Genomic DNA, 564,249 nt, shown 5'->3' on the forward strand with positions numbered 1-564,249 from the left:
ATAAAGAATGTAACAATTTTAAATGAGAATGAACAGAAGTGACTTCTCACCATGTAGTGGAGCATTATAAAACTATAAACAAAATGGTTTTATAGAGTTTGTATGTATAATAATACAAAAAAGCTCCCTCAATTTTTCACAGTTCCCCCAAAATGTCTAGGACAGTGACTCTCAATCTTTCCAGACTACTGTACCCTTTTCAGGAGTCTGATTTGTCTTGCGTACCTCCATGTTTCACCTCACTTAAAAATTACTTGCTTACAAAATCAGACATAAAAAGCCAAAAGTGTCACAGCACACTATCACTGAATAATTGCTTACTTTCTCCTTTTTATCATATAATTATAAAATAATTCAATTGAAATATAAATATTATACTTATATTTCAGTGTATAGTATATAGAGCAGTATAAACACGTCATTCTACGAAGTTTTAGTTTGTACTGACTTTGCTCGTGATTTTTATGCAGCCTGTTGTAAAACCAGGCAAATATCTAGATGAACTGACTCCCTGGAAGACCTCTGCATACCCCTCCAATGGTCTAAGAGACGGAAATCGTCTGTAGATGGACAACTCCCACCCCGGATGCATATAAGGAATTGTGCTGCCAGCATCAGCAATACTGGTGAGTATTAGAGAAGCTTGCTGGAATAATAGCTGTATTTCTGATGAGTTGAGTATATCTGTCTTAGAATTGTAATGTTCTTGCTCAGTTTGCTGAACTCAAGACAAGGCAAAGTGAAGTTTGTTTTGACAATCACAGAATCATAGAAGATTAGGGTTAGAAAAGACCTCAGGAGGTCATCTAGTCCAACCCCCTGCTCAAAGCAGGACCAACACCAACTAAACCATCCCAGCCAGGGCTTTGTCAAACCGTGCCTTAAAAACCTCTAAGGAGGGAGATTCCACCACCTCTGAAGGTAACCCACCCTCCTAGTGAAATAGTGTTTCCTAATATCCAACCTAGACCTCCCCCACTGCAACTTGAGACCATTGCTCCTTGTTCTGTCATTTGCCACCACTGAGAAAAGCCAAGCTCCATCCTCTTTGGAAGCCCCCTTCAGGCTGCTATCAAATCCCCCCTCACTCTTCTGCAGACTAAACAAGCCCAGTTCCCTCAGCCTCTCCTCATAAGTCATGTGCCACAGCCCCCTAATCATTTTCATTGCCCTCTGCTGGACTCTCTCCAGTTTGTCCACATCCCTTCTGTAGTGGGGGGATCAAAACCGGACATAATAATCACTTCCCTCAATCTGCTGGCAATGCTCCTACTAATGCAGCCCAATATGGCGTTAGCCTTCCTGGCAACAACGGCACACTTCTGACTCATATCCAGTTTCTCATCCACTGTAATCCCCAGGTCCTTTTCTGCAGAACTGCTGCTTAGCCAATGAGAATGGCTTTCACAGTTTCAGCCTTGTATCTGGATTTTTCTGCTGTGCACAGGTCATTCATGACAGAAAATGTTCTTGAGTGAAGCATCAGTTCTGCCATTTTTTTAAATATTTGCATATCATACTGAGGGTTCTCTAAAATGCTTGATTACTTCATCCCATCTGCCACATAGAATCACAGAATTATAGAATATCAGGCTTGGAAGGGACCTCAGGAGGTCAGCTAGTCCAACCCCCTGCTCAAAGCAGGACCAATCCCCAATTAAATCATCCCAGCCAGGGCTTTGTCAAGCCTGACCTTAAAAACTTCTAAGGAAGGAGATTCTACCACCTCTCTAGGTAACGCATTCCAGTGTTTTGCCACCCTCCTAGTGAAAAAGTTTTTCCTAATATCCAACCTAAACCTCCCCCACTGCAACATACTGTGAAAACTGTAGTTGTCATTCCATTCTCACAGTTTTCCTGTCATAAATTTATTGAACAGAGTTACTTCATCAAACAGTACATCCTAGTTATTGTCACATTCGGGCATTTCTTCTGCAGTAACTTGACTGCTGTTTCAATCTTGGATCTTAAAGAAACTTTATTTAAAAGCAGAAACTTCAAATCTCTCAAGTCATCTGTATGCTTTCCCCAGGCATATATTTATTTTATGGCTGTATCAAAGAAAGATCTCGACACATTAAGATAGCACTGATGTGTCAGAACCCCACTTCTTCTAGGTCTCTAAGTAGTTTTCTCAGTAAAACAGGCACAAAGTCTTCTTCATACCTTGTAACCAGCTTCTTTTCGAGATTGTTTAAGATATCCTCCCACTTTACTGCATTTTGATCATCTCCCTCAAGCATTTGGATTGTCAGGAAAAGTGTCATTTTTGCATAGTGTGACAGGGTCTACAGTGTGATGGCTACAGGAGAGTGGTTTTGTTTTGTTTTTTCAAAATCTGAGGGTTTTTTTATTAACACAGATACATTTACTTGTCTTCTGGTTTGTTGAAGCAGTATGTCAGGCAGCACTTGCCACAGTAATGTTTGTCAAAGTGACTGGCCATGAAGACTCCAGCCCCACATTCCTCAGAGGGGCACTCTCGGCGCAGGCAACTGATTTTTTTGAAGCAGACATAAAAGTCCCAGATTAAGCCCTGGTCTACACTAGGACTTTAGGTCGAATTTAGCAGCGTTAAATCGATGTAAACCTGCACCCGTCCACACAATGAAGCCCTTTATTTCGACTTAAAGGGCTCTTAAAATCGATTTCCTTACTCCACCCCTGACAAGTGGATTAGCGCTTAAATCGACGTTGCCGGCTCGAATTTGGGGTACTGTGGACACAATTCGATGGTATTGGCCTCCGGGAGCTATCCCAGAGTGCTCCATTATGACCGCTCTGGACAGCACTCTCAACTCAGATGCACTGGCCAGGTAGACAGGAAAAGAACCGCGAACTTTTGAATCTCATTTCCTGTTTGGCCAGCGTGGCAAGCTGCAGGTGACCATGCAGAGCTCATCGGCACAGGTGACCATGATGGAGTCCCAGAATCGCAAAAGAGCTCCAGCATGGACCGAACGGGAGGTACGGGATCTGATCGCTGTTTGGGGAGAGGAATCCGTGCTATCAGAACTCCGTTCCAGTTTTCGAAATGCCAAAACCTTTGTGAAAATCTCCCAGGGCATGAAGGACAGAGGCCATAACAGGGACCCGAAGCAGTGCCACGGAAACTGAAGGAGCTGAGGCAAGCCTACCAGAAAACCAGAGAGGCAAACAGCCGCTCTGGGTCAGAGCCCCAAACATGCCGCTTCTATGATGAGCTGCATGCCATTTTAGGGGGTTCAGCCACCACTACCCCAGCCGTGTTGTTTGACTCCTTCAATGGAGATGGAGGCAATACGGAAGCAGGTTTTGGGGACGAAGAAGATGATGATGAGGAGGAGGTTGTAGATAGCTCACAGCAAGCAAGCGGAGAAACCGGTTTTCCCGACAGCCAGGAACTGTTTCTCACCCTAGACCTGGAGCCAGTACCCCCCGAACCCACCCAAGGCTGCCTCCTGGACCCAGCAGGCGGAGAAGGGACCTCTGGTGAGTGTACCTTTTAAAATACTATACATGGTTTAAAAGCAAGCATGTGAAAGGATTACTTTGCCCTGGCATTTGCGGTTCTCCTAGATGTAGTCCTAAAGCCTTTGCAAAAGGTTTCTGGGGAGGGCAGCCTTATTGCATCCTTCATGGTAGGACACTTTATCACTCCAGGCCAGTAACACGTACTCGGGAATCATTGTAGAACAAAGCATTGCAGTGTATGTTTGCTGGCATTCAAACAACATCCGTTCTTTATCTCTCTGTGTTATCCTCAGGAGAGTGAGATATAATTCATGGTCACCTGGTTGAAATAGAGTGCTTTTCTTCAGGGGACACTCAGAGGAGCCCATTCCTGCTGGGCTGTTTGCCTGTGGCTAAACAGATTTCTGTTCCCCGCTGTTAGCCACAGGGAGGGGGGAAGGTTGAGGGGGTAGTCACGCGGTGGGAGGAGGCAAAATGCGACCTTGTAACGAAAGCACATGTGCTATGTATGTAATGTTAACAGCAAGGTTTACCCTGAAAGAGCGTAGCCACTGTTTTATAAAATGTGTCTTTTTAATTACCGCTGTCCCTTTTTTTTTCTCCACCAGCTGCATGTGTTTCAATGATCACAGGATCTTCTCCTTCCCAGAGGCTAGTGAAGCTTAGAAAGAAAAAAAAACGCACTCGCGATGAAATGTTCTCCGAGCTCATGCTGTCCTCCCACACTGACAGAGCACAGACGAATGCGTGGAGGCAAATAATGTCAGAGTGCAGGAAAGCACAAAATTACCGGGAGGAGAGGTGGCGGGCTGAAGAGAGTAAGTGGCGGGCTGAAGACAGGGCTGAAGCTCAAATGTGGCGGCAGCGTGATGAGAGGAGGCAGGATTCAATGCTGAGGCTGCTGCAGGACCAAACCAGTATGCTCCAGTGTATGGTTGAGCTGCAGCAAAGGCAGCTGGAGCACAGACTGCCACTGCAGCCCCTCTGTAACCAACCACCCTCCTCCCCAAGTTCCATAGCCTCCACACCCAGACGCCCAAGAACGCGGTGGGGGGGCCTCCGGCCAACCAGCCACTCCACCACAGAGGATTGCCCCAAAAAAAGAAGGCTGTCATTCAATAAATTTTAAAGTTGTAAACTTTTAAAGTGCTGTGCTTAAAGTGCTGTGTGGCATTTTCCTTCCCTCCTCCACCACCCCTCCTGGGCTACCTTGGTAGTCATCCCCCTATTTGTGTGATGAATGAATAAAGAATGCATGAATGTGAAGCAACAATGACTTTATTGCCTCTGCAAGCGGTGATTGAAGGGAAGAGGGGCGGGTGGTTAGCTTACAGGGAAGTAGAGTGAACCAAGGGGCAGGGGGTTTCATCAAGGAGAAACAAACAGAACTTTCACACCGTAGCCTGGCCAGTCATGAAACTGGTTTTCAAAGCTTCTCTGATGTGTACCACGCCCTCCTGTGCTCTTCTAACCGCCCTGGTGTCTGGCTGCGCGTAACCAGCAGCCAGGCGATTTGCCTCAACCTCCCACCCCGCCATAAACGTCTCCCCCTTACTCTCACAGATATAGTGGAGCACACAGCAAGCAGTAATAACAGTGGGAATATTGGTTTCGCTGAGGTCTAAGCGAGTCAGTAAACTGCGCCAGCACGCCTTTAAACGTCCAAATGCACATTCTACCACCATTCTGCACTTGCTCAGCCTGTAGTTGAACAGCTCCTGACTACTGTCCAGGCTGCCTGTGTACGGCTTCATGAGCCATGGCATTAAGGGGTAGGCTGGGTCCCCAAGGATACATATAGGCATTTCAACATCCCCAACAGTTATTTTCTGGTCTGGGAATAAAGTCCCTTCCTGCAGCTTTTGAAACAGACCAGAGTTCCTGAAGATGCGAGCATCATGCACCTTTCCCGGCCATCCCACGTTGATGTTGGTGAAACGTCCCTTGTGATCCACCAGAGCTTGCAGCACTATCGAAAAGTACCCCTTGCGGTTTATGTACTCGGCGGCTTGGTGCTCCGGTGCCAAGATAGGGATATGGGTTCCGTCTATAGCCCCACTACAGTTAGGGAATCCCGTTGCAGCAAAGCCATCCACTATGACCTGCACATTTCCCAGGGTCACTACCCTTGATATCAGCAGATCTTTGATTGCGTGGGCTACTTGCATCACAGCAGCCCCCACAATAGATTTGCCCACTCCAAATTGATTCCCAACTGACCGGTAGCTGTCTGGCGTTGCAAGCTTCCACAGGGCTATCGCCACTCGCTTCTCAACTGTGAGGGCTGCTCTCATCTTGGTATTCATGCGCCTCAGGGCAGGGGAAAGCAAGTCACAAAGTTCCATGGAAGTGCCCTTACGCATGCGAAAGTTTCGCAGCCACTGGGAATCGTCCCAGACCTGCAACACTATGCGGTCCCACCAGTCTGTGCTTGTTTCCCGAGCCCAGAATCGGCGTTCCACAGCATGAACCTGCCCCATTAGCACCATGATGCGTGCATTGGCAGGGCCCATGCTTTCAGAGAAATCTGTGTCCATGTCCTGATCACTCACGTGACCGCGCTGACGTCGCCTCCTCGCCCGGTATCGCTTTGCCAGGTTCCGGTGCTGCATATACTGCTGGATAATGCGTGTGGTGTTTAATGTGCTCCTAATTGCCAAAGTGAGCTGAGCGGCCTCCATGCTTGCCTTGGTATGGCGTCCGCACAGAAAAAAGGCGCGGAACGATTGTCTGCCGTTGCTCTGATGGAGGGAGGGGCGACTGACGACACGGCTTACCGGGTTGGCTTCAGGGAGCTAAAATCAACAAAGGGGGTGTCTGTACATCAAGGAGTATTTCAGGCAGGACTTCACGGAGGGTTCCAATAAGAAATGGTGCACCTAAGTTATCGTTCTTATTGGAACAAGGAGGTTAGCCTGGCCTCTGATTGATACATGGCTAGATTTACCTCGCTGCATCTTCTCTGTGAGTGACTGCAGTGTGACCTAGAGGAATGAGTCCCCTAGACAGGGGAGGAGGCAAATGAGTACAAAACAAATCTGGTCTATTTCTTGTTTTGACCCACTCCATCTATCTTTTACATCTTTGGCTGGCAGCAGACAGTGCAGAAGGACTGCATGCCATCCACATCTCATGGCTGCTCGGCAGAAGATGGTACAGTACGACTGCTAGCCATCCTCATCTCTTGCCTGCCTGGCAGAAGATGGTACAATACGACTACTAGCAATCCTCATCTCTTGCCTGCCTGGCAGAAGATGGTACAGTACGACTGCTAGCGTTCCGTATCGCCTGCCCGCTCACCATAAGACGGTTCAATCGGACTGACTGCAGGACTAAAGAGAATGACCTGGTCAAGTCACTCCAAATTTAGTCCCTGCGCCCATGTCTGCCCAGGCGCTCCCAGCCGACGTGGCCAGGAGCACCTCGGACACGACGAGGACGACTACCAGTCGTATTGCACCGTCTGCTGCCAGAAGGCAATGGGTTGCTGCTGCTGTGCAGCAAAGCCATACCGCGTCTGCCAGCACCCAGGAGACATAGGGTGACGGTTACCTGAGCGGGCTCCATGCTTGCCGTGGTATGGCGTCTACACAGGTAACTCAGGAAAAAAGGCGCGAAATGATTGTCTGCCCTTGCTTTCACAGAGGGAGGGAGGGAACGGGGGCCTGACGATACGTACCCAGAACCACCCGCGACAATGTTTTAGCCCCATCAGGCATTGGGATCTCAACCCAGAATTCCAATGGGCAGCGGAGACTGCGGGAACTGTGGGATAGCTACCCACAGTGCAACGCTCCGGAAGTCGACTCTAGCCTCGGTACTGTGGAAGCGCTCCGCCGAGTTAATGCACTTAATGCACTTAGAGCATTTTCTGTGGGGACACACACACTCGAATATATAAAACCGATTTCTAAAAAACTGACTTCTATAAATTCGACCTTATTCCGTAGTGTAGACATACCCTAAAAGCAGGTCCATTTTTCCTGGGTAAGGTAACAGGGGCAGTTCCAGAACAAGAAGGAACTTGCTGGAGCAAATTCAGGCAGGCAGGCTAATTCGGACACCTGAAGCCAATTAAGAAGTTGCTAGAATCAGTTAGGACAGGCTGGCTAATCAGGGCACCTGAGTTTAAAAAGGACCTCCCTTCAGTTTGTGGTGTGTGTGCATAAGGAGCTGGGAGTGGGAGGACGTGCTGCTGGAGGACTGAGGCGTTACAAGGATTATCAGACACCAGGAGGAAGATCCTGTGGAGAGGATAAAGAAGGTGTTGGGAGGAGGCCATGGGGAAGTAGCTCAGGGAGTTGTAGCTGTTGTGCAGCTGTTCCAGGAGGCACTCTAGAGAGCTGCAGTCCACAGGGCCCTGGGCTGGCACCTGGAGTATTGGGTGGGCCTGGGTTCCCCCCAAACCTCCCAACTTCTGATCAGACACAGGAGGAGTTGACCTGCACTGTGGCTTCCACCAGAGGGGAAGGTCTCTGGGCTGTTCCCCAACTCACATGGTGGATCAGCAGAGACTGCGGGGATTGTTCTTCTTCCTTTTTCCCATGTTGGCTAGTGATGAGGTTAGCTGAGTGAACAGCAGGTTTGAGCCACTAGCAAAAGTGGCCAAACTGAGGGCTGCTGTGAATCTCTGAGGCAAGCGAATCCGCCAATAAGCGCAGGACCCACCAAGGCAGAGGAGGAACTTTGTCACAGTAGATAAAAGCAAGCCAGAGTTTGGTACATGGGTGTTCAAATATTTTGTGAGGAACTACTGGGCACTTTTTCCTCTGACAAGAAAAACAACTTTAATGACTCAAAGTTGAAGGATCCTCTCTAAAGCAGGTAACATCAACAGCCATTTGACACTACTGCCTCCCACTATATTCTGATATACTTGTCCCATGTACTCGCAAAAACTTTTCAGTCTTTCTATGTGAAAAGCAAATATATGAAAATATCCAAAAATCTTAATTACAACTGAGTGCAGTAGATGTTGAGAGCATTCTATCCCTTGCAGTTCAGGCACAGTTGTGCATGACATGAGCAGGGCATCAAAGGCCTATGCTCATCTTACTTTGGCATGAAAACGTTCTTTTCCATGTCTGTAGAGGCTGCTGAAGTTTGTGTTTGTATTATCTACTGAGAATGGCACAACCTTATTATTTCAGCTGCAATGAGTTCTGAGGTCTCGCCTTTTAAGTTTGACAAAATCCACAAATTTAGTGTGCTCACACACACTGCCTTCATAAGCCTTGAAATAGCAAACCAAGCCAGGAACCAATTTCACAGGTCTGTGATTTGATGCATCAACACACAGGAACAAATATTCAACATCTTTCAGATAGTTAATTAATTATCATTTGCCCATGGAGCAAAAACATTTGCAGCTATCACTTCACGCTGTGTCTGTGCACATGAGAACTTTGGTTTGCTGATTTTTTTTTATTTAAATTGGAAGTCCAGGCCATTGACAGGAAACTGTGATGATAGTTTTTTGGGGGTGTGTGTAAAATGTTTCACTGACTCAAGACTCCTTTAGCAGCTCCATACATCACACCAGCTAGGGTAGACTGCCTTGTGTAGGCACTGGGTTGCACAAACTCCAGCCCTGGGAGAAAGATGCTGAGCGGGACAGCCCTGTGGCAGGGGCTACAACCCGCCTGTTTTGCAAACACTGCAGGTGGCTCGCTGCCCTGGGGGAAACCGTTACCTCCTCTGCCCCTCCCCATGCGGGGTTTCCCCTCTGCCCCCTCAGGCAGTGCCTCAAACCTGGCTCCTACCCTCTCTCCCTGATTTTACCCCTCAGTCCCTCTCCTGCCCCTGCCTACATCTGTCTGCCATTCCCCCCTGCACAGACTGTGCCCATCCCCCCTGCTTGCCCCTTTAGCCCCTGGCAGCAGAGGGAGCAGCCTATTGTGGATGCCTATGAGCCAAGATAGCAGGACCCATGATACCTTCACAAGCAGGCCAGTGTGCCATACCATATTGTACGCCGCTGTTAGATTGATGAAAACAGTGCCTGTTTTCAAGTTTATCTGGAAGCCATTTTCAACAAATGTGGTCAGCACGAGTACTTGTTCACATGTGCTATGGCCTTAGCGAAAACCAGATTGGTCAGGGCTCAAAATTCTCTCCACATCGGGTAATATGTGCTGTAGGACCAAGTGCTCCAGTGTCTTGAAGCACATCGACAATAATGATATGGGACGATAGCTTGATGCTTGACTTGGGTCCTTTCCAGGCTTTAGGAGGCCAATGACTTTTGCAGTGCACCATATCTTTGGTAGCCTATCTTCACTGATGACCCTGGTGAAGAATTTCACAAGCCAAAGCCAAGCATGGGGGCCAAGGTTTTTCTGGAATTCTGGAGATATGTTGTCATAGCCGATAGCTGTTCCACACTTGATGCTACCCAGTGTCTGTTCCAGCTCTGTTACAGTGAATGGTTCTGGGCAGCTTCTGATCTGGTGTAGACGTTTAAACACATGCCATTCGTTCCTCGTTGTCTTCGCACCTGTTTCTCCAAAGGTGCTCTGGCCACTTTAAGTAGGTGTCCGGCTACTTGATTGGGTGTCACTGAGGGTTGGCAGACTGCAGGTGACTGCTGCGCTGCTCCAAGGCGTCAGAGCAGATGCCAACACTTGCGGCTGGAGCGGGTAAAGCCCATCCTCTCGGTTGTCTCCTGCCATCCATATGGCAGAGAAGACGCATGCTTGGAGAAGACAGAGCAATGGGTTACGCCAGGGCTCTGTGCTTTCTCCAGCCTTTACATCAGTGACCTGCCAACAACAGAATCATGCAAGTTCATTTACGCAGACGACATATGTTGTGGTACCCAGGCCCAGACGTTTCACGAGCTTGATGCCACCTTGAACCGGGACATGATAAAGTTAGCTGACTACTGTAAGACTTGGCCTCCAGCCAAGTGTTATAAAAACGGTCTCCAGTTTGTTCCATCTTCATTATGCCAGCGCAACCCAAGAATTGAATGTTTATCTGAATGGTCAGAAGGTGAAGCATGAAGTAGAACTGGTCTATCTAGGTGTGACCTTAGACCGCATACTGAGTTATCATACCCATCTGAAGAAGACAGCAGCTAAAATTAAGACGCACAACAATCTTCTTACCAAACTGGCAGGTTAGTCATGGAGTGCTCGTGCTCCAATTTTGCGGACATCAGCTCTCGCCACCTCGTATTCAGTGGCAGAGTACTGGAATTGATTGTCACACACCAAACTGGTGGATACGCAGTTACATGCCATCATGCGTACCACCTCTGGCACCCTGTGTCTGACTCCAATCCGATGGCTTCCAGTTCTGAGCAATAATGCTCCTCATATCAGACGAGAGGTTGACATTGGCAGGTTACTGGAGAAAGCACAGACCGACTCAAGCTTGCTGCTGCACAATGACCTTTTTAAACTACCAGCTGCACGTTTTCCATCACGTTACCCATTATGGTCTCATCCGCCATGCCAAGATGTTAGGGCAGAAACACTCTGGTGAGAGGAATGGATATCTGTTTTATAATCCCCAACCAGTTCCTCGTTGCCGACCCCACAATCTGCCCGCCTGGTTTTGACCTGCCCCATCACCTGTGGTCCCTGTTGAACAGGTTCCGGACCAGGCAAGGTCTTTGTGCAGCCAACCAGTATCGCTGAGGCCTTCGTGACAGCCCTTTGTGCAGCTGCGGTGCAACACAGAGGATGCCACACATTGTCAATGAATGCCTGCTGACTAGGTTCAGCCGTGGCCTAGAAGAACTGCTTCACGCCACTGAAGATGCCATCGCTTGACTAGACGACTATGCACAAGCTAAATAAATATCACAGGGAGCAGATTTAATGCCCACCGAGGCTAGCGGTCTCAGCAGACGTTACTGCGTATGTTTAGTGCCAGCCAAGCCGCAAGCTCCGTCAGGCAGCCGGGCCCGCAGGGTTCCTGGCAGGGCGTGGAACCCTCCTCCCGCACTGGGCTGCAAGGGGCGCGTGGGGCCCCAGCGGCAGGCGGGGGCAGGGAGGAAGGCAGTGCGCCTGCGCACGTTGGCCTGTGCGGCCAGGCCGGATATCCGCTGCAGGGCCAGGGCGCCGGGTGCACGGACATGGCGGCGGACTTAGATGGTGGCCCGAGACCGGACGTCGGGGCCCAGCGGGCAGAGCTGGGGCCGCTGCTGGGGATAGCTCTGAGGCCGGGCGAGTCCTGGTGAGAGGAGGGCTGCCCCCGGCGGTGACGGATGGGGCCGGGGAGCGGAGCTGGGGGGAAGGGAGCTAGGTGTGCTTGAGAGCGGGGAGCGGAGCCGGGTCGGGTCGGGTCGTGGGGTGGGGGTGGGGAGCGGAGCTGGAGGCGCTTTCAGGCCTCTTGCCCTGGTGTCTGGGTCTCCGTTCCCTGCTGTAACAGTGGAGCCGGTGGCTCAGTAAGGCGAGTCTCGGCTCCTGGGAGGCATCACGTGCGTGTGGGCCCTTGCTCTGCCTGCTGAAAGTGGCTGAGTCACCAGTGGCGGAGCAACAGAAACATGGGTCCTAGTGCAGGTTTCTAATGTGGGTCCCCTCGTTAAACGTGTAACACTTAAATCTGCTTATTCAACTTTTCAGGACTTCATAACACTCAGAGTTTGTTTATCCTTAAAATGCTACCGCTGCACACCTGCCCTGCTGCAGTGCTTCAGTGTAGATGCAATCCCCTGCTTTTGGGTGGGATTCTTTGTGCAGAGGGCCATTGCTCACTACTGGCTCTAGCTGTGATTCTGTGGTTCTGTCAGCCCAGTTCTTAGTGATTTAACTGGGAGCCTCTCTGCTGCTGCCTGTTTGTGCTGTCTTTTCATGGTAATACTGTCTCCACACCAGTCTAAGACCAGCTTCCCTTAGATCAACATATCAGTGATTTCAGCTCAATTAATTACTGAGCAGAAACAAGCACTCTAAATTGAGTCTGATCAGCTCTGTCTTTAAACACTGGAGGGGATGGTCAAATGGTAAATGTCTTGTTAAACAGAGTCCATACCACCAAGTAGGAACATTTGTCTGCACTCCCTCTGCCTTTTAACTTGGGTATGGAATCATTATCCCCTGCTTAGCAAGTTGACTTGATATTAGGATGACTCCCTCAATTAGGGCATGGTATGTATAGCTATGCTGCCCTTTGCTCATATCATAATATTTCATTACTTTTGCATTCAATAGTAAAGTGAATCTTAACCCAAAACAGAAATGCCAAAGGGACCAAAGCAGGTCTGTCTGCCGGTTACCTAGGCAGAGTAGGTGTGTTTGTGCCAATATGGCCTGCTCCTTGGTCTCAGTCCTGCCCCCCCGTTCACCACTAGATTTCAGGGGTGAGTTCAGATGCTGCTTACAGATACTTGCTCCATTGTGGGGAGTGATGTCACTGGTAGGTTAAACAAAAACAAAAATCCCAAAAACATTTAAAATAAAATCACACCGTTAGAAAAACTTGAAATATAAACCTGGTATGTAAATCATTGTGGAAACTTTGTTCTACTGAGCGAGGAAAAAAAGGAAAAATGAGAAACTCATAGGAGATACAACATGTAAATGCAAAAAGAAAAGGAGTACTTGTGGCACCTTAGAGACTAACCAATTTATTTGAGCATGAGCTTTCGTGAGCTACTGCTCACTTCATCGGATACATCGGATGCTGTAGCTCACGAAAGCTCATGCTCAAATAAATTGGTTAGTCTCTAAGGTGCCACAAGTACTCCTTTTCTTTTTGTGAATACAGACTAACACGGCTGTTACTCTGAAACATGTAAATGCCAATTATTTCCCTTCCAAAAGGGAATATGTAGTCTAAATGAGAAATTTCTGTTGCTATCCTTCCATATGGGAAGTTCAAATGTGTCTTTAATACTTTGCTGTCTTTGTTTTTATCTCTCTGCCAGTTTTTACATCTTCAGTTTTTAAAAAAGAATTTATCTACTTTGTTTCCATAGCAATACATTTTCATCTTATTTATTTACTATATATAGTACTGAAAGCATGGGAAGTACTTTTCAGACAAATATGAGATCTGATCTGAAAAGCTTGTCCCATGCCCCTTGCTTTTACATTTGAGGCCCGGTATTGATATTAGTGGGAGTTTGGAGTGATCCAGAGCACTGAAGATGAAACTACAGTTGCTTGCCAGGCTTGTAGCACTCAAAGCCTGTGGTGGTGTCCAACAATAAAAATCAGTAGTTTCTCGTTAATCTACCTATCCAGTTTATGTCAAGTTTATACAGATATTAATGAAGAGAAGGAACCATAACTAACACTACATGAATTAAAGATGATCTGTTTACAAGGTACTATATGAAATAGCACCTTTTATCGGTGATTCTCAAAGTGATTATAATAGGAGGGAGGTATTACTATCAAAATTTTACAAACTGAGAAACTGAGGCAAAAAGCGGTTGAGACCTGAATATTCAAAAGTGTCTACTCATCAAGAGTGCCTTGATTTTTGGGTGGCCTACTTACTGGGGCTGGGCATCAGAAACTCCTGCTGAAGTCAGTTGGAGTTGTGAGTCTTCAGCACTTCCAAAAACCTGGCAATAGGTGACCCAAGATGACCAACAAAAAACGGAGGCCCTCCCAGGTTAGTGGACATTTTGGACATGTTTGCGTCAATGGTTTTCCCAAGATTGCACAGTGAGTCAAGGCTGGGAACAGGGCTCTGTTGACCCAACTACTTAGCTAGTCGTCTAGTTTGATCACAAGGTCATACTGCTGCTCATTTATTAAAATACTCAAGTGTGTATTCATTTTTATTTTTACTATACTATCCTCCCCCCTCCAGCCCTCTGTTCACAGAGCTCCTGCCTCCCAACCTGTCCTTTTCCTTCCCTGCTAGCAAGCCCTTGGACTTAGGGTGATGCGTCTGTTGTGTCTTGGATCTAGCCAGTCCCTGCCACTGAGAGGGCTCTGAGACAATCTGCTCTTGTGATTTCAGTAGCCAGTGGTAGGTAAGGGTTGGGTACAAGGCAGAGTGGGACCTGGCTGGCATGCAGCACTACACAGAGCAGGACAAGAGGCCTGGCCAGCATTAGGGTCTGTTCTGCATTGTTGATAGGCCTCCCATCCATGAACATAATCTGCTACCCTATGCAGTGGGGTTGCCTTAGCCAAGAGTGGCCTCTGCTCCTAGGGCTTTCTTAGCTGCAAGGTTTCCTATGCACTTGCACCATCTATTCCTCCTCCAGCGAGAGTGACGTTGTAGTATGTGCTTTGGCTGGTACAAGCTGAAAGCTGCTCCTGACATCTTGCTGTTCAAACTGTGTTTCAGGTATTTGATTGACAGTCGGTGGTTCAAACAGTGGAAGAAGTATGTGGGTTTTGACAGCTGGGACATGTACAACGTGGGTGAGCCTAACCTGTTTCCTGGACCCATCGATAACTCTGGACTCTTTGCAGGTAAAGTGCATGCAGTTATGGTGCACTGAATAGCTGGGCAGCTATTTGTGTCTAGCGGAGAAGGAGAATCCAGGTGCTCTTAGCAGTTTTTGAAAGTGTGTCCTTTAGCTCTTATACCATCTGACTGAAAAAGTCTGCAATTTAGCTTCTCTTCTCATTCACTGCCTTCACAAAAACAAAGCCCACTAACCTTTCTGAGGGGCACAGTGAATAGTCCAGAGGGAGCATGAAATAATGGAATATCAATAATGGGTTTGCCCAGACTGGGCTCTGATTGTGATGTGCCGGAACAGCATTTCAGGTTGAGCACAGATGAGTGAAGTTAAGGCTGAATAATTTCTGTTTTCTGAGAAGGCTGGAAACTTTTATAATCTTCTTCTACCTTTTCTCCACACCCTATCTTGCAGTTACTTCCTTCCCTCCCACACACTGACATGAAATTCTGTCAATGTCTGGAGACAGTCAATTTTACTGTAAATAGAAACTGAAATAGAAAACTTTCAGAAATTGCACCTGGAAGCAGAAATGTATGTCCAATTTGAGTTTTGAAAGTTGGATCAGTCTGAATGATCTCCTAGCCTGATACAGAACTCTGATAACTCTAGGAAACTTTCTTTTCAGACTTAATGTTCTGAAAAATGAACAAAATATTATGCTGTAAAGTTCTCTTTGTGTTCCCAAGTACCAGATCTAGGCTAGTGTGTCTGGTGCAGGGGATAAGGGGCTTTTGAATTCTGGCTGATCTTCTGTCAGGTGATATAATGCACTCTTTATGCTCTTGCTCCTGTGATGCTACTTTGAGTGCTTGACACCATAGTATGTAACATAGAATGTGCAGTCTACTTTGGAGCCACTGTTAGTGCCGCTTTGTCAATTGACTGGCATGGAGATTGCTGTGGCAGGCACCCTACCAGGTCATTAGCAAGATATATCTGGACTCCCTGGCCCTAGAAAAGAGACTCTTGGTTTTCCTGTGCATCAAACATTTATGGAACAGCAATGAGGCTGTCTTTTCCACTGAGGGACTGCGAGTTTGGAATTCTCTCCCCCTTAAAGTCGATCCTTCTGGGTGAAGCTCAATTCTAAACTTCTGAGAGAGTTAGTTTGTGATGGTTTTATGTGCTGAGTTTGATCTGACTCACAAACCAGTTCTCCTGGATCTGTGTTTGGAACGTAGTTAACTTCTTGCAGTGCCTTGATAAGTGTTTGGGAAAATGAACATACAAAAAATTAATTAGAAAATACGGTCAATGGCTGAGTGGAAACCAGTGGTAACACTGCTTCTTTTCTGCAATGCCTGCTTGGTTGTCTATAGATGCAGCTGATGATTGTCTATAGATGTAGTGTGTGAATAATTTTTGTGGTGGTGCAAATTGTATAATTTTTCTGTCCTACTGTTACATAAACTTTTTTGCCATAAAAACTTGGTTAATGTTTCGGCAGCACACAGGTACTGCCTTCTTCTTCCAAAACATGGGTCCTCAAAATGCAAAACCCAAGTGTTGTAAGGGAGGGGGAGAACCAGGAAATGCTCAGTTTAGGTCTCCCTGCAGTTTAGTGTTCCTTTGGAACATCATAGTACTTTATTACTCTTCCCTCAGTCTTCTAGCACAATGTGATCTCATCCAAACCACAACAAGTATTTGACAAATAAGTGGTATTATACAAGGAGGACTTGTGGCACCTTAGAGACTAACCAATTTATTAGAGCATAAGCTTTCGTGAGCTACAGCTCACTTCCTCAGATGCATATCGTGGAAACTGCAGCAGGCTTTATATATACACAGAGAATATGAAACAATACCTATTCCCACCCCACTGTCCTGCTGGTAATAGCTTATCTAAAGTGATTTCCAGCACAAATCCAGGTTTTCTCACCCTCCACCCCCCCACACAAATTCACTCTCCTGCTGGTGATAGCCCATCCAAAGTGACAACTCTTTACACAATGTGCATGACAATCAAGCTGGGCTATTTCCTGCATAAATCCAGGTTCTCACATCCCCCCACCCCCATACACACAGAAACTCACTCTCCTGCTGGTAATAGCTCATCCAAACTGACCACTCTTCAAGTTAAAATCCAAGTTAAACCAGAACATCTGGGGGGGGGGGGTAGGAAAAAACAAGAGGAAACAGGCTACCTTGCATAATGACTTAGCCACTCCAAGTCTCTATTTAAGCCTAAATTAATAGTATCCAATTTGCAAATGAATTCCAATTCAGCAGTTTCTCGCTGGAGTCTGGATTTGAAGTTTTTTTGTTTTAAGATAGCGACCTTCATGTCTGTGATCGCGTGACCAGAGAGATTGAAGTGTTCTCCGACTGGTTTATGAATGTTACAATTCTTGACATCTGATTTGTGTCCATTTATTCTTTTACGTAGAGACTGTCCAGTTTGACCAATGTACATGGCAGAGGGGCATTGCTGGCACATGATGGCATATATCACATTGGTGGATGTGCAGGTGAACGAGCCTCTGATAGTGTGGCTGATGTTATTAGGCCCTGTGATGGTGTCCCCTGAATAGATATGTGGGCACAGTTGGCAACGGGCTTTGCTACAAAGCCCGTTGCCAACTGTGCCCACATATCTATTCAGGGGACACCATCACAGGGCCTAATAACATCAGCCACACTATCAGAGGCTCGTTCACCTGCACATCCACCAATGTGATATATGCCATCATGTGCCAGCAATGCCCCTCTGCCATGTACATTGGTCAAACTGGACAGTCTCTACGTAAAAGAATAAATGGACACAAATCAGATGTCAAGAATTGTAACATTCATAAACCAGTCGGAGAACACTTCAATCTCTCTGGTCACGCGATCACAGACATGAAGGTCGCTATCTTAAAACAAAAAAACTTCAAATCCAGACTCCAGCGAGAAACTGCTGAATTGGAATTCATTTGCAAATTGGATACTATTAATTTAGGCTTAAATAGAGACTTGGAGTGGCTAAGTCATTATGCAAGGTAGCCTGTTTCCTCTTGTTTTTTCCTACCCCCCCCCCCCAGATGTTCTGGTTTAACTTGGATTTTAACTTGAAGAGTGGTCAGTTTGGATGAGCTATTACCAGCAGGAGAGTGAGTTTCTGTGTGTATGGGGGTGGGGGGATGTGAGAACCTGGATTTATGCAGGAAATAGCCCAGCTTGATTGTCATGCACATTGTGTAAAGAGTTGTCACTTTGGATGGGCTATCACCAGCAGGAGAGTGAATTTGTGTGGGGGGGTGGAGGGTGAGAAAACCTGGATTTGTGCTGGAAATCACTTTAGATAAGCTATTACCAGCAGGACAGTGGGGTGGGAATAGGTATTGTTTCATATTCTCTGTGTATATATAAAGCCTGCTGCAGTTTCCACGATATGCATCTGAGGAAGTGAGCTGTAGCTCACGAAAGCTTATGCTCTAATAAATTGGTTAGTCTCTAAGGTGCCACAAGTCCTCCTTTTCTTTTTGCGAATACAGACTAACACGGCTGATACTCTGAAACCTGGTATTATACAGAGCATGTTAAAGGTTTGTTGGGACATGTGAATAGGAATCCTGAATTGGAGGGCTCCCCAAAAAAGTCGTTCTTGTTAAGGCTGGGAAAGGTACTGTAATGTTTCCAGTTCCTCTTGGCATCCCTGTAGGGAAAGATCTGATTGTGCATGTGGGTTTTAGAGCATGTTGAAAATTCAGCTTTAAACAGCAATGTCACAACCTTAATTATGGTCCAACTAGCAGCTGCTCCATAATAAATCTGCAAATAACCATTTTCCAACTCCTCAGCTTTTCTACTTGCCAATTTCTTGGAATCATAGAAATATAGGTCTGTAAGAGACTTCCACAGGTCAGGACCCTGTCCTGAGGCCAGCCCAAGTAAACCTAGATCATCCCTGTTAGCTGTTTGTCCAACCTGTGCTTAAAAGCCTCCAATGATGGGGATCTCACAAACTTCCTTGGACATCTATTTCAGAACTTAACTAACACCTAAATCTCACTTGCTGTAGATTCAGCCCATTACTTTGTCCTACCTTCAGTGGACATGGAGAACAATTGATCACCATCCTCTTTATAACAGCCCTTCACATATTTGAAGATTATGAGGTCCCTAATCTCTCTCTCTCCCCTCCCCCCCAGACTAAACATACCCCCCTTTTTTTTTAAACCTTTCATCATAGGTCAGGTTTTCTTTTATCATTTTTGTTGCTCTCCTCTGGATTCTCTCTAATTTATGCCCATCTTTCTTAAAGTGTGTGCTCAGAATTGGACACAGTGCTCTAGCTGAGGCTCACTAGTGCCAGATAGAGTAGGACAGTTATCTCCTGTGTCTTACATACAACTCTCCTGTTAATATACCCCAGAATATTAGCCTTTTTCACAGCTGTATCACATTGTCTCATATTCAATTTATGATCCACTACATCAGCCAGTTCTTTTCAGCACCTTTTTGGCTACCATCTAGCCAGTTATAACCCATTTTTTAATTATGCATTTGATTTTTCCTTTCTAAGTGTAGTACTTCACACTTTATAGAATGTCATCTTGTTGATTTTAGTCCAATTCTTTAATTTGTCAAGGTCTTGAATTCTAATCCTGGCCTCCAAAGTGCTGCCAACCCCTCCCAGTTTGGTACCATCCACAAAATTTATAAGCACAATCACCACTCCATTATTCATGTCATCAGTGAAAACACTGGATAGTACCGGATGCAGGACTGATCGCTGCAGGACTCCACTAGATACACCCTCCTAGTTTGGCAGCAAACCATTGATAACTACTCTTTTTTGAATATGGTCTTTCATACTGTTATGAATCCACCTTATAGTAATTTCATCTAGACCACATTTCCCTAGTTTGCTTATGATATTGTCATTTGGGACTGTGTCAGAAGCCTTACTAAAATCAAGATATATCGTGCATGTCCTGTGCTGTAAGAGGACTTACCCTGTGTGTCTTGGGAGCCTCATAGCAACCCCTTTTCCATGCTATGTGGAGCTCCCAAGAATCTTACGTCCCATCCCAAATTCTACCAAGATAGTGCTTCAGCCCTTCTTATTGTTTGGTTTTCTTGGCTTCCACTTTCTCAGCTGGCCACATAATACAAAGGCTCCCATCCTGTCATGGCTATTAAGCTTCACAAGAGAACTATCCTCTGTAGCAGAGATGAATAATATAGGCTAGTTCTGTGTTCATTCTGCATTGCATTTTTGGAATTATTTTAATAACAATGAAAGTTAACTATGTCATGTTATGGTTGATAAAGCCATAGAAATATCATTTTCTTCAGAATTTGGTTCAGCACTGTCACAGACTGGCAGGGGGAGATTGTTCAGCATTTAGATCTCATGTGGCACTTAAGGTCTCTGAGGTGGCTCTTGTGGCAATTAAGATTGTCTGGGATCCTGTTGCCTCTGTTTTTGTAATGACATTTCCCAGGGCTTGCATAACTTATTTTCTTCCTTTAATTGACAGCCAGATCCTAAGACACAATGCCAAGCTGGGACAGTTTGATTTAATCAGAGCAATTTAAATCACCCAGTGGAAAGCCTCCATTTAAATAATGGATTTTAATTAACTTTTTCATTTATACTTCAGTTATTTTCTGAGTCTGCCAGAGTAAGGAGGACTCTTGGGAGAGGACCATGTCTTGTTCAGCAGTAAACATAATGCTGACATTTAATGAATTAATACAGAATTTGTCCCGAGATTCTACCTTTCATAGCTTCCAGTATGAAACTTCACCATGTTAGCCAACATCCAAAGGGTTAAGAACATTTTGATTTGCATGTCTTGAAGATCTTACATTTTATAGAATGTCTGGAACACCTTCAAACATGAAGAACTTCTAGTTTGTCCCACTTCTCAAATCTCACTTTTTTTTTTCTCTCTTCCTTTTTAGACCTGGAAATACAGACCTTAAAAGAACACCTCATTGATGAGCTGGATTATGTGTTGGTTCCCACTGAAGCCTGGAATAAGCTAGTGAACTGGTATGGCTGTGTAGAGGGGCAGCAACCTATAGTAAGAAAAGTAAGTGTGCATGAATCTGAGACTCTTGTTTCATAATCTGCTGGGCAGTTTAGCCACCTTCATTATCTGAAACACCATCTAAATTTGTCAGATTTGTGGTGCTAGTGTGAGTTAAATGAGGCACAAGAAGTTATTCTCCAGAAGTAGCTGGTTTAACTGTAACCCAAAATGTGGACGTATGTGGGCCTGCCCACTGGTTTGGCAGGTAGTGATCCCACTGTCACAAGTGGGATGATAAGTTGGAAAGATGGGTATTATAAGTTCCTCAAGTAGTGGCTTCTGTTGTGGGGAGTGAAGAGGTTCATCCTGTATGACGTTCTTTACCTTAGTGATTGGTAGGAGAATATTATATTTGGCTCCATGTGACAATGAATGCATTGTTTGCCCACATTGTACAGAGCTAAAAATGGGGGTTGGGAGTAGTGGTGGTGTTAAATTTCCTTCATAACAGAAGAGTGTGAACGTTTTATTTGGTCACTTACTTAGAACTGGTCACTCAGAATATCAGGGTTGGAAGGGACCTCAGGAGGTCATCTAGTCCAACCCCCTGCTCAAAGCAGGACCAATCCCCAATTTTTGCCCCAGATCCCTAAATGGCCCCCTCAAGGATTGAACTCACAACCCTGGGTTTAGCAGGCCAATTCTCAAACCACTAAGCTATCCGTCCCAGGACTTTGGGCTACCCTAAATCCCAGCCTGTTGCTTCTGAGTTGAGGATCTTCTTGGGCAGAAGGAGATACCAGACAAAGATGCTTTGCCATTAAAATAGGAGATTCAGGGACTTGCCACAAGGTTTGATGAAATTCTACCCCCTATATTATTCTGTTTTTATTTAAACATGAGGAAGGGCATAAATGCCATACAGGCTTATTTGCTGCTTTAGTGAAAGTTCTAAAAGATTGTCGACTTTTGAACTTTCCTGAATGAACATTGTGCACAGGTAACTAGTACAAGAAAATATTTCAGAGCACAGTGCCTTGTGAAGAAAATGGCTCTGTTGAGCTTCACTTAGAAAAAAAAAGCTTGAGTTATGGGAGTCACTGATTTTAATAAGTAACATTGATGTTTTTAAAAAAAAAAAAATCAACCTCCAATACCTTAAACCTAGAGGCTACAACAAAGGTTGCATTGAAAACAAAGAATGGTTTTAGAATCAACACTCTCAAGTGTCAGGTTTTTTTTTAAAAACACTGAAGTAAAAATTTTGCACCAATATTCAGTGTATATATTCAAAAGCCAGGAAAGGGTGGATGAGAAAGCAAGGTTCCTTTATTTAAAGGTCCTCCGTATTGATGAGTGGCACTTACACCTTTGTAGGGCAACCTAGAAATTTTGCATACTGGGAAATTCACAGGTGCTTCAGAGAGCATCAAAGTTCCCACCTCCTTAAACTACTCAGGATTCTCTCCTTTCTTTGAACGCTGGTGGATTCCATACTTAGTTTCTTTATTTCTACTTGCAGTGTAAAAGTGAGAGGTTTGTGGTTTCTTGTAATGGAAAAATTATTTCAGCATCATAATTATTGGACGGGGGAAATTTTTATATAGTATGCATTTCTCCCAACTGCAAGACTCTTATGGTCCAAATTTAGCAAGAATAAATTTTTATAGGTCCTAGCTTGCAGTTAGATCAAGTTCTTGTTGACCACTTATATTACCCTGGTAATGAAAGAGGATCTTGACAAAATAGAAACTACTGAAATATGGTGGAATGACAAATGAATGGGCTGTTGTAATACCCAATTACACAGGAAAAAAATATTAGTTAATAGAGGTGAGGAATAGCGCTATACCAGAAAGATTCACCTAATTAATGAAAATTCCTGAATGGAGAAAACTACACAGTACACTTGTTTGAATTTAAATTGCAGGTCATAAAAACAAATATTCTAGTAGGGTTATACTGCAAGCCTCCAGATCAGGGAAGGGTTATTGAGGGCACTGTTATGAAGAACTCAGAGGCAAATGAGTAAGTTGTATAATAAGATTTCAGGAACATCACTTTGTGTCAGTTGGAAGCCTTAATGGCAGCATGAAGTGATGGGAGTGGCTACAGGCATGGTTGAGAGCTCTTTTTGTTCAGAATAGCACTAGCTTGAATAATTGCTGGGATTTGAGGTCTGTTACTGTCCAGTTTTAATTTCTCAGCCATTTTGGCTTTATAAATTACATCTGTGCACACCAAGGCTTGTATCTATGCCATGCCAACTGTTCTAGATTTTTGTGATTTCAGAGGTAACACAACCAGTTTCCACCCTTACTGTACAGCTAGTTTGTGTGCAACAGTTTCATTAGTTGTGTGAAAGTAGACTGCACAGGTGATGGATCACTTGGCCTAACTGCCCACCTATGCATTTGCACAGATCAACAAAGATCTCTCAGCATAACCAACCAAGGTGCCCCCCCCCCCCCGATCAACACGACCAGCGTGCACAATCTCAAACATTGCTCTGAAGCCTAGAATATCTGAGTCAGAGTTAAGTGATGGAAAGAGCTACACATGTGGTTGAGATCTCTTTTTTTGTTTAGAATATCACCAGGTTCAGTCATCACTCAGATTCGTGGTCAGTTATTGTCCAATTTTTACGTTCTCATTTATTTTTGGCTCTTTTACACATGTGACTTTATGAATTACGTGCGTGTGACAGCATGGGCTTTCAGCTACTAGTAAAACTAAATATGTGGCTTCAACTGTTTGCATATAAACTGGTCAGATGTCATCTGGAACTCATTTCCACAAGATACCACTGAGACTTAAGAGCTTATTTGGACTCAAGGATTAGACATTTGTGGATAATACAGTATAGCATAAAAAACAGGCTATAAATCATGCTTCAGGTTATATATGTAGCTGATTAGCTGTTACGAAGAAATCTTCCCTTCATGCAGCTTAGTTTCCATAATTTTCCAAAATAGGTTTTCTTGCACCATCCTTTGAGGGATCCAGTATTTGGCTGTGGTCATAGATGGGCATAGTGACTAAATGAACGATTGATCTGATCTGGACATAATGGACTAGATGATGGTCTGGTCATTCTTACGATATTTGTAATCAGGCTTTGGGGCTTCCTGTTAAAAGTTAGTGTTAGACTAGTGAAGAGGTTTTATATGTCAACATCCTCCATTGTATTTCACACTTGGAAAATATGCACATCAGCACAGTTTAAGGCTATACTTTATTCTCACTAAAGTGATGTATGTTGTCTTTAGGTTTTGATCCAACAGCACAAGCCAAGTTTCTTTCTACCAAAATCTTACTGAAAATGAGTTTGGAGTTTACTACATAACTGCTTCTATCTGGTATCTTTAAACTGTTACATTACGGAGACTAGCTTTATTTGGTGTCTACTGTAATAAGAATCCATGACTTGAACTAAAACTTTTTTAAAAAGTTCCGTCTCTGAGCACGACCTCTTTTTCCTTCTGCTTAATTAAAAACATCAGAACTATAGAAGTCAGAGACTAGAACAGTAAATAGATCTTTCCTATTTCCCATACAGTCAAAAAAGCAACTGAACACTTGTGGCAAGTGCCTTTTTATTCTTAAGAAAGCAAAACAAAAAATCTTTCTAGTATGTTTGACCGGTTCATTATTTTCATAAGGATTTTTAATTTGCGTTCTTGCTTTATTAATAAAATGTTACAGAAAAGTCTTTTCAGGTGTCTTCACTTGTTTGTTTTTTCTCTTTAAAACAAGTAACTTATGGATTTAATATCACATTTCTTGGCTTCTGTGAGGTTGAATGGAGACTACCAAGATTGCTTAAAGTCTATTAGTTCTAGCCGCTTTCTTAATTTGGGAGAAGCTCAGTTAGTTTAATGCCACACAGGCTTTTTAATCTTAGCATGTTGCAAGTACAGTGTCGTGCCCTAAGCAGACAAGCTGTTTCATTTTGCAGTGTTATGTATAGTTCTATATACATAGAACCCTAAGTAAACAAAAACCCTACATATACGCTACAAAGTATCAATAAATGCCAGTGTTAATGTTGCTCATGCAGCCTTGTACGCACATCCTACTTCCTTCAATGCAAAATTTTTGAAAGGGAGAATTCTTCTCTGGGTATTTACCTGTGCACAACGTCAATAAGCTGAGAGACTTTTCTTCTACCGGTCAGCTCAGCGTCCAGCTTTGACTTTCTTTGCTAGCCTAACCAAGATCCATTAGCCACAGCATTTTTACTGTCCTTCCACAGTGGTCCCAACAGCACTCAAACATATGACACAGTTCTTCTCTACCATCTTTTAAAGGATTGCACTCTGTCTGTGGCAGAAAAATTGCTCTTGCTGCTACATATACAATCTCTTTAAAACTTGATGGAACTTTCCAGAGTGTTTCAGGACCGCCCATCCCTATTGTACTATGACGATGCCCCTCTCACTCTGTAGCAAGAGAGGCAGTTATCATTTAGATACCTTAACAAATCGAAGGAAATCAGGAGCCTAGGATAGACATCCACTCCCACCATCTCCCCCTCCCTTCTCCTTCCCACCAGCTTTACCTTCTCTGATTGCCCTACTTACCCCACCCCTCTGACCCACATAGTATATATCACTGCCGACCATTACTTCATCATCTCTTGCTCTCTGGCTCCTGGTCCTCACCAAGACCAGGATCTCATCTGACACTGCTACTGCATCCACTCTGTCATATGATGGCTTCTCTCACCCTGAGTCATCTTCTGAAGTCTGTTGGCAGGTTTGTTGGGCTTCTTCTCTCTCAATCCTGCCATTTCCAGCCCCTCTTTCCCTCTTTCTTTGAGCTTTGAGTCTGATTACCAAGCAGTGGCTCACCCCCAGCCTCTGCTTGTAGCCTTCTTGTTCTCTTGCTGTGGAGTCTCTGGAAGTCTTGTGACTGTGCTGACCTTGTCTGCTATAGCTGCACTCTTTCTGCTGTGTGTTTATCCACAGATCTACTTTACCTCCCTTATTGAATCCTACATTGCCACTTCATCACCCCTTCCACACTTCTTGCCTGTGTCTCTCAAAGAAAATATCTGTAAGACTTGGCTTGACCTCCTCCTAGCCCAATGGGTTCCAAATTTCAGCTGGGACCTCTGGGTGCTACTCAAATATGAATAGTCACAACTAAGATTTATAAGCTGCCCTGTGTACTGGTGAAGCTAACATTGACTCCACACACTGCTATTTTCCACCTCTGTAGCTCTGCTCCTTAATCGGAAGTAACATGGCACGTGGTACATAGCTGCACAGTTAAGTCCCTGTGCACTATACCTTTTTATGAGTGTGGATGATAGCTGAATGGAAAGAGTTACTGCACATGTGCAGTTTCACATCTGGAAATTTTGAACCCTTCATTTTGAAACCAATTTTTGTTAAGTTTACCAAATCAAACAGGATTACTTATGTTCCAGTACATACTTGACATTTCAGCCACTTCTGTGCCATCGTTGATTGATTTTTTTTTTTTGTTTGAGTGGGGGCGGGAATGTAGTCATGAATTCATACTGTGTTGGAAAATGGTTTGTTTCTTCCTTCTTGTAACTCAGAATATTGGGTGGTATTTTGTTCCAATGTTCTGGGGGTGGGAAATTGCCTTTGGGCAGAGACCAGGCACAAAAGGTAAATGCTTTTGGAATTCTCTGCATGAAACCTAGGAGTTGCAATAGAAATTGTTTTTTGCAACCTTAACTAGTTGGTGCTGCTACTCAGCTGCTATAATTAAGTTTCAGAACTTTCCCATGGGAGAAAAAAGTAGTAGTCTGTGTGTTACAGATGGGAAAATGATGATAGAGAAGTTGAATGTGTTGATCTAGGTCACACAACAAGTCAGGGGCAGAGCTGGGATTAAACTCATGAATTCCCAGCTCCCAGTTTTGGAGTCAGACCACTCCTTCCCCCACTCAATTTAAAACTGTAAATCACTGTTTAGGCAGCCAGTCCAGGTTGTGGAGGGCCCTTTAAGAATGATTGTCACCCCACTTATGTGGGGGTGGTCAATATCATGCCTGCTTCAGGGGCAGCCTTTTGTTTATAGGTGGTGGAGTACGGTCTGTTTGTGAAGCACTGTAAAGTAGAAGTTTATCTCCTCGAACTGAAGCTGTGTGAAAATAGTGATCCTACCAATGTGTTGACCTGCCATTTCAGCAAAGCAGACACCATCGGTAAGTAGCTATGTGATACCTGCAGCTTTGAACTGACTGTTTAAAAACACCTAATTTAATAGCAGTAAATGGGGGTAGAGCCCTTCAGCCTGTTGCTACATGACTACAAGATTTGGGTTTAGGTTGGGTTGCCTCTGATGACCTTCTCATGCCTCTCGTGTCAGTACAGTGGTGGCTGTATGCCCTATTCCTCACTTTGCTTTGTATGCTCTACAGAGTGTGCTGCATATTCTCAGTGCATCTTGCTCTGAGCACACATACAGTGCAGAAGGGGTGTCAGGAATTGGGTACGCAGCCACCACCATGTACCAACTTTATGGGCTGTGTTAGGTTGGGTTGGAAAACTGCTTGACCCTTTGAGGCCAGGTGGGCTTAAAAGTTAGGCCTCAGCAGACCTGTAAATGCGGGTGTGGGGATGAGGTTAAAGGGTAATCGGAGCTTATCATTGTCTTCTGTCCACTTCCATAGCAAATGGCCGTGCCGTTGTTTGAAACAGTTCTGTGTCTAAATGTTTCCAGTACTTCTATTGTACATTCTGTCACTGATGTGGCTCTTTGGGCTTTATCTGCTGGAATATTTTAGTCATACTTCCTCCAGTTTCCCCTGCTCGTTCATTTTACCTGAAGATTGGTCCTATACCCTACATCACTGCATGATCGTATGCGCCCCCCTCCTCCCCCCCGCGCCTTTTAAGATGTTGCATGTAGACTATAATGTGATCCATAAATGTACTTGGCTGATAGTTGCCAGTAGTGGGATCTTATAGTAATATCTGAGCACACTTCCTTTTTAAACTCCAATTTTCAGGTGCTTCTAGCATTTCAGAAAAGATACTTGTTGGGCAAACTTCTCAAGCTTGCTCGCAGCCCAGCCAAAAAGGAACATTTCTGACAGACGAATGTGTATGAAAATAAAAGGTTTTAATAAGTAGACATATTCAGCTCTAATTATGGTCACACTACTGGATTATGAGACCTATCTTTTACCACTGGGGCATTGATAAAGTAGGGACATATGCCTTTAATGTATCTCTGGTTGGTCAGTTCTTTCTAGAAATATTTAAGCATTTCAGAAGTTTATTATATTATTTTCTCCCCTAAACAGCTACCATTGAGAAGGAAATGCGACAGCTGTTTAATATCCTCAGTGAAAAGGAAACTAGGTTATGGAGCAGGTATATGAATAACGCCTATGAGCAGGTCAGCAATCTGGACAGCACTGTACAAGATGCAGGGCTCTATCACGGTCAGGTAAGATGCTCAGAATTCTCTAATAATCATGGTATTGAAATGCCCGGTAAGCTAACACATGGTTTTCCTTGAGCAAGTAGCTTGTCTATGAAAATATTTTGCTGTACTATGCACAAGAAGAGAATCTATCAGTAAAGAGACCCTGCAATGGAAGTATTATATACATTTAATAGAAAACAAAAGATGTTAAACAATATTTCAGAGAACATCATTTAAGAGTCATTTTATAGAATGTAAAATAAGTTTGTTTTTGCCTTGCCCTACTGTCTGCATTTCATCTTCAGGTGCTGTTAATAGAAGTGAAGAATGAAGATGGTACATGGCCCAGGCAGTCTCTTCCTGCAAAGTAAGCATCCTCTCCATTCTTGTCTTCTCACTTTTGTTTCACTGTCTTGCTCAACTCTCTAATTCCAGTGACCGGTTGCCTCATAGAGAAGCCCTGTTAAAGGCTATTATTTTCTTAATTTCTTTAAAGAGAAGAGGTTAGCATGTCCTGATCAATTGAATGTGGGATTAAAGCAAGAACATTAGCATTCTCTAGTTCTAGCCTTGGCCCTGTCACTGACTCTCTGTGGTATTGGGCCCTAAAAAGGGGATAGGCAACAAAGTGTGATCTCAAATAGGTGACATGAGGATTAATTAGCTCATATCTGTACCATGCTTAGAAGATGCTAAGTACTATCTGTGCTAAGCATTATTTTTTAAGTTTTAAAACATGCCTGGTGCTTCTTTAGTTGCATTTACGGTTTTAAAAGATGCAAAGACTGATGGCCTGTCTACGCTGAAGACATTGCATCGGCACAACTGCACCGCTCTAGCACTTTAATGAAGACTCTCTATGCTGATTGGAGAGAGCTCTCCTGTTGGCGTTGATTTGCCTCTCTGAGAGGCGACAGTATCTCTCCTGCTGACATAGCACTGTCTAAACCGAGGATTACGTTGGTAAAACTATGTTGATTTTTTTTGCATTGTGAACTACATAATGAAAATATTTGTGCAGTGGTGGTAAAAAAACAAACAAGGTGTCATGGTGTATTAACAGATACTAATACTGAGTATTTTATTCCATTCTGTGTTCAATTCTAGTCATCTCCCAATCAAAAAGGATATAATAGAAATGGAAAAGGTCCAGAGAAGAGCAGACAACATGATTGGAAGCCTGGGAAGGCTTTTGCATAAAGAGAGACTACAAAGATTAGAATTTTTTAACTTAGAGAGGAGGTGAATAAGAAGGGCCTTGACATAAATATATAGAATAATTAATGCTATAGAATGAAATTGAAGTTTAAAATGTATATGCACTGTTTTTTTTCTTGTAGTGCAAGAACAAGGTGACTTCCAGTAAAATAGAAAGGCAGCAAACTTAATGGTGACAAAGGGAATGCTTTTCTACAAAACACATGGTTAACATGGAACTCGCTGCCATGAGATTTTATTGAAGCTAACAGCTTAGTAAGATTAAAAAGACTAGGGCTTCAATTTTCAAAAGTTGATTTATAATGGGATCTATACTTTTAAGTGACTTATTCTTTTGAAAAAATGTCCCTAGATATTTATATGGATCATGACAACATCCACATTTGCAGTTCATAAGATTAAAATTGTATAAGTAGTATAAATAATGCTTCAAATTGTGTAGATCACAGAATCATAGAATATCAGGGTTGGAAGGGACCCCAGAAGGTCATCTAGTCCAACCCCCTGCTCGAAGCAGGACCAATTCCCAGTTAAATCATCCCAGCCAGGGCTTTGTCAAGCCTGACCTTAAAAACCTCGAAGGAAGGAGATTCTACCACCTCCCTAGGTAACGCATTCCAGTGTTTCACCACCCTCTTAGTGAAAAAGTTTTTCCTAATATCCAATCTAAACCTCCCCCACTGCAACTTGAGACCATTACTCCTTGTTCTGTCATCTGCTACCACTGAGAACAGTCTAGAGCCATCCTCTTTGGAACCCCCTTTCAGGTAGTTGAAAGCAGCTATCAAATCCCCCCTGATTCTTCTCTTCTGCAGACTAAACAATCCCAGCTCCCTCAGCCTCTCCTCATAAGTCATGTGTTCTAGACCCCTAATCATTTTTGTTGCCCTTTGCTGGACTCTTTCCAATTTATCCACATCCTTCTTGTAGTGTGGGGCCCAAAACTGAACACAGTACTCCAGATGAGGCCTCACCAATGTCGAATAGAGGGGAACGATCACGTCCCTCGATCTGCTGGCTATGCCCCTACTTATACATCCCAAAATGCCATTGGCCTTCTTGGCAACAAGGGCACACTGCTGACTCAGATCCAGCTTCTCATCCACTGTCACCCCTAGGTCCTTTTCTGCACAACTGCTGCCTAGCCATTCGGTCCCTAGTCTGTAGCGGTGCATTGGATTCTTCCGTCCTAAGTGCAGAACCCTGCACTTAACCTTATTGAACCTCATCAGATTTCTTTTGGCCCAATCCTCCAATTTGTCTAGGTCCTTCTGTATCCTATCCCTACCCTCCAGCGTATCTACCACTCCTCCCAGTTTAGTGTCATCCGCAAATTTGCTGAGAGTGCAATCTACACCATCCTCCAGATAGTATAAACCATCGTGCTTCATAGCAAAAGTCAACCACTAACTTTCACTGAATAGGATGAAACATGATCTATGAGGAGGTTAACTCAGGATTGTTCATTCTAGAAGTTTTACACTTTCCCCTGAAGCTTGTTACTGTCCACTGGGAAACAATACAAGATGTAGGGGACCAACCGCTGGTCTGACTTGGTAGGAGAATTCCTATGTTTGTACAAGAGGAGTTCATTGATCACATAGTCCTCTATGACTGAAAGGAGTCAAGGAGGTTCAGAGGATTCCATGGAAAATCAGAGCTATGTGACTCTAACTTTCTTTGACAATTGATCTAAAAAGAGAAGGTTCGACCATTTGGCCAATTATAGATTTGTCTTAAGTGCTGGATACTTGGGCAAGTATCAAATATTCTAAAAATTTACAAGGAATTCTATATAATTCCCAAGCATCATACTTTTTCTCCTTCAGTAGCTAGACTTAGAAACAGACTACTACCTAAGTGAAAATGCTTACCAGGGTGGAAGGTACTATCTCCCAATTACCGTAAAAGCTGTGTTATCTGGCCCTGTACCAATTGGAAAGCTCTAAAATTTGGCATTTCTAATCTTCATAAAAAGTCCAGTTTATTGTCCAGCTGGCACGGGGCAGGCAGGCTCCCTACCTGGCTCCATGTGGCTCCTGGGAAGCGGCAACATGTCCCTGCTGCTCCTAGGCAAAGGGCCATGAGGGGTTTGGAGTGTGGGAGGGGGTGTGGGGCTGTGGGTTGGGGCACGGGAGGGGTTTTGGGGTGCTAGATCCAGGGGATGCTCACCTCAGGCTGCTCCCTGCAAGCAGCAACCTGTCCCTGCTGTTCTTAGGTGGAAGCATGGCTCGGTGGCTCTGCTCACTGCCTCTGCCCACAGGTGCTGCCCCTGCAGCTCCCAAACTCCCTCCTAGAACTTGCGCCCCGCTCCCCTTCCTGCACCCCAGCCCCACACCCAAACTCCCTCCCTCTTAGTTAACTGGAATTTTTCACTTACCCCCCCATTTCCCCAACATGCCGGATTAAAAAAAAAGCTTTTACTATATATGGAAACCTAGGATTTTGGATTATATAATGTGGAATTTATAAAATATTAAGTGTGTTTTCTTGAAGAGCTACAAACGGTGGTTGAGAACACTGTAGTAGAAGCATATATCTGTTGGGATTATCTATGTCTCTGTTCAATCTAAGTCGGTATTTCATTTCCTCTTCACTGGGGAATGGAGTCAGAAAGTTATGTTAAACTGATGTCCACAATTCAATAAAAGGAAAGTGATGTTGATAGCATTTTCTTGCGGGGGCACCTGTTTATCTTCCCTGTTTCTTAAATTCATTATATAATCTGTCTGTTTAAAAACCCATTTGGGATTCATGGTGATCAGATACCAATCTGCCAGACTGGGGTCTTTCTGGATATTGAATGCTTCAAGGACAAAAGGTTTCTTTTCTGATAAAACAATGTACATTAATGTGTAAAAACTCAGGGCTGTGTTAGTCAGACTTAGGCAGGTCAGCACTGGTAGACTAGTTTAACAAGCAGGGTGCTATTTTACTCTGAAAGTTGTCCATTCCTCAGGGAAGTCCATTCCCCTAGCAAACAGATTGAACTACAGTATAATCTTCCTTACCTCAGTATTTAGGAAGTGGGGAGAAGGAAGCTCAGAAATTTATTCTTCGTAATTGTATCATGTTTGCTGTAGGTAGCAGATGATTGATTAGGTTAAATCGATCATTTCAGAAGGCCCTTGATAAATCCTTAGTGTTGCTTATTGCTTGTGGGTCTTCTTTAGTGATGTTTGTTCTGCTAGCACGTTTCATTATATTAGATTTATGGCACAATTATTGGTAGGATTACACTTTTTACCTTTTTGCAAGATTGTTATCACACTTGCTTTTCTCCCATCTTTTGGTATTTCCCCTGTTGCCCATGATTTTTCAAAACTGTCAGTGGATCAGGCTGTTATCTGGACTGGCTGATATATACATGTTCATATTTCCCAGCATTCTCTTTCCTGCTTGTTCTCAAGAGTCATTTCACAAGGTCTGTCTTCCTTATTTTGTTCGGTATCTATTTGTTGAATACATGCTTAAAAAGGAGTCATTTAATTTCAGCATTCTCATTTATTAGTGCACCAAATATCTTCCTACTATTACTTTGGCCATTGATGAATTGGTAGTATTAATTCATTTATATTTGTGCTGCCTGTATCTTTCTTCCAGAGCTATAACTGCTTCAGATGTGTTTTGTTTGATTACCTCACCACCGCCCTTTTTTAAACTGATTTTTTTGAGCATTCCTTTACGCAACCAAGTTAGTTGATTCTTATTTCTTGGTGTCTTCTTTTTTAGGTGGCTTGTAGTCAGCCACCTTCTATGCTGCTAGATGAGGCCTCCTCTCAAACATTCCTCTCTAGATTCCTCAATTTCTCCAGATGTGCTTTCCTGAAATCTAACACCTAGATTCAGTGAACAACATCTCTAAATCCTCATTCTTGCACGTCATGTGGGAGACTTAGCTTGGTTCCTCCCATTTTTTTTCAGAACAGCTGCTGCAAAGTGGTTGTTATGGAAGTATTTTGCAATTTCAACAACATTAGCCTTTATTTCTGGAACACTAAAGTCTTTGGCTAGGAGGTGCATCAAATGAGCACTGCAATCGTATGTTAGCTTGGGACTCTTATAAATTTCTTCTCTTCTTGGATACATTTGCAGCATTGTGCATGACCAAGCTGCGTACTAGACATTTGAATTTTTTCCCCACAGTTTTGTTATAGCTTTTACTGCTACTTCTTGTAAGTATTCTGCTGTGTGTGCATTTCCTGATGTATCGGTTGTTTCTGTAAGGAAGACATTCCCTTCTTCTGTTGTCACAGAAGCACATACAACAGGATCATTGTGGACAGTGCTCCACTCATCAAGACTCAGGTTAACAGTTTCACCCTCTAGACCTTTTGCACACTGCTCAATTTCTCTTTCATACACTTTATCCAGCAATTTGCCTGCGTCATCTGCTCTGTTGGGTGGACTGTATCCTGGTCTTAATGACTGAACCATGTTAATGAAGTGTGGGTTCTCAATCATACGAAAAGGAGAGTTTGTTGCATAAACAAACTGGGCAATTTTTTCATCAATTACCTCTTCTTGTAATCTGCTGGTTCTGATCACAAACTTATCTATGGTTGTTTCTGGATGATGGAGATTTTTTTTTCCCTTTTGCTACAGTTGATATACTGTGGCTCTGTGACATACATGATGTGATTGAAACACTATCATTGGCAGATAACTCTGAAACTATAGAAAATGATGGTGATCTTGCAGGCGGATAGTCTTCAGAATCCTGTATGTTGAGGATGGATTCTTCTAAACAAAATAAGTCAATGAAGTTATTTAATTATTATTACCATACTGCTCATTTAGTATTACTCATTGCATTCATTGACACTCAGTACTACTTTCAAGGTGAAATTGTAAACGGAAGATCTGCCTATTTCAGCTATTTATTTTTTATCACAACTGCATCTAAAATGATAGTACCAGAGAGTAACAACTATATTTTTTGCTCAAACATGAGAATTCAAGAATAGTCCAGAAGGAAGACAGGCAGTCCTTAAGAAAGAAGTATGAAATAAAAAAGTTTACCAACCTGAAGATCCTGCATGTTCAGACATGTTCCTTTCATCATCTTCAACGCAGCTTCCTCCTGAGGAGGAACACTTCTCATGATGATGTTTCATTTGGGCAAACAGCGCTTGCATTTCTTTGTTGCACTCTTTGCATTTTGCACGCATGCCTGTCTTACCCACAGGTAGAGGAACTTCATTAAAATATTCCCAAACTGGATCTCTTTTCCGGCCTGCTGCCATTATAGGTTTTCCCTTCTAGTGAGAGAATGGTATGGTAGATCTCAAATCAATGAAGGCTACGCTCAGACATCAAGACTTCTGGAATATGCTGCTCAAACAGTTTCAATTTTGTTTCTACTTCCTGTCCCTCTCTTCTCACACTTATCTTCAGACTTCTTCTCCTTGTCCAGATCTATTCCGCCCCCAGCAATCTTCTATTCATTGAACTTTTTGAAACTTTGCATTTTAGAGAGAGGTAAGGGATTGGCTTGGTGTGCACAAATTTGCAGAGGGACAATAGGGTTGAGGTCTGTTATTTCTCATCTCTATATTTATTTATTTAAAAACATTTTTGCTGTTAACAAGCATGTTATCTCTGGAGACACGAATCCACAGTTTGAGAACTGCAAAAATAAGCATCTCTGATGGTATCTTCTAGACTGAACTATTGGAACTCATTTACAAAACTTTTCTTAAACGTTACATGAATATATTGTCTCATACTATAGAATTAGAATTTATAATCCCTATTCCATGATGAGATATCTTGGAGGTATAATGTATGTTAATTAAAACTGTCTTTAGATTTTTTTGAGGAAAAAACCTGATTTAAATAAAATCTGATTTTTTTGGTATTTTTTAAAAAATATTTGAATTTTATCCACCATGGTAATCAATTATTTTTTGTCAAGGTCCAAATTTCTTGGTCAAGGGATTGTCAAGGTCCAGACTCTGAGGAAAAAATACAAAAACAATAACAATAATAATGATAGTAATAAGTAAATAAAAAGATGTCTCGGTCTGTTCAGAAGCATCTGGCTGTCCAAATTTGGTCTACGGTCCGCCTGTTGACTACCCCATATAAGCGGTCTGTCTCTCTGCTCCTCCAGTTCACCCACTCTGACCTCAAGATGGTGCACCTGGGCTCTCAGTTCTACAAGCTGCTTGTGCTGCACTTAGCCACAAAGCATGTAGTTTTACATGTTGTACTTTGCCCAATAAGTTAGGTAGCACCCACCCTACTTAGTCTGCTGTTGGTTTCTTACCTGCATAGTTAGAGTGGGTTTTAAAGAGGTCTTTTGTTTTGGTACTCTGTTGATTATTTAGAGAAAAGGTTTTATTATTTTTAGAGGGTTTAATTTCTTAGTGCACCAGGCTGTTTAGAGCCTGCTTTCCACTCAGTCCAAACTTCCTTGTGCTTATGCCATCTGGGGCCTCTTCTTGCTCATGATTGGCTATTGTTTCTGCCTTTCACTTGTGATGCCCTAGATTGACTCAGACTAGTGTTTTGGAAATGCAGATACTAACAGGTTAAGACTGTAAATTCTCAATCAGACGTGACCTTTATTTTAAGAGTGCCAGAGTCTGGGGTTTGCAAAAACTGGTGGTGTTGTTTCTGCTTCTTCCCTTTCTCCCAGATCAAGCACTGCAACTAGCAGAAATTTTACTACTTCAGCATCATCAGTAAATTCTTATTCCTCAATGTCTGTCTCTTCTGCCATTGCAAATGGTGATAGCAATAACTCCTATGAACTGACGAGCTCCAGCCTTGGCAGGGGGTAAGAGCAGGAATGCTTTTCTTTCCTCTCTCCTTCCTCTGACTAGCTTTGTGTCCTCCTGGTGCCCCTGGCTACTTGTATTTTCAAGTTGTTGTTGAAAGTAACACTTGCCCCACTCTAGCCCAACTGCATGGAAAACTAGCACTTACCCCAATGCTTATTCTCCGTTTCAGATGTTTTGTGTCCCATTCTTTGGCTGTGATAGCCACTTCACCAGGCAGAGACCGTAAAACTTTCATCAGCTGTTGCAAAGTAGTAGCTCACCTGCATATGTCCGTATAACATAATAAAGGATTGTAGGCACCATACGCTTGAGGAAAATGTGTCATAAAGTACTAGAGGTACATGGTCAAAGAAAAACAGCCTGAATAGAGATAGAAGATACATTGTTTCAGTATACATCAGACCTGCTAGTAATTCGAGTTAAATGAGATGTCAAAACTAACAAATATGGAGGAGCAGACATATATGAAAAAGCACCAGTAAGAAGGAACAGCATTTGATGCAAATCGTAAACTTTACTATGATGGGTGAAATGTGGACTGGTGTGGTCTAGATAAAAAAAGTTGTTTTCTTCTTCCAGAGTCTCTGGCTTCTCCTACAACTCCTACAGCTGCAGGGAGTCCCCTTCCCATTTACAGCCCGGCATCTGTGGGCTCAGTAACCTGGGAAACACCTGCTTCATGAACTCTGCGTTACAGGTAAAGGGGTGAAAAAAATTTACTTCATGCTTTATCCCCATGGATTCATTGCACACCTGTCAAGTGCTCTTATATAGCATCCCAAAGTGTGTTAGGCACTTCATAGGCCTGTTAGAAGACCATTAGCTGTCCTGAAGAGCATCTAGCCTAAATAGTGCATGCAGGTAATAGGTGACGGGGCAGAGATTCAAGATAATGTGTTTTGTTTTTAAATCCGGTCAATTTTCTTTTTTGACACTATTTCCATCTCATTGTCGGGTAAAACGTACATGTGACTTCCCCATGTTCAGCAATTGCACTCCCTCTCTGTACCTGGACACTCTGCGACAGGCACATGCAGAGGGCAGAGTCAAGGACAGCAGGAGGGTAGCTTCCTAAAAGCCTCCCTATCCTGCTCAGTGCTGATTCCTAGAGTCACTGGGTCGCAGAAAGTATCTCCGCACCAGGTAGGAGGAGGTGAAGCAGCTAGGAGGAGGGAAGACCAACTGTACATGGGTAATCTTAAGATTCATTGTGTGGGGCAGGCCCAGGGGTTGGTACAAACTCCTTCCCTCCATGTTGATTTGCAGGGGCCATAGCATCACTGTATTGCTCCCACCTCTGGTGCTTTACACAAGAGTTTCCCCATTAGTGTAGGTTAGAGATGTTCTACTGTGTTACAGGAGTCAGCTACCCATGTAGGGGGGAGGGATAGCTCAGTGGTTTGAGCAATGGCCTGGTAAACCCAGGGTTGTGAATTCAATCCTTGAGGGGGCCATTTAGGGATCAGGGGTAAGAATTGGTGATTGGTCCTGCTTTGAGCAGAGGGTTGGACTAGATGACCTCCTGAGGTCCCTTCCAACCCTGATATTCTATGACTCTATGCATCTTTAGTCTCAGCACAAATGAGGAAAATTGCTATAGATACTAATAGGTGGAGTGGGGAGAAAGGTGTCACGGGGATAGAGTGCTCCATTTTCATATTTTCCACTCCACTGTGTACAGTTACCATTATATAGTATCTTTTAGGCCTCATTTCAGGCTGCGGGAGTTCAGTGGGGTGGAAAACCTCTAACAGACACACTCCTGAAAACAGCTAGGTGTGCTGTCTAAGCAAAGACTAGCTTTGCTACTGCTGTTAGGCATGCCGAGTGCTATGTGTTAGTGCTGAGATTAGAGACAAGGTGGAGAAATTGTAGATCAGAAGGTAACTCTTGATTAAACTGTAAGTGACATGAACTAAAGCTGTGCATTAAAGGGCCATCTGTACTTCAGCAATAGCCTTAGCAAAGTGCTGCTATTTACACTTTTTACCCTTGGAAGAGAAGTCTGAATATTGTGAACCTTTTATATGGCCTTTGTTGTCTGAGTTGCATTGCTCACATTGTATCTCAATAAAATACAATTCTGTTTTACTAAATTGTGAGAGAGCTGTAGTCTCAGAACTTTCATTGTTCCTTTTAAATATTTTGTTCTGTCTACTTTCACGAGCTTTTAAAAAGGTTTTGTCATTTCACATATGTACTTATATGAAAGTTGGATTGTCATGCATTACTTCCTTCTCATAGAAGTTGGCTGTCCTAGACAATGACATGAGCTTTGTAAATGTTATTTTTATTTCAGTGTTTGAGTAACACCCCACCTCTGACTGAGTATTTCCTGGAAGATAAATATGAGGCTGAAATAAATCATGACAATCCTCTGGGGATGAGAGGAGAAATTGCAGAAGCATATGCAGAGCTTATTAAGCAGATGTGGTCTGGGAGACACTCTCACGTGGCGCCACGTATGTTCAAAGTAAGTAGACACTTTTATTCAGAGAAGATGGTAGTGAAAGCAGGGTTAGAATGAAAGTTGTAATGTCTTTCCACAGCTTTTGCTGTCACGAAAGCTATAATGAAAAACATCTTAAACCTGATGTTTTTCCACTTAGAAGGAGGGGTGGGGATCCAGATTCCTGCCTTGTGCCAAAGCTATAAAAGGGAGTAGAAGAGAACAAAGGGGGCTGCCAGTCATGAGAAATCCCCTAGTTACCACCTGAGCTGGAACTAACAGGGACTGTACTGGGGAAAGGATTGGGCCCAGACTAGGAAGGAGTCTAGTCTGTGAAAGAAGCTTATTGGAACATCTCTGAGGGTGAGATTTACCTGATTTCAGTTTCTTAATGTATTAGGCTTAGACTTGCTTGTTTTGTTTTGTTGTGCTTGGTAACTTACTTTGTTCTGTCTATTACTTGAAATCTCTTAAATCCTACTTTTTATACTGAGTAAAATCACTTTTGGTTATTAATTAACCCAGAGTAAGTGATTAATGCCTTGAGGAACAAACAGCTGTGCATCTCTCTCTATCAGTGTTATAGAGGGTGGACAACTTATGAGTTTACCCAGTCTAAGCTTTATACAGAGTAAAACTGATTTATTTGGGGTTTGGATCCCATGGGGAGCTGGGTATCTGGGTGCTGGAGATTGGAAACCTCCTGAGCAGTTTTTGGTTAAAGTCTGCAACTTTGGGGCGTGGACCAGATCTGGGTCTGTGTTGCAGCATACTAGCATATCTGGCTCAACAAGGCAGGGTTCTGGAATCCCAAGCTGGCAGGGAAAACGGGCTCAGAAGTAATTTCAGCACATCAGGTGACGGTCCCAAGGGAGTATCTGTGATCGAACCTGTCACAATAGTGTTTTCTAATATCCAACCTAGACCTCCCCCACTTCAACTTGAGACCATTGCTCCTTGTTCAGTCATCTGCCACCACTGAGAACAGCCGAGCTCCATCCTCTTTGGAACCCTCTTTCAGGTAGTTGAAGGCTGCTATCAAATCCCCCCTCGCTCTTCTCTTCTGCAGACTAAACAAGCCCAGTTCCCTCAGCCTCTCCTTGTAAGTCATGTGCCCCAGCCCCCTGATAATTTTCCTTGCCCTCCACTGGACTCTCCAATTTGTCCACATCCTTTTTGTAGTGGGGGCCCAAAACTGGACACAATACTCCAGCTGTGGCCTCACCAGGGCGGAATAGAGGGATAATAATATTACCTGACCGTCCTTGTCTGTCTCATATCCTGGGACCAACGCTGCTCCTCCACCACTGCAAACAACATTAGAAGAAGGTTGCAGTTACCCCAAAAACAAGCATTATAAACCCAGTTAAGGTTAAGCATAAAAATAAATCCACCGATGTCAAAGTAGGGAAATGCACTTAAGGCACCCAAACAACCTGAGTAATGTTAAGGTAGAATAACTTCTCAAATGTATGGAATGAGTCACTTCCAACTCAGCTAATCTGTTGAAACACAAATGTCAGAAGTTGCTATAAAGGCTTTGCCTTAGAGTATGAATTTGAATTTGGGGTGAGTTGCTTTTGGGGTGTGTTGCTGTTGAAGGTGGAAATGTTAGCCTTTATGGGATGGTGGGGTCTGTTATTGACAGTGTTGTGAATGATGTGAAAGTAGCAAGGAATGCAGAAAACTTTCCCCTTAACTTCAAAGATTTTGGCTTGGTGTGAGACATATCCTGAAGCAAATACTTAACTGTCCCCAAATGAAGTCTTTGTGTGTTTAGTTTTTGAAAGCCTTAAATTTTTATGTTAAGGAGTGATGTGGATTACAGACCTAAAAGTGGCAATTCTTCAACAAAAAAAACTTCAAAAACAGACTCCAAGGAGAGACTGCTGAATTGGAATTCATTTGCAAACTGGATACAATTAACTTAGGCTTGAATAAAGACTGGGAGTGGATTTGTCATTACACAAAGTAAAGCTATTTCACCTTGTTTATTTCCTCTCCCACTGTTCTTGTAAAGTGCTGGAAATGGCACATCTTGATTATCACTACAAAAGCCACCCCCCCCCCCTCCCGGTAATAGCTCACCTTTACTGATCGCTCTTATTAGTCTATATGGTAACACCCATTGTTTCATGTTCTCTGTGTATCTAAAATCTCCCCACTATATTTTCCACGGTATGCATCCGATGAAGTGAGCAGTAGCTCACGGAAACTTATGCTCTAATAAATTTGTTAGTCTCTAAGGTGCCACAAGTACTCCTTTTCTTTTTGTGGATTCAGTAGGTGATTTTTTTTTAATACAGGCTTTTTTATAACTGAAATAGATCACTTTTCAAATTTATGATAGTTACTTAGCAATAACAACTATAAGTCAGTCACTGTTAAGTAGCAGTGTTAACTTGTTCTGAGAAAATTTCTCTCCCTCGTGAGCTCCGCTGGAGCCCTCTGGTTTGTTTTCCTGTAAGTGGGGCTCTGATGCCCTGCTGGCCACCTCGTGATTGGCTCCTTCTAGTTTGTGAAAAAAAATCAGTGGGATATCCTGCTCATGGTACCAGAATGATCGCGCTTTCAGAGTAATTGTGGATCTTCATACTGTGATCCTTTCTTATGTCTTGGTAAGCAGGAAAATTATTAATGGTGACAAAGTATTGTCTTTACATTATGAGGTAGCACCCAGTCTATTGAATAGAGCAGCTCACACCTCAGAGCGATTGTTTCAAGGTCTGCGCAGGTTCAGGCTGTTGTTGTTACTTTTGGTTATACACTCGTCAGTTTTCAAAATTTGTTTGAAATTAGAACAGCTAGAGACTTAGAGTAGAATCCTGGCTCCATTGAAGTCATTGGGAGTTGTGCCACTGACTTCAATGGGGCCAGAATTTCACTCTTAATAATTTTTAGTGAGAGCTGAGACTGGAGGACATTTGAGGCCTATCTGCTCTGCACAACCCAGCTAATCCTGCATGTCATGTGGGAGGAAGGGCGCCCGCCACACTTTGGGAAACACTGCTCTAACTGATGAGTTAGGGAGCCATTTTCTTTATGGACATGTTCTTGTTCCATAAATATCAACTACAGGGATTTGTGGATTTTTCTCTGAAGTATCTGGCTGATGTAAGAGGATCCTGGACTAGATGGATTTGGGGGAGAGATAGTTTAGTGGTTTGAGCATTGGCCTGCTAAACCCAGGGTTGTGAGTTCAATCCTTGAGGGGGCCATTTAGGGATCAGGGGTAAGAATTGGTGATTGGTCCTGCTTTGAGCAGGGAGTTGGACTAGATGACCTCCTGAGGTCCCTTCAAATCCTGATAATTCTGTGATTCTATGACACTGGTCTGATCTACTGTAGCAATTATGTTCCTAAAAGAACACAACTGAAACTTGTACAGCACCCCAGGTGCTGGTAGTTGGTATTTCTTGACCCAGAGCTTAGTATCAGGAAGTCCAGATTCCCAGCATCCTGGCCTTTCAATCAAAGGCATTTTTAAAGGCTTTAAAATAGGCCAGGAAATCTGTACTGACATCCTTGTTATGTTGCCTTCAGCTTCATTATTGTTAGCAATAAACTACAGCAGCTTCTTGCTGCTGAATTCTGAAGAAGCCAGGATATGATTTTCTTTTCATTTTTACAAATACACGCATGATGCTGCTCTGACCAGATTGTCCTATTCTGTTTTAATTTTAGACCCAGGTTGGCCGTTTTGCCCCTCAGTTCTCAGGGTACCAGCAGCAAGATTCTCAGGAGCTCTTGGCATTCCTCCTGGATGGCTTGCATGAGGATCTGAACCGAGTGAAGAAGAAGCCCTACTTGGAGCTCAAGGATGCCAATGGCAGGCCTGATTCGGTACAGTGCTTAGATAAAACTACACCCTATGCTCAATTGGAGGCCCTGAGCTACATTTAAATAGCATGAATAGTCTGTATTAAACTGCTATCCAAAGCCAGGAAGATGATAGTTAAAGCTACAAATGTACTTAAGTTATTGTTTGCACCTTGGGATTGCAGTGGTCTTGCTATATCCCCAGCATTGCTCTGACACTTGGAATGCTAGAAGTCTCAATAGAGGTAGATTAGTGAGCAGAATGCAGCTAATCAAACGTGAATGGTAAACTGCATTATCCCATATTACTGCAATTTATCACTTGACTGTCATTCCATATGCAGGGTTGGAGCACAGAATTTAATAAATTATATTTGTATTCTATGTGCATATGGTGCAGCGAATGCGATAATGTGCAACACAAATGATGGCATAATTTATCTTTTCTCTAAGAGGCCACATCAGTCTGTTTGTTGTGTATATAAAGAATTGCCTAGAATCCTGTTAAGGAGAAGGGGGGCCTTGGACCCAGCCTACCGTTGCCTTTTATCCAAGCACTTCCATTTTTCCTCTAACTTAAGGAGATGCTCTGAGCTTCCAATCCACAGGCTTAAGCAAATACCCAGTAAATAGAAATCCTCAAACTTGGAAAAGAGTTTCAAGAAAGCCAATTCAGATAGCTTTGTGAGTACTGCCTGCAGATTTCCTTTAGCCCCCTTACTCTTCACTGGGGAAAAAGCCAAGTGATGTAGATGTATCATAGGAGGAGGATGATTGATAAAATACTTTCCATTCCAAGAGTATCTAAGGAAGATATTTAATAGCAGCTGCTAAAACTAGACATTTTTAAATTGGCAGGTTCAAATAACTTGCAACAAAGAGTTTTAAAAGAGTTGACAGAGGAGGTCTCTGGACCATTAGTGTTGATTTTTAATGTGTCTTGGAATACTGGGGAAGAAAGCTAAAGTGTTAATATTTAAAAATAATAAATGGGATGAGCAGAGTAATTCTAGGCCCATCAGTTTGATGTCTATTCTGGGCAAGCTAATGTAATAGCTGGTATGGGAACTGTAAAGGAGCGGACTCACCCCTCTGTTGCCTCCTGCTGGTCAGGAATTAGCTCACTAGGCTCCGGAGCACCCTCTGCAGGCCGGTGATCAGTACCGCTCTGGCCCCCGTGTCCCTCACAGACCCCGGTGCCCCTTTCTCTGGGGTTCTGCCCCCTGGCAGTACCCCCTCACTCTACCTCTGGGTCTCCCCTTCCTGGGGAACCCCCAACCCACTATCCCCACCTTGCCTCAGTGTGGGCTACTGCCAGTCATCACCAAGCCCCCACTCCCTGGGGCAGACTGCAGTGTAAAGGCCACTCATCATAGGCAAGGGGATTCGGACCTGTTGCCTTCCTCTGCCTCCCAGTACCTCTGTGGGCCTTGGACTAGGCCCTACAGCCTGGGGAGTTGCCAGCCTGGAGCACCCCCACTCAGCCTGCTCCTTCCCCAGCACTGCACCACCCTCAGTACCCTGTCAGGCAGGCAGCCAGGCCCTGCTCTCTCCCAACCTCGAGAGAGACTCGTTGAGCCTCTGGCTCACAGCCTTTTTATACAGGCCAGCTGGGGCCTGATTGGGGCGTGGCTCAGCTGCGGCTGCTTCCCCAGTCAGCCCTCTCCAGGGCTGCTTTTAACCCCTTCTATTTTAGGAGCAGGGTAGCCACCCCGCTACAGGAACTCAATTAATAAAGAATTAAAGGAGGGTGCTATAATTGCCAATCATCATGGGTTTAGGGAAAACAGATCTTGTCAAACTAACTTTTTTTTTTTTTTGATGACGTTACAAGTTTGATTGATGAAGGTAATAGTGTTAATGTAATATACTTAGACTTCTTAAAATCATTTTACTTGGTACCACATGACATTTGATTAAGAAACTAGAGCAGTACAAAATTAACATGACACACATGAAATGCATTAAAAACTGGCTAATCGTTAGGTCACAAAATGTAACTAAATGGGGAATCAGCATGGAGTGGGTGTGTTTCTAGTGGAATCCTGCAGGGTGGGGTTCTTGGCTCACTGCTATTTAACATTTTTATCAATGCCCTGGAAGAGAATGTAAAATCATCACTGATCAAGTTTGCAGCTGATACAAAGATTGTTAAATGATGAAGAGGACAGGTCACTCATACAGACGGTTCTGGATTTCTTGGTAATCTGGGTGAAAGCTTGGAAATCTGGGTAATATGTATTTTAATACAGCCACATATTAAGTCACGCATCAGGAAACAAAGAATGTAGGCCATATTTAAAGGATGGGGGGACTTTATGTTGGGAAGCAGTGACTGTGGAAAAAGACTTAAGAATCATGGCAAATTAGCTGTGAACGTGAGCACCTGGTGTAAAGCTGTGGCCAAAAAAGACTTATGCAATTCTTGGATGCATAAATGGGAATATTGAGTAGGAGTAGAGAGATTATATTCCCTCTGTATTTGGCTCTCTTGCAACTACTACTGGAAATATCATGTCCAGTTCTGGTGTCCACATTTCAGGAAGGATGTTGATAAATTGGAGAGGATTCAGAGACAGAGCCATGATAGTGATTAAAGCAGTGGTTCTCAAACTTTTTTTTTCGCGGAACACTTGAAAATTGCTGCGGGTCTCAGTGGACCACTTAATGATCTTTCCAAATATCGTTTGTACCGTTAGCTAAGTATTGTAATGTGCTTTTGATAAAAGTGCTATGTTAAAAAAAACCTTAATAATAATTTAATGTTTTTTCTACAAATAAAATCACACAAGTCATATTTTAATATTAGTAGTCTTACCTTTCTAATGCAATGGATGTGCCCTCTCTCCCCAGCTGCGGCCGTCCCTGAATTGGGGCTGGGAAGGAAGGGGGTCTCCCCCTCTCTCCCCCGCTGCAGCAGCCACTCAGCCGGGCTGGGAAGGAGGGGGATCTCTCCCCTGCCGCGGCAGCCCTGCACGTCCCAAATTCCCTCCCACCCCCTCTTCTCACCCCACTGCCCCCTCCCCTGGTCACCACCTCACCTTACATGTGCATCTTTTCCAGGGTCAAGGCATCTAATTAGTGGAGCCACGCCTGTGCAGCTCCACCAATTAGGTGGGTGGCCCTTCATTCTCTTGTGTGCGGCCACCCAGGCACGCACCTTAGAGGGAACTATCCGCGGACCATCTGAATGGAGCTCGTGAACAACTGGTGGTCCGCAAACCACAGTTTGAGAACCTCTGGATTAAAGGATTAGAAAAATGTGTTTTGTAGTGATGCTTGAGGAGCTCAATCTGTGTAGTTTAATAAAGAGACAGTTAATGGGTTACAGTACCTACATGGGAAATGCATTTGATATTACAGGGCTTATGCAAAGTCCAATGGCTGGAAGTTGAAGCTAGTTGACAATTTCAGATTAGAAATAAGGCACACGTTTTTAATATTGAGAATCATTAATAATTGGTACAATTTACCAAAGGTTGAGGTGGGTTCTCCATCACTGGAAATTTTTAAACCGAGACTGGATTTTTTCTAAAAGATTGTTCTCATTCAAACAGGAATTAATTCAGGGAAGTCTATGGCCTTTATTACACAAGAGGTCAGACTAGATGATCACAGTGGTCCCTTCTGGCCTTGTCTATGAATCATCATCTTCTAACTTCAGGCTCTGGGCTGCGGTTTTCTACGCTTCCAGAGAAAACTCTGCATAACATTTATAAACTGAGAGCTTTTGCAAGCTGGAGACCACAACCTGTCCCTTCTGGGTCAGGACAGAAAGCAAATGACCTTCTATGGATGAGGACTAAAATGAAGCCTTGCACACCCCACTATGGGCAGGAAATCCGTTCTGTATCCGTTTCCATATACAGCCTAGAGATGAACTTTAGCTGCATCCAGTAAATGGGGCCTGATCCAAAGTCCTTGATGTCAATGGGAAGACTCCCATTGATTGCAATGGCCTCTGGATCAGGCTCATTGACTTCAAGCAACTTGCTCCCTCCACTGTCCCCTCTCTCTCTCCAACCCTCACCTCCAACACAGAGGCAATCTGTAGCAATACAGGCCTGACATCTCCCTGTAACCTAACACAGACTGGTAGAATTAGGTGTCCGTTATTTCCTTTTGCAGCAGGGAAGACTTGCAGACCTGGGGCCTGGTTAGTGAGAGAGAATGGTAGGCGGTTAAGGGGAACAGAGTTCAGGGAACCTTGATAGTTTTTCCAGCTTGCTTAGATGTATATATATTTTTAAAATATCAGAATTATGCTGAGTTCCTTTCGTCTCATGTCTCTGTATTTACATTTCTAGTGAAGTGTATGAATTAATTTTATTTCCTTTCTACAGGTGGTGGCGAAAGAAGCCTGGGAGAACCATAGGTTAAGAAATGACTCTATTATTGTGGATATTTTCCATGGCCTTTTCAAATCCACCCTGGTCTGTCCAAAATGCTCTAAAGTTTCTGTGACTTTTGACCCTTTCTGCTATTTAACTCTTCCACTGCCCTTGAAGAAAGATCGTTCCATGGACGTTGTTTTGGTTTTTGCAGGCCTGCATCATAGACCTACCCAGGTAAAAAAAGACATTTGTAGGTGTTAATTATCCCCAAAGACAGTCGCTGCAACCAGTTCAGAAAAATCTGATCTATTTGACTATTAAGGCTGGGATTTTCAAAGTAACCCAAAGGACTTGGATGCCAAATTCTCATTTAAAAATTATTGGGAATTGAGCACCCAAAATTGAAAGTGGTTTGTAAAATAACTCTAAGTGACTGGGATGATGGGCAGCAGGAATCTTATTTGCCCTGGTGGCAACAAGACTACATATGATAATATTGGAGAGCATAAGCAATAACGCATTTAATTGTCACATCCAACCCGGCCTGGCTCTGGTGCCATGGGAAGTGCTAGGCTGAAACTTCTCTTGAACATATAGGGCTCCTAGAGGACCTTTTGATCCCGAGCAGAAATTAGAAAATATCCTATGTTTGAAGAAATTCAGGAACAACGTGACCCTTTTATGTACCCGCTGTATGACCAGGTGGGTTTATCTGTGATCTGGAAATGGGAGTGGATAATCAGGTAGCAAAAATTGCAGATGGCACAAAATTATTTAGGTTGATGAAGACTTAGAAAAGACCAAGAAGCTTCAGAAAGATCAAATAAAGCTAAAAGAATGGGCAACATAATGTCAAATGAAAGGCAGTGCTGACAAATACAAAACAATGTGCATTGGAGGCCATAATTTGAACTACTCATATAGTTTGCTGTATTTTTAAATGAAAAAGATCGAAGCATTATTGTAGACTCATCAGTGAAAACCTGCTCATTGTACAGTGTCCGTCAAAAAAGCAAACATAAGTTGAGATTTATACAGAAAGGGAAGGAAAATAATTCTGAAGATATTAAATCATTATGAACCAGTGAGATACCTTTATCTGGAATACTGGGTTCATTTCTGTTCACCCTATCTCAAAAAGGAAATAGTAGAATCAGAAGGGATTCAGAGAGAGGCAATAAAATTGTTAATGGCCTGGGAACGGTTTTTTGTGAGTGACTATTGAAATGACACACTGTTTAGTTTAGAGAGGAGGCTAATAGGAGCAGACCTGATAGAGGTATATAAAATAATAAATGGCATAGATAGTGTTTATAAGCATTTCCATAAAACAAGAACAAAGTGGACCTTCAATGAAAAAGGATAACACATTTAAAACTGATAAAAGCAAGTACTTTGTGACACCTAATTAACCTGTGGAATTCATTGCCACTTGATAACATTAAGGCCAAAAGCTTAACAGGATTTAAGAAAGGATTAGAAAATTTTATGGATAATTGGAACAATGCACAGATGAGGTAAAAATAAAAATAGAGGATTAAAATGAACAAGGCAGCCTCTGGGGTCATGTGGAATCTTACTGTAGGGACATGTTAAGTAATTAACCACTGCAAGGATTCTTGCACCTTTCTCGGAAGCATCTGGTATTGGCCTCTGTCTGAATCAGGATATTGGATTAGACAATCCACTGGTGGCAGTTCCTGTCTTCAAGAACTTCCAGGCATCCCCACTTGTGGGATAGCTCCCTCTGCTGACAAGCTCACAGAGCCCTCTTCAAAGCAGTGTTGTGTACATGTTCTGAGGTTTTCAAACATTCAGCACATTCAGCACCCAGGTTATAGAAGAGAGTGCACTTCTCAGCTGTCTCAGTTCCTTCTGCTGTGTCTGATTATTGCCGTGGTGGTAAGCTTAGTGCCCTGTTCTGTAGTTGAGGTAGGGGTTTAGGTTTTAGTGTAGTTAGGGCTTAAGGAATATGTCCCTAAATTTAGCTGAGTTCTCAAGATTCCCTCCAATGCTGAAGCTGTGCTTGGACTGGAAACCTGCAGGGGGTTGAAAAGCTGTTTCCATGTTGCTGATGATTCCAGAATCAGATGCCCGAGTGAGGTTTTTGATCTGTTTGGGGGATTTCTCCCTCTTCGACTCAGTATGCTGCCTGCAAGGCATTCACACCCCAGGCTTTCCAGGACTGCCAACTGCAGCCCCAGCTGCACCTTATGGAAGTGCCCCTAAAGGCTCTTGAGTTTCTAGAAGACTGTGTTTCTGTGCACTGCCCAGACCGACCTTCACGTGCATCACTGCCCACACCAGCTGTACGGGCAATCCTATCTTCTGAAAGACTCTTGTTTAGCCTAACCAACAGAAGGCTGAGGGGAGATGTGATTGCTCTCTCTAAATATATCAGAGGGATAAATACCAGGGTGGGAGAGGAATTATTTAAGGTCAGTACCAATGTGGACACAAAAACAAATGGATATAAACTGGCCAACAGGAAGTTTAGACGTGAAATTAGATGAAGGTTTCTAACCATCAGAGGAGTGAAGTTCCGGAATAGCCTTCCAAGGGGAGCAGTGGAAGCAAAAGACGTATCTGGCTTCAATACTAAGCTTGATAAGTTTATGGAGGCGATGATATGATGGGATAGCCTAATTTTGGCAATTAATTGATCTTTGACGTTTAGACAAAAGCCTGTGGTGGGACGCTAGATAGGGTGGGATCCGAGTTACTACGGAGAATTCTTTTCTGGGTTTCTGGCTGGTGAGTCTTGCCCACATGCTCAGGGTTTAGCTGATCACCATATTTGGGGTTGGGAAGGAATTTTCCTCCAGAGCAGATTGGAAGAGGCCCTGGGGGTTTTTCGCCTTCCTCTGCAGCGTGGGGCATGGGTCACTTGCTGAAGGATTCTCTGCATCTTGAAGTCTTTAAACCATGATTTGAGGACTTCAATAGCTCAGACTTAGGTCAGGGGTTTGTTATAGGAATTGAGGTCTGTTGTGATGACTGCGCAGAGCTGGGGCCACACATGCACGCACGCACACACACGCACCCCGAACATCTAACCAGAGGCAGGAGACAGCTGTTGCATTAGCTGAATAACTTTATTTTGTTTGTTTTGTACAGAAAAGTTCATTTCATGTGGTGACATGGGAGGGGGGCACTCAGTGTTGGAAGGCCATGGTGGGCTGCAGGTGCCTGATGTTAGTAGGCTCTGGTAGTGTTGCTTGGCTCCCGAGGGTTAGTGCGTGCTTGGAGAACCTACCATTCCAGGGATGAGGAGGATGGAGACTGGTGGAAGGCCTTGAGCAGAAGTGAAGGGAGAGCTTGACTCCTGGCATTAGTCTCAACTTGTCTCTTCTTCTAGTGTCTGCAAAATATTTATTCCTCTCTGCAAAGTATTCCCAGTGGCCACAGGAAATCACTGGTTTTAGCCAGTCCCTACGTGATATCCTTATGGGAGGTAGATAGTTCTGGAGTAGTGATTTGCAGGAAGACACATTGGTTAACTCCAATTTACATGAGGTATAGTAGAAATCCAGCCAAACTGATCATGGCTTTCTCCTTTCCCGGTGCTTGCTTTAGATCGGGGTGGGCAAACTGCAGGCTGGATCCAGCTGACCAGCTGTTTTAAGCTGGCCCTCGAGGTCCTGCTGTGGAGTGGGGCTTACCCTGCTCCAGCTGGGGAGCAGGGTCGGGGGCCGCTCCACACAGCTTGTGGAAGCCGCTGCATGGCCCCGCTCTGGCACTCCAGCCAGGGAGCAGGGTCGGGCACAGCTCCCGGAAGTCATGGCATGGCCTTCCTCTGCCTCCTATGCGCTCCAATGGCCCCCTCTGGCGCTCCAATGGGAGCTGCAGGGGCAGTGCCTGCAGATAGGGCAGCATGCAGAGACACCTGGCCGCGCCTCCACATAGGAGCCAGAGAAGGAACATGCAGCTGCTTCCAGGAGCCGCTTGAGGTAAGCGCTGCCCGGAGCCTGTACCCCTGAGCCTTCCCCTGCTCCCCAGCCCTGCTCCCCCTCCTGCCCTCCAAACCCCTCGATTCAAGCCCAGAGCACCCTCCTGCACCCCAAACACCTCATCCCCAGCCCCACGCCAGAGCCTGCATCCCTTCCTGCACCCCTGCCCCAGCCCAGAGCACCCTCCTATACCCCAAACTCCCCAGCCCCACCCCAGAGCCTGCACCCCAGCCTGTGCCCTCACCCCACCCCCGCATCCCACTCCCCCAGCCCAGAGCCCCCTCCCACACCCTGAACTCCTCATTTCTGGCCCCCCCGAACCAAAGCCCTCACCCCTCCTGCACCCTAACCCCAATTTTGTGAGAATTCATGGCCTGCCATACAATTTCTGTTCCCAGATGTGGCCACTGAGCCAAAAAATGTGCCCACCCCTGCTTTTGATGCATAAAGTCAAAACCTTCTGGGAGACTTTCTCTAGGATGGTTCCTTTTGCAGTGTTAATTGCAATATCCAGTGGCTGGAAATGGAAGCAATTGAGAGAGCAAATAAGGCATGGATTTTTCAACAGTAAGGGTATTTAACCATTGAAACAGCTTTTGGGGGCATTGTGGTGGATTGTTCAATCACTTGAAATCAAGATTGGATGTCTTTCTAAAAGATCTAGTGCTACCCCAAGTTGTTGGGCTAGACAGAGGAATTGCTGGTGAAATTCTGTGATCTGTGCTGTGGCTGTCTGGGCTTCAAATCTGAACCTGAGACACTGAAGACAGCCAAGTATGACTGGAAACCATACTTGCTATAGGATTCTCTGCTTTTAAGATGTCAGGACTAATGAATTGCTCAACTCCCATTTGCCAACTTTCTGCTCCATGCTTGGATTTATTTTGTCTCGTGTAAGTTTAACGTTCTCTTTGTTTCCAGTATCGGGTAGTTGTGCCAATGATGGGGGCTGTATCAGACCTGTGTGAAGCTCTTTCCAAACTCTCCAAGATCCCTGCAGAAAATGTAAGACCAAGCACACGCAATAATTTTGCTAATAAATGTGTTCTTTCGTTTTAAAGCATTTTATTATTGGAAAAACTTTGAAATGGACAATAAGCAAAGAGGAGCAAAATAGTAACTAAGCATTAACTAATTGGACTGATACATAACTCCTTGCTTGCCTGAATTCTAAAAAGAAAGCCAGGACACAGGCATACCCTGTTCACTTTGACACCTCCATTATAGTAATGACAGTAATAATGGTTTTAAAAAGTGGGGTGAGGGAAGAGACAGAAAAATGACTGCCACTACCATTGCAACTCCTCTTAGCCCTGGTCTACACTGGTGGGGTTCAAATCTGAGTTACGCAACTTCAGCTATGTGAATAATGTAGCTGAAGTCAATGTACTTAGATCGACTTACTGTGGTGTCTCCACTGTGGTGAGTCGACTGCTGCCGCTCCCTCATCGACTCTGCTTGCGCCTCTCGTGGTGCTGGAGTATAGGAATCGACAGGAGAGCGCTCAGGGATCAATTTACCACGTCTAAACTAGACGCGATAAATTGATCCCCGCTGGGTCGATCGCTGCCTGCCTATCCAGCAGATAGTGAAGACATACCCTTAGTTTATCCTTTTTGCCCCTCATATTATTACTTTGTGGGTATCTACTCCCTAGAAACCTCCTTAGTAGCAACAGGAAATGGGATGTACTTTATCTTTCTTAAGAAGTGAATGATTTTATTGCCCATTAAAATGTCAGGCTTGAAACATGTGGTTTGTGGGAAGTTGTCTGGATTCCCATAACTTGTTACCTCATGCCAGTTCAGAGGATCAGTTCAGTTCCTTTTGTAGTTAAGTGTTCAGTTATCTCTGGCTGACATCCCAGCCTGTTGGGCCTTGATGCACTGGGATGTATGATATTCTCTTCACAGGACAGTGGCCACTGGGCTTGACGTGAAGCCACTGGGAGCTGCAGGTCCTCAGTGTCTCAGAAAATTCAGGCCCAATTGTTGTTGTTCTACCTCATTGGTCTGATTAGGTTCAGTTAATAGTATGTCGAATCAACCGTAAGGTGTCACTATAGAGCCTCCATAAACACTTTGGTGATGTGAACATTAAAAATGTCTGAGAAAGAAAAATGAATTGTGAATTATTTTAGTTTGTCTAACTGTCTCTAACTTCACTCTTTTAGATGGTGGTGACAGATGTTTATAATCACCGATTCCACAAAATTTTCCAAATGGATGAAGGGTTAAGTCACATCATGCCAAAAGACAACATCTTTGTGTGAGTAACCATCTCTTTGGAAAGAGCAGTGTTGAGAAGAATGTGCTAGGAAATGAGATTTTGGGCTTCTGTATATAAAAGCTGAAATGTTTTTTCCAACCCCCAGCCTGCCTGTAGGTTGTCCTTCATGTAGTGCCTGCTCTTTGGCCCTATGCCTTTAACGAGGAGGTAGCTGGGGGCACTGTTCTCATGCATGTCCCTGCAGTGGATATGCTTTATTACCAATAGTGATCACAGTGTGTTAAGTGCTTTCCTAACATAAGGAAAGTCAAAGTCTCTACTCTGAGGAGCTCTTAAGTCTGAGTGATTATTTTCTAGTCACTTTGTGCTTATGTTCTAAAACTTATAGGGATGCTGCCAACTTATTTTGATCTTCTGTTATTTATCTTGCTGTAGTGCCTTTGAGGCTTCAACAGAGTTTGTGGCTCCGTTGTGCTGGGTGCTGTACATGTACGAAGTAAGAGACAGTCCCTGCCCCGAGGAGGTTACAGTCTAAATAGACGAAGGGTGGGAGAAAGGAAGTAGTATTACCCCCATTTTGCGGATGAAGAATTGAGGCAGAGAGAGAAAGCGACTTACCCAAGGTCACATAGAAAGTGAGAGACAGACTTGGGAATTGAACCTGGAGTCCTTAAGGCAGTTCCTTAACCACAAGACCATTCTTCCTCTCTGTCTAAAAAAACGTGTTTTAGTCTGAGGCTTTGTTTTAGAAAGCTGTTGTGTTGCCTTTGCTGGTGTAAAGTCAGGTGTTCGTTTCCTGTGAAGCAGCTGATATGTCATTCAAGGATGATTGCTGCATGACATTGCAGTCTTGTGCTGTCCTGTCACTCTCTAGTTGTTGTGGCATTGTCATTGAGTAGTAGTACCAGAGTACTAAAAAGCTCTCAGTATGTTATTTCCTGCAGCTGTAATTGTGAACTTGGTGATTGTGGGACAAGTTACAATAATTTGGAAGAGCATTTGGATTCTGTGTAGTCTGTTCCCTGTGATTGATGTGTTGTGGGGTAGAAAGGGGTGTCTTTAAGTTGTTGAGTGCCAAGTTATATAATTACTCAAATTACTAAAATGTATAGTCTAGAAAAACAGAAAATAGTAGGCCAAATCTGAATAATTATGTCTCTTAATACCAACTCAGGGATATCACTCCCACTGTTTTAGTCGCACATGGTCCTTTTTATGCCTCTGGACAGTGGTTCTCAACCAGGGGTCCATGGACTATGTTTGAGGTCCACGAAAGACTTAGACTGAAAACTCACTGAACAGAATTCAACTCCTGTATATACAGACAATAGATTTCCAAAGGGGTCTGCACCTCCATTCGAAATTTCCAAAGGGGGCTGCAAATGAAAAAAGGTTGAAAACCACAATCTTAAGGGACACCAGGATTGAAGACGAGCAAAACAATCGCAGTCATTAACTATGATTATTTCCTTATTAAAGAAAGGAAAATAAAAACAAAACATAAACATGCAATGGTTACTTCAGTTACAGTTGCTTCTTTGTGGACAGCTTTTAATAGAGATTACACTTTAGAGAGGGGGTCTGCACTTGGATGGGACACTTTTATCTAAGTAAACTACAGCAAAGGTTTATTAGTCCCGAAATCAATACTCAGTCCTCTCTGTGTATCATAAATAACTGAAAAAGTTTATACATGGCAAAGGACTTTTGTCTAAGGGTAGGTAAGCCTGGTTTATTACGGATAAGCTAAATAGTTTACAAATGGAAAAAGTGAGTAATCTTAATTGTTGTATGCAGTGCTGTTGTAGCTATGTCAGTCACAGGATATTAGACAGACAGACTGTGAGTGAGGTAATAGCTTTTATTGAACTAACTTCAATAACTAGTGCTATCTCTTTGACCTTGTATTTAGCCGTGACATCTGAGTACCTTTCCCAGACCTGAGGAGGAGCTTTGTGTATCTCGAAAGCTTGACTCTCTCACCAACTGAAGCTGGTTCAATGAAAGATATTACCTCACCCACCTTGTCTCTCTCTAATCTTAACTAAGTCCGATGGGTGTGGGGGGAGAGTATTTAAATCAGTTACTTAAAAGAAGCAATTCTAAGAGTGGTCTTGTGACAAGTCGTTAAAGAATATTAGGAATCTTAAATGCTCTCCAAATCCCACAATTTCTGTTATCAACTTTAGCTGTTGCTTTGAGTAGTGTCCCTTTGGGTGCTCCACTGCAGGTGTACATGTGCCTCTTGAGCCTTTGACTGGAGATTTTTCTGTTAGCAGTGTTTGTTTAGCCTGCTCATGCATCCTGTGTATCCTGGTACCACACTCCAAGACTATACAGGGATGCGTGGGTGAACTGCCTTCAGTTACTTCTCAACTGCTTTGGCCTGAGATGGAGCCTTAACGTGTCTGCCTTGAGCGTGCCTCAGCTATTCCCTTGTGCAGTTTACCTATAGTTTTTGGTTTAGGATTAGGTAGTGTATTTAGTTGTTATGTTTTAGTTGTTAGTAGATAGTTTATAGTTAGTAAGCTATAAGTAATGAGAGGATTTACTTGTTTTGTCTCCTTCCTGTTCCTCCGGGAGCCTTATTCTCCTGGCAGGCCACGTCTGGCTTCCAGGGTTTCAAATGTTGCCTTTATTCTTGAGAGGCTATGTCAGTAAGTGGTAGCTACTCCAAGTGTGTTGTTGCTTCGGGGAGTCCCATGTCTCCCAGAAGTGCAACTACTGCCTGGCCTTCAAATCTGGGGCAAGGAAGAACAGGGAAATTAAACTGAGGCTGCTGATGAGGGCATGTTCCCTTCAACCCACTTCTGAGTCAGGTCAGGAGACCTCCACTGTAACCCTGTCTCTGGACAAATCCAGCACCCCTTCAATGACTGTTGCAGGTTTCCCCTAAAAAGGGGAAGGCTATGGAAGCCTCTGAGAAACCATTAAAGAATAGGCACTTGGACTGTCATCATACAAAACTAGATCTTGTCCCTTGCTAGATCTATGGTCTCGGAAGCCTCGACCTCTTGGCTTGGTACCATCGAGATGAAAAACTCCTCCTCTGGTACCGGTGGGGCCGGCAAGTCCCGGAGCTCTAAAGAGAAACACAGCTCAGCGAGGACCCTGGTACTATCTATGAGAGACAAGGAGGGCAAGGATAAGCTCTCCAGAGTGGAATAGTCAGTCACAGCCCGCCACTGGTACCTACCTACAAGGCACCCTTGATGCTGGGCAAAACCACAGCTCCAGACACCAGTGGCCCCTGGGATGTTACGCTCCCAATCAGTGGTACCATCTACTTCGGCCATGTTGGTACTGATCCACTGCTCAGTACCGCAAGAATTAATGTACTCTTAAGGGCTTGTCTGAGGTAGATGAACCAGAGTCCCCACTGCTCATGGGTACCAAGTGTCTCTTGGTACTGAGACCTCGATCCGCAGATTACCATCACCCTCTGGTACCATAGGACTCTCCACCCTGCTGGTGCCTCTTCCCCATCATTGGGGGGATATTGAGGAGAATAAAGGAGACCTCCATTCAGTCTCTATCTCTGTACAGGGTTCTCCTATGTATCTGTGTAGGAACCTGTTTTTTGACATTCACAGAAAAGATCCTTGTGCATGACAACAAGGGTGGTGGGTTCTCTGGACTGTACATTGCCAGCCATTTGCCAGACCACAAACAGCTAGACATTGTACAGTCCAACTCCCACCATTAATGAGGCGCTCCTGGACTCAGCTAAGACTGTGTGGCAAACCCCCACTACCATTGTAAAGGGACAAATAAGAAATATTATGTTCCCCCTCAGAATTTTTGTTCTCCAGCCCTCCACTTCACTCCTTGGTAGTGCGTACAGTAAATGAGCATAGAATCCTAGAATATCAGGGTTGGAAGGGACCCCAGAAGGTCATCTAGTCCAACCCCCTGCTCGAAGCAGGACCAATTCCCAGTTAAATCATCCCAGCCAGGGCTTTGTCAAGCCTGACCTTAAAAACCTCTAAGGAAGGAGATTCTACCACCTCCCTAGGTAACGCATTCCAGTGTTTCACCACCCTCTTAGTGAAAAAGTTTTTCCTAATATCCAATCTAAACCTCCCCCACTGCAACTTGAGACCATTACTCCTCGTTCTGTCATCTGCTACCATTGAGAACAGTCTAGAGCCATCCTCTTTGGAACCCCCTTTCAGGTAGTTGAAAGCAGCTATCAAATCCCCCCTCATTCTTCTCTTCTGCAGGCTAAACAATCCCAGCTCCCTCAGCCTCTCCTCATAACTCATGTGTTCCAGTCCCCTAATCATTTTTGTTGCCCTTCGCTGGACTCTCTCCAATTTATCCACATCCTTCTTGAAGTGTGGGGCCCAAAACTGGACACAGTACTCCAGATGAGGCCTCACCAATGTCGAATAGAGGGGAACGATCACGTCCCTCGATCTGCTCGCTATGCCCCTACTTATACATCCCAAAATGCCATTGGCCTTCTTGGCAACAAGGGCACACTGCTGACTCATATCCAGCTTCTCGTCCACTGTCACCCCTAGGTCCTTTTCCGCAGAACTGCTGCCTAGCCATTCGGTCCCTAGTCTGTAGCTGTGCATTGGGTTCTTCCATCCTAAGTGCAGGACCCTGCACTTCTCCTTATTGAACCTCATCAGATTTCTTTTGGCCCAATCCTCCAATTTGTCTAGGTCCTTCTGTATCCTATCCCTCCCCTCCAGCGTATCTACCACTCCTCCCAGTTTAGTATCATCCGCAAATTTGCTGAGAGTGCAATCCACACCATCCTCCAGATCATTTATGAAGATATTGAACAAAACCGGCCCCAGGACCGACCCGTGGGGCACTCCACTTGATACCGGCTGCCAACTAGACATGGAGCCATTGATCACTACCCGTTGAGCCCGACAATCTAGCCAGCTTTCTACCCACCTTATAGTGCATTCATCCAGCCCATACTTCCTTAACTTGCTGACAAGAATACTGTGGGAGACCGTGTCAAAAGCTTTGCTAAAGTCAAGAAACAATACATCCACTGCTTTCCCTTCATCCACAGAACCAGTAATCTCATCATAAAGGCGATTAGATTAGTCAGGCATGACCTTCCCTTGGTGAATCCATGCTGGCTGTTCCTGATCACTTTCCTCTCAAGCAAGTGCTTCAGGATTGATTCTGAGGACCTGCTCCATGATTTTTCCAGGGACTGAGGTGAGGCTGACTGGCCTGTAGTTCCCAGGATCCTCCTCCTTCCCTTTTTTAAAGATTGGCACTACATTAGCCTTTTTCCAGTCATCCGGGACTTCCCCGGTTCGCCACGAGTTTTCAAAGATAATGGCCAATGGCTCTGCAATCACAGCCGCCAATTCCTTCAGCACTCTCGGATGCAACTCGTCCGGCCCCATGGACTTGTGCACGTCCAGCTTTTCGAAATAGTCCCTAACCACCTCTATCTCCACAGAGGGCTGGCCATCTCTTCCCCATTTTGTGATGCCCAGCGCAGCAGTCTGGGATCTGACCTTGTTAGTGAAAACAGAGGCAAAAAAAGCATTGAGTACATTAGCTTTTTCCACATCCTCTGTCACTAGGTTGCCTCCCTCATTCAGTAAGGGGCCCACACTTTCCTTGGCTTTCTTCTTGTTGCTAACATACCTGAAGAAACCCTTCTTGTTACTCTTGACATCTCTGGCTAGCTGCAGCTCCAGGTGCGATTTGGCCCTCCTGATATCATTCCTACATGCCCGAGCAATATTTTTATACTCTTCCCTGGTCATTTGTCCAATCTTCCACTTCTTGTAAGCTTCTTTTTTATGTTTAAGATCCGCTAGGATTTCACCATTAAGCCAAGCTGGTCTCCTGCCCTATTTACTATTCTTTCGACTCATCGGGATGGTTTGTCCCTGTAACCTCAACAGGGATTCCTTGAAATACAGTCAGCTCTCCTGGACTCCTTTCCCCTTCAAGTTAGTCCCCCAGGGGATCCTGGCCATCCGTAAGCAGCGTAAGCGACATTACTCCTGTAAGGACCAAAAGAGGCTAGACCTTTTTGGACGGAAGTCTTATTCATCCATGATCCTGCAATTTCAGATCACAAACTATCAGGCGATCATTACTAAATATAATTTTACAAGGTATAATAAATGTACTGAAATTTCTTCCACAGGGAAACATAGGGAACAATTTCAGTCCATCTTCTCACTTCTTTTCAAGTGTCCTTGGATGCCACAGACACCACTACCAGGTCCGTCTTTGCAGCAGTTGTTATACACAGGATGGTGACTCTGGAAGCTATAATCCCTTCAGTAGAGGCAAGTGATTGGTTTTCAACCTATGACCTACAAGACAGCTATTTCCATATAGCAAGACACCCATCATACAGGAAACACCTATGTTTTACTATAGGCCATTTTCAGTACTGAGTACTTCCTTTTGGCCTCTCTGTGGCTCCACGGGTGTTCTCAAAGGTCCTGGTGGTAGTGGCTGCTTACATCTGATGAGCAGCGATTTTAGTCTTCCTGTACCCTGACAAATCACTGCTCAAAGACTGATCTTGTGAAGCAGTGCTGTCTTCTGCTTTCTCTTTTTTTCAGGAATTGGGTCTGCATCTAAATGCAAGAAAATCCACAATTAGCCCGTGTACAGAAAATACAGTTGATAGGAGCGTACTTGGATTAGTTGGTAGCCAGGTTCATAACTTTTTCAGGTCTGGTCAGGACAGTTCAAGAAACTGTCTACAGCTCCTGGGACACATGGCAGTTTGCACCTTGGTGACCGACTGGGCAAAGCTATGCCTCTGCTGCTTTTATGGCTGGCTCAGAATGACTTATTCACAGGCCAGAAACACTTTGGAGAGGCAGGTCACAGTTCCCCTACAGGTGAGGAACTCCCTAGACTAGTGGAAAAGAATCAGCCCAGCGTTTGTGCAAGCATCTCTTTCATTCACCTAGCTCCAACAAGAACCATGACAACAGATGCATCACTGTTGGGATAAGGTCACCTCAGTGCCCTCACAACTCAGGGCAGATGGCCACCTCAGGAAACCAGTCTCCACGTCAGCCTGCTAGAACTCAGGGCAGTCAGGAACACTTGCTTTCATTTCCTACCCCTCACTGGGGCAAATCAATCAGGATCATGACAGACAATGTGACCTGCATGTTCTATATCAACAAACAGGGAGGAGCAAGATGCCCCCTCCCTGTGTGCCAGAACTATGAAGCTGTGGAACTGGTGTATAACCCATCAGATCCAATTTTTCAGCTTTCTGTCTCCCAGGCATTCAGAACACCACAGCGGACGTTCTCAGTAGGCGCATCTCCTAGGACTACGAATGGGAGTTGGACTTTCAGAGTTTCCAAAGGTGGGGATTTGCACAGGTGGATTTCTTTTCCATGTCCAAGAACAAGAAGTGTCCTCTATCCTGCTCAAGAGGATGTCTAGCCACCACCCTTGGATGAAGGGTCTGCTCTATGACTTTCCTCCAACACAGCTAATACTAAGGGTGATGAACAAGATCAGTCAAGACAAAGCTATGGATATCCTTACAGTACCGAGCTGGCCGAGATATGCTTGGCACTCTTACCTACACCACCTGTGCATCCAGTTGCCATTCAAACTTCTGACCTTTTCCCATCTCCTCTCCCAGGGTACAGATCATGTGTTTCACCCCATCGTAGGGGTTCTCTGCCTCAGAGCATGGTTTATCACTGGTTCACAGGGTTAGAATCTTCCTGCTCTTCAGAAGTGCAGCAGGTGTTACTGAACAGTAAAAAGGAGTCAACCCAAATAACTTACCTGCAGAGATCTGATGCGCTACCATTGGTGTCATTGTCACCGACTTGTGCCTGAATCCATATTGCTATGTCATCCTGGATTACCTGTTGGAGCTAAAGAAATCAGGGTTGTCATCTTGACTAAGGTTCAGTTGGCCACAATATCAGCATTTGATCCTCCAGTAGAAAGGGTATACATATTTACTCATCCTATGTCATTAAGGTTTATTAAGGGTTTTGGGAATCTCTACTCCCCAGATTAGGACCTCACTCCAACTTGGGACCTCAGCGTGGTACTTAAATATCTCTCAAGTCATCTATTTGAACCAGTGGCAACGCGCATAACTCATCTATGAAGATGACATTTTTAGTAGTTATCACGTTGGCCCATAGGGTTGGAGAAATTGGGGCCTTGATGGTAGGTCCCCCTTTACAGTGTTCTTCAAGGACAAGGTTTCTTTATGCCCATGCCCTGAATTCTTACCTAGGGTAAAATTGAAATTTCATCTTAACCAGTCCATTCGTCTACCAGTGTTTTTGTCCAAAACGGCACAAGTCTCAACAGGCTTTGACCTGGTCTTGAGGTTTTCCCACTCTTCGGCATACCTCACAAGACCGGACATAGGTAGAAACATCCTTGCCCATTCCCTCCCAGTGGAAGGACTTCCCCAAACGGTCTTTGGTTTTGTTCACCCCAGCATGGCCACTAGGATGATCATGGGCTAATCTTAATAGTTTTACCCGATACTTAGTTGGAACTACCAACTGTCTCTGAGGATGCCAGTCTTCCTGGCGCCCACCAGAAAGACTTTCTTTGTATAAAAGTCCTCTTTCTACAACAAACCAGGATCAATTAGAAGAGCTGAGAGGTGGTCGGTTGCTCCTTGCCACTGTCCAAGCTCCCTGGAGCTTTCATCTGCTTCCTGTTTGGCCTGAAACTGTTCCCTTGATGCTGGAGGCATCACTTCCTCACTGGATTGTGGACCTGGGCTTGGTCCCTTTGGAAGCGATTCAGGTGATGGAGCAGGTTTCGTTAGCAGTGAACTGTTCTCCGAGGGTGCACTATGTGGTATTTCAGGCTCTGATTGAGTCTCTTGTGTAGGGTTATCTGCTGCTGCTGCCAGTGCAGGCTCGGTGGTGCCCTTTGGTGTTGAAGTTGTAGACGGATTTGCAAGCGCTGGACTCAGAGCTGGCAATGGTTCTGGTGCTGGTTGCTTTGCCAGTTCCGGTTCTGGGACTGGCTTTGGCTGGGCCTCTGGGAATGGATCCACTACGGTTGTTGCAGTTGTTGGCAGGGTTCTAGTTCCCAAACCCAATGGGGAGATACGTTTTTGCATGGACTACCATAAGCTAAATTCTGTAACTCACCCAGACAACTATCCAATGCCACACACAGATGAACTATTGGAGAAACTGGGATGTGCCCAGTTCATCTCTACCTTAGACTTAACCAAGGAGTACTGGCAAGTACCACTGGATGAATCCGCCAAGGAAAAGTTAGCCCTCATCATCCATGTAGGGCTGTATGAATTTAATGTGCTCCTTTTTGGGCTGCGAAATGCACCCTCCACCTTCCAAAAACTTGTAGATGGTCTCCTAGTGGGATTGGGAGAATATGCAGTCGCCTACCTTGACAGTGTGGTAATTTTTTCTGATTCATGGGCAGAACACCTGGAGCATCTTAAAAAAAAAAAAAAAAGTCTTGGAGCTCATAAGGGAGGCAGGACTAACTGTTAAGGCTAAGAAGTGTCAAATAGGCCTAAACAGAGTGACTTACCTTGGACACCAAGTGGGTCAAGGAACTATCAACCCCCTAAAGGCCAAAGTGGATGGTATCCAAAGTGGCCTGTCCCGAAGTCAAAGAAACAGGTCCAATCCTTCTTAGGCTTGGCCGGATATTACAGGTGATTTGTACCGCACTACTGCCAAATCGCCGCCCCACTGACAGACGTAACCAAAAAGAAACAGCCAAATGCAGTTCAGTGGACTGAAGAGTGTCAGAAGGTCTTTAATCAGCTTAAAGTGACACTCATCTCTGACCCTGTGCTAAGGGCCCCAGACTTTGACAAACCGTTCCTAGTAACCACAGGTGCGTCCGAGCGTGGTGTGGGAGCAGTTTTAATGCAGGAAGGACCGGATCAAGAATTCCATCCTGTCGTATTTCTCAGCAAGAAACTGTCTGAGAGGGAAAGTCCCTGCACAATCAGCAAAAAGGAATGTTATGCCATTGTGTATGCTCTGGAAAAGCTACACCCATACGTTTGGGGATGGCGTTTCCACCTGCAAACAGACCATGCTGCGCTGAAGTGGCTTCATACCATCAAGGACAACAACAAAAAACTTCTTCGGTGGAGTTTAGCTCTCCAAGATTTTGATTTTGAAATACAACACATTTCAGGAGCTTCTAACAAAGTGGCTGATGCACTCTCCCATGAAAGTTCCCCAGCATCAACTGGTTAAAATCGTTCTTGAAATGTGGAACATAGTGTTATTTTTTATATAATCAGTAGTATCTCTAGAGGTGCATTATTAACTTATTAACTCTTTCTCCTAGCACTCCAGGAAGAAATCCCAACCAGTGTGGTACAGGCTGTCCAACACCGTCTGTGATTTGGGGGGCATGTCATAACCATACAGCTGATGGTAGCCTAGAATTCCTCCTTACCTGTAAGGGGTTAAGAAGCTCAAATAACCTGACCAAAGGGACCAATGGGGAAAGAAGATACTTTCAAATCTTGGTGGGGGGGAGAAAGGCTTTGTTGGTGTGTTCTCTGGGGAAAGCAGAGAAGCATCAGGTCAAAAAAACCTCCTCCTATAAACCATCCTGGACAAGTCTCTGATATTACAAAAAGTGTAAGTAAATAAGGCAAGGTGCGTTAGATTACCTTTTTGTTTTCAACTTGTGAATTTTCCCTTTGCTAGAGGGAGGCTTATCCAGGTTTTTTTGTAACTTTAAAGTTTTGCCCAGAGGGGAATCCTCTGTTTTGAATCTGATTACTCTGTAAAGTATTTACCATCCTGATTTTACAGAGGTGATTCTTTTACTTTTTCTTTAAATAAAATCCTTCTTTTAAGAACCTGACTGATTTTTTCCATTGTTCCAAGACCCAGTGGTTTGGGTCTTTGATCATTTTGTAACCAATTGGTTAGGATGTTATTCTCAAGCCTCCCCAGGAAAGGGGGTGTAAGGGCTTGGGGGGATTGCTGGGGGAAGAGGAACTCCAAGTGGTCCTCTTCCCTGGTTGGTTGTTAAATCACTTGGTGGTGGCAGCGTTACTTAAACCCAAGGTACAAGGGAGAATTTGTGCCTGGGGAGCTTTTAACCTAAGCTGGTAGAAATAAGCTCTGGGGGTCTTTCATGCAGGTCTCCACGTTTGTACCCTAAAGTTCAGAGTGACACACATGCACACCAGAAGTGGTGCACCCATATGGACACAACTCGAAGAACTGCAGTTACTGCACAAGGTGAGTAGTAACCCCTTCGTATGTGTCCTCTCCAGGAATACATAGTGTAACCAGTCTTGTGGTTAACAGGAGAAGTAGTTAAAACCTTAATTTACAATAGCATTTCAATCTCCCATTATAATCATGACAAGAAAAATTAAGTCCAATTCCTTAACAGTGCTTTTGCACTACAAGAATATAGGCATAAGGATAGATCTCTGTCCAGATCTGCCTCTACAAGAAACGACCCCTTCCCATCTCAGTCAGTCAGGTGAGTCCTTGTGTGTGGGTCCTTAAGAATTAGGTCTACATAAACCTTCTGTCCAAAAAGGATTGGCCAAAGGAAGAAGGATGTGACGGTACTGGCTCCATCTCCATTCCACAAATCTAATGAGCAGTACCTAGCGGTTCCATCTGGGAGATCAATGCTGGGACACCATCCGACAGCTCCATTGTGGGATCCCCTGAACACTAGACCCTTGAATGACCAGCATCTGCCAATACCCTCCTAAGGGGCTCCCCAAACCAAAAGGAAGACTGAAGCCTTTACCTCACTGGAGAATATATTTGCTCTGTCATACCCACAGTCTCCCCTTCTATCAGGCTGGGCTCTTCATAAAGACATCCCTATGTCTAGGAAAGCCACCCTGAGGTGAAGAGCATCCCCAATGACTATGTCCGCAACCATCCTCCCATCAGTACTGTCAGTACCACCAGCATAAGAGGAGCCTATCATTTCATCAAGTGAATCTGACACTCCAGAGGAGGCTTCCCACCCGCAGGGGAAACCAGCCTGGTCGGAGACCAAAGAAGGTATTGGAACCGTCCACCTCCTTCTGAATATGACTACCCAGGGGACTGCTGGTACCTGATGCCTTGGCCCACTCCTTCTCTGGTTGATCCTTACTGGTTGCCCTGGGGCCTTTGGGATCTTTACAGTAAGCACCCAGGATCTGTGCAGGAATCTCACTGATCCTCCTCTCCCAGCTAATACCAGCTGGCTTTGTCAGAATGCATGGTGGATGAGGTCGAGCTGATTGAACCAGTTCCGACAGGTATGTCGTCGTCCTCGTCAGATGAGGCAGTTGCTTCATCATCTCCTTTTCTACTTGATGACCACAAGCCGTATCAGGAGTTGTTAAAGAGGGTGGCAACTGAGCTGCAGATATCTGTTAGAGAGGTCCAGGATATGCAACAGGACCTATTGGACATCCTCTGGCCCCTTGAGAGTGGCCCTTCCAGTTAGCCAAACCATTTTGGGCCCTGCTAGATCAGTGTGGCATACCCCTGCCTCTTGTGCCCCTACCCCAAGGAGAGCTGAGAAATGATATTTCATGCCAGCTAAAGGGGCAGAGGTTCCCCCCCCCCCCCACTCATCAGCCACACTCCTTAGTAGAGCAAGTGGCTAGAGAAAGGTCTAGGGTGTAGTACTCCAAGACTCCCCCAACAAGGGCTGTAAACACCTCGACCTCTTGGGTAGGAAATCATTCTTGTTGGCTAATCTCCAGTTCAGAGTTAAGTACCAGGAGGAGTTAGCAAAATATGATTTCCTGAATTATGTCAAATTTGCAGATGGTGGATTTGATTTAAATCATGATTTAAATTACTAGTCAGGAAGACTCAATTTAATCATGGATTTCTACATAAAAGTACATTCTTGTTGGTTGTTATAATCGTAATACATATTCTTCACAACTCAGAGATAGATATAGGTTACATTTTTAGAAGGTACACACTATACATTTTTAAAGTGATTTTATTTTGAAAACTTTTCAGATTAGTTTTACAGCTATATCAGAAAATGACTGATTGGTTATTCCATTTACCAAAGGTAATTGAAGCAGATATTTATGAAGTCATTGGGAGGTGAACTATCTCCAATTCAACAGGTTAATCATTAATATTTGGAGGATTTTCTTGTCATGCTGTATTAGAAGGAGAACATCACCAGACAGACATGTAAATTGTTTTATTTAACTAAAACAACATTATGTATTCTGAATTTTTTTTCTTCAACAGCAAACATATTATATTTTAAGAAAACAAGCATATGAATTTTTAAATTTAGTTAAACATTCAAGATTTTTAAAATCAGGTTTGTTTTTATTAAAATTGTTTTAAAGTAAAATAGATGAAATTAAAAAAAAAAAACCACCAAAAATTAAATAGACTATGTCAGGTAAGTCAACATTAGAAACTTAAAATATTGGCTTCTGCACCTAACTCAGTCGTCTTCACCCTCATTTTCCTGTTTGTTCATAATCTGGAAAAGAAAAACAAGCTTTCCTGCTTTTTCAGGTCCCAAATGATTTCTCAATTTGGAATGAATTAGTCCAAAGGAAGAAAATATTCTTTCTACACCGGCAGAAGAAGCTACTGTTGTTAAAAGTGAGATTACCACTTCAACAGTGTCTGAATCCAAGTGCTTAAGTGACTTCCACCAGTTCACTGCTGTGACTTTCTTTAAAACCTCATCAGCAAACATATATTTCTTGAACGGTTCACCCTTAGCTCTGAAGTTTATTATAGTAGGCATTATGGAGAGTTGATTGCTGGATGTCCATGTCATAGCCAACTCCTCTTCTTCAGCAGTTAAGGTTTGACCCTGGTAGCGAATATTGAGAATATTTGCAAGAAAATGAGCTGGAGGTGGTGCTTGTCCCATTTGTTTTTTTTAATGCTTGTAATTTAACTCTGTCATTGCATATTTCTCTCTCTCTTTAAGATCTCACTCAGTTCCTTCCAAATTTCAACAGTGTCAGCAGTAAAACAGCTATTTCCCTGCATTTTGTTCAAGGCTACAGAAATAGCTTCAGTGTACTCCAGCATGTGTTCAACATTTCTCTTAAGCCCAATACTGAGAACTTTGGCTGTGACAGTGCCATCTATTTTTTCACAATTTTGTTCACAAACTGTCATTAGATTAGGCCATTTCTTGATATACTGCTCAAAACAGTTCAGTACTGAGTTCCATCGCACATCTTGCGGGAGAGTTAGCTTGGTTCCTCCCACTTTTTTCAGGGTAGCTCCTGCAAAGTGGTTGTTGTGGAAGTATTTTGCAGTTTCAACAACATTAGCCTTTATTTCTGGAACACTGAAGTCTTTGGCTAGGAGGTGCACCAAATGAGCACTGCAGCTGTATGTTATTGGCTCGATACTCTCTTCTAAGTGATTTCTTCTCATTTTGGATACATTTGCAGCATAGTCTGTGACCAAGCTCCATACTAGACATTTGAATTTTTTTTCAGTTTATTGCTTTTACTGCTACTACTTGTAAGTATTCTGCTATGTGTGCATTTCCTGGTGTATCAGTTGTTTCTGTAAGGAAGACCATACCCTTCTTCTGGTATCACACAAGCACATACAACAGGATCGTGTGGACGTTTCTCCACCCATCGAGACTCAGGTTAACAATTTTACCCTCTAGACCTTTTGCACGCTGCTCAATTTCTCTTTCATATACTGTAACCAGCAATTTGCCTGTGACATCTGCTCTGTTGGGTGAGCTGTGTCCTGGTCTTAATGATTGAACCATGTTAATGAAGTGTTTCTCCAGACAGAAAGGAGAGTTCATTGCATAAAGAAACCAGGCAATTTTTTCATTGATTACCTCTTTTTGTAATCTGCTGGTTCTGATCACAAACTTATCTATGGTTGTTTCTGGATGATGGAGATTTTTTTTTTCCTTTTTGCTACAGGTCTGTGACATACATAATGTGACTGAAACACTATCATTGGCAGATAACCAGGAAACTATAGAAAATGATGACAGGTTTCAGAGTAACAGCCGTGTTAGTCTGTATTCGCAAAAAGAAAAGGAGTACTTGTGGCACCTTAGAGACTAACCAATTTATTTGAGCATGAGCTTTCGTGAGCTACAGCTCACTTCATCGGATGCATACCGTGGAAACTGCAGCAGACTTTATATACACACAGAGAATATGAAACAATACCTCCTCCCACCCCACTGTCCTGCTGGTAATAGCTTATCTAAAGTGATCATCAAGTTGGGCCATTTCCAGCACAAATCCAGGTTTTCTCACCCTCCACCCCCCCACACAAATTCACTCTCCTGCTGGTGATAGGCTTTGGATGGGCTATCACCAGCAGGAGAGTGAATTTGTGTGGGGGGGTGGAGGGTGAGAAAACCTGGATTTGTGCTGGAAATGGCCCAACTTGATGATCACTTTAGATAAGCTATTACCAGCAGGACAATGGGGTGGGAGGAGGTATTGTTTCATATTCTCTGTGTGTATATAAAGTCTGCTGCAGTTTCCACGGTATGCATCCGATGAAGTGAGCTGTAGCTCACGAAAGCTCATGCTCAAATAAATTGGTTAGTCTCTAAGGTGCCACAAGTACTCCTTTTCTTTTTTTTTAGAAAATGATGGTGATCTTGCAGGCGGATAGTCTTCAGAATCCTGTATGTTGAGGATGGATTCTCCTAAACAAAATAAGTCAATGCAGTTATTTAATTATTATTACCATACTGCTCATTTAGTATTACTCATTGGCTTCACTGACACTCAGTACTACTTTCAAGGTGAAATTGTAAACGGGAAAATCTGCCTATTTCAGCTATTTATTTTTTTTTATCACAACTGCATCTAAAATGATAGTACCAGAGAGTAACAACTATATTTTTTGCTCAAACATGAGAATTCAAGAATAGTCCAGAAGGAAGACAGGCAGTCCTTAAGAAAGAAGTATGAAATAAAAAAGTTTACCAACCTGAAGATCCTGCATGTTCAGACATGTTCCTTTCATCATCTTCAACGCAGCTTCCTCCTGAGGAGGAACACTTCTCATGATGATGTTTCATTTGGGCAAACAGCGCTTGCATTTCTTCGTTGCACTGTTTGCATTTTGCACGCATGCCTGTCTTACCCACAGGTAGAGGAACTTCATTAAAATATTCATTAAAAGATTTAGTTGGGATTGGTCCTACTTTGAGCAGGGGGTTTGACTAGATGACCTCCTGAGGTCCCTTCCAACCCTGATATTCTATGATTCCCAGACTGGGTCTCTTTTACGGCCTGCTGCCATTATAGGTTTTTCCTTCTAGTGAGAGAATGGTATGGTAGTTCTCAGATCAATGAAGGCTACACTCAGAAAGACCTCAAGACTTTTGGAATATGCTGCTCAAACAGTTTCACTTTTGTTGCTACTGCCTGTCCCTCCCTTCTCACATTTATCTCCAGACTTCTTCTCCTTGTCCATATCTATTCCGCCCCTAACAATCTTCTATTCATTGAACTTTTTGAAACTTTGCACTTTTAGAGAGAGGTAAGGGGTTGACTCTGTGTACACAAATTTGCAGAGGGACAGCAGGGTTGAGGTCTGTTATTTCTCACCTCTAGATATTTATTTATTTTAAAACATTTTTGCTGTTAACAAACATATTATCTCTGGAGATGCAAATCCACAGTTTGAGAACTGCAAAACTAAGCATCTCTGATGGTATCTTCTAGACTGAACACTGAGTCTGATTGAGTAGATAGAAAGGTTAACCTAAATAATCTATACAGAAGCCCCTGGAATCCCATAAAATTGGGTCCCTAATCAATGAACTATTGGAACTCATTTACAAAACTTTTCTTAAACATTACATGAATATATTGTCCCATACCATAGAATTTGAATTTATAATCCCTATTCCATGATTATATATCTTTGAGCTATAATGTATTTTAATTAAAACTATCTTTAGATAGGTTTTTTCCTCAAAAAGCATTTTATCAAAAAGACTGATTTATTTTTTTTTTTAAAAAATCATTGATTTTTATCCATCCTGTTCGCAGACTTTAAAACAGACTTCCCCAGGAAAACAAGGCCCAGTTCCAAACCCTTATTGATGAAGGCAGGCTGCTGGCCAAGACATCACTTCAAGTGGTAGTAAACACAACTGATACTGCCCGCAGAGCCGTCACTAGAGCTGTAGTCAAAAGGCATGAGTCATGGTTGCATGGTTCCCTAAAATGCTCCAGAATACCATCAAGGACCTTCCCTTTCATGAGTCTTACTTGCTTAATGAGAAGACCGATTGTTTCTTGACACATTCAGAAAGACTTGAGAACAGCCCTCTGCTCCCTGGGCATTTATGCCCTGACCTTAAAGAGGAAACATCACAAGCAACCCTATAGGCCCAAACCACAATTTCCTCAGGTGTTCTATCATCAATGCCCATATGACCCCACATGTAAGAAGCAAAGGACTTAAAGATAGATGGCGTCTTCTACCACCACAACTTCACCCACCATCCAAGGGGTTCTTCTGATGATATGTTCAAGGACTGCGTACCGACATTGATGGCATACCTCGTTGTCCCTCATGCCTTTGGAAGCTGCCTTACCCTCTTTGCTCTCAGCTTGGCAAAAATAACTACAGACATATGGGACTAGACGTCATCCACTAAGGGTACATTATTGAGTTTAATCTCACCTACTTGCCACAAACCCTCTTCCTGGCCCCTTTTCAGGGACCACTTTATCACAAGGAGATTCTTCTTCAAGAGGTAAATTCTCTTCTCCAGAAAAAGGTCATAGAACCAATGCCCCCTCAATATCAAGGGAAGGGGTTCTATTCCCCATATTTCTTGGTCCTCAAGAAGTCCAATGGATGGATACCGATTCTTGATCTTCACCAACAAAATGTATTCAACCAAAAATTAAAATTCCACACTGGCATCAATAATCACCCCTCTGAAAGGGAGCACTTTGTTCATGGCCCTTGACATTAAAGACGCGTACTTTCCTATCGACATTCACCCATCCCACAGAAGGTTCCTCAGATTCCTCTTTGGAAGGACTGCTTCCAGTTCAGACTCTTTCCATCTGGGCTAGCTTTGCATAACATACTGCTGTAGATACCTAGAATTGTTAGCTACTCTGTTACCTCTTTGCCTCAGCAAGAGTGAACTTTGCTGGAGATTAGATTTTGTGTTAGCTCCCAGCCACACCAATCTGTCTTCCTCGCCAGCAAACTCCTCAAGGCTCTCCCTGCCTAAACCTTGCCTAGCAGGTAACAATCAGTGAACTCCAGCCATTGCAGAGCCTTTATTACTGTATACTTACAGAAGATATAAAGTTTGCTGCTCTTTCAAAGAGTCAGTACATTACAGTTTATTAGCTTAAGTGGAGTAAACATACCCTTCTCTTCAAACACAGCAGTGCATTGTTTTATAGTAAAAGTAAAACAAATTTATTAAAGAAATCATAGGTTAAGTGATACCAGGTATATAAGGAGTAAAGATAAAGGGTTACAAACAAACAAAAGATAAAAATATGCTTTCTAAAGGCTAAGACCTAACTAAAGATATACTCTTTATTCAAGACAGTTTCCTCACCATTCTTTTTTCCAGCAGTAGTTGACTAGCTTTTAGCCAGGATCCAGAGTCTAAGGTGCTGGTTTTCCTTTTCTGCACAGGTGAAGGATAATCACAAGTCTTCATGTGTTCTTATATTGCCTTGGTTATATCTGCCTTGGTTTCAAGGGTCAGTTGATTCCCTGAGGTTCAGTCTCCTGTTTCCTCCGGGCTGACTTCATTTTGATTAAAGTATTCCCCTAGTGTGTTCCATTGTGATACTTCCTGCTGCAGTTTTACAGGGTAAATGGTCTCTTCCTGCAATCTTTAACATCTGGTCTTAGTTTCTAAAAGATACCTAATAAGGCATATTTTGTACAAATATCATTGCAGTAGTGTGTAGGGTGTGAATATAGGGGTGCCTAGGGTCACACTACCACACCCAGGGTCTTCACAAAAGTCCTTTCAGAATTGGCAGCTTGGATAAGATTAAATAATTTCACAGTCTTTCCATATCTCAGTGACTGGTTCCTGACTGGCAGATCCAGTAGGAAAGTCTGCTCGGTGACAGCGTTCCTACTTGGTCTATCTTTCCACAGAAAGTCTACTTTGAACCCTGTGATGTCCATAGACTTCATAAGAGCAACCCTGGACTTGACTACAGCAATAGCCTGTCTTCCCACAGAGAGATTCCACATCTTAAGTGATCTAATAAAACAGGTCACCCTCAGTCAAGTCTTAACTTTTCCTCCATGACCACATGGCCTTGTTAGAGGGCTTATTCCTTCACCCTCTTACTTCCCTGGTCCTTCTGGCATGAACAGAGAGCAACAATACCTGAAGTCCAAAGGTGCAAACAATTTGATGTTTATTGGGTGAACTTCCAGCAAGCAATGATTCCAGTTTCCTTCCTCAGTGTCCCCCTTCCCAGCTCTGACACCACAGAGCCTGACCTGTGTCCCTGTTCCCATTTCCGTTCCCCTTTCCCCCACCCGAGCAAAACATGATTCCAATCCCCCCCCCTTACTTCCTGTTTGACTGCAGACTATATAGTAAAACTTGAGTTCTGCTTAGCTATATCTTAACCACTCATTTTACTGAAATTTAACTAACCAATCCTAACATATTGTAATATGAATATCTAACAAATTAGATCCCACCACCTTAATTGGTTTACACCCAACAAAATTATAGAGCAGACAGAAAAAGTCACAGAACCAGACAGAGATTATACAGACAAACAATAGGGAAGTGGAGACTACAGTGATAGAACAACACAGAAATGAGGATTTCACACCCTAGCTATTGATAAGTAAGTTCTTGTCAGACAGGATGCTATCAAACAAAGTTTTCTTTAACTATCTTTATCTGGTGGTGATAGGAATACAATCCTGTCCTGATAATGCCTAACAGCCCAATAGCACCTTATTCCAATGTGACTGGTGAGGACATGACCGTACGCTTTCCAATTTATGGCTGCCTCTGCTGCTTAGCCAAAGGCCTTAGCCTAAGAACAAGGCCTTAGACTATCATAGTAAGAGAAGGTCTGTAAACAGGCAGACTGTGATTTTGATTCTTGTTTTGTACCTCTATAACTAACTAAATGATAAATATATACCTAAATTTTTAAAGTATAGGCCTTTACAGACAGGCCTGAATATCTATATCGCATCAGGCCTTGTGCACCCTTGTTATACCATTTGTCAGGCTCCATCTGCACTTCCCCCGTTTGCCACGAGTTTTCAAAGATAATGGCCAATGGCTCTGCAATCACAGCCGCCAATTCCTTTAGCACTCTCGGATGCAACGCGTCCAGCCCCATGGATTTGTGCATGTCCAGCTTTTCTAAATAGTCCCTAACCACCTCTTTCTCCACAATGGGCTGGCCACCTACTCCCCATGCTGTGTTGCCCAGCGCAGCAGTCTGGGAGCTGACCTTGTTAGTGAAGACAGAGGCAAAGAAAGCATTGAGTACATTAGCTTTTTCCACATCCTCTGTCACTAGGTTGCTTCCCTCATTCAGTAAGGGGCCCACACTTTTCCTTGGCTTCCTTCTTGTTGCCAACATATCTGAAGAAACCCCTCTTGTTACCCTTAACATCTCTAGCTATCTGCAGCTCCAGGTGTGATTTGGCCCTCCTGATTTCATTCCTACATGCCCGAGCAATATTTTTATACTCTTCCCTGGTCATCTGTCCAATCTTCCACTTCTTGTAAGCTTCTTTTTTATGCTTAAGATCCGCAAGGATTTCACCGTTAAGCCAAGCTGGTCTCCTGCCATATTTACTATTCTTTCGACACATCGGGATGGTTTGTCCCTGTAACCTCAATAGGGATTCCTTGAAATACAGCCAGCTCTCCTGGACTCCTTTCCCCCTCAAGTCCAGCTACAAGATGGAGTTTTGGAGTCACATGGGCAAGTCACCTGTCCATGAATGACTCAGAACTTACAGGTAACAGCCATGGTTCACATGCCACCTTTAATGTCCTCATGTAGACTTCTTACGTGGATTGGAGCCTTCCAAGATCCATTGTCCGTTAAGTGCTTCTTGACTTGGCACTTAAATTCCCTTCTAAAGAAGCTGACCAAATGCCTTACTAAGGTTATTTAAAATCAAACAAGTATACAGCCAATATTCATAACTTTGAATACAACAATGACACATGCATACAAAGAGGATGAATATGTTCAGTAGATCATAACCTTTACATAGATATGTTTCATGGCATATGTAGCATAAAACATATTCCAGTTATGTCATATACACATTCAGAAGCATATTTCCATAAAGCCTTATGGGGTTCACCATCACACAGTATACCAGCCAGGCATGCACAAGTCCCTAGTAGACACACTCAGCAGATGTTTTTCAACAGACCACGAATGGGAGAGTCATGATTCCATTCTCAACAATCTCTTCAACCAAGGGGGAACATCATCCTGTAATCTCTTTGCGTCACCAGGGAACAGAAAACTCACTCTGTACTGCTCCAGAGTGGCTCTGGGCTGAGACTTGAAGGGGACACCCTTCTGTTACCCTGGATGGATCACCTCACATATGCCTTCCATCCCACTGATACCACAAGTCCTGTGAAAGATCCATCATGACAGGGCTCAAGTAATCCTCATCGAGCCCAACTTGGCCCAAGGCAGTTCTGGTTCTTGGACCTCATGAGGATTTCAACGTGTCTGCCCATCAACATCCGACCATTTCTGGATTTGCTGGTGCAACACAACAGCACAGTCAAGCATCCCAACCCAGCACCACTACAACTCAAGGCCTGGTATTTGGATGGACATCAGATGTAGAGCACACATGTTCAGTAGTGTTCAATCCATCCTCAACCATAGCAGGAAGTATTCTACCAGGATTCAGCCAAATGGAAGCATTTCTCTTCTTGATTACGATAACGCCAGTCATTTCCAGAGTCTGCTGGAATCCAGCTATCCTTGATTACCTACTCACCATTAAGACATTGGATTTTTCTGTCAGTTCCCTACAGGTCCATTGGGCAGCAATCAGCACTTTTCATCCTATCAAGGACCACACTATCTTTGCTCATCCTACGACGACTAGATTCTTGAACGGGCTTCTCAGATCTTTTCCACTGGTGGAGTTTCCAACACCTCCCTGGGACCTCAACTTCGCTCTTTTGCTTCTCATCAAACCTCCTTTCAAACCATTAGCCATCTGCTCTATGTTTGATCTCTCAATGAACGTTGCCTTTCTAGTTGCTATCAAATCAGCCAGAAGGCTGAATGAGCTGGGAGCGCTCGTAGCAGATCAGCCGTTTACCATTTTTCATAAAGAGAATGTCTTTCTTTGCTTCCACCCAAAATTCACTCCTAAAGTGATTTGAGAGTTTCATATGAATCAAACTGTCCACTTACTAGTATTTTTTCCAAAGCTGCAGACCCCTGATGAGAGAGGAGACTTCACTCCCTAGATGTCCAGTGGACACAGGACATTTATCTACTGAGAACAAAAGTAATTGGAAAGAAACTTAGACTTTTTATTTCCATAGCAGAGATTGAGAGATCAAGCTCTATCTGTGCAAAGATTCTAAATGGATCTCGGGCTGCATCATCCTTTGTTAGCAACGAACTCATATCCCCACCTTGCCCAGAGGCAATGAAAGCCCACTTCACCAGAGTGCAAGCAACCTCTATGGCGTCTTTGCGAGACATACCTTTACTAGATATACGGAGGGCAGCTAGCTGGAGCTCCTTATGCAACTTCACAAGACACTACGCTTTGGTCCAGTCTTCTAATACAGATACAGCTGTGGGGACGATGGTATTACAGACAGCCATAACTTTGCATCCTCATACGCACTTCCTGTTGACTGCTGCTTACTAATCTCTCATGTGTGGAATACACATAGGGACCATGATTCAAAGAAGAAATGGTGGTTACTTACCTGTAACTGGAGGTTCTTCGAGATGTGTGGTCCCAATCTGTATTCCTCTACGTGTCCTCTGCTGTGGATCATAGCCAGATTCATAGTAAGGAAAGGAACTGGAGCGGTGTCATTCCATACTGGCCTTTATATTTTTTGTTTGGAGCACGAGGAGAACAATTGCACACATACAGACCTTTGGACACTGCTTTCTAAAAATTTCCAGACTCAGGTGCATGGTGTGCATAGAATACAGATAGGGACCACACATCTTGAAGAACCTCCATTTCTAAAAGTGCATTTCATAGTCTGTAATTGGGCCTGGAGGTGAGCAAGAAAGAGGGATTCTCCTTGCAGCTTTTTGTGCGTATCACTTACTGGAATAAAGGTTTTTTAGGAATTTGTTTAATTAGCATGAACACTTCATTTAATAAAACAGACAATCAAAGACCTAAATACATAAGCTGTTGATCTCCAAGCATTTGTATATGGAAAAGAATTGTAAATATCTCCTAAAATTCAGTAAAGGCAAAGGTGGGTTTGCAATAACCTAAAATTATAGGTTTCAGAGTAGCAGCCGTGTTAGTCTGTATTCGCAAAAAGAAAAGGAGTACTTGTGGCACCTTAGAGACTAATAAATTTATTTGAGCATAAGCTTTCGTGAGCTACAGCTCACTTCATTGGATGCATTCATTGGAAAAGACAGTGGGGAGATTTATATACATAGAGAACATGAAACAATGGATGTTACCATACATACTGTAACGAGAGTGATCACTTAAGGTGAGCTATTACCACCAGGAGAACTGGGGGGGAGGGGGGACTTTTGTAGTGATGATCAAGGTGAGCCATCGTTAATAACCTTTTTTGCACCAAGATTGAGGTCTGTGATTTAGTGTGCAGAGCTGGGAGTGGAGCAAGCAAAGTTTCACTGTGCGAGTTTCATCTGATGATAAGTTGAGAGGGGGGAAAAGGGACAGAGGAAGGAGGTTTTTGGTATCTGTGACATCTTTGCCGGGAGGATTTTGGGTTGTCTCAAATTAATCCGGAAGCTTTACTGGTGGTTTAATGGACTCCAGAATAGAATTTTTGAAATTTTCAGTGTATGAAATGCAGCCTGCAACATGGCTCTGTTTTTAGGTTAAAGGGGAAATGATTCCTGATGTTAAAAAGATTCTCTGATGTTTAATTACAAAGATTAGTAAATCACTAAAAATCTTTTTTAGAGCATCTGAAATGTACCATAAAGTTTGGCTAATTGACATTTTACTAATCTGTGCATTTCATAAGTCACTCTTGCACACCAGTGGTCTGACCTTACTTTCCACCAAAAATTCAGTGATAAACTTCATTGTGTGCAAAACATATTCCATAGTACTCACTAGTATATTCTGAAGAAGTGGAATAAACAAAGTACGTTTTGAGTTGTACTATACTTGCTTTGTTGTTTGCTTACTCACTCGCTTGCAGCCGATCTCCCAGGCATTTTTGAGAATTAATCAGTCCAAGATTTTCAAAAATGGGTGCCCTAAATATAGGGCCCCAAATCCATATTTAAAACCCTAAATAAATGGCTGGACTTTCAAAAGTGCCAGCCGCCCAGCAGTTCCCATTGAATTCACTGGTTGGGGGGTGTAATTCTTGAAGAGTCTGGAGTCCTTCAGGCTCCATTCATCTGTAAATTCTGTTGATGTGGAGAGAGTGGCTCTAATCTGAGCCTGAAGGAGGTATAACTTTCCTACAGCTCTGTCTCTAGTTCCATGCCACAGATTAAATCTGTTATTTAGATTGTGAGCCCTTCCGGAAAGGACAGTCCTTTCATAGCATCTGGAAATTGCCTAATGCATTGTGGGCACTGCCAGAAACAAAAGATATTTAATGTTACTAAATGTGCCTGTGAATATGGTTGATATCTGAGAACACCAGGAATAATCATAGGGCTGTTGTGGTGGGTATGAGACCCTGGGCTACCCTGTGAGAATTATCCTCCGGAACACTGAAATCAAGGACCACATGTATGCATTTGTTTTATGTAATCCAAAGTTCGTTGCTCAAGTGACATCGAGTTCTAGGGTCCTTAGAAAACCTGGCCTGGCAGTTTTTTCTTTTCTTCTTATCCCAGTACTGTTTCATGAAGTGGATCCAAAAAAGGAACATTTTCCCTCCTAAATGGTCAATTCTTTGTAACATCTATCCAGCATTGTTTTGAAGAGAGAATCAATAAAGAAAGTTAAGTTAGGTCTGCAGATAGGAGAACAGAATCACTCTTGGTGGACTTGAGTTTCATGATTCTGGAGTTTTGAATTCAATAAATGTTGTTAATTAGCACCCAGTGTTCATTTTGCAGGTGGAAGGAGGGATTTGTAGGAAATGTAGAACAGCCTCCTTTGACACCCTGTACCCAAGTAACACCCTGTAACCTCATATTCACCCCTTTTATATGATATTTTGTACAAAGCATGCCTCATAAGTCATCATTTGAAAAGTCATAATTTGCTGAACATCATTGTCCCATAACATTTCTGCATTAATGTTGTATATGGAGTTATGAGATTTTGCTATATGTTTGTTACTGAAACATATTGAAAGTCCTGGAAAATGCCCACAGACTAGCTCCTTAGAGATAACAGAGGACTGTAGACCGAGGCCTTACATGTCGTTCTCCAAACAGCACATACATAGAAGGTATAAGCAAGAAATTTGCAATTCACCAGAGGTACACTTCACATCTCACGTATACCACAGACTGTATGTCTTGCACCCCAGCAGGAGGGTATTCCTTCAGGAGAGTAGGAAGGTATAAAATAAAAGACAATGGCTTTTTCATTACCTCTCCTTCCCCATCTCTCCTCACGGCAGCATTAGCATTTAAAAGACAAAAGGGGAGCATCATTGAGCTGGGAGGGGTGGTCCCAGGCTGGAAGGAGACAGCCTGTTGAATATCCTTGGTTATGTTTAGGAATTAGATTGCAACATTATTTTAGTTCCTTTTGTAACCAATTCTGACTTTTATGCCTTTACCAGTTATAATCACTTAAAATCTATCTTTCTATAGTTAATAAACCTGTTTTAATATTTTATTTAAACCAGTGTGCTTTGACGGAAGTATTTGGGGAATCTCTACTCAGGTTAACAAAGGCTGGTGCATATCCATTACCCTTTGATGGAGTGATGGACTAGTTAATCGGAGTATCTTCCTGTATAGAGTTCACGAGTGGCTGGGAGAACATTCATGTAACTTTCCTGGATGTGCCTTTATATGCTGATGGCTGTGTGAGAGAAAAGCCTGGAGGGACTGCTTTTCACTCGCCAAGCAGCGTAAGAGGTGTCCCGAGCTAGAGAGTTCCGAGCTAGTGATTCCACAGTTCAGATTGTACCCTGGGGATGTGTCACCTCCCTTCAGTGAAGCACAGAGTGTGACAGTACAATTACGACTTTCATTCTGTTGCTTTTGTCAGCAGGATCCCTTAAGTGTCAGATGAGGGCTTTGACCAGAAAGCATTGGAACAGGTCTCGCTGTACACAGGGCAATGTACAGTTACATTGCCAAACAGGCACTTTGGCAGGGAGAGCATTCGGAGGCTCATGGAGGTAGAGGATAGAGGACACTACACTTCTTTTTCCACATAACTGTTTAACAAAGGATGTCTTGTGTTAGTGCCGACGTTTTAATCCCAATTGTACATCTCAAAACCGCTGGTGTGTGGAAGATAAAATGCTTGGTTTTGAAAGATACACTGGAAAGTATTTTTAAAATCCTGGATATGAGGCTTTTTTTTTTTTCCCCTTGGTCCCTTTATTATGGCTAACCAAAACCTGAAAAGCTTTGTTTTGTGTTGGGTTTTTTGGGGGCAGGTGATTATTTTTTGGGGGCAGGTGAGGAAAGGGAGAGAGTGGCACTGGAATTCTCTGAAAGTAGTTTCTTTCACAGGTCTCCTTACTCATACGCTCTCCCCCTTATGACAGTAGGTTTCAATGTATAATTGAAACAGTTCCATACAAACCAATGGTATAGTAATTGACAATTGGAGCATAAAAACTGTAGAGGGGGAGATGCTTTTTGAAGCAAGGAGTGTGGGTTTAAATAAAATAGAACTTCTCATAAGGCCCTTGGAAATGCACACAAGGGCCTTGTGTCCAAAGTGTTGCTCTGTGGGAGTATTTCCACTTTCCATAGCACTGTAAATTGTTCTCTGGAGGAATGTTATTCCTGCTGAAAGAATAGTGAGATCTCTGTGGCATGTGATCAGAATATGACTATGTAAAGGTGGTCTGCAAATCAATCTGACAAAATGCCATCAGGTGTTTGTGCTGAATGCCCTCATTCTCCAGGCTAAACAGAAGAGGGCATTCAGTACATAACCAGAACACTTACTATCTTTTTTTCTTAGGTCCCATGATGTCCAGCCCCACTAGGGCTTCCGGCTCCCGCTCCGATGTAACGCCCCAGCATGTACCATGCTGGTGATGTCACATCACCCAGGGATCCTGCTGGAGCATGGAGCCGGCCTACAAGGGGTCAGGTAAGTGACTTTTTAAAAAGTACATTGCACAGTTTTGCAAAGTCTTATAGTTTTTGGTTTGGGGTTTTTTGTTTAATTTAAATTTCTTCTTAGATCATGGGACCTAAAACGAAAGCTTTTCAAGTGATTAATATTCTGAATACCCCCATTCTTGTAGCCTGGCTAATGGGGGCATTCAGTATATTGTATTGTTAAAGTTGATGCAACTTTGCCGAGTTGATTTGCAGGTCACCTTTAACTTACACTTTAACTTATGTGCACATTTTTATAAAATGTGTGTTTGCCATATCATGAACCACTTTATTCGGCTTTCTCTGTCTTACCACATGCTGTGATTTTTATTCCAAAAAGTTCCTGGTTTCTAAAACATTGATTTGGGTGTAGAAGCTTCTGACCTAGTACCATGATAAGGACATAGCAATTTTGTCAGTCTGGATTAGATCAGTCAGTGATCCAGCTAGTCCGGTGTCTTTTCTCTAGCAGTAGCTTATACCAGATGTTTCTAAGCAAGGTGTGAGAAACTCTGCAGTAGGCAGTTCTGGCAAGATTTTCCTAACCTTCTCAATTAGCAATTGACTCATGTCCTGAAATGAGGTTTTAGTTCCTTTCCAAAACTAATCTGTATGTTTAATATTTGCTATAACAACTTTGGATATTCTCATTACCGTAATAAATGTCTAATTTTTTTTAATTTTATCAAGCTCTTGGCCTCCGTAATGTCCTGTTATGATCAGTTCTACAGGCTAATTGTCCATTGCGCTTCTTGTGATTAGTTTTGAATTTGCCACTTTTTAGTTTCACTGGCTGACCCCTTGCTCAGGTATCATGAGAGAGGGTGAATAAAAGCTCCCAACCTTCCTCTCTAGGTCATGCATTGTTTTGTTTACTTTTATTGTATCCTCCTATAGGGTAACAATCCTGGTCTTTGCAGTCTCTTTATCGGAGACTTTATTCAGGCCCCTAGTCAGTCTCATTACTCTTCTCTGCCCTCTCTAATTCTGCAGAATCCTTTGTAAGATACAATAATGCTATTTTCCTTATTGTTCTTTATTCCATTACATAAAACACAGGATCCCTTAAGTGTCAGATGAGGGCTTTGACCAGAAAGCATTGGAACAGGTCTCGCTGTACACAGGTTACATTGCCAAACAGGCACTTTGGCAGGGAGAGCATTCGGAGGCTCATGGAGGTAGAGGATAGAGGACACTACACTTCTTTTTCCACATAACTGTTTAACAAAGGATGTCTTGTGTTAGTGCCGACGTTTTAATCCCAATTGTACAACTCAAACCGCTGGTGTGTGGAAGATAAAATGCTTGGTTTTGAAAGATACACTGGAAAGTATTTTTAAAATCCTGGATATGAGGCTTTTTCTTTTTCCCCTTGGTCCCTTTATTATGGCTAACCAAAACCTGAAAAGCTTTGTTTTGTGTTGGGTTTTTTGGGGGCAGGTGATTATTTCTGTTTTTTACCTTAAAAATATCTGGAATATCAACTCTGGTGTTTCATGGATTTCCTGGAAGACTTCTGGGACATCTCAAGACATGTACATTGTGAATTCTCAAAGCTTAATTGAACTTTTGGGGGTGTTGAATCTTTAACAAAAGCATCTTTTCTCCCAAAACTTCATTTGGAGTTTAAATTAAATAGGCCTTAACAAAAAACAAACTAGAATTTTGGGCAGATGAACTAAAAGCCTTTTTCCTCTTGGTTGTTCAGCTTCCAGTTTCTTGGTTCTTATGATGTCATTGTTTCGCTACTTCTCTAGTAACAATAGAGCCTTCCAGGACAGGCAAGACCTAAATATCTTATGTTTTTTAAAAAAAACTTCTAGCTTAAAACAAAACCAAATGCAACCTTAGTCTTCTGTATCGACCTTAAAGTGGAAAGAAGGTACAAGTGCCTTGTTTTCCTTTGCAGGTCAATTTTGTGAGGAAAGGGAGAGAGTGGCACTGGAATTCTCTGAAAGTAGTTTCTTTCACAGGTCTCCTTACTCATACGCTCTCCCCCTTATGACAGTAGGTTTCAATGTATAATTGAGACAGTTCCATACAAACCAATGGTATAGTAATTGACAATTGGAGCATATAAACTGTAGAGGGGGAGATGCTTTTTGAAGCAAGGAGTGTGGGTTTAAATAAAATAGAACTTCTCATAAGGCCCTTGGAAATGCACACAAGGGCCTTGTGTCCAAAGTGTTGCTCTGTGGGAGTATTTCCACTTCCCATAGCACTGTAAATTGTTCTCTGGAGGAATGTTATTCCTGCTGAAAGAATAGTGAGATCTCTGTGGCATGTGATCAGAATATGACTATGTAAAGGTGGTCTGCAAATCAATCTGACAAAATGCCGTCAGGTGTTTGTGCTGAATGCCCTCATTCTCCATGCCCACTTTTTAGTTTCACTGGCTGTCCCCTTGCTCAGGTATCATGAGAGAGGGTGAATAAAAGCTCCCAACCTTCCTCTCTAGGTCACGCATTGTTTTGTTTACTTTTATTGTATCCTCCTATAGGGTAACAATCCTGGTCTTTGCAGTCTCTTCATCGGAGACTTTATTCAGGCCCCTAGTCAGTCTCATTACTCTTCTCTGCCCTCTCTAATTCTGCAGAATCCTTTGTAAGATACAATAATGCTATTTTCCTTATTATTCTTTATTCCATTACATAAAACACTGGGGTTTTTTAGCCATTGCTGCACATTGAGCTGTCTACAGTGATACCCAGTCCCTTTGCTGGGTTGATGTAGTTAATTTAGAACCTTTTAAGATGTATGAACAATTCATATTATTCTCTCCAGTGTGTGTGTATTGTATTTGTCAAAACTGAGTATGTGCTGACATAGAATCATAGAATCCTAGAATATCAGGGTTGGAAGGGACCCCAGAAGGTCATCTAGTCCAACCCCCTGCTCGAAGCAGTACCAATTCCCAGTTAAATCATCCCAGCCAGGGCTTTGTCAAGCCTGACCTTAAAAACCTCTAAGGAAGGAGATTCTACCACCTCCCTAGGTAACGCATTCCAGTGTTTCACCACCCTCTTAGTGAAAAAGTTTTTCCTAATATCCAATCTAAACCTCCCCCACTGCAACTTGAGACCATTACTCCTTGTTCTGTCATCTGCTACCATTGAGAACAGTCTAGAGCCATCCTCTTTGGAACCCCCTTTCAGGTAGTTGAAAGCAGCTATCAAATCCCCCCTCATTCTTCTCTTCTGCAGGCTAAACAATCCCAGCTCCCTCAGCCTCTCCTCATAACTCATGTGTTCCAGTCCCCTAATCATTTTTGTTGCCCTTCGCTGGACTCTCTCCAATTTATCCACATCCTTCTTGAAGTGTGGGGCCCAAAACTGGACACAGTACTCCAGATGAGGCCTCATCATTTTGTCCATTTGTCAAATTGATTTGCAGACCACCTTTACATCATTTTGTCCATTCACGTAACTATGCTGGGTACCTCTAAAGGTCCTAATGCTCCTTTGTTCTTGACCAAACTAAATAATTTTGTCATGTGCAAATTTTGCCACTTTGATGCTTGCCCCTTTTTTCCAGATAGTTAAATAATAAGTATATTAAACATTGGTATTCTACCTTGTGGCACCAGTGTTAACCTTTGTCAAGATGTAAACCGGACATTTATTCTTATTCTGTTTTCCTTTTTTTAGACAGTTTTTGACCCATAAACGATATTTTGCCTTTTTCATCATGACCATTTAGTTTCTTTAGTAGCTTTTTTGAGGAACTTTGTGAAAGGCCTTCTGAAAGTCTCAATGAATTGTTTGCCTCTCTCCACTTGTTTATTGACTGATAGATTAGTGAGACTTGATTTTCCTTTGCAAAAACTTTGCTGATTATACCCTGTCATAGTGTGCTCTTCCTAGTGTCGTATTCTATTTTTAAATGATCATTTAGACCAAATTACTAGGTACCAGAAGGAAGAAGTTCTGGCATATAATTCCCTACATGATCCTTAGTGCCTCTTTAAAATATAGGCACTACACTTGCTACTGTCCAGTATATGGAATTCTTGAGTTTTTGCTGTGATGGTTCCTTCTAAAGAAGCGGCAAATGCTGATTCTTAAAGATCTGTCAGCTGCCTTTAACACCATGGGATATAAGTCTTGCTGACACGTCTGTGGTTCCTAGTAGGAGCAGGTAGAGCTCCTCCTGAGTGGCTCTACTCGTTTATTCTGGTGGGTAGTTTTGGGCAGTTGCTTTTAAGGCTGTTTACTGCAAAGTACTGTAAAGTTACAGCTTGTTGCCCCTCTGGTATAGAAGTGTGCTGGGATGGTTATTGAAATATGGGTTGCAGTGCTTTAGTTTGAATATGATGCTTAGCTCTGTGTCCCCATTACTTCTGAACCTACTCGTGCAGTGGAACAAAGGACCCAAGGTCTGTATGAGATTGAAGCATGGAAGAGGGCTGGCCTTCTCAGGCTCAGTTTGGATAAGGCTGAGGTAAATGTTGATTTCATGTGTGGATGGGGGGGCAACCAGAAGAATTTGGCAAGGAATATATGCTGTTTGTTATGCGGGTACATGAAGGAGATGGTGTGGTTAACTTTTTTCAAAAGGGACAAAACGTTTATCACACTAGAGTCAGTTACCAATATGTATTTTCCTAATGGTGCTTTTTAACATAAACAATATCTGTAGTCACCACAGCAATGTTCTGCAGGAGGCGAGGGAGACAGCAGGGGTCTGGGCAAAGGGGCAGGGATAGTGGTCTGCACACTCCTCAGTGCCTGGGAGGTGTCCATGAGAGAATCTCTCTGTTAAGGTGTGGTCCATAATGTGCCAAAAGTTTGAGAACCCTTCTTGTCCTTCCCAAGTGTGAATCTTTTGCAGAACCCTTGCTAGAGTTAATTAGTATTGCTTCTGTCTGCCCACTGTGCTTTAGGGGTAGAACTCACCCATTTCTTTCTTTCAAACAGATATGAAGTTTGCAAGTCAAGCGAGGATGGTGCTGAGTGCATCACTCTTTCTGTATACTTCAGAGAAAAAAGAATAAGACAGTCCAGCACTTCTTCAGGGACTGTTCTTTGTGGGCAGCCACTACTAATCTCTGTGCCCAAACACAAGCTCACTCTGGATCACTTGTACAAGGTTGTCTTGGAGCAGATTGGGTAAGTACAGGCATGGTAGTGGGGATGTTCATACAAAATTCTAGTATTAGCTCATGCGGTTATACTGTAGTGGGTCTGTCTCAACCCCTCTGAGGTCAGGAAGCTGCCCAGTTTCTGGCCCAGAGCTCCACAGCTTTTCCCTGTGACCATGCTCCCTTTGATTTGCATGATTTCTGCAGTGGTTATTTCTTAATAACTAAGTTGTATGTAAACCCTTGTTCTCTGGCTGACAGGCCACCATTAGCCATTCAGAGTGAAGGGACTTGCATAATCTTTTTATGATAATTAAGGCAACTGTCTACTCCAATTGACTGCTATAATCCCTCTGCTCTGATTGGCTCCTCTGCTTGAATTTTCTAGTTGTTTTCTTTCAACAAAGATGTTGCCACAGTGTCTGCCTCCTTCAGCTGAAGCCAAAAAACTTCATGAAAGAGAAGGGTAAAAAAAAACAAAAATCAAAAGAAATGGGGCAGAGTCTGAAAGACCTACCCGCACCTTCCTTCTTCCACACACGCCCCCAGAGGAAAGAAAGAAAAGAAAATAACCGTGTGTGTGTGTATGTATACATGCAGAGGCCCCCCATTAAAATGTTCAGATATACTGGCAATCAGCATATGTAATAATGATATTCCCTTTACTGTCATTCAATTGCAGAGATAAAACTGTAAAGACTTTTGGGTAGGATTTTCAAAAACACTGTGTAAGCCTGAGTTTTCTCCTGTTGAAGCCAGGGCTGCTGTACATGGTGGTTTGTTTTGATTTGGTTCTGTGGACACTCAGGCTTGTTGTTCATTGTCTTTAATAGATGTACAGCAGTGGCTCTCAACCTTTCCAGATGACTGTACCCCTTTCAGGAGTCTGACTTGTCTTGTGTACTTCCAAGTTACACCTCACTTAAAAACTACTTGTTCATAAAATCAGACATAAAAATACAAAAGTATCACAGCACACTAGTACTGAAACATTGCTTACGTTCTCATTTTTACCATATAATTATCAAATAAATCAATTGGAATATAAATACTGTACTTACATTTCCATGTCTAGTATATAGAGCATTGTATACAAGTCATTGTCTGTGTGAAATCTTGTTTTGTACTGACTTTGCTTCTGCTTTTTATGTAGCCTGTTGTAAAACTAGGCAAATATCTAGATGAGTTGATGTATTCCCTGGAAGACTTGTGCGTACCCCCAGGGGTACACATACCCTTGGTTGAGAACCACTGATGTCGGGGACCCAGGCATTCTGGCATTGGGCACCCACATGAATGTCCTAACAAGAATACATTTTCTTTGTTTAGCCACTACATTAAATTCCCTCTGACAAAAGAATATTCTAGTGTATGCCTGGACAGTGGGATCTGCAATGGCTCCAGTGGTGGCTGCGAAGGTAAAATTTAATCATTTGGATTGGAGAAGCTTTGCTAGAAGGTCATTCAGACTACCTCTATCCGCTTTTAATTTTCTGCTTTATTGCATTATTGTTGTGGATTGCGGACTTTAATGGAATGTTTGGTTCTACACTGTGATTAAATCACATTATTGGAGAGGGCTTCTGATCTGCATGTGTGATAACAATGGCCCACAAAATCTCAAACTCCTCTGGTTACACAGTGCAGTATGTCAAGTTTGTGTATTTGAAGAACCAGGTGTAGTGCATTAGTCTTCTGCTACACTAGTAGTCTCTTGTCCCTGATCTCTATCAGACGTTCTAATGGCTCATTAAAGCAGGTGGCTGAGCAGCAGGAGGGAAAGGAAGGGGTCCTGTGAGGGCACCGTGGTGTAATCAAGTGAGAGAGTGCCCAGAGCCCAGCAGTCTAAAGCTACAGGGGCTCTCGCCTGGGCAGAGCCCTACAGCCTGTTGCACATTTACACTTCTGTGGACACGCTGCCACCAGAGGATCCTGCTGTGCTGCCATGAGAGTAATTGTGGGAATAGGGGATAGGGAAGAACTTAAAACAAGAGACATGCTGCCTTGCTGTAGAAAAGGGGAGCTACCTCCCTTGGACCTTCCCGTCTTCCTCTGCTGAAAGGACAGACCCCACTGAACCCCTGCCTCTGTTGGGACACTGCTGGAGCATACTGTCAGCTATGCTAACTGGCATGACGTGTAGCCCAGTGTCCACCTGGTGTTCTTCACAGGAACAAAATACCTGTTTTGTCCTTACCTTCAGGACCCTTCACAAATTAGCCCCTCTGTCCTCTTTAGTGCACTAATGATGCCGCTCTTGATCACGGCTTTCCCTCTTCTCCCACCAGCATCCATTGTTCTTTCTTCCATGCAGCTTCTCCCCAAAGAGCGGACTCATGGGGACTGATGTGGTCTGAATTTTCTGTCAGGCGGAGAATTAGCCCCAGCATTTTGAATGGATTGGATTTGAAAGGGGATGGGGCTGTGGAGGTTGCAATGACCCACCTGTGAGATTTTCAATTACCGGCAACTTTCAAATCTAGATTGGATGTTTTTCTAAAGATCTGCCCTAGTTCAAACAGGAATTAATTCAGGGAAGTCCCTGTGCCTGTGTAATAGAATCATAGAATATCAGGGTTGGAAGGGACCCCTGAAGGTCATCTAGTCTAACCCCCTGCTCGAAGCAGGACCAATTCCCAGTTAAATCAGGAGGTAAGATTATGTGTTCACAATGGTCCCCTTTAGAGTCCAGGAATCTGAGATGGTAAAACCCAGGTTGTATTACCTAGATCCCTCAATAGGAAAAAAACGCCTTTCAGGTGCAACTGATTAGCAAATGCAAATTTCTTCTTTAAAGTGTGAATCTACTGTTTTTAGTTGGTTTGTTGTAAAGCAGCTTCTGCCACATCTTCACTGGCATTTGTGTGTCATGTAAGCAGAGTGTGCCTCTCCTAACGAGCTCACACAGCATGGTTCTCGGTGAGGTAATTGTGTCTCTATAAAGGCTACAGAGCATGTAATATTGTACTTGTTGTTTTTAATTCTCACCAGTTGAAGAGATGGAACATCAGGATGGAGATGAGGAGGGCAGGGAAAAAGCCTCAGAAACAGATTCCTGCCAGTCAGAGGGTTGTGCAAATGATTTGCTGGGGAAGGAAGGGCAGCATCACAAGAAGCATCTGTTCACCTTTAGCCTTGTGAACTCCTATGGGACCTCTGAGATAAACTCAATTACGACGGAGGGGAAACTTCTAAAACTGAATTGTAGGTATCCTCTGTAACTCTTAGCTCTCCCTTCAGTAGTATGCTGACAGCAACCCTGACTCGTTGTTCTGTCCTGCAGCCTATGCCACCCTTGCTATTGACTTGGATCCAGACACCCGGAAGCTGCTGTTTGATGAACAAGAGTCACAGGTCAGTAGTTTGCTTCTTCAAAGGTTAATGATGTGATCTCTAGCTGGAGTTAAGCAAATGCAGAGATGCTGATACAGAATGCAAGAGCAGCCCCCTCCTAGGAATCCGAGTCCAGTATGGAAGAGGAAAATTTATCCATTTGCCTGAAAACTTCTAATAATAAGGTCTACAGATCCATTCCAGTGGGCCTTCAGCCTGCTTCCTCAGGAGGCAGAACCAGAGCTATCAGTCCCTGGCAGTGGGATTTGCCCCTGCCCTGAAAACCTAGCCAGTTTGAGAACTTGCACAGCAAAAGATAGTTTGTCTGGTCAGTAGACTAGTTCAGAATTCACTTCCGGAACACTTGAAAGATATTACAGTTATGTTCTGCAGAGCTTAACAGGAACTTGAACATTTCTTATTGTCTTAAATCCTGAATTGGGGTCCCAGTTTGTAACTGAGAATGATCTGCTCTGTGTCTGGTCTGGATCTGTGGACCTTACTGCTGAGAGAAAGGAAACTTTCAGGTAAGCATGGGGAAATGTTTCTACTTTCTCATGCTAGGGTCTGCAGACCTCTTAAAGTGAGATTTTGATTGCAGTGTGCATGTCGGGAGGGAGAAAACTGACACACACCTACCCTCATTTACAACCGACAGGCATGTACGTATGCAGTCACATGCTGCCGTTGCAGATTAACCACATTTAGGATCCAAGAGTATCCAGGGAGGCAATAGAGGTAAACTCCAGTTCTTCAAGTGATTGCAAATACCCATTCCACAGTAGGTGTTTGTGCGCTCCAGTGTATAGGTGTAGGAGAGTTTCAGCTGTTAGTGTTACCCGTTGGGGCAGCCTGAGCACCCACACCATGCAGGCATAAAGGGATGAGCTGCCCCGACCCCCTTCAGTTCCTTCCTACCCCCTGTGACACATTTTTGGAGCTCCCTGGCCTTGCTTCTGCAAGTCTCTACTCCATACCTGTAAATAGTACCCGTCTATAGTCAGTACAGAAAATAATTGTTTTTGTTACTTTGTGTGGTTATGGCACCCAGTTTGGGTACTGGCCCCACTACTGAAGATATGCCTTGCTCTTCAGGCTTCAAGCCCTGACACTCTAGCAGCAAGGCAATGCCTAATAATGACTCTCACCCCAGCTGCCTTAAGTTCTTGGGGGAGGCTCATGTGAGTGATAGGTGTGGCATTTGTAAGGCCATTAAGCCACATTCTAAAAAAAGATAGGGCAGCCAGATTAAAATATCTCCTGATGGAACTGGCACGGTGTCCTCCATCTGAGCCATCTGCCTCAGTCCAGGTACCGAGTACCTTGGTGTCGGTCAAGAGCAGCTCACCACTGGGCAACCGGTACCAAGAGATGGATCAGCATAGTTAGTAACAGAGGCAACAGAAATTGGAGTTGATACTAGGTGTGTCGACAGAAGAACTCATCCTCTTTACGTCTGAAGACTTGGGAGGGCACTCCAAGAGGAAGCACTCATCAGAGCATTCCTCTAAACAGGGGATTTTGTTGTCTTCAAAGCCCAGCGCAGGCCTGTTGAGACTGACTCCTGAAGCACGTTAGTCGGCATCTCCTTGCACCACAGTGTGTCTTCCTGTTACTGTCTACCCCTAAGGCATTTGAGGCTACGAGAGGGTTGTTAAACCTCTGTGTTGCCGTCACCAGCAGTTCAAAAGCCTCTCCCTGCCCCCAAGATACTGCTTCGAGTGCCTTCGCCCCTGCACCAAGCAGCTCCATCAGATTGTGCCATCAGGGTACCAGTTAGGGCTGGACCATCCAAGGAAAAGCCACAGATGGTCTCCCCAGCTCCCCTTTCTTCAGATTCTGAGCCTTCTTCACTGCTACCAATGGGTATGGCTGTGACCACAAGAAGAGGTTTCTTCCTCATCAGACTCTGAAGTGGGATCCTATGTATCCTAGCTGGTCTCATTAGGAGGGATGTGTTGCTGCCCAGCGTGGTTTCTGCCTCAGTACCAGCAGGATGCTTATAGAAGAGACCTCAGGACTAAGCATAGTTGGGAACTGGGTCCTTACCGGTGGACCTTTTGGAACCTGTGGGGCTTCCTGCCCAATCAGTAGCATCCCTGCAGCCACCTCAGCTGGCTTCATCTACTGGCGTCAGGAGCATCAATACCCCTGTGGCATATTGGGGTGCAGTCCAGACCAGGGAGTGGCTGTGTCACGCCTGCTCTGTAACCTGGAGTGCCTTTGCAATGCCTTGCTGTAGCCTCCAACATGGACTGCTTTCAAACAGCCACCAGTCTGTTGGTCACTATCAGATGCTTGTGTGAACTGCAGCCTGCCAGCCTCTCAGCATCTTTGATTATTACTGCAGGGTAACCCCAACACACTCCCAATCCCAAACTTTCCCCCAGACATGTATATTCCACAGTGTCCAGCCCTCTCCCACACAGTCCAGAAATACTGTTTGTTATTCCCTTAAGGGTATAACGTACACCAGCTTATCTGATAAATGAAGTTACCCAGACACTTTACATCGTGCATTAGATGAAACAATAAAACAAATTTATTAACAGATTTCAGAGTAACAGCCGTGTTAGTCTGTATTCACAAAAAGAAAAGGAGTACTTGTGGCACCTTAGAGACTAACCAATTTATTTGAGCATAAGCTTTCGTGAGCTACAGCTCACTTCATCGAATGCATACTGTGGAAAGTGTAGAAGATCTTTTTATACACACAAAGCATGAAAAAATACCTCCCCCCACCCCACTCTCCTGCTGGTAATAGCTTATCTAAAGTGATCACTCTCCTTACAATGTGTATGATAATCAAGGTGGGCCATTTCCAGCACAAATCCAGGGTTTAACAAGAACGTCTGGGGTGGGGGGAGGAAGGGTAGGAAAAAACAAGGGGAAATAGGTTACCTTGCATAATGACTTAGCCACTCCCAGTCTCTATTTGCAGATGAATTCCAATTCAGCAGTCTCTCGCTGGAGTCTGGATTTGAAGTTTTTTTGTTGTAATATCGCAACTTTCATGTCTGTAATCGCGTGACCAGAGAGATTGAAATGTTCTCCGACTGGTTTATGAACGTTATAATTCTTGACATCTGATTTGTGTCCATTTATTCTTTTATGTAGAGACTGTCCAGTTTGACCAATGTGCATGGCAGAGGGGCATTGCTGGCACATGATGGCATCTATCACATTGGTGGATGTGCAGGTGAACGAGCCTCTGATAGTGTGGCTGATGTTATTAGGCCCTGTGATGGTGTCCCCTGAATAGATATGTGGGCACAGTTGGCAGCGAGCTTTGTTGCAAGGATAGGTTCCTGGGTTAGTGGTTCTGTTGTGTGGTATGTGGTTGCTGGTGAGTATTTGCTTCAGGTTGGGGGCTGTCTATAGGCAAGGACTGGCCTGTCTCCCAAGATTTGTGAGTGTGTTGGGTCATCCTTCAGGGTAGGTTGTAGATCCTTAATAATGCGTTGGAGGGGTTTTAGTTGGGGGCTGAAGGTGACGGCTAGTGGCGTTCTGTTATTTTCTTTGTTAGGCCTGTCCTGTAGTAGGTGACTTCTGGGAACTCTTCTGGCTCTATCAATCTGTTTCTTCACTTCCGCAGGTGGGTACTGTAGTTGTAAGAATGCTTGATAGAGATCTTGTATATGTTTGTCTCTGTCTGAGGGGTTGGAGCAAATGCGGTTGTATCGCAGAGCTTGGCTATAGACGATGGATCAGGAAGTGTGGTCAGGGTGAAAGCTGGAGGCATGTAGGTAGGAATAGCGGTCAGTAGGTTTCCGGTATAGGGTGATGTTTATGTGACCATCGTTTATTAGCACTGTAGTGTCCAGGAAGTGGATCTCTTATGTGGACTGGACCAGGCTGAGGTTGATGGTGGGATGGAAATTGTTGAAATCATGGTGGAATTCCTCAAGGGCTTCTTTTCCATGCGTCCAGATGATGAAGATGTCTAGAGCAAGTAGAGTAGGGGGCGTTAGGGGACGGAGAGCTGAGGAAGCGTTGTTCTAAGTCAGCCATAAAAATGTTGGCATACTGTGGGGCCATGCGGGTACCCATAGCAGTGCCACTGATTTGAAGGTATACATTGTCCCCAAATGTAAAATAGTTATGGGTAAGGGCAAAGTCACAAAGTTCAGTCACCAGGTTAGCCGTGACATTATTGGGGATAGTGTTCTTGACAGCTTGTAGTCCATCTTTGTGTGGAATGTTGGTGTAGAGGGCTTCTACATCCATAGTGGCTAGGATGGTGTTATCAGGAATGTCACCGATGGATTGTAGTTTCCTCAGGAAGTCAGTGGTGTCTCGCAGGTACCTGGGAGTGCTGGTAGCGTAGGGCCTGAGGAGGGAGTCTACATAGCCAGACAATCCTGCTGTCAGGATGCCAATGCCTGAGATGATGGGGCGCCCAGGATTTCCAGGTTTATGGATCTTGGGTAGCAGATAGAATATCACAGGTCGTGGTTCCAGGGGTGTGTCTGTGCGGATTTGATCTTGTGCTTTTTCAGGGAGTTTCTTGAGCAAATGCTGTAGTTGCTTTTGGTAACTCTCAGTGGGATCAGAGTGTAATGGCTTGTAGAAAGTGGTGTTGGAGAGCTGCCTAGCAGCCTCTTGTTCATATTCCGACCTATTCATGATGACAACAGCACCTTCTTTGTCAGCCTTTTTGATTATGATGTTAGAGTTGTTTCTGAGGCTGTGGATGGCATTGTGTTCTGCATGGCTGAGGTTATGGGGCAAGTGATGCTGCTTTTCAGCCCATGCTGAACAGACGTTCTTGTTAAACCCCGGATTTGTGCTGGAAATGGCCCACCTTGATTATCATACACATTGTAAGGAGAGTGGTCACTTTAGATAAGCTATTACCAACAGGAGAGTGGGGTGGGGGGAGGTATTTTTTCATGCTTTGTGTGTATAAAAAGATCTTCTACACTTTCCACAGTATGCATCTGATGAAGTGAGCTGTAGCTCACGAAAGCTTATGCTCAGATAAATTGCTTAGTCTCTAAGGTGCCACAAGTACTCCTTTTCTTTTTATTAACAGAGAGATTTTAAGTGAGTACAAGTAATGAGGCATAAAAGTCAGAAATGGTTACCAAAAAAATAAAGATAAGAACACTTTCTAGTGCTTACTTAAACTCTATTAGATTCTAAGCAAAGTTTCTCATCACATGGTTCCAGCTCCATTACTGACCAAACTCTTTAGGTCAGGCTCCCTTCCCTCAATGTCCAGTGGCTGTTTTCCTTTGTCGTCTTCAGTGCAATGCCAGAGACAGATGGGGACAAAGAGGGGTGTCTTTGGTTTTCCCCATATATTTCCTCTTTGAAAAGTACAGTATTTCCAGCTGAGAACCAGGAGACTGGCAGTCTGCTGGAGGAAGGGACACCAGGCTTTCTCTTTGCCAAGATGCAAATCTTTTTCCCTGCCCTGCTTTCTGACCAAAGAATGACCACTTTGTAGTTAGTGGCCCATCCTCTTAGTTGACAACTGGCTGGAGTGTCAGCTTGCCCTTGGTCTTTGAGACACTGGTTTAACTACTCCCCTGACCTACCTGGTAAACATACTTCAATCATGATTTCAGCTTATGTTCATAACTTAACCTCTAATGTTGCTATATGCACTTTACCATGATATTTTATGGTATCACACTTTCTTTACGAAGTGTGGTATACCAAGTATGGTATCACACTTTAGCAAGCTGGCTGTATTTTACAACTTTACCAAGCTGGCTTTATCTTAAAGAAGCCTTATTGAGGGCGCAGGAACAAACCGTCCTGATGTGCAGAAAAAATAGCAAATATGGCAGGCGGCCAGCTTGGCTTAACAGTGAAATCTTCGGTGAGCTTAAACACAAAAAGGAAGCTTACAAGAAGTGGAAGCTTGGAGAGATGACTAGGGAGGAGTATAAAAATATTGCTCGAGCATGCAGGGGTGTCATCAGGAAAGCCAAAACACAACTGGAGTTGCAACTAGCAAGGGATGTGAAGGGTAAGAAGAAGGGTTTCTACAGGTATGTTAGCAACACGAAAAAGGTCAAGAAAAGTGTGGGACTCTTAATGAATGGGGGAAAGCAGCGTAGTGACAGATGATGTGGAAAAAACTGAAGTAGTCATTGCTTTTTTTGCCCCGATCTTCACAGACAAGGTCAGCTCCCACACTGCTGTCCTGGGCAAAACAGCATGGGGAGGAGGTGCGAGTAGCCCTCAGTGGTGAAAGAACAGGTTAAGGACTATTTAGAAAAGCTGGACCTGCACAAGTCCATGGGTCCAGATCTAATGCATCCGAAGTGCTGAGGGAATTGGCTGATGTGATTGTAGAGCCATTGGCCATTATCTTTGAAAACTCGTGGCAATTGGGGGAAGTCCCAGACGATGGGAAAAAAGCAAATATAGTGCCCATCTTTTTAAAAAAGGGAAGAAGGAGAACCCGGGGAACTTCAGACTGGTCAGCCTCACCTCAGTCCCCAGCAAAATCATGGAGCAGGTCCTCAAGGAAACCATTTTGAAGCACTTGGAGGAGAGGAAGGTGATCAGGAACAGTCAGCATAGATTCACCAAGGGCAGTCATGCCTGACCAACCTGATTGCCTTCTATGGTGAGATAACTGGCTCTGTGGATATGGGGAAAGCAGTGGACGTGATATAACTTGACTTTAGCTATGCTTTTGATACAGTCTCCACAGTATTCTTGCCAGTAAGTTAAAAAAGTATGGATTGGATGAATGGACTATAAGGTGGAAAGAAAGCTGGCTAGATTCTCGGGCTCAACAGGTAATGATAGACTGCTTGATGTCTAGTTGGCAGCCGGTATCAAGCAGAGTACCCCTGGGGCCGGTTTTGTTCAGCATCTTTATTAATGATCTGGATGATGGGATGGATTACACCCTCAGCAAGTTCGCAGATGACACTAAGCTGGGGGGAGAGATAGATACGCTGGAGGGTAGGGATAGGGTCCAGAGTGACCTAGACAAATTGGAGGATTGGGCCAAAACAAATCTGATGAGGTTCAACAAGGACAAGTGAGAGTCATGCACTTAGGACGGAAGAATCCCATGCACTGCTACAGACGGGGACCGACTGGCTAAGCAGCAGTTCTGCAGAAAAGGACCTGGGGATTACAGTGGCTGAGAAGCTGGATATGAGTCAGCAGTGTGCCCTTGTTGCCAAGAAGGCTAATGGCATATTGGGCTGCATTAGTAGGAGCATTGCCAGCAGATTGAGGGAAGTGATTACTCCCCTCTATTCGGCACTGGTGAGGCACACCTGGAGTATTGTGTCCAGTTTTGGGACCCCCACTACAGAAAGGATGTGGACAAATTGGAGAGAGTCCAGCGGAGGGCAGCGAAAATTATCAGGGGGCTGGGGCACATGACTTATAAGGAGAGGCTGAGGGAACTGGGCTTGTTTAGTCTGCAGAAGAGAAGAGTGAGGGGGGATTTGATAGCAGCCTTCAACTACCTGAAGGGGGGTTCCAAAGAGGATGGAGCTCGGCTGTTCTAAGTGCTGGCAGATGACAGAACAAGGAGCAATGGTCTCAAGTTGCAGTGGGGGCAGTCTAGGTTGGATATTAGGAAACACTATTTCACTAGGAGGGTGGTGAAGCACTGGAATGGGTTACCTGGGGGGAGGGGTGGGGTGGAATCTCCATCCTTCGAGGTTTTTAAGGCCCAGCTTGACAAAGCCCTGTCTGGGATGATTTAGTTGGTGTTGGTCCTGCTTTGAGCAGGGGGTTGGATTAGATGACCTCCTGAGGCCTCTTCCAACCCTAATCTTCCATGATTCTATGATATCGATCAGCAAGTTATAAGTTTTCAAATGATGAACTTACTTTGTACAAAGATTATTACAGGAGGGTGTGAACACAGGAGTGTATTCTATCACACCAATCAATAGCTTCCCTGTAGCCACCTCAGCTGGTTCCATCTACTGGGCATCAAGAACTTTGAACATTGATTGAATAGATTTCCAAGAGAGTCCGCACCTCCATTTGAAAATTTGTAGGGGTCCACAAATGAAGACTATTGAAAACCATTGCTCTGGCAGACCTTGGCTTCCCTGCTCTGACTGCAAAGAGAGTGGAGTACCATGTCCCCTCCCTGGGGTTCAAGAATCTAAATAACCATCCCCCTCCAGGCTCCCTTTAGTAGTACCAGCCACTGAAAAAGAAAGATGGGGCGCCAGGCACCAACCCTAAAAAGGAGAGGACAAGAAGCTGGACTTATTTGCATGGAAGCTTTATTCCAGAGGTGGATTATAGATTTGTATTGCAAACCAGAAAGCTTTGCTGGGGTGTTAAAATTTCACCCTTTGGGACACTGTTCTGAAGCTCAATGACAAGCTCCCAGATGAGAGGAAACTGGAATTCCAGTCCTTAGTAAAGGAGGGCAAGTTGGTCACCAGAACGGCTCTGCTGGCGGGTGTTGATACAGCAGATTCTGCAGCTTGGCCTCTATCACGATGAGGCGCTTGTCCTGATTACACTCTTCTGGCTTCTCCCCAGAAGTGCAACAGACAGTTCAGGAAAGACAGACGAAACTCTCCATAGTCTCAAATACAAATCCCTGGGCATTTACACCCCAGCTCTGAAGTGGAATGTATTCTGCCCTCATCAGTCTCAGTGTTTTCAGTGGTTTGCTCCTCAAACCCAAGACCTGCCAAGGAGAAGGAGCAGAGGTTACAAACAACGATCATTGCTGCCCTCTGCTTCTGCAGCCGCTTGTTCATCAAAGGAGGCAGCATCTTCCAAGAGCTTTTTGACTGGAAGGTCGAGAGCAGAATATCAGTTCTGAGTGTCATCTTTTTCAGTTTTTGCAAACTGCCTGTCCAATTCCTTCTTGCTTGGCCCCACATCACAACAGATCAGTGGGTTCTAAGCATGGTGGAACTGGGATACATGATCCATTTTATTTCTACCCCTCTGACAAGACAGTATTACTGCAAGAGATACAATCACCTCTCTCCTTGTAGTAGCTATAGTGGAGGTCCTTCCTTTATTCAGGAGAAAAGGGGTTTTACTCCCAATACTTCCTGAGCCTGTAAGCAAAATGGGATCTCCAGGCCTATTTTAGATGTAAGGCGGTTAAACAAATTCCTGAAAAAGGCAAAATTCCAGACGGTCATTCTAACGTACACTCTTCCTCCACTGGAGCTGGGGGACTGGTATGCTGCTCTCGACTTAAAGGATGCCCAATTTCCAATGGAAATTCATCAGAGCCACAGAAAGTTTCTGAGATACACTGTCAGTGGCCGCCATTATCAGTTCTCAGTTCTCCCCTTCGATCTCTTGGCTGCCCCATGTGTTCTTACAAAGTGCTTGAGGAAGTAGCAACATTTCTTCAGAAGGTAGTTGTGCAGGTAAGGGAATACATGGAGCCCTGGCAGATAAGAGGTCGAGCCAGGTCACAGGTGGTGCCTATCATTTGCATAATCCAATGCACCTTCAACACACTAGACCTCCTGATCAACTCAGACAAGTCAGTCCTGTCTCCAGTCCAGAAAGTAGAATTATTGGAGAGGTCCTGGCTTTACCACCACAGGCAAGGCTTCTCACAATGTGAAGCCTCATTCTGGGCTGAAGGCTTATCCTTTACCATGGGGAGAAGTTGTTTAAGGCTTCTGGGGCATGTGGCAGCGTGCACTTACACAATGCAGTACACCAGACTGTTTCTCAGATGCCCTCAGGGCTGGGTAGCAGAGATGTACATAAGAATGGCCATACTGGGTCAGACCAAAGGTCCATCCAGCACAGTATCCTGTCTGCCGACAGTGGCCAATGCCAGGTGCCCCAGAGGGAGTGAACATAACAGATAATGATGAAGTGATCTCTCTCCTGCCATCCATCTCCACTCTCTGACAAACAGAGGCTAGGGACACTATTCCTTACTCATCCTGGCTAATAGCCATTAATGGACTTAACCTCCATGAATTTATCTAGTTCTCTTTTAAATCCTGTTATAGTCCTAGCCTTCACAACCTCCTCAGGCAAGGAGTTCCACAGGTCTCCCCTATTCTTGCTTCTATTCAGCATGTGCTGGACTATCTTTTGTAAATTAAATATCAGTGATAGGCAGTTTGCCAGGTGTACCCTGTTCAATTTCCTATATTGGCTTTTCACCCCTGAGGCCATACGATTTTTAAAGGATTTAGACAGATTGTTTCTACATGTACAGAGTCCTATTTCACCATGGCGCCTGAATTCAGTCTTAAAAAAGCTGGTGGGTCCCTCCTTCAAACCGCTAGTGATTTGCCCCCTGTTGTACTTTTCATTTTTAGTAGCCATACATTGGCCAGGAGAGTAGGGGAGCTGAGGGCGTTAATATCAGATCCTTCCTGTATTTTTTTATGTGGCTAATGTCTGCCTTTGTCCCCATCCAAATTTTCATATGAAAGTGGTCTCCACTTTTCATATTAACCAAGCAATTTTCTTGCTGACTTTCCCAAAGCCTCACAATAATAAGGGAGAGGAGAGACTGCACATTCTAGACGTTAGAAGAGCATTAGCATTTTATCTGGAATGGGCTAAATCTTTCAGGTATTCATTTCAATTGTTTGTTGCATTTGTGAACAGAATGAAGGGCAGTCAGGTTTCCACGCAAAGGGTTTCGTCATGGATACCAGTTGTATTCACCTGGGTTACCAGTTGGCTAATATGAAGCCACCAGAGAGAGTATTGGGTCATTCAACTAGATTCCCAAGCATCCTCTGTGGCATTTTTGGCTCACATGCCCATATTAGACATTTGCAAAGCAACAACCTGATCGTCATGTCACTTGTTTGCCTCTCACTGTGCAATCTGTCAACACTCTAGAGATGTTACATTTGAACAAGTTGTCCTCCAATCCCTGTTTAAATAGACTCAACACCCACCTCCAGATGGGACAGCTTGTGAGTCACCAGCAGTGGAATGGACATGTGCAATCACTTGGAAAAAAAAACCAAACAGTTACTAAACTTACCGTAGTTGTGGTAATTTTCGCGACAGCATTGCACTGGCATTCATGTTTGAATTATCTGTGATGATCCTTTAATGCTTTTCAGTCACTGCTTTCCAGAATACAGTCTCCCATGGTCTGTGTGACGGGTTCAGTCAGAGACCCCCTTGGGACTGTCACCTGATGTGCTGGAATTACCTCTGAGCCCGTCTTCCCTGCCAGCTTGGGATTCCAGAACCCTGCCTTGTTGAGCCAGACATGCTAGCCTGCTGCAACACAGACCCAGGTCTGGTCCACGCTCCCAAAGTTGCAGACTTTAACCAAAAACTACTCAGCAGGTTTCCGATCTCCAGTACCTAGCTCCCAATGGGATCCAAACCCCAAATAAATCCGTTTTACTCTGTATAAAGCTTTGACAGGGTAAACACATAATCTAGAACACTGATAGAGAGATATGCACAGCTGTTTGCTCCCCCAGGTATTAATCACTTATTCTGGGTTAATTAATAAACAAAAGTGATTTTATTGAGAATAAAAAGTAGAATTTAAGTGGTTTCAAGCAATAACAGACAGAATAAAGCAAAAACATGCAAGTCTAAGACTAATACATTAAGAAAGTGAATACAGGTAAAATCTCACCCTCAGAGATGTTCCAATAAGCTTCTTTCACAGACTAGACTCTTTCCTAGTCTGGGCCCAATCCATTCCCCTGGTACAGTCCTTGTTAGTTCCAGCAGACATCATAGGTAGAAACTAAGGGTGTTCTTAAGACTGGTATCCCCCTTTGTTCTGTTCCACCCCCTTTTATATCTTTGGCACAAGGCAGGAATCTTTTGTGTCTCTGAGTCCCCACCCCTCCTTCTAAATGGAAAAGGACCAGGTTTAAGATGGATTCCAGTATCAGGTGATATGTTCACATGTCCTGTGAAACCCCAGCCTCCATTCTTGCAGGCCTGGCCCGCATGCACCCAGGAAGGTGTGCAAGTAAACAGATCATTTACAACCAATTGTCATAGTAAATGGGAGCCATCAAGCTTCCAAACCACCGTTAATGGCCCACACTTCGCATAATTACAATAGGACTTCAGAGTTATACTTCATATTTCTATCTTCAGATATATATGATACATGCATACAAATAGGAGGAATATATTCAGTAGATTATAAACTTTGTAATGATACCTTAAAAGAGACCTTTTGCATAAAGCATATTCCAGTTACATCATATTCACACTTATAAGCATATGAAGTGCAACGTCACACTCAGTGTGTGGTCTGTGTATCCTTATCTATAGCTGTGGGTTACTTTAACCAATTACCTACCCAAAGTGAGGTTTACACCTACTTTAATATGTGAGAATTCAGCCCCCAAGGTCAACTATAGGAGCAATAGAAGTGGGACTTTATGGTGTAGAGCAGAGACTACATAGTGCTGTGTCTATAGTAATTACTATTACTAATCAACCAAACAACAATACGTGCTGCAGTCTGGTGAAGGAGAGAGAGACCAACACAGAACTCACAGTATTTGCATTATTCACACCATTCCTTGTGGGAAAACCCAAAGTATTAGTCATCATTCTCATCATCATCCTTACCACCAGTGGTCATCATCCTGGTGTCTCCCCCTGCAAGGCATGCAGACTGGGATACAGCTTGGATAATGGGTTAACGGCAACACCCACTGAAATTCATATTTATTTATGAAGGTTTTAACTCCTTTTCCCTATTTGAACTTCCACAGCCCTCTACTTTTCAGGTGCTCTGTTTTTCATAGGCTAACTTGTTAGTGTAAGGGGAACTCACATTTACCTCACCTTATCAACATAGTAACAGGCAGTTATCTGAAGGAAGTCTCTAATATTTCACCCTGCCTCCCAAACATAGATGTAGGCTCAGCAGGTTTTATTATGAACTTACTTATGCTAACTTATCTTTATAGTGTAGTTAACTTATCCTGAGGTCTAAAATAAGCTGTAGGACTAAGTCCTAGGACTTGGCAAAGCTAAATGTCTTAAAGGCCTGAGGCCTGTAGGCCCTACGTTACAACATTAACATTCACCTTTATAGCCTAAATACACCTGATACCTTTTTTACTTGGCTATACCTGTCTTTGTTCCTAAACATGTGCCTTTGCATTTTGCTGTATTAAAGCGTGTATTGTTGGATTCCACCTGACTCACCAGGAGTTCTGAACACTTTATATGTGACTTCTCCTCATGGTTTACCACTCCACCAATTTTTGTATCATGTGCTTACTTTATCAGCAGTGATTTTACTCTCACTCTTGATAAAAATACTAAATAACACTGAGTCAAGTACCAATCTCTGCATAACCCTACTAGAAACACCCCCAGTAATTAATTCCTTATTAACAGCACACTTTGAGATCTGTCAGACAGATTGTAATCCATTTAACACAGGCCATATTGATTTTGTATAACTTTAGTTTTTTATTCTGAATGTCATGCAATGTACGTTGAACTCCTTACAAAATCTGAGTATACTAGGTCAGCACAGTTATCTTTTTCAGCCAGACTTGGAATCTTGTCAAAGAGCAATATCAAGTTTAATAATACCTATTGTCCAGGAGATCATGTTGATTGGTATTCATTTATATTTCTGTTCTTTAACTCAGGATCAGGATCAGTGTCAGGTTAACTGACCTAGAGTTACCCACATCATTTCAGCTATCCTTTTTAAATACCGGCAAAATGGGTTTCTTCTAACCCTCTGGAACTTCCTCAGGTTTCCAAAATTTGTTAAACATTAATAACCAAGCTCCTCTCCCAACCCCTTTACAATTTTTCTGTACAAGTTATCCAGAGAAAATGTTTAACTTTAATAGTAGATATGTTTAGCATTCTCCTTAGCAACTGTCATATGATATTGATATATTGTTCAAACTGGATCCAAATACAGAAAAGAAATATTTATTAAACTCATCTTTTTCTGCTTCATTGACAATATCACCCCTAATAATGGATCTAGAGTGCTAGACCATTGCTAGAATTGCTTTTGTTCCTGATACATTAATAAATGCCTTAACCATACTGGCTATAGATATTTTGTTGATATACCTTTTGGTTCAGTTATTAATTGATTGTATTTCTTAACTTCTTATTTATATAATTGCTATTCAGCTCCTTTCCCCCATCTATGTAATGATTTTTAGTTTTAGTTTTATTGCTGCTTTCATGTTACTCTTAACCAAGATGAGGCAGGTGAGGTACTTTCTTTTATTGGACTAATATTATCTCACCCTCCTTGTCTCTCTAATATCTTGGGATCAACAAGCCTACAACAACAGTCTTAACCAAGATGACTTGTTAATCAAACAGCCTTTTCTCTGATAGGGAATTGTAACTTTTTGGGAAGCAAGTGAAATGTTCTTAAACAACCTCCAACTTTCATTCATGATTCTCTATTTAAATTTTTCCTCCCAGTCAATTCAGCAAATTAATTTTGGCTTTGAGAAATTCGCCACTGGAAAGCTGCATATATGTATGTAACTAGTTGAGTGTATTCTGTTTGCTCAACACAGATGTAACCAACTCTCAATCACTTATGCCTGGACAGCCACTACTTTTTAGGTCAGTGATCAAATTCTTTCTGTCAGAATGAGATTTCCTATAGAGTCACACTCTGGGAGCAATAATTCCTGTGTTACAAATGTTAGAAACTCCAAAGATGTTTCACCAGTGTATGTCCCCTGCTGTAATGCAGTATTTTTTTTCCTACAGTTAATAAATGCACATCCTTTTCTCTGGACTTATCTGAGGGTCTGTAATAGACTGCCATCAGTAACCAGTCTGGTTAATAGATTTTAAGATCAGAGTGGACAATTATGATAATCCAATATGACCTGCATTACACAAGCTATAAAATTGTACTTATTTGTTTCCCCCTTTTTTGTCTTTTGTTGTACAATAAGATTGTTAGCTGTTTGGAGCAGGGACTGTCTTTTCCTTCTCTGTCTATGAACATCTGACAAAATTCCTTTTGCTTTAAGCCTAACTTCAGCAGTAACCACCCTTGTGCAAGAAACTGCCTTTATTTATTGCCACTGTAGAATGCTCTGCACAGCTGTGAGCAATAGAAATTGTGGGTGTTGATGTAGGTGGTGTGGGTGGAAAGAAAGAGGCTGGCTGCCTACATCCAGGAAAGGATGGCTCATCAAACAGTCATCACTGGAGCAAGAGAGGAACGCGGTGGGTTCATTTTGAAGATAAGAAAGAAATGGCAGGGACCTGTTTTGGAATGGGACACAGATAACCTGTATGAGGGCATGGGAAGGTGGTTCCAGATGCCTAGGATGAGCATATTCATTTTCATACATCTTTTTGGGTAGGCATTTGAAAAGGATGCAAGTATGTTGCAGTCACAGAAGAAGAAAACTACTGTAGCTCTTAAAGACTGTATAGAACTCTTTACTACAATGGAAACGCTTGGTGAACATGACCCTTGGTAAGTTTACCACCCAGCTGCTTGGCAGCCATCTTACTTGGACTGTCTTTATATATACTATAAAATAACAATATTGTTTGGGTAAAGATTTCCCCCAACTGCTCTTTCTGTGCACCTTAGTTTCCTACCCCTGTTCTCACAGCCACAGCTTTGCCACTGCACCTCCGTCCTCAGCAGCAAGAGAGGGAATGTTACCTTAACAAAAAAAAAACAACCCAATTAGCCTTTAGAAAGCTGCTGTAGTTATTATCCTTAGGCTCTGTGTAGTTCTGCCACCTCAAACTTGACCTTCAGCACCTCATGCTGTTGTAGTCCTAACACCCAACCCTGTATGGTTCTCTCACTCTACCTCATTTCTTACCAGGTGGAAGCAGGCTGGACTGGTGCTCTCTAACACAATACTACCTTTGTTCTAGTGCTCCAGTAAAATTGACAAAACGTCTTACCTTCAGAAACTCGGAAATGTAGTCACTTTCACTCTGCCACTTGGGCAGGGTGGAGCAGAGGGGAGGATTGGAAAGGAAGCAAAAAAGGACAGAAGACAAGACAGGAAGAGGAGAGTGGGGAAAGACGTCCTGAAAATACAGTGCTCCAGGAGTTTTTCTTACAGGTCATCCCCCAGAAGAGGAGAGAGCTTCTGAGCAATGGCATTTGGGTAGCAGTAGGTGGGAACATGGTGAATGCGAGAAGGCAGCGGAGAGGATGTACTGGGGGAAGAAGAGATTGTATATGTGAGGGGAAAAATCAGAGTAATGTTCTCAAAGCCTATTTATATAAAAAAAAAAAAAAAAAGACAAAGGTGACTGCAGCCTGGGATAGGGATAGGCATTTTATATGTTACTCAAAAAATACTGTTTGTAAAGGGGTTTGAGACCCTTGGCTAGAAGGCAGATATCGAAGGTGTTTCATGCCTATTTATGCTCCTTTCTCAGGTACTGCCCTAACTGCAAGAAGCATCAGCAGGCCACAAAGAAGTTTGATCTATGGTCTTTGCCCAGGATTTTGGTGGTGCATTTAAAACGTTTCTCATACAACAGATACTGGAGGGATAAACTTGACACTGTGGTTGAATTCCCCATCAGGTAGTGTTCTTTACTAGCAAGTCACAACTGGGCAGAGCAAGAAACTCCACTTTTGATGTAGCGATTGTATGGGCTCCTCATTGGAGACATAGCTCAGGATAGGATTCTGCCTCCAGTGACACAAGCCAGTAGACCTTAGTGAAGCTCTAGTAACTGTCTCTGGAAAGGGGGTGCTACCGGCACCTGTGATACCTGGACCTATGACGGTGCAGAGCTACTGAGCTTAGCAGGGATGGGCCTGGCCACTACTTGGTTAGGTTGCTGCTAAGAAAATCCAGTGATTCCACGTCTTTACAATTCCCTTGGAGTCCGTTTTGAACCTGTGCCAAAGCAGACCTTGAACACTTTTGTCCTTTAAAGATCCTATGACAATTTTCATGAGAGTCATGGAGGAGAGTGTTGGCAACAGCATGTCCAGGCCAAGTTCTACGCCAGAGATTTCTATGCTGCCTAACCTCCCCTGCAGCTTCATTGAATATTCTTTCCTTCCCTTCCAAAGTACCAGCTGTGTAGATTTGCTAGGATTTCCAGTTCAGTGTTACCTCTACTTAAACAGTAGTGTGAAGTACTTGGAAAGAAAGATGCTATGTACGTATGAGGTATGAAGGTTGTTCATCGGCAAAGCATAGCAGGAGTCCTCTTTGTGTAACAGTATCTGTGTCCTGAAAGCAGGTACAGTACATGCGGTAATACCTGGAGATCCTTCTTGGAAGTCAGGTATCAGTGTTGTTTCTGATCTTTGTGTCCAAATATAACACAATGCTCCTGGAATGGGTCGCTGGCAGGCATTGAACCTGACACCTCTGGGTCTAAAATCATGAGCCTCTTACTGTAGTGGACTCTCTATGTAGACTGTCCTTTAGAGGGGGATGGAGCCACGCTGTTAGTGTGGATTACATGTATATTGCATGACCACCAGCTTCATCCCTCTGCATCCTCTACCAAGAGAAGGCCTTGCATTCATCCATCCATCTCAGACGCTACCACCCCACTGCAGGACATAGGCCTACCCAGTGTTGCTCCAATCCATCATATGGAAGAGTTTGACTTCTTCATGCTTGTTTTACATTGATTGCTGTTGGCATGCACTTAGCCATCCTCTCTCACTAACCACACAGGAACACTTGTGTTTGCCAGTAACCATCATTCCTGATGGCAAACAAACTGGCTGATGCCATCCATATTACAGCCGCCTAGGGGGCGACATCACTGGTTTGTGGGTCAAATATGTCAATAATTAAAAAGGAAAAACAGCATTGACTGGGACAGGTTAGCCCTTGGCCCGGTGCTGGCTGTTTACAATGATTCATTATTACTAGGCCTTTCCCTTATTATGTGTACAATGACAATGTATTCTTACTTTTTTCTCAGGGATTTGAGCATGTCTGAGTTTGTCTGTGACCCAACAGCTGATCCGTATGTGTATGACCTCATTGCAGTGTCCAATCACTATGGAGCCATGGGAGTAGGCCACTGTGAGTAACTACCTGTCTCTTCTTTATCGGCAGAGAGACAGGAGGGCTGTATTTGTATGGGAAAATCGCTGTCAGGAGAGCAGTGACTCTTTCTCTCTGGGGGGGTGGGGAGTCATGATGGATGGGCACTAGTGGGTGGGGATGTTGGGGCTGCAAGTTGCTCAACCCATCCCTATGTTTCGCAGCTGTAGTTCTGCCCCAAAAGCCAAGGGAGCAAATTCAATCAGAGTTTACAGCGCCCACCCCCTTAACCCCTTGGTGGTCCATGGATTGATGTACTGGGCTCCCTGTAAAGAGGCAGGCAGTAAAGGATGTGCTCCATCCCATTTAAACCTCATCAGCAACAGGAAGCAGCTAGCCATTTTATGAGCTGGGCTGCTGCATCCACACCCGGATCTGGCCATTGTGGAGGGCAGGGACTTGACTAATGAAGAAGAAATTAGGACAGTTGGTAGGACTGATCGGAAAGCTGTTTGGGCAGCATTAAATTTCAATGCTGAGATCACAACAAATGTAATGTTCAGCTATTGTTTCCTGTGCACCTTCTGTGTTTTATGGGACCCATTCTGGCAAACAGTAGAGCCATTAACCATTAAAATAGGAATAAGAATATACTGTGCAATGAAACTGGTTAGTAAAGCTGCTTCTAGAATCTGAACTTCCGCTGTTCCTCACTCTGGTGCTTACTGTGCTATGTGATGCAGTGTTTAGTTTTTTGCATTTTTATTATCCTTGTCTCAAAAACAAAAAGAGAAATATATGGAAGGACTTGTCTTGTGCTGTGCAGGGACATGGCTGGCTTTTCCAGTGGAGGCTGTACATTCCTTTCATCAGCAAATGCTCACATCTGTGTGCAGCGCTTGTAGACTTAAGAAAGCTCTGTTGCACATGATCAGCACCCCGTGAGACTGAGAGCAGGATGGAATTTACAGGATTCAAAAGAAGATTGGCCTTCTGTATGTACAACAAGGAAAACCACAGTTAGCATTAGATTAGGATTATTTTAAAACATAAATTTGGAGTGGGTATAAGCCCTCTGCTCGAGGGCAAAAGCCAACCACTGACTGAAGGATCAAAGAGAAATGTAAGTTTCTTACTCCCTCCTCTGAAGCATTTAGGATAGGCCACTGTTCAGAACAGGTATGTGGACTAGATGGACCTAGCCTCTGATCCACTGTGTTCCCGTGTTACTGATATCGCTTCTGAGCAATGAAACCCAAGCTCTTTCTCTTCCCCCGCACGCTTACTTTGTACCTCTTATAGATGGAGTTATCAGAATTGAGTGTCATCGGGGTATTACAGTTACACTAGTGAGCGCTGTGCCTTACTGCTGAATGTAGATAGCCACTCTGTTTGTGTGACAGATACTGCATATGCAAAGAACAAAGTGAATGGCAAATGGTACTACTTTGATGACAGCAGTGTATCAATGGCTTCTGAAGATCAAATAGTGGTGAGTACTTGGACTCAGACTAATTCAAGATGGGGGAAGTCCCCAGATATACAACTCAGGAACATGCTGGGATGGACCCGGATGTTTTCTGCCTCTATTAATCAAATCATCGTAAATGCAGGCTAGAATCTGCTGTGGATTGAGGTCAGATTCAAGCTGACAATGCTGTGAAGGAGCAGCAGACTTTGTGTTGCTGAAGTTGCTCTATGTGTTTTGGAGTGAGTCGAACATCCCTTCCTGCATGAAAAGCCATTGGAGGGGATTTTCTTTTGTTTCAAGGACATCTCTGCAAAGATTCCCTGGCTGAGGTTCCTGCTAAAACACCTTTGGGTGGAGGGGCTGGCTTCTCAGAGCAAAGCCTGAATGGCTTGCCCCTGAGCCTGATAAGCTACAGTCTTCCCAGGATCTGTGGGGTGGGTACCAGGGCTGTCCAGCTCTGCACAGACAGTGGGGAAGAGAGGGCAGTAAGGTGATATGAAAGCATTTCCTGGATTGTTTCTCTTGTTATAGCTATTGAAGCTCCATAAATCTCTACATACAGCTATATTACAAGCCATGCTTCCCTCTAGGCCTCCAGCCTCCACATGAGGCAGAGAAGTACTGAGCTGCCCCATTGGGAGTCTGCGATAGGTTATCTCCTGCATCATCAGCTTTCCAGAACTGTGCTTCGTGGATGGTTTCTTTTCCTCAGATTGGTTTTCTTTCCTTGTTTGGCAGACGAAAGCTGCATATGTGCTATTCTATCAGCGGCGGGACAGCAAGAAGCACGTAGCCCCATCTCTTCCTGCAGAAAGTAAGCTGGCATTGGAAGAGTGTGATGGCATGGATACCAACTGAGCCCAGCCTGCTGCGCTCGGACTGCTCGGTAGAGTTCTCTGTTTGACGCCATGTCTGGAGCATCTGATAGTTGCTGTTCTGCCTTCCGTAGGATTCTCAAGCAGCAAATCTAGTGTTGGGGGCTTAGTGCCTGGTGTTGTAAGATAGCACTGGGGAGCCAAGAATGAGCTGACGTGGGGTATTTAGAGGCCAAAAATTATATATATCAAAGCTTCAATAAAATTTTTGTAAATCTGTCTGGACTGTGTGGCTGGGAGCTGGGGAAGGAGAGGCTTGGGCTGGGCTGAGTTGTGGGGCTGGAGCTGGGGCCTGGGGCAGAGAGGGTGGCTGCAGGGTGTTGCAGAGATGACAGCGGTGTCATTTGGGCATGAATGCTATTCCTGTGGTGTGCCGGTTGCCAGCTCTGTGTGTAACTAACTGTCAGGCCCAGTCCAGATTTTCTCTGTCTAATCTCATCAGCCTTAGTGTCTGGAATTCCTGCTATGGCTCCAGCAGTGCCTCTTACACACTCCCCAGTCCATGTGGCCACAGCTCCTGGTGTCGCTCTTCTTCTTTCTGCCTTTGCACCTTTTTTCCTGTGCTGAGCAGCTGGGTGCATTTGCTCTGGTCCCTGGCTGCTGGTGACATCTTTGACTATTCTGGGCAGCTGAGCCATGGGCCTTTCCCACATTCAGACATATCATTTTGGTCCCAAAAAAGCAGAAAATTCATTGGAAATGAAATGCAGCACCCCTGGCCACGTGGAGAGAGCTGTACTCTGATTGCAAAATATACACACTCCTGTGTGTACAATAGGATTTCAGCTCTGGCTCCCACTCTTAGCACAATCACAGGGTGAGGTCTTGGCCTTTGAGACCTAAATTCAGCCAGGTCTTGTACTATTAATTCATATTTCACAGTCCTTTGTGCCAGTTCCCATGGAAACCTGCTGATGATCCCTAGACTGACAACCCCCTGATAGTTTGTCCCCACACCCCTGTGAAACCTTGGGGGTTCTGTGCACCAGTGATCACAGCTTCCATGTGATCTCCACCTGCTGCTGTGTAGACGGCCTTACATACCACCCTCCCAGATGCTAATCCTTCCCAGGAGCTGGCCCAGTCAGAAAGTGGCCTCGCTCCAGTCCAGCCTTCCCCGGTGCTAACTCTTCCCTCTCCCCATTGCTGTCCACACTGGTTCCATGCCAGTGCCACCCCATATAGGCACTGCCAGCTGCCCAGGCCTCCCATTTGTTTATTTCCTAGAAGTTAAAAGGGAGGGAGGAAAGGCCCCGTGTGGGAACGCAGTACAGGATTAAAGCTGCATTCGCTAGGTTTGCTGTAAAGGAGAAGGGAGCTGCTGTATGCCCAGCCCTCTGGTTAGCATTGCGCTGCTGCTCGGCAGAGCGGTTCTTTTAAAGCACTGAGGTTTGAGTTGTTTAGCTCATAATTGCTGATGCTTCTGCTGTTTGGTTCTTGGTTTGTTTGGGTTTTTACACCTGGCTTAAGTGGATATTATGTTTCTTTTCTTTCCCCCTCACTAGGGGCTAAGTTTGAACTGTAGCACTGCACTGGTTTTTTTGTTTAGCATCTTTGATTGTGGGTTTTCCACCCCCTTCAAGTAAAAATTTGGGGAGACAGTGGGGAAAAAAAGTAAGAAAAGATCCTGTTAAAAATGAAGAACAATATAATGTAACAAATGTGCTTCCCTTTCTATATCTATAAGAAACCTTGCCACTTTCCTTTGTATGGTCAGACTGAAAAGGCATCCATCGGGCTGAAGGCTGATTCTTGGATGCTGAATTGAAATCTCTTCTAATATACTGCAGTAAAAAGGGTGACAGGAATCTGGCCTTCTTCTCTGCCTGTCAGCTGATTGGGTTCTGATTGGTGTGTACATTGTGTATAATGTCAAATCTGTTTTTAGACTGGCACTTTGTAAGTGACTGACTTTATTGTACAAAGAGGAAATAAAGAAGAGTGGTTTGCACTGAATTGGGGCTTTCTAGTGTCCTCAACCTTGCTTCTGTGAATTCGGATCAGAATGAATAGGTCACTGCTCCAAGACACAGGCTAGTTCGCAGGGGACTTCCCCTGGGAAGAGGCTGAAAGGTAGGAGTGGAATGCTGGTACCACAAGGAGTTCCAGCTTATCTCCTACTTACTGATCCCCCAAGCACAGGTGGGCCACATGAAGTGCACACACTGCTACCATAAGAATGACCATATGGGAGCAGACCAAAGGTCCATCTAGCCCAGTGTCCTGTCTTCCAACAGTGCCAATGCCAGGTGCCCCAGAGGGAACGAACAGAACAGGTAATCATCAAGTGATCCATCCCTTGTCAGCCAGCTGGACCAGTTCAGGATCTGTGTACTTCTGTGCAGCTGATCTGCACCAGATCGCCAGAAACAATTCTTATATGCTGTCAGGTTTAATTCCTATGTTTGGATTTTTGTCACTTTTGGAACAATGAAGGTTTAAATCTCCTATCAAAATGAGGATTTTGCGACAGCCTTCTTATGGCATCACTACTGCTCCACTGTTGTGAGAGGGTGATCGCGATATTCTGGGCTACCATGAAAAAATGTCATTAACTCCCTCAGTAACCATGTTGCTACTCAAAAACCAGTGATTAGCCCAAACTCATAAGCTCTTAGCACCGCCTTCAAAGAGATCTGGGTCTGAGTGCAGAGAGGGATTTGGCTGACTGTTTCTCCATCAATTTAATGTGTGATGGTGGATTTTGGTTTTTGTGGCAGTACAGACTATGGCTGCTTCTCATCTCCTTAGCCAAATTAACCAAGTCTTGCCTGTCATATTGGACTATTCATGGCCTTTGGGGCAGTGTACCCTCTATTTTTTCTATGCATATGCAGAATGAATTTTATATACACCAATATGGAGGTGATGTGTGAGACATCACCTCCATATTGGTGCACATAACAAAATTCATGTGGCGGGGGTGGTGCTGAGGAGTTCAGAGTGTGGGAGGGGGCTGAGGGGAAGGGGGAGGGCTCCAGCTGGGGGTGTGGGCTCTGGGGTGGAGCTGGGGATGAGGGGTTCAGGGCTGGGGCAGAGGGGTTAGGGTGTGTGGGGGTGCATGAGGGCTCTGGCTGGGAATGAGGGCTCTCGGGTGTGGCTGAAGGGTTCAGGGTGCAGGAGGGGGCTCAGGGCTGGGCAGAGGGTTGGGGTGTGTGCGGGGGTGAGGGCTCCAGCTAGGACTGTGGGATCTTGGATGGGGCCAGGGATGCGGGGTTTAGGGTGCAGGGTGCCCTGGGGCTACAATGGGGGTGAGAGAGGACTCCCTCCAGCTCTCTCTCCCTGCAGCAGCACCTGGGCTGTGGGGGTATAGGTGCCTCTCCCCACCACAGCAGCTCTGAGGCTGGGGTTGTGGGAGAGGCACCTCTTTCCCAGCAGTGGCAGGTCCAAGGTTGGGGGAGAGGCATCTCTCCCCATCGCAGCACTGAGCGCCTGCACAGCACTTAATAGGCTGCGATGCAGCTGCACAGCTTAGAGGGAATTTAGCTATGGGGTTTTCTGTAAGGTCTTCTCTACACACAGATTTGCACTGATTATACTTAAACCAAAATCAGTACCCACACAGAAGTTTGCATGGGATTAGCTAACCTGCTTTAAGAATGGCTTATTTTGGTTTAGACCCAGGCTATGTCTACACTGGCAACTGAATGACAAAACTTTTGTCTTTCAGAGGTGTTTAGCACCCCACCCCCACCCCACAAAGACACAAGTTTTCCACGATAAGCACCCATGTGAACAGCACGTTGTCATCCTGCCGACGATGCAAAAGCTGCTCGTTGGGAATGGAAGTTTTTTGTCAGCAGGAGAACCAACGAACAGTGGCTACACTGCATGATTTTTAGCGGCGTGGCTGTAAGCTGTGCAGTGTAGACATAGCCTAAACCTGTTCCCGATGAACTTCAGCTAAGCCACGCTCAGCCTGCTTTAAACAGAACTCGGAGCATGCATACGGGTTTGCAACACTACAGCATGCTGCCTTTCGGTACACTGATATGACCCAGTAAAAAACACAAGCCCTTGGTTCCCCAGTTTGATTCCTGCTTGCAGGTGGGAGAGGTGCCAGCTGCCAGCCTGTCTCTGCTTTGAGCATGGGAGTTGCACTCTGTCATCCCACTGGGAGAGGCTGGCACAGGCTCCAGCCCACTCCCCACAGCCAGAGGAAGTGCTGCCCACCCACAGGGTCTCCCAGGGGGCAGCATGGAGTCTGTGATGGAAGAAGCAACCTCCAGCTGCAGAATAGTCTGAATAGGCAGCAGCCCTGGCCTGGATTAATCAGCCCAGTTTAGGAGCCTAGAGCCAAGTCAACCCTATGACCCAGAAGATTCTGAAGAAGCCTCACATGTTGGGGCTGTCCCGGGCATCCTCATGTTTCTGCTATCTAGTCTCCAGGGCCTGCTTGCTGCTGCCACTGAAGTGGCCCTGACCAAAGGTTTGACCAGTCGCACTAATGATGTCTTTTGCTCTCCTCAGACACGCCCTTCAAGTTGCAGTGGGGGAGGTTTAGATTGGATATTAGGAAAAACTTTTTCACTAAGAGGGTGGTGAAACACTGGAATGCGTTACCTAGGGAGGTGGTAGAATCTCCTTCCTTAGAGGTTTTTAAGGTCCGGCTTGACAAAGCCCTGGCTGGGATGATTTAACTGGGAATTGGTCCTGCTTCGAGCAGGGGGTTGGACTAGATGACCTTCAGGGGTCCCTTCCAACCCTGATATTCTATGATTCTATGATTCAGGGAAGGGAGAAGTCTCCTGCTAAGAGGCAGGGGCTGTCTGCCTGAAGCAGCCACAAGAGTCTCTGAGGAGGATTGCATTAGGCATGTGTTCTCTGCTTTGGCCACCTCCCCTATAAGAGGAGTGACACCAAAGGCTTGCCCCTGTTTCTGGGGGAGCAAGGCCAAGAGAAAATGCTCCCAGTGCATCCTTTGGCACAAAAGATCCTTGAACTGGAGCTTGTGTCCTGCAGTAGATAGAAAACAATGGCAAGTAGAGAGAGGCTGTGGGGGAGCGGTCATGGCCTGAGACTGCAGAAGAGCATCATGCAGAGCTGCCTTCTGAGACAACCTCAGGCAGGCAGTACTGTGCTTTTGTGTGCAGGTGAACTAGCTTCATAATAAATGCCTTAAACATGACACAGGAGAGAGGAGCCTGGTCAGGAAGCCACAGATGGAATGATGGCAAAGGACAGACACCACGTTTGATTATGTGATGGGGTTGCCTGTGATAGCAGGAGATGGACGTGATGAGCCAGGGGCTCCCTTCCAGCCCTGTCCCTGTTATGTGTGTTCCCATAGTACCTAGAGGCCCCAGCCAAGATACAGTCTTTGCCCTAAAACCCTTTTCTATTTAGAGAGAGGCAGTGACTGGGCCAAGGTCATGCAGCAGGGCAGAGCTGGGGCCAGAACCCAGGTTTCCTGTGTTCCAGTCCAGTGCATTGGTCATTGAACTTTGCTGCCTCTTGTGACACTAATGTTGGGTGCTGGAAGGATAGTGGGGTGAGAGGGATGGGGGAGGATGGTCTGGAAAGATAGTGTAAGAAGGGAGGCCATGGGATGAGTCCTGAGATGGCAGTGAGGAGAAGGGTGGGACAGTTGAATTCCCCAGGAATGCTGGAGAAGCAGTTGGAGAGATCAGCGAATCACAGAAAGGATGCGGAGCAGTGAATATGATGGGGACAGGTACTGACCTGCAACAGAACAACCTGCAATCATAGTAAGCTGGGCTCACTGCAGCAACATACACTTCAATACAGCCAAGTAAAAGGTCACACATCTAGGAACAAAGCATGTAGGTTCCACTTACAGGATGGGGGACTATATCCTGTATAGGGATGACTCTGAAAAGGACTTGGGAGTCACAGTGGAAACCAGCGAAATATGAGCTCCCAGTGGAATATGGTGGCTGAAGGTGCTGTTCAGGTGCATAAACAGAAGAATCTCATGTGGGAGGTGATATTCCCTCTGCATACAGCCATTGGTGAGGCCATTGTAATATTATGTCCTGTCCAGTCCACACTTCAAAAAGGGTATGAAAGGAAATTGAAAACGGATCAGAAAAGAGCTACAGGAATGATTTGAGGTCTGAAAAACCTGCCTCACAAGTGAGATGCTTGAGCTCAATCTATTTAGTTACTCCAAGAGAAGATTAAGAGGTGATCTGATCACAGTGTATATTTGTGTGTACCTATATGGGGAGATATTTGGGAGTACAGAGCTTTTGATAAACTTTGGTCTTTAAAATTAACATACATGAACTGAGAAAATACTGTAACCCCTTTGGGGAGGTAGTTGCTTTGTGTGGATTTGCAGCGAGAGGCAGAAGAGGGCACCTGAGAGGTTTGTTGGGGAAAGTTCACTGGTGCCAGAGATGACCAGGAGCACATAAGACTTGCCGCTGGACTGGAACTCTGCCAGGATTCCTGAACTCTCGTGCAAATGTAGTGCTCAGCGTCCATCCTTTTATGTTGTGATAGCACTGGGCCATTGGGGCCTCTTGTTGGATGTAAGCCTGCTCCACCACTCCCTCATCTTCTCCCTCTGTTGCTTTTTTTCCATTCATCCCTCTCTACATCAGTATTCCTTCTTTGAGTGCTGTCCCTGTGGGTGCTCCATTCCAAGTGACGGTGCGTCCCGGTGCTGTTGATTGGAGATCTTAGATAGCAGTGCCTGGCTGGGCTGTGCGTGCGCAGCTGCTATCTCGCGGAACTGAGGGAGTCAGGCTGTGCATGCGCTGAACAGACTCAAATAATGCTGTGAGACAGCAGCTGTAGACATGTGGCCTGACCAGGCACTGCTTCCGAAATTCTCCCATCAATGGCGCCAGGACACACCGTCACCTGGAGTGGAGCACCCACAGGGGGACACATCTTGAAGAATCTCAGTTACTGCACAAGGTGAGTAACCTTCTCTTTATATTAATGGTACTATTGATGGTGGAGGGGGTTTACCTCTGGGGGTTTGGAAGAGGTTCCCCTGGGATGGAAGGGAGTTTCTCTGCTGCATTCCTCCACACTCCTTCTCTTGGCCACAGCACCTGCAGAGCATACTCCGTCTTGGCCTTGAGGGCGCTAAAGTTACAATCTAATCATATAAATTATGTGGATGTTTATTCTTATTCATGTTAATCAAATAAACTCACATTTCCAGTCAACTATAATAAATTTTGCCCATAGCTATAAAATAACTTCCAAGAATCTCACCTACTAGTTTATTTTTCCTGAAAAGCATCAAGAGGGGCTCAAGGCCACTAGACATTAACATAAATACCAGCTGAGAAGAGTTAATCAATAGTTTGCAGTGCATAGTCACTCTTGTCTTGTGATGCTACCTCAGCATTATACCTGACCTTCCACAAGTTATATTTGATCTTCTAAAGGTTTTCCCAGTCTTGTATTAATTTATTCAGTTATTTATGCAAAGTAAAACAGCTTCAATAAGAGAGATTGAGCATCCCCTGCCCCAGAATCCCCTATAACCTGCTGGCTAGGGCACTTACTGGAGATGCATGTTCCACCCCCACTCCAAATCTGGCTGAGCAGGGATTCACACAGAAGTCCTGATATGCTCAGCCCTGCCTCTCTTTGTGAATTAGGCATGCACAGAGCATGCCTACTGGATGGAGCCTGGCAAGTGAGAGAAGCAGTGCAGCATCTCACCTGAGAATCCCACTGAGAGGTGTTAGCTAGCTCTCTGAGCAGCTCATGAGCTGTGGTGAGGTGATGTCAGGAGTTAGGCCACTTGGCACATGCCCACTGGCAAAAATTTAGGCACATGTGAGGATTTTGGCCCCTCTAGGGTCAGGTGCCAGCTAAGTAGGGGTCAGTGGCACCCAAATGTTAGATTTAGGTCTCTTAAGTGGCAGTTGGGCACCTCTGTCCCTGTGTGAATCTCGTCCTAGATTATCAGAAGGGTTCCTTCTGCCCTTCACATCTATGATTATGGGGCATATGAACGAATGGAATGGTCACTCCTGTCAAAACCAGCAGATGTGCTCTATTGAGAGCAGGAAGTGTGTAGGGGGTAGGGGGCGGAGGGGATGTGGGGTATGGGAAGGTGAAGAAGAGAAAGCTGAGAGGTGGAGCAGAGGATCCCAAGGCCAGGTAACATGGGGTGGGGCACCAGCAGAGAATTCCTGGTGGATGGTGTCCAATTAAAGAAGTATGGGCTGGATGAATGCACTATAAGGTGGGTAGAAAGTTGGCTAGATTGTCGGGCTCAACGGGTAGTCATCAATGGCTCCATGTCTAGTTGGCAGCTGGTGTCAAGTGGAGTGCCCCAGGGGTCGGTTCTGGAGCCGGTTTTGTTCAATATGCACTCTCAGCAAATTTGCAGATGATACTAAAGGAGGAGTGGTAGATACGCTGGAGGGCAGGGATAGGATACAGAGGGACCTAGACAAATTGGAGGATTGGGCCAAAAGAAATCTGGTGAGGTTCAATAAGGGTAAGTGCAGGGTCCTGCACTTAGGACGGAAGAACCCAATGCACAGCTACAGACTAGGGACCGAATGGCTAGGCAGCAGTTCTGCAGAAAAGGACCTAGGGGTGACAGTGGATGAGAAGCTGGATATGAGTCAGCAGTGTGCCCTTGTTGCCAAGAAGGCCAATGGCATTTTGGGATGTATAAGTAGGGGCATAGCCAGCAGATCGAGGGACGTGATCGTCCCCCTCTATTCGACATTGATGAGGCCTCATCTGGAGTACTGTGTCCAGTTTTGGGCCCCACACTACAGGAAGGATGTGGATAAATGGGAGAGAGTCCAGCAAAGGGCAACAAAAATGATTAGGGGTCTGGAACACATGACTTATGAGGAGAGGCTGAGGGAGCTGGGATTGTTTAGTCTGCAGAAGAGAAGAATGAGGGGGGATTTGATAGCTGCTTTCAACTACCTGAGAGGTGGTTCCAGAGAGGATGGTTCTAGACTATTCTCAGTGGTAGAAGAGGACAGGACAAGGAGTAATGGTCTCAAGCTGCAGTGGGGGAGATTTAGGTTGGATATTAGGAAAAACTTTTTCACTAGGAGGGTGGTGAAACACTGGAATGCGTTACCTAGGGAGGTGGTAGAATCTCCTTCCTTAGAAGTTTTTAAGGTCAGGCTTGACAAAGCCCTGGCTGGGATGATTTAATTGGGGATTGGTCCTGCTTTGAGCAGGGGGTTGGACTAGCTGACCTCCTGAGGTCCCTTCCAACCCTGATATTCTATGATTCTATGAATTGCCATAGGTTACTCTGGTGAGGTCTGGGGCAGAAGAGGACATTAGTAGCTGTTTCCCTCGTGACAGTTTAAGAGCCTGTGAATGTCATGAGGATGCCTGCAGGAGAAGGGAATGGTAAGTGCGGCCACAGGGGCAGCCCTGGCCAGGGGCAGGGAGCGGGAAGGTTCCGTGGCAGTTAGGGCAGGAAGGACCTGGCTGTTGGGAGCCCGCAGGACAGACTGATATGGCAGCAGTTCTGGCCATCAGCCCTGAGGAAGGAGGCTGGTGTAATTACTAACTGGGATTTTGCTTGTCCTGTTGCTGTTACTCCCCAGAAGGACCGAGACCAGGCTAGGCCTGCCCTGAAGGGCCCACCAACATCTGGTCTTGCCAGTCCAGTAACCCGGCTCTACAGGAGATGGTGAGTATGGTGGGGAGGGGGGATGATGAGGCCATCCACAAAAAAGGAAAATTAATACTCACTGTTCATCTTCTCTGCCAGAAGAGCAAACACTGACTGGGGGCGGCAGAGTGGGGAAGTGCTGCTTCAGTTATGAGAAATCAGGGACAACATGGTCCAGAGAGTTCACAGGAAGCAGTGATCGCCCTCACAAATGCCTCATTTACTCACTTCAGTAGAGAGACCAGTTACTGCCTGCTCCAAGTACAGACTTGGACAACACTGTCACTTAGTGAAAGTGACCTTTTCAATGATCATAACTAAGCACAATTCCCCTGACAATAAAACATGCTTGCAATGACACTGGCATGATTTAAAAACCCTGGGCTGGATTCACAAAAGGACTTAAGTGCCTCTCTGCTTCTTTAGGCACCTAAGTCCACCATTTATGTGGATCACCGCTCAAGTTCACCACTCAGCTGCTGCCTAACCCAGTAGGTGCCTAAATTCCTGGCAAGTAGGCATGTGAATAGCCTCCTAAGTCCTGACACCACCCCACAGCGAATGAGCAGCTCTGTACTCTCATGTGAGAGAAAACCCCTGTGGCCCTGAAGTGGGATTCTGAAACATGGTCCCCTGCCTATCTCACCAATTGGGCCTCAGAGCACATCTTCAGGTATGCGTGGCTTGTGTCCACAATAACCTGGTGGTCCGGGCACTCACTAGGGGTATCTGGGACCTGGGTTCAAGGCCCTACTCCAAATCAGGCAGCTCATGGATTTGAGTGTCCTAATCCTGGATTACTGGCTATAATGGAGGAGTGGGAAGATGTGCATGGATCTGGGCGGGGGGGAGGGTTGTGGGTTTTTTTGTGAGAAAGAGAGGACTGGGCTCAGGTGGCTAGCTCCCGGAGAAGGGTTACAGCCCCTAAGTTTTGCTGGTGGGTATGCACATAACCGCTGAATCCCTGAGGCCATCAAGCTGTTTGGTGGTTAGTGCACATGGAGATTCACAAATTAGGTGTTCCCCTGTCTGTCTCGTCTCCAGGGCCTGATCCAGTAGGTGTGATCATGCCTTGCACAAAAAGCAATTGGACACAAGCAGAGCGGGAATTTTTGTGGCTGGCTGGTGGGGACATGTGTGCCATTATACCCAATAGCTACAGCATGCACTGGGGATGTGGGAGACCCAGGTTTGAAACCAGCTCTGCCTGATTTGAAGCAAGCAACTAAACCCAGAGCTCCCACAGCTATTGGGTGTTCTGGGAGAAGTCACATTACAATCCCTTCCCCAAATCAGGCAGAGTCAGGATCCAAATGTGGATCTCCCACATCCCAGGAAGGGCCCCAACCACTGAACTTATAGAGTCTGTATCTCCCTCCATCTGGCCCTACAGACAACAGACTCCCCCCTTCCCCGCCCCCAACCCTGCACTTCATAGCAAGAACAGGTTAGGGTTGCCAGGCATTTGGTGCAGCTCCTGTCAGCACTGCCACCTGGGTCATTAAAATTCTGGTTGGCAGTGCTGCGGATCTAGGGCAGGCTAGTCCCTACCTGTCCTGGCTCTGCACTGTGGGCCGGAAGTGGCCAGCAGCTCTGGCTCCTAGGTGGGGGACACAGGCCTGCATGCACTGCCCCTGCCCTGAGCACTGGCTCTGCACTCTGCACTCCCATTGGCTGGGAACCGTGGCCAATGGGAGCTGCGGGGGAGGGGGGCGATGCCTGCAGGTGAGAGCATCACATGGAGCCTCCTGGCCCCCCTGCCCAGGAGCCAGACCAGGACAGGCAGGGAGCTGACCAGGAGCTGACCGAGGGAAGCACGCACCCCAACCCTGAGCCCCAGCCCTGAGCACCCTCCTACACTTTGAACCCCTCATCCCTGGCCCCACCTCAGAACCCACACCCCCAGCCCAGAGCCCGTACCCCATCCTGCACTTCAACCGGCAGACCCCTCCGGCACTCTGAATCCCTTGGCCCCAGCCTGGAGCCCCCTCCTGGACCCCAATCCCCTCATCCCTGGCCCCAGCCCAGAGCCTGTACCCTCTCCTGCACCTCAACCCACAGCCCCCTATCACACGCCAAATCCCTTGACCCCAGCCTGGAGCCCCCTCCCACACCCTGAACCCCTCACCCCAACCCCCTGCCCCAGCCCAGTGAAAGTGAGTGAGGGTGCAGGAGAGTGAGCCACCAAGGGAGGGGAAATTAGAATCTCTAGAGAATTTAGCAGCCAAACACTAACAAATCAATCCTGAGTATGTGCAAACTGAGATGTCTAGAGGTCAAATTTGAGTGAATTTTCCCAGAGTCACCTTGACTCCAGTGTGAGCTGCTTGCCACATTTCAAGTCCATGCTCCAAAGCACAGAAGCACTAGAGCTTCTCAACAAAACAGATGTAAGATTTTTTTTTCATATAGTGATGTTCTTGGAAGTGGCTATACCATTATCACTGAAACTTTCCAAAAACATTCAGCCTGAGGCAGACATCTGGTATGGAAAATTTAAACCCAAATGGTTAAAGTTTGGCAAAATTATAAGCAACTAAAAATAGGGTCTCATGGTAGTATACATCGGGCACCTGTACGATAGGTGGTTCTACCTTCACTGCCTATAATAAAAACAATGGGCCTGCTGGTAACAATTGAACCAGATAGCTAACTTAGCTTAACTTCAGTATCTGGAAAGATAATGGAGCAAATAATTAAGCAATCAATTTACAAACACCTAGAAGGTGAGAAGTAAGTCAGCATGGATTTGCCAAGAACAAATTGTATCTCAGCAACCTAATAGCTTTCTTTGACAGAGTAACAAGCCTTATGGATGGGGGGAAGTGGTGTGGTATATCTTGACCTTAGTAAGGCTTTTGATACTGTCTCACATGACTGTCTCATAAACAAACTAGGGAAATACAGCCTAGATGGAGCTACTATAAAACGGGTGCAAAACTGGTTGGAAAACCATTCCCAGACAGTAGTTCTCAGTGGTTCACAATCAAGCTGGAAGGACATATTGAGTCAGTTCTGGGCCCAGTTCTGTTCAATATCTTCATCAATGATTTAGATAACGGCAAAGAGAGTACATGATTTAACTGGGAATTGGTCCTGCTTCGAGCAGGGGGTTGGACTAGATGACCTTCTGGGGTCCCTTCCAACCCTGATATTCTATGATTCTATGATTTATAAAGTTTGTGGACAATACCAAGCTGGGAGGGGTTGCAAATGCTTTGGAGGATAGGATTAAAATTCAAAATGATCTGAACACACTGGAGAAATGGTCTGAAGTAAACAGGATGAAATTAAATAAGGACAAATGCAAAGTGCTCCACTTAGAAAGGAACAATAAGCTGCACACATACAAAATGGGAAATGAGTGCCTAAGTAGGAGTACTGTGGAAAGGGATCTGGGGGTGATAGTGGATCACAAGCTAAATATGACTCAACAATGTAACACTTGGAAAAAAAGCAAACATCATTCTGGGATGTATTAGCAGGAGTGTTGTAAGTAAGACACAGAAGTAATTCTTTTGCTCTACTAAGCGCTGATTAGGCCTCAGCTGGAGTATTGGGTCCAGTTCTGGGAGCTACATTTCAGGAAAGATGTGGATAAATTGGAGAAATCTGGACAAAAAATTATTAAAGATATAGAAAACATGACCTATGAGGGGAGACTGAAAATATTGGGTTTGTTTAGTCTGGAGAAGAGAAGACTGAGGGGATGTGAGAACAGTTTTCAAGTTCATAAAACAGTGGTTTTCAACCTGTGGTCCGCAGACGGTCTAAGATTTCCAAAGGGGTCTACACCTCTATTTGAATTTTTTATGGGTCTGCAGATAAAAAAGGCTGAAAATCACTGACATAAAAGGTTGTTACAAGGAAGAGGGTGTGTCAAGGTTCCTCCCCCACTCTGAACTCTAGGGTACAGATGTGGGGACCTGCATGAAAAACCTCCTAAGCTTATCTTTACCAGCTTAGGTCAAAACTTCCCCAAGGTACAAAATATTCCACCCGTTGTCCTTGGACTGGCCGCTACCACCACCAAACTAATACTGGTTACTGGGGAAGAGCTGTTTAGACGCGTCCTTCCCCCCAAAATACTTCCCAAAACCTTGCACCCCACTTCCTGGACAAGGTTTGGTAAAAAGCCTCACCAATTTGTCTAGGTGACTACAGACCCAGACCCTTGGATCTTAAGAACAATGAACAATGCTCCCAACACTTGCACCCCCCCCTTTCCTGGGAAATGTTGGATAAAAAGCCTCACCAATTTGCATAGGTGACCACAGACCCAAACCCTTGGATCTGAGAACAATGAAAAAGCATTCAGTTTTCTTACAAGAAGACTTTTAATAAAAATAGAAGTAAATAGAAATAAAGAAATCCCCCCTGTAAAATCAGGATGGTAGATATCTTACAGGGTAATTAGATTCAAAAACATAGAGAACCCCTCTAGGCAAAACCTTAAGTTACAAAAAAGATACACAGACAGAAATAGTTATTCTATTCAGCACAATTCTTTTCTCAGCCATTTAAAGAAATCATAATCTAACACATACCTAGCTAGATTACTTACTAAAAGTTCTAAGACTCCATTCCTGGTCTATCCCTGACAAAGAACCAGCATATAGACAGACACACAGACCCTTTGTTTCTCTCCCTCCTCCCAGCTTTTGAAAGTATCTTGTCTCCCCATTGGTCATTTTGGTCAGGTGCCAGCGAGGTTACCTTTAGCTTCTTAACCCTTTACAGGTGAGAGGAGCTTTCCCCTGGCCAGGAGGGATTTCAAGGGGGTTTACCCTTCCCTTTATATTTATGACAGGGTGAAAAATTGTTCTCAACCTCTGAGGATAGAACAAGAAGCAATGGGCTTAAATTGCAGCAAGAGTTTAGGTTGGACATTAGGAAAAACTTCTTAACTGTCAGGGTTACAAACTGCCTAGGGAGGTTGTGGAATCTCTGTCATTGGAGGTTTTTAAGAACAGGTTAGACAAACACCTGTCAGGAATGGTCTAGTTATTATGTAATCCTGCCTTGAGTGCAGGGGACTGTACTAGATCACCCACTGAGGTCCCTTCCAATCCTATGATTCTATGAAAAGTAATTCTAAAGTTAGAAACTCCGAAACTTAAACAATCACTCCATTTCTGCAATGGCAATTCTGTTCAACAGTGCCTTCCCACACAATGCTAATCTAAAGCCATGCCATTTCTTTCTACTCAGTAACGGCTGTCCCAACCTCTCTCTCACCAGGCCGTGGCTGTGCCTCCATTTCGTGGCTGCTCGACTGTCTCCCAGCAGCTGGTTGGTCAGTTTAATTTGTAAAGTCATGGATCAGTTTGGGTAGAAGGCTAAAATCCTCCCCTTCCAGGTAACCCAAAGTCAAGACACACAGTAAAAGGTTTCACCAAACAAGCCTTTTGCTCTCCTTGGTCACCATGCCCAGCACTGCATGAAACGTCAGAATCCTCTAATGTTGCTGCCTCAGCTCCCCTGGCACTGCTGGCTCTATGTATGGTGGAGCTGGGGCAGCAGCACCTTGGGCTTCTTTGAAGCACTGATGCCCAAGCTAGCATGGGACCTTTACCATGCTGACAGTTGAGTTGAGCAATGAACAAGTGAGAGCTCTTGATGTTAATTCAGCTTCCCTCAGACCTCTGAGTCGTTATAATTCCTTCATAGAATTATTGTATGCAAATTAGCTGCAGAGGAAGAGTTAAATTACATCTGATGTCACAATGGCTGGCTGTACTTGGAGTTACCTGAGCTGTGGTTCTGATCCTGTCTGTAGCCTATATGATCATACCAATTAGACACAACACTCATTAATTTAATTACTACTTGATTTCTTCAATATAGCCTATGCACAAGACTTAAAAGAATTTTGACTATATGGAACATTTGAAGAGTCCATCTTATTCTGTTATTAAGATCACTTGGGACAAAGAAAAGAGACTACATTTCTTAAAATAATGATAGGTTTCAGAGTAACAACCGTGTTAGTCTGTATTCGCAAAAAGAAAAGGAGTACTTGTGGCACCTTAGAGACTAACCAATTTAGTTGAGCATGAGCTTTCGTGAGCTACAGCTCACTCCACAGTATGCATCCAATGCAGTGAGCTGTAGCTCACGAAAGCTCATGCTCAAATAAATTGGTTAGTCTTTAAGGTGCCACAAGTACTCCTTTTCTTTTTACATTCTTAAAAGACGCTTTTAAAATTAATTTTTAATTAATCTGTAAATTCTTACAAAATTCATTCTATGCTCAAAGAGTAGATGCTATGCAATCAAGGCGGATGCGCTGTATTTTTAATACAGCTATTGAAGGTACTGAGTGCCTTCCAAGCCCTAATGTATTTTTCCTCCCAGTCCCTGTGAGGTAGGGCAGTGCTATTCTCCCGATGGTACAGAGAGGGCCCTGAGGAACTCACGCCAACCCAGGTGAAAGGAGATCTGTGTATATAGTCTGTTGTTTTTTACCCTGCAGAACCAGGGTGCAGATAGATTTTCTAACTCACAGTGGTTTGTCTCTCACAACAGGGCGAAGTGTCTTTCAGTTGAAGGCAGTTACATGTGTGCAGCCCTCACTCCACATGTAAGCAGCAGAGCTGTGAAATCTGGCCCTGCCTCCAGAGCCCTGGCTGGCTGGGGATGGGCAGTGACTCAGGGAGCAGCCCTCTTCCCCCCCAGAGCCCTGGCTGGCTAAAGTGCTGGCAGGAAATCCTGCCCCTACCTTCTGCTTCCAGCCCTCCTCCCAATGAAGGAGGGGAATGCCATTCAAGGAGGGGTGGCATAGCCAGTGTCATGTGCTGCTGCAAGGGTCACAGCAGGCCCAGTGGATCCTGGGCTCAGGGCTGGGAGACAGGCTCAAGGAGTTGCCTCGGTGCATGGTCCATATACGTCTGTATCACAAGCAAAGAACAAGGCACTGCCCAAAGGGAAAGAAGATGATTTAGTTAGTGTTGGTCCTGCTTTGAGTAGGGGATTGGACTAGATGACCTCCTGAGGTCTCTTCCAACCCTAATATTCTATGATTCTATGCTTCTAAGGGCAGGTCTTCATTACCCACCGAATCGGTGGGTAGTGATCGATCTATCGGGGATCGATTTATTGTGTCTCGTCTAGACGTGATAAATCGATCCCCGAATGCGCTCCCTGTCGACTCTGGAACTTCAGATCATGAGAGGCAGAAGTGGAGTCGATGGGGGAGTGGCAGCGGTTGACTCGCCGTCGTCCTCACAGCCAGGTAAGTCGACCTAAGATACACTGACTTCAGCTATGCTATTTGCGTAGCTGAAGTTGCGTATCTTAAGTCGACCCCGCCCAGTGTAGACCAGGGCTAAGAGCCTTGATATGGGAGTAAGGGACTGTCAAGATTGTTCCTCGCAGTGTCAAAGACCCTTCAAAAAGTGCCTTGGATTCACATCATACTCCATTAATCAGACATGCCAATGGCACCAGGGTGTTATCCATGCTAATAAAGCTGTTGGCATTGAACTGCGTCCTGGAGAAATTCCTGGGAGAATGTCTGCAGCTCCATGGGGTGCAACAGTTTAGCTCACTCTGGCAGAGAGGAGAGCCCCCAGCACACACATCCTCATTATTATTGGTCAGAGCCATGTTGCACTGTCCTGGGAGTTATGTTCACTTATTCTAAGCTGAGCTGAGCTGAGCTACCCATGTTATTTTCAAAGCTGTCTCAAGTCCTCTCTTTTTCTTGCACTGCGATTTCACTACATTTACTATATTTGGTTCTGCATAGATCTGCTACAGTTCCCTATTAAATCTTCTTTTCCACCTATCATCCCCCCAGTTGGTCCAACAATCCATCTCAACACTTTACTTTGAAGATATTTAGCTGTCTTTCTTCCACCTTAGTAAGGTCTCACATCTACATAAAGCAATAGGCCATATAATGGTCTTGTAGCTTGGTCTTCTCAGCTGTTTGAAACTAAAAAATCTCTGCAGAGAAAAGCAACAGGTGTTCCCACTCTGTAACCCTGCCTTAATTTCCTCCTTCCCCAAATTGTCATTGGTAATTAAAGCTCCTCAGTATTTAGTGTCTGACTTGTTGATATCTATGGTTATTGATTGCTAGTAGGGCTGTCGATTATTCACAGTTAACTCAAAAACATTAATCGCGATTAATAGCAGTTTTAAACAATAGTACACCAATTGAGATTTATTAAATATTTTGGATGTTTTTCTACATTTCCATACATATTGTATTGTGTTGTAATTGAAATCAAAGTGTATATTATTTTTGATTACAAATATTTGCACTGTAAAAGTGATAAACAAAAGAAATAGTATTTTTCAATTCACCTCATACAAGTACTGTAGTGCAATCTCTTTGTCGTTAAAGTGCAATTTATATATGCTGGAGGATAAGGCACTCCAGGACTTTGAAGATGACAGATTGTAGAGAGATTTATCAGCAGCTTCCTGCCCTGTATAGGTTCTTTCTGGATTTTAGAAGGGCCATCACTTTTGACATTCTCCAGATCCTTGACAGGTTATCCTCATTGACAATCTGCATCAGAAATTTGGATAACCATTGACTGCTGTTGGTTCCAAGGTGTTTCAGGAAATCTGGCAAAATGTTGTATCCTGCCACCATTCCGGGTTTGATGTTGCTCAGTATAGTGTCTAGTTCATGGCATTATGATATGTTCTGTCTTATTATCTATCCCTTTCCTAATGGCTCCTAACATTCAGTTCGCTTTTTTGACTACCCCTGCACATTGAGCAGATGTTTTCAGAGAATGACTCCAAGAACTTTTTCTAGAGTGGTAACAGCTGAGTTAGACTCCATATTTTTGTATTTGTAGTTAGGATTATTTTTTCCAGTGTGCATTGTTTTGCAAGTATCAAAATTAAATTTCATCTGCCATCTTTGTTGCCCAGTCAACCAGTTTTATGAGATACCTTTGTAACTCTTCGCAGTCTGCTTTGGACTTAACCATCTTGAGTAATGTAGTATCATCTTCAAATTTTGCCAGCTCACAGCTTATCCCCTTTTCCAGATCATTAATGAATATGCTGAACAGAACAGGTCCCAGGACAGATCCTTGGGCGACCTTGATATTTATCTCTTACCACTGTGAAAACTGGCCATTTATTCCTACCCTTTGTTTCCTATCTTTTAACCAGCAACTAATCCATGAGACACCGTCCCTCCTACCCCATGACTACTTACTTGGTTTAAGAGACTTTGATGAGGGACCCTGTCAAAGACTTTCTGAAAGTCCAAGTACACTATATCCACTGGATCACCCATGTTGAGGCATGATGACAAAAGCTGTGTTGACTCTTCCCCAATATATCATGTTCATCTGTGTATCTGATAATTCTGTTCATTACTATAGTTTCAACCAAGTTGCCTGGTACCGAACTTAGGATTACCAGCCTGTAATTGCCAGAATTGCCTCTGGAGTCTCTTCAGGATGGAAGAAGAGTTCTATGTAAGCTCAATAGCTTGTCTCTCATCAATAAAAGATATTATCTCACCCATCTTGCTTCTCTAATATCCTGGGACCAAAACAGCTACAGCAACACTGCATAGCTCAATCTCAGACAGTTCCTCAGATTTGTTATCTAAAAAGAATGGCTCAGGTGTGGGAGTCTCCCTCACATCCTCTGCAGTGAAGACCAATTAAAGAATTCATTTAGATTCTCTGCAATGGCCTTGTCTTCCTTGAATGCTCCTTTAGCACTTTGGTCGTCCAGTGGCTTCACTGGTTGTTTGGCCGGCTTCCTGATTCTGATATACTTAAAAACTTTTTTTGTGTGTGTTGATTTTTGTGTCTTTTGCTAGTTGCTTTTCAAATTCTTTTTTGGCCTACCTAATTACACTTGACTTGCCAGAGTATATGCTCTTTTCTATCTTCCTCAGCAGGATTTGCCTTCCATTTTTTAAAGGGCGCCTTTTTGCCTGTGTGATGGGGCACCTGCCTTACACTGGGCACTAAGGGGTTAATAGAGCCCTAGGGAGGCTGTGCAGGAGGTAGCCAATCAGTGAAGGGCTGAGAGAGCAGCCAATCAGGGCCTGGCAGGCCCATATAAGAAGGGCTGAGGGGCAGATAAACTTCAGTAGCTGCTTGGAGCTTGAGAAGGGAAGATCAGGGGGAAGGTTGCTAGCATCCTGGACAGAGCAGTGCTGCTAGCATTGATTGGGGAGCTGCAGCGATTCGCAGGCTGAGGCCCTGAGACAGGGATGAAAAGGTTTCTGGGGAGCCACGGGGAGGTGGCCCAAGGAAATCAACTGAGGAGTTGGAGGGAATGCAGCAAATGGCAGCTATCTGTGGGGTCCATGTGTTGGGAGCCAGAGTAGTGGGCAGGCCTGGGTTCCCCTACCCCCAACACCATTGAGGAAGTGGCCAGACAACTGGCGGCAGTTGCCACTGAGGGAAGTGGCTGGACAGAAACCTGCAGTTCCTCCGGAAGGGGGGAGAACAGAATATGTCATGGCTGGAGGGCTCTGTCCTGAAGAGGACGCCGTGGTCCTTGGAACGACATGGGTCCAGGAACAGAAGTGATGGCGGGTGAGACAGCACCAGAAGAGGGCACACTGGCTAGCAGAGCTAATCCCCAGGAAGCCAGCAGGAGGTGCTGCAGTGGTGAGTTGCACACTGTTACAACCTCTAACTGCCTCTTTGACTCTGCTGTTTAGCCATAGTGGCATTTTCTGGTCCTCTTACTGGTTTTTTTAATTTTTTTTTTTTTTATTTGGGGCATACATTTAGTTCAAGCCTCTATTGTGGCGTTATAAAATAGTTTCCATGCAGCTTACAGGCATTTCACCCTTGCGACTGTTCCTTTTAATTTCTGTTTAACTAGCTTTTTCATTTTTGTGTACTTCCCCATTTTGAAGTTAAATACTCCTGTGGTAGGTTTCTTTATATTCCCCTGCCCCACACACACTAGGATATTAAATTTAATTACATAATGGTTGTTATTATTGAGTGGTGCAACTACATGAATCCCTAGGCCCGGATCCTGTGCTCCACTTAAGACTACATCAAGGATTGCCTCTCCCCTTGTGGTTTCTAGGCCTAGCTGCTTGAAGAAGCAGTCATTAACGGTGTCTAGATACTCTCTCTCTGCATCCCATCCTGAAGCAACATTTACCCAGTCAATATGGGGGGAGTTGCAATCCCCCATTATTATTGGGTTTTCTAGAGCAGACTAATTCATCCCACCTTTTTGAATGGACACCAGTTGCTGTGCCCAGGAAAGACCTCTTTAATGACTGTCTGATGGATTCAGAACCTAGAGAGTTGTCTGTGTTGTAGAATCTATTTCCTAGTTCAAGATACTCAAATTAGGCATCCATCTAATTTTTGAAATCTGGATGGCTTCTAAAGTAGCAGGGTTTAGTTCTCTGTGTGTTCATATTTACACTCTTGTTAGAAAACAAGGCACATATGATGTCTTCAAATTTCCACGTAGCAATGGCTTATACAGTCATGCTTTTATGAATGGCCAGCACACAGTCATACATCTATCAGAAGGGGTGAAAGGCATGAGGCAAAACCCAAGTATAATGAACTGAACCCTAGGATGGTACGAGGATGCATTGGGGATTAGTGTCATTTAAATTCTACAGCTAGATAGCAAGGTGGGTAGATGAACAGATAGGTATTTTAATGTGGTGATTTTGGAATACTGAATTTACATATTGTGACCTTGCACTCCATATTTTTATAAAAATGTTTATAAGTGTGGATATGATATAACTGGAGTATGCTTTATGCAAAAGGTCTCTTGTAAAGTATCATTACAAAGCTTATAATCTGAGTGTGGTCATGCTATTTGTATGAATGTATCATTCTTGTATTTGAAACTAGGAATATGAAATATAACCCTGAAGTCCTATTGTAATTATGCAAAGTGTTGGCCGTTAATGGTGGTTTGAACTCTTGATGGCTCCCATTAATCAGGACAATTGGTTGTAAATGGCTCTCTTTACTTGTAAGACTTCCTGTGTGCCAACAAGTGAGTAATGAAGTCTCACAGGACATGTGATCATGTCACCTGAACTGAATCCATCATTAACCTGGTGCTTTTCCATTTAGAAGGAGGGGTGGGAACCCAGAGAGAGAGACAAAGGATTCCCGCCTTGTGCCAAAGCTATTAAAGGGGGTGGAACAGAACAAAGGGGCTGCAGTCATGAGAAATCCCCTTTGTTACCACCTGAGCTGGAACTAACAAGAACTGTACCGGGGAAAGGATTGGGCCCAGACAAGGAAGGAGTCTCGTCTGTGAAAGAAGCTTATTGGAACATCTCTGAGGGTGAGATTTTACCTGTATTCAGTTTCTTAATGTATTAGGCTTAGACTTGCATGTGTTTTAGTTTGCTTGGTAACCTACTTTGTTCTGTCTGTTGTTACTTGAAACCACTTAAATCCTACTTCTTATGCTTAATTTTAAAAAAGGTTATTTTATTAACCCAGAGTAAGTGATTAATACCTGGGGGAGCAAACAGCTGTGTGTATCTCTCTATCAGTGTTATAGAGGGCGGACAATTTATGAGTTTACCCTGTATAACCTTTATTCAGAGTAAAATGGATTTATTGGGGTTTGGATCCCATTGGGAGCTGGGTGTCTGGGTTCTGGAGACAAAAATACCTGCTGAGTGGCTTTCAGTTAAAGCCTGCAGCTTTGGGGGCATGGTTCAGATCTGGGTCTGTGTTGCAGCAGACTGGTGTGTCTGGCTCACGAAGGCAGGGTTCTGAAGTCCCATGCCTTTAGGGAAAACGGGCTCAGAGGTAGTTTCAGCACGTCAGGTGACAGTCCCAAGGGGGTCTGTGTGACCGAACCAGTCACACACATAATGGAAATACTTTGCAAGAGAAACATTCTCATGCAAAAGTAACAGCTCTGCAGTCAGGGAATATCTGGATGTATTGGAGATCTGGTGATGACCTCCCTTGGTCTCCAGCACCTTCAACTGGAATTTCATCCTCATTTTACACCATTGCTTATTTTAGGGCTTGTATTCACTGCAAGAAAAGTGGCATTTTTTTACCTCCAAAGTAACTAATGTGCATGAGCTATCCTGAGGTAAAAAAACAGTGAAAAGCAGGCACTTTACTTTTACAAGATAAACTAGAGGAGGTCAGCCTTGTACTCCTATCTGAAGGTGACCTGGTCTAGTTTACCTTGCGGTCCTACTCTTCACTATTTTTGCCTTGAGATAGCTCACTCACATAGGTACCGTAAGATAAAATATTGAATTTTTCTAACAGTGAAAACAAGCCCTTAGTTATAGAATCAGAGGACTTGAAGGGACCTCAAGAAGTCTTCTAGTCCAGTCCCCTGCACTCATGGGAGGACTAAGTATTATCTAGACATCCTTGACAGGTGTTTTGTCTAACCTGCTCTTAATCTCCAATGACACAGATTCCACAACCTCCCTAGGCAATTTATTCCAGATCTTAACTATCCTGACAGGAAGCTTTTTGTATTGTCCAACCTAAACTGCTCTTGCTGCAATTTAAGCCCATTACTTCTTGTCCTATTCTCAGAGGTTAACAAGAATGCGGTTTTTTTGTTGTTTTTTCTCCCTCCTCCTTGTAACAACCTTTTATGTACTTGAAAACTGTTATCATGTCCCCTCTCAGTCTTCTCTTTTCCAGACTAAACAAACCCAGTGTGACACTGCACCCCATATTCTGCATAAAATATTGTTGATATGAATATGCCATAACTAAGATATGTATTATGCAATATGGGGTCATGTGAGGTATCATTGGAAAGGTTCTGATCTACTGAATGTGTTTATCCAATATGTATGTGTCATTTCAGTATTTGAGGTTAGGAATACTGACCATGTAACAATTACAACCATGTATGTATCTGCCTACTGTCTGGTGGGCATTCCCCCAATCAGCCTCAATGGGCCATTAGAAAGAATAAGAGCAGATACTACTCTCCCATCTTCCTCAGAAGCTTCCGGGGTTGCTGCTTTGATACTAAAGGGTCAGGTGATTGGGTCACCTGGTACTAGACCCCCATCTTGGGCTTTCAGTGTCTTTCCATTAAGAGGGGGGTGGGAGGTCAGACTGGGAAACAAAAGATTCCTGCCTTATGTAAATTCTATTTAAGGCTGGGGAGTAAGGCAATCAAGACTCTTCTCCATTGCCTCCCTGTCCAAGAAGGAAGATTGCTAAAAAGACCTGAAGGGAAAGGCAGGGGCTGAGACAGGGGACAAGTCTGTAAAGAGAAATAACTGGAACTCTAAGCTCCAGAAACTGCAACCTGCTTAAAACATCATTTAGGGTGAGAAATTACATTTTGTAACCTGTTTCTTGTGTGTATTAAGCTTAATTTGCATGTTGTGTTTTGTTTGCTCAGTAATCTGCTTTGTTCTGTTTGCTATCACTTAACATTTAACTTTTGTAGTTAAACTTATTTTTTGTTTGTTACAAATCCCAGTTTGTACAATTCATGGGGGGTGCAAAAAGCTGTGCATATCTGTCTCCATGTTGAGGGAGGGGGCAATTTTTGAGTTTGCACTGTGCAGATCTCTCTCTCTCTCCAGTTCAAGACAATATTATATTGGATTTACACTCCAAAGGAGGTGTGCACGTGAGTGTTAAGTAAATCACTGAGCTGAATCTTCCCCACAGAGCTAATTTCAGTCTGTCTGCAGCTGGGTGTCCTTATGTGTGGGTGGGTGGGTGCGTGCGCATGCACGCTAGAGAAGGCTTGAGGACCTGGCACAGCTAGGACAGGATGAGGAAACCCAGGCTGGTGGAACCAGTGGGACCCCAGCACATCAGGTGGCACATCAAATGGCACCAGATGGGGGGGGTTCACCCATCACACCCAAGTTTTCCAATCTTCCCTCATAGGTCACATTTTCTAGACCTTTAATCATTTTTGTTGCTATCTCTTGACTTTCTCCAATTTGTCCACATATTTCCTGAAATGTGGCACCCAAAACTGGACACAATACTCCAGTTGAAGCCTAATCAGCATGGAGTAGAGCGGAAGAATTACTTCTCGTGTCTTGCTTACAACATTCCTGCTAATACATCCCAGAATTATGTTTGTGCTTTTTTTGCAACAGTGTTACACTGTTTACTCTTGGGGGAATTCTGCGCCAAAAAATTAACAATTCTGGGCAAAATATTTTCAAATTCTGCATATTTTATTTGTCAAAATAACACCATATAATCACACCAGTTTCAATTATTTTTGGTCATTTATTTCAGAATAGCTATCAGCAAGTACGTCTGTAACAGTACAGAAAACAAAAAAGATTCAGGAAATGTTTTCACAAATAGATTCCTTACCAGGCATATTGAAACTGAACTCTGAGTGTATGTGTATGGGGGTGGGGGGGATGTGAGAGAACCTGGATTTGTGCTGGAAATGGCCCACCTTAATTATGCACATTATAGGGAGAATGGTCACTTTGGATGAGCTGTTACCAGCAGGATAGTGAGTTTGTGTGTCTGGTTTTTGGGAGGGGGGTGAGAGAACCTGGATTTGTGCAGGAAATGGCCCAACTTTATTATCATGCACATTGTGTAAAGAGTTGTCACTTTGGATGGGCTATCACCAGCAGGAGAGTGAATCTGTGGGGGTGGGGTGGAGGGTGAGAAAACCTGGATTTGTGCTGGAAATGGCCCACCTGGTGATCACTTTAGATAAGCTATTACCAGCTGGACAGTGGGATGGGAGGAGGTATTTTTTCATAGTCTCTGTGTATATATAAAGTCTGCTACAGTTTCCACGGCATGCATCCGATGAAGTGAGCTGTAGCTCACGAAAGCTCATGCTCAAATAAATTGGTTAGTCTCTAAGGTGCCACAAGTACTCCTTTTCTTTTTGCGAACTCTGAGTAATAATTCATTTAAACTACAATACAGAACCATATTTCCTTCACCCTTCAGAAGCAGTGCAAAGGCTTGGGGGAGTTAGGGGTAATGGAGGAACTAAGGGAGAGAGATGTAATTGCTGGGAAGGAGCCTGAGTGTGAACTTGAAGGGTTGTTGGGTATGGGTGGGAGAAGTACGGAACATGTGTATGGTGTGTTTTTGTTTTTTTTTTGGGTGGGGAGGGATTGTTAGGGAACTTCCCTCATGCAGACCCTGGCTGACCCCTAGCCTCTCCCATTCAGTCAGCACATCTGATCCTGTCCCCATGTGTCCCTCCACCCTATGTAGCTCAGCACCGTCCTCCCCCGCTAGCCCTTGTGAGCTCCTGGCCTGGCCTGACAGGTGCTGTGAAGAAGGCAGTGCAAGCCCTTTCTTTTCCTTAGCTGGCCAGGAACTGCTGCTGTTCTATCATCACAGTGCCCTCTTGTGGGCAAAAGGCAGAACTGCAGCAACATTTTGGCAAAAAAATTTTTCTGTGCAAAAAAATAAAAGTATGTGTGGCTCATTAATTATGGACATGCACAGTAGTGCAGAAATTCTCCCAGGAGTAATTGACTCATATTTATCTTGTGATCTACTATGACCACCCCCAGATCCCTTTCACAGTACTCCTTCCTAGCCAGTCATTTTCCTATTTTGTGTATGTGCAACTGTTCCTGCCTAAGTGGAGTACTTTGCATTTGTACTTACTGAATTTCATTCCATTTTCTTCAGATTTTTCTGGATTATTCTGAATTTTAATCCTATCCTCCAAAGCACTTGCAACCCTCCCTGCTTGGTATCATCTGCAAACTTTATAAGTGTGCTCTTTATGCCATTATCTAAATCACTGATAAAAGATATTGAACAGAACCAAACCCAGAATTTATCTCTGTGGGACTTCACTAGATATGCCCTTCCAGCTTGACTGTGAACTACAGATAACTACTGTCTGGGAAAGGTTTTCCAACCAGTTATGCACCTACCTTATACTAGTTCCATCTAGGTTGTATTTCCTTAGTTTGTTTATGAGAAGGTCATGGGAGACAGTATAAAAAGCCTTAATAAAGTCCAATATACCACACCTACTGCTTTCCCACCCACCCCCCTCCACAAGGCTTGTTACCCTGTCAAAGAAAGCTATTAGGTTGGTTTGACATGATTTGTTCTTGACAAATCCATGCGGACTGTTACTTATCACCTTATTATCTTCTAGGTGCTTGCAAACTGATTGCTTATTTGCTCCATTATCTTTCCAGGTACTGATATAATTTATTCTTTCTGCAGTTGTCTTTTACTTTCCTTATATGACAGGTTTCAGAGTAGCAGCCGTGTTAGTCTGTATTCGCAAAATGAAAAGGAGTACTTGTGGTACCTTAGACTAACAAATTTATTTGAGCATAAGCTTTCATGAGCTACAGCTCACTTAATTGGATGCATCTGATGAAGTGAGCTGTAGCTCACGAAAGCTTATACTCAAATTTGTTAGTCTCTAAGGTACCACAAGTACTGCTTTTCTTTTTCCTTATATGCTTACAATACAGTGTGTAACTAGAAATCTCATCCCTTTTAGGTGAGATGTCAGAAAAACTAAGGAGATGCAGGAAGGAACTGACTGCAGCTATAGACAGGGCATTTGAAGATCTCACAGCTCCTTTCTGTCACTCAGAAGACTGCATCAATAAACAGAATTCAGACTTGCAGACAGACACACCTTCCTCCTTGCCCCAAATGAATAGAGGTAGTTACAGAAGAGATCCTACTTCTACCTTATCTTCCTACTTCGACCAGTCTGCAGCAGTCTCCTGTGTGCTGGAAAAAAAGAATCCTGTCTTCATACCAAACCTTATTCCAGTAAGCATTGCCCAAAATCCCTTATGCCCAAAGAGAGAACCTTTGACAAGTAAGGAAAATACTTGGCTACGTTCTTCCGTTTTTGTGCCTGATAGACAACTTCCAAGAACTCTGGGGGACAGCGAGAGATGGAGGAAAGGGCATGCAAGGTACAATTTGTATTCACAGTTCTTTGTCATGAATACTGTTAAGACATGGTCAGGGTGTCCAGTTTCAAGACTTCCAAGAGGAGGGAACTTCTGAGGAGATATGTGCAAGAATGTTTCCTCCAGAAGCTCAGACAGTAGATATTATTTCTGAGAGGGGGAATGGGCTCTAGTGCTTAGAGGGGCACTGAGAATCAGGACTCCAGGGTGCTATTTCCAACTCTGTCACAAGTATTCGCTGCAATTTTGGGCAACCTCTCTTGCCCACATTTATCCTTCTGCCTGTAGGTGGAGAATGCTGTTTGCCTCCCTCCTAATGCCTTGCTACACAGGGCTGTGAAGCGTATCTCCAGCCTGTGTTATGTAGGAGTTTAGGCTACGTTATCATAATGGTGTCTTCTGGCCTGACTCTGTGAATGGTTTAGTATTAATTATTATTTGCATTACAGTAGCATCTAGAGACTTCAGTCTCAGGGCTCCTTTGTGCTAGGTGCTGTACAGTAAGACAGTCTCTGTTCCAAAGAGCTTGAAATGCAACAAAATGCATGTCTGAGACAAATTTCAGGTGAGTCACCATGTGAAAAAACCTTCACATGCATAGGACCCTACCAAATTTATGGTCCATTCTAATCAATTTCACAGCCATTGGATTTGAAAACTAGCCACATTTTCAGATGTTCACATCTGAAATTTCAGTGTTGTAACTGTGGGGGGCCCAACCCCCAAAAAGGCGGCGGTGGTTGCCAAAGCTGTTGCAGAGGGATTGCACCCCTCACTTCTGTGCTGCCTTCAGAGCTGGGCTGCACAAGCTTCCTGCAGCTGGAGGAGGCTCCTGGAGGTGGAGGTGGGTCTGACCTCCCCCATGCTCTTGGAAGTGCTACAGCTGGGGGCTCCTATCTGCTAGTCCTAGCCAGTGTCTGATTAATGCATGGGCCCTGCCCTGGCCAATTTGGGGGGCCCCCTGGAAAAATGGGCACCCCAAGTCCTGGCACAAGCTGTAGGGGCAGAAACCCCAAGCCCTGGCAGAAGACATGGGGGCAGAAGCCCTGAGCCCCAGCAGGATGCATGGGGTGGAAGCTTCATTTGGAGCTGCGGGGGCAGAAGCCCCAAGACTGGGTGTCCCAAGCCCTGGCTGGCGCCATAGGCGTAGAAGCCCTGAGCCCCAGCAGAAGCCCTGGGGAGCAGAAGCCCCGAGCCTGGGCACCCTGAGCCCTGGCAAGAGCCATGGGGGCAGAGGCCCCAACCCCAGGTGCCCTGAACCTGGGTGTCCCAAGCCCCAGCTGGTGCTCTGGGGGCAGAAACCCCAAGCTCAGGTGCCCCGAGCCATGGCAGGAGCCAGTGCATGGAAGCCCCTAGGCTGGGTGCCCTGAGCTGCTGCAGAAGCCCCGAACCCAGCTCCAGGGCTGCTGCAGCACAGAAGTGAGAGTGGTACACCCTCACTTCTGAACTGCCTTTGGAGGTGGGTCTGGTCTCCCCACTGAGAAAGGACATGCAGGGGAAGGACAAGCCCCTACCTGGCCACAACTAGTAGCTAGGAGCCCCTGCCTGGGATGCTCCCAGCAGCAGGGGGAGATCAGATTTCACAGGGAAGGGCTTATTTCATGGTCCATGACATGACTTTTCACAGCCATTAAATTGGTAAGGCCCTGCACGTGCACATTAGAAGATGTCTCGGACTATACAACCATTGTCACCATACCTTCATTTGAATGTGTACCCTACATTTAGTCCTTATGTTTATAAAGCTCCATTTTTGCTGTCAACCATTTGACAAACTTCTGCAGTGCAGCTTGCCCAGAGAACCAAAACCATTCTGTTGTTCTGTCTAGCAAAGATGCTGAAAGATGCACGAAGTCAGAAGCAAACGTAGCAGTCCATGCTGTCCCCCGAGACATTCCACAGGCTCTTCCTGACACACCTGGTGAGTCTAGAGCTCTGCTCTTCTTCCTTGCACTCAGGGCAGGCTGGCTTTTCCAGCTCTGTGAAGTCTTTTAAAAACATCATCTCACCCTTTTGTAGAAGGGATTGTGAGGACCTGTAAATGTAAGGCGACAGATAACAGGCAATGGAGCTGTTTGCCACGAAGCCACCTGTTCAAATCCAGCCAGATCAGGCATAACTAAAGTTACTAAAAACTAGGGTGTTGATTACTCTCAGTTAACTCACGTGATTAACTCAAAGAAATCAATTGCAATTAATCACTGTTAAACAATAGAATACTAATTGAAATTTATTAAATATTTTTGGATGTTTTTCTACATTTTGAAATATATTGATTTCAATTACAATACAGAATACAATGTACAGTGCTCACTTTATATGATTTTTATTACAAATATTTGCACTGTAGAAATGAAAGAAATACTATTTTTCAATTCACCTCATACGAGTACTATAGTGCAATCTCTTTATCCTGAAAATGCAATTTACAAATTTAGAGGTTTTTTTTTGAGTGCAGTTATGTAACACAAACCCCAATGTAAAACTTCAGAGCCTACAAGTCCACTCAGTCCTACTTCTTGTTCAGCCAATTGCTAAGACAAACAAGTTTGTTTACATTTACAGGAGATAATGCTGCCATCTTCTTATTTACAATGTCACTTGAAAGTGAGAACAGGTATTTGCATGGCATTTTTGTAGCTGGCATTCCAAGGTATTTACATGCCAGATATGCTAAACATTCATATGCCCCTTCATGCTTCGACCACAATTCCAGAGGACATGCTTCCATGCTGATGATGCTCATTTAAAAAATAATGCGTTCATTAAATTTGTGACTGAACTCCTTGGGGGAGAACAATGTCTTCTGCTGTTTTACCCACATTCTGCCATATACTTCATGTTATAGCAGTCTCAAATGATGACCCAGCACATCTTATTCATTTTAAGAACACTTTCACTGCAGATTTGACAAAACGCAAAGAAGGTACCAATGTGAGATTTCTAAGGATAGATACAGCACTAGACCCAAGGTTTAAGAATCTGAAGTGCCCTCCAAAATCTGAGAGGGAGAAGGTGTGGAGCATGCTTTTAGAAGTCTTAAAAGAGCAACACTTTGATGCAGAAACTACAGAACCGGAACCTCCAAAAAAGAAAATCAACCTTCTGCTGGTGGCATCTGACTCAGATAATGAAACTGAACATGAGTCAGTCCACAATATTTTGGATCGTTATCAAGCAGAACCAGTCATCAGCATGGATGCATGTCCTCTGAATGGGTGGTTGAAGCATGAAGGGACAAATGAATCTTGAGAGCATCTGGCACGTAAATATCTTGCAAAGCCAGCTACAACAGTGTCATGAGAATGCCTGGTCTCACTTTCAGATGACATTGTAAACAAGAAGCAGGCAGAATTAATTCCTGCAAATGAAAACAAACTTTGTTTGCCTCAGTGACTTGCTGAACAAGAAGTAGGACTGAGTGGACTTGGAGGCTCTAAAGTTTTACATGTTTTATTTTTGAATGCAGGGGTTTTTTGTACATAATTCTATATTTGTAGGTTCAACTTTCATGATAAAGAGAGAGTACTGTAGTGCAATGAGGTGAATTGAAAAATACTATTTTGTTTTACAGTGCAAATATTTGTCATCAAAATCAGTGAGCACTGTACACTTTGTATTTTGTGTTGTAATTAAAATCAATATTTTAAAATGTAGAAAACATCCAAAAATATCTAAATGGTATTCTATTCTTTAACAGTGCAATTAATCACGATTAATTTGTTTAATCGTTTGACAGCCCCACTAACAACCACTAGCTGCTTGGTGAATTAGATTAAATGTGTTTGGTGTCTCAGTCCAGTTCACTCTGGATGTATGGCCATGCACCCTAAGCGGCAGCATGATGAATATGCTCAGCAAAAAAAGCCAAGCACTGAGTTGACATTGACGCTAAACTACCCTCTCAATCCAGAGGTGATGCCTCCAGCCGAGGGAGATATACTGTTTTCTACAGTATTCTTGCCAGCAAGTTAAAGAAGTATGGGCTGGATGAATGGACTATAAGGTGGATAGAAAGCTGGCTAGATCATCAGGCTCAATGGGTAGTGATCAATGGCTCCATGTCTAGTTGGCAGCCGGTATCAAGCAGAGTGCCCCAAGGGTTGGTCCTGGGGCTGGTTTTGTTCAATATCTTCATTAATGATCTGGAGGATGGCGTGGATTGCACCCTCAGCAAGTTTGCAGATGACACTAAACCTGGGAGGAGTGCTAGATATGCTGGAGGGTAGGGATAGGATATGGAGAGACCTAGACAAATTAGAGGATTGAGCCAAAAGAAATCTGAGGCTCAACAAAGAGGAGTGCAGAGTCCCACACTTGGGACAGAAGAATCCCATGCACTACTACAGACTAGGGACAAAGTGGCTAGGCAGCAGTTCTGCAGAAAAAGACCGAGGGGTTACAGTAGACAAGAAGCTGGATATGAATCGACAGTGTGCCCTTGTTGCCAAGAAGGCTAATGGCCTTTTGGGCTGTATACGTAGGAGCATTGCCAGCAGCTCGAGGGACGTGATCGTTCCCCTCTATTTGGAATTCGTGAGGCCTCATCGGGAGTACTGTGTCCAGTTTCCACAAGAATGATGTGGACAAATTGGAAAGAGTCTGCCGGAGGGCAACAAAAATGATTAGGGGGCTAGAGCACATGATTTATCAGGAGAGGCTGAGGGAACTGGGATTATTTAGTCTGCAGAAGAGAAGAATGAGGCAGGATTTGATAGCTGCTTTCAAAGAGGATGGATCTACACTGTTCTCAGTGGTAGCAGATGATAGAACAAGGAGTAATGGTTTCAGGTTGCAGTGGGGGAGGTTTAGGTTGGACATTAAACTTTTTCACTAGGAGGGTGGTGAAACACTGGAATGCCTTACCTAGGGAGGTGGTGGAATCTCCTTCCTTTAGAGGTTTTTAAGGTCTGGTTTGAGAAAGCCCTGCCTGGGATGATTTAGTTGGGGATTGGTCCTGCTTTGAGCAGGGGGTTGGACTAGATGACCTTCTGAGGTCCCTTCCAACACTGACTTAAATCTTCTGTATGATCAGTTCACCACCTTCAATGCTGCCGAGCTGCCCCAATAGCAAATCAGTGTACCCCTTACCCCAGGGGGCAGACATACTAGACAGGGTATCCCCACTGCCAAGATGGAGACTCTACAGTGCTTCTGCCATGACCTCCTGCTCCCAAAAGTCTTTTTCCTCATCTTTGATGCCTTCGGCAGGACTGCTTGTACACAGCTCAGATCCACCACATCCCAACCTGCGCCTCTCTCTCCTACTAGCCTTGCTAGTAGATCATCATCACAGATCTGCACTGCCTGTGGTCTGGGCATATTCCTCAGCCATGTGCACAGCAGAAGAAAGGACCTTCCTTAGAGGTTTTTAAGGCCCAGCTTGACAAAGCCCTGGCTGGGATGATTTAGTTGGTGTTGGCCCTGCTTTGAGCAGGGGCTTGGACTAGATAACCTCCTGAGGTCCCCTCCAACCCTGCTATTCTATGATTCTTAGCAATTGATGCGCTGCAGGCTTACCCGAGCTGTGTGCAATCCCTCAATCCTGCCAAATGCAATATCAAATGACCTGAAAAAGTGGCACTGGGAGCATATTATCAAGACAAACATCCTGCCCCAGTTACTATATGCCTACAGCCCCCAAGCTTACTCTGAGAATGGTGCCATTTGAAGCTATATTCACTTGATTCTAAGGCCAGATTCAGACTTCCCAGAATGCTCGCTACTAAGGCAGGCCTTTCACTTGGTATTGGGGCAGGATACAGAGACCTCACCCTGGGTATGTATAGAATGGGAACTTAACAGACCTCTTTCACTGCCATATATTCTGGGCTTATAAAACATGTCACTCCCCCATCCTTGCCTCTGCCATCTATACCACCAAACAAGAGATGCAGCCCAGATTTTGTTGTAGGGGAAAACCTATGACTAGGAAGGAGTGGATGAAAAGGGACATTTTCACACTTTCACAGCTCTGCCAATGACACCCCTATGTGCTTCTCAAACCTTGGTACTCCGCCCTGCAAAAGTCATATTTTTGCCAATATCTACAACTATGCTATGTACCGGCTCAGCTCAATGAATGAGCAACAAGCTGGCACATGAAATTCAGTATTGATAAACGCCAGGTAATGCACACTGGAGGAAAAAAATTAATTACCCACACGGCTTATTTGGAGCCCTGAAAAGCTGTATCAGGAAAGGCGTCTAAGCATCACTGGACAGCTCAGTGGAGACCGCTGCTCAATGCGCATGTTGGGATTCATAAGGGATGGGATGGGATGGAGAGTGATGCAGAAAATATAATACCTTTATCTCCATCAACGGTAGAGCTTCATCTGGATAATGTGTGCAGGAGTGGTTACCCCTTATCAAAGAGACAACTGCAGAACTAGATGGGGGTTCAGAGAAGGATGACAAGAATGATCCAGGGCTTGGAGAACTCCTGTATGCTGAAAGATTAAAATGACTGGGATTGCTCACTTTAGAGAGAAGACATAAGAGGGGCAGGATAAAAATTTACAGAACACCCATGGTTCTGAGCCGCCCCCACAGCAAACCAATGTGGGGAGCCCAGTGCTCACAGCATACTAGGATACAAAAGGTCTCCTCAGCCAGTAGATGATGGGAGAGGTGTTGGTGCCCATGTAAAGATCCCTGAGTGGTTATAATGTATCTATAGATATTTACAGCCTCTCTTACTCTGCTTCAATTACTGATTACACTTACGGACTGGTTTTCATGGCATTTTCCTTTATTTTGTAGGGAACCCAAACAGTTTGGGTATAGAGGAGTTATCAGGACAGCTGGCCCTAGTGAATGAGTTAAGCAGAGTTCACAGGCACTCAGGTGAGCCCCCCCTTACAGACCATGTTTTAGCCATCTTTATGGATGCGAGCAGCAGTTCTGAGACAAGGCACCGAAGGCCAAACATCGAGGATGAAGAGATTATCCAGACAGTTCTGGATTTGGAAGAGGATTACAGCACGGCCATCTCTGCTCTGCACCAGCTGAACTAGGGAAACTGGATCAAAGGTTTACATAGAAACAGTTCTCAAACATAGAGCCTTTCTGGGGAAAAAATGGCAGATTCCATGTAGTATAAAGGTTCAATTAAAATAATAGTAATTTATAAACTCAGTTTATTCTCAAACTCTCCCTTCTTTATGCTAGTGTTTTGTACTATTCATGTTTTCTTCTGAGTGCTGTTTGTTTTTTTTTTCTCATAAGAAGGGATGTTTCATTATCTATGACTGACTTTCTCCACCAATATTGCATCTGCAGATTCAAGTCTCCTGGGGTACAGAACCATTGTGAACAAAAGAAAATGTTAAGGGGCTGGCGCACTAGACATGTAGACATTATTGTGGAGCCAAACATATACAAGTTCTTTTATACTTCACCGATTCACTGTTCCTCTCAAATACAATAGAAACACACCAGTCCTAGACAAAAGCTACATTATACGAGAATCAGTTGAGAATATACACAGTTTGTGCTAAGACACACAATGAGTTACACCTAGCAAGGGACATAAAAAGCAGTAAGAAGTGGTTCTAGAAATATGTTAGACCTACATGTTCTTTCCCCTTTCTCTTCTATTAACTAATGGGAAAGGAGAGCAAATAACGGATGACACACAGAAGGTTGAAATGTGTAATGCTTTTTTGGCTTCAATCTTCACTGTGACCAGATGCTTAAAACAATTAATATTAACAAGGGGCAAGGAACTCATACCAAAATAGGGAAAACAGGTTAAAGAATTTTTATATGTATTCAAGTTAGTAGGGCCTGATGAAATTCATCCTATGGGCCTTACGGAACTAGCTGAAGCAAACTCTGAACCATTGGTGATGATCTTTGAGAACTTATGGAGGACAGCTGAGGTCCTAGAAGAGAGGGGAAGAGCAAACATAGTACCTATCTTTAAAAAGGACTGGCTGGCCAGTGGGTGGGCGGGGTGGTGAAGAGGCCAGTGGCTGGGGGCCAGGTGAGCTGGCAGCGGGGGACAGAGGCTGAGGAGGTGAGCGGGCGACGGGGGTGAGTAGGTGAGCTGGGGGGGAGATGACGAGCCGGGGGGGGTGGGCGGGCAGTGGTGGTAATACCAGATTTACCACGGCACCACTGGCGCTGGGCCCACAGGTCCAAAGGGGCCCCGGCCCAGCCTGCTCTTCTCCATTCACCTGCTCTCTCCTGTGGGGGCAAAAGCTTGATGCTGCCAGCAGCTGGGGCTCCTGCTGCAGTAGGTCTCTGCTGGCAGCCAAGCTCCTCCCTGGCCTCTTCCCCCAGCATGCTACGTTCCCTCCCCTCCCCCTCTTCCTGCCGCCGCTTGCTGGCAGGAGGGAGGGGGAAGAGCGGAGCCTCAGCACACTCGCTGCTCTGGGGTGGAGGAGGAGGAGAAGAGGAGGGAGCATGGCCTTGGGGAAGGGGCTGGAATCGGGGCATACCCCCTCCAGCCCCTGCTGTGAGCACCCCCACAACCCCAGCCCACACCCCCAGCCCTCTGCCCACCCTGACCCCTGCACCCCCCTAGCCCCCTGCCCTGACCCCTGTACCTCTTCACACAGCCCACACCTCCCCAGCCCCCTGCCCTGACTCCTGAACCCCCCTCATACACACCCAACCCCTGCCCTGATCCCTTCCCCAGCGCCTCCCCCACAACCTTCCTATTACCAGCAGGAGAGTGAGTTTGTGTGTGTATGGGGGTGGGGGGGGGTGAGAGAACCTGGATTTGTGCTGGAAATGGCCCACCTTGATTATCATGCACATTGTAGGGAGAGTGGTCACTTTGGATGAGCTATTACCAGCAGGATAGTGAGTTTGTGTGTGTGGTTTTTGGGAGGGGGGTGAGGGGGTGAGAGAACCTGGATTTGTGCAGGAAGTGGCCCAACTTGATTATCATGCACATTGTGTAAAGAGTTGTCACTTTGGATGGGCTCTCACCAGCAGGAGAGTGAATTTGTGTGGGCGGGTGGAGGGTGAGAAAACCTGGATTTGTGCTGGAAATGGTCCAACCTGATGATCACTTTAGATAAGCTATTACCAGCAGGACAGTGGGGTGGGAGGAGGTATTGTTTCATATTCTCTTTGTATATAAAGTCTGCTGCAGTTTCCACGGTATGCATCCGATGAAGTGAGCTGTAGCTCACGAAAGCTCATGCTCAAATAAATTGGTTAGTCTCTAAGGTGCCACAAGTACTCCTTTTCTTTTTGGGAAAAGAGGGTTTGTTTCCACGGGGCGGGCAGCGCTTGGGGGGGAGGGGTTGTTTCCGCGGGGGGTTTTGGCCCTCAGCTGTTTTCTTTGGAGTAATATGACCCTTGCCGCTTTACGAGTTGTGCAGGCCTGTATTAAACAATCAAACTGTAAGCACCTAGAGAATAATAGCGTTATAAGTAATAGCCAAGATCAATTTGTCAAGAAGAAATCATGCCAAACCAATCTGATTTCCTTCTTTGACAGGGTGACCAGTCTCATGAATAGGGGGGTTGATGGGTTTCACCAGGCGTGTCACCTGGAACTGGGGTACCACTGAGTCCCCTGACCCATCAGCTTGGGCTCCCTTTTACACTGTATTGCTGTGACAAGCTGCAAAGCCCGCCAGCCTGCACTTTCACCAGCATACATACAGGTAGGGGCACACCTAGTTGCAGTTACATGCAGACTCTCTGACCAGCCCCTGCATGGGAAGACTACAGCTAGGGCAACTATCAGCTCCTCAGCATGCACCCCTTCTGGAGTATAAACCCAAAATTATACCATCTTGCACTTCACAGGGAACTATACAGCAAAAGCTCATAAAATTCACCCCTCCCTCAATGTGGAGAGGACTATACAGCAGCCCTGCATTATGATTCCCACACACTGGGTTAGATAAAGGGAAAACAAGTTTATTAACTACAAAAGATAGATTTTATGTGATTATAAGTGATAGCAAACAGCTCAAAGCAAATTACCTAGCAAACAAACAACAACACAAACTAAATTTAATATACTAAACATATAGGGTAAGAAGCTGCTATTCGTATCATCTCTTTGAATATAAGTAGGCTGCATATTCTTAAGACGCAAGCTGCACTTGCTTACAGCGTGGAATCCCCAGGTGTTCCATTCACAGGCTAAAAATCCCTTTAGCCTGGGACCATCACTTCCCCCAGTTCAGGCTTTGTGCCTCAGGTGTTTCCAGGTGTGGTGTTGTAGGGAGAGGGAGGTACCATCATGATGTCATTTCCACCTTTTATATCTTCTCCCCACTTGCTGGAAAGCTCTTTTGCTGTGACCTGGGTCAAACAGTTCCCACTGTGTAGTGCTATCTCTGAGAGGTTTCTATTGTACACAGTTCCTGGGGTAACCCTTGTGTGTGTGTGCATTTCCTCAATAAGCCATTAACATTCGTTTGGCCTTTTTACTGTTGTACCTCAAAGGCTGCTTGTGGGTGTTTTCAACCTCAGGCCATGTTTCAGTAACACATACATAGCCAAACTTCATAATTTCACATACAATGATCGCACATACAATCAAATGAGATATTAATGTCTAGCAGATTAAAACTTTTAGAATGATACTTCATAAGGCATACTTTGTACAAAACATATCTTAATTACATGACAGTGGTGAATATTGCAGTGCCAGGGTGTCACAGGGGGAAACAGTAGACATGAAATATTTTGACTGTGGTAAGGCTTTCAACACAGTCCAATATGACATACTCATGAGCAAACTAGGGAAATATGGTCTAGATGAAAGTACTATAAGGTGGGTGTATTCAGGGCCAGCGCTAGACCAAATGGCATGTCAAGCGAAGGGCATCTTCGGTGCTCCCTCCCCATTTGTTAAATGGCTGAAAATAGTCTAGGAGGTTCAAGGAAAATGTAGTTCTCAGAAAGCCTGGAAGGTTCCACAAGATTCTACAAAGGTCCAGAACATTCTAGGAGGTTAGTAAATGAATCCACATAAACAATACCTGAAATATTTTACTTCAAACATTCTATTTTCCCTTTTGTTGCTAAAAACAAAAATGGCACCCTCCAAGCCCAGCACCCAAGGCAGTTGCCTGGGTCACCCGCCCCTAAATCCAGCCCTGGGTGCATGCAGTGTAGGTGTAGCCGTGTTGGTCCCGCGATATTACAGAGACAAGGTGGGTGAAGTAATATCTTTTATTGGACCAACAACAGAGCTAAAGAAGAGTGCTGTGTGGCTCAAAAACTTCTCTTTCTCTCTCTCTCACCAACAGAAGTTAGTCCAGTAAAAGATATTACCTCACCCACCTTGTCTGTCTAGAGCGGGTGCACAGCTGGTTGAAAAAAACATACGTAAGTGAGTAGTTATCAATGGTTCACTGTTAAACTGGAAGGACGTATCTAGTGAGGTCCCCTCCCCCTGGGTGTCTGTCATGGATCCAGTAACAGTCAATATTTTAAGTAATGACTTGGATGCTGGAATAAAATGTACACTTATAAAATTTGTGCATGACAGCAAGATGGGAAGGGTTGCAAGCACTGTGGAGGACAGTATTAGAATTCAAAATGATCTTGATAAATTGATAATTGGTCTGAAATAGATGAAATTCAATAAAGGCAAGTGCAAAGGTATAAGAGTTAGGAAGGAAAAATCAAATGCACAAATACATAATGGGGAATACGCGGTTAGGCAGCAGAATTGCAGAAAAGGATCTGTGGATCACAAATTGAACAGGACTCAGCAATATGCTATTCTGAAAAAGGCAAGTATCATTCTAGCATGTATTAATGGCAGACGGCAGGTCTCTCTCTCTATTCAGGATTGGAGAGGCCTCAGCTGGAATACTGTGTCCAGTTTTGCACAACACACTTTAGGACAGATGTGGATAAATTGGAGAGAGTCCAGACGAGCGCAACAAAAATGATAAACTGTTCAGAAAACGTGACCAACAAGTAAAGGTTGAACAAACTGGGCATGTTTAGTCTAGGGAAAAGAGGACTAAGAGGGTGCAGGGGGGCTGATCACAGTCTTCAAGTGCTTCAAGAGCTGCTACTAAGAGGATGGTGATCAATTGTTTGCTATGTCTACTGAGGGTAGGACAAGAAGTAATGGGCTTAATTTTCATCAAAGGAGATTCAGGTTATATATTAGGGAAAAACTTTCTAACTATAAGGAAAATTAAGCAGTAGAACAGGTTAGCTGAGGGAAGTTGTGGGATTGAAGGTTTTTAAGAGCAAGTTAGACAAACACCAGGCAGGGATGGTCTAGGTTTACTTAGTCCTGCCTCAATTCAAGGGGCTGGACTAGATGACCTCTTGAGGGCCCTTCCAGCCCTACATTTCTATGATTCTATCATTCATTCTGTAAAAAAGACATAAGTGTTCAATAAATATTTCTGTTCTGCATTTGGGGAAAAAGAGAATATATTCTCATGATATGGTGATAACACTCTTTCCATTCCACTCGTATCTCTGGAGGATGTTAAAGAGCAGACCCCAATGTTAGACATTTTAAATCAGCGGTTCAGATAGCTTGCATCCAAGAAGTTTAAAAGAGCTCATTAAGTTCATGCTTAACTTTAAACACCAGTAGTCCATCAATGATTGAAGTTAAGCATGTGCTGTATATGGGCCAGAGGATTTAGCATCTTGCATGACTGAGCCTCAGCTGTGCAGGAAATTCAGAGTTTAACCTTAGCTTAAAAGAAATCTAGACATTTTTATTCTGATATACATAGATTTCAAGGTCAGAAGGGACCATTTTGGATCATCCAGTGGTGCAGAAAATTTATTGGCTCAAAGTACCAACTTCTAAAAATAATCGCTGTTTGAAGTATAACATGTAAATTTCTCCTTTCTGTGCACATTTTGTAAGACATTAATAGCCATAACTTCAGTATTTCTGGATTCACAGTAACATTAATGCATAAGGAAGCCTGAAATGTTAACATCCGTTGAAGTGAGCTGTAGCTCACGAAAGCTTATGCTCAAATAAATTGGTTAGTCTCTAAGGTGCCACAAGTACTCCTTTTCTTTTTGCAATATCCTTTTTAACCATCTCAGGTTTTTAGATAGTGAATCAAAAAGCCACAATGAAGCAGCACTTATTATTATGTCTTTCATCGTATACAAATAAGAAAAAGGGTATTCTCATCCCCGACTTTCCTCTGAAGCTGTATTGGGCTGTCATACTTGGGTCTAGTTTCTGTTGTTTCGTGTACGGGTATTGGGTGGTCTGTGATAGGTCGGACTAGATGACCTGGTGACCCTTCTGGCCTTAAAGTCTGTGACTCTCTGTCACGAACAAAGGCAGCTAAGAGGAGAGCTTCAGAGGATGTAGCTGTGGACTCTGTGCTTGGAGGTAGCTGGACATGGTGAGTGGTGTGTTTGGCCCATCTGTGGGTTGTTTGTTTATTTGGTCTCTGTGTATAGACTCCAAGGCTGTGCCACAGCTGAGTAAGCAAAGAAGACAGGTCTGTTTGCTGGTTCCTTGATAAGGACCGCAAGGCTCTGACCCTGGGAGTGCTGATCAGCCCAGCTGTCTGAAGTCTCTGAGTGGTTCATCGCTCCCTGGTGAAGAAGGGTGGCACTGACCTGAGCTAAGCAGGGAGACTTTATATAAAAGGTCACTTGCTTTGCAAACTCAAGAGCTGCGAACAGAGGCAGCTCACAGGGGAGTTCAGGAAAGCATTTGGAGAGGGAGTTGTGGGAGACTCTTTCCAGGTTCAGCTTTAAGTGCGATTTTGTGGTGGTCAACAATGGAACAGTGGTGGTGACCTGTAAAGGATATGCCCCATGGGTGCCTGCCTTCATGACTGGCAGCTGTGCAAGGGTGTGGCTGGGCTGTTTGCCCATAGACAGGGGAGAGTCCCCCTTACCCTCCTGCCTAAGGTCAGTATGGGGGTTGTAGACCCCATTATAGTACCTCATATGGGCATTCATGCAACTTTAATTGTCATATTGCCTGACTTTTAATATCTAACTGTGAAACATTCAGATACAATAATATAGTATTTGTATGGATTTTTTTGTGATTTGTTTTCATTTAAAAAAATTATTATTCTTTTGCACTTTATGACTAGACAGCAGCAAAATGATATCTTCCTCACCTGTGAGGTATGCAGTGAACATGTGTACTAACAGCATGCATGCACAGCCCAGCATATCTTCACTCAGTGTTGGCAAAAAGTACCAACAAAAACAACAGCACAAAATTTCAGACCCAAGCCTAGAATCTACAGGCGAGATACAAAAAGGACGTAGGCTTACTATTGCTGCATGTAACTTTTAGCTACCATGCTGCCTGGTGGAATCCTCAGCCCTGAGTTAGGTGCCCAGGCTCCCTATACAATGTGTTAGGTGCCTAAGAATTGGATTCACAAAAGTCAGCAAGATGAGTGGGGAGCCACCTAAACTAGCCCAGATGAAATGCCAAAGAAGAGAAGGAGGTGGTGATCCCTTATACCCAACAGCCCAGTGGTTAGGGCACTCACCTGGGAGGAGGGGACCTGGCTGTAAGTCCTTTCTCCAAATCAGGCTGTCTGACCGGGAGGAGGGGCATCCCTTTCTTGGTTGTCTTTTGTCCAGGTTAGGCATGCCATGAGTACGCCTACTGTAGCAGGTCCCGCAGACAAGACAGGTTGGGGAATGTCTAGTTTGTGAATCCTGCCAGGCCTTAGCTACTGAGCTGTTCAGTAATGTCAGCGCTTCGACAACTCTGGCATGTGCACTAGCAGAAATGTGGGCAGCTAAGGTATTTACCTGCAGAAACTTTGCTATCTTGTGACTGTATACACCTACAGGGTTAATGGCAGCTCAGCAGGCATTCTGAGGAGCTAAATTAGTGGCTCCCAAGTTTTCCAGACTACTGTACCCCTTTTAGGAGTTCGATTGGTCTTAAAAGGTTAAAAACTACTTGCTGACAAAATCAGATATAAAAATACAAATGGCACAGGACACTATTATTGAAACATTGCTGACTTTCTCATTTTGTAATTACAAAATAAGTCAAGTGGAATATAAATACTGTACTTCCATTTCAGTGTATAGTAGATAGAGCAATATAAACAAGTCATTGTCTGTATGAAATTTTAGTTTGTACTGACTTTGCTTGTGATTTTTATGTAGCCTGTTGTAAAACTAGGCAAATATCTAGATGAGTTGATGCACCCTTTGGAAGACCTCTGTGTACCCCCAGGGCTATGTGTACCTCTGGTTGAGAACCACTGAGCTATATCATGCACTTTGGTACCTAAAGTAGCAGTTTACCCAAGTCCCTTTGTTAATCTAAGCCTATGGCTCTTGGCTTTGCAGCAATAGCCTGCACCATGGTGCCTCCCAGCCAAGTCCATCCATCCCTCTGTTCCTTACTTAACTTATCTGAAAATAAAATGTGACTATTTCATTCACAGATTTTAAGTGAGTCTGTTTGACAACCTGGGGCAGCTAAGTGCCCTGCTGCTTATTTCTGTTGTTCTTCCCTGATGACCCTTTGGCTATGCATAGGTCCTAGAAAACCCAACAGATGTGTATTAGGCCCCAAACAATGCAGCTCTGAAGAGTGCTTAATGCATCATCTCTCCCTTTGTACTGTAGTGTCAGCTAGTGACAGGGTATACCTGGTCCTTTGTAGCTCCCTGCTGGAGGCCCTGTGGTCCTGCCACAAGAAGGAGCAGTGAGGGTGGGTCCTCTAGGTCTGCATGTAAGCAGCCAATCAGAGCCCAGCAGGCTCAGATAAAAGGACGCAGGGCCCTGGCAGGTCAGTTCCTGACTGGGACCAGTGGGGTGAGGACAGGTACTTTGTGGTGGTCACAGGAGCCTGACTGCCTGCATTTACTGGACCTGGGAGAGAGAAGACCTGAAAGCTTTAACTCTCAGGTAATGGGTGAAAGGAAAGGCACCAGATGGGTAGAGGCTCAGGGAAAACAGCAGCAACCAACTAAAGGAGGCAGTATAGGCTGCTGTAGATAGGCTCACTGGGAGTGGTGGGTGGGCCTGGGTTCCTCCACTGGGAAAGTGGGCTAAGCCCCGAGAAGGGGACAAGCCTGAGTGATGTGTGGGAGTTAAAGGGCTCATGGATTGGTCTGAAGACCCTGCGGAGTTCGTTAAACTCTTCGCTACCCTGGAAGAGGTTCATTCATTTTTTGACTGTTACTTGGCTGGAGGGCTGAGCCACTGAAGACCTGTCAAGCAAGGTTGACAGCTTATAGGGGGGCACCAGGTGGGGGTGGGGGAAGGTTACAGCACCACACCCAAATGATAGGAGGAACTCATGTGAGGTGAGTGTCCACTGTCACAAAGCAGTTTAGCACTAGCTGCAGTACCATCAAAGCAAGAATTATTTTACTAGTAACTTAAGTTGTAGACACCAGGTCACTGTTACACATACTTATATCACATTAAGTCTATGCAAACAGTTAAGTACAGTAAAAACACCAAGAACCATAATCCAATATTAACGTTTCCAAGGGCAGTGTGAATTTGGCGAATGTGGACTGTACTTCTTGTGCTCCCTGTTACACATCATCTTAGGTCAAAATGAGTGGAATATATATTACATACATCTGCAAACTGCACTTTATATCTTGGTTTTTCAGAGGAACAATAATTCTGACAACAGTTGCTTGTGTGGTATTCGTTCAGTGTTATTTCAAGGTTTTTTTTCTTTGTATGGTTTTCTCAGAGGAAAACAAAACCTGATAAAACGGGAAAAGACTATAAACACAAGGAGAAAAAATCAAAACCTGAGGAAACTGAATGTTGAGGCTGATTCTGAAAGATGAGCGATATAGTTTTTTGGTACTTCAGTTCTGCATTTCTTCTTCTGATATGGTTATATTTTTGACTTTGTTTGACTGTTTTAACATCAAAGATCAATTGCATTTCTAGCTGTCTGGATGATTTAAAGGAGAAAATACAGGTGACTAGTGCATTACTTCATCTGTTTGATGTTTGAAGTGTTGTAGTGAAGTTTTGAGGTCTTTATCTCCAAAACCCTATTTTTCATTTGTTTATGATAGAACTAGAAGTTATTGTTTGTCAATAAGCCTCTTGTTTTAGCTGTCATGACTGAAAGATGCATGTCTTCTAAAAAGAAAAACCTCTCGTAGTAACTGGAAACCTATACTGATCCCCTTTGGATCAAATATACCTTGAAGACCAATGGGAACAATAACTCTTTTGAGTCTCACATTAGTGGAAGTTAGATAACTGCGGTTCTGATCTCTTTTATTCTGAGCATCAAAAAGTACAGTATATTTTAGTAAGTAACAGATTTTTTTTTTAAACATCTTTGCATGAAAACTCAACTCTGCTTTCAGAAGATAGACATCTGTAACTCTTCCTTAAACATGCCTTCAAAGTGGAGATCTTTTGCCATGAGCTCTTCTTCCACATCCTCTAATGCCCACTGATGATCAGTCAGTTCCAAAGCTTCCCATTCCGTCTACAGGGAGAGTAAATAGAAGGGGAGGAAGAAACAGAGAGGGCTGAGTATTAAAACAGTTCTCTTGTCACTTCCTGTGCATATTCTCTTCAAGGATGGTGCAATGTTCTGTATAAACAAACAGGACTATGCCCAATTTCACACTCCTTCCTCAAAATAAATACTTTCTGCATGAAATTACTCACAAGTAGCCTACTCTTATTGAAGAACATATCTGAAAAGTTGGTTAATTAAAGCATTTCAGAGATGTAAGGCCTTTTATGCTTACAAAAAATTTGAAAAATGAGGCTTTTCTTCTTTCTGAAAAGGCCTCTAACTTTTTAGAGTACTGTTCTCCCTCTAAACCGCCCGAGACTACAAATGCCACATTGGCTGGATTTGTTTGTCCCCAGGGGAGCAGTGCCTCTTGGCAATAGGTAATTCACTTGGGAGACATTGCTAAGATTAGCTGTACCTCTGAGAATTCTGCAGGCCTCATGTCAGAATTGATGACATCCACAGGGTTGGGGCTATCCCCTCTGCAGGTCCCAGGAGGCTGTGGAGCTTATACACTCTGTAAGACTGGAGTGGGCTGCTCAGACTGTCTCCTCTAAGGTCAGCAGTTCCAGCGCTGCAGCTGGAGCAACAGTCTAGCAGAATTTCTGCCGAACCTTCCATACAGGTCCCATTTTCACCTCACTGACGCTGGGGCAGAAATCCCTGTTATTTCCTGAGTCATTAGCAGTGTAATCGGTTACAGTGTAACCATAATCAGCAAACACACAAGAATTCTATTTTTAAAGACAAACTAATGGGGTTGATTTGTTTGTGACTGAGCTTATACACATGTCTGAATGGTAATGAAACTTCTCTATTCTCAAAAAAATAAACTTAGGATGACTTAAAATACCACAGGGAAGAAACAAACATGGCAGAAGTCTTATTTGTCTTTTATAAAAACAGGCAGGTTCTAGATTCTAAAAAGTCATTGGAAGATAGGTCCATCAATGGCTCTTAGCCAGGATGGGCTGGGATGGTGTCCCTAGCCTCTGTTTGCCAGAAGCTGGGAATGGGTGACGGGATGGATCACTTGATGATTACCTGTTCTGTTCATTTGCTCTGGGGCACCTAGTATTGGTCACTGTCAGAAGACAGGATACTGGGATAGATGGACCTTTAGTCTGACCCATTACGGACGCTCTTATGTTGTTCTTGATGTCAGTAAGAAGGTACCCAGCACTCTTGTTAAGAAGTGGCTGAAGTCCAGCATCCTTCATGGACATGGTAGTTTGTCTTCTCTGAAGGAGGCACTGATGATCACTGAGCAGTGCTCCCGAGTGCTCTCGGTTTCACCAATCTTAAGAGGAAAGGGTCTCTCTTGTATGAGAATGTACTGGTGAACAGTCCATTTTGATCAGGAGAATGGCACCACTGCTTCATTCTGCATCTTCGGAACCAATGAGGCCACTGAATTTCCCTGCTGAATTAAGGTGAGAGCTCTTAACAGCAAGAAGCTCCTGGGTCTGAGGTTGGGCAAAGACAGTCTAGGATGAAATAGCTAGGCAGGATTTGGTGGCTGCTATCAAAGCTGAGAAGGATCTCTTGATTTCCTTCTTGCCTGTGGCATAGAGTCTCAAGGACTGTGACAGAGGGTGCTCCCCTCAGTAAGCAAGGGATTAAACTGACTTCCCCTCTTCCCTTGAACAGGTGCTGAGGCCTAGAACAATGGGTGTGGGAAGGCAGGGCTCCAGGTTCAGGGGGATAGATGAACCCCGGCTGGGGAATCTTATGTTTGTTTTGCTAATGCTAATATGCCTTGATTTAAATAGGAAAAGATTTTTTTCAGCTGAGAAAAATCCTTGTGGATGATTACTGTCCTTTTTCTGCTGAGTCACCCCACCAATTACAAACTCCTTATGTCACCCATAGCTGGTCTGGGAATAAATCTTGAGTCCCTTGTTCTGACTCCTGGATTATGCTTAATTTGAGACAGGTTGTCTATGAAGTATGAGATTACCAGGCAGTGTGGAGCAGGGATGTTCTGGGGATTGCTCATCAATAAGCAACGTCTGGACATTGGCTGTAGTTTGGCTGGTCCCTCCACAGGTTGGGCCCGTGGCTAAATGGTGTCTTTTACCACAGAGCTCAGGAAACTCACTGAATCAAAGCATTTTCAGGGGCAGACCATCAGCCTGACTAACTCCCTTCACAGGCAGCAGCATGGGAATGCTCTAGTCATGGTTTGTGGGAAGTGGTGGGAGCAGGCTAGTGGTGGTGGGGGGAGGAGGAGGCAGTTACTACACTCCTTACATTTCCATTAACCAGAAGGGGAAGTCCTAGGAGTGTCCCAGTGTGTGAGTGGGTACAGAGACTGCTTGGGAGAACTGTGGCAACCGTAGTTCTGTCAGGTGCAGGCAGACAAGATAGTTCTTGATATTGCAGGTCAATGCCCCAAGTACCAGTAATTGTGTCATCAAGCAGGCAGAGGTTGAGTAGCTCTTCAAGGCACCTCTCTGATTCCCTGGGCTCAGGCTTCCAGTATTTATGCTTTCCTTCTCTGCCTTGGTCTTTCACAAGGCAAGATGAAGCACGTACGACACACTAACCTCACTTAGGCTCAAGTTCTATTACTAATGCTCAGGCTTGAGAATTTTCTGTTCCTGTCAGTCATGCCCAATCTTTTCTTCTTGAGTGACAGATAAGCCTCACACATGGACACAGTTTCCATACCTTTAACAATCCGTATCACAGGACTCCCAGCTCTCTGGGTTTTCCAGATTACGCTGTCAGGTGCTGATGAAATCCTACAAGATTTTTACAGAGAGAGCTTGGAATGATCCATCTAGGAGCCCAGCTAACCCTGATTTTCCCTGGAAGTTCACCTGGCTGTTGTTTCTGCCTGTTATCTTTGCTCATCAGCAAGCAAGTTTTTCAATTCAGGAAGAGCCTCGGGCATTTTAACTCTCCAGTGCCGCTTCACTAGTTTTGTTGGATTTAAATTTCAGCGTCACTAAACTCAGAACTTCTGTCTGAGTGCTCTTTATACTTTCTGTCCTTGAGCTACCTTCCTGACTGTACTCGCCTCTGCCAGGCAGGTGAGGATACTCCAACTCTTGATAACTCATTCCCCTGACCACTTTGGTGGCTTTTCATAAAGATGAAGTTGTGCTTTCTCCTCATCCAAAAATTTTGCCAAAAGGGGGGCACACTTTCATCTGAGCTAGACCCCTCTACTGATTTCTTTTCCAAGCTCCATCATAGACCTGCTCCATGAGTTGGGCTTGTGTTCAGCTTCACAATGACCCAACAACCCCTTTTGTGAAGTCATCCAGGTTATTTGCTTCATTTGGGGGAAGGTCCAAAGAGGAAAATAAATTAAGAGCTTGTCCAAATGGATCCTCTCTTGTATTCAGACAGACCTGTAAATAACTAGGTTTACTTCAGATGACTAGAAAGCCCATTCCACTAACACTATGGAAGCTTCTACTTTCTGTGTTAGTCATATGCCAGCTCAGATTTGTGGAAAAAGTGTTTGGATATCATTATGCAGAAATACTCTCTCAATGCCAAGGCACAATAGGCCACTTTGAAAGTGCTGTTCTGTAGCTTGGAGTGCTAATGAAGAGCAGCATTTCCTCCTGAGGTGGTTTCTTCTGCTCTGTTAATCTCCAAGAACAGGGAAAAGGTGGAGGCTATTTCATGAGATAGCTGGGCTACTTATCTATAACAGGAGTTAGCAGAATATTACCTTCACAGATCTCCATTCATCCTCTTTCCTCACTCCTTCAGAGGACCTGTGTTTTCCAGGCAGTGAGTAAGGGAAGAGGGGCTGCATACAGTACATAGGTTTGTAAACGTACAGCACACACAAGTGAATTTGGAAATTTAAGCAATACTGTACCTTAAAGGCTTTGTTAGTATCTGCGGGCATGGCCATTGCTGCTCCTGTCATCTGTTCCTGCATCACCCTAGATTGGTCTGCAGCTGCAACAGAGAGAAACAAGAGTGGATATTTACTCACTCCACATGGACAGAGAGCTCTTGAAAGCACTGTACCACCAGAGAAGAATTTCTGGATCGGAACTGTAGGCTAGAGAGTTGCAGGCACCCATCCACATGATCATGCTATGATGACCCTGCAGGATGACAGTAACATATGCTCATGAGGCAGAGTGGAAAGGAATGTTTCTCATCTGCTAATTCCTTCCTGAGCCATGCTGAGCACCAGTGCAGATGTATGGGTAACTTTCCTCCATGTGCAAGTTTACATTTTGTCCCCTTACTGACAGACCCTGCCTTCTCCAACTTAATGGCTTCCAAAGATACAGACACACAACCTCAGACTCTCCACCAGTGCAGGATCTTTTTAGCATTCCCACTGACTATTTGACTAGGCAAAAGGCAAAGTGTCACAGCTACACAGATCTCCAAACTGAAAACATTCCATGGAAACTAACGCTAAAATGGCTAATGGCCAGAAACAATGAAGGAAAAACAAAACTCATCTTGAACAAGCGAACTGCCCGTAGTGAAAGGCTTCAGTAATCTTCTGCCCAGAGGATGTTCCTACTGAACCTGCAATGTCCAGAGAAGCTGTGGGGAGAATGCTATTAGCCCTTTTGGTGATGGTTCTGCCCAGCTTTCCTACTAAAGCTTCACTTTTCTTGGGTGTAAAAACCTGCAATGACTTAAGCGGAGTGAACCTTGATAAATGCAAGGTAGGGAATCTCTGCTAGCCTGCACTGGTAGATGTTTAGAAACCATATCCAGCTGTATGGCCCTGTTTGTGTCACTCAAATAATAAAAAGCCAGTTATGCTTGGCCCAGTGGAATAGCAGTAGTTTCATTTTGGGAAGAACTCTGCTCTCACTACCTCATTGGTAAGTGATGTGGGTTACCAGCTGTGGTTTGGTTTTTTTGGGTGACCATTGACCAGCAGCTTGAAGGCCATTTGTACTTCTATTAATTCCAGGAGACTGTAATCAAACTTCCTTTAGAAGCTCAGTTACATGCATGGAAACATTTTCTAGGCTACATGATACTAGTCTGATGGGCTGGAGAGCCTGGCATTTGGCTACTCAGAGCATCATTCCTGTGAGCATTGTTCCGAAGATGCCAGCTGTGCAGTTTGCACTAGTAGTGGAGGAAACAGCATGTTCAGCTCAGAGAAATGAATTTCTGACTTCCGTGCAAATAGCTAATGGATTCAGTGTGCCATTGCAACTATGGCACCAGAGCTGGCAGACTTGGAAGATCCTTAGCTGAAAACTCCTGGTCTTGTACTAGAAGAACTCGGTGATCTCACTTTAGAATTCTGTCCATGGAGAGTTAAGCAAGAGCTCTCTTTGTGCTGAAGGACACCCTGGTTAGAGTCTACTGTTGAGTTGGGATGGAACAGCTCTTCTCATCTATTATCAGACTCAGGTTCTGGAAAAAAGATTTGCATATGTTGATTAAAGTAGGGTCTACTGTACAGGCTGAGGAAGGCCAGCTCCACTCACCCAGATATGGCAGAACACCACTAGCTTTTCTCCCTTAGAGCTACAGCATCCACCATCTTCTTTGTGAAGGGTTTGGGGGCAGTTACCAGCCAGAATGGCAGGGGTCTGTACTGGAAGAACAGTCCTCTGATGACTCTTGGGACCTGCTGATGACAGAGCTCTGGGAATCTCAAGGATTGATCTCTTTTGTGAAAGGGATGACTGGAAAGGCAGTTTTATCCCGTTTGTTTTAACGGGATCGTCAGAGAAGAAAAACTGAGTTTTGTGGGGTCTCTCTCTAGCTATCTAATACAACCCCTCCTAGGGATGTAACTTCTAATGCAATGGAAGAAAACTGAACACAGCTACAAATGATCCATCCTGTGGCCACTAAGCCATGCTGCCTGAGTCAGCTTGTAATGCTTGTTCATAGTCCTTGGTGGGGATTTCACATCAGGGTTTCTCAACACAAGTCAATTTTTAAATAGGTAACGGGGAAAGTCTTTTCTCAGAACCATCCTAAAGATGGACATGACAATCCCTAAAAAGGCAGAGCCACGGAGACGGAGACTGATGCCTATAGAAGGCCAGGCTGAGACAATTTACCCCCCTCTCCTTTGTCCCAGAGTGAGCCTGAAACAATGAACTCTTAGGACCTTGGCTGCATATTCTTCTTTAGTAGCATCCACGATCCTGACATTTGCAGCCACTGTTGCAGTCAGTACAGCAGCCCCTGCTGTTCTGATGTAAACTTCAGTTTATTTTCTGCTGTCCCCACCCTTCCAGTGGATCAGAGATTCTAACTTGGAGGCACAAGAGTGAACTGTAAAAGTTGTTGGGGGAAAGCTCCAGGAGTTCTGGGGTTATTGCCTGGTGTTTTGGCATGAGTCTCAAACCCAATACCTGCTTCCAGCCCTTTCTCTGAGGTGGCTGAGGCTTACTGAAGTGGGCAGGGGCTGCAACTCCTGTGTTTCTCTTCCCTGTGAGCAGGGGCGGAGAGAACATTTATATACGAGGTGTGTGGGGAGGAGGGAGATGTGAACTCCTAGCTTCCCAGCCAAGAAACTTTTGACAGCAACCACTTGTCCCACTGCCCCGCATCTAGAAGCAAAGACTAGTTAAGTCTTTGCGCTTTTCTTTAAAGCTAAAAATCCAAACAGATTTAGAGATTTCTCCCCACCTGTTTGAGGCTAATGAAGGAAAAGGCAACTGGCTACATCCACCCTAATTGAATTGACCTCGGTAGCACGGACCCCCCACTTGGTAAGGAAACTTCCATCTTTTCATGTGCTGTATATTTATACCTGCTTACTGTATTTTCCACTCCATGCATCTGATGAAGTGGGTTATATCCCATGAAAGCTTATGCCCAAATAAATAAAATTGGAAGGTTATTAACAGTCAGTGAATGGGCAATGGATTAGACTTCCAAGGCTAGCCATACTGTCATCCATGCAGAGAGGATAGTGGTAGGACTGAGTAACATAAGGGTCTGACAGGACAACTCATGACTTTCCTGGTCCTGCTGGGAGTCTTGTATTCACTCAGATGATCTCTCCAACACAAGCAGAAACCAGTTAAAAACACAAACAATAGGGTCTTACCATTATCTTGACCCAGGATGAGCGTATAAATGCTTCTAAGTCCAAACACATTCAGGAAGTACCATGAAGCAGAACTCACCCTGACAAACCAAAACAAAGAGATTAGATTTCAGCTCAATGAGTGCCTGAATGCAGGATGCCTATCTTCTGATCTCACTTCAGGCATGCTTGTACAGGCAGAGGCACTCATTCATTCTAAGCTTTTCATAGCCAAGTTCCACCATTCCCAGCCTGTGTGATGTATTGATTAAAAAACAAAGCTCTTACCAGGATGCATCCAAAGTGAGCAGCTCAATTCCCTGCTGCAGCATTGGTTTAAAGCGCAGCGTCAGGGGAAATGGTACCTTTGCTGTAAGGAAGGCAAACAAGACGATCTCACAAACAGTGGTAAGCAACTGCAGAGCTGTTCCACAATCAGCTGTTCCTCTTGGTATTAACATTTTTCAGCTGATGTATACAGAACTCACTTATTTTTTTTAACTCCCAGTAAAAGTCAAATTTTAAAGGGTTTTTGAAAATAAACCAAATAATCACTGCTATTAACACATCCATGATGGACAAGAGTCATCTCACAAACAGCAGGAGTAAAACAAACTCCAAACTGAAGGAAAGTATATATGTTTGGAACCCACTGCATTAGTTACTTAGTGTGACTTGACTCTTACACGTGTGGAAGGAAACCTACTCTGTCAACTTCAAATCTAGGCAATAAAAAAAGTTCCAAGCAGTTATTGGTGCTACACCTGCTCTCAACTGCACCTACCAGTGTCTGTATTTCATGGTCATATTTTGCTATTTTTGAAAAAGTGTTTCTCTCTCCACTGTCACTGAGTGAATGAGCCATTGCATCAAATAGAGTGCAACTCTGCCATAAATACTCAGTATCTCCCATTCCCTGCTAGATGTTAGTGGATGTCTGCTTAATCACAATAGTGCCAGTAGGCAGGGTGAATTTGATTTAAATCACTAGTCAGGAAGACTCGATTTAATCATGGATTTCTACATAAAAGTGCATTCTTGTTGGTGGTTATAACCTTAATACATATTCTTCACAACTCAGAGATAACGTAGGTTTCATTTTTAGAAGGTACACACTATACATTTTTAAAGTGACTTTATTTTGAAAACTTTTCAGATTAGTCTTACAGCTATATCAGAAAATGAATGATTGTTTGGTTATTTCATTTACCAAAGGTAATTGAAGCAGATATTTATGAAGTCACTGGGAGGTGAACTATCTCCAATTCAACAGGTTAATCATTAATATTTGGAGGATTTTCTTGCCATGCTGTATTAGGAGGAGAACATCACCAGACAGACATGTAAATTGTTTTATTTAACTAAAACAACAACGTTATGTATTCTGGATATTTTTTTCTTCAACAGAAAACTTATAATATTTTAACAAAACAAGCATATGAATTTTTGAATTTAGTTGAACATTCAAGTTTTTTAAAATCAGGTTTGTTTTTATTAAGATGGTTTTTAACTAAAATAGTTAAATTGAAATATTTAAAAACAAAACAAATTAAATCGACAGTCAGGTAGGTCAACATGAAAAACTTAAAATATTGGCTTCTGCAGCTAACTCAGTCATCTTCACCTTCATTTTCCTGTTTATTCATAATCTGGAAAAGAAAAACAAGCTTTCCTGCTTTTTTAGGTCCCAAACGATTTCTCAATTTGGAATGAATTAGTCCAAAGGAAGAAAATATTCTTTCTACATCGGCAGAAGAAGCTACTGCAGTTAAAAGTGAGATTATCATTTCAACAGTCTCTGAATCCAAGTGCTTAAGTGACTTCCACCAGTTCACTGGTGTGTTAGTCTCTAAGGTGCCACAAGTACTCCTTTTCCATCAGCAAACATATTTCTTGAACAGTTCACCCTTAGCTCTGAAGTTTATTATAGTTGGCATTATGGAGGGTTGGTTGCTGGATGTCCATGTCATAGCCAACTCCTCTTCTTCAGCAGTTAAGGTTTGACCCTGGTAGCGAGTATTGAGAATATTTCCAGGAAAATGAGCTAGAGATAGTGCTTGTCCCATTCGTGTGGTTTTTTTTTTTTTTTTTAATGCTTGTAATTTAACTCTGTCATTGCATATTTCTCTCTTTAAGATCTCAGTTCCTTCCAAATTTCAACAGCGTCAGCAATAAAGCAGCTATTTCCCTGCATTTTGCTCAAGGCTACAGAAATAGGCTTCAGGGTACTCAGCATGTGTTCAACATTTCTCTTAAGCCCAATACTGAGAACCCCCTGCTCAAAGCAGAACCAATCCCCAATTAAATCATCCCAGCCAGGGCTTTGTCAAGCCTGACCTTAAAAACTTCTAAGGAAGGAGATTCTACCACCTCCCTAGGTAACACATTCCAATGTTTCACCACCCTCCTAGTGAAAACATTTTTCCTAATATCCAACCTAAACCTCCCCCACTGCAACTTGAGACCATTACTCCTTGTCCTGTCCTCTTCTACCACTGAGAATAGTCTAGAACCATCCTTTCTGGAACCACCTCTCAGGTAGTTGAAAGCAGCTATCAAATCCCCCCTCATTCTTCTCTTCTGCAGACTAAACAATCCCAGTTCCCTCAGCCTCTCCTCATAAGTCATGTGTTCCAGACCCCTAATCATTTTTGTTGCCCTTCGCTGGACTCTCTCCAATTTATCCACATCCTTCTTGTAGTGTGGGGCCCAAAACTGGACACAGTACTCCAGATGAGGCCTCACCAATGTCGAATAGAGGGGGACAATCACGTCCCTCGATCTGCTGGCTATGCCCCTACTTATACAGCCCAAAATGCCATTGGCCTTCTTGGCAACAAGGGCACACTGCTGACTCAGATCCAGCTTCTTGTCCACTGTCACCCCTAGGTCCTTTTCCGCAGAACTGCTGCCTAGCCATTCGGTCCCTAGTCTGTAGCAATGCATTGGGTTCTTCCGTCCTAAGTGCAGGACCCTGCACTTATCCTTGTTGAACCTCATCAGATTTCTTTTGGCCCAATCCTCCAATTTGTCTAGGTCCCTCTGTATCCTATCCCTGCCCTCCAGCGTATCTACCACTCCTCCTAGTTTAGTATCATCCGCAAATTTGCTGAGAGTGCAATCCACACCATCCTCCAGATCATTTATGAAGATATTGAACAAAACCGGCCCCAGGACCGACCCCTGGGGCACTCCACTTGACACCGGCTGCCAACTAGACATGGAGCCATTGATCACTACCCATTGAGCCCGACAATCTAGCCAACTTTCTACTCACCTTATAGTGCATTCATCCAGCCCATACTTCTTTAACTTGCTGACAAGAATACTGTGGGAGACCGTGTCAAAAGCTTTGCTAAAGTCAAGATACAATACATCCACTGCTTTCCCTTCATCCACAAAACCAGTAATCTCATCATAGAAGGCAATTAGATTAGTCAGGCATGACCTTCCTTTGGTGAATCCATGCTGACTGTTCCTGATCACTTTCCTCTCATGTAATTGCTTCAGGATTGATTCTTTGAGGACCTGCTCCATGATTTTTCCAGGGACTGAGGTGAGGCTGACTGGCCTGTAGTTCCCAGGATCCTCCTTCTTCCCTTTTTTAAAGATTGGCACTACATTAGCCTTTTTCCAGTCATCTGGGACTTCCCCCGTTCACCATGAGTTTTCAAAGATAATGGCCAATGGCTCTGCAATCACAGCCGCCAATTCCTTTAGCACTCTCGGATGCAACTCGTCCAGCCCCATGGACTTGTGCACGTCCAGCTTTTCTAAATAGTCCCTAACCACCTCTTTCTCCACAGAGGGCTGGCCATCTACTCCCCATGCTGTGCTGCCCAGTGCAGCAGTCTGGGAGCTGACCTTGTTAGTGAAGACAGAGGCAAAAAAAGCATCGAGTACATTAGCTTTTTCCACATCCTCTGTCACTAGGTTGCCTTCCTCATTCAGTAAGGGGCCCACACTTTCCTTGGCTTTCTTCTTGTTGCCAACATACCTGAAGAAACCCTTCTTGTTACTCTTGACATCTCTTGCTAGCTGCAGCTCCAGGTGCGATTTGGCCCTCCTGATTTCATTCCTACATGCCCGAGCAATATTTTTATACTCTTCCCTGGTCATATGTCCAACCTTCCACTTCTTGTAAGCTTCTTTTTTATGTTTAAGATCCGCTAGGATTTCACCGTTAAGCCAAGCTGGCTGCCTGCCATATTTACTATTCTTTCGACACATCGGGATGGTTTGTCCCTGTAACCTCAACAGGGATTCCTTGAAATACAGCCAGCTCTCCTGGACTCCTTTCCCCTTCATGTTAGTCCCCCAGGGGATCCTACCCATCCGTTCCCTAAGGGAGTTGAAGTCTGCTTTCCTGAAGTCCAGGGTCCGTATCCTGCTGCTTACCTTTCTTCCCTGTGTCAGGATCCTGAACTCTACCAACTCATGGTCACTGCCTCCCAAATTCCCATCCACTTTTGCTTCCCCCAGTAATTCTTCCCGGTTTGTGAGCAGCAGGTCAAGAAAAGCTCCCCCCCTAGTTGGCTCCTCTAGCACTTGCACCAGGAAATTGTCCCCTACATTTTCCAAAAACTTCCCGGATTGTCTATGCACCGCTGTATTGCTCTCCCAGCAGATATCAGGAAAATTAAAGTGATCCATCAAGTGATCCATCTCCTGCGGCCCATTCCCAGCTTCTGGCAAAATAAAGGCTGGGGACACCATCCCAGCCCATCCTGGCTAATACCCACTGATAGAGCTATCCTCCACAAATTTATCTAGTTCTTTTTTGAATCCTGATATAGTCTTGGCCTTCACAAAATCCTCTGGCAAAGATTTCCACAGGATGACTGAGTTGTGTGAAGAAATACTTCCTTTTGTTTGTTTTAAACCTGCTGCCTATTAATTTCATTTGGTGACCCCTAGTTCTTGTGTTATGAGAAGTAGTAAATAACACTTCCATATTTTCTCCACAGCAGTCATGATTTCATAGACGTCTATCTCATTCCCCCCTTAGTCATCTCTTATCCAGGCTGAAAAGTCCCAGTCTTATTATTCTCTCCTCATATGGAAGCTGTTCCATGCCCCTAATAATTTTTGTTGCCCTTTTCTATACCTTTTCCAATTCCAATATATCTTTTTTGAGATGGGGTGACCATATCTGCACACAGTATTCAAGATGTGGGCGTACCAGGGATTTATATAGAGGCAATATGTTTTCTGTCTTATCTATCCTTTTCTGAATGATTCCCAACATTCTCTTAGCTTTTCTGACTGCCACTGCACATTGAGTGGATGTTTTCAGAGAACTATCCAGGATGACTCCAAGATCTCTTTCTTGAGTGGAAACAGCTAATTTAGCATCACTTTATATGTGTAGTTTCAGAGTAGTAGCCGTGTTAGTCTGTATTCGCAAAAAGAAAAGGAGTACTTGTGGCACCTTAGAGACTAACATTTATTTGAGCATAAGCTTTCGTGAGCTACAGCTCCAATGAAGCACAAGTACTCCTTTTCTTTTTATATGTGTAGTTATTGATGGTGGATTTGGAGATTCTATTCCCCTTCCATTTGGTCAAGAGGGGAGAAATCTGCTGTGCCTCTTTAGAGCCAGGATTACACTCATTTCACTCCACTAGCTCAGCCCATGCTTAGGCGGAGGTAACAAGGCTCTGATGTGGCCTAATGCCTGCATGAAACCATTGCATATTGCTCCATGACACTTACTTGTTACAAAGCCCGAGAACGTCATGTTGATCCAACCGCCGATAAGGATCATGGGTAGAACATTGGTTACATTCCCTTTCATCATATCCGTCAGCATAGTAGGATCTATCAGGTACAGATTGAACACAGTACATTAAGCACTGATTACACGCTGCCTTCCCAGATGTTTTGTCACAGCCTGCCTTTCTGATGGTAGTTAAAGGAAAACAATGTAAGAGGTCACTTAGCTTGACTGAAAAAGTGGGTTGTATATCAATAAGGAGTGAATGAGAGGTTAATCATGATGACAAGACCCCCACCTAGGTCTTTTATATAGTGCTTTTCATAAGTAGATCTCAAAGCACTTTACAAAGGAGGTGAATAGCACCCAGTATTAAGAAAGTGGTGTCACTTCAACTATGCAATCCATTACATTGACCTGAAATGGGGGCACAAAGCAAAACAGAGTCCAGGGTTCTGAATTCACAGTACTGCCAAGAATGCTATCTCCTGCAAGCTTTTTAGGACAGAACTCTACCTGCATCTCCGCAGAGCTCAGAGGTTTCCCCTGAAAAATTTCAGCTTGACTAGGAATTTAGAAAGACAAATTGTTTCCCTGCTGGGTGCTGGAGCCAGCTCCTAGTTGACCCTAACCCCAGTTGACTTCAGGAGGGCTGCATATGTGGCAGAATTGAATTTAGCTTTTCCCTTCTGTTGCACCTCCCCAGGCCTTGTGGATGTTGGTGTTGGACTCTAACCTGGGCTGAAATCACAAACTGTCCCAAAAGGGGAAAGGTGCCAAAAACGCCACAACCGATAATCATGTTATATAAAATTATTGTTAAAAGAAAGCAGAGAACAGAGATAAAGAGATGGTGAGAGCCTTGTCTACACATGGAGTTTAACAAAAAGGTGTCAATTTAAACCAATTTAGTTGAACTGGTGCAAATCCGTACGTGGACATGGATTTAAATTTAGCTTAAGTCAATTAGGAATGGGTTTTATGCTAAACTGAAGTAAGAGTGGCCACAAAGGGATGCAACTGAAGTAAGTCTGTAGCCAAGGCCTAAAAGGACAGGTGATTAAGGACTGCCTGGCTTCTGCTGAGGTACAGAAGTGTTATGATAAGAGACCAGCACCATTTTAAGATAACGTAAGTGACAATACTTGGGATCAGTGAAAACTTGTTTTTACTAGCCATTTTTGATAGGACAAGGCTGCCCTCCCTTTGGACCACTTCTTTTCTGAAGAGCATTTGACAATATAGTTTGAGTGTAGGGTAGCAGGAAGCATATAACAGCTGTCACCACCAAATGTGGGGTTAGAGGGATTTGTCATCACTTAGCTGGGCCTTTTACTAACCCTGAAAGATGCTGTGACTGAACGAGATGAGGCAAGGAAATCAGGCAGCGTCACCATTTCCACTCCTGTGTCCTAAGCAGTAAACATATGGCTCCTGCTTACACCCACTCACCCTGTCAAATTCCTCCCCACACTCCCATTCCTCCTGCCTCTCTTTTCCTTTCTTATTAGAAATCTGACTTAAGCTTGGTTTACACTTAAAAGTTATGTCAGCAGAACTAAATCAGTCAGGGGTGTGAAAATCCTAATGTAGCTATGCTGCCAAAACCCTCAGCTTAGATACAGACATATTTGATGGCAGAGTGCTTCTGTCGAGGTAGCTAACATTGTGCGGGGACGTAGTGTTCCTACACCAACAGAAAAACTCCTTCTGCTGGTGTAGGCTACATCTACACTAGGGTCTACACCAAAACTGCTATGCTGACAGAGGTTTCGTAGTGTAGACATACCCTCAGCCAACTCGGATAGTTTTAACCTTGAAATGCTTTGCTGTGACCAATTTGATAGGCCAATAATGATCTCCAAGTACCTATGCTCTGAGTAGGTCGAAAGCTTGTTTCTCTCACCAACAGAAGTTGGTCCAATAAAAGCTAGTACCTGGGACGAACATGGCTACAACACTGCACAGAGCTAACAATACACATTTTCAGAGACATTCAGCAGGTCTGCCAGGGCAGACAAGACTTGAAGGGCTTGTCTACATTGGCAAGTTTGTGTGCAGTAAAGCAGCGTTGAGTGCAGTAACTCCCAAGGTGTTCACACTGCCAAGCCACTTAGTGCACAGAAATTGCGCAGTTGCTGCGCTCTAAAAAAACCACCTCAACGAGAGGTGTAGAGCTGTCTTTCACCAGGGCTACAGTGCTGTGGTGCCAGTGTAGACACCGTGATGATTACAGCCTGTTCTCACCTCTCTGGCCATCGGTTTGAACTCTACTGCCTTGTCCTCAGGTGACCAACCATCAGCCCCACCCTGTACATTCCTTTGCAAATTTGAAAGTCCCCTTCCTGTGTGCTCAGTGATGCGTGCAGTGGTCTCAGCGCATCTTTCCAGGTGGCCATGCCTACTCCACGTACCAGGCGATCCCCCCCATTTGGCGCAATGCTGAGCTGCTGGTCCTCATCGGAATTTGGGGAGAGGAGACAGTGCAGTGACAGCTGTGCTCCAACCGTTGGGATTTTGATACCTATGGACAGATTTCTAGAAGCATGACAGAAAAGGGCCATGACCGGGACACATTGCAGTGCAGGGTTTTGCAGTGAAGGAGCTGTGGAATGCCTACCACAAGGTGCGGGAGGCAACTGCCGCTCTGGTGCTGAGCCCACGAGCTGCCAGTTCTACAAAGAGCTGGACACGATACTCCACCTCCATTACGAAGTCCCCTGTGGATACTTCGTTGCCAGTCGAGAGTGGACCGAGCCAGGAGGAGGCAATCTTGGATGAAGAGGGTGAGGGGGAACCAGAGGCAGAGGATGACTCGGAGGCCAGAGATGCATGCAGTTAGGAGCTCTCTTCTACCCCGGAGGAGCCTAGCCAGTCATAGCAGGTGGATATTGGCGAAGCGCAAACAGGAGAGGAGGCTCCTGGTAAGTGAATCTGATTTTGGGAATTGCTGAAGCAAGTTGTTGGGGGCAGGAGTGTTGCAGAAAGCAGGCTTGTCTCCCACATCATGCCTAGTTTGAGAGGTGGAAAAGGCTGCTGATACACTCCCTCACTTCATGGGAATCTCCCTCAGAGATCTCCAGGAAACTCTTGTGGAGACACTGGGCAATCCGCTCCCGCAGATTCCTCGGCTGTTTCTTGCCCCATTAACTGTAACTTTCCCGCGCCACTGTGCCGTCACGGGGGGGGTGGGGAGGGGAGGCAGGGACCATAGCTGCACACAGGCTATCCACATAGGGGCCAGGGCGGAAGCCGCAGGCTTGGAGAAGACTCTCCCTTGATTCCCTGCTCACACTCAGCAGTGAGATATCTTCCAAAATGATCACCTCCTGTGGAAAGTGTGGGGACAGGAATGATTATCAGGCCTATCCTACAGTGCTGGCTCTCCCCAAGTGCCCAAGAGCCACATGCCCAGTGTACAGCAGGATCCGGGAACAGTGATTTACCCTGCCCCTGCGGCTACTCACCATTTTGGGGGTCTTGTGGCTTATGTGTGCTTGCCTGGGGTCAGCCAGTTAGTGTCAGGTGTGTGAGTACTGGCTGTGTTTTAAAGCACTGAAACAGTGTTGTCTGTGCTGCAAACAACACTGCTTCTGTAAAATGTTGCATTTAAACTTCACAGAGATGACCTTGGGAGGCCAGCCTCCCTTATCGGTGGCAGAACAGTTGCGAGGAATTCAAAAGCAGCCAAGAAGGACTAAGGAGAACTTTATGCGAGAGGTTATGATGCAGTCTGCCGCCGAGAAAAAGGAATTGAAGGAGTGGTGGGACAGTGAGAAGAGGGAACGAAAGGAGAACATGGCACACCAGAAAGAAGCCATGGAGCGGCTCTTAAACAGTTATGGAGCACCAAGAGGACACAATCCAGGAGATACTAGCTCTTCAAACCGAGCAGCTCTGCGCCCGCCCTCCCCTGCAGCCACTGTCGCAAAACTCTTTCCCATGTGCCACTCCCCCCACTGCCAACACACCCTTATCAATCTCCTGGCTCCATTCTCTACCCGCAGCATTCCACTCCTCCCTCCTCACAGTCCAGTAGTGTGGACTCCCAATACCCACTACACTCAACACCCATCAATCTGTAGTTTGGCCCTGATGAAGTACAGCACCCGCTGCATCGTACTCCAAAGGAGAAAGTTGGATATGATCCCTGGACATACACAAATCTGTAGCCATCCCGGGAGCCCTCCTCCTCTTGAGACCTTCCATTCCCCCATTCCTTCCATTTCCCCCCACAATCCCCCTCCCTGCTGATGAATTTTTTCTTTTGACTCTCTCCTCTGGTTGTTGCCTTTCAATAAAAAATTGTGCTTGTTTGAAATCAATCTTTATTCTATTAAGGGAAAGCAAAAAAGAGCACCGCAAAGCAACATACTATGTTAAGGCCCCTTCTTGCATCATGTGCACCAATCACCTCCTAGCATTACAAGCACTGCAATCTCGAGCATAGCAACAAATATTAGTGGCTTTCAGCTTCAAATTGCTGCCTCAAAGCATCCCTGATCCTTATGGCCCCGTGCTGTGCCCTTCTAATAGCCCTGGTCTCTGGCTGTTCAAACTCAGTCTTCAGGCGCTGAGCCTCTGCAGTCCAGCCCTGAGTGAACCTTTCACCCTTCCCTTCAAAAATATTATGGAGCGCACAGCATGCAGCTATAAGCATAGGAATATTATCGGCCATGTCCAGATTCCCATATAGGCATTGCCAGCGGGCTTTTAAATGGCCAAATGCACACTCCACAGTCATTCTGCACTTGCTCAGCCTGTTGTTGAACCGTGTCTGGCTTCACGAGCCATGGCATTAAAGGGTAGGCGGGGTCTCCCAGGATCACAATGGGCATTTTGATTTCCCCCCACAGTGATCTTCTGGTCTGGGAAGAAATTCCCTGCTTGCAGCTTCTTGAACAGGCCAGTGTTCCGAAAGATGTGTGCATCATGCACCTTTCAGGACCAGCCTGCGTTAACGTCTGTGAAACGCCCACGGTGATCCACAAGTGCCTGTAGAACCATTGAGAAATACCCCTTGCGATTAATGTACTTGGTGGCTAGGTGGTCTGGTGCCAGAATTGGAATGTGTGTGCCATCTATCGCCCCTCTGCAGTTAGGGAAGCCCATTTGTGCAAAGCCATCCACAAGCTCTCAGACGTTGCCCAGAGTCATGGTCTTTTGGAGTAGGATGCAATTAATGGCCCTGCACACTTGCATCAACACGAGTCCAACGGTCGACTTGCCCAGTCCGAACTGGTTAGCGACTGATCGGTAGCAGTATGGAGTAGCCAGCTTCCACAGTGCAATTGCCACGCGCTTCTCCAACGGCAGGGCAGCTCTCATTCTCCTGTCCTTGCACCACAGGGCTGGTGTGAGCTCATCGCACAGTCCCAAGAATGTGGCTTTCCTCATGCAAAAGTTCTGCAGCCATGGCTCGTCATCCCAGACGCGCATCGTGATGTGATCCCAGGACTCAGTGCTTGTTTCCCGAGCTCAAAAGCAGCATTCCACAGGGGTCAGCACCTCTGTGAATGCCACAAGAAATCTCTTGCCATAGCTACTACGTGTGGCGAAATCCATGTTGCACTCCTCTTGCCTTTGCAGTTTAAGGAATAACTCCACTGCCACTCGTGATGGTCAGTGCGAACAGCATTCTTGTCAACAGCTAGGGATCCATTCCTGCAGCCAGAAAGAGGCAGGGCAGGGCACGCAGCACACAAACCGTTGAAAGATGGCACCAAATGCGGACGGAAACACAGGGATTGCTGGGATGCGAAGCAATGCATCACGGGACATTGAGACAGGACCCAGGATGCCCCACGACCCCTTCTGCCTTTCCACAAGTCTTGGCAGCAAAAAAGAAAGAGGTGCTCTGTGGGATAGCTGCCCAGAGTGCACCACTCCAAATAGCACTGCAAGTGTGAACACGCTATTGCACAGGCAGCTGTCGGTGTGAACCAACCACAGCAGTTTTCCTTTGACGCTCCCTAAGCAGCGCTGTAACTGCCGGCACTGTAAATTTGCCAGTGTAGACATGACCTAAGGCTAAAAACATGCAGGGGGGAAAACCCCCAAATGCTTATTCCTTATTTATTTAAAGCAACAAAAAGGAAAGCATAAGGCCAGTTTTTCAATTTTTTGCAGTTTACCTTTTAAAGATGTTAACCCCCTAAAGACTCTACCCAAGCTTCATGGCCTCACTTCAGCAGAGGGGGAGGATATAAGTGAGGTGATCAGAGGTCAGCAAGTGACAAGGCAACATAAAATACCATCACTTGTGAGCCCAATGCAATTGCTTGTAGACCCTAGCCAAACCAACATAGAATCATAGAATATCAGGGTTGGAAGAGACCTCAGGAGATCATCTAGTCCAACCCCCTGCTCAAAGCAGGACCAATCCCCAATTAAATCATCCCAGCCAGGGCTTTGTCAAGCCTGACCTTAAAAACTTCTAAGGAAGGAGATTCTACCACCTCCCTAGGTAACGCATTCCAGTGTTTCACCACCCTCCTAGTGAAAACGTTTTTCCTAATATCCAACCTAAACCTCCCCCACTGCAACTTGAGACCATTACTCCTTGTCCTGTCCTCTTCTACCACTGAGAATAGTCTAGAACCATCCTCTCTGGAACCACCTCTCAGGTAGTTGAAAGCAGCTATCAAATCCCCCCTCATTCTTCTCTTCTGCAGACTAAACAATCCCAGTTCCCTCAGCCTCTCCTCATAAGTCATGTGTTCCAGACCCCTAATCATTTTTGTTGCCCTTCGCTGGACTCTCTCCAATTTATCCACATCCTTCTTGTAGTGTGGGGCCCAAAACTGGACACAGTACTCCAGATGAGGCCTCACCAATGTCGAATAGAGGGGGACGATCACGTCCCTCGATCTGCTGGCTATGCCCCTACTTATACAGCCCAAAATGCCATTGGCCTTCTTGGCAACAAGGGCACACTGCTGACTCAGATCCAGCTTCTCGTCCACTGTCACCCCTAGGTCCTTTTCCGCAGAACTGCTGCCTAGCCATTCGGTCCCTAGTCTGTAGCGGTGCATTGGGTTCTTCCGTCCTAAGTGCAGGACCCTGCACTTATCCTTATTGAACCTCATCAGATTTCTTTTGGCCCAATCCTCCAATTTGTCTAGGTCCCTCTGTATCCTATCCCTGCCCTCCAGCGTATCTACCACTCCTCCCAGTTTAGTATCATCCGCAAACTTGCTGAGGGTGCAATCCACACCATCTTCCAGGTCATTTATGAAGATAGTGAACAAAACCGACCCCTGGGGCACTCCACTTGATACCGGCTGCCAACTAGACATGGAGCCATTGATCACTACCCATTGAGCCCGACAATCTAGCCAACTTTCTACCCACCTTATAGTGCATTCATCCAGCCCATACTTCTTTAACTTGCTGACAAGAATACTGTGGGAGACCGTGTCAAAAGCTTTGCTAAAGTCAAGAAACAATACATCCACTGCTTTCCCTTCATCCACAGAACCAGTAATCTCATCATAGAGGGAGATTAGATTAGTCAGGCATGACCTTCCCTTGGTGAATCCATGCTGACTGTTCCTGATCACTTTCCTCTCATGTAAGTGCTTCAGGATTGATTCTTTGAGGACCTGCTCCATGATTTTTCCGGGGACTGAGGTGAGACTGACTGGCCTGCATCTTATTACTATCCTTATTACGTTGTTTATATTTTAAGGGGGGGAAATAAAAAAAATAAGTTACAAGAGAGCTTTAGAGACTTGTCAGGAAAGCCACCTGCTTACTTAGAATGTCTTTTGCAATAATCTCTTAACATACCTGTCATTGGAGAAGGGGGCACTACCTTCCTTTTTGTTTTTTTAAAAAATCCATCCTCTGGGTTATTGAAGAAATACTTCCGTGTCAGGAAAGACTGAAAACAAAAGAAAGAGCAAATTCTAACTGGGCTGGGAACCAGACAAGTACAACAGAGTTTACAAACAGCAGAATTTCTCTCGAATGTTCAGGATGCATGCTTGTCTTTTTTGCCTTTTTCATATTTCCTCCTTCCTCTCCTGCAGAGATGCAATAACCTCATGTACAGTCTTGCTCGGCTTTCCAGGTTTCATAGACTTTAAGGCTGGAAGGGACCATCCTAATCATCTAGAGTGACTTCCTGTACATTGCAGGCCACAGAACCCCATCCACACCCCTCCTATAATAGACCCCTAGGCTCTGGCTGAGTTACTGAAGTTCTCCAAATCATGATTTAAAGACTTCAAGTTACAGAGAATCCACCATTTACATTATTTTAAACCTGCAAGTGACCTGTGACCCATGCTGCAGAGGAAGACAAAAACCTGCCAGGATCTCTGCCAATCCTTCCCAACTCCAGATACAGCAATCAGTTGGATCTTGAGCACTTCAGCAAGACCCAACAGCCAGACACCTGGGAAAGAATTCTCTGTAGTAACTCAGAGGCCTCCCCAACTAGTGTCCCATCACTGGCCAGTGGGGATATTTGCTACTAGCAGTCGCAGAATGGCTACAAGACACTGTAGAAAGTTTCATCAGACCATCCCCTCCGTATGCTTATCAAGCTCAGCCTTGAAGCCAGTTAGGTTTTTCCCCTGGATCCCAGTAATTTCAATAACTGATTTGTATTTGGGCAGAGCTTCTGTCTTCAATGTCCCCCAGGTTAGTGTCTATCTCTGAAATTCCATTTGAGACATCCACATCTCAAACATTATTGACTGTTTCATGCACAGAAGCCATTTGCTCCCAAGGAGACTTACACCTTACTACATTTCTTTTTTTCTCAAAGATGGCTTCCCAATATTCTCAGAGACTGAGAACAAACTATTTATATTTTGAAAGAAATTAAATCAATGCTGATGGTGAATGTTTGATCCCGGTTGGGACCAATCAGCCCATGTCCCGTAACCTACTGCAGTGTTCCACATTACTGCTTTTCTTTTTAAACATGTAACATTTTATATACAAAATGAACACATAAATCTTACTACAAGAACCTTAACTACTTTAGGAACTGTCTGACATTTGAGCACAAGTCTCAACTTTAACAATGAATTAATGCTACTTTCTGCACTTAATATTTGAAAAAGATTTGGGGGTCGTGGTGGATAATCAGCGGAACATGAGATCCCAGGGCGACGCTGTGGCCAAAAAGGCTAATGCGATCCTTGGATGCATCAACAGTGGAATTTTGAGTAGGAGCAGAGAGATTATTTTACTTCTGTATTTGGCACTAATGGAATCCTGTGTCCAGTGCTGGTGCCCACAATTCAAGAAGGATGTTGATAAATTGGAGAGGGGTCAGAAAAGAGCCATGAAAATGATTAAAGGATTAGAATATAGTGGTAGACTCAAGGACATCAGTATATTTAGCCAACAAAGTGAAGATTAAGGAGTGACTTGATTACAGTCTATTAGTACTTACACAGGGAACAAATATTTGATAACAGACTCTTCAATCTAGGAGAGAAAAGATATAACAATGCCCCATGGCAGGAAGTTGAAGCAAGACAAATTGATACTGGAAATAAGGGGTAAAATTTTAACGGTGAAAGTAATTAAACACTGGAACAACTTACCAATGGTCGTGGTGGATTCTCCATCATTGATAATTTTTAAATAATGATTGGATGTTTTTCTAGATGTGCTCTAGGAATTATTTTCAGGGGAGGGTTCTGTAACTTGTGTTATACAGAAGGTGAGACTACATGATCACATTGGTCCCTTCTGGCTTAGGAATTTATAAATCTATGTTCATTTAGGTCATCATTCTCTCTATACAGACTTCATAAAAAGACTAAAGAAATTCAAATATGCAGCTTCACACATGTACATACCTGTTTTGGAATGTATTTTCCATTTTCTCTGAGGACTCTGCTTCGAATTAGGACTTGGCTAAAAAAAAGAAATCCATTATTGCAGGACTATCGAAGATCAATATTAGAGAAGAGTAGAAATGAGGGCTGCAAGTGAGCTCTAGGTAAACAACATGCTGGACAGTAATTGAGCTGAGAAAGGCTGACTCAGCAACATCTACCACACAAATATAAAGACAACTTCTTATTAATGGAAACTAATTTCCAGAGTATCAATTTTCACAGTTTGGAGCATCTCACTCATAAATCAGGATGGGTGAGGAATAAAAAGGTCACCTCTTCCTCCTCCTTCCAGATTGGGAAAAGAAGATTTCCTGAGAGGAGGACAAATTAAATTGTATCACATGCTGTATATGTACCCTTTGGAATGACATTTAGACTCCATGAAGCAGCTTCATGGATTTTTGGGCCTCCTTTAAGCAGAATTTTCTGACAGATAATAGCAGCTTCTTCTAGATCTAAAGGCAATTTTTATAGGAAAACCAAAAATATGTCTAGCATTAAATAGAGTTCATTAACCAAAATCTTTGCTGTCCCAACTTAAACAAGATTTAATAGGAAATGTATTGTGCAAAGCAGCACGAGAATCAGTGTAATTTTTTATACGTAAGAATAGATTCCTCAGTTAGCCTCAGTCTTCATTAAGAGGAAGTAGTGATACTGAGGGTAAATCAATGGCAAAATTAGTAGTACCCAATGAAAAAAATAGTTGCAGCTCGAGATCCAAACATGACTAGGGACAGCCAGACAAAAAAAGATAAATGAACATAATGAATGAATACTCCCTGTCTGTATTACCTTTACACTCTCCAGCCTGTTTTAAGAACTCCTTCCAACAAAGGCATCTTTCCACCCTTTTACAGCAGGATAATTGAGTTTACATAGAAATTATTCGCATGAACCAGGTCTTTGAGTCATCTAGTTCAATACCCTGTTTCCACTGTGGCCAGTGACAGAAACTTGGGAACCAAGGGAATTTTTTTCAGAATGTTCATGAAATCCTCGGATGCTATATGATAAGCACCTCATAAAGGTCCATGAGGAAATTAATACATAATAGGATTTGAATAGTACAGTAAATATGGCCTGGGGCCACACAGTGAATAAGGAAAAGAAATACTGGATATCTGTTCATTCAGTAAGCTCTATCCATCAAGTTCATTGAATGAGATGGGGTCCAGTGGAAAAATGTGATCATGTAATTAGAAATTGTTTCATATTGCATACAGACAAGGAGTCCAAATTAAGCTTGCACAAGCAACTTTAATCCTGGCATTTCCTTACTTTTGACTTTGCAAACTTAATGTTCTTTTATCCTAGCTTTATTAGAAAGGCCGTAGGAAAATTTTGGTGCACTTGTTAACTTACCTGTCAGACACTTGTTCCCTAGTGAGCTTTTTGTCACTTTGGAGCAAGATGGACACGTAGTGACGAATCATCCCAACAAAGAATGTTATGAAAACAATTGGAAGAACCACCCATAACCGGATATTGGAGTCCAGCAGCAGCTCTGGTTCGCTCATCTTTAGAGTAGATTCTGGTAAACAAAATGGACCTGATTATGCGTTACATCCTGAAGACACGTAGCACTTTCCACTCTTCATTCGGAAAAATGGTGTGTTCTGAACTTGTATTTGCTAGCATGTGGTGACTAACAGCAGCTATCTCACGATTTGGCTCATAATTGTTTTCAATTTTGTGAAATTGGTCCTTCTAAGGCACCAAGTCTATATATTTCTGGTCTGGACTTCATTCTGTTTGCACATTATAAATGTGATCAAGTCATGATGACTTGTACTTAAGCTACCATTAATTTTTAGTTCTGTGCTCCATTCCCTCTTCATCTATTAGGACAAAGTCTAATAAAGAATTCCCCTATGTCGGCTGCAACACTTTTTGAGTCAGGAAATTGCTATGTACAGTGTTTAGAAATTCCAGTGGTGGTTTAGTACTGGCAGCATGAGACCTCCAGTATGTGTTACTCAAACGGAAGTCCTCCATGATCACAGTTTTCCCCCCCCTATACATGATAGTAATTCCAATTCCTGTTGTTTGCTATCCAGGCTTTTAACACTAGTGTATAGGCAATTCAATCATTTCTTCTCTTCATATCCATTGGTTCCTTGATTCATTTTGTTTCAACATCTCAACTTTGTGCTCATTTTACCCTCTCCTTCTGCTATTAATTTAACCCCCTGACCTGACTACTCTGGTCAGCCTGTCCCTGAAGAGATTGGGCCACCTTCTGCTGAGGTGTAGGCCATCCAAATTACACAGCCCCCTCTTCCCATAGAGGAGGCCCAATGTTCCACATAACCAAAACCCTCCACTGTACGCCATTTACGTAGACAGTGGTTCACAGCTAGAATCTTCTGCCTTCCTTTGCTTGTAGGGCAGGTAGGAGCTTGGAAAAGGTCGCTTGAACATTCTTTTTCAGCATGCTTCTGAGTTCCCTGAACTCATATCTGTGAGCTATTCATTGACACAGTGTCATTAGTGCCAATTTGAACAATCACCCATAGCTCCTAGCCCGCTAACTTCAGAAGTGTGTCCAGTTTCATGTCTTGGCTCTGGGAAGGCACCACACTGCCTGACTCCTGCTGAATGTTCATTTGATTCTTGTGAGGACTGAGTTTCCTGCAAGGATCATCTGCCTTCCTTGGATGGTTGAGGACTGCTAACACTCATTAGAACTACAGACTGACTTGTCTTAACTGCAGTTTTATCTGCTGTTAGTCACCCTGTGATTGATAAGCCGAGTTATGAATACAGCGATTTTTCTTCTGATGATAAGGACGAAGAGCATCAAAAATTACCCATCCATTACATGCAAGAAGGGAAGTTAAAGCAACAGTAGCAGTGGGGAACTGTTTGATCCTCAGGGTTGGTGTGTGTGGGCACCATGCCCCATTTGCCACGTGCCAGCGCCCATCACTTCTACTGTCCCCTGCCCAGCAAAGAGATCCCAGCCCCCTCCCCAGCCCAACAGCCGCATGCTGCAACCAGTCCAGCACAGAGACCGCAGTCTCCTCCCAAGCCCGACAGCTGCCTGCTACCCCCTGCCCGGCACAGAGACTTCAGCCCCTTCACTGGCCTGACAGCTGCCTGCTGACCCCTACCCAGCACAGAGACCTCAGCTAACTCCCTGGCCGGATATCCACCTGCTGCCCCCAGTCCAGCAGAGAGACCCCAGCTCCCTCCCTGGCCTGACAGCCGCCTACTGCCCCCTACCCAGTACAGAGACCCCAACCCCTTCTCCAGCCCAACAGCCACCTACTGCCCCGTGCCCAGCACAGAGACCTTAGCCCCCTCCCCGGCCCGACATCCACCTCCCGCCCTCAGCCCAGCAGAGAGACCCCAGCCCCCTCCCCAGCCTAACAGCTGCCTAGTGCACCATGCCTGGCACAAAGACCTTAGACCCCTCCCTGGCCTGACAGCCACCTATTGCCCTGTGCCTGGAACTGAGACCCCAGCCCCTTCCCCGGTCTGACTGGCACCTACTGCCCACTGCCAGGCACTGAGATCCCAGCTCCCCCGCGGCCCAACAGTCACCTACTGCCCCCTGCCCGGCACAGAGACCCCAGCCCCCTCCCCAGCCCAACAGCACCTACTGCCCCATGCCCAGCACAGAGACCCTAACCCTTTCCCTGGCCGGACAGCACCTACTGCCCCCTGCTGGGCCAGAGGCTCCAGGCTCCTCCCTGGCCCGACAATCACCTAGTGCCCCCAGCCCAGCACAGAGACCCTGTGATGTTCTGTACCTCGGGGGATCACCCAGTACCCCCATGTTCATTCTTATAATATGTTTGTGTGGTATCTAATGCAAAGTTTGTCATGTTGGGTGTCTTTAGAAGGCTTATGATGTACTGAGCATTGTTGTTATGGTAATGTTATGGATTGTAATTTCATGTATATAGTTATGAGGCTGAAAATGCATCCTCATGGCCTAAAGCAAACCCAAGCAAAAACTCTCCAGAAGCAGAGGAGCAGTTCACACCTCATCGGGGCATGTATGGGACAACCCAGCCCAGCCTCACAGGAACAAAGGGCACTGGCCTAGGCAACAACAAAGGATCTGTTGGACTCTCGAGTGAGTCACCCCCCTTCCTTTGGTCAGTTTGAGAATGCGATGAGGTAGTGCTCACTTGACTTGGGGGGGGGAGGGGCAAAGCCAAGAGGGAAGAAAGGACATGACAAAAGGGAGAGACGTTTGCCATGCCCTTCTCTCTTCCACCTTCATCTACAGACATCACCACGAAGCGATTGAAGCGCTGATCAAAGGGGAGAGCCTGGCTGAAGAGCAACCAGCCAGCCTGTTGTGAGAAGTTTGTAAGGGTACTGAAAGTGTTAAGATCAGCTTAGAATGTGTTTTGTTTTTATTACATTTGACCGACTCTGACTTTTTGTGTTTTGATTTATAATCACTTAAAATCTGTCTTTCATAGTTAATAAATGTGTTCGATATTTATTCTACCTGAAGCAGTGCATTTGGTCTGAAGCGTGTCAGAGACTCCCCTGGGGATAACAAGCCTGGTACATAAAATGATGAATTCATATGAGCTTGCAGCGTCCAGTGAGCATAACTTGACAACTGCAACACAGAAGTTCCTAGAGTTGTGTCTGGGACCGGAGATATTGGTTAGTGTCATTCGGCTGCAAGTCGCTGGGAGCAGCTTACATGCCAGAGGCAGTGCGTGAACAGCCCAGGAGTGGGGGTTCTCACAGCAGAGCAGGGTAAGGCTGGTTCCCAGAGTCAAGGATTGGGGTGACCTAGAAGATCACTGGTCCAGATGACACCAGAAGGGACCGTCACAGATCCTAACCACCTCCCTGGCCCAACAGCCACCTGCTGCCTTGTGCCCGGCCCAAAGACCCCAACTCCCTCCCGGGCTGGACAGCCACCTACTGCCCCCTGCCCAGCACAGAGACCCCAGCCCCCTCCTCGGCCCGACAGCCGCCTACTGCTCCCTGCCCAGCACAGAGACCCCAGCCCCCTCCCCGGCCCAACAGCCGCCTACTGCCCCCTACCCAGCACAGAGACCCCAGCCCGACAGCCGCCTACTGCCCCCTATCCAGCACAGAAACCCCAGCCCCCTCCCCAGCCCAACAGCCGCCTACTGCCCCCTGCCCAGCACAGAGACCCCAGCCCCCTCCTCGGCCCGACAGCCGCCTACTGCTCCCTGCCCAGCACAGAGACCCCAGCCCCCTCCCCGGCCCGACAGCCGCCTACTGCCCCCTACCCAGCACAGAGACCCCAGCCCCCTCCTCGGCCCGACAGCCGCCTACTGCCCCCTACCCAGCACAGAGACCCCAGGCCCCCCCCCGGCCCGACAGCCGCCTACTGCTCCCTGCCCAGCAGAGAGACCCCAGCCCCCTCCCCGGCCCGACAGCCGCCTACTGCTCCCTGCCCAGCACAGAGACCCCCAGGCCCCCCCCGGCCCGACAGCCGCCTACTGCCCCCTACCCAGCACAGAGACCCCAGCCCCCTCCCCGGGCCTTAGCCCCTCCTCACCCTTCGCCTTGACTCCGCTTCCGGGATTGATTGAACGCAGCCTTTCCGTGAGGTCCAGGAAATACGTAATTGTTAGGTCATCATGGCGAGACAGGACTCACTGCCTGGCGGGAAACACGAGTAGAGTCTGGAGCTGTCAGCGCGAACGGTAACCGCGGTTCTGTGGCCGTGGGGATGTCTCCTACGGGCCGCAGGGCCTCCCGCTTCCCTTCCTCCTCCGCTCCTCGGCCCGGTCTCCATGGTAGCGGGTGTTTGGGGGGATGGTGCCCTCCGTCTCCATGGCAAAGAGGTTTATGGGGGTATGGTGCCCTCCCCCCGTCTCTGTGGTAACGGTGTCGGGGGTTGGTGCCCTTCCACGTCTCTGTGGTAACAGTGAGTTGGCACTAGTAACCCCCCCACGTCTCTGTGGTAGCGGGGTGTGTGTGTGGGGGGGGTACTACCCTCCCACGTCTCTGTGGTAGCGGGGTATGTGTGTGGGGATAGTGCCCTCCCACGTCTCTGTGGTAGCGAGGTGTGTGTGTGGGGATAGTGCCCTCCCACGTCTCTGTGGTAGCGGGGTATGTGTGTGGGGATAGTGCCCTCCCACGTCTCTGTGGTAGTGGGGGGTGTGGCTGGATAGTCCCCTCCCACGTCTCTGTGGTAGCGGGCTGCGTGCGGGGATGGTTCCACTCCGCATTTCCATGGCAATGGGCAGTTATGCACAGCCGATAATGGGGTGTGTGTGGGGTATGGTCTCTGTGACTTCTGTGCTAGTGGGATGTTTGTGGGGATGGTGCCCCCTGACATCTCTGTGCTAGTGGGATGTTTGTGGGGATGGTGCCCCCTGACATCTCTGTGCTAGTGGGATGTTTGTGGGGATGGTGCCCCCTGCATCTCCGTGGTAGTGGGCTATGTGCGGGGATAGTGTCCCCCCACGTCTCTGTGGCAATGTGGTGTGCGTGGGGATTGTGCCCCTTCATGTCTCCGAGATAGCGGGTTGTGAGGCGGATGGTGCCCCGCACATTTCTGTGATAAAGGGGTGTGTGTGGGTATGGTGCTCTCCCACATCTCCATTGCAGCGGGATGTGGAGGGGATGGTTCCCCCCCATCTCTGTGGTAGCGGGGTGTATGTGGGGATGGTTCCTCACAACACCTCTGTGGTAACTGGGTGTGTGTGGGGATGGTGCCCCCCCACATCTCCATGGTAACAAAGTGTGTGGGGGGATGGTGCCCTCCCACATCTCTGTGGTAGCGGGGTGTGTGTGGGGATGATTCTCCCCCATCTCTGTGGTAATGGAGAGTGTGCGGGGATGGTGCCCCCCCACGACTCTGTGGTAATGGAGTGTGTGGGTGGGGATGGTGTCCTCCCCCGTTTCTGTGGTTGTGGGGGGATGGTTCTCCTCTGCGTCTCCGTGGTAGCAGGCTGTGTGCAGGGATGGTGCCTTCCATGTCTCCGTGGTAACATGGTGTGTGCGGGCATCGTGTCCCCCCACCTCTCCATGGCAATGGGCAGTGTGTGGGGATTGTGCCCCTTCACGTCTCAGTGGCAATGCGGTGTGTGTGCGTATGGTCCTCTCCCATGTCTCCGTTGTAGCGAGGTGTGTGGGGGGGATGGTGCCCGCCATGTGTCTTGCTGGAAATGGTGCCCCCTGTCTCCATGGTAATGAGGTTTGTAGGGGGATGGTGCCCATCCATGTCTCTGTGGTAGGGGTCTGTGTGTGGGGATGGTTCCTCCCTGTCTCCGTGTATGGTGGTGATGGTGCTCTTCCACATCGGTGTAATAGTGGGGTGTGTGCGGGTTTTCCTCTGCATCTCTGTGGTAGCGGGCTGTGTGCAGGGATGGTTCTACTCCACATCTCCATGGCAATGGGCAGTTATGCACAGCTGGTAATGGGATGTGTGGGGGGATGGAAAAATCATGGAGCAGGTCCTCAAGGAATCAATTCTGAAGCACTTAGAGGAGAGGAAAGTGATCAGGAACAGTCAGCATGGATTCACCAAGGGCAAGTCATGCCTGACTAATCTAATTGCCTTCTATGACAAGATAACTGGCTCTGTGGATGAGGGGAAAGCAGTTGATGTGTTATTCCTTGACTTTAGCAAAGCTTTTGTATGGTCTCCCACAGTATTCTTGCCAGCTGGATGAATGGACTATAAGGTGGATAGACAGCTGGCCAGATCGTCGGGCTCAATGGGTAGTGATCAATGACTCCATGTCTAGTTGGCAGTCGGTATCAATCGGAGTGCCCCAAGGGTCGGTCCTGGGGCCGGTTTTGTTCAATATCTTCATTAATGATCTGGAAGATGGGGTGGACTTCACCCTCAGCAAGTTTGCAGATGACACTAAACTGGGAGGCGTGGTAGATACGCTGGAGGGTAGGGATAGGATACAGAGGGACCTAGACAAATTGGAGGATTGGGCCAAAAGAAATCTGATAAGGTTCAACAAGGAAAAAAGCAGAGTTCTGCACTTAGGATGGAAGAATCCCATTCACCGCTACAGACTAGGGACCAAATGGTTAGGCAGCAGTTCTGCAGAAAAGGACCTAGGGGTGACAGTGGACGAGAAGCTGGATATGAGTCAACAGTGTGCCCTTGTTGCCAAGAAGGCTAACAGCATTTTGGACTGTATAAGATGGGGCATTGCCAGCAGATCGAGGGACGTGATCATTCCCCTCAATTCGACATTGTTGAGGCCTCATCTGGAGTACTGTGTCCAGTTTTGGGCCCCACACTAAAAGAAGGATGTGGAAAAATTGGAACGTGTCCAGCGTAAGGCAACCAAAACGATTAGGGGACTGGAACGCATGACTTATGAGGAGAGGCTGAGGGAACTGGGTTTGTTTAGTCTGCAGAAGAGAAGAATGAGGGGGGATTTGATATTTGCTTTCAACTACCTGAAAGGGGTTTCCAAAGAGGATTGCTCTAGACTGTTCTCAGTGGTAGCAGATGACAGAACAAGGAGTAATCTCAAATTGCAGTGGGGGAGGTTTAAGTTGGATATTAGGGAAAACTTTTTTACTAGGAGGGTGGTGAAACACTGGAATGCGTTACCTAGGGAGGTGGTGGAATCTCCTTCCTTTGAGGTTTTTTAAGGTCAGGCTTGACAAAGCCCTGGCTGGGATGATTTAGTTGGGGGTTGGTCCTGCTTTGAGCAGGGGGTTGGACTAGATGACCTTCTGAGGTCCCTTCCAACCCTGATATTCTATGATTCTGTGATGGAGCCCCCCACGTCTCTGTGGCAGCGGGGTGTATGAGGGGATGGTGCCCTCCCACATCTCCATGGCAATGGGCCGTGTGTGGGGATGGTGCCTCTCCATGTCTCCGAGATAGTGGGATGTGGGGGGGATGGTGCCCCCCACATTTCTGTGGTAATGGGGTGTGTGCGGGGATGATGTCCCCCCATTTCTCCTTGGCAACGACTCTGTGATAGCGGGGTGTGTGTGGGGATGGTGCTTGAATGAGGTGAATTGAAAAATACTATTTCTATATCATTTTTACAGTGCAAATTTTTGTAATAAAAATAATATAAAGTGAGCACTGTACACTTTGTATTCTGTGTTGTAATAGAAATTAATATATTTGAAAATGTAGAAAAAATCCAAAAATATTTAATACATTTCAATTGGTATTCTGTTGTTTAACAGTGCAATTATTAGCAATTAATTTTTTTAATCACAGCTAATTTTTTTTTTAGTTAATCACGTGAGTTAACTGCGATTAATCAACAGCCCTAGTTAAAAGTCCTTTTGGGTCCTACATCCATCCCTGATTTTATTTGCCATTTTAAAAAATGATTTTTCAATAATATTTTCCTATTTAAGAACAAACTCTTTTTCTCTCTCTCCTATTGCTGTGTGAAAAACTAACAGAAACAGCAAGGGGAAGTGACTGACTAACTGATTGTAGTGCAGAGGGCTGGGGAAAATGAGAGACTAAAACCAGTGTGCTCTCAAATGTGCAAAATAACCAAAGTGAAATAATAGAGAAAAATACTCCATAGGTTCATAGATTTTAAGGCCAGAAGGGATCATTGTGATCATCTAGTCCAGTGGCTCTCAAGCTTTCCAGACTACTGTACCCCTTTCAGGAGTCTGATTAGTCTTGTGTACCCACGAGTTTCACCTCACTTAAAAACTACCAGCTTACAAAATCAGATATAAAAATACAAAAGTGTCATAGAACATTATTACTAAAACATTGCTTACATTCTCATTATTACTATATAATTATAAAATCAAGTGGAATATAAATATTGTACTTACATTTCATTGTATAGGATATAGGGCAGTATAAACAAGTCATTGTATAAAATTTTAGTTTGTACTGACTTCGCTAGTGCTTTTTACGTAGCCTGTGGTAAAACTAGTTAAATATCGAGATGAGTTGATGTACCCCCTGGAAGACCTCTGTGTACCCCTTGGGGTATGTGTACCTGTGGTTGAGAACCACTGGTCTAGTCTGACCTGCATAACATAGGCCATAGAACTTCCCCAAAATAATTCCTACAACATATTGTTCTCTTCTGATAGCTACATTAATACGTAAAATTAGTGTATTTGTGATAATGATAGGTAAAATGCATTTAAAATAGGGATGTAAATAGCGTTTAGAAAAAGTAACATTTTAAACTATTAAAATTATATTGATTAAACATTTAACTGTTAAGGAGTTCACAATACAGGCTCCGGAACTAGGGTTGTTGCATCACCCTCACATTCTATGCTGGGTTTTGCTGTTGGTCTTGTGCCCGGGGTCCTGGCTGCTGGCCCCAGCCTCAACCCCCTTATCGTTTACTGAATACATTACTGGTAAGGCTGATGCTTATCGGTTAATCGGTTACCATTTTACATCCTAATTCAAAAAGTGTGTTTTGTTAGCTTTGTCCCTTTTTTATATACTTTCCTTTACACAAAATTAAAAAAGAATTACATATAATAGAGAACAAGCAGTACTTGTGGCACCTTAGAGACTAACTGTCTCTAAGGTGCCACAAGTAATCGTCGTTTTTTCTGCTGGTACAGACTAACACGGCTACTACTCTGAAACATATAATAGAGAGTAATGCTAGATATGTGTCTGAAAGATATAGAAACAAAGTATCTCTCTCCTAGGTACTTATAATGTGCCCATAATCTTAGTAAGTGATGGTAGCTATATTATTTGAGAAATCTAATGTGATGATGTAATTGAAGATTGTATCATGATGTGTGCACACAAGGGAATAGAGTGATGGTTGCATGTTCAGCCTTGGCTTTGGGATTTACTGACATTTGACTGTTTAACTGCGTAGACTTGTAATGTCGGAGTTTCTTTTGGTTACTCCAGTTAACTCACCATTTAATTCAACTGGCAGTTGAAAGAAACACAGAAACTCAGAACCTGGTGTTCTGATAAAAAAAAAGAGCTACACCATGCTATTTCAGTGTAACTGGAATTCCTTGACATCAGTCTGCATTGAAGAGGTGTTTGTGCAAAGAATAATGCTGGTTAATCCGATCTCATTTCCTTTGAATGGGCAGTCTGCATTCCTGGAGCACTTTTCCTTCACTATATCCTATCCTCTATTCACTTTTGATTTGTTTACAAATTTTAAAGTAAAAACTGATCTCTGCCTAGTTGCTAATTGTTTTTTTTAATATTATTCTAGGATACAACAAAGATTTTGTTGCCATGGTTTCAAAACGAAAATTGTCCAAATCTGATGCTCATGGGGACAGTCTGATTGCAGAATTACCACGTATGTGTAGCAAACTCCTCTTATTTGAAGTGAAATTCCTTTAGTAGAGGGCAACAGTTCACAGGCAGGGTGCATAGAAGTTTTCTAGTAAAGTGACGGGTTGTGCAGAATGGCCCCACAGAATATAAAATGGTAACGTTTGATAAGCCACAGTACAATGAAAAATAACAAAACCAAGGGTGTTACCAGGTCTGAAAAATCTGATTGCCTCTTTTCCTCCATCTCTGCATTTATGTCTCTCTGGACTGATGGGAGCAAGCCTCAGTGCCATTAGAGGGAAGTAGTAAGCCCCTCCTTCCCCCAAAATAAGCCCATTCTACCAAAATCACAGATTTTAAAAAAAACAGCCACCTCTCTACTGAATGGGGGAAGGAGAAAGCAACTTCATTTTCACTCTAGTAAATGTGCAAGGTGCTCAGATATCCCAGTGATAGACAAGGTAGAAGAACCGAGATAGAGAGTAAACTCTTCAGGGCAGGGATGTGCCTCCTACAGATGCCTGTAAATAAAGTACCTAGCATGCTGGTGGTGCTGTACAAATAATAACTAAGGCATTGCATGATTCATATGTGTTGGCCAAGCTTGTTGCACAGCTTAGGGGCTCCTTGTTTTTCTCTATTCGCCCCCACTCCACCCCTGCAAGCTCCCTGTGTGACACTCTCCCATCCCCTTCTATTACACTGGGACTCTCTTCAACTCCCCTCTATCTCCCTCCTGCTACGAGTTCTATGTGCTGCATGTCCCTCTCCCATACCAGAGTTCCCCATTGTCCCCACATGCCAGTGGCTTGATTTCCCCCCCATTTCCACTCTGCCCCATGCCTCCTCTTCGCCCCCATTCTAGGGGCTGTGTGTGCCTCCCCTTCCCCCATACCAGGTTTTCCCAGTCTTCCTCCCCACCGGGGTTCTCTGTGCCCCCATTCTTCCCTCCCCCATTCCTGGGTCCCCCATACTCTCCACCACGGCAGGAGCTCTGTATGTACTCCTAGACCCCTTTCTCCCATACAAAGGTCCCCCAATCTCCCCCCCCGAGGAGTTCTGTGTGCCCCATTCCCCTCTCCCCGTTTTCACCTTCCCTCTCATGCCTGTGTGGTCCCCACTTACCTTATTCCAGAGTCTCCCATTCTCCCTCACATGCCAGAGTCTCTGTGTGCACTCCTGTTCCCACCTTCACCCATGCCCCCCAGTCTGTCTCCCCCACCATACCAGGATCCCCCATTCTCTCTTTCACCAGGAGTTCTGTGTACTCTCCCTTTCTCCCTCCCCTCATTCCAGTGTTGCCCATGTCCATTCTCTGTGGCAGGAGTTCTGTGGCGTCCCCCATTCCTCCTTCCCTCTATGGCAGGGCCTCTTGGTGAACCCTTATTACCCGGCTTTCCCCATTTTCCCCCCCATGCTAGGGCTTTGGGTGTCCTCCTCCCATCCCTCTCCCAGCATCCCCCATTCCCCCCCCCCATGCCAATGGATGTGTTCATGTCCTTCTCCATTCCCCCTTCCCCCCAATTACTTTCTGTCTGGGAGCCAAGGTGGGTGAGGTAATATCTTTTATTGGACAAATTTCTGTAGGTGAGAGAGACAAGCTTTCCAGCTTACACAAGTCATGCAGGGTGCCAAGATGTTACACTCTGTTGTAGGGGTGGGCAAACTTTTTGGCCTGAGGGCCACATCGGGGTTCCAAAACTATATGGAGGGCGGGGTAGGGAAGGCTGTGCCTCCCGAAACAGCCTAGCCCTGCCCCCTCCCAGTTCCTGCCCCTGGACTGCCCCCCTCAGAACCCTGACCCATCCAACCCCCCCTGCTCCTTGTCCACTGACTGCCCCCTCCTCGGATCCCCACCCCCTAACTGCCCCCCTGAGACCCCACCCCCATCCAACCCCCTTGCTTCCTGTCCCCTGACTGCCCTGACCCCTATTCACACCCCCGCCCCTTGACAGGCCCCCTGGGACTCCCACGCCTATTGAACCGCCCCCTGCTCCCTGTCCTCTGACTGTCCCCGGGACTCCATGCCCCTTATTCAACCTCCCTGCTCCCCGCCCCCTTACCATGCCATTCAGAGCAGCAGGCCTGGCAGCTGTGCTGCCTGGCTGGAGCCCGCCACGCTGCCCATCAGGAGCTTGCAGCCCCGCCACCCAGAGTACTAGCGGCACGGCGAGCTGAGGCTGTGGGGGAGGGGGGACAGAGGAGGAGGGGCCGGGGGCTAACCTCCCCAGCTGGGAGCTCACGGGCTGGGCAGAATTGTCCTGTGGGCCATAGTTTGCCCTATTGGGATGTTGCTCTATTGGGAGGATGGGCAGAGCTGAGATGGGGTATTGTTTTGCTGGAAGGCGTTAATGAGTGCCATCAGCTTGTTGTTTGATAAACAATTGCAGAGGTGCTTGAGGCTATGTCTGTGCTAAAATACTAGCAGGGGCTTTATGTGTCTCTGTCCCCCCCTTTTCCCCCAAATTAATAAGCATTGATGAGTTGGAATTGATTGGATGTGTATTTAAAAGTGATTGCCTCATAGACAGGTTTCAGAGGAGTCACAGAGACCCTCTTGGGACTGTCGCCTGATGTGCTGAAACTACCTCTGAGCCCATCTTCCCTGCCAGCTTGGGACTTCAGAACCCTGTTTTGTTGAGCCAGACACACAAGCCTGCTGCAACACAGACTGAACAATGCCCCCAAAGCTGCAGACTTAACTGAAAACAGCTTAGCAGGTCACCTCTCTCCAGCACCCAGCTCCTAATGGGATTCAAACCCCAAATAAATCCGTTTTACTCTGTATAAAGCTTATACAGAGTAAACTCATAAATTGTCCGCCCTCTATAACACTGATAGAGAGAGATGCACAGCTGTTTGCCTCACAGACAGAGAGACAGAGACATGCCATCAAGTTGAGTTCAAGGCCTTCCAAGCTCAGCCAATAATTTGTTAATTGTGACAGTGGCTTTAAAGAAAATGTTGGTATTAAACCAGATGCTTTAGGTCATGAACAGACCACCAGCTGGGGCCAGTAAGAAATTTCTCCTTATGCGCCTAAGTGTTTTATATCTTCCTCCTAAATGTCTGCTATTGATCACTGTCGGAGACAGCAGCGGAGTGGATAGACCACTCGTCTGACCCTCAAAGGTAATGCCTCTCTTCACAGAATATCTTGAGGTATGGCTAATTTTGAGTTAGTGAATTCTCTTAAGGAACCCCACTCCTTATTGCATCTGTTTATCCTACAATAATAAGCCTTGCTTTCCAGAAACAAAAAAGTCTCGGATCTCTTGCAAGGAGAAGACCTCTGCCGAAGATGGAGCGGTGGAGAATGATAGCATCTTTGTACAGCTCATCAAAACAGCGGGAATTACTCTGAATTCTGGGGAGAGGCAGAATGACATAGGTATGGATTTAGCATTCTGTGCTGTATTTAGCTGTGGATGTATATATCTATCCAAAAAGCAACATTAAAAGGAGTTTAGGGTGACAGAATAAAACACTCAACTCAGGAAGCACCAAAGTTAAAGTCAACCTCATGTGCGCTGTTGAATTACATGATTTCTGCCTTATTCAATACGCAAGATGGACAATGCGCATTGAATGAGGCAGCTGATAAACCTTTATTTTTAATCTCCATTGTTCAGTGAGTAAATCCTTACTTCCCTTATTTGCTGCATACTGATCAACACATTACACACATGCTTCCACTCTTCTGACGTATACATGCATGTGCCGTGCTGGGAGAATGCTGGAAGATTGTAAGGATGGAATGAGATAAGGCTCTGTGAGTTGCTCTAACGTTTTCTCTTATTTCCTTATTAACCCATTACAGAAAATGGGCAAAGTAAGGATTTTATTTTTAAATATTACAAGGTTTAGCTGAAAAGGCAGGAGTACTAGAGTGAGAGAGCTTCAAATGGAAATCACCATTCCCCTTCCTCTCCCAGCTCAAGCACAGCGGTCAGCAGTTCTGAGGAAGTGGTTGCATTATTTTGAATTAGCCACTTTGCTGTTTTTTGGACTTAGCAGTACCAAGCTTCATTGCCACATGGGGATCCCAAGTCAAGTTTCTCATTCAGTACTTTGTATCTGGAGCATTGCAGGCTTAACATCCTCATGATGCATGTTTTAATAGTCCCACAGTGACTCCCTTTTACTGGCTACTGGATGAACTGAAGTGGTTCTGGCAGAGACTTGCTGCTTCTCTTTAGAGTGGCTGAAACACTAGAAATGCAGGGTGTGCTTGTGGGGACAGAGCAGTCTGATGTTGCTGGCGGGTTGCTGTCATATCTTGTAGGGGTAAATGGTCTTTCTTTAGTAGTATAGGAGTTAGGGATTTGAGCTGGAGGAGAAAGAGCTTAATCATGCTGTATTCATTAGGACACGAGGAAAACCATGGGATTGTTGCGGTTCAAATACAAGACAGCACAAAGCTTTAAGCAAGCAAACAGGCTGGTCTGCCAACGGACTGGTCCTGTCAGCTTTCCACCCTCTCCTTTATTCTTTCTCTCCCCCTGCGCATTACAGATAAAAGGAATACACTGGCTTTATTTAACATTCTTATTTACCAATTTCTATCTACCGCATTCCTTGCTCTCGGGCCTTGAGCCCAGTCCTGGGAGGCTTCCCACGGTTCATGTCATCTGGGCGAGATTCCAAGGTTCATGCCCTTGAGAGGAGCTGTGTGTGCACTGCTCCTACACAACACTCCGGATGTGCCCTGAACGTTGCCAAGTGCATGAACCTTCATAAATCCTACAATGGGATCCCTTTCCTGCTGCTTGGTTCCCCAGTTTGTGTTCTTGAATGGGCTGGCAGGGTCTCCCTACTAGGAGTGAGCTATACAGCTGACTGTGCAAGATTGGAGAGACTGCACATTGGTTATTCTTTAAATTTCATCAGATCCGCTTCAATTTTGCCATGATGGAGGGAATGTGAGTAATAGTATCTTTCAGGTTTTTGTTAACTGGGCACTCTAGATGAAGTGAACTTGTAAACTCCGGTGGGTAGCTGCTTTGTAATCTGCAAAGCAACTTGTATTTGTTGCTGAAATACTGTGAAGTTTCCATGACTAAAATGTATGACTAACATGTATGTTGCATGACTAAAATGATTTACTCCTGACTTTCTCCATAGCCGTGGATCAAGCAACCTTCCAGAAGAAACTCTGCCAGATCTTGAGGAAGCATCCTTTCTACCCACATGTATGTAGCTAACACCACAAATTTCAGGAGACGTCAGTGTTTAAAGTCTGTGTGCTACTTGGCTGTGTGGCCGCTCCCTGTGCTAATAGGCTATTAACATAGGCTAATTGCTGCTGCACACCCAAAATTGGCAGTGCAGAATGTGTCAGGTAAAAGAGGTATGCAAATGTAGCCAATTCCAGAAGTGTCCCAATGGCCCCCCCCTCTTCTGCCACCTTCCTGAGAAGAATATTGCTGCTTGTTCTTGGGCCCATTCTTTCCAGATGCCTGTCTGTCTCCCTCTCACCAATCCCCCAAACTGTATTCAACTCTTTCCCACATCTCTTTGGCTCCCTTTACCCTTCCTGCTCTGGCTCTGTCTTTTTTGAGCTATCATGTCAGACTCACCAGCCACTAATAGGCTGATTGGAGGCAAATCTGCACTTGAACCTGTCAAACCTCATCCAGTTTATATGCTGCTAAAGTGGCCTTGTACAATTCTGGGACAAAGCATTGCACATCTGTCTCCATGGCCATGACCCCTATTCTGCCCATGTTGGCCCCCTCCTCAGGCATGCACTGCTAGAAAATGTGACTTGGGAGAGAACTGAAATCCAAAGGATGCAAGAGACAAAGACACATGCAAAGGGGAGGGGGGCAAACTTAACTTTTGAATGGAAAATTGTCAGTTCACTGTTCGGTAAGTAATTGGCCTGGTAGCTGCCAGCAATGGAATGGCCACTCTTTGTTTAAATGTGTTCATATTGCTAGGGTTTTCTCTTCCCCTCCTCTCTTCCCTTGTCCCCATCTCAAACAGCCAGATCAAATATGAAACTTCTGAAGCTACTTGTTTCAATATTACAACTATTTTTGGACATTGTTGTTTGCTGTATTGGACACCATGCTCCCAGCTGCACTGGGAGAAGTCACAGCTGGGACTCAGCCCTTTGAGTCACAAGCAGATGAGGGGAGTTTGAAGCTGTCACCCTAGAGTGCGTTTGTAGAGGAACCAGCATCTCATTTGCAGGCTGTTTAGATTAGAGTAAAGTAGAACCTCAGTTTTACCAGAACCAATCTCACAAATGACCAGTTATATGAGCCCTTTTTCCAGATAGAAAAATATCATATAATGAAAGTAATGCTGAGGAAGAACAGGCAACATCTCTTCATATTCTAAGGCCTCTAGTGCTTTTGAAAGAGCTTTTCAGCAGCTTAAAGGGCAAGCAGAAAGTGATGCAGTGTATCATACTGCACCAGACATACATCAATTTTGAGATGTTCAGTTTTAACAACTTTTTGATTTTATGAACTCCTCAATTCCCAATTAGTTTGTAACATAGGGTTTATGCTGTATCTCTAAGATGTCCATTGTGTTGCTTCCCCTCTAGTTTATCTCTGCCTGCAGCCTCCTGTCCAGCTGGGTGCTCCTTGGCTATCTTAGCACAGAGCTCCTCTTCCCCCTCATCCTTTGCACAAATAGCCCATCCTAAAGGAAAGTGGGTGATCAGGGTTCCTACTTTTCCCTTTTTCTCTGCAGGTTGTGCAGGAGTTTGTCAGTGGCTTGGAGACTCACATTAAGGACAGAGACCAGTTCAGGAACTGCCTTCTGCCTTGTGCTCCAGTGCGGGGCGAGGTTACGAGGTCAGAGAAAATGCATTTCTTTCTCCCTGCCTGTAGGAGTTAGTCTCTGCTTGAACAATGCAAAATTGGTTGTGGGGAGAAGGATTTATTCTGTTAAGCCAACCGTACTTTCATAGATAGAAGGGTTTATTCTGTTAAGCCAGCCATTCTGTTAAGCCAGCCCAGGACCAGCTCTAGGCACCAGCAAAGCAAGCACGTGCTTGGGGCGGCACAATTCCAGGGGTCGGCGTTCCGGCCACTCTTTTTTTTTTTTTGCTTGGGCACTTGCGCTCTCGGTGCTTGGGGCGGCAGATTTTTTGCTTGGGGTGGCAAAAAACCTAGAGCCGGCCCTGAGCCATCCGTACTTTCATAGATTCTTTAGCTATGTCTACATTACAAGGTAGGAGTTTGATTCCCCTGCTCGTGTGTGTAGACTCATGCTAGCTCTTATCGAGCTAGCATGTAGTGTAGTGTAGCCTGGTAGCAAGGGTAGTGGCAGTAGAGGCACAGCTTAGCCATGCCAAGTATGTATCCACCAGTTCCAGGTAGGTTTGTACTCAGCATGACTAAGCCATGCCTCTGCTACCACTGCCCCTGCTACCACTGCTGTACTGCTATTTATACTTCCACTAGCTGGATGAGAGCTAGCACAAGTAAGGAAACACACTCCTAGCACTTAATATAGACAGCCAGAGATTCTAAGGCCAAACGAGACCACTGTGATCATCTAATCCTGTATAACCCAGGCCAGAGACCTGCCCCAAAATAGCTCCTAGAGCAGATATTTTAGAAGAACATCCAACCTTGATTTAAAAATTGCTAGGGATGGAGAATCCACCAGGACCCTTGGTAAATTGTTCTAATGGTTAATTATTAGCACTGTTAAAAAATTATATTTTATTTCCAGTCTGAAATTATCTAGCTTCAACTTCCAGCCATTGGATTTTGTAATACATTTTCTCTGCTAGATTGAAGAGCCTGTTATCATATATTTGTTCCCCATGTAGGTACTTATAGATTGAGATCACGTCACCCCTTAACCTTCCCTTTGTTAAGCTAAATAGATTGAGCTTCTTGAGTCTACCACTATAAGGCACATTTTCTAATTCTTTAATCATTCTTATGGCTTTTTTCTGACTCTTTTCCAATTTATGAATTTATGCTCAATGACAGGATCTATCCCTCAGGCAAAGGAATGGTTAGACAGGGGCATGGCGCTTAAATAACAGTACGTTAAAGGTGCGGAGTCATTGGGCGTACTAGTTGTCTAGGTGTGACTTGGGCCACAAGCAATTACTTTTGGAGGTGGTACAGTACCTGTTCCTCCCTGATTATACTCTAGGAACTGTGGTAAGAGCAGACACTGGGGAGTTAGCAGTTGCGGTAACACTGGGGACAGCAAGATTCAGAGTCTGACAAAAAATCCACAAGATTTGGCAGAGATCGTCTGCTTAAATAGTGTCTCCAGAAGATCTAGGAAAACCCCAAAGGTTCAGCTTTCCCGGCCAAGGCTCCTTCCAGAGCTTGAGCTGGAAATGAGCAAGGCTGATTTATAATTTAAATGAACTATTGTCTGTGCCTCTAAAATTTCCCCTGGCTATTCCCAAGAACAACTTGGCCTAGTCGAGAGAGACTTCTTTGTGGTACCACTAGCTCAGAAATCCCTCTCTCAAGTTTCCAGCGTCCATAGAATCATAGAATATCAGGGTTGGAAGGGACCTCAGGAGGTCATCTAGTCCAACCCCCTGCTCAAAGCAGGACCAATCCCCAATTAAATCATCCAGCCAGGGCTTTGTCAAGCCTGACCTAAAAACTTCTAAGGAAGGAGATTCCACCACCTCCCTAGGCAATGCATTCCAGTGTTTCACCACCCTCCTAGTGAAAACGTTTTTCCTAATATCCAACCTAAACCTCCCCCACTGCAACTTGAGACCATTACTCCTTGTCCTGTCCTCTTCCACCACTGAGAATAGTCTAGAACCATCCTCTCTGGAACTACCTCTCAGGTAGTTGAAAGCAGCTATCAAATCCCCCCTCATTCTTCTCTTCCGCAGACTAAACAATCCCAGTTCCCTCAGCCTCTCCTCATAACTCATGTGTTCCAGTCCCCTAATCGTTTTTGTTGCCCTTCGCTGGACTCTCTCCAATTTATCCACATCCTTTTCTAGAGTGGGGCCCAAAACTGGACACAGTACTCCAGATGAGGCCTCACCAATGTCGAATAGAGGGGGACGATCACGTCCCTCGATCTGCTGGCTATGCCCCTACTTATACATCCCAAAATACCATTGGCCTTCTTGGCAACAAGGGCACACTGCTGACTCATATCCAGCTTCTCGTCCACTGTCACCCCTAGGTCCTTTTCCGCAGAACTGCTGCCTAGCCATTCGGTCCCTAGTCTGTAGCTGTGCATTGGGTTCTTCCTTCCTAAGTGCAGGACCCTGCACTTATCCTTATTGAACCTCATCAGATTCCTTTTGGCCCAATCCTCCAATTTGTCTAGGTCCCTCTGTATCCTATCCCTCCCCTCCAGCGTATCTACCACTCCTCCCAGTTTAGTATCATCCGCAAATTTGCTGAGAGTGCAATCCACACCATCCTCCAGATCATTTATGAAGATATTGAACAAAACCGGCCCCAGGACCGACCCCTGGGGCACTCCACTTGACACCGGCTGCCAGCTAGACATGGAGCCATTGATCACTACCCGTTGAGCCCAACAATCTAGCCAACTTTCTACCCACCTTATAGTGCATTCATCCAGCCCATACTTCTTTAACTTGCTGACAAGAATACTGTGGGAGACCGTGTCAAAAGCTTTGCTAAAGTCAAGATACAATACATGCACTGCTTTCCCTTCATCCACAGAACCAGTAATCTCATCATAGAAGGTGATTAGATTAGTCAGGCATGACCTTCCCTTGGTGAATCCATGCTGACTGTTCCTGATCACTTTCCTCTCATGTAAGTGCTTCAGGATTGATTCTTTGAGGACCTGCTCCATGATTTTTCCGGGGACTGAAGTGAGGCTGACTGACCTGTAGTTCCCAGGATCCTCCTTCTTCTCTTTTTTAAAGATTGGCACTACATTAGCCTTTTTCCAGTCATCCTGGACTTCCCCCGTTCGCCATGAGTTTTCAAAGATAATGGCCAATGGCTCTGCAATCACAGCCGCCAGTTCCTTTAGCACTCTCGGGTGCAACTCGTCCGGCCCCATGGACTTGTGCACGTCCAGCTTTTCCTGTCCAGTGCAAGACAGGTTTTGGTCTCTCTGAGGCACCTTTCCAGTAAGTTCTTTTGACTGGGATCAGGCAAAGAGTTCCCCTTGGAGCTTTGCAGTTGAATTTTCAGCTGTTGCTCCAACTCAGACTTTGCCCACAACTCTGCTAGGACTGAAGAAATATGTAGCCTGTATCATCTTCCTCTCCTGAAGATATCTAGTCAGTTTCTGAGTCCCCAGATTTGTTAGTAGAATTCAGTTCACCTCCCTTCTCATTCCCTCTAGTTTGTCCACTTGCTCCCACACAGACGTGCTAGTATGGTAGATCAGTGGAGGCTTTGGCAGAGTTGCTGGTGCCAGGGCATAGCATGATACTGCCAACAAAGCCAGTTCTTCCCATATAGAGGGTGACCTCAGTGCAAAGAGGACTCTCAGGGTACATCTACATTGTGATTAAAAAACCCATGGCATTGGGTCTCAGAGCCTCGGTCAGCTGATGCAGGTTCATGGGGCTCAGGCTGCGGGGCTAAAAATTGCAGTCTAGACACTTGGCCTTGGCCTGGAGCCTGGGCTCTGAGACCCTCCTCCCTCGCAGAGTCTAAATAACAATAGTTAAAAATAGTTAAGATTGAAAGAGTGTTAAACCTGACTGCATCTAGTGCCTAACCACAAATTTTTATAAACCTGTTTGTCATACACTTCTAAAAGGACCCTTTGCTTTAGAGGGTCTGGAAATGCAGAGTTATATTTGATATGCAGCTAGTTCCCCACTGCCATGTACAGCAAGATTCAGAGTTTGATAGAAAATCCACAAGCACCACTAGCACCTGACCAGTTTCCCTCTTTGACTGAGGGGTTGTTTTTGATAGGAAAAGGACACTGTTGTCATTTTAAGTAGATTTTTTTTTAATCTCTGCTGGACAAAAGCAGCGTGCTCACATCATGAATCTTCCTAACAATAAAATTTTTTTTGGGCAGAAATTTGGTTCATTCATACTGTGAAAGCCTTATTAAACTACTACTTGGAATTGAGACTTTACAGGTAAGGACATTTTAACATATTCTTCTTTTCAGTTGTGACTATGTATTTGGGGACATCTAATGCTTACGAAAGTAGAGGACTGTTAGAGCTGGTCACACTGCAGACACGTACTAATCTGCACAAATTCGCTGATGCTCCTCAGTCCAGACTAGCTCTCCTGCTTTTCCAGTCCTGACACAGCTCTACCGGTGTAAAGGGAAAGGTCCGAGAAGTGAGGGATGTAGATAGGGAAAGGAATCAGTCGAGGGTACAGGAAGGCAAGAGAAGAGGATTGATAGGGACATCAAGGATTGCCCCAACGTGCATGTTCCAGGCTTCAGCCTTTACTCTGTAATCTTGAGACCTGCTGAAAAGTTGCTGCTCCAGCCATGGGCCCTGTCATTCCATGCTGGGGAAGTGGGGCTGGAGAGAATCCATCTGGGCAACTGCATGGTAGGAACTTACGGTGTTTTGTTGGGAGGTTCAGCTCCCTTATTGGAGAAGCAGGGAAGGTTTCTGTAAAAAAATTATCTTCTCTCTATCAAGGTACTTGTATGGCCACCATTGTCACTGTGCCTCACAAACCTTCAAGGGATTGTCTTTGTGAGAGCTGTAAACGAGTTGCCCCTGACCAAAGCTTCTGGAACTCCTAGGAATATTATATGTACAATGCCCAAAAACAAGCCAGGTGCTTACAAATGTACCCCTCAATCTTTATTTAGTAATAACATGTACATTAAGAGCAAAGAATACCATACCCATGTAACATCTGTTAAATCCCTTAAGTACTTGGTTCTAGCAAAACGTGCCTCCAAGAACAGATCAATTGTGCCATCAAGGAACAGCCTTGAGTAAGGACTTATGTGGCACCAGACCACCCAAGGCGATACAATCCCCCCTGGAGCCTCCTAAGCTTCAGGAGTGTGCTCATGCTGTGCCACCCTTTGGGGCAGTTTGCTCCCTCCTCCACAGCTGGCCAGCTGTGCTGGCTGGTATGGAAGAGGGGCAGGACCATGTCCCTGTCTCTTTTCTGCTCCCTCTGCAGTAGCTAGTTCCCTGGAGGCACTAGGAGGAAGCAGTTGCTATGTTTGGGGAGCACAAGGACTATGATTATGCCTAGTCCTTGTGCAAGGAGTATTGGGTTGGAAGGCTCTGTGAGTCCTCCCCCACTACCTTGTGTACCCTTGCAAGAGCAAGCCAGTCTCATTTGCAGCATACTGCATGCTTATACTTTTCTGACTAGGTGGCAGTCATTGCCCTTCAGTTTCCTGAATTACTTTCCTGGCACATGTCCCGCAAAAGAAGCCATACAAATGAAGCACAGTGTATTGTAATAATACTTCAGGTTAACAGAGCCTTTCCTTGCAAGGCACTTTGTTAATCATATGTGCACTACAACAGTCTCTGAGGCAGAGAGCAGTAGCTGCCTCACTACAGGCTGCTGCACCAGTGAGCAGGGCTTATCAGGAGCCAGGAGGAAAAAAGTTTCTGGTTTTTCAATCCTCTTGTAATTCAAACACCTTAATGATTGTTGTTTTAAATAAATTTTGAAAATTTCCATTTCGGCAGAGGCCAAGTAGGGAAAATTGGAGCCACGAAGGGGAATGTTTTATATAGGAAGTGTGTGTGAAAGTAGGGAGTTAAAATAGAAACTTTTTTTAGTCTTACCTGTAGTGGTTGTTTCTGATGCCTTCAGCAGAGAGGTTATATAATGGAGTCTGGGGAAGGGAGTGTGGCTTCACATGCTTTTTTTTTTTTTTTTTTAGCTAATTTTAATTGCCACTCCTGAGTTATTTTTGCTTGATACTTTTAAACCTAGCAAGCAAGTGATCCTGCTTATATGTCTTTGTTCCTGTAGGTCAGAGGTGGATAGGCTTCACAGTCTCTGTGACTCTGGTCTAGGGGTGCACCTAACTACCAAGGTTTTCCAATTTGCAGGAATCTTCCTCTGGTTTGCATGCTGTGTGTGTTCTGTCTGTGCTCGTGAGAGGAGAATTCCAATGAGCAAAGTTTCTGGGTCATGCTTTTGGGTCCCTTGTACTCTGTGTGAATGCAGTGCCTAGGGCACTGGGCTCAGTGCTGAATGGGGCCTCTGAGCACTACCACAGTCTTAAAAAAAACAAACAAACCCCAGCAGCATAATACTGCCTTTCTCTTTTTCTGTTTTAGCCTGCTGTTATAACATTGTTATTGGAGAAGCTCCCTGAGTTCTTTTTTGACACGTGAGTGCCTTAATATCTTTTCTCTGACCTGAACTGAAACCTTGTCTGTTGAGCATGATCCCAGCTGTTTGCTTTTAATCAATGACTAAAGGTTAACCAAAATGACCCAATTTACATATATGGGAAAACACTGAATCTGAGGAAGGGAGAGTACAATGTACTATACAGTACTCAGAGCTCAAGATAATTGGGCAGCATATAGCAGAGGACAAGCCTAAAGATGGGGAATTCTCCCTGATGTGGTGTGCATTCACTGGCTGTTGGTGCTTACATTGGGTATATTGCACAGTACAATAGTAAAGGCAGAGGCAGTATGGGAGTGGAATTAAAAGGTGTCCCAGCAGAGTCCGGAGTACAACAATGACTTTTACATCTGAAAGAACTGAGATCCCTTTTAGTAATCCACTTCAAAAACTCCAAATTCCCCTGTACTGTGGGACTCAGGAACTCCACAGCAAAGACTCCCCACTCTTGCATAGCTCAGGAATATGCTGCTCAGCATGTAACTTCTTACAACAATGTGATTTTAATTTTCAGGTTTCCTTTTTTCTTATTTCACACTCCTGGAAAAACAAAAACAAAATTACAAACACTCCCCCGCTCCTTCCCCACCAACCACAACTAGAAAATTCCCCTTCAAAAATGTAATTAAACTTCTATTTAAAGTTGCTCTCATACAAGCTTCAAAACAAGGTGGAGAAAAAGTTTTTGAAAATATGGAAATGGTCAGTTAAATTAAAGTATATTAATATTCCATTAGCATTTATTAATGAAAATATTAAAAATATTATAAAATTGTCCTTATACATGTGTACAATATCCTTAACTCTGACCTGCAATATATACTTGCAAATTCTGTCAATGTTTACATGGGCTAAACATTGCTAGTCTGGATTCTGCTGTAGTGTGGGAAGAGCTTTAGAACTCTCTTCTCTAATCCAGTTTTGAAGCTATTTGTGACATTCGTGGATAGAGGAAGCCTGAAGCTAAGTCACACTGAGTGCTCATTTGCATGCCAGAATGCTTGTGGCTGAGGCTTGATCTTAGGTGACACACTGAAATCGGTTGGTTTCTGGATGCTTAGGAAGTGAGAACTGTGAATGGTTTGCCCTATTTTGTACTGACATCTGCAGTGGTTGTAAATGAAATTTTGCGGGTAGCTAATCCATGAGGGCCTGCTAATCTGCATAGTTTTGAAAAATACTTGGAAGAAATTCCTTTACCAACTGAGAGCTAGCAGTGAGAGGCTCTGCTGCAGTGGAAACTGGTCCAAAGCATCAAGTTTTGCATTTTGCACAGTTGCACTTTTCTCTCCCCTTGTCCATTATTTTCGTAAAAACATGATATTTCTCTTTCTAGCTGAATTTGCTTTGCATACTTGCATTCTGTCCATGGGCACCACATTATTACTAGTTTAATATTTAAAACAAAAAACAATTCCTCTATCTGAATGCTATTGTTTCAAAGTCTAGCACAATGGTGGGTAACCATGTATCAGGGCAATAATGAATCTGGAGAAAAATGGACAGCTATTCTACATTGTTTCCAGCTTTGGCTTCTCTAGCAGTCTTGCTTAACAGTGAGACTGGTGTTGGCTCTGCTGGTAGGATAACTTCAACTGACTTGTATTTCACTTGTTCTGACTTTTCAGTGTGGGCACCTTTGGAACCAATTTCCCCCGTCTTATTGTCAATCAGTTTAAATGGCTTGACAAAATACTTGACAGCAAGGTAAGTACTAATGGTGCAGTCAGCAATATGTTTTCTCCATTTGGTTCTTTGAGCATCCTCAGATGGGATGAGATAACTATTTTGCTTGTAGGTCATAACAAGCACCTACTGCAAAAGTATGGGAGGGGGTCAAGCAATCAAAACATGTTGAAAACCTATGGCTTTTTTTTTTAGTACTATATTTAATGGCCATTATGAATCTTAGGATTTGACCCAAAGATCTTAATATGTGGGCTGATAGAAATTTTGATGATAATGATTAAAGTGGAATAGCATGTGCCCCTCCCAAAGCAGAGGACCAAAGGAGAATCTAGGAAATAAAGAGGACTGGACAAGAAGTCTAGCCCACAAAGTTAGGTGTAGGGAAATGCTCTGTAAAGTATATTGGTTTCTTAGCTAAGCCTCTGTGAAGTTTCAGATGTACAATATATAAAGTTCCAATCTATTAAAGTTTGTTCTCCAGTACTAATTTATTGTATCCAAATGCTTGACAACTTGTTCTTGTAAAGCATAAATGCCATGATGCACTATCCCAGTATGAAGATGCGTTAACCCCACAGATATTGGGGGAATTTTTAATACCCTGCATGTATAAGTTGTGAAATGCAGAACAGCCCCATCTAATACAAATCATAAAAATTTGGATGGCTGAGAACACTAGATATAGAAGAGATGAGGATTTAAGTGAGGGTTAAAGTGATTTCAATGCATCTGCATCTATATTAGGTGTTTGCCCTGATTTAACCAGATTAAAGACAGTTTAGTTAAACCAGTGCAACTGTTCTAATGCAGGCCAAACCTTAATATGTACAGACTAAGGGTCTAATCCTGTAGTCCTTGTGAAAGTAGTCTCATTAAAGTCAGGGGTGAAATGCTGGCCCCATTGAAGTCAGTGGCAAAACTCCCTATGACTTCAATGAGGCCAGGATTTCACCCAAAGTAAGTAAGGGTACAGGCGCAGGCACCAAATTACTGGAGTTATTATTGTGAGTCAGTGAGGGTAAATAGTGGGGAAGGTATAAGTATGGAGCAACTGTGATCATACTAAGATATCTTTGACCATTAAATGTCTTGTAGTATTTCTTGAATGTAGGAGAAAATGTACAGTAGTGGATGTCAGGAAGGAACATGTCCTACTCCCTGCTATCCCCACAGCAAAGACAAGATCACCTGCTGGCAAGAGGCCCTTTAGATTTGCAGGCACAGTTGCCTGACACCTAAATATAAGGACTGTTTTTTATTTTCCTTATTTCGGACTGACAGACCATTCAGATTGTAGCCTGAGGACTTCGAATGTTAGCTGTGCATTTGAAACACCCAGTCAGAAGTCTGTACTGGAGTTAGCGCCTGACGTAACTCCCAATGAAATAAGTGACAGACCTCCCATTGACTTCAATGATAGTCAGGGGCATATTGGCTTGAGTCTCATTTAAAGAGCCTTGATCTAAGGCCTGGTCTGCTCTTAAAACTTGGGTTGATGTAGCCAAGGTGCTCAGGGGTGTGAAAATTCCATACTGACCTAACCCCCAGTGTAGACGCAATTAGCTTGATGGAAGAATGCTTCCATCAACCTAGGTAGCATCGCTTAGGAAGGTGGAGTTCTTGCAGCAACAGAAAAACCCCTTCCATCGCTGTGGCCTGTGTTTGCACTACAGGCTTACAGCAGCATAGCTGTGGTGCCATATCTATGCTGCCAAGTGCCTATAGTGTAGACCTAGCCTAAGTTGTTTTGAACTGAAGAACTTCATAATTGTTTAACTGCCTGGTCTTGTTACTGAAAAGAATGGATGTCAGTGAACCTGAAGAGCTAACTGGATTCGACAGTTCCATCAACACTTTTTGGAGAACTGCTGTTTAGATGGCTAAGAGGTAGATGAGGAGGAGGAGGAGACTGGTGAAGAATTAGAGATGGAGTCCATATAATTGTTCTAGCTTTCTGTGTTCTCTGCTTCCTTTTTCTGTGTTTTTTTTTTTTAAATCAGTCTGTCTCTGTTGATTACTCAGTACTCAACTACCATTACTAATAAATGAGAGCAACTGTCCCATAGTGGTTTGAATGAAAGAGGGTTGTTGTCAATTGTAAAGGCTTCGTTATTTTTATTTTCCAATCTCCTTTGCCCAGCAAAATAATTGGCGTTTTAACAGCAAAATATACAGTGCTTTAAAAATCACACTGTGTTTTAAATTGTCATTTGGCTTAGTGGAGAAGGCACTGGGCTGGGACTCAGGAGATCTAGGTTCTGTTCCCAGCTCTGCCATTGGCCTGCAGGATTATTATGGGCAAGTCACTGCACCTCCCTGGGCCTCCGTTTCCCCATCTGAAAAAAGGGGATTATGACCTCCTTTGTAAAGTGCTTTGAGATTGACTGACTGATGAAAAGTGCTAGGTATAATTATTATTTAAATGTGGTCAATCAAGAGGACAGTGATTATGGGTGCATCCACTACAAGTATAGAGAAATGACTTCATTAAGGACATTGTGTTTATAATGCCATCATTGCTTTGAAAATGTGCTGGGTTTTTGCTGGTGATTAGAAAGAAGGCCATGTTCCTTTTCTATTTGCTGTGGTGGTGGTGGTGGTGATGAAATTGTCATATGCCAGTGTTTCCCTCTTCTGCAGGATCTCATCATGAAATTAATGCAGATGGTTAGTGTTTCTCCGGTGCCAATCCAGCATGACATTATCACCAGCTTGCCAGAGATCCTGGAGGATTCCCAGCAAAGTGAATTTGCGAGAGAGGTTAGGTAAGGCTGACACTCATGCTGTCTCTTAATCCTCTGCACTGTGTGTGCTTTACTCCCAGCTGCTCAGTGCACCAGAGGTGAGATATGTCTTTATCAAATTGTGAATTCCACTTTGTTTTGTATCTTCCATTTTGTTGTAGGTGCTGAGCATATGTCTAATCTTGTCCGGGGGCAGGTTATTATGCTGTATCCAGACACTGCCTTGCTCAAGAAGGGTGTGACACAGATAGGGGGCATTCCCAGGTCCCAGCATACGTCTCTGCACAAACACCAATCCTCCCTCCTGTGGGGTCAGAGTTAACTCCCTAGATCAAGCACCATGGTCAACAATAAAACAACATTTTTTCTAACTCAGGCAAAGCCAGGAGTAGACCCAGGTCAGGCTCTCTGGCAGGAGTTACACAGACTCCCTTGCCCCGATACAGCACCCCCATTTCTGGCTAGGCACATGCCCAGACTCCCTGCCCCCCACCAATGCAAGCCCTACTTGGGTCAGTCCAACCTGTCTATGCACTCTGATGCTGGTGTGTGCTGTGAGCTCAAACTGCTGGGTCTTGCTGTGCTATCTCAGCAGTCCTGTTGTCTCCAGGTTGTGTATCTGTAAGAGTCCCCATTTTGCAAGCACCAGTGCAGTAGCTGCAAAAAGAAAAGTAGTAGTTGTGGCACCTTAGAGACTAAGCGAAGAGCGAGGGGAAGGAGGAGAAGGGAAGGAGATTGGGGAAGGGGTTCTACCGAGTCCCATAACTGTGACTGAGAAACAATCACAGAGCAATTTAGGGCCATCAGCTCTAATGTGTGTTAAATACTGAACCATCCACAGAGAACAATGGACTGTCTACATCAATGTCTAATTGTGGGGGAGGGAAGGGGCTGGAGTTTCTCAGCTTGAGCACACGGCAGAAGTGGTTAGAGACTATGGGTATGTCTCCACTAGAAATGTAAGTCGACCTGTATTAGATCAATTTACAGCCACTGTAGTAATTACAGTGTCCACACTGCCCTCCTTGGGTCAGTGGTGTGCATCCTCACCAGGAGCGCTTCCACTGACTTAGGGGCAGTAGACCCCTGTCTCTCAGCTCCACAGGCAGCTCCCTCCTGGGACCCTGGCTGCTCCACAGATTTCTGGACTCCCAGTGGGCTGTCTCTGTCTCCTCCCTCCCCCTAACCCCCATTCCCCACTGAGAGCGGAGAAAGTTGCCTGGGGCTTCCTGGCTCCCACATGGGAGCAGGTTCCATTCTTGCCCCAGCTCCCAGCCAGGAGAGGGGTCCAGCTGCCGCCAGCTCTCCAGGGGAGCTGGAGGCAGCTGGACTTTAGCTGCCTGGCTTTCTTGTCAATTTCATGGCAGGATGAAATTGACAAGACAACCAACAACCCATGTAAGTAAGGCAATGCAGTGTCTACACCAGGGGTCTCAAAGTCAATTTACCTTAGGGCCAGTGTCAGTCCTCAAATCTTCCCAGCGGGCCAATAATGTCACTCATGCCTCCCAGAACCTGCCCCTCCAAACTCCCCCCGCACCGGCCTAAGGCTCTGGGTGAGAGTTTACCCTCCTAGGTCTGGGGTAGAGGATTGGGGTGCAGGCTCTGGGAGGGAGTTTGGTTGCAGAAGGGGAGAGAGATTGGGCTCTAAGATGTAGTTTGGGTGGGGGAGGGAGTCTGGAGGTGCAGGCTCTGGGATGGAGTTTGGGTCCTGGGTGCAGGCTCTGGGCTGGGGCAGGGGGTGGGGGTGCAGGAGGAAGAGGGTGGAGTTGCAGGCTCTGGGAGGGAGTTTGGGGGCGGGAGGGGGTGTGTGGGAAAGGGGAGAGGGTGCAGGCTCTGGGGGGGGTTTACGGTGCTTACCTGGGGCTCCAAGGCCTGGGTGCCTCCGTGTGCTGCTGCCCCTGGGCACCACACCCACAGCTTCCCATTGGCTGCAGGGGCACTTCTGGTGGGGGCAGTGCGTGGAGGCACAGCCCTGCCCAAGGGCCGCAGGGAGGGGCTGGCAGCCACGTGGAGCAAGCGTGCAGGAAGCCGCTCAGCTCTGATGTGCTGCTGCTGGTGGGCGGGGCCCCGGGCCATTTTAAATCGCCCAGGGGACATGTGGGGGTGGGGGTAGAGTGGGAGGAAGGCCCAGGGACAGCAGGCGGGGCCAAGGGAGAGTCTCGGCCCCAGAATTGCTGGAGCCCCATGGTCCACATTGGGAAGGTTCTTGGGTTGCAGATGGCCCGCGGGCTGGGACTTTGAGACCTGGTCTACACAGACATTGTGTTGCTCTAACTACACCAACATAAACCTTATGCCTCTCATGGAGGTGAAGTTATTATGTCGGTGGAGTGGAGTACTTTTATTGGCGGGAGCAAGGCTGTAGTGTACACACTGACACAATGATGTAAACTGCCTCAGGTCGACCTAACTGTGTAGTGTAGACCAGCCCTATATTTAAGAGGGGTGGCTCTCTGCGAAGGTGGGCTGGCCACCGCAACATGTAAGCAGAATGGGCTGGAGAGAGAGAAGGCAGGAGGGGCTCTGCCTAGACTGAAACACTGGCAAGACTCTGGACTCACAAAAGGTGTGAGATCAGATTAAGGGGGGGGGGTGTTTTAGGACATTGTTTGTTTTTAAAGATCTACAACACTCTATTGCTTTCTAAGAGTAAAGGGACTGTAGTTAAAAACTTCCTTTGCTAAATCTTTCCTGCCATCTTCTTGAAGGGGTTGAATTAGAAGCCAGTGTGCCAGTAATCAGGTGGAATTTAGGGAGTGCATGTCAAAGCAATTGCAGGGCTTGGGAGATCTGAGGCATTGGTTTTGGGGACGAGTGTGGTTGGATTGTCATCCCATGATCTAAGGAAGGGCTCAGACAGGAGTTATGTGCCTGGGAGTGTGCTCTAGAGACTCAGCGCCAGAAACAGTGACTAGACTCTACCCCAGCCCAGGGGGCTTAGAAGCACACGCTGCTCATGAGTGGGTCTCTTACAGCAGACTGGTGACTGTCCAGAAGAGAGCACTGGGACAGGTTGTACCAACAGTGGTAGTTAATGTGTTAGCTAAAACATGTTAAACATACACTTTTTTTCCTAGTAAAAACATGGCCTTAGACTTAAGTTTTTGTGGGCAGTGACTGTTTTTTACTCCGTATAGTGCCTAGCACAGTGGATACCTGGGGCCTCTAGGTGCTACTGTAATAAAAATAATTCATAATAAAATTAAATATCATGTAATAATGTGTATGTACAAGGTGGCAGAATTAAATTTGCCCAGGCAACTTTTGACTGCTTGTCTGAGTAACCTTAACATTCTTTTAGTGCTGGGTGGTTTTTTGTATGTACTTTCATACATATTTTTAAAAAGAAACTGAAAAAACAGAAATTCCATCTCATGGATCCATACTGACCCCTGCTTGGGTCATCAGCAGATTTTGAACCAAATACCTTTTGCTCCACAGCACAGATTTTTACTACTTGAACAAAAGGAATAGATGGTAACGGCCTAATACTGTTAACACTTATGTTGACCAGCCACCAGTGGCAACACAACATGCACTTTGCAAGTTGCACAGTATCTTACATAATTGTCTACAAGACAGCAGAGTAATGTTGGGATCAACATTTGTGAAATCTTTTCCTGGCTTTGGAGGGCAGTGAGTTTACTTGTTACAGACAGCACTGTTAATGACCTTGTGTCATCACACAGTGAAATATGGGCAATAATACTTGCCTGCCTCTTACTGTGTTTATTGAGCAAGTCCTCACACCCCTGTAACAGGCTATGAAATTCAAATCATTATTAACACCAGTCAGTGGAAGGTGGCTCCCTGCTCAGTGCACTTCCCCCCACAAGCCAAACGGAAAGATGCTGTTGTTGTGCTTGTGTCCTGTCAGGGACCACGTCTACACTACGGGGCCTATGCACAGCTATGCATATCCTCACAGTGTAGAAACAGCCTGCACTGACAGAAGGGGCTTTTCTGTCTGTGTAGGAACACCACTTCCCCAAAGTGTTCTATCGACCTAGCAGCATTTACACTGCGGGTTAAGTCAACTCCTATTTTGTTTAGGAGTGTGGATTTTTCATACCCATGAGCGATATAGCTATGTCAGCTTAGATTTTAAGTGTTGGCCAGGCCTGGTGCTCTAACTCTGGGCCTATGATGTAGGAGGCTGGGCCTGAGAGCATGACTGGGGCATGTGGAAGGTCAGTGGGACCAGAGCATGCTCAGTAACATGGAATGTTCAGAAATTTTAAGAACAAAGCCTCTAACAAATCTCTACTGAGCGTGGGCAAATGGGTGATTTTTAGAGCTTTATAATTTGGCCAAATCTGAGTGGATTTTTATAGGGGTGATAAAAGGCATCTCAATGACCCCAGGACCAGTCCTTTCCAAATTTCAAGTCCTTGCTCCATCTGAAAACTGAGGCTTATACTGGAAAGTGCTAGGCATTGCTTCCAGTCCTGCCCAAAATAACAATGAGAAATAGTAAACTTTATTCCTCTTCATGTCCACTTCAATTATAGTGATCCCAAATTCACTGTGTTCAGACAGAAGCAATCTTTTCCAGAGTAACCATTTACTATAGTGCCTCTGGCATATATTTGTCATTGTTGCAGAGATTCTGGAGTGAGTGGAGAAACTGCTGACATTTTATAATTGCATAATTCCACTTTATAAAAAACTCTTATTTATTTGTCTGCAATCTTTTTCTTGTGCATCAGCCAGCTGTTAAAACGGGACACTCGCCTAACTGTTCCGATCCTGGATGCCCTTTCCAATTTGGATCTTGACGCAGGACTTTTGGCTGAGGTAAGAGATTCTCTACTAAACAGAAGCGTAAATATTAGAGCTGCTCTGATCATTCCTAGTGTTGTGTTAAAACCCAGCTCCTTTGAGTCTTTCTGTGCCAGCCAAAATGGGAAAGGTGGCAGGAATGTCATTTGAATCTCTAAGCCTATTACATAAAATTGTTCTTGAGAGAAAGCAGTGAATTGAGGATGACTTGTATGAGATTTTCTGGTTATAATGCAGTGGTGTGATCTCAGAGGATGTGCCATCCTAACCCCCTCAGTTAGCAACTGTTTAAGCCCTGAAACATAAGGGCTTATTTCCCTTATTGTTTTTACCCTGTCTATTGTAAATGGATATTCTCATTAGGCATGTAAATTTCTAATCCTTTGAATCCTATTAAACTCTTGGCCTCAGTGATAATAGTGTGATGGAGAATTGTTATTTTTTAAAAAAATATTCTATCTTAAATTTGTTGCCCTTCAATTTCATTGACTGTCCCCTTGATCTTGTATTATGAGAAATGGTAAATAGGAGCACACAACTTACCATCTTCAGACCCATTCATTATTTTGTGTCGCTCTACAATGTCCCTTCTGAACTAAACACTGCCAGCCTTTTCAGGCTGTTTTCATATGGAAGTCGCTTCAGCTTCTGATAATTTCTTTTGCCCATCTCCAAAACCCTTGTTATCTCTGCTTTTTAGTTTTTGATGTGTGGTGACCAGAATAGAATCCAGTATTCTAGGTGAGAGCATCCCATTGATTTATATAACATTCCATATTCTTCTCCAGCCCCTTCCTTTGCATCCAAAGATCAAGTTTGTTTTATTGACCATCACTGACATTGATCAGCAGTTTTCACTGAGCTGTTTACAAGAATTCTCAGGTGTCTTTTTTTGAGTGGCTCTAGTCAATTTAGAATCCAGAAACATATGAATATTCAGAATATCCCTTCCAATGTGTATTACTTTGCACTTGTCAGCACTGAATATCATTGGCAATCATGACAGGTTTCAGAGTAGCAGCCGTGTTAGTCTGTATCCGCAAAAAGAACAGCAGTACTTGTGGCACCTTAGAGACTAACAAATTTATTAGCGCATAAGCTTTTGTGGGCTACAGCCCACTTCATTGGATTTGGCAATTCATCGAATTGGCAATCATGTTGCCCATTCCCTTAGCTTGCCATGGTGGTGTTGCCCTACTCCCTGCAAAATTCCTCGCTATCTTTTCCAGCCTTGCCTATTCTAAATAATTTTTTTATAGATTCCAAGGCCAGAGGGACTATAGTGATCATCAAATCTGACCTCCTGTATAACACAGGCCAGAGAACTCCAAAATATTTCCTAGAGTAGATCTTTTAGAAAATCATCCAATTTTGATTTAAAAATTGTGAGTGATGGTAAATCCTCCCCAACCATTGGGAATGATTTTTCATCATCTGCAAATGTTGCTACCTCATGGCTCACCACTTTTTTCTGGGGATCTTTATTAAATATATTAAATAACTCCAGTCTCGGTTCAGAACCACTGGTCACCTTTCCCCATTATGGAAATTCCACTGTACATCTCAAGGTAAAAAGAGAGAAAGGTCTGTGTCATTGGGTGTATAGAACCCATGCTGGCCTGGTAACCAAGAAATTAAAGCAAGAACTGCCAATCAGCACTGATCCTCATAGCCGCTGCGGGAGAAAAAGAGCTGAGAAGCAGAGGGGTGGGGTGGCTGTCAGAGGAGCAAGCAGGTCAGAGAAAGAGGGTCCTGCCAACAAGCTGGCGAGAAGCCTCCCCAGAGTGACAACAGCTCAAAGAATGGACGACCAGCGCCATGGGCCGCAGAAGCCTATGGAGCCAATGGAAGTAGGAAGGAGCTCAGAGTATTGTAGGAAAATTGTTAAGGACTGATTCTGCCTGCCTGAGTTAAGGGTCCTGGAATCTAGTGGACTCTGGGTGTGCCTGAGTTCCCCTACCAACCCCTTAACAGAGACTTAAAAGCCAAAGGGGGTTCCAGGCCCCTTGAGGAAAGGACCAGATAACCCCTGCCAACCATAAGTGGAAGCCCATACACCCCAGTGGGACAGAAATTAATGTCCTTGCATCCAGAAGGACTATAAAGACCCAGACAAGAAGGGCAGACTGACTGCCCTGTCGATCTGACAAGACTGCGTAACGCCCTGTCTAACCAAAGGGTGGCACTAATGCACTGGGGCACCAGCTCAGGGTCTGTAAACAGGCTTGTGGGCTGCCTTTCAGAAATGCTGCTGCACATGGAGGCAAAGGAGCCAGAGAGGACAGTTTATATCTATATTGATGACCTCTGCTGCTTGTCTGACTTTGGCTGTTTAAAGGGACCCCACTGTGGATCATGATTTCTTGGAAAGTGGCTTGGAGGAAGAGCTTTGAAATGGGAAAGAGCAGCCATTCTTCCTGTATATTAGCTGAGGGAGATTCAGTGACTCGGCACTGGGCTTAGTTTCTGTGTTTTTGTTTTGTCTTTTATTAATACTGAATGCTGCTGAAGAAGACACAAGTTCTGCAACCCCCTCTCAGAGTGAATTCCTGCTAATATAGCATCAGTCATGACTGCTGACTGGCAGTCATTATTATGAGGTATTACCTCATTGTCAAGGCAACACCTGCAAGATAACTGTACAGCAGAGTGGAAATGTAGAATGGAGGTGAGATACAAAGGCTTCTCCCAGCCGGAGCCTATGTACGTGCTGAAATGGTACAATTCTCATGTTCAGGTTGCTTCTGAGCACAATGCTGGTTGTTTGTTTGAGTGTATTAAAGATTATTTTATTATTTACATGGCCCCAAAGGGGTGCTAGTGGTCTATAATAAACTTTACATTTCCCTGGCACCCCAGTCTAAACAGATGACACAATATTGCTCTTCCCTTTAGGTGCGGCAGTCTGCTATGATCATTGTGCCTGCTGTAAAATTGGAAGATTTGCCTGTAGTAATCAAATTCATTCTACATAACATCAAAGCTGTGGATGCAGTAGAGGTACAGTATTTACTCTGTCACAGAGAGGAGACGTACAAATGAGTATTCTTCAGGAACACAAGAATGGCCATGCTGGTATAAACCTGTGGGCAACGTAGTCCAGTGTCCAGCTTGGCAGAGATCAGTGCCTGATTCTTCAGGAGAAGCTGAAATACTCTAATAATACTCCATACTGCTAAGTACTAAACCCCATAAGGAATTTATTCCTGACCCCCGTTGTTGATTCACTTATGCCCTGAAGTGTGAGGATTGAGAGCCCCTCCTGTGCTCTGGGTATTTTTCAAGCCCCTTTGTTATCATTTGTTTTTTAAAATATGTTTTGCAGAAAGTGACAGGAATTTTCTTTAAAGGGCCTTTCCACAAAATTCATGTGTAGTGGACTTACCATCCTGCGCCCCTCTTTCTGTCTCTTTTGCAGCAGGCCCTTTAAATTTCCCTGGTCCAGCTTCAGCTAGGCTGGCTGCAAAAGTCTTTCAAAATAAAATTACCTCAAACACAAAACCTTGATGGCAACCCTACCAGTGCTGTTCAGGAGGGTTGTTTCCCATCCCTCTTCCACAGCCTTGGAAAGGGACTGTGGGTCACCCCTTTCCCTCCTGGGGCTGATGGTCCCTGGCAAACAGTTCCTCTCTATTTTTCCGTTTCACAGTGAGAACAGGGAACTTTTTGTGCTATCTCCCCCTCTTCCCCCCACCCTCCCACCCCCAATGGTTTTTGTCTCGATTGGTTAGATGATTGATTGGGAGGGGAGCCTTGACCCACCCTACACTGCAAGGCTATTGGCTCTGGGCCCTTAAAGAAACAGTCATCTCTTCTCCCTAAAGCCATTTCCCCCATGTCTACCCCTGCTGTCCCCAGGATCATCATTTGGTTGAGACTGTTTGGAACGGGGTAACCTGAGCCCAATTCCTCTTTTCCTCAGAGGACCAGTGTGAGGGGTTGTCACTCCTGGGGTGCAGTCTGGGAGCCGCTGGAACTGCTGTGCTCCCTAACAATTCAGCTGGGATGGCCTCTCTCACACTGCTCTGCTGGTGACTCAGCCAGCCTCTCCAGGCCCTGTTACACCCAACATGACATCAGGTGGCACCACACACCCAACAGAGTTACCTTAGTGCTTTACATAAGCCACTCATGGACAAACAGAGGGCAACAGCCAACTTCCCAGCTCCCAGAATTATACTGTCTTGCTCTGCATAGGATCTGTACCATGCAAGCTTATTAATTAATTCGCTCCCCCCTCAATGTGGGAAAGATATCCAACAGCCTTTGTTTACCAAGCAGAGATTTTCCCATATACTTCACTCAAAATGCATTGGTTAAGATAAATCATAAAACAAATTTATTAACTACAGAAAGATAGATTTTAGCAAACAGATCAAAGCAGATTACCTAGCAAATAAAAAAAAATGCAAGCTAAGCCTAATATACTAGATAGATGGGGTTTGAATTAGCAATTTCTCACCCTGACTGATGATACAAGCAGGCTTGCAGATTCTTAAGGCACAAGCTGCATCTGCCTTGCAGCTTGGGTTCTCCTCCCCTATTCCAAATCCTTTGTTTTCCAGAAAGAAAAGGAGTACTAGTGGCACCTTAGAGACTAACCAATTTATTTGAGCATAAGCTTTTGTGAGCTACAGCTCACTTCATCGGATGCATTCAGTGGAAAATACAGTGGGGAGATTTTATATGCACAGAGAACATGAAACAATGGGTGTTACCATACACACTGTAACAGGAGTAATCAGGTAAGGTGAGCCATTACCAGCAGGAGAGCTGGGGGGGGAGCCTTTTGTAGTGATAACCAAGGTGGGCCATTTCCAGCAGTTAACAGGAACGTCCGAGGAGCAGTCGGGGGGGAATAAGCATGGGGAAATAGTTTTACTTTGTGTAATGACACATCCACTCCCAGTCTCTATTCAAGCCTAAGTTAATTGTATCCAGTTTGCAAATTAATTCCAATTCAGCAGTCTCATTGGAGTCTGTTTTTGAAGTCTTTTTGTTGTAATATTGCGACCTTTAGGTCTGAAATTGAGTGACCAGAGAGATTGAAGTGTTCTCCGACTGGTTTATGAATGTTATAATTCTTAACATCTGATTTGTGTCCATTTATTCTTTTATGTAGAGACTGTCCAGTCTGACCAATGTACATAGCAGAGGAACATTGCTGGCACATGATGACATATATCACATTAGTAGTTGTGCAGGTGAACGAGCCTCTGATAGTGTGCCTTATGTGATTAGGCTCTATGATGGTGTCCCCGAATAGATATGTGGACAGAGTTTGCAACGGGCTTTGTTTCAAGGGTAAGTTCCTGGGTTAGTGTTTTTGTTGTGTGGTGTGTGGTTGCTGGTGAGAATTTGCTTCAGGTTGGGGGGCTGTCTGTAAAGACTGGCCTGTCTCCCAAGATCTGTGAGAGTGAGGGATTGTCCTTCAGGATAGGTTGTAGATCCTTGATGATGCATTGGAGAGGTTTTAGTTGGGGGCTGAAGGTGATGGCTTCTGGTGTTCTGTTATTTTCTTTCTTGGGCCTGTCCTGTAGTAGGTGACTTCTGGGTACCCTTCTTGCTCTGTCAATCTGTTTCTTCACTTCAGCAGGTGGGTATTGTAGTTGTAAGAATGCTTGATAGAGATTTTGTAGGTGTTTGTCTCTGTCTGAGGGGTTGGAGCAAATGCAGTTGTATCGTAGAGCTTTGCTGTAGACGATGGATCGTGTGGTGTGGTCTGGTGTGGAGGCATGTAGGTAGGAATAGCGGTCAGTAGGTTTCCGGTATAGGGTGGTGTTTATGTGACCATTGCTTATTAGCACCGTAGTGTCCAGGAGGTGGATCTCTTGTGTGGACTGGTCCAGGCTGAGGTTGATGGTGGGATGGAAATTGTTGAAATCATGGTGGAATTCCTCAAGGGCTTCTTTTCCATGGGTCCAGATGATGAAGATGTCATCAATGTAGCGCAAGTAGAGTAGGGGCATTGGGGGATGAGAGCTGAGGAAGCGTTGTTCTAAGTCAGCCATAAAAATGTTGGCATACTGTGGGGCCATGCGGGTACCCATAGCAGTGCCGCTGATTTGAAGGTATACATTGTCCCCAAATGTGAAATAGTTATGGGTGAGGACAAAGTCACAAAGTTCAGCCACCACGTTTGCCGTGACATTATCGGGGATACTGTTCCTGACTGTCTCCTTACAGTGCGTATGATAACACCCATTTTTTCATGTTCTGTGTGTATATAAATCTCCTCACTATATTTTCCACTGAATGCATCTGATGAAGTGAGCTGTAGCTCACAAAAGCTTATGCTCAAATAAATTGGTTAATCTCTAAGGTGCCACTAGTACTCCTTTTCTTTTTGCGAGTACAGTCTAACACGGCTGCTACTCTGAAACCTTGTTTTCCAGAGTTTCTTTCAGGAGTTGAGTTGTGGGGGAGTGAAGACAAATCATGATGTCACTCCCCACCTTATATATTCTTTCCATATGGTGGGAACCCTTTATTTCAAGCTAAGTTCCCAGCTCAGTTTGTGGAAAAATTCAGGAATTTAGTGTCACGTGGTCTGGTCACATGACCTTGCATCGCCTTGCTGAGCCATAGCAGCCGTTATTCATAGGCTGTCTGAAGCCTTCCCAGGAAGGCTCACCAGGTGGGGGCTAAGCTTCTTCTAAGGCCTATTGTTTCCCTTAATGACCCATTACCTTGAATAGGCCCTTCACAATCAGCTGTCTGAACTGGAAGCATCTTGCCTAGTGGGTGTCACCCAGGTGTAACCACATGTGAAATACAGATACATAGTCAATATTCATAACTCCAGATACAAAAATGATATATGCATACAAATGGGATAATCATATTCAGCAAATTATAACTTTTCCAAAGACACCCCACATGACACATCTTGTAGAAAATGCATCATATAATTATGTCATAATCATACCACAATGATGAATATGGGGTACAGTGTCACAATCAGTGTACCTCGCTACGGTCTGTAATATTGTCTCTGGGGATTCTACATAATTGTCTTTATTTTTCTTTCACCTTTCTCTATCCCTCAAATCTATCCATTGATATGACAAATGCTCTAACAAATGTGCCTGTCTGTTATAAATGACTGTACTCTGCAGGTGATTTCTGCCCTTCGCAAGAACTTGGATCTGTCGTCATGTATTTTACCTCTGCAGATACTGTCTTCCCAGAGCAAGCTCAAAAGCCAGCCACAAACGAGGTATTTGCATTGTATCTGCATGATTCTGCTTGGTTTCTGCATGGGAACGATGGGACAAAAGGACTTCGATTCTATTTTCTGAGGCTTCTCAGTTGGGTTTAGTTACATACACTAGCATCATTTGGCCAGGTTGCTATCTCTGCTGGCATCCTCAGTACTTTAGCCAAGTGTCCCTTCCAGCCAGCATCATTACAACCACATCCCTGTGTCTGCTCCCTATCCTGTCCAGAAGGCATCCTCCACCGTCCCACTGCAGCGTCTCTTCCAGCCAGCACCGCACCCTTGCCGTTGTGCTGGCACATCCATTCTGGCTTGTGCTGCTGTGATTTCATCCTCCATCACCCTGGCTGGCATTTGCACCCAGGACTAGCCTTGGCTGGGATGATTTAGTTGGTGTTGGTCCTGCTTTGAGCAGGGGATTGGACTAGATCGGGGGTCTCAAACTCAATTTACCTTAGGGCCAGTGCCAGTCCTCAAATCCTCCCAGCAGGCCAGTAATGTTACTCATGTTGCCCAGAACCTGCCCCCCAAAACCCCCCCCCACCTGCTAAGGCTCTGGGAGGGAGTTTGGGTGGGGGAGGAGGTCTGGGGTAGGGGATTGGGGTGCAGGCTCTGGGAGGGAGTTTGGGTGGGGGAGGGGGTCTGAGGTGCAGACTCTGGGATGGAGTTTGGCTGCTGGGTGCAAGCGGTGGGGTTGTAGGCTCTGGGAGGGAGGAGCACAGCAGGAGAGAGAGAGAGTGTTGGGGGAGGGGGTGTGGGGGGATGGGGTGGGGCTGCAGGCTCTGGGAGGGGGTCGGGGGTGCGGCGCTTACCTGGGGCTCCAAGACGGGGCAGGCCAGGGGGCCTCCGTGTGCTGCTGCCCCCAGGCACCGTCTCTGCAGCTTCCCATTGGCCGCAGGGGCGCTTGGGGTGGGGAGCAGCGCGCGGAGGCACAGCCCTGTCTCAGGGCCACAGGGAGGGGCTGGCAGACATGTGGAGCGAACAGGCAGACGCCATTCAGCTCCGCTGTGCTGCCGGGGCCCCGGGCCATTGTAAATTGCCTGAGCAGGGGAGCGCCCAGGGGTGGCAGGTGGGGCCAAGGGAGAGCCCCGGCCCCAAAACTGCTGGAGCCCCACGGGCCACATTGGGGAGGTTCATGGGCCACAGATGGGCCGTGAGTTTGAGGCTCTTGGACTAGATGACCTGAGGTCTCTTCCAACCCTAATATTCTATGGTTCACTGCCACCTCATCCCTGTCCCTCTGCCACCACATGGTCCCTGGCTGGTACTGCTGCTGCTGCACGCATCTCTTCCTACCTGTCCTGCCTTCACTGTGATTCTAGACAGCATTGCTTTCACTCCATCCCTGCCATCGCCTCCCTTCTAGCAGGCGGTGCTGCAGCTGCTCCTCTTAGTGCTGAGTTGACCTGTACCTGTTATGACAAGACTCACGTAACAGATGAGCAATTCTGTTCCTCTCTGGTTGTTTGCAGTTCCTCCACAAGCCAAGTGAGCAGCAGCCAGAACTGTGTCAAGCTCCTCTTTGATGTGATAAAGTTGGCTGTGAGATTTCAGAAAGGCATTTCTGAAGCTTGGATTAAGGTCAGATTGTGCTCTCCAGGGTTTCTCTGATTTGTAATGTAATTAGAACATTAACTGTAGATTTCCTCACTTGCAAATATAGTTTCACAAAACTATCTAGTGTTACACTTTTATCCCTGAAAGTACTGATACTATCCTTTTTCTGTGGTATTGATGCTTTGCACTTTTCAGCTGCAAATCTCAAAGTGCTCTCAAGACTGTGGGTAAGCAGTACAAGCCTCGTTCTACAAAGCGAGAACCTGAAACACAGGTGAAGCCCAAGAGTGTATTTTAAAATGAGCACTTTTTTGTAAATTTGTGCTTTAGCTTATCTGGGCCTCAGTCTCCTCATCTGTGAAGTGGGGGGTAATGATAATGCTGTTCTTCATAAGGATTAGCTTGGTAATTGACGTTTGTAATGTGCTATTGAAATGTCCAGCAGGGACTGCTCCTGTAGAGGGCTTAAAGTTAAATTTTTAATGATGGGCTGGGGTATAAACTATGAGGCTGGACTCGGTTTCTTGTTCCCAATTCTTAGTTTATTATTCAGGATTTCAGTTCCTTTGTCAAAGGCTGAAGTTGTTTAAGAGTATCCTCAATCAGACTGTAAATTTGCACATTTATTCATGTGGGAGGATGTAGGAGTGGAGGGAAAGAGCAGATCTTAAAAGAATAACTGGATGAAGTCAGGCATCCTGTGATGTAAGGTGTTCAGATGCAAGTGGAGATGCTCCTCAGGATCTGTGCAAGAATGAGGGAAAAACTGAGGAATCATTGAAGAAATTTGAGGAAAATATACTGTGCTGCAAATTTTACATGGCATGGTGGCTAGAATTTTATTTTATTTTTTTAAGGGAATTGTTCTGTTCCTCAATGAAGACATTATTGTTGCTCTGGAAAAATTTCATACAGGGAGGTGAGGGAGGGGGAGCTACCTTTTAATGAGAGCTCTAGGAACTGCCTCCAGACTCTGCAGTATTCAATGCAATCCAGGATCCTGGATTGATGGGTTTGCAGAGAAGAGAAACTGACAATATTTCTTATGGTATCTGCCTGGCCACTCTGGTCATTTCCAGTGTATAGGATGTGTGGGTTTTGAAGTCCGTTATTACTGTACGCTATTCATAGAATCATAGGACCGGAAGGGGCCTCAAGAGGTCATCTAGTCCAGTCTCCTGCACTCATGGCAGGACTAGGTATTATCTAGACCATCCCTGACAGGTGTTTGTCTAACCTGCTCTTAAGAAACTCCAATGGTGGAGATTCCACAACCTCCCTAGGCAATTTATTCCAGTGCTTAACCACCCTGATAGTTAGGAATGTCCAACCTAAACCTCCCTTGCTGCAGTTGAAGCCTATTGCTTCTTGTCCTATCCACAGAAGTTAAGAAGAATGATATTGTAACTATTTGTTTATTTCTTTCCTCCTTAGGCTATTGAGAACACTGTTTCTGTGTCTGACCATAAGGTAATGCCTCTCTTGACTCTTCCTGTGCTGTAGCTGTTCTGTGTTATGAGCGTCTGTCTTGGACACACACTAGCAAGGGCACTTGCTTCCTCCACAGCAACAGGATTGGAGGTTTTGCTATGGAGATCAGGAACTGCCATTGATCAAGAGATCTTGTGGGTCTCCATGCATTTGTTCTCTCCATGTTTTTAACTGGCTTTGCTCTGAATTGTATTTACACCTGAACATTCTTAATAACAAATGCATCCAGCCCAGTCTGAAAGTCATGTGAGAGACGGTTCCTCTGAATCCACCTCCCTCCTCGACCTGTGGTACTAGAGTCTGACCAGTCAGTTAAGTGACTTATTGAGCCCCGAACTTTCTCTGTAGAGCTGATAAAAAATGTATGGTTCTTTTTAGTCTTTATTTTCCTTTGTGTTCTGCAGCCCAGCATCTTCCCCCAATTCTGGACATCTCAGCTGCTCTTGACTCTCTGCAACACACAGACGTGGATGAGCATTTTGGCGCCACACGCTCTGGTCACGCCCCCTCCCCCCTGTGTCCCCACTTGCTGCCAGATTCTCTATCTCTGTGGCAGTGGCTGTTCCTTTTGCTCCTGCCCTTACTCCTTCTATTTTAACATTTCTGCCTTGTTCTTTGGGCAGTGGGGAGCAGGGTTCTCCCTCCCTGAGCCTTCACTGCAAAGTTTCCCCACTGGCTCCTCTGCCCCTTACAGGCATGGCCAAGCAGCAAAGAGAGCACTGAGTCAAATCCAAGCAGTGCTTGGTTTGTGAGGTAGCCTTCCCAGGCTCAGCAGACAATGAGTTGTGCCCAGCCTGCACCCAGCCTTCTGTCCCTAATTTTGTTAGGTCCGGGGGCTACAAGTCAGAGAGGTAAGTGGAGTTCCTACCAATGTTCCCTCTAATTTTTTCTATCCATGTGCGGAATGAATTTTGTTATCTGCACCAAATTATCGAGGAAATGTGTGGATGTGCTCCACCAGGAAGTAGAAACAAAAAACCTAGATATAATATATATTTTAAAAAATTTACCATAGGAATAATTACGTCAGCCAGGACAGGTTAGGCATTTTAAATTTAAGTGTAAGAGAGAAATGAAAATGATGAAATGCATAGACCAGTCAAAAAACTCAAAAACAGCACTTTGAAAGAATAAAATTACAGAGAATATATGTGCATTGCAGGAAGAATCAAGAAGTAACAATAACAACAATAATTCAAGTATGTGTTGGGAGGTGTCTGTGAAAGACAGTGTGTGTGTGTGAGTGAGAGAGAGAGAGAGAGACACATGCGCGCACACAGAGGCACACAGTCGGCCTTTCATTTATCCATTAAGACTTGTTCTTAGTAGCTGTCATGTCCGCGAGGAGGGAGTGTCGGAGCTGGCAGCCTTATCCATACATGAGTCTTACTGGGTATTCCATGAGGTCAGGCTGGGGCTCGGGACACCAGCATCCTTTCTTGTTAAGGTAAATTCCTCCTTCCACATTTCCCAAGAGGCTGTGCTTCCTTGGTTCTGTCTAAAACCACAACATCCATATGAACGAGTAGCCTCCTCCAGGATGCCTCCTCGTTCCCTCAGGGCAGCTTAGCAAATGGCCCCTCACCTCACTCTATGAGCTTATCATGTAGTCCCTAACCATAGTTTATTAACAAAACGAAGTGCAAAAATCTATAACTCCAAAGTCCTGAAACACAGTCCATGTCACCCCAGTGCATGTAGATTTTAAAACCCAGCTTTGTTGTCACTGGACTCTTGTCAGTCCTCCTCTGCCCCTCTGCCAGGACGGTCACCCCAGCTCTTACTTCTGGGGTTCCACCCTGCTCTTCCCAGACTCTCTGCTGGGAGCATCCGTCATTCTCCCTGGCCCTCTCATGACTCCTCCAAGGACCAGCTTTTTGGTGAGGAAATGTATGCAGTCCCCTTCTTTCCCTCTCTACACCCCTCTCTGGCCCTTGACTCCAGCTCTCTAGCTTAGAGCCAGCAGGTATCTCCCTCTGCTCCTTCTGCTCTCTGGCCCTCTCCTCTTTGGCTTGGGGACACCAGCCAGCAAACCTCTCTTGCTGCTCTCCTGCCTTCAGCCCTCTCCCAGGAACCACCTTCCCTCTCTGGCAGCTCTCCTCTTCTGCTCTTCCTGACTGAACCAGTCTGCCTTGCTTCACCAGGTCTCTTTCTTACCAGGCCTCTTATAGCCTCCAGGTGCTGCCCTCTTAATTGGCCCCACTGGGGGCTCCTGGACTGGAACAAGAGATCTCAGTTTGGTTTCATTTAATGGGCAAGCTACTCTGTTATAATCCAACTGAAAAGACGTGGTGCACCTTGGATGTTGGAAGAGCATTGAAAATCTCTCTCAAACATACAGAATTGGGCTCTCTATTTGTGTCCTTCCACCCAAAATGCCAGGGACTCAGAGCTTCCAATTCCTTCATTGATAGATGGATTAGACTATGTATTGTGGAAGCCTATAAATCTTTAGAGGTTCCTGTCCCAGAAGGGATTAAGGTACACTCCACGAGATCCTTAGCAACCTCATGGGTGGAATGACCAAGTGGGTTCAGTTCAGAAATTTGCAAAGTGGCCCTTGGTCTACAGCTAACATCTATGTTAAGCACTACAGCGTGGACCTTCTGTCTTCTGCGTGACGCCTCTTTTGGCAGGATGGTGCTGCAGGCTTTCGAGAAAGCTCACAAAAAGGCAGGTACTTTTTTCCTCTTGAAGTTTTGTTTCATAACCCTCCCTACATCTGTTCACTGCTTGTTACTTCCCAAACATCCAGAATCGTGGGAGATGCAGGGCTGCAGAATGGAAGATTTCTTGATGATGATTTCCTTTCTGCTAGCAGGGTCTCCCACAATTCTACCCACCCTGAATGTTTCATGAGTCAAAGATAAGATGTTAAGTGGAATCGTTACAATGAGACAGTGCCTGTCTACAACTTAAAAGCATTCCTTGATCTAATGTACATAGTTATTTCATTATCTCTGGAATATTTGTTAACAATATTATGCAACTGTTAGAGCTCGGGACTAACTCATTTGGCACCAAGGGGGAGCAGAAGGAGCAGGGCCTGATTGTGTGGCACCAAAATGCTGATCTGCCTCCTATGAGCTGCAGAGAGAGGAGAGCAGCCGAGAACTGTGGGACACACTGCTAGCAGAAAGGAAATATCGGTAAGAAATTTTCTGTTCCACTGCATAATGGATATATGATTAGTGATTATTTTCTCTGTGAAAGGTTCTGGACCTGATCGTTCTGCTGCTAATCCATACTACAAACACCAAGAGCAGGAAGCAAATTGAGAGAGTGCTGAGGAACAAGATTCCACTGGGCTGTGTGCCAGAGCAGCTGCTACAGAGCGCCTTCCGAAATCACTCACTGGTGAGTACTGCTGCTACTTTAAGATTCTGCACACTGGGAGCATGCCCCTTTCCACCTCCTGGGATATGGCAGATTGTTTCTAACCCAGTAAAGAGCTGAATCACAAAGACCCACTTGCAGAGCTTGTCTCGTGGGCCTTGTCGACCTTCCTGTGACTTCCCAAAATTTGCTGGAGAACTGCCCTCCTCTGCCCTGCAGCATAGGGTAGGTTTCTGGTTCTGCAGATCTTAGGAAGCCCTTTTGCCCTCTGTCTCCCCACCACAAGTGTCCCCCTCCTCCAAGGCCTGACATGCTGCTCTGCCTCACATTTTTCTTAGACTTTACATTTTTAAACCCATACCTTCTTGCAAGTATAAAATGGTCTGCATTTAGACATGTACGTGTGTCAAGTCCCATTTTACACTGGTGCATCATGTCTGCATGAAGAGTTTGCATCATAGAATCATAGAATATCAGGGTTTGAAGGGACCTCAGGAGGTCATCTAGTCCAACCCCCTGCTCAAAGCATGACCAATCCCCAATTTTTCCCCATGACCCCTAAATGGCCCCCTCAGGGATTGAAGTCACAACCCTGGGTTTAACAGGCCAATGCTCAAACCACTGAGATATCCCTCCCCCAAGAGTGCAGCTGTGCTCTGTTGCTGAAAAAAAGCTTTTGTGTGGATAAGTTTTCATTGTTTTGAAAGCAAAACAGGCCTATAGAGAGCACAAATCTAAGTGGGAATCTGTTATGGCGTCAGCCTGTATCTAGGAGGTGGAAGAGTCAGAGGCCAGGGAATCACATGCTAAACTAACTATGGATCTTGAGAATAAAGAGCAGTGCTCCTCAAGTTGGAACTCATAAAATGAGGGATGGAAGCTTTGAAAGCAAATAGTAATGATGGGAATCTTATGTCTCTGTCATGATGTCTGTCTTTCAGGTTATCAAAGACTTCTTCCCATCAATCCTGTCACTGGCTCAGACCTTTCTGCACTCTGCTGATCCATGTGTCGTCTCCTTTGGCAGCTGCATGTACAAGCAAGCATTTTCAGCCTTTGACTCTTACTGTCAGCAGGTATATTTTGAAATATATAATAGCATATACTTTTACTCTGTTAAACACGAGTTCTGACAGGACTGCAGACCAAAGTAAGAACGTCAAAAAAACCTGGAGATCAATGAATCCTCTACATAGGAGTTACAGATATTTCCACCTTGTTTTGTACAATATCTTTCACTCAAACTGCTTCTGAAAATGTTATATAAACTCAATAATGTAGATACAAAGTTAAATAATAAATGGAGAAACAAGTTGAGGTGTGAGTAGGGGAGAACATCTATGCTTTCAAAAACAACGAGTCCGGTGGCACCTTAAAGACTAACAGATTTATTTGGGCATAAGTTTTTCGTTGGTAAAAAACCACTTCTTCAGATGCATGGAGTGAAAATTACAAATGCAGGCATTATATACTGACACATGAAGAGAAGGGACTTACCTCACAAGTGGAAAACCAGTGTTGACAGGGACATGTTGATCAGGGTGGATGTAGTCCACTCCCAATAATTGATGAGGAGGTGTCAATTCCAGGAGAGGCAAAATTGCTTTTGTAATGAGCCAGCCACTCCCAGTCCCTATTCAAGTCCAAATTAATGGTGTTAAATTTGCAAATGAATTTTAGTTCTGCAGCTTCTTTTTGAAGTCTGTTTCTGAAGTTTTTTTGTTCAGGTATAGCTACTTTTAAATCTCTTATAGAATTTCCAAGAAGATTGAAGTGTTCTCCTACTGGCTTTCAGTTTATATGAACTGGGATGGTGAGTCAGGAAGCTGTTTACGGTGGCAGGAGCTGGAAAGAAAATGACTGTCAGCAGTAGTGCCAGACTTTAAGGAGTAACATGGAGGAGACCAGCGCTAAATTAAGTAGAGTGAGCAGACAGAGAAGCTGATAGAGAAAAAGTCTAGGAAAGCAACTGGAAACCCATGGAGGGTTTGTGAATCAAGAAAGTCAATTTTGAACTGTATCTGGTACAGTAACTCCTCGCTTAACGTTGTAGTTATGTTCCTGAAAAATGGAACTTTAAGCAAAACGATGTTAAGCTAATCCAATTTCCCCATAAGAATTAATGTAAATAGGGGGGGTTAGGTTCCACGGAAATTTTTTTCACCAGACTAAAAACATCTATCTAATCTATCTATCCACACAGTATAAGTTTTAAACAATTTAATACCGTACACAGCAATGATGAACTAGCACTCGGCTGAGCCCTCAAGGGTTAACACATTGTTGTGAATGTAGCCGCACACTCTACAAGGCAGCACGAATGGAGGGAGGGGAGACAGCATGGCACACAGAGACAGAGACACACACCCTGTGTCGGGGGGAGAGAGAGAGAGAGGTGCGCATTGCCCCTTTAAGTATGCTGACATCACTCTAAATACATTGCCTTTTTAAGTCTATCAGGAAGTTGAGACACCAGCTGTGACCAGCAAGCTCTCTCCGTCCGGAGCCCTGTCGAGTCCCCACCCTGCTCTGTGTGGAGAAGGGATAAGTGGGGAGCAAGAGCAGGGGGGAAGGGGACATTAGCCACCCTCTTACAAGCACAGCAAGCAGGAGGCTCCTGGGAGCAGCTCCAAGGCAGAGGGCAGAAGCAGCACATGGCAGTCAGGGGAGGGACAAGTGAACTGCCAGCAATTGATAGCCTGCTGGGCGGCTGCCGCACAGGGAACTTAGGGGAGCAGGGAGCTGATATGGGGGCTGCCGGTCCACCCTGGTTCCAAGCCCCCACCAGCTAGCTGCAATGGGCTGCTCTTCCTGCAAGCAGTGGACAAAGCAGGCAGCTGCCAAGAAACGTTATAAGGAAGCATTGCGCAACTTTAAACGAGCATGTTCCCAACGTTAACTGGGACGACTTTAAGTGAGGAGTTACTGTATTGTTAAGGGCTGAAGGCTGGAATGTCATTGCCTCAGTAATGCTATTCGGTCTGCCCAGTGCTTCTGTCTTGGAACTCCAATTTTATCAGTACTAACAGCAGATAAGACAGCCTGCTAATTCAGCAGACCTTTACTCATAAATAGAGATCACAGGCCCTGTGCAGTGACAAAGGCCCTTGGCCAGGTTTATTGCTCTCAAGGCACAGTCCTAGTGCCCTGGCTCTACAGGTACATTAACACATGAGTGCCCAGAGGCAAGGAGTAGCTCAGTCAGTAGCAGGAATCTCTGCTGTCCCCTAGGCCACACAAAGAGTTAAGGTGAGATATCCTGACATTTATAGACTGAGGGTATGTCTACACTACCTGCCGGATCGGTGGGTAGTGATCGATCGATCAGGGATCGATTTATCACATCTAGTGTAGACGCAATATATTGATCCCCGATTGCTCGGCCATCGACTCCTGTACTCTACCACGGCGAGAGGCGGAAGCGGAGTCAATGGGGGAGCGGCAGCAGTCGACTCCGCGCCGTGAGGACGTGAGGTAAGTCTACCTAAGATATGTCGACTTCAGCTATGCTATTCTCGTAGCTGAAGTTGTGTATCTTAGGTCAATCTCCCCCCCTCTCCCCAACCCCCGAGTGTAGACCAGGCCTGAGACAAACAACTGGGATAAACAACTTAAACACCATCTTATGTGTTTTATGACATCTGTTTATTACCTCCCCTTGTTCCTGATATCTCGGACAAAACATCCCTATTCATTATTTTGTCAAACCATCTTATCTTGTAGTAGATTGGGATGTATCTGTACTAGCTGGAATATATTTAGTGCCTAGTACACTTGCAACAACTTTGCTAAGTTCATGTACTGGGCAGTGAACTTCTTTAATCCATGGCCTGGCTTTGGTTCACAGCCTCTGGTTCAGGCCTTAGATCTTGCACCAGGCCCAGTGTTCCAGGCTCTCTCTCTTTTCTTCTTCTACTACTACTACTACTGGAAATGACTGAGAAGTCAGTGAAGCTGTGTGAGATTGGAGGTGATCTTCTTTCACTTGATGAGGCAGGGAGAAGCATTCTGCATGTACCAGAATCTGGAAAGATGAGACCTGGGAAGAGTGTGGATCAGGAAGACACAGCAGTGCAAGCATGAATGCAGAAGGGAAACACACAATTACATACAGAGCCAAAGGCTTTTGGAAAACTGGAAATCAGGCTAAAGGATAAGAGCAAGATTGGGGACATTGGATGTGCTCTGAACTGAGAAGGGAATTAGAAGAGATGCAGTTGAATTTCAAGATGACTTTCTGGTTTTGAAACGTTTCTTTATGTGAATGAATCTGAGACAAAGCTACAGATTTTCTTGTTCAAGACTGGCAGAAATACAGGTGTCAAAAGAAATGTACAGTTGAGTACTGCAAAGGACAGGTTAAGATGATCAAAAGAGAAAGCAGATATGAAATCAGAGGGCTAAGAACTGAACTCTGTGGGGAGTACTGAGGAGGATGAATTAGTTACTATTTGTATAGTACTTTGAAGATAAAAATTGTTCTATAGAGGACATGCCAACCAAGTATTCTTGTGATGGGGCCACTTGGGACACAGATAGAGCATCTGGATAGGGATGAGTAGGACCATGGCAGACGGGAATCATATGTGGAAGGTTCCCCCCCCCCCCAGATGCAACCTGGAACTGGGGTACCACTGAGCCCCCTGACCCACCAGCCTGGGCTCCCTCTCACACTGTACAGCTGTAACAAGCTGAAAAGCCCTCCAGCCTGCACTTTCACCAGTATACATACAGGTAGAGGCACACACAGTTACAAGCAGGCTCTCTGACCAGCCTCTGCATAGGAAGGCTACTACCAGCTCCTCAGGCATGCACCCCCTTTGAAGTATAAACCCAAAATTATACCGTATTGCGTGGCACACGGAACTGTACAGTGTAAGCTCATAAAATTCACCCCCCTCTCTCAATTTGGAAAGGATTATGCAACAGCCTTTTGCCCCTGAGTTATGATTCCCACACACTTCACTCCAACTCACTGGTTTAGATAAAGCAAAAACAAGTTTACTAGCTACAAAAGATAGATTTTAAGTGATAGCAAACAAATCAAAGCAGATTACCTAGAAAATAAACAAAAAACACAAACTAAGCTTAATACATTAAATAGATTCGATATGAATAGCAGATTCTCACGCTAAGAGATGATACAAGGAGGCTGCAGATTCTTAAGGGGCAAGCTGCACTTGCTTTACAGCTTGGAATCCCCAGTTGTTTCATTCACAGGCTAAAAATCTCTTTAGCCTGCGTCCAGCACTTCCTGCAGTTCAGTATTTGTTCTTCAGGTGTTTTTCAGGAATCTTCTTGTGTGGGGAGCGAAGAACACTAGATGATGTCGCTTCTTATATAGCTTTTGCATATGGCAGGAACACTTTGTTCTCAAAGTTTGGTTCCCAGAGCAGTCTGTGGAAAAATACTGACATCCCAAGATGACATGTGGTCTCATAACGTGTCCTTGTAGAGTCATAGCAGCCATCACACACAGGCTGTTTGGAGCTTTTAGAGGAAGGCTCACCAGGTGGGAGATAAGCTTCTCCTAAGGCCTACTGTTTTTTCCTAATGGCCCATTACTCTGAATAGGCCCTTCCCCACCCACTATCTAGACTGAAAGCATTTTTTCTACTGGGCATTACCCAGGTGTAACTACATTTGCAATACAGATACATAGTCAATATTAATCACGTCAGATACAAAAATGATACATGCATACACATAAGATAATCATGTTTAGCAAATCATAACCTTGGAGTGACACCTCACATGACTTATCTTGCATAAAATACATTATAATTATGTCCTAATCATATCATAATAATATCACTGCAAAGAATATGGGGTGCAGTGTCACACCATATACAACTGCATACCTATGGAAGCAGTCTCAAAGGATGGAATAATCCACAATATTAAAGCTGTGCTGAGCCCAAGGCAAAAGAGGTGAATTCTCATCTAAGCTCATGGAACCCTAGCCCTTTCCTTTAATTTATGGTGGACTGTTATTTGGTTGCCATCTTATATGGTGTAGCATATACTTTGTTGTTGTTCCAAGGGTCTTCTGGTACAGAACAGATATTTTTTTATTTGCTTTTCACTGTTGGTTTCTTGTGGGGTTTTTCCTTCAGGAAGTTGTGAGTGCATTGGTGACTCACATTTGTGGTGGAAATGATGTAGAAGTGGACATTTCTCTGGATGTGCTCACTGACCTGGTGACTCTGCATACCTCCTCATTGATTCGCTATGCCACCTTTGTGAAGGTAGTGTATCTGTTTGTGAATGGTCCACACTTAGGGCTTGTCTATAGGATGAGTTAGTGTGTGGAAAGCAGGGTGTTGTAACAGGGTAGGTTGCCTCCTGGGCACCCCATCGTGGCCAGAGGTTGCTCTACAGTGCCCTTCCTTTGTTTCCTCTTTTTCAGGGCCCCTCAAAAATGCCACAGTCATTCTCATCCAATTATAGCCTTTCTTGGGGATCTGTTTTTTATTCACACAGTACCAAAAACAAATACAAAAAAAATCTTTCACCCAGCCTTAAGCTGGGCACAACCACTCCTTCCTGAGGTACTGCCCCTTCCTGGTCTCAGAGCAGCTGGAGAAAATGCAAGGCTTCACTTCCCTTCTCCCAAAAGAAAATCAAAACTTTCAGCTGGGTCTTGTTTCTCAGCCCCAACTCCTGTCCTCGGGGACCACTGCAGATACCCTCTCTCCCTGCAGCTTTTCTCTGCAGTTCCCCTTCCAGCTCTGCCCTCACTGGAATACACTCTGACCCCTTTATAGCCCAGGTGCAGCACTCGCACCTCTGATTAGCTCAGCTGGGAGCACCTGGTCTAGCACAGGGGAACTGACCTGTTTTAATCACAGGGCCCAGCTGTCCTGTTACAGGTGTAAATCTACAGTACTCCAATGTGTCATGCACTAACTCTGTGGACCCTGCTGCTGCACACTAGAAGTTCTCTAGTGTGATTTGACCTACTGCTGTTTCATGTTGGGGATAAGAGCTTGGGAGTATAGGGAAGTGGGAGGATAAGAGTAGGGGTGAGGACGAGGTAAGGGGGTGGGGAGGATAAGAGTAGGGGGGAGGACAAGGTAGGAGCCTGGGAGGTGATATGGAGAGAGTGCAGGAAATGGAGGTAGGTGCGGGAGAGAACGACAAGCTTGTGGGAGTACAGGGCCAGAAAGTTGTAGAGCACATTCTCATCTAGAACTTGGAATTGAACCCAAGAGTCCTGAGTCTCTAGATTCATCTGCTTTCTGGCAGATAGCTCTGAAACCCACTGGCAAATGTGTGTCTCATCTTCCTCTAGTGCCTGACCCACACTGAGAATAACAACCTCCTGATGCTACCAGATACTTCGTTAGTGCAAGTGATTAGAGGTCTGTGCTGTGGATCTCAAGATCCAAATCCTGTGATGACCCAAGTTGGGGGATCAATATGATTCCTTGTGATGAAATTTCTGTTTTTTGTGTTTTAAAAAAAACAAACAAATTGCATTTTAAAAAAAGTTGGTAAAAGAACATTAAGGTTCTAAAGTCCAGCCCTCAAAAGTTAGAAAGTGTCAGAAAAAAGGTTGCCCATGCAATCTTAATTCGGTTTCTTTGTGCATATGCATTATAATGGTCTTGGCTAACAGGGACAGAACCACTGCCAATCCTGTACCCTGAATGGGGCCTACACAAAGGACGACCAAATTAAAGTTGTATATGCAGTCTTAAATCAAGCGTTTCCAAACTGAGAGTGGCTTGACTTTGCAGTCATAATGTTCTTGTTAATGTAAGGTTTTAGTATGTAACTTGCTAGGATTTTTAAAAAGGAAAATGGGGAAAAAAAATCAGAAATTCCTTCATGAGGAACCATGTTGATCTTTGCATGTGCTGACCTTTGTATCCACAGCAAAGACCTCTACCATTCTAGCTAAGGAACAACTGTTAGACTCAGAGGATAACAGCCTAATACCCTCTGTGGACCAATCATGAGGGGGAATGCAGTGCACCTTTGCAAGTAACTTACATAATTATTTACTAGACAGCAGAGGAATGTTGGGAATGCTGGAGTCTATTCTTGGCTCTGGAGGGGAGTATGGTCTAGTGGTTATAGACAGCACAGCAAAGCACTTAGATTTGGCACATTGTGGCTGAATGGGTGAGGCTTGGCTCTGCCATGTTGGAGACCCATGTTCTATTCTCAGCTCTGCCACGTGTGACCTTGTGCAACCTCTCGCTTACCCCCTCATTAAATGGAGGGAAATTATATATGCCTGCCTCTGGAGGTAGGGCTGTTAGGATTTCCTCAATAATAAGGACCCTGAAGAGTATAGACATAACACTAGTTAGTGGAAAAGCTGAAACTAGAATTCATGGTCTCCTTCTACTGCCGGCCCATTACACCCTCCCCTAAGCCAAACTGCGGGATAGCAGCTGTAGTGCATCGCAACCGACCCAGAGCTTTAGCTTTATGCCTAATCTGTATGAGGCTCAGTGGAGTCTGGGGAGCATATTTTGTGCATTAGGCAGGTGGTGAGCTCTGTAGAGGTCGAGGATGCTTAGTGTATTTGGCACATAGGGATCTCTATGAGGATAGAGCATGCTCAGCACAGACAGAATGTTCAGAGATTTTAGCAAGAATCCTCCATAAAGCTCTACTGAGCATGTGCAATTGGCACTTTTGGGAGGCTTATAATTTGATACATTTCATGGGGACAGCAAATGGCAACTCTTTGACCCCAAGATCATCCCCTGCAAATTCCAAGTTCCTGCTCCAAATCACGGACTTGCTAGTGCTTTTCAGAGAAATAGTTGGATAAAAATATTAACATGAGCAAAATTACCAAGTAGTGGAAAAACTAGCCTAGTTCTGGGAAACAATCATTTTCATAAAGGAAAAAAAGTAGCTTGAGGCAGAGTCCAGGTGTAGAAAATTCCAATCTAAACCGTTACAATTTGGCAAAGTTATGAGCAATTGAAAACAGAGGCTTGAAATGGAAAGTGTTAGGCAACCTTAGCTGTAGGCATCTCTACCAGAATATTAGTTTTTGTCAAGATCCAATGGTTGAATCACCTTTTATCAGTTTTGAGTTTGGCACCTTCCAATGTCATTGAACTCCCCCTCTTATCACAAGAACAAGGAGCAAACAGCCCTCCTAATCTTCGTTCTCTAGATCATTCACTGTTTTATAGACTTTTGTCATGTCCCTTTTTGTCTGTCCGCTCTGTAGGGTAACAACCCCAGTCTCTTCAATTTCTCTTCCTAGGAGAATTTCTCCAGGCACTCACTCATTCTTGTCACCCTTCTCTGAACCCCTGTTAGTTCTGCAATATCCATTCAGCGATAGGGTGTCAAGTGCTGCACATAGTATCCAGATGAAGCCACACCACTGATTTATAGAATGGCATTATATCATTTTCCATATTATTCTCCATCCCACCATGATCATTAATGCACTTGGGACCTGCTTTGAAACTAGGATCAAAGCCTTAAAGTGGCAATGGAAGCAGACTGGATGTCAGTAGAAGGACTCGAGCACAGATTTAACATGCTTCTGGTGACCAAAGTCATGGAAGAAGCGGGCAGCTACATTTTGCATGTCTTCACTTTCAGCCTCAGTCATGGGGAATTGCAGTAATGTAGCCCACAGATGACATATGAATGGATGCTTCTTTAATTTGAATGCACAGTAGTAGCTTTCTCCTGAGTATGTGCAAAAGAGAAAAGTAAATTCTTGTTACTGACAATCAGGTGTGCTATTTGGAGTGTGAGAAGGGCCTGTCAGGGTATTATGGCTATTTTGACACTTCTCTATTACAGAACATTTTAGACTATACGGAGAAGCTGAATCCACAGCAAATCCGGAAACTCTTCTACATTCTTGGCGAGTTGGCATTCAGCCAGAGGCAGGAAGACAGCTATATTCAGGTGAGTGGAGGGGGAGAGAGACAATGCGGGCAGGAAGGAAACAAATCCCTGGTCTTTCTCCTGTTGCTGTGCTAGTTTGCAGAGCTTGTGTGGTGTGGAGACAGCAGCAGCAGGCCCAGGATGGTGCAGCCTATACAGCCCTCCTCCATGTGGGGATTTCTGGTGCACAGTACCTTTTTAATTTTAAAATTTCCTCCCCTCACCCTCTCTTTGCCCCCCCAAGTTTGATGGTTGTGAGCCCGTTTCCTGCTCCAGACTTTTTTCCTGTGGAGCTCATTCCTCTTCCACACAGGAGGAACTCCCTGCTGCTACCGCACACCTGATTAGCTCCACTGGAGAGACACTGCCTGCACACATCCTGAGGGGCACAGCAGCAGAACTTGACATCTACACACCTTAGGAATCCTTCAGGAAGCATAGCTCAGCTACTGCACCCCCAATAGGTCTGCTGCGGGAGAGCTTCTCTCTAAACCTTCTCTCTTAAGGTTTGCAAGACAGAAACAAAACAGATTTCGCCCCTGAAGAGTTACCTTCCTCAAAGGAGTATTTTCTCTGCTGCATCGAAGTGTTAGACTTCAGAGCTTTGTTATCTGTAGTTTGATATCTAAAACTCTAGAGGACAAATGTGTGTTACCAAATCCATTTTATGTCTGAATTGACTTCCAGCTTATTATACAGCATCCTAGGGAACTAGTCAATTACAATGTAACAACAGCGTGTTCAAATACATAGGTTTGAATTTTCATACCCGTCAATGAGGCAATGGTCAGGCAAAAGTAGCTGAAAAATCTTATGAAAATTGGAAGTTGTGAGACCTGGGCTTAGAAACAGTATAGAGCCTCCAAATAAAAAATATTCTTCTACACACTTTTTCATTAAATAACTAGAACAAAGGTCAAAACGAGCCTAATTTTGGAACGTTGGTTGCATCTTTAACTGTGGGTGTGTGGCCAGTGTCCCCATAGTAAAGGAGGTCACTGTCACGTTCCAGAGTGCAACCCAGACAGTGAGAGGCTGTGTCACTGCCTGCTCTGTATTCTGAGTGCTTTGAATGCTTTGCTGCTGTGATTCATCAGCAGGACAAGCCTACAGACAAGCACGCACTGAGTGTCTCTGTGTTAAGCAGTTCTCACTCCAGCAGCCTGTCTACAACACAACAGCCCTACTCTACGTTCTGTCACCCGGTTACCTTATGCAGGGGTGACCCCAACACACTCCCTGTCCCAAATTTCCCCAAAATCATCTGCTCTGAAGTATCCAGGCCTCTCCTGGAATGCTCAGAGAAATAATGTTTGTTTGCTCCTCTAAAATGACAAAATGTGCTCAGCTTATCACTTTAACTGGAGTAAACTATCACTTCAGTTCAGACACAGCACTGGGTCAGTTGAGATTAAAAGTAAAACAAGTTTATTAATAAAAGGAGATGGGATTTTAAGTAAGTTCAGATATCAAGGATAGTGTTAGAAATGATTACAAGCAAATAAAAGTGAAAAACACTGTCTAGTGGCTAAGACTTCACTCAGCAAGCTGCAGTCTTTGTTCAAGATAGTTTGCTTACCAATCTACCTTCCAGCAATATGGCTGAGCACCCGTCTGATCAGGATCTCCCACAAGGTCCAAAGTGCTTGGTTTCTTTGTCTTCTTAGGTGAAAGATCACTTGAGGTTCTTTGCCCCTCTTTTATAGTTCAGTGAACCTTTTAAATGGATTCTTCTGAAGGGTTCCCCTAAAGCAAAGTTCATTCAAGCTGTGAGGTAGGCGACATGGAGTCTCCTGATAAAGGACATTCCATGCTGGGTTTTTCCCCTGCTGGTGTTTGCTAAATTGCAAATTGATCTGTTCCTATACTCCCCTCTCCCTGCCATGATGCTGAGTGGTTATCTCTTCCCCTTATTGGCTTGCTGGTCCCGTTTACCTTTTATGTAATTTGCATTCCCATTGATTCTTAATGTAACTTGGAAATAACTTCAGGATGGCAGAACCACATTGTTATATCTAGTGTGGGGTAACTTCAGCCCTCTCTGGCAGGCACACTTTTTGATAACATAATCCCTAATATATTTGTAATTTTGAATTTGTCCTCCATACATACACCACCCAATGATATTGATGATAAGTAAGGTTTCTGAGTAACAGCCGTGTTAGTCTGTATTCGCAAAAAGAAAAGGAGTACTTGTGGCACCTTAGAGACTAACCAATTTATTTGAGCATAAGCTTTCGTGAGCTACAGCTCAAATAAATTGGTTAGTCTCTAAGGTGCCACAAGTACTCCCTTTCTTTTTGATAAGTAAGCTATTAGCTTTCTACTGATATCTTATATGACACCTTTTAGATGCAGTTTATGACATTAGGGAGTTGGGGTACACTCAACTGGACAGGCCAGCTGAAACTCACTGTCCTCTTGCTTTGGGTTGCTGTTAGAGTCAGTCACAACATGTGTTTTTCCTGACAAGGATGTACTTCCCATGGTCTGGCTGCCCCGTTGTCTGGAGGAAATTAACAGGGAAGTAAATGAGCTCTATTGCAAGTTTTGAGTGTTGAAAAGTGAGATGTTCACAGCAGTACCATTAACACACACAAATGCATACATGGTGACTACTTGTAATGCCTCATTCTCCTTCTCTCTGCAGGACGATATGCATATGGTGATCAGGAAGTGGTTGTCTAGCACTGTTCCTAAGTATAAACAAATGGGGATTATTGGTGCTATTACCGTGGCAGGCAGCATGGCAGCAAAGAGGTGAGAAAGGAATAGAACCTGTCAATTGTCATTTAACCTGCTCTAGCTAGCCTGATATAACCAGAGCTAGTAAGAGGGGAGGAGAAAGGGGACAGTCACATCGTTTGTGATCGTCACTCTAAGGCTCACTGGAAGAAAACCACCGAAAAACATTCTTTGCACACGATTGTCCCGTGTATCCTTTAAAAATATGCTGTCCTGCTGCTGGTCCTGCCACTGCTTTCCTGATGATGCTGATTCTGAGATGCATGGATCAGCATCAGAAGGAGTTGTGACTGGAAAAGATTTGGGGTTGTGGTAGATAGTCAGTGCAACATGAGCTTCTGTGGCTAATGCAATCCTTGGATATAAAAAAAGTTGATTCTTGAGTAGAAGTAGAGAGGTTATATGACCTCTGTATTTGTCACTGGTGTGACTGCTGCTGGCATACTGTGTCCTGTTCTGGTGTCCACAGTTCAAGATGGATTTTGATAAATTGGAAAGAGTTCAGAGAAAAAAAATGATTATAGGATTGGAAAACATGCCTTATAGTGAGACACTCAAGGAATTCAGTCTACTTAGTTTATCAAAAAGAAGGTTCTTCTTCGAGTGCTTGTTCACATTGGTTCCAATCAGGTGTGTGCACATGCACGTGCATGATGGCCGGAAGATTTTTCCCGTAGCAGCATCCGTCGGGTCGGCCTGGGCGCCCCCTGGAGTCGCGCCCTTATGGCGCCTAATATATAGCCCGGCCGACCTGCTACCCCTTTAGTTCCTTCTTACCCCCAGTGACGGTGGCTGGAACTTCCCTTGGCTCTTGATCAGCAAGTTTTCTTTGTTATTCTGTGTATATAGTTAGTTAGTGAGTAGTACCAATTTAAAGTTTAGTATAGTATTGTAGTTGGGGGTTCCCGCCCCCCGCCCAACTCTGGCCCCGGCACCGTGGCATGTCGCTGTCCCCGGGATTTAAGAACTGCGTGGCTTGTGCCAAGCGCATGCCTAAGAGTGATCTGCACTTTTCGTGTCTTCGGTGCCTGGGGGAGACTCATCAGAAAGATTGTTGCAAGATCTGCCACGAGTTCCGCCCGAGAACACTTAAAGAATGGGAACAGCAGCTGAAGGTGATCCTCATGGAGGCAGCCTTGTGCCCCCACTCTGACCTGGGCTCAAGATACCCAACCCCGATGGTATCATCCTCGACACGGAGCGCCCCAGTGCTGTTGACGACTTCAGCGCTGAGGAAGGACTCCTCCAGGGACGCTCAGCATCACCTTCTGATAGTAGTCACCGCTCCCATTCACTGGTGCCTCAAAAGAAGAAAAAGCCAGACTACCATTCTCCGGCTAAGCCTCGAGAAGTGCGACCCCAGGCGGGCCACTCCTCGGCGTCTCCTTCCAGGACTGTGTCGACTCCTATCCAGGTGAGGCAGTCGAGTCTGGCCCCACCTCGATCACTGGTGCCTATGCAGCAACTGCAGCTCCCGTCCACACTGGAAGCGTACCAGGCCGCCAGAGATCGCCTCCACCTGATGGCACCATTCTCACCTGCCAGAGAGGAACCCTCAGTGCTGATGGAGCCCCGTCCTCTGGTGCATTCTAAGGGACAGCCAGCTATGATGTCGAGGCACTCCCCTTTGCCTTGTCCATCGGCACCTATACACTCCGACAGAGAGCCTTCCTACTCCCTGTGCTCTCGCTGTTCGAGACACTGAGGATCGGCTCCTCCGTGGTCTTCAGTGTCTGAGACCTCAGTGTCAGAGCCCGACTCCTATCGCTCAAGTAGGAGAAGAAGCCGGAGAGCGAGGTCTGGCAGAGGCAGAAGGGAGCATCAGGTGTGGCCTCTGCAGTGGCAGAACCTGCCTCAGTGGCCCTTCTGGACTCCCTGGGCTTATCACCAGGGTTAGGGAGGAACCCAGGGCCCATGCTCAACAACGTCTTCAGTCACCTCTGCCACTTATGTACCGCATTCCGCTGTGCATCCGCATCCAGCGCCTACGGTCCCGACGCCTTTTCCTCCAGCACTGTCGTTGACTCTGGCACCATGCTTGGCTCCGACTTCGGCACCGACCTTCATAACGTTGACACACCCGTCTCCCACGCCTGCACCGTTGTTGACGTTGACCTTGATGCAGGCACCTACGGCCCAGGTTCCGATGTCGGCACCAGGCCCCCCGACCCCGGCGGCTCCTGTGAGTGAGTCGATGCAGCTCCCTCCTGTGAGACTGATACCGTCGCCGCCTATCGCCCCGGCACCGTCATTGGCACCACCTCCAGCGCTGCCCCGGGAGTCATGTGACCCATCCAGGGCAGATGGCAGGGAGCTTCCACCACCAGCACATGCTTCCTCCTCTTTGTCGGCGGATGAAGCGTTGGCAGGGACGTCCATAGTCCCTGCGGTAGAGGACAACAGAGTTTTACAGCAGTTGCTCTGCAGGGCTGCCCAAGACTTGGGCATCAAGGCCGAGGAGGTGGTTGAGGACACAGATCCCATGGTGGACATCCTAGCATCCTCGGGGCCCTCACGGGTAGCATTACCCCTCATAAAGACAGTGGTGGACACCATCAAAACTCTATTGCAGACGCCATCATCTCTGCCACTGTAGTGAGGTGGTGTGGCTCCCTGCCTCCCCGGAGAGGGATGAGCCCATCCAGGTGCCGGAGTAGGCGGAGCCAGGGAGTTCTGAGCCTGCCCCTCAGCAGGTCAGGCGGTGACCCGAAAGTATAAAAACTCACCCTCAGAGCTCACTGAGGGCCTAGCTTCTGGGGAGGCCAGATGCCTCCAGCCTGGCCCGTGACTGGGAAGCCCCTGCGGCCCAAGGTGCGTGCCAGGAGTTGTTGGACCTGCCCTGCAGCTGCTACCCGGAGGAGTTGCTGGACCTGCCCTGCAGCCGCTACCCTGAGGAACCCATGGTGCTGGACGCCCTGGAGGACACTGCCTGGACCCAGGTACCCCAAGAGGGGGGATTAGGAAGTAGCCCGGGGACAGCCGACCCTAGTCTGGCTGTAACACTGCCAGAGCCCATGTCAGTGTGTTGCGGCCAGGATCCCCACTGACACAGCAGCAGGTCTTCTGCCGCTGCTAGGGCCCCGGGCTGGGACTCAGTGGAGTGGGAGGGCCTGCGTCCCCCCTGCCACCCAACTCGTGGGTGGCAGTCTCCCCCTCTTCCAGGTCCTTTAGGGCCTGGGCCTGCTAAAATTGAACTATTTGCTCAGCCCCTGCCTGAGGGCCTGAGCTACTGACTTGGTTGCTCCACCCTGATCCAGGGCCTGGGTCTATTTCTGCATACTGTTTGCTACTGCTCAGCCCCTGCCAGAGGGCCTGAGCACCTGACTCATTGTTGCCCCGCCTTGACCTAGGGCCTGGGCTTACGGTGCTTGTTTCAGTTGCTGCAAGGGCCGCCGAGGGAGACTCCCAAGGCTGGACTAATTTCCTCAAACATTATCTGTATGTCGTGAGCCGGCGTGGCTCCCCACCGCCCCGGAGAGGGTCGAGCCCCGGCTGGCTGCATTACAGCCACCCACTGCCAAACACAATGAGCGCCGGTATTTTATCCCCTCCAGAGGCTTTGAGCATCTCTACTCCCATCCACCTCCGGACTCGTTGATCGTCAATGCGGCTAACCAGCGGGAGAGACAAGATTTCCAAGGTCCTTCCCCAAAGAATAGGGACGCTAAATGACTGGACCTCGTGGATAGGAAAATCTACTCCACTGGTGGTCTACAATTCTGTATTGCTAACCGGCAGGCCATTGTGAGCAGGTACTCTTATAACACCTGTGCTTCCATGGCTAAGTTCATGGAGCTCGTCCCTTCGGACTCTCGATCAGAATTCACCGCCTTGGTGGAAGAATGGAAATTGGTCTTCTCCGCTTCACTGCAGGCAGCCTTAAACGCTGCAGATGCTGCCACAAGAGTCATGGCGACAGGGATGGCTATGTGACAGGGGGCCTGGTTGCAAGTCTCGGTTACCCTACTAAGTCCAACAAACGATTCAGGACCTCCCGTTTGAGGGTGAGTCCGTTTTCAGAGAAGACGGACAAATGGCTCCACAGCCTAAAAGATTCCCGAGCCACCCTCAGATCCTTGGGCTTGCATACCCCCACCACACAGTGCAGACCCTTCCACCCACAACCTCTACAAAGGTTCCAACAGCAGAACTGCCAGGACCGCTCTAGAAGGAGGAACTGGAGCGGTAGGAGAAGGCAACATCCCTCCATTAACCAAGGCCAGCCCAAACCGGCATTTTGAAGGTGCAGTCGAGGACGGTGCACCAGACCAGAGACTGGATTCACGCTGTCTTACCTTTTCCTCCCCTATCCCCTTTCTACCGTGCATGGTCCCATACAACTTCGGACCGTTGGGTGCTTCGCACAGTAGAGAGGGGATACTCCATCCAATTCTGTGCCCTCCCGCCCTTCCTCCCCCCTTCCCCATCCCTCTTCAGGGACCCTTCTCACAAGCAACTTCTCGTTCAGGAGGTTCAATCACTCATAGCGCTAGGGGCTGTGGAGGAGTTTCCACTGGAGCACAGGGACAAGGGTTTCTATTCCCGCTATTTCCTAATGCCAAAGGCGGCCTAAGGCCTATCCTGGACCTGCATGGCCTCAACAAGTTTGTGAGGAAACTCAGGTTCCGCATGGTCTCCTTGACCTCTATTATCCCTTCATGGGATCCAGCAGACTGGTATGCCACCTTCGACTTGAAGGACACGTATTTTCACATAGCAATAGCGCAAAGCCACAGAAAGTACCTCAGGTTGTGGTCAGCGGTTCCCATTACCAATTTAGAGTCCTCTCTTTCGGCCTGTCAGCAGCACCTCGAGTCTTCACCAAGTGCATGGCAGTTGTTGCTGCCTTTCTGTGGAAACATCAGGTACAGGTGTTCCCATACCTCGACGACTGGCTGATCAAAGGCCGATCCAGGGCTCAGGTGGCATTCATCAGAGCCACTTTTGAGAATCTGGGCCTCCTACTCAACGAGGCGAAATCGACTCTGTCCCCCTCTCCAGAGGATAGAGTTCATAGTGGCGGTTCTGGACTCAACCCAAGCCAAAGCATTCCAGGCCCTCGACGCCATGATCCAGGGACTCAGGCAGTTCCCCACAACCACCGTGAGAGATTGTCTCAAACTGCTTGGCCTGTAAATATGTGGTTTGACACACCAGACTCAGGCTTCGGCCGCTTCAGTCATGGCTTGCGTCAGTGTACAGACCTGCCCCTTTGGACAGGATCGTGACCTTGACTCGCTCCTTTGGTGGATGGACGCTCAGCAGGTGTGCTCAGGAGTCCCCTTCACTGCCCCACAACCATCCCTGATGCTAATAACAGGTGCGTCAGATTTGGGGTGGGGGGCTCATTTGGGGGACCACAGGACTCAGGGCCTCTGGTCACAGTCAGATCTCTGTCTTCATATTGCCTAGTGTGTCAGTCATTCCACCCATATCTAGCAGGTTGATGTGTATCGGTCATGACGGACAATACGACCACGATGGTCTATATCAACAAACGGGGGTTCATGCTCCTCTCCCCTCTGCCAGGAAGCCTTCAGGTTATGAGACTTTTGTATAGAGCACTCAGTTGATCTACAGGTGTCGTACCTTCTGGGGTCCAGAACGAGCTGGCGGACAGCTTCAGCAGGTTTTTTCACAGCTGTGAGTGGACGTCACCTGGACATCACATTGTCGCTCTTCCAGAGGTGGGGCTGTCCTCTGACCTACCTCTTCACCATGCGACGCAACAGGAAGTGTCAGCAGTTCTGCTCCTTCCAGAATCGTAGTCCGGGCTCCACAGTGGACGCGTTCCTTCTCCATTGGGGGGGTCCGCTTCTATACGCCTTCCCACCCATATCACTCTCCACAAGGTCTTGCTCAAGATCTGCAGAGACTGGGCTTGGGTTATTCTCATAGCACCAGCCTGGCCCCGCCAGCATTGGTACATGTCTCTCCTAGACACGTCAGTGGGAGCCCCGATTACCCTGCCGCTTTTCCCGGACCTTCTCACACAGGATCATGGGTGGCTCCAGCACTTGAACCTGCAGTCGCTGCATCTCACAGCCTGGACGCTCCATGGCTGAACCCGTCCAAGCTCTCCTGTTCAGAACAAGTCAGACAGGTTCTCTTGGGCAGTAGGAAACCCTCCTCTAGGGCCACGTACCTGGCCAAGTGGGAGAGATTTTCAGTTTGGTCAGCTCAGCATAACTTTCCCCCGGTGCTAGCCTCAGTGCCCCAGATTTTGGATTATCTTTTCCACCTAAAGCAGGAAGGTCTCTCCTTGTTTTCTATAAGAGTATACCTGGCTGTTATCTCGGCTTTCAACCCGGGGGTACAGGGCCGCTCGGTTTTCGCTAACTCCTGGTCAGTCACTTCCTGAAGGGCCTTGACAGGTTGTACCCACACATTCTCCAACCGGTTCCTGCTTGGGGCCTTAACTTGGTCCTCTCTAGGCTCATGGGCATCCCTTTGAGCCTCTAACAACATGCTTCCTGCTCTACCTCTTCTACAAGGTTGGGTTCCTAGTGGCGATAACTTCAGCCTGGAGGGTGTCCGAGCTTAGGGCTGTAACGTCCGAGCCGCCCTACACCATGTTTTTTAAGGACAAGGTTCAGCTCAAACCCCATCGGACCTTCCTCCCGAAGGTGGTATTGCAGTTCTACATCAACCAGGACATTTTCCTCCCGGTGTTCTACCCCAAGCCTCATGCGAGTAGCAGGGAGCAGAGACTCCACACTGTCGACGTCCGCAGAGCACTGGCCTTTTACATAGAAAGGACGAAACCATTCAGGAAGTCGGTACAGCTCTTCATCGCAGTAACGGACAGACTGAAGGGCCAGCGTGTTTCGATACGGTGCATTTCATCATGGATTATGGCCTTGTCATAAATATAAAGGGAAGGATAACCACGTTTCTGTATACAGTGCTATAAAATCCCTCCTGGCCAGAGGCAAAACCCTTTCACCTGGAAAGGGTTAAGAAGCTACGGTAACCTCGCTGGCACCTGACCCAAAATGACCAATGTGGGGACAAGATACTTTCAAATCTGGAGGGAGGGGGAAATAAAGGGTTCTGTCTGTCTGTGTGATGCTTTTGCCAGGAACAGATCAGGAATGCAGCCTTACAACTCCTGTTAAGTTAGTAAGTAATCTAGCTAGAAATGCATTAGGGCTCCTTTTGTTTAATGGCTGGTAAAATAAGCTGTGCTGGATGGAATGTATATTCCTGTTTTTGTGTCTTTTTGTAATTTAAGGTTTTGGGGGAAGATGTCTCAAAGTGGGCTCTTTCCCTGTTCTTTGTTTAAAACACTTGGTGGTGACAGCATAGGGTTCAAGGACAAGACAAAGTTTGTACCTTGATGAAGTTTTTAACCTAAGCTGGTAAGAATAAGCTTAGGGGATCTTTCATGCAGGTCCCCACATCTGTACTCTAGAGTTCAGAGTGGGGAAGGAACCTTGTCAGGCCTGCATTACCAAGTGCTACAATCTAGCAGGGATCCCAGCGCCCCCGATAATGGCACACTCTACAAGAGCGCAAGCTTCATCAACAGCTTTCCTGGCCCAAGTCCCCACTCAGGAAATCTGCAGAGCGGCGATGTGGCCATCGATACACACTTTTGCTGCTCACTATGCAATTACTAGACAGGCCAGAAATGATGCAGTCTTTGGTAGAGCAGTACTTCAGTCAGTGGATAGCTCCGACCCCACCTCCTAATTTTGCTTGGGAGTCACCTGATTGGAATCGACATGAACAAGCACTCGAAGAAGAAAAAACAGTTACTCACCTTCTTGTAACTGTTGTTCTTCGAGATGTGTTGTTCATGTCCATTCCAATACCCACCCTCCTACCCCTCTGTTGGAGTAGCCGGCAAGAAGGAACTAAAGGGGTGGCGGTTTGGCAGGGCTATATATTAGGCGTCATAAGGGCGTGACTCCAGGGGGTGCCCAAGCTGACCCGACGGATGCTGCTAAGGGAAAAATCTTCCAGCCATCGTGCATGTGCGCATGCACACACCTGATTGGAATGGACATGAACAAAACATCTCGAAGAACAACAGTTACGAGAAGGTGAGTAACCGTTTTTTAATTGGTGACTTGATCACAGTTTATAATACCTACATGGGGAACTGAAGTTTGATAATAGAGTGCTCTTAAGTCTAACAGAAGGTGTAAGAAGTGCCAATGGCTGCAAGTTGAAGCTAGACAAATTCAGACTGGACATAAGTGCAGCTTTCTAATGGTGAACCATTTACCAAGGGTTGTGGTGCAGTCTCAATCACTTGGAATTTTTAAATCAAGATTGGACGTTTTTCTAAAAGTTTTGTTCTAGTTCAAATAAAAATTAATTCAGACAGGTCAGACTGATCACAATAGTCCCTTCAGGCTTTATAATCTATGAATTTCTTGTTCAGGGATGTGAGCACTATATGCTGAGTATGCAGAACAGTGGGCACAGCCAGTGGGGCTTTTAAGGGATCATACCTGGAACAAGAGGTTTCAGAGTTAGTTTAAATGGCTTTTTATTTGAGTTCCATTTAAGATGATCTGGCACACTCCCTGTGTAATTTTTCAGAGCCACTGAAAGCCCCACGGCTCACTAGAGGGTCTCAGAGGTCACAGCATAAAGTTGTTATGCAGGATCACACAATTCACTCGGTTGTCTTCAAAAAATGCTCTCACTGTTATGTTACATGGAGAGAAAAGCCCAGTCTAGCTGTCTGTCCAGGCCCATGAGCTAGCACACTTCCCAACAGCAGCTCTCAAAGGTGCTCTTCTGCATAACACTGTCTCTAGAGCACCTAATGAAAAGGACCCTGTAAAGTAGGTTTGATATTCTGGTAGGGCATGTTGGTGGGGAGTGTGTATTGGGGATCTGCGGAGCAGATTAAAACACTTCTACTTTACAAAGGTTCTATTGGCTTCCTGTAAAGTTTCTCTTTGCTATTGAAGTTCTTACCCCCTTTGAAGTACTGCATTGTGTGTGCAATGGCTATTAGGCAGGATGGACAGGGATGTTTGACAGAAGCTGGGAATGGGTGACAAGGGATGGATCACTTGGTGATTACCTATTCTGGGACACCTGGCATTGGCCAGTCAGAATACAGTATACTGGGCTAGATGGACCTTTGGTCTGACCCAGTATGGCCGTTCTTATGTTCTTATGTTCTTATGTGCTTCAGTGATTCACCTGAACTTTCCATAGACAGTGCAGCCCTAGCCATCCTTTAGGTTAATCAACAGTCTTATGCCTACAATCCTGACACTGGAAACAAGAGCACTTTTTAACGATGCTCCAAGAATCTCCATATTACTCTCTGCCATTCCCTGTCTGTGCTGACACTTAAAACCTGATTGAAGAAATGCTTGGGCCTAAGTAGTGGAAGTTAGGCGTTTGCCCTTGTGGTAGGCCCATCTTTCCCATGAATAATTCCTCCAGGGCAGGGAGCCCTGTATCTTAGTGTAAACAGGTTTGAGCATCTTGCTGTGTAGCATACTGTGCAGTGAAAAGAGTTTGTTGATTTCAGAAGTAAAGAAGACAGGTGTTCATTGGAGAGAACACAGCAAAGTGAAGAGCACTGCAGACAGGTGAGTGCCAGGACAGTGTGTGTGCTGAAAGGAGACTGGAATCCATGCACTGCCAGGGGATTGTGCCAGGAGGGGGTGTGAAAAGCAGAGGAGATTGTCTCTCTGGAGAGGTCAGGGTCCCACTGGGCGAATGGGATATTGGTGTCAGTGCAGGGCCCGGGAATGGGGTAAGACAGTTTTGTGTGTCTGCAGAGAGCAGAATGAGAGGCCGTTTAGGGGAGTATAGAATCTGTGCTTGGTCTGTAACCACTTTCCTCCGAGGAGTTCAACAGTGCCTAGCAGAATGGGGTCATAGCCCATGACTGGGGCTGCTAGTCACTGTTGTAACACAAATACGTAATACGAGGGGTCAGGTCGGTGGAGAAAGGCAGAGGCTTGTGGGGTTTGTATGTCAGTGAGAGGGGCTGGGCAGGGCTTTGTGGGGGTTGTGTCTCAGTGGGAGAGTTTGGGAGGTGGAGAAGGGGGAGCTGTGGATCCTGCCTGTCTCTGATCAAGCTGGTGGGTAGGGTATGTATTATTCCCCTGTCATTGGTCCTTCTTTGCAGCTCTCCATCTTGCTCGATCTGGTGAGCTACTGCTGTGAGCAAAGTCCTGAGGCCTTGGCTCTGTATTACGATGAACTTGCCAACTTGATTGAGAAACAGAAAGGGAATTTGGATTCGCAAATCCTGGTATGTTACAGAGTGGTCTGTATTCAGTCAGTTATACTAACTCCTCGGTGACATGCAGGTTAACCAGGCATTATGGACAGCATCTGTGTAAGAATCACACGCCTGTCTGAAAATGTTGTTCCTGCTATTGCTACAGGTGACACCTAGGATTCCTGTAACTGACGGAGATTAGATGGAAAATCCAGTCTTTCAGCTTGTTTACTTTTTTGTTTACATACCTGGAGTGGTCTGTTGTTGGTGTATGCCTTTCACACAGCCACGGTGGAGAGAGAAACCTTTTTAAAAATAACAAATGTGGTTGTAAATGTACCAGACATAGCAGGGGGGATCAAGGGCAGGGGTAGAACCTGAAACTACTTTAAAAACTTTTTTTTTTTACATGGCATCCCTTTAAACATGCAGGGCTCTCTAATGTCCAAGGGTTTGGAGGAAACAGCATGGGGCTGCTTGGTGGGGGAGCAAGTTGGGACTTCTTTCTGCAGAGTCTCGATTGACCCTGCCTTTCCCCTTACTTGGGAGCCCTTTCAAACCCTGCTTTCCTTTCTACTGTGCCTACTGGGGAAGACAGTAGGTCATACTGGGGGTTGGGAGGGTGGCTGGTGGGGAATGTGAGACCATGGGGGAGCTGTTGTGGGGGTGGTCTTGTGCTGTCGGGGCACAGGAGGCAGGACTGGTATTGGGAGGAGGGTGGAACTTGGCTGTGCTGTGATTCTTGGAAGCAAGTACCAAGACCACAGCAATCACAGTTCATTAGCCAGTGCAGAAAGTCCAGAGTATTTAGTGCCATTGGCTTAGGGTTGCAGAGGTGACCTTGTGTTCTGCTTTGAAGCCTCTCTGGCTGTGTCTTCATTAGGAAAAAGTGTTCTTAACTTGAGTCAGCTAATGTTAGGTAAAATCCTAGCCCAGATGAGATGGTTAGGCGTTCTCACATGTTAGCAGGTCAAGGTAAAACTATGGGGAGCCTAGTTTGTAATTCAACTTGCTAGTTCATTTGAAGTTTACACATTGCCTTGTCTTCACTGGGATTTTATCTTGAGCAACCCACTCTCCCCCTTCATCCCCTACCCCATTGAAGACAATGCCTCTGTAGTTGGGAGATGGAAGAAGAACAAACCAATGTTGTGATTAGTGGTAGCAGAGTGGCCAGCCTGAGAGCTGGGGGCCCCAAGTAACCCAGAATTCTGCATCAAACATAGCATGCCTTGGGGAGAGGAACGATCATCCTGCACAGAATCTGTCAATGGGGACCCCTTGAATGGAGGTGTCCATCTGTCTTTGGGTGGCCACAGCCTGATAACCCCACTGCTAGAGAGCCCGGGGCTTTTTATAGCATGTTGGATTAGCTTCAGAAATAAAAAGGTTGAGAACCCCCTGCTCTGGAATAACCTCTGGGTGTTGGGTGCATGTAAGTCTGTGTAAAGGGGTGGGGAACAGGCAGCAGCAGGCCGGGAAGCTGGATAGTGCGATAATCTTCTTAAAATATTTGAATGTGGCGGAGACCTTCCCTTCCACAGTAGCTTAGTCAAACTGAATCAAGGACATGGGAGAATAATCACAATAATACCTAGTGGTTTCATAGCACTTTTCATTTCAAAGGCAGTGAGTAGCATTTTAGAGCTAGGGAAGCTGAGCCACAGACTGGGTAGTGATTGGCCCAAGGTCACATGGCAGATCTGGTAATAGGACCCAGTCTCCTCAGTCCCAGTCCAATGCTCTGGTCACTGGGCCACATAAGTGTATGAAATGCAGGGGGAAGAGGATGCTCTTCCCTTTCCAGGGAGAAAGAGATACTGGAAACCAATTAAGATCCCCACCCCTATCTTAGCCTTAGTCTACACTAGGAGTTGAGGTCGAATTTAGCAATGTTAAATCAATTTAACCCTGCACCCGTCCACACGACGAAGCCCTTTTTTTCGACTTAAAGGGCTTTTAAAATCGATTTTCTTACTGCACCCCCGACAAGGGGATTAGCGTTGAAATCAGCCTTGCCAGGTCGAATTTGGGTACTGTGGGCACAATTAGATGGTATTGGCCTCCGGGAGCTATCCCAGAGTGCTCCATTGTGACCGCTCTGGACAGCACTCTCAACTCAGATGAACTGGCCAGGTAGACAGGAAAAGGCCTGCGAACTTTTGAATTTCAAGTTCCTGTTTGGCCAGCGTGGCAAGCTGCAGGTGACCATGCAGAGCTCATCAGCAGAGGTGACCATGATGGAGTCCCAGAATCGCAAAAGAGCTCCAGCATGGACCAAACGGGAGGTACAGGATCTGATCACTGTGTGGGGAGAAGAATCCGTGCTATCAGAACTCCGTTCCAGTTTTCGAAATGCCAAAACCTTTGTCAAAATCTCCCAGGGCATGAAGGACAGAGGCCATAACAGGGACCCGAAGCAGTGCCGTGTGAAACTTAAGGAGCTCAGGCAAGCCTACCAGAAAACCAGAGAGGCGAACGGCCGCTCCGGGTCAGAGCCCCAAACATGCCGCTTCAGTGATGAGCTGCATGCCATTTTAGGGGTTCAGCCACCACTACCCCAGCCGTGTTGTTTGACTCGTTCAATGGAGATGGAGGCAACACGGAAGCAGGTTTTGGGGACGAGGAAGATGATGATGATGAGGTTGTAGATAGCTCACAGCAAGCAAGCGGAGAAACTGGTTTTCCCGACAGCCAGGAACTGTTTCTCACCCTGGACCTGGAGCCAGTACCCCCTAACCCACCCAAGGCTGCCTCCCGGACCCGCCAGGTGGAGAAGGGACCTCTGGTGAGTGTACCTTTTAAAAATACTATACATGATTTAAAAGCAAGCATGTTTAATGATTAATTTGCCCTGACATTCGTGGCTCTCCTGGATGTACTCCCAAAGCCTTTGCAAAAGGTTTCTGGGGAGGGCAGCCTTATTGCGTCCTTCATGGTAGGACACTTTACCACTCCAGGCCAGTAACACGTACTCGGGAATCATTGCAGCACAAAGCATTGCAGCGTATGTTTGCTGGTGTTCAAACAACATCCGTTCTTTATCTCTCTGTGTTATCCTCAGAAGAGTGATATCATTCATGGTCACCTGGTTGAAATAGGGTGCTTTTCTTAAGGGGACATTCAGAGGAGCCCGTTCCTGCTGGGCTGTTTGCCTGTGGCTGAACAGAAATGTTCCCCGCTGTTGGGAGCGGGGAGGGATGAGGGGCTAGCCATGTGGTGGGAGGAGGCAAAATGCGACCTTGTAACAAAAGCACATGTGCTACGTATGTAACGTTAACAGCAAGGTTTACCGTGAAAGAGTGTACCCATTGTTCTATAAAATGTGTCTTTTTAAATACCACTGTCCCTTTTTTTTTTTCTCCACCAGCTGCATGTGTTTCAAGGATCACAGGATCTTCTCCTTCCCAGAGGCTAGCAAAAATTAGAAGGCGAAAAAAGCGCATTCGCGATGAAATGTTCTCTGAACTCATGCAGTCCTCCCACACTGACAGAGCACAGACGAATGCGTGGAGGCAGATGATGTCAGAGTGCAGGAAAGCACAAAATGACCGGGAGGAGAGGTGGCAGGCTGAAGAGAGGGCTGAAGCTGAAAGGTGGCGGCAGTGTGATGAGAGGAGGCAGGATTCAATGCTGAGGCTGCTGGAGGATCAAACCAATATGCTCCAGTGTATGGCTGAGCTGCAGAAAAGGCAGCAGGAGCAAAAATCACCACCACAGCCCCTGTGTAACCAACCGCCCTCCTCCCCAAGTTTCATAGCTTCCTCACCCAGACGCCCAAGAACCTGGGGGGGGGGGCCCCTCTGGCCACCCAGCCACTCCACCCCAGAGGATTGCCCAAGCAACAGAAGGCTGGCATTCAATAAGTTTTAAAGTTTTAAACTTTTAAAGTGCTGTGTGGCCTTGTCCTTCCCTCCTCCACCACCCCTCCTGGTGCTTCTCTCCTCCACCACCCCTCGTGGGCTACCTTGGTAGTTATCCCCCTATTTGTGTGACGAATTAATAAAGAATGCATGAATGTGGAGCAACAATGATTTTATTGCCTCTGCAAGCGGTGATCGAAGGGAGGAGGGGAGAGTGGTTAGCTTACAGGGAAGTAGAGTGAACCAAGGGGCGGGGAGTTTCATCAAGGAGAAACAAACAGAACTTTCACACCGTGGCCTGTCCAGTCATGAAACTGGTTTTCAAAGCTTCTCTGATGCGCACCGCGCCCTCCTGTGCTCTCCTAACAGCCCTGGTGTCTGGCTGTGCGTAACCAGTGGCCAGGTGATTTTACTCAACCTCCCACCCCGCCATAAACGTCTCCCCCTTACTCTCACAGATATTGTGGAGCACACAGCAAGCAGTAATAACAGTGGGAATATTGGTTTTGCTGAGGTCTAACTGAGTCAGTAAACTGCACCAGCGCGCTTTTAAATGTCCAAATGCACATTCTACCACCATTCTGCACTTGCTCAGCCTGTAGTTGAACAGCTCCTGACTACTGTCCAGGCTGCCTGTGTATGGCTTCATGAGCCATGGCATTAAGGGGTAGGCTGGGTCCCCAAGGATAACTATAGGCATTTCAACATCCCCAAAGGTTATTTTCTGGTCTGGGAATAAGGTCCCTTCCTGCAGCTGTTGAAACAGACCAGAGTTCCTGAAGATGTGAGTGTCATGTACCTTTCCCGGCCATCCCAAGTTGATGATGGTCCCTTGTGATCCACCAGTGCTTGCAGCACTATTGAAAAGTACCTCTTGCAGTTTATGTACTCGCTGGCTTGGTGCTCCGATGCCAAGATAGGGATATGGGTTCCGTCTATGGCCCCACCACGGTTAGGGAATCCCATTGCAGCAAAGCCATCCACTATGACCTGCACATTTCCCAGGGTCACTACCCTTGATATCAGCAGATCTTTGATTGCGTTGGCTACTTGCCTCACAGCAGCCCCCCACTCCACTCCAAATTGATTACTGACTGACCGGTAGCTGTCTGGCGTTGCAAGCTTCCACAGGGCTATTGCCACTCGCTTCTCAACTGTGAGGGCTGCTCTTATCTTGGTATTCTTGCGCCTCAGGGCAGGGGAAAGCAAGTCACAAAGTTCCATGAAAATGCCCTTACGCATGCGAAAGTTTCACAGCCACTGGGAATCGTCCCAGACCCGCAACACTATGCGGTCCCACCAGTCTGTGCTTGTTTCCTGAGCCCAGAATCGACGTTCCACCGCATGAACCTGCCCCATTAGCACCAGGATGCCCACATTGCCAGGGCCCGTGTTTTTGAGAGAAGTCTGTGTCCATGTCCTCATCACTCTCGTCACTGTGCTGACATCGCCTACTTGCCCGGTTTCGCTTTGCCAGGTTGTGGTACTGCATATACGGCTGGATAATGCGTGTGGTGTTTAATGTGCTCCTAATTGCCAAAGTGATCTGAGTGGGCTCCATGCTTGCCGTGGTATGGCGTCTGCACAGAAAAAAGGCGCGGAACGATTGTCTGCCGTTGCTCTGACGGAGGGAGTGGCGACTGACGACATGGCTTACAGGGTTGGCTTACAGGGAATTAAAATCAACAAAGGGGGTGGCTTTGCGAGAAACAGAATGGCCCCCTCAAGGATAGAACTCAAAACTGGGTTTAGCAGGCCGTTGATATCACGGAGGGAGGGAGGAGAAAATGAATACAAAACAAATCTGGTCTATTTCTTGTTTTGAGCCACTTCATCTGTCTGTATACATCTTGCTGGCAGCAGACTGTGCAGTACGACCGCTAGCCATCGTCATCTCCTGGGTGCTTGGCAGAAGACGGTGCAGTATGACTGCTGGCCATCGTCTTCCGCTGGCTGCAGATTAAAAGACAGTGCGGGACTGAATCGCCACGAGACGAAACAAGGGAAATAACTTGGCTGAATCACTCCCATGTTTGCCCAGGCGCCCCTGACCTCATCGAGGTCGGTTAAAAGAGCACCCTGGACTACGTCGACGACGGCTACCAGTCATATTGCACTGTCTGCTGCCAAAAGGCAATAAACTGTTGCTGTATAGCAATGCAGTACCACGTCTGCCAGCAACCAGGAGACATACGGTGACGGTTAGCTGAGTGGGCTCCATGCTTGCCATGGTATGGCGTCTGCACAGGTAACTAAAGAAAAAAAGATGCAAAACGATTGTCTGCCCTTGCTTTCAGGGAGGGAGGGAAGGGGGGGCCTGACGATATGTACCCAGAACCCACCCGCAACAATGTTTTAGCCCCATCAGGCACTGGGATTTCTACCCAGAATTCAAATGGGTGGTGGAGACTGCGGGAACTGTGGAATAGCTACCCACAGTGCAATGCTCCGAAAGTCGATGGTTGCCTCGGTACTGTGGACACAGTCCGCCGACTTCATGCACTTAGGGCATTTGTGTGGGAACACACACAATCGACTGTATAAAAACGCTTTCTACAAAACCGACTTCTATAAATTCGACCTAATTTCGTAGTGTAGACATACCCTTAGGCATTTATTCAGGTGTTTCCTATGTGTAATTTCTTGGAGCTTTCCTACTCCCCACAAACTGTTGGACAACTCTCTCCCCCTACCCCTATCCAATCCCATTAATTTCTATCTCTCCCTCAGCCATCGCTGATGATTTAAACGTGTAAAGTGCATGGAATCCAGTTTGCATGACATACAATACCAGCCCTTTGAAGCGTTTGGCATACTGTGGGTCAGGTCTTCAGTCAAAGACCTTCTCATGGATGCCACCTGTCCCAGTCCCATGGCTCCCCTGCTGCAACTAGAAGGCGTGGTTGCATGCAGAATGCATATTAAGAGAGTAGTAAGTAGAGCAGATGTTCGCTGCAGCTGCTTAGCAAAATCCCAGTTTTGTGTCTCAGCTTTCATTTCCTTTCCCTTTCCCAGGCTCCATGGCTCCTTGCACCCTGCTCTGATCTCTCCAGGATTCTTTAGTTTGGTTCTGCTCTCCTTTGTATCTGTTGTCCCTCTTGTTTGGGATCATCTTTCACTAACCCCTGTGCTAAGCTGTGGTTCTCTTTCTTCCAGGAGTGGATTGGGAAGAGTGTGGTGGAGGACTTTTCCAATGACTTTGTGGTAGATCTCACTCCTGTAGTTGATGGGTATGCTGGAGAAGTGCTAAGTGTTAATGCTAATAATATTTATTGTCAATAGCTAAATTTGCTAACATGATGCTGACTGCAACTGACAACTGGTTTCTCTGCAGTGTTCACCTGTTCCCAGTGAAGTCCTTGTATAACCTGGATGAAGATGAGAGTCAGGGAACAATTGTTATCAACCTATTGCCACTGCTGTCACAGAACTGGCTTGGCAAGAGTGTTGGTGAAATGGCAACTAGGAACCAGGGTAAAAAGTAAGTGATGCCTTCCTTTTAAAATCATTTCACTGTCCAATAAATTGCAGTGATGTTCTTTCCTCTTAGGGCCATGCACTATAAATTCTGGTCACAGTTCTGCCTCCCTAAGTGCCTATCAAATGACTAGACAGAAAAGTTAGGCAGGAGCCTGTATTCTTGTCCATTTCTTGCAAATGAAGATGTCTGGAGCTCTGTGGTGTGGGAGGGGCAGGATGATATAGTGGTTTGCGTGCTAGCCTGCCACAGACTCCCTGTGCTATGTTTGACAAGTTGCTTAGTCTCCCTTTGCCTCAGTTCCCCATTTGTACAATGGGGAAAATAGCATTTCCCTGCCTCCTGGAGATGTTGTAATAATAAATATATCAAAGATTATGATACTGTAGAAATGGGGTTGATATTAAGTACCATAGATAGATTTAGTTTAGAGAAAAGCTGGAGGAAGTGTGATTGACGTATATAATTGAGTGCTCCTTTTTTATTCCTTCTCCTTACACAAGAACAAGACATCCACTGAAACAGAAAGGTAGCAAAGTTAATACTCTAAAAGGAATTAATTTTTACCAACATATATTCAGCATTGGAACTTACTGCCACAAGAGCTCATTGAGGCCAGAAACTTTTTGGGTTCAAAAGAGAATTTGACATTTTGACATGAATGACAAGAAAATCCAGAGTTAGTGTGAAAAACACTTTTAGGAGGTACATGAGCCCTCCTCCCTCAGGGCAAAAGCAACCAGTTACTGAGGGAATTGGGAGGAAATTTCTCCTTCACAATTGCTCACTTCACAGCTTCTCACACCTTCTTCTGACTCATTTGGTATTGCCCAGACACTGGATTAAATGGACCCTGGTCTGGTCTAATCTGATCGGTTCAAGTACAGCTTCTTTTCTACCTGTGGAACTTTACCCTAATCATTTGAGATCAAGGACTTTACTCTTTAGAAGCAAAACTGAGGGAGAAAAGTTAACCATGGTGCTTTTCTTCCCTGCAGACTGGCAGGGGCAGAATATTACAAATGGGCAGTGGCTTCAGAGGGACAGGAAATATTTTTCTTTCTTGAGGTTCCCCTGCTGAGTAGTAGAGTGCAGAAAACAGCCTATCTCTTCTTTTCCCAGGATAGTGTCTCCAGAGTGTCTGTGTCCCTCTTTCCGATTGCTGAGGCTTTACACGACAGAACAACACAATGGGAGCATGGAGGAGATCGATGCCTTGCTAGGTATAGGGAATAGCCATTGAGCTGTACCTGTCTGAGCCCTTCTCCCTGCCCTAGTTCTGCCAACAATCTCTGCAGTCATGGCAGGGTCTCCAGGACTGGTACAGGAGAGATTGAGGTGTTGTGTTACCCGCACCCCTCCGGACATGGTGGGCTGCTCTCTGACCTGAGGGAGGTGGCTGGCTGGGCTCGGTTTCCTCTGGTGGGAGGTTGAGTTCAAAAGTGCTCAGTGTGGTGGTTGGTACAGTGCATGCAATGGGAATAAAGCATTCTCCACACAAAGGGAAGCCATGTGAGTGAGAGTGCCAGAGATGGATGTCATGGTAACTGAGCCCGGCAAGCAGAGTTCAAGTAGCCCTGTTCCTGCTCTGTTACAGGCTGTCCCCTATACCTGACTGACTTGGAGATAGAAGGGAAGCTGGGCTCCTTAGCCAAGCAGGAAAGGGAATTCCTGTGCTCGCTCTTGTTCAATGCCCTCAATTGGTTCCGTGAGGTGAGTGGAACTGCAGAAAGAGGCTAGGCCTTCCACTGCTCACTTCATATCTTACTGTGCTACAGAATTTTGTATTGTAATCACCTTCTAACAGGCTTGTAACATGTCACCTGTGCAATGGGGGAGTTGGCAGGTCCAGGCCCCCATGGACCTGTCTTGCCCCTCAAATGCAGGGGAGGGCAGTTGGGTGGGCACAGATCCCTTCATCTCTTCCCTGCTCGCCCCCCAGTTGGATTGGGCACAGACCCCCATGTCCCTAGGCACTCTCTTTCAGATTTCAGGGATTCTGTAGTGAAGACCAGCTGTAAGTGGCTTCACAGGGAGTGCTGTTTACAATTCATGTCCCTTCCTGGTGGATGGCTTCCTGGCTGTCACTTGTCTCAGTCTTTGGGATAGACAAACGCATCATGTGTTAATTCCTCTCCCCTAATTAATATGTTCACCAGTCCCTCTTTGTAAACATGTCTAAAAGGATGTCCAGTAGCTGCTTCTGTGTAGCAATTATGAGAGAGACATGGGCATTGCTGCTCTGATAGTTTTTTTCTGATGGAATTCTGAAGAGATGGGTTTTTCTGTGCAGCCGGGATTCAGAGATATAAACTGCCTGTGTGAATGGTGTCACCCAGATGTTCGGGACAAGTAGATGTTAGTCAGGCAGGAGAAATTAATTACTGAATAGTGCCCCTTTTGTTGCTAATGAGTATGATTTGTATCTATAGGTCGTGAATGCCTTCTGTAAGCAACAGGACCTTGAGATGAAAGGGAAAGTTTTGACTCGATTACAGAACATCACCGAGCTACAGAACATGCTAGGAAAGTGCTTAGCAGGTGAGCTATGCAGAATACAGGATCCAGAGTCTAAGTGAGAATTTGCCCTTGGAAGGGGACCACTCTGCATGGCTAAATGCCTTGTATAGTTATTCTCTGAATTACGTCTTCATTTGAACTTCTCCTACACTATTCCCAACAGCCATCAGCAAATGTTGATGGAATCTGGTAGAAAGTGACAGACACTCTAGTAAGCTAATTAATAGCCGTATCATGAAGAGACAATGTCTCACCAGAGTAGATCTGGTTGTAACAAATGTGCATTATAAGTAGGACCCTACCAAATTCATGGTCCATTTTGGTCAATTTCACAGTCATAGGATTTTTAAAATTGTAAATGTCATGATTTCAGCTATTTAAATCTGAAATTTCACAGTGTTGTAATTGTAGGGGTCCTAACCCAAAAAAGACTTGGGCTGGGGTGTGTGTCACAAGGTTTTTGTAGTGGAAGTTGCGGTACTGCTACACTGACTTCTGTGCTGCTGCTGGTGGCGGCTCTGCCTTCAGAGCTGGGCAGCTGGAGCGCGGTGGCTGCTGACCGGGAGTCCAGCTCTGAAGGCAGAGCCGCCACCAACAGCAGCAGCACAGAAGTAAGGATGACATGGTATGGTATTGCCACCCTTACTTCTAGGAGGCTGCTTGCAGAGCTGGGTCCTCAGTCAGCAGCCACCACTCTCTGGCTGTCCAGCTCTGAATGCAGCAGCCTAGAAGTAAGGGTGACAATACCATCCCATGTCTGCCTTCAGAGCTGGTATGGTATGGTATTGCTACCCTTACTTCTGTGCTGCTGCTGGCAGGGCGCTGCCTTCAGAGCTGGGTGCCAGACCAATAGCCACTGCTTTCCAGCCTCCCAGCTCTGAAGGCTGTGCAGAAGTAAAGATGGCAATACTGTGACTCCCCCCACCCCCCAAAATAACCTTGCGACTCCCCTGCATCTCCCTTTTGGGTCAGGACCCCCAATTTGAGAAATGCTAGTCTCCCCTGTGAAATCTGTATAATAGGGGGTAAAAACACATGAAAGACTATATTTCATGGTCCGTGATGTGTTTTTAATGGCCGTGAATTTGGTAGGGCCCTAATTATAAGCCCCATTTTTAAATCTTTGGATAAACTGAGGTCTGGAAGTAGTAAGCAAGCTCTAGCCCTTTAAACTGCTGCAGCAACATAAAGAGGGCAGCAATGGCCCCAGGGGAATACCCTGAAATAAGAGTAAAAAGAAAAGAAGTACTTGTGGCACCTTAGAGACTAACCAATTTATTTGAGCATAAGCTTTCGTGAGCTACAGCTCACTTCATCGGATGCATCCGATGAAGTGAGCTGTAGCTCACGAAAGCTTATGCTCAAATAAATTGGTTAGTCTCTAAGGTGCCACAAGTACTCCTTTTCTTTTTGTGAATACAGACTAACACGGCTGTTACTCTGAAACCTGAAGTAAGAGTGTTTGTTCCCTGGCTGGCCTAGAGTTGCAGGAATGGTTCTGTGCTGGCCTCCCTATCAGCCCCCAGTGTAAGGGCATACAGGAGGTGAGGCCAGAGAGCACTGGGTCCTGGTCATTCTTATTTGGCACATGGCAGAAAGAGAGCCATTTCCCCCAGGACATAAGTTAGAGCAACCTTGATGGTGCTCTACCTTCCAGACACTATGGAGGGATCAAAGGTAACTTAAGGCATTAAGCATAGGAGTAGAGGAGGAGGTGACCAGGATCAGTGGGGGCATTTCCCATGGAAGTCTAGCTTGCTCATATTTTATTGTTTATGTGAAGAACTGAACTCACTGACTTACTGTCTTCTGACTCTTTCAGCAAGCCCTGGCTATGTACTTCCCCCAGCTATTTTTGACTGTGAAGCCCTGGAAGCAGCACCAACTGTCAATGCTGTTGGTCTAGTTAAAAAGAAGAAAACAGGTAGAGAAAATTCCTCAAAATACTTATGCACACAGTTTGCAGTCAAGGATTCAGCGGAATTGCACAGCTGTAGCCACATTAGTGCAACCTTAGAAACAGAGATCAGATCCAGGGTCTGTACAGCCCAGTATCTGTTCTCTGACAGTGGCCAGCACCAGATGCTTCAGAGGAAGGTGCAAGAAATGCTGCAGTAGGTGGTTATGGGATAACCTGCCTCCAGGGGAAGTTTCCTCTTAATTCCCAGTAGTTAGAGGTCTGTTTAAGCCCTGGGGTTTATATCTTTCCAAAACTTATTGTATAATATTTACTAGGGCTGTAGATTAATTCCAGTTAACTCACACGATTAACTCAGAAAAATTAATTGTGATTAAAAAATGTGATTGCAATTAATCGCAGTTTTAATCTCACTGTTAAAAATAGAATACCAATTGAAATTTATTAACTATTTTTGGATGTTTTTCTTCATTTTCAAATGTATTGATTTCAATTACAATACGGAATATAAAGTGTACAGTGCTCACTTTATATTATTATTTTTATTACATATATTTGCACTGCAAAAATGATAAAAGAAATAGTATTTTTCAATTCACCTCATACAAGTATCATAATGCAATCTCTTTATCGTGAAAGTGCAACTTACAAATGTAGTTTTTTTTTATTACATAACTGCACTCAAAACCAAAACTATGTAAAACTTTAGAGTCTACAAGTCTACTCAGTCCTACTTCTTATTCAGCCAATCACTAAGAAGCCAGCAGCATTATCTCCCGTAAATGTAAACAAACTAGTTTTTCTTATTTACAATGTCATCTGAAAGTGAGAAATAATCTATTTTATTTTCTTATGGATTTGGTGATTTTCTTATGGATTTGGTTGTTGCTAGTGGGGAGAGATTTAAAGGGGGAACCTATTAATAAACAAACTTTTCTCAGTGGATTAAGAGCTGTATAGGGCATTGTTACACCTTAGCCAGAAAGCCAGTACCTCCTGGCTTGAAGACACACCTCACCAGAGCCACAGTAGTGGTTTCAGTAGCACACCTTAGGCACATTCCCCTGTGCGAGATTTGTAAAGCAGCAACTTGGAGTTCCACGCACACCTTTATCTTTGCACATCCAGTTTGTGAGAGTGGTGCTGCAGTCTGTATCTAACTAGAACTCCTCACCCGCCTTCCTCCTGATGGAGCACTGCTTGCCAATCTCCCATAAATGGGAATGCACAGAGGCCTTTGAAGTCACCTCTGTGCATTCAGAGTACCTACCTAACTGCCTCTCTACCTCAGAGTTCTATACAACATTAGGACTCTGGTCTAAGGAGAAAGAACTAAAGCCATTGGAGAGATCCGCTCCCTGATACAGAGTAGGTGATGACATCATCTTCACGCAAGAATACTCATGAACTCCCTAATGGACAAAGCTTTTTAGTGAATTTCTGTAGCTCGACATTAGGGGGTGCCATATCCCACACGTGTAAATGTAGAGGCAACTCTTGAAGAAGACGTTACTGCTAGGTAGCCTCTCTTTATAATTCTGGATCTTCTTGTTACCCAGAGAAATGTTTCATCTTATCCACACTGACATCCTCGAACAAGGAATATGTGCCTCTGTGTGCCTGGGGTAGTCCTTACTGAAAATGCCAAGTTCAGGGAAGACTGCAAAAGGAAGAGCAGACACTCCCAAAGTGGTGGTTAATACTGAAGTCAAAATCACCAACAGTCATAAACTGTGCTTCTGATCCCCCCCACTGGTTGTTGAGAAGCAAAAAATAGAAATCACACTACTGCCTTTATTGCATTCCAGTTCTCTGGCCCTCAGTCAGCACCTAGGTCCAGTACAGCGAGAAGTTATTTAAAAACTCTGCTCACATATACAAAATGTTCTTCTGACACCAAAGGGCTAGCCATGTTACCAGGTCAATATTAGTTTGGATCTTACCCAAAATACCATGTTGCTAACCAATCCTTTGGTGTCTAAAACTAAAGATTATTATAAAGAAAAAAAGAAAGAACAAGAAGAGAGTTGTTAAATGGTGAAGTGGTCAGATATATGGACTTTGAAGTCTCAGTATGTATCAGGTTCTTAGCAGTATTGGTGAGTTTGCTGGCTTGAAAGTCCCTCTGGAACACATCCACAGCTTGGATGGGTCATTCAGTCCTTTGTTGAGAGCTTGAGTTTTTAGAAAAGTTACTCCAAAGGTTAAAAGCAGGAATGAAGACAAAAAGGAGATGATGCAGCTGCCTTTTTATATCCTTTATCATGCGGCTTGTACTTCCTGTGTCCCAAACACAAGCTTCACAGCACATGGCATTGAAAAGCCTTAGAGTTCTGCCCATAGGCATGCCCCTACATGACTTGCTGACTCCTAAAGTGTAGCCCCTGGCTTTTTCAATGGGTTCATTATATAGCTGAAGACCCTTGATGGGCCATCAAACAGGTTAAGTCGTGATGCCAACCTGTCTGGGGGTGTCACCCAGAAACACAGCATAAGCTTTGAAACACAGATATATCATACATATCTATAACTGGTTTAGTGATCATAAATGGTCACACTGGTTTAGTGATTATAAATGGTTTAGTGATCAATGGCTCCATATCTAGTTGGCAGCCGGTATCAAGTGGAGTACCCCAAGGGTCGGTCCTGGGGCCGGTTTTGTTCAATATCTTCATAAATGATCTGGAGGATGGTGTGGATTGCACTCTCAGCAAATTTGCGGATGATACTAAACTGGGAGGAGTGGTAGATACGCTGGAGGGGAGGGATAGGATACATAAAGACCTAGACAAATTGGAGGATTGGGCCAAAAGAAATCTGATGAGGTTCAATAAGGATAAGTGCAGGGTCCTGCACTTAGGACGGAAGATCCCAATGCACCGCTACAGACTAGGGACCGAATGGCTAGGCAGCAGTTCTGCGGAAAAGGACCTAGGGGTGACAGTGGACGAGAAGCTAGATATGAGTCAGCAGTGTGCCCTTGTTGCCAAGAAGGCCAATGGCATTTTGGGCTGTATAAGTAGGGGCATAGCCAGCAGATCGAGGGACGTGATCGTTCCCCTCTATTCGACATTGGTGAGGCCTCATCTGGAGTACTGTGTCCAGTTTTGGGCCCCACACTTCAAGAAAGATGTGGATAAATTGGAGAGAGTCCAGCGAAGGGCAACAAAAATGATTAGGGGACTGGAACACATGAGTTATGAGGAGAGGCTGAGGGAGCTGGGATTGTTTAGCCTGCAGAAGAGAAGAATGAGGGGGGATTTGATAGCTGCTTTCAACTACCTGAAAGGGGGTTCCAAAGAGGATGGCTCTAGACTGTTCTCAATGGTAGCAGATGACAGAACGAGGAGTAATGGTTTCAAGTTGCAGTGGGGAAGGTTTAGATTGGATATTAGGAAAAACTTTTTCACTAAGAGGGTGGTGAAACACTGGAATGCGTTACCTAGGGAGGTGGTAGAATCTCCTTCCTTAGAGGTTTTTAAAGTCAGGCTTGACAAAGCCCTGGCTGGGATGATTTAACTGGGAATTGGTCCTGCTTTGAGCAGGGGGTTGGACTAGATGACCTTCTGGGGTCCCTTCCAACCCTGATATTCTATGATTCTATGAACTCACAATATAAAAAGAAAAGGAGTACTTGTGGCACCTTAGAGACTAACAAAATTGTCAAATAAATTATGCTCAAATAAATTTGTTAGTCTCTAAGGTGCCACAAGTACTCCTTTTCTTTTTGCTAATACAGACTAACACGGCTGCTACTCTGAAACCTGTCACAATATAAAGGTGATACAAATATATAAACAAGATCATTATATTTGGCAAATCATAACATTTTCACAGATACCGTACGTGGCATATCTGTCGGATTCCTTGCAATTTTATAATATTGGTATCAACAATATCATAAAGTGTCTCCCATATTCCATACAGCATCACAGAGTCCACATCAAACATTATGTGAAAAACTATTTTCTTTTGTTAGTTTTCAATTTGCTCCTTTTTGATTTCACTGAATGTCCCCTTCTTTTTGTGGTAAGAAACAGGGAGAATAGAAGCTTTCCATCTAACCTCTCTAGACCATTGTGATGGGATCCCTTGGGTACAACATGAAATTGTGGGACTGCTGTGCTCCCCTTACTCTCCAGCCTGGGTTTTCTCTCACAATGGTTTGCCAGTGACAAACAGCAAATCCTTCCAGGCGCTGTTATCTTGCACGAATGTTCTCCAAGGTACTCATGAACTATACACAGGGAAACACCAGCAAATATTCCCAGCCTTACACCCCAGGAATGTACCATCTTACACTCCTCAAGACCTTTTCTTGAACAGTACAAGCTCATTAATTAGTTCGCCACTTCGTCAAAGGATAGTGGACATGCACCAGCCTTTGTAACCTGAGCAGGTTCCCCAGGCACTTTAGACAAACCCACTGGTAAGAATAAAACATTAAAATAAATTTATTAACTACAGAAAGAGAGCTTTTAAGTGATGGGCATAAAGGTCAGAGATATTTACCTATGAAAATAAAAAGTAAACACGCATTCTAAATCCTAAACTTATAGACTAAGCAAGATTTGAATCAAACAGCTTTTCTAACCTGACTGGATGTTGGAGGCAGGTTACAGTTCTTAATACACAGGCTGAATTTCCTTCTCTGCTTGGGACAGTCTCCTCAGTTCAAAGTCTTTGTCTTCCTGGCATTCTTATTGCCTTCAGTGTAGGTGGGGCAGGAGAGAGGTGGAATCATGGTGCCATGCCACTGTCCCTTATTTTATACTCTCAATTCATGTCCCAGACATGTCCTGGTTGGCCTTGCTGAGTCACAGAGTTGAGCAATCTCCCATTGTGTGGTGCTTATGCAACTGAGTCATAGAGTTGAGCAATTCTTATTGTGTGATGCTTACACAACTGTCTTTTACAGAATTGTAAATACCTTGTTTACAATTCCCCTATTGATCAATGGTCATTTAACGCCCGCCTGGGTATGGGTTACCACCCTTTAGTCACTGGAGAGCTAGCAGTGGGCATTTCCCAAACTCACAACATAGTTTAATACCAACCATATAGCAAATCTTATACACACTAACAATATACATATTTTGACAGAACAGTGGTTTTCAGCAGATCATGAGCTTTCATATGACGACTTGCAAGGCACACTTTGTTTGAAATATCACAACCATATACCAATCATGAATATGGGGGTTACAGGATGCTACTTTGAGGTATAGCATGTCACAACCATGCATTATTGTATGAACTTATTATTATTATTTGTATTACCATAGCACGTAGGAGCTCTAGTCATGGACCAGGACTCCATTGTGCTAGGCACTGTAAAAACATAAAATACTTTTATCTTGACCTCTCTAAGGTGACAGTCCCAATCTTTTCAGTTTCTGTGCAGATGAGAATTTTACTAAGCTTCTAATTATTCTCATCACCTTTCTCTGAACGCTTTCTCCTTCTGCAGATAGGGTGACTAGTCCTGAACCCAGTATTCTAGGTGAGGGCATTTCTATTGATTTATAGCACTGCATTATAATATATGTAGATAATAGTAAAAACATGGGGCCCAATTAAGTAAACTAGTTTAAGAAAAAAAGAAAAAGAAAAAAGAGTGTTTGGGGAAGGGACCCCAAATGTCCTGGGCCCTGCAATTTCAGGCTGTGACCCTGGCTATCTCCAATATAGTCTTTATGTTGTGCTTTGTCAGCTGCATTCCTAAATCTGACTAGATTACAGCATGAGCATTCCCCTATCAGTAGCCTGGCTGACCTCTCGCAGAGGCTCAGGTTTGGCATGGGCTATGTTTGTAAAACTGTTTCTCTTCTAGGAGGAAAAAAACAAAAATCTGAAGGCAGCAAAGACTCCTCCGCAGACCACTCACAAATGGAGGAGAATCCTGAGGGAAATCAGTCCGAAGCTGAGACCACCCAGCTAGAGAAGGTACTATTGGTAAAAGGGGCTTGTGGGGGATAAGAAAGGGGTGAGTAAAACAGAAAGCGAGGAGAGGGACTCTTAACAGTGATAGAAATCTCAGTTCAAGAGCTCAGTGCTGCTTTCTGACATGATCCTCACATCTGAGCTTGGAAAGTCGGTTCTTGTTTGAGTGTCCTCTGCATATTTCTGGTCTTGTGATGCACTGACCAGTGTAGCTGAGACAGTGGAACTTTCTGGTAGTGTTTGAGCAGATTCTAAAGGTGTGGCTATCGAAGGTTGCATGGCTGTTGCCACCTAAATTCCTTCCAACCACAGCAGCAAAAGAACGTGAACCTCTTTGGATTTCTAATGTACTCAATGCTTTTTTTACCTCTGTCTTCATGAACAAGGTCAGCTTCCAGACTACTGTACTAGGCTGCACAGCATGGGGAGGAGGTGACCAGCCCTCTGTGGAGAAAGAAATGGTTCAGGACTATTTAGAAAAGCTGGACAAGCACAAGTCCATGGGGCCAGATGTACTGCATACGAGGGAGGTCCTGGATGACTGGAAAAAGGCTAATGTAGTGCCCATCTTTAAAAAAGGGAAGAAGGAGAATCTGGGGAACTACAGGCCAGTCAGCCTCACCTCAGTCCCTGGAAAAATCATGGAGCACATCCTCAAGGAATCAATTCTGAAGCACTTAGAGGAGAGGAAAGTGATCAGGAACAGTCAGCATGATTCATCAAGGGCAAGTCATGCCAGACTAACCTAATCAACTTCTATAACAAGATAACTGGCTCTTTGGATGAGGGGAAAGCAGTGGACGTGTTATTCCTTGACTTTAGCAAAGCTTTTGATATGGTCTCCCACAGTATTCTTGCCAGCAAGTTAAAGAAGTATGGGCTGGATGAATGGACGAAAAGGTGGATAGAAAGCTGGCTAGATTGTCGGGCTCAACGGGTAGTGATCAATGACTCCATGTCTAGTTGGCAGCCGGTATCAAGCGGAGTGCCCAAAGGGTCAGTCTTGGGGCTGGTTTTGTTCAATATCTTCATAAATGATCTGGAGGATGGCGTGTACTGCACCCTCAGCAAGTTTGCAAATGACACTAAACTGGGAGGAGTGGTAGATACGCTGGAGGGTAGGGATAGGATATGGAGGGCCCTAGACAAATTAGAGGATTGAGCCAAAAAGAAATCTGATGAGGTTCAACAAGGACAAGTGCAGAGTCCCGCACTTAGGACAGAAGAATCCCATGCACTGCTACAGACTAGGGATTGAGTGGCTAGGCAGCAGTTGGGCAGAAAAGGACTGATGGGTTACAGTGGATGAGAAGCTGGATATGAGTCAACAGCGTGCCCTTGTTGCCAAGAAGGCTAACGGCATTTTGGGCTGTATAAGTAGGAGCATTACCAGCAGATCAAGGGACATGATCATTCCCCTCTATTCGGCATTGGTGAGGCCTCATTTGGAGTACTGTGTCCAGTTTTGGGCCCCACACTACAAGAAGGATGTGGAAAAATTGGAAAGAGTCTAGCGGAGGGCAACAAAAATGATTAGGGGTCTGGAGCACATGATTTATGAGGAGAGGCTGAGGGAACTGGGATTATTTAGTCTGTGGAAGAGAAGAATGAGGGGGGATTTGATAGCTGCTTTCAACTACCTGAAAGGGGGTTCCAAAGAGGATGGCTCTAGACTGTTCTCAGTGGTGGCAGATGACAGAACAAGGAGTAATGGTCTCAAATTGCAGTTTGGGAGGTTTAGGTTGGATATTAGGAAAAACTTTTTCCCTAGGAGGGTGGTGAAGCACTGGAATGGGTTACCTAGGGAGGTGGTGGAATCTTCTTCCTTAGAGGTTTTTAAGGTCAGGCTTGACAAAGCCCTGGCTGGTATGATTTAGTTGGGGAATGGTCCTGCTTTGAGCAGGGGTTTGGACTAGGTGACCTCCTGAGGTCCCTTCCAACCCTGATATTCTATGATTCTAAGATCCTTAGCTAGATAAGTGCCTTTTTACCTTTTAGACTAGTTATTGTTAAGATCAGATCTCTTTGATTAATGAAAGAGAGTGTCTGGCCTCAAATTCGGATGCCTCAGGTTCTGGTGGAAGATATTCCAGCATTGAAGAGTGAAATTTTCTTGTTTGATACATAGGATGTCCAGTAGTGTTCATTCGAGTCTGACACTGATACCTAAGACCTGATCATTTCCTAAACAGTCTTCCTGCTCTTTCACATCACTTGTCACACAATATCGTCTTTCATCGAGTGCACTGTGAGTTTTGCTCTTACCATAGATTCATGGAATCTGGAGATGTCAAAACTCTCTTAGATCATCTTTTCAACCTTCCTGGGGTGAAGGTAGTATTGGTCTCTTTAGCAAATTTTCTAGTGCTTTATTCAGTCCAAAGTGGTGATGCTTTCACCACTTCCTTAGGAGACAATTCCACGCCTTGACTACCAAGAAGGCTTTCCTGTTGCTCAACCTGGGAAAAAAAATGTGGAAGACGGAATGTGGGAGAAGTTGTCTTTATTGAGCTGGGATAGTTTAGGGGGAGCAGAGGGGAGTTGGTTTGTGTTGGAGAAAATCATGCACTCAAGGGAAACCCCTTGGCTGTTTTCACACGTACCAAATAATGTAGAGTCCTGTATTGTAGGACCAAAATTTTTTACATGCAGTATTCTTTACCAGAGCACAGATGTGACCATTGGCTTTATTCTGTTATTAACATTGCCATTTTCATTTCAGGACACCACTGAAAAAAAGTCAGGGATCCCTTTGGTGCAGCTGCAGAGTTACCGTGCATTCTTCCGAGAGCTAGACCTTGAGGTGTTCACCATCCTGCACTGTGGGCTGCTGACCAAGTCTATTTTGGACTCGGAGATGCACACAGAGGTAAGTGTAACAGAGTAAACTTGTACCAAGAGGGGCCAGAAGGCTGCTGCAGAGCTGTAACTGGTTCATTCTCACCGAGGGTTTGGAAGACTTAGCCTCCTCTGCTTAACTAAAATGGAGAAAATCCAATCTCATCATGGCCCATAACCCAACTGCAGAAAGTCAGTATGCTGCTTCGGGGAAGGTATCCACATCCACACAGGAAAAGACAGGTGCCTTAGAAGGTCCTAGGACAGATAGTAACACTATAGCTGTGGCAAATAGATGTTACTTTTGCACCTCCAGCTGGTGCTCCATCTTGAGGCTCTTTCAGCTTTGATCAGTCTCAGGCTTTGATCTCTCTTACTAACCACATGGGACGTGTTAAACCCTTTGGAGCTAATGGGGATTGCAAGTCACAAACCACATGTTTTAGTGATGGCACATCACTGATGTCACATCCAAACCATTCTCAGCTACTGTCAGAACATCATGTTCACTCCAGTCACTTTCCCAACCAGACAGGACACACACAGACAGGGCACATGAGAAGAAAAAGAGAGAAGACTCTTTCCTTGGGCAGGCAAAGTATCATGTCCATGAAAGGGCAGATGGGAAAGACAGGACTGGAGGTGCATTCCCACTGCTGCATGGAGTTTTGCCCCTCATCTGCAGTGCAGTAACCAACATCAGATGAGTAGGCAGAACCAAGTCCTGGACCAGTTAGGGTATTATGGTAATACCTGAGAAACCAGGACCTTGAGGTTTGATAGGCCCAACACCCATAACTTGGATTGAAAAATAAAAGAAGGCATAGAAAAGGACATACACAAAAACTGACCAGAGTAAAGACAAACAGAGTTGATTTTGTGTCACTGGGATTTATATTTCTCAGTCCATGGAAAAGTCCGAGGCTGTTCACAGCCATCCTTCCACAGTTTTCCATTAGCTCTTCTAAAGCAAACCATCTTAGCTGAAAAATGAGGGAATTGACAGGAGTCTCAAAACAAAGTTCAGACAAGAGCCCAGCATGCATTGGGTAGTCCTGTAGCATGAGTTTGATTAAATTACTTCCAGGTCTTTCCAAACAGATTCAGGGTAAGAATTCATAGGCCTTAAACTTCTTAGACTGTCTCTTGGAGATATGCCAGGTCAGTTGGTCCTGTTCAGTTGGTCCTATATACACACAGCATATAGCTGCCACAGCTGTCCAATGTGTAATGGGGAATTTTGGGGATCAGTGTTACCCTAAATTACCAAGTTTAGGTAATCCATCCTATGTATAACCCAAGATCCTGTGTGCCTACTTTTGAGGATGGTTAATGGAGATGAACATACTGAACTATTTTCTTCCTTGAAATTTTAGGCCAGAGAAATTGTACAGTTAGGGCCAGCAGAGCTTGTGTTCCTTCTGGATGATCTTTGCCAAAAGCTGGAGCACATACTGATGCCACCCGCTGCAAAGAGAGCCCCTTTCTTAAAGGTATGTACAAAAGGGAGAGGTGGGGCAAAGTGTTTACTAGCTAGAGGCACGGAGAGTGAAATTCACCCTCAGGTAGACAGCCTGAAGAAGGCATCTGTGCTAGATTGAAGCTGGGGATACCAGTGGTGCATTGGCCTTATGTATGCTCTCTACACAGGGCTGAATTGGAAAGAGCTTCCCATATACTTAGGCTTATTACAGTAGTGCCTAGGAAATGGCTAAGGTCAGAGCCAATTGTACTGGGCAGTGTACAAACAGAGCAGTAGACAGTCCCTGCCCCAAAAGCTTACAATCTAAATAGCAAGACTGATACAGGGTAGGGAAAAGGGATAGAACCTGCCAGCAGTGTGAGCCGAGGGCTGGGCAGCAAAGGGCATTAGAGTGCTGCCGTTTTTAATTGTTTTTTGTTTTTAATGTTGTGGTTTAAGTTTTGTTAGCAGGGGATTTGCTAAACAGAAAGACACAGGAGTGGAGAGAGGACATAGATGGGAAGGGGTGCAGAAGAAGAGGGAGGGGAGGAAAGGATGAAGGGCAGCTGGAGTGAACCTGAGGTGACTAGACTGTGAGGGACGGGGTGAAAAGGACTTGGAGCATCATTCATGGCAGTGTCCCTAGGTCCCTGCCTCAGAACCTGCTGAGGCTGCTTCTGTGTCTGCCCTGCTGGCTACAAAGTTGCTCTGGTGTGGGGAGCTGGCTTTTCCCTGGAATGTGCCTGCTGCTCCAGCCCACCTGCCTGGGGGTGCCATTCATCAGGATGTGCTGAGCTATGTTACTTAGAAGGGTTAGTGACACCCCAAGTCGAGGCTGCCTGAGCATTTCCCTTTGTACATTCTCATAACTATCTCAGACTTGCATCTTTTAGGGCTGATATTTTTCAGGTCTGCCTGAGGGTGAATATTTTGTTGTTGGAAGTTTTGAGTCCAGTTGTTTTGGAGTATGACGAGATTGAAAACTACACTCCTTTTCCATTGTGCCTTTCTTCTGTTTACCAGCTGTAGCACCGTCTTTGGAGAGGCAGACTGGCCTTGTGCTGAGACTCAGGCACTGGGTTGAGACTTAGAAGAGCTAGGTTCAGTTTCCAGTCCGGCATGGGACATCATCCCTCTGTGACTTGCCTCTCCATCTGTCACATGGGGCTAATAATCCTTCCTTTCTCCCAACCTTTGTTTAGTCTGTAAGCTCTTTGGGACAGGGTCTGAGGCACTACATTTTGTACAGCGCCTAGCACAATGGGCCATAGTATCAGCTGGGGCCTCTAGACTCTACCATAGAACAAATAATAATAAGTTGTTTGCTGGAGCAGTGGCTTCTGTTTGGAGGAAAATTTCCTTTTGTAAGGAAGCAAGAAAGATTCAAGCAGGAAGTGAGTCCTCCCCATAGGTCTCTACTGGAGTCTCTTCTCCAGTAAATAGTTTCTGGAGGCATGCCAAACCAGCCTCCATCCTTCCCTATTCCAGAACTGTTTGGCAGAAGGAATCCCTGCTTCACAGAGGCTTGTATTATCGAGAAATAATAAGAAAACTTTACACTTTTGAATTCATTCTTTTGTCCCACCCCTTGGCCTTCCAGGTTGTAGACTTGTCCCCTTTCCTCCACCTTGTCACAAAGATCCCAGAGCTCTGGCCAGACAGACCATTGTCACATTCTCTTGTCGCCCATTCCCAGCCTCTGGCAAACAGAGGCTAGGGACACCATCTCTGCCCGTCTTGGCTAATAGCCATTGATAGAGCTAATTTTTTTTTTAACCCTGTTATAGTCTTGGCCTTCACAACATCCTCTGGCAGAGTTTCACAGACTGACTGTGTGTTGTGTGAAAAAATACTTCCTTTTTTTTGTTTTAAACCTGCTGCCTATTAATTTCATTTGGTGACCCCTAGTTCTTGTGTTATGAGAAGGAGTAAATAAGGAAGTGTTATGTACTTTCTCCACACCAGTCATGATTATATAGACCTCTATCATATCTCCCCTTAGTCGTCTCTTTTCCAAGCTGAAAAATCCCAGTCTTAATCTCCCCTCATACGGAAGCTGTTCCATACCCCTATTCATTTTTGTTGCCCTTTTCTGAACCTTTTCCAATTCTAATAAAAGCAACAAGGAGTCTGGTGGCACCTTAAAGACTAATGGATTTATTTGGAATTTTTTTCAATTCCAATATATCTTTTTTGAGAAGGGGGGACCACATCTGCACACAGTATTCAAGATGTGGGCATACTGTGGATTTATATAGAGGCAATATGCTATTTTCTGTCTTATTATCTGTCCCTTTCTTAATGATTTCCAACATTGTTTGCTTTTTTTACTGCCGCTACACATTAAGTGGATGTTTTCAGAGAACTTTCCCAAATGACGCCAAGATCTCTTTCTTCTGTGGTAACAGCTAATTTACACCCTATCATTTTATATGAATAGTTGGACTCCGAGCCTACAGTTCTGTTCCCACCAGGACTCTGGACAGTGGTAATCAGCAATCAGATAGCAACATTTATTTAGAACAAAAGCTTTTCAGAGAAAACATATCTTAAAAACAATAAACCCCCCCTAAATGCAATGCTTGCTTTTCCACAAGAGTTGCCAATCCCTGGCTCTGGGAAGATTAAATTCCTTTAGACTCCTCCATAGAGCCTCTCTTTCTTTGTCAGCCTGTCCCCCTAGATGGCTTCTGACAAGTCCCCTCACCTTCGTAAAAATCAACACACGCTTTAACTGTTTGTAGCCCTTTTATCTGGTAGGCTCCAGCATTGCAAAAACAAGTTTACAGCATATTGGAGGCAAGACGTAGGATCTTTGACCCTAACAGCTATACCCTGTTGTCTTTCTAGTGTATATCTGGATGTTCTTATATGGGAAGCCATTGTGTTGCCTTGCCTCCCTATTCTTTCCACAGCACAGGAAAGGAAAGTCCTATGACCCAATGACTTCCCCTATCATTATTACATCAGTAGTCATTGATTAATACATAACAATGCTTCCAGTATTCATAATTAAGGCTAAGATTTTTTCACACATATTTTTAGTAAAAGTCATGGACAGGTCACAGGCAATAAAGAAAAATTCAGGGAAGCCCATGACCGATCCATGACTTTTACTAAAAATATGCATGACAAAATTGGGAGCTGCGGGGTCACTACACGGCCCTCGGGGAGCCCTTGGTGAGAGCTGAGGGTCCCTCCGCTACCCATGGCTAGGAGCTCTGGGGGCCACTGCCACCCACAGCAGCTAGGAGCTGTGGGGGTCCCCCACCACCCATGATGGCCAGGAGCTACGGGGGTCCCTCCACCACCTGCAGAGGCTCGGAGTTCCCAGGGGCTCCGCTTCCTGTGGCAGCCAGGAACTGAGGGGGCACCCACCGCCCACAGCAGCTCAGAGCTCCAGGGCACATCCACTGCCCAGAGACCGGGAGCAGTAGGGCACCCATGCTGCTCGTGGTGGGTCAGAGCTTCAGGGGACCCTGCTGCCCACAGTGGTTCGGAGCTCCCACGGGCCCCACTGCCTGCAGTGGTAAGGAGCTGCGGGGGTGCCCCGCTGCCCGTGGTGGCTTGGAGCTCGGGAGGGTGGGGCGGGCACAGTTCCTAACCACGATGGGTAGCAGGGGGACTCTGCAGCTCCCAGGCACTGCGGGCTGAAGTCACGGAGGTCTCTGGAAGTAATGGATTCCATTACTTTCATGACCTCCGTCACAGAATCGTAGCCTTATTCATAATCTTGTTACATATCAGCTCCATTTGTGACACAGGTGTCTAAAGTTAGCTTTCTGAGTCCATGTTCACCTAGAGCTCTGATCTGAGTCTCAAAAGTGCTTAGTAACTAGCAGATCCCATTGACATGTGTTTGTTTATGTCCAACAAATGTGTAAATACCTGTCTATAATAACAAAGAAATTCCAGGAGTCGTTTTATTTCTGAAACTGCAATTTAGATGAGAAAAACTTACCAGGACTGTAACTGCAAGAAAGACAACTATAAATGAATGCTGGAATTAAAAAAAATGTATAGTGGAAATCGAGGAAACTCTCATTTCATTTTTAAACTTAAAAAATAAAATGTGCCCTAAGCACCCTTAACTCTTCCCAAGTAACCCCGCCCAAATTACCAAAACAACCTTACTTCTGCACCTCGTGCATTTTTGACACAGAGAGAGTTAGCGACATATTCATTCAAGAATTCCTACTTTTTTAAGGCCAGAAGGGGCTGTAATCATCTACTCCTGTATGTTCTTCTTTGTGCTGTGGTCCACAGGTCTGTTATAATGGTACATTGGCCTGCTTGCAACTATTTGCAGCTTGGGGACAAAACCAGACCTGTCAGTCACTCAGTGGGAATACCCCATCCCCTGAAGTTCCTTCCTGGGTTCTTTGCCTGCTGCAGTGTCTCTTAACCCTTCCAGACTACTGTACCCCTTTCAGGAATCTGATTTTGTCTTGTGTACCCCCAAGTTTCACCTGACTTAAAAACTACTTGTTTATAAAATCAGACACAAAAACATAAACGTGACACAGCACACTATTGCTAAACAGTTGCTTACTTTCTCATTTTTACCATATAATTATAAAATAAATCAATTGGAATATAAATATTGTACTTACATTTCAGTGTATATTCTATAGAGCAATATAAACAAGTCATTGTATAAAATTTTAGTTTGTACTGACTTCGCTAGTTCTTTTTACATAGCCTGTTGTAAAACCAGGCAAATATCTAGATGAGTTGATGTAGCCCCTGGAAGACCTCTGTGTGCTCCCAGGGGTACGCTTACACCTGGTTGAGAACCACTGGTCTACTGCATCACCGGCGGCTCCCCTAACCTTCCCTCTGCAGACCCTTTCAGAGGGAAATTCCAAACTTCATTTTAAAATTTTAAACTAACATGTTGTCTAATTCCCAGCCACGTCCCAGAGCTGCATTTACTCTTTGGGGAGATTGTCCCCTCAGCTCTTCTACCTTTGGAGGTATTTTCAGTGGTTCGTGCCCACAGGCTTCACTGAGAACATCCAGACGCCAAAGGAAGGATCCATGTCTCCTGCTTTCACCTTATTGAGCGGGGAACTCAGCCAGTTCTGTGGGCAGGATGCAATTTCCCTCGCAGCCCAGAATGGGCAAGGTCACCTCTGACCCTTTCCTCAAGCAGGAGAGGAGGCAGACAGGATTGGAGAGGATGGCTCTATTGGGCAAGGAGCAGCCAGGGCCAGACAGGCTCACCTCAACCCACCTCCCCAGACAGGAAAGGACACAGGCAGGGTTGGAAAAGAACTGGCTCCAGATCAGATGGCTCCCTCTCCCGCACCTTCATGGGGGAAGTGAAGACAGCAGGACAGTGCACCAGATGGAAGATCACACTGGAGTCCCTATAGCCCTCACCAGCAGCTCTGCCTCTGACTGCAGAGTTCATCCATCTCTTCCCCTCCGCTTCCCCACCGGTCATAGATAGAGGGCACTGGACACAATACGGACACTGCCAACAGCAGAGAGTGTGGTAAGAGGCTTTGGGCCCAGCTCCCTTCCCATAGTGCCACTTTTATAACAGCCCCCACCACCCAGGAGATTCCTACACCCCAGACTGGGACCTCCTGAGGAACACAGCCTCACCTGGCCCAGAGAGGGGAGTTTCAGGGCAGCCCATTCTTGAGCCTCAGACCAGCACTTTCCTTGAGGGACCCAGAAGGGCTCCAGCTGGCGAGGGGAGACAAATATGCCTGGCCTCTTTCAGGACAGGGAGATCAGTAGCCACTGGAAATATTTTCAGAGCAATCTCTGAGCCCAAGTTCATGACCCCACTGAAACAGGATTATGGGGGCAAACTCTTAAAAGGGAAATAAATGAATAATAAAATTAGTGCTCTTTTTCCTGCTCTCCTTCCTGGAATGCAGCATGGCACATAATCCTCAGCACCTGGTTGCCCGCCTCACCTTCATGGCATGCAGCAGGGCAGATCCATGTAGAAAAGACCAGTTTATAGACCTAGAATATCAGGGTTGGAAGGGACCTCAGGAGGTCATCTAGTCCAACCCCTGCTCAAAGCAGGGCCAATCCCCAGTTTTTGTCCCAGATCCCTAAATGGCCCCCTCAAGGATTGAACTCACAACCCTGGGTTTAGCAGGCCAATGCTCAAACCACTGAGCTATCCCTCCCCCAAGTGCTGATTCCTCTCTTCATGCCCCCATCCAAAGCATTCTTCCTACTCAGGGGAGGGAAGCCACATCAGAGTCACTGAATTACATAGTAAAATATATTTAAAAAACCACCAGACAAAGAGGATAGATTCTGTCAGGCAAGAGTACAGTGAGTGTGTGAAACTGCATTGCGGAGGTCTGCAGCTGCCCTAGTCAAGCTATAGCTGCACCCTGGGAAGGTGGGAGAGAGGGATGGGGATTTCCTGCCACACCTCAAAGATTGGAAAAGCATCAGTCTGTCTTCCCCAGCTGAGGGTCGCCAGGCCCTAATGTCCTGGTTATTGCTCCAAACTTCTGTTGCAGATTGACATATCTCCCCACCACCTCTCCTTCCTCCCCTGCACTGATCGCTGTGGTGTGACAAGAGAGACAGCAGCCCAAATGTGAAAGAACTGGCAAGCAGTGAGGGGCCTCTTGGCCCACCACTCATTTCTAGTCCGTTTTTTAAAGCCAGAAAGTTCTTCGGTGTGCGCCAGTCATATTTAACCTGACACAGATAAATGTGGCTATTTTCCTTGGTGTTCCTAACTGGGAGAGATGCTTACCTGAAAGAGTAGCCTCATCATTATCCAGGCTCTTCGCAGGCAGCTAAGTCCATGCAGGCATCACCTGACTCCATGAAATCTCTCAGTGGTATCAGAACAACAAAAATAAACAAATATGATCTGTCATCTGACACCCCAACTTGCCTTGCAGGCTGTCACTAGTAATGCTAACATGGGTGAACAGTACTGTAGGTATGATCCCTTGCAAGGCAAAAAACCCACAGCCTAAAGGCTTCTCTCCGGTTAGAAGAGTCATCAGAAAAGTTGACTTACCATCCTGATTCCTGCCAAAAACTATAGAAAGGAATTCACATCATAAGACAAGGCTGTGAAGCACAGCCAGAGAAAGTACCTCTTGGCAAGTAATAGCTAGACAAAGTGCAGGGTCAGTAGCTGTTCTCTCTTGCCTCGGCTATCGGTCAGTCTCTCAGTCAGTCCTGTCTGGAGTTAGGCCCTTGATTGGTGCCACTCTCTCTGTTTTAGAGCAAAAGGGCTGTCTGTCTGTCTGTCTACCTATCATCATCAACACCATCATGGCAATTACCAAAGGGACACGGCCTCCTTGCAGTTCAGGTGCCCACTCAGATTGATCTCTGGGTTGGTCCTTAAGGTGCTCTTGCCTGTATATTCAATTTATGTCCATTACTGTGATGTGGAAAAAGCTAATGTACTCAATGCTTTTTTTGCCTCTGTCTTCACGAACAAGGTCAGCTTCCAGACTACTGCATTGGGCAGCACAGCATGGGAAGGAGGTGGCTAGCCCTCTGTGAAGGAAGAAGTGGTTCGGGACTATTTAGAAAAACTGGACGTGCACAAGTCCATGGGGCCGGATGCGTTGCATCCGACAGTGCTGAAGGAATTGGCGGATATGATTGCAGAGCCATTGGCCATTATCTTTGAAAACTCATGGCGATCGGGGGAAGTCCCGGAAGATTGGAAAAAGGCTAATGTAGTGCCCATCTTTAAAAAAGGGAAGAAGGATGATCCTGGAAACTACAGGCCAGTCAGCCTCACCTCAGTCCCTGGAAAAATCATGGAGCATGTCCTCAAGGAATCAATTCTGAAGCACTTAGAGGAGAGGAAAGTGATCAGGAACAGTCAGCATGGATTCACCAAGGGCAAGTCATGCCTGACTAATCTAATTGCCTTCTATGATGAGATAACTGGTTCTGTGGATGAAGAGAAAGCAGTGGATGTGTTATTCCTCAACTTTAGCAAAGCTTTTGACACGGTCTCCCACAGTATTCTTGTCAGCAAGTTAAAGTATGGGCTGGATGGATGCACTACAATGTGGGTAGAAAGTTGGCTAGATTGTTGGGCTCAACGGGTAATGATCAATGGCTCCATGTCTAGTTGGCAGCTGGTATCAAGTAGAGTGCCCCAAGGGTCAGTCCTGGGGCCGGTTTTCTTCAATATCTTCATAAATGATCTGGAGGATGGTGTGGATTGCACCCTCAGCAAGTTATGCAGATGACACTAAACTGGGAGGAGAGGTAGAAATGCTGGAGGGTAGGATAGGATACAGAGGGCCCTAGACAAATTAGAGGATTGAGCCAAAAAGAAATCTGATGAGGTTCAACAAGGACAAGTGCAGAGTCCTGCACTTAGGACAGAAGAATCCAATGCACCGCTACAGACTAGGGACCGAACGGCTAGGCAGCAGTTCTGCAGAGAAGGACCTAGGGGTGACAGTGGACGAGAGGCTGGATATGAGTCAACAGTGTGCCCTTGTTGCCAAGAAGGCCAATGGCATTTTGGGCTGTATAAGTATGGGCATTGCCAGCAGATCGAGGGACGTGATTGTTCCCCTCTATTTGACATTGGTGAGGCCTCATCTGGAGTATTGTGTCCAGTTTTGGGCCCCACACTACAAGAAGGATGTGGATAAATTGGAGAGAGTCCAGCAAAGGGCAACAAAAATGATTAGGGGACTGGAACACATGAGTTATGAGGAGAGGCTGAGGGAACTGGGATTATTTAGTCTGCGGAAGAGAAGAATGAGGGGGGATTTGATAGCTGCTTTCAACTACCTGAGAGGTGGATCCAAAAACGATGGATCTAAACTATTCTCAGTGATAGCAGATGACAGGACAAGGAGTAATGGTCTCATGTTGCAGTGGGGGAGGTTTAGGCTGGATATTAGGAAAAACTTTTTCACTAGGAGGGTAGTGAAACACTGGAATGCGTTACCTAGGGAGGTGGTGGAATCCCCTTCCTTAGAAGTTTTTAAGGTCAGGCTTGACAAAGCCCTGGCTGGGATGATTTAGTTGGGATTGGTCCTGCTCTGGGCAGGGGGTTGGACTAGATGGCCTCCAGAGATCCTTTCCAACTCTGTTATTCTATGATTCTATGATCTTCTCCTGTCACCAAAGTTTTTGGTGCCTATGTGATTGCTGGCCATATGGCGGCATTCCCAGGTACACACACTTCGGAATTTATTGGTCTTCCATTCTAACAACAGGTCCATACCAGGAAGGCCACCAAAACTGAACCAGTGCTGAAGGAGGTGGTTGCCGGTTTCGGCTTCAAACAGCCGTGTTTCTGATCTTGTGCTGCCACTTGATATGGAGCGGCCCACAAAGACAAGAATCAAAAATGTCGATTCAATATTCAGTCTCCCTCAGAACCCACATTTCACTGCTACACAATAGAGTTAGTATAACTATGGTTCTATAGATCCACCATTTCAAAGCAATCTTGATGTCACAGCATCCTCACATAGGCTGCTGTGAAGGGCTGCAAGAGAGCTATTACACACGCCCGACCAGGCACTGCTTCCGAAAATCTCTGATCAATGGCACTGGGATGCAGCGACATCCTCGAAGACTTACATGGCAGAAGTTGGATTAGCAAAGTGGTTCCTATATCCAGAAATAGTTCATTTGTTATAAGTCAATTTGGTGGACTGGTGATCGACTTCTTTGCATCTGGAAACAGCCATTAGAGTAGGCCTCCTGATGGCTACTATATCCTTTCAGATGAATCTTTTATCAGAATCTTTTACAGGGGCCCTGTAGCCCCTCTGTGTTGTGAGCCAGGATGTGAGGTGGTGAATGACCTCTCGCATGGTCCGTGCTCTATGTCTTCCCACCTTTTCCACTGCTCCCCAGTACAATATCAAACATAGGAACAAGATGGTGGCAGTGATACCATTATTGCCTTTCTGGCTGTAGAGGCAATGGTTCTCAGGCCTGATTAACGTAGCATTGGATCTTTAGATATCTGTTTCACAGAGGAGATCTGCTATTGCAAAAACCAGTTGTCCATTCGGGGCCAGGCATATTTAAAATAAATACTTCAGTGGAGTGATTATTGCTCTCCTGGACTCCAAAGAGAAGTCGACAAAAAGAACTCATTCTGCTGGCTGGTACAAAGTCCTTAGTTTAACTAACATGCTGAATTAGTGAAACATAGCATTGAGGTCCCCCGGCAGGGCTTTATTGTGGGTGAATAAGTGTGTCCAGGCAAAAAGATCAAGTCTCTCTAGTATAATTTTCTCTGCATGTTCAAGAAAAGGCAGTTTCCTTAGGGCACCAGCCTTACTCCAACCCTGCAAGATCATAGAGCATGACCCTGGAACCTCATTCTGCTCCTTCCAGCACTACCCAGATTGAACCCCTGCAGAAAGTGTCATTATACTTCTTATCCATTAGAGTAGGACTCCTATTTCCAATCAGATGAATGTTTTATTTGCAGCTGGGAGCTTTCCTTAATGACACCCAGTAGTGTACATCCAATTCCGACATATAATTCTGACAGCTGTCATAACATTCATTCCCCTAGTAAATTCAAGAAATAGTCCTCCTTTGGTTAAGGCCAAAATCCAGGCCTTAGGAGCACTGAAAATCCCATGGTAGAGTAGTGATATCTCCTGTATTGAGAGCTGCTGGGCGGCCACATGGCTGTTAATATATAAGTTCACCAAGTTCTGCATATTTGTCATCCAGTCTTAGCCAATGCCTCAGCGAAAGTCTTTTCCAAGGCCTATTGCCCAAGGGCAGATGGAGGAGATATTTATATAGAGCCAGCAGAATGGTGCAGCGGAAGTGTGCTGGCCCCATAACCCAGAGGTCGATGGATTGAAACTATCCTCTGCTAGGGATGGGCCTGTTTATTTAGGGGGCTGGGGCACATGACTTATGAGGAGAGGTTGAGGGAACTGGGCTTCTTTTGTCTGCAGAAGGAAAGAGTGAGGGGGGATTTGATAGCAGCCTTCAACTACCTGAAGGGGGGTTCCAGAGAGGATGGAGCTAGGCTGGTCTCAGTGGTGGCAGATAACAGAACAAGGAGCAATGGTCTCAAGTTACAGTGGAGGAGGTCTAGGTTGGCTATTAGGAAACACTATTTCACTAGGAGGGTGGTGAAGCACTGGAATGGGTTACCTAGGGAAGTGGTGGAATCTCTATCCTTAGAGGTTTTTAAGGGTGGCTTGACAAAGCCCTGGCTGGGATGATTTAGTTGGGGATTGGTCCTGCTTTGATCAGGGGCTTGGACTAGATGACCTCCTGAGGTCTCTTCCAACCCTAATCTTCTATGATTCCTTGATATATCATGTACATTGTTTTGGGTGTCCTCATTTAAAGGATGATCCTGCTTCTTAATCTGGAGGCACACTGCTATGAGAATCCCATCGTAATGGATCTGTGGATCTTAAAACAAAGGAGAAGAAGAAAATGCATCCATGCTTACCTGAAAATTTCCTTTCTTTGAGTAGTAAGGTCCACAGACCCAGTCCCTCCTGGAAACAAATGGATCACCCAGAATAGAGATGGAAATTGGCATCCAAGGATTTGCATTTGTTGTTGTTAGGTGAATTTTTTTTTATACAATGCTTTTTGAGGAAAAAAACTATCTAAAGATAGTTTTAATTAAGATACATTATAGCTCAAAGATATCTGATCATGGAATAGGGATTATAAATTCTAATTCTACAGTATGAGACAATATAGTCAAGTAATATTTAAGAAAAGTTTTGTAAATGAGTTCCAATAATTCATGGATTAGGGACCTAATTTTATGGGATTCCAGGGGCTTCTGAATTGATTATTTAGGTTAATCTTTCTATCTACCCAATGGGACTCAGTGCTCAGGCTAGAAGATACCATCAGAGATATTTGGTTTTGCTGCTCTCAAACTGTGGATTTGTGTCTCCAGAGATGACATGTTTGTTAACAGCAGAAATGTTTTAAAATAAATAAATAAATAATGTCTAGAGGTAATAACAGACCTCAACCCTATTGTCCCTCTGCAAATTTGTGTACACAGAGTCAATCCCTTACCTCTCCCTAAAAGTGCAAAGTTTCAAAAAGTTCAATGAACAGAAGGTTGTTGGGGTCAGAATAGATCTGGACAAGGAGAAGAAGTCTGGAGATAAATGTGAGAAGGGAGGGACAGGCAGTAGAAACAAAAGTGAAACTGTTTGAGCAGCATATTCCAGAAGTCTTGATGTCTTTCTGATTGTAGCCTTTATTGATTTGAGATCTACCATACCACTCTCTCACTAGAAGGGAAAACCTGTAATGACAGCAGGCCGGAAAAGAGACCCAGTTTGGGAATATTTTAATGAAGTTCCTCTACCTGTGGGTAAGACAGGCATGCGTGCAAAATGCAAACAGTGCAACAAAGAAATGCAAGGCCTGGTAGCTAGAATGAAACAACATCATGAGAAGTGTTCCTTCTCAGGAGAAAGCTGTGTTGAAGATGATGAAAGGATTATTTCTGAACATGCAGGATCTTCAGGTTGGTAAACTTTTTTGTTTCATATTTCTTTCTTAAGGACTGCCTATTTTCTTTCTGGACTATTCTTGAATTCTCATGTTTGAGCAAAAAATATAGTTGTTACTCTCTGGTACTATCATTTTAGATGCAGTTATGATAAAAAATAAATAGCTGAAATAGGCAGATCTTCCTTTTACAATTTCTCCTTGAAAGTAGTTGTGACGGGTTGGATCACAGAAACCCGCTTGGGAGCTGCCACCTGATATGCTCAGACTACTTCTGCTCCTGCTTTCCTTCCCTGCCAGCTTAGGACTTCAGTGCCCTGCCTGGTTTGAGCCAGACCCGCTAGCTTGCTACAAACCCAGACCCAGGTCTGAACCACGTCCCCTAACAGCTGTAGGCTTAACTGAAAGCAGCTTACAGAAGTGTTCCTGCCTTTAACACTCAGATGCCCAACTCCCAGTGGGGTCCAAATCCTAAATACATCTGTTTTACCCTGTAGAGAGCTCACACAGGTTAAACTCATAAATTGTTCGCCCTCTATAACACTGATAGAGAGATATGCACAGCTGTTCCCCCCCACCCCCAAGTATTAATACATACTCTGGGTTCATTAATAAGTAAAAAGTGATTTTATTAAATACAGAAAGTAGGATTTAAGTGATTTCAAGCAGTAACAGACAGAACAAAGTGAATTACCAAGCAAATAAAATAAAACCTGCAAATCTGTGTCTAATAAAACTGAATACAGACAAAACCTCACCAGTTCCAGTAAGCTTCCTTTTACAGACTGATCTCCTTCTAGTCTGGGTCCAACAATCACTCACACCCTCTGTGGTTATTGTCCTTTGTTCCAGTTTCTTTCTTGGGGGTGGAGAGGCTCTGTCTTTAGCCATCTGAAGACAAAATGGAGGGGTCTCCCACAAGCTTAAAAAGACTTTCTCTTGTGCATGGAGACTCCCTCCTCTCTCCTATGCAAAGTCCAGCTCCAAGATGGAGTTCTGGAGTCACCTGGGCAAATCACATGTCCATGGATGACTTACAGTTTTTACAGGCAGAAGCCATTGCCCACATGGTATCTTGAATATCTCCAGGAAGACTTCTTATGTGGATTGGAGCATTCCAAGATGCATTGTTCCTTAAGTGCTTCTTGATTGGGCACTTCACTTTGTGAAATCCTTTCTCCAGGAACTGATCAAATGCTCTACTACGGTTATTTAGAAATCAAGCGAGTACATGGCCAATATTCATAACTTTGAATACAAAAATGATACATGCATACAAATAGGATTAATAGATTCAGTAAATCATAACCTTTACATAGCTATGTTACATGGCATATGTAGCATAGAACATATCCTGGTTATGTCATATATATTCGTAAGCATATTTCCATAAAGCCTTATGGGGAGCACCATCACAGTAGTACTGGGGGTCAGTGAATGCAATGAGTAATACTAAATGAGCAGTATTGTAATAATAATTGAATAACTGCATTGACTTATTTTGTTTAGGAGAATCCATCCTCAACATACAGGATTCCGAAGACTATCCACCTTCAAGATCACCATTGTTTTCTATAGTTTCAGAATTATCTGCCAATGATAGTGTTTCAGTCACATCATGTATGTCACAGAGCCACAGTAATCACCTGTAGCAAAAAGAAAAACAGTCTCCATCATCCAGAAACAACCATAGATAAGTTTGTGATCAGAACCAGCAGATTACAAAAAGAGGTAATCGATGAAAACATTGCCCAGTTTGTTTATGCAACAAACTCTCCTTTTCGTATGATTGAGAACCCACACTTCATTAACATGGTTCAGTCATTAAGACCGAGGATACAGTTCACAGAACAGAGCAGATGTCGCAGGCAGGTTGCTGGATAAAATGTATGAAAGAGAAATTGAGCAGTGTACAAAAGCTCTAGAGGGTGAAATTGTTAACCTGAGTCTTGATGGGTGGAGCAATGTTCACAATGATCCTGTTGTATGTGCTTGTGTGATAACAGAAGAAGGGAATGTCTTCCTTACAGAAACAATTGATACATCAGGAAATGCACACACAGCAGAATACTTACAAGAAGTAGCAGTAAAAGCTATAATAAACTGTGGGAAAAAAATGCAACTGTCTAGTACGCAGCTTGGTCACAGACAATGCTGCAAATATATCCAAGATAAGAAGAAATTTAGAAGAGAGTGAAGAGAGTTCCAAGCTAATAACATACAGTTGCAGTGCTCATTTGATGCACCTCCTAGCCAAAGACTTCAGTGTTCCAGAAATAAAGACTAATGTTGAAATTGTAAAATACTTCCGTAACAACCACTTTGCAGCAGCTACTCTGAAAAAAGTGGGAGGAAGCAAGCTAACTCTCCCACAAGATGTATGATGGAACTCAGTAGTGGACTGTTTTGAGCACTATATCAAGAACTGGCCTAATCTGATGACAGTTTGTGAACAAAATCGTGAAAAAATAGATGGCACTGTCACAGCCAAAGTTCTCAGTATTGGGCTTAAGAGAAATGTTGAACACATGCTGAGTACCCTGAAGCCTATTCCTGTAGTCTTGGACAAAATGCAGGGAAATTGCTGTTTTATTGCTGACGCTGTTGAAATTTGGAAGTAACTGAATGAGATCTTAAAGAGAGAAATATGCAATGACAGAGTTAAATTACTAGCATTAAAAAAATGAATGGGGCAAGCACTATCTCCAGCTCATTTTCTTGCAAATATTCTCAATACTCGGTACCAGGGTCACACCTTAACTGCTGAAGAAGAGGAATTGGCTATGACATGGACATCCAGCAATCAACTCTCCATAATGCCAACTATAATAAACTTCAGAGCTAAGAGTGAACCGTTCAAGAAATATGTGTTTGCTGATGAGGTTTTAAAGAAAGTCACAGCAGTGAACTGGTGGAAGTCACTTAAGCACTTGGATTCAGAGACTGTTGAAGTGGTAATCTCACTTTTAACAGCAGTATCTTCTTCTGCTGGTGTAGAAAGAATATTTTCTTCCTTTGGACTAATTCATTCCAAATTGAGAAATCGTTTGGGACCTGAAAAAGCAGGAAAGCTTGTTTTTATTTTCCAGATTATGAACAAACAGGAAAATGAAGGTGAAGACGACTGAGATAGCTGCAGAAGCCAATATTTTTAGTTTCTCATGTTGACCTGGCTGACGTAGTTGATTTAATTTTTGTTTTTTAAAAAAATATTTCATTTAACTATAAAACAATTTTAACAAAAACAAACCTGATTTTAAAAAACTTGAATGTTCAACTAAATTCAAAAATTCATATGCTTGTTTTGTTAAAATATTATATGTTTTCTGTTGAAGAAAAAAATCCAGAATACATAATGTCTTTGTTTTAGTTAAATAAAACAATTTAAATGTCTGTCTGGTGATGTTCTGCTCCTAATACAGCAAGGCAAGAAAATCCTCCAAATATTAATGATTAACCTGTTGAATTGGAGATAGTTCACCTCCCAATAACTTCATAAATATCTGCTTCAATTACCTTTGGTAAATGAAATAATGAAACAATCATTCATTTTCTGATATAGCTGTAAAACTAATCTGAAAAATTTTCAAAATAAAATCACTTTAAAAATGTATAGGATGTACCTTCTAAAAATGAAACCTACATCTATCTCTGAGTTGTGACGAATATGTATTAAGGTTATAAAAACCAACAAGAATGCACTTTTATGTAGAAATCCATGATTAAATCGAGTCTTCCTGACTTTTGATTTAAATCAATCTACCCTGTTTCCTAATGTAAACCAGAGAATCTCATTGTACCATAATTAATATAACTAATGTATGCCCTCTGTCCTCCTGCAGACTAATTCTGCATTTCACTGTTGCTTAGCATGTTTGTCAGCATCTCTCACCTCATACATGTTGTGTATTCACAAAAGACCCCATTTGTTTCCCAATCTCACTTTCCCAGTAGAATTCAAGCATTAGAAATGTTACAACCATTTTGGCTCCTTCCTACTTGGTGTTCTGGCTCCCTGTGGCTGTGGCCATCTTAAACTTTGTGGACTTCAGCTTTGTATCCTTAGTACCTGCCAATGAGTGAAACTGAACAGGACTGCACAAGCTGAGTTAGTTTTATTCTTTCCATCAGGTGGTGTGATAGTATCTTTGAGCTCCTATAAATTATTAATGAAGAAGTGACTTTAAATATTTGGGTTCACAGCAGGGGAAAGACTGTAGGAACATTGGATTCTCCCATCTGTGTCAGAGATCATCTCAAGAAGTTGCTCAGTGTGCAGTCGAGCTGCTGAAACCACTGTGTAATCATATGGAGAACATGCACAATTACTTCCAGGTCAGAAGGCAGCAACTTGATTTTTAACAATTTTCAAGGGTTTTTTGTTTTATATCATTTATTTTATGGAAATGGAGGGGCAATGACATACGATAATTCTTGAAATAATATTTAATTAATAGTTTGTTCTGTGTTTTAGGCACTAATTACAGAAAACGAGGAGGTGGTGGATGGACCACGAGTGAACATCCAGGAGCACCAGCTTTTGTCTTCTTGTTATCAGCAGCTGCTGCAGGTCTTTCGCCTCCTATTTGCTTGGTGAGTGTAAGGAGTGGCGTGTGCATAGGGGTATATAAACAAAACCTGTTTATTGCTTTTTGTGTGGGTTCTTCTTCACTGAAGGACTCATATGTAGCAAATAGCACATGCAGAACATCAAATTGCAGTGATGCAGGCTTTTAAGAAAATGTTATTTTGACGGGTTGGGTCTTAGAAATCCCCTGGGAACTGCCACCTGATGTGCCCAGACTACTTCTGCTCCTGCTTTCCTGCCCTGCCAGCTTAGGACTTCAGTGCCCTGCCTGGTTTGAGCCAGACCCGCTAGCTTGCTACAAACCCAGACCCAGGTCTGAACCACGTCCCCTAACAGCTGTAGGCTTAACTGAAAGCAGCTTACAGAAGTGTTCCTGCCTTTAACACTCAGATGCCCAACTCCCAGTGGGGTCCAAATCCTAAATACATCTGTTTTACCCTGTAGAGAGCTCACACAGGTTAAACTCATAAATTGTTCGCCCTCTATAACACTGATAGAGAGATATGCACAGCTGTTCCCCCCCACCCCCAAGTATTAATACATACTCTGGGTTCATTAATAAGTAAAAAGTGATTTTATTAAATACAGAAAGTAGGATTTAAGTGGTTTCAAGTAGTAACAGACAGAACAAAGTGAATTACCAAGCAAAATAAAATAAAACCTGCAAGTCTATGTCTAATAAAACTGAATACAGACAAAACCTCACCAGTTCCAGTAAGTTTTCTTTTACGGACTAATCTCCTTCTAGTCCGGGTCCAGCAATCACTCACACCCCGTGGTTATTGTCCTTTGTTCCAGTTTCTTTCTTGGGAGTGGAGAGGCTCTGTCTTTAGCCATCTGAAGACAAAATGGAGGGGTCTTCCACAAGCTTAAAAAGACTTTCTCTTGTGCATGGAGACCCCCTCCTCTCTCCTATGCAAAGTCCAGCTCCAAGATGGAGTTCTGGAGTCACCTGGGCAAATCACATGTCCATGGATGACTTACAGTTTTTACAGGCAGAAGCCATTGCCCACATGGTATCTTGAATGTCTCCAGGAAGACTTCTTATGTGGATTGGAGCATTCCAAGATGCATTGTTCCTTAAGTGCTTCTTGATTGGGCACTTCACTTTGCGAAATCCTTTCTCCAGGAACTAACCAAATGCTCTACTACAGTTATTTAGAAATCAAGCGAGTACATGGCCAATATACATAACTTTGAATACAAAAATGATACATGCATACAAATAGGATTAATAGATTCAGTAGATTATAACCTTTACATAGCTATGTTACATGGCATATGTAGCATAGAACATATCCTGGTTATGTCATCTATATTCATAAGTATATTTCCATAAAGCCTTATGGAGGGGCGCCATAACACCCTCCTCCTGAACTTACTGCCAGAGACTTGGACACTGTCCATGGCGGAGGCAGTACATGTAAAATCCCTGTTTGTCTCTGGTTACACTCCTTTTTAGCACTTTAAACCATATGATGTTATTCCTAAGGGTCCTAGCCAGTTTTGGGGTTTTTGGTCCCCAGATGCCTGAAAACAGGTTGGGGTGTAATATTGTTAACAGAATGCCGACAGCAATATCTGTTAAATTGGAGGTGTTTTGGCATTTAGCCACCAATGCCATGAGGCAGTGTGCCTCAGTTTCCCGTTCTACACAGCAGCATGGGCCTGTTATGCTTTTGCTGCTGTGCCAAGCCTCCAGTCTGTTTACAGGTATAGGCTGAAGAGTAACATGCTTGTGGGGCTGTTTTGTCACCATTCCTAGCATGTACAACAATCTTTTCCACAAATCAGGTGTGTCCCACCTTTTTAAAGGGTTAACCACTAGTATTAACTCCTTCGTTTTATCCCATAGATGAATTAGCAAAAGACACAAGATTAACAGCAAATCTACGGTGGACAGGCTTTGTTTACTCAGTTTGCCTTGTTTAGTGTTTGTTGCATTTTCCCAGTTTTCTGTGCCCTCTGGTAGACACTCTGGTGCAGATTCTTCTGCCTCTTTGGAGAAGGCTTTTAATTCAGGCATGCGTTTGAGGCTTTGGCAAGGAAAGGGTGTACTGCAACCATGCCTGTCCTCGGCCCTTCCCTCTGGAATTTCTCTGGGCTGGACCCCACTCCCTTGTGAAGTTTTACCCATGCAGAGATTTTTCCTTCCTGTCTTGGAGAGACCGTTTTATCTTTTACAAGTGTAGCAAGAACAACATTTTTTTTATGGAGTGCCTTGGATTGGTAAAACCCCTTTGGACACCGCACTTGCTGTTTCCAACAGGTCAATTGGATGGACTCCCTCCTCCAGGAGATTTGACCCGTGGTTTTTCCTTAAAACCTGATCTACAGGAGAGGGGTCTGTCATTTTAAATGCAGACCCTCCTCCTGGGAAAGATCCTCCCCACAAAAGGTGGGTGGACTTTCTGGTCCCCCCTCCTTCTGTCTGGGCTTCCCCCTCTGGGCTCCCCAATGGGTCAGGCACCCCTGTGTCCCCCAAAAGGGAAGGTGACCCTGATCCAGCCATGGGCTCACAGCTACCAGCTATGACAGACCCTTCACTGCCAGCAAAATTCCACCCTTTTTACTTTGTAGCTGGAAGCAAGCTCAACCTGAGTTCTTGGGGACTGTTCCCACAGCAGTGGTCACCAGGACCCCAAATTTCACCTTTGGGACACATGTTTTTGTGCACCCCAGGGCAGGGGGGCTACCCCTGCCCTCTGCTGACCTGTAACTTTCTGGCAGTCAGCGGCTGGGGTGGCCCCCCTGCTACAAGGTGGTACATTCCCCCCCCCCCCCCCATGATTACAGGACAGGAGCTGGCTTTGTCCAGCCCCCGCCCCAGGACTTGCCTTGAGGCTACAGGAACTGGCCACAACCATCCCTGCCCCGAGAGCTGCATTCTTTACTGCTACAGAGGAATCTAAAAGACACCCTTCTATTCCCCCAGCAGTCCATGTGACTTCACCACCCCCCACCGGGGCTTTTAGCACAAGATTTCTTTTCACTGCTAACCAACCCTGGGACAGATTCTGCCACATTAAAGAAATCATTCCCCAGTAGAAACGGTGCAAAATTGTGTGCTACTGTTGCAACAGTCAGTTCAGCCTGCAAATGACTAGTGTGCATGTGAACTTTAGCTAAATGTGCAAGGACTTTGTAACTCCCACCATTTTGCCATTTTACCTGGCAATAAATCCTTCTCCTGAATCAGGTCCCTCCTGATCACAGAAATCTCAGCACCTTTGTCCCTCAAGCCAAGAAGTACTTCCCCATTGATTTTAACAGCATGCATATGCTCATTGCTTGGTTGTGTGGAAGCAAGCTTTACAAATCCTGTGTGGAAAGAGGCCACAGCCTGGCTTTGAGAAGTAGCAGCCTTGTGCGTTACTTGCTGCCTGCTTTTGCTCAGCAAGGGACACTTATCCCTCGGGTGCTCCGTGGACTTACAATGGTAGCACCTCTGGGGCTCCTCTGCTTGTGCAGGAGACTTGGAACGAGTAACAGGGGAATGGGGAGGCGAACGCCCAGCCTCCCTTTTCCCAGGGGTAAAACGGTGATTCTGCTTTCCCCCAACCCTGCACTCCTCTGCCAGTGGTTTGTGTTTAATTGCAGCTTGTGACTGCTCGGAAGAGTCTGCAAACCCAGCTAATTCACCCACTGCATTCACTTTTTTGTCCCACAAATACTGTTTTACATTATCACTGCACATATTCAGGAATTGTTCCTGAGTAACCAAATCACACATTTCCTCCAAGCTTGTGATGCCTTTCGCCCTCACCCACTTAGCTACCAAATCTTTCATTTTATTTGCATAAGCCATAATACTTAATCCAGATCCCCTCTTAAGACTCCTGAATTTAACCCTGTAGGTTTCAGGTGTAACTGTTTCAAAACCAGTTTCTTAAATTTACCATAGTTTGAAGCAGTATTAATAGGCATCTTATTGAATATGTCTAGAGCTCTGCAAGTTAATTTTGTTATTAATGTGGTCTTCAGGGATCTCATGGAGGGTGCACAGTTTTTCAAAGGTGATGGAATATTCAGCAACATTGCTGGATTCATCATACTGGGGGCACAGTCGCTCCCATTTGTGGCTTTTTGGGGAAGTGGGGCCAGCAGCTGGAGGGATTTGTCTTTTCAGCTTTATCACAGCCAGTTCATGCTGCTGGGCCTCCCTCCGGGCCTCCATAGCTCTCTCGTGGGCAGCCTCTTCTGCCTTTATAGCTCTCTTGTGAGCAGCTTCCACCCTGGTGGTTTCTGCCTCCATCCTGGCTGTTTTTGCCTCCACAGCTCTTTTGTGGGCAGTTTCCTCCCTGGCTGTTTCTGCCTTCACAGCATTAATTTTTAATTGCTTTAATTCTATTAGTTTCTTATGGTCGATTTTTTTTTTTTTTGCTTTCAGTCTAGCCAGCTTTAGTTTATTACTTCACTGGCAGTCATTTTCCTGGTTTCAGAGTAACAGCCGTGTTAGTCTGTATTCGCAAAGAGAAAAGGAGTACTTGTGGCACCTTAGAGACTAACCAATTTATTTGAGCTACAGCTCACGAAAGCTTATGCTCAAATAAATTGGTTAGTCTCTAAGATGCCACAAGTACTCCTTTTCTTTTTGAGTCATTTTCCTGCGTTCTTGTGCTGGCCACGCCCCTCTGCAGCTCACTGAAACCGGGATGCACTTAGCTTAAGGGATTCTTAGTTAACAGAGACTTTCACAGTGCCCAGTGTTCAGCCTTTCTGGGTAATTTGCAACCTGTGCAGCTGTTTTTTGTTCCAGTTTCTTTTAGGTATCTGTGGGGGTGGAGAGGCTATCTTCTTAGCCAGCTAAAAACAAAATGGAGGGGTCTCCCACGGGCTTAAATAAACTTTCTCTTGTGGGTGGGGACCCCCTTCTCTCTCCTATGCAAAGTCCAGCTTTGAAATAGTTTTAAAGTCACATGTCCATGCATAACTCACTGCTTTTACAGGCAAAAGCCGTTGCTGGGAGTGGCTAAGTCATTATGCAAGGTAGCCTATTTCCTCTTGTTTTTTCCTACCCCCCCCAGATGTTCTGGTTTAACTTGGATTTAAACTTGGAGAGCTATTACCAGCAGGAGAGTGAGTTTGTGTGTGTATGGGGGTGGGGGGGATGTGAGAAAACCTGGATTTGTGCTGGAAATGGCCCACCTTAATTATGCACATTGTAGGGAGAATGGTCACTTTGGATGAGCTATTACCAGCAGGATAGTGAGTTTGTGTGTGTGGTTTTTGGGAGGGGGGTGAGGGGGTGAGAGAACCTGGATTTGTGCAGGAAATGGCCCAACTTTATTATCATGCACATTGTGTAAAGAGTTGTCACTTTGGATGGGCTATCACCAGCAGGAGAGTGAATTTGTGGGGGGGGGGGGGGGTGGAGGGTGAGAAAACCTGGATTTGTGCTGGAAATGGCCCACCTGATGATCACTTTAGATAAGCTATTACCAGCTGGACAGTGGGGTAGGAGGAGGTATTTTTTCATATTCTCTGTGTATATATAAAGTCTGCTACAGTTTCTACGGCATGCATCTGATGAAGTGAGCTGTAGCTCACGAAAGCTCATGCTCAAATAAATTGGTTAGTCTCTAAGGTGCCACAAGTACTCCTTTTCTTTTTGCGAATACAGACTAACAAGGCTGTTACTCTGAAAGTTGCCCACATGGTATCTTAAATGTCTCCAAAAAAACTTTTTATGTGAATTGAAGCATTCCAAGATGCATTGTTCCTTAAGTGCTTCTTAATTGGGCACTTAACTTTGCAAATTCCTTTCTCCAGGAACTGACCAAATGCTCTACAAAGGTTATTTAGAAATTAAGCCAGTACACGGCCAATAGTCATAACTTTAAATACAAAAATAATACATGCATACAAACAGAATTAATAAATTAAGTAAATTATAACCTTTACATAGATATGTTACATGTCATATGTAGCATAGAACATATTTCAGTTATGTCATATATATTCATAAGCATATTTCCATAAAGCCTTATGGGGGACACCATCACAGTTATATATTATATTACAATTGCTGTAAATTCAGTCAAGCTATAAAAAATTGAAACTATAGATGATTGACCGTGGTTACAGTAATTTAAGATCCCATGTTGGAAATGGGTCCCAAGGCAATTACCTGGTTTTAACAGATCATGTGATATTGGATTAAAGCCAGCAGAAGTAAGACACCTATCTTTGTGCTTTCCAGTCTGTCTAGACATCTGGGAATAGCTAAAACAGTAAGTCCCTCTCTTCACTACTCAGCATGCAGGCAACAGGAGAGAAAAATTGGTCCATAGATACTATAATGATGGCTATAATAGAAATACATATTCCTTACGATAACAACAAAAACTCAGTGTTATGATTGCATGATTAAGCACTCAAGCCAGAGGTGCAGATGCCAAAGCTACAGTTGCACACGCAACCCAAACTTGGCCTCTACAGTTGCTTAGATAATACAATATAATATCATAGAAACTTTTTTTCTGCCATCTAGTATCGTTTAATGTATACAGTGAATAAGACATGGCTCTGCTGATCATTGTGTATATAAATTTATTTCATGGGCTATGTTTGTTGGGCATATATAGAGTTATATGCAGTGGTGGAAGATGATACGGATGTATCTGAGGTAGTTGGGGGAAAAGTGATGTTACATTGTATTAGTTGAAAAATAGTATGTGTCATTCAACGCATACACAGAAGGGGGCAGAATTAAGGGCATGACGGTAACCCTAACTTTGGCATTCAGTAAAGTTTAAGTGCTTAATGATGAACCTTAACATTCCCCTAAAATATTTGAATGAAATTTCCAAGGGGTGGTTGTTTATTTTTAAGAAATTCTGTCCTCTGAAGTTCTTTGGCTAAGTTCCAGTGGGAATACCCTTTGTCGTACAAGGGGTATACTAAGTGAGGCAGTGCTCGCTGAATACTTACCACACTCACTGAAGCAAGGGTATGAACTTTCACTGACCAGTTTTGTGTTCTGTGTGCATAATGCTTTTAATGGCCAAGAAAAGCTAAAGCAATTTCATGTGACCCAAATTATCATTTTTTTTCAAGTATTCTCTGATGTCCTCTTTTCCTGTAGGTAGGACAGAGCTGTTCTAATTGTCCAAACTTCTTTTATTTTTCTTCTTGAAGACAGATTTAAAAGAGCTCAGCATCTTAGCCATTGTGTAGCTGGCATTAATTTCTTCCCCTGCTCCAATTTGTCATATTGATGATGTTGTGCGGCTCTTCTCTTTTCCCCAGGAGTGGATTTTCTCAACGTGAAAATAGTGACTTGCTGAGGTCAGCCCTCAAGGTCCTTGCAGACCGACTAAAGCCAGGAGAGACAGAGCTTCTTCTTCTTGAAGACCTAATCAGGTAGGATAAATGAAGGCAACAGTGCTGCATCCCCAGAACTTTAACAGGAATAATATACAAAATTTTCTATATTTCCTGTGGGTGTTCTGCACAAATATGACAGATAAAACCAATTCAGGGTCCGTGAGATTTTTAGAACACAGGGCTTGATGCTCAGGGACAGCATAAATATATACACACAGCTCTTGGAAAGTGGAGGCACCTGAGGTCTATGAAATACTTGGAAATAGAGGAGGGGGTACCAGTATGTCTAAAATATTCTGAGAGGGACAGCAAGGGGTGCCCTGATTAGAGTAGGAGAGAGAGTGTGTGTGTGTGTGAGAGAGAGAGAGAATCTCTTCTGGGTGTGCAGTGTTGGTCAAAAAGCACACTGAGGGAGTACAAGGAATGGGTTGGAAAATTATTCTGAAAATTATTATAATTCTGCAGTCCAGGGTCTCTCTCAGTTCTGGATGTCTGGGCTGCCTCTGCAGCTTTGTGGAGGTGGATCAGTGTTTTGGTGCCACACACTCTGGCCACCCCGCATCTGCTGCTGCTCGCTGCAGGATTCTCTGCCTCCGCGGCAGCAGACAGTGATGATTTCTATTGCCCCTGCCCTTACTCTTTTCTGTTTTAACTTTTTCTGCCCAGTTTTTGGGCAATGGGGAGCAGGGTTCCCCCTCCTCGATGTTTCTCCTCCTCCTCTCTGGTTGATTAACCCTTTGGAGTTTTAACCCTCCCTGAGCCTCCTCTGCAGTGTTTCCCTGCTGGCTCCTCTGCCCCTTACAGGCACGGCCGAGCGGCCAAAAGAGCACTGGGTCAAATCCAAGCAGTGTTCAATTTGTGAGGCAGCCTTCCCAGGCTGAGCAGATGATGAGTTGTGCTCAGCCTGCACCCAACCTTCCATCCCTAATTCTGTTAGGTCCTGAGGCTATGCTTCAGGCGGGCAAGTGGGGTCCCTACCCACCAAAGTATCTGTGACTCCAATGGGAGAAAAATGGACCAGGAACCCAAGGGCAGAACAGGGAGAGGTTCCAAAAACAAGGAGAACCCTGACCACTTGACTAAGGGGATAAGTCCCAGGGGCCTCTTGCAGAGCAAGTCGTAAAGTGGGTTCTGAGTGCCATGGGGAAAGAAGCGGTACTTCTAATCAGCCCCCTCCCAAGCTGTCCAGATGGGTCTGATGAGTTTCCCCAAACCCCGCCTCCCAGGGGCAGTGGGACCAGTGCGGGAAGATTCAGAGCCAGACCTCTCGAGAGGGCTCTAGGCCCTAAGGAAGACAAGCCGTGAGCAGCCTCCCCAAAGCCACAGCAGAGCTTCTATGCTCCCAAAGTGCGGATAGAAAATTAGTAAATTAAAAAATCTGAAGGGGGGGAAAAAAATCACAAAAAATCCAGAAGATCCAAGTCCTCCGATTCCTCCCCCTGCTCCCTGCGGAAGGTGAGATGTCTGGCTCTGACTCCAGACAGCCTGGGGGAAAACTCAGCAAAGACTTTTTCTCCAGGAGAAATGTCAAGCCATGTGCAGCAAGGTTATCTGCACAATTCAAACCCAATCTCAGCAGGCTCCTGAGAGTGAGCATCAGAGTCAATTTCTTCCCTCAAAACCCTCCCCAGTGGCAGTGATACCCCTTCATTCTTCCTTCCAGGAGGTGAGTAGGGTAAGTGGGGTAAGCCAGCTAAGGGCCAGCACATTAACAAGAGTGACCTCAGGCTCCATAACATTCCAGACGCAAAGGGCTCCATTGCTGAGATACCAAAGACTGATGCTGCTGTAGGGTCCCTCCACAGGGATACGGTTAGCTCCTCAGAAGGGGAGTTCTACCCTATGAATCCCACAGATAGGAAGATGGAGGCCATTCTCAAACAAGACTTTGAAGCCGCCTCTGCTACCTTCCGAGCGTCCCTGGGAGCAGCTGCCTGCTTTGCAAGAGCATCTCTCCTGGCTGGGAGATCACAAAGCCCTTAAGGAGAGAGATCACCCTGACTTTGGCTCCATTTTAATGAATATCTCCCTAGCAACAGTGATTGTAGCTGACACCTCAGTGAATGCAATGAGGTTCTCAGAATGAGCCATGGCTTCTGGCTAAGCTGCCAGGCACTACCTCAGAGCATTTGCCCATGGCTGCAATAGCTTTTTCACCAGCTTAATCCCAGTCTTGCTCCCTCCTTGTTCCAGTCCTGCCCCTGCCTTATTCCTGCATTGGATCCAGTCTTGCCCCTGCCTTGCCACACTCCAGGTAACCCAGTTCTGACCCTCTGCTCCAATTCCTGAGCTCTGACATCTGGCCTCTGACGTCTGGCCTCTGACTCTGGTTCTGACCCTGCTCTCAGATTCCAGTTTACCAACTCCTGTTCTGAACGCTAGGCCTGACTCCTGTTCCGACCACTAGGCATGACTGCCCACATCCCAGCCATGTGACGGTTTGAGCAGCCCACAACACAAACAATAAGAGCTGATACGGTGAGTATGGATTCTACAAAGGCCAATATCTCTCTGATGAAGATAGTGGGAACCCTACAGACCTTGCAGGACCTAGCAGGCCCAGGCTATCATCCTAGAGGCACAGAATGCAGTCCTGCAAGATCAAGCAGCCACCCTGTTCGCTCCACTCCCTGCTTCTCACGAGCCTGAGCTCTCTCTGCCTAACAAGTTCAATGGTATTAGCAAAAAATGTCATGGGTTCCTAAATAGGATCAGCTCCTGTGTCTGCTGTGCCCACAGTTGAATTCCATTGACCATGCCCGAGTAGGACTGATTATCAGCCTGCTTACTGCGGGGAACGGGGGGTGTCCTGGTTTGGTCTAGAAGGTCTCTGTCTGTCCTCCAGAGTCATTAAGTAATTGCTTTCATCTAGGAGAGCAGTGACACTAAACGTGTACTCCTCTGTCTGGTCCAGATTCTACAACTGGTACCAATAGCACAGTGCAAATCCCGGAAATCCTGGAATTCCAACCATTCTGGACTTTCTCTAAGAAGGCATGGACAGAAGCCTTCAGTACCATTGCGTGTTAGGTATTTGTTCTTAGTAGTGGGCATAGGTAGTCAGATTCCTTCTAGCTGTCCAATTATCCAGACTGATGGTCAGTCCAGTCTTCCCAAAATGGGACCTTCTGCTAATTTTGAGGGCCCTACCAAGGACTCCATTCGATCCTCTGACTTCAGTGTCGGCCTTTTATTTATGCTTTGTATTTTAGTAGCTGCCATGTCTTCCAGGCTAGTGTCGAAGCTGGCAGCCTTACCCATACACGAGCCTTACTGTGTGTTTCATGTGGTTAGGGTGGTGCTCAGAACCAAAATCCCTTCTTCCTAAGATAAATTTCTCCCTCCACGTTTCCCAAGAGGTTATGCTTCCTTCGTTCTGTCCAAAACCACAACATCCAACAGAAAAGAAACAGCAAACCTTACATGTCAGAAGAGCTTTAAAATCTATCTAAAGCATACAGAATCCTCGAGATCAGGCTCTATATTCATGTCTTCCATCCAAAATGCCTCCATTGCTAGGTAGATTAGACTATGTATTATGGAAGCCTACAAATCATCAAAGGTTCCTGTTCCAGAAGGGATCAAGGTGCACTCCATGAGATCCTTAGCATCCTCCTTAGCATCCATGACATACCAGGGCACAATCTACACTAATGAGTAGCTGTGTAACCACTGCCCTGTAACCTGGGATGCCCTTTGCAATGCCTTACTGCTGTAGCTTCCAACCTGGACTGCTCACAAACAGCCTCCAGCATGTAAGTCACTCCCAGCCATGTCTGTGTGCTGCAGCCAGCCAGCCACAACTTGGCCCTTACCAGCCTGAGTTATGCTGCAGGGTGACCCCAACACACCCGCAATCCCAGATCTTCCCTCAGAAATTTATGCCCTGTGCTGCCCAGCCCTTTCCTGAACAGTACAAATATATTAAGTCCTTTATTCCTTTAAGGGAATAGTATGCCAGTTTATTATTTAAAATAGAGTACCCAGACACCCCAAATGAAACACACTGGATTAGAGAAAACAGTAAAACAAGTTTATTAAATACACAGAGAGAGATTTTAAGTGATATATATGAGGCATACAAATCAGAAATGGTTGCAAAAAAAAGAAAAGAAAATGTTTACTAATGCTTAACTTAACAAACTGTATTAGATCCAAGAAAAGTTTTTTACCACATACTCCAGCAGATACTGACCAAACTCTCAGGACCCACTCCCAGAGTCCAATGGCTGTTTTCCTTTGTCTTCTTAGGGGCAATGCCAGAGACAGACAGGGAGAGAAAGAAGGGTCTCTTGGGGGTGTCTGCCCGTTCCTTTTATAGTCCTGTCCTCATTTGAGAAGCATTTGCAACTGGGAGCAAGGCGACAGGCAGTCTGGTGAAGAAAGGAAACTCCATGTTGTTTCTTTGCTAAGATGTAGATTTTTGTCCCTGCTCCCTTCCTTGCCAAAGAATGGCCACTTAGCAGGTAATGTCCATTGGGTTTGTTGACTGATCAGGCTGAGGCATCAGCTTGCCCTTTGTCTCTGAGGAACTGGTTTAGCCACTCCCTAGACTTCTCTGGGGAAATATACTTCAGTCATGATTTCAGTTTATACACAAACTTTACATATAATGTTGCTATGTGCAGTTTGCCATTGTATGTGCAAGTTATGGGTTTTCAAATGAGACTCACAAGGCATACCTTGTACAAACATCATTACAGTAGTGTGTAGGGTGTGAACACAGTATCCACTGTCACCACATCCACTTCGGAAATTTGCAAAGCAAGCACTTGGTGTACAGCTAACACCTTCATTAAGCACTACAAGATGGATTTTCTGTCTTCCGCAGAGGCCTCCTTTGGCACGAAGATGCTGCAGGCAGTGGCCCAGAACTAATATAGACCTTTGAGTGAGCTCATAAAAAGAGGGTGCGTCTTTTCTGCCAAACTCTTGTTTCATAACTCTCCCTATATCTTATCACTACTCTCTACTTCTCAGATATCCAGAATTGTGGGAGACACTGAACCATGGAACAGAAAATTTTGTAGCGATAATTTTCTTTCTGCAAACAGTGTCTCCCACGATTCTACCCACCCTGGATGGCTCATGAGTTGGAGTCAGATACTAAGTGGAATCATTACCACAGGACTGTCTTTCTTGGTCTAATATACATAGTTATTTTGTTATCTCTGGAATATTTGTTAATGATGTTATACATGTTTCACAGTTTGGGAATAATTCATCTGGTGGCATGCGGGAACAGAAGAGGTGTGGCCAGACCAGAAGGTGCTTAAACTCTGCTGATCCACCTCTCTGAGCTGCTGAGAAAGGAGAGCACCTCAGACTTCCAGAATTGTGGGAGACACTGTTTGCAGAAAGGAAATGATCAGTAAGAATTTTTCCATTGCATCAAATGGGCCAAATTCTCTTTTGCATGCAAGGTCTACTGGACATTAAAGTGTGGCTGTCCAGAAGACAGTAACAGCGCCCCTATTCTGTTAATCTATGCCCCAGCATTAGTTAGAGCAGCCCTTAGACTGCTCTAACTTACACCTCTGACATAAGGTCTCAGTATGACTTAACATGAGTAGAGAAGTGGCATAGTGTACCAGAGCATCCCCTCTTTGCCCCCAGCATGCTCCTTATACTGAGATAAGATGGGGCAGTTGGCCAGCTCTGCCAGCCTTATGCCAGCAAGAAGCTCCATTCCATCAAGGGAATTCTCTGTTGAGTACTGTATGGTGAGAATCTGACCCCTTTGTGTCTCGCAGTGTTAGAGACTCTGGCTCTAAAAATCAAAGGGACACCCTCATTTGAAAATACTGCATTCAGTTTTAGTCTCTCCATCTCAAAGGGATATAGCAGAAATAGAAGGAGTTCAGAAGCACGTCATGAGAATGATTAGAATCTAGTGATACTGAGAAGGCTTGGTCTGTTTTGCTTAGCAAGGAGATGAAAGAGAGAGAACATGATAGAGGTATGGGATAGAGAAGGGAAGGTAGATCAGGTGCTATCATTATACAAGATCTTATTATACAAGAACAAGGGGGACATTCAATTAATGTAAAAGTCAACACATTTGAAATGATAAAAAGTAAGTACGTTTTACATGATATCATTTGCTTGTGGAACTCATTGCAACTGGATACCGTTGAGACAAGGAGAGTAGTAGGATTCAGCAAAAGGAATAAACATTTATATGGGAGAACATCCACAGTAACATAAGATAAAAATAGTCGCAATCCCCATGCCCAAGTAAACCTCAAACTGTCTGAGGTTAGACAGAAGCTTCTTTTTTTTTCAGGTTTTTCCAGTACTGTAACTCCTCACTTAACGTTGTCCCGGTTAACATTTCATTGTTACGTTGCTGATCAATTAGAGAACATGCTCATTTAAAGTTGGGCAATGCTCCCTTATAACGTTGTTTGGCAATCGCCTGCTTTGTCAACTGCTTGCAGAAAGAGCAGCACATTGGAGCTAGCTGGTGGGGGCTTGGAACCAGGGTGGGGCGGCAGTCCCCCATCAGCTCCCCTAAGTTCCCTGTGCGGCAGCCACCCAGCAGGCTATCAATTGCCGGGCAGTTCAGCTGTCCCTCCCACCACTGCTGTGTGCTGCTCCTGCCCTCTGCCTTGGAGCTGCTTCCAGGAGCCTCCTGCTTGCTGTGAAGGGAGGGGAAGAGCAGTGCTAATGTCAGGGTGTCCCCCTCCCCCCCGCTCCTGCCCCTTTACCCCATCTCCACAGAGTGGGGTGGGGTGTGGGGGGGAGAACAACATGACAGGGCTCAGGATGGAGGGAGCTTGCTGGCAGCAGGTGCTGTCAACTTGCTGATCTACTTTAAAAGGCAGTGTACTTAGAGTGGGATCAACGTACTTAAAGGGGCAATGTGCGTCTCTCTCTCTCTCTCACACACACACGGTGTGTGTGTCTGTCTGTCTGTCTCTCTCTCTCACACACACACACGCGAGGTGTGTGTCTCTGTCTCTCTCTGCCATGCTGTCTCCTCTTCCTCCATTTGTGCTGCCTTGTAGAGTGTGAGGCTACATTAACAACATGTGTTAACCCTTGAGGGCACAGCCGAGTGCTAGTTCATCATTTAGCAGTAAGGCATTCCCTGGGAAATATCCCACCCTTTTCCACCCTCTGACTTCACCACCTCAACCAAGCTTCACAGTCATCATTGCTGTGTACAGTACTAAATTGTTTGTTTAAAACTTATATTTGTGTGTGTGTGTATTATATATATAATCTTTTGTCTAGTGAAAAACATTTCCCTGGAACCTAACCCCCCCCATTTACATTAATTCTTATGGGGAAATTGGATTTGCTTAACATTGTTTCGCTTAAAATAGCGTTTTTCAGGAACACAACTACAACCTTAAGTGAGGAGTTACTGTATTGAGGCATCTGGTGCTGATCACCATTGGAGACAGAATGCCAGGCTAGCAGGATCTCAGGGTCTGATCTGGGCTGGCACTTCCTCTCTTTCTGTGTATATATGTGACATATCTGCAATGTCTTCATCCCTTTTCTTTCCTGTCACCCACAGCGAGAGTTTTCACTACTTGCTGAATTTCCAGCACAGCGTTCCCAATTTCCAGTGTGCACTTACCCTCACTCAGCTCCTGATTGTCATTGCTGAAAAACCTGTGGCCAGTTGGAAAAAAGATAAAATAGGTAATGTGTGCAGAACCTCTTTTCCTGGACAGGTTCTTTATCTGTAATGCTTTGGCTATCCTTTATCTGTAATGCTTTGGCTTCTCACCAGGCAGTCTAGAAAACTTGCTAACATGAATAACACTAAATGTATTGGAAGCTCTTTACCACCTGCTTTATTATATGTCAGTCACACAAGAAAACAGTGTACAGTTCTATTAGTTTTTTGGTTTTTTAATCATTCTTCAGTAAGGAGAAATGATGGCTGAAAGGCAAGATGGCTGAGAAGAAGCGTTTAACTTAAGCCTAATTCTACACACAGTTTTAATCCTGACTGAACTATTTTGGTTAGGGGGGTAATTTTACTGATAAAAGTAAATTGGTACAACCACTGGAGTCGGCACAATTGTACCACTATAAAGGTGCTTGTAACAGTATAGCTTATTCACATACATTAACGAGAATAAACTATAGTGGTATAAGTGCATCCCAATTGGGGGACTGTTCCACTTTAACTATTTCTGTTCCTGACACTATACAGTAAAGTGTTACAGTAAAGTGTTAGAAAAACTATAGACAAGCCCTAATAAAGCAAGAGGAGCAGCTCTTGCAAGCTGATTAGAGTTCACTTGCTAACGGGGACAGTAGCCACATGGGCTGAGAGATCTTCTTGCAAGGAATATGCAAGGAAACTTGCTGGCCTTCATTTCCCATGTTCACCAGATACTGCTAAAGCTAAGAGTGCAAGTTTGCAGGCTCCTCTCTGTAAAGTGTTGCATTCTAGCGGTGTCTCAGATCCACAAAACTATTCAGAATTATACACAGTTACTTCATCCCAGGGAGAGAATGTAGGGGTGAACTGTCTGCCCTGGATAGTGTTACAAATTGCCCTTCCCCCAGAGCAATTCAGTCAAGTTTGAGAGACACTCAGCAGGTTTTAACAAGTTATTGAAAATTACAATAGGACCTAACTATATGATCCTAGGCTACAATACTGCAAGTAAGTAAAATCTCACTCCCTGCTGGATGGTCCAGCCAGGCGTACCAACTGCAGTTGGATGAATCTGTTTCTCTGTCTAGAGTATGTCACTAGTGCACTACACACCACACAGAGAAGCTCTTAACACACTCATCTATACTCTAGGCTACTCATGCGCCCTGTGACAGGCACATACCCAGCATGTCCAGACATGCCCCAACCATGGCTTCCCTTACTGCTAGAAAACGTGAACACATACTAAAAGATAAACATTAAAAAACAAGAAAGGGTAAAGGTGGCTCACCCCGGAGACATGGGAGCATCTCAGGGTGCGGCCTGTGTGTGGGCTCTATAGTCCCCTAACAATAGGAATAACGATGAAAAATTTACTCTTACCTGATCATTTATTTTCTTTGGCCATTTATGTCAGAGAAGCAGATGCAGCCTTTGGAGGAAGATAATTATTTCTGATTACAAAATTCTAAACTGTAAATTTGCCAGTTCAAATTAATATGAAAATGCTGTGGCCAAAGGGAAAGTTCACCTGTCACCGGTGCACTAACATTTGAGTTAATACTTGTATATCAGCTTTGGAAAACCTCATTTCTGGTTTCCCAAGGGGGTGACACTTAGCCCCTGCAGCAGGGAAAAACTGATCTCTGGCTCCACAGACCAGAGGAAGGAAAGGAAACCCATTGTAGCATTGTCGGACATGAATGGACAAAGAGAGAATGACTCCAGTAAGAACCACTGTACAGGCCAAGAGCTCACTAGACTTGTATATAAATCTCATTAGTGTGGTGAGTAATGATCTCTAAGGAAAACGCCTTTCCCAACTCCCTCAGCTTTAGCACTTTGGCAGGCACCTGTACGGAGAACATAGTATCTGCTTGAAGTGGAATTACATTGTAATTAGCCAGAAGCATTCGGCTATACTGCATTTGTATGAGGGAGAAGAAAATTATCTTGGATGCTTGTATTCTCAGTGAGACAAAACACATCCAGGCCCCTCCTCATTTTATTGCTTATCTTTGACAGCTTCACTTGCTAAGCAGTTCCTCTGCCAGTCATGGATGCAGCCTAGTGGCATGCGAGAGAAGGGTAGCCAGTTCAGTGATGCACTACACACTCTGGTCTGGTAAGAATGCTTTGCTTCTGCTGCAGTAACTTGGTTTCTGAGAGCAAACTCTCTTCATAAACAGCTTTAGTCTCAGTTTCTGTTAAGGTATTCTGGCTAGATCAAACCAAGGGGTTCTTTAAGAGTATCCAGTGCACAATGTGCTGTAATGCTTCTCCAGAAAGCCTTGTCAGGCGTGGGGAACAGGAAAAAATATAAACAGTTCTTGAAAAACAGATTGGAACAGTTTTCATAACCTTATTTTTTTCCTCCTAAGACAAATAAGACAGGAAGCGAACAGTAATCCTACAGGATGTGCAAACTGTGTCTGGAAACTGATGTTTGTGCAACTGCTTATTGGAAAATGCAGTTTCAAAAGCAGCCATTTAAAAATCTTTTACTTTCAAAAGGATGTTAATCAATATCATCAAAGCTTTCTCAAGATGTCTGTGAAACTGCACCTACAAATCTGAAAGTATGAAGAATTTTATTTTTAGTTAGCAGGGGATCAAAATCAGCCTTATATTGATACCACAGTTGCAACCTTAAATATGAAGAGGCATCCACCTCTCTGCATTAGATCATACACCTGTGGAGCCAGGCCTAGAACTCTGTACCTATAGTTCCAGAAACACAAGCCTCTACCACTTGAGTTAAAGGAAAAACTCTGTTAGACCTCGGCTATAGAAAGACCCCCAAGCCTTCTGTTTTTTCTACACCGAATTTGTCAATACAGTCCAACACACATGCGTGTGTGTGTGTGTGCATGTGTATATATGCATTCTGGCAGTGTAAAGGGGCTACAGTATAGTGTCTGATTCTGCTTCTATTAAAGACAATGGTAAAAAGCTCTAATTGAGATCAGTGGGAGCAGGACTGACGCAAAACTAACCACAACAGATAATTGTCAATATTTTTGCTTAATTGCAACCTATTTCTTCAGGTGTAGCTGCCATGTCAGTTTAAGGAGTTCTAACTCTCTGGAAGGTTGTGGCAGGGGAGACTATAACCAGCTGCTGATGAGCTAGAGAAAAAGGGAGAAAGGCACAGGTTCAAGTCAATGATTTTCAATGACATGTAACTCAGTTTGGCTAGAGGGAAGTCAGGAATGGGATTTGTAATGGAAGCTACTGTCCTGCCCCTGCATAACATGTACTGACTTGTTATCCTGATGTTTGGGTTCAGTGTATATATGGAGCACACAGACAACATCTTGAAAGCTGTGGAAGACATCTCCAGTGTTGGGGTCCCAGAGCTGATTAATTCTGCTAATGATGGGTATTCTTCGACTTACCCCACGCTGACCAGGTAATAACATCAACAAAGACCTTGAATCTCATGTGCTGCACAATAGCAATCACTGGCTTCCGATATTCAGATCTCTTATTGTCTGGTCTGTCTTGTTTTATGTTAAGGTTTCACGCTAGTAATGTTTATACATCTGGGAACTGCTAGGCATTTTTTTAGCAGTGCACATTAAATCTGTACAAAGTCAGCTTTAGCCAGTGACAAACTTCCACCATGCTTCAGAGCAGGGTTAAGTTTATTATCCCTGAACCAATGCTAATAGATGAACATAAGGCAGTCAGTCCTTGAGTGCTGATGGCCAGTCTGGGTGGTAGTGGTGGTGTATGGTTGTGATGGTTCTCAGGGTGCCTAAAGCTGAGTCATCTTGTTACCTTCTGCCTCCAGTGAGAGGGACACTTGCTTTTGCTTCACTAGGAACCAGCTTCTTGATGTCTCCAGCCTGTCAGCCACCTAGACAATTGCCTCTGGGCTATGACAGCCCCTGCTTTGCCTTACAGGTAACAATAGATGTACCCCAGTCCCTGAGCCTCTTTGATGAGTTCCCTTGTAACGATCAGCCCTTTATTGACTGAACATTCACAGAAATACCAGGTCTGCTGTCCCCAAGGGAACTGTGTACACACCAGATTGAATGGTTCAATTCAGGATCAGCTCCTTATACAAAACGACAGTACTGAGGTATATTTATAGTGAAAACAATCATAAGTTTATTATCCAAGATCAAGATTTAAGACATAGTGAGTAAGGATAATGAAAGCAACTGGTTACTTATAAAACACAAGTATAACACGCTTTGTGAGATGAAATTTAACAGACTAATCTCCAGGCTAAATAAGTTTAGCTCATCCTAAATGTCCTTTGTAGCATTTTCAACCAAGCTTGGTTGAGATCCCATTTTCATGAATATAAACGTGCTCTCAGTTTACTTCCTAGATGCAAGAAGACTAGGGTGCTTTCCTTGTCCTCCATTTATAGTCCAATAAACCTTTGAAGTGCCCCCCCTAACCCCCAAAGGCTCTTTCCTTCTCTGGTCTCTTTCTGTTAAATGTCACTATTCTTCATCTGCATTTAGCTCAGACTGGTGATTGATTGTGGATGAGAAAATACTAGATTTACATTTCAACAGATAGATGGACAAACATCTCTCATCTGGCAGGAAATCAGTTTTTCACCTCTGCTGGGGTTAGCACTTAGATACAAACTATAAGAACATCTTTCCAATATAGATACATAACTCCTGAGATGAGAGGTACATAATTTTACAGTGCTACTCACAAATGTGTTACACTAACTTTCCTTTGATACCTTACACGACATTTTTTGATGAACCAGGATGTACATACCAGAATCAGGATATACTTGTAACAGTTGCATCCCAACATCAAGGGAAGGGATTCTACTCCATATATTTCTTGGTCCCCCAAAAGAATAGGGGATGGAGACTGATTCTTGATCTACACCAACTAAATGTATTTATCTGAAAATCAAAATTCTGCCTGGTCACATTGGCATCAATAATCCCCTCTCTGGAATAGGGCACATGGTTTGTGGCTCTTGACATGTAAGATGCTTATGTTCATATAGACATTTATCTATCACGCAGAAGGTTCCTCATTGGACAAGACCACTAACAACTCACAGTCCTCCCATTCGGACTAGCTACAGCACCCAGGGTCTTTACAAAAGTGCTTTCAGTGGTGGTGGCTTGGATGAAAAGAAATGGCTTACTGTCTTTCCATATGACAACGACTGGCTCCTGACAGGCAGGTTCAGCAGAGAAGTCCAGTCAGTGACCCTATTCCTATTCTGTCTACTATCTTCCCAGGGAGTCTGTGTCAACAATGAGAAGTCCACTTTGACCCCCACGAGGTCCATAGACTTCACAGAAGGAACACTGCATTCCACTACAGCAAGAGCTTATCTTTCCATGAAGAGATTGCATGCCATGAGTGACCTTGGACTACTGTCAGGATCGGTCTTTCCCTCCTAGGGCACATGGCCTCATGCACCTACATATCACCATTTGCCACGCTTTATCTCTGTTGCCTGTGAACCTGGCTTCACTCTGTCTACTCACCAGACAAAGACAACTGTCAATGCCAGAGTAACAATTCCAGCCATCGTTATGGCCTCTCTTGTTTGATGGACATACCCAGAGGAAGTTTGGGTGGGACTTCCTTTCCTCCCACCAATACCCAAGATGACTGTCATCACAGATTCTCCCCTCTTAGGCTGAGGAGCCCTTTTCAACAATCACACTGCATAATGCATCTGGACCCCTCAGGAGGTCAGCTTGCACATCAACTTTCTGGAATTAAGGTCAGTCTGTAGGGCCTGCAAACACTTTCATTCCGCTCATCCAATCCCAACACATCCAGGTAATGTCAAACATTATGTCAACTGTCTTCTACATAAACAAGCACATGAGGAAAAGATCCCTCTCCCTGTGTGTAAAGACACTGGACCTCTGGAACTGGCATATCAGAAATCACATAAGCCTATCTGCAGTATACCCGCCAGGTGCACAGAACTCCCTAGCAGACAGTCTCAGCAGATATTTTTCAACAGACCATGAATGGGAGATTCATGATTTCTTTCTGAACTAGATCTTCACCCAATGGGGAGCACCATTTTGGAATCTCTTTGCCTCACAGGTGAACAAGAAGTTCCCCTGTAGTGCTCCAGAAAAGCTCTGGGCTGCAGCTCAAAGGGCGATGCTCTGCTGCTATCCTGGATGGACCACCTCAGATATGCCTTCCCTCTCATCCCACTAATACCACAAGTCCTGCCAATGATCCATCAAAACAGGGCTCCGGTCATCCTTATTTCACCCAGCAGGCCGAAACAATCCTGGTTCTTGGGCCACTTGACCATTTCAACCTGTCTGGAATCTCAATCACATCCTTTCAGTTCTCAGCAAACCTCCCTTGGAACCATTAGCTATGTCCCATCTCTTGATGAAAGTAGCCTTCCTCGTCTCCATCACATCAGCTAGTGGGGTGAGAGAGGTGGGGGCATTCATGGCAGCTCTGCCATATACCATCTTTCATAAAGGGAAGGTCTCTCTTTGCTTCCACCCAAAATTCATCCCTAAAGTAATTTCGGAGTTTCACATAAATCAAATCATCCTCTTAGTGGTATTTTTCTTCACTCTGTATTTTTCTTCACTCCGACAGGCAGTGACATTTTATCTACAGAGAACAAAAGCAATTAGAAAAATACCAAATTTTTAAAATCACCGTAGCAGAGTGATCAAGGCATCAAGCTCTATCTGCACAGAAGCTCTCTAAGTGGATCTTGGGCTGCATCATCCTTTGTTACCAACTAGCTCACACTCTACCCCCAACCCGAGTGTGAGCACCCATTCCAAAAGAGTGCAAGCAACCTCTGCAGCATTTCTGAGAGACATACCCTTACTAGATATATGTAGGGTGGCTACCTGGAGCTCCATACACACCTTTAGAAGACATTATGCATTGGTCTAGACTTCTACTGCAGATACAGCTGTGCGATCATCAGTACTACAAATGCCCATACCATCTACATCCTTGCACCCATCTGCTCTTTGACTACTGCTTACTAATCTCTCAAAGGTGGAATAAGGACCAGCCCTGGAAGAAGAAATGGAGGTTACTTTCATGTAACTGGAGGTTCTTTGATATGTGTGGTCCCTATCTGTGATCTACTATTTACCCTCAGCCCCTCTGCTGCCGATTTTGACCAAATTCATGGTAAGAAAAGGAAGTGGAGAAGCATTGGTCTGCAACTCCTCTTAGTGCCCTCAGTTTGGAGCACCAGGAGAACAACTGCACATGTGTAGTCCAATGGACACTGCTTACTGAAAGTCTCTGGACTCAGGCACATGGAGTGCATACATACATATGGAATATAGATAGGGACCACATATCTTGAAAAACCTTCAATTACAGGTAAGTTACCTTCATTCTCCTTCTGCTGCCTTGTACTGTTAAACTGAGAGGTGCTGATCACTGGATGTATCACAGACCTCCTTGAACATGATGATTGTGAACTAGTCCTTGATACTTTTGAACTCATGCTTCAGTTAACATAACAAAAGATAAGTTATACATGAGCTCTCACTGAAGACAAAAGGAGATTTGGACTGAGTGGCTGGAAATCGGCTACAATTTGAGAATTGTGGGTTGCAGTTTTATTTTGGAGGCAACGTAAACACAGTATTTGGTGGGGGGAGGGAGAACTAGACATGTTTAATAGATTCTTAGATTCCAAAGCCAGAAGGAACCATTGTGATCATCTAGTCTGACCTCCTGTAATAACACACAGGCCACAGGACTGCCTCATAATAATTCCTAGAGCAGATCTTTTAGAAAAAATCCCATCTTGAGTTAAAAATTGTCAGTAATGGAGAATCCACCATGACCCTTGGTAAATTGTTCCAATGGTTATTTACCTTCACTGTCAAAAATGTACACCTTATTTCCAGTCTGAATTTGTCTAGCTTCAACATCCAGTTATTTGGTCATGTTATATCTTTCTCTGCTACTGTGAAGGCTTCCTAGGAAGGGAGGGGTAATTAGGGAATGGAGGAGTGGGGGAAAGGAGGGTTTCGGATTGCAGCAAAGGGGAAAGGGATGAATGGTAGGGGAGACAAGATAGGTTGGGGACTTAGTTGAGGTAGGCATGGCACCATCCAGCTCTGCCAGTGGACCCCTGCAGCTCTTGCAGTGGACTCAAGTACACCTAGCCCCCAGCTCTGCCTGTGGATTCCAACCACCCAGCACCCAAGCTTCCTGCACGCCTGCCAGTACACCCAACCCCTGTACATCCTGCAGCTGTGTCAGTGGACCCCACCACCCCTAACCATCAGCTCTGTCAGTGCATCCCAACATCCCCAACCCTAAAGCCCCAGTTCTATCAGTACACCCCAATTTTCGTGCACGCCACAGCTCTGCCAGTACACCCCTGCCCTGAACCCCTTCGCTCTGCATCCCAACTCTGCCAGTCCACACTGACCCCACTGCACTCTCCAGCTCTGTCAGTGCATCCAACCACCCTGCAGTTCTAGGCCTGCTGGTACACTCCAATCACACTGCACCCCAATTTTCCTGCACCCCACAGCTCTGCCAGTGAATCCCTACTGTGAACCCATTCCCTCTGCTCCCCAACTTTGCCAGTCCTCAATGATTTCACTGCATTCTCACTGCATGTCAGTGAATCCCAACCACCCTGCACCCCAACTCCATGCACTCCATAGTTCTGCCAATGCATCTCAACCACTGTGCACTGCAACCCCTCAGCACCCCCAGCTCTGCCAGTGCACTCCAGTCCTGCATCCCAACCCTGTGCACCCCCCAACTCTGCCAATGAACCCCAACCCCCCTACACTCCCAAAAATGTTGGGAAGTAGAAATTGACATGTGAATGCTTCCTGGGAAGGGAGGGATAATTAGGGGGCATAGGAGTGAGGTTGTGGCTGCAAGAAGGGAGGGGGGATAAATTGGGATGAGTGGTAGGGGAGGAGAGAGAGGTTGGGTACTCAGGTGAGGGAGGCTTGGAGGTTAGAGGGAATGGAGGGATGGGGTCTGGGGGTGAGTGGTAGGGGAACTGGGGAAGAATTGTCAGCCTCACACTCTCCCCTCTTGCGTGTGCCCTATCTAGAGGATTCTTGCTGCTTTAGTGGGGTCTAAGCCCCCCTCCTTGCTCCTCTCATATGATCTGGGATAAGGTGGGTATTTTCGCCTCTGGGGGAGTGAGCCATTCTCGCTGCCCTCTGTGTGTGTGCCAGGGTCTGGGGGCCCATGCCCATCTGCAGAGGTTGGAACCTTTCTCTCCAGCCCTGTGTGAGCCAGGATCTCTAGAAGTCCTGCCCCTTTGAGTGGGGTGCTGAGAACCAGTATACTGCTTACCTCTCACAGGTTCTAAAGCAGTGGTTTTCAAACTGCGGGTCGTGACCCAGTACTGGGTCGTGGAATGTAAGGTACTGGGTCACGGCGGCTCTGGTCAGCACCGCCAACCGGGCTGTTTACAGTCCCGTCGGCGGTGTTGCCCAGCTAAGGCAGGCTAGTCCCTACCTGTTTCGACACCGTGCTTTGCCCTGGAAGCGGCCAGCAGCAGGTCTGGCTCCTAGGCGGTTCCTGGCCAATTGGAGCTGGGGTGGGTGGTGCCTGTGGGCGAGAGCCACGTGGAGCCGCTTGAGCACCTCTTCCTAGGAGCCAAACCTGCTACTGGCTGCTGCTTCTGGGGTGCAGTGCCAGTGTGGTCCACAGTGCCAGGACGGGTTGTGCCGCCAACCGGGAGCTGCCCGAGGTAAGCCCATGCTCCAATCCCCTGCCCCAGCCCTGAGCCCCCCCCCCAACCCAGAGCTCCTTCCTGCACCCCAAACCCCTCATCCCCGGCCCCACCCCAGAGCCTGCACCCCCATCCCAGAGTCCTGACCCACTCCTGCACTCCAGCCCCCTCCCACACCCTGAACCCCCTCCCACACCCTAAAGCCCACACCCCAGCCCTGAGCCCCTCCCACACCCCAAACCCCTCATCTCCAGCTCTGTTTGGTCGCGGACATCAACAATTTTCTTCAACTAGGTCACCAGCAAAAAAAGTTTGAAAACCACTGTTCTAAAGCACTCAGGAGGGATTGGGAATACCTGGGGAGATAAATGGAGCAGTTTACACATCTCAGAGCTATTGTTCCCAGCTCTATCATCTTCATGGGCTGAGAACATCACATTGAGATGAATGGGTCACTTCACACCCCTCTGAGCCTCTTAAACTGCTGATACGTGTGTAGAGGAGCCCTTTCCCTCCTTCGACCCTCTATCCTTCATGTTTAAAGGACAGTGCTTCCAAGTGCTATAAAATCCACATGCATGCACAGATTTTCTTCAAATTCGCTGTGACTTGTGGGAGTGCAGAGTAGGGTGAGTGACTGCAAGGCAGTCGCAACTCTCTCCCCATCTGTCAAGGAGGGAGGCCACGTCCCCTTGCTACAATGCCTCTGGAGCAACTCAATTCAGGGTAGAATTAGCCGACAGTTAGTAGGTCCAATCCTGCAGTCCACGCCTGGCAGCAATTGAGTCTGAGACACCTGGTCCTCAGACAGGGCAGGGCAGCCAGCAATTAAGGGCTCTGGCCTGCAGTCAGGCAGAGCAGCAGTGAGTCTAGGGGGACCCAGGTCCTCGAGCAGGGCAGGGCACCAACAGTTAAGGGGCTCTGGCCTTGAGTCAGGGCAGAGCAACACAGCAGTCTAGGGGGATCAGTTCCCTGGCGAAGCAGACAGCAAAACTGTCCAGTGCCCTAGCTCGGGTGGACGACGACCAACGCAGGCCTCTTGACCTAAAGGTGGGGAGGCTGCCACCCCCAGAGGTGGGGTAGCAGGGGGTAGGGAGACGCCGGCCCACCTGTCACCACTGCGTCCCAGCCCAGGGCTCTAACAGTGGCGGAGTGGTCCGCCACTGGGTCAGCAGAGAATCCAGCCGCAACATGCTGGCCAGCTTGCAGTGAGTAACACAGCTGAGCCCTATTCAGCTTCCTTGGGCTCCTTCCTACACTCCCATTCGGGGGTACCTGGTTTCCAGGGTCGCCATTTGTCTCACTAGTGTAAATGACTAGTGGCAGCCCCAACAGCTCCTCCGGGTCTCTGGTGCCTGCCAGCTCTGGCAGTCCCTCTGGGTCTCTGGCACTGTAGCGGCCTCTGTCAGGTCCAAGCTCCAGCTGCAGGTGGGAGATGCCCTGCTCCTCCAGCAGCTCTTCTCCAAGTGTGCTGGAGGGCCCGACTTTTATATTTCCGGTTCCTGTGCCGCCCCTCTGCTTCCGGCTGGGCAGCTGCAGGTGTCCTGGCTCTGCCCACCAGAGGGCGGTTGTGGCTCTCTCCCTGTCCATCAAGGAGGGAAACCACATCCCCTCACTACATTCCCCCCGTCAAGTCCAGCCCCCACTCTCTGGGGCTGGTATGATCCCCCTCTCCCAACTGGGAGAGACCATCAGCGCTTGCGTTCTCCTTTCCTGCCCTACGTTGTATGGTAAATGGAAACGGTTGAAGGGCGAGATACCACCTCGTTAGCCTTGCATTGGTGTCTTTCATTGTCTGGAGCCACTTGAGAGGGGCATGACCCAGGAGGTAATACTGAAGGGCCTCCACAGCCCATTTAACTGCCAGGGCCTCCTTCTCAATGGTTAAATAGTTACGTTCCTGGGGGAAGAGCTTTCAACTAATGTGAAGGATGGGATGTTCCTCTCCATCGAGGGTCTGGGAGAGGACAGCCCCAAGTCCCACTGCCGTGGCATCGGTTTGGACCACAAAACTACAAGAGAAATCAGAGCTATAAAGCACTGGTTCATGGCAGAGATGGTCCTTTAGTGTCTGAAATGCTTCGGCACACTCGGGGGACCTGTGGATGCGCTGCAGCTGGTCCTTTGTTAGGAGTTGCGTCAGGAGGTCAGCAATCAAGGGAGAGTTGGGAATGAAGCGGCAGTAGTAGCCTGCCAGCCCCAGGAATTGCCTCACTTGTTTCTTTGTGGTTGGGGCGGGGTGTTCTTGAATGGCCTGGATCTTCCCGACTAGGGGGCACACCTTCCCCTGTCCCAGGACGTACCCCAAGTAGGTGGTCTCCTGGTAGCCAATTCAGCATTTCTTGGGGTTAGCCATCAGTCCTGTGGCTCAGAGGGTCCGTAGGACTGCCACCATCTGGCTCAGGTGCTCCTCCCAGTGACGGCTGTAGATCATGACATCATCCAGGTAGGCCGCAGCACACTCAAATTGTGACTGGAGCAGGTGATCCATCAACCACTGTAAGGTTTCAGGGGCCCCATAGAGTCCAAAAGACATATGGGTAAACTGGTAGAGCCCGCTGGAGATAGTGAAGGTTGTCTCCTCCTTTGAGCCTTGGTCCAGTGGGATCTGCCAGTACCCCTTCGTCAAGTCCAGGGTAGTGATATAGTGTGCTTCACCCAAATGGTCAAGGAGTTTGTCTACCTGGGGCATTGGGCATGCGTCGAATTTAGAAATGGTATTAATTCTCCAGAAATCATTACAAAATCACCAGGTCCAGTCTGGCTTAGGGACAAGCACAGTGGGGTTGCACCACTCACTTTGCAACTGTTCTATGACCCCCTAGCTTCAGCATCACCAGGACCTCTTGTTCCACAGGTGGAGTGGGAGAGGTTGGGTGTTTTCACAAACTACCTCCCTGGGCGGGGTGGAGTGTCAGCTTGGTCTGCCCCGGTACTGCTGTGAATGTCTGGGTGTCTCTGTCAGGGTTCCCTCCCCACTCAGAACTCTGGGGTACAGATGTGGGGTCCCTCATGAAAGACCCCATAAGCTTTTTTCTACCAGCTTAGGTTAAAAACTTGCCCAAGGCACAAATCCTTCCTTGTCTTTGGACAGTTCTTCTGCCACCACCAAGTGAGTTAGACAAAGATTCAGGAAAAGGACCATTTGGAGTTCCTGTTTCCCCAAAATATCCCCCCAAGCCTCTTCACCCACTTTTCTGGGGAGGCTTGAAAATAATATACCAACCAAATAGGTAAACAAGGTGAGCACAGACCAGACCCTTTTAGGACACTAAAAACCAATCAGGTTCTTAAAAGCAGAACTTTATTATAAAGAAAAAAGTAAAAGAAGCACCTCTGTAAAATCAGGATGGAAGGTAATTTTACAGGGTTGAGGTGGGGCAGCGACTCACTGGCGTGGTGCCTCCTGCTGGTTGTCCAGGGAATTAGCTCTTTCCAGCCCCGGAGCACCTCTGCCAGCTGATGTCTCTCATGCCACTGGTCCCCGTGTCCCTCCCGGACCCCGGTGCTCTTTACCCAGGGGTTCTGCCCACCGCAGCAACCCACAGTCTGGGTCTCCCCATTCAGGGGAACCCCCAATCCCCACATCCGTCACTCTGGCTGGTAGACCTCATAAGTAACAGGGCCAACTTGGCGGATGATTTCATAGGGGCATTACCACCAGGCTAGCAGTTTGGACTCCTCAGAGGGGAGCAACACAAGGACCCAGTCCCTGGGTTCAAAGATCCGTGCTTGGGCTCCCTAGTTGTAAGTTCGGGCTTGGGCCCCCGGCGCAGCCTACAGATTTTCGTTCTCTAGGTCCCTGGTTCGTGTCAGGTTCTCATGAAGTAACAGGACATATTGAAGGAGCTCCTGGGCTGGGGATGTGGTCTGCTCCCAGGTTTCCTGCATCAGGTCTAGCGGGCCCCACAGCTGGATCCCATAAAGCAGCTTGAATGGGAGAATTGGATAGAATGGCTCCCGAATTGCAAGCAGCAAAGGTGGAAGGAGTCGGTCCCAATGGTGCAACTCCACCAGGGGGAACTTCTGTAACACCCCCTGGAGAGTCCAATTGAACCTCTTGATGAGGCCATTTGTCTGAGGGTGGTAAACTGAGGTTCACAATTTTCGGATCCCTAGAAGACTGCACACTTCACAAAGCAGCCAGGAGGTGAAATTGGTTCCCTAGTCAGTTAGGATCTCACTAGGTAAGCCTACCCGAGCAAAGATTTTTAGAAGCTTGGCAGCGATGCTCTGTGCAGTGGTGGACCACAAAGGGACAGCCTCGGGGAAGCTGGCATAGACCATGACTACCAGGATGTAGCGGTAGCCAGCCACACTCTTCATAAGGGGTCCTTAGCAGGTCCATTGGCAACCCTTTTGAATGGTGTCCCCATCACCGGCAAGGACACCAGGGGGGCCTTTGGGATTCCTGTGGGCACTGCCTGCTGGCAATCTGGGCTGGAGGCACAAAAGTTCTTAATGTCCTGGTACATACCCCGCCAGAAGAACCTGGACAAAATCCAGGCTATGGTCTTTTCTTGGCCCAAATGGCCAGCGGCCTGGAAGTCGTGGGCCATCCTCAACACTGCCCATCAGTGACAATGGGGTACAACCAGCTGGGTTCGAGGCTTGTGGGTGCAAGGGTCCTGGGAAACCTGGTAGAGGCATTCACCATCCAGTTTGAAGCGTGGCCACTGGGTTGCGCACCATGGGTCCATAGTGACTCCTTTGACATAGACCAACTGTGATGTGCCCTACTCAAAGTGGGGTCCGTTCTCTGGTCTCAGCTGAAGTTCACTTCCCTACAAACAGCGGGGTCTTTATCTTCCGGCTGGGTCAGAACGTCATCTTGAGCGTTGGTAAGCCTTCCCTCCTGCGGGTCCGGAGGGTTCCATGGGAGGCTCCCTTCAGGCCCTTCATAGTCATCCTCAAGGGGGTCCCCCTTGAAGGCCAGCTGGTCTGGGGCAGTCATAGATCATAGAATCTCAGGGTTGGAAGGGACCTCTGGAGGTCATCTAGTCCAACCCGCTGCTCAAAGCAGGTCCAACCCCCAATTTTTGCCCCAGATCCCTAAATGGCGACCTCAAGGATTGAACTCACAACCCTGGGTTTAGCAAGCCAATGCTCAAACCACTGAGCTATCCCTCCCGGTCTGTAAGGTCGCAACGTGTAGGACCTGGCTGAATTCCGGTCAGTCCCGCCCGAGGATGATGAGGGATGGGAACTTCAGGGCGACCCCACAGTCATCAGCCAGGTTATCCTATCAATCATTAGGGATAGTTGAGCGCTTGGATACGCTTTCACATCCGCATGGATGCAGCAAAGTCGGATTCGGCTGTGGATCAGGTCGTTATCCGGGAAGAGGCACTTCCGCACCATAGTTTATCTGCAGCTGGAGTCCACCAGGGCATCCATCATCCTCCCATCAAGGCCGGCAGGGACTGTCACCTTGGGGTTGGGGTACTGGCAGGCGCGGGTTTCTCTGGCATAAACTTTGCCAAAGGAGCAGTCCATGGCGGGGCACTGCCTCTGGAGGTGTCCAAAGCAGCCAGAACTAAAACAAAGCTCAATCTCAGCTGGTTCTTCTTCAAGTGGAGACCCGGTGGGTGCTCCACTTTAGGTGATTGCGTGCCCCTGCGCCTCTAGTCAGAATTTCAACAGCAGTAGGTGGGCCGCATGTGCACTCTCCCTGTCTTGCACCTGCAGTGGCGATTAACTAGCGCTGTACAGCCCCCACCCCCCACACCTCTCCTACCAAGTCCACGTCTAAGAGGAAGCATTCCCCTACTCTGACTCCAGCATCAGTACTGACTGCGCTGCAGCAAAGTACCTACAAGTTGACAGGGACTTCCAGTACTGTCAAAGCTACAGACCCTATGTGGGCAGGCTCTAAAAAGGAAGGCAGAGACAAGACTGCCCATTCCACCAAGGCACTGGTGGCAACAACTAAATACTCAGTGCCTCTGCAGTTTCTAAGGCACTGACGCCACCTGCTGGCTCCTTGCCGCATAGCAAGGATGCATCGCACCGAAGCTTGCTCCGTCCCCCTTAGTGCAGTTGATGTCAGCACCTGTACTGCAGCAACTCTTGGCACCGCAGCAAATGCAGACATCTGTGCCGGTACCAAACTTACAATAGTTCCTTACACCTATGGACCTGTCAGTAGCCCTGGCACCTGAGTCACCTCTCCTTGGTACCGACAGTGCTTTGCCATTTTCACCACCACACTTGCCACTGGCTACATCTGCCCCTCTCTCCTCCAGCGAGGAGGACAAGGAAGGGGAAGTTTTTTCAACCCAACACTCCTCACCTTTGCAAGGCAGTTTCAGATCTGAGCCACAAGTGCAGCCTGGGCATCACCCCAGATCAGATTTCCAGGGATGGTACAGACATCCTTGGGGACCTCCACTAGTGCTTTTCCCACCACAATGGCCCCTCTAGGACCTGTGGGCAGCGTACAGGCAATACTACTCCGAACCCCCGCTAGAGTCTCCTCACCAGCGTCAGTGGTGCCACTCGATGTTTCCCATTCACAATCTTTTGAGGAAATAGAGGAGGTTCTGAACCAGGAGGCTATTCCTGTCACCAACCCTCCTCCCTCGCCTGATGAGATCATCATACCTCCGCCACCTACTACCGGAAATGAATTCAAACAGTTTCAACATCTCTTTATAGGGATAGCTGACACACTCCAAATATCCCTCGAGGAAGTCACTGAATCACAACACAAGCTCTTGGACATACTTTGCACATTGACCTCCTCCAAGATCACCCTGCTGATTAATACTGTAATCATGGAGCCCGCCACAGCTATCTGGCAGACCCCTGCCACAATCCCACCTACATGTCAGAGGGTGGATAAAAAATATTACGTCCCTTCAAAAGGGCTGGACTCTCTCTCACCCCCAGCCAAACTTTCTGGTGGTAGACACAGTTAATGAACGTGGCAGGCAATATTATTTCAGGACCATCCCGTATGACAGAGTGGAAGAGCCTGGATCTACACAGCCACAAGGCTTATTCATCAGCGACATTACAATTTAAAATCATAGAATATCAGGGTTGGAAGGGACCTCAGGAGGTCATCGAGTCCAACCTCCTGCTCAAAGCAGGACCAATCCCCAACTAAATCATCCCAGCCAGGGCTTTGTCAAGCCTGACCTTAAAAATATCTAAGGAAGGAGATTCCACCACCTCCCTAGGTGATGCATTCCAGTGCTTCACCACTCTCCTGGTGAAAAAGTTTTTCCTAATATCCAACCTAAACCTCCCCCACTGCAACTTGAGACCATTACTCCTTGTTCTGTCATCTGCCACCACTGAGAAAAGCCAAGCTCCATCCTCTTTGGAACCCCCTTTCAGGTAATCAAAAGCAGCTATCAAACCCCCCCCCCCCATTCTTCTCTTCCGCAGACTAAATAATCCCAGTTCCCTCAGCCTTTCCTCATAAGTCATGTGCTCCAGTCCCCTAATCATTTTTGTTGCCCTCCACTGGACGTTTTCCAGTTTTTCCACATCCTTCTTGTAGTGTGGGGCCCAAAACTGGACACAGTACTCCAGATGAGGCCTCACCAATGTCGAATAGAGGGAATTGCCCTCACCAATGTCGAATTGCCAGCAGAACGTCCCTCAATCTGCTGGCAATGCCCCTACTTATACAGCCCAAAATGCCATTGGCCTTCTTGGCAACAAGGGCACATTGTTGACTCATATCCAGCTTCTCGTCCACTGTAACCCATAGGTCCTTTTCTGCAGAACTGCTGCCTAGCCTTTCGGTCCCTAGTCTGTAGCGGTACATGGGATTCTTCCGTCCTAAGTGCAGGACTCTGCACTTGTTCTTGTTGAAAGTCATCAGATTTCTTTTGGCCCAATCCTCTCATTTGTCTAGGGCCCTCTGTATCTTATCCCTACCCTCCAGCATATCTACCACTCCTCCCAGTTTAGTGTCATTTGAAAACTTGCTGAGGGTGCAATCCACACCATTCTCCAGATCATTTATGAAGATATTGAAGAAAACCGGCCCGAGGAACGACCCTTGGGGCACTCCACTTGATACCAGCTGCCAACTAGACATGGAGTCATTGATCACTACCCATTGAGCCCAACAATCTAGCCAGCTTTCTATCCACCTTATAGTCCATTCATCCAGCCCATATTTCTTTAACTTGCTGGCAAGAATACTGTGGGAGGCCATATCAAAAGCTTTGCTAAAGTCAAGGAACAACACGTCCACTGCTTTCCCCTCATCCACAGAGCCAGTTATCTCATCATAGAAGGCAATTAGGATAGTCAGGCATGATTTGCCCTTGGTGAATCCATGCTGACTGTTCCTGATCACTTTCCTCTCCTCTAAGTGCTTCAGAATTGATTCCTTGAGGACCTGCTCCATGATTTTTCCAGGGACTGAGGTGAGGCTGACTAGCCTGTAGTTCCCAGGATCCTCCTTCTTCCCTTTTCTAAAGATGGGCACTACATTAGCCTTTTTCCAGTCGTCTGGGACCTCCCCCAATCACCATGAGTTTTCAAAGATAATGGCCAATGGCTCTGCAATCACAGCCGCCAACTCCTTTAGCACTCTCGGATGCAACGCATCCGGCCCCATGGACTTGTGCTCATCCAGCTTTTCTAAATAGTCCCGAACCACTTCTTTCTCCACAGAGGGCTGGTCACCTCCTCCCCATGCTGTGCTGCCCAGTGCAGTAGTCTGGGAGCTGACCTTGTTCGTGAAGACAGAGGCAAAAAAAGCATTGAGTACATTAGCTTTTTCCACATCCTCTGTCACTAGGTTGCCTCCCTCATTCAGTAAGGGGCCCACGCTTTCCTTGACTTTCTTATTGTTGCTAACATACCTGAAGAAACTCTTCTTGGTACTCTTAACATCTCTTGCTAACTGCAACTCCAGGTGTGATTTGGCCTTCCTGATTTCACTCCTGCATCCCCGAGCAATATTTTTATACTCTTTCCTGGTCATTTGTCCAATCTTCCACTTCTTGTAAGCTTCTTTTTTGTGTTTAAGGTCAGCAAGGATTTCACTCTTAAGGCAAACTGGTCGCCTGCCATATTTACTCTTCTTTCTAGACATCAGGATGGTTTGTCCCTATAACCTCAATAAGGATTCTTTAAAATACAGCCAGCTCTCCTGGACTCCTTTCCCCCTCATGTTATTCTCCTAGGGGATCCTGCCCATCAGTTCCCTGAGGGAGTCAAAGTCTGCTTTTCTGAAGTCCAGGGTCTGTTTTTTGCTGCTCTCCTTTCTTCTTTGTGTCAAGATCCTGAACTCGACCATTTCATGGTCACTGCCTCCCAGGTTCCCATCCACTTTAGCTTCCCCTACTAATTCTTCCCGGTTTGTGAACAGCAGGTCAAGAAGAGCTCTGCCCCTCGTTGGTTCCTCCAGCACTTGCACTAGGAAATTCTCCCCTACACTTTCCAAAAACTTCCTGGATTGTCTGTGCACTGCTGTATTGCTCTCCCAGCAGATATCAGGGTGATTGAAGTCTCCCATGAGAACCAGGGTCTGCGATCTAGTAACTTCCGTTAGTTGCCGGAAGAAAGCCTCGTCCACCTCATCCCCCTGATCCAGTGGTCTATAGCAGACTCCCACCACGACATCACCCTTGTTGCTCACACTTGTAAACTTAATCCAGAGACTGTCAGGTTTTTCTGCAGTTTCATACTGGGGCTCTGAGCAGTCATACTGCTCTCTTACATACAATGCAACTCCCCCACCTTTTCTGCCCTGCCTGTCCTTCCTGAACAGTTTATATCCATCCATGACAGTACTCCAGTCATGTGAGTTATCCCACCAAGTCTCCGTTATTCCAGTCACATCATAATTGCTTGACTGTGCCAAGGACTTCCAGTTCTCCCTGCTTGTTTCCCAGGCTTCTTGCATTTGTGTATAGGCAGTTGAGATAACTCACTGATCGTCCCTCTTTCTCAGTATGAGGCAGGAGCCCTCCCCTCTCATGCTCTCCTGCTTGTGCTTCCTTCCGGTATCCTACGTCCCCACTTATCTCAGAGCTTTGGTCTCCTTCCACCGGTGAACCTAGTTTAAAGTCCTCCTCACTATGTTAGCCAGCCTGCTTGCAAAGATGCTCTTCCCTCTCTTTGTTAGGTGGAGCCCGTCTCTGCCTAGCAATCCTTCTTCTTGGAACACCATCCCATGGTCAAAGAATGCAAAGCCTTCTCTCTGACACACCTGCATAGCCATTCGTTGACTTCCACGATTCAACGGTCTCTACCCAGGCCTTTTCCTTCCACAGGGAGGATGGACGAGAACACCACTTGCGACTCAAACTCCTTTATCCTTCTTCCCAGAGCCACGTAGTCTGCAGTGATCCACTCAAGGTCATTCTTGGCGGTATCATTGGTGCCTACGTGGAGAAGCAGGAAGGGGTAGTGATCCGAGGGCTTGATGAGTCTCGGCAGTCTCTCTGTCACATCGTGAATCCTAGCTCCTGGCAAGCAGCAGACTTCTCGGTTTTCCTGGTCGGGGCGGCAGATAGATGACTTAGTCCCCCTGAGGAGAGAGTCCCCTACCACCACCACCCGCCTCCTTCTCTTGGGAGGGGTGGTCATGGAACCCCCATCCCTAGGACAGTGCATCTCATGCCTTCCAATCGGCGGAGTCTCCTTCTGTTCCCTTCCCTCAGATGTATCATCTAGTCCACTCTCCACATTAGTACCTGTGGAGAGAACATGAAAACGGTTGCTTACCTGTATCTGCGTTGCTGGTACATGGACGCTCCCCTTTCTTCTTCTGGAGGTCACTGCTGCCAAATTTCTTCACCGTCCTTCTGTCCCCACTGCGCAGCCTGCTCTGAATCTTCAGAACATTGTGTCCGTAGAATCATATCCTGACGTCTGTCCAGGAAATCTTCAGTTTCTCTTATGCAACGCAGGGTCGATACTTGTTTCTCCAGACCTTGAACCTTCTCTTCCAATATGGAGACCAGCTTGCACTTTGTACAGACAAAGTCACTTCTATCCTGTGGAAGAAAGACAAACATGGCACATCCAGTGCAGGTCACAACAGCTGAACGCTCCCCATCCATATTACCTTCCTTCTATGAGCTTCCTCAGGAGTTGTAGTAACTACTCAGAGAAGCCGGCAAGATGTAAGCCTCAGTGGGCTCTCCCTAGGCAAACTCCCTCTGTAAGTCTCTCTGCTGTTCGCCGCTCAGCTGGTTCACAGCTGACTGGCTTTTTATAACACTTTTTATAATCACTAATTATGAAGTCCCAATGACAAAATACAACCACACAAATTATTCTAAACTATCTGAATTTATTGACTGCATATCTGAAGAAAAAAGAGAACAGTTTACATCACTCATCTCAGAAGGACACCTCTTGGCCTGCACGGCCCTTCAGGAATCTTTGGATTCTGCTGATATGGCAGCTATTATTGCCATTGTAATGCACCGAGCCTCCTGGCTTCACTTGTCGAGGTGAAGGGAGGTGCAATCCACAGTAGAGGACCTCCCCCTAGAGCGTCCGAAACGTCACAGGTAAGACCGACAAATCCCTCCACTCACTAATGGATTGCCACTCTCAGATCTCTTGGCATATATACACCTGCAACAAAACGTAAACAGGGTATGTATTCCACCTCGCAATGTCCTAAACAGGCTCCCTATATGCAAACCCGGAGACAATACAATCCTTAGTGGCACAGACAAAGGCCACCCAAACATAGAACAAATTCTTCTCAACCCACTACACCACAACGACCTATCCCTAAACATCAAATTTGAAGGTTTGGTCGAGGGCTTGGCAGACCTCCCCCATTTACCAGTGCTGACACCACTCTCCATCAACCATCCATTTTACAGGTCATTTAATACCATTCTACCCAATATGGCAAAAACCATCACTTCTGACAAATGGGTATTGGAAATATCAAAACAGGATACTCCATCCAGTTCTTCTCCATCCCCCCTACCCACCATCCCTCCCCATCCCTTCTCAGGGACCCCTCTCACAAGGTCCTCCTGAGACAGAAAGTAGAGTACCTTCTACAACTCAGTGAAGTAGAACCAGTGCTGCTACAACAAAGAGGGAAAGGGTTCTATTCCCTTTATTTTTTAACCCAGTAAAAGCCTGGGGGATGGAGACCTATTCTCAGTCTCAGGAACCTAAACAAATTTGTCAAAACACAATGATTCTGGGTGGTTACTTTAGCAACAATCATTCCAGCTCTGGAACAAGGGGATTGATTTGCAGCCCTCTGCCTGCAATATACTTATTTTCATGTCACCATTCATCCAGCACACAGACGATTCCTCCGATTTGTCCTTGGGCAGGATAACTATCAATACACGGTACTGCCCTTTGGCCTTTCCATAGCTTCCCCAGTGTTTTCCAAAGTTCTGATAGTGGCAGCAGCCCACCTATGCAAGCAAGGGTAATAATATACCAATATTTAGACAATTGCCTCCTCAAGGCTCCCACTCGGAAAGAAGTCGTCGAAGCCACACAAAAGACAATGTCATGCTTCACAAACCTTGGCCTGCAAATAAACCTTCAAAAGTCAACATTAACACTGTTCAAGAACTGGAATTCATTGGGACCCATCTAAACTTGCTAGAAGTGAAAGCCTCTTTACCATTTCAGAGATTCGTCACCCTAGTGAGCCTGATCAATACCACAGTGAGCAGTCCACAAACATCTGCCAAGATCTGCCTTTGATTACTGGGACACATGTCAGCGACCGCTTATGTTGTCCGACAAGCCAGACTGAGCATGTGTTGCCTGCAGGGGTGGCTCAGGACGGTGTACCTCCCACACAAACACAGTCTGAAAGAACTTTTAAACATGCCAGCAAAAGTCAAAAGACTCCCTGCAGTGGTGGAACCGCTCGCACAATGTGTGTGCAGGTATCCCTTTTCTACAGACTCCCCCAAACTGATAATCACAATAGACGACTCCCTACTGGGGTGGGGTGCCTACTTAGACAATCTGACCATCCAGGGGAGATGGTTTTCTTCGGAATCAACACTGCACATAAATGTTCTGGAACTGTGAGCAGTTCGCAATGCTTACATGTGTTTCCTGCCTCTGATCAAAAACAAGGCAATAGAAATCATGATGGACAATGTGGCCTGCATGTGCCACATAAACTAACAAGGAGGAGCAAGTCATACTCTCTGTGTATGGTGACCATAATGCTGTGGACATGGTATATACAACACATCTCCATATCAGCTGCTGTTAGATGTTTGGCTGCATGTGTGTGTTCTTTGTGTGCTGTCCCAGCTCTGCGCAGATTCTTGGCACAGCAGACCTCAGTTGAACTGCCCAATGACCACAAGATCTGTTAAGATATGAAGGTGCCCGCCAGGTTAATTGTCGACGAAGCAAGATAATAGCACCTGTCAGACTCTACGAGGATACTAAGACATGTATGCCTGTGACAAGGGATGCAGCTCAGTGAATGGTGGGACTTTCCGTTCCCCCCTAGGCTGGCCAAAAGGTTAAGGCAAGGTATTCCAACATTTATAAACTGAGACAAATAATCTGGGATAAAAAATTTACGTATCACCTTACATGTTTCATGAGATATTGTTACCTTCCCTTGTACTTTTCTCCTGATGTTTCAGACAAAACATTCCTATTAGCTACCTGTCTTTGTACTTTGTGCATCCGATGAAGTGAGCTGTAGCTCACGAAAGCTTATGCTTAAATAAATTTGTTAGTCTCTAAGGTGCCACAAGTCCTCCTTTTCTTTTTGCGGATACAGACTAACACGGCTGCTACTCTGAAACCAGTTACAACACAGAATACAAAGTGTACAGTGCTCCCTTTATATTTATTTTATTACAAATATTTGCACTGTAAAAAACAAAAGAAATAGTATTTTTCAATTCACCTCATACAGTACTGTAGTGCAATCTCTTTATCATGAAATTTGAACTTACAAATGTTTATGTTTAAAAAAAACTGCATTAAAAATAAAACAATGTAAAACTTTAGAGCCTACAAGTCCACTCAGTCCTACTTCAGCCAATTGCTCATACAAACAAGTTTGGTTACAATTTGCAGGAGATAATGGTGCCCGCTTCTTGTGTACAATGTTACCTGAAAGTGAGAACAGGCGTTCGCATGGCACTGTTGTAGATGGGGTCACAAGATAGTTACGAGCCAGATACACTAATGATTCATATGTCCCTTCGTCTTCAACCACGATTTCAGGGCACATGTGTCCATGCTGATGACAGGTTCTGCTCAATAACGATTAAAAGTAGAGCGGACCAATCCATGTTCATTTTAATCATCTGAGTCTGAAGCCACCAGCAGAAGGTTGATTTTCTTTTTTGGGGGTTCGGGTTTTGTAGTTTCCACATCGGAGTGTTGCTCTTTTAAGACTTCTGAAATCATGCTCCACACCTCGTCCCTCTCAGATTTTGGAAGGCACTTCGGATTCTTAAATCTTGGGTGGAGTGCTGTAGCTATCTTTAGAAATCTCACGTTGGTACCTTCTTTGCGTTTTGTCAAATCTGCTGTGAAAGTGTTCTTAAAACAAACATGTGCTGGGTCATCATCTGAGACTGCTATAACAAGAAATATATGCAGAATGTGGGTAAAGCAGCAGGAGACATACAATTCTCCCTTCAAGGAGTACAGTCACAAATTTAAGTGATGCATTATTTTTTTAACTAGCATCATCAGCATGAAAGCATGGCCAAAGCATGAAAGGGGTGTGGTAAATGAAGGTGGGGGGTAGCTCCCTTTTATGGACACCCAGCCAGCCAGTAGCTATAAAATCCCTCTTAGTAGCTGTTCTCTAATTACTCTAACTGTAAAGGGTTAAAAAGTCTCACTGCTATGCATAGGTAAAAGGAAGTGATTGGGTACCTGGCCAAAAGAGCCAATGGGAATTTTTAAAATTGAAAAAAGACTCCCCTTTTGTCTGTCTGTCTGTTGTTCTCCTGGGGAGAGGCAGACAGGGCAACAGCTATACTGTAACAAGCTTAGGCCAGATATGGAAAAATCATCAGTATCATGCCTAGAAACTACTCATTTAAAATCCCAGACATGTAAGTAGATCAGGAAATGTCTAGGCAGACACGGTTAGGTTTATCCCTTGTATTTTGTTCTGGCTTGTGAATTCCTCTGTGCTAACCCCAGGTGGTTTGTTTTGGTTTTTTTTGCTTGTAACCTTTAAGCTGGACCTCAAGAAAGCTATTCTTGGTGCTTAATTCATGTAGTTGCTCTTTTAAAATCTAGCAATAGCCTGAGTTCCCGGATATATTTTATTTCTTTTTTTATTAATAAAATTTATCTTTTATAAGAACAGAATTGGATTTTTGTGTCTTAAGAGGTTTGTACACATGTTGTTTAATTAGCTGGTGGCAACAGATAATTTCCTTTTTTTTTTTCTTCTTTCTCAGCTCTTCACTGCGGGAGGGCGGGGGGGATGAAAGGGCTTGAGGAAGAAAGGAATTCCTCAGTATGCCTTCCTGGGCTCTCAAAGGGGTTCTGCACTTGGGTGGTGGCAACATCTACCAATCGAAGGTCAGAGAAAAGCTGTAACCTTGGGAGTTTAATACAAGCCTGGAGTGGCCAGTATTAATTTTTAGAATCCTTGCAGGCCCCCACCTTCTGCAATCGAAGTGCCAGAGTGGGGAATTAGCCTTGACAAGAGGCATACAAATGTTTAGCATTTCTGGCACGTAAATACCTTGCAATGCCAGCTACAAAAGTGCCATGTGAACTCCTGTTCTCACTTTCAGATGACATTGTAAATAAGAAGCAGGCAGCAGTATCTCCCATTAATGTAAACAAACTTGTTTGTCTTAGCGATTGGCTGAACAAGAAGTAGGACTGAGTGGACTTGTAGCCTCTAAAGTTTTACACTGTTTTGTTTTTGAGAGCAGTTATGTAACAAAAAATAAATCTACATTTGTAAGTTGCATTTTCACAATATAAAGATTGCACTACAGTACTTGTATGAGGTGAATTGAAAAATACTATTTCTTTTATCATTTTTACAGTGCAAATATTTGTAATCAAAATAATAATATTACACTTTGTATTTTGTGTTGTAATCGAAATCAATATATTTGAAAATGTAGAAAAACATCCAAAATATTTAATAAATGTCAATTGGCATTCAATTGTGTAATAGTGCGATTGTGATTAATTTTTAATCACAATTTTTTTTTGTTAATTGCGTGAGTTAACTGCGATTAATCAACAGCCCTAGCTTGCACCAATAAAGAAAAAACTGCAAGATGGTTTCTCTGCAGCCACTGTATGGTTGCCTGGGTGGCATGAGGGAATGTGTTGATGCCATTGCCCTGGTGAACACTCCACCACTGACATTGCTAGTCTGAACCTTTGTGTGCCTGTGCAATAAACATGTAATAACTCATGTTGTTTGTCACAAGTTGTATCTGTGATAATATAACATGTTTTTATTACACAGGGAGATTTACTGTGAACACAGCAGAATGGTCATCCACAGGTCTTACCAAAATTTTTGTTATATGGATGGAAAGAGCCAAAGATAGAGGACTTTTTGTGGGAGACGGGGATGGCGGGAGAGGGGTTGCACAATGAGGATGGGTGGTAGGCAAGCCATGGATTGGTTGTGTGAGAAAATCTGTATTTTACTAGCCTTGAGGAGTCAGGAGGGAAAGAGTGGGCAGACAGATGACTACTTCCTGATCTTTGGGCAGAGTGATATGCTGTTCCAAAGACATGTAGTGCAATGGTTTGGAACTTGCAGTGCAAGTACCTTGATCGCTGAAGGAAAATAAATGTGTGTACTGATGGGGTTGCCAGTGTGTGTATTCTGGATGATTCCTGGATCATGAGGCTGGATAAGTTCTCAAGAGAGCAAGGCGTACACCATGGCATGGGGTTACTGACTACAGGCTGATTTGGCTCAGTATGCAAATTATGGGACATGCTATGTACAACTGCCTAAATGACTGCTAACTCTTCCCTATTTAAAAATATTTCCTGTTTAAAAAACTAGGAAATTCAATGGAAAAATAACTATGTTAATACAAAGTTAAAATTGCTTAATGGCATGTTGTCTCCCTGCAGAACATTGACCCAAGCAAAACTCAAACTTGTGAAAACCAGGAAGTGCAGAGTTTACTCTGCCAACCCCCCATTTCACCTCCTTGTACAGCCCACAAGATTCCATCTAACACTGTTAAAGGACCAAAAAGCAGAAGGGGGAAGGTTGGTCATGCCACCTTCCCTCCATACTCCTGGTGGTGGCAGTAGTCAATGGTAATTCTTTGTATACGTTCCAGGTTCAGGTGTGTTAGGTGTACCTACAGTAAATAGTGGAGGCAGTAGTTGGCCCTGCTTGGTAAAGGTTTGTTTGTGCTATGAGGATGTGTAGATTACTTGAGGCGGGGGGAGGGATAGCTCAGTGGTTTGAGCATTGACCTGCTAAACCCAGGCGTTGTGAGTTCAATCCTTGAGGGGGCCATTTAGGGATCAGGGGCAAAAATTGGGGATTGGCTTTGAGCAGGGGGTTGGAGTAGATGACCTCCTGAGGTCCCTTCCAACCCTGATATTCTGTGTTTTGTGCCCACTGCATGTGAGCAAAGAGAAGAGCTGCATGTGTGTCTTCAGTAACTACTATTACTCCTGGGGGAATTCTGCTCTACTGCATGCATGCATAATTAATGAGCCACATATATTTTTAAATTCTTTGCACATCAAAAAGCTTCTGCTGAAATGTTGTTGCAGTTCCGCCTTTTGCCCATCAGAGGGTGCTGTGCCACAAGAAGAGCAGCAGCTCCCAGAAGAAAATAGCTTCTGCAGCCTTTTGCCCAACAGAGGGTGCTGCGGCTAGAACACAGCAGCAGCTCCCTGCCAGCTAGAGAAGAGAAAGAGCCTGCAGTGCCTTCTTTGCAGCACCTGTCAGGCCAAGTGAGGAGACGGGGGCTATGGGGAGACAGACAGCATGGGGCTGCTGAGGGGTCAGACAGGGTTCCTAAGGACTAGTGGGAGAGGACAGACTGGGGCAGAGACTGAATGGGAGTGGAGGCACAGGGTCACAGAGGGGAGGGAGGTGCAGGGCCACATGGTGATGCGGGAGGGGGTGAAGAGCTACATAGGGACGGAGGGTGGTTGAGTGGGGGCACAGAGACACATGGGGATGGGGGAGGCGATACAGACCCACATAGGGACAGGGAGAGGGGGTGCAGGGCCACATGGGGATGGGAGGAGTGGGTGTCTGAGTGGGGGAGGAGGGACACAAGGGGGTGCTGGAACACATGGGGACAAGGGCAGATGTGCTGACTGAATGGGAGTGGCTACAATACAGAAGGGTCAGCCAGGGTCTGCATAGGGGAAGCTCCCTAACAATCCCTCCCTGCACCCCAAAAAAACCCGTTCCATACTTTTCCCACCCATACCCAACAACCCTCCAAGTTCACACCCAGGCTCCTTTCCAGCAATTTACTTCCCTCTCCCTTGGCTCCTCCGTTACCCCTGACTCCCCCAAACCTTTGCACTGCTTCTGAAGGGTGCAGGAAATATGGTTCTGTATTGTAGTTTAAAATTATTAGATTTTTAGATTAGATTATTAAATTATTATTGTAGTTTAGAATTATTACTCAGAGTTCAGTATTAAGATGCCTACTAAGGAATCTATTTGTCAAAAAACATTATCTGAATCTTTTTTGTTGTATGTATTGTTACAGACATATGTGCTGACAGGTATTTTGAAATAAATGACCAAAAATAATTGAAACTGGTGTGATTATATTATGTTATTTTGACAAATAAAATATGCAGAATTTTGCAAAATTTTAAAAAGTGCACATAATTTTTTATTTTTTATTGCAGAATTCCCCCAGGAGTACTACTATGCAGCATTTCGTTATAGAATTGTGTACATGATATAATTAGCAGGGCAGAGGGGTTTCATTAGAAAGGCTATTGTCAGTAATAAGCTGAGGTACCAGAGCAGTCTATGCATTTATTATCTGCATGTACTCCAGGTAAAGTGAGTGTGGTCATTGTCAAGTGTAGCTGTCCTTAATGGTAGATGCAGTGTTTTTGTATCTGTGTTGATCCCAGGATGTTAGAGAGACAAGGTGAGTAAGGTAATACATTTTATTCCACAGAAGTTGGTCCAGTAAAAGATATTACCTCACCCACCTTGTCTCTCTGAATGGTGGAGGCAGTAGTTAGCTCTGCTTGGTAGAGGTGTGTTTGGGAAATCTGTGTGATGGAGCTGTCATGATATGATCAGATATATGTTTTTCACCCTTTAATGTGTGTGAGGAAAGGGAAAAGGTGCATGTGGTATGCCTCATTTCTATGGAGAATTTGTGTACGCTATGTCCGTAGCTGGGTATGAGGCTTTCATTAGAATAAGTACCGTCAGCAGTAAGGTGGAATATGACAGGATTCCAAAAGTTTAATGATAGTTAAGTGATGGTGTATGTAGAGATGGTATCTTGTGAGCAAATGTAAGGGAATTTTAAGAAGTTGTGAAGTGGTTCTTAAATCTGTACATGTTACATTCTTTCTGGGGACTATGTTAAGTACGAGTCTATGCTTTTTTGTCCTTTAATAGTGTAAGATGGAATCCTATGGGTGAGAGTGAATGGGTTGTAAAAGGAGGTGAATTGTGGGCTTGGAAGAGTAAAGGTATGTGTGTTCATAGATTCCAAGGCCAGATGGTACCATGGTGATCATCTAGTCTGACCTCCTGTATAACACAGGCAAGAGAACTTCCCAAAATAATTCCTAGAGCAGATCTTCTAGAAAAACAGCCAATCTAGATTTAAAAATTGTGAAGTCACCCCTTAGCCTTTTCTTTATTAAGCTAAATAGATTGATCTCCTTGAGTCTCTCACTATAACTGTTTTTTCTAATCCTTTAATGCTTCCTATGGCTCTTAGAATCATAGAATATCAGGGTTGGAAGGGACCTCAGGAGGTCATCTAGTCCAACCCCCTGCTCAAAGCAGGACCAATCCCCAATTAAATCATCCCAGCCAGGGCTTTGTCAAGCCTGACCTTAAAAACTTCTAAGGAAGGAGATTCTACCACCTCCCTAGGTAACGCATTCCTCCTAGTGAAAAAGTTTTTCCTTATATCCAACCTAAACCTCCCCCACTGCAACTTGAGACCATTACTTCTTGTCCTATCCTCTTCTACCACTGAGAATAGTCTAGAACCATCCTCTCTGGAACCACCTCTCAGGTAGTTGAAAGCAGCTATCAAGTCCTCCCTCATTCTTCTCTTCTGCAGACTAAACAATCCCAGTTCCCTCATCCTCTCCTCATAAGTCATGTGTTCCAGACCCCTAATCATTTTTGTTGCCCTTCGCTGGATTCTCTCCAATTTATCCACATCCTTCTTGTAGTGTGGGGCCCAAAACTGGACACAGTACTCCAGATGAGTACTCACCAATGCCGAATAGAGGGGGACGATCACGTCCGTCGATCTGCTCGCTATGCCCCTACTTATACATCCCAAAATGCCATTGGTCTTCTTGGCAACAAGGGCACACTGCTGACTCATATCCAGCTTCTCGTCCACTGTCACCCCTAGGTCCTTTTCCTCAGAACTGCTGCCTAGCCATTCGGTCTCTAGTCTGTAGCGGTGCATTGGGTTCTTCCGTCCTAAGTGCAGGACCCTGCACTTATCCTTATGGAACCTCATCAGATTTCTTTTGGCCCAATCCTCTAATTTGTCTAGGTCCCTCTGTATCCTATCCCTGCCCTCCAGCGTATCTACCACTCCTCCTAGTTTAGTATCATCTGCAAATTTGCTGAGAGTGCAATCCACACCATCCTCCAGATCATTTATGAAGATATTGAACAAATTCTCAGAGCCCTCTCCAATTTATCAACATCCTTATTGAATGGTGGGCAACAGAACTTAATACATTATTCCATCAGCGGCCGTACCAGTGTCAAATAACCTTTTGGCCATAGCATCACACTGGGAGCTCATGCTCAGCTGATTATCCACCATGACCCCCAAATCTTTTTCAGAGCCACTGCTTTCCAGGGTAGATTCCCCATTCTGTAAGTACAGCCTACATTCTTTATTCCTAGATGTATACATTTACATTTTGCTATATTAAAACACAAATTGTTTTCTTATGCCCAGTTTATCAAGTGATCCAGATCACTCTGTCAGTAGCCTGTACTCTTCATTATTTACCACTCCCCCAATTTTTGTGTCATCTACAAATGACAGTAATGATTTTCTATTTTCTTCCAAGTTTTAAATAAAAATGTTAAATAGAGAAGGGCCAAGAACCAGTCCCTGCGGTACCCCACTAGAAAAACACCTGTTTGGTGATTATTCTCCACTTACAATTAGATTTTGAGATACATCAGTTAGCCAGCTTTTAATCCATTTAATATGTGCCATGTTAATTTTATATATTTCTAGGTTTTTAGTCAAAATATCATACGGTACCAACTCAGTGCCTTACAGAAGTCTAAGGATATTACATCAACACTATTACCTTTATCAAACAAACTTATAATTACCAAAAAAGATTTCAAATTAGTTTGACAGGATCTATTTTCCATAAACCCATGCTGAATAGCATTAATTATATTACCCTCCTTTAATTCTTTATTAATCAAATCCCATACCAACTGCTCCATTATTGTGCCTGGGATCAATGTGAGACTGACTGGCCTCAGTCATCCCATTGACCTTTTCAAACATTGGCACAATATTAGCTTTCTTCCAGTCTTCTGGAGCTTTTTCAGTGTTCTTATTGAAAATCAACATTAATGAGGCATATTGGCACACTGCTGAACAAGGGCAGAGTTAAGGTTGCACGGACAACTTTAGCTCTGCATTTCCTGGTTTTCAGAAGTTTAAGTTCTTCTTTGAGTGCATTCCACAATAGGTGTGCTTGCTTGCCACGTGCACCGGTGCTGGAAGTTTTTCCCCTAGTGACCCTTGGAGTGGAACCACCATGGCGCGGTATAAGGGGCGCTGCACTCTCTCCCCACTCTCAGTTCCTTCTTGCCACCAGTGAAGGTGCTTTGGAACTGCTGTGCTCCAGCTCTCTGCTGTAGCTTTCCCTGTTTGGATTGTCATTTAGTTCATAGATAGTTAGTACCTGTAGTTCAAAAAAAAAAAAAGTTAGAGAAGTGCGCCCGGGTCGGGTCAGGGCATGCCCCGCGCCATGGGCTTTAAGTCGTGCGACACTTGTAAACGGCCTATGCTCATGAGTGATCCACTCACTAGCTACTTACGCTGTCTTGGAGAAACCAACCTCAGCAACCACGGCAAAATTTGCAGATCATTTAAGCCTCGGACTAAGGAGGAGTGGGACGTATGGCTCCAAGCCATATTGATGGAGTCGGCCTGAACCCTGACACCGCTACGCCGTTCCGAGTCGGCACCAAGCACTGCAGCATCAGTGCGCGGCAACCCATCAGTGCCTTCCACCAGCTGGCACCACTCCCCATCCATGGGACACTCTATGAAGACGAAGAAGAGGTCTTCTACATCAAGGCACTGGGGCAAGGCTGGGGGTGAGACTAGACCCGCGTTGGGCATCTCTCTATTCCCCTCGACCTTGCAGCCTCTGACTCAAGTAGAGCGGAGTAGCCCAGCCCACTCCGAGACGCCCTCTGCGGACTCCAGTGGCCACGTATGGGTGCCCTCTATGCAGGAGACCCTGCAGGCGGCTCGATACGTAAAGTCTCTCCCGGTACTGACTGCATGGACCCCAGCAGCTCCCAGTTCCAGAGACAAGCCAGCACTCGGACTGCCACAGTCACCACCTGGGCGGTACTGCTCACAGTCGAGGGAAGGTTCCTGACACCGTTCTCCGCAGAGTGACCACCCTGCTCACAGTCCGCACCAGTCCCCGTCGACCCCACTAGATTGTCTGGCTGGGTGCTGAGCAGAAGGGATTTGAGGCACCTCTCTGCATCGAGAGTGCAGTCCTCGAGGTCAGAGCATGGCCCACTGGGACTGGGACTGGGACTGATGGCACCAGAGGTTGTTGACTCCAAGAAGCCACCGTAGCCCCTCACGGTACCGATGTCAATGCCGCTCATGCTCTTCGTCCCAGTTGAGGTCCCCAACAGGGCACTGCTCCCGCAGCCCCAGGCGTAGATCGCCAGCAATCGGCTGTCGCGGATCGGCCCGACAGAGCTGTTCGTGGAGCAGCCATTACAGACAAGTGCCGGTGCCCTCGGTTTGGCTCCAGGAAGGGCCTGGGAAAGGGGGCAATTTCCGACGGCTTCCTTCTGTCCTAGTTGGGTCAGCTTCTATATGCTTTTTCCCCAATTCCGCTGATCAACAAGGTCCTGGAAAAAGTAAAGACAGACAGGGCTCGCATCCTCATGATCGCCCCGGCATGGCCCAGGCAGCACTGGTATGAGACTCTTACGAGCCTGTCCATTGCCCCCCCGTGGCCGCTGCCAACCCGCCCAGACCTTCTCTCTCGGGACCAAGGTTGCCTCCACCTCACAACATGGTTGCTCAATGGCTAGGCCACGAGGAGGGGACCTGCTCCGAGGGTGTCCAGCGAGTCCTCCTGGAATGCAGGAGGCCCTCCATGCATCAGGCCTACCTGGCAAAATGGTCAAGGTTCTCCCAGTGGGCCACTGATCACAACGTCTCTCCAGTGACTGGGGCGGGGGGTTTCATCAAGGAGAAACAAACAGAACTTTCACACCGTAGCCTGGCCAGTCATGAAACTGGTTTTCAAAGCTTCTCTGATGCGTACCGCGCCCTCCTGTGCTCTTCTAACCGCCCTGGTGTCTGGCTGCGCGTAACCAGCAGCCAGGTGATTTGCCTCAACCTCCCACCCCGCCATAAACATCTCCCCCTTACTCTCACAGATATTGTGGAGCACACAGCAAGCAGTAATAACAGTGGGAATATTGGTTTCGCTGAGGTCTAACCGAGTCAGTAAACTGCGCCAGCGCACCTTTAAACATCCAAATGCACATTCTACCACCATTCTGCACTTGCTCAGCCTGTAGTTGAACAGCTCCTGACTACTGTCCAGGCTGCCTGTGTACGGCTTCATGAGCCATGGCATTAAGGGGTAGGCTGGATCCCCAAGGATACATATAGGCATTTCAACATCCCCAACAGTTATTTTCTGGTCTGGGAATAAAGTCCCTTCCTGCAGCTTTTGAAATAGACCAGAGTTCCTGAAGATGCGAGCGTCATGTACCTTTCCCGGCCATCCCACGTTGATGTTGGTGAAATGTCCCTTGTGATCCACCAGTGCTTGCAGCACTATTGAAAAGTACCCCTTGAGGTTTATGTACTTGCCGGCTTGGTGCTCCGGTGCTAAGATAGGGATATGGGTTCCGTCTATGGCCCCACCACAGTTAGGGAATCCCATTGCAGCAAAGCCATCCACTATGACCTGCACATTTCCCAGGGTCACTACCCTTGATATCAGCAGATCTTTGATTGCATGGGCTACTTGCATCACAGCAGCCCCAACAGTAGATTTGCCCACTCCAAATTGATTCCCAACTGACCGGTAGCTGTCTGGCGTTGCAAGCTTCCACAGGGCTATCGCCACTTGCTTCTCAACTGTGAGGGCTGCTCTCATCTTGGTATTCATGCGCCTCAGGGCGGGGGAAAGCAAGTCACAAAGTTCCATGAAAGTGCCCTTACGCATGCGAAAGTTTCGCAGCCACTGGGAATCGTCCCAGACCTGCAACACTATGCAGTCCCACCAGTCTGTGCTTGTTTCCTGAGCCCAGAATCGGCGTTCCACAGCATGAACCTGCCCCATTAGCAACATGATGCATGCATTGGCAGGGCCCATGCTTTCAGAGAAATCTGTGTCCATGTCCTGATCACTCACATGACCGCGCTGACATCACCTCCTCGCCCGGTATTGCTTTGCCAGGTTCTGGTGCTGCATATACTGCTGGATAATGCGTGTGGTGTTTAATGTGCTCCTAATTGCCAAAGTGAGCTGAGCGGCCTCCATGCTTGCCTTGGTATGGCGTCCACACAGAAAAAAGGCGCGGAACGATTGTCTGCCGTTGCTCTGACGGAGGGAGGGGCGACTGATGACATGGCTTACAGGGTTGGCTTCAGGGAGCTGAAATCAACAAAGGGGGTGGCTTTACATCAAGGAGTATTTCAGGCAGGACTTCACGGAGGGTTCCAATAGGAAATGGTGCACCTAAGTTATTTTTCTTATTGGAACAAGGAGGTTAGTCTGGCCTCTGATTGATACATGGCTAGATTTACCTCACTGCACCTTCCCTGTGAGTGACTGCAGTGTGACCTAGAGGAATGAGTCCCCTAGACTGGGGAGGAGGCAAATGAGTACAAAACAAAGCTGATCTATTTCTTGTTTTGATCCACTCCATCTATCTTTTACATCTTTGGCTGGCAGCAGACGGTGCAGAAGGACTGCATGCCATCCACATCTCATGGCTGCTCGGCAGAAGATGGTACAGTACGACTGCTAGCCATCCTCATCTCTTTCCTGTCCAGCAGAAGATGGTACAATACGAGTGCTAGCCATCCTCATCTCTTGTCTGCCCGGCAGAAGATGGTACAGTACAACTGCTAGCAATCCGTATTGCCTGCCTGCTCACCATAAGACGGTTCAATAGGACTGACTGCAGGACTAAAGAGAATGACCTGGTCAAGTCACTCCAAATTTAGTCCCTGCGCCCATGTCTGCCCAGGCGCTCCCAGCCGACATGGCCAGGAGCACCTCGGACACGACGATGACGGCTACCAGTCGTCTTGCACCGTCTGCTGCCAGAAGGCAATGGGTTGCTGCTACTGTGTAACAATGCCGTACCACGTCTGCCAGCACCCAGGAGACATACGGTGACAGTTATCTGAGCGGGCTCCATGCTTGCCATGGTATGGCATCTGCACAGGTAACTCAGGAAAAAAGGCGCGAAACGATTGTCTGCCCTTGCTTTCACGGAGGGAGGGAGGGAACGGGGGCCTGACGATATGTACCCAGAACCACCCGCGACAATGTTTTAGCCCCATCAGGCGTTGGGATCTCAACCCAGAATTCCAATGGGCAGCGGAGACTGCGGGAACTGTGGGATAGCTACCCACAGTGCAACGTTCCGGAATTCAACTCTAGCCTCGGTACTGTGGAAGCACTCCGCCGAGTTAATGCACTTAGAGCATTTTCTGTGGGGAAACACACACTCGAATATATAAAACCGATTTCTAAAAAACTGACTTCTATAAATTCGACCTTATTCCGTAGTGTAGACATACCCTGAAACATGTTACAATATGTTAGGATTAGTTAGTTAAATTTCAGTAAAATTTTTGGTTAAGGTATAGCTAAGCAGAACTCAGGTTTTACTATATAGTCTGCAGTCAATCAGGAAGAAAGCGGGGGAATGGGGGTGGGGGAATTGGAATCATGTTTTGCTAAGGGGGAGGAAATTGGAATCATGTTTTGCTAAAGGGGTGAATGGGAACAGGGACACAGGTGTAAGGCTCTGTGGTGTCAGAGCTGGGAAGGGGGACACTAAGGAAGGAAACTGGAATCATTGCTTGCTGGAAGTTCACCCCAAACATTGAATTGTTTGCACCTTTGGACTTTGGGTATTGTTGCTCTCTGTTCATGCGAGAAGGACCAGGGAAGTGAGCGGGTGAAGGAATAAGCCCCTAACAAGCACCCAAACCAGATGCACAAACAGCTGCCCATAAGTCTTTAATGGGCTCTTGGCTCTTTTCTCTCCAGGCAGACATTTCCGGTTTTCTTCCAAGTGATGATGGCTCAGCTGGAGAATTCAGTGAGAAGCATTCCTGCTGGGAAACCATCGGACTCAAGTGAGGTAGGCCAGCAAACACATCTGAGATCTCCAGCAGGGATTTACAAAACACAAGCCAGGAAACTGCAGGAAAATGCTACAGTAATAGTGTCTTAACAATGATGTCCTGGCAGGTAGCCGAAACACAGACACACAAAATAACCTTTTGAGTATGGCAGTCTACCAAACTGCTTAATAGCTAGCTGGTACCCTGGCCAAATTCCCCATTAACCCAGCAACAAAGAATGTAGGCCATACTTACAGGGTGGGGGACTATATACTGGGAAGCAGTGACTCTGAAAAGGATTTAGGGATAATCAGTTGAACATGAGGTCCACTGTGAGCTAATATGATCCTAGAATGCAGAAATAGGGGAGTCATGAATAGGAGTAGAGAGGTTATTTTACCTTTCTCTTTGGTATTGATGCAAACCATTGCTGGAATAATGCATCCTGTTCTGGTACTCACAGTTCAATAATGTTGTTGATAAATTAGAGAGGGTTCAGAGAAGTGTCACAAGAATGATTAAAGGGTTAGAAAACCTGCCTTATAATGGTAGACTCAAGGAGCTCAATATATTTAATGTAACAAAGAGAAGGCTAAGGGGTGACTGCATTACAATCCATAAGTATGTACATGGGAAACAAATATTTAATAATGGGCTCTTCAGTCAGTCAGAAAAAGGTGTAACACAGTCCAATGGCTGGAAGTTGAAACTAGACAAATTTAGGCTTGAAATAAGGCATACATTTTTAAGAGTGAGAGTAATTAACCATGGAATTTGTATCTAGATTGACTGTTTTTCTGAAATATCTGCTCTAGGAATTATTTTGGGGCAGTTCTCTGGCCTATGTTATACAGGAGGTCAGACTGAATAATCACAGTGTCCCTTCTGGCCTCAGAATCTTTGAAAACATGCATTGCCAGAAAACAGGACTAAACTTAGTAAAATTAAGTGGAATAGATAGGTCCTGCACCCACCTAGGAGTAAGAAGGAATTTTTGAATAGGGAGCATATGTTGGGATCAAGTAGGTGGATTGTACATGATTAATTCCCAGTCATTTTATGGGCCTGGGCACTGGTGGAGCTTGCTTCTTTCCAGACATTGTCTTCTGTGTTTTCATGGGCAACAAACTTATCTAGTAGTTCTAGCAAATGATGTGGGGGCAGGTTGATGTCTGAACGGCCACATGGCTGAATGTGTGACTGTGGACTCTGCTCGTGAGCTGGGAAGTGGTTTCTCCCCAGCTGTTTCCAGGGTGAATAGAAAGATACATTTATCAGATGGAGAGAGTATAAATCTGGCAGGTGAGGAAAGCTGGAATGGCTACTGAATGATTTTGACTTTCACGGGTAAATGTTTGTGGAGTCTTTTAAGATGTAGGATCTCAAACACTGTTTCTCAAACATGTCCCTTCCCCTTTGCACAGCAGTGATCCTCAGGCTCTGGCAGGATCTGGGCTCTTTACCCTCTGTGTGCAGGCACAGTGCATACTGTAGTAGCATCCAGTAATATGAAGGGAAATGCAATGGCTCTGTGTGGACAACAGGACTGGATTACTGTGTTGTCACTCCCCAGGTACAGCTAGAGAAGCTGCTGCACTGGAACATGGCGGTGCGGGATTTCCATATCCTTGTTAACTTGGTCAAGGTGAGCACATTCATCTTTCCTTCCTTTCACCTTCCCAGCAGAGTCCCACCCATCGATGCCTGAGCATGCAAGGAAAACAATGTGACTTACACTATTTTGGAGAAATGGTCTGTGATCGTGTAATCAGAGCCAACTGCAGTGTGTACTCATGGGGTGGCACATTCAACCTTCACTTTGGCACATCCTCACTCTTGTAGCCTTAGCATTCTAGTAGCATAGTTTTTTGTATGGACAAATAATACAGACAAAGAAAGGAGGAAGCAGAGAGGCCCTGGAGAAGGACAGGAACACAGGAATTATCCAACGGTATCTGACTCTTCGTCCACTCAGTGCAGTCTCCTGACTCGGACAGAGACCAGTGTTAGCTGCTTCAGAGGCAGATCTAGAAACCTGCCGTAGGCAATTCTAGGATAACCTGACTCCAGGGACACTTCCTGCTAATTGTCACAGTTTAGGAGAATTGCATTCCTTCTCTGTGGTCCAGCAAGGGCAACCACTTTTTAGGCTCCTGGCTCCTCAACTGTCACCTTTCTTGGGCTGAGACCCACATCTCTCTCCATCTTGACTAGGGCTTTTCAGGCTGCACAGATCCCTGCCTACACTGTGAATTCCCCAGCAAGCCAGACTGTCTAAACCGGACAGCGTCTGCACTTTGCTTTCTCCTCAGAGGCTATAAACCAGGGGTGGGCAAACTTTTTGGCCTGAGGACCACATCTGGGTGGGGAAATAGCATGCAGGGCCATGAATGTAGGGCTGGGGTAGGGGGTTGGGGTGCGGGAGGGGCTGCAGTGTGCAGGAAGGGGCTGAGGGTAAGGGGTTGGGGCACAGGAGGGGTGCGGGGTGTACGAGGGGGCTCAGGGCAGGGGGTTGGGGTGCAGGAGGGGGTGCGGAGTGCGGGAGGGGGCTCAGGGCAAGGGGTTGGGGTGCAGGAGGGGTGTGGCAGGGGGCTCAGGGCAGGGTGTTGGGGTGCAGGAGGGGTTCAGGGTGTGGGCTCCAGCCCAGCGCTGCTTACCTTGAGTGGCTCCGGGGTGGCAGCGGCACGCAGCAGGGCTAAGGCAGGCTCCTTGCCTGCCCTGGTCCCGTGCTGCTCCCCTCCCGGAAGCGGCCGGCACTACATACCTGGGGGAGCGGGGGGCAGAGGGCTCCACGCGCTGCCCTCACCTGCGGGTACCTCCCCCGAAGCTCCCATTGGCCGCGGTTCCCCATTCCTGGCCAATGTGAGCTGTGGGGGGCGGTGCCTGCAGGTGAGGGCAGCATGCAGAGCCCTCTCCCCCCCCTCCACACCAAGGGCTGCAGGGATGTGGTGCTGGCTGCTTCCGGGAGCGGCGCAGGGCCAGGGCAGACAGGGAGCCTAACTTAGCCGAGCAGTGTCACGGCAGTAGCAATCCCGCAGGCCAGATTCAAAGCTCTGACAAGCTGGATTTGGCCCATGGTACGTAGTTTGCCCACCCCTGCTATAAACAGTGTAATTGACCGCAGTTATAAGTTACCACCCAGTTCTTTCTAAACAAGCAAATTTATTCTTAAAGTGAAAGCATTAGAGAGAAAACAAAATCCTTCCAACCCTTCTGTGACATTTTCTTAGGGTGTCCACTGTGTAGATCACTGTGCTACCCACCAATTTCAGCAAGAGAGAGACTTGCTGGTGTTAAACTATGTACCAGTTCACCACCCAGATAAATTCAGGACTTTGCCTTACACAACACTTTGTGTACCCCAGTCCCCAAACTCCTGAGAAGCGTCCCTCTGTAGTATCCAACCCCAGTCACTGGACACGTTCAGTAATTACCAGGTAAGTTGTCCCCAAAGAGACAGTGAACACAGAGCTAGAAGGTTACAATTCAGAATCAGGTCCTTTAGAGCAACACAGCACTGTAATCAATTTATGGTGAAAACAAATATAAATTTATTCACAAAGAACAGATTCAAGTAAGTATTGAGTAAGAATAATCGAAACAGAAATAGTTATAAATAAAATAAGAGAATGACATGCTTTCTGGAAACTAAAACTTACCAAGTTACAACCTTGACTAAAGCATTTTCTTACCCACAAAGTCTTTCTACAGAGCTTGCTGGTTTTCAGTCAATCCAGGATCCATTCCTTCATGAATCATCCCACTCCTACAAGGGTGGTCCACAGTGAAATGGATAATAGGGTCTTGTCTTTGCACCCCCTGTTATAGTCCAGTAGACTTTTGAAAGGCATTCCTGTAGTTTGTTCTTCAGTGTGGTGGCGGCATCTTGAGTTCACATCCCCCCACAACCTGTTTTGCCTGTTGACTTTACATGAAAATGTAGCTTCCGTTCTTTTTGCACACAGTGCTTAATTTTAGGGTTGTCAATTAATCACAGTTAACTCAGAATAATGAATCACGATTAATTGCACTGTTAAATAATAGAATAACAGTTGAAATCTACTAAATATTTTGGATGTTCTTCTACATTTTTATATATATTGTATTCTGTTTTGTAACTGAAATCAAAGTGTATATTTTTTTATTACAAATATTTGCACTGTAAAAATGATAAACAAAAGAAATAGTAAAAAGAAAAGGAGTACTTGTGGCACCTTAGAGACTAACCAATTTATTTGAGCATAAGCTTTTGTGAGCTACAGCTCACTTCATCGGATGCATTCAGTGGAAAATACAGTGAGCAGATTTATATACACACAGAACATGAAAAAATGGGTGTTATCATACACACTGTAAGGAGAGTGATCACTTAAGATGAGCTATTACCAGCAGAAGAGCAGGGGGGTGAGGGAAAGAAAACCTTTTGTAGTGATAATCAAGGTGGGCCATTTCCAGCAGTTAACAAGAACGTCTGAGGAACAGTGGAGGGGAATAAACATGGGGAAATTGTTTTACTTTGTGTAATGACTCATCCACTCCCAGTCTCTATTCAAGCCGGAGTTATTTGTATCCAGTTTGCAAATTAATTCCAATTCAGCAGTCTCTCGTTGGAGGCTGTTTTTGAAGTCTTTTTGTTGTAATATCGCGACTTTTAGGTCAAAGATCGAGTGACCAGAGAGATTGAAGTGTTCTCCGACTGGTTTATGAACGTTATAATTCTTGATATCTGATTTGTGTCCATTTTTTCTTTTACGTAGAGACTGTCCAGTTTGACCAATGTACATGGCAGAGGGGCATTGCTGGCACATGATGGCATATATCACATTGGTAGATGTGCAGGTGAACGAGCCTCTGATAGTGTGCCTGATGTGATTAGGCCCTATCATGGTGTCCCCTGAATAGACATGTGGACAGAGTTGGCAACGGGCTTTGTTGCAAGGATAGGTTCCTGAGTTAGTGGTTCTGTGGTGTGGTGTATGGTTGCACTGACTTCCTGAGGAAACGACAATCCATCGGTGATCTTCCTGAAAACACCATCCTGGCCACTATGGATGTAGAAGCCCTCTACACCAACATTCCACACAAAGATGGACTACAAGCCATCGGGAACAGTATCCCCGATAATGTCACGGCAAACCTGGTGGCTGAACTTTGTGACTTTGTCCTCACCCATAACTATTTCACATTTGGGGACAATGTATGCCTTCAAATCAGCTGCACTGCTATGGGTACCCGCATGGCTCCACAGTATGCCAACATTTTTATGGCTGACTTAGAACAACGCTTCCTCAGCTCTCGTCCCCTAATGCCCCTACTCTACTTGCGCTATATTGATGACATCTTCATCATCTGGACCCATGGAAAAGAAGCCCTTGAGGAATTCCACCATGATTTCAACTATTTCCATCCCACCATCAACCTCAGCCTGGACCAGCCACACAAGAGATCCACTTCCTGGACACTACGGTGCTAATAAGCGATGGTCACATAAACACCACCCTATACCGGAAACCTACTGACTGCTATTCCTACCTACATGCCTCCAGCTTTCACCCAGACCACACCACACAATCCATTGTCTACAGCCAAGCTCTACGATACAGCCGCATTTGCTCCAATCCCTCAGACAGAGACAAACACCTACAAGATCTCTATCAAGCATTCTTACAACTACAGTACCCACCTGCGGAAGTGAAGAAACAGATTGACAGAGCCAGAAGAGTACCCAGAAGTCACCTACTACAGGACAGGCCCAACCAAGAAAGTAACAGAACGCCACTAGCCATCACCCTCAGCCAACTAAAACCTCTCCAATGCATCATCAAGGATCTACAACCTATCCTGAAGGACGATCCCTCACTCTCACAGATCTTGGGAGACAGGCCAGTCCTTACAGACAGCCCCCCAACCTGAAGCAAATACTCACCAGCAACCACACACCACACAACAAAAACACTAACCGAGGAACCTATCCTTGCAACAAAGCCCGTTGCCAACTCTGTCCACATATCTATTCAGGGGACACCATCATAGGACCTAATCACATCAGCCACACTATCAGAGGCTCGTTCACCTGCACATCCACCAATGTGATATATGCCATCATGTGCCAGCAATGCCCCTCTGCCATGTACATTGGCCAAACCGGACAGTCTCTACGCAAAAGAATAAATGGACACAAATCAGACGTCAAGAATTATAACGTTCAAAAACCAGTCGGAGAACACTTCAACCTCCCTGGTCACTCAATTACAGACCTAAAAGTTGCAATCCTTAAAAAAAAAAAAAAACCAAACAAAAAACTTCAAAAACAGACTCCAATGAGAAACTGCAAATCTGGAATTAATTTGGAAACTGGACACCATTAATTTAGGCTTGAATAAAGACTGGGAGTGGATGGATCATTACACAAAGTAAAAACTATTTCCCCATGCTAATTTTTCCCCTACTGTTACTCATACCTTCTTGTCAACTGTTTGAAGTGGGCCATCCTGATTATCACTACAAAAGTTTTTTTTTCTCCTGCTGATAATAGTCCACCTTAATTGATTAGTATCATTAGAGTTGGTATGGCAACACCCATTTTTTCATGTTCTCTGTGTGTGTGTGTGTATATATATATATACATATCTTCCTACTGTATTTTCCACTGCAGGCATCTGATGAAGTGGGCTTTAGCCCACGAAAGCTTATGCCCTAATAAATTTGTTAGTCTCTAAGGTGCCACAAGTACTCCTCATTCTTTTTACTGATACAGACTAACACGGCTACCACTCTGAAACATAGTGCACTTAGTAGTTCTGCAATTTCTTATTTGAGTTCTTTCACAACTCTTGGGTGAATACCATCTGTTCCTGGTGATTTATTACTGTTTAACTTTCAGTTTGTTCCAAAACCTCCTCTTTTGACACCTCCATCTAGGATGGTTCCTCAGATTTGTCACCCAAAAAGAATGGCTCAAGTGTGGGAACCTCCCTCTCATCCTCTGCCGTGAAGACTGATGCAAAGAATTCATGTAGCTTTTCTGCAAAGGCCTTATCTTCCTTGAGTGCTCCTTTACCACCTCAATCGTCTAGTGGCCCCACTGACTGTTTGACCGGCTTCCTGCTTCTGATGTACTTAACAGATGTCATGTCATTCATGGTGTCTAGAAACTTTACCTCTGTATCCTGTCTTGAGGTGACATAGTCAGTATACCTTTTCAGTCTCTCTGCATATGTGAATTCTTTCCATACCCCCAACCATTCTTGTTGCCTGTCTGTGAACCCCATTCTGCTATCTCTGTTCTGAGATGGGGTGACCAGAACTAGCATCCCAGAGGAAGATATACTCTTGGTGTATAGAACTGTGGTGTTATATTTTCTGTGTGAATGTTCGCTCACTTTGTAGCTAGTGTGAGCTGAGCACATTCCAGAAGCTCCTTGCTTTCCTCCATTCACCCCACAAGCTCCTGTGTGCCAACCTCCCATCTCATCCCTTCTATTATAGATGTTACATGCAACTCCCCCTAATTTCCCGCCTGCCAAGAGTTCTGTGTGCCCCATATTTCACACTCATCCCATGTCAGAGGTTTGTTGCTCCCCATTCCTTTCTTCAACAGTTCCACATTCTTCCTCATGCCAGATGCCCTGTGTTCACTCTCATTCCCTCCATGTCCTCCATTTCTTCCTTGCCTGCCCATGGCAGGCACTCTGTGTTTTCCCCTTTCCCCCATACCAGGGTTCCCCAGTCTCCCTCTCTACCAGAGATTCTGTCTTCTCCCATTCCCCCTCCTCCATATGAGGATCCCCCATTCTCTCCCCCATGCCAGGGGCTGTGTGTGCACGCTCCCAGTCCCCTCACATCTCCTTCCTCACCAACACTGTTATTTGCCTGGGAGATAAAATTGTCGGTGTATCAACATGTTGAATTGTACTGGGAGGGTGAGTAAGGATATTGGTGTTAGTGCGTACCATCAACTAGTTGTTTGATAGCCAATTGAAGCTGTGGCTGTGCTAAACAGATGTCAAGGGCTTGGTGTGTTCCTCCATTTTTCCCCTTATAGTTTTCCCTCAAATCAGTAGGGTTCTGGTCATTGACTCCTAAAACGTTCCCTGGAATTTTGAGCCGATTCATCGTTCAAAAGTTATTGTGTTCTAGGCAGAAAGACACAGAAATGCCGTTGAGTTTACAACCTTTGCAAGCTTGCCAGTCATTCTCTGTCCCATTCCTTCTGCATCCCAACATGTTGTTTGATTTTTGATTGCAGTTGCACATTGAGCAGAATGGATGCAGTTAATTTAGAACCCCGCAAGGTATATGAATAGTTTAAAATTATTCCTTCCCAAGAGCATTTCTTTGCACTTATCAATACTGAATTTTATATGTTGTCCTGTTGTCCAGTCCCCTAGCTGGGTTAGGTCTCAGGACTGGAGAAAACTCTGAGGAACTGCAGACTTGCCTAAATAATTTTGTCATCTGCCAATGTCACCACCTCCCTACTCCCCTCCCTTTGTAGATTAGTAAACATCCCTTTTAGCACCGTACCTTGGTACTCCAGATGTTAACCTTTTCACCATGATGAAAACTGACCACTGAAACTCTTTATTTCCTAGCCAGTTTCTGAGCCTTGGACAGCACTTTTCATCCAATGATGATTTCTTTTCTTTAGGCTTGGTTGAAATATCATTCTCTCTTCCTCTTTTCTGTCACACTGATGTACCCCCTACACCCCCACCGTACCTTGCACACCCCACTGTTTTCTATCCACATGAATATGCATCCAGCTCCCCACACTAGTCACACAAGACCTCCACTCCCCCACACTTAGATCTGGGAATGGGTTCCAGCTGAGCCTGGCTTCCCAGTGTTACCCCTAACACTGGGGATACCATCAGCTAAGTGCTAGTTCTTACCTGTTTGCTCTTGTTCTCACTGTTCCTTCCCCCTGAACTGGCTCTCTCGTTTTCTCCGAGCAGGTGTTTGACAGCAGGCCTGTGCTCAGTATCTGCCTGAAGGTAAGTGAGAACTCAAGATTGCAGAGAATGGCAGCCTGATTTTGGTCTTTCAGGAATTGTTCCCTCGGTGGGGTGGGGAGCGGTTACAGAGTTCCTCTTCTCTATTAGGTCAGGCAGCAGATCTGCCTCTATCTCATGCCCAAGTGCACCGGCTCTTGGACTCTGCCCTCATTTGTGCCCAGAATGCCTAACAGCGTGACTCCATTGGAGCTCCACTGCTGGTACTTCCCCAGCCTCTGCTGCCTATGGAATCCTACACATAACACAACAAGTACAGTGAGGGCTCACAGAACAGCTGCAGGCAGCTTTCACACTGAGCCCAGAAGGCAGCAGTGTGTTCCCCTACATGGCCCTCCCCTTTCCAGGACCTCACAGACTGGCTGCTTCATTGCTGTGTACTTATTATTATTGTTTCATTTTATATTCCTAGTGATATGGTATAGTCCCTGTGCATGCCAGGAACTTTAATCACTAGCAAAAGGAAATGTCCCTGCCTCTAAAGCTACCAGACTTGTTTGCAATTGGATTCCAGTGAGACTCCTCATAGGATATGGAGATCCAAATCTAGCCCTTAAGCAGGAGAGATCTGTGATGGACCTTTAGAAGAGAATGCCCTAAAAGAGAGGAGGAACCTTTCCCTGTTTACCTGAACTCCTTGCTAAGGTGGAATTGCCCTTGGCTCATTCAAAGAAGAATTTAGAGTTTGGTTGGTAGAATAGCCAAATGCAATAAGAAAAAGTGTGTGATGTGTTTACTTATCATCCTTCTGCATTCACAGTATGGCCGCCTCTTTGTGGAAGCCTTCTTGAAGCTTGCCATGCCTCTCTTGGATTACAGCTTTAAAAAGCACAGGGTAAGAATTTCAGAGGCACAGAGACTTGCCTGAAATCCATTTGGAAGCTGAAGTAAGAGCAGAATGCAGCAGCTGGCTTCTTGAGTGTATTGCAGGAGTCCAATCTTGAGAGGACAAAAGCATGGATCACATTTACATAGTCTACATCCAAAAATAATGGTTGCAGCCTCCTAGCCAATGCAGACTTGAGAAAAGCCATCTTCATCACTTCAGCTGTGCGGTCATCTAAACATAACTGGGATTAAAGCAAGCCTCTCATTTGTGAACTTTGGTTACAAGTGATGGATAAATACACTCAATAGGCAGGTTTGAGATGACTTATGTCATGTCCTCCAGCCCACCAGATCAAACAGCGGGCTAGAAGACATGCATGCAAGCTGGTGAGTAGCCAGTGAAATGAACAGGGTAGCAGAGCGCTGTTGGTAGGTCAGTAGGTGGCAGTCTGTGCCAGGTGGAGTTTTTCAGTGCCTGATTTCATTCTCAGGTACCAAGCACTACAATATTAGAAGCTGGATGTCACAAATCTCATGGTATGGATCTCTGTCTCTTGGCCTATGTCTGCTAGAGTGGAGAGTAATCATAGAATCATAGAATATCAGGGTTGGAAGGGACCTCAGGAGGTCATCTAGTCCAACCTCCTGCTCAAAGCAGGGCCAATCCCCAACTAAATCATCCCAGCCAGGGCTTTGTCAAGCCTGACCTTAAAAATATCTAAGGAAGGAGATTCCACCACCTCCCTACGTAAAGCATTCCAGTGTTTCACCACCCTCCTAGTGAAAAAGTTTTTCCTCATATCTAACCTAAACCTCCCCCACTGCAACTTGAGACCATTACTCCTTGTTCTGTCATCTGTTACCACTGAGAACAGTGTAGATCCATCCTCTTTGGAACCCCCTTTCAGGTAGTTGAAAACAGCTATCAAATCCTGCCTCATTCTTCTCTTCCGCAGACTAAACAATCCTAGTTCCCTCAGCCTCTCCTCATAAGTCATGTGTTCCAGTCCCCTAATCATTTTTGTTGCCCTCCGCTGGACTCTTTCCAATTTTTCCACATCCTTCTTGTAGTGTGGGGCCCAAAACTGGACACAGTACTCCAGATGAGGCCTCACCAATGTCGAATAGAGGGGAACGATCGCGTCCCTCAATCTGCTGGCAATGCCCCTACATATACATTCCAAAATGCCATTGGCCTTCTTGGCAACAACAGCACACTGTTGACGCACATCCAGTTTCTCATCCAGTGTAACCCCTAGGTCCTTTTCTGCCCAACTGCTGCCTAGCCACTCAATCCCTAGTCTGTAGCGGTGCATGGGATTCTTCCGTCGTAAGTGCGGGACTCTGCACTTGTCCTTGTTGAACCTCATCAGATTTCTTTTTGGCTCAATCCTCTAATTTGTCTAGGGCCCTCTGTATCCTATCCTACCCTCCAGCGTTTCTACCTCTCTTCCCAGTTTAGTGTCATCTGCATAACTTGCTGAGGGTGCAATCCACACCATCCTCCAGATCATTTATGAAGATATTGAAGAAAACCGGCCCTAGGACTGACCCTTGGGGCACTCTACTTGATACCGGCTGCCAACTAGACATGGAGCCATTGATCACTACCCGTTGAGCCCGACAATCTAGCCAACTTTCTATCCACCTTATTAGTCCATTCATCCAGCCCATACTTCTTTAACTTGCTGGCAAGAATACTGTGGGAGACCATGTCAAAAGCTTTGCTAAAGTCAAGGAACAACAAGTCCACCACTTTCTCCTGATCCACAGAGCCAGTTATCTTGTCACAGAAGGCAATTGGATTAGTCAGGCATGACTTGCCCTTGGTGAATCCATGCTGACTGTTCCTGATCACTTTCCTCTCCTCTAAGTGCTTCAGAATTGATTCCTTGAGGACCTGCTCCATGATTTTTCCAGGGACTGAGGTGAGGCTGACTGGCCTGTAGTTCCTAGGATCCTCCTCCTTCTCTTTTTTAAAGATGGGCACTACATTAGCCTTTTTCCAGTCGTCCGGGACTTCCCCCGATGGCCATGAGTTTTCAAAGATAATGGCCAATGGCTCTGCAATCCCATCCACCAACTCCTTTAGCACTCTCGGATGCAGCACATCCGGCCCCAAGGACTTGTGCTCGTCCAACTTTTCTAAATAGTCCCGAACCACTTCTTCCTCCACAGAGGGCTGGTCACCTCCTCCCCATGCTGTGCTGCCCAGTGCAGCAGTCTGGGAGCTGACCTTGTTCGTGAAGACAGAGGCAAAAAAAGCATTGAGTACATTAGCTTTTTCCACATCCTCTGTCACTAGGTTGCCTCCCTCATTCAGTAAGGGGCCCACGCTTTCCTTGACTTTCTTCTTGTTGCTAACGTACCTGAAGAAACCCTTCTTGTTACTCTTAACATCTCCAGGCCAGGCCTTTTTTCACACACACAGAATCCTCTGGCTGGAAACTGATTGCTGGGACACCACATGCGCAGAGTACGGGAACAGCTGGAGCTTGTTGTTTTGGTGCCAAAACACTGGCTAATAGTGGAGCCACAACCGCACTTCCTCAATCAGCCCTGGCTGGCTCCTTCTGTACCACATCAAACAGCACCACTAAGCAGCTCTGCTGTGGGAGATCATTAGGCCGCTGGCCTTAGGGTGCTGGCAGCAGTCCTCCTACCTGCTGCTGCTCCTCTCTCTTGCCTCCATCCCCAGACTCTGACGGTGAGGTTTAGTGGTGTGGCTGATGCCCTAAAACCATTGGGTCATACCCAGTGTGGCAGAGGGTTGGCCACCCCTTGCTGGAGATTCTTGCTGAACTAGGAGGGTGCCTCAGAGTAGTTGAGAGTTTGACTGAAAATGACTTGTTCACATATTGTGGTCTGCAACATGACTGTCTGGCCCACTGGAAAAAGTATGTTGACAGTTCCATAAAAAGAAAGGGAGTACTTGTGGCACCTTAGAGACTAACCAATTTATCTGAGCATAAGCTTTCGTGAGCTACAGCTCACTTCATCGGATGCATACTGTGGAAACTGCAGAAGACATTATATACACAGAGACCATGAAACAATACCTCCTCCCACCCTGTCTTCTGCGGTTTCCACAGTATGCATCCGATGAAGTGAGCTGTAGCTCACGAAAGCTTATGCTCAGATAAATTGGTTGGTCTCTAAGGTGCCACAAGTACTCCTTTTCTTTTTGCGAATACAGACTAACATGGCTGTTACTCTGAGACAGTTCCATAGTTGCCTAGAATTTGAGGCTTTCAAGGTATCATGACTGGGGCTGAGATGCAGCCCAAATGCATATAAAAATCATTTGGGCGCCAAAACATTGATGTTTCCAGTGTGACCACGCTGAATGTGGTGTCTGACCTGCCAGTCTCTGAGCAGTCTTTGGAAGGAGGGAGCATGTTTGTGATAAGTGCTAACAAACCAAACTCATCTGACATCAGCCTGAATGTGCCCGATTAAACGCTTCTCCTGGAGTGTCCTTCCCAGGCTACAGAGAACTAGGTAGCTCTGCCCCCTTGCTTCTGGAGGCAGGAGCGTGCTTTCTCTTGCTCTCTCCTGGGCTGCCATCTCTGAGACCCCCCACCCCTTTGAAGAGCTCAAGTCTCAGAGCACTTGGACAGTGTGAGTGTGCTCAAATGCCAGCTTTGAAGATCTTTAGGCACAGTCCTCACTAGAGTCTCTAGACAGGCCCCAAATTGCTGCTTGTGGCCACACAAACTTTTGAAGATGTTGGTCTCTGTCTCTCAGCTTGGTGGGGGCATTACAGACCACATGTTGTTGCTGCCTGGGCTGCAATATGGGGCTGGCTGCTCTATGACTGCTATCACATTTCAGCCAGTGGGTAAAGCTGCTTGTGAAAAGTTGATTTCCCCGGCCCCAAGGCACTTTGACCCTATAGGTGCAGGGTTCTGTGCTAGAGAATAGAGAACAGATTCAGTTCAAAATGTCTGGCTTGACTTGGCTGTTTTGCAGAGCTGTGGAACAGAGTGGTGTCCATGATACATGTCTGGTGAGCACATTCTCTTGTTGGTTATGAGACTATGCAGAGTTCAGCTCCCTTATGGCTGCCATGTCTTAACTTGTTGGGTATTTTCTGTGGAGTGGGCAGAGCGTATGTCTTTATATCTCTGTAGCACTGGTAGGATGAATAGGAGAGCTGATAGTCTTGCTTCCAAGTTATCCTTTGTGATGGGTAGCAAATTCTTATGGATTTGAAAATACAGTACCAGTGACCCAGGTGGTCCTTTTTATTACAGGAAGACGTGCAGAGTTTGCTGAAAACTTTGCAGCTGAGCACCAGACAACTTCATCACATGTGTGGCCATTCAAAGGTAAGGGAGACTCTAGACTCAGCACTAGCTTTTGTATTCACAAGGCCTTACTAATCTACGTTGATTTCTCTGTGTGTCTGTCTGTCACCACTGCACCCTCACATGGTGTCTCCAGGGGTCCCACACAGGACTCCTCTTCACAGGAATGTGACCAGTATAAAGCTCCTGTCATGGTTGAAGTGTCCTGACAGCAAAGCTGCTCTGGGTTTAATAAGCACAGACGGACGCCTGCAAATTGTTCTGCGCTCCCTTGCCAGCTGTCCCAGGGGATATGCTTCCCAGGTTTACTCATCTGCTTGGCCTCCTCTGTTGTCCAGGCCCATTAGTCTGGGAGAGTATGTAATTCTGTGGGCAAGTTAATGATATAAATGTAAGGGAGGGTCATTTGATTTATAAAAATCTACAGAATCATAAATTCAACGGTCTCATCCTCTGTGGCCTGGCAAGGGGGACTCACTCCCCACAACAGTCCTCCCCAGCTCCAGGTCCTCCAGTTGGTAGAAATATTGCTGATACGATGTCGTCAGAAATGGGTTGAGTTGGGTATCACTCAAAAGCCCTTTCTCCCACAAACACAATAGTACCAAACATGACAAATGTAGAACAAGGCCTTTTATGATATATATGCAAGAAAAAAGTTTAAAAATCAGCGGTTGTTTAATTATACTTTAACACAGGGATGCATGGCTTATATAAAAAAGACACTGCTCTTTGGTAATTCTAGGGAAGTTAGACTTGGCATTTAGGACTGAAAACATTTATTCATCAAAGTCGTCATCTGTGTTGTCTCCGTCTAGGGCACCACTGCTAGACACAGTCTCACACTGATCCTTGTCGGTGCCGCATTCGCACATCTCGGTACATGGCAGGCTGCTGGCCAAACATTTTCAGGGTGATGAGCATCTGGTCTTTGCACACGAGCATTTGATTAGCTGAAGGATTGATTCGGGAGCGCATAGTATTTCACACACAAGTGTGATCAATCCATCCTCCAAGACCCATCCATTCCTGACAAGGAAGGGTAGTTTTGGATGCACTCAATCATCCTGGAGCCATTTCACTGCTTGATAATTTGCCCTCTTGGTAGCAGGTATAAATGCACCCCTTGTTGGTGGTAATTTTTCTCCTGTTGTCTGCTTCTTGGCAAACATCCACCAACATAGCTCCACAAGTGTCATAATGTTGATTTTCAAATGATAAACTCAGCATATCAACGCCTCCAGTGCATTTATGATCGCGTCAGTTACTGCTTCATCCATTCTGAGCACCCTCAGAGTGAGGAGAGAGTCTATGGAGGCTGAATCCAATGCCTTCCAATATGATAATTTGGCATTTCCAACCAACCTTCCAGTGGTGTCACACCCTGAAAGGGTTTGGAAACCTGGCAGTGCAGTGGCATTTAATGGTCTGAGTGATTGAAAAATGTTTCTGACAGCACCTGAGCCTGGGACTGCTCCCCATTAATACACTCCTGATAGCAAACCATCACAGCAGCATGAAGAGTACTTTTGCTATCTCCTGTACCTTCAAGGAAGTCTAAGTTATCCACAGCACAAAATATACACCTACCCTTGATGAGGTTTAGGGGAACGTTCATTCGGTTCCAAGAGGCAAAGAACTCTGTTTGCAGCTGCAGTCTCCAGGCAGAGAACTTTGTAGTAGTCAGTGGAGCAGTCAAAAGCTGCTGTGCAAAAGCTGCTTGAGGAATTTGCTGGATGTTTTGGAATGAACTATTAAACCGACAGCCACTTGAAATGGTAGATTATGCATATGCCTCATGGTTGTCGTGTATGTGTTGGAAAGCTGTTTCACTCAAGCACTCATACATGAGGCTTTGCAGTAAAATAGCAGCCTTGTGCTCTGCTTGCTTACTGTCATACTTGCTGCTGCTGAAATCACTGCAACCACCAAAGCACCACTTAAAGTAGTAAAAAGAAAAGGAGTACTTGTGGCACCTTAGAGACTAACCAATTTATTTGAGCATAAGCTTTCGTGAGCTACAGCTCGCTTCATCGGATGCATACTGTGGAAAGTGTAGAAGATCTTTTTATATACACACAAAGCATGAAAAAATACCTCCTCCCACCCCACTCTCCTGCTGGTAATAGCTTATCTAAAGTGATCACTCTCCTTACAATGTGTATGATAATCAAGTTGGGCCATTTCCAGCACAAATCCAGGTTTTCTCACCCACGCCCCCCCCCACACACACAAACCAACCCACTCTTCTGCTGGTAATAGCTTATCTAAAGTGACCACTCTCCTTACAATGTGTATGATAATCAAGGTGGGCCATTTCCAGCACAAATCCAGGGTTTAACAAGAACGTCTGGGGGGATAGGAAAAAACAAGGGGAAATAGGTTACCTTGCATAATGACTTAGCCACTCCCAGTGTCTATTCAAACCTAAGTTAATTGTATCCAATTTGCAAATGAATTCCAATTCAACAGTTTCTCGCTGGAGTCTGGATTTGAAGTTTTTTTGTTGTAAGGTTTTTTTTTGGTGGGAGGAGGTATTTTTTCATGCTTTGTGTGTATATAAAAAGATCTTCTACACTTTCCACAGTATGCATCTGATGAAGCGAGCTGTAGCTCACAAAAGCTTATGCTCAAATAAATTGGTTAGTCTCTAAGGTGCCACAAGTACTCCTTTTCTTTTTGCGAATACAGACTAACACGGCTGTTACTCTGAAACTTAAAGTAGTAGTAGTACATGTCACACAGTGTTATTTTTTTCAGGTTTGGCATCAGCTATGGATCCCTGAAATGTCCAGGTACTGGACAAAATGCTTTTCTGTGAAAATTTTGCAGCTACAAACTGTGTCTTCATATTACAGTTGAGATTAGTGCTTTCTTCCACTTTTGATAGTGCCACTTCTTTTGCAGCTTTTAAGGATATGCTCTGTGATTCATTTCAGTGGATAGGATTGCTAAAAACTATGTCCATATCCTGCGGTTCATCTTCAGTAAGTGCTTTAAGAGCCTTTCTGCTAAGCATTTGCTCCTCTTCAGTCCCATTCAAAGTACATATTTCTCTGCTCATAGCCTCTGCTTCAGACATCACCACCACTTTCCCATCCACTAGAGCCTCTGTGAAGCAATGTATGAACTCCAGCTGAGTCTCAGTTTGCAGTAGTACAATCAATATTTGGTTCTGTTGTGTTTACCTTTTGACACAACATATTACATGCATTCTTGGTGTAGCACTCAATGTGATAACCAGTGTTATCAGTGTTCTCTCTAAGAGTGACTGCTTCATATAGTTTCATACCTCTCTCAAGTGTTGAAACTGTGCTTAAGGGGATGACTTCCAGCTTACTGAAGAAGAAGCAGGTGTTCTTCTCGAAATGCATGCCACAGCTGGCACTTGTCCCAGCACCTTCAACTTTTTTCTGATGGTCAATGTGCTTCATCACCAACCTTCCAAATTCATTTTATGGGCCCACTTCTTATAGCATGTAAGGTGCCACCAAATGTGTTTAGCCCGGTCCACCCATGGTGGTATTCTCCAAAGATTCAGCTGCTAGTTGGTAGTCTTTGTCTCCCCATTGATGCCTAAAAATGATTAAGACCAAAGTAAGAACAAGGATTTTGTAATAAATTAGTTTGGGGTATAATTAATTATGTTATGTAATGTATGTTATGTAGCTGTGTGCGTACTGTTTGGGGATGGATTCCAGTAATTTCTGGCCTGATACTGATGTCTTACCCCGTGCCTTGGTACCACTCTTGGCATAATAAACAAAGCTGATAATCAATATCACTGAACCGCTTTTTTGCTGATGATGGCAAATCAGCTTGAAGCACTCTTTCCATTGATAGTCATCTGTAACATTAAAAAAAAACGAATCAGGTGTCCTGTTTTGAGCATTAACTGATAACACAGACTGGCAGTCAAGGGACACAGCTTATCTTGTGAGGGCTGCATGTTTGGCATGCCTGTGTTCAACTATGCTTTCATAAAATGTTGATTTTTTAAACATTTTCTCCAATATCTATCTATGGAATTGTTCTAGGTTTGTCATGTTTAGTACCATTGTGCTCGTGGGAGAAGGGGCTTTCAATGATACCAGCTCGACCCATTCCCAACAACATTGTATTATCAAAATTTCAACGAACTTGAGGACCTGGAACTGGGAGCCAGGTGGATGGGGCAGCAAGTTCCCCCTGCCATGCCACAGAGGATGGCACTATTGAAATTATGATTCGGTAGATTTTTATGAATCAAATTACACTTCCCTTACCTTTCTATCACTATCTTGCCTTGGAAAGAGATTTTAGTATATTAAGATTGCAGACTATATTGCCTGCCACCATGAGGTTTTGCACTGGGATTCCAGGACCTAGGCTAGCTGCTTCTCCCATTCCTTCTCACTGTAGGTTTATTCATTATGCACAGCCTCCTAGGTATCCTCCAAGCTGCTGATTGTGGCAGCAGCCACCTTCAAGCATTGAAAGATCCAGATCGCTCCCTAACTCAGCTATTGATCAGCTGCACATCAGCAGTGCAAGAATGTGATGGGCTGGATCACAGAAACCCCCTTGGGGCTGCCAACTGATGTGCCAAGACTACTTCTGCCCCTGCTTTCCTGCCCTGCCAGCTTGGGACTTCAGTGCCCTGCCTGGTTTGAGCCAGACCCGCTAGCCTGCTGCAAACCCAGACCCAGGTCTGAACCACGTCCCCTAGCAGCTGTAGGCTTAATTGAAAGCAGCTTAAGAAGTGTTCCTGTCTTTAACACTCAGATGCCCAACTCCCAATGGGGTCCAAACCCCAAATAAATCCGTTTTACCCTGTATAAAGCTTATACAGGACAAACTCATAAATTGTTAGCCCTCTATAACACTGATAGAGAGATATGCACAGCTGTTTGACTCCCAGCCCCCAGGTATTAATACGTACTCTGGGTTAATAAGTAAAAAGTGATTTTATTAAATACAGAAAGTAGGATTTAAGTGGTTCCAAGTAGTAACAGACAGAACAAAGTGAATTACCAAGTAAAATAAAATAAAACCCCCAAGTCTATGCCTAATACAGTAAGAAAACTGAATACAGAAAAAAACTTCACCCTCAGAGGCTTTCCCGTAAGCTTCCTTTTACAGACTAGTCTTCTAGTCTGGGTCCAGCAATCACTCACCCCCCCTGTAGTTACTGTCCTTTGTTACAGTTTCTTTCAGGTATCCTTGGGGGTGGAGAGGCTATCTCTTGAGCCAGCTGAAGACAAAATGGAGGGGTCTCCCAGAGGTTTAAGTAGACTTTCTCTTGCGGGTGGATACCCCTCCCTTCCCCTCTGTAGAATTCCAGCTACAAGATGGAGTTTTGGAGTCACATGGGCAAGTCACATGTCCATGCATGACTCAGAACTTACAGGTAGCAGCCATGGTTCACACGCTACCTTGAACATCCTCATGTAGACTTCTTACGTGGATTGCAACCTTCCAAGATCCATTGTCCATTAAGACAGGTTTCAGAGTAACAGCCGTGTTAGTCTGTATTCGCAAAAAGAAAAGGAGGACTTGTGGCACCTTAGAGACTAACCAATTTATTAGAGCATAAGCTTTCATGAGCTCCAGCTCACTGCCTCAGATGCATATCGTGGAAACTGCAGCAGGCTTTATATATACTCAGAGAATATGAAACAATACCTATTCCCACCCCACTGTCCTGCTGGTAATAGCTTATCTAAAGTGATTTCCAGCACAAATCCAGGTTTTCTCACCCTCCACCCCCCCACACAAATTCACTCTCCTGCTGGTGATAGCCCATCCAAAGTGACAACTCTTTACACAATGTGCATGACAATCAGGCTGGGCTATTTCCTGCACAAATCCAGGTTCTCACATCCCCCCCACCCCCATACACACACAAACTCACTCTCCTGCTGGTAATAGCTCATCCAAACTGACCACTCTTCAAGTTAAAATCCAAGTTAAACCAGAACATCTGGGGGGGGGGGGTAGGAAAAAACAAGAGGAAACAGGCTACCTTGCATAATGACTTAGCCACTCCAAGTCTCTATTTAAGCCTGAATTAATAGTATCCAATTTGCAAATGAATTCCAATTCAGCAGTTTCTCGCTGGAGTCTGGATTTGAAGTTTTTTTGTTTTAAGATAGCGACCTTCATGTCTGTGATCGCGTGACCAGAGAGATTGAAGTGTTCTCCGACTGGTTTATGAATGTTATAATTCTTGATATCTGATTTGTGTCCATTTATTCTTTTACGTAGAGACTGTCCAGTTTGACCAATGTACATGGCAGAGGGGCATTGCTGGCACATGATGGCATATATCACATTGGTGGATGTGCAGGTGAACGAGTCTCTGATAGTGTGGCTGATGTTATTAGGCCCTGTGATGGTGTCCCCTGAATAGATATGTGGGCACAGTTGGCAACGGGCTTTGTTGCAAGGATAAGTTCCTGGGTTAGTGGTTCTGTTGTGTGGTATGTGGTTGTTGGTGAGTATTTGCTTCAGGTTGCGGGGCTGTCTGTAGGCAAGGACTGGCCTGTCTCCCAAGATTTGTGAGAGTGTTGGGTCATCCTTTGGTCATCCTAATACATTTGTTAGTCTCTAAGGTGCCACAAGTACTCCGTTTCTTTTTGCGAATACAGACTAACACGGCTGCTACTCTGAAACCAGAAATCATTATGTCAGCTCTACCCTACATTAACAAGAGGAGACACAAGAAGCAGCTCTCCAGCCAAGGAGACAAAAAAAAACTGTTCCTCTGGGCAGAATCTCACCTGCTTGCTACTTGGCATCTTGCTTAGGAGACAGGCTAGCTCAACCAGCAGGATCCTCCTGCAGGGAATGCTTCCACTTCGAGCAAGTAATTCACCTGATTTGTTCAGCGGGAGGCATCCCAGCCCTCTGTTCATTGCAGAGCTTGGCTCTCAGCTGAATCAATTCTGCAGCTATCACAGAGAGATCAAGGTAGGGCAGAGGACATTTTTCCCACCTATAGCTGTCCCTTGTTCTCGAGTGGGGAGGGAGGCCACTCCACCTCACTACAAATCAAATAGACAAATCCATGTCTTGACTTTGACCCCATGCTGCCATGCAAAGTTCCTCTGCCTATCCCAGTGCTGGCAGAGGAGCAGAGAAGGTTCAGACTGACTGACTGCCCAGGATCTGGTACGCTGATGTTCCTGTCCCAGGAAGATCCCATTGCCCATCCCTCTGGCTGTCCCAGGGCCCCTGGCAGTTTCTGCTTGAAGGCCTGGTGCTTGGGACGTCCATTTTAGCAGAGGAAGAAGTGTAACAGCAGAGCGGATGGCCCTAAGTGTGCCTTTCAAGACCATGTTTGCATCTCTTTGGAGGAAACTAATAACAGCATCAGCATTCTCTTCAGTTTTTCTCTTCAGTACCTGACAGTTACAAGCTTAACTCCAGCCTAGCTAAGTGTTTTACCAGGGAATTTCCTTAGGTTTTTAATCCATGTGAGAATGCTTGGAGCCAGGAATCCCAGTGGAGCCTGTGTGCTGTGTAGGGACTCTTTGGAACCCTGACAGGAGAGGCTATTGAGACAGGGAGGAAGGGCATTGCCAAAGGAGAGGAACTTGGGAGGGCAGCCAGCCAGGGAGCAGGGATTTATAGCCTTGTAAATGAATTCTGGGATCTTGTGCTCCCTCTTCCTAAAGCACTCAGTGCAGAGTATGCAGCTTCCATCACTCTACCTGATGCACAGTACATTTTAGTGAGAGGAAGTGTATGTATGATAGACACTGGGTGACTGGGATTCCATCTGAGAGGAGACTGGCAAAACAAGGATTAGCCTTGAGCAAAGACAATAGGATGTGATTTACTCAGAAGAGTTTTATATCACTGCTGTACAGTGCTAAACTGCTAGAACAGGCCCCTGGCTGAGCAGATGGGTTCCAGGAGAAACTGGTCCCTCCACAGTACTGAACAGATTAAAGGGGAATGAGTTGGATTTCTGTGTGGGAGTTACCAGCTGCCCTTGTGGGACTGGGCGGGGATGTTTGGGCTCACTGGGCCTTTCTCCATATTGGATAGGAATTTTGGGTTGCTCAGAGGAGTAATTTTGTCTCCCTCTTGCACAAAAGGCTAAAAAAAGGTTGCAAAGATTTTAAATCTTTTTTTATATTAATCAGGTTTAAAAGTGTATGGGACTAGAGATGGCAGCATTCTCCTTGGACTATTCCAGCCACACAATATCCCTGGTTGCTTCGTTCCTGCCCATCTGTATAAGAAGGATAAGTGTAACCTTGCTTACAGACTAGTACAACATCTTAAGAATCATTAGAGTTGTCAGGAGAATAACTACAGTAGTTGCTTTTGCATCTCTTCTTTACACCAAGATGCCCCACTGCATAAAATTTAAAGAGCAGGAGAAGCTAAGCAAGAATTAGGTGTAATTTCATTGTGTTTGTGTCCCATATTTAGATTCACCAAGACCTAGGATTGACCAACCACGTGCCTTTATTGAAAAAGTCTCTGGAGCAATTTGTATACCGAGTAAAAGCCATGTTGGCCTTCAATCACTGCCAGGAAGCATTCTGGGTGGGCATCCTCAAAAACAGGGACCTGCAGGTAAGGATCACAGCACTGCCAGTCCTGTGAAGTGGGATGTTTTGGTTTTTTTTTGCTTTGGATACTGTCACAGCTCAGGGAAATTGCACCTGTATTCCCTCTCCATGGTCCAGCATGGGCAGCCACTCTCAGGCTTCCAGCTCCCCAGCCGTTGCTTCTCTTGGCTGAAGACCCGCATTTCTCTCCCACCTGACTGGGATATTTCCAGGCCACACACCCCTGTGCCTGCACTGTGAGTTCCCCCGCAAGGCAGTCTGGCTAAACACGCCTGTGTTGTCTTCTCCTCAAAGGCTATAAACAGTGTAATTTCCCGCAGTGAAGTTACCACACAGCTCTTTCCAAGCAACCATGTTTATTCCTAAGGAGAAAGCATTACAGAGAAAACATTAAAAACAATAAAAGAACCTACATGCATCCTAATAAGCTTACCAGAGATCACCCCAACCTCAACAAGGGCTTTGGCATCAAAGTCAGCAGATCGACCTCTCGTACTGTTTGCAGATAGGAGGGAATCTTTCAAATCCCACCAACAAGGTTTTCTGTAGTCACAGTTCATAACAGCTGCTAGCTCAGAACAAGCAATATGCTCAGATTACAAAGAAAACAATGTTTTGTTTCCTAATGTCCAGCCCTGTAATTCAGCCTGGAAACTGTGACTCAAGTTAGGTCTTGTCATCTTGTACATCAGCATCATCATCAGTAAGATGAGGTATACATTTGCTTTGGTCATCAAAGTCAGTAGATCAGTCTCATAAAGTTTGCAGATAGGAAGGAATCGTTCTTGCATGGTCGCTTTTCAGAGTAGAGCTGCACCTTAAATACACTTAAAAACTAAAATATAAATTCTAAGTGTAAATGTTTTCAATCAATAAAATTAATTATTTGTAAGTGTATTATATTCATATGTTTATTCTCATCGTTCAGTGAGCATTCCTCTGCTTCGTTCACTGCATACCAGCTAGCTTATGTGGTCAGGGCCAGATTCTGATCTGAGTTGCACCAGGGTAAATCCAGAGTAATTCCAATAATGTCAGCATATAGAATTTGACCCCGAATGAGGCAGGAGTTCTGTAGACACCTGTAGAGGTGTCATTCACTGTTTACTCCTGCCCTCTTGGCTGTGCACTGAATGAGACAGTGGTCTTGCAGAACTGTAGTATGTGACCAAGTCATTCAGACACTGTGGTGTAATAACTCTGCCCCTGGTGTTTTTGAGTTAAGATTGTACAGGCAGCCTTAATGTTTTGGTGTTTACTGGCTTCTGAGTGCTTCACTGTGTTACATTAATATTCTCCTGCCAATGTTTTGTACTGAATTGTCACAAGTCAGTGACAGAAAGACACTGCTCTCACAAGCCTTTCCCCTTGCAACTGATCTCCACCAACAGTAGTGTAAATAGAAAGCACCCAGAGTCATGTGAGGCCCTATTCATTTTAAAAAATGGGAGTTACTTTTGGTTTAACTGCCTGCACTACAAGCATGCTTGTTCAGAGAAAGATCAGCGGCTGTCTGTGCATTGTTAGTGGAACTGATGCTGAATATTTTTGCACTAGCTCTTTAAGTTGAGAGAGCATTCATTTTTACCGATTCTCACTTGGGTGAAATTCAGAGGTCCTTGTGCACCACTTCATTGCTGTTCTGTAGGCTCGGATGGGGAATAACTGGTGCACAGGCTTGTGTGGGGACCCCTGCACTGAGAAATGCTGTCCAAAGACAAGCGAATAGACCATTTTTATTTTTGCAATGTTTGACATTTAGGAGCCCTGACTGCCCCTTGCCTTTTCCCTTCTTTCTGATGGCTGGCACTTCAACTTGGGCCAGATGGGGGCCCCAAAACTGCCAAACCTCATTTCATAATTTTTTTTTTAAAAAAAGAGGCCTGGCCATTTTCTTTCCCCACCCCCACCGAAGTGAAGCAGTACATTGAGAGGGAGGAGAGGGGCAGCTCATTTCTGCAGAGAAATCTCATTTGCAACCAAATGCAATGCATTTCTGTTCCAGCAGGGGTCGCTATTTCTGCTCCATGCATGAATTTGCCTGATAAAGTATTTACCATGTTCACTTTAGGGAGAAGAGATCCTGTCTCAGGATTCTGAAGAGAATGACCCAGGGGAGGGAGTTTCCCAGCTCCCCAGAGAAGATCCTGCTGAGGTATTTCTGTACACGGCAGCAGTGCCTATTGCTTTTATGGTTCCTGAGCATAACCCTGATGGTATTTCAGTTGAGTTACAGTTTGTGTCTGCTCTCTCGGCAGGGCAGGAGCAAAGACCATCTCTCTCACTTGCTCAGCTCCGTGACAGTGCTTTCTCCTCACCGTATTAGGGTCTTGCTGCCTGCTGAAAAAAATCTATCTTAAAAAAAAAAACGCAGACAGCAAAGCCCTTAGGTTTTCTTGACTGAGTTAATAACCTGAGCGATGCAAGCAGAATCAGTCTTGTTTGCTATTTTGAGTTCAAGATGAGGCACAGCCTCTTGGTAGGGTGAGAAGGCTATGTGCCACAGTTGGTAAATCAATGGGGAGTGTTCTGCTTCCTTCAGATGAACTGGGCAGAGTCTGGGGCAGGGGTGGACAAACTTTTTGGCCCAAGGGCCACATCTCGGTGGGGAAATTGCATGCAGGGCCATGAATGTAGGGCTGGGGCAAGGGGTTGGGGTGCAGGAGGGGGTGCAGTGTGCAGGAAGGGGCTCAGGGCAAGGGGTTGTGTCAGAGGAGGGGTGCAGGGTGTATGAGGGGGCTCAGGGAAGGGGGTGGAGGTGCAGGAGGGGGTGTGAAGTGCAGGAGGGAACTCAGGTCAGGGAGTTGGGGTGCAGGGTATATGAGGGGGCTCAGGGAAGGGGGTGGAGGTGCAAGAAGGGGGCGGCAGGGGGCACAGGGATGTGGTGCCAGCCGCTTCCAGGAGCGGTGCGGGGCCCACGGCACCACGGGGGGTGCCAATCCCGCAGGCCGTATCCAAAGCCCTGACAGGTCAGATCCGGCCCACGGGCCATAGTCTGCCCACCCCTGGGCCAGGGGATACATCCTGGACTTGAAGTTAAGCTAAAGAAAGTCCAGATGAACCAAAACTGGGACCCCAAATCAACCAGCCTATTTCCCTTTCTGGTTACTGGGAGGCAAAGACACTCCAGCTCCCTCTTGTGTCCATTGGAATGGGAAGAATACTGGTGTCTCCTAAGCAGTCATTGAAATGAAAGCTGGAAATGCCTTATTAGGCCACATTTTATCCCTCTTCCTACTGCGCCAGTAAGGGCAGGATTGTTCCCTACAGCATACTTCCAGAGGCAGCTAGTGGCTAGCTCCACCCTCTTGCTTCTGTAGGCAGGAGTGCAGGCTCCCACCAGCCCCAGACCCTTAAGAGCCCTTTCTCAGTCACTAGCAGCTTGTGCTATTTTTTTACACATACACACACACTCTCACTCACTCTCATGTTTTTTCTCTGCCTGTTTCCCCACCTCTGGCCTGAGTGATCCTGCTACTTAGGACAGTGGTTTCTCTGCCTCTCTCCCACCCCTGGAAGGCAGGCCTTTGCTGGTGTCCTGCTGTAGTGGCTCTCCCCAGCGGCACTCTCAAGCAGTCCTCCCAAGCTGCAGGGCATGAGCTCCAACCAAACCTTGTTGACAACATAGATTAATAGATTCCATGGCCAGTGTGATCATCTACTCTGACCTCCTGTAAAATACAGGCCAGGAACTGCCCCACAATAATTCCTAGAGCAGATCTAGAAAAACAGCCAATCTTGAGTTTAAAATGGTCACTGATGGAGAATGACTCCAATTACAATTAATTACTCTCCCTGTTAAAAACGTACATCTTATTTCCAGTCTGAATTTGTCTAGCTTCAACTTCCAGCCATTAGAGCATGTTATGCTTTTATCTCCTAGATTGAAGAGCCCATTATTAAGTATTTGTTCCCCATGTAGGTACTGATAGACTGTGATCAAGTCAGCCCTTAACTTTCTGTTCATTAAACTAACTCAAATGAGTTCCTTGAGTCTGTCACTATAAGGCATATCTTCTAATCCTTTAATCATTCTTGTTTCCACCCAACACCTCTTCCTCTGCCAGCTAACTTCCCTATCCCAGTCAGTGTGGCAGTGCCTAGTCCTCCAGGGTCAGAGATAGCAGGACAGGAATGGGTTACCTAGGGAGGTGGAATCTCCTTCCTTAGAGGTTTTTAAGGTCAGGCTTGACAAAGCCCTGGCTGGGATGATTTAGTTGGGGATCGGTCCTGCTTTGAGCAGGGGGTTGGACTAGATGACCTCCTGAGGTCCCTTCCAACCCTGATATTCTATGATTCTATGACAGAGCTACAAAATAGGCAGGTCTTGAGGATCAGGCAGGAGATTCTACTCTCTTTCCCTTCAAGACACTTCCCTCAGGATCCCTTGCACGCTCCCTTCCACATCCAGTTTCTCCTCCTTGGATTAGTACCACCAACCACTCTGCCCTATGCAGCTACTTCAGCACTCCTTGGTATCCACTGTGTTGCTAAAACAGCTTGGAAATGGTGAGCAGGTGAGTTATAGGATACTTACAAGGAAATCATGGGAGTTTGACCTCTACTCCCATAATTCTCCAAAACCAGAGGAATCCTATAGTACTTGGCAAAAAATGTTTGAGAATGGACTGATAGCGTGCAGTAAACAGAGGTCCACAAGGTCCTCCGGGACTGTCTCAGATCAGTGCAGCAGAGTACTAGTGGCATGTTAGCAGACTGGATATGGGGTGAAATTTCAGGGCTTCTTATAGATGCACTGAATGGTTGGTGGAACAAATGTAGAAGATGGCTGATGAAGTAGAAATCATTCAGCTCCATAGTGAGACAATACCTACATGAGAGAAGAATTTGGCCCTTTTTTGTTTGAATATGGACATTTCTGGCCTGCCAATGATCACTTAGGAGGACTTGTATGCAATCTGTGTCTGCAGGCCCCCAAGGTTACATCCAGTCCTTGGTTCTATAAATATTTCTTCTCTTTTCCAGGAGGAAGGTGACATTTCAGGGAGCGAGGATGGATCCGAGCACAATGATGATGATGAAGAGAGCTCTGAGTAGACCTTGTAGCCTACCAGCACTCTGTTAGCTCACCATAGCATAGAAGCTTGCTATTATCCAAAACAATCCACACCTGTCACAGCTGAATAGACTCTGTGGGTTGGAGGCTGTATGCCTCCAACATGATGAGATGTTAATACTGTGCAACAGTAAAGAAGGTTCACTTGTAGCCAGATCTTTATAGTTGGGATTTAGTCCCCATTTAGTGTTGGTTGTGCAGTCTATATCTGTTGGGAGTTTTGCACCCAGACATATTGGAAAAAAAAGTCAGACCTAGAACGATTTTTATTTGTTCTTCCCTCCAGATCCTCCCTAACAAACTCTTTTCCATATGAATTCCTTTCCTTCTGTGCTGCTCTAGGGAGTGGATTTCAAGGGGAAACTCTGTGGCTTTCTGTCTAGAAACATATTGAGAGTTTGGATTAGTTGCCAAAGTGAGAGAAGTGATATTTGCAGAAATAATCTGCCCTGTTCTTGAACAGTAGCTATGAAATATTTGCACAGAACCCATCTTCCCTCAACAGTCCAGCCGTTGGAGCCCTCGTGAGAATGACCTTTGTGCATTGGCCCTTTATTGGGACAGAAGAATCAGTGGGAGAGCAATCCAAATTCCCTCATTAGTGACAACCTAAAGTGCTCATTAATGTTGAGGGAAAGGCTTGTTATAGTTGTAAATTACAAAAAACACCCTAATTCCAAATGCCTTGTTTACTAACTCATTGAATAAACTGTAATTCCTGCCCTGAGCACATGAAATTGGTGACTGACTGTGTATTGTAAGGATACAGCAAAAAGCTCTCCTTGTGGGACAAGCTCTCTGGGGGTCTAACAGCTCCGACCAACATGCCTTTTCTAGAGCATAGCCTGGATGTGTATGGGGCAGCCATGGCTGTGATGATTACAGAGGCAGGAGCGGTGAGTTACATGGGCCCATGCTGCCCAGGCTCCATCAATATTCAGGGCTGGGGGCCCAGCTCCACCAGTGTTTGGAGGCTGGTCTCTCCCCCGGCCCTGCCTGGAGCGTTCCCCGCCTGCTGCCCTCCTTCTCCCCCCGCCCTCGGTGTGCCTCCCCCCAGCCCCGGAGCGTCCCTGCCTGATTAAAAGTGGGCGGCTGCTCTCCTTTGCCGCTCCATGCTGCTGTCCTTTGCCGGTGCTGCCGCCTAAGGCTAGGCTACAGCACAAGAGCAGGCTGAGGCAGCTGGCTACTGCTGCTGCACCAGAGGAGGTGCACACATGATTGGTAGGACCCAGCACCCAGTGGAAGAAGATGCCGAAACAGACCTCTGAATCTCTCACCTGAGCAGCTGCCCGGGCTTCCTTGAGTGTCTGATCCTGTAATCCTGCCCCCCACGGTCACGGGGCAAAGGGCAGCCCCTCCCCATGAGGCTATGGTGTGGAGCAGCAGGCTGCAGCAGGGGAGGAAGCAACATGTAATGGCACCCCCTCCAGCACCCACCCACCACAGGGGAGGTGAGGGGGCTTGGGTGAGTGTAGTGACACCCCGCCAACCATCACTGCGTCTGCCCCACCCTCAGTGAGGCTACGGTGAGGGGCAGCAGCAGTGGGGGAGAGGGTTGGGGGGAGTCCTCCTCTCTGGCCCTAGCCCAGGGCTTACCTGTCTGCACCGCAAGCTCTTCATCCCTGGCCTTGTCCCACCCCAGAACCTGTGACCCCAGCCAGAGCCATCGCCCCCTGTACCCTAACCCTGAGCCCCCTCCTACACACCTGCCCCAGCCAAGACCCGTCACCCAAACTCCCTCCCAGAGCCCATCCCCTGCACCCCAACTGCCTGCGCCAGCCCACATCCCACACCCCAACTCCCTCCCAGAGCCTACCCCCCGCACCCCAATGCCTTCCCAGAGTCCATCCCCTGCCCCAGCCAAAAGCCCGCACCCAAATGCCCTCCCAGAGCCTGACATCATCCCCCTCCCACACCCAAACTTCCTCCCAGACCCTTAAGGAGGTTGCGGGGGGGGGGGGGGGAAGAGGAGGCATGACTTGGACCCTTCTGGGCACCACCAGATATTATACAAACCTGCTGCTCCTGTACTGAGGGTACTGAAGGGGGTGGCTATAGAGGGGAGGGGGAAGTGCTGGCTATAAGGGGTGTGAGAGGGGTGGCTATATGGGAAGGGTAGCAGTGGTTATGGGGGGCATTGGGGATGGCTAGAGGGTAGCCGTGGCTGTAGACGGGGGGTGGCCCCAGGGTCGGGGGGGCTGCAGCGGGGGCTGGGGGCTCGAGGGAGTGGTCGTAGGGGTGTAGAGGCCATCACTAACCTCGCCCTCCTGTGCTCTTCCCAGGGTGGGGTGCCCTGGGCAGGGCTGTCTGCCCCTGGCTTGGGGCAGGAAGGAGGCAGGTCTCTGCTGGGATCCGGGCTTCCTGCAGGCTCACCCCCACCCAACGGCTCGTAAAGGCAGGGATCCGTCCTGTGCCCCTTTGCGATCCGTGCCCGCACATGCGCAGTGCGACGGGGGGCTGGGCGCAGAGTGACGGCGATGGCCATGTCACTGCAAGAGAACCTGGTGCAGCACGAGATCCACCAGGACTGGGCCAACTGCGAGTACATCAAAGTGATCACTAGCTCCATCAAGAAGATCATGGACTTCCTCAACTCCTTCGGTGTGTACGCGCCTGACCTGGCTCCACCCTCAGGTTCCACCGCAGCCCGGCTTCGCCCCCAGGCCTCACTCGGTCCAGCTCTTCCCTCAGGCCTGGTTCAGCTCCAGCCACCCTGCCAGGTCTGGGATGGCTCCATCTTCTCATCCTGGTTCGACCCCAGCCTGGCTCCATCCCACCCTGGCCCCTCTGGCCCCCGCGCTCTGTTAGGGTGAGGCGGGTTCTGCAGTCGGGGCTCCCCGGTGGGCGGAGGTGGGGCGCACCTGTCCTGGCTGGGTACTGCGGGGCCTGATGAGCCGCCCCTTCTCCCGCAGACATGTCCTGCTACTCCCGACTCGCCACCCTCAACGAGAAGCTGACAGCGCTGGAGCGACGGATCGAGTACATCGAGGCCAGGGTGAGGGGTAGCGCAGGGGAGGCAACACCGGGAATAGCCCTGGCACGGGATGGAGGGCTGCCCTGCGGGTAGCTCAAGGCAGGGCTCAGCCCACGCTTAGCAGCTCAGGGACAGCCGGGGCCTTGCTGTTCAAGCCCCTCTGCAGCTTTTACCCCATCTCCAGTGGGTATTGCCCTGCTGTACCCCCCCCCCCACCTCCCAGGTAACGCTGTGCCTTACTAGCTAATCTGCTCTTTACACAGTGGGGGGACGTGCGCGACTCCCACACAGAGCCCAGCTGCGCTAGTTGTTACTATGGGGTGGTGTTGCAGGCCCTTCTCCCGAACAGCAGCACTGGAGCTCCTGCTCTCTGTACGCTCTGGTGGGCATCCCAGCAGTACTTACATTGGGGCATTGGTTTTGGCCAACAGAGCTAAAGAGAGAACGGAGATCTTGGTGAATTGGTGACACTGGCCTGGGGAGGACTCCTGCCCCTCCCAGCCTTGCTGCGAGGGACGACTTTTACCTAGTTCCCAGTGTACCGGAGCTCTCATTAACTTTCCCTGAGTGGGCAGACTAGCTAGCCCTTGGTGACTGCAGGCTGTGCTCTCCTTCAGCAGGTAACAAAGGGCGAAACTCTCACCTAACTGCTGAAGGCTGGTGGGGAGCTGACCTGGAGAAGATTGTGCGGCTGTGCCAGAATTCACTGTAGGGCATCTGATTTCTTCATTACTTCTATTGGTTAGCAGGACTTCAGCTTGTTTCTGCTCCCTGCAATGCAGTATCTCTGCCTTCAGTGCATTCCTCCAGGGGAAATTGATAAAATGCAAATGAGCATGTTGGATTCAGTGATTTGGTACAGACCGATTCATGCAGCTGTCAAATACTCCTGTGCCACTTAACCTCTCTCTCGTTCCCAGCTGTGCATGTAGAACTCCGACACTTTGTAGCTGCAGAATCTCTCTGGCCAAAGGTCACTTTGTGGGAAGAAAACTTCTCTGGGAGCTGACCGGCTGAGGAAGTGGGTGTCCCTGCTGTTCATGGGCCACTCCACTGGTGGTTTCAGTTCCTTTAGCAAAGTGGTTCTCAACCCTTGGGGACCGCAAGCAGGTTTCAGGAGGTCCTCCAAGCAGAGCCAGTTAGACTCACGTGGGCCCACGGCAGAAAGCCGAAGCCCCATTGCATGGGGCTGCAGCTTGGGGCCCTGAGCCAGGCCACCAGGAGCTGAAGCCAAAACCTGAGCCATGTAGCTTCTGCGGAATCTCTATGGCATGGGGCCCCAGGTAAATGCGCTGCTTGCTACCCCTTATCACTGGCCCTGGCTTTTATATGCAGAAAACTAGTTGTTGTGGCACAGGTGGGCTGTGGACTTTTTATAGCATGGAGGGGGCCCTCAGAAAGAAAAAGGTTAAGAACCCCTATTTCAGCAAACACTGCAACTTATCTCTCTTAGCAAAAATGTCAGTATATCCATCCTTCCCGTCCGTGAGCAGAGCAGTAGATGGGCAGTGTGTGTTTGTGGCGGTAGGGGGCAGGAGGCAGGGGAATAGGTAATGTGCCAAGTTTAAACTCTCCGGGCAGGGTGGGTTCAGAATTTTCTATGTCTTTTGTATTCTGTAGCGTCACATGGGGGTGTCTTTCATTTGTGTTTCAACAATAAACTGCCTCTGCTGATGAGGTCTGAGCTGATGTATAGCTGGAGTGCATTGTCTGGGTTGCCAGGATACCGGGGCGGGAGCATGGCCATGAAGTGCAGATGGCCAAGAGAAGTCACAATGGCCTGTTACTGTAACAGGTGCAGTTGCCTTTTGCTATTCTTCTCTTCCTTCCCCCCTCCACCAATTCCTGCCCCAATGGGCTTCGCTCCTCCCCCCCTAAACTGATTAGTGATGAAATAGTTAATGGTGCCAGTGCACTAAGTTTGAATGTTAACACTCCAATCCTGTTAATGGGTGCTCACCCCACTGATTCACTGTCAGGCTCTCTTCAGACAGAAGCAGCCAGCACTGCAGTGGTGCTGTGGGTCCCATCTGAAAGTCAAGAGATTTTTGGTGAGCTCATGGGTGTCTTTGGCCTCCTGGTTTCTGAGACCTTGGGGCTGACAGATCACATCAACAAACAGGGCTAGAAACTGATGGGTTTTAAATGAAAGCTGAATTATCAGCTCATCCCAAGACTTCAGGAGCTGGGCCATTCCAGGGTGATGGTGGTTTCTGTCATTCTGAGCCTTAGCGGCTGAAGGAGAGCTCATAAGGGGGAATGGAGTGAAGAGTTTATCTGCTCTGATAGGCCCAAGCCTTTCCTGCTATCCTACTGTCTTGGCAACCTTTAGGAAAAAACCCTATCATTAAGCTAGGTAGCTGTAGGAGAGAATGCAGGCAGAAGCCCAGCAGCAGAGTGGGGGCTATCCTATTTATTGCACTCAGTGTGGCATGTATGATTACCTGCCCTGTGGGCAGGTGGCTTATGTGTGCATTCCATGCAAGGAGGTCCTGGCCCTCAGAGACCGTGTACGGGCTTTGGAGGCCAGTGTGGCGGAACTGGAGGAGCTAAGGGAGGCAGAGAGGTATGTTGATGAGGCTTTTACTGTAGATTTGTCCCACCTCCGCTCAGAGAGCCCCTGCACTTTTAAGGAGGATGAAAGGCCCAAGGAAGGGGAACAGTCAATGAGAGCAGAGGGAAACCTTCCCATAGTTGGGACCCTCCTTCCAGATGATGTTGGAGTATCCTCTCGCACTGAGGTTACCTCTCTCGGGGAGGGAACTCCAGTCATTAGGAAAAGGCAGGTGTTAGTAATGGGAGATTCGATCATTAGAAACACAGATAGCTGGGTTTGTGATGACTGGGAGAACCGTATGGTGACTTGCCTGCCTGATGCAAAGGTTGGGGATCTCTCGAGGCATCTAGATAGACTTATGTGTAGTGCTGAGGAGGAGCCGGTGGTCGTGGTACATGTAGGTACCAATGACATAGGGAAGGGTAGGAGAGACATGCTGGAGGCCAAATTTAGGCTGCTAGGAAAGAGACTGAAATCCAGGACCTCTATGGTGGCATTCTCAGAAATGCTTCCAGTTCCAAGTGCAGGGCCAGGTAGGCAGGCAGAGCTGCAGAGTCTCAATGCATGGATGAGATGATGGTGTAGAGAGGAGGGGTTTAGATTTATTAGGAACTGGGGAAGATCGCTATCCGCTTTCTTCCGGCAGCTCACGGAAGCTACTAGATCGCATGCCCTGATTCTCATGGGTGACTTTAATTTTCCTGATATCTGCTGGGAGAGCAATACAGCAGTGCATAGACAATCCAGGAAGTTTTTGGAAAGCGTAGGGGACAATTTCCTGGCGCAAGTGCTAGAGGAGCCAACTAGGGGGGGCGCTTTTCTTGACCTGCTGCTCACAAACTGGGTAGAATTAGTGGGGGAAGCAAAAGTGGATGGGAATCTGGGAGGCAGTGACCATGAGTTGGTTGAGTTCAGGATCCTGACGCAGGGAAGAAAGGTAAGCAGCAGGATACGGACCCTGGACTTCAGGAAAGCAGACTTCGACTCCCTCAGGGAACGGATGGCCAGGATCCCCTGGGGGACTAACTTGAAGGGGAAAGGAGTCCAGGAGAGCTGGCTGTATTTCAAGGAATCCCTGTTGAGGTTACAGGGACAAACCATCCCAATGAGTCGAAAGAATAGTAAATATGGCAGGCGACCAGCTTGGCTTAACGGTGAAATCTTAGCGGATCTTAAACATAAAAAAGAAGCTTACAAGAAGTGGAAGGTTGGACATATGACCAGGGAAGAGTATAAAAATATTGCTCGGGCATGTAGGAATGTTATCAGGAGGGCCAAATCGCACCTGGAGCTGCAGCTAGCCAGAGATGTCAAGAGTAACAAGAAGGGTTTCTTCAGGTATGTTGGCAACAAGAAGAAAGCCAAGGAATGTGTGGGCCCCTTACTGAATGAGGGAGGCAACCTAGTGACAGAGGATGTGGAAAAAGCTAATGTACTCAATGCTTTTTTTGCCTCTGTTTTCACTAACAAGGTCAGCTCCCAGACTGCTGCGCTGGGCATCACAAAAAGGGGAAGAGATGGCCAGCCCCCTGTGGAGATAGAGGTGGTTAGGGACTATTTAGAAAAGCTGGACGTGCACAAGTCCATGGGGCCGGACGAGTTGCATCCGAGAGTGCTGAAGGAATTGGCGGCTGTGATTGCAGAGCCATTGGCCATTATCTTTGAAAACTCGTGGCGAACGGGGGAAGTCCCGGATGACTGGAAAAAGGCTAATGTAGTGCCAATCTTTAAAAAAGGGAAGAAGGAGGATCCTGGGAACTACAGGCCAGTCAGCCTCACCTCAGTCCCTGGAAAAATCATGGAGCAGGTCCTCAAAGAATCAATCCTGAAGCACTTGCATGAGAGGAAAGTGATCAGGAACAGCCAGCATGGATTCACCAAGGGAAGGTCATGCCTGACTAATCTAATCGCCTTTTATGATGAGATTACTGGTTCTGTGGATGAAGGGAAAGCAGTGGATGTATTGTTTCTTGACTTTAGCAAAGCTTTTGACACTGTCTCCCACAGTATTCTTGTCAGCAAGTTAAGGAAATATGGGCTGGATGAATGCACTACAAGGTGGGTAGAAAGCTGGCTAGATTGTCGGGCTCAACGGGTAGTGATCAATGGCTCCATGTCTAGTTGGCAGCCAGTATCAAGTGGAGTACCCCAAGGGTCGGTCCTGGGGCCGGTTTTGTTCAATATCTTCATAAATGATCTGGAGGATGGTGTGGATTGCACTCTCAGCAAATTTGCGGATGATACTAAACTGGGAGAAGTGGTAGATACGCTGGAGGGGAGGGATAGGATACAGAAAGACCTAGACAAATTGGAGGATTGGGCCAAAAGAAATCTGATGAGGTTCAATAAGGATAAGTGCAGGGTCCTGCACTTAGGACGGAAGAACCCAATGCACAGCTACAGACTAGGGACCGAATGGCTAGGCAACAGTTCTGCAGAAAAGGACCTAGGGGTGACAGTAGACGAGAAGCTGGATATGAGTCAGCAGTGTGCGCTTGTTGCCAAGAAGGCCAATGGCATTTTGGGATGTATAAGTAGGGGCATAGCAAGCAGATCGAGGGATGTGATCGTCCCCCTCTATTTGACATTGGTGAGGCCTCATCTGGAGTACTGTGTCCAGTTTTGGGCCCCACACTTCAAGAAGGATGTGGATAAATTGGAGAGAGTCCAGCGAAGGGCAACAAAAATGATTAGGGGACTGGAACACATGAGTTATGAGGAGAGGCTGAGGGAGCTGGGATTGTTTAGCCTGCAGAAGAGAAGAATGAGGGGGGATTTGATAGCTGCTTTCAACTACCTGAAAGGGGGTTCCAGAGAGGATGGCTCTAGACTGTTCTCAATGGTAGCAGATGACAGAACGAGGAGTAATGGTCTCAAGTTGCAGTGGGGGAGGTTTAGATTGGATATTAGGAAAAACTTTTTCACTAAGAGGGTGGTGAAACACTGGAATGCGTTACCTAGGGAGGTGGTAGAATCTCCTTCCTTAGAGGTTTTTAAGGTCAGGCTTGACAAAGCCCTGGCTGGGATGATTTAACTGGGAATTGGTCCTGCTTTGAGCAGGGGGCTGGACTAGATGACCTTCTGGGGTCCCTTCCAACCCTGATATTCTATGATTCTATGATTCTATGGGGAAACTTTTGGGATATGGGGAGCCTATACAGGAAGGATGGGCTCCACCTAAACCAAGGTGGATCCAGACTGCTGGCACTTGACATTAAAAAGATTGCAGAGTAGTTTTTAAACTTAGGCCTGGTCTACACTGGGGGGAGGGGAGGGATTAATCTAAGATACATCGACTTCAGCTACGCTATTCTCGTAGCTGAAGTCGACGTATCTTAGATTGACTTAGAATCACTTACTTTGCGTCTTCGCGGCACAGGATCGACGGCCGCCGCTCCCCCGTCAACTCCGCTTCTACCTCTCGCCCTGGTGAAGTTTCGGAGTCGACGGCAGAGCGATCGGGGATCAATTTATTGCATCTACACTAGACGCGATAAATCGATCCCCGATAGATAGATCGCTATCCGCTGATCCGGCGGGTAGTGTAGACGTGGCCTATGAGATGGGGGAAAGCCAATTGCTGCAGAGGAGCACGTGGATCAGACAGAGACTTCTCTTAGAGGAGAGTCTATTGATAGTGAGTCTCTAGATTTTAGTCAGGAGGAGAGGATGAAAGAGGATAAAATATGGGCCAGATCAGACAGGGAACATTCACATAAAAAAGAATCTGACACATCAGAAAAGGGCAGACAAATAAACAGTGACAAGTTTTTAAAGTGCTTGTACACAAATGCTAGAAGTCTAAATAATAAGATGGGTGGACTAGAGTGCCTTCTGTTAAAGGAAGATATTGATATACTAGGCATCACAGAAACCTGGTGGAGTGAGGACAATCAATGGGACACAATCGTTCTGGGGTACAAAATATATCGGAAGGACAGAACAGGTCGTGGCGGGGGGGAGTGGCACTATATGTGAAAGAAAATGTAGAATCAAATGAAGTAAAAATCTTAAATGAATCCACATGTTGCATAGAATCTCTATGGATAGTAATTCCATGCTCTAATAAGAATATAACAGTAGGGAGCTATTATTGGCCACCTGACTAGGACAGTGATAGTGACGATGAAATGCTAAGGGAGATTAGAGAGGCTATCAAAATAAAGAACTCAATAATAGTGAGGGATTTCAATTATCCCCATATTAACTGGGTACATGTCACCTCAGGACGAAATGCAGAGACAAAATTTCTTGATACTTTAAATGACTGCTTCTTGGAGCAGCTGGTACAGGAACCCACAACGGGAGAGGCAACTCTCAATCTAGTCCTGAGTGGAGCACAGGATCTGGTCCAAGAGGTAACTATAACAGGACCGCTTGGAAATAGTGACCATAATATAATAACATTTAACATTCCTGTGGTGGGAAGAACACCTCACCACCCCAACACTGTGGCATTTAATTCCAGAAAGGGGAACTATGCAAAAATGAGGAGGTTAGTTAAACAGAAATTAAAAGGTACAGTGCCTAGAGTGAAATTCCTGCAAGCTGCATGGACACTTTTCAAAGACACCATAATAGAGGCTCAACTTAAATGTATACCCCAAATTAAAAAACACAGTAAAAGAACTAAAAAAGAGCCGCCGTGGCTTAACAATAATGTAAAAGAAGCAGTGAGAGATAAAAAACATTTTGTTACTACCTTTTGAGTTTTTAGCTAGCTGTTCTTCAACACTCCTTTTTGGCTTTTCTTAATACATTTTTACACTCAATTTGGCAGTGTTTATGCTTTCTATTTACCTCACTAGGATTTGACTTCCACTTTTTAAAAGATGCCTTTTTAAGTACATCAGAAGCAGGAAGCCTGCTAAACAACCAGTGGGGACCCTGGATGATCAAGATACAAAAGGAGCACTTAAAGACGATAAAGTCATTGCGGAGAAACTAAATTAATTCTTTGCTTCAGTCTTCACGGTTGAGGCTGTTAGGGAGATTCCCAAACCTGAGCCGTCTTTTGTAGGTGACAAATCTGAGGAATTGTCACAGACTGAAGAGCCACTAGAGGAGGTTTTGGAATTAATTGAGAAACTTAACAGTAACAAGTCACCAGATGGCATTCACCCAAGAGTTCTGAAAGAACTCAAATGTGAAATTGTGGAACTATTAACTATGGTTTGTAACCTGTCCTTTAAATCAGCTTCTGTACACAATGACTGGAAGATAGCTAATGTAATGCAAATATTTAAAAAGGGCTCTAGAGGTGTTCCCAGCAATTACAGACCGGTAAGTCTAATGTCAGTACCGGGCAAATTAGTTGAAACAGTAGTAAAGAATAGAATTGTCAGACACATAGAAGAACATAAATTGTTGGGCAAAAGTCAACATGGTTTCTGTAAAGGGAAATCATGTCTTACTAATCTATTAGAGTTCTTTGAAGGGGTCAACAAACATGTGGACAAGGGGGATACAGTGGACATAGTGTACTTAGATTTCCAGAAAGCTTTTAACAAAGTCCCTCACCAAAGGCTCTTATGTAAATTAAGTTGTCATGGGATAAGAGGGAAGATCCTTTAATGGATTGAGAAATGGTTAAAAGACAGGGAACAAAGGGTAGGAATAAATGGTAAATTTTCAGAATGGAGAGGGGTAACTAGTGGTGATCCCCAAGGGTCAGTCCTAGGACCAATCCTATTCAACTTATTAATAAATGATCTGGAGAAAGGGGTAAACAGTGATGTGGCAAAGTTGCAGATGATACTAAACTGCTCAAGATAGTTAAGACCAAAGCAGACTGTGAAGAACTTCAAAAAGATCTCGCAAAACTAAGTGATTGGGCAACAAAATGGCAAATGAATTTTAATGTGGATAAATGTAAAGTAATGCACATTGGAAAAAATAACCCCAACTATACATACAATATGATGGGGGCTAATTTAGCTACAACTAATCAGGAGAAAGATCTTGGGAGTTGTCATAAATATAAAGGGAAGGGTAACCACCTTTCTGTCCACAGTGCTATAAAATCCCTCCTGGTCAGAGGCAAAACTCTTTCACCTGTAAAGGGTTAAGAAGCCAAGATAACCTTGCTGGCATCTTACCAAAATGACCAATGAGGAGACAATATACTTTCAAAGCTGGAGGCGGGGGGAACAAAGGGTCTGTCTGTCTGTGTGATGCTTTTGCCGGGAACAGATCAAGAATGCAGCTTGGAACTCCCGTAAAAAGTTAGTAAGTAATCTAGCTAGAAATGCGTTAGATTTCTTTTGTTTAATGGCTGGTAAAATAGCTGAATGGAATGTATATTCCTATTTTTGTGCCTTTTTGTAACTTAAGGTTTTGCCTAGAGGGATTCTCTATGTTTTGAATCTGATTACCCTGTAAGGTATTTACCATCCTGATTTTTACAGAGGTGATTCTTTTACTTTTTCTTTAATTAAAAGTCCTCTTTTAAGAACCCGATTGCTTTTCCATTGTTCTTGAGATCCAAGGGTTTGGGTCTGTGTTCACCTGTACAAATTGGTGAGGATTTTTATCAAGCCTTCCCCAGGAAAGGGGGTGTAGGGCTTGGGGGGGATATTTTTTGGGGGGAGACGTCTCCAAGTGGGCTCTTTCCCTGTTCTTTGTTTAAAACGCTTGGTGGTGGCAGCATAGGGTTCAAGGACAAGGCAAAGTTTGTACCTTGATGAAGTTTTTAACCTAAGCTGGTAAGAATAAGCTTAGGGGATCTTTCATGCAGCTCCCCACATCTGTACCCTAGAGTTCAGAGTGGGGAAGGAATCTTGACAGGAGTCATCGTGGATAGTTCTCTGAAGACGTCCACACAGTGTGCAGCGGCAGTCAAAAAAGCAAACAGGATGTTAGGAATCATTAAAAAAGGGATAGAGAATAAGACGGAGACTATCTTATTGTCCTTATATAAATCCATGGTACGCCCACATCTTGAATACTGCGTACAGATGTGGTCTCATCTCAAAAAAGATAAACTGGCATTAGAAAAGGTTCAGAGAAGGGCAACTAAAATGATAAGGGGTTTGGAACGGGTCCCATATGAGGAGAGATTAAAAAGGCTAGGACTTTTCAGCTTGGAAAAAGGGGGGCGGGAATATGATAGAGGTATATAAAATCATGAGTGGTGTGGAGAAAGTGAATAAGGAAAAGTTATTTATTTGTTCCCATAATATAAGAACTAGGGGCCACCAAATGAAATTCATGGACGGCAGGTTTAAAACAAATAAAAGGAAGTTCTTCACACAGCGCACAGTCAACCTGTGGAACTCCTTGCCTGAGGAGGTTGTGAAGGCTAGGACTATAACAGGGTTTAAAAGAGAACTGGATAAATTCATGGAGTTTAAGTCCATTAATGGCTATTAACCAGGATGGGTAAGGAATGGTATCCGTAGCCTCTGTTTGTCAGAGGGTGGAGATGGATGGCAGGAGAGAGATCACTTGATCATTACCTGTTAGGTTCAGTCCCTCTGGGGCACCTGGCATTGGCCACTGTCAGTAGACAGGATACTGGGCTGGATGGACCTTTGGTCTGACCCAGTATGGCCATTCTTATGTTCTTAATGATTTTATGAGTCAGCAAGTGTGTCTTCCCCAGTTTGTTAGAAAACCATTTTTGCAGCACAAACACCTCTGCCCTTTCACCTGGTGTTAATACACTGCAGATATAAATGCTTTCCAGAGATGTGTCAGATTGGCACAAGTGACCAGCAAAAGGACAATCATGCTAACGCTATTAATTTCCCATGTTGCTGGGTTGGTACACCCAACTGCTTATAGGGCTGCCCAGGGCTTTTGGTTTTTTCCTATACAATCGCCCATTGTCTTAAAAAACAAACAAACAAACCCTTCCCCATTTCCCCTTCCTGGGGCCCCCCTCTAGGACAGCAGTTTTCAACCAGAGGTCTGCAGCCCCCCCTGGGAGGAGGGATGAGCTGGTTTCAGAAGGGCCATGTGGCTGAAACTGGGAGCAGAACTGCAGGGAGCCCCACCCTAGGCAGGGTTGAAGCCAGGTGTGCTGAGGCCTGCCCCCCCGCCTTGCCAGGCCCTGGAGTGTTTCTACTATGTTAGGGGAGCCTCAGGAAGAAATAGGATGAGACCTCACCCCTGTTCTAGGACACACCCTCTTATGTGCGCTAGCAGGGGATCTGTCCTTTGTTCCATTGCAAAATGGTGGCAGCTGACATCTGCAACAGCGTCTTCAGCTACAGGGGTTGGTGCCTCCTTCCCTGGCCCAAGGACATGCTGCTTTTCTCTTGTAGCCTTTTTTGTTGTTTAAATTGAATTTGGTAGGTTTGTATTTAATGACCATGGGTTCAGCTCCTCTTGCTGCAGGTTCAAGCTCAGCACCATGACACTTACCTCTGGTGCTTTTCTCAAATGTGGAGCCTCTAGGAACAAAGGCAGGCCAAGGCTAGTGACTGCAGATATAATCACAAGTGCAAAATCTAGTACAGGTCACAGACACATCTGCATATTGGTTTCAGCACATACCCTAGTACTGGTTCCATTAAGACCCCCTCATACTGGTCCCAGTACATACCCCAGTACTGGTTCCAGTAAGAGTCCCATACTGGTCACAGTTCCTACACCAGTACTGCTTCCACTACATACCCCAAGTTTGCTCTGTCAACAGCACAGTGGCTGAAATGCACAAGCTCTTCATCTCCATTTACAAGCCTTTGAACCAGCCCCACAGGGTCAGCTGGGCCTCACCAGGTGCAACCCCCAGGGCATGCCAGATGGGGGCCTAGCTGGGCTTGGCCACACCAGTGACTGCAGTCCAAGCCCCCCACCACCTCTATTCAGAGGCACCACCCCCTCCTTACTCAGCCACACTGCCCCACCAGTCCCTACTCCTGAAAGCCTAGGTGCAGGGAGCTCATTTTCCCTTACAATGCTCTGAGCACCTCTCCCCCCCACCCCCGTATGCACCTGGAGCCAAGATCAGCTGCTCCCTTGTGAAAACCAAAGGGTTAAGTTAGAGGGAGTTGACTAGTCTCTGAGGTCAACTGGCCAGTCACCACTCAGAGTCTGGCCCATGTTGTATATTGAAAATGACATGACTCGATAGCTATTTTATTCATTTTTTAAAAACTTTTTATTCTGGCAAAGTTACAACAAAATGTTAACATTCTACATTGTATGACACATATTCAAGGTCAGGCTAATATTCCAAGAACATGGCTAAAGAGTCTGGCTTCTGGTGGGGGGAGTTGTCCTGCTCTGAGGCCGATAGAATTGGTGACCAGATTTCTACATACCTATTGGTTTTTGGCACTGCTTTAGTTGATGTGAACATTTTCCATGACAATAATAATCCATATTTTTATACGCCCAATTCCACAGGCGGAGGGAATCAAATTTTTTCTAATCCTGCTCAATATGGAACCTAGCTGCTAGCAATAAAAAACATGAAATAATCTGCTGTCTTGTTTAAAACGGGGATCCTTTACTGGAGCATTAAGTAAGCAGATCAGGGGATCTGCATTTTGTTATAAAATGAATGGATTTAATAATTTCCTCCCAAAACCATCTCATGTTTTGACACAACTACAATTCTTTTTAACCCTTTCCCCACAATTCCTCCAAGAGAGCACCTACCTATAACAGAAATATGATGTATCTTAACTAGTGTTTAGATCTAAATGCCAGCTACACAGTCATTTACAAAAAATATATTTATGAACTACATAAACTGAAGATGTACAGTCCCTGGCCTTTCCTACAGAGAGAACCACTCAGCCAGATCAATTTTTGTCCAAATCCCTCTTCTTCCATCAAAATTGTCTCCATTTTAGAAATTAACCTTTTGTTCCAACTTGCTCTTTGGTCAACTCCTCAAACATGGTTAAAAGGTCTAGACAGAAGCATCTTGTATCCAGCTTTCACAATAAAATGTTGGACTTGTAAATACTGAAAATATGGGAGCTTTATATGTTCACATAGATTTGGCTATGATTTCAGACCAGGGCCCAGGAACAGCTCTCAGAATTGAGTAATCTCAGCTCTTACCCACAACTAATAGTCACTATCAAAAAGAAAATATAACTTTCAGTTTACCAATATAATTTGGGTAATTAGTCTCTTAGTCTTTAACCAATAATTAACTTCCTGTTTTTCACTGGTAACAATAACATTTTCAAAAATCACAAAATCTTATCATATATGTTGTCTTTCTTTTAATCCTTATTTCCACCAAATGAGCCCTGGTGTAAAACAACATAGGTGCCTTCCACTACTGTGAGTTTATTGGTCTCTGACTGTTCAGCCACATGTGTTGGTGGAAGGGGGTCTCACGCTCAGTGGGAAGGTTTGCATCATGAGAAAAAGTCACCCTAGTCTATTTTTAGACCAGGGATCGGCAACCTTTGGCACACGGCCTGTCAGGGTAAGCCCCGGTGGGCCGGGCCAGTTTGTTTACTTGCCGCGTCTGCAGGTTCGGCCGATCGCAGCTCCCACTGGCCGCGGTTTGCCGCTCCAGACCAATGGGGGCTGCGGGAAGCAGCGTGGGCTGAGGGATGCTGCGGCCAGTGGGAGCTGTGATCAGCTGAACCTGTGGACACGGCAGGTAACCGAATAGGCCTGGCCCGCCATGGGGCTTACCCTGGCAGGTTGTGGGCCAAAGGTTTCAGACTTTTTAATCTTTCAAAGTAGCAGGAAGTGGAGGAGAAGTGATGCAAAACTAGTGCTGTAAGTCCACTGCAAAACTGAGACAAAAGCATAGAATCAGGACTCAACATTCGAACATGGAGCCATTACTTCTACAGCACGATTGTCCTGCTTGTTCCACAAGGGAGCCAGATTGGGATTCATGGGGAGGAATGTCCTCAGAGGGCACCGATTGCTTCTCTCTTTTCCTCATGACACTTTGGATCCAAATGATAAAGGACAATAGTTTTCAGTGTAACCATGGCATCTTTTGGGACCACAATAAATGCCATTGAACTAGGGAACGGGGTTCCAAAAACAGTTTTATCTGGGCCGTACATCACCATAGTGTCCTTATCTTGGGTGAGAACCAACCGCTGCATTCCCAGTACTAATACTGTAGTTGTTGCCAAAGCTTTGGCCTTGGTCAGGATAAATTTACACTTCACTGAAGTAAAATTCTTTACTAAACCACATATGTTTTCAATCATCATAGTGAGAAACATTCCCCAAACATGCCAAATTTGTTTCTTTAATGTGGTGGCATTGATCTAAATGAGGGATTAGAAACAGGCCTGGATCTGAATCCCTGTAAGCCCCCAGAGGTGGGATATCTTCAGAAATAGATAGTCTGCTGCTGTCCCACATTCAGCACTGATTTCATTTTATACACATTTGCAGCATCTACAAAACATGAGTTCAGTAAATTCCATTTCAGTTTCCTCCATAGCTGCATAGATAGTCACAGTATTTCCCAAATCATAGGATTATCTAAGTGATATAGTGAGGTGTAAATGCCTGTAGGGCCTGGACTGCAGCTACTGCTGCTATTAGCCAAGATGGTCAGAGATGCTACTCCATGCTCTGGTTATCCCTAGACCTCTGACTGCCAGATGCTGGGACTAGATCTCTTGATGATTGCCCTGTTCTGGTCATTCCCTGTGAAGCACCAGGCATTGACCACTCTCAGAAGACAGGATACTGGGCTAGATTGCTAGGCTAGATGGACTATTGGACTGACCCAATGTGGCCATTATGATGTTCTTAGGGCCCCAGATACAAGGCCATTTTGCCTAGTTCCAAGTCACTTAGGTGGAATTCTCTCCTTTGGTCATCTGAGACCACATTGACCGAAAAAATTTAACAACAGTGTGATCATATGCTGTTACTTCAGTTAGTTGTACAAATTGGGATGTGCTGCTGTTCACCATTTCAGAATATAGACTTCATTGGTAGCATGTCCAAGAGCTTGGAGTATTCTCTCCAGTTGAATGAACTAAATTTGAACGTCCTCCATGTCAACATGAAGTGATGGGGAAAAAGCAAAAACAACATGAGACATTACTATTTTAGTAAATAGTCATTTGTCTCAAAGTGCCCAATAAATCTGAGCTACAGTCTATCAAATAAAACTAATATCCAGTCATGTGACAAAATGGCCTTCAGAAAAGAAAGAAAAACCCACAACACAGAGAGGAATAACACACTTTCCATTTCATATTAAGTGACATTCCAGAGCAGGTTGCATATGACGCAGAATCAGGACAACAGGTTCTCCGATTGTGTTCTCCTCTGAGCCATTCAAAACTGCTTCACTCAGAGCTTCCTCTATTATTGTCTTGTTATTTACAAAAGTTTTAACATCATCATAATGGGAAAACAGGCAACCTTCCCATCTGCAAACCATCCCAATGGAATGGAAAAAGCACAGAAGTGGTTTTGTCAATAGATAGAAATGGCGATTTAAACTCAGAATGACCCCACTGTGTTTCGGATCAATTTGCATTCCCCTTCCAGTCTGTGACACTTTCATCTCCTGCCCGAATGAGTCTAATTTAAGATCAAAGGAATCAAACCATGATTCCGAAGCACAGAGAGCTAAGAACACAGCACCACATGACACTTTGCAAGGTGGAGGGATAGAATATGAAGAAGATAAAACTCTACATGGCTCAGACAGAAGGTAACAATGCTGAGGACATGGGGGAGAAGGGAATCCCTCCAACTCCTCCCATCTCCTTGTAGCGTCACAGAGGCTGCCCCGATCCTGTTCTTTATTATATTTAAATACATTTTAAATGAGAAAAATGGTACAAAAATAACTGTTCAGCCCACTCCAGGGCAACGTGAAAACAACTGAGAATGAGACATGGGGTGGGGGTGGACAACTTGGTGACACACTGCAGTTGGGGAACAGTATAAATGTGATGCTCCAGGATTGTTTAGACTAGGAGAAGGGATGGAGCTTAGTTCAGGTCATGAGGAAATGTGCTAGATGGCCTGTGTATAGTGGCCATGGTTATGCCGTTACTGCAAGAATAGCTGTGTTTTACATGAGAATAACAGGTAGATTATCCCGCACTGTAGCTCATAGACTTGAAGGCTAGCAAGGACTATTAATCATCTAGTTTGACCTCGTGCACATTGCAGGCCACAGAACCTCGCTCACCCACTCCTGTAATAGACCCCTAACCTTTGGCTGAGTTACTGAAGTCCTCAAATCATGATTTAAAGACTTTAACTTATAGAGAATCCACCAGTTATTCTAATTTAAACCTGCAAGTGACCCTGCTGCAAAGGAAGGCAAATCTAACCTGGGGAAAAATTCCTTTCCAACCGCAAATATGGCAATCAGTTGGACCCCGAGCATGTTGACAAGACCCACCAGCCACTCAGGGAAGAATTTTCTGTGGTCAACTCAGAGCCCTCTCCATCTAGTGTCCCATCTCTGGTCATTGGGGATATTTGCTACTAGCAGTTGCAGATGGGCACCTGGCATTGTAGGCAGTTCCTCAATAAACTTATCAAGCTCAATCTTGAAGCCAGTTAGGTTTTATTCCCCCACTGCTCCCCTTGTAAGGCTGTTCCAGAACTTCACTCCTCTGATTGTTAGAAACCTTCGTCTCATCTCAAGCCTAAACCTGTTGATGGCCAGTTTATATCCTTTTGTTCTTGTTTCAACATTGGCACTTAAGTAACTCCTCTCCCTCCCCAGTATTTATGCCTCTGATGTATTTATAGAGAGCAATCATATCTCCCTCAGCCTTCATTTGGTTAGGCTAAACAATCCAAGCTCCTTGAGTCTTCTCTCATAAGATAGGTTTTCCATTTCTCGGATCATCCTAGTAGCCCTTCTCTGTACCTGTTCAAGTTTGGACTCATCTTTCTTAAACATGGGAGACCAGAATTGCACACAGTATTCCAGATGAGGATTCAACAGTGCCTTGTGTAATAGTACTAACACTTCTCTGTCTACACTGAAAATATCTCACCTGATGCATCCTAGGATTGCATTAGCCTTTTTCTATGGCCACATCACATTGTCCACTTATAGTCATCCTGTGATCAACCAATACACCCAGGTCTTTCTCTTCCTCTGTTGCTCCCAACTGATAAGTCCCCAGTTTATGGCAAAAATTCTTGTTGTTTAGTCCCCAAGTGCCTGCCTTGCACTTTGCACTATTAAATTTCTTCCCATTTCTCTTTCTTCAGTTTTCAAAGTCGTCCAGACCTTCGTGTATTATATTTGGGTCCTCAGTATTGGCAATACCTCCCAGCTTTGCGTCATCCACAAATTTTATTAGCACACTCCCACCTTGTGCACCAAGGTCAGTAAAAGAAATATTGATAAGATTGGTCCCAAAACTGATCCCTGAGGAACGCCACTAGTAACCTCCCTCCACCCTGACAGGTCACCTTTCAGTATGACCCACTGTAGTCTCTCCTTTAACCAGTTCCTTACCTACCTCTCAATTCTTGTGTTAATCTGCATCTTCTCCAATTTAACTAATAATTCCCCATATGGAACTGTATCAAATGCCTTATCAAAATCCAGGTAGATTAGATCTATTGTATTTCCTTTGTCTAAAAAAACAGCTATCAGATAGATCTGGCATGATCTACCATCTTATGAAACCATGATATATTTTATCCCAATTACCATTTATCTCTTTGTGCTTTACTCCTTTCTCTTTCAAAATTCATTCCAAGACCTTGCATGTATTTGAGGCCAAATTAACAGGCCTCTAGTTTCCTGGATCACTTTTTTCTCTTTCTTAAAAATAGGTTCTATATTAGCAATTCTGCAGTCATAGGGTATGATCCCCCCCCCCCCATGTATGGATTCATTAAAATTCAACCTTTGCTACCCAATCTGGGGCTGATGGGGATTCCTGGTAGGAGGGACACATACACTCCCATGATTCATAATTCAAATGAGTTGATAGAAAGATCAAAGAGATTCACCCCCAAAGAATGGTGAGCTTTAAAAAGCAAAAGCAAATCGCTTGCTTGGTGGACCATGGTGACACAAATGGTTCAAGCAGCCTTAAAGTTCACTATGTGGTAATTAGTAAAAGTATTAAAGAAAATATTTTTTGGTCAGCCCTGGACAAGGTTTTAATGGTGTTTGTCTTCTTTGTGGATTCTCTGATGATAAATAAAGGCTGAGCTCTAATGGAAGTTTTTCCAACACTAAGAACATCTCTAGGGTCTCTTGCCTGTATGGATTCTCTGATGTGCAGTAAGGGCTGAGCTTTGACAGAAGTTTTTCCCGCACTCACAGCATTCATAGGGTCTCTCACCTGTGTGAATTCTCTGATGTCTAATAAGGGCTGAGAGCTGACGGAAGTTTTTCCCGCATTCACAGCATTCATAGGGTCGCTCTCCTGTGTGGATTCTCTGGTGTGTAATAAGGTGTGAGCGTCGAGAGAAGGTTTTCCTGCACTCACAGCATTTATAGGGTCTCTCTCCTGTGTGGATTCTCTGATGCATAACGAGGTCTGAGCGGTAACTGAAGCTTTTCCTGCACTCACAGCATTCATAAGGTCTTTCTCCCGTGTGGATTCTCTGATGTGTACTAAGTGATGAGCTTTGACTGAAGCTTTTCCCACACGCAAAGCATTCATAGGGTCTCTCGCCTGTGTGGATACTCTGATGTGTAATAAGAGTTGAGCTCCGACTGAAGCTTTTCCCACACTTATGGCATTCATAGGGTCTCTCCCCTGTGTGGATTCTCTGATGTGTGACAAGGGCTGAGCTCTGAGTGAAGCTTTTCCCGCACTCACAGCATTCATAGGGTCTCTCTCCTGTGTGGACCCTCTCATGTCTTATAAGGGTTGAGCTGTCAGTGAAGCTTCTTCCACACTCACAGCATTTATAGGGCCTGTCTCCTGTGTGGATTCGCTGATGTATAATAAGGTGAGAGCTCAGAGTGAAGCTTTTCCCACACTCACAGCATTCATAGGGCCTGGCTCCTGTGTGGATTCTCTCATGTTTTGTAAGGTGTGAGTGGCTACTGAAACTTTTCCCACACTCAGTGCATGTGTTGTTTCTGTCTCCCAGGGAGATTCTCTTCTGGGCTCTGGTTTCCTTGCAGTCTTTGTAAACTCCCCGATAATTAATGGAGTTACCCATTTCTCTCCCTGGCTGGGTTCCCTGCTGCCTCTCTGGTCTGTGCTGACTCTTACAGGCTTTTCCCTGCTCATGGCTCCTGGACACAATCAACTGGGATCTTTGCACTAATGCCCCATGAAGTTCCACTTGCTCAGCCTCTTCTGGCTGAGGATTCAGTTCCTCATTCTCATTCACCATCCCCTCACCTGCCGGGACAGAGAGAGAAACCTCAGAAACAGGGATGGAAAAGGGGAGCACAAAACAAAGTAAGTGCTGAGGAGACAGGAAAAAAATCAGGACTTGTATTTCCCCAAACTCTGCCTCATAAGGGAGAAAGGAGGGGATCAAATCTACCTCTGCATCTCATCCAAACAAGGGAAGGGAGGTTAGGGAGGGAGCTTCTGCCAGGAGTCAGTCAGGATAGCAAGGGAGCCATGAGTGATATCTGCCCTAAGGACACAGCACCTGATGGGGACAATCCTGAAGTTGGAGAGGTCACAAGGTCTTTGTACAGAATCCCAATGGTTTCTTTTAGGTGCTGATACTTTTTGAGTTGGTTTCATGATTCCTCACCTGTGCAGGCACCTCTTGGGATCTCTCTTTCTTCAGAGCCGTGGAGATCTGAGACCCATGGCTCATCCCTTCGTTCCAGCTGGGAGATCACATCAGGTTTGGAAACTGGAAACCCTGCTTGGGGGGAAAGAAAACCAGGGAGATCAGCTTAAGTCATGGAACCTCTGTTGCAAAAAAAGTTCTGTTATTTTAACACCTGCCCATTTTAAAGCAGTTAAGATGTCAGGGTGAGTTCCACCGATTCTCAAAGGTGCAGGTGACTCTGTTTATGAGGCATTTAGCTAGCTCCAAATCTGCTGGGAACACACAAAGCCAGACACTCATGGACAAGGGGACTCCTAAAATGCAGAGACGATAACTCCATGTTCCAGAATGCGAAGAGTCTAGTAAGAGGGGAAGTCACCCTGGAACTGCTTCTTGCTAACAGAGAGAGGCCCAAAGACAACGAAAGGTCATAGGGAAGCTGGGACCAGTAAGAATGGACTGGCGGGGTTCAGTGTAATATGGAATAGGATGGAGTGGGGAATGCCACCAAATGCAGCAGCTCAGGGTATATGAAAAGGCTCATGTGAAGAAGGCTGGGGAATTAGATGCTACATCTCAGGATGCTCATTCCACTGGAAAAGGAGATTGTGAATAATAAGCATAAGACCACGTGACCTCGGGAAGGAGTGACTAAATGATCCAAGAACCCCGCAAGGAAGTGAGACTGTGGCTGATGCAGATGGGGAGGAGGGGAGTAAGATTCTCTGATTTCCCAGAAGTTTCACTGCCAACCTGTGACATCACCAAGAAAGTGCCCATTTGTGCCAGGGGACTGGTTATCTTGTGGCTAGGAGGGACATAAGTACTAACGAAAGGTGGCTGGGGTTGCAGGGGGTAGGGAAGGGTGGGCGTTGGTGTAGGCACCGAGCGGTGGAGAGAGAAGCAAAGTGAAAATAATATTGGAAAAAGTGAAAGTGGACTATAATCAGAGTGCAGTGCAGGTTCCAAATCAACAGGGCCTCGGCGGGGATGATGTGTTAATGGGCTGGGACTCTCTGCAGATCAAGATCCGCAAAACCTCCCCTCCCCTACCTCCTACTGACCCTGCCCTCCCCACGTCTCTTAGCATATGAACATACTGCAATGTAAGCCCAGATCTGTGGACTCACGTCTGCAGCCTCATTGTTTGTAAACCTGGGTTTGAAAGCCCACACTTTATATTGACCCTAGGTTTAGAATGTCTGGACATGGATTTCATGTACTCACACTGCACTCACGTATCCACATTGCATTACACAGACCCAAGTCAAACCAGCCTAACCCAGATTTCCCGGTGATCTCCACAGCTGTCGCCACTCTAGCCCTTTGTTCGTGGCGCACTGAGGGGACTTAACAGTCCACCCTGTGGCACTTTACAGAAGTTTTTGCAGGTCACCAGGACACCCAGCTGAGCCATCTCCTGAGTCTGCATGCTCTTGACAACTGGAGCCAGCAGCATGGACAAATCACCATCTGAAGAACTTGTCCTGCATGTGCTTTCACTCCTGTGTCAGGAAGTAGGCAGAGTATGCATGAGACACTGGTGAACATTTCACTGGCATTTTCTGATCTACTGAAGGCACCTGTCACAGGATGACGATGACACAGACATGGCAGCCTGGAACTAGCTGACACTGCTCACCACTCTTGGTGATAGCCACTGGTGCTCCCTATGCAGACAGGTGCTTCTGGAACAGGGCCACATGCACAGACTGGTGGGATCACATCATCATGCGGACCCGCAAGGACCAGCAGTGGGTTCAGCACTTTTGCATGAAGAAAGCTACTTTGCTGGAGCTTTGTGAGCAACTAGCCCCAACCCTCCAGCATCAGGTCACATGCATCAGGGTGACCATTGGCCACCCAACCCTGGTGCAGTCCCATGAGTTCCTGGTCTGCGGACATGGTACCATGGAGGGGATTCAGGACACGGTGCAGGTGGAGCAGGAGCCTGAACTCTCCCAGCCATGACCTCAAGCAGCCTCTCTAACACGTCTATCTTCCTCCTTCAAGGGACGTTCCCACTCCAGAGACTGCAGTGCAAGTCTCTCCTTGCATGCTGCACTTCTTCTCATGTTCAGCAGCCTGCTTTTTGCCTTTCTGCTTGCCACAAATCCTTTCCCCTTTGGTACTGTTCCTCCTTGTTGGCCCTGTCCAGGATGTCCATCATAAGCTCATCACAGACATGGTTTCTCCGTGACTGCTCCGGGACACTTTGACATGGAGCCCTTGTTGCCAAGAAGGCTAACAGCAGATTGGGCTGCATTAGTAGGAGCATTGCAGCAGATCAAGGAACGTGATTATTCCCCTCTATTTGGCATTGGAGAGGCCACATCTGGAGTCTTGTGTCCAGTTTTGGGCCCCCCACTTCAGAAGGGATGTGGACAAATTGAAGAGAGTCCAGCAGAGGAAAATGATTAGGGGACTGGGGCACATGACTTATGAGAAGAGGCTGAGAGAACTGGGCTTGTTTAGTCTGCAGAAGAGCAGAGTGAGGTGGGATTTGATAGCAGTCTGAATACCTGAAGGGGGGTTCCAAAGAGGATGGAGCTCGACTGTTCTCAGTGGTGGCAGATGTCAGAAGAAGGAGCAGTGGTCTCAAGTTGCAGTGGGGGAGGTTTAGGCTGAATATTAGGAAAAACGATTTCACTAGGAGGGTGTGAAGCACTGGAATTGGTTACCTACGGAGGTGGGGGAATCTCTATTCTTAGAGGTTTTTAAGGCCTGGCTTGACAAAGCCCTGGCTGGGATGATTTAGTTGGGGTTGGTCCTCCTTTGAGCAAGGGATTGGACTAGATGACCTCCTGAGGTCTTTTCCAACCCTAATCTTCTGAGCCTATGATTCTATCCCAGGCTTCTACTGGACTGGGGTTCAGCTGCAAAGGTGGACAGGCATGAGAAGAGACATCAAATGGTTCATTATTGTCTCAGAAAAGGTTCAGTGCACCTCCAGAAAAAAGAGCCTGTGGAATGTCAAGGCCAAAAACCCGATACTTTGTAAAACTCAGATTCAGTATATTCTCAGACGTTCTAGTTCTCTGCACCTGAGAAGACAAAGAAAACAGATGTTGGAATCTGGGGGAGGGATCCTGACCTGAAGAGTTGGTCAGTAACACTGCTGGAAGCATGCGGTGAGAAACTTTGCTCCAATCTAATATAGTTTGATAAGTTAAAACACTTTCTAGTGCCTATCTTTATTTTTCTTGTAACCATTTCTGACTTTTTAGCCTCATTACTTATGCTCACTTAAAAGTTCTCTCTTTGTAGTTAATAAACTTGTGTTATTGTTTTATTTAATCCAGTGTGTTTAAGTTAGTGTCTGGATAACTCTATTTAAGGTAATAAACTGTTGTGTATTTATTCCTTTGAAGGAATAATGGATATAATATAATATAATTGGACTTCCCTGGAGAGGGCTGAGCTGTACAGGACATACATTTCTGGGGGGAAATCCGGGACTGGGAGTGTGATGGAGTCACCCTGCAGTACAATCATGGCTGGTGAGAGCTCGGGTATGACTGGCAGGCTGCAGTTCCACAAACACATGAGTGACCTGCATGCTGGTGGCTGTTTGTGAGCAGTCCAGGTTGGAGGCTACAGTGGCAAGGCACTGCAAGGCACCCCAGGTTACAGGGCAGGGGTAACTCAGACCCCCATTGGTCTGGATTGTACCCCAGTATGTCACAAGGAAGTTGGGGGGGGGTTGCTGTGGTTTACTACCTAAACTTTCTTAGTCTTTCAGGCATTCCACATTCTGGAGGACATCAAAATCCTGGAGGTTCCTGAATGGCAAAAGGACATTCTGTTCCAAGGTACCGGTGACAAGCCAGCAGTGTCTGCCACAGAGATTTTCAAGCTTATGGTGACTTGGCAACACATCTATGAGTGGAGTTGGCTGGTGTTCTATAGAGGAAGGCCTGGGAAATACACCCTTCCCTGAAATGTGACTACTTATCTGGAGTTCCTCCTATGGGAAAAGCTTGCAATCCTCAGCACCTGGGATTAGGTCAAAATTCATGAGGGAGTCAACAGGAGGCTGGGTTAGTGTCCGCATGGATTACTGCCTTCCTATGGATTATGATACACCCTGCTCTGAGTACATCTACCTCTGGACTACATACAAACACACACAGTAATACGAATTCTCACAGAACTGCACAGCCACGCCCACCCCTTTCCCTGGCATATTTATGGACTGTCTACAAACTCCCTGATATTTTGGAAAGTGAATTTGTCATCCATACACTACATTTTCCCCTTGCCCAGTACAGTTTACAGATGCGGTTGACTTAGTTGGGGATTGGTCCTGCTTTGAGCAGGGGGTTGCACTAGCGACCTCCTGAGGTCCCTTCCAACTCTGATATTCTATGATTCTATGGCTCGTTCTGCTGTGGCATGGCCAATTTGTCCAGTGTGGTGTACTAAAAGGGAAGGCAATATAAGGATCTTACCTTTAACACCCCAGCACATCTTTGTAAGAATGTGCGAGTATATAGCAAAAAATTAATGTTAAATGCTTGTTAATCTGTTGTTTGCTCTTCCCAGTCTCATTCTGAACTCCACGTGGTGTTGGGGGTTCAGAGACACCAAGGCACTGGCATGCATTCTGCCATAAGCAGATATATGCTGATACCTGCTGTGACGTTATTGACATGAACTGTGACTGTATAGATCATTGTTGCAACCAAGGTCGTACAGTGGCACCAAATCTTGTACAAAGAAGGTCAAATAAGGTGTCTATGAGAAAGTTATGATTTGCTGGTTATGATTATGCTATCTGTATGCAAGTACTATTTTGTATTTAAAGTTATAAGTATTGGCTCTATACCGTCTGTATTTCAAACTTGTGCTATGCTTCTGGGCGACACCCCAGACAATTTGGCATCAGCACTGACCATTAAGGGCCATCAGCTATACAACTGACCCATTAAGAGAGGGCAGATTCCCCTTGTGACTCAGCAAGGCATGCAGGGACATGCCTATGGACAGAACTCTAAGGTTTTTCCATGCAATGTGCTGGGTAGCTTGTGTTTGGAACAAAGGAAGCACAAGCCACATAGCAAAAGGACTATAAAAGGCAGCTGCATCATCTCCATTTCGTCTTCAATCTTGCTTCTTACCTCTGGAAGGACTTTGCTACAAACTGAAGCTCTGAACAAAGGACTGAATGACCCATCCAAGCTGTGGATGTACTCCAGAGATTTGATTTGAACCTGCAGTTTATTCCATCACTGCTACAAGCCTGAAGCAAGAACTTTGCCATTACTGTATGTAATTGATTCCATTTAACCAATTTTAGCTCTCATCAATATTTCTTTCTTTTTATGAATAAACCTGTAGATTTTAGATTCTAAAGGATTGGCAACAGCGTTATTTGTGACTAAGATCTGACTTGTAGATTGACCTGGGTCTGGGGCGTGGTCCTTTGGGATAGAGAAAACCTTTTTTCTTTTACTGGGGTATTGGTTTTCATAACCATTCGTCCCCATAAGGAGCGGTGCTGGTGGTGATACAAGGGGACTGGAGTATCTGAAGGAATTGCTTGTATGACTTCTGGTTAGCCAGTGGGGTAAAACCAAAGACCTCTCTGTTTGGCTGCCTTAATAGTAAAGGAACTCCAGCTTTGGGCTGTAACTGCCCTGCTCTAAGCAATTTGTCCTGAACTCTCAGTTCTGTCCCACCAGAGGCCGCTTCATTACACCTGCAGCTTGTAATAAAAATTGCATTTGGTCATAGTCCAGAAATCCCCCTCATTCATACATTAATAAAAATGGACGTGGAGCCAGAAACTTACCAGGCTCCAGGACTACTTTGGCCTCTTCAGTTTCTGCTGTCAGTTCCACAGCAGAATGCGCCTCCAAGGGGTCATCAAACAGCTCCTCTGAGTATGGACCCAGGATATGCTGCAGCTAGCTGCTGAGGGACCAGTCGGAGCACCAGAATCACTTTGCTAGCCTGATCTGATGGCTGTTGGCTCCCCTCAGGAGTTCTATGAAATTGAACGTCAGAAGGTTGTCATCCTTGCTGACCAGGCTATCGTGAATTTCTTGGGTCTCAGTGCTCAGCAAGCACCCAGCACCTGGTCAAAGTAATTGTAAATGAGACAGGAGGCTGGGAAGTTCCCAGAGATGCAGTTCTCTGGCTTTCCAGTAGTTGCTTTTGAGCCACTTAATCTGCTCCCTGCACTGGTCACTAATCCATGTAATCCCCAGTGCTGCCAGTTGTTTGTTATTTCTTGGTACAATTGGTCATTTTTGATGGTTTTACTGAAGTCCATGTCTTGCTCACTTTGTCCCAGAGATTCACCAGAATCTGACTGTAGTCCTGTGGCCATGCAGCAGCATGCTGGGCAAAGGGCTCTTGTTGGTGGCCACAGCTGTTTGCAGTTCAGTGGTCAGAATAAAATGGCAGGGTTATAGGATGTGCAGTTGTACTTGAAGGGGCGTGCTTCCATTTCCTGGGAGTTGATTGGCTAGTCTTGAGACAGAAAGGCCAAGGAACACTAGCCCATGGGATTGTGGGATAGCATTGCTGGATGCTCAGGATATGAGTCAGGGGACCTGGACTTGAATTGCTTCCACGCTGCAAAATGATGAAGTTTCTGGAACTCAGGCTCAAAATCACTGCCCTGGCCAGGTCCAAGGGCCCAGGTCCTGAGAGCTTACTGGCCTGAGTCAGATAGATCTGTGTGTAGAAGGAATGGGGGTTGGGCTCGAGCCAGAGTCTGAACCTGAGCTTACACTGCAGGGTAGACAGAGCCTCAGTCCTATTTCTCCACACCCCCTGTGACAGAGCTGGAGCTGCTCTTTAGTACTGATGAATACTGAATACCCTGGCCTGGTTATTGGGATATTGATTGTATTACTATGCTGGTTTAGTTTAATAGGGACACTGCAAGGAAAACAAGCAGGAAGGGAGGAAGAGTGGCTCAAGATGAGACACCCCTTATTAATCGCTTAAGGATTGGTAAGTGACAATGCCTGAAATATTAGCTTGGAATAGTCTACCTCTTGGCTCCAGACAATTTACAGAACTGGGTTAGCTGAGCAGGGCCAAGGTCTGGAGCCAAGAAGATCAAAAGGACTGGAGCAGTTTAGAAAAGGACTCGTTCCCAAGAAGGGGACGGCTGATTAGGAGATAGGGGGGAAAAGGCAGAAACAGGGACCACGCTAGGGAGTCAGCAGAAGTTAGACCTGCCTAGGTGACCATCAGGGGATGGTAAGCCTTTAGGACGGCAGGCATGCATGAAGCCTATTTGTTATTTTAAAATCCTTTTCTCATATACTTTTTTCCCTCCTGCAAAATCAAACCACAGCAGTGTTTAAGGTGGCTGTTTTGTCACTGTGCACCACTGATCCTAGACTGTCAAAGGTGTCACCACTCAGCCTGACCTGCTGGGTAAAAAATGGCTGATACACAGGGTATTGCAGCCTAGGGCCCGATCTAGGAGCAGGAGAACAGCAGAATTCCACTCCAGAAGGAAAGGCGCAAGGCCTGACAGCGTGGGGGGGCACTCAGAGAGACCAGGAAGGGGAGAGAGGTGCAGCTACTCACTCCCCTTCCTTTCACTGCTCTCAGCTCTCCCCCACCCCCCACAGTGTCATCACCAGGATGCAGGCAGTCTGAGCTAGTGGTCAGACCAGGAATTGGGCATCAGACCAGGTCAGATAACAGGAGGTCAGACGCTGAGACAGGCCAGAGGGCAAAACCAGGAGTCAAGAGCCAGCAGGGTCAGTTTCCAAGCCATCAGAGTCAGGCAGTAGGAGCAGGTGTCGCTGGGAAAGCAGTCCTCAGCTGGGGAAACCCAGCTGCAGGGACTATTTCCTGTGTCTGTGCTTCGGTTAAATAAAAGAGGGGATCAGGACCCCCAACGTTCCACCAGTCTGCTGGAGTCCTCTGTCAGGGTTCGGCTTCTAGTCTGACAACTGCTAGCAGGTCCCTGGGTGGCAGGCGGAACTTACTAGCTGCTAAGAGCCCCATGGACCAGCATTCAAGACCTGTAGTCCCGGACACCTAGGGACAAGAGCATGTGCTGCTGGTGTTCTCTCCTCCCCTCCTATCGCCCATGGCCCTCTTTGATACCCGTTCCCCCAAGTCTCCTGCTCCCCAACCGCTTCCCATCCCAAACTCCATTCTAAATGGTCCTTACTCCTGCCAAAAAGAGTGTCCCCTCTCTCCCACAGCTAGAACACCCTTTCCTGGAGCACCTAGCATCCACGTTCCCTTTACTCACACCCCTAACCCTCCCAGCTTTTTGAGCTCCTGATCCAACTTCCTCCCACTGCTCCCAGCCCTCCATGGCACCCAATTCCCTACAGCAATGGCTCCATGGCATCCTCACTGCCCCCAGACCTCCCAACTCAAAAGAGCTCTTTGCCCCAAGCCTTCCTCTCTCCAGCCTGCCACCAGCTGGACCCTGAAGGAGGATCGTGAGGTAGCTTTCTGGAGGTGTATGGAGAGCTCCTCCCAGCATGAGTGAAAGCAAGAAGTGGATAGTTTGAACTTTTAACAAGCAGGTGACGGAGGCTGGCAACCCTGGAGGATCACTGGTGGGAGCTGGCATCTCAGTGCTGAATCAGAAATCATATGTCAGATGGAGACAAGCTGCAAAAGGCCTTGCCACTGAAGACAAGCAGTTTATGTTTGAGGGGACAGAGATGGGAGAACCAATGGAGGGATTCAGAGAGAGGGATGCCATGGATTTACAGGGCATTAGAAGCTGCAGCCTTTCTACAGTCTCTCTTGGGACTGCCCCCTTTAATGTGCTAGACCCTCAGCTTAGTTCTTTGGAGGGCAAGCCCCACAGCATCACTTCTCTGAGTGTGGGCCCGGTGGCAGCACCCCCTTTTCTTACCATGGCTCTCCAGGGAGTTCAAGAGAGTCCCCTCTCTTTAGTGGGTGATGCAAACAGTAGGTATCTGCAGCAATGCAAGAGACGCTCTTCACAACAAGCCAGCGTTTATTGACAATACAGTATGGAAGGGCCCCCTCATGTTAGTCTGAACCGCAAGTGTGTGCAAGAAAATGTTATAAGAGCAAGCTGATTTTGGAAAAAGCTGCTTTGGAGGAGTCTATCTCAAGAGCCCTTTATCAAATAACCCCATCCTTGGGCACCCCCACGAACAGCAGCACATTTCAAGCCAATCCAAATAAGCGTGTGGATTTTAGGGCAGTGAGAATGGTCAGCCTTTAAACAGAAAGCAATGCTGAACCTTAATTATAGCAGAGCTAGTGCTCCTCTGTAAGGACTTCCTGAGTTAGCGTTAATAGTTGTAGCGTTTGGAATTTCAGATCACCATGAGCCAAACCGACAAGTCAAAGAGACCGAAATGCACACAGGCAGGAAGACTAAGGCTCTGTTCAGAGCCAGAGGGTTTCTAGCAATCTGCTCTCACACAACTGGCTCAAGGGACATGCTGTGGCCATTGATCATAGAATATCAGGGTTGGAAGGGACCTCAGGAGGTCATCTAGTCCAACCCCCTGCTCAAGCAGGACCAATCCCCAGTTTTTGCCCCAGATCCCTAAATGGCCCCCTCAAGGATTGAACTCACAACCCTGGGTTTAGCAGGCCAATGCTCAAACCACTGAGCTATCCCTCCCCCAATGATGCTGAGCTACATCCATGTGTTTGAGTCCTATGTCTGACAGCTTCTAGACAGTGTGTGTTGGGCAGAAGTTCCTTGTGGAAGTTTTGCTCTGATACCAACATTTCTCAGTTGAGAGCAATATTTTCAAGTGCTCTATAATCCACAGGCAAGCTTTGACCTGGCCTTCACTTAAAAGCTTTACCAGCATATCTATGTCAGTGAGGGGTGTGAAAAATCACATCCCTATCCCACATAGCTCTGGCAGCAAGAGCTCTGGTGTAGACACAGTTATAGTGACAACAAAGTCCATTTTAAAAAACATCAAAGACATTAAATGCCCATAAATTTCCTTTATGAAGCATTTAACATTGCCCAGTGCTGCCTCATGTCCTGATGGTGGCTAAACCTCTGAAAACCAGGAAACAGAGTTAAAGTAAACGTCACCCTTGCAATGCATCCTTAACTCTGCCCCCACTCCCCAGCCCTGGAGCTGGCAATAATCCCTACATTGGGAATAGCTGAGTAAAGGTGCAAAGGTTTACAAACTACCAGGGGACGTGAAGGGTTCTCCATCTCTTGAAATCATGATATGATGCCTTTCTAGAGGATGATTTAGTCAAACACAAGGTATTCAGCTCAATAAACTGGTAAGTGAATGTAATTCTATGGCTTGTATTATGCTGCAGGTCAGACTAGATGACCTCATTGTCCATTTTGTCCATAAAATCTCTGAGTTTATAACAGATACGAGAAAGGACTGGCGTTGTGTTCCACAGACCGCAATACCACCATTAATCTGCATGCATTCCAGCTATGTGCCCTGTGCTAGCTCTAACTGAATGATGCAGGAATTAATTGGAGCAGCTTGGCAGAGCTGTAACTGTAATGTGAAGAGAGGTGCAAATGAACCTTGAGGGACCAAGTCTGCCTCATTTCAGTGCTGTGTGTTATTGACCCAACCTACAAAGGTACACAAAGTTGTGTTCTCACCATGGGGATTGTCAACATGCTAATGGTCTCCGGGCTTAGTGAGGAGTAAGTGAAGGCAATGACTCAGAAGGAATCCCCATGGGGAGGAAAAAGGCGTGGTAATGTTTTGCTAATCTGAGATGCTTTGTGTGCAGTAGGCTCCATGTTTAACTGTGGCCTGGGGTAGGTAGCTTCTGTCTGCTATAAAGGAAATAAACCCAAGTTTTCCCTTAGCAAAGAGAAGATGTTAGACTTTGTGCTACCCTGTCATGTGCTCTGTTCCCAAAGTGTTCTGTAGTGGGGAGGGCAGAGCACTAGCATGTGTGTCACTGGCATGACAGGCTGTTGCTGAAACAGGGCGGAGTTGAGGTTGCATTGTGGGGACGATGTGAACCTTAACTCTTCATTTCCCCTTCTAATATCCAAGGGGACAGGAATCCTTACCCAGTGAGGTCACGTTCTCATAGTTCTCCTGCATGACGTCTCTGTAGAGGGCTCTCTGAGCAGGGTCCAGCAGAGACCACTCCTCCTTGGTGAAATACACAGCAACCTCCTCGAATGTCACCGACCCCTGAAAGAGCAAGAGCCCCCCACTCAGTACCTGCTGCCCCAGAGACAGCCCTACTAGTCACAGGGGAGCAGGGCCAGGAAAATGGAAGCTCTGGGAGGCACAGTCCCCAGAGTCCCACCCCCACCCTGCTCAGAGAAGCCAGGAGGTATCAGAGTGAAAGGAGGGAAAGAAAGAGCCCCTTGTCCCTCCCAGCACACAGAGGGGGCAGGGTCTTCACATTCATCACACACCTGTTGGCCAGAAGCTGACACAGCAGATGGAGCCCCTGGCAGGGTCCAGGTTCAGCCCCAGGATAGGAATCCTAACACCCTCCCTATTGCCAGCAGCAGCATGTGAGGGGATGGGTCATCTCCCCTAAGCCGCACTGGTGGGTGCCCCCTTAGTATCTCATCACAGCCTCTGGCTGGCCTCTGGCTGGCAGATTCTCGCTCCAGCACTGGGAGCCTGGTAGGTTTTCCCAGCCCTGTCCAGGGGAGCTGTTTCCTGTTCTTCAAATCATGGATTTTCTACCCCAACCCCCATGGGTCTGTTCCTGGAATCTAGGCCCGAGTTAAACTAGTTCCAGCAGGTCTGTCACACTGTCCTTCCCCCCCCCCATCTTCTATATTTCCTACCCCCTCCCACCTCGAGAGCAAACTGTCCAGATGCTCCCACCTTCTGTGTATTTACTGCCCCTCTCCAGGAACTCCCCAATAATCCCTACCTGAACTGGCTCCACTGCAGCCATTCCCCTTCCCTGTCCCATGGAAAGCTGAGCCAAGCCGGCACAAAACAGGGATGCTCCTCTGCAGCCTGTCAGGGCGAAAAGGGCAGCTGGGGAGATTTCCAAACAGACTTTGCTTAATTCCACATCACAAGTCTCACGAGTCCCCCTGGCTCTTTCCCTGCAGACAGATGCTCCAGACACTGCTATACTGGGAACAAGCTTCAGCCCAGCACAGCCACAGCCCCACCACCAGGACTGAACTGAATATGTTTAAACCCCTCCCAGTGACACCTTCTCTGAACCTACTGCTAGAAAAGAACAGAACCAAAGGAGGCACTTTGGGGGATTCTCCTGCCATAGGCCCAGGGGAACCGGGAGAGGCAAAGACAGGCTGTTCCACTCTCTGCTCCTCACCTTGCCCACAGGACTGTGAATCTACTCAGGGAAGCTGCAATACACGTGTCAGGGCAGGCGAGAGATCTGGGCCGCTCCCTCCCCACTTATTTCTCCCCCTGCCCGGTTCTCTCTCCTTTATCCCCTGCCCCTCTCCCTCTGGCTGGGACAGCCCCATTCTTGGGGTTTTCCCTCGCCCATGTCTGGATCCGCTCCTTGCAATTGCTCTCAGGAGGGGCTGTTTGAGTAGAGTCAATGTTACCCCTGTCCCCGAGCTCACTCACCCGCAGTCTCCCGCTCAGGGCTGGGCTGGGGTGGGCAGAGCCCGGGGCAGAAAGCCTGGGGGAGAAAGCCCCCCTCTCGGAAATTGCAATGCAGGTCTCCCCCAGCTCGGGAGAAGTAGCAGCTGCTCAGTCCGGCTCTCTAACCCCAATGCAAGCAGCAGCCAGCTTCGCTCTTTGTTCTCCTCGATTGCTGCCTCCTTCCTCCCAGCAGCACCCTCCGCAGCAGCCTACTCTGTTGCTCCAGCCCCTTCCTGTGTCCTTCAACACCAGCCCGGGCTGCAGAGCTGCTGAGTCGGGGGCTTGCTCCGGCTGGAACACGCCCCGTCTCCGCGCGTCCGTGCAGGAGCCAGTCCAGCTCGCGGGAAGTAACTGGCTCTCCGGGCCAGAGGGGGAAGGGGATATACAGGGAAAGCGGAGAGAGACTGAGAGGAGCAGACGGAGAAATAAAGGGGGAGGGTGGTTCGCAGTTCCTTTCACTACATCACCCTGGGCTGAGCGTCACAGACCCATCACCCCAGGATCCCCCGGTCTGCTTCATGCCTCGCTGAGTAACTGTAGAAACTCTCTGTTACTGCCCTCCCCACTCCGTTGCTTTGTCAACCCGCCATGGGGGCAGGTCTGCAATTAACGTCTCTGCTTTCAGGGACAGGAACTGTATCACTTTACTGCGTGGGGAGGCACCAGGGAAACTCTCACACTCAGGGGCACTGTTCAGATAATAACTAAAGACTAGGGCTGTCAAGCAATTAAAAAAATTAATCACAATTAATCACGTGATTAAAAAATAATTGCTCTGTTAAACAATGATTAAATATTTTTGGATGTTTTCTACATTTTCAAATATATTGATTTCAATTACAGCACAGAATACAAAGTATACAGTGCTCACTTTATATTGTTATTTTTTATGACAAGTATTTGCACTGTTTTGTGGGTATGTCTACACTACGAAATTAGGTCGAATTTATAGAAGTCGGTTTTGTTGAAAGCGGTTTTATACAGTTGATTGTGTGTGTCCCCACACAAATGCTCTAAGTGCATGTAGTCGGCGGAGTGTGTCCACAGTACTGAGGCAACCGTCGACTTCCAGAGCGTTGCACGGTGGGTAGCTATCCCACAGTTCCTGCAGTCTCCACCGCCCATTTGAATTCTGGGTAGAAATCCCAGTGCCTGATGGGGCTAAAACATTGTCACGGGAGGTTCTGGGTACATATCGTCAGGCCCCCGTTCCCTCCCTCCCTCTGTGAAAGCAAGGGCAGACAATCATTTTGCGCCTTTTTTCTTGAGTTACCTGTGCAGACGCCATACCACAGCAAGCATGGAGCCCGCTCAGGTAACCGTCACCCTATGTCTCCTGGGTGCTGGCAGACGTGGTACTGCATTGCTACACAGCAGCAGTTTATTGCCTTTTGGCAGTAGACAGTGCAGTATAACTGGTAGCCGTCGTTGACATAGTCCTGGGTGCTCTTTTAATCGGGCACCTGGGCAAACATGTGAGTGACGCAGCCAGGTCATTTCCCTTGTTTCGTCTCATGGCGATTCAGTCCCGCACTGTCTTTTAATCTGCAGCTAGCAGAAGATGATGGCCAGTAGTCAAACTGCACTGTCTTCTGCCGCACACCCAAGTGTTGACGATGGCTAGAAGTCATACTGCACACCTGCTGCCAGCAAGATGTATAAAGATAGATGAAGTGGCTCAAAACAAGAAATAGACCAGATATGTTTTGTATTCATTTTCTCCTCCCTCCCTCCCTCTGTGAAATCAATGGCCTGCTAAACCCAGTTTTGAGTTCTCTCCTTGAGGGGGCCATTCAGTTTCTCGCAAAGCTATCCCCTTTGTTGATTTTAATTTCCTGTAAGCCAACCCTGTAAGCCATGTCGTCAGTCGCCCCTCCCTCCGTCAGGGCAACGGCAGACAATCGCGCCTTTTTTCTGTGCAGACGCCATACCACGGCAAGCATGGAGCCCGCTCAGATCACTTTGGCAATTAGGAGCACATTAAACACCACACGCATTATCCAGCAGTACATGCAGCACCAGAACCTGGCAAAGCGATACCGGGCGAGTAGCCGACATCAGCGTGGTGACGTGAGTGATGAGGACATGGACACAGACTTCTCTCAAAGCACGGGCCCTGGCAATGTGGGCATCCTGGTGCTAATGGGGCAGGTTCATGCAGTGGAACGTTGATTCTGGGCTCGGGAAACAAGCACAGACTGGTGGGACCGCATAGTGTTGCAAGTCTGGGACGATTCCCAGTGGTTGCGAAACTTTTGCATGTGTAAGGGCACTTTCATGGAATTTTGTGACTTGCTTTCCCCCGCCCTGAGGCGCAAGAATACCAAGATGAGAGCAGCCCTCACAGTTGAGAAGCGAGTGGCAATAGCCCTGTGGAAGCTTGCAATGCCAGACAGCTACCGGTCAGTTGGGAATCAATTTGGAGTGAGCGAATCTACTGTTGGGGCTGCTGTGATGCAAGTAGCCCACGCAATCAAAGATCTGCTGATATCAAGGGTAGTGACCCTGGGAAATATGCAGGTCATAGTGGCTGGCTTTGCTGCAATGGGATTCCCTAACTGTGGTGGGGCCATAGACGGAACCCATATCCCTATCTTGGCACCGGAGCACCAAGCTGGCGAGTACATAAACCTCAAGGGGTACTTTTCAATAGTGCTGCAAGCACTGGTGGATCACAAGGGACATTTCACCAACATCAACGTGGGATGGCCGGGAAAGGTACATGACGCTCGCAACTTCAGGAACTCTGGTCTGTTTCAAAAGCTGCAGGAAGGGACTCTATTCCCAGACCAGAAAATAACCTTTGGGGATGTTGAAATGCCTATAGTTATCCTTGGGGACCCAGCCTACCCCTTAATGCCATGGTTCATGAAGCCATACACAGGCAGCCTGGACAGTAGTCAGGAGCTGTTCAACTACAGGCTGAGCAAGTGCAGAATGGTGGTAGAATGTGCATTTGGACATTTAAAAGCACGCTGGCGCAGTTTACTGACTCGGTTAGACCTCAGCGAAACCAATATTCCCACTGTTATTACTGCTTGCTGTGTGCTCCACAATATCTGTGAGAGTAAGGGGGAGACGTTTATGGTGGGGTGGGAGGTTGAGGCAAATCGCGTGGCTGCTGGTTACGCACAGCCAGACACCAGGGCGGTTAGAAGAGCACAGGAGGGTGCAGTGCGCATCAGAGAAGCTTTGAAAACCAGTTTCATGACTGGACAGGCTACGGTGTGAAAGTTCTGTTTGTTTCTCCTTGATGAAACCCCCCCGCCCCTGGGTTCACTCTACTTCCCTGTAAGCTAACCACCCTCCCCACCTCCCTTCGATCACCACTTGCAGAGGCAATAAGTCATTGTTGCTTCACATTCATGCATTCTTTATTAATTCATCACACAAATAGGGGGATAACTACCAAGGTAGCCCAGGAGGGGTGGTGGAGGAGAGAAGGACCAGGAAGGGTGGTGGAGGAGGGAAGGACAAGGCCACACAGCACTTTAAAAGTTTAAAACTTTAAAACTTATTGAATGCCAGCCTTCTGTTGCTTGGGCAATCCTCTGGGGTGGAGTGGCTGGGTGGCCAGAGGGGCCCCCCCCAGGTTCTTGGGCATCTGGGTGAGGAGGCTATGGAACTTGGGGAGGAGGGCGGTTGGTTACACAGGGGCTGTGGTGGTGATTTGTGCTCCTGCTGCCTTTCCTGCAGCTCAACCATACACTGGAGCATATTGGTTTGATCCTCCAGCAGCCTCAGCATTGAATCCTGCCTCCTCTCATCACACTGCTGTCACATTTGAGCTTCAGCCCTCTCTTCAGCCCACCACTTACTCTCTTCAGCCTGCCACCTCTCCTCCTGGTTATTTTGTGCTTTCCTGCACTCTGACATTGTCTGCCTCCGCGCATTCATCTGTCCTCTATCAGTGTGGGAGGACAGCATGAGCTCAGAGAACATTTCATCGCGAGTGTGTTTTTTTCGCCTTCTAATCTTCACTAGCCTCTGCGAAGGAGAAGATTCTGTGATCCTTGAAACACATGCAGCTGGTGGAGAAAAAAAAAGGGACAGTGGTATTTAAAAAGACACATTTTATAGAACAATGGGTACACTCTTTCACAGTAAACCTTGCTGTTAACATTACATACATAGCACATGTGCTTTTGTTACAAGGTCGCATTTTGCCTCCCCCTAGCACGAGGCTAGCCCGTCCCTCCTCCCCCTTCCCCGTGGCTAACAGTGGGGAACATTTCTGTTCAGCCACAGGCAAACAGCCCAGCAGGAACGGGCACCTCTGAGTGTCCCCTTAAGAAAAGCACCCTATTTCAACCAGGTGACCATGAATGATATCACTCTTCTGAGGATAACACAGAGAGATAAAGAACGGATGTTGTTTGAACACCAGCAAACATACACTGCAATGCTTTGTTCTACAATGATTCCTGAGTATGTGCTACTGGCCTGGAGTGGTAAAGTGTCCTACCGTGGTGGATGGAATAAGGCTGCCCTCTCCAGAAACCTTTTGCAAAGGCTTTGGGAGTATATCCAGGAGAGCCACGAATGCCAGGGCAAATTAATCATTAAACATGCTTGCTTTTAAACCATGTATAGTATTTTAAAGGTACACTCACCAGAGGTCCCTTCGCCACCTGGCGGGTCCGGGAGGCACCCTTGGGTGGGTTCGGGGGGTTCTGGCTCCAGGTCCAGGGTGAGAAACAGTTCCTGGCTGTTGGGAAAACTGGTTTCTCTGCTTGCTTGCTGTGAGCTATCTACAACCTCCTCCTCATCATCATCACCTTCCTTGTCCCCAAAACCTGCTTCCGTGTTTCCTCCATCTCCATTGAAGGAGTCAAACAACACGGCTGGGGTAGTGGTGGCTGAACCCCTAAAATGGCATGCAGCTCATCATAGAAGTGGCATGTTTGGGGCTCGGACCCGGAGCGGCCATTCACCTCTCTGGTTTTCTGGTAGGCTTGCCTCAGCTCCTTAAGTTTCACACGGCACTGCTTCGGATCCCTGCTATGGCCTCTGTCCTTCATGCCCTGGGAGATTTTGACAAAGGTTTTGGCATTTTGAAAACTGGAACGGAGTTCTGATAGCACGGATTCCTCTCCCCATACAGCGATCAGATCCCGTACTTCCCGTTCAGTCCATGCTGGAGCTCTTTTGCAATTCTGGGACTCCATCGTGATCACCTCTGCTGATGAGGTCTGCATGGTCACCTGCAGCTTGCCACACTGGCCAAACAGGAACTTGAAATTCAAAAGTTTGCAGGCCTTTTCCTGTCTACCTGGCCAGTGCATCTGAGTTGAGAGTCCTGTCCAGAGCGGTCACAATGGAGTACTCTGGGATAGCTCCTGGAGGCCAATACCATCGAATTGCATCCACAGTACCCCAAATTCAACCCAGTAAGGCTGATTTCAGCGCTAATCCCCTTGTCGGGGGTGGAGTAAGGAAATCGATTTTAAGAGCCCTTTAAGTCGAAAAAAAGAGCTTCATCGTGTGGACAGGTGCAGGGTTAAATCGATTTAATGCTGCTAAATTCGACCTCAACTCCTAGTGTAGACCAGGGCTGTAAAAAAGAAACAAAAGAAATAGTATTTTTCAATTCACCTAATACAAATAATGTAGTTCAATCTCTTTATCATGAAAATGGAACTTACAAATGTAGAGTTATGTACAAAAAAAGCTGCACTCAAAAATAAAACAATGTAAAACTTTAAAGCCTACAAGTTGACTCGGTCCTACTTCTTGCTCAGCCAATTGCTCAGACAAACAAGTTTGTTTAAATTTGCAGGAGATAATGCTGCCTGCTTCTTGTTTACACTGTCACCTGAAAGTGAGAACAGGTATTGGCATGGCACTTTTGTAGCCCGTGTTGCAAGATACTTACGTGCCAGATGCACTAAAGATTCATATGTCCTTCATGCTTCGCCCACCATTCCAGAGGACATGCTTCCATGCTGATGTTGGGTTCTGCTTGAGAACAATCCAAAGCAGTGCGGACTGACCCATGTTCATTTTCATCATCTGAGTCAGATGCCACCAAGAAGATTGATTTTTTGGTGGTTTGGGTTCTGTTGCTCTTTTAAGTTTTCTGAAAACATGCTCTACACCTCATGCCTCTTAAACCTTGGGTTGAATGCTGTAGCTACTTTTAGAAATCTCACATTGGTACCTTCTTTGCATTTTGTCAAATCAGCTGTGAAAGTGTTCTTAAAATGAACAACGTGCTGGGTCGTCACCTGAGATTGCCATAACATGAAATATATGGCAGAATGCAGGTAAAACAGAACAGGAGACATACAATTCTCCCCCAAGGAGTTCAGTCACAAATTCAGTTAATGCATTATTTTTTTAACAGGCATCATCAGCATGGAAGCATGTCCTCTGGAATGGTGACCAAAGCATGAAGGGGCATATGAATGTTTAGTATACCTGGCATGTAAATACCTAGCAGTGTCATGTGAACACCTGTTCTCATTTTCAGGTGACATTGCAAATAAGAAGCAGGCAGCACAATCTCCCGTAAATGTAAACAAACTTGTTTGTCTTAGTGATTGGCTGAACAAGAAGTAGGACTGAGTGGACTTGTAGGCTCTAAAGTTTTTATATTTTGTTTTTGTGTGCAGTTATGTAATAAAAATCTACATTTGTAAGTTGCACTTTAATGATAAACAGATTGCACTACAGTACTTATATGAGGTGAATTGAAAAATATTCTTTTATCATTTTTACAGTGCAAATATTTGGAATAAAAATACCATAAAGTGAGCACTATACACTTTGTATTATGTGTTGGAAATTGAAATAAAATATTTTAAAATGTAGAAAAACATCCAAAATATTTAATAAATTTCAGTTGGTATTCTATTGTTTAACAATGTGATTAAATGTAATTAATTTTTTTAATCACAATTAATTTTTTTGAGTTAATCATGTGAGTTAACTGTGATTAATTGACAGCCCTACTAAAGACATCATTAGTGTTGTATTGCCATTATGTTATCTTACCCATGCCAGCGTGGCCCCTCTGCTAAACAAGAGATGGCCTGAACCTGGAAGGTCGCTTCCCAGGGAAGGAGAAATCAGTGCCCAGAGTCTGGGTAAATCCCAAGTGAGATTTGCTTTACTTACATGAATACACCAGCCGTGGAACAGAGGCAAACAGCACACAGGCAACCCCCTCCTCCAGAAATCTCAGCGCACACCAATGCCTGGTTCCCAGTTAGCTACTCTGGGCCAAGCATTGCCTTTGAGCAAACTCTGCTGTCTGCCACAGCTTCTCTCTGAGGACAGCTGCATCCCCAAACTCACAACAAGCTTGTCCACCAAAGGGACTGAACATTTCCTCACAGGCTAAGCAAGGAACCTGTCCACCTGTAGAGCTAGGTGGGCCACCTATGCTCTAGGGTTCAGATCTGGGTTTTGTAAGCAGCCTGCCTGCTCCCTCCTCTGCTGAGTCTACGTCCCCAGGGGTCTCTGGCAGGGAAGGGGGACAGGGATTCCAAACTCAACAGGGAGTTAGGGAAGCGATTTTCCTCACTTTGGGGTACTGACAAAGTAAAACCCCTGTGCACCTCCACCCCTGCTGTCCCTGACACTCTGGCTGTCTCTCTGATGTCAGGGAACTAGGCGTTACTGTAGTAGGGCCCCCTGGGTAGAGTTGCCATCCATCTACAGAAATTTTACCCAAGGGGGATTCACCAGGCTGCATGGGGCTGGGATGAGGGGACAGAGGAGACCCCAGAAACCAGCCAGAATCCAGCTCTCCTGTTCAGTGCTACGAGTGTCCAGAGACCCGCCAGCTGGAGATTGACCCATCCAGAGCTAAGGGTCCGAGTGTCTGTTCAGCAGCTTCCCCTTCCCCCAGCCCCCGACCCAGAAAGATCAAAGGGGATGGCACAGGTGCGGAGGGAATGAGCAGGAATCGCTGGGCCCCCTGCAGGGTCCCGGAGGCATGAAAGAGCTTTGGGAGCTAATATTCCTGTCCCACTCTCCAGATGCTGATGCTGGTCCATTGGGGTTGAGCCGTGCCACACCTGGGGTGATAGTACAGGGTATCAGCCCCACCTAGGGGATTAGATCTCTCTCTCCTGTCTGAAGGGAAGGCAGAGCAGCTCTCAAGGTCCCATCTCCCCTGACTGAGCCAGTAACTGTCTGTGATAGTTCATTCCCCAGCTCTCTGGCAGTGCCCAGAGGTGTCAGAAATCTCCCAACCCGGGTCATTGATCGGGGGTGGGGGTGGGAGGGGAGCTGCAGCATTCCAGGATGTGTCCCTGGGGAGCTGAGTGTGACCTGGCTCAGGAGGGGCAGGGAGCTGGGGCTGCTGTTGCTGGGCAGGAAACAAACAGACCCCAAACTCGGTGTGTTTAAAATGTCACTTTTTCTGGTGGGGGGCGGGAGGACTGACTCATGATTTCTGAATGGTTTGGGATTGGTAAGACTACATCCAACCCTCAACCCCAGCACAGAAATGTTTCTGTACCCCTTACCTTCTGCCAGTTGGGATCGGGGGCCTTCTCACTGGGGAATGGGGGAGCAACCTGTATCCCTCCAGAAAAAGAGATGGCTTACTTCATGTGTGGCTGGTGACAATTTGTTAGTTACACAGGGTAACTAATATGTACTACTGTAAAAATATAGTAGAGACAAGGCACTTCAGTCTTACTGAAAGGCAAAGTAGGTGAGGTCAGCAACACTATGCCTCCACCCCAAAGGAGTAACAGAATAATTCATGTAAAATATCTATTGATTTGGCAGTACAAAACAGTAAACTTGTCAGTATGAAGAACATCACTGAAACATATCATAGCAGAGCTAGGTATCATACCTAACGGCTCTAACAGTGAAGTGTGCGAATAGAAATGTAAACAGTTCCATAGAAAAATCTACATGAAGGTGTGCAGCAAATGAAGTAATAGAAGAGGGATAGCATATGCTTCAGTGTTTTCAGGATGGGGAAATTGCTTACAGAAATAAGGAAGTTTAGTTAATTTCCAATGAAGGCAAGTGGGGGAGGTCTGAAATAGCAGTGACTGTTATAGGAGTGTACAAACATTTGCAGTATGGGTTTACTAGGGGAAAAAAGAATGGCAAAAGTATGAGAGTAGGCCCAGATCCACAAAAGGTACTTAGGCTCCTAACTGCCAGTGAAGTTAGGAGCCTAAATTCTTCTGTGAGTCTGGCCCAAGTGCCCCCTAAAGGCTCAGGAACAAAGAGAAATAGAAAGAACTCAAAATTATTTATTTCTTTTTAAATTCTTCATGTTAGGTGTACAACTCATGCTTTTTGAATTCTTGTGGGTATCAATCTACACTGGCACTGTAGATCTGTGTTCAATAAAAATTACAGTAGAAACTTGCCTTTGAGAAGTGTGACATTGCACCCCATAATGCTTTATGGGAATATGCTTATGAATGTACATATGACATAAACTGGAATATGTTTTATGCTACATATGTCATGTAACATATCTATGTAAAGGTTATGATCTACTGAATATATTCATCCTATTTGTATGCATGTATCGTTTTTGTATTAGAAGTTATGAATATTGGCTATTTACTTGTTTAATTTTAAGTAGCCTCAGTGAAGCAGTTGGTTAGCTTCCTGAGAAAAGACTATTCTCAGTAAGTGACCAGTCAAGAAACACTTAAGCCAACAATGAACTTGGAGATGCCAATCCATATCTGAGCTTTCCCAGGAATGTGGCCTGGCTGGTAAGGAACTTTAGTCATGCATGGACATGTGACCTGCCCATCTGACTGCAAAACTCCATCTTGTATCTGGGATTGTACACAGGGGGAGGGAGGGGTGTCCACCCACAAGAGGAAGTCTATTTAAGCCCCTGGAAACCTCTCCATTTTGTCTTCAGCTGGCTCAAGAGATAGCCTCTTCAACCCCAAAGGATACCTGAAAGAAACTGGAACAAAGGACAGTAATCACGGGGGTGTGAGTGATTGCTGGACCCAGAGTAGAAGGAGACTAGTCTGTAAAAGAAGCTTACTGGAACATCTCTGAGGGTAAGTTTTCATCTGTAATCACTTTCTTACTGTATTAGGCATAGATTTACATGTTTTATTTTATTTTGTTTGGTAATTTACTTTGTTCTGTCTGTTACTACTTGGAACCACTTAAATCCTACTTTTTGTATTTAATAAAATCACTTTTTACTTATTAATTAACCCAGAGTATGTGTTAATACCTGGGGGAGAGGGGGCAAACAGCTGTGCATATCTCGCTATCAGTGTTATAGAGGGTGAACAATTTATGAGTTTACCCTGTATAAGCTTTATATAGGGTAAACAGATTTATTTGGGGTTTGGACCCCATTGGGAGTTGGGCATCTGAGTGTTGGAGATAGGAACACTTCTTAAGCTGTTTCAGTTAAGCCTGTAGTTTGGGGGGACATTGTTCAGACCAGGCTAGCGTGTCTGACTCAGACCAGGCAGGGAAAGCTGGGGCAGAAGTAGTCTCAGCACGTCAGTTGGCAGTTCCCAAGGGGTTTTCTATGATCTAACCTGTTACAAGAAGGATTTTGTATGAGACCATAGACTACCCTTAGTGAATCTTTGGGAACCAAGTTCTACACACAGGTGATGTGAAAAAGCACTAAATTTCTGGATAGAGAAGTTTGTCACTCGAGAAAGACGATCCCTCTTGGGGAATCAAGTGAAAATGAAGATGTTTTGAAGTCAGTCTTGAAGTCACGTGTTCCAAAAGAATAAATTTATTCTATACACACACACACACACACACACACACAAAATAGAACAAAAATTGCAAATTACAAAATCATGATAAAATAGGAAGTGTCACACTAGACACTTTGAAATGTCATTGCTAAAACTACTAGCCACTATTAATATTTTCAATTATTATTTGCTGTCAAAATATAAATTAAATAGCACAGTGATATCCATCTGCTCAGTGTTAACAAAGTTAGATGCTGAAGAGCTAGGAATAATAAGAATAACTTTTTAAAAATTAAAAGGAGCAAAACTACATTTACAGTGGATGAGAAGAAAGGCAGTACAATTCAGGGAATCGAAACAGAACACAAGACACTTGGGAACTGCAATGAGGCTTTATGCACACAAACTTATAATGGACTCTTTTAAAAACTAAAAGCCTGTATGACAATTATATTTTCACTGGGGTAGCAGAGTATGTAATATATTTCACTGAATCAAGTTTCCTTTAGCAGCTCAGTACACCATTTCAGCTAGGGAAGAGCTGCTTTGTCCAGGTATTGGGAAGCACTGGGGATTTAAGAACACAGCCCTGGGAAGCGGGTGCTGAGATACACTGTCCTGAAGAGTGGGAGGAGGAGAAAAAAGCCCCTCTGCCTCCTAACCTCTATTTTTTGCAAACATTGTAGTTGGTTCACTCCCTCTGGAGTAACTTTTATCCTGCCTGTCCCTCCCTATCCTGGGTCTCCCTTCTGCCACAGTCTGGCAGCACATCTTGTGCACCCGCCTTCTTATCCCTGGCTCCTATCCCCTTCTCCTGATTCTGCCCCTTGGCCCCTCTCCTTCCCTTACACCAGCTCTTTAACCCTCCAGTTTGGCCCCTGGACAGACAGTGCCCATCCCTCCCCTCTGATTTGCCCCCTTTACCCCCGTGAGCAGCAGGGAGCAGGTGGTCACCCCAAGGGAGGCAGAGCGAGGGCAGCAGCTCCAGTAACAGTTACTGAGCATCTGGAGTTGGCAGGGGCATGTTGAGTTCCAGCAAAGTGTCCCATTATGTTGGGGACCCCTATACACCACTCACTGCCTGGGCTCAGGGTCTCCCCTCCAGGCTGAGGAGTGTTTTCTCAGCAACAGCTCGATTCCCCATGTAACCCTTCTGCCAGGTGGAGTTGGCAGCAACCAGAGCCAGGTTCAATATCTAGGGCCCTGTCTACACTGGCAAATTTATGCTCAGTAAAGCAACTTTGAATGCTGTAACTCCTGAGGTGTACACACTGCCAAGCCACTTAGTGCGCAGAAACTGCACAGTTGCAGCGCTCTAAAAAACCACCTTGAGGAGAGGCATACAGATTTTTGCTCCATGCCTACAGTGCTGGGGTGCCAGTGTAGACACTGTGGTGATTACGACACTGTGATTGGCCTCAGGGAGGTGTCCCACAATGTCTGTTCTCACCTCTCTGGCCATTGCTTTGAACTCTATTGCCCTGCCCTCAGGTGACCAACCGTCAGCCCCACCCCATACATTTCTTTGCAAATTTGAAAGTCCCCTTCCTGTTTGCTCAGTGATGCATGTAGTGGTCTCAGCGCATCTTTCCAGGTGGCCAGGCCTGCTCCACGTACCAGGCAATCCCCCCGCTTGGCACAATGCCGAGCTGCTGGACCTCATCGGCATTTGGGGAGAGAAGGCTGTCCAGTCCCAGCTGCGCTCCAGCGTTGGAATTTTGATATCTATGGACAGATTTCTGAATGGATGACAGAAAAGGGCCATGACCAGGACACATTGCCATGCAGGGTCAAAGTGAAGGAGTTGCGGAATCCCTACCACAAGGCGCGGGAGGCAAACTGCCGTTCCAGTGCTGCGCCTATGAGCTGCTGGTTCTACAAGGAGCTGGATGTGATACTTGGTGGTGACCCCACCTCCACTGCGAAGTCCCCTGTGGATACTTTGTTGGCTTCGTTGCCAGTTGAGAGTGGACCAAGCCAGGAGAAGGCAATCTTGGATGAACAGGGGAGGGGGAACCAGATGCAGAGGATGACTCGGAGGCCAGAGATGCATGCAGTCAGGAGCTCTTTTCTACCCCGGAGCAGACTAGCCAGTCACAGTTGGCAGATATTGGCAAAGCACAAACAGGAGAGGAGGCCCCTGGTAAGTGGATCTGATCCAGCAGAGAGGCTAACAGAGGGAGTTTGCCTTGGATCTGCCTGAGAGGAGGTATGCTAAGGGCTGCATTAAGGAGGCTGAGTTGGTGAGTATCTGAGTGTCTGTTGTGGGGACAGTTTGACCATGTGCTTGATTGGTGGTTTGAAAAGTATGAATTGAGAGTGCTTTGTTCCAGGTGAGCCTTGAGTGAGCCTGACTGTTATAAAAAGCCAGTCAGCTGCAAACCAGCTGAGCAGCGAACAGCAGAGAGACTAACAGAGGGAGTTCACCTGGGGAGAGCCCACTGAGGCTTACATCTTGCCGGCTTCTCTGAGTAGTTACTACAACTCCTGAGAAAGCTCGTAGAAGGAAGGTAATATGGATGGGGAGTGTTCAGCTGTTGTTACCTGCACTGGATGTGCCATGTTTGTCTTTCTTCCACAGGACAGAAGCAACTTTGTCTGTACAAAGTGCAAGCTGGTCTCCATATTGGAAGAGAAGGTTCAAGGTCTCGAGCAACAGGTATCAACCCTGCGTTGCATAAGAGAAACTGAAGATTTCCTGGACAGACGTCAGGATATGCTTCTACAGACACAACGTTTTGAAGATTCAGAGCAGGCTACACTGCAGGGACAGGAGGACGGTGAAGAAATTTGGCAGCATGTGACCTCCAGAAGAAGAAAGGGGAGCGTCCATGTAGCAGCAACGCAGATACAGGTAAGTAACCGTTTTCATGTTCTCTCCACAGGTACTAATGCGGAGAGTGGACTAGATGATATATCTGAGGGAAGGGAACAGAAGGAGACTCCGCCTATTGGAAGGCATGAGATGCACTGTCCTAGGGATGGGGGTTCCACGACCACCGCTCCCAAGAGAAGGAGGCAGGTGGTGGTGGTCGGGGACTCTCTCCTCAGGGGGACTGAGTCATCTATCTGCCGCCCCAACCGGGAAAACCGAGAAGTCTGCTGCTTGCCAGGAGTTAGGATTCACAATGTGACGGAGAGACTGCCGAGACTCATCAAGCCCTCAGATCGCTACCCCTTCCTGCTTCTCCACGTGGGCACCAATGATACTGCCAAGAATGACCTTGAGCCGATCACTGCAAACTACGTGGCTCTGGGAAGAAGGATAAAGGAGTTTGAGGTGCAAGTGGTCTTCTCGTCCATCCTCCCCGTGGAAGGAAAAGGCCTAGGTAGAGACCGTCGAATCATGGAAGTCAAAGAAAGGCTACGCAGGTGGTGTTGGAGAGAAGGCTTTGGATTCTTTGACCATGGGATGGTGTTCCAAGAAGGAGGAGTGCTGGGCAGAGACGGGCTCCACCTAACGAAGAGAGGGAAGAGCATCTTTGCAAGCAGGCTGGCTAACCTAGTGAGGAGGGCTTTAAACTAGGTTCACCGGGGGAAGGAGACCAAAGCCCTGAGGTAAGTGGGGAAGTGGGATACTGGAAGGAAGCATGAGGAAGAGCGCATGAGAGAGGAGGGCTCCTGCCTCACACTGAGAAAGAGGGATGATCAGCGAGTTATCTCAAGTGCCTATACACAAATGCAAGAAGCCTGGGAAACAAGAAGGGAGAACTGGAAGTCCTGGCACAGTCAAGGAATTATGATGTGATTGGAATAGCAGAGACTTGATGGGATAACTCACATGACTGGAGTACTGTCATGGATGGATATAAACTGTTCAGGAAGGACAGGCAGGGCAGAAAAGGTGGGGGAGTTGCATTGTATGTAAGAGAGCAGTATGACTGCTCAGAGCTCCGGTATGAAACTGCAGAAAAACCTGACAGTCTCTGGATTAAGTTTACAAGTGTGAGCAACAAGGGTGATGTCGTGGTGGGAGTCTGGTATAGACCACCAGACCAGGGGGATGAGGTGGACGAGGCTTTCTTCCGGCAACTCGCAGAAGTTACTAGATCACAGGCCGTGGTTATCATGGGAGACTTCAATCACCCTGATATCTGCTGGGAGAGCAATATAGCGGTGCATGGACAATCCAGGAAGTTTTTGGAAAGAGTAGGGGAGAATTTCCTGGTGCAAGTGCTGGAGGAACCAACTAGGGGCAGAGCTCTTCTTGACCTGCTGCTCACAAACCGGGAATAATTAGTAGGGGAAGCTAAAGTGGATGGGAACCTGGGAGGCAATGACCATGAGATGGTCGAGTTCAGGATCCTGACACAGGGAAGAAAGGAGAGCAGCAGAATACGGACCCTGGACTTCCGAAAAGCAGACTTTGACTCCCTCAGGGAACGGATGGGTAGGATCCCCTGGGAGAATAACATGAGGAGGAAAGGAGTCCAGGAGAGCTGGCTGTATTTTAAAGAATCCTTATTGAGGTTACAGGGACAAACCATCCCAATGTGTAGAAAGAAGAGTAAATATGGCAGGCGATCAGCTTGGCTTAACAGTGAAATCCTTGCTGATCTTAAACACAAAAAAGAAGCTTACAAGAAGTGGAAGATTGGACAAATGACCAGTGAAGAGTATAAAAATATTGCTTAGGCATGCAGGAGTGAAATCAGGAAGGCCAAATGACAGCTGGAGTTGCAGCTAGCAAGAGATGTTAAGAGTAACAAGAAGGGTTTCTTCAGGTATGTTAGCAACAAGAAGAAAGTCAAGGAAAGTGTGGGCCCCTTACTGAATGAGGGAGGCAACCTAGTGACAGAGGATGTGGAAAAAGCTAATGTACTCAATGCTTTTTTTGCCTCTGTCTTCACGAACAAGGTCAGCTCCCAGACTACTGCACTGGGCAGCACAGCATGGGGAGGAAGTGACCAGCCCTCTGTGGAGAAAGAAGTGGTTCGGGAATATTTAGAAAAGCTGGACGAGCACAAGTCCATGGGGCCGGATGCGCTGTATCCGAGAGTGCTAAAGGAGTTAGCGGATGTAATTGCAGAGCCATTGGCCATTATCTTTGAAAACTCATGGCGATCGGGGAAAGTCCTGGATGACTGGAAAAAGGCTAATGTAGTGCCCATCTTTAAAAAAGGGAAGAAGGAGGATCCTGGGAACTACAGGCCAGTCAGTCTCACCTCAGTTCCTGGAAAAATCATGGAGCAGGTCCTCAAGGAATCAATCCTGAAGCACTTAGAGGAGAGGAAAGTGATCAGGAACAGTCAGCATGGATTCACCAAGGGCAAGTCATGCCTGACCAATCTAATTGCCTTCTATGACGAGATAACGGGCTCTGTGGATGAAGGGAAAGCAATGGACATGTTGTTCCTTGACTTTAGCAAAGCTTTTGACACGGTCTCCCACAGTATTCTTGCCAGCAACTTAAAGAAGTATGGGCTGGATGAATGGACTATAAGGTGGATAGAAAGTTGGCTAGATTGTCGGGCTCAACGGGTAGTGATCAATGGCTCCATGTCTAGTTGGCTGCCAGTATCAAGTGGAGTGCCCCAAGGGTCGGTCCTTGGGCCGATTTTGTTCAATATCTTCATAAATGATCTGGAGGATGGTGTGGATTGCACCCTCAGCAAGTTTACAGATGACACTAAGCTGTGCGGAGAGGTAGATATGCTGGAGGGTAGGGATAGGATACAGAGGGCCCTACACAAATTAGAGGATTGGGCCAAAAGAAATCCGATGAGGTTCAACAAGGACAAGTGCAGAATCCTGCACTTAGGATGGAAGAATCCAATGCACCGCTACAGACTAGGGACTGAATGGCTCGGCAGCAGTTCTGCAGAAAAGGACCTAGGGGTGACAGTGGATGAGAAGCTGGATATGAGTCAACAGTGTGCCCTTGTTGCCAAGAAGGCCAATGGCATTTTGGGCTGTATAAGTAGGGGCATTCCAATCACATCATAATTCCTTGAATGTGCCAGGACTTCCAGTTCTCCCTGCTTGTTTCCCAGGCTTTGTGCATTTGTATATAGGCACTTGAGGTAACCTGCTGATCGCCCCTCTTTCTCAGTATGAGGCAGGAGCCCTCCCCTCTCATGCAATCCTGCTCGTGCCTCCTCCCGGTATCCCACTTCCCCACTTACCTCAGGGCTTTGGTCTCCTTCCCCCAGTGAACCTAGTTTAAAGCCCTCCTCAATAGGTTAGCCAGCCTGCTTGCGAAGATGCTCTGGAGTACTGTGTCCAGTTTTGGGCCCCACACTACAAGAAGGATGTGGAAAAATTGGAAAACGTCCAGTGGAGGGCAACAAAAATGATTAGGGGGCTGGAACACATGATTTATGAGGACAGGCTGAGGGAACTGGGATTGTTTAGTCTGCAGAAGAGAAGAATGAGGGGGGATTTTATAGCTGCTTTCAACTACCTGAAAGGGGGTTCCAAAGAGGATGGATCTAGACTGTTCTCAGTGGTAGCAGATGACAGAACAAGGAGTAATCGTCTCAAGTTGCAGGGGGGAGATTTAGGTTGGATATTAGGAAAAACTTTTTCACTAGGAGGGTGGTGAAACACTGGAATGTGTTACCTAGGGAGGTGGTGGAATCTCCTTCCTTAGACATTTTTAAGGTCAGGCTTGACAAAGCCCTGGCTGGGATGATTTAATTGGGGATTGGTCCTGCTTTGAGCAGGGGGTTGGACTAGATGACCTCCTGAGGTCCCTTCCAACCCTGATATTCTATGTTTCTATGATTCTATGATTTTGGGAATTGCTGAAGCTAATTGTTGGGGGCAGGAGGGTTGCAGAAATCAGGCTTGTCTCCTACCTCATGTCTAGTTTGAGCGGCGGAACAGGCTGTTTATACACTCCCTCACCTCACGGGAATCTCTCTCAGAGATCTCCAGGAAACTCTCATGGAGATACTGGGCAATCTGCTCCTGCAGGTTCCTCGGCAGAGCTTCTTTGTTTCTTGCCCCATTAACGGTAACTTTCCCGTGCCACTGTGCCGTCACAGGGGGGACAGGACCATAGCTGCACATGGGCTAGCCACATAGGGGCCAGGGTTCCCTGCTCACCCTCAGCAGCGAGATATCTTCCAAAATGATCACCTCCTGTGGAAAGTGTGGGACAGGAATGATTATCAGGCCCCCCCTATAGTGCTGGCTCTCCCCAAGTGCCCAAGAGCCACATGCTCAGTGTGCAGCAGGGACCGGGGACAGTGATTTACCCTGCCCGTGTGGCTACTTACCATTTTGGGGGTCCTGTGGCTTTTGTGTGCTTGCCTGGGGTCAGCCAGTTAGTGTCAGGTGTGTGAGTACTGGCTATGTTTTAAAGCACTGAAACGTTGTTGTCTGTGTAGCAAACAATACTGCTTCTGTAAAATGTTGCATTTAAACTTCACAGAGATGACCTTGGGAGGCCAGCCTCCCTTATCGGCAGCAGAACGGTTGCGAAGAATTCGAAAACGGTGAAGAAGAAGTAAGGAGGACTGTATGCGTGAGGTTATGATTCACTCTGCCGTCGAGAAAAAGGAATTGAAGGAGTGGTGGGACAGCGAAAAGAGGGAACAAAAGGAGAACGCGGAATACCAGAAAGAAGTCACAGAGTGGCTCTTAACAGTTATGGAGCACCAAGAGGGCATGCTCCAGGCAATACTAGCTCTTCAAACTAAGCAGCTCCGCGCCTGCCCTCCCCTGCAGCCACTGTCGCAAAACTCTTTCCCATGTGCACAGCCCCGCCCCCCCACCATACTCTTATCAACCTCCTGGCTCCACTCTCTACCCGCAGCATTCCACTCCTCCCTCCTCACAGTCCAGCAGTGTAAACTCCCAATACCCACTCCACTCAACACCCATCCATCTGCAGTTTGGCCCTGATGAAGTACAGCACCCACTGCATCATACTCCAAAGGAGAAGGTTGGGTATGATCCCTGGACATACACAAATCTGTAGCCATCCCGGGACCGCTCCTCCTCTTGAGACCTTCTATTCCCCAATCCCCCTTCCTGCTGATGAATTTTTTCCTTTGACTCTCTCCTCTGGTTGTTGTCTTTCAATAAAATAATTGTGTTTGTTTGGAAGCAATCTTTATTCTATTAAGTGAAAGCAAAAAGAGTACTGCAAAGCAACATACATACAACTATGTGTGATAGACCCAGGCCAGTTGGGTACAGCAGAGTAGCCTTATTGGGATCCAGGAAGTGGGCAGGAGAAGCGCCCACTGCTAAAGGATCCCCACCAGCCTAAGAGGGAGATCCACAGAACCTGGACACTAAATAAATACGGAGGACAACTAATGAAATAACAGGGACAGGAGTGTGGTCAAAGAGTCAAACGAAGGGAACCGGACGGGGACACCGAGCAGAGAACCCCGGACAGTGCCCACTGCTCCTCAAAGGCGCCAAGGGAGTCAGTGGACACCGCCCAGAGGAACTCTGCCCGGATACGTGAATGGACAGAGGATTGCAAATAGGCCCCACAGTCATAGGAGAATCCATCGGCCAACCTCCTCACTCCGGTTTTATAGATGGCCATTTTAGCTAGGGCCAGGAGGAGGTTGACCAGGAAGTCCCGCGACTTTGTGGGGCCATGGATAGAGAGTACATAAATAAGAAGGTGAGGGAAAAAGTGCAACCAAAAGCGTAACAAGATATTTGTGAGGTGCCGGAGTAGGGGCTGCAGCCTGGCACACTCCAAGTATATGTGTGCCAGGGTTTCCCTCACGCTGCAGAAGGGGCAGGTGTCTGGGATAGGGGTGAACCGCACAAAGTACACACCCGTGCTCATGGCTCCATGAAGGAGCTGCCAACTGATATCCCCAGTGGGCCTCGGGACCAAGGTGGAGTATAGGCTGGCGCACCGGGGCTCCTCAACCTCCAGAGGTGGCAGGAGGTCCCACCATTTTATACTGGGGAGAGACGCAAAGGTGAGGATGTGAAGGGTGTGGAGCACAAGCGTGTATAGATGTTTCCTTGGTGCGGTTTGGAAGCAGACAGCCGGATCACGGTCAAGGGGCGGGAGTGTTGGTCGGGTCCACAGGGCAGGGGCCCGATGAAAGGGTCCGGAGGGCCTGGGGTGGAGGGTGGCCGGGGTGCGCCCTCGTGCAGGACCCGGTCAAGCTAAACCCGAGCAGTGGGCAGCAAAGAGGCCCTCACCTCCTGAAGTACGCGCCGGGGAGTACAAGGTATGGAGAGCCCCATGCGCTGAGCGAGTGTCAGGGGATCCAGCCAGTCTCCCTGGTCATAGTCCAGGAGGTCTCCAACTCTTGTGACTTCTGCCAGGACCAACCTCTGGTGCACCGAGGGGGACTCCGCCACCTGCACACGGAGCTGGGGGTGGTGTAGCAGGGGCTCCGCAAGGAGATCTGCCCCCTCGGTGGCCGCCACAGACCTGGTCATTGAAAGCAGTTTCCAGGTCCGAAGGAGGTCCTGGTAGAAGACCGGCAGCCCAGAGAGGTCTCGCAGAAGACCTCTCATATGGAGATAAAGGAGCTGCCGGTCGTATCAGAGCCCTTGGAAGTGGCGCAGGAAAGCGTGCGCCAGTATGTTCCACGCCGGACTACCTGCACCATAAAGGAGCCTCTGCAGGGCCTGGAGACGGAAGACCTGGACCTGAGTGTGCAGACACTTCAGGCCCTGCCCTCCCTCCTCCAGGGGTAGATGGAGAACCCCTGCAGAGACCCAGTGCAGTCCTGACCAAAAGAACTCCAGAATCGATGTCCGGAGGTTGGCCAGAAAACCTGGGGCCGGGACCAGGGTGTTGAGCTGGTACCAGAGCATGGATAGGACTAGTTGATTAAGCACCAGCGCTCTCCCTCGAAGGGAGAGGCACTGGAGTAGTCCTGTCCATATCTGGAGCCTCTCTATCACCCTGCCCTCTAAACCGTGCCAGTTCTCCGGCGGAGAGGGATGCGTGGCAGAAAGGTAAATGCCAAGATAGAGCAGCAGACCCATGCTCCACCGGATGGCCTGAAGTGCGGGTGGGAGGGAGCTCGCCTGCCAGCTGTCCCCGACCACCAGGCCAGAGCTCTTGACCCAGTTGACCTGGGTGGAGGAGGCTGCTGAATAGATGGCCTGGGAAGTCTCCACCCACGCCAAGTTGCCTGGGTCATGGACCACGAGGAGCATGTTGTTGGCGTACGCCAACAGGACCAGCTGCAACTCCGGCTCCCACAGCACCAACCCTGTCAACCTCCTACAGAGGAGACAGAAGAAGGGCTTGATCGCCAGAGCGTACAGCTGGCCCGAGAGGGGGCACCCCTGCCGTACTCCTCGTCCGAAGCTGACCGGTTCTGTCAGGGTCCAGTTCAGTCTGACCAGACACTCTGCAGAGGTGTACAGCACCCGGAGAAAACCCACAAACTGGGGTCTGAAGCCAAATGCTTGCAGAGTGCTAAGGAGATACCTGTGGTCCACCCTGTTGAATGTCTTCTCCTGATCCAAGGACAGGAGGGCGAATGACAGACCATCCCTACACCCGAGTTCCAAGAGGTCCCAGACCAGATACAGGTTGTCAGGGATGCTGCGGCCCGGGACGGTGAAGGTCTGGTCTGGGTGGACCACATCCACCAACACGGACCCTAGCCACAGCGAGATGACTTTTGTTACGACTTTGTAGTACGTGTTGAGGAGTGAGACAGGACACCAATTTCGTAAATCGCGGAGGTCCCCCTTCTTCAGTAATAAGGCGAGCACGGCTCACCTGCACGAAAGAGGGAGGACCCTGCTCTGCAAAGACTTGGCCTAGACGGTGACTAGGTCTGGGCCAAGGACGTCCCAGAACACGTGGTAGAACTCCACGGTCAGCCCTTCCATGCCCGGAGATTTATTGGTGGGCATGTGACTGAGGGCTTCCGAGAACTTGGCCAGAGTGAGAGGCAGGTCTAGCCGGTCTCAGTCACCCGCGCTGACTGTAGGAAGCTCCTCCCAGAGCACTCTGAAAGCATTAGGATAGGTCGGATCCGGGGAGAAAAGGCTTGCGTAGAAGGTTCTCGCCCTCCAGCACATCTCCACTGGGTCCGTGAGGGGGGTGCTTTCCTCTGTCAGAAGGTAGGTGACATGCTTCTTGGCCCCCCTCCTTTTCTCCAGGGTGTAGAAGAAGCGGGAGCCGCAATCCATCTCCTGAAGGAGACGGATGCGGGATCGAACAAAGGTGCCCCAGCCCTGATGATCGTCGAGGGCCCGGAGCTCCTCCCGCTTCTCCCGGCACGCTCCGCAGCGGGGCGGATCCTCAGGGCTGGCAGCCAGACGCCTCTCCAGCTCTAAGACCTCCTGTTCCAACTGCTCTATTGCCGCATCTCTCCATTGGCTGGTGCCCTGGGTGTAGTCACAGCAGAAAAGCCGGGCGTGCACCTTCCCCAGGTCCCACCACTGCCATGCCAAGGGAAAGGCATGCCGCTGCCCTCGTCAGACCAGCCAGAACTCCTAGAAGGATGCCACGAAGTGCACATCCTTCAATAAGCTGTTGTTGAAATGCCAATAGGCTGGCCCCGGCCTCTGCGCAGAGAGGCTGTCGCGGTGGCTAGATGATGATCGGAGAACGGGGCCGGCCGGATGCTGGAGGAGTGGGCCCGTGAAAGGTGGAAACGTGATAAATAGATGCGGTCCAACCGGGAGTGGCACGACCGATGGGCCTCCACCTGGACAAAGGTGAACGTTGAAATGTCATCCAGGTGGTAGTCGCGCCAGACGTCCACCAGGGAGTGATGTTAGACTATCTCCCGGAAGACATCCGCGGCAACAGGGCACTGCTCTGTCCCCGAGCAGTCCTGCTCCTCGAGGGTAGTGTTAAAGTCCCCGCCCAGGACCAGGCATTCGTGAGGATCCAAGGTGCCGAGGAAGGCGGACTCCTGCTGATAGAAACGCAGCCGCTCTGGGCCCGATGTTGGGGCATAGATGTTAACGAGATTGACCACGAGCCCCTCCATACTGACCCGGAGGTGCAGCAGGCGGCCTGGCACAGCCTCGGAGACCCCCAGCACCTCGGGCCATAGGTCGGGGGAGAACAGGGTCGTCACTCCAGCTGTACGAACTGTGAGATGGCTAAAGAAGACCCTGTCCCCCCATTTCAGCTGCCAGCTGTCTTTGGCGGCCGGATCCGTATGGGTCTGCTGCAGGAAAACCACAGAGTACCCCCCTCCTGAAGGAAGGAGAGCACCTGGGACCTGCAGACACCCATCCTATAGCCCCGGGTGTTCAATGTTGAGATGATGACTGGTGCCATGAAGAGGGCTGGGGGGGATCCTCGCCGGCTGGGAAGCTCGCGGCCCCCTTTGGGCCATGCAGCAAACCGTGACCTACCTGTAGGTAAGCAATGAGTCACGGAAGCCGTGGACCCGCTGGTAGGCTGTGGCAGTCTGCTTCCCGGTCCTTTTACCCTCCCGCATAAGGGCCCTTGCGGCCCGGAGGATTTGGTGAAAATCCCCCCATCGCTGGAGAGCAAGCTGTACCTTGTTGCGGGAGCTGCGGATGGCTTCAAGAAAGTCCCACAGCTCCTCTTGCAGCACATGGGGAGTGGGATTACTGACTCCTGACCATCCTTTGGCTGGACCCGTGACACAGCCCCGTGGCCCACCGAGATGGGCAAGCAAGGGGCGGACCCCCGATGTGGCGCCCGATGGGCTGGCACCACGCGGCCCACCTCGAACCCTGGGTCAATAGGGGGTGGCGGAGGGAATATAGCAGTCCCTAGTGGGTCGAGACAGGGAAACACAAAGGTCACTCCCTGGGGGTCATCTACTGGAAAGGGGAAGGAAACAGCCGCAGGGGTGGCAATAACATCATGGGAGGTGGAGGGGATAGGGACAGGGTCAGCATCAGGGGCAGGGGCAGGAGCAGAGGTGAGATTCCGGGCTCCAGAAGCCAAGTAGCTGGATGGTGGCACTTCCCGGTCAGGCTCAAGGGTTCAGGGGTTGGGGAGGGGGTTCTCACCGATGCCGGGCGCAGGCTCTACGGTGGGTTTGGCAGCCACAGCATCAGGAGATGGACTATCTTCTGTAGGGCCCCTTCCCGGGAGGGAGGTCAATTGCTCCACACCAACGAGGGGTGCCCCTGGTGGCTCGGGTCCCGGCCACGTGGCACTGGCCGTCACCTCAACAGGCTCGGTGGCCGTCAGCACGGTGCCTTCTGTGGCCGGGTTGGTGTAAGAGTCCAGGGGCTCCTCGGAGGCGGGAGCGGAAGGAACAGTTAGGGGGAGGGAGCATGGAGAAAGGGCAGTTGGAGTGAGGTCTCCTAGATTGAGGCCTGCTGGCAAAAGGTCATCCTCCCCCTGGGTGACCGGGGTTAGACCCAAGACCTCGATCTCCTCATATATGGAGGGGAGATCGCCTTCCACCACCTTGGGGTTCTCCCCGCCGGCACCCGAAGCAACGGTCGCCTTGGGGCTCACAGGGGCTTCAGATAATACCGGGGCAGGAGGGGCTCCATCAGGGGCCTTGGAGGGGAGGGACTCCTGTGGAGGGGCGATATGACCCTCCAGTGCTGCCATGTCTTCCCCAGCCAGCACCAGTGGATGGATACACCCATGGGCAAAGCAGAGGGCTCAGCATTGGTGCCCCTTTTCTGGTCTTCCGGGGGGCCTCCACATCTGATGGAAGGAGCGGGGCTCGAGCCTTCTGCTTGCTCTGCTTCCCCTGTACTAGGGCCTAGCCCTCCATGGCATCATCTGGGGGCTGGCTAGCAGGGCTCGGGTCAGGGGGCAGGGGCGATGGCTCAGGGACTCGGGGGGGTAATGGTGCGGTTAACTTGAAATCTTTCTGAGATCAATTTGAGATTTTTTGAACCAGAAGCACAGATTTAAAAAGGAATTTCTTTTTCCTTTGGGCTGCTGGAAAGCAGGTTTTAAGCTGAAAGCAGTTAGAGGTTTTTTTCCCTCTGCTTGGAGGCCAGAGCAGAGACAAAAGGGAATTGTCTTTTGTGAGCTGGAGTTTTCTCTACCTAAAGGCAGGGTAGTTAACCTCCTGCAGGGAAATTCACAAGTCTTCACAGATCTGAAGTTGTTTTTTACCTAAGAGCAACTAGAGGGGTTTTCTGTCTATTTGCCTGGAAACAAAGGTGTTAGTTTTTGGGTTTTTTTAAAGGATTTTGATTTTTTCAACAAGAAACACAGATCTTAAAAAGGAAATTTCTCTTTTCTTTTGGGCTGCTGAAAAGCAGGTTTTAAGCTGAAAGCAGCTAACTGGTCTACACTAGGACTTTTAGGTTGAATTTAGCAGCATTAAATCGATGTAAACCTGCACCCGTCCACACGATGAAGCCCTTTATTTCGACTCAAAGGGCTCTTAAAATCGATTTCCGTACTCTACCCCTGACAAGTGGATTAGTGCTTAAATCGGCTTTGCCGGGTCGAATTTGGGGGTACTGTGGACACAATTCGATGGTATTGGCCTCCGGGAGCTATCCCAGAGTGCTCCATTGTGACCGCTCTGGACAGCACTCTCAACTCAGATGCACTGGCCAGGTAGACAGGAAAAGAACTGCGAATTTTTGAATCTCATTTTCTGTTTGGGCAGTGTGGCAAGCTGCAGGTGACCATGCAGAGCTCATCAGCAGAGGTGACCATGATGGAGTCCCAGAATTGCAAAAGAGCTCCAGCATGGACTGAACGGGAAGTACGGGATCTGATCGCTGTATGGGGAGAGGAATCCGTGATATCAGAACTCCGTTCCAGTTTTCAAAATGCCAAAACCTTTGTCAAAATCTCCCAGGGCATGAAGGACAGAGGCCATAACAGGGATCCGAAGCAGTGCCATGTGAAACTTAAGGAGCTGAGGCAAGCCTACCAGAAAACCAGAGGGGGGAATGGCCGCTCCGGGTCCGAGCCCCAAACATGCCACTTCTATGATGAGCTGCATGCCATTTTAGGGGGTTCAGCCACCACTACCCCAGCCGTGTTGTTTGACTCCTTCAATGGAGGTGGAGGCAACACGGAAGCAGGTTTTGGGGACGAGGAAGATGATGATGATGAGGAGGAGGTTGTAGATAGCTCACAGCAAGCAAGCGGAGAAACTGGTTTTCCCGACAGCCAGGAACTGTTTCTCACCCTGGACCTGGAGCCAGTAACCCCCAAACCCACCCAAGGCTGCCTCCTGGACCCGGCAGGTGGAGAAGGGACCTCTGGTGAGTGTACCTTTTAAAATACTATACATGATTTAAAAGCAAGCATGTGAAAGGATTAATTTGCCCTGGCATTCGTGGCTTTCCTGGATGTGCTCCCAAAGCCTTTGCAAAAGGTTTCTGGGGAGGGCAGCCTTATTGCGTCCTTCATGGTAGGACACTTTACCACTCCAGGCCAGTAACACATACTCGGGAATCATTGTAGAACAAAGTATTGCAGTGTATGTTTCCTGGCGTTCAAACAACATCCGTTCTTTATCTCTCTGTGTTATCCTCAGGAGAGTGAGATATCATTCATCGTCTCCTGGTTGAAATAGGGTACTTTTCTTCAGAGGACATTCAGAGGAGCCTGTTCCTGCTGAGCTGTTTGCCTGCGGCTGAACAGAAATGTTCCCCAATGTTAGCCACGGGGAGCGGGGAGGGTTGAGGGGGTAGCCACGCGGTGGGGGGAGGCAAAATGTGACCTTGTAACGAAAGCACATGTGCTATGTATGTAATGTTAACAGCAAGGTTTACCCTGAAAGAGTGTAGCCACTGTTTTATAAAATGTGTCTTTTTAAATACCGCTGTCCCTTTTTTTTCTCCACCAGCTGCATGTGTTTCAATGATCACAGGATCTTCTCCTTCCCAGAGGCTAGTGAAGATTAGAAAGAAAAAAAAACGCACTCGTGATGAAATGTTCTCTGAGCTCATGTAGTCCTCCCACACTGACAGAGCACAGACGAATGCGTGGAGGCAAATAATGTCAGAGTGCAGGAAAGCACAAAATGACCGGGAGGAGAGGTGGCGGGCTGAAGAGAGTAAGTGGCGGGCTGAAGACAGGGCTGAAGCTCAAATGTGGCGGCAGCGTGATGAGAGGAGGCAGGATTCAATGCTGAGGCTGCTGGAGGACCAAACCAGTATGCTCCAGTGTATGGTTGAGCTGCAGCAAAGGCAGCTGGAGCACAGACTGCCACTACCACCCCTGTGTAACCAACCGCCCTCCTCCCCAAGTTCCATAGTCTCCACACCCAGACGCCCAAGAACGCGATGGGGGGGCCACCGGCCAACCAGCCACTCCACCACAGAGGATTGCCCCAAAAAAAGAAGGCTGGCATTCAATAAATTTTAAAGTTGTAAACTTTTAAAGTGCTGTGTGACATTTTCCTTCCCTCCTCCACCATACCTCCTGGGCTACCTTGGTAGTCGTCCCCCTGTTTGTGTGATGAATGAATGAAGAATGCATGAATGTGAAGCAACAATGACTTTATTGCCTCTGCAAGCAATGATTAAAGGGAGGAGGGGAGGGTGGTTAGCTTGCAGGGAAGTAGAGTGAACCAAGGGGCGGGAGGTTTCATCAAGGAGAAACAAAGAGAACTTTCACACCATAGCCTGGCCAGTCATGAAACTGGTTTTCAAAGCTTCTCTGATGCGTACCGTGCCCTCCTCTGCTCTTCTAACCGCCCTGGTGTCCGGCTGCGCGTAACCAGTAGCCAGATGATTTGCCTCAACCTCCCACCCCGCCATAAACATCTCCCCCTTACTCTCACAGATATTGTGGAGCACACAGCAAGCAGTAATAACAGTGGGAATATTGGTTTCGCTGAGGTCTAACCGAGTCAGTAAACTGCGCCAGCGCACCTTTAAACGTCCAAATGCACATTCTACCACCATTCTGCACTTGCTCAGCCTGTAGTTGAACAGCTCCTGACTACTGTCCAGGCTGCCTGTGTACGGCTTCATGAGCCATGGCATTAAGGGGTAGGCTGGGTCCCCAAGGATAACTATAGGCATTTCAACGTCCCCAACAGTTATTTTCTGGTCTGGGAATAAAGTCCCTTCCTGCAGCTTTTGAAACAGACCAGAGTTCCTGAAGATGCGAGCGTCATGTACCTTTCCCGGCCATCCCACGTTGATGTTGGTGAAATGTCCCTAGTGATCCACCAGAGCTTGCAGCACTATTGAAAAGTACCCCTTGCAGTTTATGTACTCGCCAGCTTGGTGCTCCGGTGCCAAGATAGGGATATGGGTTCCGTCTATGGCCCCACCACAGTTAGGGAATCCCATTGCAGCAAAGCCATCCACTATGACCTGCACATTTCCCAGGGTCACTACCCTTGATATCAGCAGATCTTTGATTGCGTGGGCTACTTGCATCACAGCAGCCCCAACAGTAGATTTGCCCACTCCAAATTGATTCCCAACTGACTGGTAGCTGTCTGGTGTTGCAAGCTTCCACAGGGCTATCGCCACTTGCTTCTCAACTGTGAGGGCTGCTCTCATCTTGGTATTCATGCGCTTCAGGGCAGGGGAAAGCAAGTCACAAAGTTCCATGAAAGTGCCCTTACGCATGCGAAAGTTTCGCAGCCACTGGGAATCGTCCCAGACCTGCAACACTATGCGGTCCCACCAGTTTGTGCTTGTTTCCCAAGCCCAGAATCGGCGTTCCACAGCATGAACCTGCCCTATTAGCACCATGATGCATGCATTGGCAGGGCCCATGCTTTCAGAGAAATCTGTGTCCATGTCCTGATCACTCACGTCACCGCGCTGACATCGCCTCCTCGCCCGGTATCGCTCTGCCAGGTTCTGGTGCTGCATATACTGCTGGATAATGCATAGTGGTGTTTAATGTGCTCCTAATTGCCAAAGTGATCTGAGCGGGCTCCATGCTTGCCTTGGTATGGCGTCCGCACAGAAAAAAGGTGAGGAATGATTGTCTGCCATTGCTCTGACGGAGAGAGGGGCAACTGACAACATGGCTTACAGGGTTGGCTTCAGGGAGCTAAAATCAACAAAGGGGGTGGCTTTACATCAAGGAGTATTTCAGGCAGGATTTCATGGAGGGTTCCAATAAGAAATGGTGCACCTAAGTTATTGTTCTTATTGGAACAAGGAGGTTAGTCTGGCCTCTGATTGATACATGGCTAGATTTACCTCACTGCACCTTCTCTGTGAGTGACTGCAGTGTGACCTAGAGGAATGAGTCCCCTAGACAGGGGAGGGGGGGAAGCAAATGAGTACAAAACAAATCTGGTCTATTTCTTGTTTTGATCCACTCCATCTACCTTTTACATCTTTGGTTGGCAGCAGACGGTGCAGAAGGACTGCATGCCATCCACATCTCATGGCTGCTCGGCAGAAGATGGTGCAATACGACTGCTAGCCATCCTCATCTCTTGCCTGCCCGGCAGAAGATGGTACAGTACGACTGCTAGCAATCCGTATCGTCTGCCTGCTCACCATAAGAGGGTTCAATAGGACTGACTGCAGGACTAAAGAGAATGACCTGGTCAAGTCACTCCAAATTTAGTCTCTGCGCCCATGTCTGCCCAGGCGCTCATGGCCGACGTGGCCAGGAGCACCTCGGACATGACGATGATGGCTACCAGTCGTATTGCACCGTCTGCTGCCAGAAGGCAATGGGTTGCTGCTACTGTGTAGCAATGCAGTACCGCGTCTGCCAGCACCAGGAGACATACGGTGACGGTTACCTGAGCGGGCTCCATGCTTGCCGTGGTATGGCGTCTGCACAGGTAACTCAGGAAAAAAGGCACGAAACAATTGTCTGCCCTCGCTTTCACGGAGGGAGGGAGGGAACGGGGACCTGATGATATGTACCCAGAACCACCCGCGACAATGTTTTAGCCCCATCAGACATTGGGATCTCAACCCAGAATTCCAATGGGCAGCGGAGATTGCGGGAACTGTGGGATAACTACCCACAGTGAAACACTCCGGAAGTCGACGCTTGCTTCGGTACTGTGGAAGCATTCCGCCGAGTTAATGCACTTAATGCACTTAGAGCATTTTCTGTGGGGACACACACACTCGAATATATAAAACCGATTTCTAAAAAAAGACTTCTATAAATTCGACCTAATTCCGTAGTGTAGACATAGAGGTTTTTTTTTTGTCTCTGGTTGGGAGCCAGAGCAGAGACAAAAGGGAATTGTCTTTTGTGAGCAGGAGTTTTCTCTACCTAAAGGCAGGGTAGTTAACCTCCTGCAGGGAAATTCATAAGTCTTCACAGACCTGAAGAAGATTTTTTTTTCTAAGAGCAACTAGTGGGATTTTCTGCCTATTTGCCTGGAGACAAAGGTGTTAGGGTTTTTTTTAAAGGATTTTTCTGTAGGCTGAAAATCACTATCAGAGAACATAGGTATCCGGACAGCACAGCAAAATTTTACAAGCCAAGTTTTTTTTTGTTTTGTTTTCTTTCTAACTCTCCAGTGTAAAGTTAGTTAAAAACAGAGAGGTTAGGATGACAGACTGCACTGTTCAACAGAAGCTGGAATTAACCAGATTTGAGGCTGAGGAAAGACAAAAGGAACATGAAAGATGGGTAGAACTCAGACAGATGGATGCACAAGCGGCCAAAGAAAAAAAAATGGAGGCTGCACACAGGAGAGCTATGGAGGCAAGGGACAAAGAACTGGAGGACAAGGAAAAAGAGAGAAAGCATGCACTGGAGATGGAGAAGGCAAAGGCTCAGCAGAATATACCAACCTACCCTAGCAATCCTTCTCCAGGTACCACTTCCCATCCCAGAAAGTTCCCCACCTACAAGGCTGGCGATGATACCGAGGCCTTCTTAGAAAACTTCGAAAGGGCCTGCCTTGGATACAGCATTTCTACAGACCAATACATGGTACAGCTGAGGCCGCAGCTCAGTGGACCCTTAGCTGAGGTGGCGGCTGAAATGCCTAAGGAACACATGAACAAGTATGAACTGTTTAAAACCAAGGCGAGAATCAGAATGGGGCTAACACCCAAGCATTCCCGTCAGCGGTTCAGAGCCCTAAGGTGGAAACCAGACGTGTCATTTACCCAACATGCCTACCACATTGTGAAACATTGGGATGCCTGGATATCAGGAGCAAGTGTTAAATCTCCAGAAGATTTGCCCTTCCTAATGCAAATGGAGCAGTTCTTAGAGGGTGTTCCTGAGGAAATAGAAAGATACACCCTATACGGGAAGCCCAAACCTGTAATCGAGGTGGGGGAGATTGGAGCCAAATGGGTGGAAGTGGCAGAAAAGAAAAAAACTGGTCGCAGTTGGAGCGGATACCAGAAGGGACAACCTCAGACCACACCCTAAGACCGGGGGCAGCCCAAGGCCCCACCTACCCCCCAAGGAACCCTCCAGCCACCTTATCGTTCCGCCACGCCGTTCTCCAGCAACCCACCTCACCCCAGCTGGACGATGTTTTAAATGTAACGAGCTGGGGCATGTAAAGACCAACTGCCCCAAGAACCCCAACAGATTACAGTTCATTGCACCGGAATCACACCAGAGGTCCTCAGGCCCAGATACCTCCCAGATATCCTCGGAGTGGAGGGAAACTGTGAGTGTGGGCGGGAAGAAGGTCACTGCGTGGAGGGACACCTGAGCACAAGTGTCGGCTATCCATGCTTCCTTAGTGGACCCCAATTTAATCAACCCAGAGATCCAAGTGACAATTCAACCCTTCAAGTCAAACTCTTTCAATTTGCCTACAGCCAAGTTGCCGGTCCAGTACAAGGGCTGATCAGGAATGTGGACATTTGCAGTCTATAATGATTATCCCATCCCCTTGCTGTTGGGGGAAGACTTGGCCAATTGTGTGAAGCTAGCCAAAAGGGTCGGAATGGTCACCCACAGCCAGGCTAAGCCAAGGTAGGTTGGCCCTCCGACATCCTCACAGATGCAGGAACTAATTTCCTGGCAGGAACTATGGAAAGCCTTTGGGAAGCTCATGGGGTAAATCACTTGGTTGCCACTCTTTACCACCATCAAACAAATGGCATGGTGGAGAAGTTTAATGGAACTTTGGGGGCCATGATATGTAAATTCGTAAATGAGCACTCCAATGTTTGGGACCCAGTGTTGCAGCAGTTGCTCTTTGCCTACAGAGCTGTACCACATCCCAGTTTACGGTTTTCACCATTTGAACTTGTATATGGCCGTGAGGTTAAGCGGCTATTACAGTTGGTGAAGCAGCAATGGGAGGGGTTTACACCTTCTCCAGGAACTAACATTCTGGACTTTGTAACCAACCTACAAAAAACCCTCCGAACCTCTCTAGCCCTTGCTAAAGAAAACTTACAGGATGCTCAAAAAGAGCAAAAAGTCTGGTATGATAAACATGCCAGAGAGCGTTCCTTCAAAGTAGGGGATCAGGTCATGGTCTTGAAGGTGCTCCAGGCCCATAAAATGGAAGCATAGTGGGAAGGGCCATTCACGGTCCAAGAGTGCCTGGGAGCTGTTAATTATCTCATAGCATTCCCCACCTCCAATCGAAAGCCTAAGGTATACCATATTAATTCTCTAAAGCCCTTTTATTCCAGAGAATTAAAGATTTGTCAGTTTACAGCCCAGGGAGGAGATGACGGAGAGTGGCCTGAAGGTGTCTACTACGAAGGGAAAAGTGCTGGTAATGTGGAAGAGGTGAACCTCTCCATGACCCTTGGGCGTATGCAGCGACAGCAGATCAAGGAGCTGTGCCCTAGCTACACGCCGATGTTCTCAGCCACCCCAGGACTGACTGAATGGGCATACCACTCCATTGACACAGGTAATGTTCACCCAATTAGAGCCCAACCTTACCGGGTGTCTCCTCAAGCTAAAACTGCTATAGAACAGGAGATCCAGGGTATGCCACAGATGGGTGTAATCCGCCCCTCTGGCAGTGCATGGGCATCTCCAGTGGTTCTACTTCCCAAACCAGATGGGGAGATACGTTTTTGCATGGACTACCATAAGATAAATGCTGTAACTCGCCCAGACAACTATCCAGTGCCACGTACAGATGAACATTGAGAGAAACTGGGACGGGCCCAGTTCATCTCTACCTTGGACTTAACCAAGGGGTACTGGCAGGTACCGCTAGATGAATCTGCCAAGGAAAGGTCAGCCTTCATCACACGTCAGGCTGTATGAATTTAATGTACTCCCTTTTGGGCTACGGAATGCACCCGCCACCTTCCAAAGACTTGTAGATGGTCTCCTAGCAGGATTGGGAGAATATGCGGTTGCCTACCTTGACGATGTGGCCATATTTTCGGATTCCTGGGCAGAACACCTGGAACATCTAAAAAAAGTCTTCGAGCGCATAAGGGAGGCAGGACTAACTGTTAAGGCTGAGAAGTGTCAAATAGGCCTAAACAGAGTGACTTACCTTGGACACCAGGTGGATCAAGGAACAATCAACCCCCTACAGGCCAAAGTGGATGCTATCCAAAAGTGGCCTGTCCCAAAGTCAAAGAAACAGGTTGAATCCTTCTTAGGCTTGGCTGGTTATTACAGGTGATTTGTACCGCAATACAGCCAAATCGCCACCCCACTGACAGACCTAACCAAAAAGAAACAGCCAAATGCTGTTCAGTGGACCGAAGAGTGTCAAAAGGCCTTTAACCAGCTTAAAGCAACACTCATGTCTGACCCTGTGCTAAGGGCCCCAGACTTTGACAAACCGTTCCTAGTAACCACAGATGCAGTCGAGCATGGTCTGGGAGCAGTTTTAATGCAGGAAGGACTGGATCAAGAATTCCACCCTGTAGTGTTTCTCAGCAAGAAGCTGTCTGAGAGGGAAAGCAACTGGTTAGTCAGTTAAAAAGAATGTTGCACCATTGTCTAGGCTCTGGAAAAGCTACACCCATATGTTTGGGGACAGCGTTTCCACCTGCAAACCGACTATGCTGCACTGCAGTGGCTTCATACCGCCACGGGAAATAACAAAAAACTTATTTGGTGGAGTTTAGCTCTCCAAGATTTTGATTTCGACATCCAACACATCTCAGGAGCTTCTAACAAAGTGATTGATGCACTCTCCCATGAAAGTTTCCCAGAATCAACTGGTTAAAATCGTCCTTGAGATGTGGAAAATATTGTTAGTCTTTATATACTTGGTAGTATATTTAGAGGTGCATGTGTCTTATTAACTATGTTTTCTCCTAGGGCTCCAGGAAGAAATCACAGCCAGGGTGAAATCACCCTATCTGTGATTTGGGGGGCGTGTCATAAATATAAAGGGAAGGGTAAACACCTTTAAAATCCCTCCTGGCGAGAGGAAAAACCCTTTCACCTGTAAAGGGTTAAGAAGCTAGGATAACCTCAGTGGCACCTGACCAAAATGACCAATGAGGAGACAAAATACTTTCAAAAGCTGGAGGGAGGGAGAAACAAAGTCTCTCTCTGTCTTGTGTGTGATGCTTTTGCCGGGAACAGAACAGGAATCGAGTCTTAGAACTTAGTAAGTAATCTAGCTAGATATGCGTTAGATTCTGTTTGTTTAAATGGCTGAGAAAATAAGCTGTGCTGAATGGAATGGATATTCCTGTTTTTGTGTCTTTTTGTAACTTAAGGTTTTGCCTAGAGGGATTCTCTATGTTTCGAATCTAATTACCCTGTAAGGTTTTTACCATCCTGATTTTACAGAGGTGATTCTTTTACTTTTTCTTCTATTAAAATTTTTCTTTTAAGAACCTGATTGCTTTTTTCATTGTTCTTAAGATCCAAGGGTTTGGGTCTGTGTTCACCTATGTAAATTGGTGAGGATTTTTATCAAGCCTTCCCCAGGAAAGGGGGTGTAGGGTTTGGGGAGGGTTGTGTTTCTGAGCTCCAGGGCAGATGGAGATTTTCACAAAAGGGGATTAAGTCTGGGAGGGGCCTCAGTGACAAACAAGTCTTTTGCTGAAACAAGTTTTTTTTTTCCAGTTTAATTTTAACCAAGTGCCAAACTCCCCCTGCTGCAGCCCCTGCCTAGACCCCAGTGACATCCTGGCCTCCCCATGTGACCTACAGACTCCCCGTTGGCAAATCCTCTAGTGAATCTTAAAACAACTGCCCTAGTGTGGCCCTTTTCCCAGCTGACACAACAGGTTTTAACATGACCTGTCACAGTGTCTGTGGCTGGGCAGCTTGTGGGTGAATCGTTCCCATTTTCTCTTCACACATCTTCGAGATTCTCTCCCACTTCCGCACTCCTTGGCCTGACTTGGAAATATCTTGTCAGGGAAGCTTCTGTGTGAAAACCTATCACCCACATTGCTCTTGGTGAATGGGGAAGAGAATGTGACACTTCATTACACATTTGAATACATAGGGAATATTTTCCTCTGAGAACAAATTCAAGAAAAAGGCACTTTCTCCCCTCAGACATTTTCAACGCTTTAATAAGCAGAGATTTAACAGCTCACACTGACCTCAATAAAAAATACAGAAAACTCAATAATAATGAGGAATTTCAACTATCCCCATAGTGACTGGGTGAATGTCATCTCAACATGACCTATGGGGGAAGATTGAAAAGTCTGGGTTAGTTTAGTCTGGAGAAGAGAAGACTGAGAGGAAACACCACCACAGTTTTCAAGATAAAAGATTGTTACAAGGAGGAGGGAGAAAAATTGTTCTCCTTAACCACTGAGGATAGGACAAGAAGCAATGGGCTTAAATTGCAATAAAAGTGGTTTAGGAAATCTTCCTTAACTGTCAGGGTGGATAAGCACTGGAATAAATTGCCCAGGGAGGTTGTGGAATGTCCATCACTGGAGATTTTTAAGAACAGTTTAGACTAACACCTGTTAGGGATGGTCTAGCTAATACTTAATCCTGCCATAAGTACAGAGGACTGGACTAGATGACTTCTTGAGGTCCCTTCCAGTCCTACGATTCTATGTCATCTCAGGATAGGATGCAGAGATAAAATTTCTAGAAACCATTAATGACTGCTTCTTGGAGCTGCTAGTCCTGGAACCTACAAGGGAAGAGGCTATTCTTGATTTAGTCCTAGATAGAACACATGATCTGGTCCAAGAGGTAAATATAGCTGAACTCCTCAGTAATAGCGACCATGATGTAATTACATTTAACGTCATTGTTTGGGGGAAATACCAAAGAAGCCCACCACAGTAGCATTTAACTTCAAAAAGAGGAAGTACACAACAATGAGAAAGTTAGTTAAACAGAAATTAAAACAGTCACAAGAGTGAAATGCCTGCAAGCTGCATTGAAACTTTTTAAAAACACCATAACACAGGTTCATATTGAATGTATTTCCCAAATAAAAAATAATAAGAGAACCAGAAAAAAAAGCCACCATGTCTAAGCAACAGAATAAAAGAGGCTGTTAGAGGTAAAAAGGTATCCTTTAAAAATTGGAAATCAAGTCCTACTGAGGAAAATAGAAAGGAGCACAAACTCTGGCAAGTCAAGTGTAAAAGTATAATTAGGCAGGCCAGAAAAGAATTTAAAGAGCAACTAGCAAAATATACAAAAACTAATAGCAAAAAAATATTTAAGTACATCAGGAGCAGGAAGTTTGTCAAACAACCAGTGGGGCCACTGGACCATTGAGGTGCTAAAGGAGCACTCAAGGAAGACAAGGCCATTGCAGACAAGCTAAATAAATTCTTTGCACCAGCCTTCATTACAGAGGATGTGAGGGAGATTCCCACACCTGAGCCTTTCTTTTTAGGTGACAAATCTGAGGAACTGTCCAAGATTGAGATGTTAATAGAGGAGGCTTTGGAACAAATTGAGAAATTAAACAATACTAAGTCACCAGGACCAGATGGTATTCACCCAAGAGTTCTGAAGGAAGTCAGATATGAAATTGCAGCAGTACTAACTGTGGTATGTAACCTGTTGCTTAAATTAACTTCTGCACCAGATGACTGGAGGATAGCCAATGAAAGGCCAATTTTTAAAAAAGGCTCCAGATGTGATTCTAGCAATTACAGGTCGGTAAGCCTACCTTCAGTACCAAGCAAACTGACTGAAATTATTATAAGGAACAGAATTATCAAACACCTAGATGAAAATGATTTGTTGGGAAGAGTCAATATGGCTTTTGTAAAGGGAAATCATGCCTCACCAATCTATTAGAATTCTTTGAGGGGGTCAACAAACATGTGGACAAGGGTGATTCAATGGATATAATGTACCCGGACTTTCAGAAAGCATTTGACAAGGTCCCTCACAAAAGACCCTAAAGCAAAGTAAGCAGTTATGGGATAAGAGTGAAGTCCTCTCGTGGACAAGTAACTGATTAAAAGATAGGAAATAAAGAGTAGGAATTAATTGTCAGTTTTCACAGTGGAGAGAGGTAAACAGCAGGATCCCGCAGGGATCTGTACGGGGCTCAGTGCTGTTCAACATATTCATAAATGATCTGGAAAAAGGTGTAAACAGTGAGGTGGCAGAGTTTGCAGATGATACAAAATTACTCAAAATAGTTAAGTCCAAAGCTGACTAAAAGGGGTAAAAAAGGGATCTCACAAAACTGGGTGACTGGGCAACAAAATGGCAGATGAAATTCAGTGTTGATAAATGCAAAGTAATGCACATTGGAAAACATAATCCCATAAAAAAATGATGGGGTCTAAATTAGCTGATACCACTCAAGAAGATGATACTAAACTTGCGGATGATACTAAACTGGGAGGAGTGGTAGATACGCTGGAGGGCAGGGATAGGATACAGAAGGACCTAGACCAATTGGAAGATTGGGCCAAAAGGAATCTGATGAGGTTCAATAAGGATAAGTGCAGGGTCCTGCACTTAGGACGGAAGAACCCAATGCACAGCTACAGACTAGGGACCGAATGGCTAGGCAGCAGTTCTGCGGAAAAGGACCTAGGGGTGACAGTGGACGAGAAGCTGGATATGAGTCAGCAGTGTGCCCTTGTTGCCAAGAAGGCCAATGGCATTTTGGGATGTATAAGTAGGGACATAGCGAGCAGATCGAGGGACGTGATCGTTCCCCTCTATTCGACATTGGTGAGGCCTCATCTGGAGTACTGTGTCCAGTTTTGGGCCCCACACTTCAAGAAGGATGTGGATAAATTGGAGAGAGTCCAGCGAAGGGCAACGAAAATGATTAGGGGACTGGAACACATGACTTATGAGGAGAGGCTGAGGGAGCTGGGATTGTTTAGCCTGCAGAAGAGAAGAATGAGGGGGGATTTGATAGCTGCTTTCAACTACCTGAAAGGGGGTTCCAAAGAGGATGGCTCTAGACTGTTCTCAATGGTAGCAGATGACAGAACGAGGAGTAATGGTCTCAAGTTGCAGTGGGGGAGGTTTAGATTGGATATTAGGAAAAACTTTTTCACTAAGAGGGTGGTGAAACACTGGAATGAGTTACCTAGGGAGGTGGTAGAATCTCCTTCCTTAGAGGTTTTTAAGGTCAGGCTTGACAAAGCCCTGGCTGGGATGATTTAACTGGGAATTGGTCCTGCTTTGAGCAGGGGGTTGGACTAGATGACCTTCTGGGGTCCCTTCCAACCCTGATATTCTATGATTCTATGATTCTAAGATGATCTTGGAGTCATTGTGGATAGTTCTCTGAAAACATCTGCTCAATGTGCAGCAGCTAAGAATGTTAGGAACCATTAGGAAAGGGATAGATAATAATAAATATCATAATACTACTATATAAATCAAAGGTATGCCCTCACCTTAGATGCTGAGTGAAGTTCTGCTTGTTCCATCTCAAAAAAGGTATATTAGAATTAGGGCTGTCAATTAATGACAGTTTACTCACATGATTAACTCAAAAAAATTAATTGTGATTAATCGCACTTATAACAATTGAAATTTATTAAATATTTTTGGATGTTTTTCTACATTTTCAATATTTATTTCAATTGCAACACAGAATACAAAGTGCACAGTGCTCATTTTATATTATTTTTTGTTACAAATATATGACCTGTAAAAATGATAAACAAAAGAAATAGTATTTTTCAATTCACCTCATACAAGTACTGAAGTGCAATCTCTTTATCGTGGAAATGTAATGTACAAACGCAGATTTTTTTTTTGGTTACATAACTGCACTCAAAAACAAAACAGTATAAAACTGTAGATCCTACAAGTCCACTCAGTCCTACTTCTTATTCTGCCAATCGCTAAGACAAACAAGTTTGTTTACATTGACAGGCAATACTGCTGCCTGTTTCTTATTTAAAATGTCACCTGAAAGTGAGAGCAGGTGTTCACATGGCACTTTTGTAGCCGGCATTGCAAGGTATTAACATGCCAGATATGCTAAACATTCGTATGCCCCTTCCATGCTTCTGCCACCATTCCAGAAGACATGCTTCCATGCTGATGATGCTTGTTAAAAAAATGTGTAAATTAAATTTGTGACTGTACTCCTTGGGGGGAGACTTGTATGTCTCCTGCTCTGTTTTACCAGCATTCTGCATATATTTCTTGTTATAGCAGTCTCAGATGATGACCCACCACATGTACATTTTAAGAACACTTTCACAGCACATTGGACAAAACGCAAAGAAGGTACTGATGTGAGATTTCTAAAAATAACTACAGCACTCGACCCAAGGTTTAAGAATCTGAAGTGCTATCCAAAATCAGAGAGGGACAACGTGTGGAGCATCCTTTTAGAAGTCTTAAAAGAGCTCTGACGCAGAAACTACAGAACCCAAACCACCAAAAAAGAAAATGAACTTTCTGCTGGTGGCATCTGACTCAGAGGATGAAAATGAACATGTGTCAGTCCGCACTGCTTTGGATTGTTCTCAAGCAGAACCCAACATCAGCATGGAAGCATGTCCTCTGGAATGGTGGTTGAAGCATGAAAGGATATATGAATCCTGAGTGCATCTGGCACATAAATATCTTGCAACACCAGCTACAACAGTGCCATGTGAACGCCTGTTACCACTTTCAGATGACAGTGTAAACAAGAAGCAGGCTTGATTGGAATAACAGAGACTTGGTGGGATAACTCACATGACTGGAGTACTGTCATGGATGGTTATAAACTGTTCAGGAAGGACAGGCAGGGCAGAAAAGGTGGGGGAGTAGCACTGTATGTAAGGGAGCAGTATGACTGCTCAGAGCTCCGGTACGAAACTGTAGAAAAACCTGAGTGTCTCTGGATTAAGTTTAGAAGTGTGTGCAACAAGAGTGATGTAGTGGTGGGAGTCTGCTATAGACCACCGGACCAGGGGGATGAGGTAGATGAGGCTTTCTTCCGGCAGCACACGGAAGCTACTAGATCGCATGCCCTGATTCTCATGGGTGATTTTAATTTTCCTGATATCTGCTGGGAGAGCAATACAGCAGTGCATAGACAATCCAGGAAGTTTTTGGAAAGCGTAGGGGACAATTTCCTGGCGCAAGTGCTAGAGGAGCCAACTAAGGGGGGCGCTTTTCTTGACCTGCTGCTCACAAACTGGGTAGAATTAGTGGGGGAAGCAAAAGTGGATGGGAATCTGGGAGGCAGTGACCATGAGTTGGTTGAGTTCAGGATCCTGACGCAGGGAAGAAAGGTAAGCAGCAGGATACGGACCCTGGACTTCAGGAAAGCAGACTTCGACTCCCTCAGGGAACGGATGGGTAGGATCCCCTGGGGGACTAACATGAAGGGGAAAGGAGTCCAGGAGAGCTGGATGTATTTCAAGGAATCCCTGTTGAGGTTACAGGGACAAACCATCCCGATGAGTCGAAAGAATAGTAAATATGGCAGGCGACCAGCTTGGCTTAATGGTGAAACCCTAGCAGATCTTAAACATAAAAAAGAAGCTTACAAGAAGTGGAAGGTTGGACATATGACCAGGGAAGAGTATAAAAATATTGCTCGGGCATGTAGGAATGATATCAGGAGGGCCAAATCGCACCTGGAGCTGCAGCTAGCCAGAGATGTCAAGAGTAACAAGAAGGGTTTCTTCAGGTATGTTGGCAACAAGAAGAAAGCCAAGGAAAGTGTGGGCCCCTTACTGAATGAGGGAGGCAACCTAGTGACAGAGGATGTGGAAAAAGCTAATGTACTCAATGCTTTTTTTGCCTCTGTTTTCACTAACAAGGTCAGCTCCCAGACTGCTGCGCTGGGCATCACAAAATGGGGAAGAGATGGCCAGCCCTCTGTGGAGATAGAGGTGGTTAGGGACTATTTAGAAAAGCTGGACGTGCACAAGTCCATGGGGCCGGACGAGTTGCATCCGAGAGTGGTGAAGGAATTGGCAGCTGTGATTGCAGAGCCATTGGCCATTATCTTTGAAAACTCATGGCGAACGGGGGAAGTCCCGGATGACTGGAAAAAGGCTAATGTAGTGCCAATCTTTAAAAAAGGGAAGAAGGAGGATCCTGGGAACTACAGGCCAGTCAGCCTCACCTCAGTCCCTGGAAAAATCATGGAGCAGGTCCTCAAAGAATCAATCCTGAAGCACTTGTATGAGAGGAAAGTGATCAGGAACAGCCAGCATGAATTCACCAAGGGAAGGTCATGCCTGACTAATCTAATCGCCTTTTATGATGAGATTACTGGTTCTGTGGATGAAGGGAAAGCAGTGGATGTATTGTTTCTTGACTTTAGCAAAGCTTTTGACACGGTCTCCCACAGTATTCTTGTCAGCAAGTTAAAGAAGTATGGGCTGGATGAATGCACTATAAGGTGGGTAGAAAGCTGGCTAGATTGTCGGGCTCAACAGGTAGTGATCAATGGCTCCATGTCTAGTTGGCAGCCGGTGTCAAGTGGAGTGCCCCAGGGGTCGGTCCTGGGGCCGGTTTTGTTCAATATCTTCATAAATGATCTGGAGGATGGTGTAGATTGCACTCTCAGCAAATTTGCGGATGATACTAAACTGGGAGGAGTGGTAGATACGCTGGAGGGGAGGGATAGGATACAGAAGGACCTAGACAAATTGGAGGATTGGGCCAAAAGAAATCTGATGAGGTTCAATAAGGATAAGTGCAGGGTCCTGCACTTAGGATGGAAGAATCCAATGCACCGCTACAGACTAGGGGCCGAATGGCTAGGCAGCAGTTCTGCGGAAAAGGACCTAGGGGTGACAGTGGATGAGAAGCTGGATATGAGTCAGCAATGTGCCCTTGTTGCCAAGAAGGCCAATGGCATTTTGGGATGTATAAGTAGGGGCATAGCCAGCAGATCGAGGGACGTGATCGTTCCCCTCTATTCGACATTGGTGAGGCCTCATCTGGAGTACTGTGTCCAGTTTTGGGCCCCACACTTCAAGAAGGATGTGGATAAATTGGAGAGAGTCCAGCGAAGGGCAACGAAAATGATTAGGGGACTGGAACACATGACTTATGAGGAGAGGCTGAGGGAGCTGGGATTGTTTAGCCTGCAGAAGAGAAGAATGAGGGGGGATTTGATAGCTGCTTTCAACTACCTGAAAGGGGGTTCCAAAGAGGATGGCTCTAGACTGTTCTCAATGGTAGCAGATGACAGAACGAGGAGTAATGGTCTCAAGTTGCAGTGGGGGAGGTTTAGATTGGATATTAGGAAAAACTTTTTCACTAAGAGGGTGGTGAAACACTGGAATGAGTTACCTAGGGAGGTGGTAGAATCTCCTTCCTTAGAGGTTTTTAAGGTCAGGCTTGACAAAGCCCTGGCTGGGATGATTTAACTGGGAATTGGTCCTGCTTTGAGCAGGGGGTTGGACTAGATGACCTTCTGGGGTCCCTTCCAACCCTGATATTCTATGATTCTATGATTCTATGATTCTAAGATGATCTTGGAGTCATTGTGGATAGTTCTCTGAAAACATCTGCTCAATGTGCAGCAGCTAAGAATGTTAGGAACCATTAGGAAAGGGATAGATAATAATAAATATCATAATACTACTATATAAATCAAAGGTATGCCCTCACCTTAGATGCTGAGTGAAGTTCTGCTTGTTCCATCTCAAAAAAGGTATATTAGAATTAGGGCTGTCAATTAATGACAGTTTACTCACATGATTAACTCAAAAAAATTAATTGTGATTAATCGCACTTATAACAATTGAAATTTATTAAATATTTTTGGATGTTTTTCTACATTTTCAATATTTATTTCAATTGCAACACAGAATACAAAGTGCACAGTGCTCATTTTATATTATTTTTGTTACAAATATATGACCTGTAAAAATGATAAACAAAAGAAATAGTATTTTTCAATTCACCTCATACAAGTACTGAAGTGCAATCTCTTTATCGTGGAAATGTAATGTACAAACGCAGATTTTTTTTTTGGTTACATAACTGCACTCAAAAACAAAACAGTATAAAACTGTAGATCCTACAAGTCCACTCAGTCCTACTTCTTATTCTGCCAATCGCTAAGACAAACAAGTTTGTTTACATTGACAGGCAATACTGCTGCCTGTTTCTTATTTAAAATGTCACCTGAAAGTGAGAGCAGGTGTTCACATGGCACTTTTGTAGCCGGCATTGCAAGGTATTAACATGCCAGATATGCTAAACATTCGTATGCCCCTTCCATGCTTCTGCCACCATTCCAGAAGACATGCTTCCATGCTGATGATGCTTGTTAAAAAAATGTGTAAATTAAATTTGTGACTGTACTCCTTGGGGGGAGACTTGTATGTCTCCTGCTCTGTTTTACCAGCATTCTGCATATATTTCTTGTTATAGCAGTCTCAGATGATGACCCACCACATGTACATTTTAAGAACACTTTCACAGCACATTGGACAAAACGCAAAGAAGGTACTGATGTGAGATTTCTAAAAATAACTACAGCACTCGACCCAAGGTTTAAGAATCTGAAGTGCTATCCAAAATCAGAGAGGGACAACGTGTGGAGCATCCTTTTAGAAGTCTTAAAAGAGCTCTGACGCAGAAACTACAGAACCCAAACCACCAAAAAAGAAAATGAACTTTCTGCTGGTGGCATCTGACTCAGAGGATGAAAATGAACATGTGTCAGTCCGCACTGCTTTGGATTGTTCTCAAGCAGAACCCAACATCAGCATGGAAGCATGTCCTCTGGAATGGTGGTTGAAGCATGAAAGGATATATGAATCCTGAGTGCATCTGGCACATAAATATCTTGCAACACCAGCTACAACAGTGCCATGTGAACGCCTGTTACCACTTTCAGATGACAGTGTAAACAAGAAGCAGGCTTGATTGGAATAACAGAGACTTGGTGGGATAACTCACATGACTGGAGTACTGTCATGGATGGTTATAAACTGTTCAGGAAGGACAGGCAGGGCAGAAAAGGTGGGGGAGTAGCACTGTATGTAAGGGAGCAGTATGACTGCTCAGAGCTCCGGTACGAAACTGTAGAAAAACCTGAGTGTCTCTGGATTAAGTTTAGAAGTGTGTGCAACAAGAGTGATGTAGTGGTGGGAGTCTGCTATAGACCACCGGACCAGGGGGATGAGGTAGATGAGGCTTTCTTCCGGCAGCACACGGAAGCTACTAGATCGCATGCCCTGATTCTCATGGGTGATTTTAATTTTCCTGATATCTGCTGGGAGAGCAATACAGCAGTGCATAGACAATCCAGGAAGTTTTTGGAAAGCGTAGGGGACAATTTCCTGGCGCAAGTGCTAGAGGAGCCAACTAAGGGGGGCGCTTTTCTTGACCTGCTGCTCACAAACTGGGTAGAATTAGTGGGGGAAGCAAAAGTGGATGGGAATCTGGGAGGCAGTGACCATGAGTTGGTTGAGTTCAGGATCCTGACGCAGGGAAGAAAGGTAAGCAGCAGGATACGGACCCTGGACTTCAGGAAAGCAGACTTCGACTCCCTCAGGGAACGGATGGGTAGGATCCCCTGGGGGACTAACATGAAGGGGAAAGGAGTCCAGGAGAGCTGGATGTATTTCAAGGAATCCCTGTTGAGGTTACAGGGACAAACCATCCCGATGAGTCGAAAGAATAGTAAATATGGCAGGCGACCAGCTTGGCTTAATGGTGAAACCCTAGCAGATCTTAAACATAAAAAAGAAGCTTACAAGAAGTGGAAGGTTGGACATATGACCAGGGAAGAGTATAAAAATATTGCTCGGGCATGTAGGAATGATATCAGGAGGGCCAAATCGCACCTGGAGCTGCAGCTAGCCAGAGATGTCAAGAGTAACAAGAAGGGTTTCTTCAGGTATGTTGGCAACAAGAAGAAAGCCAAGGAAAGTGTGGGCCCCTTACTGAATGAGGGAGGCAACCTAGTGACAGAGGATGTGGAAAAAGCTAATGTACTCAATGCTTTTTTTGCCTCTGTTTTCACTAACAAGGTCAGCTCCCAGACTGCTGCGCTGGGCATCACAAAATGGGGAAGAGATGGCCAGCCCTCTGTGGAGATAGAGGTGGTTAGGGACTATTTAGAAAAGCTGGACGTGCACAAGTCCATGGGGCCGGACGAGTTGCATCCGAGAGTGGTGAAGGAATTGGCAGCTGTGATTGCAGAGCCATTGGCCATTATCTTTGAAAACTCATGGCGAACGGGGGAAGTCCCGGATGACTGGAAAAAGGCTAATGTAGTGCCAATCTTTAAAAAAGGGAAGAAGGAGGATCCTGGGAACTACAGGCCAGTCAGCCTCACCTCAGTCCCTGGAAAAATCATGGAGCAGGTCCTCAAAGAATCAATCCTGAAGCACTTGTATGAGAGGAAAGTGATCAGGAACAGCCAGCATGAATTCACCAAGGGAAGGTCATGCCTGACTAATCTAATCGCCTTTTATGATGAGATTACTGGTTCTGTGGATGAAGGGAAAGCAGTGGATGTATTGTTTCTTGACTTTAGCAAAGCTTTTGACACGGTCTCCCACAGTATTCTTGTCAGCAAGTTAAAGAAGTATGGGCTGGATGAATGCACTATAAGGTGGGTAGAAAGCTGGCTAGATTGTCGGGCTCAACAGGTAGTGATCAATGGCTCCATGTCTAGTTGGCAGCCGGTGTCAAGTGGAGTGCCCCAGGGGTCGGTCCTGGGGCCGGTTTTGTTCAATATCTTCATAAATGATCTGGAGGATGGTGTGGATTGCACTCTCAGCAAATTTGCGGATGATACTAAACTGGGAGGAGTGGTAGATACGCTGGAGGGGAGGGATAGGATACAGAAGGACCTAGACAAATTGGAGGATTGGGCCAAAAGAAATCTGATGAGGTTCAATAAGGATAAGTGCAGGGTCCTGCACTTAGGACGGAAGAATCCAATGCACCGCTACAGACTAGGGGCCGAATGGCTAGGCAGCAGTTCTGCGGAAAAGGACCTAGGGGTGACAGTGGATGAGAAGCTGGATATGAGTCAGCAATGTGCCCTTGTTGCCAAGAAGGCCAATGGCATTTTGGGATGTATAAGTAGGGGCATAGCCAGCAGATCGAGGGACGTGATCGTTCCCCTCTATTCGACATTGGTGAGGCCTCATCTGGAGTACTGTGTCCAGTTTTGGGCCCCACACTTCAAGAAGGATGTGGATAAATTGGAGAGAGTCCAGCGAAGGGCAACGAAAATGATTAGGGGACTGGAACACATGACTTATGAGGAGAGGCTGAGGGAGCTGGGATTGTTTAGCCTGCAGAAGAGAAGAATGAGGGGGGATTTGATAGCTGCTTTCAACTACCTGAAAGGGGGTTCCAAAGAGGATGGCTCTAGACTGTTCTCAATGGTAGCAGATGACAGAACGAGGAGTAATGGTCTCAAGTTGCAGTGGGGGAGGTTTAGATTGGATATTAGGAAAAACTTTTTCACTAAGAGGGTGGTGAAACACTGGAATGAGTTACCTAGGGAGGTGGTAGAATCTCCTTCCTTAGAGGTTTTTAAGGTCAGGCTTGACAAAGCCCTGGCTGGGATGATTTAACTGGGAATTGGTCCTGCTTTGAGCAGGGGGTTGGACTAGATGACCTTCTGGGGTCCCTTCCAACCCTGATATTCTATGATTCTATGATTCTATGATTCTAAGATGATCTTGGAGTCATTGTGGATAGTTCTCTGAAAACATCTGCTCAATGTGCAGCAGCTAAGAATGTTAGGAACCATTAGGAAAGGGATAGATAATAATAAATATCATAATACTACTATATAAATCAAAGGTATGCCCTCACCTTAGATGCTGAGTGAAGTTCTGCTTGTTCCATCTCAAAAAAGGTATATTAGAATTAGGGCTGTCAATTAATGACAGTTTACTCACATGATTAACTCAAAAAAATTAATTGTGATTAATCGCACTTATAACAATTGAAATTTATTAAATATTTTTGGATGTTTTTCTACATTTTCAATATTTATTTCAATTGCAACACAGAATACAAAGTGCACAGTGCTCATTTTATATTATTTTTGTTACAAATATATGACCTGTAAAAATGATAAACAAAAGAAATAGTATTTTTCAATTCACCTCATACAAGTACTGAAGTGCAATCTCTTTATCGTGGAAATGTAATGTACAAACGCAGATTTTTTTTTTGGTTACATAACTGCACTCAAAAACAAAACAGTATAAAACTGTAGATCCTACAAGTCCACTCAGTCCTACTTCTTATTCTGCCAATCGCTAAGACAAACAAGTTTGTTTACATTGACAGGCAATACTGCTGCCTGTTTCTTATTTAAAATGTCACCTGAAAGTGAGAGCAGGTGTTCACATGGCACTTTTGTAGCCGGCATTGCAAGGTATTAACATGCCAGATATGCTAAACATTCGTATGCCCCTTCCATGCTTCTGCCACCATTCCAGAAGACATGCTTCCATGCTGATGATGCTTGTTAAAAAAATGTGTAAATTAAATTTGTGACTGTACTCCTTGGGGGGAGACTTGTATGTCTCCTGCTCTGTTTTACCAGCATTCTGCATATATTTCTTGTTATAGCAGTCTCAGATGATGACCCACCACATGTACATTTTAAGAACACTTTCACAGCACATTGGACAAAACGCAAAGAAGGTACTGATGTGAGATTTCTAAAAATAACTACAGCACTCGACCCAAGGTTTAAGAATCTGAAGTGCTATCCAAAATCAGAGAGGGACAACGTGTGGAGCATCCTTTTAGAAGTCTTAAAAGAGCTCTGACGCAGAAACTACAGAACCCAAACCACCAAAAAAGAAAATGAACTTTCTGCTGGTGGCATCTGACTCAGAGGATGAAAATGAACATGTGTCAGTCCGCACTGCTTTGGATTGTTCTCAAGCAGAACCCAACATCAGCATGGAAGCATGTCCTCTGGAATGGTGGTTGAAGCATGAAAGGATATATGAATCCTGAGTGCATCTGGCACATAAATATCTTGCAACACCAGCTACAACAGTGCCATGTGAACGCCTGTTACCACTTTCAGATGACAGTGTAAACAAGAAGCAGGCTTGATTGGAATAACAGAGACTTGGTGGGATAACTCACATGACTGGAGTACTGTCATGGATGGTTATAAACTGTTCAGGAAGGACAGGCAGGGCAGAAAAGGTGGGGGAGTAGCACTGTATGTAAGGGAGCAGTATGACTGCTCAGAGCTCCGGTACGAAACTGTAGAAAAACCTGAGTGTCTCTGGATTAAGTTTAGAAGTGTGTGCAACAAGAGTGATGTAGTGGTGGGAGTCTGCTATAGACCACCGGACCAGGGGGATGAGGTAGATGAGGCTTTCTTCCGGCAGCACACGGAAGCTACTAGATCGCATGCCCTGATTCTCATGGGTGATTTTAATTTTCCTGATATCTGCTGGGAGAGCAATACAGCAGTGCATAGACAATCCAGGAAGTTTTTGGAAAGCGTAGGGGACAATTTCCTGGCGCAAGTGCTAGAGGAGCCAACTAAGGGGGGCGCTTTTCTTGACCTGCTGCTCACAAACTGGGTAGAATTAGTGGGGGAAGCAAAAGTGGATGGGAATCTGGGAGGCAGTGACCATGAGTTGGTTGAGTTCAGGATCCTGACGCAGGGAAGAAAGGTAAGCAGCAGGATACGGACCCTGGACTTCAGGAAAGCAGACTTCGACTCCCTCAGGGAACGGATGGGTAGGATCCCCTGGGGGACTAACATGAAGGGGAAAGGAGTCCAGGAGAGCTGGATGTATTTCAAGGAATCCCTGTTGAGGTTACAGGGACAAACCATCCCGATGAGTCGAAAGAATAGTAAATATGGCAGGCGACCAGCTTGGCTTAATGGTGAAACCCTAGCAGATCTTAAACATAAAAAAGAAGCTTACAAGAAGTGGAAGGTTGGACATATGACCAGGGAAGAGTATAAAAATATTGCTCGGGCATGTAGGAATGATATCAGGAGGGCCAAATCGCACCTGGAGCTGCAGCTAGCCAGAGATGTCAAGAGTAACAAGAAGGGTTTCTTCAGGTATGTTGGCAACAAGAAGAAAGCCAAGGAAAGTGTGGGCCCCTTACTGAATGAGGGAGGCAACCTAGTGACAGAGGATGTGGAAAAAGCTAATGTACTCAATGCTTTTTTTGCCTCTGTTTTCACTAACAAGGTCAGCTCCCAGACTGCTGCGCTGGGCATCACAAAATGGGGAAGAGATGGCCAGCCCTCTGTGGAGATAGAGGTGGTTAGGGACTATTTAGAAAAGCTGGACGTGCACAAGTCCATGGGGCCGGACGAGTTGCATCCGAGAGTGGTGAAGGAATTGGCAGCTGTGATTGCAGAGCCATTGGCCATTATCTTTGAAAACTCATGGCGAACGGGGGAAGTCCCGGATGACTGGAAAAAGGCTAATGTAGTGCCAATCTTTAAAAAAGGGAAGAAGGAGGATCCTGGGAACTACAGGCCAGTCAGCCTCACCTCAGTCCCTGGAAAAATCATGGAGCAGGTCCTCAAAGAATCAATCCTGAAGCACTTGTATGAGAGGAAAGTGATCAGGAACAGCCAGCATGAATTCACCAAGGGAAGGTCATGCCTGACTAATCTAATCGCCTTTTATGATGAGATTACTGGTTCTGTGGATGAAGGGAAAGCAGTGGATGTATTGTTTCTTGACTTTAGCAAAGCTTTTGACACGGTCTCCCACAGTATTCTTGTCAGCAAGTTAAAGAAGTATGGGCTGGATGAATGCACTATAAGGTGGGTAGAAAGCTGGCTAGATTGTCGGGCTCAACAGGTAGTGATCAATGGCTCCATGTCTAGTTGGCAGCCGGTGTCAAGTGGAGTGCCCCAGGGGTCGGTCCTGGGGCCGGTTTTGTTCAATATCTTCATAAATGATCTGGAGGATGGTGTAGATTGCACTCTCAGCAAATTTGCGGATGATACTAAACTGGGAGGAGTGGTAGATACGCTGGAGGGGAGGGATAGGATACAGAAGGACCTAGACAAATTGGAGGATTGGGCCAAAAGAAATCTGATGAGGTTCAATAAGGATAAGTGCAGGGTCCTGCACTTAGGACGGAAGAATCCAATGCACCGCTACAGACTAGGGGCCGAATGGCTAGGCAGCAGTTCTGCGGAAAAGGACCTAGGGGTGACAGTGGACGAGAAGCTGGATATGAGTCAGCAGTGTGCCCTTGTTGCCAAGAAGGCCAATGGCATTTTGGGATGTATAAGTAGGGGCATAGCAAGCAGATCGAGGGACGTGATCGTTCCCCTCTATTCGACATTGGTGAGGCCTCATCTGGAGTACTGTGTCCAGTTTTGGGCCCCACACTTCAAGAAGGATGTGGATAAATTGGAGAGAGTCCAGCGAAGGGCAACGAAAATGATTAGGGGACTGGAACACATGACTTATGAGGAGAGGCTGAGGGAGCTGGGATTGTTTAGCCTGCAGAAGAGAAGAATGAGGGGGGATTTGATAGCTGCTTTCAACTACCTGAAAGGGGGTTCCAAAGAGGATGGCTCTAGACTGTTCTCAATGGTAGCAGATGACAGAACGAGGAGTAATGGTCTCAAGTTGCAGTGGGGGAGGTTTAGATTGGATATTAGGAAAAACTTTTTCACTAAGAGGGTGGTGAAACACTGGAATGAGTTACCTAGGGAGGTGGTAGAATCTCCTTCCTTAGAGGTTTTTAAGGTCAGGCTTGACAAAGCCCTGGCTGGGATGATTTAACTGGGAATTGGTCCTGCTTTGAGCAGGGGGTTGGACTAGATGACCTTCTGGGGTCCCTTCCAACCCTGATATTCTATGATTCTATGATTCAGGCAGCATTATCTCCTAAAAATTGTAACCAACATTGTTTGTCTGAGTGATTAGCTGACCAAGAAGTAGGACTGAGTGGACTTGTAGGCTGTAAAGTTTTACAGTGTTTTATTTTTGAATGCAGTTTTTTGGTACAAAATTCTACATTTGTAAGTTCAACTTTCATGATAAAGAGATAGCACGATAGTACTTGTATGGGGTGAGCTGAAAAATACAATGTGTTTTTTACAGTGCAAATATTTGTAATAAAAATAAATATAAAGTGAGCACTGTACACTTTGTATTTTGTGTTGTAATTGAAATTAATATATTTTAAAATGTAGTAAACATCCAAAAATATTTAAAATAAATGGTATTCTATTGTTATTTAACAGCACGATTAATCGCCATTCATTTTTTTAATCACTTGACAGACCTAATTAGAATTGGAAAAAATACAGAGAAGGACAACAAAAGGGGGCATGGAACAGCTTCTGTATGAGGACAGATTAAAAAGACTGGGACTGGTCATCTTAGAAAAGAGACAACTAAGGGGGAATATGACAGAGGTGTAGAGAAAGTGAATAAGGAAGTTTCAGAGTAGCAGCCATGTTAGTCAGAGAACACTTCAATCTCTCTGGTCATAGAATCATAGAATATCAGGGTTGGAAGGGACCTCAGGAGGTCATCTAGTCCAATCCCCTGCTCAAAGCAGGACCAATCCCCAATTAAATCATCCCAGCCAGGGCTTTGTCAAGCCTGACCTTAAAAACTTCTAAGGAAGGAGATTCTACCACCTCCCTAGGTAACACATTCCAGTGTTTCACCACCCTCCTAGTGAAAACATTTTTCCTAATATCCAACCTAAACCTCCCCCACTGCAACTTGAGACCATTACTCCTTGTCCTGTCCTCTTCTACCACTGAGAATAGTCTAGAACCATCCTCTTTGGAACCCCCTTTCAGGTAGTTGAAAGCAGCTATCAAATCCCCCCTCATTCTTCTCTTCTGCAGACTAAACAATCCCAGTTCCCTCAGCCTCACCTCATAAGTCATGTGTTCCAGACCCCTAATCATTTTTGTTGCCCTTCGCTGGACTCTCTCCAATTTATCCACATCCTTCTTGTAGTGCAGGGCCCAAAACTGGACACAGTACTCCAGATGAGGCCTCACCAATGTCGAATAGAGGGGAACGATCACGTCCCTCGATCTGCTGGCTATGCCCCTACTTATACATTCCAAAATGCCATTGGCCTTCTTGGCAACAAGGGCACACTGTTGACTCATATCCAGCTTCTCGTCCACTGTCACCCCTAGGTCCTTTTCCGCAGAACTGCTGCCTAGCCATTCGGTCCCTAGTCTGTAGCCGTGCATTGGGTTCTTCCGTCCTAAGTGCAGGACCCTGCACTTATCCTTGTTGAACCTCATCAGATTTCTTTTGGCCCAATCCTCCAATTTGTCTAGGTCCCTCTGTATCCTATCCCTCCCCTCCAGCGTATCTACAACTCCTCCTAATTTAGTATCATCCGCAAATTTGCTGAGAGTGCAATCCAAACCATCCTCCAGATCATTTATGAAGATATTGAACAAAACCGGCCCCAGGACCGACCCCTGGGGCACTCCACTTGATACCGGCTGCAAACTAGACATGGAGCCATTGATCACTACCCGTTGAGCCCGACAATCTAGCCAACTTTCTACCCACCTTATAGTGCATTCATCCAGCCCATACTTCTTTAACTTGCTGACAAGAATACTGTGGGAGACCGTGTCAAAAGCTTTGCTAAAGTCAAGAAACAATACATCCACTGCTTTCCCTTCATCCACAGAACCAGTAATCTCATCATAGAAGGCGATTAGATTAGCCAGGCATGACCTTCCCTTGGTGAATCCATGCTGACTGTTCCTGATCACTTTCCTCTCGTTTAAGTGCTTCAGGATTGATTCCTTGAGGACCTGCTCCACGATTTTTCCAGGGACTGAGGTGAGGCTGACTGGCCTGTAGTTCCCAGGATCCTCCTTCTTCCCTTTTTTAAAGATTGGCATTACATTAGCCTTTTTCCAGTCATCCGGGACTTCCCCCGTTCGCCACGAGTTTTCAAAGATAATGGCCAATGGCTCTGCAATCACAGATGCGAATGCCTTTAGCACTCTTGGATGCAACGTGTCCGGCTCCATGGACTTGTGCACGTTCAGCTTTTCTAAATAGTCCCTAACCACCTCTTTCTCCACAGAGGGCTGGCCACCTACTCCCCATGCTGTGATGCCCAGCGCAGCAGTCTGGGAGCTGACCTTGTTAGTGAAGACAGAGGCACAAAAAGCATTGAGTACATTAGCTTTTTCCACATCCTCTGTCACTAGGTTGCCTCCCTATTACACTCGATTACAGACCTAAAAATTGCAATATTACAACAAAAAAACTTCAAAAACAGACTCTAATGAGAGACTGCTGAATTGGAATTAATTTGCAAACTGGACACCATTAAATTAGGCTTGAATAAAGACTGGGAGTGGATGTGTCATTACACAAAGTTAAACTATTTTCTCATGCTTATCCCCCCTCCCCCGCACTGTTCTTCACACATTCTTGTCAACTGCTGGAAATGGCCCATCTTGATTATCACTACAAAAGGTTTTTTTTTTCTCTCCTGCTGATAATAGCTCACCTTAACTGATCACTCTTGTTATAGTGTGCATGGTAAAACCCATTGTTTCATGTTCTCTGCGTATATAAAATCTTCCTACTGTATTTTCCACTGCATGGATCCGACGAAGTGGGCTGTAGCCCACAAAAGCTTATGCTTAAATAAATGTGCTAGTCGCTAAGGTGCCACAAGTAGTCCTGTTCTTTTTTTGAATAAGGAAGTGTTATTTACTCCTTCTCATAACACATGAAGCAGGGCTCGCCCAATTAAATTAATAGGCAGAAGGTTTAAAACAAAGGGAAGTACTTCTTCACACAATGCACAGTCAACCTGTGGAACTTGTTGCCAGGGGATTTTGTGAAAGTCAAAAATATAACTGGGTTCAAAAGAGAATTAGATAAGTTCCCGGAGGACAGGTCCATCAATGGTTATTAGCCAAAATGAAGTAGTTTTCCTCGTAACAGAAATTTAAGTTAGAGCTTATCAAAACAAATTCCATATGAAATAGAAATAATTAAAACCTATACTGGTTCTGTAGTCTCATAAATGTTATTTCTCTCACATATTCTCCCACCTCAACCTTTGGATTGAGGTTTCACTTCAGAGCTCCTTAGACTGTAAATTACATAAAATAAGCTTTTCAGGATTTGCCACCATTTTCTATATTAATTTGTAAAAAAGAAAAACAACGTAAGTTTCAGTTTTCCACTATTCAAGTTATCACATAGTTATTCTCTACATTTTAAGAAATAAGAAAAATTACTTAATCTTATCATTTGTTAGTGTTCTTTTAATCCCATTTAACACCCATTTCCATCTACTGAACTCTTCTGCAAAGTTGTGGTTTACACCAATTTAGTGGATTTCCCCTTCTCAGAATTCATTTATCTCTGGGTTTTCTGTCATAAGTGTTGGTAGAAGGGATCTCACATCTTGTGGGAAGGTTTGCATCATGAGGAAAAGCACCTGTCAGGGTTCCTTCCCCACTCTGATCTCTAGGGTACAGACGTGGGGACCTGCATGAAAGACCCCCTAAGCTTATTCTTACCAGCTCAGGTTAAAAACTTCCCCAAGGTACAAACTTTGCCTTGGCCTTGAACAGTATGCTGCCACCACCAAGCGTTTTAAACAAAGAACAGGGAAAGAGATCACTTGGAGACGTCTTCCCCCAAAATATCCCCCCAAGCCCTACACCCCCTTTCCTGGGGAAGGCTTGATGATAATCCTCACCAATTTGTACAGGTGAACACAGACCCATTCCCTTGGATCTTAAGAACAATGAAAAATCAATCAGGTTCTTAAAAGAAGAATTTTAATTAAAGAAAGGTAAAAGAATCACCTCTGTAAAATCAGGATGGAATAAACTTTACAGGGTATTCAGATTCAAACAACACAGGATCCCCCTCTGGGCAAAACCTTAAAGTTACAGAAAACAGGAATAAACCTCCCTCTTAACACAGGGAAAATTCACATAAAACAAAAGATAAACTAATCCACCTTGCCTGGCTTACCTATACTGGTTGCAATATTGGAGACTTGGATTAGGATGGGTTGGAGAAGATGGATTTCTGTCTGGCCTCTTTCAGTCCCAAGAGAGAAAAACCACGTAAAACAAAGAGCAGAAACAAAAGCCTCCCCCCAGCCCCAGGTTTTAAAGTATCTTGTTCCCTTATTGGTCCTTTGGGTCAGGTGTCATCCAGGTTAGCTGAGCTTCTTAACCCTTTACAGGTAACAGGATGTTGCCTCGGTCCAGGAGGGATTTTATAGCACTGTATACAGAAAGGTGGTTACTCTTCACTTTATTTATGACAGCACCTCTAGTCTATTTTCACACTTTGTAATCTTTCAAAGCAGAGGCGATGGAGAAGTGATTCAAATACATAAGACACAAAAGCAAAACTAAACCCTTGTTTACACTACGCAGTTTTGTTGGCAAAAGCTGCCTGTGCCGACAAAACAGGGAGGCGTACACCACAAAGCTACTTTTGGAGGCAAAACTCTGCTGTTTTGCCGACAAAATAAAACCACCTCAATTAGAGGTATAGAGCTTTCTGCAGCAAAGTTAAAGCAACAAAGCATTAGTGTAGACGCTGCCATTCATTATGTCTAGGGCCCTATCAAATTCATGGTCCATTTTGGTCAATTTCATGGTCATAAGATTTTTAAAATCGTAAATGTCATGATTTCAGTTATTGAAACCTGAAATTTCATGGTGTTGTAATTGTAGGCGTTCTGATCCAAAAAGGAGTTGAGGGGAGGTCGAAAGGATACTGTAGGGGCAGTTGCAGTACTGCTATCCTTACTTCTGCACTGCTTCTGGTGGCAGTGCTGCTCCCAGAGCTGGGCAGCTGGAGAGCAGTGGCTGCTGTCCACGATCTCAGCTCTGAAGGCAGAAAGCTGCCAGCAGCAGCGCAGAAGTAATGATGGTGATGGCATGGTGTGGTATTGCCACCCTTACTTCTGCCCTCTGCCTGTAGCAGTCACCACTCTCCAGCCACCCAGTTCTGAAGGCAGCAAAGCAGAAGGAGGAATGGCATGGTATGGTATTGCCACCCTTACTTCTGCGCTGCTGCTGGCAGGGTACTGCCTTCAGAGCTGGGCACCTGGCCAACCGCCGCCACTCTCCAGCTGCCCAGCTCTGAAAACAGCACAAAAGTAAGGGTGGCAATACAGCAACCCCCCGCCCCCAATATAATCCTGTGACCTTCCTGCAACTCCCTTTTGGGTCAGGACCCCCAGTTTGAGAAATGCTGGTCTCCACCCTGAAATCTGTATAGTATAGGGTAAAAGCACACAAAAGACCAGATTTCATGGGGGAGACCAGATTTCACAGGGGAGACGCGTTTTTCACAGCTGTGAATTTGGTAGGGCCCTAGTTATGTTGACATAACTGGTCTCCCTCAGTATCCCACAATGCTCATTGTGACCACTCTGCTCACTGTTTTGAACTCAGCTGCCCTCCAGGCACTCGCCCCTCCCCTTTCAAAGCTCAGGGAAGCTTTGACATTCCTGAGCCTGGAGAGCTCACAGAGATGCTGAGGATGCCGCTCCCAGTAACTGGGGAGGCTGTGGGAGAACTCAGGAGGGAATCAGAACCATTAATGTGGAATGTTGCTCTCCCTGGCAGACAGGCAGAGCAGGCTGCTGCTGTGAGGTGTGTGTAGAGAGACTGCTGTGCAGTCTCCCTCCCCCTGCCTCAGGATTGGTTGCTCAAGCTGCTATCTAAATTTAAAGAGACAGCATGCCGACACACTCTCCCCCAACACACACTCCGTCTCTCACATACATACTCTCCCCACACTTCCACAACACACACTCTGTCTCTCTTCCCACCACACACTCCCTGTTACACATTCCTCCCTCTGCCCCACCCCCCACTTCAGTTGAAAAGCAGCTGGCAAGAAGGATGCCCATGAAATGATGGGATTGAGAAACCTGCATCATGTGACACTGTACCTGCCCCATGAGGCACTGCAAACCCATCCCAAAGCACCCTGTGGCCAGTTGCACAGTAGGATAACTACCCACAGTGCACTGCTCTGTGTTGATGCAAGAGCTGCTAGTGTAGATGCGCTTCAGCAAAACAAGGAGCGTAGTGTGGACACTCAACAGTGCTTTAATTAAAGTGCTTTACTTAAAGTGGCATAACTTTTGACAACAAAACTCTGTAGTGTAGACATAGCCTAAGAAACCAACACATAGAATCAGGAGTCAAAATTCACATATCCTGCAGTCTGACACATTCATTCCCTCATTGGCTACCACCACTTGCATGGCATGGAAGTGTTTCTTATCCAGCAAGGCAGCCAGATTGGGATCCATGGGGAAGGAAGGTCTTCTGAAGGCATCAACTCTTTCTCACTTTGCCTCATGAAACATTGGATCCAAATGATAAAGGACAATTGTTCCGAATCTCACCATGGCATCCTTTGGGGCTGTAATCAGTGGCACTCAACTACACAGTAACATTGTAAACAGTTTTACCGGTGCCACACTAAACCACAGCTTCCTCCTCTGGGGTGAAAACAAACAACTAGGCGGCTGATATTTCTCCCTAGGTTCTTGTCAAGTTCTTGGCCTAGGACAGGATAAATTTACACTTCTCTACTAGAATTCCTTACCAAACCACCCACAATTTCAGCAGTGCTAGTGAAGAATGGATTCCCCAGCCATATACCTAATTTCTTTCTTTAGTGTGATGCCACATGTCAAAAATTAGGAACTAGGTACAGGCCTGGATCAGAATCTCTGTAAACTACCAGAGGTGTGATTTCTCTATCAAAATAGTTATTTTTCTGCTTCAACAAAGACGTCATTTTATCCACATTTGCAGCACATACAAAGAATGAGTTCAGCAAACACACCATTTCTATTTACATCTGCATAGTTAGGGATATCCTTTCCCAAATAACAAGATTAGTTAGGAGATTATCTTCATGGGTAACCTGCTGTGAGACCTGAATCATAACTGTTTTGGGAACCAAAGACAGGCATTTTGCCTAGTTTCACGTCACTTATTGTGTAATTCAGTCAGTCCCTGGAGGATCTGAGACAATATTGACCTAAACAATTGAACAACACTGTCAACATATGCAGTTACTTCAGTTAGTTGTACTATTGGAGTCTGCTGTTGTTCATCATTTCAGATTGGAGATTAAAAAATATGAATGAGTCCTGGGTAGCAGGTCCAATAGATTGGAGTATTCTCTTTACTGAACTGCACTTCACCTTTCTCCATGCCATCAAGGAAGGACTGGGAGAAAGAAAAACAAAATAAGAAATGGATATTTTAGAAATGACTAATTTTATTTGTCTCAAAATTCCCAATAAATCTGAGCTACAATCTCTCAAATACAACTACTACCTAGTTATGTGACCAAATGGCCTTCAGGAAAGAGGGGGAAAAACATCTCAGAGAGGTGTAAGACACTTCCAGTTTCATACAAAGTAAAATTCCAGAGCAGGTTACGTGATTCTTCCATTGTCTTCTCCTCTGATACCTCCTTCACTGAGCACTATCTCATTATTATTAAGTTGTGTAATTTGCAAAAGTATTAACATAATCATAAAGGGGGAAAAGCAGCCAACCTTCCCATCTGCAAACAATTCCAACCAAGCAGGAAAAAGTCCAGAAGTGGCCTCGCCAGTACATGGGGTAGTAGAGCGAGCGCGCCCAGAGCACTGGGCCTGGTGCAAGATCTGAGGCCTCAACCAAAGGCTGTGAACCAGAGGAAGCCTGGCCTTGGCAGCATAACATACTTGATATTTATGTAAATATATTCCAGCTAGTACAGATACAGGCCATTCAAATACAAGATAAGATGGTTTGACAAAATAACGAATGGGGATGTTTTGTACAAGATATCAGAAACAAGGGGAGGTAACAAAACAATGTAATGAAACTTGTAAGATGGTATGTAAGTTGTTTATCCCAGTTGTTTGTCTCAGTCTTTAAATGTTGGGGTGCGGAGATGAAGGAAGAAGGGGACATGCATCAGGGCCCTAATTGTGCCCTGGGTGATCACTACTTCCCACCACCCAACACAGAAGTAATGAGGTTGAGTAGTGCCGGTATAAGAGAAAATAAAACTACTAATTATTCCTCAAAAAAGGATTTTAATGACCTCCAGCTGTAAAGGCAACACAGACAAAATAAGAAAAGATAGATTAAAGACCAGCACTGAATAAGGATTAATATAACTGGCAAGTTATACTGAAGTCAAGTACAAGTACATGTAAAATTATTCATCAACTACCTACTACTATTCTTAACGCTATAGTATCGATACAAACTTGAGATCAATTCAGCTTGAGCAACATAATCTTACCCTGCATTTGTCCAAAAATACATTATCCTTCAGTTGGCTGTTTCCCGCACTGGCCATGTATAGTTAGTCGAGAAGCGCACATCCCTTCGGTTCAGGGGGTGTGCGTCTGGTTTCCTGATCAAAGAGGGGTCCCCTTATGATCAAAACACACACACTTAGTCCTGTGCCTTCGTTATCTTATCTGTCAGCCATGTTTTAAAACAGACCAATCAATCAGAGTGGGCCAAATTCTTAGTGTGGTTGCTTTAATATTATAAGCTATGCGCAGGTGCATAGCTTATCTCCATGTAGCCAATTATCTTAAATGTGGTCAATGTGTGTTGATAATCCATGCACGAGCACATAGATTATCTCAATTCATATGAGTCAGCCTAAAGTGTTATCTGGTTGCAGCGCATCCTGACCACAAGGTTTAGTTTAATTCTGCAAAGCTTGCTTTCTGAAGCTTCTGGAAGTTTGAGGCCTAACACTGACAATACCTTTGTACAATACTTTTGTTCATATTAATCACATCCCCCCGAGGCCTAAACTTCTGACTTAGGAAAAACAACATTTATTTGAGTATATCGCTTTATAACAGGGGCAAATAGCGAATGCAGGCAAATATTAAAGCCCCAGCAATAATTATGGTAAAACAGACTAACAATCCCAGAAGAATGTGTGGGCCCTACTGCTCCACAATATGTAACAATCTTTCAGGGATTCCAATCACCTGGTGAGCTGTTTCTTTAATATCTTGACTGATCGTGAAGACAAATCTTCCTATTCCTTCTAACCATGGGATTATTATCGCATCCTCAGATTGAGTAGAGGGAGGAATCACCAGGGTTAGCTCCTGGTAACGTTCCTGTGAGACATTAAAAATCGCGGAAATAACATTGCCTAGCTGAATTATTGCTAAGTCAATTTCAGAGAATTTTTGGACAATCTCCTCTAATTTGGACACCCATAGGGGTGTAGGCAGGTGCACCTGGAGCTTCACTGTGTCATGTGCACCATGAACCCATGTAGAATTGATGATAGTGCCTAATTGGAAATGATAATAAGACCAATTGACGCAAGCTATACTTTTAGTTGGCCGAAATACGATATGGAGCATATAGTTGATAACAATAAGAATGATGTTTCAGTGAATTTTTGAGGAATGCCTACACACCGGCTTCCTGTCATTGCTTCCTCAGAATATGTGTTATTGATTAAGGATTTTTTAAGATGGAGCCATCACTTGCACATCATACACTTTGCTTGAGCGGTACAATGTTTTCTAACACTCACAGGGCCACAAATGGCACCAAATAAAGGCGCTTTCCTATAACCTTCTTCCCAAGCAGAAGCATTTTTACAGCGGTCTGACTTACTAACAGCAATTGACAAAACAAGATCAGTAAGTGGCGATTTATTTGGTTTTGCTGCTGGACTACTGCTTGGAGACTGCGTCGATCTCAAACAGAACTTCTGTTGCATAGGGTGTAAGTTGTAACAGATGTAACATACTGGAGATTTTGTTCAAATGTCCAATTATTGCTTTGAGGTCCAATGGGATAATATATTTTTAATAGTTTGGTCCCCAACAGTTTCTCCAAAACACCCACATCCCATTTTACTTCCGTTTGACAAGCATACACAGGCCCTTCACTGTACGTGAAACATGAAGAGTTATAATACACACAACCAAAGAACCAGAGCGTATCATTAATAGGGAGTATACATCCAAAAGGTGGCTGAAGAAAATAAATATAGGTAATGATGGAGCGGTTTCCCAGCGAAGGTTTTTCAATAACAGTTAAGTTGACAGCCTTTACCGGGCACCAAGGATCGCTGGCATTGCAAACATTCCCATTGAATGTGCACTCAGGAAAGGATGAGTTCACGGGGGTGAAATAGGTACCATTTCCTAAGCACAAATCAGCTGCCTCTGATTTCAATACTGAAGACACCCAAATGAAGAAGAGCCACATTCCTGTAACAAGGAACACAATGCAGCTCACTGTACGGGTTCAGTGGCCAGAGGGGTTATCCAAGCTTGATTAGCATGGATATTACCGCTAGCAGTAGAAATTAGGTACATAAATGGATAGGATAGTATCTCTGTTATTTTTCCTCTAAGGGTTCATGAATCTGAGGCAATACAAGCCAGACCAACTGATCTTTTTGGTACAAAGGCTTCCAAGGGTCAGCCTCAAGGAGTGGCTTCCGTTGATAACTATATTGCCATTTTTCAGAATTTATTCCCCGGATAATTTATTTTTCCACCCTTTCCAATCACCCTGCTCATTTTTTAATCTAGGTTTAAGATCTCGGATTTTTTTTCCACCACCCCATTGCTTTGTGGGTGGTAAGGCAGGTGTAAAATGGGAGCTATCAACTGGCCTGAACACCAACACTCCCATTCTCAGCTATTCCAAGGAGGACCTCCGTCAGTAAAAATGATACCAGGAGGACCCCAGACTGTCATTAACTCCTCACAACACTTAATATTATTGGACGCCTGATAGAAACTTAATGGGAACACAGCGGACTTCCGGGATCCTAAATCTACAACAACCAAGCCCACGGGGTTTCTTTTTGATCCTGCAAGCAAGCACATTAGGTCCATCTGCCAATGGTAATTTACCTGCCACTTTTCTTTTCTGTAAGCGCCTCACATATAAACATTAAAATATTTTCGATGGCTGAGGCAAAACTTACAGTTACCAGTAACAGTTGCAATGATTTTGCGAATCTCTGAAAACCCTAAATCACATAAAATAAAGATCAGATTTATTGCAATGACCCTGGCACAGCTACAGACTAGGGACCGAATGGCTAGGCAGCAGTTCTGCGGAAAAGGACCTAGGGGTGACAGTGGACGAGAAGCTGGATATGAGTCAGCAGTGTGCCCTTGTTGCCAAGAAGGCCAATGGCATTTTGGGATGTATAAGTAAGGGCATAGAGAGCAGATTGAGAGACGTGATCGTTCCCCTCTATTCGACATTGGTGAGGCCTCATCTGGAGTACTGTGTCCAGTTTTGGGCCCCACACTACAAGAAGGATGTGGATAAATTGGAGAGAGTCCAGCGAAGGGCAACAAAAATGATTAGGGGTCTGGAACACATGACTTATGAAGAGAGGCTGAGGGAACTGGGATTGTTTAGTCTGCAGAAGAGAAGAATGAGGGGGGATTTGATAGCTGCTTTCAACTACCTGAGAGGTGGTTCCAGAGAGGATGGTTCTAGACTATTCTCAGTGGTAGAAGAGGACAGGACAAGGAGTAATGGTCTCAAGTTGCAGTGGGGGAGGTTTAGGTTGGATATTAGGAAAAACTTTTTCACTAGGAGGGTGGTGAAACACTGGAATGCGTTATCTAGGGAGGTGGTGGAATCTCCTTCCTTAGAAGTTTTTAAGGTCAGGCTTGACAAAGCCCTGGCTGGGATGATTTAATTGGGGATTGGTCCTGCTTTTGAGCAGGGGGTTGGACTAGATGACCTTCTGGGGTCCCTTCCAACCCTGATATTCTATGATTCTATGATTCTCATGAACAGCCTTTGCATAGCGAATGGCTTCACGAGATGGTTCCGGCCTTTTTGCTATATGTCAGAATTGGAGGGCCTCAACAATGACAGCATGAGCGGGAGGAGTCCAGGATTTATGACTAGCAATTTTTATGACAGCAGAAATTTTTCCAAGCTCCCAATGATTTTTTAAGAATTTTACTATAGAAACCCAATGTATATTATGGGCCCTTTCAGGATTGGTGAGATCAGAGCTTTGGACTCCTAATCTTCCCTTATAAAGGTAGGAACTGTCCACACCAATGTACCAATTTTCCTCTCCATGATTTAGTGGGACACGAGTTAAGGAGAAGGTCAGTGCCTCGACCTCGGCTAATTGAGCCGAAGGATTTGTCCGTAGTCTATAAGTCCCATTGGAGGCACATTTTAGGCAATTATACCCAACTGCCCCTTCATGCTGTGGTGCGCCATCAATCCATAACCACACTTTTTCCGTGTTATGTTCTAGAATACACCATTGTTTTTGTAAGAACCAGTGATTATTTTGAATCCATCTTACATGCAGTGGATGAAACTGGGTCTTTAGGGCCAATGCCATTTTTATAACTGCTTCAGGCATGTCCTGATGCATCCACCGAAACTCCGAACCAACCGAAAATGGATTATATGAAAACACAGACCAAATGAACAGGTTTCCTGCAATCCTCTGAAGAATGGGATACATCTGATTAAGAATAGTTAACGTTTTATCCGTGGAGGACTGATAAGAATGAAAAATGCCACTGGTAAAGGAAGAGTGATTCTCTTGTTTGAATTCCACCCACCAATGTTCATAACCAGTATTTACATACACATCCACCCTTTTAGAGGAATCGGGGTAGGTAAGAGAGGGTTCCTTAAGGAAGTGGGTTTTCCATTTTTGCCATATTGTCTGTATAAGTGGCCAATCAGGATTTTTTCCCCTACTCAGAAGGTAGGCCTGTTTGAAAAAGGCATTCCAGGAGGAAGACAAAAAACTAGTTTGGACCGCTAATCCAGCAGCCCTTTGGAAATCCTTTAAGGAATGGATAGAAGTGAGTTTGTTTATCGCTTCTATCACATCTGAATTCAAGGTAATATCTATGGCAACCCATATCCATCCCAAAAATGTTTGCCTAAGGGTGGGTTCTTTTCACTTTTCCTTTTTGATTTCCCAACCCTGGTTTGTAAGGTGTTGCATTAAGGCGTTTAAGATAATACTGCAACTCTCTTGGGTGGAATCAAAAATCAAAATATCATCCAAATACCTAACCCAATTATCATAATCGAAGGAGGCCATTGATTGTGCCATCATTTGAGTAGCCCATGAGGGGGAATTACAAAATCCCTGGGGGGTGACTCAGAATTTATACTTTTTCTTATTCCACATGAAAGCAGTCAACCCTCGAGGATCTAGAATTGGAATTTGAAAAAACATATCTTTAACGTCAATAACTGCTTTCCAGGGGTTGTTCTTTAATTTGGCAAGAAGGTTATATTGAATTTCAGTTGGATTAGCAATAATCCCTTTTTCTGTTTGGACAGCAGCATTAATTCATCAGTAATCTATTACCAATTGCCCTTTGCCCTTTTTTGCTACAATCCAAACAGGTGATGCATATGGTGAGATTCTCCTCAATCCATCCATTAGTTAATGCTTGGTTAACTAATTCGTTACCCAACGTGATTTGCTCACAAGACAATGGATACTGCTTTTGAGGTCCCACCTGCACATTTGGTTTCAACTGGACTATGAAAGGAGTCTGTCCTAGCAAAGGTAGTCAAAAAAGATTTAGCACGAGGAATTTTCCCAATATTATCATTTCCAAAAATATGAAAGGAGTTACATTCCATAGGAATTATAGAAGATTATAGAACTAACACATTCTATTGAAAAAACTGAGGCAAATCCCTTTTTAGTTCCCCTGATTCCTTTTAACCAAACTTCGGAAAGATCCCTTTTATCAACTGTTTTGACAAAGTAAACAGATTTTTCAGCATCCGTATCAAGTAACCAATTTTCCTGCTTTCCATTGGTAACTAATTTCAAAAGAGGGAGACTTTTGCTAAGATTTATTAAAATGACTTTGCTCATCTCCCTGCTCGAGCCGCCGTTTCCTTAATCATTTTTATTTTTACCCCGTGCAACAAATTCATGGTGTTCAGCCAATTTTACTAACTCAGGATCAGAGAGCCAGGCCTCTGGAAGTGTATTCTGATTTCGTAAAAAGGTGAAGGCTGCACGTGCAACCCCAGAGTGCTCCTGTTTAGGGTTCATAGAGGGATTTGATTTTAACAGTTTTGGGTTATCAATTACATTTCCTTGGTCCCACTGAATTTGTCGGGAGGACAGAGCTTCTAAGGTCAGTCCACCCAACCCTAAAACAACAGATTCCAACCAATATCGTCTGAAACATAGCTCGCTACACGTTGAAACAGTAGCTGGACTTACTACTCTGGCTTGTGTTTCTACCATGGTGTCATCTCACCATCTGGCGGTGCCATTATCATTATCTCTTACGCTGAGAATCGTATTAAAAAAATGTATGCATACAGTGACTCCCAGTTCTGGATGTCATCAGGGCCTGGCTTAGTTCTCCTTCCCTGGGTATTAGTTACAGCCATTGCCAATGCCATGATGGGAACCAGGGTTAATCTGCCAACTATTTTTGTTCTCCAGTCCCCTCCAGTTAGTCCCCCGGTTGACTGATAACTCAACACCAGGGGTCCATCCAGACCATTAAGAAAATCATCACTATGTTCCTTATATAATCGCATCACCCACTTCCAAATAGGTTCACCGTCTTTCCTAGACACCCTGGCTCACAAATGCCAGAGCTCAGCAGTGGTGTAGGATCTATATTCAGTGACCACAGTGGTCTGATCACCATCACTTTTGGATTTGATGGTAACTACAGCGTATAGAGGCACTGCTGGAACAGAAGGAACTGCCTCCTGCAAATTATAGGGAGGTGGTGGACTTTCTTCCTCCATTCTGACAGGAGGGGAGGAAGGGGCACAATGAGGCTGAAGCAGCAAGTGGATGGTTTTTTGCTGTTTAATTATAGTAGAACTTAAACACGCCAAGCATTCCAACACAGACTGACAAATTCTCTTCTTATTGATTTTATCTCTGTCCCAAAGCAATTCTTTTAAGACCAAAGGCTGGAGAAGCTGGTCCATGCATTGAAAATTTTCAGGGACAGTGGCTTTTACTTTGCAGACCTTCCCTAATCCTTCCAATAACATGTGGGAGGGACTATCAACAGGAATTTTACCTTGTTCGTTAAAATTAACAGAAGCGGTAGAACGAATTTCCCAGGAATTAAAGGTGACCACCGCTCGGTGAGCCAAGATTCCTGTATTATGCAAGCAATTAAACCCCCTATTGGAAGTTCGGCCCTCCACTGCTACAATCTCTGGAGGCATTTCTTTAAGTTCAAAATTATAATCAATCTGAATATTCATTTGTATATTTCCATAATTTTCATTATATTGGAAAGCGATTTGTTCCACTAAATGCCCAATCGGGGTGTTCACCATATTCATACCAGTCCTACCCATATACAGGCATTCCCTGGTAGGGCCTGCCTGGACCAACATTACATCTCCTTCCTGGGGTTTAGCCATCTTTACTGAAAAAACATTACTGTATCTCTTTGATGGAATTGGGCAATTTTTGTGTCATACAAAGCCCTGAGCTTGTGGGCAAATAGCTCCCTAACACGCAATAAGGGTACTGGATCAGGGGAACCTATGTACCTCTGAATTTGATCCCTTTCGGGTCCTGGGGGGTGGGGGGGGGTAGCTCCCAGCAATACCCTGTGATATAAATTAGTTTGGGACTATAGTCTCCTGCTCTTAATTGTTTGCTTGATAACATTATATCGTAATACTGGTAATGATCTACTGACATCTATACTGTGATTAAATTGTACAAAAAGTATTGTCAAGTAAAAGTATTGCCAATGTTAGGCCTCAAACTTCCGTATGTTTCAAAAAGCAAGGCTTGCAAAATTAAGCTTAAGCTCGGGGTCAGGACGCGCTGCAACCAGATAACATTTTATGCTAACTCCTATGTACGTACCAAACCCACATTAAAGACTCAATTGGCTACAAAAGATAAATAGGCCTAAATTATACAACTAACTAACAATTGGCTATATACAATTAGGGCAACCACACTAACAATGTGGCCCATCCTAATTGGTTGGTCTGTTTTAAAACACGGCCGTCAGACCAAATAAAAACTACGAAGGCACAGAAACAAGTGTGTTGCTGGTCATAAGAGAAACCTGACCCACACCCCCTGAACCGAAGGGACATGCACTTCTCAACTGTCTGTACCTGGCCAGTGCGGAAAATGGCTGACTAAAGGGTAAAGTATTTTTGGGACAAATGCAGGGTAAGATTATGGAGTAAAAAAGTCTGGTTGCTCAAGCTGATTTGATCTTAGTTGTATCAATACTGTAGTATAAAAACAATTGTAAGTGGTTGGTGGATAATAGCTTTGCATGTATTTGTGCTTGTCTTTCGAATAGCCCGAGCGGATGCATGTAAGGCTGTCGTCCACTAGCTCCTTGTACGTGTAGTTGTGCTTGTCTTCGGTATATCCTGCCACCAGGAATATATAATTGCTGAATAATAGCTTTACTTATGCTTGTCTTCAGGGCTTCTATTATAACCTGCCAGGACCAGCATATGTAGAGTCACTGTTCAGTAACTCCCAAATGGTCCACAATATTACATGTACTTGCGCTTATCTTCATAATAACCTGCCATTTATATTAATTCTTATTCAATGCTGGTCTTTGTTTTTGCTTTTCTTATTTTTCCTGTGTTATCTTTATAGTAGAAAATAATTAAAAACCTTTTCTGAGGAATAACTAGTAGTTCTTGTTTATCTTATACGGACGCTACTCAACCTCATTACATCTGTGTTGGGTGGCGGGAAGTAGCGATCACCCAGGGCCCAATTAGAGTCCTGACACTTGCCCCCTTCTTCCTTTATCTCTGAATATAGCAGCATAGTATCAATGGCAGGAGCTTGAGCTCCTGAAGTTAGTTCTACTAATGGAAGAACCGAATTGTCAAGTCGCCTATGAGGATATTCACGGGCCCGGGAATAAAAATACTGTTTAAGAAGACAACAAACCACTCCAACAGTAATCAAAAAACAAAGGCCAGCAAAAATCCAGGCGGAGATGACTCCTGGATCAGACCATAAATTCATTTAGCTAATTATCAAATACCACGAAGGGATATAAAACCTTACAATCGTGGACCTGCCACAAACCTTTATAATTTTCAAGCTTACTAAGGGTGCAAGGGAGAATTGATAATAACTGGGCAGAAGCTGGATATGAGTCAACAGTGTGCCCTTGTTGTCAAGAAGGCCAATGGAATATTGTGCTGTATTAGTAGGAGCATTGCCAGCAGATTGAAGGAAGTGATTATTCCCTTCTATTTGGCACTAATGAGGCTGCACCTGGAGTACTGCGTCCAGTTTTGGTCTCCCCACTACAGAAGGGATGTGGACAAATTGGAGAGAGTCCAGCAGAGGGCAACAAAAATGATCGGGGGGGGGGGGGTGCTGAGGCACATGACTTATGAGGAGAGGCTGAGGGAACTGGGGTTATTTAGTCTGCAGAAGAGAAAAGTGAGGGGGGATTTGATAGCAACCTTCAATTACCTGAAGCGAAGTTCCAAAGAAGATGGAGCTACGCTGTTCTCAGTAGTGGCAGATGACAGAACAAGAAGCAATGGTCTCAAGTTGCAGTGGGGAAGTTCTAGGTTGGATATTAGGAAACACTATTTCACTGGGAGGGTAGTGAAGCACTGGAATGGGTTACCTACGGAGGTGGTGGAATCTCCATCCTTAGAGGTTTTTAGCCCCAGCTTGACAAAGCCGTGGCTGGGATGATTTAGTTGGTGTTGTCCTGCTTTGAGCAGGGGATTGGACTAGATGACCTCCTTAGGTCTCTTCCAACTCTAACGTTCTATGATCACATTCTGTTTGGGATCCATTCAAATTTCCCTTCCAGGACTGTGACACATTCATCTGTAGCACTATTGAGTCTGATTTCAAAGCACAATTCTGAATCACAGAGTTGAGAATACGGCATTATGTGACACGTTAGTAGGTGGAGGATATTCTTCTCCACATTCTAAATATTGCATGGCTCAGACAGAAGCTGACATAACTCGAGTGTTGGGGAAGGAGAGAATCCCTCCAACTCACCCTTCACCTTCCAGTCTAACAGAAGCTGAAACAATATTCTTTTGCCTGTCCCTGCTCTTGGTTATATTTAAATATATTTTAAATGAGAAAAAATGAGTGTTGCTCCGCACAACCCAGGGGGTAACATGAGAACAACTAGGAATGAAACAATCTGTCCCCAAAGGGGGAACTCGGTGACTGTAACAATCACTTTGCAGTGTGAGGAATAGTATAAAAGTGATACTCCAGGTTTCTTTAAACTAAGAAAAATGGTGGAGGTCAGGTTACTTTGTGCAGAAACGTGTTTGAAAACTTCAACCACTGTATGTGGGCAAAAGCAGGTAACTCATCTGGGGGACCTGACAGACCATGGTGAAGCAAATGGTGCAAATAGCCTTAGAGTTCACTATGTGGGAATTAGCCAAAGTATTAAAGAAAACATATTTTGTCAGCCCTAGGCAAGTTTTTATGGTATTTATCACTCTTGTGGATCCTCAGATGCGCAACATGGTGTGAGCACACATAAAAGCTCTTCCCAAACCCTGAGCATTTATAGGGTTTCTCTCCTGTGTGGAATCTCTGAAGACAAATAAGCCCTGGTGAGTCAGTGAAGATTTTCCTACACTCCCAGCATGCATAGGGTCTGTTTCCTTTGATGTGTAATAAGGCCTGAGCGGTAAGTGAAGGTTTTTCCACACACCGAACATTTATAGGCTCTTTTTCCTGAGTGAATTCTCTCATGTCTGAGAAGGTGTGAGTTGTCATTGAAGTTTTTCCCACACTCTGAGCATTCATATGGTCTTTCTCCTGTGTGGATTCTATGATGTCTAATAAGTGCTGAACTCTGAGTGAAGCTTTTCCTGCACTCACAGCATTCGTAAGGTCTCTCTCCTATATGGACCCTCTCATGTCTAATAAGGGGGGACATATCATTGAAGCTTTTCCCACACTCAGAACAGGTATAGGGTCTCTCTCCTGTGTGGATTCTCTCATGCCTAATAAGCTTTGAGGGGCTACTGAAGCTTTTCCCACATTCAGTGCACGTGTTGTTTTTCTCTCCTGGGGAGATTCTTTGCTGGGCTCTGGTTTCCTTGAGGTGTTTGTGAGTTCCTGGACTATTTGTAGATTTACCCAGTTTCTCCTCTGGCTGGTTTCCCTGCTGCCTTTTTGGCCTGTGCTGACTCTTACAAACTTTTCCCTGCTCATGACTCCTGGACACAGTTCCTTTAGATCTTTGTGATAATGCTTTGTGCAGTTCCACTTGCTTAGCATCTGCCTGTTGAGAATTCTGCTCCTGATTCTCATTCACCATCCAGTCACCTGCTGGGGGAGAGAGAAACGTCAGAAACAGGGATAGAAAAGGGGACAGGAAACCAAACTAAGTGCTGTGAAGGCAGAAAAATATCAGGAACTACATTCCCCTACACTTCTCCCCCTAGGGGAGAGAGAAGGATACCAGAACTGCTATCCAAATACTCAGGAGAAAGGGAGGTCAGGAAAGGAGCCACTGCCAGACATCAGTCAGGATGGGGAGGAAACCACTGCCAGATCCCAGCTATTCCCTTCAGACACAGGCAGATTCTGAATTGCTTTATTGATTCCTCCCCTGTGCAGGCACCTCTCAGAATTCCTCTTTCCTCTGAGCACTGTATATCGGCCATAGCTCTTCCCCTTCATTCCAGCTTGGCGATCGACCAGCTTTGGAATGGGAAATACTGCTCTAGGGAAAGACAACAAGGGAAATTCATGGGACTTTTTTTTTCCTCTCCCTCCCTCCTTCCCAGATTGGAATTTTTTCCCCTAAATCTCCCTTGCTGCATAGTAAACTGTCCTATTGTTCTACCTTCAGTGGGCACAGAGAACAATTGACCACCATCCTCTTTGTAACAGCCCTTAACATCTTTGAAGACTGTTATCAGATCCTCTCTGTCTTCTTTTCTCAAAACTAAACATGTCCAGTTCTTTCAATCTTTCCTCACAATTCATGTTTGAAGATAATGAGGTAGCTTTATGGACATTTCTTCTCTAGCACCATTCTGAATGCATATGAGTGGGGGTGAGGAGGATCCTCCTAGAGCATGCTGAAGGGTGATTAGAGAGGTAGGAAGGGAACCAGGTGACAACAAGGGAAGACAAGGTTTCAAAAAGAGGAGCCTGGTCAGTGGTGTCAAATGCAGATGACAGGTCAAGGAGGATGAGGCTAGAGTGCTGGTTCTGAGCTTCGCCTAGGGAGAGCTGTGACCTTAAAAACATCACAGTGCCATCTGGCACACTGTTGGTGTGATATTTACCCAATGGGGGTCATGTAATGTATCCCTGAAAGAAAGACAGTTACCTTTTTCTGTAACTGGTGTTCTTCAAGATGTGTTGCTCATGTCCATTCAACTTAGGTGTGTGTGCTCACCACATGCACCGGTGCTGGAAGTTTTTTCCTCAGTGGTATCCATAGGGGACTGGCTCCGGCGCTGCTGGCTTCCCCCATCCTCAGTTCCTTCTTGCCCTCCTTCTCCACTGTTGGAGTTTCCAGCAGGTTGTGGAATGGACATGAGCAACACATCTCGAAGAACACCAGTTACAGAAAGGTATCCGTCTTCTTTGAGTGCTTGCTCACGACCATTCAACTTAGGTGACTCCCAGCAGTACCCTTCAGAGGTGGGTAGGAGTTCACAGATGTGTAGATTGCAACACAGCTCTGCCAAACCCAGTGTCATCCCTGACCTGCTGAGTGATAGCGTAGTGGGCCGTGAACATGTGCCTGGAGGACCACGTCATGGCTCCACAGATGTCCTAGATCGGGAAGTGTGCCAGGAAGGCTGCTGAAGATGCCTGCTCTCTGACGATCGGCAGTGGAGGGACTCCCGCTAACTCGTAGCAGGTCCGAATGCAAGAGGTGATCCAGTTAGAAATCCTCTGCGTGAACACCAGGAGGCCCTTCATCCAATCAGCTGCAGAGATTAAAAGCTGAGTCAATTTATGGAAAGGCTTTGTCCGATCTAGGTAGAAATCCAGGGCCCTTCTTACGTCCAGAGCATGAAGGCACCGCTCTTCACTAGTCTCATGGAGCTTAGGGCAGAAAACTGGAAGGAAGATATCCTGGCCCATGTGGAAAGTAGACACCACCTTGGGAAGGAAGGCCAGGTGGGGCTGGAGCTGAACCTTGTCCTCATCGAAGACCGTGTATGGCGGTTGAGGTCAGGGCTCGGAGACTTGCCTCACCGATGTCACTGCCACCAGGAAAGCTACCTTCCATGGCAGGTGAGACAGGAAGCACGAAGCCAAAGGCTCAAAGGGCAGACCTGTGAGCGAGGACAGAACCAAGTTGAGATCCCACTGAGGGGCCGGGGACCAAACTTGAGGAAAAAGTCTCTCGGGGCCTCTAAGGAACCTGACTGTCACGTCATGGAAGTACACCATCTGCCACTGGATTGGTGGATAAAAGGTGGAAAAGGCCGCCACGTACACCTTGATAGAGGAGTGCACCAGTCTCTGGTTTCTCAAATGAAGCAGGTAGTCTAAGATCAACTGCACCGAAGAATGCAAAGGGGAGATGCCCCGTTCAGCCGCCCAGCGGGAGAACCTGGTCCACTTTGCCAGGTAGGTCTGCCTAGTCGAAGGCTTTCTACTCTTGAGGAGGACCTTCTGGGGCCGGGGACGGATTGCTGGGAAACTTGATAACGTCCCAAACCGGTGCTGGCAAGGCCACACTGGGGCAAGCATGATAACCTGAGCCTTGTCTCTCTTGATTTTTGCTAGGACTTTGATGAGTGGAATTGGAGGGAATGCGTACATCAGGCTTCCTGCCCATGCCAGGAGGAAGGCATCGGAGAGGAAGCCCTTGCCCAGACCCTGTCTGGAGCAAAACTTGTGAAACCTCCTGTTCTGCCTGGTGGCAAACGAATACACTTGGGGAGTTCCCCACCTCTGGAAGATCGTGCCAGCTACCTCCGGGTGGAGCAACCACTTGTGGTGAGAGGAGAAGTCCCTGCTTAGGTGATCTGCTAGCGTGTTCCTGGCCCCCAGAAGGTGACACGCTTCTAGATGGATTCCGTGGTCAATGCAGAAGTCCCAGAGATGGAGTGCCTCTTGGCAGAGGGCCAAGGATCGCACACCGCCTTGCCTGTTGATGTAGAACATCAAGGCTGTGTCGTCCGTCAAGACTAATCACTCTGCCCGACAAGTGAGGTAGGAAGACCACGCACCGCTCTGAGCTTTTTGACATTGATGTGTAGCGTCGACTCCTCTGGGGACCACATACTTTGGGTCTGGAGGGTGCAGAGGTGCACCCCCCCATCCGAGGCATCTGAAATCAACTCAGCTAATGAGGAGTGCTGACAAAGGGAACTTCTTCTAGGACTTACCTGGGATCAGTCCACCATCACAGTGAGGTAAGTATCGTCGCAGGGATGGTAACGACCTTTTCCAGGTGGTCCCTGGACTAGGAGAAGACCATCACCAGCCACTGCTGCAGGGGTCACATCCGGAGCTTGGCGTGGCACACCACATATGTGCATGCTGCCACGTGACCTAGGAGGTGCAGGCAAACCCTGGCTGTAGTCAGGGGAAATGCAGAGACTTCCATGATGAGGTCCAGCAATGCCCTGAATCTCTCCAATGGCAGGAACACTATGGCAGAGGATGAGTTGAGGACTGCTCCGATGAACTTTATCCTCTGTACCAGAACTAATGGTAAATGACAAAAAAAAAAATCTACAACAGGCCGAGGCGATGACAAGTGGCTAATAGCATCGTGACATGCCTTTGGACCTGGAGCTGCCTTGGACCAGCCAGTCATCGATGGAAGGGTAGAGCTGGACACCCCAACATCTGAGGTAAGCTGCCACTACCGACATGCACTTGGGTAAATACCTCCCAAATGGGAGTACCACGAACTGATAGCGGTTGGGACCTACCATAAACCAGAGGAAGTGTCTGTGTCCCTCGAAAATGGCGATGTGGAAGTATGCACTTTTCAGATCGAGGGCAGCATACCAGTCTCCTGGATCCAGGGAGGGGATGACGGATGCCAGGGAGACCATATGGAACCTCAGCTTCATTAGGAAGCGGTTCAAGTCTCGCAGGTCCAGGATATGCCGCAGACTGCCCTTGGCCTTTGGGATTAAAAAGTAATGTGACTAGAACCCCTTGTACTTGTACTCCGGAGGAACGACCTCCACTGCACCTAGCTGCAGTAACCCCTCGTGAGAAGGGTACCTGAAGAGGGACGGGGAGGTGGGGTGGGAAGGAGGGGTAGAAAACAACTGAAGAGTGTAACCCCACACCACCGTATTGAGGACCCATTGGTCTGATGTTATAGATGCCCATGCAGGGAGCAAAGGAGAAAGCCGGTTGGTTAAAATAGGGGAGGGAGGATTCTGGGAACAGTCCCGTATGTTGCCTTTGGGCATACTCTCAAAACGAGCGCTTGCCCGCCTGCTTATTGTGGGTCAAGATTGATTGAGAAGCCTGTGAAGGCTGTTGGCTAGTACGCCACTGGTAGCCTCTGGATTTCTTATGGGGAGGCTCCTGGCAAGGGTGGCTCCCCTGGCCCAGAGGCTGCTGTGGCTTGAACTGCTTGTGGGCAGGGCTGGGAACATACAGGCCCAGCATTTTAAGTGTTGTACGGGAGTCCTTTAGGCCATGGAGCTTATTGTCCATCTGTTCTGCAAACAGGGCTTGCCCATCAAAGGGAAGGTCCTGCATTGACTGCTGAGCCTCCATGGACAAACCAGAAAGGAGCAGCCAAGATGCCTGGTGCATGGCGATGGCTGTGGTTTGGACAGCAGTGTCCGCCACATCCAATGCCACCTGGAGTGTCGCCCTGGCCACAATTATGCCCTCCTCCATAATTGCTCTGAACTCCTTCCTAGAAGCCTCAGGAAGAGAGCCCTCGAACTTGGCCATGGCTTGCCACATGTTAAAGTCACAGCATCTCAGGAGGGCTTGATGGTTGGCCACCCTCAACTGGAGACTATAGAACAAATAAACCTTACACCCAAACAAGTCTAGTCTATTGGGAGTCTTTGTTCTTAGGGGTAGACCCGGGTTCACCCTGTGGCTCCCTGTGGTTAGCTGCTTCTAATCACTAGGGAGTTAGGAGTAGGGTGGGTGTACAGGTACTTGTGGCCTTTGGATGGCACAAAGTACTTGTGCTCCACCCCATTGGAGATGGGTGGCAGGGAGGAGAAAGTTTACCACAGGGCATCAGTGATTTTAGAGACCTCTTCATGAAGGGGCAAAGTCACCCTGCCCAGTGCTGTGGAGCAGAGCACATCAAAGAGAGTCTGAAGGCTCCTCTACCTGAAGATCCAGGTTGGCAGTGACCCTCTTCAGTAGTTCCTGGTGCGCTTTAACGTCATCTAGAGGAACTGGGGGAGGGGGCTCCGTTATAGCCTTGTCTGGCAATAAAAAGGAAGATGCTGGTGCTGTAGGGTTCTCCATAACCATTGGTGGCCCAGCGGCTTACTCCCTCTTGGACCTACGGGGTCCTTGCGTGCGAGTCTTTGTGCACAGGTGGAAGACAGGACAGCTGGTCTCTCTGAGGTTCCAGACACTGACCGGGTGGCCTTGAAGGGCTGGGTGAACTCCCAAAGGTTCCATGGGTACCACGGCGCCGGCCACTGTGCCTGAGGCCATGGGGCCGATTTCAGTGCCAACAGCGTAGCTTGTCCTGGAGCTTGTCCTGCCGTCAGGGAACCTCGCTCTGAACCAGGGCTGGATCCTGAGCGGTTGCTCCCAGGACAGAGTGGAACGGTGGCTCTGTCCTGACTGGTGCCAGTCATTCCTCCTAGAGTTTGATTTGGAGCAGGGTCTTAGGGACTGGTGGTGCTTGATGCATCTGCACCAGCTTGGAGCCAGTGATCTATGTCTTGCACTTGACTAATCTTACCAGGATGAGGAGTGGGACCTGGAGTCACAATGGGCCTGGTGCCGGGAAGTGCCCGCACACAGTGATGACCTTCTAGGGAATCAATGATGGTCCGAGGAATGGTAATGTCGATCTCTCAACGGGTCCCTGGAGCGGAACCGTGGCCTCGGAGATACCGGGTGCTGGGACCAGTACTCCTGCCGGGGTGGGGGTGGGGGGAGGAAAGGAGAGAAGAGATAGCCAGCGAGCTGCCTCTTGCGCCTCTCTGCTCATGCACAAGGTCTGGGGACCAAATGTGGCTGCACCGCGTCTGCCTTTTGCGGTCAGAGGTGTGGCGGCTACGGGAGGGCGAGCACTGGCGGGACATCCCCCACAAGAGGGAATGGTGCGGCTGAGGTGGGGACTGAAGCAGTCTGAACGCGAGTTTACCCTGTGACTGGGGAACAGCAGGATCCAGTGTGGGCAGCACCAGGAGGGACGTGATCTCCTTTGCTGCCTACAGGGCTTCTTGCATGGACGGTACCTGGACCTGACGGAAGCCTCTGTCGCTATCCAGGGTAGCTGGCAGGGAGCAAGCTGGACTCCACCGCTCCACCAGAGCTTGTGCCTGAGATCCCGATGGGGGCGAAGAGTTGCCAGGCATGGGATCTTGCTCACACCCAGTCTTATCCTTCCCCTTGTGGGAGGTTGGAGACCTACCTAGCACTGTCTTCTTGGGCTTCTTGGTCAGAGCCACAGATGGGGACCGGTGCCAACCAGTGGACGGTCCCTGTGGGGACCTGCATACTGAGATCATGGTGCTCGGTGCCCAGCACCAGAGCAACGCTCCGACTCGGCTGAGGGCTGACTCCATAAGGAGCACTCTTAAATGAATACTGCGCTCCTTCTTAGTCCTTGGCTTGAAGGCCTTGCACATTTTGCACTTTTCACTAATGTGCCCTTTGCCCAAGCAACTCAGACAACTGCTGTGTGGATCACTAATGGGCATGGGCCTCTTGCAGCAATCACAGGGCTTAAAGCCTGGGGCATGCCCCGTCCCGAGGCAAAGTCCCGTTCGGGACCTACGAAGTCCCTAACTATAGCTAAGGGATTTACAAACACTAACAGAAAACTATATACACTAGAATACACGAATTAACTAGTTTGTATGAACAAGCAGCAACAGCAGTAGCTAAAGCAGCAACAGTTCCAGCACTGTCACTGGCAGCAAGAAGGAACTGAGGGTGGGGGGAGCTAGCGGTGCCATATATACTGCGGCATGTGCGCGCCACTCCAGGGGGTGCCAGCGCTGGTCCCCTATGGATACTGCTGAGGGGAAAACTTCTGGCACCAGTGCATGTGGGGAGGACACGCACCTAAGCTGAATGGACATGAGCAAGCACTCAAACTCAGAACTCACTGATCATTAATACAATTGTGTGGGCGCATGTATGGGTTGTAGTAGGAAGAGAGCCTGAGACATAAGCCCTTGTATCAGAGGCCTGGTATAAGGCAGGACCTGCTCACAGAATCTGGCAAGAACAGGGCTGATATTGCAGAAATACACATTCCTAAGAAGTGCTAAGCACAGAGTACTCATGAAAACCCATCCTGATATCAAGTGGCACCAGAACATCCCAATATCGAGGATGGTACAAAAACATTCCCCAAGGATAACAGGAACACACTGACCCCTCCTGAAAGATAAGGTCAGGATGACAGTACGTAATAGAGATGTTTTGATCAAAGCAACATGTATAAGGTAATACAGGGATCTCAAACTCAAATCACCATGAGGGCCACATGAGGACTCGTACATTGGCCCGAGGGCCGCATCACTGAAACCTTTTCATACAATGATACAAAAGTATAGTCAAAAATGAAGAGTAATATAGTATGCTATTAAAAGTTAATGTATTAACTTTTTAAAAACTGTAATGCTAAAAGTCAGTGCCAATTTTGACAATCATTTCATTTTTGGCCACTTAGTTGGCAGCGTTTTGCATCAACCAGAGCATCAATATTCAGTTTGATATCCTAAGATGAAACCAATCTCAGTGTTGCTTTCAAATGTTCATCAGTGAGCCTTGACCTTAATCTTCATGGAAGAGGAAACAAAACTGTTCATATATATATGTACTTCCAAACATTGCCATTACCCTTGCGGAAGCAGAGAATAACATGGAAAATCTTTCTTGTGAAAGAAACTGGTAGAATTCTGGAATTCCAACATCTGTACACTTCTGCTTCAAAATGCTTTATCACACTGAAGCTCCAGTAACTCCATCTGTATTTCCTCTGCAACATTGACAATTTTCCACACCATTTGCTGTGGACAAAAGTTGAAATCTTTAAACCACACATCAAACTGTTTGTGTAAGTTAGAAAGGATATCTGTATATTCTTTCAAGGATTTGGATTCAACTTTTCCTAAGGAATTCAGAGTTGAGAAATGGATCAAACTGCCAGCAGTCAGCTGTTTCCCGCATAAAGTAAGCTTGACTTTGAATGTCGTAACACTGTCGTACATCTGTGTTATAACCTGTTTTCTACCCTGAAGCTTCAAGTTCAGTGCATTCAGGTGATCAGTTACATCTGTTAGAAAAGCAAGGTTGCAGATAAAAGTGGAATCAGCAGGCTGAGGAACCTCCTTGTTTTTCATTTTCATGAAGGAATCAATCTCTTCTCTAAGTCCAAAAAAACACTTCAAAACATTTCCACGACTCAGCCCATCTAACTTGAGTGTGATACAGAAGTTCCCCATATTCACTGTCCCTACTTGCTAGAAAACTGTGATTCAGCCCTTGTGCACGTATAAAATTAATGGTTTTAACAACTACATCCATAACTCCATTTGTTGACTTTTACTACACAGGGCTTTTTGGTGCAAAATGCAATGTATACTGGTGAAGCCAATTGTTGGTATATTGAGGCTGTTCAGATTGGTCTTCAATAATCCAACCACATCAATGTTTTCAGAGCACATTGATGGCGCACCGTCCAAAGCCAAAGATACAAGTTTGTTCCATGGCAACTCAGCTTTTTCAATGCACTCTTCCAGACTTTAAATATGTCCCGTCCCACTGTGGTACCCTTCAGTGGCATTAAGTCTAGCAATTCTTCAGTTATATTCAAATTACAATCCACACCTCCTATGAACACTGCACACAGTGTAGTATCTGATACATCTGTACTCTTATCAAGAGCAACTGAAAATGCTTCGAAGACTTTTGCCATTTGAATCAATTGTTTTTGCACATTACCGGCCAAATCCATTATCCTGAAGGCAACTGTATTGGCAGACATGCTTATGCCTTCAAAAACTTTCTTCCTATCAGGACATAAAATTTCGCTGGCCCTCAAAAGACATTCTTTTATGAATGGGCCTTCTGTAAAAAGTCATAATGAATTAGCTATCATTTCGCTTATCACAAAATTTGCTCTTACTGAATCTTTGCTAGACTTGTTAATCTCTGAAAAGAAATTTCTTTGCTTGGCAAATGCTGCTTTAAGCTGCTGAACTTTTTCCTCTCCGATTTTTCAGGTGAATGCATCATGTTTTCATGGTGCATTGTGTTGTAGGGATTTCCCTACACCCCCCCCCCTTTGGGGGTGTTTACCCACCGTGAATTTCCCCAACACCCCCCCCCCCCGCAGTTTTATGAACTAGTTACATGCAGTGTTGCCACTTTAGTGCTTGCTTGGAAATCTGAATTGAAATTGAAACATTAATACACAATTTAAAAGCATATTGTGACGGGGCAAGGCCAGATGGCTATAGAAAAGTAGTGGGAGATAGATATATTAGCTCCAGGCTAAACAAATCCCTGGTACCAGGTTAGGTGAAATGGAAGCTGCTCCAGGTCAATTAAGACACCTGGGGCCAATTAAGAACTTTCCAGAAGGCAGGGAGAATGCTAGGTTGATTGGGACACCTGAAGCCAATCAGGGGCTGGCTGAAATTAGTTAAAAGCCTCCCAGTGAGTCAGATGGGTGTGCACGTCAGGAGCTGTGGAAGGAAGTTGTGCTGTTGGAGAGGCTGAGTAGTACACACCATATCAGGCACAAGGAAGGAGGCCCTGAGGTAAGCGTGAAGTGGAGCTTGAGGAAGTGAGGGCTGCTGTGGGGAAAGTAGCCCAGGGAATTGTACATGTCATGTTTCTAAAAGGTCAGCTACCATAGCTGATACTATTAGGGTCCCTGGGCTGGAGCCCGGAGTAGAGGCTAGGCCTGGGCTCCCCCCCCCCCAACCTTTGCCCCCTGATTAATCACTGAGACTGGGAGACAACAGAGTCTGTGCAAGGAAGGATAACTTCTCCTCACCTCCCTTGCTGGCTTATGATAATGGCTCAGTAGACTGTGACCCTTGTCTCTAGAGAAAGAAGGGTTATGTGGGGGGTCACAGTGAGCTTCTGAGGCTAGCGAAATCTGCCAGGAAACACGGGACCCACAGAGGCAAGGACAGAGCTTTGTCACAATATACAGTGTATGGTAAAATAAGTGTATCTGAAAAAGTACAATAGATTTGAAAAGTATAAACATAGACTAGCTTCCTTATGCAGCTGGTGTTTTTATGACCATATCAGTGCATTCATTTTGGTGATATTGGCCAACCTAATAATTTCAAATTATGATTTGTAAGCAAAGTCTAAATGCACTGTCCCTGACAGCTAGTGATGAGCTAGGGGGAAAGGCTTCAGGACCAGACTGTATTTACATTCACACCTAATCTACCTAGGTATCCAGCAAATAGAGCTGTGTTGCCCAAGTGATAGATTTTGGCTGGGGTTAGGTTACAAATCACTTGAATGCAGGGGGTAAAGAAATGTTGTTATTCTTATTGTATGAGTAAAGGGCAGGAGAACTGTACTTAGCCTCTCCTGATTGAGGGCATCCAGAGAGAGTGGGGACAGGTGTTTTACTTGATGGTCTGCCTGAGTCACAAGTACTATTTGACCTGCCCCTCTCCACTGTTTAAAGACAGAGCTGATTAGGCTCCATAGATAGTCTTTGTTCTGTTAAGTGACCATTACAGCTGAATGACAGGTTTCAGAGTAGCAGCCGTGTTAGTCTGTATCCGCAAAAAGGAAAGGAGGACTTGTGGTATAAGCTTTTGTGAGCTACAGCTCACTTCATCGGATGCATCCTTTGTAGTGAGCTGTAGCTCATGAAAGCTTATGCTCAAATAAATTTGTTAGTCTCTAAGGTGCCACAAGTCCTCCTTTTCTTCTTACTACAGCTGAAATCACTGATAATCAGGTTTAAGTGCTTAGACCCGCTGTGGGACAGTGTTTCTGTGGAAGAGACGGCCCAGTCTGCACTAGCAGCGAGGTTCCCGCACTGAGAGCTCAGCTGAAATCACTGAGAGCTGGGTGGAACCTCAAGAGACCAACTCGCAGAGGTCACAGTGGCAGTTGGCAGCAGAAGGTGATGGCACATGGCCATTGGTAACAAAAGCGATGAAGTGAATGGTGGCACAACGAACAACAGTGGACAGAGTGAACAGTGAGCAGCTGGAGGAAGGAGCAAGGTGCCTTCTTGCCCCCACCTGGGCAGTGCACTCATGTGAAAGCACCTCTGAACTTTGAGTCTCCATTGACCAAAGAGAACACCGGTGAGTGTTCATGAGGCTGTTAAGAATGCTAATACTTTCTATTTAGGCAAGAGATACCACACATTACAAACTGGAGGCCAATGTTAAGTGCATTGTCACTTGTTCATCCTGAAGTTGAACACTGGTTCCGAACAAGACCAGCAAATGCTCACTATCTTTCCGCAAGAAACTCAACTGACTGGCTAGACGCATGTGGTGCAACAGTGAAAGACTCAACAGTTGAAAAAGTGAAGATCTCTCTCACCATATTCAAAAAATGTGCATATATGGCTGATGAATGTACCAATGCAAATGGTCATCAAGTATTACGTCATTGTGTACATTATCTTGATGTCAGTGGTAGGCCAGTACATGCATTTCTAGACTGGTTGCATCTGTGACAATCCACATCTTAGAAGAGTTACATGCTTGTCAATTTGGACCACAAACAAATGGCTGCTTGTACATTTGATGGAGCTGCAAACTTCTCTGGAAGACATGGTGGAGCATAAGCTTTGCTCAGAGAAGTGTAACCCTAGTCTCTCCTATACACACTGCAGAGGCCATCGTCTAGAATCATAGAATATCAGGGTTGGAACGGACCTCAGGAGATCATCTAGCCCAACCCCCTGCTCAAAAGCAGGACCCATCCCCAATTAAATCATCCCAGCCAGGGCTTTGTCAAGCCTGACCTTAAAAACTTCTAAGGAAGGAGATTCCACCACCTCCCTAGGCAACACATTCCAGTGTTTCACCACCCTCCTAGTGACAAAGTTTTTCCTAATATCCAACCTAAACCTCCCCCACTGCAACTTGAGACCATTACTCCTTGTCCTGTCCTCTTCCACCACTGAGAATAGTCTAGAACCATCCTCTCTGGAACTACCTCTCAGGTAGTTGAAAGCAGCTATCAAATCCCCCCTCATTCTTCTCTTCTGCAGGCTAAACAATCCCAGTTCCCTCAGCCTCTCCTCATAAGTCATGTGTTCCAGAACCCTAATCATTTCTGTTGCCCTTTGCTGGACTCTCTCCAATTTATCCACATCCTACTGGTAGTGTGGGGCCCAAAACTGGACACAGTACTCCAGATGAGGCCTCACCAATGTCGAATAGAGGGGAACGATCATGTCCCTCGAGCTGCTCGCTATGCCCCTACTTATACAGCCCAAAATGCCATTGGCCTTCTTGGCAACAAGGGCACACTGCTGACTCAGATCCAGCTTCTCATCCACTGTCACCCCTAGGTCCTTTTCCGCAGAACTGCTGCCTAGCCATTCGGTCCCTAGTCTGTAGCCATGCATTGGGTTCTTCCGTCCTAGGTGCAGGACCCTGCACTTATCCTTATTGAACCTCATCAGATTTCTTTTGGCCCAATCCTCCAATTTGTCTAGGTCCTTCTGTATCCTATCCCTCCCCTCCAGCGTATCTACCACTCCTCCCAGTTTAGTATCATCCGCAAATTTGCTGAGAGTGCAATCCACACCATCCTCCAGATCATTTATGAAGATATTGAACAAAACCGGCCCCAGGACCGACCCCTGGGGCACTCCACTTGACACCGGCTGCCAACTAGACATGGAGCCATTGATCACTACCCGTTGAGCCCGACAATCTAGCCAACTTTCAACCCACCTCATAGTGCATTCATCCAGCCCATACTTCTTTAACTTGATGGCAAGAATACTGTGGGAGACAGTGTCAAAAGCTTTGCTAAAGTCAAGAAACAATACATCCACTGCTTTCTCTTCATCCACAGAACCAGTAATCTCATCATAGAATGCGATTAGATTAGTCAGGCATGACCTTCCCTTGGTGAATCCATGCTGACCGTTCCTGATCACTTTCCTCTCATGCAAGTGCTTCAGGATTGATTCTTTGAGGACCTGCTCCATGATTTTTCCGGGGACTGAAGTGAGGCTCACTGGCCTGTAGTTCCCAGGATCCTCCTTCTTCCCTTTTCTAAAGATTGGTACTACATTAGCCTTTTTCCAGTCATCCGGGACTTCCCCCGTTCGCCACGAGTTTTCAAAGATAATGGCCAATGGCTCTGCAATCACAGCCACCAGTTCCTTTAGCACTCTCGGATGCAACTCGTCCGGCCCCATGGACTTGTGCACGTCCAGCTTTTCTAAATAGTCCCTAACCACTTCTTTCTCCACAGAGGGCTGGCCATCTATTCCCAATGTTGTGATGCCCAGCGCAGTAGTCTGGGAGCTGACCTTGTTCGTGAAGACAGAGGCAAAAAAAGCATTGAGTACATTAGCTTTTTCCACATCCTCTGTCACTAGGTTGCCTCCCTCATTCAGTAAGGGGCCCACACTTTCCTTGGCTTTCTTCTTGTTGCCAACATACCTGAAGAAACCCTTCTTGTTACTCTTAACATCTCTCGCTAGCTGCAGCTCCAGGTGCAATTTGGCCCTCCTAATTTCATTTCTACATGCCCGAGCAATATTTTTATACTCTTCCCTGGTCATATGTCCAAACTTCCACTTCTTGTAAGCTTCTTTTTTATGCTTAAGATCCGCTAGGATTTCACCGTTAAGCCAAGCTGGTCGCCTGCCATATTTACTATTCTTTCGACTCATCGGGATGGTTTGTCCCTGTAACCTCAACAGGGATTCCTTGAAATACATCCAGCTCTCCTGGACTCCTTTCCCCTTCATGTTAGTCCCCCAGGGGATCCTACCCATCCGTTCCTTGAGGGAGTCGAAGTCTGCTTTTCTGAAGTCCAGGGTCCGTATCCTGCTGCTTACCTTTCTTCCCTGTGTCAGGATCCTGAACTCAACCAACTCATGGTCACTGCCTCCCAGATTCCCATCCACTTTTGCTTCCCCTACTAATTCTTCCCGGTTTGTGAGCAGCAGGTCAAGAAAAGCTCCCAAGAAAAGCTTTCATGTTCTCTCCACAGGTATCGTTGCGGAGAGTGGACCAGATGATATGTCTGGGGCGAGAAAGCAGAAGGAGACTCCGCTGGTTGGAAGGCATGAGATGCTATGTCCTGAGGTTGGGGGTTCCACGACCACCACTCCCAAGAGGAGAAGGCGGGTGGTGGTGGTTGGGGACTCTCTCCTTCGGGGGACTGAGTCATCTATCTGCCGCCCTGACTGGGAAAACCGAGAAGTCTGCTGCTTGCCAGGGGCTAAGATTCGCGATGTGACGGAGAGACTGCCGAGACTCATCAAGCCCTCGGATCGCTACCCCTTCCTGCTTCTCCACGTGGGCACCAATGATACTGCCAAGAATGACCTTGAGCGGATCACTGCGGACTATGTGGCTCTAGGAAGAAGGATAAAGGAGTTGGAGGCGCAAGTGGTGTTCTCGTCCATCCTCCCCGTAGAAGGAAAAGGCCTAGGTAGGGACCGTCGAATCGTGGAAGTCAATGAATGGCTACGCAGGTGGTGTCGGAGAGAAGGCTTTGGATTCTTTGACCATGGGATGGTGTTCCATGAAGGAGGAGTGCTGGGCAGAGACGGGCTCCATCTCACGAAGAGAGGGAAGAGCATCTTTGCCAGCAGGCTGGCTAACCTAGTGAGGAGGGCTTTAAACTAGGTTCACCGGGGGAAGGAGACCAAAGCCCTGAGGTAAGTGGGAAAGCGGGATACCGGGAGGAAGCACAGGCAGGAATGTCTGTGAGGGGAGGGCTCCTGCCTCATACTGGGAATGAGGGGCAATCAACAGGTTATCTCAAGTGCTTATATACAAATGCACAAATCCTTGGAAACAAGCAGGGAGAACTGGAGGTCCTGGTGATGTCAAGGAACTATGACGTGATCGGAATAACAGAGACTTGGTGGGATAACTCACATGACTGGAGTACTGTCATGGATGGTTATAAACTGTTCAGGAAGGACAGGCAGGGCAGAAAAGGTGGGGGAGTAGCACTGTATGTAAGGGAGCAGTATGACTGCTCAGAGCTCCGGTACGAAACTGCAGAAAAACCTGAGTATCTCTGGATTAAGTTTAGAAGTGTGTGCAACAAGAGTGATGTAGTGGTGGGAGTCTGCTATAGACCACCGGACCAGGGGGATGAGGCTTTCTTCCGGCAGCTCATGGAAGCTACTAGATCGCATGCCCTGATCTACTCCCTCAGGGAATGGATGGCCAGGATCCCCTGGGGGACTAACTTGAAGGGGAAAGGAGTCCAGGAGAGCTGGCTGTATTTCAAGGAATCCCTGTTGAGGTTACAGGGACAAACCATCCCGATGAGTCGAAAGAATAGTAAATATGGCAGGCGACCAGCTTCGCTTAATGGTGAAATCCTAGCGGATCTTAAACATAAAAAAGAAGCTTACAAGAAGTGGAAGGTTGGACTTATGACCAGGGAAGAGTATAAAAATATTGCTCGGGCATGTAGGAATGATATCAGGATGGCTCTAGACTGTTCTCAATGGTAGCAGATGACAGAACGAGGAGTAATGGTCTCAAGTTGCAGTGCGGGAGGTTTAGATTGGATATTAGGAAAAACTTTTTCACTAAGAGGGTGGTGAAACACTGGAATGCGTTACCTAGGGAGGTGGTAGAATCTCCTTCCTTAGAGGTTTTTAAGGTCAGGCTTGACAAAGCCCTGGCTGGGATGATTTAAGTGGGAATTGGTCCTGCTTCGAGCAGGGGGTTGGACTAGATGACCTTCTGGGGTCCCTTCCAACCCTGATATTCTATGATTCTATGATTCCCCCCCTAGTTGGCTCCTCTAGCACTTGCACCAGGAAATTGTCCCCTACGCAGGCCACGTGTTTGAGACCCCTGAGGTAATAAGTGATAACTAGCCACGTCAGGGGGCAGTAACCACAGTAACTATGTCAGAGGAGCAGTACTTGCTTGTATCGTGGTATAAAGATGTATCTCAGAGGGAGTATCTTTGTCTGGCCTAGGGAGGAACGGAAAGTCCCGCCGTTCACTGAGCCGGTCCATTGTTATGGGCATTCATGGATTAGTGGCCCAGTAGAGTCTGCGGCATACTACTACAGTGCTTCGTTGACAAGAAACCTGGCCTGATGCCTTCGTCCCTTAACAGATCTTGTGGTCATTGGGTGGTTCCCTCGAGGTCTGCAGTGCCAGCTGTCTGTGCAAGGCTGGGGTGGCACACAGAGGGAACACACACACGGCCAAACATCTATCAACATCTAACCACATGGGTGACATGCAAAATTACAAACGTGATGGAATTATGTTCTCAATTGTGTGCCAGGCAGAACTTAAAGTACCGACCCAAGACAAAGGAATGTGGTTCCACCTGCTTGCATGCGTCTCCAAGGTAACTTGAGAGACACTAGAAATCCATTTACAGAAAAGGTAAACAAAGCCACCAGGCTACTAAGGGGAGGAGATAACCACTCAATATCACCGGAGGGAGGAACCAGCATGAAATCTTTGCCAGACCACATCATATCTCTTCCCTGCAGGAGAAAAGGGGGTATGCAGGCATACATTTTAGAAGAATACAAAAAGCTTTACTGAATTATAAAGAGATGGTCAGAGAACCCCTGAGTGATCCTTTTAGTTAGAGACATCGAAACCAAGCACTTTGAACTCTGTAAAGGATCAAAGCCACAGGAGTTGGTCAGCCCTTGCTGGAGAAGAGACTTGCTGAGAGACTCCTTTTTGACCAAATGACTCTAGTTTGTTAGATCAGGTTTTAGTCTTAAGAGGGTATATTTACGTTTGTTTCCCTGTCACCCTATCTTTATTATACTTGATATCACTTAAATCTATGCCTTTTTGATTAACAAACTTGCTTTACTTTTAATATAAACTAACACAGCGCTGTGATTGAAATAAAAGTGGTATATATATTAGGCAGGTATATATATTTAAGCACATGAAAAGATGGGAGTTGCCTTACCCAAGTGTGTGTGTGTGTGTGTGTGTGTGTGTGTGGAGGGGGGGGTGTCAGTGTTAACGGGGCCAATTCAATCAAGGTGGAAGTGGCCTATTCCCAACAGCTGACAAGAAGGGGTGAATATCAACAGAGGGAAATTACTTTTTGTAGCGACGCAGCCTCTCCCAGTCTTTATTCAGGCCTAATTTGATGGTGTCAAGTTTCCAAATTAATTCCAGTTCTGCAGTTTCCCGTTGAAGTCTGTTTTTGAAGTTTTTTTTGTTGAAGAATGGCCACTTTTAAATCTGTTATAGAATGTCCAGGGAGATTGAAGTGCTCTCCTACTGGTTTTTGAATGTTACAATTTTTGATGTTTGATTTGTATCCATTTATTCTTTTGCATAGAAACTGTCTGGTTTGGCCAATGTACATGGAAGAGGGGCATTGCTGGCACATGAGGGCATATACCACATTGGTAGATGTGCAGGTGAACTAGCCCCTGAGGGTGTGGCTGATGTGGTTAGGTCCTACGATGGTGTCCCTTGAATAGATATGCAGACAGAGTTGGCAACGGGGTTTGTTGCAAAGATTGGCTCCTGGGTTAGTATTTTTGTTGTGTGGTGTGTAGTTGCTGGTGAGTATTTGCTTCAGGATGGGGGCTGCCTGTAAGCGAGGACTGGCCTGTCTCCCAAGGTCTGTGAGACTGAGGGATCGTCCTTCAGGATAGGTTGTAGATCCTTGACGATGCGCTGGAGTCTGCGCTAGTTGGGGGCTGTAGGTGATTGCTAGTGGCATTCTGTTACTTTCTTTGTTGGGCCTGCCCTGTAGTAGGTGACTTCTGGGTACCCTTCTGGCTCTGTCAATCTGTTTCTTTACTTCCCCAGATGGGTATTGTAGTTTTAAGAACACTTGACAGAGATCCTGTAGGTGTTTGTCTCTGTCTGATGGATTGTAGAAAATGCGGTTGTATCTTAGGGCTTGGCTGTAGACAATGGATCATGTGATGTGGTCTGGATGAAAACTGGAGGCATGTAGGCAAGTATAGCAGTCAGTAGGTTTCGGTATAGGGTGGTGTTTATGTGACCATCGCTTATTTGCACTGTAGTGTCCAGGAAGTGGATCTCTTGGACTTCAATCTCCCTGGACACTCAACAACAGACTTAAAAGTCAAGGAATAACATGGCTACCCCTCTGAAACCTGTCTACAGGGGGACAGTGAAGGAGATGTTCAGGACTGGGGGTGGTGGTGTTGGGGTCACATTGCAAGGAGTAACCCAGGCTGGTGGAAGCCAGAGTGAGCTGTTGCACTGTAAGTATCCTGCTTGTACCAGGGCTCTGAGGCAAAGCAACACAGCAGACACCTAGGGTTACAGGGCAGGCAGTGACAACTCATCCCTGATGTGGGTGGAACTCCAAAGCACCACAATCGGTCATTGGAGACTGCACCAAAAGCAATCTCAGTGGACTGCCCCAAAACTTTCAATGAAACCTTCCCGTCGTCCCTCTCCCACCAGACTCTCCCCACTCACTAGAGCAACCATTCCCCAACCGCTTCCCCCTACAACTACCGCAGTGTTCCCCCAGTCCCCCATAACCTGGCTTGCCTACCCAATCCTGCCCAACCAACAGCAACACAGTTCCACTCCCTGTTAGGATATAGATATTCAGGCCTGTCTGTAAAGGCCTATACTCTAAGAATTTAGGTGTATTCTTATCACTTGGCTAGTGATAGAGGTATAAAAGAAAGAATCAAAACCACTGTCTGCCAGTGTAAGGGCCTTCTCTTATTGTGACAGTTTGTGGCCCTGTGCTTAGGCTCAGGCCTTTGGCTAAGCAGCAGAGGCAGCCATAAGCTGGGAAGCCAAGGGTCACATCCTCACATTCCAAACTAGTCACATTGAAATAAGGTGCTATTGGGCTGTTAGGCACTATCAGGACAGGATTGTATTCCTATCACCTCCAGAGAAAGGGAAGTGCCTAGAAAATGTAAAAGGAAACTTAGTTTGATAGCATCCTGTCTGGCAAGAACTCACTTATCAATAGCTGGGATGTGAAATCCTCACTTCTGTATTGTTTTGTCATTATAGTTCCCACTTTGCTGTTGTTTGTCTGTATAATCTCTGTCTGGTTCTGTGATTGTTCCTGTCTGCTGTATAATTAATTTTGCTGGGTGTAAACTAATTGAGGTGGTGGGATATAATTGGTTACATAATCATGTTACAATATGTTAGGATTGGTTAGTTAAATTTCAGGAAAATGATTGGTTAAGGTATAGCTAAGCAGAACTCAAGTTTTACTATATAATCTGTAGTCAATGAGGAAGTGACGGGGGTGTGGGTGGGGGTGGGCATGTGGGTGTGTGAGATGGGAACAGGGAATGGGGGTAAGAAAATTGGAATCATGTTTTGCTAAAGGGGGAAATGGGAACAGGGAATGGGAGTAAGGAAGTTGGGATCATGTTTGGCTAAGGGTAGGAATGGGAACAGGGACACAGGTGTAAGGCTCTGTGGTGTCAGAGCTGGGAAGGAGGATACTAAGGAAGGAAACTGGAATCATGCTTGCTGGAAGTTCACCCCAATAAACATCGAATTGTTTGCACCTTTGGACTTCGGGTATTGTTGCTCTCTGTTCATGCGAGAAGGACCAGGGAAGTAAGTGGGTGAAGGAATAAGCCCCCTAACACTCCCTTTTCCTCATTCCGAGTCTCTCATTCCCCCAGCCCATTCCATGGCCACTCCCCAGAAGCTCCAGTCCCAATCTCCCCTCTTCCTCACCCAACCCTCCTTAATTCTCCCTTACCTTCCTTCCACTACTCTCTCCCTCCCTGCACCAGCTCCCTATCATCGCCTCTCCCACTGCTCTCTGCCTGATCTCCTCCCAAGGATTCCTAAACAGGAACTTTGCATTGTCTCTTTCAACAGATGGGCCCATCTGACTGTCACAAGCTCAACACACTTGGGAAGTAATTATAGTAACGTGCCAGCTCTGCTATAGTTAAGGTTCAACATTTCTTTCTGTTTAGAGATCTACTATTCTAATTGCTCTAAACTCCACACGCCTACTCCGATTGCCTAGAATTATGTTCCTTATCATGAGGGAGAAGGGCAGAGTTAGTTATCCTCCAGCAAGGCCTACCTCAATTACAAACAGTGAACCAAAGGCTGGGAAACCAGAGCAGGTCTAGCCTTGGCAAAGTAACACACTAGGTATTGGCTGACCAAGTAAGCACATTCCTGACTGGAGAGGATGGTACAAGAACACCCAGAGTTCCCAAGTAACCACATAAACACATTCTTGAGAGATGGTGCAAGAACACACCAACCCCTTGTAAGATAAGGATGGGATGACAGGATAATGGATGGGGATGTTTTGTTCCAACTAGCAGATACCAGGTGTAGCGCTGATAACTAACCACGTCAGGAGTGTGATACGCAACTTGTTTCTATCAATGTATAAAAGTAGAAGTCATAGGAGGGGCACCTTTGGCCAGCCTAGGGGGCAATGTCCTGGTCCACTGACTGAGCTAGTACCATTGTTACAGGCTTACATAGGTTAGTGTTCCTGTAGCTCCTTCACCACTGAATCAAGCCTGTGGTCTTCTGAACAACATCGAGGTCTGCTGAATGAACATGCAGCACTGTCTGCTATTGCAGCTAACATTGGCGCTCCAAGAACAGTACTTGTGCTCCAGCAGCAACCACAAACAAATGTGGGGTTATCTGATCAAGAGGTTCCCGAGATACTCCCCCACCCCCAAAAGCAGCTTTTTACAAACTCACCATGCTCTTATAACATTTCCTTGCACCAACCTGGGGCTAAAACTGTGGTTCTCATTGTCCTCCAACTGATCTCAGGCACTTGGTCTTTATCTCAGCTAGCACTGCCTCTTTGGGCAAGCAGTACTGAAAAAGTTTAATAACTAGAGTTTGGAATTTCAGATAAGCAAGAGCCAAACTGTAGAGTTAAAGAGACTGAAATGCACATGGACACCAAGACTAAAGCTCTTTAAGAGCCAGAGTGTTTCCAACAATCAGCTATCACAGTAATTGTTTGGCTAGAGGCAGTATGCTGTTGCCACTGAAAATAAGCTACACCCATGCATTTGAGTATGAGCCCTACCAGAGACATCTTGCAGACAACATGTATTGTGCATCTTTCTTGGGTTCTGCCCTGATACGAACATTTCTGGGTTAAGAACAATATTTCAAAGTGCGCTAAAATCCACATGCCAAATTTGGCCTGGTCTGCATGTAAAAGATTTGCCAGCATGGTTCTGTTGGTTATGGGAGTGAAAAATCACATCCCCAGCCAACATAGCTATGGCAAAAAAAAAAGCTCTGTGTAGACACAGTTATAGTGGCAAAAAAGTCCATTAAAATAAATCAAGAAAATTAAAAACCCATAAACTACACGAATGCAGAGTTAAGGTTGTCCAGTGCTGTCTCATGCCCTCCCAGAACGTGGATGATGGCTAAACTTAAACCTCTGAAAACCAGGAAACGAAGAGTTAAAGTACGTCACCCCTGTAACACAACTTTAACTCTGCCCCTACCCCTAAGCCTAGAGCTTCAAGAGCCACTGAGAATAGTTCAGGAAGGGTGGTACAAATCTTAATAAACTACAAAGGGAAGTAGAGGACCCTCTGTCTCGAAGTCTTCAGGCCAAGACTGGCTGCCTTTCAGGAAGATCATTTAGTCAGACACAAGGTATTCAGCTCAATACCATAGTAACTGGATGAAATTCTATGGTCTGTGTTACACAGGAGGTCAGACTATATAACCTAATAAGGACCCTCTGTCCTTAAAGTCCATTAATCTACAATAGATACGAGAAAGGACTGAGAGAACGTCATTGTTTGTGTTGTGCTCCAGAGAGTTGAACACCAGCATTTATCTGTATGTACTCCAGCTGTGTGCACTGTGTCAGCTGTAGCTGTAATTAAATGAGGGATTAGCTGGAGCCCTTGGCAGAGCTGTGACTGTGATATGAAGAGAGGTGCATGTGAATCTTGACAGACAAGTTTGCTGAATATTGTAGGTTGTGTCAGTAAAGGCACACAAACTGTGTTCTTGCCATGGGGATTGTCAGCAGTCTGGTACCATACATGTTAACTGTCACCCAGGCTTAGTGAGGAATAAGTGAAGACAATGACTCAGAAGGAATCCTGAGTGCAAGGGCAAAGTGGTGGTAACTTTTTGCTAGTCTGAGATGCTTTGTGTGCAGTAGGCTCAGTGTTTAACTGTAGCCTGGGGTAGGTAGCTTCTGTCTGCTACAATGGAAATAAACCCAAGTTTTCCCTTAGCAAAGAGAAGATGTTAGACTTTGTGCTATCCTGTCATGTGCTCTGTTCCCAAAGTGTTCTGTAGTGGGGAGGGCAGAGCATTAGCATGTGTGTCACTGGCATGTCGGGCTGTTGCTGAAACAGGGCGGAGTTGAGGTTGCATTGTGGGGACGATGTGAACCTTAACTCTTCTTTTCCCCTTCTAATATCTGAGGGGACAGGAATCCTTACCCAGTGAGGTCACGTTCTCATAGTTCTCCTGCATGACGTCTCTGTGGAGGGCTCTCTGAGCAGGGTCCAGCAGAGACCACTCCTCCTTGGTGAAATACACAGCAACCTCCTCGAATGTCACCGACCCCTGAAAGAGCAAGAGCCCCCCACTCAGTACCTGCTGCCCCAGAGGCAGTCCTACTAGTTATGGGGGAGCAGGGCCAGGAAAATGGAAGCTCTGGGTGGTACAGACACCACAGTCCCCACCCCCAACCTGCTCAGAGAAGCCAGAAGGCATCAGAGTGAGGAGAGAAAGAGAGAGCCCCTCATCCCTCCCAGCACACAGAGGGGGTAGGATCTTCACATTCATCACATACCTACTAGCCATAGCATCAGGAGATGGATCCTGCTGGAGGCTCTAAGGACAGCCCTATGGTAAGAATCCCAACATCCTCCCCATTGGCAGCAGCTGGATATGGGGGATGGGGCATCTCCCCTTAGCCTCACTGGTGGGTGCTGACTTCATCTCTTTTAACAGCCTATGGCTGGTAGGTTCATGCTCCAGCACTGGAAATCTGGTAAGTTTTCCCAGCCCTGTCCAGGGGGTTGTTTCCTGTTTCACAAAAGAGGTAATTTCCACCCCTGGCCCCCATGGGTCTGTTTCTAGAATATAGGCCCAGGGTAAACTAGTCCCAGCAGGTTTGTCACACCTTATCCCCATTCCTTTCTATACCCGGGGAATTTCCTGGCCCCTGCAACCTCTACATCAAACCCCCAAGAATTTCCCACCTCCTAAATATTTACTGTCTCTCTTCCTCCAGTATCTCCCTGACAATCCCTACCTGGACTGGCTCGACAGCAGCCATTTCTTTTCCCTGTTCCATGGGAGGATGAGACGATCTGGAGGAAAACATAGATGTTACTCTGCAGCCTGTCAGGCAAAGAAGGGCAACTAGGGAGATCCAGAACCAGCTTTAGTTAATTTCACATCAAGTTCTCCTCCATCCCCCAGGCTCTCTCCTTGTAGACAGATGTTCTAGACTCTGCCATGCACAAGTGGCTTTTGACAGTCTCATGTGACATTCTTAGAAGAAAATGAGGGAAATGTGAAATTACTATAAGGTGGGTGCATAACTAGTTGAAAGACCGTACTCGAGTTATTATCAATGGTTTGCTGCCAAATTAGAAGTTCATATCTAGTGGGGTCCCCCACAGGCATCTGTCCTGGGTGTGGAACTATTCAGTATTTTCATTGAAGACTTAGATAAGGGAGTGGTGAGTCTTATTATAAAATTTGTGGATGACACCAAGCTGGGAGGGGTTGCAAGCAATTCAGAGGATGGGATTAGAATTCAAAATGACCTTTACAAATTATTGAATTTTTTTAAAATTAACAACACGAATTTCAGTAAAGACTCACGCAAAGTACTACTTTTAGGAAGGAAAAATCAAGTAATAACAACTGGCTAGACAGTAGTCCTGCTGAAAAGGATTTGAAAGTCATAATGGATCATAAACTGAATGAGTCAATGTGATGAAGTTGCAAAAAAGGCTAATATTCTGTAGTGTGCCTACTGGATGGAGTCTCATGTGTAAGACACCAGAGGTAATGTCCCAGTTCATTCAGCACTGGTGAGACTTCAGCTAGAGTACTGTGTCCAATTATGGGTGCCACACATACAAATGTTATGAACAAACTGGAGAGAGTCCAAAGGAGAACAACAAAAATGTTCAAAGTTTTAGAAAACCTGACTTATGGGGAAAGGTTAATTAACTGGGCATGTTTAGTCTTGAGAAAAGACAGCTGAAATGGGATGAAATAGTCTTCAAATATCTAAGTGGCTGCTTCTGCATTGGTGGCTCTAGTCACCAACTGGATATAGACAGTCACTCACACCCAGGTTATGGCTGTTTATTGTCTTCCCCAAGGAAAAAAGTGTACAAAAAGAAACACCAACAATAATCTGGTCAGAGGCTTAGACTGGGGCCCTCTGGCCCCCATAGCTTTCTGATCCAGGAGAGGAGGGGTCTTCACAGGGCTGGCTGATCGGCCAGCCACTTTGATTATCACAGCGTATCCTCTCCCTTGGCTGCCCCCCTCTCCACAGAGCTGAGCTCACCTTTATATTCCATCTGAGAGTGAGAGACAATCATGAGGTGCTGGTCAGCTTTGTCAGCAGATGCCCAGCACCTGTCTGTTGGCCTTCTCTCTGGGGCAGAGGCAGCTGCTCCCTCTTTCTCTCATCTCCCCTGGGCTATTGCAGGACCAGATCAGCCTGTTGTTCTGCTTTAAAGAGGATGGTGATTCTCAAGGTTCCCTCCCCACTCTGAACTCTAGGGTACAGATGTGGGGACCCACATGAAATACCCCCAAGCTTATTTTTACCAGCTTAGGTTAAAAACTTTTCCAAGGTACAAACTTTGCCTTGTTCTTGAACAGTATGCTGCCACCACCAAGTGATTTAGAGAAAGAATAGGGAAAGGACCACCATAGCACAGCATGGTCGGTTTGCAGGTGGAAACACCGTCCCCAAACGTATAGGCGTAGCTTTTCCAGAGTGCAGACAATGGCTTAATATTCCTTTTCACTGATTGACCAGTGGCTTTCCCTCTCAGACAGCTTCTTGCTGAGAAACACGACAGGACGGAATTCTTGATTCGGTCCCTCCTGCATTAAAACTGCTCCCACACCATGCTGGGACGCATCTGTGGTTACTAGGAACGGTTTGTCAAAGTCTGTGGCCCTTAGCACAGGGTCAGACATGAGTGTCGCTTTAAGCTAGTTAAAGGCCTTCTGACACTCTTCAGTCTACTGAACTGCATTTGGCTATTTCTTTTTAGTTAGGTCTGTCAGTGGGGTGGCGATTTGGCTGTATTGCGGTACAAAAAGCTTGTAATATCCGGCCAAGCCTAAGAAGGATTGGACCTGTTTCTTTGACTTTGGGACAGGCCACTTTTGGATAGCATCCACTTTGGCCTGTAGTGGGTTGATAGTTCCTTGACCCACCTGGTGTCCAAGGTAAGTCACTCTGTTTAGGCCTATTTGACACTTCTTAGCCTTAACAGTTAGTCCTACCTCCCTTATGCGCTCGAAGACTTTTTGTAGATGTTCCAGGTGTTCTGCCCAGGAATCCGAAAATATGGCCACATCGTCAAGGTAGGCAACTGCATATTCTCCCAATCCTTCTAGGAGACCATCTACAAGTTTTTGGAAGGTGGTAGGTGCATTCCGCAGCCCAAAAGCGAGCACATTAAATTCATACAGCCCGACATATGTGATGAAGGCTGACCTTTCCTTGGCAGATTCATCTAGCGGTACCTGCCAGTACCCCTTGGTTAAGTCCAAGGTAGAGATGAACTGGGCCCGTCCCAGTTTCTCCAATAGTTCATCTGTGCGTGGTATTGGATAGTTGTTGGGGCAAGTTACAGCATTTAGCTTACGGTAGTCCATGCAAAAAAGTATCTCCCCATCTGGTTTGGGAACTAGAATCACTGGAGATGCCCACACACTGCCAGAGGGGCGGATTACACCCATCGGTAGCATATCCTGGATCTCTCGTTCTATAGCAGTTTTAGCTTGAGGAGACACCCGGTAAGGTTGGGCTCTAATTGGGTGAACATTACCTGTGTCAATGGAGTGGTATGCCCATTCAGTCAGTCCTGGGGTGGCTGAGAACATCGGCGTGTAGCTAGGGCACAGCTCCTTGATCTGCTGTCGCTGCATACGCCCAAGGGTCATGGAGAGGTTCACCTCTTCCACATTACCAGCACTTTTCCCTTCGTAGTAGACACCTTCAGGCCACTCTCCGTCATCTCCTCCCTGGGCTGTAAACTGACAAACCTTTAAGTCTCTGGAATAAAAGGGCTTTAAAGAATTAATATGGTACACCTTAGGCTTTCGGTTGGAGGTGGGGAATGCTGTGAGATAATTAACAACTCCCAGGCGCTGTTGGACTGTGAATGGCCCTTCCCACGATGCTTCCATTTTATGAGCCTGGAGCGCCTTTAAGACCATGACCTGGTCCCCTACTTTGAAGGAACGCTCTCTGGCATGTTTATCATATCAGGCTTTTTACTCTTTTTGAGCATATTTTAGGTTTTCTTTAGCAAGGGCTAGAGAGGTTCGGAGGGTGTTTTGTAGGTTGGTTACAAAGTCCAGAATGTTAGTTCCTGGAGAAGGTGTAAAACCCTCCCATTGCTGCTTCACCAACTGTAATGGCCCCTTAACCTCATGGCCATATACAAGTTCAAATGGTGAAAACTGTAAACTGGGATGTGGTACAGCTCTGTAGGCAAAGAGCAACTGCTGCAACACTAGGTCCCAATCATTGGAGTGCTCATTTATGAATTTACATGTCATGGCCCTCAGAGTTCCATTAAACTTCTCCACCAGGCCATTTGTTTGATGGTAGTAAGGGGTGGCAGCCAAGTGATTCATCCCATGAGCTTCCCAAAGGCTTTCCATGGTTCCTGCCAGGAAATTAGTTCCTGCATCTGTAAGGATGTTGGAGGACCAACCTACCATGGCAAAAATGTCTGTTAGTGCCTGGCACACACTTTTAGCCCTGGTGTTGCTTAGAGCTACTACTTCTGGCCATCTAGTAGCAAAATCCATGAAAGTCATTATATGTACTGCTTTCCTCTGGGTGTCTTTTTCGGAAAAGGACCCAGAAGATCCACAGCTACTCACTGAAATGGAACCTCAATGATGGGGAGTGGCTGGAGAGAGGCTTTGACCTGGTCTTGGGGTTTTCCCACTCTTGGGCACACCTCACAAGACCAGACATAGGTAGAAACATCCTTGCCCATTCCCTCCCAGTGGAATGACCTCCCCCAAATGGTCTTTGGTCCTGTTCACCCCAGCATGGCCACTAGGGTGATCGTGGGCTAAGCTCAAGAGCTTTACCCAGTACTTAGTTGGAACTACCAACTGTCTCTGAGGATGCCAGTCTTCCTGGTGTCCACCAAAAAGAGTTTCCTTGTATAAAAGCCCTCTTTCTACAACAAACCTAGATTGATTAGAAGAGCTGAGAGGCAGTGGGTTGCTCAGTGCCGCCGTCCAAGCTCTCTGGAGGCTTTCATCTGCTTCCTGTTCGGTCTGGAACTGTTCCCTTGATGCTGGAGACATCAGTTCCTCATTGGATTGTGGACCTGGGCTTGGTCCCTCTGGAAGCGATGCAGGTGACAGGGCTGTTTCTGTTGACTGTGAACCACTTTCCGCTGGTGCACTATGTTGGGGTTCAGGCTCCAGCTGAGCCTCTTGTGTAGGGTTATCTGTTGCTACTGATGCAGATTCGGTGGGGCCCTCTGGTGTTGGGGTTGCAAGCACTAGATTCAGTGCTGGCAATGGGTCTGGTGCTGGTTGTTCCGCTAGTTCCGGTTCTGGGACTGGCTCCGTCTGGGTCTCTGGGACTGGATCCACTACTGCTGTTGCAGACGTTGGCCTGGGGTCCGGTTCCATCACCTCTGACTGGGTCCTGGTAGAAGTCTCCGGAACAGAGCTAGGTGTCACAGCTTGCTTAGCCTGGCTGCAGGTGACCATTCCCACCCTCTTGGCTAGCTTTATATGGTTGGCCAAGTCTTCCCCCAACAGCATGGGGAAGAGATAATCATCATAGACTGCAAAAGTCCATGTTCCTGACCAGCAACTTGGCTGTAAGCAAGTCAAATGAGTTTGACTTGAAGGGTTGAATTGTCACTTGGACCTCTGGGTCAAATAAATTGGGGTCCACTAAGGAAGCATGGATAGCCAATACTTGTCCCTCCATGCTGTAACCTTCTTCCTACCCACACTCACAGATTCCCTCCACTCGGAGGGTATCTGGGAGGCATCTGGGCCTGAGGACCTCTGGTGTAACTGTGGTGCAATGAACTGTAATCTATTGGGGTTCTTGGGGCAGTTGGCCTTTACATGCCCCGGCTGGTTACATTAAAAACATCACCCAGCTGACTGGTCACTGGGGCAAGGTGGGTTGCTGGAGAATGGTGTGGAGGGATGATAAGGTGTCTGGGGTTTTTCTTGGGGTGTAGTCAGGGCTTTGGGTTGCCCCCAGTAGTAGGGCAATGTTTGGGACCGGGTATCTCCCCTGGCCTTGCCTGCCGCCCCTGTGCACCACCCCCAAGTGTCCCACTGCTCCCATGCGCCTCCCGCCTGCCGCTCCACCCTGCCTCTGCTCCGCTGACTCCGGGCATCAACTGCAGCCACAGGGTCCTAGTGACCCTCATCCACTAGTGCCAGGGCAGGCTGCCTTGACCCTTCCCTTTTCCGGTGGGACCCTCCACCAGCAGAGGGGGCCTCCCTGCCTGCAGTCATGGCTCCTGCCCCAAGCTGGAGAAAGGGCCCATTTCCCACCCCTTGGTGAGGCTACAGTGAGGAGGGAAGGAGGCCAAACGTGATGTCAGCCCACCCACCCCCCCAGTACCCACTGCAGGGAAGGCTAGGGGGCTTCGTGGACCTGAGGGACCCTAGGTGCATGTGCAGCAACACTGGTGTGAGGTGAGCGTGCTGCTGGGTGGGAGAGGGGGGCCCCTCCCCCAGAGCTTGCTGCTGCTGGCAGGGGGAGTCCTCCTCTCTTGCCCCAGCCTCGGGGCAGCCTGCCTGCACCCCAAACTCCTCATCCCCCGCCTCACCCCAGAGCCCTCACCCTCAGCACCCCAACCCTCTGCCCTAGCCCTCACCCCCCACATCCCTGCCCTCTGCCCTAGCCCTGAGCCCCCCCAAACCACTCATTCCCAGCCAGAGCCCTCCCCCCTGCATCCCAACCATCTGCCCTAGCCCCTCCCACAGCCCAAACCTCTCATCACCAGCCCCACCCCAGAACCCTCACATTTTTACATTATTTTAAAATATATATATATATATTACAAGCAGGTGTGTGTGCACGTGGGGGGGGACTTGGACCTTTTCTGGGCATCACCAAAAATTATACAAACCTGCCGCCCCTGCCCACAGGGAGGGTGCAGATTTTATTTGCCTCCATGTTAATCTGGAATTACTCCTTGTCCTTCCTTGCAGTGACTCTAGATTAATATTGGTCTCAATGAGACCAGAAACAAAGCTCAGAAGGGAGGAGGCCAGAACCCTTTTAGGCAGATCACTGTGTGGGGCCTGTGGAGGGCTAGCTATAGTACCCTTGTCTTTCAGGTAATTGCCTCACAGAGAAAATTACTGGCTTGCCCTGAGACAATTAACCTGTTATAGTGAGATCATTAAAATAGCGGCAAAGATTGGGCTAATGAGGTGATTAGCAAAATAAAAGGAAGACTATATAATTAGGAAGAACAGGATGTACCAGGAAGCTCAGTGAGAGTGGGGTGTAATAGAGTGGGCTGGGTGGAAGGCTCCTCCTGGCACATGCTGGTACTATGTTCTGCAGTGCTGGGAATATAAAGATTAAAGATCCCCATAGGGAAAAGAAACAGCCTGTGTGTATATTGCAAGAGACAATCCAAATGGGTCAGGCAGTGCAGCACAGCACATAGCTAACAGAGCGCCCTGTGACACAGGGCAACCCCTTTCCCACCTTCCTCCCTCCGCATCGGACTCTGAACAACAGTTTTCCATCCAAAACCACAAGTTCTTGCAGTTTTCACAGAGGGAGAGAAGCAAAATCTGTGGTAATTTCACATTAGTGTTTGGTAAATGGATAGAAAGTTACCAGCCCCTGCCCGCCAGCCATTCACACATGCAGCTGGGAGCCCTGGGTAATGCTTCCTTAACAGAAGGATGGCATGGAGGAGCCAAAATATTTAAGACATTTCCTTGGCCTGTCCCTGGAAAATAATGGCCACTGACCCACCCCAGAGGTGGCTGCACCTCAGAGCTGGGGGAAGCAATCCCACATGGGGGATGGGGATACTTCTGGTCACAGAGTCAGTCAGCTGGCTCTGGGGACAGCTACACTGGCTGCTCATGGAGCAGCTCTGCAGCCAGCCGATCCAGCAGCCCCGCAGCCAGCTGCACCGGCCACTGCTCAGACGGCCCCAGGCACGTAGCCCTGGGGACCACCCGAGCAGCGGCCAGTGGAGCTGGCCCCAAAGACAACCTGAGCAGTGGTCCCCAGGTAGCCAGTGCAGCTGCTGCCGGCGGCGATTCCCCAGGCGGCTGGAGTAGGCACTTGCCCAGGCAGCCCCCCCGGCAGCTTTGCCCAGGCGGCTGGTGCAGCCGCTGCCAGCAGCGGTGCCCAGGAGGCTGGAGTAGCTACTTCCCCAGATGGCCAGCGCAGCTGCTGCTGCCGGTGGCCCCTGGCAGCAGGTGCTATGGCTGGCCCTGGCCCCCACCAGCAATAGCCCCCAGGGTGACTGTCCCCCAGCAGCGGCCCCCTGGGATGCCTCCCCCAGGGTGACCGTCTCCCAGCAGCAGCCCCAGCACTCCTCCAGACACCCCACCCAGCAGCAGCCCCAGGCCTAACAGCAACCTCCTTAAGATTTTGTCAAAGGTATTTTTAGTAATAGTCATGGCAGGTCAGGGGCCCATTAATGTGTGTGTATAGCCCAAGACCTGTCCAAGACTTTTACTAAAAATACCTGTGACTAAATCGTAGCCTGATTGACAAATAGTGGAAATGGCTGACTCTGAGATTTGATATCAGTGTTCAGTAATTAAAGAGAAAGGGTGGAAATCTGAGGAATTTTGGATCAATATTCATAAGTTAGAGAGGAAAGTAGGAGAATGTGAGGTTTTTATATCAACAGTTGATAATAGAGATAAAATCTGAGTGAATTTCTTATCAATATTTGATAGAGAGAGAGAACAGGGGAAACATTTCAAGGGATTTTATATCAATAATCAAGAATGAGAAGAAAGGGCAAAAACTGAGATTTTATGTTAACATTTTGTAATTAGAAACAAGGGATAATCTCCAAGCATAATACATTAGCAATGGAGAATTAGAGAGAAAATGGGGCAGAGTTTAGGGTACTTTTTTATCTCAGTCCTTGAGAATTGGGAAGGAAAAGGGTTAAAAACAAAATATCTGACAATAGAAGAGGAAAGCACCAAGCTCTGGGGGATATTTAATAATTAGAGGGAAAGTTTCAGAGGACTGTGTATGGAAGTTCAATAACCACAGAAAAAGTGCATCCGATGAAGTGAGCTGTAGCTCAGGAAAGCTTATTCTCAAATAAATCTATTAGTCTCTAAGGTGCCACAAGTACTCCTTTTCTTTTCACAGAAAAAGTAGTTTCCCGCCACCATTCACCTGGGCAGCAGAGAGCCCTTTGCAAAGCTGCTTTGGAGATGTATGTGGAGCGGGCAGGCTCCTGGCCCTGGGGAGGGGGCAGAGACAGGGGAAGGTGCATTGGGTGGATGAGGGGGAGGGGCAGCAGCTGGGAGCCGATACTTCAGTGGAGAAACTTGCTCCTGCCTCCCATTGCTGTGTCCCTTCCAAGCCCTGTTAATGGCAAAAAATGGCCACCCTCTCCCCACCCCTGAGGCAGCGTGTCTCAGGCTCTCCCACCGCTACCCACCAACCCCCACTCCCATTTGGGGAATGACTCAGGGCAACAATTTCCCACCTAAGTGAGGGCAAAGGGCCGCAGATAAAATGGGTGGGGATATGGCCCAACTCGGATGAGAATTTAAACGGACGTTTGAAGAGGAGAGAGAAAATGGGGCAAAATCGGCCAAAGGTCAGAGGCGCGAGAGCAGGGGGTCTGCCTGGAGCCCTTCCCCCACCACCTGCCCTTCTCCCCGGGCACGGCCTGCCTGCGGCCAGAGCTCAGTCCACTCCGTTGCGCCCTCTCTCCCCCTTCCCCTCAACGCTGCTTATTTTCCTCTCCCCTCACCCCGCGGGGCCCGCTCTCTTTCCCCGCCCCGCTCCGCCCCACTTTAAGGGCCCTGCGGATCCGAGCTGGGTGCAAAGCCAGGGCAGTGGCTTCACTGAGGCGAACCCAGCTCCGACCTTGCCCGCGGGGGCACGAACACTTACCGGGCCGCGAGCTCCCAGAGCCAGGCACTCACCCACCTGCCACTCCCAGCGCTGTCCCCGAGGCCTCTCCGCTGGAGTCTCCGGCTCAGGGGCTGGCGTCGGCAGAGCCCGAGGCGAGTTCCCGCTGGAGAAACGCCAGGCTGGGGCACAGGAGGCTTTAATGCAGGTCCCCGACCCGGGGAAGCAGCAGCGGCTTAGCCCAGGCTCCCAGATCACACGGAAGCAGCAGCGTCCTGGGCAGAGCTACGCAGTATCGAGCTGTCTTTGTCCTCTCCGGCTCCTGCTCTCAGCTGCTGCAGCCCCTTCCTATGCCCTCAGCACCAGCCCGGATGTAGCAGCGCTGACTGGGCCAGGGGGCTCTCTCCGGCTGGAGGCCCAAGACAAGAAAAAGGGCACCGTTAAGGAGACCACGGAGGAGGGTCTAAGCTGCAAGCAGCCATGAACTATAAAACTACGGCTCTAGGTGCCTATCTTTAAATTAATGTATATGCTCGGTTGTGAATTAAGGTTGAAATATACAGTCATACGCTATACCAGAGGTGGGCAAACTACGGCCCGCGGGCCACATCCGATCCGATCCGGCCCGGCCCGGCCCGGCCCGGCCCCTGAGCTCCTGGCCGGGGAGGCTAGCCCCCTGCCCCTCCCGCGCTGTCCCCACTCCCGGTAGCCTCACTTCGCCCCCAGCGCAATGCTCTGGGCGGCGGGCTGTGAGCTCCTGGGGCAGCGCAGCCGCAGATCCTGGCCTGTGCTTTGTGCTGCGCGGCGGTGCCGGCTCTAGCGCCGCCGGCCACTGGTGTTCCGGACAGCGCGGGCAGGGGGCAGGGAACGGGGGGTTGGATAGAGGGCAGAGGAGTTCGGAGGGGTGCTCGGAGGGCGGGGATGTGGATAGGGGTTGGGGCGGGAACAGGGGGTTGAATAGGGGCAGGGGTCCTGGGAGGCAGTCAGGAAGGGGGGGGTTGGATGGGGCGGAGGTTCCGGGGGCAGTCAAGGGACAGGGAGAAGGGGTGATTGGATGGGGCAGGAGTCCCAGGGGGGCAGTCAGGAAGGAGAGGGGGGTTGGATGGGGCAGTTGGGGTGGAGGTCCAGGGCGGTCAGGGGACAGGGAGCGGGGGTGTATGGATGGGGTGCTCTGGGGGTCCGTCAGGGAACGGGGGGGGGGGTTGGATGAGGCAGGAGTCCGGGGGGGGAGGGCCATGACCCCCTCCCCTAACCAGCCCTCCATACAATTTCTGAAACCCGATGCAGCCCTCGGGCCAAAAAGTTTGCTCCCTCCTGATCTATACTGTATCTTATCATAAAATTCTTCTAAAAAGCCTGTCAGGGGTAAGCATACTTCAGAGTTAGACCTTACAGCAGGGGTTCTCAAACTGGGGGTTGCAAAATTATTACATGGGGGGGGGCATGAGCTGTCAGCCTCCACCCCAAACCCTGCTTTGCCCCCAGTATTTATAATGGTGTTAAATATAGAAAAAAGTGTTTTTAATTTAGGGGGGGGGTTGCACTCAGAGGCTTGCTATGTGACAGGGGTCACCAGTACAAAAGTTTGAGAACCAGCACCTTGCAGCGATCCCACCCGTCAGAATGAGCTACCCATGGGAGAAAGCTGGGAGAGCAGCTCATTCTGATAGCAAAGCAAACAAACCCTGATACTAGGGCTGTCAATTAATCCCAGTTAACTCACGCGATTAGCTAAAAAAAATTAATCGTGTGGTTGTAAGCACCACTCCGGAGCCTGGTGGCACCGCCACAGTGCCATCCAGGACCGGCTGGTGAAAGACATCTCGCCATCCCTGGGAAAGATCGCCATTGACTCCACCATCCCTGGAACGGACAGCCAACTGCAACCCGACATCGTCATGACCGATGAGGAAAATAGAAGGTCCTCATGGTGGACATCACGGTGCCATTTGAAAACAGGTCCCTGGCCTTCCATGAGGCCCGAGCTCAGAAGGTGTTGAAATACACCCCGCTGGCTGACACCCTAAGAAACCAGGGCTACGAAATCCAGATCCACGCCCTGGTCATGGGAGTTTTGGGCGTGTGGGACCCTCACAATGAGCCAGTGCTGAAAGCATGCAGAGTCAGTCAGCGCTATGCCCGGCTCATGAGACGGCTCATGGTGTCCGACACCATCAGGTGGTCCAGAGACATTTACACGGAGAACATCACGGGACGCCGTCAGTACTAGGAGGAGTAAATAAGACCGCCGGTCAGGGAAATAACTCACTTCCTCCCCTGACAAACCAAGAGATGCACCTCACCCATGTACCTATTCACTATACCAACCCTGACTTGGACTCTAAATATATTTAATGGGTGGCATACCTGAGATCACTTATTCACTGACTCTTTAAAAACTCCCACACCCCAATCTGGGTCTATGCTGGTTATTTACTATGTATGTATCTTGTGAACCTTGTAACTGATACTTGTAATCTCTCATAACTCAAGTCTGACCCCAGGTGTCCAGTACCTTCCCTCTTAACAAATGTAAATTTTGATTTTAAACATTACCTTTAATAAAATTTTTAAATCTGTTCTTATCAATTTAATTACTGAGGCAGAAACTACACATTCTAGAAGACTCACTGTGTCCCTATCTTGAGGAAGACTACCACTTTGGAGATGGATTCTACTGCTGCTGCTTCAAAAGAAAATCTTCATGCTGCTTCAGAGACTCCAGGACAGACTGAAAAGATGATTGCTCCCTTGCCGATTCCACAGAAACCTTCAACTGCCGCTTGGACCGCTGCTGCTCCACAGAACGCCCATCCAGGAACAGCCTCTAAGAAGACCCTCAACGCTTCCAGGACAATGCAGATGAGCAGCATCGATTGAAAAAGCAGCATCTCCTTGAAGAAAACCCGTGGAGATACTGCTGCAGGAAGATCTTGCACCTCGAGGACGGCCTTCCGGGACATCACAGCCAGGACAAACATCATCTCACCTGCTCTTCAGGACAAGGATGCCCCAAGAACTTATCCCATCTCCTCCACTGCCCAGGATCCTCATGCCGGTCATTGTCCTGCTGTGCTGGAAGGTACCTCAACTGGGAAGACCAGCGTCTCCTCAGAAACCACCCAGATGGACTGCAACATCTCACTAGATGCCTGCCCAGTCGAACCTCTCCATACTACTCTCCCAGAGCAACCAGAACCATCTAGTGAATCCGCTGATATGACTGAAGCCAATCCAACAGAGGGAGAAGGAAAGGAGAATGATTGCATCTATCTCCAGTATCCCCTCCCTACAGACATGCTCCTCTGCCCCTTCTGCTATCCAGGCGGAGGATTTCAGTACATTGGCAATCTCAGCAGACACCTCAAGAGAATCCATAGCAAGCGGATCACCTTTCGATGTGCCCTCTGTGACCTGCCTTTCGAGATGCAGAAGAAGTGTAAGTCTCATCAAGTCACCTTCAAAGGACATCTTGAACTGGAAGAGTTCAGCTCTACCAGTCTATATTGCCGCCACCCCATCTCTACTCTGAAAGCAGAAACACTACCTGCTCCAGCTCCGGCTTCCAACTCCCCAAACACTCCGGCTACTGCATCCCAGCCAACTCCCATAGAGCCACATCATGAAAAAGAAAGAGAATGTGCTTCCTCAAAAATCCCTAAGGTGGATACTGCCAAAAGGAGGATCAGCACTCCCTTGCAGCTTATGCAAGGCAACTCCATCTCCAGACGGCTTGGTGCTTCCTTGCAGTACGTCCATCACAACGCTATCGTCAGAAGGGTCAGCACCCCTCCACAGGTAACTTCACAGGATCCTGTAGTCGGAAGAGCTAGCACTACGTCACAGGCCACCCAACCCGCTGCCTCTAAAACTGTCCTTCCTAAAAGGACCAGTGCTGCCCTAAAATCCATAAGGGAAGATGCTGCCCTTGTTCTGGAAGATCCGGCCAAATGCAATTCTCAACACCAGGAGGGAAAAAAGCAACAGGCTAATCCCACAGCAGTTTTCCATCTTGAGCCTGCGGAGATTTGAGCAGCCGGAAGAGCAACAGCCCATGGTGAGGGCCGCCACACCATGGCAAGCCGCTTGGATGGAGGAGTTAGTGAAGACAGCCTCCTTCGAGGACTTTGACCGCCTTGTAGACAAACTCACTAAAGATCTGTCTGCAGAAATTGTATCTGGGAGGTAGGGAACTCAGGAGAACACACCGACTGCGCACAGAGCTCCTGCATCCAGACAGACCCACAACAACATGAGGGAAGCCAGGAGAAGAACATCAGTCGCCGCTGTGACCCAGCAGCAGCATTCCGGAGCTCTAGCAGTCAAGCCACCCTAAAGCTATGAGAGAGATCCTTAGGGGGCCCTCATCCTGCTGCGCAATCCTGTCCAAGAGACTATTCTTGTACTTTAAGGGGGTTTTTGACCATGTAGCTCAGAACGACGCAAAGTGTCCAGAGTGCCTTCATCCTTTACCCCGGGTTGACTATGCAGAGGACCTGGAACAAGACTTTACATCACAGGAAGTAGTGACCAGACTCACAAAGACCAAAAACACAGCCCCAGGAAAAGATGGCATTCATTACAACTTCCTGAAAAAATGAGACCCTGGTTGCCTGGTACTAACTGCCATTTTCAACAAATGCAAATGGTTCCGCCATACTGCCAGCTTCTGGAAGAAGTTGATGACAGTGCTCGTCTACAAGAAAGGCGAGTGAGACGACCCCAACAACTGGAGACCCATCTCTCTGTTCCATCATGTATAAACTGTATGCCAGCTGCCTTGCGGCTAGGATCACAGACTGATTGGTGAACGGAGGATCCATCAGCTCCATCCAGAAAGGCTTCATGTCATGCGAAGGCTGCTGTGAACACAACTTTGTTCTTCAGACTGCCATAGCATGGCTTGACCTGGCTAATGCTTTTGGATCGATGCCCCACCAGCACATTTTTGACATGCTGCGAGAGTTCAGGATACCTGAAAACTTTCTCCAAGTGGTCCAGGAACTGTATGAAGGCTGCACCACCACTACCCGCTCCATGGAAGGAGAGACACCCGAAATTCCTATCCGTAGCTGCACCCTGAGCCAATCATTTTTAACTTAGCCATGGAGCTGCCCATTCAAGCGATCTCCAGAGGTATAGGCGGTTTTGAGCTATACGGCAACAGAGTGAATATCCTGGCCTATGCAGACGATCTGGTCCTGATTGCAGCCAACCCTGAGAGGCTCCAACAAATGCTTGACATCACCAGCCAGGCTGCCAATTGGATTGGACTCCGTTTCAATGCCAGGAAGTGTGCATCCCTGCATATCGATGGCAGTAGAAGGGATTCGGTCCAGGAGAAACCATTTCAGATCCAGGGTGAACCCATGATTTTCCTCAAAGATGGGCAAGCATACCAACATCTTGGCACGCCAAGGGGTTTCCATGTCCAGCAGACACCTGAGGATACCATCACGGAGATCCTATGAGATGTGGCCAGGAGCGACTCCTCTCTACTGGCACCGTGGCAGAAGATTGATGCCTTGAATACCTTCCTGATGCCCCGTATCTCATTCATCCTAAGGTTATCTGCCATGGCAAAGGTACCTCTGAACAAGGCAGACAGCACCATCTGGCAGCTGGTGAAGAAGTGAATGTTTCTTCCTCAGAGAGCCAGCAATGTATTGGTGTACATCTCGCAAATGCATGGTGGTGCCAACATCCCTCTAACAGGTGATCTGTGCAACGTTACCATGATCACTCACACCTTCCACCTTCTGACGTGCCCGGATGCCATGGTGAGGAACATCACGGAGAGTGCTCTGCAGGATGCCATCAAGAAGCGAATCACCAGGACCCCTTCCAACCAATATGTCCTCACCTACCTGAGCGGCTTGCTGGAAGGTGAATTTGGAAGAGACGGGAGACTTTGCTTCACTCTGGACTCGTGCCTGCAATGCTACACGACTGGACTGGACTACATGAGTGGCTGCCACTGGATGTGGTGCAATGAACTCCAGGAGCTTGGAGACCTGGTGCCACAGGTGAAGAATACAGATCACACTATCATCACTCCAAGAGCTAGACCCATGCTGGAGAGGACCCTGAAGGATGCCACCTGCTGCCAATACGTGGAAAACCTGAAAAGGAAGCTGGACCAGGGCAAGGCATTTGAGGTGACGTGCAAGTGTGATGTCAGCAACCACTTCCTCCCCGAGGGCAGCTTCACCCAATTTGCTGACTGGAGGTTCATCCACAGGGCCCAGCTCAACTGCGTGCCACTGAACAGAGCCGTCTGCCACGGGAATCAGGACTAGTGATCCAGGAAGTGCAGATACGCCAACAAGACGCTACCCCATGTCCTGTGTAGCTGCAAGCCCCATTCGAGAGCTTGGCAGCTGTGACACAATGCCATCCAAGATTGCCTGGCCAGAGCCATCCCGCCACCTGTGGGGAAGGTTGCCGTAAACTCCACCATCCCCAGAACCAACAACCAACTGTGACTGGACATCATCATCACCAATGAGGACTGGAAGAAGATCATCATGGTGGACATCACAGTGCCGTTTGAGAACAGGACCCCAGCCTTTCACGATGCCCAAGCTCGAAAGGTAGAGAAATATGCCCTTCTGGCCGAAACCTTGAGAGCTCATTGTTACCAGGTCCAGACACGCACTGATCGTCGGAGTCTTAGGTGTATGGGACCCCAGTAATGAGTGAGCGCTGAGAGAATGTGGAATTGGTCAACACTACGCTTGGCTGATGCGGCGACTCATGGTGTCAGACACCATCAGGGGGTCGAGGGACATCTACATAGAACATATCACCAGACATCGGCAATACCAGGAGGAATGAGCTGGAGTGCAGATGAGAAGTGCAGTCAGGAAAGTAACAAATACTTTCCTCATGGATTATATTTTCTAAATGGACAACCAACCTAATTCTCAATTACTGAGGGACAATCTCCATGCATTGATATATTTTGCTTTCCACAACCAAATCTTTCTACAACTTTTCATGAGTGATGTACTCGAGTATTCGGATTCTATTATGTAAACTGAATTGTTAAATCTATTCACCTAAATTTGAGTTATAGCTGATTATGTACTCTATGTATCATAAAACTTTTAAAAACAAACTTTGTATTTGTGGATAATCTAAGCACTCTACTCAGATGTACACTCTTTTCTCAACCAATGTATTATATAATTTTTTTAACATTAGTTTTAATACAAATTTTAAATCTGTTCTTATCAGTTTAATTACTGAGGCAGAAAGTATACCTTCTAGAAGACTTGACTTGCTATCTTGAGGAAGACTACCGCTTTGAAGATGGAATCTGCTGCCACGACTTCAAAAGAAAATCTTCATGCTGCTTCAGAGACCCTAGGGGAGACTGAGAAGATGATCGCTCTCTTGCCGATTCCACAAAAACCTGATGCTGCTCCATGGAATGCCCATCGGGTAACAGCCTCTAAGAAGACCCTCAGTGCTTTCAGGGTCTCACAGATGAACAGCATTGATAGGAAAAGCAGCTTGAAGAAAACCTGTGGAGACGCTGCTGCAGGGAGATCTTGCACCTCGAGGATGGCCTTCCAGGACATCACAGTTAGGACAAACATCATCTCGCTTGTCTGATGGGTTCGGTCACAGAGACCCCCTAGGGACTGTCACCTGACATGCTGAAACTACCTCTGAGCCTGTTTTCCCTGTCAGTTTGGGACTCCAGAACCCTGTCTTGTTGATCCAGACATGCAATCCTGCTGCAACACAGACCCAGGGTCTGAACCACGTCCCCAAAGCTGCAGGTTTTAACTGAAAACCACTCAGCAGGTACTCCTGTCTCCAGCACCCAGACACCCAGTTCCCAATGGGATCCAAACCCCAAATAAATCTGTTTTACTCTGTATAAAGCTGATACAAGGTAAACTCATAAATTGTCCGCCCTCCATAACACTGATAGAGAGATATGCACAGCTGTTTGCTCCCCCAGGTATTAAGCACTTATTCTGGGTTCAATAATAAAAGTGATTTTATTAAGAATAAAAAGTAGGATTTAAGTGGTTTCAAGTAATAACAGACATAACAAAGTAAGTCACCAAGTAAAATAAAGCAAAAGCACGCAGGTCTAAGTCTAATATGTTAAGAAACTGAATACAGGTAAATCTCACCCTCAGAGTTGTTTCAATAAGCTTCTTTCACAGACTAGGTGCCTTCTTAGTCTGGGCCCAATCCTCTCCCCAGTACAGTTCTTGTTCTAGCGCAGGTGGTAGGTAGGGGATTTCTCATGACTGCAGCCTCCTTTGTTCTGTTCCACCCCATTTTATGGCTTTGGCACAAGGCGGGAATCCTTTGTCTCTCTCTGGGTCCCCATCCCTCCTTCTAAATGGAAAAGTACCAGATTTAAGATGGATTCCAGTACGAGGTGACATTGTCACATGTCACTGTAAGACCTCATTCTTCATTACCCACAGGCTGGCCCTCAGGTCCACAAGAAGGCTTGTAGGTAAATAAACCATTTACACCCAATTGTCCTAGTCAATGGGAGCCATCAAGATGCTAAGCCACCATTAATTGCCCACACTTTGCATAATTACGATAGGACATCAGAGTAATACTTCATATTTCTAGTTTCAGATACAAGAATGATACATACATACAAATAGGATGAACACACTCAGTAGATCCAGAGATGAAAGTGCAGCAGCGTACCGGCAAGAAAGTGGAATATTCAGTACTGGCAAACTTTCACCTCCTTTGGCTGCATAACAAACAGCTTAAACTCATAGCTAATAAAAGCTTGGAAAGGGGAAACGCACTGTCACATTTGTTTGTTGTTTCTCTCCCTCTCCTCCTCCGGCCCAGCTGCAGACCGCAGCTAGGTTCTGTGCTTCCTGTGCATGGCACTCTGCAGTGGCTCCCCTCTAGCTTGTGGTGGGGAGCAAGGGGACTGGCTGAGGGAGAAGCCTGCCCAGGACGTCTTCCACCTGCATAATGACTGTTTAAACTCAGCTGTTCCCTCCGCGGTTCAGCCCGTGGGATTAGGGGCCATTTCTGGCATCCTTGTTAATTTCACTCACAGTTGTTGGTGTGTGTGTGATGAAGGCAGGGGCAGTTCTTTTCTGCCCCCTGGATGAGGGGATCTCCAATAGTATAATACACAAAAAATACAATCAAAATCGGGAACCATTTCCAAGTTCAAATCTATCCCATTCCCTCCCCAGCAGAGGATCATGGTTGTGATGCCCAAACTGCTTGCAGATCCTCTTTGAAATGTTACTGTTTAAAAAAACCCACAAAGAACGTGGTGGGAAGATGTGTCATGACGATCAGGGTTTATTTTGGGCAAAGGAATTTTGCTAAAGCAACGAAAGATTCACAGGGAAAGCAAATAGCCCGATAGACAAAACCACAAAGGGATAGGAGGGGAAAACTGGATAGTCAGGGAAATTACTGTGCCTCCTTTGAAAGAAATAATAGTTTTCATTCCACCCTCTTTATATATTGAATTAAACACCTGAAATATCCTTAGGACATAGGGGCACGACTTCAGATCTCTTCTTGTTTTGTCAGTGTCCTGCAGAGTGCAGAGACTGAAACTGACAAAACTTTCTCTAAGTATCTTCTATATTTCATGAAGGCTGTTCTAGTTGTCCTTCATTCACCCCTGCCTTCTCCCTACTACTAGTCACCCATTGGTGTGCCCCCTGCACCCTTTTATGTGCCTGGAAGGGAGATTAAACAATCCTTGATATCTGACTTTCTAGGAAATAGGGAGGGTCTAGGGCAGGTAGGGCACTGTGCAGCCCCTTGTCCCCCTCCACCTGGCTGGCTGACTGGCTGTGGTTTTTGCCTCGGTTACTTACTCCTTGGCGGGCACAGCCCAGTGGCACCTGCTGGCTCTCTGCAGGCAGCAGCCCGGAGGGGCCGTTTGCTGGGGTCACTGCTGGTAGGTGGCAGGCTTCAGCTGCATTGTTTGTGACACATGCATACACATACTCATATTCATACACAACTCGCAGAAGCTACTATATCGCATGCCCTGGTTCTCATGGGTGACTTTAATTTTCCTCATATCTGCTGGGAGAGCAATACAGCAGTGCGTAGACAATCCAAGAAGTTTTTGGAAAGCGTAGGGAACAATTTCCTGGTGCAAGTGCTAGAGGAGCCAACTAGGGGGGAGCTTTTCTTGACCTGGTGCTCACAAACTGGGAAGAATTATTGGGGGAAGCAAAAGTGGATGGGAATCTGGGAGGCAGTGACCATGAGTTGGTTGAGTTCAGGATCCTGACACAGGGAAGAAAAGTAAGCAGCAGGATACGGACCCTGGACTTCAGGAAAGCGGACTTCGACTCCCTCAGGGAACGGATGGGTAGGATCCCCTGGGGGACTAACATGAAGGGGAAAGGAGTCCAGGAGAGCTGGCTGTATTTCAAGGAATCCCTGTTGAGATTACAGGGACAAACCATCCCGATGAGTCGAAAGAATAGTAAATATGGCAGGCGACCAGCTTCTCTTAACGGTGAAATCCTAGCGGATCTTAAGCATAAAAAAGAAGCTTACAAGAAGTGGAAGGTTGGACATATGACCAGGGAAGAGTATAAAAATATTGCTCGGGCATGTAGGAAAGAAATCAGGATGGCCAAATCGCACCTGGAGCTGCAGCTAGCAAGAGATGTCAAGAGTAACAAGAAGGGTTTCTTCAGGTATGTTGGCAACAAGAAGAAAGCCAAGGAAAGTGTGGGCCCTTACTGAATGAGGGAGGCAACCTAGTGACAGAGGATGTGGAAAAAGCTAATGTACTCAATGCTTTTTTTGCCTCTGTCTTCACTAACAAGGTCAGCTCCCAGACTGCTGCACTGGGCATCACAACATGGGGAGTAGATGGCCAGCCCTCTGTGGAGAAAGAGGTGGTTAGGGACTATTTAGAAAAGATGGACGTGCACAAGTCCATGGGGCCGGACGAGTTGCATCCGAGAGTGCTAAAGGAATTGGCGGCTGTGATTGCAGAGCCATTGGCCATTATCTTTGAAAACTCGTGGCGAACGGGGGAAGTCCCGGATGACTGGAAAAAGGCTAATGTAGTGCCAATCTTTAAAAAAGGGAAGAAGGAGGATCCTGGGAACTACAGGCCAGTCAGCCTCACCTCAGTCCCTGGAAAAATCATGGAGCAGGTCCTCAAAGAATCAATCCTGAAGCACTTACATGAGAGGAAAGTGATCAGGAACAGTCAGCATGGATTCACCAAGGGAAGGTCATGCCTGACTAATCTAATCGCCTTCTATGATGAGATTACTGGTTCTGTGGATGAAGGGAAAGCAGTGGATGTATTGTTTCTTGACTTTAGCAAAGCTTTTGACACGGTCTCCCACAGTATTCTTGTCAGCAAGTTAAGGAAGTATGGGCTGGATGAATGCACTATAAGGTGGGTAGAAAGCTGGCTAGATTGTTGGGCTCAAGGGTAGTGATCAATGGCTCCATGTCTAGTTGACAGCCGGTGTCAAGTGGAGTGCCCCAGGGGTCGGTCCTGGGGCCGGTTTTGTTCAATATCTTCATAAATGATCTGGAGGATGGTGTGGATTGCACTCTCAGCAAATTTGCAGATGATACTAAACTGGGAGGAGTGGTAGATACGCTGGAGGGGAGGGATAGGATACAGAGGGACCTAGACAAATTGGAGGATTGGGCCAAAAGAAATCTGATGAGGTTCAATAAGGATAAGTGCAGGGTCCTGCACTTAGGACAGAAGAACCCAATGCACGGCTACAGACTAGGGACCGAATGGCTAGGCAGCAGTTCTGCGGAAAAGGACCTAGGGGTGACAGTGGACGAGAAGCTGGATATGAGTCAACAGTGTGCCCTTGTTGCCAAGAAGGCCAATGGGATTTTGGGATGTATAAGTAGAGGCATAGCGAGCAGATCGAGGGACGTGATCGTCCCCCTCTATTTGACATTGGTGAGGCCTCATCTGGAGTACTGTGTCCAGTTTTGGGCCTCACACTACAAGAAGGATGTGGATAAATTGGAGAGAGTCCAGCGAAGGGCAACAAAAATGATTAGGGGTCTGGAACACATGACTTATGAGGAGAGGCTGAGGGAACTGGGATTGTTTAGTCTGCAGAAGAGAAGAATGAAGGGGGATTTGATAGCTGCTTTCAACTACCAGAGAGGTGGTTCCAGAGAGGATGGTTCTAGACTATTCTCAGTGGTAGAAGAGGACAGGACAAGGAGTAATGGTCTCAAGTTGCAGTGGGTGAGGTTTAGGTTGGATATTAGGAAAAACTTTTTCACTAAGAGGGTGGTGAAACACTAGAATGCGTTATCTAGGGAGGTGGTAGAATCTCCTTCCTTAGAAGTTTTTAAGATCAGGCTTGACAAAGCCCTGGCTGGGATGATTTAATTGGGGATTGGTCCTGCTTTGAGCAGGGTTTGGACTAGATGACCTCCTGAGGTCCCTTCCAACCCTGATATTCTATGATTCTATGATCTGAAAGTGAGAACAGGCATTTGCATGGCACTTTTGTAGCTGGCATTAAAAGGTATTTATGTGCCAGATATGCTAAACATTTCATATGCCCCTTCATGCTTTGGCTACCATTCCAGAGGACATGCTTCCATGCTGATGACGCTCGTTAAATAAATAATGCATTAGTTAAATTTGTGACTGAGCTCCTTGGGGAAGAATTGTATGTCCCCATCCCTGTTTTACCTGCATTCTGCTGTATATTTCATATTATAGCAGTCTTGGATTATGACCTAGCACATGTTCATTTTAAGAACACTTTCACTGCAGATTTGACAAAATGCGAAGAAGGTACCAATGTGAGATTTCTAAGGATGGATACAGCACTCGACACAAGGTTTAAGAATCTGAAGTGCCTTCCAAAATCTGATCGGGGTGTGGAGCGTGCCATCAGAAGTCTTAAAAGAGCAAGTCTTAAAGAAGTCTTAAAAGAGAAACTACAGAACCCGAACCACAAAAAAAAGAAAATCAACCTTCTGCTGCTGACTCAGATAATGAAAATGAACATGCATCAGTCCGCACTGCTTTGGATTGTTATTGAGCAGAACCCAACATCAGCATGGACGCACATCCCCTGGAATGGTGGTTGAAGCATGAAGGGACATATGAATCTTTAGCACATCTGGCACTTAAATATCTTGCAATGCCAGCTACAACAGTGCCATGCCAATGTCTGGTCTCACTTTTGGGTGACATTGTAAACAAGAAGCGGGCAGCATTATCTCCTGAAAATGTAAACAAACTTGTTTGTCTGAGCAATTGGATGAATAAGAAGTAGGACTGAGTGGACTTGCAGGCTGTAAAATTTTACAGTGCTTTATTTTTGAATGCAGATTTTTTTGTACATAATTCTACATTTGTAAGTTCAACTTTCATGTTAAAGAGATTACACTACAGTACTTGTATTAGGTGAATTGAAAAATACTATTTCTTTTGGTTTTTTTACAGCGCAAATACTTGCAAAAATAATGTGAGTTGTAATTAAAATCAATATATTTGAAAATGTAGAAAACATCCAAAAATATTTAAATAAATGGTATTCTATTATTGTTTAACAGTGCAATTAATTGCACGATTAATTTTTTAAATCACTCAACTAATCGCAATTATTTTTTTAATCGCTTGACAGCCCTAATATATATATGTAAGCATTCAGTTTTCATTTTCATTAAATGCTTCAGGTAAATAGCATACAAGACACAGAGTAAGGAGTGCTTGTAGCCCAAACATTACCATGCTGCCCAGCGTGAGGTTAAAATTACAGCAAAATATGAAAACTAACCTGGTTACAGTCATGCTCCAATTTTCACCTGTTTAAAAACAAGGATGGGGACACTGAGCAGTGCTCCAAAGCACTGCAGAAATGATAGAGTATCCACCAGATTTAGGTGGGTTTGAACAAGTTGCCATGCCATGGCATCCCTGAGCGAACACAGGGCAGCCCTGCAAACCAGTTCCATTTCCCCCTTCAAGGGGCTCCTGAGATAAACTCCACACAGGCTTTTCCCCTCTGTTAATGCCCCTTCTCCCAGGGTCTAATTTACTGACAGAAAACAAAACACACAGTTGCAGAGCTTCTCATCTGCCCCCAGTCTGCTCTCTGCAGGAATTCCCTGCAGTCTCAGCCCCAGGACTCTCTGCTGGAGCCTACTCACTATTAGTAGTCTCTGATCTCTCTCAACTACCCCCCCACCCCTTCCTGTTGCTCTTTGTGTGGGACCCGGGGGAACCCTGTTCAGGTGTGCTTCCTTAGTAATCAGGGTTGGCTGGCCCCAGACATCTAGTCCACAAGGGGCAAGCCACCCTGTCAGAGTGGGCTACATATTGCTGAGAAAATAAGACTTTTTTTTTGCTCTTGGGGATAAATTCCTCTAGGTTTAAAGCCAACAATCACAAGGCTGTCCCATGCATTTCCACAGAACAGCCAGCTGGTGTTTCATGTCGGTGACTTGGTAAGAAGCACATTAGACTTACTAATGTAAGGGAACAGGGACAACCAGCCCCACCCTGAAACATGGACTCCTGATCCTGCTGAAATGCCCAGGGACTGAAGGTTAACACACACAGGCACTCTGGCACACACAGCTAATTGTAAGTGTTGTGGAGCTGTGGGGATTGCACGGCACAAGGGATCATCCCCAGAGCAGTGTTCAGGGGGAAGGGATGTGTGTGTTTGTGCAAGAGAAGCCTGCACTGGCACTACCTGAGCTGTTCCTCTTCTGTAGATGACAGGTACCTTCCCATTGCAGGGCTGGCAGGCAGGCATCTTCCCCTCAAATAAAGGCAAAGTCCTTTCATCTTTGGATTTAATCAGCTTGTAGGTGTCAGGACCATGAAAAGGTCTGACTCAAAGCTCTGCCTATGCTTTAGGCCAGGGGTCTCAAACACTCGGCAGAGTTATTTCCTGAGGCCTGCCATAGGCACCGACTCCATGGGTGCTCCGGGGCTGGAGCACTCACGGGGAAAAATTAGTGGGTGTTCTGCACCCACCAGCAGTCAAGCTCCCCTTCTCCCCCACCCCTCCTACCCCCCAGCATGCTGCATCCCCACTCCTCTGCCTACCTCCCAGTGCTTCTCACCAACAAACAGCTGTTTGGTGGTGCTTAGGACTTTCCAGGAGGGAGGAGCGGGGGTGTGGCACGCTCAGGGGAGGAGGCAGAGAAGAGGTGGGGCCGGGGTGGGGATTTGGGGAAGGGGTTGGAATAGGGGCAGGGAGGGGGCGGAGTTGGGGCAGGGACTTCGGGGAAGGGGTTGGAATGGGGGCAGGGAAGGGGTGGGAAGAGATGGGGCAGGGGCGGGGATTCATGGAAGGGGTGGAGTGGGGGTTTTGCAGTCTGTTACCAACCAGTTTTGAAGTTCTCAGCTATTTTGACTTGACAATTGGTGTACAACTACAGAAAGGTGTGTATCTGTGCTGTGCCAGGAGTACTAGACCATTGTGATATCAGAGATAACTCAACCAATCACCACCCTTACTCAATAGATAATTTGCGTGCTACAGTTTCATTGGTTGTATGAGGGAGACTTCAAAGATGGTGGATTACTTGGCCCAACTGCCACACCTTTGTGCCTAGCTGCCACCTCACATATCAGCACAACCACCTACACAACAACACAACCAGCAAGTCCAAATACAGATAGCCCCTCACCCCAGCACACACCCCTTATTTGCCACCAACACAAATCAACCAAAATCTCCCAGCACAACATAACTCAAGCACAAATCAACACAGCTTCCCATCACAACACACATTTGTCCACCCTCACTCATACTTACCATAAACTTGAGTGGCTAAGTGGCAAGTCCTTTCCTAGTAAGCATATAGTGGGCTACTGTGACAATGCAATAAAAGTTAGTTGAAAAATCACTGTGAGATGCTATACAATTTAAGGGTGTAGAAAAAAGGTATATCTTGTATGAAAAACAGTACTTGACCCTGTAATTAAAAGATTACAAAATAACACATAGTCTCAAAGGGCCAGAGAAAAAGTTGTGTGTGTAACCCCAGTTTTGGCATGTGTGATTAACTGTGCAGTCTTAAAATTCTCCTATTTTAGTTTTTTGTATGGAATGTGGACACCATCATAGGACCTAATCACATCAGCCACACCATCAGGGGCTCATTCACCTGCACATCTACCAATGTGATATATGTCATCATGTGCCAGCAATGCCCCTCTGCCATGTACCTTGGCCAAACCAGACAGTCTGTACGCAAAAGAATAAATGGACACAAATCAGACATCAAGAATTATAACATTCGAAAACCAGTCGCAGAACACTTTAACCTCCTTGGACACTCAATTTCAGACCTAAAAGTCACAATTATTCAACAAAAATCTTCACAGACTCCAATGAGAAACTGCAGAACTGGAATTAAATTGCAAACTGGACGCCATTAAATTAGGCTTGAATAAAGACTGGGAGTGGATGGGTCATTACAGACTAAAAAATATTTCCTCATGCTAATTTTTCCCCTACTGTTACTCACACCTTCCTGTCAACTGTTTGAAATGGGCCACCCTGATTATCACTACAAAAGTTTTTTTTCTCCTGCTGATAATAGCCCACCTTAATTTACTAGTCTCGTTAGAGTTGGTATGGCAACCCCCATTTTTTCATGTTCATATATATATATATATATAATATCTTCCTACTGTATTTTCCACTGCATGCATCTGATAGAGTGGATTTTAGCCCACAAAAGCTTATGCCCAAATAAATTTATTAGTCTCTAAGGTGCCACAAGTACTCCTCATTCTTTTTGCTGATACAGACTAACATGGCTACCACTCTGAATCCTAATATTGGTGCTCTGGTTGAGGCAAAGCACTGCAAGCTAAGTGGCCAAAAATTAAATGACTGTCAAAATTAGCACTGACTTTTCGCATTATAGTTTTTAAAAAGTTAATACATTGACTTTTAATAGCATACTATATTACTCTTCATTTTTTTCATTTTTGACTATACTTTTGTATCATTGTATGAAAAGTTTTCAGTGATGCAGCCCTCGGGCCAATATACTAGTCTTCATGTGACCCTTGTGGTGATTTGAGTTACAGATCCCCGCTGTAAGCTATTCAAATTGCAGCAAATTCCCATCTCATGGGCTTCCTCCAAGCTCACATTGATATTTGGCTTTGAGCAAGGTGCTTCACGACTCTCTTGCTTAGCAGTTTATGTGCATGGGCAATGACATCACATTGTGCTCTATTCTGTAATAATCAGGGGCGGCAGGTTTGTATAATTTTTGGTGGTGCCCAGAACAGGTCCAAGTCCCCTCCCACACACGCACACCTGCCTTGTAAGCTGATATATATATTTTAAAATAATGTAAAATTGTGAGGGCCCTGAGGTGGGGCTGAGGACTTGAAGGGTTTGGGGTGTGGGAGGGGCTCGGGCAGAGGGTTAGGGTGTGGGAGTGAGGGCTGTGGGATGGGGCCAGGGATGAGGGGTTTACTGTGCAGGAGGGGGCTCAGGGCTGGGGCAGAAGGTTCGGGGGTGTGTGTGGGGGGGTGAGGGCTTTGGCTGGGGGTGTGGTTTCTGGGGTGGGTCAGGGCTAGGGATTAGGAGTTCGGGGTGCAGGCAGGCTGTCCCTGGCTAGGGCCAAAGAGGCGGACTCTCCCCAGCCCTCCCCCCACCGGCCTCTCCCTCTCCCCCCTGGCAGCACACTCACCTCACACCACTGTCACTGCATTTGCTCCTAGGGCCCTTCTCAGGTCCAGGAAGCCCCCTTGCCTCACCTGTGGTGGGTATGGGGGGTGTTCTGCCCTCATATGTGCGCCTCCTCCCGTGCTGCTGCCCCTCACTGTAGCCTCACTGAGGGTGGGGGATGGAGCTGCCCCTTGCCCAGCGTGGGGCAGGAGTGGTGACTGCGGGCAGGGAGGCCCCCTGTGCTGGTGGAGGGTCCTGCCAGAAAAAGGAAGGGTCCATCTGAGGTGGAAGGGCAGGATCAGGGTCAGCCTGGGTCAGCCTGCCCTGGCACTAGTGGTTGGGGGGTGCTAGGACCCTGTGGCAGCAGTTGATGCCAGGAGCTGGCACAGCAGAACGCAGCATGGAGCTGCAGGGGGCCCGCTGCCCAGGGAGCAGGCAGGGACGCTTGGGGGAGGCCCGTGGGGGTAGCAGGTGGGGCCAAGAGTGAGACCTGGCCCCAAACATTGGTGGAGCCGGGCCCCCGGGCCCTGAATATTGCTGGAGCATGGGCACCACGAGCCCATATAACTCGCCGCCCCTGTGTAATATAGCCAGGCATGAGTCATATCACTGCCCCGTAATTGCATTGTTGGCACTTTGTTGTAGGTATCATAGATAGTATCTTTTATAACATAAAATTAGTCAGGTTTGTACTGTTGCCTGTCTGCATCTGCCTAAGCAGATATTTTACAGACAAAGTGGCAAAAAATTGGGCAATTTGCTTGGAAGCATGTTCTTTACAAATTGTCTTAAATGTCATTCATTTAATGACAGAGAAAATTCATTAAGAGGTTGGCCATGTGATTGGCCAAACGCAAATTCCCTGCATAGCAAATCAAAGCCAGATACCCTGCATTCACGCTACATGAGATCGAGGTTCCTCTCTGTTGTCCCCGTGAACGTTAGATGTGCTGCAGTGAGAAACACCCAGTTCAGACAATATGTTATCCCCAAGGTCAGTTCTTCTTATTTTGGTAGTATCTAGGCACCTGTCATGGGTCAGGGCCCCATTGTGCTAGGTGCCTGGTCGAGAAGAATTTACAATCTAAATGTCTACACCACCAGGCCTATGTGGGCATAGCTATACCAGCTGGTTAAAAGTTTTCAGATGGAGCACTTGTGTGGGAACATATCAATTACACTGAATTTTTTGACAAAAAATATTAAAATGTTTTGTTCTGATAAGGTCAAAGTGTCTGATATTATAAGGTCAAAGCACTTTGTTGCAACTTGATCATTTTGACTATTATAATAATAATTAATAATGTATATAATAAAGTTGAAATGAAGTGCTCCGACCTTATCAGAACAAAGTATTTGTATTTTCAAAACAAATTATATTTGAATTTTCATTTTGCAGGAAAGTTTGACTTTTCCTTCTTATTTGGGACAACGGACATTTTGATATATGGGAATTTCCTGCAGAATGGAAATTCCAAGTTTCAACCCACTCTAATAATAATTGAATGTAAGTCTGGACAGAATGAGATGGATTCATATCGTGATTACTTTTGTCCTTAGTGATTGGTTAAATAAGGGGGAAAAGTTTGGAGAGGAAAAAACAGTACTTATACAAATAAAAGTTCAAAAGCTTATTTCTTGTTTGGTTATATTAGGTATCCTTTGCTACTTAATGAATAATCTTGTTAACCCAGAGGACCTGAGAGCTGCTATTGGCTAATTGCACACACCCCCTTTTGCACCGTACAGTATGTGAGGTCTCCTTTGCTGGTCAAGGGCTAATCTCGTTTACCAAGGCAACATGAGAGCTCCTATTAGCTAGTTGGCTTGTGCCTCCTTTGCAGAAACACCAGTCAATTCCCTGTCAGACCCCAGAAAAATTGCTACATTCTGCAATGGAACCTCTGGGAGCAACAACTATTTTATACCTCCATGCATCTGAAGAAGTGGGGTTTTTTACCCACGAAAGCTTATGCCCAAATAAATCTGTTAGTCTTTAAGGTGCCACCGGACTCCTTGTTGTTTTTGTGGATACAGACTAACACAGCTACCCGAAACTATTTTCCTGGTGATTTGTATCTCTAGCCTTCTTTTCTTTTCAGCATGAAGAAAGATGTCTGGAACTGGGAAGCTGCCAGCTGGACACCATCAAATTAGGCCTGAATAAAAACTGGGAGTGGATGGATCATTACAAAAACTAATTTCCCCATACTCATTTCCCCCTACCGTTACTCACACCTTCTTGTCAAAAGTTTGAAATGGGCCAACCTCTTACCACTACAAAAGTGATTTTTCCTCCCTTGGTATTCTACTATTAATTGAATTGTCTCGTTAGTCCTGACCCCTCCACTTGGTAAGGCAACTCTCATCTTTTCATGTACTGTGTATATATATACCTGCTACTGTATTTTCCACTCCATGCATCTGATGAAGTGGGTTCTAGCCCATGAAAGCTTATGCCCAAATAAAGGACTCCTCGTTGTTTCTGCTGATACAGACTAACACTTCTTCCACCCTGAAACCTGCCACCTGATCCTGTTGCTTTTCCCATCATAGGGAACATGATGCAGCTGAATACTGAGAACTTGCCCCAAACTATAGAGGAGGTAAGAGTGTAATGCTTTCATTAAATCAGCTGATATGACTATGAATAAATACACCAAGGGGCTGATCTGTGGAGTAAGGAGGAGTCATTTTTTCATAGTCAGGTCTCAAAATAGAACTGAACTGTGGTTAATTAAACAGTGGGAAATGCATGAGCTCACTGTTTAATGACTGTGTGACTGCAAAGTGTTATTATTATGAGACCCTTGGTTCAAACAGCTACATTTCCTAGACAAAAACAATACCCCCCCCCCCCACAATGATATTATAAGAACATTTGAGGCAGAGACCATCTTTCTGATCTTTCTTTGTACCGTGCCGACCACAGTAGACTCTGGTCCATGAATGGGATTCCTAGATGCTACCACAATACAAATAATAAATAATACACCACTTAAAGGTCAGGTAATGCTCAAGGTAAAGGTACAGGCTTCTTCTGTACAACCTCGTGATCTTCTAATTATGCCCTTATAACATCTGTGTAACCCCATTGCCATTGGTAAGTATGCTCAAGTGTCACTCATTGCAATTTAAAAGTAAACAATTTTGTTAATAATATGCAGGTTGGAACAGACTATTGCTCAGTCAGTCTTGGTTGTGCTGGGTAAAAATGGACAAAAAGAAGTAACAATTTATCTTAGTCATTACAGTCAGCAGATCTGACTGAATATGCCCGGGGAGTGGGGTTATTGAGTAAAAGGTGCCATTCTAAATAATTTTTCAGCATAAACGCACACTGTAACTACAGGTGTCAGAGGTGCTCCAGATATAATATACGTATATACTAATATATACATTAACTTCTCATCTATTCACATTCATTTTTGTTTCATGATTTCAAGGACTGAAAAACCAGGGATGTTGCAGAAATTTGTTCTGCAGCATTAGAGTATTTAGATTATTAACAATAAATCTTGCAGATTACATAAAAATTGGGGGAGTTGTAAATCACAAAGAGGACAGGTCACTGATACAGAGTCATCTGGATCACTTAGTAAGCTGGGCACAAACAATAAACATTTTAATACGTCTAAATTTAATACATCTAGGAAGAAAGAATGTTGGCCATACTTACAGGCTGGGGGACTTTATCCTGGGAAGCAGTGACTCTGAAAAAGTTTTGGGAGTCATTGTGGATAAGCAGCTGAACATGAGCTCCCAGTATGACATTGTGGCCAAAAGGGCTAATGTGATACTTGGATACATGAACAAGGGAATCTCAAGTAGGAATAAAGAGATTATTTTATCTCTGTATTTGGCACTGGTGTAACTGCTGCTGGAATACTATGTCCAATTCTGGTGCCCCAATTCAAGAAGGATGTTGATAAATTGGAGAGAGTTTAGAAAAGAGCCACGAGAATGATTAAAGGATTAGCAAACATGCCATATAGTGATAGATCCAAGGAGCTCTGTCTAGTTAACTTAACAAAAATAAGGTAAAGGGGTGACTTGATCACAGTCTACAACTACATACATGAGGAACAAATATTTGATAATGGACTCTTTAATCTAGCAGAGAAAGGTCTAATGAGCCAGCAGCTGGAAGTTGAATCTAGACAAATTCAAATTGAAATTAAGGCATAATTTTTTTTTATCAGTGAGGGAAATTAACCACGGGAACAGCTTACCAAGGGTCATGGTGGATTCTCCATCACTGACAATTTTTAAATCAAGATTGAATATTTTCTTAAAAGAAGTAATTATTTTGGGAAAGTTCTTTGGTCTGTGTTACATAGGAGGTCAGACTAAATGATCACAGTGGTCCCTTCTGGCATTGAAATCTATGATTTTATGCTTCATTATTGCTCTTCACAGAGTAAGACCAACCATGAGATCCAAAATGCAAAATGTTGAAGGGAAAACAATGCATTCAAGGTTGCTACTCAGTACTAATCCTGACTAGGACTGGCAGAGCTGCACACAGCCTCCTTTATCCCTTTGTTATGAAATCCACTAATATTCTCAATTAACTAATTAACCAACTAATTAATTGACTAATGTTAAAATTTGTTGGTCCTTTTTTGTTATACTTTGACAGCTCAGTGGAAAGTATGATCCAGTGTTTACAATATATTTAGGCTCAGACTGGGCTGTGGTGCTGCATGGTGCTGGCTAGGCCTCAGCTGGAGTACCGTGTCCAGTTTTGGTCACCAATGTATAGAAAGGATTTGGAGAAACTGGAAAGGATCCAGAGGTGACTGACAAAGATGATCAAAGGGATGGAATGCAATCCATGTGAGCAAAGGCTGAAGGAACTGGGTACGTTTAGTCTGGAAAAGAGGAAATTAAGGGGGGATGTGATAGCTGTCTTCAAATACTTGAAAGGCTGCCATAAAAAAGATGGAGAAAAGTTGTTCTCTCTTACCACAGAGGGCAGAACAAGAGGCAATGGGTTCAAACTACAGCATAGCAGATTTAGATTAAATCTCAGGAAAAACTTCCTAACTGTAAGAACAGTAGGACAATGGAACAAACTGCCTAGGGAGGTTGTGGAAGCTCCTTCAATGGAGGTTTTCAAAAGGAGGCTGGATAGCCATCTGTCTTGGATGGTTTACACCAGGGGTTCTCAAATTAGGGGTCACGAGCCTGCAGGGGGTGCGAGATTATTATCTGGGGGTTGCAAGCTGTCAGTCTGTGCCTGGTGGGGCTGACAGCCTGAGCCCCCATTACAATGAAATTAAATTAAAATTGAATTAAATTAAAAACCTATGTTTTTAATTTATACGGGGGGGGTCACACTCAGAGGCATGCTATGTGAAGTTTGAGAACCACTGGTTTAGACACAATGAATCCTGAATCTTGGCAGGAGTTAGACTAGATGACCCTTTTGGTCCCTTCTAAACTTATGGTTCTATGATTCTGTGAGCATCAAGTGGTGGGCAAACCCAGTGGAATTTGCAATGAAATTCCAACTATCCTAAGGGCTTGAAAAGTTCACAGAACTATTGAGTTTGTGAACCTTCTGCAGTTACGTTAACCCTACTGGAGTTATCTTTCTGATAGATGAATATGCCACAATATCTTTGCACTAACTACACTATCGTTCTTATACCTAGAATATTCATATGGGGGGAGGGGGGAAATCCCTTCCTTTAGTTACCTTAGTTACAATGAAAATTCTATGCAATTACACAGTTCTTTTATTAGAACAATACAAACTTTACCCACCTATTTATGTCCCAATGTATTTCTTAATTTTATGATGTGTGAGAACATGTACTTTACTCAGATTTTTGTAATCAGAAGTAAAAGGGAAAAAAGTCTCATTCAGACAACTACTTTCCTATACCAACAGCCTGTTTTCTCACTTAACATGACAGCTCACATTCTATTATAGACTAAAGCTGGTGCAATTTGGCATGATAACCAATGGAACTACAGTGAACTTAGTTTGCATACTCATTGTAATGGCAATGAAAGTACAATGAGGTTAAGGTATAGGATACTGTTATTCCAGCTTCCCTTTCTCTGCATTAAGCTGCAAGTAGTTTAAATTTCAGAGTACTTACAATGTAACCATACTTAGGCAAAAGTAGTTGATTTAAGTTTTATTCCTCTTCTCCTTCCCTTTTCCCAAGTATTATTTCAAGCAGTCGGGAGCTCCACTGATTTGCTGTCAGTACCCTGAAGGATTTCGGGATGGAGAAGAAGAGCATTGAGGAGTGGATCCAGGAGGAGACCCTGTCAAGTTTCCTTCCCCACTCTGAACTCTAGGGTACAGATGTGGGGACCTGCATGAAAACCTCCTAAGCTTACTTTTACCAGCTTAGGATAAAACTTCCTCAAGGTACAAAATTATTTTACCCTTGGATTTCCACTGCCACCACCAAACTTTATCTGGGTTTACTGGGAAACGTAGTTTGGACACGTCTTTCCCCCCAAAATCCTCCCAACCCTTGCACCCCACTTCCTGGAGAAGGTTTGGTAAAAATCCTCACCAATTTGCATAGGTGACCACAGACCCAAACCCTTGGATCTTAGAACAATGAAAAAGCATTCAGTTTTCTTACAAGAAGACTTTTAAAAGAAGTAAAGGAATCACCTCTGTAAAATCAGGATGGTAGATACCTTACAGGGTAATTAGATTCAAAACATAGAGAATCCCTCTAGGCAAAACCTTAAGTTACAAAAAAGACACACAGACAGGAATATTCATTCTATTCATCACAGCTATTTTCTCAGCCATTTAAAGAAATCATAATCTAACACATACCTAGCTAGATTACTTACTAAGTTCTAAGACTCCATTCCTATTCTGTCCCCAGCCAAAGCATCATACAAACAGACACAGACCCTTTGTTTTTCTCCCTCCTCCCAGCTTTTGAAAGTATCTTGTCTCCTCATTGGTCATTTTGGTCAGGTGCCAGCGAGGTTACCTTTAGCTTCTTAACCCTTTACAGGTAAGAGGATTTTTCCTCTGGCCAGGAGGGATTTTAAAGGGTTTTATCCTTCCCTTTATATGTATGACAGGCCCATTTCCTGGTGGAAAGGCTCAGACATACACATGGTGGGGATCAACTTCATGTCTTTTGTAATTGTTTTCTGGTTTTCATCTGAGCAACCGTGGTTCACCTACTCCATGGAACAGTTTCGGTTATACAGAGAAAACTGTGTTGGTGCAAAATTAATGGCTACCTTTTCAGCTGTCTGTGCCTGGAAGAATGGTCTGTGTGAAGAGGGAACGCCAGGAGATCCTTCATTAACCCTGTGTATGTATATGAGGCAGATACATTGATGCTGCCATTTTTGCTCCATGAATCAATGGGGCAGTTGTTACTGTTAGGAGTGTCAAAAATGATCCTGACTGCATCAAAGGACATGATTAGAGTTTGGTGCTGGGGAAGCACCCACTGAACCTTCTGAAAGGTGAACTAAATCTGTTTCTGAACATTCTTCCCCCTGAGTAATGTGGTGTACAGGTCAGTGGGGCGAACTCTTGAAGACAAGTCTCCTTAACATTGCACCAACTGGTTTGCTCTGAATGGCAGACCAGTGTGCTATTTATGTTTGTGCAGAAGGGAGAATGTGAAAAGGAGGCTGAAATATTGCTGATGAAAGGGGGAAATTCAAGCTCAGCAGACAGTTGTGGGGGTCTATTTGGTGTTGAAGAAGAGACACGCAAAACAGACCCATCCACTTGGCTGCTGTGCTGGGAGCATGTACTCCTTCAGCAGCACAACAATAATGTATTTACTACTCACAGCCCAGGCTGGCAGTATCAAAAGGGAAAGTGCTGCATTATAAGAGCTTGAAAAGACGCTACAGCCACGCAGAGCAATGGCTCAGGCAATACTCTCTGAGCAGGATCTGATTCTGAGTGGGATCCTTTCTATGAAAACAGCCCCATGCCTGACAAGCAGGTCAGACAGGGACTGATGGTCAGACTAGAGCGTGTCTGGCAGAGAACAGCCGAGGAGGCAGAGTGAAACTGATTCCCTGCAAAATGGGATGTGTGTGTGTTTGGGTGTTTTTTTAAACTTAAGGTAGGAGAGATAAGAGTGGGGGTGGGGGAAGCCCTGTCTCACACCACAGTCCCCATCTTGGGCTGGAGCTGTGAGACGCTGAACTTCCCATAACCCCAATGACTGTGACGCTGAGGCCACGTATGTTTTTTTAAACTGGACTCTGTGTTTGTTTTGGTCCCGAGCGGCCCTTTCATCTCACCCTCTTCCTCACCCATGCGGTCTCCGTCATCTGCTCCATTGTCTTCAGGGACCGGTTTGACCACGAGGATAAGACGTTTTTGACATTAATGGGTCTGATAGAGGAAAATGATGAGCTCTTCTGCTCTCTCCCAGCAGGGTGAATTGCAGAGATCATTCTACTCTTCTCCATTTCACGGCAGGGAGGTTTAATCCAATGGCTGTTCATTTTCCTCAGACAGTTGTTGTTTCAGATTCCCATCATGTTCCTATTCTCCTCATTAGGCTGCAGCTTCAACCAAACCCAGCCTCAGGCTTGCTTCTCAGGATTATTTAAATTCTCACACAAAACACTTCATTAGATCAGAATTAAGTTTGCTCAAGGAAATTCCCTTTCAACACAATTGGTAAAAATAAAGGAAATTGCCAATTAAAACATTAACCTCCAAACCATTGCAATTCACATGCCTTAGTATATTCACAATGGGATAACTGAATGTGATCACATTCCGTACCTCCAAAGCAAACTCCTGTTCACTTCCAGCACCCATCCACCCACCGCACCCACCCTTTCCTGAGAACCATTGCTGGCATAACTGAGCTGAAGTCAGTAGAGTTTCATCAGGAGAGAATTTTACCCCTGAACTCCAACCTTAGCACAAGGGCTTTTTTCCTTTTAAAGTCTATAATGTGCTATTACTGCCTAGAAATCTGTGGTCAGGGTTAATGTTTGTGCACTTGAGTGTGATTTTTCAAGAACTGGATCTGTGTATTGAGGATAGTTGTATTTTGGAAATAATACAGAGTATTTTAGCTCAGTATTTTAGCTTTTTTCATTTGCAGACCCCTACAAAATTTCAAATAGAGGTGCAGACCCCTTTGGAAATCTTAGACAGAGTCTGCGGACTCCCAGGGTCTGCGGACCACAGGTGAAATCCCTGCTCTATGGTAATGACAACCTTTCATGGACCCGTTAGACATGGTCTGCGGACAATAAGAACATAAGATCACAGATTGAAAACCACTGTGTTAGTTGGTGAACAAACTCACCAAAGTTTTAGTGTAGAAAGTATGTATATTGGAGAGTGATTTGGTATAAAGAAAAGGAGTACTTGTGGCACCTTAGAGACTAACAAATTTATTTGAGCATAAACTTTTGTGAGCTACAGCTCACTTCATTGGATGCATTCAGTGAAAAATACAGTGGGGAGATTTATATACACAGAGAACATGAAACAATGGGTGTTACCATACACACTGTAAGGAGAGTGATCACTTAAGATGAGCTAATATCAGCAGGAGAGCGGGGTGGGGGGGGGAGGGGAGAAAACCTTTTGTAATGATAATCAAGGTGGGCCATTTCCAGCAGTTGACAAGAACATCTGAGGAACAGTGGGGGGTGGGGGTGGAGGGGAAATAAACATGGGGAAATAGTTTTACTTTGTGTAATGACCCATCCACTCCCAGTGTCTATTCAAGCCTAAGTTAATTGTATCCAGTTTGTAAATTAATTCCAATTCAGCAGGTCTAAATTTAGTTCTAAAAGTGACAATTCTTCAACAAAAAAACTTCAAAAACAGACTCCAACGAGAGACTGCTGAATTGGAATTAATTTGCAAACTGGATACAATTAACTTAGGCTTGAATAAAGACTGGGAGAGGATGGGTCATTACAAAAAGTAAAACTATTTCCCCATGTTTATTCCCACCACCACTGTTCCTCACATGTTCTTGTCAACTGCTGGAAATGGCCCACCTTGATTATCATTACAAAAGGTTTTCTCCCCCCCCTCCGCTCTCCTGCTGCTATTAGCTCATCTTAAGTGATCACTCTCCTTACAGTGTGTATGGTAACACCCATTGTTTCATGTTCTCTGTGTATATAAATCTCCCCACTGTATTTTTCACCGAATGCATCTGATGAAGTGAGCTGTAGCTCATGAAAGCTTATGCTCAAATAAATTTGTTAGTTTCTAAGGTGCCAGAAGTACTCCTTTTCTTTTTGCGAATACAGGCTAATATGGCTGCTATTCTGAAACCTGTGATTTGGTATAGTTTGCAAAGGGTTTTGGGTTCCAAGTTGGATTATAAACTTGTCATATAAGGTAATCAATATATCATATTGAAGTAAGCAACTTGAATAATCATTATGAAGTTAACTTTTTTTTCCCGGATAAACCAAAGTTGTATCCAAATAAACTAGAATGTGTATTTCCTTTCAATCATTACAGCTGTAGATTTTTTTCCCGACTCTTATGGATTACATACCTGGGCCTCACAAAAAGAGATTTAAAAACTTGAAGGAATTCACAAGTTTTGTTTTGGAGACAGTGAAGATGCACAAAGAGTCTCTGGACCCCAATTCCCTTGAGATTTCATCAATGCTTTCCTTATCAAAATAGAACAGGTATGGGAGAGTGGCAGTCCTTTTGCTTACTAGAGTTTGGGTTAAAGTATTCTCATTATTAACGTTCGATGAAGTCACTTCTCCTGGAGAATCAACACTAAGCCATCTTCTTCCTTTTTTAAAAATGTTTTTAAATGTTTGATTTTCTTTTTTTCTTTTTGTAAAAAACAATGTACGTATTCTGCTGCTTCCCAGACAAATAGCATACATAAGTAAAAAAAATCAAGCAATTGAATAAACTAGACTGAGAAAAAATCAATATGACACACATTAAATGGATTAAAAACTGGCTAATGGGTAGGTCTCAAAATGTAATTGTAAATGGGGAATCATCATCAAACAGGTGTGTTTTTGGTGGGTTCTAGCAAGAATCTGTTCTTAGCCCTATTTAACATTTTTATCAATGATCTGGAAAAGAGCATAAAATCATCACTGATGAAGTTTGCAGACAACCAAAAATTGTGGGGGTGGCAAATAATGAAGAAGAGAGGCCACTGATACAGAGGGATCTGGATCTCTTGGTAAGCTGGGCACAATGTAAATATATACATCTAAGAACAAAGAATGCTGGCCTTACTTACAAGGTGGGAAACTCTATTCTGGGAAGCAGTCACTCTGCAAAGGACTTGGGAGTCATGGTAGGTAATTAGCTAAACACAAGATCCCAGTGTGATGCTGTGGCCAAAAGGACTAATGCGCTGCTTGGATGCATAAACAGTGAAATCTTGAATAGGAGCAGAGATGTTATTTTTAGGACTGTCAATTAATCGCGGTTAACTCAAGCGATCAATGCAAAACAGATTAGCTAGATAAAAAAAATTATGATTAATCACAGTTTTAATTGCATTGTTAAACAATAATAGAATACCAATTTAAATTTATTATAAATATTTTTTATTCTTTTTACATTTTCAATTATATTGATTTCATTGACAACACAGAATACAAAGTGTACAGTGCTCACTTTATATTAGTTTTGATTACAAATATTTGCAGAAAACATAAAAGGTAAAAGAAATAGTATTTTTTCAATTCACCTAATACAAATGCTGTTGTGCAATATCTTTGTCGTGAAAGTGTAACTTACAAATGTAGAATTATTTTTTTTACCTACCTGCACTCCATAACAAAACAATGTAAAACTTTAGAGCCTACAAGTCCATTCAGTCCTACTTCTTGTTCATCCAATTGCTAAGACAAACAAGTTTGTTTACATTTACGGGAGATAATACTGCCCACTTCTTATTTACAATGTCACCCGAAACTGAGAACAGGCATTCGTGAGAATGTGAGAAAGTGAGAACTTGGCACTGTGGTAGCCGGCGTTCCAAGGTATTTACATGCCAGATATGTTAAACATTTATATGCCCCTTCATGCTTCAACTTGTATATTGATTTTTTAAAATCTTTTTACAATGCAAATATTTGTAATAAAAATAATTTTTTACATTTCATGATTAATTACGATTATTTTTTTTAATCGTTTGACAGCCCTAGTTATTTTACCTCTGTATTTGGCACTGGTACAACTGCTGGTTGTAATACTGCATCCAGTTCGGTGCCCACAATTCAAGGATGTTGAAATATTGTTGAGGTTTCAGAGAAAAGTCATGAGAATGGTTAAAGAATTAGAAAACTTGCCTTCTAGTGATAAACTAAACAGATTGAGCTATTTGAGTTTAACAAAGAGAAGGTTAAGGGGAGACTTAACCACATTTTATAAGTACCTACCATAGGGAAACAAATATTTGATAATGAGCTCTTCAATTTAGCAGACAAAGGCATAACAAGATCCAGTGGCTGGACATTGAATCTAGACAAATTCAGACTGGAAATAAGACATACATTTTTCAGTGAGGATGGTTAACCATTGGTACAATTTACCAGCAGTCATGGTGTATTCTACTTCCTTGGCAATTTTTAAATCAAGATTGCATGTTTTTCTAAAAGATTTTTTAAAGGCCGTGCTCTAGTTCAAAAGGAATTATTTTGGGGATTCTATTTCTTGTATTACACAGGAGGTCAGACTAGATGATCACAATGGTCCTTTCTGGCCTTGGAATATATGAATCTAGGAAACAAGGACCTACTGCACAGCTGAGTCTTAACAATTAGAAAGACAAATGAAAACAAATCTTTTTGCTATAATAGTCCAATTCTCCCTTCTTTACAAAGAGCAAAATATTCTCCAAAGCCCTGCAGTAATGCTATTGCAATCGGCAGCCCCAAGGCCTGGTGCTGTGGGATTGATATAAAGCCACACATTGTGTGTAAGGGGAGACTTATTTGGTCTGTGTGAATAAATTCCGATGCTTTTCAGTCAACTGTTCCAAACCTTTCTGTAGGAGAAACAAAATGTCCAATTGGAATTTAACACTGATAGTTTGGTGAGAAGCACGCTAGATTTATTCCTGGCAGGATCTGGCACAACCAGCACCACCCTGAAATATGGACTCCTGATTCTCCTGAAATACCCAGAGATAGAATGTACCAAACGCCCCTCCCTCATACTATTGGAGAGATGTGGAACTGCATGGCTGTATAGATCGGTAATAGGATATACAGTCTGTCTCTTTTAAGTCACCAGATCTCATCTATTCTAGGCTGGTACCCATGTTACACCATGTGGTGGTTGTGCACTGGTTTATGTGGCATAAGCTAGAGTGGTGTTGGGAGATATCTCAGCCCATTTCCCACTAGACAGGTGTCTACATCACAAAAAGCACCATCACAAATGGCCTTAGTTTGTTCTTTTATTGGCGCTGTCAACAGAGAGGCCAAGGACTGAATTGGCAATTGTGACTGAACTTTCACTCACCTCCAGCGGGAATCCCTCCAGATCAGAAATGAGGCACCCTGGTGTGTGTGTTTCTGCTGGGGAAGCATGTCCTGCCATTGCCTGAGCTGTGCCTCTTCTGTGAATAACAGATGCCTCCACATTCCTGTTGGTATAATTAAACCAACATAAGCCAGCCTTGAACTCGAATACAAGTGTTCACCCAAAACTTTTTGCACTAGTTTAAAAACAGATTTAAGTTAAACCAATGCATCCTGCCTATGTAGACAAGGCCTAAGTCTCTTGCTTCATAGATTGTTATGTGCACTGGTGATTCTGCCCAGTCTATTAAGAGTTAAAAGTCACAAACAGACTGACCTGCAGAGGTCACAGCAGAGAAGCAGGTGGTAGCAGAAGGTGACTGACAGGCAGGAGCGGCAGCCGGTGGGAACCTGAGTGGCGAGCTGGCAGGAGTGCCCAGCCAGGGCAATCACTCAGATGGCAGAGCAAGCAAGGTGCCTTCTTCCCTGGGTGGGAGGTGAACTCACACAGATGCACGTCTGAACTCTGGGTCCTCATTGACCCAGAACAACCCACTGTGAGGGAGCAGAGAGGGGCACAGAAAAGGAACTTTTGGTTGTAGAACTCAAGAACATCAGGCAGAAAGCACTGCCCCATGCACTCTGGGATGAGTGTCCTGCTCACAGTTCTATGTTTATGAATGCTGCTTGTGGCATTTTCCCTAATTAATGTCGGGTGACTTCCCTCCTTTCATTAAAAGTTTATTTTCTACACTCAGACTCTGTGTTTGCGAGTGGGGAAGTATTGCCTGTCATCGGCACCCAGGGGTAGTGTGTAATTTTCCCAGGTTACTGGGTGGGGGCTTGGGCCGGTTTTGTGTTGTATTGTTGAAGAGGAACCCCTAGATATTGAACCTGGCCCTGGTTGCTGCTGGCTTCACCTGGCAGAACGGTTAAAATGTTATTTTAGGTAGGTGGAATCCAGTTCTCTTTGTTCCGGTTTAAATAAAATCCCTGTTATATTATTCTTTTTTACAACCAGTTCCATTATCTTGCCTACCATTAAACAATCTTTTATCACAGTGTACCACCACCACCCCCAGTTCTCGCCTGCTGAGTAAATTATACCACCGCTGTGATGGACCATTGCTAATTCTTGGTCAGTGGTTTGGGGATAGGGTGCCCCTTGGATGTATTTCAAACTATAACACAATAAACCTACTCTGAGAGGACAGTTTACACAAGGTGGGGGTGTTGGTGTCAGCGTCCCATAGACTGGGAGGAGCAGGCACAAGCTAAGAGGGACAAGAGCTGTTGAGTGGGGGCAGCAGGGGCTCTTGGGGAGAGAATGAGGGGTTAATGGGGACAGGAGGGGCTCTTGGGAAAGCAGAAGTTGAAATGTGGGGTTAGGCTTGGGCCAGAGACTGAACTTAGAGGGTTGAGGTGCTGGAGGGGGCAGACCCACGCTATAGGGGCTGATTGGGGGAGGCTAACAGGGAGCAGAACAATGAGGGAGACTCCACCAAACCCCAATCACCTCCAGGCTTCCCTAGGCCAGTTTTAGGGCAGGTGAACAAAGTGGTCACCCTGGGCACCAATTTCTGGGGAGGTGGTGGCAACATACCGCTTTGCTGCTCAGCTGGGTTTTTTTTCCCACCACAGCTGCTGAGTAGGGTGACCAGATGTCCTGATTTCATCAGGACTGTCCCAATATTACGGGCTTTGACTTCTATAGGACCCTATTACCCCCCACACCTCTGCTATCTGGTCACCCCAGCTCCGAGGAGAGCGTTGAAAACTTTTTTCTGCCTTGATTGGCAAAACATCCAGGCCTGGTCCTGAGCAAACTCTGTTACCTGCACACATTAGGGCACCCCACCTTTTTCCAGTTTGTAGGGCTCAGGAGTAACCCGGTTAATTTAGGCACCCCCACCTTTTCCCAATTCATAGGGCTCCAGGTGAAAAGCACCTACCCTTACCCAATCTGTAGGGCTCAGGGTGTAACTAACCTGGTCAATTTAAGTACACACACCCTTTCCCAATACATAGGGCTCTGGGTGTATACTACTTCTGCAGGTTTGCAGGACCTTTTACCAGTGAAAGAGCCTTACACAGTAATATACCACATAACCTCTATTTATTAACAATCAGCAAAAACAGACTGCACACGCTACACATACAGTCCTCACTACTCCTGTCAAGGTTCCTTCCCCACTCTGAACTCTAGGGTACAGATGTGGGGACCTGCATGAAAACCTCCTAAGCTTACTTTTACCAGCTGAGGTTAAAACTTCCCCAAGGTACAAACTATTTTACCTTTTGCCCTTGGACTTTCGCTGCCACCACCAAATGACAGTTACTGGGAACGAGTCCGTTTGGGAACGTCTTTCCCCCCAAAATTCTCCCAAATCTTACGCCCCCTTTCCTGGGGAAGGTTTGATAAAAATCCTCACCAATTTGCATAGGTGACCATAGACCCAAACCCTTGGCTCTTAAGAACAATGAAAAAGCATTCAGTTTCTTAAAATAAGAATTTTAATAGAAGTAAAAGTAAAAAGAATCACCTCTGTAAAATCAGGATAGAAAATACCTTACAGGGTAATTAGATTCAAAACATAGAGAATCCCTCTAAGCAAAACCTTAAGTTACAAAGACACAAAAACAGGAATATCCATTCCAATCAGCACAACTTATTTTCTCAGCCATTTAAAGAAATGCATATCTAGCTAGATTACTTACTAAGTTCTAAGACTCCATTCCTGTTCTGTCCCCAGCAAAAGCATCACACAGACAGAGAAAGAGGCTTTGTTTTTCCCTCCCCCCAGCTTTTGAAAGTATCTTGTCTCCTCATTGGTCATTTTGGTCAGGTGTCAGCGAGGTTATCCTAGCTTCTTAACCCTTTACAGATGAAAGGATTTTTCCTCTGGCCAGGAGAGATTTTAAAGGTGTTTACCCTTCCCTTTATATTTATGACAACTCCCAATAAGACAGATAAACTTTTCTTGATGGCCAGTCAGGATCAGGTCCATCTGGGGGATTCCAGTTTCTTCACGGTGTTATTGGCAGAGTGTTGAGGTCTGGCAGCTCTGATCTTTGGGGCTGTGTCCTGGAGTTGGTTCCCAAAGAACTTTCTTTTGGATCCCAGTTTATATAGTAAAATTCGAGTTCTTTTTAGCTGTACCTTAACCAATCATGATACCAAAATTTTACTAATCAATCCTAACATAGTGTAACAAAATTCTCTAACCAATCCTATCCCACCACCTTAATTAATGTACACCTAGCAAAATTAATTATGTAACAGACAGAAACAATTTCACAACCACAACTATTGATAAGTGATTTCTTGACAGACAGAATGCTATCAAACTAAGTTTTTTTTAACCATCTTTTTGTAGTAGCCAGGCAAGGTACTAACAAACTTCAACAGGACTTTATTTTTTAAAGTGGAAACCTCTTTTCCAAGCTGCTGCTGCACCCTCAGTAGCTCACCCTCAGCCTCTTCAACTCCTCCCCCTCCTTCCTGTTTCCTGTCCTTTCAGACTCCCAACATCCAGTGCTCCCAATCTGAATAATTACAAGCAACATCTAAACACCACATTCCCTCCTCTCTTAAGAAACTCTCCCAGTTACAATAAATATTGTTGTTCTAACCTCAGGAACAAATAGGAAACAAGGCACTATACTGTTGACAGAATTATTACACTAAAAACACTATAGATACTACATAACATAGTCTCTAGTCCAGACAGGTGGTCATCTGGATCTGACAGGCCATCTCTCAAGCCCCGGTTCCAGTGCAATGTCTTGTTGTGTTGATATTACGGTGAAGTCATCCAAAGCAGACTGAGTGTTGGCATAATCTCCCCTTGGTGCGTAGGCAGGTGCAAGATAAGAAGCATTCCATACCCACCCATCAGAAAGTCGATAGGTGTAAGGTCTCTTCTTCTCTATGATTTTAAGAGGAGCTGTGAATTTATGGTCCCCTTTTTGTAAAATTCCAGGTTTTCATATTCTAACGAAGGAACCACACTGAAACTTTGGTTCCTTAGCACCCCACCGCTTGTCTGTGAAAGCCTTATACTTTGCTTGGTTCTGTTCAACTGTTTTTCTCACATCATCCTTGGCTGGGGCCTCAGGTTGTGCCTTTAACAATCCAGCAATGTTCAGTTTAGTATTCATCTGTTTCCAATGCAGTAACTCTGCGGGTGATCTTTGCGTTGTGCCATGTCGTGTAGCCCGGTATGCTTGCAAGAAATCAGTAGTGAAGGTTATCCACAATCGCCCTTCCAGTTTAGCGGTTTGCAAACTCTCTTTCAAACTTCTTTTAAACCTTTTGGTTTCCCCATTGGCTTGAGGGTAGTATAGGGATGACCTTCTGTGTAAAATGTTCCTCTCTGCTAGAAAAGTTTCAAACTCCAGGGAAGTAAATTGACTACCATTATCTGAAACCAGTTCTTTGGGGTTACCTTCCCTGCTAAAAACTGAAGAGAGGAACTTAATTACTGTAGCAGAAGAGATTTGCAATGTAAACACTACCTCAGGCCATTTACTGAAATAGTCTATTAAAGTGATGGCATAATGACAGTCACTTGGAGCAGTATCAAAGGGTCCTACAATGTCAATCGCCACTTTTTCCCATGCAGATTCAGGAAGAGGAACAGGCTGTAATGGAGGGGTACATGTCATTGCTGTCTTATCATGCATTTGGCAAGTGACACAGGATTTTATGAGTGCTTCAGTTTGAGAGTCCATCCCTGGCCACCAATACAGATCCCGTAGTCGTTGTTTGGTTCTGGCAATTCCTTGATGAGTATCATGTGCCAGGTGTATGAGTTTTGACTGTAATTCTTCTGGCACAAGTAGCCGGTGTGTACCTCGTAGCACACAGCCATCAAGCAAAGAAAGTTCATCCCAAACTCTAAAATAAGGCAGCAAAACTGGGTCAAGGTTTTTAGGGTTACTGGGCCATCTCTGTCAGAAATTCCCGTAGCTTTTGTTGAATTGGAGACGCTGAACAAGCAGCTTGAAATTGTTCTCTTGTAACTGCAGTAAGAGTGCTTGTAATAAGCGCAACTACTACATCCTCATCCTCCGGTGGACCATCTGGTGAAGGCAAAGGCAGGCAGAAAGGCAATCAGCTACCACATTTTGGTTTCCAGGCTTATATTCCAGTTCATAATTGAAAGAGTAGTCTTGCAGACCATCGAGCAATACAATATCCTGCTCTTCCCAGTCCTTTCGTGGTGAGCAATGTCGTCAAAGGGCTGTGGTCTGTGCGCAACTTGAACGTGCAGCCCCACAGGTAAGTTCTCCATTTTTCAGTAGCTCAGACACAAGCAAGTGCTTCTTTTTCGACTATAGAATATCTTCTGTCAGCATTACTAAGGCCTGGTCTATACTAGGGGGGGATTGATCTAAGATACGCAACTTCAGCTACGAGAATAGTGTAGCTGAAGTCGACGTATCTTAGATCAACTTAGAATCACTTACTTCGCATCCTTGCGGCGCGGGGTTGACAGCCGCCACTCCCCTGTCAACTCCGCTTCCGCCTCTCGCAGTGGTGGAGTTCCGGAGTTGACGGCAGTGTGATCATGAATCGATTTATCGCGTCTACACTAGATGCGATAAATCGATCCCCAATAGATAGATCACTACCCGCCGATCCGGCAGGTAGTGTAGACGTGGCCTTAGTGTCCTTGAAGCAAATGCAATAGTCCTCTCTGTGTTGTCCTCATAAAGTTGCGTGAGGTCAGCCCCAAGTCCATAATCAGAAGCATCAGTAGTTACAATTGTGGGCAATGCATGACTGAATAGTGCAAGTACTGGACTATGTACAATCAAGTCTTTCACCGTTTCAAAACTAGCTTGTGCATCCGTTGTCCACACTAAGGTTGAACTTCCCCGTAGTAATTCTCGTAACGGTTCAATGACAGAAGCATAATTGGGAATGAATTTTGCATACCAGGAGGTAAGACCCAAGAAGGAATGTAAGGTTTGCAAATCTGTTGGAGGAGGAGCATTTGAAATTGCCAGGATATGAGCCGGATCAGGTTTTAGTCCAGCCTGTGAAATTGTATGCCCCAGAAGGAGAGTTCAGTTTATCTAAATTTGCATTTGGACCTATTGAGCTTGAGGCCTGCTTTGCTGATGCAGTTTAGTACAGACTGCAGGTTATTGTCATGCTCCTCCGAAGTATTTCCAAACACGATAATATCATCCAAATAGCACTGAACTCCATGTTGATTCTTCAAAATCAATGACATCATTTTTTGGAAGGCACTTGGGGCTGATGTGAGACACTATGGAACACGTTTAAAATGAAATAGTTCCTCATGTGTACTAAATGCTGTGAGGTCTCTGCTATCTTCATGCAACATAACCTGGTGGTACGTGCTCTGCAAATCAAGAGTAGAAAACATCTTTGCTCCACGGAGTTCTGCAAATACTTCTACGTGAGGAAGAGGATGGCTGTCAATCACAATAGCTTTATTTGGCTCCCTTAAGTCCACACAAAGGCGAATGCCTTCACCCTTCTTCTGCGTCACTACTATAGGTAAACCCATTCCAAGAAGTTAATCTCTTCAATAATGTCCTCTTGAACAAGTTTTCTAAGTTCCTCCAAAACAGCTTCCCTGACTGAAAATGGTAAGCGCCATGATTTCTGTCGTACAGGCATCACATTATTCCGCATTTTAACTTTATGCAGAAACCCATAAGCACAGCCGAGTTTCTCCTCAACCTGGTGTTGGGTCCCAGCTGAAACTGGTGTGTGCACCGGAAGAGTGCTTTGCTGAGGAAGATCAATTTGTCCATTAACTACCCTGAGATTTAAAGCAGCCAATAAATCTCTGCCAAGGATAGGAGTGCCTTTGTGGACAATGTAGAACTCTGCAGTTACACAGCAATCACCAAAAGTAACTATTGCTGGCAGGCAGCCACGTACTGGAATCTGGTTGTTCAAATAGCACATCAAGTGAAGCCTGGGTTCAGTAAGAGGCACATCTTTAAAGTAATGCAATAGATGGAATCAGGTAGTATAGATACTGCTGAGCCAGTTTCCAACATTAGCTGAATAGAGTGTGATTTGCCTGAGGGTATGGTGGAAATGTTTACCATGCACTTTATTTGTTCTGGAATATGTGCAGTAGTGATTTTGTCCACGCTCAGCACAGTAACATCTGGTATTGTAACTGCATGCACCTGTTGATTGAACTGGCTCCTGCAACATACTTTAGCAAAATGCCTAATCTTTTTGCAATGATTGCATTGAACTACTTTTGCCGGACATCCTGTGTAGCTTGCAAGGTGTTGTGGGGATCCACAGCGAAAGCATGCTTTTTCTGTATTTTGAATTTGCTGATTTGGTGGTTTTTCATTAGTTTTCCTCTTGTAATTGTTTGTCTGCAGCGATAGTGAACTTTTCTGTAAAGGAGTCACAGCCTGGACTGTTCCTCCTGTATCCATGCTCATTATTTTGGCTTCAGTTGTAGCTGACTCAATCTGGGTAGCAATGGTTATTGCTTCTTCAAGTATAAGTTGTGGTTCTAGAAGTAAACATTCTCTTACACGAAGCATGGTTGTTTTCTCAATGAGCTGGTCTCTAATCATCTCATCTGCCATATTCCCAAAGTCACAAATTACAATCAGACTCCTCAGGGAAGCAATATACTGCATTATAGTCTCCCCTGGTTTCTGCTCACGCTGGCAAAATCTGTAGCGATTAGCTACTACATTCACTTTTGGTACAAAAAAGTTCTTTAAGGCAGTGAGTGCAGTCTCATGTTTATCATCTGCAAGGGGAAAAGTGTAAAATATATGCTGCCCTTCTGCTCCAAGGCAGTGGATTAGCAGAGCATGCTTTCTTACTTCAGAAATCTCTGTAGCACTGATTGCAAGCAGATAAGTCTCAAACATATGGATCCAGGCAGTAAAAGCAATTGGAGGCTCACCTGGGCTTTGTAGAAAGGCTGCAGGTGGGTTCAGAGGCAGAAGATCCTACCCTCATCGCCAAAATGTTGTAGTAGCCAGGCAAGGTGCTAACAAACTTCAACAGGACTTTATTTTTTAAAGTGGAAATCTCTTTTCCAAGCTGCTGCTGCACCCTCAGTAGCTCTTCCTCAGCCTCTTCAACTCCTCCCCCCTCCTTCCTGTTTCCTGTCCTTTCAGACTCCCAACAGCCAGTGCTCCCAATTCTAATAATTACAAGCAACATCTAAACACCACACATCTTAAGATCTGTTTCTTTATCTGGTGATAGTGGACGCCATTAGGACGGGGTCTCCTCCTTAACAGCCTGATATTATATTGTTTTAATGTAATTTAGATGGAATGTGAGGATGTGACTTCCTGCTTCTCAGTTAATGGCTGATGCTTGGCTGCTCTTTTTAATCTGAAGACAAAGGCCTTAGGCTTTAGGCCTTACAATATGGCTGCAAACAAAGGCCTTATCCTTACACCTCCCCCAGCATTCCTCCGAACCCATAGCCACGCCCACCCCAAACATCACAGGGGTCCAATAATCATCATAATGAACATAGAGGGTAGAATGGAATTGCCAGCCCAGAGGATAAACAGCATGAAACAAGCTGCCCTGGCAGACGGTGCTGTGCAGGTTGATCCCAAGGTGCCTCCACCCAGCAGTACCCCAGATCATGTGATGCTGGAGGCAGTAAAGGGCCTAACTGGGCTAGTCCAAGAATTGACTGTCCTCCAGAGACAGAGCCATGAGAGAATGGGACAACTGGAGGCACAAGTACTGCAGCAGGGTGCAGCAGTAAGGATGACACCTCAAAATTCCAGATGGGGAAAGGTCAAGATTCCCCTGATGTTAGTGTTCATGGTGCCAGAGGCCGTTTCATATGCCACCGTTGTGCACAAGAAGGCCACATAGCCCGGGCTGCCACCAACCCCTTCAGCATCACTTCATGGGGCCAGGGCAAGGTGAGGCTCCCTCTTCTTTAAACTGCCCCTTTAAAGCCTGGCACTGAGGGGCAGGTGAAGGGAGTAGAGATGGTGAAAAGTCCTCCAGTAGCATTAGTGTTCACAGCTTCCCAGCATTCTCTACCAGTTGCAACCTGGCATCCCGGCCTGGTGGAGCCCTTGAATGAGGAAATTGTGGAAGTGAATGGTATCCTGTGCAAGGCTGTAATTGATTCAGGGTCTCAGGTCACAACCATCACAGAGGATTTCTGGAGAAACCACCCTACTCTGAGCAAGTTGCATCCCATGCCTGTAGTTATCCTAATAGAGGGAGCCAGTGGCCAAGGAGTCTCCCATCAAGGAACAATCAAATTAGATGTATCTTTTCTTGGCCAATCCTACAAGGGAGTCCCTGCCCTTGTGGTGCCTGGGACAAAGTACTGCTAGGGAATCCCCATGTTGTTAGAGACAAATGTCATCTGTTCCAGTTGGCAGGATTTAGCACCAGTGGGGGAACCAATTCCCAGCCTGCCTGAAAGGGAAGTCACCAGTCTGGTACGTAGCCTCTTAGTAAATGATCTCTGGCCAAGAGAGGCCATCCTTGAGATACACTGGCAAGCGGCCCATCTTGTTAAGAGCTGGAGATGTTATGCTTATAACAGGTTTCAGAGTAGCAGCCGTGTTGGTCTGTATTCTCTAAGGTGCCACAAGTACTCCTTTTCTTTATGCTTATAACAGTGGCTCCCAAACTTGTTCCGCTGCTTGTGCAGGGAAAGCCCCTGCCGATACGGCAGGTAAACAAACCGGCCTGGCCCACCAGGGGCTTTCCCTGCACAAGTGGCGGAACAAGTTTGGGAACCACTGGCTTATAAGAAGCATATGGAATCTTTTAAAAAGGGGATAAGGCAATATGCTGCCTTTATTGAGAGTACAATTTAAACATTGAAATCAGCACGTGTTTTCATTCACACACACACACCTCGAAAGGTTCTGCAGTTGGATCTTATAGTTACCAGTCCTTAGTGTTGCTCAGTCAGATCCAGTGGCCAGCTGACACTGCACACAAGGGAGGGGAGCTGGGGCTCTGTCAAATGCATTCGAAGCTCTGGTGTTGATGCAGAACGAACCCAGAGTCCCATAGCAATACACCCTTCTTTTATAACGATAAGTTCCCATAGAAGTCTATGGACCTTGCTGTGTCACACCAGAGCTGTCAATCACGAGGTATTTAAGGTATTTAATTAGCATTATTTTGAGTTGTTACAAGGAGGATTCGCAGCTCTGGGAGAGAGGGGGGAGAAGCAGGAATGTGGCACGCTCAGGGTAGGAGGCGGGGCCGGGGTGGGGATTTGGGGAAGGAGTCGGAATAGGGGAAGGGAGGGAGCGCAGTTGAGGTGGGACTTTGGGGAAGGGGTTGGAATGGTGGTGGGGCAGGGTGGGAGGGGGCGAGGCGGGAGTGGAGTCGGGGCGGGGCCGGGGACAGAGCGGGGTCGAGCACTCGCAGGTCCGAGCAGAAGTCGGAACCTATGTGCTTTACCCTACGTTTAGAGACCCTTACACCATGGGGCCTCATACATACATCACCCTTGGGAGATAGGTTAGAACCTCCCTTCCTATTAGCTTCTCTGTCCTCTCCCATCACTCCTCCTTCCCCAATTGTCAGCTTCATGTCCCCTACCCTGTGCCTGGAGGAAAATTCCTTGCACCCTCGTTCATCAAGTGCCCTCTCTTTCCCCCTTCCAATCTCTTATTGTTGTTCCTACCTTTGAGGAATTCCTTCTCTTTGCTTTTCCTCATTAGTCATCCCCCACCCCTGCACAGCTGCCAGGATTTATGCAGTTCCATGCGTGGAACAGATTTCTCTCGCAGGATCCCTTCAAACAGTGGGAGGCAGGACCTGACTCCTTGTTTCCCTCAGAAGGGCGTGTGTTGGGGAGTCTTGTGGTAAGCTAGGTGTAACTGCAAATGTGGTTTATCCTCTGGGCTGGCAATTCCATTCTACCCTCTATGTTCATTATGATGATTATTGGACCCCTGTGATGTTTGGGGTTCCATTCTACCCTTTATGTTCCTCTCCTAGGCCAGCTGATGCAGTTCTCCTTGTAGCTGTCAGCATGTCATGTAGCGAGGCTGCATAAGTGCCAACCTGTCCTGCACTTCTAACTCCCTGATGCCCCGCATGAACTGATGTGTCAACTTATAATCCCTATCAGGGAAAGGATGGCCCCCTCAGAGCTTCTCCTCTACTACCCGCAGTAGGGCCTCTAACTCGATGGCACAGGATGAAGCTGTCTCTCTAGAGCTCACCCTTGAGCTTCCGCTGTGGAGTGGGGTGTGGGCTTGACCCGCCCTGGTGCTCCAGCTGGGGCGCAGGGTTGGGGGCCACTCCACACAGCTCCCAGAAGCAGTAGTATAGCCCCCCTCTGGCTCCTATGTGTAGGGGCAGCCAGGGAGCTCCACTCTGCATGCTGCCGCCACCCCAAACACTGCTCCTGAAGGTCCCATTGGCCAGGAACCTCAGCCAATTCGAGCTGCAGGAGCGGTGCCTGCAGACAGGGCAGCATGCAGAGCCTCCTGGCCATGCCTTCATGTAGGAGCCGGAGAAGGGACATGCTGCTGCTTCTGGGAGCTGCTTGAGGTAAGCGCTGCCCAGAGCCTGCACCCCTGCGCTTCTCCCCATGCCCCTGCCCTGATCCCCCTCCTGCACTCCGAACCCCTCGATCCCAGCCTGGAGCACCCCAAATGTCTCATCCCCAGCCCTACCCCAGAGCCCACACACCCAGCCGGAGCCCTCAACCCCCCCCCCGCAGCCTGGAGCCCCCTCCCACACCCTGAACCATAGGTGGTGACTCCATAGGTGCTCCGGGGCTGGAGCACCCAGGGGGAAAAATTAGTGGGTGCTCTGCACCCACCGGTAGCCAAGATCCCCCCCTGCACCCCACCTCCTCCTCCACCTCCTTCCCTGAGCGCACTTCATCCCTGCTCCTCTGCCTACCTCCCAGTGCTTCCTGCCTTGCCGCCACCAAACAGCTGTTTGGCGGTGTGATTGGAGGGAGGGGGAGGAGCGGGAACATGGCGCGCTCTGGGGAGGAGGCGGGAAAGAGGCGGGGCTAGGGCGGGGATTTGGGGAAGGAGTCAGAATAGGGGCAGGGAGGGGCCGGAGTTGGGTCGGGGACTTTGGGGAAGGGGTTGTAATGGGGGCGGGAGGGAGCTGGGCAGGGGTGGAGTCGGGACGGGGACAGAGGGGGGTAGAGCACCCACCGGCGGGGGCAGAAGTCGGCGCCTATGCCCTGAACTCCTCATTTCTGGCCCCACCACAGAGCCCACACCCCCAACCAAAGCCCTCACCCCCTCCCACATCCCAACCCCAATTTTGCAAGCCTTCATGGCCCACCATTCAATTTCTATTCCCAGATGTGGCCCTTGGGCCAACACGTTTGCCCACCCATGCTCTAGAGCATTGGCATCTCTCATAAAAGTCTGCCATGGGGTCCGAGTGATAAATGGCAGTCACTGTACTCTGCTCTAAGCTCTTCAATAGCTCAGGTTGGAAACTGCTCCTGAGGTGGCAGGTTAAGAACTAATTAACATCCCATCCCCCCCAGGTATCTGACAAGGGTGGGGAACTTCAAAGGCTCAGGAATGCCAGTGGCTGCTAGCAGGTACTATATATCTTTTATCCAGTCCTCTGTGTCTACCCTGCAATCTGCACCACAACTGAACACAGGAACCCCACGGATTTGGTGCTGTGCAGGGAGGTATGGCATTACTATGTTCCTCCCCAAGATTTCCCCTCCCCCCCCAGCCCAACCAATAGCTTCACCCTTAGTAGCAGGAGTTTCCTGGCTACAATACTCATTGGGGGTCTCTATTCTCACTGACACCAAATCAGGGTCAGGCCAACCCCCCTGGGCTCCAAACTGTTAATCAATGCTGTTCTGGTTCTCTTGTGTGGCAGCTTCCCTACTGTGCAAAAAATTAAATTTCCCCTATCTGAGTCAAGGCACCAATAACTAAAAAATTGTAGCCCCCCCTTCCTGTTCAGTGGCTCAGTAGGAGGTTGTTCAAGATAGGGAAAGCCTGCGTTGTGACTTTTTACACAACTTTGGGAAACTGAGCCTGAGGCTCCTCTGTATGCTCTGCATTGTGTGTCAGTGTATGTTCACCTCAGACCAGAACAAGGCTTTATTCTGTAAAGAACATAGAACAGGATTACAGTCCACCAGCCTCCTCTCTGCTTGCCTGCTACCTGCTCCCAGCTCAGTCAGTGCTACGACCTCCTGCTGGGGGGTAGAGAGTACATCCTGGCAGGAACCAGGAAGATCTCCCATTCTGAAACATGCAGCATGTTGGGAGAGTAGCAGCCGTGTTAGTCTGTATTTGCAAAAAGAAAAGGAGTACTTGTGGCACCTTAGAGACTAACCAATTTATTTGAGCATAAGCTTTCGTGAGCTACAGCTCACTTTATCGGATGCATTCAGTGGAAAATATACGTATATACATCTCCCCACTGTATTTTCCACTGAATGCATCCGATGAAGTGAGGTGTGGCTCACGAAAGCTTATACTCAAATAAATTGGTTAGTCTCTAAGGTGCCACAAGTACTCCTTTTCTTTTGCCACATGCTGTAGTTTGTAGTCCACAAATTGTAGTTCCCAGGGCCGCTGTTGAAGCACACTGGACCTTGGGCTACACATTGTAAAAAACACACTCTATCTCCAGCATGGACAAGGCCTAAAAGATGGGAGCTCAAGGGTGAAAAAGCTTGAGACACTCACACACCCACTCCAGGGCTGTGACTTTGTTTTCTATGGCTTCCTATTTAAGTGATTAGGTCACAGCCCTAGCTGCTAAGGCATATCAAGGTCTGGGAAAGCAAATTATGCAGTAAATAGCCAGTTCTTGCTACACAGCTGTAACTGTGTACTGTATCTAACAACATGGGCTTAAATAGTAATTTTGGGCTGGACTTAAATTAGCAAAGCTTCATTGACTTCAATGGGTCTAGGCTAATTTACCCCACCTGAGAATCTGGCCTCCAACTGACACAGAGACAGGATTTAACAGGAGCTCCCAGGCCTTAGGAGTGTGCACTGACCTGTAGGATACTCTCACAGGGGTGTCTCTCAATATCTCTTTAAGAAGCCATTCCACTTCATTTAAATAATTAACCATTAATTGGGTCAGAGAACAAGCACAAATCATTGTACGGTCCAAAACATGCTATAGTCCAGTAGTCAGGGTGTTTTAAAGATGGGGAAACTGAGGTAAGCAACTTGCTCTCCATACACAGTAGCAGAACCAGGAATCAAACCCAAAAGTTCTCACCCCACATACACTGCTCTCTCTGCTAGATAATTCTGTAGACAGCATGCTGACCACCACTGCTGAGGAGATTTGCTGAAAAAATCAAGTTTTACTCTAATTTACAATGTTGTAAATCTGAAGTAAATCCATATCTGAAGTTTATCCTCCTTATTCCAGATTTGCTCTGATGTAGGAGAGCAGAATCTAGTCCATAAAACATAGAGGAAGAGCCTCTCTGTTCTACAGAAATAGACCCTGTACGGATTTGGACTGACTATAACTCCTAGCCATGTTATAGACAGAGGATGGAGAGAAAAACGTATATTACAGATGGATGGATAAATGAACAGAGAAATCCCAGCTGGATTTAGCCTGCAATATCCTGAGAGTAGCTATCACATTGCCCTCTTCTTTGTATGGTAGCAAACATCGTATTAAAAATTGTATTTTTAAAAGAAATTAAAAGGAGTGAAACTGCATTTCCAGTGGATGACAGGAAAGGGAGTCCAAAACAGGCAATCTGGGACAAAATAAGGCATTTGGTGAGCTGCTGTGAGGCCCTGTGCAGAAGTTTGACACCTACGGAAACAGAGCAGGAATTCTTTGAAGCAACAGAAACTCACACAAAAAGTATCTGTTTTATGGCAGAGTGTGTGTGTCTGTGTGAAATATCTCCCTGAATCAAGTCATTGGGAGCTCAATCCATCACTGCAGACAGAGAAGCTGCTGAAGGTAGGCGTGGGGCTGTGGAGTGCTGGGGTGGGGGTGCTGAGATGGACAAGCCAGGAACACAAAGCCACCCACACCCTATTTTGGCAACCACAGCAGATGGCTCACCCCATTTATGGTAACTTTTATCCCAACTGCCTCTCCCTGTCCTGGGGTTTCCCCCTCTCCCACTGTCTGGAAGCGCATCTCCCCTTTTCTGAACTCCAGCTCCTGCACTCTGTTCCAATTTTCTCCATCTGTTCATCTCCTTCCCCTGTTTTACCCTCCTCTGGACACACTTTGGCTCTAGTGTTGCCAATTTTCTAATCACACAAAACCGAACACCCCTGCCCAACCCCTTCTCTGAGGCCCCGCCCCTTCCATCGCTCACTCTTCCCCACCCTTACTCATTTTCACTGGGCTGGGGCAGGAGGTTGGGGTGCGGAGGGGGTATGGTTCTGGGCTGGGGATGCAGGCTCTGGGGTGGGCCAGAGGTTGAGTGGTTTGGGGTGCAGGAGGGAGCTCCGGGCGGGGGCAGGGGGTGTGGGGGATGAGGACTCCAGCTGGGGGTAGGGCTGGGGGTGAGGTGTTTGGGGTGCAGGAGGGGACTCGGGGCTGGGGCAGGGGTTAGGGTGTGTGTGGGGGGTGGGCTCCGGTTGGGGGGTGGGCTCTGGAGTCGTACCGGGGATGAGGGGTTTGGGGTGTGGGAGGGGACTCTGGGCTGGGGCAGGGGTTAGCGTGTGTCAGGGGGTGAGGGCTCCAGCTGGTGGTAGGGCAGGGGATGAGGTGTTTGGGATGCAGGAGGGGGCTCTGGGCTGACCCAGGGGGTTGGGATGCTGGGGGGTGAGGGCTCTGGCTCGGGGGTGGAGCTGGGGTGAGGGGTTTGGAGTGCAGGAGGGGACTCCAGGCTGGCCCAGGGGATTGAGTGCAGTGGTGTATGTGCAAGGTCCCAGTGGTGCTTACTGTGGCTCTGAGGAAGTGGCCACGAGGTCCCTGCGGCCTCTAGGTGCATGTGCAGCCAGGCGGTAGTGCGCGGTGCCTTCGCGCCCACAGGCACTGCCCCCCCAGCTCCCATTCGTTGAGGTTCCCTGCCAATGGGAGCTGTGGAGCCGGTACTCTGGGCGGGGGTAGCGCCGGGAGCTTCCCAGTCTCTGGCCGCCCTAGCACTTGGGGGCTGCAGGGACCTGGCGGCCGCTTCTGGGAGCAGTGCGGAGCCAGGGCAGGCAGGGAGCCTGCCTTAGACCCAGCACCCTGCTGTGCCGCCAACTGGACTTTTAACCGCCCTGTCAACGGTGCCGACCAGAGCCACCAGGGTCCCTTTTTGACCGTGAGTTCTGGTGGAAAACCAGATACCTGGCAACCCTATTGGGCCCCTGCACAAATTCCACCCACCAACGACTTGCCCCCTTTGAATGCAGGGAGGTGATTGGGATGTAAGTGAGGGCAATGACTTCAGCAAATGGGGCTGAGCATGTTCCAGTCCCTCCAGCCTGCTCAGTAACAGCAAAATAGCAAATCGTGATGGGAAGCGGATTCTCTGATTCCACGCGAGGGTAGCGAGCTCAGCGCTGTCTCCTCCTCCTCCTTCCTGTGAGTAGCAGCCAGCTCATCTCCTCTGCTTTTCCCCGCACCACCCGGCCTGGAAGGGGAGAGAGGGACATGAAGAGCCTCAGGAGCTGCCGGAGGAGCAGAGGTGAAGCTGGGGGGAGGGTATGAGAGTGGAACTGATGTGGGGTCTGGGGGAGCGGGGGATGGATGTGGGGGGCTGGGCAGGATTGAAGGGTCAGTCAGATCTGGGGGGCAGAACTGATGCGGGGGCTGTGGGGGCGTGGATTGATTTGAGGGTTGGGGAGGCAGATTAATTTCTGGACTGAGGTCCGGGCAGATGAGGGGATGAGAGCTTGTGCAGTGTGGCAGAAATCCTTCACTCAGTAGATATGGGTGAGGGGGCAGCTAATTGTCTCACACACACTGGCGGGGGGGAGTCCAGACATCTAAAGAGACCAAAACCCTGATATAATCTTTAAAAAAACACACAAGATTTTGGGGTTAATTTCATTTGGGAGGGGGGGCGGGGGCTGACTCGTGCAGGTTGGCAATGCTACATTTTCACAAGACTCCAGGGCTGTGACTCTCCGAATGGGTTCCTAGCATCTCAGCAAACACCATGAATCAGTTTCAGGAAGGGAAACTCCCAGTTGCTGCGCAGGTGGGGCGTATCTCTGAGCACAGGAAAGTGAGATTTACCCTATTCCACTGTCCAAAGGGAGCCAGTGCCTCAGGGCAGCCTAGGAAAAGTCTCCAGAGTGAAGCTACTTGCGACATCAGAACCTGTCACTCTAGAGTCTAGACTGTGTGGGCACAATTTCTGTCTAGCCTGCATCTCCCCCTGTTGAGAGGGATCGAATACAGATGTCTCCTGCCTTCAGTGCAGACAGGCTGTGCAAAAGAGAAACCTCAGGCCAGCCAGAGAGCTGGCAAATTCTGGGGTAGCACCAGTTCCACTGTAGTTAAAATTGAGAAGCCCTTTCTGTTTTAAGGACGACATTTCTTGGTGCTCTCAAATCTGCTCAGATACTTGGATTGCCTTGTAATTTGCTGTGCCTCGTGGGAGCAAGGAATAGGGTTAATGGCCAAATTACGGGTCATTTGACAAAGGGGTTCCTAAAATATAGCCCCCCCCAAACATTTTTCTTAAAATTGATGGATTTTCTGACAAATTTTTGTGTACACTTGGGGAATCAAGTCATGGCTCTGATCAGACCCCAAAGGATCTCACTAGAATATTTCCCCCCCAGTGCCTGACACCCATTACCTCTTAGGACAGTGGCCCCAAACTTTTGATGGTTGTGCCTTCCCCTTAATCCTGTCTGCTCTCCTCTGCCCGGCTGTCCCCTGAGCTGGGGCTCAGAGCCGGGCTGTGGTTCCTGAGGGGGTAAAATGTGTGGGCAGGAGTAAGGGGGCTGAGGCTGGGGCCACAGCTGAGGGTGGGTCTGGGGTCAGGAGCAGGGCTGGGGCTGGGACTGGGAATGGACCGTGTCTATTGGCTGCGACTGGGGGCACAGGTGGGAACGGAGCTGCAGCCAGCCGCGGTGGGGGTCAGCAGCTGGGTCCATGGCCGGGTGTGGAGCCACACTGAGGCTGGGGATGGGGCCAGGAGATGGGGCTGCAACTGGGGTCGGAGCAGAGCTGGGGGTGCTGCGGGGTTGGGTGGTGCTCCTCCCAACCCCCTGTGGGGGCTGACCCAGGCCCGCCGCACTCCCCGAACATTTCTCCATGCCCCCCTAGTTTGGGGACCTCTGTCTTAGGAGGAGCAACATTTTAAATGTTCTAGTCAATAAAGAGTTAAACTCTCTAGACTGGCTGGAGCCTAATGCTCATGCACTGAATGGATTACACTGCACATGTGCAGAGTACCCAAGAGGGTTGCTAGCCACCCTGCTTTGCTGTGACCTGCCTGGCTCAAGGAACGTGCTGTGGCCATTAAACCAGAACAACACCCAGGCATTGTAAGTTGCGAACCCATTCTAGGCAGAAATCTGGAAATGAGTTGTTGGCCTGTTGCCACAATCTGTCTCTGTCCAAAGGGACTTTTTATGTTGGAGAAATGTAATCTGAATACAGAAGAAAATTCAGAAGGTGCTCAGGTTATTTCAGAAAATTAAAATGTGAATGCTTCCAGGGAGAAGATGATTAGGGTGCAGAGGAGTGGAGGGAATAGGGGGAGATGGGCTTCAGTGCAGTGGATGTGGGGGAGAGCCTCACACCCAAGCCATTCTTTTTAGGTGACAATCTAAGGAACTGCCCCAGACTGAGGTGTTAAATTAAACGGTAATAAGTCACCAGGATCAGATGAGTTCTGAAGGAACTCAAATACAAAATTACAGAACTATTCACTATGGTATGTACCAGATGACTGGAGGTAAGCCTAAATTTGGAACCAGACAAACTGGTTGGAAAGGGAAATCATGCCTCACCAATCTAATTCTTTGAGGGTGTCAACAAGCATGTGGACAAGAGTGATCCAGTTGGTATAATTTACAACACAGCATAGGGAGTAGGTGAGCCGCCCTCAGTGGTGAAAGAACAGGTTAAGGACTATTTAGAAAAGCTAGACATGCACAAGTCCATGGATCCAGATCTAATGCATCCAAGGGTGCTGAGGAAGTTGGCTGATGTGATTGCAGAGCCATTGGCCATTATGTTTGAAAATTTGTGGTGATCGGGGGAGGTCATGGACGATTGGAAAAAGGCAAATATAGTGCCCATCTTTAAAAAAGGGGAAAAAAGAGAACAGACCAGTCAGCCTCACCTCAGTCCCCATCAGAATCATGTAGCAGGTCATCAAGGAATCAATTTTGAAGCACTTGGAGGAGAGGACGGTGATCAGGAATAGTCAACATGGATTCACCAAGGGCAAGTCATGCTTCACCAACCTGATTGCCTTCTATGATGAGATAACTGGCTCTGTGGATATAGGGAAAGCGGTAGATGTGATATACCTTGATTTTAGCAAAGTTTTTGATACAGTCTCCCACAGTATTCTTGCCAGCAAGTTAAAAAAATATGGGCTGGATGAATGGACGATAAGGTGGATAGAAAACTGGCTAGATTGTCAGGCTCAATGGTTAGTGATCAATGGCTTGATGTCTAGTTGGCAGCCAGTATCAAGAGGAGGGCCCCAGGGGTCGGTCCTGGGGCTGGTTTTGTTCAATATCTTTATTAATGATCTGGATGATGGGATTAATTGCACCCTCAGCAAGTTCGCAGATGACACTAAGCTGTGGGGAGAGGTAGATACACTGGAGGGTAGGGTTATGGTCCAGAGTGACCTAGACAAATTGGAGGATTGGGCCAAAAGAAATCTGATGAGGTTCAACAAGGACAAGTGCAGAGTCCTGCACTTAGGAAGGAAGAATCCCATGTACCGCTCCAGGCTGGGGACCGACTGGCTAAGCAGCAGTTCTGCAGAAAAGGACCTGGGGACAATAGTGGACGAAAAACTGGATATGAGTCAGCAGTGTGCCCTTGTTGCCAAGAAGGTTAAAGGTATATTGGGCTGCATTAGTAGGCGCATTACCAGCAGATTGAGGGAAGTGACTATTCCCCTCTATTCAGCACTGGTGAGGGCACACCTGAAGTATTGTGTCCAGTTTTGATCCCCCCACTACAGAAGGGATGTGGACAAATTGGAGAGAGTCCAGCAGAGGGCAATGAAAATGATCAGGGGGCTGGGGCACATGACTTACAAGGAGAGGCTGAGGGAACTGGGATTATTTAGTCTGCAGAAGAGAAGAGGGATTTGATAGTAGCCTTCAATTACCTGAAGTGGGGTTCCAAAGAGTATGGATCTCGGCTGTTCTCCACATAACACAAGAACCCGGGGGTCACCAAATAAAATAAATAGACAACTGGTTTAAAACAAACAAAAGGAATACTTCTTCACAGAACGCACAATCAACCTGTGGAACTTCTTATGAAAGCCAAAAGTATAACTGTTGCAAAAAGAATTAACTGGATTCAGAAAAGAATGTAACAAATACTAAACCTTATTGTTTTTGTATATGTAGAGGTAGCATATATATTGTGTGGATGTGGCCCACCTAACACACACAGAGCTGCATATGTGTCCCACAATGGTAAATAGGTTGAGAACTACTACAGACCCATTATCATTGTGGTGGGAAAGATCCTAAATTTAAAGTGCTCTCTGTTCTACATTTTGTTTATTTATTTATCTCTGGTAAGACAGTTCTGGGCAGATCCTCGGTGTAAATTTTCATAGCTCCACAGTGCTGCTGAGGTCTACCCCATCAAGCTTCCCGTGCATTTAACGTCGCCTCTTCCCCAACAGAACTACATAAGCTCAGTCAAGCAGAAGGGCTAGAACTGCGTAAGAAGGAGCTATAACTTCAGAGGAAGGATTAGTGGATGGTTAGGGGTCGAACCTGAGACTGGAGACCAGGGTTATATTTTCTGTTCTGCCAGACTTGTGTTCCCTTGTGCAAATCACTCTGTATCTCAGTCCTCCTCTGTACAAAGGGGTGATAGCACTTCCTTATCTCACACAGCTGGTGCAAGGATAAATACATCAAAGATTTTTGTATAACTGAGATCTTATGATCCTGGAGATAGACAGAGGGGAAATGCACATCCGGAGCTACCTCCCCTGCTGCACTCAGTTTGGGTTCAATAAATTGCTCAAGTTACCCATCAGCAGCACATCTCAAGCTCTTTCTTCTTCCTTAGCCCAGTATTTCAGACTGGACAGCACCCCTGAGAAGGGAAACAAGAAAACTTTCCTCCCCCATCTCCCTCCAAACCAAACAGCGAAGGCAAATGGAATAATAGAATCATAGAATATCAGGGTTGGAAGGGACCTCAGGAGCTCATCTAGTCCAACCCCCTGCTCAAAGCAGGACCGATCCCCAATTAAATCATCCCAGCCAGGGCTTTGTCTAGCCTGACCTTAAAAACTTCTAAGGAAGGAGATTCCACCACCTCCCTAGGTAACACATTCCAGTGTTTCACCACCCTCCTAGTGAAAAAGTTTTTCCTAATATCCAACCTAAATCTCCCCCACCGCAACTTGATACCATTACTCCTTGTTCTGTCATCTGCTACCACTGAGAACAGTCTAGATCCATCCTCTTTGGAACCCTCTTTCAGGTAGTTGAAAGCATCTATCAAATCCCCCCTCATTCTTCTCTTCCGTAGACTAAACATCCCCAGTTCCCTCAGCCTCTCCTCATAAGTCATGTGTTCCAGTCCCCTAATCATTTTTGTTGCCCTCTGCTGGACTCTTTCCAATTTTTCCACATCCTTCTTGTAGTGTGGGGCCCAAAACTGGACACAGTACTCCAGATGAGGTCTCACCAGTGTCGAATAGAGGGGAACGATCACGTCCCTTGATCTGCTGGCAATGCCCCTACTTATACATCCCAAAATGCCATTGGCCTTCTTGGCAACAAGGGCACACTGTTGACTCATATCCAACTTCTCATCCACTGTAACCCCTAGGTCCTTTTCCGCAGAACTGCTGCCGAGCCATTCGGTCCCTAGTCTGTAGCGGTGCATTGGATTCTTCCGTCCTAAGTGCAGGACCCTGCACTTGTCCTTGTTGAACCTCATCAGATTTCTTTTGGCCCAATCCTCCAATTTGTCTAGGTCCCTCTGTATCCGATCCCTACCTGCCACCGTATCTACCACTCCTCCTAGTTTAGTATCATCTGCAAATTTGCTGAGAGTGCAATCCAAACCATCCTCCAGATCATTTATGAAGATATTGAACAAAACCGGCCCCAGGACCGACCCTTGGGGCACTCCACTTGATACCGGCTGCAAACTAGACATGGAGCCATTGATCACTACCCGTTGAGCCCGACAATCTAGCCAACTTTCTACCCACCTTATAGTGCATTCATCCAGCCCATACTTCTTTAACTTGCTAACAAGAATACTGTGGGAGACCATGACAAAAGCTTTGCTAAAGTCAAGAAACAATACATCCACTGCTTTCCCTCCATCCACAGAACCAGTAATCTCATCATAGAAGGCAATTAGATTAGTCAGGCATGACCTTCCCTTGGTGAATCCATGCTGACTGTTCCTGATCACTTTCCTCTCATGTAAGTGCTTCAGGATAGATTCCTTGAGGACCTGCTCCATGATTTTTCCAGGGACTGAGGTGAGGCTGACTGGCCTGTAGTTCCCAGGATCCTCCTTCTTCCCTTTTTTAAAGATTGGCACTACATTAGCCTTTTTCCAGTCATCCAGGACTTCCCCCGTTCGCCACGAGTTTTCAAAGATAATGGCCAATGGCTCTGCAATCACAGCCGCCAATTCCTTTAGCACTCTCGGATGCAACGCATCCGGCCCCATGGACTTGTGCACGTCCAGCTTTTCTAAATAGTCCCTAACCACGTCTTTCTCCACAGTGGGCTGGCCACCTACTCCCCATGTTGTGTTGCCCAGCGCAGCAGTCTGGGAGCTGATCTTGTTCGTGAAGACAGAGGCAAAGAAAGCATTGAGTACATTAGCTTTTTCCACATCCTCTGTCACTAGGTTGCCTCCCTCATTCAGTAAGGGGCCCACACTTTCCTTGGCTTTCTTCTTGTTGCCAGCATACCTGAAAAAACCCTTCTTGTTACTCTTAACATCTCTTGCTAACTGCAGCTCCAGGTGTGATTTGGCCCTCCTGATTTCATTCCTACATGCCCGAACAACATTTTTATACTCTTCCCTGGTCATCTGTCCAATCTTCCACTTCTTGTAAGCTTCTTTTTTATGTTTAAGATCCGCAAGGATTTCACCGTTAAGCCAAGCTGGTCTCCTGCCATATTTACTATTCTTTCTACACATCAGGATGGTTTGTCCCTGTAACCTCAATAGGGATTCCTTCAAATACAGCCAGCTCTCCTGGACTCCTTTCCCCCTCATGTTATTCCCCCAGGGGATCCTACCCATCAGTTCCCTGAGGGAGTCGAAGTCTGCTTTCCTGAAGTCCAGGGTCCGTATTCTGCTACTTACCTTTCTTCCATCAAAGACCCCGGATCAGTAAAAGTTCTGCAGCAACCTCTGCCTGGTGCGCCGGATGCCCTGATGCCCTGAAGAGGGAAAATCAAGGGCCGAGTACAACAGTCTGTGGCAGTACCTCTGGTGAATCACCAACTGCCTCCTGACTTTCCATGGTTCAGTTTGCCCCGAACCAGCCCTTTCCCGGTACAGGAATCCCTTCTCCCACAGGAATCTCTCCTGGCTGAGATCTCTCTCCTGGGATCTTGTACCGCTGTGGGCAGCAAGGACTCTCAGCTTCTCTAAGGAGCTGGAATTCAGCTGCTAAGTTTGAGGGTACAGCCCTGGTTGGTGGTGCCTCAGTTTTCCCACCTTGGGACAGAGGCTCCGACCCAGTCCTGTCCAGCCCTACCCTCGGTGCTTTGGTCCCCCCCACTTCAGGAGGTCCCACATCTCCCACTGGCTCTGGCTCCGGGTAAGGACCAGGGTGCTCTGAGTGCCATCTGGCCAGTCCTCCAAGTCATTACCCATTAGCACCTTGGTAAATGGGTGGTCGTGCATCCCAACCTCTTTGGGTCCCTCTTTAGCCCCCTATTTCAGGTGTGTCCTCACTACAGGCACCTTGACGGGTGGCCCAAACATTCCCCTCAGGGTCATGTATGCACTGGGCACTAGCTGGTCTGGGTCCACCACCTCAGGCCGCATCAGTGTCACCTCTGCGCCCATGTTCCAGAACCCCTGGACGCTCCTTCCCCCGCCCCACCACCTCAATGGTCTGTCACACGCTCACCTGGTAGATTGAGTACTGGTGCTCTGGACCTGGAGCTCCACCTTTCCCTGCTGGCCTGGTCTGGCGGTCCCCTCCCGCTGGCACAGCTGGGTCAATTGAACCCCTATGGACTGTTGGTGGCTCCTCAGGGTGGGCTCCTACCCAGTTGATACTCTGCAGGTTCTGCTTGGCTGCCATTTCCTTCATCTTCAGGCATTGTGCCACCTTGTGTCCTTTTTGGCTACAGTAATTGCATTTTAGGTTCCACCCCGGCCTTCACAGGAACCCCTGAGTTGGGCTTCCTTGGAGTCCCACCTTTGAGAGATCTCTGAGTCCTTCTGAGTCCCCAGTGTGGGTCTCCCTCCTTCCCCCGATCTGCTGTCCACAAACTCATCTGCCAGTGCCCCCGCACGGGGAGATCTTTAGGCTTCGGGTCCACTAACCACATCATAAGGTCTGGAGGGCAGATGTCATACAGCTGCTCCAACCCCACCAGGTGATACACGTCCTTGACAGTAGTGGCCCCTGCACCCTTCCCCCACTTACGGAGATATTCCCCCAGAAGGCTGGTGACCTCCTTGTAGATGACCTGAGGTCTTGCGTATACCCCAGAATCGTTTCCTGTACACCTCGGGGATCAGTTCAAACTTCAGCAGCAAACCCTGTTTGACCAGGTCATAGTCCCCCATCTCAATACCATCCATTTGGGTGAATGCCTCTATGGCAGGGGTGGGCAAACTACAGATCGCAGGCCAGATCCGGCCCGTCAGGGTTTTGGATCCAGCCCATGGGATTGACACCCCCGTGGCGCCACGTGCCCCGCGCCACTCCCGGAAGCAGCCAGCACCATGTCCTTGTGGCCCCTAGGGGCGGTGGGGGAGCGAAGGCTCCACATGCTGCCCTCGCCTATAGGCATCGCCCCCCACAGCTCACCCCACAGCTCCCTGGGAACGGGGAACCGCAGCCAATGGGAGCTTCAGGGGAGGTACTAGGTACATAATATAAGAACTAGGGGCCACCAAATGAAATTAATGGGTAGCAGGTTTAAAACAAATAAAAGGAAGTTCTTCACTCAGAGCACAGGCAACCTGTGGAACTCCTTGCCTGAGGAGGTTGTGAAGGCTAGGACTATAACAGGGTTTAAAAGAGAACTGGATAAATTCATGGAGTTTAAGTCCATTAATGGCTATTAGCCAGGATGGGTAAGGAATGGTGTCCCTAGCCTCTGTTTGTCAGAGGGTGGAGCTGGATGGCAGGAGAGAGATCACTAGCTTACCTGTTATGTTCACTCCCTCTGGGGCACCTGACATTGGCCACTGTCAGTAGACAGGATACTGGGCTGGATGGACCTTCGGTCTGACCCAGTATGGCCATTCTTATGTTCTTATGTAGTTGCAGGCGAGGGCAGCGCGTGAAGCCCTCTGCCCTCCCCCTCCCCCAGGGGCCACAGGGACACAGTGCCGGCCGCTTCCGGGAGTGGCACTGGGCCAGGGCAGGCAGGGAGCACACCTTAGCCCTGCTGCGCTCTGCTGCCACCCCAGAGCTGCTCCAGGTAAGCAGCACCAGGCCACAGCCCACACCCTGAACCTGTCCTGCACCCCAACCCCCTGCTCTGAGCCCTCTACCGCACCCCTCCTGCACTGCACCCCCTGCCCTGAGCCCCCTGCTGCACCCTGCACTCCTCCTGCACCCCAACCCCTTGCCCTGAGCCCCTTCCTGCACACCGCACCCCCTCCCACACTCACACTCCCTCCTGCACCCCAACCTCCTGCTCCAGCCTTACTTTCATAGCCCTGCATGCAATTTCCCCACCCAGATGTGGCCCTCAGGCCAAAAAGTTTGCCCACCCCTGCTCTATGGCCTTGGGACCCAGCAGGGGGATTAGACAGCAGAGTCTGTCTGTGGTATCAATCTGGTTCAGATCACAAGCCTTCTCAAAGGCTGTGAGGTAGGCATCAAAATCCCTCCCCCCTCCTTAAACTGGGGCAGCAGTTTGGTGTCTAGATTCCCCACAGAACGGGCATCTCGGGGCCCTTCCCCACTCACCCCCACGGCAGGCCCTCTTGAACTGCCTCTCTTCCAACTCCAATTTGTGCTTTCACTGTTCTCCAGCTCCTTCGCTTTCAGCTCCAGCTCCAGTCTCTGCAACTCCTCCAAGGAGAAACCTGACTGGGGGCCCCCACTGCTGACTTGGGAGTCGGGTCTGATAGACTCCCAGCTGCTTCACAGACTGCCCCCATGGTTACTCCCCGGCTCTCTGGGCATCCTGGGAGCCCCCCTGGGATCTGCCGCCTGTTCCTCAGACTGGTCATTCTCTACAAGCTGAGCCATCAGCTGCTACTTAGTGAGCCTCCTGACACACAGCCTTCCCTCCCTCCCTCCCTCTTATGGAGCTGCTTATAGGCCATTTCTATGTTGGTTCCTTCAATCCCCTCATTTTATCGCTGGCAGCCACTCACTGCAAAGCACCTGCACTCGTAGCCAACTGTCTACAGGGTACATCCACGAGCCATCCTCTGCTACCATGTTGTCACGGACTCACAGGTCGTGCCCACTCTTGGCCCCCTACAGTCCCTGGGGGGAACCCCCTTCAGTCTGACAGCCCTTCTTGGGGGTCCACTCTCTCTCGGGGGGGTAAGCCCCTCCGCCTCCTAGAACAGCACCTCTCTGAGCCTTTAGCACACCTGTTTCTTGCCGTGGGTCCCCTCAGGGAGTCCACTCGCTTTGGACCCCCGGGGCTTCCACTCCCAGAGGGAATAATGCAACCCTGTTCTCTAGGCCAGAGCGACTCTCAGCCAGCGTAAAACAGGAGAGTTTATTGAGCATCTGAACACAGCATAGAAAACTCTCAGGGCCCTCAGGCCTGGCCTCCTTCAGCACAGTCCATCTAAGTCTCCCCTGCATCCAGGTGGGCTCTGCCTGCTCTCTCTCTCCAGTCCAGAGACCCTGTGCTTTCCAGATGGCCATCCGATATCACCGGCGCCCAAGCCCCTCTCTCCTTTGTCTTCTGTCCAGACAAAAAGGGTCGCCTGGGCCTCCTTTCCTCCCAGCTGTCCTTTGTTCCCAACAAACAGGCTGATCAGGTCACCGAGGTCCTCTCTCCACAGTCCATTGCCCTCCCGCTGGCCAGAACTGGCTATGATTCCTGAGCTGGGCCTCTTGGTCACCAGGTCACCAGTCGCTGGGGTATCCATTCTTCCAGCCATTGGCTGGGGTCCCAAGTCCTCTGTAATAACAAACTCCCTCTCCCATCAGCTTGTTAAACCAGTAATACTCAGGGAAACTGAGTCCCACCCCCTCAACATGCAAACCATTTAAAACAACAAGGAAAAAAAACAAGAAAATCTCCCACTTCATCACATCGTCAAATAGGCCTAGATCTTTTCCTGAAGAAACAGAAATGATTTGAGTGGTTTGATTTAAGGGTGAGAGTGGGGAATCAATTAACCTATTTTTGTGAAAGTTTAATTTACAAAGTGATACAAATCCCTGAAGCCACCAGGCCTGGAAATATGGGCTGGGAATCTCAAAGGGGTCCATCTCCCATTGAACTTTAGCCTTAGGTAGTTTTCTGAACTGGATTAAACCCTGGGGAAAACTCCATTAGAGGTGCTGATTTGTGTTCGGAATGATTAAGGTTTGACCATGTGCTGTCCTAAACTCTTTCAGTGGCAATGCCTCTGTGTAGCTACCCCACAGTTCCTAGCAAAGCTTCCAGGAGCAGTGAATTTGGGGAGCTTCCAAAGGCTGCATGGTAGGACTAATAGATCCACGTTGGCTGGTCCTTGCCCACATACACACTAGAACAGTTCACATTTACACAGGTCAGCACTGTCCAGAGGTTAGTTTTGCTGCAATCCAGTCTAATCCCTCATGTCTTTGGCATGGACCTGTGCTGTCTGGAGCCCTTTTATGTGTGACTCAAGATGTCTTGCAGTGATCTCCTCTAGTGCAGGCCGGCATCAGATTTTAATCCCTCGTGGAGCAACATGGGAATTCAGAATCCCATGGGAAACCTCATCTTCCTGCTGGGTCTGGGATCCTTACCACGGAGTCTTTCCCTCCTAATGTCCTTACTTCATCAGGGCAAGGTGCTGCTGGTGAAGGAGCATGGCCTAGTGCAGCGGTTCTAACAACAAATATTTTGGTGGCCTCAGAATGCAGCCACCAGCTCTTGTTGGTGGCCACTCTGACAATTTTTCTTAAAATATTTAATTACCTTTCGGGAAAACCAATAAATATGCACATATACGTGTCCAAATCATTGTCATTTATTTATGGGGTGGGTTTTTTTTGCAGATGTAATAATAAAAATAATGTACAAAAGTACATTATTATAATGTAAAAGTAATGTAATGTGATGTCTCTATTCTTTACTGAATGTAAACACAATAGAAACACAAATAAAATGTTTTGCATGTGTAATCAGAGTTTGAATGAGCTCTCCCCTGATGTCTAGTGATGAGCAGTGGAAGAGGACTTCAGGAGCTGATCTCATTTGCATGGTCACGCCCACCCTGCCTAGGGGCTCAGCATGTTGGGATTGCTTGCCCAAATGATCACTTTTAGCTGGTGCTGGATCCCCAGTCTCCTTGTTATTGGGGAAGGAGTAATAAAGTGTTGTTATTCTTGTTGTGTGAATCAAGGGCAGCAGAACTGTACTTGGCATATCTCAATTGAGGGACTCACTTTCAACTAAACAACACTCACTAGGCAGGAGACAAGCCCAGTGAGGCAGGAAAGGTAGGGAATAGGTATTTGGAGGTGTGGGTTTTAGATACTGTTTGGTCCTTTTTCCAATGTGTAATAACAGAGCTAATTTAGACTCAACTGAGAGTCTTGTTACTTACCACAGAGCTGACCCATCAGTGTTACCTAAGTCTCAGTGTTAGACCTGCTTTGGGAAGTGTGTCTAATATAAGAGACTGCCCATTGTGCACCAGCAGTGAGGCTCCCTCACTAACAGTTGACATTGGCAGTAACTGGCCAGCAGGGAGGCATAGTGCAGTGCTTGGCTAGCAAGGCAGGTGGTGAAGAGGAGTGGAGCTCTGATTGGCTGGTGAAGAGGAGTGGAGTGCTGAGCAGGGCAGCTGGAAAAGGGTAGCGGCAAGTGAGTGCCTGGGCAGTGAAGCGAGTAAAGGGTTGCCTTCCCCCCCCCCGCTCCCCAACCCCGCTCCACCCAGGGTGGGAGGTGAACTCTGCAGATGCCATTCTGGACTCTGAGTCTGCAGTGACCAAGGACAACAACTGTGAGTGGGGTGCAGAGAAGGGATGGGCATGTTAAAAGTACTTTTGGTTGCTGGCCTTAAGAACCTGAGGAAAAAGGACACTACCCAACTTACCTGGAAGTGGGTCTTTTGCTCATCATTTATGTTATGAACCCTGTTTGTGGTGTTTTCCCAAATTAATGCCGAGTTACTTCCCTCTTTTTATTAAAAGTTTCTTTTCTACATTCAGACTCAGTGCTTGCGAGAGGGGAAGTATTGCCTCTTAGAGGTGTCCAAAGGGTGGTATGTAATTGTCCCAGGTTACTGGGTGGAGGTTCGAGCTGGTTTTGTGTTGTATTGTTGAAGAGAAACCCCTAGATATTGAACTCGGCCCTTGTTGCTGCCAATTCCAACAGGCAGAAGGGTTACACATATTCTTGTCTTTTTTATTGTTGTTTCTTTTGTTTTTGTGGTAAAAGGTGGATGTCTGTACAACAATTCTGAATTAATTTAAAAATGCTTTTTCATAATAAATGTCCAAATAATAATGAAAAAACATATATGGAAATATATTCAAAATTTATTTCTCATTCACAAACATAGACAAAAAAAATCAGTCCAAAGAAGTAATAACAATGATAATAGTATCATCTGATCTGCTTTATTCCAAAAATCTCTGAGTCATCACTGTTGTCTTTCGAGTTCGTTTTTTGCATCACGTAACAGTTTTTGCCTCTGAAACTCACCATGGGAATTCTGTTCCACTTCCCCTGCATGAGTGCTATAGTGATGTTGTGTTACGTAAATTTTAATTTGATGAATTTCTTTCTTACACAGACGGCACACTGCAACTTGCTCAGAAACGGAATCAGATGGCTTCAGAAACACAAGAAACTGAGTTTCCCACTGATCCTGCAAAGTTTGTTTTTCTCTCTTCCATGTTCTGCTTTTCTTAGCAGCAAGTGGCTCCTCCAGAACCATTTCTGTATCACATTCAGGGTCATTTTCTGGCACTGATTTTTTAAAAAAATTTCAGATATCCATTTGCACTTTTAACTCTTTCACTTTCTGCCATGAACAATCTAAACTTACCCAAACACCACTCAGTGATCTTGTCGACTGACATTGGCCAACAGCTGCTTATGGAGCTACAGTGGCATGAGATGTAAACATACTGATTAGCTAATGAATACTCTTTGTGACTTGAAAGAAAACCATGCCTATGTAGCTCAACTCTGCCTGTATGTACCATAATATTTAGAAGGGTTTGTACACATATGTTAGCAACAACAAGAAGGTCAGGGAAAGTGTGGGACCCTTACTGAATGGGGGAGACAACCTATTGACAGATGATGTGGAAATAGCTGAAGTTTTTTTTGCCTCAGCCTTCACAGACAAGGTCAGCTCCCAGACTACTGCAATGGGCAGCACAGTATGGGGAGGAGCTGAGCAGCCCTCTGTGGTGAAAGAACAGGCTACGGGCTATTTAGAAAAGCTGGATATGCACAAGTCCATGGGTCCAGATCTAATGCATCCTAGGGTGCTGAGAGAATTTGGCTGATGTGATTGCAGAGCTATTGGCCATTATCTTTGAAAACCCGTGGTGAGCAGGAGAGGTCCCTGACAATTGGAAAAAGGCAAACAGAGTGCCCA

The 564,249-nt window shown here is 46.0% G+C and overlaps 7 protein-coding genes across 20 annotated transcripts; 4 read left to right on the plus strand and 3 right to left on the minus strand.

The window, feature by feature from the left end:
- Positions 1-477: 477 nt before the first annotated feature.
- USP4 (ubiquitin specific peptidase 4) lies at positions 478-111,056 on the plus strand. 3 transcript variants are annotated; one of them, XM_084634334.1, is made up of 22 exons: positions 478-626; positions 14,713-14,840; positions 20,735-20,865; positions 26,863-26,989; positions 28,094-28,239; positions 28,524-28,585; positions 36,080-36,220; positions 36,804-36,921; positions 38,524-38,697; positions 42,358-42,516; positions 46,836-47,060; positions 51,698-51,781; positions 52,950-53,044; positions 85,352-85,543; positions 86,845-86,933; positions 88,507-88,719; positions 88,799-88,869; positions 104,121-104,236; positions 105,169-105,318; positions 106,690-106,793; positions 108,158-108,246; positions 108,964-111,056. In XM_084634334.1, the coding sequence occupies exons 2-22, from the start codon at positions 14,777-14,779 to the stop codon at positions 109,081-109,083; spliced, it is 2,670 nt and encodes an 889-aa protein (XP_084490460.1). In that variant the 5' UTR covers positions 478-626; positions 14,713-14,776; the 3' UTR covers positions 109,084-111,056. The 3 variants fall into 3 exon arrangements, with proteins under 3 accessions (XP_084490460.1, XP_084490458.1, XP_084490459.1); XM_084634332.1 differs by lacking the exon at positions 478-626 and adding an exon at positions 11,510-11,637; XM_084634333.1 differs by lacking the exons at positions 478-626; positions 36,080-36,220 and adding an exon at positions 11,510-11,637.
- Positions 111,057-129,146: 18,090 nt separating this feature from the next.
- Positions 129,147-143,568, plus strand: LOC311524394 (uncharacterized protein C3orf62 homolog; the record flags this gene model as incomplete). Its single annotated transcript, XM_084635461.1, is given in 5 exon segments — positions 129,147-129,197; positions 129,200-129,299; positions 136,123-136,552; positions 138,379-138,470; positions 143,315-143,568. Coding segments are annotated over 5 exon segments (927 nt in total).
- A 10,133-nt stretch (positions 143,569-153,701) lies between these two features.
- EMC3 (ER membrane protein complex subunit 3) lies at positions 153,702-182,219 on the minus strand. The gene is made up of 9 exons (XM_084633085.1): positions 182,084-182,219; positions 177,940-178,108; positions 176,533-176,590; positions 174,500-174,593; positions 166,708-166,812; positions 161,281-161,362; positions 161,014-161,093; positions 157,831-157,913; positions 153,702-153,950 (listed from the first exon to the last, which is right to left on the minus strand). The coding sequence occupies exons 2-9, from the start codon at positions 178,092-178,094 to the stop codon at positions 153,822-153,824; spliced, it is 786 nt and encodes a 261-aa protein (XP_084489211.1). The 5' UTR covers positions 178,095-178,108; positions 182,084-182,219; the 3' UTR covers positions 153,702-153,821.
- FANCD2 (FA complementation group D2) lies at positions 182,145-365,696 on the plus strand. Of its 5 annotated transcripts, XM_084633080.1 has the most exons (45): positions 182,147-182,231; positions 187,713-187,802; positions 191,034-191,171; positions 192,905-192,972; positions 194,489-194,592; positions 198,770-198,833; positions 200,982-201,034; positions 202,686-202,764; positions 205,387-205,511; positions 210,203-210,290; positions 213,171-213,275; positions 217,394-217,494; positions 218,967-219,075; positions 220,486-220,521; positions 223,756-223,899; positions 224,820-224,954; positions 229,995-230,126; positions 233,671-233,778; positions 236,408-236,517; positions 246,008-246,068; positions 246,614-246,739; positions 253,729-253,802; positions 253,907-254,053; positions 255,173-255,273; positions 255,648-255,763; positions 256,483-256,591; positions 258,393-258,494; positions 264,322-264,434; positions 267,154-267,300; positions 268,646-268,762; positions 285,400-285,531; positions 285,671-285,789; positions 293,036-293,149; positions 300,642-300,769; positions 302,766-302,865; positions 304,030-304,152; positions 337,087-337,180; positions 338,737-338,808; positions 344,085-344,342; positions 346,121-346,159; positions 346,938-347,012; positions 351,262-351,336; positions 359,740-359,886; positions 361,954-362,037; positions 364,869-365,696. In XM_084633080.1, exons 2-45 carry the CDS (start codon positions 187,736-187,738, stop codon positions 364,938-364,940), a joined length of 4,611 nt encoding a protein of 1,536 aa, XP_084489206.1. In that variant the 5' UTR covers positions 182,147-182,231; positions 187,713-187,735; the 3' UTR covers positions 364,941-365,696. The 5 variants fall into 5 exon arrangements, with proteins under 5 accessions (XP_084489209.1, XP_084489210.1, XP_084489206.1 ...); XM_084633081.1 differs by lacking the exon at positions 344,085-344,342 and having other exon boundaries at positions 182,149-182,231; XM_084633082.1 differs by lacking the exons at positions 344,085-344,342; positions 346,121-346,159; positions 346,938-347,012 and having other exon boundaries at positions 182,148-182,231.
- Positions 365,697-367,442: 1,746 nt separating this feature from the next.
- On the plus strand, positions 367,443-368,863 carry LOC311524275 (putative protein BRICK1; the record flags this gene model as incomplete). Its single annotated transcript, XM_084635220.1, has 3 exons — positions 367,443-367,560; positions 367,872-367,954; positions 368,554-368,863. 3 exons carry the CDS (start codon positions 367,443-367,445, stop codon positions 368,578-368,580), a joined length of 228 nt encoding a protein of 75 aa, XP_084491346.1. The 3' UTR covers positions 368,581-368,863.
- Positions 368,864-379,583: 10,720 nt separating this feature from the next.
- Positions 379,584-399,933, minus strand: LOC311524163 (uncharacterized protein). 5 transcript variants are annotated; one of them, XM_084635007.1, is made up of 5 exons: positions 399,794-399,933; positions 398,970-399,079; positions 398,140-398,266; positions 387,114-387,230; positions 379,584-386,746 (listed from the first exon to the last, which is right to left on the minus strand). In XM_084635007.1, the coding sequence occupies exons 2-5, from the start codon at positions 399,009-399,011 to the stop codon at positions 385,632-385,634; spliced, it is 1,401 nt and encodes a 466-aa protein (XP_084491133.1). In that variant the 5' UTR covers positions 399,012-399,079; positions 399,794-399,933; the 3' UTR covers positions 379,584-385,631. The 5 variants fall into 5 exon arrangements, with proteins under 5 accessions (XP_084491133.1, XP_084491132.1, XP_084491131.1 ...); XM_084635006.1 differs by having other exon boundaries at positions 398,970-399,058; positions 399,650-399,933; XM_084635005.1 differs by having other exon boundaries at positions 399,650-399,933.
- A 54,283-nt stretch (positions 399,934-454,216) lies between these two features.
- Positions 454,217-502,262, minus strand: LOC311523927 (zinc finger protein 2-like). 4 transcript variants are annotated; one of them, XR_014712454.1, is made up of 5 exons: positions 502,138-502,262; positions 493,015-493,072; positions 492,194-492,320; positions 467,899-469,749; positions 454,217-457,622 (listed from the first exon to the last, which is right to left on the minus strand). XR_014712454.1 is itself a non-coding variant. In XM_084634479.1 (4 exons), the coding sequence occupies exons 2-4, from the start codon at positions 493,054-493,056 to the stop codon at positions 469,046-469,048; spliced, it is 870 nt and encodes a 289-aa protein (XP_084490605.1). In that variant the 5' UTR covers positions 493,057-493,072; positions 502,138-502,262; the 3' UTR covers positions 464,123-469,045. The 4 variants fall into 4 exon arrangements, 3 of the variants coding, with proteins under 3 accessions (XP_084490605.1, XP_084490603.1, XP_084490604.1); XM_084634479.1 differs by lacking the exon at positions 454,217-457,622 and having other exon boundaries at positions 464,123-469,746; XM_084634477.1 differs by lacking the exon at positions 454,217-457,622 and having other exon boundaries at positions 464,123-469,749.
- Positions 502,263-564,249: the final 61,987 nt, after the last annotated feature.

The sequence above is a fragment of the Lepidochelys olivacea genome, assembly GCF_965140295.1.
Source record: "Lepidochelys olivacea isolate rLepOli2 genome assembly, chromosome: 7".
NCBI lineage: Eukaryota > Metazoa > Chordata > Testudines > Cheloniidae > Lepidochelys > Lepidochelys olivacea.

What these genes read in the sequence shown, in the direction of transcription:
- USP4 (XM_084634332.1), top strand. Translation starts at nt 11,537, where the DNA reads ATGGCGGCGGACTTAGATGGTGGCCCGAGACCGGACGTCGGGGCCCAG. An exon ending in CTTGGTGAACATGACCCTTG is followed by an intron (nt 104,237 to 105,168) that starts GTAAGTTTACCA and finishes CTCCTTTCTCAG; the next exon opens with GTACTGCCCTAACTGCAAGA. An exon ending in AGCCATGGGAGTAGGCCACT is followed by an intron (nt 106,794 to 108,157) that starts GTGAGTAACTAC and finishes TTTGTGTGACAG; the next exon opens with ATACTGCATATGCAAAGAAC.
- EMC3 (XM_084633085.1), bottom strand. Translation starts at nt 178,094, where the DNA reads ATGAGCGAACCAGAGCTGCTGCTGGACTCCAATATCCGGTTATGGGTG. An exon ending in AGGGAACAAGTGTCTGACAG is followed by an intron (nt 176,591 to 177,939) that starts GTAAGTTAACAA and finishes TCTTTTTTTTAG; the next exon opens with CCAAGTCCTAATTCGAAGCA. An exon ending in CTCACTTTGGATGCATCCTG is followed by an intron (nt 161,094 to 161,280) that starts GTAAGAGCTTTG and finishes TTGGTTTGTCAG; the next exon opens with GGTGAGTTCTGCTTCATGGT.
- FANCD2 (XM_084633080.1), top strand. Translation starts at nt 187,736, where the DNA reads ATGGTTTCAAAACGAAAATTGTCCAAATCTGATGCTCATGGGGACAGT. An exon ending in CTCACTCCTGTAGTTGATGG is followed by an intron (nt 253,803 to 253,906) that starts GTATGCTGGAGA and finishes GTTTCTCTGCAG; the next exon opens with TGTTCACCTGTTCCCAGTGA. An exon ending in TCAAAAACAGGGACCTGCAG is followed by an intron (nt 359,887 to 361,953) that starts GTAAGGATCACA and finishes TGTTCACTTTAG; the next exon opens with GGAGAAGAGATCCTGTCTCA.
- LOC311524163 (XM_084635007.1), bottom strand. Translation starts at nt 399,011, where the DNA reads ATGGGACAGGGAAGGGGAATGGCTGCAGTGGAGCCAGTTCAG. An exon ending in TGAGAACGTGACCTCACTGG is followed by an intron (nt 387,231 to 398,139) that starts GTAAGGATTCCT and finishes TTTCCCCCCAAG; the next exon opens with CAGGGTTTCCAGTTTCCAAA. An exon ending in CCCAAGAGGTGCCTGCACAG is followed by an intron (nt 386,747 to 387,113) that starts GTGAGGAATCAT and finishes CTGTCCCGGCAG; the next exon opens with GTGAGGGGATGGTGAATGAG.
- LOC311523927 (XM_084634477.1), bottom strand. Translation starts at nt 493,056, where the DNA reads ATGGAACAGGGAAAAGAAATGGCTGCTGTCGAGCCAGTCCAG. An exon ending in CTGCTGTCGAGCCAGTCCAG is followed by an intron (nt 492,321 to 493,014) that starts GTAGGGATTGTC and finishes TTGCTCTTTCAG; the next exon opens with GGGTCGGTGACATTCGAGGA. An exon ending in TGAGAACGTGACCTCACTGG is followed by an intron (nt 469,750 to 492,193) that starts GTAAGGATTCCT and finishes TCTCTCCCCCAG; the next exon opens with CAGGTGACTGGATGGTGAAT.